Genomic DNA, 576,716 nt, shown 5'->3' on the forward strand with positions numbered 1-576,716 from the left:
AGAATGCTCTTCAACAGTACAAGGTTACATAATGGAACAAGAGTTTGTTTTCTGATCATTTTAAGTGCATTTATAAACCATTATTCAACCAAGCTTACATTTTGGCAAACACAAATTACTATCTCACAAATTGAACCTTAACTGTTTACTAATGTGTCTAAAAATGTTTAACTGATTTTTAAGCAATTGACCCATTATCAAATGTAATAATTTGAAACATTTTTTTTTATGTGAACCATTTGTGACCCCCGTTTTTGCCATTGCGCTCATAAGATTCCATGAATTTGAAACAAAAGCTTGACCTGGGCCTGGAAATCAGACTCCAGAGCCCTTTATAAGCTCCAAGCAGTCACCACTATTTCCTGGAGCAGCCAGAAGTCGTCGCTCAGTGCTTGAAAATGGTTTTCTCTCAGTGCCTTCAGGAGTTGCCAAAGTTGATCGTAAACTATGTCCACATAATTGCTTGGGCCACTATATCAGTCCTGAAAAGCAAATAGGAGGGCTTTAAATTCAATGTATCATCTATTTAACAGATTACAAAGGTATGTATACTTAACATTATTAACCAACTAGCCTAGCGAGCTAGGCTAGCTCAGTACTTGCTAGCAGCGACAGCATTGGCCAGCTAGTAAACACAAGCCAGCTAGCTAAACTAGTCAACAAAACTAACACAGTTAAATTACAACCTGTAGGCTGGAGACTAGCATGAGGAAAAGAAGGTAGCCGTTGTAAGGCACAGGCCGCAGTGTCCCAGGCAGGGGCTAGCAGTCACGGAATCACAGCTCTCTGTGTGAGAGCGGGAGAGAGAGAGAGAGTGATCTAAGCAGAGGAGATCGGTTCTCAGTTGGCTAACACATATCACAGGGTTTGTGCAGGCTGAAATATGGTGTGTTGGAATGCTATCGGCCGTGGTGTAAACAAAAGTAACGAAACTTAAAGATGCACTCCAGGAACTTAAGCACAAACAATTTGTGACATATAGAACGGATTGGATTCGTAACTTATCTTACGAATTGCACACACAATTTCTTTGTTGCAGGATGTAACATATCATACAAAATGGATGACGTAGTACTTCATTTGACGACGTAGTAAGCAAAAAATGGGGAACACTCATGAGCACCACTTCAAAACTACTGGCTGAAAAAAAATAACAAATTGAGATGATCTTCAAGTAAAAAAACATACGTTTTTTTGAGTATCTGTACTTTACTACTTAAAACATTTCCTCCACTACAGTTCTAAAGAAAATAATGAACTTTTTTACTCTCAATGCATTTTCCCTGACACCCAAAAGTAGTCTTTACATTTTGAATGCTTAGCAGGACAGGAAAATGATCAAATTCACTCACTTATCAAGAGAACATCCCTAGTCATCCCTACTGCCTCTGACCTGGTGGACTCAGTATATATTATAGTAGTATATACAGTGTCTTGCGAAAGTATTCGGCCCCCTTGAACTTTGCGACCTTTTGCCACATTTCAGGCTTGAAACATAAAGATATAAAACTGTATTTTTTTGTGAAGAATCAACAACAAGTGGGACACAATCATGAAGTGAAACGACATTTATTGGATATTTCAAACTTTTTTAGCAAATCAAAAACTGAAAAATAGGGCGTGCAAAATTATTCAGCCCCTTTACTTTCAGTGCAGCAAACTCTCTCCAGAAGTTCAGTGAGGATCTCTGAATGATCCAATGTTGACCTAAATGACTAATGATGATAAATACAATCCACCTGTGTGTAATCAAGTCTCCGTATAAATGCACCTGCACTGTGATAGTCTCAGAGGTCCGTCAAAAGCGCAGAAAGCATCATCATCATCATCATCAGAGAGCAAATGATTGCCTCGCCTGGTTCACCAACTACTTCTCTGATAGAGTTCAGTGTGTCAAATCGGAGGGTCTGCTGTCCGGACCTCTGGCAGTCTCTATGGGGGTGCCACAGGGTTCAATTCTTGGACCGACTCTCTTCTCTGTATACATCAATGAGGTCGCTCTTGCTGCTGGTGAGTCTCTGATCCACCTCTACGCAGACGACACCATTCTGTATACTTCTGGCCCTTCTTTGGACACTGTGTTAACAACCCTCCAGGCAAGCTTCAATGCCATACAACTCTCCTTCCGTGGCCTCCAATTGCTCTTAAATACAAGTCAAACTAAATGCATGCTCTTCAACCGATCGCTACCTGTACCTACCCGCCTGTCCAACATTACTACTCTGGACGGCTCTGACTTAGAATACGTGGACAACTACAAATACTTAGGTGTCTGGTTAGACTGTAAACTCTCCTTCCAGACCCATATCAAACATCTCCAATCCAAAGTTAAATCTAGAATTGGCTTCCTATTTCGCAACAAAGCATCCTTCACTCATGCTGCCAAACATACCCTTGTAAAACTGACCATCCTACCAATCCTCGACTTTGGCGATGTCATTTACAAAATAGCCTCCAATACCCTACTCAACAAATTGGATGCAGTCTATCACAGTGCAATCCGTTTTGTCACCAAAGCCCCATATACTACCCACCATTGCGACCTGTACGCTCTCGTTGGCTGGCCCTCGCTTCATACTCGTCGCCAAACCCACTGGCTCCATGTCATCTACAAGACCCTGCTAGGTAAAGTCCCCCCTTATCTCAGCTCGCTGGTCACCATTGCATCTCCCACCTGTAGCACACGCTCCAGCAGGTATATCTCTCTAGTCACCCCCAAAACCAATTCTTTCTTTGGCCGCCTCTCCTTCCAGTTCTCTGCTGCCAATGATTGGAACGAACTACAAAAATCTCTGAAACTGGAAACACTTATCTCCCTCACTAGCTTTAAGCACCAACTGTCAGAGCAGCTCACAGATTACTGCACCTGTACATAGCCCACCTATAATTTAGCCAAAACAAATACCTCTTTCCCTACTGTATTTAATTAATTAATTAATTTTGCTCCTTTGCACCCCATTATTTTTATTTCTACTTTGCACATTCTCCCATTGCAAATCTACCATTCCAGTGTTTTACTTGCTGTATTGTATTTACTTTGCCACCATGGCCTTTTTGCCTTTACCTCCCTTATCTCACCTCATTTGCTCACATCGTATATAGACTTGTTTATACTGTATTATTGACTGTATGTTTGTTTTACTCCATGTGTAACTCTGTGTCGTTGTATGTGTCGAACTGCTTTGCTTTATCTTGGCCAGGTCGCAATTGTAAATGAGAACTTGTTCTCAACTTGCCTACCTGGTTAAATAAAGGTGAAAAAAAAATGAAGAACAAGGAACACACCAGGCAGGTCCGAGATACTGTTGTGAAGAAGTTTAAAGCCGGATTTGGATACGAAAAGAATTCCCAAGCTTTAAACATCCCAAGGAGCACTGTGCAAGCAATAATATTGAAATGGAAGGAGTATCAGACCACTGCAAATCTACCAAGACCTGGCCGTCCCTCTAAATTTTCAGCTCATACAAGGAGAAGACTGATCAGAGATGCAGCCAAGAGGCCCATGATCACTCTGGATGAACTGCAGAGATCTACAGCTGAGGTGGGAGACTCTGTCCATAGGACAACAATCAGTCGTAAATTGCACAAATCTGGCCTTTATGGAAGAGTGGCAAGAAGAAAGACATTTCTTAAAGATATCCATAAAAAGTGTTGTTTAAAGTTTGCCACAAGCCACCTGGGAGACACACCAAACATGTGGAAGAAGGTGCTCTGGTCAGATGAAACCAAAATTGAACTTTTTGGCAACAATGCAAAACGTTATGTTTGGCGTAAAAGGAACACAGCTCATCACCCTGAACACACCATCCCCACTGTCAAACATGGTGGTGGCAGCATCATGGTTTGGGCCTGCTTTTCTTCAGCAGGGACAGGGAAGATGGTTAAAATTGATGGGAAGATGGATGGAGCCAAATACAGGACCATTCTGGAAGAAAACCTGATGGAGTCTGCAAAAGACCTGAGACTGGGACAGAGATTTGTCTTCCAACAAGACAATGATCCAAAACATAAAGCAAAATCTACAATGGAATGGTTCAAAAATAAACACATCCAGGTGTTAGAATGGCCAAGTCAAAGTCCAGACCTAAATCCCATCGAGAATCTGTGGAAAGAACTGAAAACTGCTGTTCACAAATGCTCTCCATCCAACCTCACTGAGCTCAAGCTGTTTTGCAAGGAGGAATGGGAAAAAATATCAGTCTCTCGATGTGCAAAACTGATAGAGACATACCCCAAGCGACTTACAGCTGTAATCGCAGCAAAAGGTGGCGCTACAAAGTATTAACTTAAGGGGGCTTAATAATTTTGCACGCCCAATTTTTCAGTTTTTGATTTGTTAAAAAAGTTTGAAATATCCAATAAATGTCGTTCCACTTCATGATTGTGTCCCACTTGTTGTTGATTCTTCACAAAAAAATACAGTTTTATATCTTTATGTTTGAAGCCTGAAATGTGGCAAAAGGTCGCAAAGTTCAATGGGGCCGAATACTTTCGCAAGGCACTGTATATATTATATTTGTTTATTGTTTTATTGTTCTGTCTGGTTTGCTTAATATAAGGAATGTGAAATTATTTATAGTTTTACTTTTGATATTTAAGTTTATTTCAAACAAAATACTTTTAGACTTTTACTCAGAGTTTTTTACTGGGTGACTTTCACTTTTACTTCAGGCATCTTCTATTAAGATATCTTTATTTTTACTCAAGTATGACAATTGGGTACTTTTTTCCACTACTGGCTATCAGTACACTATAATTACAAGTAAGTACTCTTAAAGATAAACTTAATTAAAATTTGCTAAAACCTTTGTAACAACTAGTAATTACATTGTACATTGTACATGTAATCTATGGTGTACTAGTGTCCCCCTTGGATCGTACTTCCAGAAGCTTTAAAATGAGGGCCAGGTTGTCAGGATGGGTAATGTACTGCATAAGTATTCATACATTTTTTACATTTAATCTTTATTTAACTAGGTAAGTCAGTTAAGAACAAATTCTTATTTTACCTTTGATGCCCTACCCCGGCCAAACCCTGCCCTAATCCGGACGACACTGTGCCAATTGTGCCTATCGACTATCGATCATAGCAAGTTGTGATACCGCCCTGGATCAGGGTCTGCAGTGATGCCTCTAGCACTGAGGTGCCTTAGACCACTGCACCACTCGGGAACCTAAGTGCACATTAGTTACAAGTATGTACCCCTCAAGATACACGTCATTAACAAGCTAAATCCTACCTAGGCAAACATTACATATGCTTTGAAATTGTGTTTTATTCTTCATCTGGGATTACATTCGTAATAAATCTGTTTTCGTAAACTCAACCAAATTTTATACAATGGGTGGGTCTAACCCTGAATGCTGCTTGGTTAAAACCGCATTCCAGCCGGTGTCTATTCCACAAGTTTCCACCAGCTAAATCTATGATGTTAAAATGCCATTTACTCTGTTCAATCTGACTGCACAATCCACTGTCTCAGCCCAGCCAGGCAATTTATAAACTTGAACTCCACTATAAAAAGCATGTAGACATTATCTCACATTTATTTTAAACAAACATTTCTGAGATTTGTATAAACCTTGCTGTCTGTCTCTCTGACATTTGCAACATTGTTTCAATATTCAAATTAGATCTCCTGCTGTCAAAATAGTAATGAAGAGTCGGGACGAGATAGATAGGCAGGCAGCATTTCTCAGCCAGTCGCAATCGTGAATCAGATGGAATTATTTTTATGGGTATATACAAATAAATGTAAATTTAAAATCAATCAAATGTATTTATAAAGCCCTTCTTACATCAGCTGATGTCACAAAGTGCTGTACAGAAACTCAGCCTAAAACACCAAACAGCAAGCAATGCGGGTGTAGAAGCACGGTGGCTAGGAAAACCTCCATAGAAAGGCTTGAACCTAGGAAGAAACCTAGAGAGGAACCAGGCTATGAGGGGTGGCCAGTCTTCTTCTGGCTGTGCCGGGTGTAGATTATAACAGAACATGGCCAAGATGTTCAAATGTTCATAGCAGGGTCAAATAATAATAATCACAGTGGTTGACGAGGGTGCAACCTGAGGAGTAAATGTCAGTTGGATTCTCATAGCCGATCATTCAGAGTATCTCTACCGCTCCTGCTGTTTCTAGAGAGTTGAAAACAGCAGGTCTGGGACAGGTAGCACTACCGGTGAACAGGTCAGGGTTCCACAGCAGCAGGCAGAACAGTTGAAACTGGAGCAGCAGCACGGCCAGGTGGACTGGGGACAGCAAGGAGTCATCAGGCCAGGTAGTCCTGAGGCATGGTCCTAGGGCTCTGGTTCTCCAAGAGAGAGAAAGAAAGAAAGAGAGAAAGAAAGAAAGAAAGAAAAATAAAGAGAGAAATAGAGAGAGCATACTTAAATTCACACAGGACACCGGATAAGATGGGAGAAATACTCCAGATATAACAGACTGACCCTAGCCCCCGACACATAAACTACTGCATCATAAATACTGGTGGTTGAGACAGGAGGGGTTGGGAGCAGCTTAATGGGTCGAAAACAGTTTAAACAAATGCAAATGCAGCTACTTTGCTGTTATTTTGGCCTGTTGACGTGACTGTAAGTTAGCCGTAGCTGGCTAGCTAGCAAGCAAACGATAAGAACGTTGCCAGTCATACATACAGAACAAAAAGACTGAACGACTGGGTTGCGTCTCTAGCAATCCTAGATTTGTGTTGGGACTATATCTTGTGGAAGGATGAAATAGTATGAATCAATTCATCAAAATAAAGTTTTTTATTAAAATATGTCAATCATTATTTGAATATGTTGGTAACCCATTGTTATCCTCCAAACACCGGCTTCCCTGGCATTATCACTTAAGTATCTATGAGTTGTTACTGTTAACTATAATACTTGCTACTGTGTAATTACACATGTAATAAGGATGCCTTAAAAGGAAGTGTTACCAAGAATGGTAACACAAGAGGAATCAACTCAAATACACAAGTATGGAGCAAGCCTACAGGGTGTACCAGTACCAGATCAACGTGTAGGGGTACGAGGCAATTGAGATATGTGGCCTACATGAAAGCAGGGTAAAGTGACTGACTAGGCATGGGGATAGGTAATAACAAGAGTACAATAAAGAACAGAGTAGCATAAGCATATGGTGAGTGTACAATTGTGTGTATGTTTTGTGTGCACGTGTGTGTATGTGTGTTCGTGTTACAGGCAGAACATGAAAGCAAAGTGATGAGCGAAATGAGAGCCAATTTTCCGTAGTCCACCGTCGGTATCATTTTCTCACCGGGCGCAGAGAGTGGGAAGCATGAACGAACAGTATCTAGGGAAGGAGGCGGAACTTAAACGAGCCCCACAGCTCAGCCATACAGTAGACCATGTACAAATGCAGTTAATATCTCAATCGACAATTTTCTGTTAGGCTACTACGAGAGATAATTGAGTGCGCGCGTTTACCGAAGAGCGTATACAGAGAAGAGACCTAGGAGTCAAGAAACAGAAGAGGAAAGTATCGAGATAAAGTAAATGTCTCATTAATCGCGGAATTCATTCGAAACCAGCGTGGCACTCGACTCAACTGGTAAGATTTAAGCATATTCCAGTGTTTCATATTCCTGTGACTTGTGAAATGTTCGAAAGTTTTGATCGATTGTTCCACAATTTACTAGCCAACATAATTAATACAAACTTTTTATAGCACGATAATTGCATTCATGAAATAAACCTAAGTTTATTTTGTTAAAGACAATAACAAATGTTTTAATATCCATTCCTTATTCACATGAATGAACAATTTCTTGATATCATATGTACAATTTGTCTATTTATCCTTATTGTATTTATTATGATCATCTTAATTTTCCGCGACGCGTAAATTTCACCACCATCCCGCCTTCTTCGAAGGAGTCAATTGTAAGTTAATTTCATTGTTTGTAATTTGAAGACTACAAAACACTCTCATTTTCAAACAGAATGGAAGTACTCTGAAACATCCAAAGTGGTTCTTCAATCTGAATACTGTTGTTTTTAAGTCTTGTGAAATTGAGTGTAAAAGGCACCATCAAAACACAATATATGTTAAAAAAATGTCAGACTCTGTAGCTGCTACAATCAAATGATTAAGAATTGCAAATGGTTTTTCGTCTAAATATTGATTGACGATATGGAGAATGGAATTGAATTCTCCATTCCACCCTTTTTTATGCATTATAGATTACAGTGGTGTAAAGTACTTAAGTAAAAGTCCTTTCAAGTACTAATTAAGTCGTTTTTTTGTTATCTGTACTTTACTATTTACTTTACTATACATTCCTAAAGAAAATAATGTACTTTATACTCCATACATTTTCCCTGACACCTAAAAGTACTTGTTACATTTTGAATGCTTAGCAGGACAAGAAAATGGTCCAATTCACGCACTTATAAAATCATCCATACTTCCTCTGATCTGGCGGTCATCCCTACTGCCTCTGATCTCACGAAACACAAATGCTTTGTTTATAAATTATGCCTGAGTGTTGGAAGTGTGCGTCTGGCTATTCGTAAATAAATATAAAACTAGAAAATGGTGCAGTCCAGATTGCTTAATGTAAGGAATTTGAAATGATTTATACTTTTACTTTTGATACTTAAGTACATTTTATCAATTACATTTACTTTTGATACTTAAGTATATTTAAAACCAAATATTTTTTAGACTTTTACTCAAGTAGTATTTTACTGAGTAACTTTCACTTTTACTTGAGTCATTATCTATTAACGTAACTTTACTTTTACTCAAGTATAACAATTGGGTACTTTTCCCACCATTGATAGATGAGGAACAGGAGGAGATGGAGAAGGAGCAGTGGTGTGTATTCATGCCAAAAACATAAAATAATTTACAGTGCCTCCGGAAAGTATTCAGACCCCTTGACTTTTTCCACATTTTGTTATGTTACAACCTTATTCTAAAATGTATGATTTTTGCAAAAAAAATATTTGCAAAAAAACAGAAATATCACATTTACATAAGTATTCAGACCTTCAGTACTTTGTTGAAGTACCTTTGGCAGCGATTACAACCTTGAGTCTTCTTGGGTATGACGCTACAAGCTTGGCACACTTGTATTTGGGGAGTTTCTCCCATTCTTCTCTGCAGATCCTCTCAAGCTCTGTCAGGTTGGATGGGGAGCGTTGCTGCACAGCTATTTTCAGGTCTCTCCAGAGATGTTCGATTGGGTTCAAGTCCAGGCTCTGGCTAGGCCACTCAAGGACATTCAGAGACTTGTCCCGAAGCCACTCATGTGTTATCTTGGCTATGTGCTTAGGGTCTGAGGTCTTGAGAGCGCTGGAGCAGATTTTCATCAAGGAACTCTCTGTACTTTGCTCTGTTCATCTTTCCCTCGATCTTGACTAGTCTCCCAGTCCATGCTGTTGAAAAACATCCCCACAGCATGATGTTGCCACCACCATGCTTCACCGTAGGGATGGTGTCAAGTTTTCTCCAGACGTGACACTTGGCATTCAGGCCAAAGAGTTCAATCTTTGTTTCATCAGACCAGAGAATCTTGTTTCTCATGGTCTGAGAGTCTTTAGGTGCCTTTTGGCAAACTCTGAATGTATCTCACTGGAGAAAGCATCCAAGCCAGGGAAACAGCGCCCCTTTTTCAACGCCGATACCGATTATTGGAGGACCAAAAAAGCCGATACCGATTAATCGGCCAATTTTTTTTATATTTATTTGTAATAATAACAATTACAACAATACTGAATGAACACTTATTTTAACTTAATATAATACATCAATAAAATAAATTTAGCCTCAAGTAAATAATGAAACATGTTCAATTTGGTTTAAATAATGCAAAAACAAAGTGTTGGAGAAGAAATTAAAAGGGCAATATGTGCTATGTAAGAAAGCTAACGTTTCAGTTCCTTGCTCAGAACATGAGAACATATGAAAGCTGGTGGTTCCTTTTAACATGAGTCTTCAATATTCCCAGGTAAGAAGTTTTAGGTTGTAGTTATTATAGGAATTATAGGACTATTTCCCTCTATACCATTTGTATTTCATTAACCTTGGACAATTAGATGTTCTTATAGGCACTTTAGTATTGCCAGTGTAACAGTATAGCTTCCGTCCCTCTCCTCGCTCCTCCCTGGGCTCGAACCAGAAACACAACGACAACAGCCACCATCCAAGCAGCGTTACCCATGCAGAGCAAGGGGAACAACTACTAGAAGGCTCAGAGCGAGTGACGTTTGAAACGCTATTAGCGCGCGCTAACTAGCTAGCCATTTCACTTTGGTTACACCAGCCTCATCTCGGGAGTTGATAGACTTGAAGTCATAAACAGCGCAATGCTTGACACACAACGAAGAGCTGCTGGCAAAACGCACGAAAGTGCTGTTTGAATGAATGTTTAGGCCTGTTTCTGCCTACCACCGCTCAGTCAGATACTTAGATACTTGTATGCTTGTATGCTCAGTCAGATAATATAGATAATATCTAGTTATATCATCAACCATCTGCCTAATTCTGTCTGGTCAAAAACAGTATGACATTGTTGCTGCCGGTAGCATTTAGCCTCACTTGATAACCCCCCCCCCAACATTAATAACCACTCAGCGTTGAGCTAAACTGAGTGCACTCAACTGTAAATGGGCCTGGTGTACCAAAAAAAGTGTCACCATTCCCAGCACATTAAGCCAAACGTCATTGACAGAAAAAAAATTTGAATTGTTGCATCTCGTTGTGTTGTTGTCCTCTGGTGGCTAGCTAGCTTAAATGGACTCTTTCCTAAATTTGCCATGGATGGAGATAGGGATTTGGACTTGTGGTTTTAATTAATAAAAAATCCTACATTGTGCCTCTGGCCTGAGAGGATGGAAGTAGCTAGATGTAGACTAATGTCAACCAGCTGGCCAATCGTTGCACATGAAAGGAAGTTAGGGTAGCGAGCAAGCATTTTAGCCAGGTAGACTAGGACAACAAAAACTAAAAGCATGTACTGTATGACAGTCATAGACTTTTTTGGCAACATGAAAGAGAGGGGAGGGCATTGGCGTTTCTCTATAAGTCAGGTGAGTCAACATGTTTTCTACTTACGCACACACACACACACACACACACACACACACACACACACACACACACACACACACACACACACACACACACACACACACACACACACACACACACACACAAACACACACACACACACACACACACACACACACACACACACACACACAAAGAAATCAGTACCATGGGAAGCCACATCATATCTACCTTACATTGATTGGACTAAATTGTTTTTGGAATCTTTTAGTTGTCACTGTATTAGACTAAGCATAGGTGATGATGTTCAAAAGTTGAAATGGTGCTAGTGGTGACAGCTCCTGATTTGGTTGCGAGTTGCAGTAATTCTCCGGTGTTCTAAATCAATAGTTGTTTAGCAGTCCGAATGTGTCGGAAACATTAACTTGATTGACCATGCTGTAGGTCATGTAACTGTTTGTTAAATGCTATATGCTTTGTGGACTCTCCGGTTTTGTGATAAAACAAAGGTGTGATTGAATTTATTCTGCCACTGTGACTTCTTATTGTCTCGGCCTAGGCCTGTATATCACGGTGGAAAGGCATATGAACTAACAGGTTATAGAGCAAACAACGCAATTATCACAACACGTAGGTTGTAATATGGCCATTTTCCCCTGGCTTGGCTTCCCCAGGGATTTTACCCACGCACCGCTACTGAGAAGGAGTCAAAATGGGACAGGCGGAAGCGGGAATTGAACCCCGATCGTAGGTTACATTTCATGTTGCATTTCACAGCAAAAAAATTATAATAATTCTGGGGTGAATTGAAATTGACAAAAAAAAAACATGTACTGAATGCAAGTCATTTCAATGATTTGTTCATTTCATTTGACCAAAAACATTTAAGAATAAATCCAACTTAATATGTTGCTCGAAATGTAAGTATATTTTATGAGGATAACCAAAGGATATCAAAACAACGATGAGGTCGACCCATTCCCGCTTTTCCAACTTTTAATGGTGTCAGCAAATACAGTATCCTGCAAACTTCTAGCTACTGCTGGTGTATTGAGAACTTTGCGCAACAATGTCTACCAAAATGGGTTAAACTGGCAAATGATCAGACACATAAATCCATGTTAAACATGAAAACACTCTAGAAGAAGTGATCTCATTCTGCAGTAGACAGGATTTGAAACAGCATTATAGTTTTTAGAAGATACAGTGAGAGGAAGCAACACCAAAAAAGAAAGTATCTAATTCTGTGCTGAACAGAACTCTAAACACCAAAATAGGGTTTTCAACCATTTCCGTCAGTGCTCCCAGTCCCTGGCAAGGTGTTGCACAACAGTTGATTAAGTGGTGTTACAGCACACCATGTAAGGTTTCAAAATAGCTCAGGATGTGTTTCAATACTCCCAACAAATTTAAGGTTTTGTCTCCTTCACTTTGGTGGCAGCTCAGTTGCCATTAGTTTGGTGTTACAAAGCAATTTTAACAGTGTATAACCCACCATAGCCTACTGAATATGTGAGTTTGGAAGTAAAATCCTTCACTGAATAAGACAACAAACAATGGGGAAAAAAACGAGACGGGTTTGAGTGAGAGGTCTAATTGATGTTTCCAAGTTGCCACACAACGCTCCAAAGTTCGCATAGTTCCTAATTTCAATGTACTTTTATGACTCGGAGATGAATCGTTAACTATAACGTGCAATTTGAGCTCTCCTAGCTGTGCCGTTGAGGAACTAAAGCAAAGACGCTTCTAGTAGTTTTCTTTAGAACACACCCCTGCATCCCTGCCTTTACACAATTACTGTTGTTGTTCACGCAATTCAAAAGCAGTCCATTTATACATCTCAATCTGGGTCACGTGGTCATCATTTGAAAGCTTGTTCTGTTCAACATGGCTAGCTAAATTATAAAGTAGGATTTAAACGGTGTTAGGCTTTTACTAACACCGCAAGAGAAGATGATCGTAATTTTAGTGACGCATGTGAAGTCACGAGTGCATTCAGAAGCGTTGTCCGCGGCAAGTCTTCTTCACAACACAACAAACGTACCCTGGGTTGTTCTGAACAGAATGAGGCTATGTCATCTTGTAGCTTTACATCAAGTGTAGTGATTATAAACGCATTTCGCTACACTCGCATTAACATCTGCTAACCATGTGTATGTGACAAATAGATTTGATTCGATTTGATTTGAGATGGAACTCTGTTACATTCATTATTTGATCGGGAGAAAGCCATGCGTAATACAATGAAGCGTAGCCTTCATATTGATGTAGCCTATCGAATGAAGAGAGAACACAAGATAACAAGATAGTTAAGGCGAGTCCGTTATATATATATATATATATAAAATTGGTTATAGCTTAAAGGCTTCGGTTCGGCTGGCGCCTAGTGGCTAAAAAACTTGAAAATAGCAGCAATTAGTACTCATTGTCTGTCTTGAAACGCCTCAAAATAGTCTGAATGAATCTAAAATCACTCAAGAAATCTGTCATAAATCCCAAAATGAATGTGGTAATTGACACTAATGTTACACTAATGCTCGCTCCACTTAGGTTAGTTTGAGCACAGTCTGCCATGTGTCAAGTCTTCCTATTTACTGCCCTTGAGATGACCATTGAAAGGTATTTTTTTAACATAATCGGTTGATATGACATTTCAGTACATTTCAGTGTGGACCAGTAGATTTCAGTTGAAACTGATAAGTGTTTCTGGCTAGCTGGGGCACATATTTCTTTTGGTGGAGTTTGACTCTAGACCTGCATGAGTGTCCTCCATGATTTTCCGGGACAGGAGCTGGGGTGTGATGCTTTCGACTTTGGCCTTTATCTAAACACTACTAACCAACACGAGGAGTAGGGTCAGGGTTCATGAGGCTGGAGAACAGGGCAGATAAGCAGGGTCAATGATCCCCCAGCTAGGGCATGACGGATTGGATTAGATCAGTGGTCACCAACCTTTTCTGAGTCAAGATCACTTTCTGAATCCTAAAGCAGACCGCTCAGATTACATTATTTGAACAGATATAATTTAAAGAACATAAGCCTATGCAACACTAACCTATTAAAAACATTTCAAGGGCCTCCCGCGTAGGGCAGTGGTTAAGGGCGCTGTACTGCAGCACCAGCTGTGCCACCAGAGACTCTGGGTTCACGCCCAGGCTCTGTTGTAACCGGCCGCGACCGGGAGGTCCGTGGGGCGACGCACAATTGGCCTAGCGTCGTCCGGGTTAGGGAGGGGTTGGCCGGTAGGGATATCCTTGTCTCATCGCGCACCACTGCGCCCGGGCCGGGCGCAATGCGCGCTAACCAAGGTTGCCAGGGGCACGGTGTTTCCTCCGACACATTGGTGCGGCTGGCTTCTGGGTTGGATGCACGCTGTGTTAAGAAGCTGTGCGGCTTGGTTGGGTTGTGTATCGGAGGACGCATGACTTTCAACCTTCGTCTCTCCCGAGCCCGTACGGGAGTTGTAGCGATGAGACAAGATGGTAGCTACTAAACAATTGGATACCACGAAATTGGGGAGAAAACAGGAGAAAAAAAAAATTGCTGAAAAAAAATACAAATACAAATACAATAAAAAAAACTATCAATGAGGTTTGTGCAGTAGGCTCAGCCAGGTCACCCATTATACAAGTCAGTATTAGAAGTCCATCCAATTCTGAGGATATCGGGAAATTACTTGGAAATTGGCCACTAGGGGGCAACAGTGAGCGATGTTACCTTCATTCTGACCTGAGACTGTGAGAGTTTGTTGGTAGGCTTTAGGCCCAATTCATTATCACAGCATATTGGCTATGCTTGAATTGCCCTGCCAATGTTGTTCTTCTCAGACAATGTAGAAATTATTTCCAAATTGTAGGTATATGATCACACTGGTAGTAGATCATTTGTTGTATTACTTGTGAGGCACAGCTGAGTGAGACAACACCATTGAATGCCATAGCTTTCATGAAGGAAGAAATGCGAATAGTTATGACTGTATAATTCTCGTTACAGTACTGTAGTACTGATATTTTGATAAGATCATCATGATCTTCCATGTTGAAAAACGAACAAGATCGCTGCTGATGTATAAAGCAGCTCTAAAGATCCTTATTGGAGACTCACAGAGACACTCACTTGCTTTACTGGCTGCTGCTGCACAGTACATTCTGATATACAGGTAACTGCCAGAATAATAAAAACACTTAAGTAAATGAGGTATACAAAGTCTATTGAAAGCAGGTGCTTCCATACAGGTGTGGTTCCTGAGTTAATTAAGCAATTTACACAGTGGCATGCATTCATTGATGCCAGGACTTCCCAAAATATTCCATCAAATCTCAAGTGGCTGAATCTGACCAGAGAAATCATCCAAGCAGCCAAACAGCGCCCCTCAGTCTCAATATGTGTAGCCAATGTATCGGATTCTGTCTGGACCAATTAATGATAACATGTTGCCGCCGTAGCATTTGATTGATTGATGCCCGCAAGCATTTGGCCTCCCTTGATAATTTTTAAGGCAACTGTGGGTTGTCCTGGTGTAGCAAAATGCCTCCAAGGGAGGCCAGTTTGGATTTGGCTTCACACCAATCAAATCAATTACTACGCAAAAAGTCATTTTCAGAACAACGTGTCTGTTTCTGGTCTGCTTGTGTTGATGTCCTGCAGTAGCTAGCTTGCTAAATCTGCCCTTTCCTAAGCCATGGATGGAGATGGGGATTTGTACTTTGACTTAATTCTCTTTACAGGCCAATGATTATGATGACGATTCAGATCTAACCATAAATTAATGTATTGTGCCACTGGCCTGAGACGATTGAAATTCAATATGTAGCCTAGATGTAGCCTCGAATTTACATCCCATTAACATGCTTAGGGTCATGTTTAAAAATCCTGGCCAGGCCATTATTTTGTCTACCATGGCTCAAATTAAAGGTTATTTGTCACATGCTTCATTATCAACAGGTGTAGACTAACAGTGAAAGGATTACTTACGGGTCCTTTTCCAACAATGCAGAGTAAAAGAAAATATACAAAAATACAAATAAATAATAGAAATAGTGACACGAGGAATAAATAACAATAACAAATAAAAATACCATGGCTATATACAGAGAGTTCCAGCACCGAGTAACAGCTTCTATCCCAGTACCGGGGGTAGAAGCTGTTCAGGGTCCTGTTGGTTCAAAACTTGGTGCACTGATACCGCTTGCCGTGCGGTAGCAGAGAGAACAGTCTATGGCTTGGGTGGCTGGAGTCTGCCAATTCTTTGGATGACAATGCCCCGAGTGGTCTCTGAATTGTTTGATGAGCATGAAAACGATGTAAACCATCTGCCATGGCCGTCTCCATCACCAGATCTTAACCTAATCGAACACTTATGGGAGATTCTGGAGCAGCTGCCTGAGACAGCGCTTTCCACCACCATCAACAAAACACCAAATGATGGATTTTTTCATTGAAGAATGGTGTCGCAACCTTCCAATAGAGTTCCAAACACTTGTAGAATCTTTGTCAAGGCGCATTGAAGCTGTTCTGGCCCGTGGTGATCCAACGCCCTGTTAAGACACTTTATGGTGGTGTTTCCCTTATTTTGTCAATTCACTTTATGTTGGTGTTTCCCTTACTTTGTCAGTTACCTGTATCTGTCCATTAAAACACAACAACCGTCAACCAATGAGCTCACTGTAATGGATGCAGGTGTTTATTTTGACAGGGGCTTTGAATAAGGGGAGTAAATCAGAGTGTTGCGCAGTGAAAAGTCAAATAGACCGATACAGACACTGTGTGATGTTACAGAGTTGTGTATGTCAGATCTTAATTTGAGCCAGTTTGCTACTGAAAATAATCCTGCAGCCACAGGAAATGTGAAGTATTATGTGAATTATAATTAATGGCAAATTTTGTGTGTGTTGATACATTTTTCGTAAGGGAAAAACAAGTCCAACGTTTCAAGGTGTAAATGACAAACTTCGGAAGCCATTTTAAATAGACTACAAGTTTTAGATTTCCTGCATTGCAGGAAAGTTCTTCTGCAACAGGGCGATCAAATTAAGATCCTACATCTCAGTTTGTAGTGATGGGAATTTCAGTTAAAATAAATAATATTTTGACTAATTTCTTTCATTAGAGTCAATAATGCCCAGAGCACTCAGGACCCCTATCGGTGAACGATGAACTAGCCTCTCGTTCACATGTCGTTCACCATACGGAACTTATTTGATCTGTCATTTGTGATAGACTCATAAACTTGTGATTTAAATCATGTACATGTGTTCATTGCTAGGCATACAAATACGATTATTTGTAAATACATTTGAAACTACAGACCCTGTTTCGATCCCGGGCTGTATCACAACCGGCCGTGATCAGTCCGTAGGGCGGCGTACAATTGGCCCAGCGTCGTCCTGGTTAGGGTTTGGCCGGTGTAGGCCGTCATTGTAAATAGGAATTTGTTCTTAGGTGACTTGTCTAGTTAAATAAAGGTCAAATAAAGAATGACAAAATTAACAAGGTCTAGTTGTGGCCACAATTGAACTAAACTGTGAGCGACTGTTGACGGAATACATTACTTGACTGCCGCGAGGCTGATAAGCAAAGTTGTTCGCGAACTACAGTCCCCCAAAACGATTTGTTCTCGAGTTTGTTGAGCAGAGGCTGTGTATGTTTTGGTTCTACAAAGCTGCGTCCATAACATTCAATTGGCAATTAATTTAATTTATTATTGCAACATGTGATCAATTATCAGTTCTACACATGTATTTTTCTTCTTTATGCTCATGATCTATTTCCCTGCACGCATATTACAGACAGTTGGCACTTGGTGGTTGGAGCATGTCTCTGGAGCCGCTGAGCCTGGAGGAGCAGGATTAATCCTGCTGTAGGACTCATTGCGGCCGGCACCAGCAGGTCAAATGAACGGTTGAAATTGAACGAGTCCGTCAGAAAAATAAATCATGACTCCCCAGTCAGTAAAGAGTCTTTCATAAAGAATGAATCGTTCGCAAACTGCACATCACTAGTAGCTTGTGAAGTCACAAGTGTAAGCAGAGCCAATGGAGCCATCCTGACCTGGGCTCAGACCCAAAGTTGTGCCTCAAGTGTCAGAAGAAGCGAAGTAGCGCCTGGAGCCTAATTGCAAAGTGGCTCTGTGGCTAACACTCCTGTTGCCAGGCTGTTACTTAGAGCAATGTTCCCTCTATGTAACCTCTATAATGAAGTCAGCTCGGGAGGTTTATTTCTTTCATAAAAAATCTCAGCTGGGTATGTGTTTATTTCAGTGCCACTGACATTTTATTTTGTATACCAGTCCTTTCATGTAGGTTGATTACTCACTTTGCAGTAAGTTGACATTTCGCCCCTGTTGCTTCTAAGAACAATGTTCCCATGTTTTCTTCACGACTCCCTCAGGCTGAGGGATTTTCTTGTGCCTGCAAAATTGGTTTTGGCTCTATGTCCGAACCAGACCATTGAGGAGAGGGGGGATTTTGCATTACTACATGGCTTGTGTTGGCGTTGCTTAACCAGGTTTGGAAAGGAAGGGGTTAATTTGCGTAAAACCATTTTCACATGTTTTGTTTTTTTACCGAGTTTGAAAATGCTTTTGGTTGCTCTGTGTTTGCTTGGTTTTTGAGGTCGAATAGATTCAGTTGTGCAACTGACGAGGCATCCCTATTCTAGGGATATTCTTATGACGCTCAGCCTTTTTTAACCTACTGCGTGTAGACTTCACGTTCTATACAGTGTGCTGCCGCAGAGCTTTAGCCATTAGGGGGTGTATTATTACACCATTCTATCTAATGGTCTATGTAAAGTATCATGGTTTTCCATTACAGTGAGACCACTGGGTAACATATCAAATATCACCCCGGCTTCAGTACATTTCAATGGTTTCCAGCAAGCTATAACGATTGTCGCCTGACGTGGCTGAATTTGATGAGACGTGGTGTAACCGAGTGGAACAGCTGCACTTGAGATTATCAGCTCACATCTCAACGTGGACTGACTGCCCATGGCACAGAGGCACCCCATTCCCGTCGGCTCTGGCGCTAGATTCAGTCCACTTTGCTGTGCTCTTTGTGTACGTATCCCCATGCACACTTCTTTGGGTTCTCTCAGCTCACGCATCCACAATGGCGGGGGGGGGGGGGGGGGGGGGGGGGCAAGCCCTGGTACTGTGAGAACGGGATGGAGGATCAAAGATGAAATGGGGGTCAAAACGTCCACAGCGCTTAAACTCAACGCTGGACCTTGAAGCCAGTTCCACTGCGTTTTTTCATTGTTCCCCTCTAGTCAGAGACTGATTTAGACCTGGGACACCAGGTGTGTGCAATTCATTATCAGGTAGAACAGAAAACCAGCCGTCTCCGGACCTCACAGGGTCAGAGTTGAGTATCCCTGGCCTACTGTTTATATTTTAATGCAGTCATCTCGGTTTTTATTTGAAGCATGTTGTTATATGTCACTTGTTTGTATCAAGTGCAAAGACATTGGAAGCTTATTTTGTACTGAAGTTATCGGCGGTCACAGAGAGAGTCTATGTATAGAGGAGATCTTCTATTTTTGTTCCGTGTATATACAGTACCAGTTAAGAGTTTGGACACACCTACTCATTCAAGGGTTTTTCTTTAATTTTTACTATTTTCTACATTGCAATGCTACATAGCGAAGACATCAAAACTATGAAATAACACATATGGAATCATGTAGTAACCAAAAAAAGTGTTGAACAAACAGATTCTTCAAAGTAGCCACCCTTTGCCTTGACAGCGTTGCACACTCTTGGCATTCTCTGAACCAGCTTCGTGAGGTAGTCACCTGGAATGCATTTCCATTAACAGATGTACCTTGTTAAAAGTTAATTTGTCAAATTTCTTTCCTTCTTAATGCATTTGAGCCAATCAGTTGTGTTGTGACAAGGTAGGGTTGGTATACAGAAGATAGCCCTATTTGGTAAAAGACCAAGTCCATATTATGGCAAGAACAACTCAAATAAGTAAAGACAAACAACAGCCCATCATTACTTTAAGACATGAAGGTCAGTCAATCAGGAAAATGTCAAGAACTTTGAAAGTTTCTGTTATGGGATTTTTATGAATAATGACTAAATGATGTATACATTTAACGTAGAACTATAACTAAACAGAATACTACTCTGTCACTGTATGAATGTATGAATCTTATTATAATCATAACACTGAATATAATATGTGTAGTTTTAGTTCTGAATTAGAACAAGGACTTTCTGTTCCTTGTTAGAAACGAATGGAGCTATCGTCAGTCCGGCTGGAATACTGTGTTCCTGACAGGACATTCTGTCCCCACCTAGGGAGGGGAGAGACCTTGGGCTTGTAGTAGATTATTTAACAGGTGGCAGACAATGTGAGAAGGTTTGTGAACTATATTGCCATAGTATCTGAGAGGAGGAGGGACATTTATGACGAAATGTGAGGTATATAGACCAATGACCAATGTACTGGAAATGATAGGGAGAACGTTCCCGTGAATAAACATTTGACTATTGTAGACTGGGCCTCTGTCTGTTTTAATTTCTATCAGTATCCTACAAATCCTGATTTAACAGACTCATTTAATTGAATTGGTTAAAGAACATGAGAACTTAATTATCCTAACAGTTTCTTCAAGTGCAGTCGCAAAAAACATCAAGCACTATGATGAAACTGGCTCTCATGAGGACCGCCACAGGAAAGGCAGACCCAGAGTTACCTCTGCTGCAGAGGATAAGTTCATTCGAGCTTCAGCTAAGAAATTGCAGCCCAAATAAACAGACACGTCTCAACATCAACTGTTCAGAGGAGACTGCATGACTCAGGCCTTCATTGTCGAATTGCTGCCAATAAACCACTGCTAAAGGACACCAATAAAAAGAAGAGACTTGTTTGGGCCAATAAACATGAGCAATGGCCATTACACCAGTGGAAATCTGTCCTTTGGTCTGATTAGTCCAAATATGAGATTTCTGCTTTGCCAATTGAGATGGTTTGGGATGAGTTGGACCGCAGAGTGAAGATAAAGCAGCCAACAAGTGCTCAGCATATGTGGGAACTCCTTCACGACTGTTGGAAAAGCATTTCAGGTGACCACCTCATGAAGCTGGTTGAGAACATCCAAAGAGTGTGCAAAGCTGTCATCAAGGCAAAGGGTTTGCAGCTTTGAAGAATCTAAAATCTAAAACATATTTGGATTTGTTTAACCCTTTTTTGCTTGTTCCCACATATGCTGAGAACTTGTTGGCTGCTTTTCCTTAACACTGCGGTCCAACTCATCCCATCTCAATTTGGTTGAGGTCGGATGAAAACACCTCTGGGAGATTCTGGAGTGGCACCTGAGACAGCGTTTTCCACCACCAACAAAACACCAAATTATGCCATTTCTTGTGGATGAATGGTGTCATATCCCTCCAATAGAGTTCCAGACACTTAAAGAGTCTATGCCAAGGTGCATTGAAGCTGTTCTGACGGCTCGTGGTGATCCAACACCCTATTAAGACACTTTATGTTGGTGTTTCCTTTATTTTTGCAGTTACTTGTATAGTGAGCATTATGTTAAAATCTCAATAAAATCGCAGTATCGAATCGCAATGCATATAGAATCGGCACCAAAGTATTGTGGTAATATCGTATTGTCCCTGGAAATTCCCAGTCCTAACACACCCACATACATTGTTGTCATCTTTGCCAAGGTGGACTGGAGATGTTCCCTTTGTGTCTAAGCGCTTAATGGACATTTGGCTTAGGATGGTGAGGAGCGAGCACCTCCAGGCTGTCTGTGCTGGTATCTTGTGGTGGCTTCTCCTGATGTACCGACACACGGACAGGGCAGGGGCATCTCCTCATCCCTCCACATGTGCCCACTGCCTGCTCCGGCTCTGTGCCAGCCCTGTTTCCCCCCCCCCCCTGGCCAACAGGTGGAGACTCTGAGTCCAAGGGAATGGAACTAAATTGACAGCATGCTACACTGATGGGTTAAGATTAAGACATCAACCAAGTCATAGAATAACAAATGGAAAAAACTAACACGCTGAAGTGTTTTCCAGACAGATGTGGCTAGGTCGACAAGGTGTTTATAGTAAGGTCAGTCACATTGAGGATGGCTATAGGATCCGCTGTACACTAATAGAGCTGACGAAAATGCTTCCTTCCAAAAACACGCCTGTTTTTACTCACCTCATCAACTTTTCAAGGGGGTTATTTTGAGTCAGATTGAGACGGCAACAAGGAACTCTCAGGTGGTTGTGTGGCTAATGGGTTACATAACAGCACCATGGAACCGTAGGTTAAAGGATGACCCTGCTGTGTAGCATGGTGTGACACGTGGTCATACCCGGTAGAATGAGATACATACTGGGGTGAGGGCAGGGGTGTGTTATAGCAAAAACAAACAACCGCCCTCCAACCACCCCCAACAGGCCCGAACCGTCCCCTGACTGTATAAGTGGATGAGGAGCATGGTGTGGAATGCACACCCCTCCTGAAGCGGATGTGGTACATGGTATGGTATGTCAGAAGGTATTGCTGGCTATTTAAGACAGCTGGGACAGGAGCTTCAAAAACACATGCAGTATTGCAGAGACAGCAGTTGATGCCTGTATCAACATAGTTTGGGGATCCTGAGTGGCGCAGCGGTCTAAGTCACTGCATCACAGTGTCACTAGGGGTGTCACTATAGACCCGGGTTCAATCTTGGGCTGTATCACAACCGGCCGTGATCGGGAGTCCCGGGCGGCGCACAATTGGCCCAGCGTCACCCGGGTTATTATTTAAGACAGCTGGGACAGGAGCTTCAAAAACACATGCAGTATTGCAGAGACAGCAGTTGATGCCTGTATCAACATAGTTTGGGGATCCTGAGTGGCGCAGCGGTCTAAGTCACTGCATCACAGTGTCACTAGGGGTGTCACTATAGACCCGGGTTCAATCTTGGGCTGTATCACAACCGGCCGTGATCGGGAGTCCCGGGCGGCGCACAATTGGCCCAGCGTCACCCGGGTTAGGGGAATGTTTGGTCGGGGTAGGCCGTCATTGTAAATAAGAATTTGTTCTTAACTGACTTGACTTCCCCCGGGTAAGTCTTACACTAAAGTATAATTCTAAACCTGCCTCAAATTAAGATAACAGGCCATTGATGGTGTGTCTTTGCTGCTTGACAGGACTAAGTCACCTAAACTTGGGCTTTTTATAGTTGTAGGCCTCAGCGGCCTGGCCCTGTCTTACTAATATGGCCTCCTCCTCTCACTCTGTTCCTCTCCCAGGGTCATCAGCAGCTGTATGGCAGGGTGCTGCTGATGTTTGTTTGTTATGCCATGTGGCTCTGTGTGTCACCAGAGCAGGTGTAAATGTTTTACAAGTCACCAGAGCAGGTCAATACTGGCAGATTAACTATGTTGACTTTAACTATGTTGACCACGGCCACTAATGGTCACCACTCACCTTCATTCCCTCCCTGCTTAACAGGAGTAAACTCAGGGATGCCATTGTAGAAGACGAGTAAGACATCTTCCAACAGAAAACGTTTTGCAACTAAAAATACATTGTCTGGGGCCTCCCGAGAGGCGCAGCGGTCTAAGGCACTGCTACGTAGTGCTAGAGACATCACTACAGACCCGGGTTCGATCCCGGACTGTGTTGCAGCCGGCCGTGACTGGGAGACCCTTAAGGCGGCGCACAATTGGCCCAGCCTCGTCCGGGTTAGGGGAGGGTTTGGCCGGCCGGGATATCCTTGTCCCATCGCGTTCTAGCAACTCCTTGTGGCCGGCCGGGTGCCTGCACGCTGACTCGTGTCGCCAGTTGTATGGTATTTCCTCTGACACTTTGGTGCGGCTGGCTTCCGGGTTAAGCGAGCAGTGTGTCAAGAAGCAGTGTGGCTTGGCAGGGTTGTGTTTCGGAGGAAGCATGGCTCTCGACCTTCGCCTCTCCCAAGTCCGTATTGGAGTTGCAGCGATGGGACAAGACTGCAACTACCAATTGTATATTACGAAATTGGGGAGAAAAAGGGATAAAAAGTACATCAACAAAAAATGGCTTATTAGACAACGTTTCCTCTGTTTGCTTTGGTTCCTAGTAAATACACTCCTGGTCTGTGTGTTGGATTGTGTTGGTTAGGGTGGGCACAGTGACACATACAGTACAGAGTAAATAAGGGGTTATAACAACCCAAGATAAATATACAAACATTGAAAGATGTGTGTGTGTCTGACTGTGTAAAGATGGAAGTGGACTCTTCTAACAAGTGGATTCTGTGAGACGTCTTACCGTTGGACCCATCTCGGTAACAAGAGGACTACAAGTAAAGGACATAGACAGGTTGTTCAGCCAGCTGCTCTATAAATACACACACACACACACACACACACACACACACACACACACACACACACACACACACACACACACACACACACACACACACACACACACACACACACACACACATAATGATTCCATGTGCGTTCATATTCTCCAGAGTGCAGAGCTTTCTGGGAACAATTCACCAAATCCAAAGGGACAACATGATTGAAATTGATTTAGAGAAGCCTATGGCAAACGCTTGAATGGTTCAGAAAATCAATTGCGATGTACTTACTAACAATGAGTCACAGAGAAAGGAACATGTTGCTTTTATAAGCCATAGTCAATGATTACGGTTGTAAAGAGTGGACGCTACTCCATTAGTACAACAGTAATAAATGCATGTACTGGGATCTTCCTGACTTAACACCCCTATCCAATCATATTGTTTTCATTTAATACAGTGTTTACGTTGGGAAATAAACTCCATACGGATTCAAATGTTTACATTGGGCCTGACAATGAGAACCGCATCTGTGTCCAGAGAGCATTGAGGAAGTGAATGAGAAGAGAAAATGAGCCAAATAAAGTATAGAGACAGGAAATGCACACGGTGGCCATACAGAGACTGGGGGCTAAAGGTGCAGAGCAAGAGAGACAGCAGTATGAGAGAGTCTCCAGAGGCCTGAGATACAGTGAAACATTCGGAAACATTCAGACAGTGACAGGTCAGATAATAAACATTGCTTTAATATTCCCATGCTCAAAATGAAAGTAATTAGAGTGTTTTTGATGTAGTGGGCTAATATTTCTTGAACTTGAACTCAACTATAATGTTATTTATGTCCCCAGGGACACTAAAGTGGCCTAGCAACTCAGCAGAAGCAATATGCTATTATTGAGGGAGATCTTCACATTCCATAGACTATTTCTCACCCACAAGGGGATAGGTACAGTCCATGTGTATTTTCTGTGTGTGTCTCTCTCTTTGTCTGTGTTCATCTGTCTAGTGGAAATTGGGTGTCGTCTTTTCTTTGACCCTGAACTGACCATCTCACGTCTTCCAAAAAGTGTGGTCTGCCAGTGTCCTAGATCATCAGCCAAGGCCATAGATAAAAAATGGGGCCTAAATAGACACTCAGCCTTCTGCTGACTCATGTGATCTTTAATAACCTTTGATAGAACAAATTCTGGATCTATCTCCTCACTGCTTGATCCAGCTCCTGCCAGGCAGCACTGCACCCCACCAAGTCAGAGAGGGAAGATGAACGATTGATCTTTTGCAACCTTTCAGATTCAAATGAATGAATGTTACATTTGAACCTTTACTCATATGTCCCTCATTTCGAAGCTGCTGAGAGATAGTCAAGGTCTCCAATGAACCTCACTGCGGCTCAGTTTCCTTATGTTAATCACATATTGTAATGTTCACTTTAAAACTGGAGTGGTGGTGGGTGATCCATTACCAGCTGTGTGGAGAGCTGCGGCTAGAGATGCTCTGCCAGGCCGGGTGACACTTGTTGTGGTGACACAATGGGGCTGCTGTCTCCACCCAGGAAGCAGCTAGATAACAACAACAGCCCATTGTCTGTGGAACGAACTCCCCCGGGGCCTCTGATCTCACAGAGGAAATTGGAAATGGGGTAAATCGGTGTCACTGAGGTCATGCAACCCAGTGGGGAGTAACTATACCATCATCGTAGAAAAGATAACTCCCGCACATAATTAAATAATTGTTATTGGTCACATGCGACGAATACAACAGGTGCAGACTTTAGCATGAAATGCTTACTTAAGAGCCCATTCCCAACAGTGCATATGTAAGTAAGACAAATATTTGCTGAATAAAAAAGGAAATAGTAGCACAATAAACTGGGATACCTAACAGGGATGTAAACAAATTTGTGCACAAAATTATTTGAGAGGAATAAGCTTTTTGTGGGTATGGAACATTTCTGGGGTCTTTTATTTCAGCTCATGAAACATGGGACCAACACTTTACATTCATATTTTTGTTCAGTATAATAAACTAAGTAGCAGCAGCATATGTGAAGAGTGTGAAAGTGTTTATATGTGTGTGTGTGCGCATAGCATCAATATGTGTGTGTGTGTGTGCGTGTGTGTGTGTGTGTGTAAGTGTATGTAGTATGTGTGTGTGTTGAGTGTTCAAAAAATTATGTTAAATAAATAAATAATAAAGGGGTCAATGTAAATAGCCCGGGTTGTCATTCGATTAACTGTTCAACAGAGGGTTTGGTTTGAACCTCGTGATCACCCTTACAAAAAATGTACCTTCATAGTACAATGAAAAAAATACAATGGTGCTATAATGTTTTTTTTAGTCACTGCCATGGCAGTAGAATACCATGGTAATGTTGCAAATAGCAAGGTATTTTCTTGCCACGTTAGTGACCAAAAAAACACAATAGTACCACTGTATTTTTTTCATTGTACTACCATGGCAGGAAAATACCATGGTATTTGCAGCAATATGTTTGTATTTTCCTAACGTGGTAGTGACCAGAAAAACGTAGGAAGATCAGGTTTAAAATAATTAGTTTATCTGGTGCTTCTCTCTTCAATTACAGTTTTCAGTTGGCTCTCTCTCTCTCTCTTCAACTGACTAGGCTACTCATATACAATTCTAAATAGCCAACATCCTAAAAACTATTTGTAAAAAGGTATTATCATCTTATATCGTAAAGAAATGCTTTGGTCTCAGGCCCTTTTTATGAACAAATCTTTATTTCATGAACATGTCTTATTAATTAATATGTTCTTGTTAATATGTTCCCCCTGTTGATGATGCTCATTATACATTAAGGTTGAACCAAAAGATTACATGTGACAAATATGAAATTAAATACAAAACAATTATGTGACATTTAATTGAATTAAAAAAAATAAATAATCCGGACCATTGACGGTCGCAGAAGGTTCCGGACCGTGGACCGTCTCAGGAGGTTCCGGTCCATGGACCGTCTCAGGAGGTTCCGGACCGTGGACCGTCGTTGGAGGTTCTGGACCGTGGACCGTTGCCGCAAGCTCTGGACTGGGAACTGTCGCCGGAAGCTCTGGACTGGGAACTGTCGCCGGAAGCTCTGGACTGGGAAACGTCGCCGGAAGCTCTGGACTGGGAAACGTCGCCGGAAGCTCTGGACTGGGAAACGTCGCCGGAAGCTCTGGACTGGGAAACGTCGCCGGAAGCGTGGTGCGTGGGGCCGGCACTGGTGGTACCGGACTGGTGACACGCACCTCAGGGCGAGCACAAGGAGCAGGCACAGGATGTACCTGACTGGGGAGGCGCACTGGAGGCCTGATGCGTGGGGCCGGTACAGGTTGTACTGGACTGGTGACACGCACCTCAGGGCGAGCACGAGGAGCAGGCACAGGACGTACTGGACTGGGGAGGTGCACTGGAGGCCTGATGCATGGGGCTGGTACAGGCGGCCCCGGACTGGTGACACGCACTTCAGGGCGAGTGCGAGGAGAAGGAACAGGACGTACTGGGCTGTGAAGGAACATCGGAGACCTGGTGTGTATAGCCTGCATCAATGGTACCGGTTCGATGACACACCTTGCACGGCATGTGCAAGGAGCTAGCACAGGACGCACTGGGCTGTGGAGGCGCACTGGAGACCTGGTGCGTAGAGCCGGCACAAATTGTACCGGAACGATGACACACTTCGCATGGCTAGTGCGAGGAGCTAGCATAGGACATACTGGGCTGTGGAGGCGTACATCTGGGCGAGTGCGAGGAACAGGCACAGGACGTACCGGACTGGCGAGGCGCACTGGAGGCCTGATGCGTGGGACCGGCACAGATTGTAGCGGACTGGTAACACGCTCCCATGTTGTCACTGGTTCACACCTCGGCTCCGCCGACCACCCCGTGTGCCCCCTCCCAATTTTTGGGGGGGCTGTCTTTTGGGCTTTCCTTGTGGCCGCGACCCCCGGCGTCGTCGCTGTTCTCCATTCTCTCCTTGCTTCTCCCGCCATGGAAGGAGATCCTGTCCTGCCAGGATTTCTTCCCAAGTCCAGGATCCCTTCCCGTCCAGAATCTCCTCCCAAGTCCATGTATCCCTCTCCTCCTGGGCACGCTGCTTGGTCCTGTTGTGATGGGATATTCTGTCTCGTTCGCTAGAATAAATGTCGGACCATGGCGCAGCGGATGTTGAGTTCCACATTATTTAATAGAAAGTGAAACTAAGCAAAGACAAAAACAAATAAATAATAAACTAACAATGAACAGTGACAACAGCGATGCTACGCGCACTTACGCAAAACAATATCCCATAAACACAGGTGGGAAAAACAGCTACTTAAATATGATCCCCAATTAGAGACAACGACTACCAGCTGCCTCTAATTGGGAATCATACACAATCACCAACATAGAAAAACAAACCTAGAACCCCACATAGAAATAATTAACTAGACTAACCCCCAGTCATGCCCTGACCTACTCTACCATAGAAAATAAGAACTCTCTATGGTCAGGACGTGACAAGCGTAATATATTTAATATGCCATAAACTATTCTTCTTTTTTTTTTTTAAGTTTCACTAATTCATTTTAATTAACTTAATCATTATGACACACCCCTCACTTTTGACATTGGTTGCACTAATTACACTGTTTGTCTACATAACCTGGTTCAAGTATGCATGACATTACCCTGAGGAAGGCACAGTGATGCCGAAACGTTGGTAAATACCCATTAAATTGCTGGGAGTTTATATATGGAGTGTGCAACTTTCTTTATTTTGATAGTTTATGTTTTATCCGCCGTTAGTCAGCACCTCCACACAAATTAATGTTTCTGGGTGTGTGCCAGCTTATGTTTTTTAACATGCCATACCTCACAACAGCAAGTTACAATGTTTCCCTTTGTTTACACTCTCTGTGTGAACTTTTGTTGGAGTCTACGAGAGGCTAGCTTGACTGGAGCTAACGTTAGCGGACGTTAGCTTCTATGCTAACGGACTCTTATAAATTCATTAAACTATCAAAACATAATTTTAAAAAATTACAATAATATATTATCACTCTGCTTAACTTGGTGTTTCATATCCTATGCTTTATAACTCGCTCACTGTGAAGATAACGTTTAAAATAATAGTTTTGTCTGGTGCTTCTCTCTTCAGTTTTCAGTTGTCTCTCTCGTTCAAATGACTCCTTAGGCGTGTTCACACTGCACATTAGTCCAGGGCCAAGAGCCTCCTAAGCGAGTGTTCATACTTACACATTCTAAAGTAAGCTAGCACCATCCTTAGCTCAGGGCTAGCTGGCCCTGCTCCAGAGCAGGGTTAGCACTGACTTTTCAGGGTTAGTCCCATAAACACAGTGCCGATATAGCCCGTGTGAAACTGGGTCAAGAACGATTATGTAATGTCTGTAATGTGTTCTGCACATTATTTTGATAAGAAAATTAATACTATTTATTCCTTCCATCTGAGGACAAAAACCAAAATACTTAAATCCGTGGAAATACTGTATATTTCACATTCTTACACATTTCTGGTTGGCAATACAGGGAACCCAAACATGAGCAAAAAACAAGACTATTAATACAGTAAGTATTACCCTTTTTTTGACAGCAACTGTTCCCTTTTTCATTGATGTTACAGACAAATGAGTGGCAGCCTAATGCCTCTTATCAGAGACGTGCCTATGCTGGTATATAAATGCATCGGTATAAAACCAACCAACCTCTTTTGACCTTGGTGGGTTTATTTATTTAATGCATTATACTGCCATTGTACCATGGTCACCATAATGAATAAAGATGGTACCATAGAATATTTTTTGGTACCATTTATCATAGTTGTGCGTTACCATGGGCTACCGAGTGTCCCAGCGGTCTAAGGCACTGCATCTCAGTGCTAGAGGTGTCACTACAGACCCTGGTTTGATTCCAGGCTGTATCACAACTGGCAGTGATTGGGAGTCTCATAGGGCGGTGCACAATTAGCCCAGCATCGTCCGGGTTAGGGTTTGGCTGGGGCAGGCCATCATTGTAAATAATAATTTGTTCTTAACTGACTTGTCTAGTTAAATAAAGGTTCAATTAAACAACAATGTAGAATGCAGGTTAAAGCTATGGTATTTCCATGATCCACATCTATACCATGGTATAAATGATGCAATACCTATTATATAGGTTCATGGAAGTACCATCATACTTTAAAGCTAAAAACATGGTACATTTCCATGATTCAGATCTTTGCATGGTACAGTGCCTTGCGAAAGTATTCGGCCCCCTTGAACTTTGCGACCTTTTGCCACATTTCAGGCTTCAAACATAAAGATATAAAACTGTATTTTTTTGTGAAGAATCAACAACAAATGGGACACAATCATGAAGTGGAACGACATTTATTGGATATTTCAAACTTTTTTAACAAATCAAAAACTGAAAAATTGGGCGTGCAAAATTATTCAGCCCCCTTAAGTTAATACTTTGTAGCGCCACCTTTTGCTGCGATTACTGCTGTAAGTCGCTTGGGGTATGTCTCTATCAGTTTTGCACATCGAGAGACTGACATTTTTTCCCATTCCTCCTTGCAAAACAGCTCGAACTCAGTGAGGTTGGATGGAGAGCATTTGTGAACATCAGTTTTCAGTTCTTTCCACAGATTCTCGAATGGATTCAGGTCTGGACTTTGACTTGGCCATTCTAACACCTGGATATGTTTAGTTTTGAACCATTCCATTGTAGATGTTGCTTTATGTTTTGGATCATTGTCTTGTTGGGAGACAAATCTTCGTCCCAGTCTCAGGTCTTTTGCAGACTCCATCAGGTTTTCTTCCAGAATGGTCCTGTATTTGGCTCCATCCAACTTCCCATCAATTTTAACCATCTTCCCTGTCCCTGCTGAAGAAAAGCAGGCCCAAACCATGATGCTGCCACCAACATGTTTGACAGTGGGGATGGTGTGTTCAGCTGTGTTGCTTTTACGCCAAACATAACGTTTTGCATTGTTGCCAAAAAGTTCAATTTTGGTTTCATCTGACCAGAGCACCTTCTTCCACATGTTTGGTGTGTCTCCCAGGTGGCTTGTGGCAAACTTTAAACGACACTTTTTATGGATATCTTTAAGAAATGGCTTTCTTCTTGCCACTCTTCCATAAAGGCCAGATTTGTGCAATATACGACTGATTGTTGTCCTATGGACAGAGTCTCCCACCTCAGCTGTAGATCTCTGCAGTTCATCCAGAGTGATCATGGGCCTCTTGGCTGCATCTCTGATCAGTCTTCTCCTTGTATGAGCTGAAAGTTTAGAGGGATGGCCAGGTCTTGGTAGATTTGCAGTGGTCTGATACTCCTTCCATTTCAATATAATCACTTGCACAGTGCTCCTTGGGATGTTTAAAGCTTGAGAAATATTTTTATATCCAAATCCGGCTTTAAACTTCTTCACAACAGTATCTCGGACCTGCCTGGTGTGTTCCTTGTTCTTCATGATGCTCTCTGCACTTTTAACGGACCTCTGAGACTATCACAGTGCAGGTGCATTTATACGGAGACTTGATTACACACAGGTGGATTGTATTCATCATCATTAGTCATTTAGGTCAACATTGGATCATTCAGAGATCCTCACTGAACGTCTGGAGAGAGTTTGCTGCACTGAAAGTAAAGGGGCTGAATAATTTTGCACGCCCAATTTTTCAGTTTTTGATTTGTTAAAAAAGTTTGAAATATCCAATAAATGTCGTTCCACTTCATGATTGTGTCCCACTTGTTGTTGATTCTTCACAAAAAAATACAGTTTTATATCTTTATGTTTGAAGCCTGAAATGTGGCAAAAGGTCGCAAAGTTCAAGGGGGCCGAATACTTTCGCAAGGCACTGTATAAATGCAATACCATGGTAATATTTAGGTACAATGGCAGTACCATGGTACTACCATCATACTTCAAGACTAAAACCATGGCACATGTCCATGATTCAGACTATACCATGGTATATGTGAAAGTACCATAATAGTACTTGTGCTTGTACACCTGTGCTTCTACACCTGCATTGCTTGCTGTTTGGGGTTTTAGGCTGGGTTTCTGTACAGCATTTTGAGATATCAGCTGATGTACGAAGGGCTATATAAATACATTTGATTTGATTTGATTAGTACCATGGTATAAATAAAAGTACCAACGCAAATATTTGTAAGGGCAGCTCAGAAATGGGCTTCCTGTGTAAACACAGCCAATGTATGCAGGAAGTGTTTGAAACAGGTCATATCTTGGGTGTTGAAGTGAAAGGTTTACTGTGTAAATAAGAGTAGCCAGATAGTCATTAGCAGAGAGAGAGACTCGCTGTTCAGGTGTATTGTGGAATTCAGTTGGATGTATTTACAGAAATGCAGTATTAACATACACAAGTGTCCCCAAATGGTCATATCTAGTAGAAAGACAGACAGAAGAGTAGCTATGGGATCTGTGTCAAGAAATACGTCTGTCTCTCTCCTCTAGATACAGTATCTGAGGGAGCAGACTGAGAGGACCACACCCAGTGAACAGACACCACACGAGCCAAACAGACTTCCGGGATAACTGCTGACTAGAGTATGGAGCCGGCACAATCAGAGATGAGCATCTTGGGATGCTCGACCAATGGGAAAGGTCACAACCTAGGAGATGACAAGTATGTGCCTATGAAGACCTTGCCAGAGGAATTAGACACGTGAGTTTCTTTTTGCTGTACATGTACATCATTGTCACATAATTGTATTGCGAAACAGCCACAGCTAATCAGAATCAAGGCTTTGCATATCTGTCTGATAAGCATCTGAAACCTTCTATACACTCACCTGATTGTCTTTGTGCCTCTACACCACAGAAACAATACAATGCGATACAATGAATTTCATTCCAATTGTTTTTGAACTGATGCTTTGATATTGTTATTGCATAAGGGCGGTGGCATTTAGCCCGCTGTTGTGCCCGGCCCATAGACTGGAGAGAGTAATGGGTTTTGTGCTGTGTTGGGTTCAACTGTGAACGTGTCACGTGTTGTCGTCATTTACCTGCCAGTATGGAAACCAAAGCCCATTTAACAGTCTGTAAATGTCATCTGTGTTTTTCTTAAAAAATACAGTAGCCTGTATTCATCAGGGTTTTGGGGTCAATTCCTTTTCAATTCAATCAATTCTGGAAATGAACTGAAATTCTAATTTCAACCCTGATATTCATCCACATGATTCTATCCAAAAGTGGGTGACTTACCCTCTAATACAGACACCATTTTACAGACAGAACTCTTAAAACCCTGTTTCTATTTCCGCCATGCAAATTGTGCTTTGCTCGCCCAGTCCTCCTTGCTAAAGTGTATGACATCAGCAATGAGGATGAGGCGTTTATACGCCGTGAATGACGTCTGAACAGACAATATAACTGATTTCCTAAGTGCATGTTTGCCTTGTTTTTGTCCCATCGTCGCCCTTGGATCCTTTGTTTGCCACACAGAAATGGTACTCAAAATGGCAGGTATGTTTATACTTCAGATATACAGTCACACAGACACAATCTCTATCTAGTAGGCTCACTGACTATGTAACATCGTTACAATCCTTTCAGTGAAGCACCTTGCCACTGTTTCGACAATAAACTCCCTTCTATTTGTGTAGCTTGAGTCCCTCATTTTAAGGTGCCGGTTTTTAGGGACTATCAATTGTAATGTCCTTTTCTGTTTCGCCCAGGTTTGATGATCCCGATGGCATCCTGGAGAGTGAGGAGTTTCTGCCCAACGGAGATGGGACGAAGCCCATGCGCTTCACAGACGTGAGTGTGACTGACTTTACTATCGCCACAACTGAAACATTACTCACTGGGCTGTTTCCCAAATGGCACCCTATTCCCTATGTCTAGCCCATAGGACAAGTTGACATGGCCACAATTGTCATCTATTTCTTGTTATGATGGATGTCACTCATAGCCTACATGTCTTTTTTTTCCTTTGTTAAAGCACATATATGTGCATGAAACTGTAAGCAAAAAACATATGCAGAAATGTGCCTTTCTGCCTTTTTAATTTCTATTTAACGTCAGTGGTCAAGTCAAGGAAGCATCATGACCAATATATTGGCCACACTCCACTTACCAAGACCATTGCCAAATGAGGAGCACTGTCACCGGCTTTTATAGTAAGCCCTGAGGTGTTGTAATGAGCCTACAGTGCTACCGCCCAGCACATCTAGAAGGGAGTGTATTTCATACTGAATTCCTCCCTTGGGATGACGTAGAGGCACCTTCTCAAGGTGATTTCAATGGTAGAGTTGAACCGCTAGGGCCCTCAAAGATCCTCTCAGGACCTCAAAGGCAGTTGCACTGCTTTTTTTCATTGTTTCCCTCTAATCAGGGACTGATTTAGACCTGGGACACCAGGTGGGTGCAATTAATTATCAGGTAGAACCAAAAACCAGCAGACTCCGGACCTCTTTGGGCAAGAGTTGAATAGAAATGCGCTAGGGCCAAAAAAGAGCTAGATTAACTACTAAAATACCAAATATATCACTTTTGCAACAAACTGTCAAAATTAAGACTAGAATTGACATGTTTCACTTAAACTAAGCCTAAAACATCTGGTTTTCGATTATTATTATTTATTTATTTGACATGAAAAGTACTCTTTAAATTTGTCTGTACCCATAGGATAACCCTTTGAAGAACCCTTTTTGGTTCCATGTAGTACCCTTTCTACAGAGGGTTGTACATGGAAACCAAAAGGGTTCTACCTGAACCCAAAAGGGTTCTCCTATGGGGACAGAAGAAGAACCCTTTTGGACCTCTTTTTTTCTAAGAGTGTACCCAGCTAGCACATTTGGTTCCTTCGAAGTTGTGGGAACGTAACTTTTTGGTTTCCCTTTGGTTCTGGGAACAAAGCAATACGTTTCCTGACTAGTAAAACAGAAAATGATTTCAACATTCTTGAACTCCAAGCACAGATAGGACACATGTAAATGAATTTGCTTAGGCATTAGTCATTCAAACACATTCATTTTTCAGGAAGATTTAAACCTATATTCTGATGTCTTTCCATGGAATTAGTCCACTGTAACACCAGGATGGAACTAGCATACCATGTTTTTTTTACTTGTACAAAACTGTTCATTTTAGTCTATTCAAACAGACCCCATGTCAAAGGAAACAAGCATTCCTTAACATTAGGTGTGGCCAATTAGTGGGCGAGGCTAACATACAGTACCTGAACTCACAAGATCAAGAATAGATAGCTTTGTTGAAGCTGAGAACGGAATATATATTTTTTTCAATAACATTCTTAGAACGTTATTTGCACATTACTAATGTTTTCTTGTGTTTTCAAATTTGTATTACCTTTATTTAACTAGGCAAGTCAGTTAAGAAGAAATTCTTATTTTCAATGACGGCCTAGGAACAGTGGGTTTAACTGCTTGTTCAGGGGTAGAATGCCAGATTTCTACCTTGTCAGCTCGGGGATTCGATCTAGCAACCTTTCAGTTACTAGTCCAACACTCTAACCACTAGGCTACCTGCCACCCCGCCCCGCCCCATGGAAAGGGTTCTTAATGTTCTGAGAACATAACTTTAGATGGAGCCATGAGTATTCCTGCAGAAAACGTTATGCTGAAGTACTGAAATTCCCGCAGGAGAATGTTGTTTCTTAACGTTCTCTGAACTATTAGAGAATATTCCCAATGTCAAACCAGTTGGAGTGCGTTCCTAGAACATTACCCAAATGTAATTAAATGTATCCATGTTTGAACGTTTAGTAATAGTTCTGTTAAAGTAATGAAATACCAAGATCAATAACGTTATTTTTGTAAAGTTCCTTAAATGTGCTGAGGATGTTCCAAGGCCAATCAACTATCCTGCACCAATCCCAGAACATTCCCAGAACGTTCTTGAAAGGTTGTATGTAACAACCACACTCACACCAAGCTCTAAGAAACATATGGTTATCAGAAAATGATGTGCTAGCTGGGTAGAGAATAGGGTGTCAATGTGGGGTGCCATTTGGGAAGCAGACACTATGCTAATGACACATTCGGCTTGTCACATTGCACTTGACAAGAACATGAATTTTGAAATGTAAGAAAATCTTAACTTTTCAGCTATACATTATTATTGAATTAACTAAATCTGAGATTGTTGTATTTGTTTTGATTAGTTTGAGGGAAAGACATCTTTCGGCATGTCTGTGTTCAACCTGGGGAATGCTATCATGGGCAGTGGAATCCTGGGACTGGCTTATGCCATGGCCAACACTGGCATACTCCTCTTCCTGTAAGTCAAACTGTCAGCTTTCTACATGTCTCTACATGTCTGTAATAATGACCGTAAGTCGCTCCGGATAAGAGCGTCTGTTAAAGTGCCAAAATGTCAAATCCTGCCCATGCTTCTTAACGGTCTCCTAGTCTTTTCATTCCCAACTTGGCTTAGTGTTTTTGTCCTTCCTCTTCTCATAAAACCCGGGAAATGGCAAAACAACACACTGACTTTCAAATCACTGACACACTGAGCACAGACACAGTAGGAGTCACACATTAGCTATTGGTTGGTCTCTGTTGATAGTAGCGCTGCCAGCTTGTTGTGATATGATATCCCTTTGCTTAACAAGAGTGCCTGTAGAGAACGTGCTCCCCAGTCCCAGTTATAGCCTTTAGGTTGCACATAGAGTCCACACTGTGGAAAGGGCCAGGGTGGGGGTTGAAAATAGCCACGACCTTCGCTTGTAGGAGGGAGCTGGGACAGCCAGGAATGCTATTTGCCCAGAGCCCCAGCCTGCCTGCCTCAAGAAGGGTCCTGTGCCTGGGTGGAGTGATAAGGGGCCAGGGTGGGGCTGGAGGCAGGGTAAGGGTCTGTGGTGACGTGACACTTCTCATGGCATGATCCACACTATCCCCTCCCTCCCATCCTCCAGTATTCTCCAACCCTTGTCCCCGCCCTTGTGGGCACATACAGGCCCCAGAAAGGCCACAGCCCAGAATAGCCCCCCGCCTGCCAGTCCCCACGCCACTGGCCCCCTCTGTAGCGTTGGACATGTCCTCCCCTCTCCTTGCTCTGTCCCTCCTCCCTCTGCCCCCCCCCCCGTCCTTCTCATGGAAACATACAGCTTCTCATGGAAACATACAGCTTCTCATGGAAACATACAGCTCCTGTTTATCGCTTTTGTGACTCCAGGTTATAGTACAGGAGAGCTTAGGTTCAAAAGGTTTAGACAGATATATGTGTTTGGACTTTGAGAAGCAGGAATCAATTCACATGGATTTTATTGTGTATTCTGCCCCATGGATTTTTCTTTCCATCCTAGTACAGTATTATCGACTTTGGACTCAAAGTATTGTCTTCTGGTAAAAGTAAGCTGATAAGTCTAGATTCCTGTAGCAAGCAAGATGTGATCAAATTTTGAAGTCCTTGTTCCAAGTCCTATCTTTTCCCATGGAAAAACAGATCATGTTATATTAGCAACTATATTGGATATTGGTTGCATTGCGGGTGTGACCGACACAGGGGCTTCTTTGTCTCTCGAGGGTAACTAACTGTACAAAATACAGGGTTTCTCAAGGGAGACCTAAATAGATGTTCTCTACCTCCCTCAGCATATTATCACACCCTAGCAGTTCCAATGGGATGTGGGGAGAGCTCTGAAAACGCCATTTAAACACAAGACCTGAGAACTCAGATTCCACGCTCACAACTTGACATTTCCTGGACAATGAACCAAACCAACCATTAAGCAGCTCATAATGGCTCTCGTGACTCCTGCACTCTAAAAACTGCTGGTTTAAAAAGCAACTCAGCACTGGGTAAATAGTGGGCAGAACACAAGTCAGGTTATTTTTGACCCAGCACTTGGGTCACTTAGTTGGGTTATTGAGCTATGCTCAGATGGGCAGTATTTCTGTTACATTTATTTAAAATTCATATTTGAATTACGTCTGAGTATTTTGCTTTACACTGGGCTGAACTACACTCCAATGTATTTTGTGACAAGATACTTTTGAAAGCTGTAATTTGTATTTTCAAAATTCTACACCATTTCTTTATAGTGGTTCATAATTTTGTGGCCCCCCTTCACCCTAAACTGGTATTAGAAGTCTGATCGGACTTTGGTGTTGATAAGAGTGTCTGCTAAATGAACTAAATATAAATGTATATGTAAATAATAAACAAATGCAAAGCAAGCCAATGTAAAATTCTAATGAGTTCCGCCCCGAAACAAGTCTAATGGCAATACCCAGTGTGCTTTGCATTTGCTCATTTTCACATATACATTTTGGCCATTTAGCACAGGGTTTCCCAAACTCGGTTCTGAGGGCCCCCCTTGGGTGCACGTTTTGCTTTTAGTCCTAGCCCTACACCGCTGATTTAAATAATCAAAGCTTGATGATGAGTTGGTTATTTGAATCAGCTGTGTAGAGCTAGGGCAAAAAAAAAACATGCACCCAGGGGGCCCCAGGATTTAGCAGAAACCCTGATATAGCAGATGCTCTTATCCAGAGTGACAGTGCATTCAAGGTAGATAAACAACATATCACAGTCATAGCAAGTAAGATGTTTCCATCTTATATTTTATTTTGATACATTGTCTTTAGGGTATTTTATAGTTGTAATTTGTAATTTAAACCCATCCCTGGCTATTACCCACCGGGTCAGATCAGAAGACTGGAGGCATGGCTTAGTAGGCGTGTGGCATTCTGATTGTTATTTTTGTCGACCCGTGAGAATAAATGTCATTCAGCATTGTCAACACAATTGAGTACTGACGCATTTGTAGCTTTAATAAGGCTTACACAAGCGTATGAGTTCCTCAAGTGTCTATGCATATCCCAATGTTGGGATAGGTACCACTGTGTTATGATGTTTAAATAATAATGTTATTAAAAAAAAACTTTAAAAAAAATGCATTCAATAAAAAAAACAGGTAGCAATAATCAGTCCATCAATTAGTTAATCAGTCAGTCAATCTGTAGGAGTGGTTGACGGTGTGTTAGTGTCTTTGTGCTGTGGGAGGGAAAGTGGTGGGGACTGGGCTGGCAGTTGCTGGATAGATGTAGTAGTTGTGGCTGGTCGGTGCTGTGTCCAGGGTTGTTGCTGGTGTTAGGGCTATGACTGGGACCAGGAAAACCTGGGTTAGTGTTTGGGCTGGGTTGGATATAAGGGGGTGGTGCCGGGACTGGGGAAAACAGGACCGGTAACCAGGAACTAGGGCTGGTGCTGGGTCGGGATCTGTAGAGGGGAAGAAGGAAAATCTGAGCAGCAAGTAGAAACACAATGGAGCCTTAGACCCAGAGGTCAATGGTGGTACTTCCATGTGGGCTGCTTCCCTGTGGGCTGCTCGGCTGAAGATATTTTGGCCCTCCTCCATGCTTCGTCTGGTGGTTTGATGCTTGGGCTGACACTGGAAGCCGGGTACTGGGTTGGTGCTGGGACTGGATCTGCAGAAGGGAGGAAATACAACCTGGGGAGCAAGCAGACACCCAAGGGAGTCCTAGACTATTGTGGCACTCCCCTGTGGTCCGCTCGCTACGGGTGAAGGTCTGGTGAGAGGGATAAGTGCAATGGGAGAAAGGGGGAAATGGATGGAGAGGGATCAGAGGGTGGGGGTGATGGAGGGTATGTTCATCAGTCTGGGCTGGTGTTGGAGGAGGAGCGGTGTGGCGATAAGGCTGGACGCTGGAACACAGAGGGAACAAAAAGGGCCCACACCCACCTGTCCACGGAGCACTCCAAAACAGCTGGTGGGTGACTTCAGTGTGAGCGCCAATGTAGGGGCAGTTCTCTGTACGTAGCTTGTGCCGTCTGTAGATGGATTCCCTAGTGGGGAGGCAACCATGAACAGCCGCCTGAGGAAAGGGGGGTCTGGACTGAGGTTGGCTGGCTTGCTGCTGTGCAGGATCAGGGGTGGGGTGGGGTGGGGTGGGGAGGGCTAAGGGAGGTGGATCTGGGTCACTAAGTAGTGGACGGAGCATAGCCTCTGTTGTTTCCTAGCGTGATGGTACTGGGGAGGTTTTGGATTCCGCCCACTCCAGGTTGGGTCCGGTCTTAACAGGAACTGCCATTTTCGTGCCCCAGTCCAGGCGTGGTCTTTGTCCAGGACCCTCCTAGCTACTGACTTGAGGGTGGCTAACCTGTTTAACCAAACTTCTATTTCCTAGTTCTGGATGCATTCCTTGTTAAAATATACTGTAACTATCTTGGATTCTGTGGCAGAAAGTGGGTATGCTCAGAGTGTAAGGTTCTGTATTTATTTTCTAAGTCAACCTTGTGTTCTGTTTCGTTGTGTTCTTGAACGTAGCCCTGTATCTTTGTGTTCTTGAACGTAGCCCCGTCTTTCATTTTTGTTCATTGATTTCACCTGTGTCAGTTAGTTCACCTGGTCTCCAACCCCTTTCACCGGTTCATTTGGAACTTCAGTTCTACTGCCGCTCCCCTCACTGCCCTTACCAGCCACAAGATCTGCTTTCAACAACTTGAAACGTTTTTTCACCTCAGCTCCTGTCCTTCGCCAATCTCATCCGACCCTTCCTTTTACTCTGGAGATGGATGCCTCCGAAGTAGGAGTAGGAGCCATACTCTCTCAGTGGATGGGACCACCTCCAAAATCACATTCCTGTGCCGCCTTCTCCAGGAAGTTATCCTCCGCTGAGAGGAATTACGATGTGGGGAACAGAGAACTCCTCGCCATCAATCTGGCCCTCGAGGAGTGGCACCACTGGTTGGAGGGCGCACAACATCCCTTTCTCGTCCTAACAGATCATCGTAATCTGGAATATATCAGAGGGGCCAAGAGGTTAAACTCCAGGCAAGCCTGCTGGGCTCTCTTCACATGCTTCCATTTTCATGTTACTTACATCCCTGGGAAGAAAAACGTAAAAGCTGATGCTCTCTCCTGCCAGTTTGACCTTTCGACCAGTAACTCAGACCCTACACCCATTCTTCCCCTTCCTCTTGCATTATGAGACCGGGTACAGTGGGAGGTTCACTCGGCCATACAAGAAGCCCTAGCCTCAGACCCGGCTCCTCCTGAGACACCAGCTGGGAAGAGTTACGTACCAGCAGCTGTTAGACCCCAAATGATAAAATGGTGTCACACGTCCTTGGGGTCAGGACATCCGTGCATTACACAAACCACTGAACTTCTAGCCCATAAGTTCTGGTGGTCCTCATTGGCATCCGGCGTAAGGGATTACGTACTCTCCTGTCCAGTCTGCGCCCAAACAAAAAGCCCTCGTCATCTCCCTTCTAGTAAGCTTCAACCTTTGCCAATCCTTTAGACCCTGGTCCCACATAGCTGTTGACTTCATCACAGACATTCCTGAATCCTCTGGTAACACCACCATCCTTGTCATAGACCATTTTTCAAAAATGTGTCTGATTCCTCTTCCTCATTTACTTAACGCCATGGAATTGGCTGAGTTTATGTTCCATCTGTATGGGATTCCGGTAGACATCGTCTCTGACAGTGGGCCCCAGTTTGTCTCCCGGGTGTGGCGAGACTTCTGTGACCGACTGGGGGTCGCCTTCAGCCTCTCTTCCGGGTACCATCCCCAGACCAACGGGCAGACAGAACGCCTGAACCAAGAAATAGGGAAGTACCTCCACCAACAACGTTCTGCCTCTCCACACAACTGGAGTCGGTAGTATCGGCAGGAAGCCTCTAATACCCAGAAATGCTTTGCCGACAGACGCCGCTGACATATGCCACTCTTTCACCCCGGACAGTGTGTGTGGCTCTCTACCAGAGACATCCTGCTCCGCCTCCCCTGCAAAAGGTTCTGTCCTCGCGTCATTCGGGACCAATGAGGGGGGGGGGGGGGTACTGTAAGGTTCTGTATTTATTTTATTAGTCAACCTTGTGTTCTGTTTAGTTGTGTTCTTGGACGTAGCCCTGTCTTTCATTTTTGTTCATTGCTTTCACCTGTGTTAGTTACTCACCTGGTCTCTCAGCTCCTTATTTAGTTCAGTTCATTCTGTTTGTGCCTTTGTGAGGTATTGTTCGTTTTGTCTCTACCAAGCCTTTTTCTAGCTCGTTTGTGAGAACCAGTTATAGCCTTCGGTCCTTGTTTTGATTCACCTGCCTGTTTGCCTACCTGTGTATAACCATTGCCTGCCTGTGACCACGATTCCTGCCTTCTGCGAAGGCAAAATAAACACCTGCCGCGCTCTGTGCGTGAATCTACCACTTTTTCTCCCTGAGTAATCATTACACAGAGTTTGTTACACAGGGCTGAATCTTTGCACTTTCTGAATTATGACCCAAATTGGGGGCCTTGAAACTAACTTCAAATTATTCCGGTGGCCTTCATCAGGCAGTTCAGGTTAGATGGCACAATGCCCATACGGCTCTGGATAACTGCCCTACTCTTATGTAAGCCTTATTAAAGCTACTAAAGTGTCAGTGCTTAACCTTAACGTTGCTAACAATACAACAGAAAAGATTAACAGAGTAAAATTACATTTACTCACTCGTGGCCAAAAATAACTACCTAAATGCCACTCCCCTACTAAGCCACACCTCCAGTCTTCTGCTATGACCCTGTGGATTATGCTCATTAACCCAGCATCAACAACCCAACTTAAAGAAAACAATGGGTTGTTTGTGATCCAACTGGCTGGGTCAAAATAACTCAATGTGTGTTTGGTCCAATATTTACCCAAATTGGGTTGTTTTCAACACAGCAATTATTTGAGTGCTGGAATGTCAGGCCTCAACCTATGTGCCCACACTGTGGCCAGATGCTAGGATCCTTACCTCTACTGTGGTCAGTAGTCTAGGGGCCTCCATCTGGCTGCAGGGGCCGGACTCTGAGGTCTGGGAAAGGTGACGGTACTGGGAGTGCCCTCTGACCATCTAGGAATGCTGACTGGGGAATGTTCAGCTCCCTTCCTCATGGGTCAGTGCTTCTGTAGGCAGACTGCGGCTCCTCTCTGGTCTCCCTTTCGGGCACAGGGGTCTAAGAGGGAGATGGGTTGTGGGGAAACGCTCTCTCTCAGATTACACTGGGCCAGGATTGCTGGAAGGAGAGTTATGTTTTTTGTTATACCCCCCCCCACACACACACACCTCGCTACTGGGTTCTTACTCCAACATGATCTTCTCAGACTGTTGGTAACATTATTAGCATTTTCATAACATTCAGAGTCTGCTGAGAAAGCACTTGCCTTTATTAACTCTCTGGGCTTGAGCCCTGAGATCACATGGCTACAGTTGGTAGTTAACCAGCCAGTTGGCTTTGTTCTAGCTAGTGTACTTCACTTTCCCTTCAGGATACAATTAATGCCTTTTCAGTGAAACCTTAATATGTTTCTTTTGGAATTATACTGAGGCAGTAATCTCAAACTGAAATTTATTTTGGTTTTATAAGTCAAGCCACTAAGTGCAAGGGTTTGTCATAGAAATGTGTGTGTGCTATTCTTACATATTGATAGAGAGGAGCTGAGGCCTTTACTACTACAGTTAGTTCTGAGCTTGTTAGTTGCTATGCTCAACTAACCTCCTTTTATTGCATTGAAATGAGGCAATTACATGTCTTATCATGTACAGTTGAAGTCAGAAGTTTACATACACTTTAGCCAAATACATTTAAACTCAGTTTTTCACAGTTCCTGACATTTAATCCTAGTACAATTCCCTGTCTTAGGTCAGTTAGGATTGCCACTTTATTTTAAGATTGTGAAATGTCAGAATAATAGTAGAGGGTGATTTATTTCAGCTTTTATTTATTTCATCACATTCCCAGTGGGTCAGAAATTTACATACACTCAATTAGTATTTGGTAGAATTGCCTTTAAATTGTTTACCTTGGATCAAATGTTTCGGGTAGCCCTCCACAAGCTTCCCACAATAAGTTGGGTGAATTTTGGCACATTTCCTCCTGACAGAGCTGGTGTAACTGAGTTAGGTTTGTAGGCCTCGTTGCTCACACACACTTTTTCAGTTCTGCCCACCAAATGTCTATAGGATTGAGGTCCGGGCATTGTGATGGCCACTTCAATACCTTGACTTTTTTGTCCTTACGCCATTTTGCCACAACTTTGGAAGTATGCTTGCGGTCATTGTCCATTTGGAAGACCCATTTGTGACCAAGCTTTAAATTCCTGACTGATGTCTTGAGATGTTGCTTCAATATATCCACATAATTTTCCTCCTCATGATGCCATCTATTTTTGTGAAGTGCAGCAGTCCCTCCTGCAGCAAAGCACCCCCATAACATGAGGCTGCCACCCCCGTGCTTCACGGTTCGGTTGGTGTTCTTCGGCTTGCAAGCCTCCCCCTTTTTCCTCCAAACATAACGATGATCATTATGGCCAAACAGTAATATTTTTGTTTCATCAGACCAGAGACATTTCTCCAAAAAGTACGATCTTTATCCCCATGTGCAGTTGCAAACTGAAGTCTAGCTTTTTTTTATGGTGGTTTTAGAGCAGTGGCTTCTTCCTTGCAGAGCAGCCTTTCAAGTTACATCGTTATAGGACTCGTTTTACTGTCGATATAGATACTTTTGTACCCGTTTCCTCCAGCATCTTCACAAGGTAATTAATTCACTGTTGTTCTGGGATTGATTTGCACTTTTCGCACCAAAGTACATTCATCTCTAGGAGACGGAACGCATCTCCTTCCTGGGCATATGAAGGCTGCGTGGTCTCATGGTGTTTATACTTGCATACTATTGTTTGTACAGATGAACGTGGTACCTTCAGGCGTTTGGAAATTGCTCCCAAGGATGAACCGGACTTGTGGAAGTCTACAAAAAAATATTTTCTGAGGTCTTGGTTGATTTCTTTAGATTTTCCGATGATTTCAAGCAAAGAGGCACTGCGTTTGACGGTAGGCCTTGAAATACATCCACAGGTACACCTCCAATTGAATCAAATTATGTCAATTAGCTTATCAAAAGCTTCTAAAGCCATGACATAATTTTCTGGAATTTTCCAAGCTGTTTAAAGGCACAGTCGACTTAGTGTATGTAAACTTCTTACCCACCGGAATTGTGATACAGTGAAATAATCTGTCTGTAAAAAATTGGTGAAAAAATTACTTGTGTCATGCACAAAGTAGATGTCCTAACCGACTTGCCAAAACTATAGTTTGTTAACAAGAGATTTGTGGAGTCATTGAAAAACACGTTTTAATGACTCCAACCTAAGTGTATATGTAAACTTCAGACTTCAACTGTACTTTCTTTCCCTCCTTCCTCCAGGTTTCTTCTGACTGTTGTGGCGGTCCTCTCCTGCTATTCCATTCACCTGCTGCTCAAATCCTCTGGCATTGTGGGTAAGCTGGCCCGCGTCTTCAGTTGACCTCATGCTTCAATAGTGCATGTGTAACAACACTGTAACCCATAGGGATGGGTCACACTGTTGCTGAACCATTGAGAGGAGATGATGGTATTACATATTGGGGGCCGTTGCAGTGTCAAGTCACAGGGATTGGGCCAGTTGGAGAAAGATATTATGGCTTGCATATTTGCCACGTTAGCATGTCTTGATTCATTTGGTATTTCCCTGTATTTCTGTGAATAGTTCCCCAATGGCCAATCATTAAGGATGTTTAACAAAACCTAATATATTGTTCTTCATATTCAGCTGTAGGTGCCTAGCATGGAAATAGAGGCCCGGCATGAAAAACCTGTAAATGAACCAGTGAGATTCTACACTGACTATCTAACTAAGTGTTGTTTAACTTACTACCTGGGTGTCCCCCTGTAAAAGTTGTGTAATGATGATGTTGCGCAACCCACTTTCTCTCCCAGGAATCCGAGCCTATGAACAGCTTGGCTACAGGGCCTTTGGTACCCCAGGCAAGATGGCCGCTGGCATCGCCATCACACTGCAGAACATCGGAGGTGAGAAGTCACTGTGGTCACTGGTCTAGTGGCCCACGACACAAATCTCTGTGTGTTTGTAGAGTGTATGGTGCTATTATAAATCACAAAGCTCAGCAGCAGACTGTCTCGTCTTCCTGGCCGTTCGATTCACCTAAAACTGTCTACTTGGAGTGCAGCCCTTCACATTACCCACCTATATACTCCAGTCCATATTTACATAGCGCTAATACAGCCCTAACTTAACCCTTATGGTTTCAATATGCTGGTCTGGGAAACATGACTGTAGACATTTGAGGAAATTAGCTCTCTTTGTCTGTCTCCCTCTCTCTCCCCATCTCTAGTCTCTCTGTATGATATAGGGGAGTATTTTAGGACCTAAAGCCAGCCGTCCAGTATATATTATATATATTTTTTATTTAACCTTAATTTAACTAGGCCAGTCAAACAGCTGTTGCCGTGGATGTGGTGGTGTGTTGGCATTGGTTAGACTTCCCTCACACTGCTAACAACCACTGAACAGTGCCGTGGCTGCCTGCCTGGCTGGCTGCGTGTGTGCGTACTTGGGCTAATCCCTGGCTGTGACAGACACAGTCAGCAGTAGTCAGAAGCCATGTCACCAATCTTTGATTTGTTTTGGGACCAGATAAATAGCTTGCAATTGTTCTAAATCTATTTACAACTAATGCCTTTTGAAACCCACTTTCCACACCGTATTATTTTCTAGATATCTGTAAGTATTTCTTTCTCGCTCGCTAGATAAGGTGGGATCTTTTTGTGTCTGTAAAATTAAGAATGCAAGAAATGGATATGGAAATGCCTTTATGTGCAAGTATTGGTATAATAACCATCATATCATGAGATTACATGTTGTGTGGTCCTCCCACCACGACTCGGGAAAGCATACAGTTTATTAGGCTACAGATGAACTAAGTTATGATGAACTTTACCAGGTTGTGAAAGTGAAAGCGGTGATTGATGCTCCTTTCCAATAAATGTCGAGGGTCTTATTCCCGGAGACATGACGATCGACGCTTTGCTGGCGTTTGACCAATAAAAATATTATCGCTCGTTTGTCCATAATAGTCTCATCGTGTAGGCCTCTCCTACCCGCACTGTATCTGCCAGCTGTTGGGTAGAGCACACGCGCCAAGACCAGAGTGGGCACATATGCATTTTTTTGGACCAAACCATCAGTAGTTGGTTTGCAATGGAATCCCATTTCAATTGTATTATTTAAGTTAATTTAATGTGCAATATGTCACCCCGCACAGCCTTTTATCCCCAACAAGTCAATTTGATGGAGAGAAAAAATTCAGGTGGGAAAATTTGCATATTTCATGTGGATTGTAGAATATTCGCATGAAAATCTGTTGCCAGTTGAATGGAAACCTAGCTACTGACTGTGTCACTCATAGTTCTGTCTGTCTCTATTCCCTCACAGCCATGTCCAGCTACCTGTACATCGTCAAGTCTGAGTTCCCATTGGTCATCCAGGCCTTCAGTAGGGCGGACCCCACCGCTGAGTGAGTACTCATTGGCCTATCCACTAGATCTACCTGAACATTTCTCTACATTCCAGTGCCAAGTTTAGTAGGCGAATGTTTGCACATAGAAAATGCATGAGTAGAGTCGATGTGATTCCTTATTCTACATGTCAGAGGCATGTTTGTTCTATAAAGTATATTTATATCTGAATGTTCCACACCATTGTGCTCTGCTGAACGTTCAGATGTAGGCCACTGCCTAGAGACGGCCCTTTCTGCCTTGTGTAGCTTTAGCTGGTAGCTGAGCTTGTACCATTACCCAGGATCACCTGGCATGAGCTGTGGGGTGGTGTCCTCAGAGGTTGATGCCGTGTACAGTGGCCTGGTGGCCTTGGCCTAGTATTCCAGGGGAGGGGTGGGGCAGGGGCGTGAGTCTGCTATTGGCTAGACAGAACAAAGGGGAATGGCTAGCACACGCCTCTTCTCCCGGTCCAACCCGCCAGGTTGAGGTGACAACTGCTACAAACAGCAGTATTGTGGTGATGGGAGTGGTGTGTTGGGGCGCAACTGCGGTCTCTGGCGGTAAGAACGGGATTCCTGCTCTGCTACTCCCCCTGACCGGATCTAAAAACAAACTCTGGACTATAGACCGGAGAGGATAGGGAGTGCTGAGAGCTGAGCCCTGTCCTGCTCTACCCAACCAGCCAGCCAAGCAGGCTGCTCTAGGAAATGTCATTCCTCAACTCCCTTCTCTGTTAGTCTGTCCAAAGGGCTCAGCCCTGCATCAAAGCACACTGGCTATAGTTGACACGGGGGAGTTGAATACATGAAATAAATGTACAGCAGTGCAGCTAGAAGAGCAGGAAAATGGACTCATATTAAATCACAATGGTGTTGAGACGGCTTCACCATCCGTTCTCTCTGCTCTGGGTCTGACCCCTGTTTGTCATCCGGCCTGATGTTCTGCCTCCTGTCTGTGTTCATTTGTGTCCTGTAGCTAAGTGTTTCAGTGTTGCAGTTATGCGTGTGTGTTTCATTTCTGGGAGAGTGCAGAGATTTCTCCATTGGGATTTTAGAGCTCTTTGAAGGCCTGTCAGCACCCTTTGTGTTGATTTGGAGGGGTGTGACAGATTCAAATTGTGACATGTGTGTGTGTGTGTGTTGGGGGTAGGACCAGCAGTATGCTGGTTCACGCACACACGCGCTCATGTGACAGCTGACAGTTGGCCAACCTCAAGAGGCCACACTCAATGTATTGTCAGCCCAGGCCCAAACATGACATGAATAAGACTCTCGACGCCCAGACATCCACCCACTTACAGAGGTTTTCCCGCAGAGGTTGGTATTTAGACATTTTGAAATTGACGGGAAAGTGTGCGTATCAACATTTTGTTTATCAATACATGATTGTGTTTCTATCTCCTGCCTTGGTATAGGCTCTGAGATTAAACAGGCTATGTCATACATCCTATCGCACAGCAATACTGTAGCCTACCCCATACTGTCATAGGCTACCGGTCTATTTACTGTCATGCGTGGTTGTCTGTTCAATGAGCGATTGAAAAATGGTAGCCTAACACTTGTTGCGTAGAGGGAATAAACCAGTCATGTCAGAAAAGAGAGACATGCCCTGCAATATTATTATGATTTAGGCCTGTGCAATAAAAGTCAAATGTATAGGAGACATGCTGCTATGTGATCTTCTTACCAATGGGAAATGCATTTGTTTTATCATTAGGCCTACGCTTTAATGTTTTTTATTAGCATACCATTATTATGATTCCTGTGCATCAAACACCACCTCCGTTTCACCCAAAAGAACAATATTTGCTTGCAATACAGTTGCTCAACCACTAGAAGTTATGCTTAAGCGTGGTCTGAGATTTGCGTGGAGATACGCACACTTTCCCGTCAATTTCAAAATGTCTAAATACCAACCTTTGCAGGAAAACTGGTCTTTTTAGTCTTTTCCGTGCGCACGCACCAGTTTTCCCGCAAAGGTTGGTAGGGGTTTGTTTATGGCCTTGGGCTCTTTAAATAGAGTTGGGTTTACAGTGATTCATACAGTGTGTCTGACGGCTGGATTAGGGCCTCTCTCGCGCGCGCACACACACACACACACACTTGTTTTACTATCCTTGTGTGGACCAAGCAATTGATTCCCATTCAAAATCCTCAAAACCCTAAACCAAACCTTAATTGTAACCCTAACCCCTAAGCCTAAAATAGCCTTTTTCCTTTTGGGGACCGGTGAAATGTTCCCACTTGTCCGAATTTTCCTTGTTTTACTATCCTTGTGAGGACCCCTCAGAACCTGGTTCCTCTCTAGGTTTCTTCCTAGCCACTGTGCCACCTAGCCACTGTGCTTCTGCCTCTGCATTGCTTGCTCTTTGGGGTTCTAGGCTGGGTATCTGTAAAACACTTAGTGACAACGGCTGGCTTTAAAAAATACAAGCACAACACAGCTAATAGGAGTTTCAGGAGTTGAATGGGTAGAGGGCTACATGTTAAGGAAGAGCAGTACACTCGGTAATTGGCAGCTGGATAGAACAGGAGAGGGTTTGAATACAGGGAATAGAATGCTGTATGTAGAAGATGAATATCATTGTTGAACGCTATTGGTGAAATGAGGTGTTGTGAATCTGAAACACTCAGAGTGAGACAGAGAGGGAGATGGACAGGTGGATCACACATGGGACTGACTTAGGGTCCAGGACCCCCTAGACCCTGATCTGTAACGAAATCATCTGGACTCACTCCGTCACGGGCTGTGCTTCCTGCTTTCTAGGGACTCTCTAAAGTCCCCTCCAACCCTCCTCCCCACCCACACACACACCCACGCATAGACAAAGGACAGTGCATTAAGCCCACTGTAGGCCGTGGACCAGACAGCCCTGTCTGTTTTGTGGTCTTGCTCGCAGAGAGGGTTAAGAAGAACAGCTGTAGCAGCTTAACCAGGAGCCTATATGTCTGAAAGAGCCTCTCATACCCAGGTTGTAGGATACAAGGGCTCAAAGACCCTCTCGCTGGAAAGCGTGTCAGACTGTGATTGTATTTTGGTGTACCACTTAGCCGCCCTGCCACTGATTTCACCGTGCTGCTAATGTAACTACAGGAGCTTGTTCGCAGCAAAGTGGCAGCAGCAGGACATAGCCAATCAGGCCTGAGGTGTTTCACATAGACCAATTAAAAGACAATTCGATTTCAGGAATGGTTGTCTCAGACTGAGCCCAGGGTAAACAGCAAGTGGCACTCAACCTGTCCCAAGCCACCATGTGATCCGACCATGGGGTAAACCCTGTAGCCAACATTCTCAACACTGAGCATGCGACATGTAGCACATCTCAATGCCTGGTGACGTGCACAAATGCATGAAGTGCACATGTGAACACATGCAGACCGTTATAGGTACAGTATGTACTGTTTATGGCTATTTAGGACCCTCGAATCCAATTACATTTTTTTATGAGAGGCAAATCACAGTTTTGATGGGAGGACGTGTGTTTCCCATATACTGTATTGGAGATATATGTAGAGGGGCCTGGCCAGTGTTTGGCTGAAGGGAGGGAAAGGGATGGAGGGGGAGTCAGGCTAAGAATAGTATCTCCCAGCCCAGACCTGCTCCTCACACGTACTGGAGCACTGCTCAGGCCAAGGCCCTGTGGAAGGAAAGTATGTTTGGGTCAGGGGAGGGGGGTGGGTGTGTGGGACTGGGGGGGTTGAAGTGAAGTGTGTTTGGGTTGGAGGGGTAGTTAGTACTTGAGGGTATTTTGGTTGGGGGGGGGGGGGGGGGGTTACTAGAGGGACACAGATATGAGGAGAGAGATAGCTGCCAAAAAGCAAGCGGGATGGCGTGGGAACAGGGCGATTCTCACTTATTGAGAAGTTCAACCTCAGTGCTGTTTAGGTCCCTATATGCCACCCTTATTGGAACTGTAAACATAACTGTCAACATAAATCAGTAGCCGTACATAAGAGAGTGGCTTAGACCCGCGTGCCAGATGAAAAGAGCAACGTCTCGCAGCAACAACGGTTAGAAATGGACATATTTCCCCAATAAGCACTACAGGCGTTCTACTGTAAATCAAGGCTGTTTCTATGGCCCTCACAGAACAGGACAGAGCAGACTGTTATTCTGACTGGCAGCGACTCAGTCGACCAGTCAGCACATGCCGTCATCAGATGAATGATAATGGAAAGTAAAGGAATCAACGTTATTTTAAATGAATAGATTTGGTTTACAGTTTCATTATTTTGACCTCCCCACAGTGCATTGGAAAAGGAAGTGTAAACTCTAACATAGTCTATTTGCTTGAAAGATATCTTGGCAGCATAGATAAAATGTTTCAGTTTTGAAGCTCATTTCCAGCAATTCTACACAGTTTGGCATGGAGCTAAGAGACAATTTTGCAGTTGGTTAATGTGGGCATGTGCCTTGAATGCCCAATTTCTCCCTGACTAGTTTTGATTTGATTGATAGTTGTCAAAGATGGTATTGTTTAAATATACAGTATATTAGTTCAAAATCTTTTGTATGCTTTCAATCTGATTTTGGTCGTTGACACTGAAATTGTTTTTCTATTCCGAAAATGACCACTAAGATGGCCCGCAGAACAATTTTCTATACAGAAAAAACCCTGTAATTAGCCCTATTTATCTACTTCCCCAGAGTCGGATGAACAGGAACAGCTAGCATGCTAACTGTTCAAGTAGACCAGGGATCATCAACTAGATTCAGCCACGCACCGTTTTGTTTCCTGAAGTCAGGGGGCCGGAACATAATTGCAAATAATTTGTAGACTGCAAATTGACGGCAAAAAGACCAAACAAATCCAATTTTATTGGTTGCGGACACATATTTAGTAGATGTTGTTGCAGATGTTGCAAAAAACTTGTTCCTAGCTCCAACAGTGTAGTAATATCTAACAATACACACATCTAAAAAGTAAAAGAATGCAATTAAGGAATATAGAAATATTAGGACGAGTATAAATATATATTCTATCCATGTACTGTCCATACATTGCATTCAGAAAGTATTCAGACCCCGTGACTTTACAGCTTTACACACAATATCCCATAATGACAAAGTATAAACAGGTTGTGGAATATTTTCCACAAATAAATGTACTATAAAACTGAATACATAAGGATTCAGACCATTTTCTCAGTACTTTGTTGAAGCACCTTTGGCAGCGATCACAGCCTTGAGTCTTCTTGGGTATGACACTACAAGCTTGGCACACCTGTATTTGGGGAGATCAGGTCTCTCTCTTTTAAAAAAAAAATACATTTGCAAAAAATTCTAAAACTGTTTTCGCTTTGCCATTATGGGATATTGTATGTAGATTGAGGGATAATATAAATGTAATCAATTTTAGAATATGTCTGTAATGTAACAAAATGTGGAAAAGTCAAGGGGTCTGAGTACTTTCCTTCTGTATATATATATAATGCCTTCGGAAAGAATTCAGACCCCAGTCTTATTCTAAAATTGATTATCCCAGATGTGATAGGGTAGTGTGCAGTGCGATGGCAGTTGCGTCATCCGTGGATCTATTGGGGCGGTTTGCAAATTGCAGTAGGACTAAGGTGTCGGGTAAGGTGGAGGTGATATGATCCTTAACTAGCCTTTCAAAGCATTTCATGATGACAGAAGTGAGTGTTACGGGACGATAGTAATTTAGTACAGTTACCTTCGCTTTCTTGGGTACAGGAATAATGGTGGCGATCTTGAAGCAAGTTGGGACAACATGTTGGGATAGGGAGAGATTTAGCAGCATTGTGAGGGTTAACATGCTTAAATGTCTTACTCACATCGGCCACGGAGAATGAGAGCTCACAGTCCACGGGAGCTGTGGTGGCCCAGGTCAGCGGCACTGTGTTTCCCTAGGAAGCAAGCAAAGAAGTTGTTTAGCTTGTCCGGGAGCAAGACGTCGGTGTCCGCGACATGGCTGGTTTTCACTTTATAATCCGTGATTGTCTGGAGTCGTGTCCGAGCCATTGAATATGTCTCTGTACTAACGTTTTGCGGTGGTATCCACTTTCAGTTTTGTGCGAATGCTGCCATCTACGCATGTTTTTTTTGGTTTGTATAGGTTTTAATGACTAAAACATAGTAACTTCAAACCTTGCTTACATTTGTATATGATCACATATCTCTCTATGCGTGGGAATACTTTGGAACAGATTTCCAAAATTAAACTCACTTGGAGCTGATTTGCTGGTGTTTTTAGTCTTATGTCCCACAACAACAAAATAAAAAGAGAACTGGGGTGCAAATAAAATCAACTGTGGGCCGCCAGTTGGGGGACCCTGCTGTAAACTGTCATTACGCTAATGCTAGCTATCATTGGCTCGTGAAACTACCTCAAACTTCCTTCATACTGGACCTGGAGACATAAAAACAGTATCCAGAGTGGTATTTTGTTGCAGCTAGCGATATTATTAATTAAAAATATATTCCTACCCCCCCCTACCCTGGGGTCCACAAATGTATTTGTGGACCCCAGTTTGAAAATCCCTGCTGTAAGTAACCTCTCTCCTCTGTCTTATTTTCACTCTCTCTGCTCTCTCACTAGTTTGTGGTACTTGAATGGGAACTACTTGGTGGTCATGGTCTCTATTGGCGTTATCCTACCATTGGCCCTAATGAAGCAGCTCGGTAAGTTGCACCTCTTCTCCTCTCCTCTAACCTCTTTGTTTTCCCTCAAAATAACATCAACCTTGTATGTGTGACCAACCAGGTGTAAACACTGGTTTGTTACAACTCAATACTGTTTGACTTAACAGAGCTAAAGCCAAGCCATTATGCTCTGGGAGCTAAGGTATTAAGGTCTCTGGCAAGGTTACTAATCACTGAACCACCACTACAAAAGTACACACACGGCTGTCCAAAGGTTCATTAGAGTTACCAGCCTCAGAAATTGCAGCCCAAATACATGCTTCACAGAGTTCAAGTAGCAGACATCTCAACATCAACTGTTCAGAGGACACTGTGTGAATCAGGCCTTCATGGTCGAATTCCAGCAAAGAAGCCACTACTAAAGGACACTAATAAGAAGAAGAGACTTTGTCGGTGACACCGTCTGTGATTTATTTACAAATCAAGGCACACTTAACCAGCATGGCTACCACAGAATTTTGCAGCGATACGCCATCTCATCTGGTTTGCGCTTAGTGGGACTATAATTTGTTTTTCAACAGGACAATGACCCAACACACCTCCAGGCTGTGTAAAGGCTATTTGACCAAGAAGGAGAGTGATGAGTGCTTCATCAGATGACCTGGCCTCCACAATCACCCGACCTCAACCCAATTGAGATGGTTTGGGATGAGTTGGACCGCAGAGTGAAGGAAAAGCAGCCAACAAGTGCTCAGCATATGTGGGAAATCCCTCAAGACTGTTGGAAAAGCATTCCAGGTGAAGTCAGTTGAGAGAATGCCAAGAGTGTGCAAAGCTGTCATTAAAGCAAATGGTGGCTACTTTGAAGAATCTCAAATATAAAATATATTTTGATTTGTTGAACACTTTTTTTGTTGTTGGTTACTACATGATTCCAGATGTGTTATTTCATAGTTTGATGTCTTCACTACTATTCTACAATGTAGAAAATATTTGAAATAAATAAAAACCTTTGAGGTGTGTCAACTTTTAACTTGTACTGTATTTATGTACACTACCATTCAAAAGTTTGGGGTCACATAGAAATGTCCTTGTTTTATAAAAGAAAAGCAAAAAATGTTTTTGTCCATTAAAATACCAAATTGTTCAGAAATACAGTGTAGACATTGTTAATGTTGTAAATGACTATTGTACGCCTACACCTTCCAGCTACAGAGGCCCATTATCAGCAACCATCACTCCTGTGTTCCAATGGCACGTTGTGTTAGCTAAATGATAAACTTGGATTAGCTAACACAACGTGCCATTGGAACACATGAGTGATGGTTGCTGATAATGGGCCTCTGTACGCATACGCCTTCCAGCTACAATAGTCATTTACAACATTAACAATGTCTACACTGTATTTATGAACAATTTTATGTAATTTCAATGGACAAAAATGTGCTTTTCTTTCAAAAACAAGGACATTTCTAAGTGACCCCAAACTTTTGAACGGTAGTGTATGTGATTTAAATTATGAGATGGAGGAATAGAGGGGTGTGATAAGGTTCCCATTGACATGTGGAGGTCCTGACAACATTGACAACACTCATGGGTCGTGTAACACAGCAGCCTATCAGACCCTCACACCGCTCCCTCTCTCCTGTCCTGGTATTGGTGCTGCCAAATTAGCTTCATGCCTCCATGGAGCTCAGAAACATGGAGTAGACAAGCAAAAGACAACACTAACACATAAGACCATGCATCACACACACATTGCATGCACTGACAATTATGGTGGCTCCATGCACCTGCGGCACACTGATTTATTTTCAAGAAATTAAGCGCATCAATCCCCTCCTTTCAGTCTACACTGGTATTCATGTCCATGTTAAAGACATGTAATCGGAGGTGGCCTTTCTCCAATTCTAGTGTGATCACCCAACTCCATATAACACTGTAGAAAACCTCCCTGTAAATTGCAACTCCAGGAGTCAGATGTGGGTTGAACGGCAATGAACTCACAATTCTACTCCATTGTTTCTAATATAACATTTGTCATTGTTTTGTGCTCTACAGGCTACCTGGGCTACACCAGTGGTTTCTCCCTTAGCTGCATGGTCTTCTTCCTCAGTGCGGTACGTTTGCGTCTTCTCCATCCTATCTCTCTCTCCATTCGTTAAGTTCATCTTGTTAAGTGTCATTTTTTTATGCCATGTGCACAAGTCCAGTGATATGCCTTTCTCAAAACGCAACAGTACAATAATCAATGGCAACCTATTACTAGAAAAAGGCACACGAGAACTAAGAGCAAGAAATATGAAATACACAAAGTATGCATACTAAACTCAGCAAAAAAAAGAAACGTCCTCTCACTGTCAACTGCGTTTATTTTCTGCAAACTTAACATGTGTAAATATTTGTATAAACATAACAAGATTCAACAACTGAGACATAAACTGAACAAGTTCCACAGACATGTGACTAACAGAAATGGAATAATGTGTCCCTGGACAAGGGGGGGGGGTTCAAAATCAAAAGTAAGTCAGTATCTGGTGTGGCCACCAGCTGCATTAAGTACTGGAGTGCATCTCCTCATGGACTGCACCAGATTTGCCAGTTCTTGCTGTGAGATGCTACCCCACTCTTCCACCAAGGCATGTGCAAGTTCCCAGACATTTCTTGGGGGAATGGCCCTAGCCCTCACCCTCTGATCCAACAGGTCCCAGACGTGCTCAATGGGATTGAGATCTGGGCTCTTTGCTGGCCATGGCAGAACACTGACATTCCTGTCTTGCAGGAAATCATGCACAGAACAGCCAGTATGGCTGGTGGCATTGTCATGCTGGAGGGTTATGTCAGGATGAGCCTCAGGAAGGGTAACACATGAGGGAGGAGGATGTCTTCCCTGTAACGCACAGCGTTGAGATTGCCTGCAATGACAACAAGCTCAGTCCGTTAAGGCTGTGACACTGCCCCAGACCATGACGGACCCTACACCTCCAATTCGATCCCGCTTCAGAGTACATGCCTTGGTTTGACGCTCATTCATTCAATAAACCCGAATCCGACCATCACCCCTGGTGGGACAAACCCGTGGCACTTTTTGCCAGTCCTGTCTGGTCCAGCGACGGTGGGTTTGTGCCCATAGGCGACACTGTTGACACTGTTGCCGGTGATGTCTGGTGAGGACCTGCCTTACAACAGGCCTACAAGCCCTCAGTCCAGCCTCTCTCAGCCTATTGCGGACTGTCTGAGCACTGATTGAGGAATTGTGCGTTCCTGGTTTAACTCGGGCAGTTGTTGCCATCCTGTACCTGTCCCGCAGGTGTGATGTTCGGATGTACCGATCCTGTGCAGGTGTTGTTACACGTGATCTGCCACTGCGAGGATGATCAGCTGTCTGTCCTGTCTCCCTGTTTCGCTGTCTAAGGCGTCTCACATTACAGACATTGCAATGTATTGCCCTGGACACATCTGCAGTCCTCATGTCTAATTGCAGCATGCCTAAGGCACGTTCACGCTGATGAGAAGAGACCCCGGGCATGTTTCTTTTGGTGTTTTTCAGAGTCAGTAGAAAGGCCTCTTTAATGTCCTGAGTTTTCATAACTGTGACCTTAATGGCCTACCGTCTGTAAGCTGTCACGAACCGGCTCGAAGTCCGTAACAAAAAGGGAGACAACGTGGCGATTAGGAACAACAAAAAATATATTTGTTAACTGAAGTAACGTAAATACAATTAACAATGGTGTGTGTTGTCAGTAGTGTAAGTGAGTGGTTGCATGCTTTAATGTGATAATACGAATGATCTTTGAAAGACAGGGTCCCGAAAAGGGGTGTTTCTTTTTTTGCTGCGTTTATTTACAGGAACTATTTAAAAAGTCAGTTCACATCATCTGTGGATGAAGGTTTATGTGATTTGTCACTCAGATCTCCTTACCGGTTCCACTCTCTCCCTGTATCTATTTTCATAGGTGTTTCATATATGAATGGGAATGTTTTGTGTTGATGGCAGTAAACACATCAAAGGGAAAGAGCTCAACCAAAGTCCTTAGAGACTGACTCACTCTAATCTACTGTGAAATGGCTTTTCAACCAAAGTCCTTAGAGACTGACTCACTCTAATCTACTGTGAAATGGCTTTTCAACCAAAGTCCTTAGAGACTGACTCACTCTAATCTACTGTGAAATGGCTTTTCAACCAAAGTCCTTAGAGACTGACTCACTCTAATCTACTGTGAAATGGCTTTTCAACCAAAGTCCTTAGAGACTGACTCACTCTAATCTACTGTGAAATGGCTTTTCAACCAAAGTCCTTAGAGACTGACTCACTCTAATCTACTGTGAAATGGCTTTTCAACCAAAGTCCTTAGAGACTGACTCACTCTAATCTACTGTGAAATGGCTTTTCAACCAAAGTCCTTAGAGACTGACTCACTCTAATCTACTGTGAAATGGCTTTTCAACCAAAGTCCTTAGAGACTGACTCACTCTAATCTACTGTGAAATGGCTTTTCAACCAAAGTCCTTAGAGACTGACTCACTCTAATCTACTGTGAAATGGCTTTTCAACCAAAGTCCTTAGAGACTGACTCACTCTAATCTACTGTGAAATGGCTTTTCAACCAAAGTCCTTAGAGACTGACTCACTCTAATCTACTGTGAAATGGCTTTTCAACCAAAGTCCTTAGAGACTGACTCACTCTAATCTACTGTGAAATGGCTTTTCAACCAAAGTCCTTAGAGACTGACTCACTCTAATCTACTGTGAAATGGCTTTTCAACCAAAGTCCTTAGAGACTGACTCACTTTAATCTACTGTGAAATGGCTTTTCAACCAAAGTCCTTAGAGACTGACTCACTCTAATCTACTGTGAAATGGCTTTTCTGGGCTCCGTGATACTCCCTCTCCTTCCCTCCTCATCTCTCCTTCCCTCCTTCTTTCCCATCTTTCTCGTCCCAGTCCTCCTGTTTCTTCATATGACACTGATCTCTGAGACCTGTTGCTGCATTGCTTAACGTGTATCCTACCTCTCTCTCGTTCTCCCTCTCTCTCATCATCCTCCTCCTCTCTCTCCTTCCTCTTCCTCGCTCTCCCTGCAGGTGATCTATAAGAAGTTTCAGATCCCCTGTCCCTTCGAGGAGTTCTCAGCAGCCAATCACACAGTGTCTCACCTCAACATTCACCTAAACATCACTGACAACCATGCTACCCATGATAATGGTCTGGTACATGAGATGGATGACTCCCACTGCGGTGCCCGTATGTTCACCATGAACTCTCAGGTACAGCACACCAGACTCGAGGCCCAATGTTTCACCATTACCCTCGTTCACTTTGTCTGTGTCCCAAATGGCACCCCATTCCCTGTGTTGTAAAGTACTTTTGACCATAGCTGGTCAAAAGTAGTGCACTACATAGGGAATAGGGTACTACTTTAAACGCGGCCTTTGCTCACCTATGTACTGCAAAGGTGCAGGCCATGTAAGTCTAGTAGATGAGTCAATGAGCGGCCCCTCTGAGGTAGGTCAGTGGTCTATGGTAACACTGGGCGTTTGCGTGCATTTCCTTTACAGACCGCGTACACCATCCCCATCCTGGCCTTTGCCTTTGTGTGTCATCCTGAGGTTCTGCCTATCTACACTGAGCTCCGCAAGTGAGTATGCCTGCCCTTTCCTGCCCTGCGCTGTCTTTCTCCACACAGTTCCTCCCTAGTGTCAGCACGAAACCTCTGCTCATAGGCTCCCGAGTGTGTCACAGGAGGCTGCTGAGGGGAGGACGGCTCGTAATAACGGGTGGAGCGAATGGAATGGCATGACACGTGTGTATAGTATATGCGGCCCCATGTGGGATTCAAACCCGTCAAGACCTTGTTGCGAGCACCAACTGAGCCGTTGGATTGTCAGTGCTGGCTGTGACGTTAACCTGTGTGTGTGTGTGTGTGTGTGTGTGTTATCCAGCCCTACTCAGAGGAGGATGCAGCACGTCTCCAACCTCTCGATCCTGGTGATGTACACCATGTACTTCCTGGCTGCTCTCTTCGGCTACCTGACCTTTTACGGTGAGCACTTTCACTTCACCACCCCATGCCCTTTCCTCTGCCTGAAATATACCGTACTCATAATTAGGTGTGCTGTAGCCTCGGAGGCCCAGGCTTCTCACGTTACGTTCGAAAGCCCGGGGAGGTTCTCCTCAGAAGGTAGTCTAACGTGGGTTGAATATCTAGATGGAAACCTATCAAGTATTTTGAATGGGTGGAGTTGCAAAGCGACAGTGTTTCGAAACTAAAATCTGACTTGCAACAAGCTAGCATGCATAAGATACAAAACGAATGCCGCACTGTGTATTGAACAGAAACATTATATCCTTTCGGGATACTCCCCTGTGCCCTCATGAACATATTGAATGTTATTGAACAGTTGCAATGTCAGTTTTGTTGAATGGAAATTACAATAGTATATTATTATAATTATTTAATGTAATTTTTTTAAATTTTTACCCCTTTTTCTCCCCAATTTCGTGGTATCCAATTGTTGTAGTAGCTACTATCTTGTCTCATCGCTACAACTCCTGTACGGGCTCGGGAGAGATGAAGGTTGAATGTCATGCGTCCGCCGATACACAACCCAACCAGCCGCACTGCTTCTTAACACAGCGCGCATCCAACCCGGAAGCCAGCCGCACCAATGTGTCAGAGGCTACACCGTGCACCTGGCAACCTTGGCTAGCGCGCACTGCACCCGGCCGCCACAGGAGTCGCTGGTGCGTGATGAGACAAGGACATCATTACCGACTAAGCCCTCCCTAACCCGGATGACGCTAGACCAATTGTGCGTCGCCCCACGGACCTCCCGGTCGCGGCCGGTTACGACAGAGCCTGGGCGCAAACCCAGGGACTCTGATGGCACAGCTGGCGCTGCAGTACAGCGCCCTTAACCACTGCGCCACCCGGGAGGCCCTAGTATATTATTATTACCCAAACACTTGTTTGCAGACAGTTGCCTCAGTCTATTGGAAGTAGGAGCATAACTCTCCCTTGTGGTCATTATGTAGTACTGCACACTACACTACTATTATGTTATACCTTGTGACAGGTTGGATTATGCGTTTCAATGAGGAACGGCAGACATCAATGTCTCAGTCAACACAAGTACTGCTTAGTCTGGGGCTTTAGTGTATAGTACTGCACCTCTTGACGTTCCCCCTGATGTTACCTTTACAGGTAAGACTGAGACAGAGCTGCTGCACACATACAGCAGGATCGACCCTTATGACACGCTGATCCTGTGCGTGCGATTGGCTGTCCTCACCGCTGTCACACTGACCGTCCCCATTGTGCTCTTCCCAGTAAGTTACACCCCCCCTCCCCCCTCCATTATATACTCTTCCCTCCTCTAAAAGACAGAGAACTGATATTGTATACTAGCCGTTGGGGTGGGATTGGCGTGGGGTCTGCCGGGGGGGGGGGGGGGTTATTGGGTGGCTTTTGACCAATCATTTGGATTCCTCATGTCTTAATCTGAAATTATGGGTGTCGTGGCTTGTTGAATTGAGATGCTCATTTGAAGTGGAATGACCCCTGTTGTTTCTGAGAGCAGCTCACAGATTCCTTTAATTTAGTGCCTTTCCCCCTCCTTATCGCTCCCACCCTCCCTCCTCTCTCTGCCCCTCTCCATCTCTCTCTCTCACTCTCTATCTATCCCCTCAGGTGCGGAGGGCTCTGAATCAGATGTTCTTCGCCAGTAAGTCGTTTAACTGGCTTCGTCACGTGGCCATTGCCGTCACTCTACTCTCCTTCATCAACATGTTGGTCATCTTCGCCCCCAACATCCTGGGAATCTTCGGCGTTATCGGTTAGTTGCACAGATTAAACCTAGAAGTGTAAACTGTAGCCCTGTTCTTCACCCATCCTCTTCCTCCTCCAGGTGCCACATCTGCCCCGTGTCTGATCTTCATCTTCCCTGCTATCTTCTACATCCGCATTGTGCCTAAGGAGCAGGAACCCATGCACTCCATCCCCAAGATACTGGTGAGCACATATCTCATCCTCTCCCCCGTTTCACCCTAGCCATACGCTATATCACCATATCGTGATGGCATCTTTCCAAGCCTCTCCACGATAATTGTAATATGATCTTTAGGATTAGTATTGTGTCCTTATGGCTACTGTAAGGTTATGGTTACCCCATTAAAATACATTCTAATGATGGTGTTTCCTCTGTCCTCCCAGGCCGCCTGTTTCGCTGGTCTGGGGGTCGCCTTCATGATCATGAGTTTGAGCTTCATCATCATTGATTGGACAACGGGGAGCAGCAACTCTGGCGGTGGCCACTAGAGGCTGCCCTCTGCACTGAGCAGGCCGGGGTCGGCAAGGGGCTGGCAGGGGCTTTGAGGGGATGCCTAGGAGTGTGTGTGTGTTTTTTAGAACTGTTTCATGTAATTGATGCACTATCCCCTCTGTGGTAGAGCAAAGGTTAGAGGTTAAGGGACAAAGATGATTGGGGTAGGGAGGGGAAGACAGAATCAACTTGCTGGGCAAAACCATACTGAGCATTTCAGTCTTCTTGAGACTAAAGACTCCGAAAAAACAGTCTGTACTACAGTAATGCAGTATGTAGACCTGCACAGAGGAGGGCTTTTTTGGTATTTTTTTAAATCATTATCATGTGTATTATTTATGAGTGGGATAGTGCATCCTAGTCAATCCATAATGGAAAATCCTGAAGAAACTCATGATGGCTTCCCTTCCTTTCCCCCCTCCCTCCCTTCATCCATCCTCCCATCCTTATTTATCTATTTTCCATCTGCCTGTTTCTTTCCCTCCGACGCCTTAATTCATGTCAACTGCAGCTAGTACTGTACAGAAGAAGCACAGATGGAGATATGGTTGAATCGCTATGTAAAGGAAGGAAAGGAAAGCACATGTTCTATACATTACATGTCATTTGGCATCTTTGTATGAGAAAATCTGACATTTTGTCAATAGAAGAAATAGCTACATCTATAGATTAGGTGAGTGCTGTAAAACAAAGAGTCTGTGGCTGTCTTTGTATCCTGTCTATCACTTTGTGCCAGTAGCACTCAACTTAACCATCAAAGGGTAGTAGGCGTTTCCTAATATTCTATTGGCACGAGCACACAAAGATACAGTATATGTTTTCTCACAAGAGTGCATTTAGCCTGAGCTGTTTTATGTGCCAAAGCTAAGGTTGAATGTGGTTTGTGGTTGTTGGGCTTAGTCCCATGATGCATTATGGTGTTTAACTCTTGCTGCATCCCTGGTACATACAGTACACTCAGATAATGGAGGCGTGGCGTTCAACCAACCACACACATAGCCTTTTCGTTGAAACAGTAATGTATATTTATTTAACTAGCTATATCCATGTTTTTTTTAAATTTCACAAGTGAGCTAATGGACCTCAGAACAAAGTATTTAACTATATGATCAGGTATCTTGATAGACCTTATAGATGGTATGCGCAGTCTATATTCGATGATTTTGCATATTGGAGGGTTTTGATGACAGTTGAATGTGTAGGAGGTGAGCTATAGGGCACTGAGCTGATTAAGAAGAAAAAACATATAGAGCCTTTTACATTCATGTTAGTTAGATGATCAACTGACATCCTAGATACAGAATTGACTGATTTTTATGATCAATTGTGTTTTAAATTAAGATCAACAACTTAAACTAGCCTTTTTAACACTAATAGCACATATTTCACTCATACTTATATTTCTACAATTCATTTGTAAACCCTCGTTTAAATTCAGTACAGTTCAGGTGAACCCTTTCAGTTACTACGAATGGTTAAGCTTACTGTTTTTGGCATGACAAAATATGTAGGAAACGTGTTTTAGTTATGTGTTAGTTGTGACATACGGTCCGTCCATGTTGTTGAACTACTCTATATTGTATTTTAATATCTCTTTTCCACTTGTTTTGTGATTGATCTTGTGGTTGGAAGTTTTAGTGAAGGAAAGCTGATGTGTCACCTGTCCAGTCTGTCTGGTGATTGGCTGATTTAATTCATTAATTTACCGTAACTACTGTGATATTCAATCCATAATACGTTGATGTTTGGGCTCTATTTCCAAAACGTATCTGGTCTCTAACAGTGAGCTCTTGTGATCAAGTACAGTTTGACAATTAAGTGAATTGTGATTGTTAGATTTAGTTTGATTCGATAGCCCAATGCCCCTTCTTAAGGCTTCTCAATTGTGTAGTGCAACATTCAACACTGTGACGTCGTATCTCTCAAAAAACATAAATAGCATTGTAATAACATTGTTACCAATATATCCTGGCAAGTCCTACGTAATGTATGTAAGACGATTGTTCCTTTCTTATTTTATTCTAAAACACTGTAGCCGGTGTTGCTTTCTCTTGTGTACATTAATTGATTTGTAATTTGTAATCAATAGAATGTTATTGAGCTGTTTCTTTTACTCATCAACGGCTAAAAGGTTATTGCATGTATCTGACTCAACCCTATATTTCTCCTGGTCTTGCTGAGGCAGTGGTTGTGGTAAAAATGAATGCCTGGTCAAGACCAGTCAAGGAGGCAACAGTTTGCCATAGACTGGGATTAGGCCTCTTCTGTCTGGGATTGTGTCTACATATCTAGCTACTACCTAACTGTTTCTCTCTGAGAGGCCTTGCTCTTCAACTTTAGAGCTTTGCTACCCCTATTATAATGTCAGAGGCGACATTCTCAACATTTTGCCTCTTTCTCTTATACCCAAACTATGCCAGCCAGTTAACCTGTTGTTGTAGCTCTTGTTTTACCTTTGCAATTTATTTCTAAGGAAATTAAAGGACTGAGTGAATAACAAGTTATATATGAATTTTGGGCTTATAAAGCGGCTTATATAAATAATGTATATAAATGTAAACCCTTTATATTCTTGATGCATATCTAGCTTGTATAGTGTAAATAGCTGGGACAGTTTTAGTCTGACAATTAAAAAACAATTGTAGAAGTTTTTACACCTGTGTCACTTATGTCCTTTGTTTGTTTGCCCCCCGTCTACTATAGCTACTCTTAAGTGTTCCTGCTCCATGATCCATGGACCTGTACAGGTTAGGCAAGGACAGGGGCATAATAATCTAGCGGAAGTTCAGCATTGCCTTGACCAGCATGGCAGACCAGAGGAACTACTGCACAGCTGAACTTGGCCTAGATCATTACTGATAATCCTTGCTTAACCTGTACAGGTAATATCAACTCAAATGTTTATGGGACAACTAGGGGGCATTTTCTGGGCAGATTCCAGTTAGGTCCGATTTTCCCTTCATGTCAAGAGAATTGTTACTAATTTCCAACACTTGAGGGCACTACAAACCACTCCATAATGTAGTCTTGTGCACTGTGCTATGAGAATGTGTCTTCTCGGATGCTTCAGTAGAGCAAGTACAGAAAATAACATGCTCCCTTTTGAGTGCCATGTTCAGTGTAAATCTAATACATTTTCAACTCCTGCTACTATTCTCAGATGAATGGGCAATTGAAGCTCCTTGGGAGGTCATATGCTGTATTTTCGGCTCAAATAAACCCCCTAACACCATCCAAACATTTCAGACACTGTAGTCATTCATATGAAACATAAATCTTCTTTAATCACTATTAAAAACGACACAATTTTGGAGAGGACAAACTGTTCCCTGTAGGCCCACATGAAACAGACTAAAATCAGCTTGAGGGTCCCTTCAACAGAGCATTTCTTAGCTGATGGCAGTATGAAAGGGTGTTATCTTGTTAAGTAGTTAGTGATGTTATAAAATGCATGTTCATGAATAGGCTTTTGAATATGAAATCATATGTGAATAGTTTGGATACCAAAAAAAAACAAGAAGAATACATCCATCAGTTTAAAATGTTGTTTGTGTTATTACACGTATCTTATAACACTGTCAAAATCCATCAATGTACCCATTAGCCTATATATTAGCCTGCACTGTATTACACTCTATAACGCCTATGTAACTAGCCTACAATACAATTGTAGGCCACTTAATGTAAAGTGAGATGTCTATTTTTAGTGCAGTCTATAGCTAGTGCACACGTTTTATTGTCATCACATCCCATGTTCATTTACATATATGCACACATTTCTTAGTTATCTGGAGAGAGAAAAATCTGGATTCCTAGATAACCAGGCCTGTTAAACAGTCATTTGGTTAATACATTAGTTAATAGACCAAAAATAATGTGTTCTAAACCTCTCCGACCAAAAACAGCTATTTTTCAGTTCGCCCTTCCCCAGTCAGACCACACCCAGACAGTCCTTGCTAAATTCTTGCTTGATAAATTGCCCCTTCGAAGAAGCTGTTTTGGTTTATTTTCGACAATTTTCAATTAAAACAACCCAGAAATGATTTGATATTGAGATACAAACAGATGCGTTGGACATTTAAATACAGTAGGCCTATTGCATTTCTACAGAAAACTTCACAACGGGTGGTTAGACAATAACAATTGTGAAAGATCTACGACGTCACATATCAACTGGGAGCAGAAAGGGTGCCAACAAATCCCCTTAGAAAGCAGGCGGCTTGTTGGCAGCTGAAGTGCACCAGCAGTTTCTCCAGATTTCCACTGGATAGCTATGTTTACTTGACTGCGCGGGTGAGTCTGGGAGCGCAGTCGCTCGTCCATGTGATTGGATTCCACCTTACCTTCACTTGGTCGGAAGAAACGTAGGAACGAGGAATAATATTGACTGAATCGGTGAGGCTGTCAGAATTGATCATATTGATTATAAACGGTCAACACTACATAACCAATTCGCGTAGCCACTCGAGATTTGACTGCAACTTTCTGCGGCATTCTTTGACCTCCAAGAAGATTGCTCTGCGACGGACAGGATATATTGATGGAACGTTAGTTTACATCACTCAGAATAACGCAGCCGAGGACTGACTTTTTTCTGGACATTTTATGCGTGCCATAAAACTAGACATCCTCTATTTAGTATAGCAAATTCGCACAATCACGTCTCTTGAACGGGCCGACAAGTATTTTGGATAACCGTTTCTCTTGTGTAGGCATATCAAACAGAAGTCAAGACGAAATCGTTCAAGAATCCTTGCGCCGGCCGTCAGTGCGCGCGTGCTTTTGGAAACATGGGTTGTACATTAAGTGCAGAAGACAAAGCTGCTGTGGAGAGATCAAAGATGATTGATAAAAATCTCCGCGAGGATGGAGAGAAGGCAGCAAGGGAGGTAAAACTGCTCTTACTAGGTAAGGGTTGCCGTTTATTCTTAATCCTTTGTTTGTCCGGATGGACGGATAGCCAGTGCGTTCCTTGTTGAGCTCTGTTTCTAGGCTGAGTGCTTCAAACTCTTTATTAGAATTTCCCGCAATTTTGATATGTGGTAGCGTAATGGGTTTAATTGTAATTACACCAAACAAGCATCGCAAATCCATCACCACCTGGTCTCTTGCCACGGGTAGGGTGTTAATCAGCAGCGCGCACATTTTTTTTATTTACGTAAACTGCTGTGTGGTCGACTGTCTTCTGATGCTGAGCTTTCTCTGCCAACGCTGCATAAATAACATAATTCGTGTAGCAGGGAACCAAAAGCAATTATCCTAGTGCAATAGAGCTTTCGATCAAGCAGATATTTCAATCAAGTCCATTCATTCATCAATGTGGTTCTGAATTCTACCATGCCTCTGCTTAGGTAAAAATTAACATGGATGAGTCATCAAGTCAATCAATATTATGTTCAGAACAGCTTTATTACACAACCAGTATGTATGCTGGAGAGTGATTTTGACAGGGATTTGTCAGGAATTTTACAGATTGACAGCAGGGTAGTTGCTAGGATTTTAAGACATTGAGGGCTTAACCCAAAGCCAGTAGGGGCCTCCGGGGGCATCCTCCCCTGGCAAAAAAAAAGGAATTTCAATAGCTAAAGATTAAAAGAGATTGAGAGGTTAAAACATTGAGAGATTCGATATTTTTTCAGGTAACTTGCAAACTTGCACCTTCCCACCTACCACAGCATACACTGCCACTAATAAATTACAGTAGCTATTGTGGGTCTCTCTCTATACTCTGGAGCACATTCAATGCATCTAAAATGTATTGCCAAAAACCTTCATACTACTCAACAACTTAAAACAGACTCTGACCTGTCTTTTAGAGACCAAACTGATTAAAGAATCCCACAGAATGTCCTCACACTCTCCCTCACATACGGACACAAAACACACACCATGCAGTAATTAGAATCCATAGAGCGGCATTAAGTGATACAGTCTACTCTGTGCTCACCCCGCCTCTGTCTCTCTCCATCACTTTCTCTGTGTCGTCTGTTGCTGTCTTTCTTGTCTGCCCTCTTCTGTTGCTGTCTCTTAGTCTTCTATGTTGCTGTATCATTTGTCTAACATCCTCTCTCATCCTGTCCTGGGTGTAAAAATTGCAAACGTATAAAACAAAATTTATAGTAATTTCAGTCTTTTTCACCTCACCTGAAAAATTTGTTGTTAACCTAAAAATGCAGTGACTGCCATGAAGAAATCAAGGTACTCCCGCCTCTCCTGAATCTCAGGTTGCAGTTGCTCTACAATGTCTCCAAGGCCCTACACTACTACTAAATCTCTTCCAAGACACCCTAGTAGCTTAGCGCATAGCGTTTTTCTCATGGTCACAGAATGAGTTCAGAGCTCTCTTCTAATTTGTGTACCTGGTGCTGATCAATGTGTCCTTACTGTTTCTTCTGTGTTGTCTTCCATACAGTCTACAGGAGAAGCAGAAGGCTGCATTTCTAACCAATCAAGTATTCCAATCAATCAAATGTTTCAAAACATTTGTGTTGAAAGGCCTTCTTTTTCAAAGCAAAGTTAAGGGGTTACTGGGGTAGCTTAATGGGAAATATTTCTTTTTTTTACAGCCAAATCTCTATTTCTGATGTAAATGGCATGTTATAGAAAGGTCCAGACACTTCTTTTTCAGATTTCACTTGTTTTTGAGAAACTTACCCCAAACAAAATAGTTTCCCCCCTCATCAATCTACACACAATACCCCACTATGACAAAGCGAAAACATGTTTTTAGAAAGTTTAGCAAATTTATTCAAAATAAAAACAGAAATACCTTATTTAGATAAGTATTCATACCCTTTGCCATGAGACTGGAAATTGAGCTCAGGTGCATCCTGTTTCCATTTATAATCCTTGAGATACTTCTACAACTTGATTGGAGTCCACCTGTGGTACATTCAATTGATTGGACATGGTTTTTTAAAGGCACACACCCGTGGAAAGGCACACACCTGACCTATAAGGTCTCACAATTGACAGTGTATGTCAGAGCAAAAATCAAGCCATGAGGTCGAAGGAATTGTCTATAGAACTCCGAGACAGGATTGTGTAAATGCACAATTCTGGGGAAGGGTACCAAAACATTTCTGCAGCATTGAAGGTCCCCAAGAATACAGTGGCATCCATTATTCTTAAATGGAAGAAGTTTGGAACCACCAAGGCTCTTCCTAGAGCTGGCTAGATAGGAGAACCTTCCAGAAGGACAGCCATCTCTGCAGCACTCCACCAATCAGGCTTTTATGGTAGAGTGGCCAGACGGAAGCAACTCCTCAGTAAAAGGCACATGACAGCCCACTTGGAGTTTGCCAACAGGCACCTAAAGACTCTCAGACCATGAGAAACAAGACTCTCTGGTCTGATTAAACCAAGATTTAACTCTTTGGCCTGAATGCCAAGCAAAGGAAATGAAGGAAATCTGGTTCCATCACTACGGTGAAGCAAGTGGTGGTAGCAGTATCATGCTGTGGGGATGTTTTTCAGCAACAGGGACTGGGAGACTAGTCAGGACCGAGGCAAATATGAATGGAGCAAAGTACAGAGAGATCCTTGATGAAAACCTGCTCCAGAGCAATCTTGGCCTCAGACTGGGGTGAAGTTTCAGCTTCCAACAGTACAACGACCCTAAGCACACAGCCAAGACAACACAGGAGTGGCTTCGGGACAAGTCTCTGAATGTCCTTGAGTGGCCCAGCCAGAGCCCGGACTTGAACCCAATCGAACATCTCTGGAGAGACCTGAAAATAGCTGTGCAGCAACGCTCCCTTTCCAACCTGACAGAGCTTGAGAATATCTGCAGAGAAAAATGGGAGAAACTCCCCAAATACAGGTGTGCCAAGCTTGTAGCATCATATCCAAGAAGAGTCAATGCTGTAATAGCTGCTAAAGGTGCTTCAACAAAGTACTGAGTTAAAGGTCTGAATACTAATGTAAATGTGATATTTTATTTTTTATTTTTTATAATTTAGCAAAAATGTATAAAAACCTGTTTTTGCTTTGTCATTATGGGGTATTGCATGTAGATTGATGGGTACATAAAAATAAAAAATAAACATTTTAGAATAAGGCTGTAACGTAACAAAATGTGGAAAAAGTCAAGGGGTCTGAATACTTTCCATAGGTACTGTATATATTGTATATGTAAAGAAAATATTAAATCAAGAACAATCTGATGGGTGACAATATTAAACTATCACTTGTGAATGACGCCCAGCATGTTTGCAGTAAGGCAAGAAACTGTGCATCCCTTTTTTTTGCGACCTTTTTCACCTCATGTACAGTTTAAGTCGGAGGTTTACATACACCTTAGCCAAATACATTTAAACTCAATTATTCACAATTCCTGACATTTAATCTGAGTAAAAATTCCATGTTTTAGGTCAGTTAGGATCACCACTTTATTTTAAGAATGTGAAATGTCAGAATAATAGAAGAGAGAATGATTTCTTTCAACTTTTATTTCTTTCATCACATGGGTCTGAAGTTTACATACACTCAATTAGTATTTGGTAGCATTGCCTTTAAATGGTTGAACTTGGGTCATATCAAATCAAATCAAATTTATTTATATAGCCCTTCGTACATCAGCTGATATCTCAAAGTGCTTTACAGAAACCCAGCCTAAAACCCCAAACAGCAAGCAATGCAGGTGTGGAAGCACGGTGGCTAGGAAAAACTCCCTAGAAAGGCCAAAACCTAGGAAGAAACCTAGAGAGGAACCAGGCTATGTGGGGTGGCCAGTCCTCTTCTGGCTGTGCCGGGTGGAGATTATAACAGAACATGGCCAAGATATTCAAATGTTCATAAATGACCAGCGTGGTTGAATAATAATAAGGCAGAACAGTTGAAACTGGAGCAGCAGCACGGTCAGGTGGACTGGGGACAGCAAGGAGTCATCATGTCAGGTATTCCTGGGGCATGGTCCTAGGGCTCAGGTCAGTTGAAACTGGAGCAGCAGCAGCACGGCCAGGTGGACTGGGGACAGCAAGGAGTCATCATGTCAGGTAGTCCTGGGGCATGGTCCTAGGGCTCATGTCCTCCGAGAGAGAGAAAGAAAGAGAGAAGGAGAGAATTAGAGAACGCACACTTAGATTCACACAGGACACCGAATAGGACAGGAGAAGTACTCCAGATATAACAAACTGACCCTAGCCCCCCGACACATAAACTACTGCAGCATAAATACTGGAGGCTGAGACAGGAGGGGTCAGGAGACACTGTGGCCCCATCCGATGACACCCCCGGACAGGGCCAAACAGCAAGGATATAACCCCACCCACTTTGCCAGAGCACAGCCCCCACACCACTAGAGGGATAACTTCAACCATCAACCATCCTGAGACAAGGCCGGGGGGGGGGGGGGCAACCCAGACAGGATGACCACATCAGTGAATCAACCCACTCAGGTGACGCACCCCCTCCAGGGACGGCATGAGAGAGCCCCAGTAAGCCAGTGACTCAGCCCCTCATATGTTTCGGGTAGCCTTCCACAAACCTCCCACAATAAGTTGGTTGAATTGTGGCCCATTCCTCCTGACAGAGCTCTTGTAACTGATTTTTCAGTTTTGCCCACACACTTTCTATAGGATTGAAATCAGGGCTTTGTGATGGCCACTCCAATACCTTGACTTTGTTGTCCTTAAGCCCTTTTGCCACAACTTTGGACTGATGATGTGGGTACAGCCTGCGCAGGAAACAAAGCGACCGGGAGGTCCGTGGGGCGACGCACAATTGGCCTAGCGTTGTCCAGTTTAGAGAGGGTTTGGCCGGTAAGGATATCCTTGTCTCATCGCACACTAGCGACTCCTATGGCGGGCCGGGCGCAGTGCACGCTAACCAGGTCGCCAGGCGCACAGTGCTTCCTCTAACTTCCGCGACGTCTCCCCCGCTCTCCTTTCGGAAAAGCTGACCACGACTCCATTTTGTTGGTACACCACAAGATGACTCACTCCTTTCAACTGCAGTGCTGGAAGAACAACAGCACGCTAACTTGTGGAGATTGAGTATTTTGCAGGAGACTCAACAAAACAAAGTACTGTATCGACGATACCACACATTCCTACCAATCACAGTGCTGTAAACAAAAACACCCAATGTTTTCACTTCTGCTGAACATGCCTATTTGCATGATGATCTACATTGGAACCCTTCAAGGTGCTCAAAACAAAGCCAAAGGAAATATGGAGTACAGTGGGGCAAAAAAGTATTTAGTCAGCCACTAATTGTGCAAGTTCTCCCACTTAAAAAGATGAAAGAGGTCTGTTATTTTCATCATAGGTACACTTCAACTATGACAGACAAAATGAGAAAAGAAAATCCAGAAAATCACATTCTAGGATTTTTTATGAATTTATTTGCAAATTGTGGTGGAAAATAATTATTTGGTCAATAACAAAAGTATCATCAATTTATTATATATATATTATCTCAATACTTTGTTATATACCCTTTGTTGGCAATGACAGAGGTCAAACGTTTTCTGTAAGTCTTCACAAGGTTTTCACACACTGTTGCTGGTATTTTGGCCCATTCCTCCATGCAGATCTACTCTAGAGCAGTGATGTTTTGGGGCTGTTGCTGGGCAACACGGACTTTGAACTCCCTCCAAAGATTTTCTATGGGGTTGAGATCTGGAGACTGGCTAGGCCACTCCAGGACCTTGAAATGCTTCTTACGAAGCCACTCCTTCGTTGCCCGGGCGGTGTGTTTGGGATCATTGTCATGCTGAAAGACCAGCCACGTTTCATCTTCAATGCCGTTGCTGATGGAAGGAGGTTTTCACTCAAAATCTCACGATACATGGCCCCATTCATTCTTTCCTTTACACAGATCAGTCGTCCTGGTCCCTTTGCAGAAAAACAGCCCCAAAGCATGATGTTTCCACCCCCATGCTTCACAGTAGGAATGGTGTTCTTTGGATGCAACTCAGCATTCTTTGTCCTCCAAACACGACGAGTTGAGTTTTTACCAAAAAGTTATATTTTGGTTTCATCTGACCATATGACATTCTCCCAATCTTTTTCTGGATCATCCAAATGCTCTCTAGCAAACTTCAGACGGGCCTGGACATGTACTGGCTTAAGCAGGGGGACACGTCTGGCACTGCAGGATTTGAGTCCCTGGCGGTGTAGTGTGTTACTGATGGTAGGCTTTGTCACTTTGGTCCCAGCTCTCTGCAGATCATTCACTAGGTCCCCCCGTGTGGTTCTGGAATTTTTGCTCACCGTTCTTGTGATCATTTTGAACCCACGGGGTGAGATCTTGCGTGGAGCCCCAGATCGAGGGAGATTATCAGTGGTCTTGTATGTCTTCCATTTCCTAATACTTGCTCCCACAGTTGATTTCTTCAAACCAAGCTGCTTACCTATTGCAGATTCAGTCTTCCCAGCCTGGTGCAGGTCTACAATTTTGTTTCTGGTGTCCTTTGACAGCTCCTTGGTCTTGGCCATAATGGAGTTTGGAGTGTGACTGTTTGAGGTTGTGGACAGGTGTCTTTTATACTGATAAAAAGTTCAAACAGGTGCTATTAATACAGGTAACGAGTGGAGGACAGAGGAGCCTCTTAAAGAAGGCTATGTGGGGTCTGTGAGAGCCAGAAATCTTGCTTGTTTGTAGGTGACCAAATACTTATTTTTACACCATAATTTGCAAATAAATTCATAAAAAATCCTACAATGTGATTTTCTGGATTTATTTTCTCATTTTGTCTGTCATAGTTGAAGTGTACCTATGATGAAAATTACAGGCCTCTCTCATCTTTTTAAGTGGGAGAACTTGCACAATTGGTGGCTGACTAAATACTTTTTTGCCCCACTGTAAATTACTTCCCAGGGTCCTGAGTCGCATAGGTTCCGGGTTTGCAGAGGGAACCACAATGGAGTCTTACGTCCTGTGATGTTCCACACTGGAGTCGTATGTCCTGTGATATCCCACAGCGGAGTCTTACGTCCTGTGATGTCCCACACTGGAGTCATATGTCCTGTGATATCCCACAGCTGTCACGTTCTGACCTTTATTTCCTTTGTTTTGTCATTATTTAGTATGGTCATGGCGTGAGTTGGGGTGGGCAGTCTATGTTTGTTTTTCTATGATTTTGGGATTTCTATGTTTCGGCCTAGTATGGTTCTCAATCAGAGGCAGGTGTCATTAGTTGTCTCTGATTGAGAATCATACTTAGGTAGCCTGGGTTTCACTGTTTGTTTGTGGGTGTTTGTTTCCGTGTCTGTGTTTTTTTCACCACACGGTATTGTTTTGGTTCGGTTTTCGTTCGTTTCACGTTTATTGTTTTTGTATTCAGTTGTGTTCATGTTAAGTTTTTCTTATTAAAAGAACCATGGACACTTACCACGCCGCATATTGGTCCTCCGATCCTTCTCGCTTCTCCTCTTCGGAAGAAGAGGAGGAAATCCCTTACAGAAACACCCACCAACCAAGGACCAAGAGGCGTGGTAACAGACAGCGGTGACAGCAGCAGCAACAACAGCGGTCAGCATCACAGGACTCCTGGACATGGGAGGAGATTTTGAACAGAGAAGGACCCTGGGCACAGGCTGGGGAATATCGCCGCCCCAAAGCAGAGCTGGAGGCAGCGAAAGCTGAGCGGTGGCGATATGAGGAGGCAGCACGGCAGCGCAACAGGTACGAGAGGCAGCCCCAAATTATTTTGGGGGGGTGGCACACGAGTTGTGGGGCTAAGCCAGGTAGCAGACCTGAGCTCACTCCTCGTGCTTATTATAAGCAGCGGGTTACTGGTCAGGCACCGTGTTATGCGGTTAAGCGCACAGTGTCGCCAGTACGTGCCCATATCCCGGTGCGCTATAGGGCAGCCCCCTGAGAGTGTCATGCGAGTGTGGTCATCCAGCCAGGGCATATGGTGCCTGCTCAGCGTTTCTGGTTGCCGGTACGGCGTTTTGGTCCAGGGTATCCTGCGCCGGCTCTGCGTGCTGTGTCTCCGGGGCGCTGGGAGGGTGCAGTGCGTCCTATGCCTGCGCTCCACTTGTGCCGGGCAAATGTGGGAGTGGAGCCTAAAGGAGAGGTGCGCGTAGTAGGCACTAGATCAACCTGTGCCTGCACTCTGGACGGTCCGGGCTAGAGTAGTTATCCAGCCTGGGGGAGTGGTGCCAAGGCTGCGCACCAGAGCTCCAGTGCTCCCCCACAGCCCGGTCCGTCAGGTGCCTCCTCCTAACACCAAGACTCATGGGGGTCACCCCAGCCTGGTGGGTCCTGTGGCAGCCCCACGCACCAGGCTGTCTCTCTGTCTCCTCCCTACAGGTGTTCCTGTCTGTCCAGAGCTGCTAGAGTCTCCCGTCTGTCATGAGCCGCCAGAGTCTCCCGTCTGTATTTCTTATTAAAAGAACCATGGACACTTACCACGCCGCATATTGGTCCTCCGATCCTTCTCGCCTCTCCTCTTCGGAAGAAGAGGAGGAAATCCCTTACAACAGCGGAGTCTTATGCCCTGTGATGGGCGTAAAGATGTTACTGTAACATCTGCTGACAAAGCTTGGCTGTACAGTACCTCTTTCCTTATCTTGGCCAATGTTCTGGCAGAAATACTGTGTGCCTGAATACAGAAATCCTCAATTTGCACACCATCTCACCCCCTGAAAAAAGGGCCAAAGTTGAAAGAACTACGTTTTGGGGAGCTTCCCGGGAAACTAAAACTCTGAACCAACTATATTAATAGCAGTAGCATTAATCTCACCCTTTGAATGTCACCATCACTGTTTTTATCATGAGAAAGTGATCGGTTTTTAATGGAAGGATTTGTTTGGAATGCCAAGTTGAAGCCAACATTAGATGTCGTCATAATAAGCACACGTGGTTTACCGCAACATCCTTCAATTGAAGTGGCGGGAAACAAATGAGTGGCCACATTTTTCACAAAAACAGATTAATATTTTTTTATCACAGATAAAAGGGATAAGGGAGCAGGCAAACTTATAAATTGGCTACAATAATTACAAGGACTTTTCACGCACCAAATTGTGAAAATTAATATTTTCCGGTACTTGAATTTCTGAGCTCAAAAGTTCAAGTAAGCTACTTCAAGCCTCTTGTATTGTTTAAATGTGTATTTATCATGTTATTTCATTACCAGATCATATTGTGAATAAGCCCACTAGGCTGTCATTTTTGTGTCATTATATCCAGAATAATTAATAGGAATCGCATTTTTCCCAGCACTTGGGCTGTTCACAACAGCTGTTCGTCACTTGACTGTCATTCCGAAAATTCCTTCCTGGAACAGATGATGATGTGTGAAAATATCACGGTGTAATTAATCAGCTGGAACCCAAAAGCTTGTCCAGTATTATGCATAATTATTGAAGAACCAAGTTAATGACAGTATCGATTTAGGTTTTAAGTATCAGGTAAGGTGACTCTTTCTGTTAGAAGCATTTGATAAATACACAGACAGAAAAGTAACGTTTTATAAGATTTTGGACAAATCCATCAAGAAGCCTAACATGATAAAGGGTTAAACATACTGTAGTTTTTAAAAAGTTGTGAATTTGATTGAATTTAGCTATGATTCCGACCTTATATCTTAATGTAATGACATGATAAAGATTGGCAGATTATTATCAGTGACTTATCAACAGATGTAACAAGTTGTCCAGTATAGGAAACACTCACTGGTGCCCTAGTTTATCAAAAGACCCATAACCAATGTTTTATTAAAATATCATGACTAGCAAAACAGTCAGACGTTCCCGTTTTTTTATCGGTCTTTCAACTTTGACCCTTTTTTCAGGCGGCGAGATGGAGGGTTTCTGCATTCAGGCACACAGCATTTCTGTCAGAACATAGCCTATATCTTGGCCAATGTTTAGCAATGTATTTCAATATTGACGCAATGCAATTAGAACAATGTGTACTGCAAATCTGTTTAACATATTTAGCAAATATGGGGCAGGCTGTTTAATGAACTAGGCTATAATGGACTTACATTGGAATTGGAGTTGATGACAAAGCAATACATAAAATTCAGTAAATACTCAACATATTAAGCCATGGAGCACGTTCTGATTGGCCAGTGAGGAGCCAAGCCTTGACACACCCACAATTTGTTTATTCATCAAAACCCAGCCCTTTCACACCACGGCCAGCTACTGCACCCTTAATTTCAGTTGTGAAAAATTCTCCAACCTATAACCCTACTGCCAGCGCTAAGATTTACCATTCCGTTGTTTGTTAAAATAGAGCCTAGAGAGAGAGACAAGTTATATGTCAGCACCAGGCTGAACACCTTCAGATTACAGGGGGACATGATAGGAAACAAAGATAGCTAGTGTGGATAAGAACTGAATAAGCTCTCTGCAGATGGAATTCTGCCCATTGTGTATTGTGCAGCAGTAATTGCCTGTGCTACAGGGACACAGTCAGATAAGAGGCAAAAAATAGATTACCCAGACAAACAACCCACTCTCAGCGCAGGACAAGGAGTGCATGGAATCTGAACAGCTTGACATTGGTCTAGTCAAAGTCAACAGGCAAGGCTATGTTTAATTTAAATCCTCAGTGGAAGTCAAAAAGCTTCTGCTAGGGTGTCCAATCAAAAACTTATCTTGCAGATAATTCTCTAAGAAAACTAATGGTCCAAACCTCATGTCTCATGTTGAATTTTTTTACCCAATTTTTACACGATACACACTTCAGCACTCAGCAGTCCCGTTATGTGAGCTTGTGTGGCCTACCACTTCGCGGCCGAGCCGTTGTTGCTCCTAGACATTTCCACTTCACAGTAACAGCACTTACAGTTGACTGGGTCAGCTCTAGCAGGGAAGACATTTTACCAACTGACTGGAAAGGAAAGATGGCATCCTATGACGGTACCATGTTGAAAGTCATTCTACTGCTAATATTTGTATATGGAGATTGCATGGCTGTGCGCTCGATTTTATACACCTGCCAGTAATGGGTGTGGCAGAACGAGCCGAATCCACGAATTTGAAGGGGTGGCCACATACACTGTATTTACAAAAGTATCAGAATACCTCTCTGTGGTTAGTAACACATTGTGGCTATGTAATATATGGGCAGTAAGCACATTTATTTTGGCTTCCTGGTGTTGGTAGCTGTGACAAACACTAAGTAGCTAGCTGATGAATGACAGGTTTTTAAAATGCTGTGCCTGCTCAGGTATCTGGAGGTAGGGAAAGGTGTTTAGGGAGATTAAATATAATATTTTGACCAAGTGTCAATGTCACTCTTCTATTGTCCTCACGGCCAAGCTCCAAGAAAGGATGAATTGAAAGGTGAATTGCCCTGTGTAAGTGTTGCCTAGTCTAGTGTAAAAGGATTCTCCGATTACAGAACAATGTAGAGGCATGCTTCTTCTCTTGGACACTGTAGACCAGGGTGCCACGATTATATTGAGCCGTGGGCTGATTTTTCCTTGAGCGGATGGCCGGGGGGCTTATAAATATATACTGTAAGTAATTATAAATAATTACACTGCTTTATAGAAAGTTTTGCACATTTATCAAACATAAAAAACAGAAATACCTTATTTACATAACACCGGTCTCCCACATGCCCTGCATTCTGTAGTACAGACATGGCCTGCTCTCCCTTATGTAAGGAATTAGGCACTTTCCCATGTTTACTACAGTATGTATGGTAGACTGCAAAGTAGCCTAATAACACATTTCATTAATAAAATAATGATAAAAAAATGCTATTTCAAAATGCAGATGTTGATTTAGTTATGGATTCATAACGGATTATTATGGAAATAAACATCACTGATTTACAGAAATATTGTATCAAAGTTGTCTAATGAAGGTAAACCATTTAGAATCCTCCAATCCTGTAGCCTACTCCCGACATCACGTACAGTGCATAGAAACCCTGAGGGTTTCGTTTTTCTCTGAATAGAAACACCATAATATTAATCAAATTAATTAAGCCAAATTTCTTAAAATCAATCCCATATACTATGTTATTACAAAAAAGGTTTTAAATTCTCTGGTAATGCCAATACGGAATACTATCAAATACTTCTCAAGAGGGGTGGTCAAACTAGCAATATCTTGCAGTAACAGAAAAAATGCCTGAGAATTAAATGATGTGCCGCAGCAGCACTCAAGGCGTGCCGCAGTATGACGCAACTTTTAAAGGAGGGACCACTGTATTCAGACCCTTTGCTATGAGACTAAAAATTGCATGCATCCTGTTTCCTTTGATTATCCTTGATGTTTCTACAACTTGATTGGAGTCCACCTGTGGTGAATTGAATTGATTGGACATGATTTGGAAAAGCACACACCTGTCTATATAAGTTACCTACAGTTGACAGTGCATGTTAGAGCAAAAACCAAGCCATGAGGTCAAAGGAATTGTCCATAGAGCTCTGAGAGAGGATTATGTCGAGGCATAGATCTGGGAAAGGGTATCAAAAAATGTCTGCAGTATGGAAGGTCCACAAGAACACAGTGGCCTCCATCATTCTTAACAGGAAGAAGTTTGGAACCACCAAGGCTCTTCCTAGAGCTGGCCGCCCGGCCAAACTGAGCAATCGGGGGAGAAGTGCCTTGCTCAGGGAGGTGACCAAGAACCCGATGGTCACTCTGACAGAGCTCTAGAGTTTCTCTGTGTAGATGGGCAGTCCACCAATCAGGCCTTTATGGTAGAGTGGCCAGACGGAAGCCATTCCTCAGTAAAAGACACATGACATCCCACTTGGAGTTTGCCAAAAGGCACCTAAAGGACTCTCAGACCAAGATTATCTGGTCTGATGCAACCAAGATTGAACTCTTTGGCCTGAATGCCAAGCGTCACGTCTGGAGAAAACCTGGCACAATCCATACGGTGAAGCATGGTAGTGGCAGCGTCATGCTGCTGGGATGTTTTTCCATGGCAGGGACTGGGAGACCAGTCAGGATCGAGGGAAAGATGAACAGAGCAAAGTACCAAGAGATACTTTTTTAATTTTACCTTTATTTAACTAGGCAAGTCAAATTCTTATTTTCAATGACGGCCTAGGAACAGTGGGTTAACTGCCTGTTCAGGGGCAGAACGACAGATTTGTTCCTTGTCAGCTCGGGGGTTTGAACTTGCAGCCTTCCGGTTACTAATCCAACACTCTAACCACTAGGCTATCCTGCCGCCCCTTGATGAAAACCTGCTCCAGAGGGCTCAGGACCTCAGACTGGGGGCAAAGATTCACCTTCCAACAAGACAACGACCCTAAGCACACAGCCAAGACAACACATGAGTGGCTTCGGGACAAGATTCTGAATGTCCTTGAGTGGCCCAGCCAGAGCCCGGAATTGAACCCGATCTAACATCTCTGGAGAAACCTGAAAATAGTTGTGCGGTGACGCTCCCCATTCAACCTGACAGAGCTTGAGAAGATCTGCAGATAAGAATGGGAGAAACTCCCCAAATACAGGTGTGCCAAGCTTGTAGCGTCATACCCAAGAAGACTCGAGGCTGTAGTCACTGCCAAAGGTGCTTCAACAAAGTACTGAGTAAAGGGTCTGAATACTTATGTAACTGGGATATTTCTGTATATATATTTTTTTTAATCAAACATTTCTGAAAACCTGTTTTTGCTTTGTAATTATGGGGTATTATGTGTAGATTGAGGGAAAATGGATTTAATTCTGGAATAAGGCTGTAACGTAGCAAAATGTGGTCTGAATACTTTTCGAATGCATCGTATGATGGACAGGTCTCCGATTTGATAGATGACTGCTTATACAATTGTGTGTTAGTACACACTGTAGATAGCATGTAAAATATCCCCTCCATCTAAGGCACCTCACCGTCATGCAGTAACTCAGGAGAAATATGCGTTTCATGGCCATTATGGAGCTTTAAAAAGAGAGATGTGATCGATCACGTGCACATCAATCCATCAGTTTTTAACAAAACAGTGTAACCTGTCCCCATACATACTTTCTCTGTCGTACCAAACTGTTGGGAGGATGGAAATTATTGCTCTGTTGGTGAAATTGGTAATCTCCGGTCCTGGCCTTTTGTTTAACAACATGTTTTTCTATTTCAGACCTTGCCCTATAGGTAATCCTTTCATAAACTGTTTTCCCAGCAAGTTTTCTCCAGCTGTTCTTACCTATTCAATTCCACTTTTCCACAATTTCTGTAAAGCCTCTTGCATTTCAGCAGCTGAGTGGATGTCTTCTAAGCGCTCCCCCATTATGTGTGTGTGTGTGTGTGTGTGTGTGTAAGAGAGAGAGAGAGAGATCGAAAGAGAAGAAACATGAGAAATCTCTAGTGCTGAGCGATTACCGGAAATGTAGTTTTTTCCCTCCCGGTTATTAAACAGCTAATTGACCTATGTTGGTTCAATTACTTGAATTCCATTATTTATTTATTTTTGTGAGCCCAACGTGCTGTTTTTCTAGATGGAAGTCAAATAATTCACAAGAACAATGTGGGACGCTGTGCTGAAGGGAGTAGTTTTCATTAAGCAAATATTCAACGTAGTTCAGAAACGTGGTAATTAACTACAATGACCATAATCTAGGACAGTACAAGATAGTATGGGGAGCGCATATATAACTTTGGCTGGCTGCTACTGTCTGAGCAGAGATGAGATGATGACTTTAAGGAATAGAAAAATAATAATTAAAGTCCTCATATAAAAACTTAAGTAATAAAATATAAATACAATATTTCAGTTAGTAATTTCTTATCTTTCTATTGATCTGGACATTGGTCTACCCAATGTGGACCTGACCGAGCCAATGGAATATTTTCTATGTTTTAGCAACTTAATGTTCACTATTTTGGGGTTTGGATTTTCCATTCTAAAGCTCTAAAATCATTTTAATATCATTATTTCATGATGCATTGAATGTATTTATTATGGATCCCCATTACTCTTCCTGGGTTCCAGCAAAATTAAGGCAGTTATACAATTTTAAAAACATTCCAACACATTCACAACACACTGTGTGCCCTCAGGCCCCTAACTCCACCACTACCACATATCTTCAATACAAAGTCCATGTTTACGTGTGTGTATACCCAATGACAATCAGCGTCAGAATAAAAAAAAAATATTGCTCGCGTGTACCCTTTAATAATTTATCATTGGAAAGCCTAGTTTCACAGCTATCCATAAAGGCACATTTTCAGAAAGTTCAGGTCAACAGGACTTTGACAGCTATGGTACATATCAGAATTACCTGTACAAAATCCTTTTAAGAGGAAACCCTGATACCTTTTAAACTTTGTTTGACAAGTGGTTGTGAAATGTCACCTTTCAAATTTTATATCATATAATCCACTTTGAAAGCACCACATACAACTTTTGTAAAAAAAAAAATGTAGCCCATATTGTGCCTTTGACAGTAAAGTGTTGGAAGCCATATAATTCCATGTAGTGGGTCAGCTAGGTTTTGGGATTGTAACTTGTGATAGAAGCACCAAATTGCACACACACAGCTAGAACAGGGATTAAGAAAAGATTTCTAGATACTTGGCCATCACAGTGATCTCACCTGTGATTGAAATAATTGAGTAAAACACATGTTCTATTCTGGTTAGAGCCAGTTTGCGCTGTTCTGTGAAGGGAGTAGTACACAGCGTTGTACGAGATCTTCAGTATCTTGGCAATTTCTTGCATGGAATAGCCTTCATTTCTCAGAACAAGAATAGACTGATGAGTTTCAGAAGAAAAGTCTTTGTTTCTGACTATTTTGAGCCTGTAATCGAACCCACAAATGCTGATGCTCCAGATACTCACTAGTCTATAAAAGGCCAGTTTTATTGCTTCTTTAATCAGTACAACAGTTTTTCAGCTGTGCTAACATAATTGCAAAATGGTTTTCTGATGATCAATTAGACTTTTAAAATCATAAACTTGGATTAGCTAACACAACGTGCCATTGGAACACAGGAGTGATGGTTGCTGATAATGGATCTCTGTACGCCTATGTAGATATTCCATTAAAAATCAGCCGTTTCCAGCTACAATAGTAATTTACAACATTAATGTCTACACTGTATTTCTGATCAACTTGATGTTATTTTAATGGACATAAAATGTGCTCCTCTTTCAAAAACAAGGACATTTTTAAGTAACCCCAAACTTTTGAACGGTAGCGTATATATATATATATATATATATATATATATATATATATATATATATATATATATATTTTTTTTATTTAATATTTAAAACATACAATAAACTTGCAGTGAAGCCGCTCAACATCTACATCACATTAGTCATCTAACAGACTCACATCCAAAGCGACACACAGAAGCAACCAGGGTCAACGCCCTGCTCAAGGGCACGTCGACAGATCTCCCACAAGGTGGACCCGAACCAGCGATCCATCAGCCACCAGCCCAACCTCCCAACTGCCAGGCCACCAGCCCTCCAAGATTCCCCCCACAGTTCCCCAAGAGCTGCCCCTCAACCATCCAATACCCCCCCATGTACCAACAACCAACTAAATGAGCAAAAGAGAAAAAAAAACAAAAGACATCAAGTACTACAAAACTCATAATAGCAAGGTATGTTTTATACATGCACTAAAACTGCATATGCACTATTTACATATGTGCATTTTAATGAATGTGTGTGTATATGCATGTGTACAAACACCTGCACGGCATCAGCCTCAGGCAAACCGGCATTAGTTGTAACATTGCCCCTCAGTGTCATTCAAACATACTTTTTTGTTATGTTTGATTCTTTTTACCTACTCCCGCCCAGCAACTCCACTCCCAGTTGTCTCCAATTCCACGTCCCAACCCTGATATTTCACATACAATTTTATTTGGACCTTTATTTAACTAGGCAGGTCAGTTAAGAACAAATTCTTATTTTCAATGACGGCCTGAGAACAGTGGGTTAACTAACTGGGGTGTTCAGGGGCAGAACGACAGATTTTTACCTTGTCAGCTCAGGGATTCGATCTTGCAACCTTTCGGTTACCAGTTCAACACTCTAACCACTGGGCGACCTGCCGCCCCAATCTATTCAAATAGAATCCACAGATTGCGAGTTGAAGATAAATACTTTCACTAAGAGTATTCGTATATTAGTAATTGACCCGGTCTATCCAGATCTCCCAACAGTACTATTTCTAGGGTAAATTCTAGATCAATGTTATGCATTTTCAGCCATTCCTGAACCGGAGACCAGAAACGGGCGACCTGAGGGCAATACCAAAATAAATGAATGGTCTATTGATTCTGTATCCTCACAACAAAATCTGCAGAGCTTTGATGATTGTATGCCCCACATATTCAACATTTTGTTGGTGGCAAGAATTCTATATAATAATTTTAGCTGAAAAGCATGAAGTCTTGAATCTTGCTTCATGTTATATATCAACTCATGGAATCGGTACATCAAATCTCTTCCAAACTATTTTGCATGGCACAGCTGTCAACATCCTGGTCCTCAAATTAAACTGGTAAACGTTCCTATTTATGCTAATTGTATTCCTCCGCCAGTTTTGATCCTTTATATTGGGCAGACAGACCAGTTCCCTACCTCCTCCCTTTGCCACCTGTCTCCTTCATGTTTGGGGTAATGCTGTAATCAATTGGTTGTAATCTTGGATTGAGCAGACCTTCCCGTACAATTCTGATTCTCCATGAAAGACATAACTCTGCCATTCCAATTTACAATAGAATTTAAAACAAAATACCCTTTTGAAACATCTTTGACATAAATACAGGTATTTTATTAACCAGCACATTTGAGTTCAGCCATAATATCCGTTGTAATATTTGTTGTATCTTTTCAGGGGGATGAAATTGAAATTGTAACCTGCTCTGCAATGCTTGTTTGAAAAAGAGAGATACTTTGAAAAAAGTATCATTTTCAATTAACTGAAAATCAGTCCATATGTTGCCAACGTAGCTGCTGCTCATGTTGGTACCTGTACTGATGGTGCAAAAGCCATGACAGGGAGACATAGTGGAGTGGTAACGCACGTGCAAGCAGTTGCTCCCGACGCCATTTGGGTACACTGCAGCATCCACGAGCGGCTCTTTCTGCCAAGGTAATGCCTGACAGCTTGAAAGACGCTTTGGACACTACAGTGAAAATGGTTAACTTTGTTAAAGCAAGGCCCCTGAACTCTCATATATTTTCTGCACTATGGAACGATATGGGCAGCGACCATGTAACACTTCTACAACATACAGAAGTGCACTGGTTGTCAAGTGCATAAACTCTCTCCAATACAACCCAACATTTCAAGTTTATGTGCATCCTTTCAAGCACACCCTTCTCATTAACCTGTGGTGAGTTATTCACAATTTCGATGAACAAATAAGGTTTTATATGTAAGATGGTTAAATAAAGATCAAAATTACTGATTATAATAATATTATTATTTGTGCCTTGGTCCTGTAAGAGCTCTTTGTCACTTCCCACGAGCTGGGTTTTGACAAAAACTCACACTCATTCTTATGTTTAATTAATCTAATGTATTTATAAAGCCCTTTTTTACATCAGCCGATGTCACAAAGTGCTATACATAAACCCAGCCTAAAACCTCAAACAGCAAGCAATCCAGATGTAGAAGCACAGTGGCTAGGAAAAACTCCCTAGAAAGGCAGGAACCTAGGAAGAAACCTATAAATTAACTTTGGTCTGAGGGGTGGCCAGTCCTCTTCTGTTTAATAAATGTATCATATAGTGTGTGTAGGCTTACAATGATGGCAAAAAACAACATTTGAGAGTGCGCTGACCCCGGTGCTAGAGGGGGTACGCAGCTGGAGGTTGAATGTTTGAAAGGGTACAGGACTATAAAAAGTTTGGAAACCACTGATCTAGATCTTCAATGAGACATTGCAGGGATCGAGATTGCGGACTTAATATAAAACTAGAGTCATCGGCATACATGGACGCCTCGGATTTCTAATCCTCTAATGTTGTTATTTGAGCTGATATTAATAGCTAGCAATTCAATGGCCATAACAAATAGATATGGTGACAGCGGACACCCTTGTTTAACTACCCTTGATACTTCAAAATTCTGAGAAGTAGCCGCTATTTACTATTTTACACCTGGGGTTGCTATATTTTACCCATTTTATAAGAGAATCACCTAAATTGAAAAAATCCAGGCATTTATAAATAAAATGAACAAATTCAACAACCTTGTCTCTGTCACAAACACATACAGTCATCGCTGGTAACTCTACAATTCACTCGAAAAGGCAAGGCACACTGGGAAATTATATTGGAGGCGTGGCTTAGTGGGGTCGTGCCTTTCAGATAGTTATTTTTGGCCACCCTTCAGTGGAAGTGTTGTACCAGTTTAAGTGTTCTACGGTAGAGGTACATTTTTTGCCACTTTTTCACTGTGGTAGTACTCTATGAAGGCAAAAAGCTTGCTTATTTTTTTTAAATGTGGAGAAACATACTGAGTTATGAACTGGAGTACAATTATGTACCTATAACTAACAGTACAAAGGAGGACCATACAGGGTACCACCACAGTGACAAGCGGTTGGTACCCCTTTAGGAAAAATCAAAACCTCTATTTCTGAGAGTGTACAGTAAAATCCCTATGGGAAAAAGTATGGAATGCAGGGATGAAAGAAAGAGTGACAACACAGCTGCCATTGCTGCACTGCTATCACACATTTTACACCTCTAGGGACACACAGAGCCTTCAGAAAGTATTGACTTTTTCCACATTTTGTTGTGATATAGCCTTTGGGGCGGCAGGTAGCCTAGTGGTTAGAGCGTTGGGCCAGTAACCGAAAGGTTGCTGGATTGAATCCCCGAGCTGACAAGGTAAAAATCTGTCGTTCTGCCCCTGAACAAGGCAGTTAACCCACTGTTGCCCGGTAGGCTGTCATTGTAATAAGAATTTGTTCTTAACTGACTTGCCTAGTTAAGGTCACATTTTTATGAAATAATAATAAAAAATTGACTAAATATACCGCATAATGATGAAAGTGAAAACTTAAAAGAAAAAATCTAATCTATGGAACATTTAAAGAAAAATAAATACAGAAATCTAATTTACATGAGTATTCACAGCCCTAACTCAATACTTTGTAGAAGCACCTTTGGCAGCAATTACAGCTGAGTCTTTTTAGGTAAGTCCCCAAGAGCTTTCCACACCTGGATTGTACAACATTTGCCCATTATTCTTTTCAAAATTATTCAAGCTCTGTGGTTGTTGATCATTGCTAGACAACCATTTCCAGGTCTTTCCATAGATTTTCAAGTAGATTTAAGTCAAATTTAAGCCACTCAGGAAATCCACTGTCTTCTTGGTAAGCAACGCTAATGCAGATTTGGCCTTGTGTTTCAGGTTATTGTCCTGCTGTAAAAATACAATTCTGTCTGCTATCCACCAGTGTCACGTTCTGACCTCTATTTCCTTTGTTTTTGTATTTATTTAGTATGGTCAGGGCGTGAGTTGGGTGGGCAGTCTATGTTTGTTTTTCTATGTTTTGGTCTAGTTCTATGTTCGGCCTGATATGGTTCTCAATCAGAGGCAGGTGTTCGTCATTGTCTCTGATTGGGAACCATATTTAGGTAGCCTGGGTTTCACTGTGTGTTTGTGGGTGATTGTTCCTGTTTTTGTGTTTGCACCAGACAGGGCTGTTTTGAGTTCTCACGTTTCTTGTTTTTTTTCGTTAGTTTGTTCATGTATAGTGTCGTCAATAAATACAATGAACAACCACCACGCTGCGCTTTGGTCCGCCTCTACTTCACAAGAAGAGAATCGTTACAGAATCACCCACCACAACAGGACCAAGCGGTGTGGTAATGGGCAAAGGAGAAAGCAGCAGCAGGAGCAGCGCGAGGAGGTATGGACATGGGAGGACGAATTAGACGGTAAAGGACCTTGGGCTCAGCCAGGAGAGTATCGCCGCCCCAAGGAAGAACGGGAGGCGGCGAAAGCGGAGAGGCGCTGGTATGAGGAGGCAGCGCGGCGTCGTGGATGGAAGCCCGGGAGTCAGCCCCAAAAATTTATTGGGGGGGGGCTAACAGGGAGTATGGCTACGCCAGGTAGGAGACCTGAGCCAACTTCCTGTGGTTACCGGTGGGCTAGAGAGACCGGGCAGGCACCGTGTTATGCTGTGGAGCGCACGGTGTCCCCAGTGCGGGTGCACAGCCCGGTGCGGTACATTCCAGCTCCGCGTATCGGCCGGGCTAGAGTGGGCATCGAGCCAAGTGCCATGAAGCCGGCTCTACGCATCTGGTCTCCAGTGCGTCTCCTTGGGCCGGCTTACATGGCACCAGCCTTGCGCACGGTGTCCCCGGTTCGCCTGCATAGCCCAGTGCGGGCTATTCCACCTCGCCGCACTGGCAGGGCGACCGGGACCATTCAACCGGGTAAGGTTGGGCAGGCTCGGTGCTCAAGAGCTCCAGTGCGCCTGCACGGCCCGGTCTATCCGTCACCACCTCCACACCCCAGCCCTCCGGTGGCAGCTCCCCGTACCAGGCTGTCTCTCCGGCCCATCCGTCCAGAGCCTTCCTCCTCTCCAGCGCTGCCGGAGCCTCCCGCCTGTCCGGCGCCTCTGCCGGAGCCTCCCGTCTGTCCGGCGCCTCTGCCGGAGCCTCCCGCCTGTCCGGCGCCTCTGCCGGAGCCTCCCGCCTGTCCGGCGCCGCTGCCGGAGCCTCCCGCCTGTCCGGCGCCGCTGCCGGAGCCTCCCGCCTGTCCGGCGCCTCTGCCGGAGCCTCCCGCCTGTCCGGCGCCTCTGCCGGAGCCTCCCGCCTGTCCGGCGCCTCTGCCGGAGCCTCCCGCCTGTCCGGCGCCTCTGCCGGAGCCTCCCGCCTGTCCGGCGCCTCTGCCGGAGCTTCCCGTCTGCCCGGCGCCTCTGCCAGAGCTTCGCGTCTGCCCGGCGCCATCGGAGCTTCCCGTCTGCCCAGCGCCGCCAGCGCCGCCCGTCTGCCCAGCGCCGCCCGTCTGCCCAGCGCCGCCAGTGCCGCCCGTCTGCCCAGCGCCGCCAGTGCCGCCCGTCTGCCCAGCGCCGCCAGTGCCGCCCGTCTGCCCAGCGCCGCCAGTGCCGCCCGTCTGCCAGGAGCCGCCAATGCCGCCCGTCAGCCAGGGGCCGCCAGTGCCGCCAGTCAGCCAGGGGCCGCCAGTGCCGCCAGTCAGCCAGGGGCCGCCAGTGCCGCCAGTCAACCAGGGGCCACCAGTGCCGCCAGTCAGCCCAGCGCCAGCGCCGCCAGTCAACCAGGGGCCGCCAGTGCCGCCAGTCAGCCAGGGGCCGCCAGTCAGCCAGGGGCCGCTAGAGCCCCTCCGCCCGGAGCAGCTGTCCCTCTGTCCCGAGCAGCTGTCCCTCTGTCCCGAGCAGCTGTCCCTCTGTCCCGAGCAGCTGTCCCTCTGTCCCGAGCAGCTGTCCCTCTGTCCCGAGCAGCTGTCCCTCTGTCCCGAGAAGCTGCCCCTCTGTCCCAAGCAGCCCCTCTGTCCAGTGGGGTCATTGAGAGGGGTGGGCATGGTGAGTAAGCCACGGAGGCGGACAATAAGGCGGACTGAGACAATGGCGAAGTGGGGTCCGCGTCCCGCGCCAGAGCCGCCACCGCGGACAGACGCCCACCCAGACCCTCCCCTATAGGTCAAGGTTTTGCGGCCGGAGTCCGCACCTTTGGGGGGGGGTACTGTCACGTTCTGACCTCTATTTCCTTTGTTTTTGTATTTATTTAGTATGGTCAGGGCGTGAGTTGGGTGGGCAGTCTATGTTTGTTTTTCTATGTTTTGGTCTAGTTCTATGTTCGGCCTGATATGGTTCTCAATCAGAGGCAGGTGTTCGTCATTGTCTCTGATTGGGAACCATATTTAGGTAGCCTGGGTTTCACTGTGTGTTTGTGGGTGATTGTTCCTGTTTTTGTGTTTGCACCAGACAGGGCTGTTTTGAGTTCTCACGTTTCTTGTTTTTTTTCGTTAGTTTGTTCATGTATAGTGTCGTCAATAAATACAATGAACAACCACCACGCTGCGCTTTGGTCCGCCTCTACTTCACAAGAAGAGAATCGTTACAACCAGACACTGGGAGATGAATACTGCTTGTGTCTGGTGGAACCCCATGGGGACATAGTGTGGTTATGATCGCCAGGCTAGTTACGCTAACATGGGCTAGTTCAGGGCTGTCAAACTCATTTTCCCCGCAGGTTGCATCTGGCCTATACTGTACTATCTTGTATTCCACCAGCTGTTTTCTGAAGTGCCTGCTGTGTAAAATGTTATTGTGTCACGACCATAGGTGGTGGCAATACATCAAGCTCAGTGACAGCAGCTGGAGTCCTGGCTGTCAAAGCTGCTTTTTGTGACAGTACAGTCATGCTCGGGAGAGCCCCTGTGAGGGGACAGGTGTTACAGCCACACACTGAACCAGCAGAGCCAAAGACAGAGACTTAATTCATCAAAATATAACTTCCTTTGTTTGACATCTTTAGGAAATTACAGAAAAAGACAAGAGTGGGAAGGAAACTAGTGTGTGAAGCGTGGGAGTTAGGAAACAGTAATAGAGAGATGATAGAAATCAGGCTTTGTAATGTTTCCTTGGCTTGAGGTTCTTATGACTAAACAGAACCAGTGGGAAATACCAGAGCAGGGTTTTTCCAAGCCTCAAATTAAGACAAGCCTATTCTACTCAGTTTTTGTAGCCAGGATCAGAACAATCTCCACCAATTATTTTTTCGGGAGAATCGGTACAGCTCTCATTATAAAGATCCCTTGCCCCTATTCGGGTACCTCTTGGGATGCAGGAGGATAAACTTTATTATAGCCTGAGAGAACCTAGACCTTTGAATGAATGAGTTTCAAGTAAATGTTTCAACTGTTCCATTACCACATGCTCTTAAAGAAAGGTTGTCATAACATGGAGGTTAAGGTTTTCCCATTCTCTGTGAACAAAGAAAAGTAAAGCCATCAGAGTGGATTAAAAAAACAATTCACTCTCAGCCCTGACGGTCCCTCCAGGTTAATGGCGCAAGATTAATTGAATGTGACTAATCTATTCTTTGATGTCAACAAATGCTCTACTCTCTTTCATAGACACACACCAAAGGGCATTTATCTAGCTCTCCCCTAAAGTGTTTTCAGGTAAACCATTTGTTTTGGGACTTGGTGACAGGTTAGCCCCTAGCAAGGTCTCTGTGACTGTAAAACATGTGGGCCTTTGGACCTGGGTTCAGATACTATTTAGGGTATTACAATTACTTTCAAAGACATTTGGAATGAAGTATTTAGATCTATTCCTTGAATTAGATTTTTATTTGAAAAGACAAGTAGTTGAATATTGGAATGTGTTGACTACAGTGACTCAAATAATCACCCATGCATTTAACCCATGCATTCTAAATTTGTATTTGAAAAGACTTCCACATATTAGGCTATTTATAGGAAATTATTTTCAAATATTTTCAAATACTTCCAATAGAAGTAGTTGATTTGGCCACAATACTCAAACACACAGAAAATAAATATTTAAGTAAATAATCCAATACGTATTTGAACCGAGGTCTAGTTCCATCCCATGCCAGTGACAGCGATACTACTGCAGCTATGACAAAGTGTCTGTCATTTCATATGTTTTATTGGCTAGGGTTTTTCAGTGAAATCCAGCGTGGAACCTGATGAGAGAGATGATGATTAGACTATAGTGTTAAATCAATGATACGTCTAACCCATATCATGAACATTGATCTGTTTCATATCAATTGAAACACAAATCTAATGGTCCCAGTGCAAATACCAACAATGTTATTTACCCAGAGGGATTTGGGTGTATGTGAAATGTGAATAACACCCTCTGTGAAGTCAGTAGGCTCTCAGAAACACAACACTAAAGAGCTAGATTACAGGCCTGTAATCCAGAAATCATGTTATAATCTATAATCTTGTGATTACACCCTGAGCTCAGCTTCACACCACATATTATTTTCCTGCCCTAACTCCACCTCAATGTCTACTCCACTGCCATATATTTTTTTAAATGAATCAATATATAAAATAATCAAGGCAAACAGACGCAATACGATTTCTGGCTTTGCTGCAGAAATGTTCTGCTAACACATATTATTGAGTTCTCTCAACACATTTGCCAAAGTTGAGTAAACTAGAAATAGTATTGCAGCTGGTTGCTTTGATTTAAAAAAAAATTGACAACTCTCTACTTAACGATGTTAGGATATCATCATCATCATCTGAACTATTTAAAAGAGCAACTGAAGGCGATAAACAAATTGTCTGCTTTTAAACGGCCCGTGGCATCGATATTTGTCAGAAATGTTTATTCTAGTCTCAAAATTGACTAAAAAGTATAAAGAGGATAATTTTGGTCATGAAGTCAGTCTCGGCCAGTCTTGTCCATTACGCAGCGCCTCTGACTTGTTTACATTGGTGACGTGTTGTCTTATGTAATGTTTAAAGAACACTTGGCCCCGAAGCCCTTTATGGAAGTGATCACTTGTGTTTCATAGTGATCGCTCGAGTACGACACTGTTATGGGGCAAAATGAGAATTGAGATGATCGGAGTGCACTTGAATCCCAACTGCCACTTGTCAATATTCAAAAATTCTAAACCCATTCGCGAGCATCTTGTGTCCTCCCGTGACCTATTTAGTAACATGATTCACTGTGAAATACTGTCGTACAGATGCACACTCTGGTAATAGATAGTGAGAAAGTTGTAAAATAAATAAACAGCATCAAAGCACACACACACGTTGCCACTCACCAGTGACTTAATAAGCTGATTGTGGCCTGGCTTCTCAATGTGCCTGCTATCTACTACTTGCTAGTTTCATTGACAATCACAGAGTTGGAATTTAGCTATGTTCCACAGATGAACTGACAGATGAAGTTAATACATTATTGTTCTCAGAAATCAGTCCTGAGCCCATAGCCAGACTTTCCCGACTAGATACAGTGTATTATTTGTATTTGTTATGGATCCCCATTGCTGCTGCCAAGGCAGAAGCTACTCTTCCTAGGGTCTAGCAAAATGAAGGCTGATATAAAATGTTTTTAAAAATTACAATACATTTCACAACACTTAAGTGTGTGCCGTCAGGCCACTACTCTACTACCACATATCTACAACACAAAATGAATAAGTACGTATGTATAGTGTGTGTGTGTGTGCATGTGTGTGTGTGTGTGTCTCTCTTCACAGTCCCCGCCCGCTGTTTCATAAGGTGTATTTTTCTGGGTTTTTTTCATCCGATTTTACTGCTTGCATGAGTTACTTGATGTGGAATAGAGTTCTGTGTATGTAGTGCACTGACTCGTTTTTCACGAAGGAAAGGATACAATACGACCGAGCGAGTAGAATAAAATGCCCGCTCCTTTTTCTTAGTATCAGTAAATTGAGTCATGACGGCTGACAACCACATAGTCAGAATTACACCCAGAGGTATTGATCGGAGCCCTAAGCCCTCTCTGTGTCTAGGCTGGCTGAAGCGGTGATGTATCGACCGACCAGAGAATAAGTACCCACAGTGACTAAGAACTGACTGGTTGGACTGCTACTAAAAAACAACAAGTTCAGAGAAGTGGAGGAGGAAGGTGCTATCTTGTTTAAGAACATTCTGCAACTCATTTCAACGTAGTACCAATTTAAACTGATTGATTTGTTGCGTTCTCTCTGAATAGGTTGCTTTCAAGAATTATTATTGACATCAGTTTCTGACTAGAACTAGTGTGTGTTACCAAACAGAAAAAAACAATTTTCTGGAAACCTTGCTTGATCGTGCCACACACCAGAGCTGTGGCTTCGAAGTTGGAGCCAGCTAGATGAGAATTACAGGAAATCAGCTTTAAAAATCTCAAATTCTCTCAGCCTCTTTGCAAAATGTGTCGAATAATCTGAGATTAGCTACTAAACTGCACATTTTTCTCTCTGCCCCATGGAAATATGTGTAGAATTGTAGGAAGTTAGCTGTCCCCCCCCCCTCCTAAAAACAAAAATCATAAGGCTTGCTCAGACCTGGCTCTACGCCACTGTTTAGGATTGTGGTGTGCCATTTTTATTTTGCGTCAGTAATCAGTCTGGCCCAATTCTGTTGACATGAAAGGACAAGTCTTAGACTTAAATAGCTGTGTTGATTTTCGCACCCAGCCACACACGAGTGCAAACGCGTGCACACACACACACAATTACCTCGAGAGTAAAGCGTAGTGCGGTGGCACATCACTGTAAACCCCAAGCTAGTCACACAGTCACCGCAAAGACAGAACAGTAAATGGCACATGCCGAAACCAAATCTAACACGGTACAACACAACTTCCTCTAACTCCATTGATCCCTCAACCAAACCACTAGTTTGGTTGCTGACTACGAAATATTCCGTGTCTGTGTGAGACCTTGAGACCTGGCTGCCACATAGCACTAAGCTGACATGTCACTGACAGTTGAGAGACAGATGTCTGGGTGCTTGATGTCATTTCCTGTGAGAGAAGACCTCACACTCCCAGATACCTCGACAAAGAACACAAACATGCACTCACGTTCAATACTGTAGAAAATAGGCTCAAACGCATACACTAATCAAGAATACCCTTAGTTGACCACATACAGTATACAGTACATAATGTACACTCAGATAGAAAGATAACAAAAGGTGCTCAGGGGAATGTAACTGAGCCTGTGGTGAGCCAGCCATGTCAAGTATGCACTGAACCTTGGCCAGTGTTACCTAGTGTTGATTTTGTGTAACATTTCTAGTGTTGATTCGGGAGTTAAATGAATTCTAAGAGAAATTAACACTCAGAGGTGTAAAATAACCCAGTGTTCATACTACTAACCAGAGTTGAGTGGGATTGTGCCAGTTTTACTCAGTGCAGAGTAAAGCATTCCCATCAAAACCACACATCATGATCATATTTCCCAGCATGCTCTGCTGCAGGTAGAGGTTTTTGGGTGTTTTTAACCCTTTTGATGTGTACGATCACATATTTGTAATCATTGTTGAGTGGTCCCTGTACCGTACCGTTGCAAATATGTGATTGGAACAGTAGCGACAGAACATATGATGCAACAAATGCATCTATACAGTATTGTTGCCTGAAAAGCATCTCAACAATGTATTGCACTGATGAGGTCTTCACAACTTTATTCCTCAATTTCACCTTTTTATTGTAAAAGATAAATGTAACCTTCATCATCCAAGCGTCACAGCCACACTCAATCCATAAACCAGTCTAAATTACATGTTGCGCTGACAAAAAAACAATCAGCGACTTAAAAGCTAGACTTGTTTACAATATACCACATCTCTGGTGAGCATGTAATATTGTTTAGAAAAGAGATGCGTGTCTGCTAAGCTAACTGCAGTTCAATTCTTTATGATGGCAGCCATGTTTGTTTATGTTTGACTCCCTAACACCCTAATCCCAGAATGCCATTCACTATAAAACGCAAATAAACAAAGATCACTGCGCCCTTTGGCCACTTTTCAGCATATTACAAATCTTCAATGTACTTTTACAGTGTATAAAAGAATCGGAGCACATGACTTGACAAATGTTTTACAGTTTTTGATAAATCGCAAATCAAATTCTCTCACAGATCATCGCCCCAAACACAACTGCTTAGCCTAACCGTAGCACAAAAGCTACACAGGGTTTCCAGATTTGGAGGAAACCATTTTAGAGTTTTTTTTTTGGGGGGGGGGGGGGGGGTGACAGGTTAGCCCCTAGCCAGGTCTCTGTGACTTTAAAATATGTGGGCCTCTGTCCCATCTGGACCTGGGTTCAAATAACATTTAGGGCATCTCAATTACTTTCAAAGACACTTGTAATTAAGTATTTAGATGTATTCCTTGAATTAGATTTTTATTTGAAAAGACAAGCGGTGTGTCACAGCATCATCGGACTGAGCTTGTCATTATAGGCAATCTCAACGCTGTGCCTTACAGGGAAGACATCTTCCTCCTTCATGTGGTACCCTTCCTGCAGGCTCATCCTGACATGACCCTCCAGAATGACAATGCTACCAGCCATACTGCTCGTTCTGTGCGTGATTTCCTGCAAGACAGGAATGTCAGTGTACTGCCATGGCCAGCAAAGTGCCTGGATCTCAATCCCACTGAGCACGCCTGGGACCTGTTGGATTGGAGGGTGAGGGCTAGCTAGGGCCATTCCCCCCAGAAATGTCTGTGAACTTGCAGGTGGAAGAATGGGGTAACATCTCACAGCAAGAACTGGCAAATCTGGTGCAATCCATGAGGAGATGCACTGCAGTACTTAATGCAGCTGGTGGCCACACCAGATACTGTTACTTTTGACCCCCCCTTTGTTCAGGGGCACATTATTCAATTTCTGTTAGTCACATGTCTGTGGAACGTGTTCAGTTTATGTCTCAGTTGTTGAATCTTGTTATGTTCATACAAATATTTACACTTTAAATTTGCTGAAAATAAATGCAGTTGACAGTGAGGGGACGTTTCTTTTTTTGCTGAGTTTATTGTTTGAAATAAGTATTTGAAAATGATTTCAAACAGTAGGCTATTTATAAGGAATATTTTTTTTTTGGGGGGGGGGGGTAGAAATGGGGGAAGGTATCGTGGGGGTAGATGATGCAGGAGATATTACTATGATGGGGGATTTATCAATAAATGGGATGAAAACACAGGAGTTTATAAGCTAAATAAAAATAAAGAGCTGGCAACCCTGAGTAATGATAGTTACAATCTAAGTCAGTCGAGTGAACCATCCCTTCGCCTCATTTTGTTATAACATCTTTGGTCTGACAGGCGTTTATGTGACAACCAGAATGCATTGTATGTCGTCAACAAACATGGTGCCACACAAGCTGGCATTTATCTTAGCATTAGCTCATCATAATCAGTACAACCTTCCAAAAAAGTATTTTACACACATCATGTGTGTCCATTACAGTCTATGCAAGCATGATTTGTCCCCGGTACTTGAACATTTTAATAAAACAGTAAATACATTATGCTCGATACATACATACGGTGTGCTAATGTAGAGACAACACGACATACAGAAACTATAATGGTGACGTAGTAGACACTTACTTTGATAGGAATGCACACATGTTCAAAGTTATTATTAGTAAGGAAAACAGCAATGAAGCCAATGCGGGTGCCAGCCGGAAAATGTGCCAGGGGGAAACTCTTTGTGCAAGTTATTTTTCTGACTGGAGATGCTTAAATGTCTGCATACTTAATCTGGGTAAACACGGAGGAAGTGCTTGGTCTTTCGTCGAAGAGAGAAGTTTGTCCCGGCTCAGTAAAGCCTCAAACATAAATTGACCGCAACAGGGAAATGGGCTCCTTCTATGTGAATTAATGAAGAGGCTGAGCACACCTCAATTCAAACTGTTGTTAGAAAATAATTATTTGAAATTGACAACTTGAAATATAGCCTATACATGCAATGCATTTGGAAAGTATTCAGACCCCTTGACCTTTTCCACATTTTGTTATGTTACAGCCTTATTCTAAAATGGATTAAATAAATCAGAAATCCTCATCTATCCATAATGACGAAGCGAAAACAGGTTACTTTATTTATTACCCCTTTTTTTCTCCCTAATTTCATGACATCTAAATTGGTAGTTACAGTCTTGTCCCATCGTTGCAACTCTCATAAGGACTCTGGAGTGGCGAAGATCGATAGCCGTGCGTCCTCAGAAACTCAACCCCACCAAGCCGCACTGCTTCCTAACACAATGCTCGCTTAACCCGGAAGCCATCCGCACCAATGTGTCGGAAGAAACAGTATACACCTTGGGAAAGGGGGATACCTAGTCAGTTGTACAACAATGCATTCAACTGAAATGTGTCTTCCGCATTTAACCTAACCCCTCTGAATCAGAGAGGTGCGGGGGGCTGCCATGATCGACATCCACGTCTTCGGCGCCTAGGGAACAGTGGATTAACTGCCTTGCTCAGGGGCAGAGCGACAGATTTTTACCTTGTCAGCTCGGGGATTCAATCCAGCAACCTTTCGGTTATTGACCCAACACTAACCACTAGGCTACCTTTTCCGAAAGCACTGTAATTAACAGGCTTTGGTTTGAGGGCAGTGTGGGTTAACTGTCCTGTTGCGTAACAAATCACATTTTGGAACAGTGAGTGCATTCTGACATCACACACACACAAAAAACTCACGCTGTGGTGACCTTTAAAGATATTTGGAACTCACACATCAAAAAGGTTTTTATCTGTGTTTGTCACGATCGTCGTATGAAGCGGACCAAAGCGCAGCGTGGTATGAATGCATTCTTTTATTGAATGACGAAATACACAACGTAAACTGAACACGCTAACAAAACAACCGTGACTGCTAATGAAACATAGTGCTAACATGCAACTAGACATAGACAATCACCCACAAACAAACAGTGAAACCCAGGTTACCTAAGTATGATTCTCAGAGACAACTAATGACACCTGCCTCTGATTGAGAATCATACTAGGCCAAAACATAGAACTCCCCAAAATCATAGAAAAACAAAACATAGACTGCCCACCCCAACTCACGCCCTGACCATACTAAATAATGACGAAACAAAATAAATAAAGATCAGAACGTGACAGTGTTTTTGCATGTATTAACTTATTGATTTATTGAGATCCCCATCAGCTATTGCCGAAGTGGCACCTATTCTTCCTGGGGTCCACAACAAACACAAAACATGACAAGTAACAAAACACAGAGACAAGGATTGTCACAAAAATAAAAAATACAATGATATACAAACAAAAAATAAATAAAAATACAAAACACTACAAACAACAGTCTTTGCCGTTCCATGAAATGTTGTCTTAAAGTCATTTTGAGTTCCAATGCGATCACGTCTCTGTATAATATTGTGCGTTGTTGTGAATTTGTTTTGGACTTGGGGACTGTGAAGAGACCCCTGGTGGCATGTCTTGTGGGGTATGCATGGGTGTCTGAGCTGGATGTTATTTGATTATGCAGACAATCTGGAATTTTCATTACAGTAATACTAGAAGAGAAGCAGTTAATCTCTCGTCAACCATCAACCAGGAAAGACTGCCATGCATGTTGTTGATGTTAGTGCTATATGTGGAGTTAAGGGCAAGGTGTGCTGCTCTGTTTTGAGCCAGCTGCAGGTTTAGGTCTTTCTTTGCTGCCCTTGACCATATTACTGGACAGTAATCAAGATGGGACAAGACCAGAGCCTGAATAACTACAGTAGTGCAGTTGATTTGTGTCAAAGACGCAGAACATCTTTTTATAACTCCCCATTTTCACAACAACTTTATCAATATGACTTGACCATGATAATCAACCATCCAATGTTATACCTAGCAGATTAGCTTCCTCAACATTCTCTATGGTCACACCCTTTAAGTATAACTCCAGCTAAGGTTTTGGTCTTAAATAATGTTTTAAACCAAATACAATGCTTTTAGTTTTATATGTATTTAATTCCAGTTTATTATGAATCATTCATTCTGATACTAATGAACTCCTTATTTAGAAGTTGGGTGCTGACAGAGTGTGGAATCATCTGCATACATAGTCATTCTAGCTTTGTGTAAGACCAGTGGCAAATCATTTGTAAAAATGGAGAGAGTAACAATAAGAATTACATCACTTTGCAAAACAGTATAATGTGACTTTCAGGCCAGATGCAGCCTGTAAACCAGTAGTTTCAGTACACAGTATTAGGAGAAAACTAAGCAAAATGAGATATGTCAAACAGTTTAATAATAACGTTTACCTAGAAACTCACTAGGTGAAGGCTACAGGATTGAAAATGTACACATTCAACCACCATGTCGGTTACTAACAAATACAGTCATGGGTGGCAACTCTGCAATTCACTTGAAAAGGCAAGGAACACTGGTGGTTGGCAAGGAACACAAATTATATTGGAGGCATGGCTTAGTGGGGGCATGGTTTTCAGTTAGTTATTTTTGACCACCCGTGAGTGGAAGTGTTATACCAGTTTAAGTGGTCTATGGTTATGTAAATTAAATGTTAGCATGACTGCGTCAGTTCTGAAGTCTGTAAATGCTTTCATAAGAGCGCGTGACAAAGTTCAAAATAATATTATAATCTCACGATGCTAAGTGACCTTGTCAAGAGATACGGACCTCTTGGCCAGGGTTCTCTCAAATCAAATGTTATTGGTCACATTCACATGTTTAGCAAATGTTATTGCGGGTGTAGTGAAATGCCCCCCTGGGTGCACATTTTGGTTTTTGCTCAAGTACTAAATATGAGGTGTTATTGCATGTAACCTACAGTATATACACGTCCTATTGTTAAAAATAATATGAGGTGTTATTGCGTAACACTAAAAGTGTTAATTCCCTAACATTGAGACAACGTGACCACTAAGCAAAGTGATGATTTAACACTGAAAAGTGTGGACCTGTATAGACACAGGGCCAGTGTTAAATTTATCACTGTCAGTGTTGATTCAACACTGGAGGATTTTCTGTATGTCTGTCGATTTGAGACAGACGTGACTCAGGTCCTGTGGCTCGACGGCTGGGTTGCTTCCAAGGAGAGCATTCCGGTCTGTCCACCGTGAGCAGGTCACTGCACACCTTATCTTTCTAGTTAATGTAACTGCATTTACCTAATTGCTTTTATGAACTTGAACCTAATTGCTTTTATGAACTTGCCTCCCAGACATGGATCTGACTAACATTACACAGACTGCTATTCCATACTCATAGAAATGTTGTGAAGTGTACTATTCCATACTAAAATGTGTACAGAGCACATTAAGAGGCATTTTTATTTTATTTTTATTTTACCTTTATTTAACCAGGTAGGCAAGTTGAGAACAAGTTCTCATTTACAATTGCGACCTGGCCAAGATAAAGCAAAGCAGTTCGACAGATACAACAACACAGAGTTACACATGGAGTAAAACAAACATACAGTCAATAATAAAGTATAAACAAGTCTATATACAATGTGAGCAAATGAGGTGAGAAGGGAGGTAAAGGCAAAAAAAGGCCTTGGTGGCAAGGTAAATACAATATAGCAAGTAAAACACTGGAATGGTAGTTTTGCAATGGAAGAATGTGCAAAGTAGAAATAAAAATAATGGGGTGCAAAGGAGCAAAATAAATAAATAAATTAAATACAGTTGGGAAAGAGGTAGTTGATAGGGCTAAATTATATGTGGGCTATGTACAGGTGCAGTAATCTGTGAGCTGCTCTGACAGTTGGTGCTTAAAGCTAGTGAGGGAGATAAGTGTTTCCAGTTTCAGAGATTTTTGTAGTTCGTTCCAGTCATTGGCAGCAGAGAACTGGAAAGAGAGGCGGCCAAAGAAAGAATTGGTTTTGGGGGTGACTAGAGAGATATACCTGCTGGAGCGTGTGCTACAGGTGGGAGATGCTATGGTGACCAGCGAGCTGAGATAAGGGGGGACTTTACCTAGCAGGGTCTTGTAGATGACATGGAGCCAGTGGGTTTGGCGACGAGTATGAAGCGAGGGCCAGCCAACGAGAGCGTACAGGTCGCAATGGTGGGTAGTGTATGGGGCTTTGGTGACAAAACGGATTGCACTGTGATAGACTGCATCCAGTTTGTTGAGTAGGGTATTGGAGGCTATTTTGTAAATGACATCGCCAAAGTCGAGGATTGGTAGGATGGTCAGTTTTACAAGGGTATGTTTGGCAGCATGAGTGAAGGATGCTTTGTTGCGAAATAGGAAGCCAATTCTAGATTTAACTTTGGATTGGAGATGTTTGATATGGGTCTGGAAGGAGAGTTTACAGTCTAACCAGACACCTAAGTATTTGTAGTTGTCCACGTATTCTAAGTCAGAGCCGTCCAGAGTAGTGATGTTGGACAGGCGGGTAGGTGCAGGTAGTGATCGGTTGAAGAGCATGCATTTAGTTTTACTTGTATTTAAGAGCAGTTGGAGGCCACGGAAGGAGAGTTGTATGGCATTGAAGCTTGCCTGGAGGGTTGTTAACACAGTGTCCAAAGAAGGGCCGGAAGTATACAGAATGGTGTCGTCTGCGTAGAGGTGGATCAGAGACTCACCAGCAGCAAGAGCGACCTCATTGATGTATACAGAGAAGAGAGTCGGTCCAAGAATTGAACCCTGTGGCACCCCCATAGAGACTGCCAGAGGTCCGGACAACAGACCCTCAGATTTGACACACTGAACTCTATCAGAGAAGTAGTTGGTGAACCAGGCGAGGCAATCATTTGAGAAACCAAGGCTGTTGAGTCTGCCGATGAGGATGTGGTGATTGACAGAGTCGAAAGCCTTGGCCAGATCAATGAATACGGCTGCACAGTAATGTTTCTTATCGATGGCGGTTAAGATATCGTTTAGGACCTTGAGCGTGGCTGAGGTGCACCCATGACCAGCTCTGAAACCAGATTGCATAGCAGAGAAGGTATGGTGAGATTCAAAATGGTCGGTAATCTGTTTGTTGACTTGGCTTTCGAAGACCTTAGAAAGGCATGGTAGGATAGATATAGGTCTGTAGCAGTTTGGGTCAAGAGTGTCCCCCCCTTTGAAGAGGGGGATGACCGCAGCTGCTTTCCAATCTTTGGGAATCTCAGACGACACGAAAGAGAGGTTGAACAGGCATAAGGATTGGTTTATTCATGTCAAGATATATTCAGCTATGGAATGTATGTGGTTGTGTTGTGGAGCTGGGAACTCCGCAGTGTTACAAGCCATTTATTAACATCTAATGCTTTTGGCCTGGAGATAAGAAGCCAGGCCTAGCCATCCAGTGTGTGTGGAGGCAACTCAGAGGAGGAAGGGGAGGACCATCCTCCTCAGTAAAAAATGAAATAAATAAGCGGGGGAAAAAAGCTACCAGTTTTTGGTAAAACTATACTAAAATATATTAATGTCACCAAATAATAGATTAAAACACACTGTTTTGTAATGAATGTCTACAGTAGCCTCAACATCACTCTATAGGTTAGCACAATGGTCAATCAAATTTAAATCAAATGTATTTTTAAAGCCCTTCTTACATCAGCTGATGTCAAAGTGCTGTACAGAAACCAAGCCTAAACCCCCAAACAGCAAGCAATGCAGGTGTAGCCGGAGGACAGTTTGTTTCTGTCCTCCTCTGGGTACATTGACTTCAATACAACACCTAGGAGTCTCATGGTGTTCACCCTCTTCCATAGACTCATACAGTAATTATGATAACTTCCGTAGGACGTCCTCCAACCTATCAGAGCTCTTGCAGCATGAATTTACATTTTTTCCACCCAATCAAGGATCAGAGAATGAATCTAGTACTGAAAGCACAAGCTACAGCTAGCTAGCACTGGAGTGCATTAAATGTGGTGAGTAGTTGACTCTAAGAGAGAGAAAGACAATAGTTGAACAGTTTTCCACAAATAAATGTATTCAAAAATGAAGGATGCAAGAAAGAGGGAGAGAGAGACCTAGCTATATTTCACAGTATTTTTTGACTTTCACTTGCTTAGCTGGTTTAGCCTACACAAAACACCTAGCTCAATCCAAGAGGGATGCTTTGTTAGCTAGCTAGCAATGGCTATCCAACGCTGGGAACTCTTCCAAGTCAAGGTACGTTTTTGGTTTTATTAATGTATTGCCACTGGGGACTGCCGGTGTAACCGGTAAAGTTCTTGCTGACTGTACACTGTACTGCCTGATTGTAGCAGGTTTACTAATGCATTAGCTCTGTTAGCTATGTTCACTATGACGTTAGATAATATGGTGGCAACGATGTAGGCTGTGTGTAGAGGTAAGAGGTTATGATATGAAGGTTTGGCTTGGAAAGGTTTTTTCTCCTGGTCACAGACAGCTGACGTGTTGTGTGCTGAAGTCCACAAGCGAATGGAAAAGGTGAGGAGGAGAGCGCGTAGATGCGAGAAGGAATTACAACGAGCAAAGTGATCGTGCGGTTTGTATGTGGCTGCTATTAAAGTGAATTGTGTTTGCATGTCATCAAGGGTGTATTCATTCCGCCAACTCGGTTTAAAAACATTTCTTAAAACGGAAGCATATGTAACGAAACGGGGATAAACATGCCTAAATTGTCCAATAGAAACTCTTGTTTGCAGCTGTTGGACTAACAGCTAGATGCAGGCAAGACTGTGCAAGATGCAGGCAAGACTGTCACCTTGATTACAAAGAATTCGACCTGTGCACCTACGTTGTTAACTTTAATTCATAGGCTAGTTTGTTGCAACCTCATGATGGGTATAGGGAAATTTGAATAGCATGAAGTAGCCTAAATCTATCAATGTTACATTGAGTGGAATATGAATGACAGTCATCCAATATGCTGTAATAGAAATAGGGCCATGCTCATATTTTTTATTTTATTTTTTAAAGATTGTCCTCCCTCAAAAGGCACCGACCGCCACTGTGTGCGGTTTAAGTGAAGGATCACGTGGTGTCTGAACATTGCATGACATTGCCTTTCTGTGGGTGTGGAGTTAGGGTAACGGTGGGGAAGAGAGTGGCAGTAAACATCAGGAGTAAGTGTTAATTATTATTTTAGTACCAGCCATTGCGCAGATAACTAGTTGGAGAATGACTGCTGATCCAAAGTCCTGTGCTGTAACAGACTATCTGACCAGTAATGATATGGGTGGCCACACCAGTTATCATTGTGTTTCTGTGGCATTAAAATGCTTTGCTAGTTTCAGCAAATTGGCCAGTGTTGATTTCAGTGTAACATTTCTAGTGTTGATTCAGGAGTTAAATTCACTCTGTTAGTGAAATTAACACTCAGTGGCGTAAAATAATTCCAGTATTGGTGTTAATAACCAGAGTTGTTGTCTTACACTGTGGAGAGTTAAACAGTCCCATCAAACCCACGCCCATCATTATCATTTCCCAGCATACTATGCAGGTAGATTTTTGTTAGGATTGTTTTTGCATGTACATTGATTGATTCATCTCCAACTACACAAAGATAAATAGCATACATTTTTCTAAACTAATCCAATCATATTTTTTTGCACCTGTTCCTGTCACTGAAATGGTTGGTAGTCCCCTCACATTGTTCCTAACCCGAACAGTCATTATGAATGCAGTTTGCGGCTGAAGAAGTATCTAACTGTTGGCTATTTTTCGAAACGAATCCAAATCAGGTAATTTCAATTTATTGCACCCGTTACGGAAATGTTTTTTCCCAGTTTAAATGGTTGAGGTAGTCTCCTTTACCAGAGTTGCGAACCCTGGTAGTCATTCTGAATGCAGGATAGATATCTTAATGAACTCTGGCTGGATTCCAAAAGGAATTACACATCACTTTGCCTGCCAGCAAAATGTGACTTGCAGGCCTGATGTGGCCTGTAATTTGTAAACCAGGATTTTCCTAACACCACTGTGTTAGGGTAAAACTAGGCCATCAAGTAAGGCCTCGTGATGTATGTAACGTAATCTCATGAAGTTACATTTTTTTTTTAATGATAACATTCACCTTGGTACTCATTTGGTGAAAGCCAGAGGCCTTTAAAAAAGAAAGCATTCAACAACCATGTCTGTCATTAACAAATACATTTATGGGTGGTAACTCTACAATTCACCAGCAAAGGCAAATTAGGCTTTATGCTATATAGTGTTAAAAACACCCCAAATCACTTATAGTAACATTGTTTTTGCATAACACTAAAGGAGTTAACACTAGATTAACACTAATGTCGAATAGAAATAACGCTGTGAGTGTAACTGGCAATTGTAATGTGTTAATGTTTTCCATTACAAAGTGTTACATTAACACTCAAAATGTAACACTATAATCAGAGTACTTTTTACACTCTGTAGAGTGGGACCATATGTTATCTTAGCTAGTGTTAAAATAAAATAAGTGTTGATTTAATATTGGAAAATGTACTGTGTACCTTGCCTCTCATTTAGGGCTGTGTGTATGTGACACACTTGATAACACACGTACAACTACACAAATTGTCTGATTCTCCCAGAATTAGATATTTTCCATGTGGGATATCAGACTGCTGAACACTTGAACTGGACTGACCACTGGCTCTGATTCTCCGCACTCACTCCCAGTCTACGACCACTATTATTATTTCTAGATACTGCACAATTTAAACACGTTCCCCCCTCAATCCCTCTTCCTCAAAACGTGTAAATATTGGACTATAAATTGTTCCTTCCTGTATTATGCTCATGTTAAAATGTTTATTCTATTCTACCGAGCCATTTACTTTATGTTCTTATCTTTTATCATTTCTTGTTGTTGTCGCATTGTCAAGAAGGAACCTGCAAGTAAGCATTTTGTTGGACAATGTGTATCCCGTACATACGACAAATAAAAACGTGAAACTTGAAATGTGAATGGATTCATGTGCATGAGCAGTGCTGTGTGTGTATCCAGTCCCCAGGGGGGAGAAGATGGATTGCACTATTTGCATACATTTGCAGAGCTTGGTTTATTGATATTCACTGTTAAAGCTACGGCCCCGAGACGACCGATCCAGTTTAGCCCCAATCAGACATTTATGCTGAGTGGACTCCAGCCTTTGCTTGACCCCTGTTGTTTCTTGTAGTTGTAAAAAGGTATTTGTCATCGTCTGTTTCAATTTCACAGTCAAGTCTATTATTGCAAATTCACTCTGAATACAGTCTATATCAAATCAATCAACCAATCCATCAAATCAAATGACATTTGTCACATTTCGTAAACAACATGTGTGGACTAACAGTGAAATGCTTGCTAACGGACCCTTCCCAACAATGGAGAGAGAAAGAAAAGGGATAAATAATAGAAAAGTTAAACACTCAATAGTCGATGTGCAAGGGTATGAAGTAATTGAGGTAGATACAGTGTATGTACAGTACCAGTCAAAAGTTTGGACAAACCTATTCATTCAAGGGTTTCTTTATTTTGACTGTTTTCTACATTGTACAATACTAGTGAAGACATCAACACTATGAAATAACACATGGAAAATAATGTAGTAACCAAGGAAAGTGTTAAACAAATCAAAATATATATTTTAGATTCTTCAAAGTAGCCACTCTTTGCCTTGATGACAGCTTTGCACACTCTTGGCATTCTCTCAACCAGCTTCACCTGGAATGCTTTTCCAATAGTCTTGAAGGAGTTCCCACATATGCTGAGCACTTGTTGGCTGCTTTTCCTTCACTCTGCGATCCAAACCATCTCAATTGGGTTGAGGTCAGGTGACTGTGGAGGCCAGGTCATCTGATGCAGCACTCCATCACTCTCCTTGGTCAAATAGCCGTTACACAGCCTGAGGTGTGTTGAGTCATTGTCCTGTTGAAAAACAAATGATAGTGGGACTATGCGCAAACCAGATAGGATGCTGTATTGCTATAGAATGCTGTGTAGCCATGCTGGTTAGGCGTGCCTTAAATTCTAAATATATCACTGACAGTGTCACCAGCAAAGCAGCATCACACCTTCTCCTCCGTGCTTCACGGTGGGAACTACACATGCAGAGATCATCTGTTCACTTACTCTGCATCTCACAAAGACATTGCGGTTCTCACAAAGACATGGCGGAGTCCAAATCTCAAATTTGGACTCATCAGACCAAAGAACAGATTTCCACCAGTCTAATGTCCATTGCTCGTGTGTCTTGGCCCCAACAAGTCTCTTCTGCTTATTGGTGTCCTTTAGTAGTGGTTTCGTTGCAGCAATTCGACCACGAAGGCCTGACTCGGAGTCTCCTATGAACAGCTGATGTTTCTGTTACTTCAACTCTGTGAAGCATTTATTTGGCCTGCAATTTCTGAGGCAGGTAAATCTAATGAACTTATCCTCTGCAGCAGAGGTAACTCTGGGTCTTCCTTTCCTGTGATGGTCCTCATGAGGGCCAAGTTTAATAATAGCGCTTGATCTTTTTTGCGACTGCACTTGAAGAAACTTTCAAAGTTCTTGAAATGTTCCGGACTTACTAATGTTCCGGACTTACTGACCTTCATGTCTTAAAGTGTCTTAAAGTAGTAATGAACTGTCGTTTTTCTCTGCTTATTTGAGCTGTTCTTAAGGCACATCCGTTATTTGAAATGCATTCCAGGTGACTTATGACCTTATGAAGCTTGTTGAGAGAATGCTTAGAGTGTGCAAAGCTGTCATCAAGGCAAAGGGTGGCTACTTTGAAGAATCTCAAATAAATGTAGATTTTTTTTAACACTTTTTGGTTACTAAATGATTCCATATGTGTTATTTCATAGTTTTGAGGTCTTCACTATCATTCTACAATGTAGAAAGTAGTACAAATAAAAACCCTGGAATGAGTAGGTGTGTTAACTTTTGACTGGTACTGCACATATTTCAAATATTTTGAACAGAAACACTGCCCATCTCTGTCTGGGATGATGGCGTTTATGTGAGCCATGCCTAGCCTTTCAAAGCTTTTCATGGCTACAGATATGAGTGCTATGGGGCAATAGCCATTTAGACAGGTTACCTTGGCATTCTTGGGCAAAGGGACTATGGTGGTCTGCTTGAAACATGTAGGTATTACAGACTGCGTCAGGGTGAAAATGTTATTGAAGACACTTGCCAGCTAGTCAGCACATGCTCCGCGTACACACCCTGGCAGTCTGTGCCCAGCGGCCTTGTGAATGTTAACCTGTTTAAAAGGTCTTACTCACATTGGCTACGGATAGCATAATCACACAGTCGTCCGGAACAGCTGATGCTCTCATGCATGGTTCAGTGTTGCTTGCCTCGAAGTGAGTATAGAAGGCATTTAGCTTGTCTGGTAGGCTTATGTCACTGGCCAGCTTGCGGATGGGTTTCCCTTTGTAATCCGTGATAGTTTGCAAGCCTTGCCATATCCGAAGAGAGTCTGACTATGTAATCTTAGTTCTGTATTGATGCTTTGCCTGTTTGATGGTTCGTCACAGAGCGTAGCAGGATCTCTTACAAGTGTCCGGGTTAGTGTTCTGCTCCTTGAAAGTGGCAGCTGTACCCTTTAGCTCAGTGTGGATGTTGCCTGTAATCCACGGCTTCTAGTTGGAATATGTACGTATGGTCACTGTGGGGACAGTGTCGTCGATGCAGTTATTAATGAAGCCAGTGACTGATGTGGTAAACTCAATGCCATCGATCCCAAAATATATTCCAGTCTGTGCTAGCGAAACCGTCCTGTAGCTTAGCATCCGCTTCATTGGACCACTTCCGTATTTAGAGCGTCAGTGGTACCGTCTTTGCACTGTACTCGTGCATGCTGGCTGGCACACACACTGTAAAAAAAACTTACCCAATCAGCATTATTCTGTGAGTTGAGTGACTTCAAAATAAAAATAATTTTAGCTAATGTGTTATAGTTTGTTTAATCAACTGTTCGAAGTGAGCTGAATTTGAACAAGCTTATTGAGTAAAATTACAAATTCATGTTTACTCAAAAACACACCCATCATTATCATATTTCGCAGCATGCTCTATTACAGGTTGATTTTCAGAATAGTTTGTGTCAATACATTCGTTTTTGCAAGTACATTGATTGGTTGATTATTCTTATGATACACAAACAGATACATACATTTTCCTAAACTAGACCCACACGCACCATGCTTCAGGAAAATTGTATCCCCATCTCTTGGAATTACATGTGGTGATGGGGAAATTAAGCTTCCTGAAGCGTTGAGGTTTTCAAGTCAATTGTGTTGAAAATACACATGACCAAAAGTATTGACACCTGCTGCTCGTCGAACATCTCATTCAAAAGTCATGGGCATTAATATGGAGTTGGTCCCCCCTTTGCTGCTTTAACAGCCTCCATTCTTCTGGGAAGGCTTTCCACTAGATGTTGGAAAATTGCTGCGGGAACTTGCTTCCATTCAGCCACAAGAGCATTAGTGAGGTCAGGCGATTAGGCCTGGCTCGCAGTCGGAGATCCAATTAGGTTTGCAAAGGGTCATAAACTTTACGCAATTCTAGGTCAAGTGGCATATTTTGGTTAAACTATCCCCAGTTCAGAGGAATTGCAACCCTCTGCATGCACAGTGCACTCTTCCATCACATGTACTGCTGATTCTCAAGATCTTGCACACTACTACACTGCATGCTTTCTGGTAAGTTTTGATTACAATTCTGGGTGGGGTGAATATATTTTCTATGACATACACCATTTTTTGTTAACTAGTAGTAAATAGTGGCCTAGAACAAAGTGTGTTTAATTCATTTCTACTCTTAACAATTTCTGCTAGTTAGGTTTTGATACCATGTGGGTATTAGCTTGCTTGAGCCTGCTAACTGAGTAGTGTTAATTCACCTGTTTCCATACAGGTTTAATTTTAAAACATTTATCTTACAAAGGAGTTGTTTAATCTAACTGCTTAACTATTTATCTGTACATGCAATTTTATTTGTTTAAAAAAATAAATAATTATCTAATCTTTACAGGAAAATACCATGGGCACTATCTGATTTCACTGCAGCTAATGTAGAAGGAAAAGCTGTGTACATTTGCAAATACTGTGCCAAATGATATTATCACCTCCTCTTCAGGTAATAGAAGTTTAGCTGGGACATTTCCTCTGGTTTGCTCACCTTAAAGGTACAAAACAATCTGCAGTCGCCAGAGAAAAGGTGCTATGTGTCCTGCACACGCATACTGTACAATATACACACACACACACACACACACACACACACACACACACACACACACACACTCCCCTTTTCTCAGACAGATAGTGTCAGCAATGCCACCGTCTCTCCATCTCAGCCAGGCAGTCACATCAAATCATATTTTATTTATTTGTCACATACACATGGTTAGCAGATGTTAATGCGAGTGTAGAGAAATGCTTGTGCTTCTAGTTCCGACCATGCAGTAAAATCTAACAAGTAATCTAACAATTTCACAACTACCCTATAGACACATAAGTGTAAAGGAATGAATAAGAATATGTACATAAAAAATATATGGATGAGCGATGGCCGAACGGCATAGGCAAGATGCAGTAGATGGTATGGTACAGTACAGTATATACATATGAGTTGAGTAATGTAGGGTATGTAAACAAATAAAGTGGCATTGTTTAAAGTGGCTAGTGATACATTTATTACATCCAATTTTTTATTATTAAAGTGGCTAGAGATTTGAGTCAGTATGTTGGCAGCAGCCACTCAATGTTAGTGATGGCTGTTTAACAGTCTGATGGCCTTGAGATAGAAGCTGTTTTTCAGTCTCGGTCCCAGCTTTGATGCACCTGTACTGACCTCGCCTTCTGCATGATAGCGGGGTGAACAGGCAGTAGCTCGGGTGGTTGTTGTCCTTGATGATCTTTTTGGCCTTCCTGTAACATCGGGTGGTGTAAGTGTCCTGGAGGGCAGGTAGTTTGCCCCCAGTGATGCGTTGTGCAGGCCTCACTACCCTCTGGAGTGCCTTACAGTTGTGGGCATCGCAGTTGCTGTACCAGGCGGTGATACAGCCTGAAAAGGATGCTTTCGATTGTGCATTTGTAAAAGTTTGTGAGTGTTTTTGGTGACAAGCCAAATTTCTTCAGCCTCCTGAGGTTGAAGAGGCACTGCTGCTCCTTCAACATGCTGTCTGTACGGGTGGACCATTTGTTGGTCCGTGATTGTGTACGCCAAGGAACTTAAAACTTTCCACCTTCTCCACTACTATCCCGTCGATGTGGATAGGGGGCTGCTCCCTCTGCTGTTTCCTGAAGTCCACGATCATCTCATTTATTTTGTTGAGTGTGAGGTTATTTTCCTGACACCACACTCCGAGGGCTCTCCCCTTCTCCCTGTAGGCCGTCTCGTCGTTATTGGTAATCAAGCCTACCACTGTAGTGTCGTCTGCAAACTTGATGATTGAGTTGGAGGCGTGCATGGCCACGCAGTCATGGGTGAACAGGGAGTACAGGAGACGGCTGGGAACGCACTCTTGTGGGGTTGAGGATCAGCAGGGTGGAGATGTTTCCTACCCTCACTGCTTGGGGGCGGCCCATCAGGAAAAGGCCCCAGTTGCACAGGGCGGGTCACATTGTATCATCTCATGCCCATATGTGAAGAATGCAATAAAGATGCAGAATCATCTGGCCAAGTGCATAAAGTTCCCTCAGTGCTCAGCGCTCACAACAAGCAACCTCTGACAAAAATGCCTCTAATTCTATTTGAGGTGAAAATTATGAATCAGACACCATATCGATAGCAACAACTCATGGTCCTCCTGTAATCAGAAGTTGTTTTGCCTCAATTAAGGAACGTAGTCAGATAAATGTCTTGCTCGAGCTGTGTATGCAACTGGTTCACCTCTGATACTCACAGGCAATGTGTATTGGACGTTATTTCTGAATGTTCTTCGCCCAGCATACACCCCTCCAACCAGGCATGCTTTATCTATTCATTTGCTGGATGCAGAGTTCAGAGTTCAAGTGATGGTCAAGCAAATCATAGAGAAAGCAGACTGTATTGCAATCATCTCTGATGGGTGGTCGAATGTTCGTGGGCAAGGAATCATTAACTATATAATCTCCACCCCTAAACCAGTATTCTACAAGAGCACGACAAGGGACAACAGACACACTGGTCTCTACATTGCAGATGAGCTGAAGGCAGTCATCAATGACCTTGGACCACAGAAGGTATTTGCACTGGTGACAGACAATTCTGCGAACATGAAGGCTGCTTGGTCTAAAGTGGAGGAGTCCTATTCTCACATCACACCCATTGGCTGTGCTGCTCATGCATGGAATGTGCTCCTCAAGGACATCATAGCACTGAAAAACAATGGATACACTACAAGAGAGCCAAGGAAATGGTTAGGTATGTGAAGGGTCATCAAGTTATAGCATCAAAGTGAAAAGAATAAGAGCACCACATTGATGCTGCGCAGCAACACCCATTGGGGTGGTGTTATCAGGTTTGACAGTCTCCTGGAGGGGAAGGAGTCTCTCCAAGAAATAGCCATATCACAGTGTGCCGATATGAACAGCTCCAACAAGAGTATCCTCATGGATTATATATTTTGGGAGAGAGTGGTAAGCAGCCAGAAACTCCTGAAACCTATTGCAGTAGCCTTTGCACGGATTGAGGGAGACAATTCCATCTTGTCTGATGTTCAGACTCTGTTTTCAGATGTAAGAGAAGAAATCCATACTGCCCTGCCCACTTCACTGTTGCACCAAGCAGAGGAAACTGCAGTTCCGAAACACATCAAAAAGCGTGAAGACATTTGCCTGAAGCCCATACACCCCGCAGCGTACATGTTGAACCCCAAGTATGCTGGCAAGAGCATCCTGTCTGGTGCAGAGATCAACAAGGCCTATGGTGTCATCACTACCGTGTCTCACCACCTTGGCCTGGATGAGGGCAAGGTTCCTGGCAGTCTGGCTAAGTACACTTCCAATCAAGGGCTTTGGAATGGAGATGCAATATGGCAGTCATGCCAACATATCTCATCAGCCACCTGGTGGAAAGGACATTGTGGATCTGAGGCTCCTTCCTCTGTTGCCTCCACCATCCTCCAAATCCCACCAACTTAGAGAGCAACTGGTCCTTGTTTGGGAACACACACACACACCAAAGCACACAACAGGCTGACCAATACAAGGGTTGAAAAATGGGTGGCCATCCAGGCAAATTTGAAAGCCTGACAAGCCATTCTCAACCAGGTTGGAAAATGACAGTGAAGATGACGCCTCAGTCTGATGTTCAAGAGGTGGACATTGAGGAGGACCAGGGAGAAGACATGTAAGCCTGAGAGGAAGACAACCAAAGCTTTAGTCTAGAAACTTTCATTTTACAGATTGCTTTTGGGAGATGTGATGGATCATTCAATATTCCCTTTCTTTTGTTCAGTGAAATCATCCCTTGTGAAGAGTCAACCCATTTAATTAAAGTTCAATTCATAACTAAAAAATGTTTTGGAAGGATTTAATTATTTGCAATTATGTCTACTTATGATAAGGTAAAAGGTTTATGTTTGTCTCCATATACTATGGTAAATATATCCAATGCAAAAAAACATCTACATTTAAAATGGTATTAATACTAATTGGCATATATTCCTGTTAATTCCCACAGAAAGTTTCCACCTCTGAATATTCCCCAAAATGTACAACCCTAGTTCCAATTCATCCCAAATGTGTTCAATGACCTCGCTTTGTGCACGGGGGACGTTGTCATGCTGAAACAGGAAAGGGCCTTCCCTAAACTGTTGTCACAAAGTTGGAAGCACAGAATCGTCTAGAACAGGCCTGGGCAAAGGCCGGCCCGGGGGCCTGATTCAATATGGCCTGCGGAATCATGGTCAGATCAAAGAATTTGCGATAGTAAAGTTTTGAAAAACGTATTTGTTATTCAAATTAAAAAGCCCAATGAATACACGCCTTTGTGTAAATGATTTACATTCCCACCGCTTGTGGGAAATTTATTTTGAAGGCACTTATAAACAACAACTGCACAAGGACAGACGGTGACTGACAGGCTGACACACGTCACAGTTACAAATAGCTAGCTAGAAATTGCACAAAAATTCATTTTTACAAATAAAGGGAGTAGACAATGAATGTAGGGTGTTTTAAGGCCTTTTTACACAGATGTACAGCCTTGTCAAAGCCTTCAAGGGAAAATTACTCCTCCTGACCCGCCAAGTAGAAGCCAACAATCTCACCCACCTTCCGACACTACTAGTCTGTCCCCTATCTCACACAAATTATCAATGAACCTACCAGGTACCTCCCCAAAGCCTTAAACACGGGCACCCTCATAGATATCATCCTAACCAACTTCCCCTCTAAATACACCTCTGCTGTCTTCAACCAAGATCTCAGCGATCACTGCCTCATTGCCTGCATCCGTAACGGGTCAGCGGTCAAACGACCTCCTCTCATCACTGTAAAACGCTCCCTGAAACACTTCAGCGAGCAGGCCTTTCTAATCGACCTGGCCGGGATATCCTGGAAGGATATTGACCTCATCCCGTCAGTAGAGGATGCCTGGATATTTTTTTTAAATGCCTTCCTAACCATCTTAAATAAACATGCCCCATTCAAGAAATTTAGAACCAGGAACAGATATAGCCCTTGGTTCTCCCCAGACCTGACTGCCCTTAACCAACACAAAAACATCCTATGGCGTTCTGCATTAGCATCGAACAGCCCCCGTGATATGCAGCTGTTCAGGGAAGCTAGAAACCATTATACACAGGCAGTTAGAAAAGCCAAGGCTAGCTTTTTCAAGCAGAAATTTGCTTCTTGCAACACTAACTCAAAAAAGTTCTGGGACACTGTAAAGTCCATGGAGAATAAGAACACCTCCTCCCAGCTGCCCACTGCACTGAAGATAGGAAACACTGTCACCACTGATAAATTCCACCATAATTGAAAATTTCAATAAGCATTTTTCTACTGCTGGCCATGCTTTCCACCTGGCTACTCCTACCCCTGTCAACAGCACTGCACCCCCAACAGCAACTCACCCAAGCCTTACCCATTTCTCCTTCTCCCAAATCCATTCAGCTGATGTTCTGAAAGAGCTGCAAAAACTGGACCCCTACAAATCAGCCGGGCTAGACAATCTGGACCCTTTCTTTCTAAAATTATCTGCCGAAATTGTTGCCACCCCTATTACTAGCCTGTTCAACCTCTCTTTCGTGTCGTCTGAGATTCCCAAAGATTGGAAAGCAGCTGCGGTCATCCCCCTCTTCAAAGGGGGGGACACTCTTGACCCAAACTGCTACAGACCTATATCTATCCTACCATGCCTTTCTAAGGTCTTCGCAAGCCAAGTCAACAAACAGATTACCGACCATTTCGAATCTCACCATACCTTCTCTGCTATGCAAACTGGTTTCAGAGCTGGTCATGGGTGCACCTCAGCCACGCTCAAGGTCCTAAACGATATCTTAACCGCCATCGATAAGAAACATTACTGTGCAGCCGTATTCATTGATCTGGCCAAGGCTTTCGACTCTGTCAATCACCACATCCTCATCGGCAGACTCAACAGCCTTGGTTTCTCAAATGATTGCCTCGCCTGGTTCACCAACTACTTCTCTGATAGAGTTCAGTGTGTCAAATCGGAGGGTCTGTTGTCCGGACCTCTGGCAGTCTCTATGGGGGTGCCACAGGGTTCAATTCTTGGACCGACTCTCTTCTCTGTATACATCAATGAGGTCGCTCTTGCTGCTGGTGAGTCTCTGATCCACCTCTACGCAGACGACACCATTCTGTATACTTCCGGCCCTTCTTTGGACACTGTGTTAACAACCCTCCAGGCAAGCTTCAATGCCATACAACTCTCCTTCCGTGGCCTCCAATTGCTCTTAAATACAAGTAAAACTAAATGCATGCTCTTCAACCGATCCCTACCTGCACCTACCCGCCTGTCCAACATCACTACTCTGGACGGCTCTGACTTAGAATACGTGGACAACTACAAATACTTAGGTGTCTGGTTAGACTGTAAACTCTCCTTCCAGACCCATATCAAACATCTCCAATCCAAAGTTAAATCTAGAATTGGCTTCCTATTTCGCAACAAAGCATCCTTCACTCATGCTGCCAAACATACCCTTGTAAAACTGACCATCCTACCAATCCTCGACTTTGGCGATGTCATTTACAAAATAGCCTCCAATACCCTACTCAACAAATTGGATGCAGTCTATCACAGTGCAATCCGTTTTGTCACCAAAGCCCCATATACTACCCACCATTGCGACCTGTACACTCTCGTTGGCTGGCCCTCGCTTAATACTCGTCGCCAAACCCACTGGCTCCATGTCATCTACAAGACCCTGCTAGGTAAAGTCCCGCCTTATCTCAGCTCGCTGGTCACCATAGCATCTCCCACCTGTAGCACACGCTCCAGCAGGTATATCTCTCTAGTCACCCCCAAAACCAATTCTTTCTTTGGCCGCCTCTCTTTCCAGTTCTCTGCTGCCAATGACTGGAACGAACTACAAAAATCTCTGAAACTGGAAACACTTATCTCCCTCACTAGCTTTAAGCACCAACTGTCAGAGCAGCTCACAGATTACTGCACCTGTACATAGCCCACCTATAATTTAGCCCAAACAACTACCTCTTTCCCAACTGTATTTCATTTCTTTAATTATTTTGCTCCTTTGCACCCCATTATTTTTATTTCTACTTTGCACATTCTTCCATTGCAAAACTACCATTCCAGTGTTTTACTTGCTATATTGTATTTACCTTGCCACCATGGCCTTTTTTGCCTTTACCTCCCTTCTCACCTCATTTGCTCACATTGTATATAGACTTGTTTATACTGTATTATTGACTGTATGTTTGTTTTACTCCATGTGTAACTCTGTGTCGTTGTATCTGTCGAACTGCTTTGCTTTATCTTGGCCAGGTCGCAATTGTAAATGAGAACTTGTTCTCAACTTGCCTACCTGGTTAAATAAAGGTAAAATAAATAAATAAATAAATAAATATCAGATGACCAGCGGGAGAAGTATACGTTACTGCTGCGTGCTTTGAACGCTGCGTTTTCGCATTGTTTTGATGATTTCAAAGTGTTGGAAAATGACATGCTGTTTGGTTTCGTCTCCTTTCACCTTCAATGTGGATAACGCTCCCACTGACCTGTAACTTGAGCTTATCGATCTTCAGTCTGATGCAGTGATTGGAGAACTATTTAAAACAATGTCACTGACGAGGTTCTATGCATCTCTCGAATAAAACAGTCCAAAGGTTAGGAGTCATGCTCAGAAGATGTTAGTACTGTTTGGGTCAACCTATGTACAGTGCCTTGCGAAAGTATTCGGCCCCCTTGAACTTTGCGACCTTTTGCCACATTTCAGGCTTCAAACATAAAGATATAAAACTGTATATTTTTGTGAAGAATCAACAACAAGTGGGACACAATCATGAAGTGGAACGACATTTATTGGATATTTCAAACTTTTTTAACAAATCAAAAACTGAAAAATTGGGCGTGCAAAATTATTCAGCCCCTTTACTTTCAGTGCAGCAAACTCTCTCCAGAAGTTCAGTGAGGATCTCTGAATGATCCAATGTTGACCTAAATGACTAATGATGATAAATACAATCCACCTGTGTGTAATCAAGTCTCCGTATAAATGCACCTGCACTGTGATAGTCTCAGAGGTCCGTTAAAAGCGCAGAGAGCATCATGAAGAACAAGGAACACACCAGGCAGGTCCGAGATACTGTTGTGAAGAAGTTTAAAGCCGGATTTGGATACAAAAAGATTTCCCAAGCTTTAAACATCCCAAGGAGCACTGTGCAAGCGATAATATTGAAATGGAAGGAGTATCAGACCACTGCAAATCTACCAAGACCTGGCCGTCCCTCTAAACTTTCAGCTCATACAAGGAGAAGACTGATCAGAGATGCAGCCAAGAGGCCCATGATCACTCTGGATGAACTGCAGAGATCTACAGCTGAGGTGGGAGACTCTGTCCATAGGACAACAATCAGTCGTATATTGCACAAATCTGGCCTTTATGGAAGAGTGGCAAGAAGAAAGCCATTTCTTAAAGATATCCATAAAAAGTGTCGTTTAAAGTTTGCCACAAGCCACCTAGGAGACACACCAAACATGTGGAAGAAGGTGCTCTGGTCAGATGAAACCAAAATTGAACTTTTTGGCAACAATGCAAAACGTTATGTTTGGCGTAAAAGCAACACAGCTCATCAGCCTGAACGCACCATCCCCACTGTCAAACATGGTGGTGGCAGCATCATGGTTTGGGCCTGCTTTTCTTCAGCAGGGACAGGGAAGATGGTTAAAATTGATGGGAAGATGGATGGAGCCAAGTACAGGACCATTCTGGAAGAAAACCCGATGGAGTCTGCAAAAGACCTGAGACTGGGACGGAGATTTGTCTTCCAACAAGACAATGATCCAAAACATAAAGCAAAATCTACAATGGAATGGTTCAAAAATAAACATATCCAGGTGTTAGAATGGCCAAGTCAAAGTCCAGACCTGAATCCAATCGAGAATCTGTGGAAAGAACTGAAAACTGCTGTTCACAAATGCTCTCCATCCAACCTCACTGAGCTCGAGCTGTTTTGCAAGGAGGAATGGGAAAAAATGTCAGTCTCTCGATGTGCAAAACTGATAGAGACATACCCCAAGCGACTTACAGCTGTAATCGCAGCAAAAGGTGGCGCTACAAAATATTAACTTAAGGGGGCTGAATAATTTTGCACGCCCAATTTTTCAGTTTTTGATTTGTTAAAAAAGTTTGAAATATCCAATAAATGTCGTTCCACTTCATGATTGTGTCCCACTTGTTGTTGATTCTTCACAAAAAAATACAGTTTTATATCTTTATGTTTGAAGCCTGAAATGTGGCAAAAGGTCGCAAAGTTCAAGGGGGCCGAATACTTTCGCAAGGCACTGTATGTGGACAGACATTTTCAGTGAGGAAATTTTACAAGTCAAGGCACAGATTATCTCTGACTGACTCACCATTCAGCAATCCTGCACATAGCGACGTCAGAAACAATACCGGACTTCACTGCTCTAGTCAATGCCCATCAGAGACTTCACTCCTCACACTGTTTGAGTAGTTTAAATGTAATGTTGAGCTCTTCTTGTGTTTTTGTGCATACCCGTTAACAAGATTTCTGTCCGTGGTGCTGTATGCACAGTGTACTTTTCCCTCTGTGTAGTAGTTCTTTGCATGTTTAATAATGAGAATGCCTACCAAAAGGAGAACATGGATGTGGCTAATTTCTGTGCATGTTAAAAAGTAGCATATCTGGACGTCATTTACAGTAGATATACAGTGGGGCAAAAAAGTATTTAGTCAGCCATCAATTGTGCAAGTTCTCCCACTTAAAAAGATGAGAGACGCCTGTAATTTTCATCATAGGGACTCTTCAACTATGACAGACAAAATGAGAAAAAAAATGCAGAAAATCACATTGTAGGATCTTTTATGAATTTATTTGCAAATTATGGTGGACAATAAGTATTTGGTCACCTACAAACAAGCAAGATTTCTGGCTCTCACAGACCTGTAACTTCTTCTTTAAGAGGCTCCTCTGTCCTCCACTCGTTACCTGTATTAATTGCACCTGTTTGGACTTGTTATCAGTATAAAGGACACCTGTCCACAACCTCAAACAGTCACACTCCAAACTCCACTATGGCCAAGACCAAAGAGCTGTCAAAGGACACCAGAAACAAAATTGTAGAACTGCACCAGGCTGGGAAGACTGAATCTGCAATAGGTAAGCAGCTTGGTTTGAAGAAATCAACTGTGGGAGCAACTATTAGGAAATGGAAGACATACAAGACCACTGATAATCTCCCTCAATCTGGGGCTCCACACAAGATTTCACCCTGTGGGGTCAAAATGATTACAAGAACGGTGAGCAAAAATCCCAGTGAATGACCTGCAGAGAGCTGGGACCAAAGTAACAAAGCCTACCATCAGTAACACACTACGCCGCCAGGGACTTAAATCCTGCAGTGCCATACGTGTCCCCCTGCTTAAGCCAGTACATGTCCAGACCCGTCTGAAGTTTGCTAGAGAGCATTTGGATGATCCAGAAGAAGATTGGGAGAATGTCATATGGTCAGATGAAACCAAAATATAACTTTTTGGTAAAAACTCAACTCGTCGTGTTTGGAGGACAAAGAATGCTGAGTTGCATCCAAAGAACACCATTCCTACTGTGAAGCATGGGGGTGGAAACATCATGCTTTGGGGCTGTTTTTCCTCAAAGGGACCAGGACGACTGATCCGTGTAAAGGAAAGAATGAATGGGGCCATGTATTGTGAGATTTTGAGTGAAACCTCCTTCCATCAGCAAGGGCATTGAAGATGAAACGTGGCTGGGTCTTTCAGCATGACAATGGCTTCATAAGAAGCATTTCAAGGTCCTGGAGTGGCCTAGCCAGTCTCCAGATCTCAACCCCATAGAAAATCTTTGGAGGGAGTTCAAAGTCCGTGTTGCCCAGCAACAGCCCCAAAACATCACTGCTCTAGAGGAGATCTGAATGGAGGAATGGGCCAAAATTCCAGCAACAGTGTGGAAAACCTTGTGAAGACTTACAGAAAACTTTTGACCTCTGTCATTGCCAACAAAGGGTATATAACAAAGTATTGAGATAAACTTTTGTTATTGACCAAATACTTATTTTCCACCATAATATGCAAATAAATTCATTAAAAATCTTACAATGTGATTTTCTGGACATTTTTTTCTCATTTTTCTCTGTCATAGTTGAAGTGTACCTATGATGACAATTACAGGCCTCTCTCATCTTTTTTAAGTGGGAGAACTTGCACAATTGGTGGCTGACTAAATACTTTTTTTGCCCCACTGTATCTGTCAACACAGTCATACACACGATGTATAATCCTGCAATATGATTCTAGCCCGCAATGGCAAAAATCTATTCTAATGTGGCCCTCCATGGTAAATCATTTTCCAGTTCTGGTCTAGAATGTCATTGTATGCTGTAGCATTAGGATTTCCCATGATAAAGCAGCCCCAGACCATTATTCCTTACTCCAAACATTACAGTTGGCACTATGCATTGGGGCAGATAGCATTGGCAACCCAGATGTGGAAGCATGATTCATCACGTCAGAGAACATGCTTCCACTGCTCCAGAGTCCAATGGTGGCTACTCGGCCATGGAAACCCATTGTATGAAGCTCCTGACAAACAGTTATTGTGCTGACATTGCTTCCAGTGGCAATTTGGAACTATGTAGTAAGTGTTGCAACCTTGGACAGATGATTTTTACCAGTTACCCGCTTCAGCACTCGGCGGTCCCGTCCTGTGAGTTTGTGTGGCCTACCACTTTGCAGGTGAGCCATTGTTGCACCTAGACGTTGCCACTTTACAATAACAGCACTTACAGTTGTCCGGGGCATCTCTAGCTGGGGAAGAATCTGAAGAACTGACTTGTTGGAAACGTGGCATCCTATGACGGTGCCACGTTGAAAGTCACATTGGCCATTCTAATGCCAATGTTTGTTTATGGCGATTCCATGGCTGTGTGCTCGATTTTATACACCTGTCAGCAATGGGTGTGGCAGTCTGATTATTGTACTTGACGGGTGGCCGATGTTCATAGGGATGTTGGAGTGGGCCTCAGGTCAACAATTTCTGTGTTATCATTTTAGGCACTTTACCAACCCACTCATGTCTGCTGTAACAGTGAATCCCGATTGAGTCATAGAAAGTTTGGATGAAACTTCTAAACAATGTTGCTACTTCTCAGCATTTTGTCCTGTCATTCTATTGAGTGACATGCTAAGCTTGGTGTAAAATTGTGTTGGTCAATATTGCCCTGAAAGCACTAACATGACTGCCATGGAATCGTTTAATGCCATCTAAGAACACCATAGGCTATGCTAGCGATTTTTGCTTGTAACAATGACCAAATTGTTTGTGTGGCCATAGATTGACCGAATGCAGATTTGATGAAAGATTTGACCAAGTTTCTCTGTGTGTTCTGCTATCCTCTGTGGCGTCATCGCAAGTCAGTGGTTAATTCCACTCATCCTTGCAAAAATACCACTCAGTGGTTTCAACTATGTTTGTCATTTCTTGTCCATCTCTTCTTGCATGTACATGGTACAGTGACTTCAGAAAGTATTCATACCCCTTGACTTACGCCACATTCTTGTTACAGCATAAATTCACATTTTATTAAATATATTTTATTTCTCACCCATCTACACAAAATACATCATAATAAAGTTTTAAAAAATGTTAGTAGGAATTAGCACATTTATTGAAAATAAAATCTCATTTACACAAGTATTCACACCCTGAGTCAATATACTTTAGAAATCACCTTTGGCAGCTATTAAAACTGTGAGTCTTTCTGGGTAAGTCTAAGAGCGCTGCACACCTGCATTGTACAATATTTGCACATTTTTTACAAGCTCTGTCAAGTTGATTGTTGATCATTGCTAGACAGCCATTTTCAGGTCTTGTCATAGATCTTTAAGCTGATTTATGTCAAAACTGTAACTAGGCCACTCAAGAACATACAATGTCTTGGTAAGCAACTCGTGTATATTTGGCCTTGTGTTTTAGGTTATTTTCCTGCTGAAAGGTGAATGTGTCTCCCAGTATCTGTTGGAATGCAGACTGAACCAGGTTTCCTCTAGGATTTACTTGGATCCTAAAAAAATTTAAATAATCCTTTGCCAGTGACAAGTATACCCATAACAATGCAGCTACCACCATTCTTGAAAATATAAAGCGTGGTACTGGTGTGTTGAATTTGCCCAAAACAATGCTCTGTTCAGGACAAAGTTAAATTTTTTTTTAAAAATGGCCCCATTTTTTTGCCGTTTTACTTTAGTGCCTTATTTCAAACAGGATGGATGTTTTGAAACATTTGTATTCTGTACAGCCTTTTCACTCTGTCATTTAGGTTCCTATTGTGGAGTAACGACAATGTTGATCCATCCTCAGTTTGAGTTCTCTAATTGTTTGTCACCATTGGCCTCGTGAAATTCCTAAGCGGTTTCTTTCCGCTCCGACAACAACGTTAGGAAGGACGCCTGTATCTTTGTAGTGACTGGGTGTATTGGTACACCATCCAAAGTGTAATGAATGCATGTTCCTTTGAGGATAGTAAAGTTAATGTCTGCTTTTTAGTTTTTTACCCATCTACCAATAGGTGCCCTTCTTTGCAAGGCATTGGAAAAACTCCCTGGTCTTTGTGATTAAGTCTGCGTTTGAAATACTCTGCTCAACTGAGGGACCTTACAGAATTGTATGTGTGGGGTACAGAGATGAGGCATTAGTTCAAAAAGCATGTTAAACCCCATTATCGAAACTTATTATGTCTTGTTAAGCAAATCTTTACTCCTGAATTTATTTAGGCTTGCCGTAACAAAGGGGTTGAATACTTACTCCAAAACATGTCATCTTTAAACGTTTTATTCATTTGTAAAGATTTCTAGAAACAATTCCACTTTGACATTATGGGTTATTGTGACACAAAATCTCAGTTTAAACCATTTTGAATTTCAGGCAGTAACAAAATCTGGAAAAAAGACAAGGGATGTGAAAACTTTCTGAAGGCACTGTATATGGTATATAAAGTACATCAAATATTATTCAGTACACTTTGAACACACCTCCCCCCACCCCTAATAACCATTTGATTACATCAGATTGATAATGACGTTTAATTTTTATCACTCTACGTTTGTCTCTGCCTTAAAACTGGAAAGTACCGGTTCAGAGAGAGAGTGATTACCATCATCAGTCAGTGTTTGACGTCAGTAGTCAGTCAGTCCCTGTCATTATGCTCTCATCATAACCTCTGAAGCTCACTGTCAGGCTTAAACCACTCTGGTATTGTTCAGTGTCTTTGACCTGAGGTGACACAGAGGAACACACACACACAAACTCCACTGTGAAGTAATTATGTGGCTGAGCGGAATCTGAAATAATATTGAATTAAATCTGATGATAGCCCAGCCATCAGTGCGTCTCACTGTGGGAGCCAGCCTATCTGTATATGATACCATTAACTAGGCTTTACCTCCACATAATTGACTTAAAGGAGCCGCTTGATTGAAATATTAAATCACTACTGTAATTATAAAAATAGAAGATTTGTTGGAAGCACAAGCATAGGTTTCTTATCAGACGTGTTTAAAGTGCCGTATATTGTGGGTTGAATCACAACCCTGTGAATGGTGGTGTTGGACACAGCACATCCATAGCAGAGTTATTGGATGGTCTCAAAAAAGGACTCATAAGTAAGAATTTTACGGTGAAATCCACACCAGTTGCATTTGGCACATGTGACAAATAAAATGTGATTCGACACCCACATAACACGAACCCAACCTCTAACCCCCCTGACCTCCAACCCCTGACTGTCTGTGATTGGTTACCTTTATTCTACAAAATACTTCAAATACTGTAACTGTTGTTTTAATAATAAACAGCAAGTAGCAGCAGTGTAAAAATGCAAATAGTCCGGGTAGCCATTTGATTAACTGTTCAGTCTTATGGCTTGGGGGTAGAAGCTGTTCAGGAGCCTTTTAGGCCTATACTTGGCACTCCAGTACCGCTTGCTGCGCGGTAGCAGAGAGTTATGACTAGGGTGGCTGGTGTCTGACAATTTTTAGGGCCTTCCTCAGACACCGCCTGGTGTAGAGGTCCTGGATTGCAGGAAGCTTGGCCCCAGTGATATTAGCCACTCGCCATCAGATCCTTACAAGGCACCTCAACCTACGTCCCAGATATCTCCGTCTCTTTCTCATGCGAATGACAGGGATTTGGGCCTTGTCAGGTATCTGAAGTAAATTCTTTGCGTCCGACTCGTTAAAGAAAAAAAATCTTTGTCCAGTACGAGGTAAGTAATCGCTGTCCTGATATCCAGAAGCGCTTTCCGGTCATAAGAGACAGTGGCAGAAACATTATGTACAAAATAAGCTACAAATAACACGAAAAAACACAATAGCACAAGTTAAATAAAGGTTAAATTATTTTTTATTTTTTTATTGGTTAGCTGCCATTTTACGGGCTCCTATCTCCTATCTCTCATTGTGTGTAAATTGATGAGGGGGAAAAAACGATTTAATCCATTTTAGAATAAGGCTGTGATGTGACAAAATGTGGAAAAAGTCAAGGGGTCTAAATATACACACGCTCGTAAGTCACGGATCATCAACTAGATTCAGCCGAGGGACAATTTTCTTGAGCGGATGGTCAGGGGGCCGAAACATAATTACAAATCATTTGTAATTTGGGGTGGCAGGTAGGCTAGTGGTTAGAGCGTTGGGGCCAGTAACCAAAAAGATCGAATCCCCGAGGAGACAAGGCAAAAATCTGTCGTTCTGCCCCTGAACAAGGCAGTTAAACCCACTGTTTCCCAGTAGGCCGTCATTGTAAATAAGAATTTGTTCTTAACTGACTTGCCTAGTTAAATATTAGATATATATTTTAAAGACTGCAAATTGACCGCAAGAAGCCCAAACATAATAAATTTGACTAAATCATTTCAAACCTTGCTTACATTTGTGTACAATCTTATATCTCTATAATGAGTGGGAATACTTTAGAACAGATTTCCCAAATTAAAAATCACTTGGAGCTGATTTGCTGGGTTTTTTCCCCCCCCAGTGTTATGTCCACAAATTTAAAATAAATACATTCTCAGAAAACTTGGGGGGGGGGGGGGGCAAAAAATAAAATCACCCAGTTGGGAACCCTACTGTAAATGAAGGGAGAACAGAGACAGAACGACAACATGAGTGTGGCTCAGCTTCAGTTCAGCCCCTCAAGCCAATACCTAAACCAGTCTATTGATTGTACTCACCATGTACCTCAGACTCAATGGAAGTGGACCTCTTATTTAGTTTAATGAGTAGATCAATTGGCTGGTGTTTTCCGGACGTTATCAATACAATACTGTCAGTACGCGCAGTACTATGGTTCACAAGAGACATGGTTATAGCGGAGTACCGGAGGCAGGGATAGGGAGAGGATATATCCTGCCTGGTGAGGTCTGATCTGCTTTTCCCGTCATCTCTGTAGCCCTGCCCTTTCTAACAAGCTCCTGATGAGTGAGGAATCCTGGGTAATTGCCACTGATGGCCCAAGCCTGTGGTTCTTGTCAGTTTTCACTTTAGATTATTTGCAGAGGCTTGATTCAGAGGCGTGGTGCTGAACACAGGCAAACAAAGCTGACAGACACGGTGGCCAGAGAACCAAGAAATGTGGAGAGTACGGAGACCAGGAGGGATAAGTTGACTGCTTGAAAGGATTTATTCTGATGGTCTGAGACAGTGTCCAAGTATTGCTCCTCACACACCCTGCAGGGAACAGATGGCCTTCCTACAAGACCGTATGTAAGCATTTATGGCAGTGTGTGTTTGTCATGTAGGCACTCTTATTCATTTGGTCTTCACGTAGTAGTAGCGCCTTATCAGAGGTTATTCCACACCATCAAAAAGAGCAAGCCACTGGGGCAGAGAGACGGAAAGGAAAACTCTCAATCAAGTCAATACTCTTGCTTTCAGGTAATGTCTAGGCAAATAGGGAGCGAGTCTGAAGCACAGGATTTGTTGTGGAGCTGAAATTGATTGGCGAAACACTTGAGCTGTTAGCATAGAGCCATATCATTTTTCCCCTCCAGCGTGGGTGTTTGCATGTTTGTACATGAGTGTGTCCCAAAGTGTGTTTGAGTGGAAAGTAAAACAGTAATCATCATTATGTGTATTTGTGTTTTGAGTGATTAGAGTGATTAGTGTGAGACTGTGGCGAATTGTGGCTATTGGACCTAGGCCTTCAGTGGGGGGGGGGGGGGGGGGGGGGGGGGTCTTCCAAAATGTTGTACCAAACCCATTTTTTATTGTGAAAAATAACAGAAACATCGCTTAATGCACCAACTAAATCAAAACGGGGCTGAGGCTGAGCCAAACTTCGGGCTGTCACTCACACGGAGACAGCACCTGCACAGATAATACTAACAGCAACAACAACCACAGTGCTTACACAACCCATGGTAGCCGTACGCCATCACTATTACACTATTATCACACTATTACCAAAAGCGACAAGTGACAAAGTCTGACAGGCTCGTGATGCTGAAGTGACAGCAACAGTAATACCAGCACACTCAATGTAGGAAAAGTGCACATTGTAAAACAAATAGTGCCAATAAAAAATGAAATCACTTCCCATTACCAAAAACCTTCACATTCAGCAGTTTAAATTCAATGTTTCACCGATAAACCTTGTTTTCAAAGAGAAAGCTAACATCAAGAGCTGCAATAATAATACAATTTTTTAAAAGAAAGTTCCACTCATTAGCTGCTGATCATTGGAAACTGAACTTCTTGTTGAAAGTTAATCTTGAAAACGGTGAAGCTAACAAATTAACATCCTCTCCGATAACACACATTGCAGCCGCTACGCACTTAACTAGCCAACAAACTCTAGCTAATTAGACCGCTATGAAAAATACACTACTGCTTGCTATTGCGACCTGTCGGCCTTCCATACGTTTTTGTAAAAGTGGTCCCACCAATCACATTGCACGTCAAAATGTGATTTGTTGATTCCACTGTCACTCCAAAATTCTGCCCTAATACAGTTGATTGGTAGATGCCTTCTATCTAGCTTCTGAGTTCCTGATTTAGCTAGCTTGATTTATCTCCCCAGAGACCGCCAAAGAAAATCCTCCTTTGGATATTTCCCTTTAGTGTTAACCCTTTCCTTTCCAACACAAATTGAAGAGATTAAATCAGAATACCATTGAAAATATAATTTGAATACTATTTACAATGCCTTCAAAATGTATTTATACCCTTTGACTAATTCCACATGTTGTGTGATAGCCAGAATTCAAAGGGATTCAATTGTTTCTTAATTATCTCATCAATACCCCATAATGACAAAGTGAAAACATTTTTACACATTTATTGTAAATGAAATACAAAAATCTCATACTGTACATAAGTATTCACACCCCTGAGTCAATGCATGTTAGAATCACCTTTGGCAACAATTACAGCTGTGAGTCTTCCTGGGTAAGTCTAAGAGCTTTGCACAACTAGATTGTACAATATTTTTTAAATTCTTCAAACTCTGTCAAGTTGGTGTTGATGATTGGTAGATTGCTAGACTTGAAAATGACTATAGATTTAAATAAAAATGGTAAATTGGGCCTGTTTTAGGTTATTTTCCTGCTGAAAAGTTAATGTCTCCCAGTGTCTGTTGGAAAGCAGACTGGACCAGGTTTTCCTCTAGGATTTTGCTTGTGCTTAGCTCTAATCCATTTATTTTTATCCAGCAAAACTCTAGTCCTTGCGGATGACAAGCATACTAATAACATGCAGCCACCACCATGCTTGAAAATATGGAGTGGTACTCACTAATATGTTGTGTTGGATTCGCCCCAAACATAACGCTTTGTATTTCGGACATAAAGTTCATTTCTTTGTCACATTTTGCAGTTTTACTTCAGTGCCTTATTGCAGGTTTTAGAATATTTATATTCTGAACAGGCTTTTCACTGTCATTTAGGCTATCGTTGTGGAGTAATTAATGTTGTTTATACATTCGTTTTTCCCCCATTAAACTAAACATTGGCCTCATGGTGAAATCCTTGAGCGGTTTCCTTCCTCTCCGGCAACTGAGTTAGGAAGGACGCCTGTGTCTTTGTAGTGACTGGGTGTTTATACACCATCCAAAGCCTCATTACTAACTTCCCCTTGCTCCAAGTGATATTCAATGTCTGCTTTTTAATTTTTTTATTTAAAAAAAAAAATAAACCCATCTACCAATAAGCCATTCTTTGCGAGGCATTGGAAAACCGCCATGGTTTGTGGTTGAATCGGTGTTTAAAAATTCACTGCTCAACTGAGGGACTTTACAGATAATTGTACAGTATGTGTGGGTTACAGAGATTAGGTATCCATTCAAAAATCATGTTAAATACTATTGCACACAGAATGAGTCTATGCAACTTATGTGACTTGCTAAACACATTTACTCCTGAACTTATTTAGGCTTGCCATAACAAAGGGGTTAAAAATGTATTGACTCAAGACATTTCAGCATATAATGTTTAATACATTGGAAAACATCATTCTACTTTGACATTATGGGGTATTGTGTGTAGTCCAGTGTGACAAAATCTCAATTTAAATACATGTTAAATTCAGCCTGTAACACAACAAAATGTAGAAAAAGGTCTAGTGGTATTGATAGTTTCAATATTTACAATGCCTTCAGAAAGTAAATTTATACTTTAAAACTGCAACAATTGTTTTATAAATCCTTACTCTGAAGGTGTAGAAAGCCCTCATGGTAGAGGGCTGCATTCCCGTGGGATGCCTTCAGAACTTGTGGGTCCAGACAGAGATCATTGCAGTGCGCTCTGCATTTTTCATGCTGTGGGTGGGAGCGGGCAGTCAGAAAGACGACTTTGGGCTGAAAATATTTTTTGGGATCCCACAGAATATTTGGAAAATGGTCATCTTTCTGCTTTTTTTGCGTTAACAATACAATAGGTAAGCGGAGGACAAACTTGTTCCAAGGATCAGGCAGAGTTCATTCTCCAGTTTATAAGAGTTTAGTCAAGCAATTGCAAGGAAGTTCTCCCTCAGGATAAAGCCAGAGAGTAACTTGATTATTTACAAGTCACAGTCTTTATATACTTAATCTACACAGAGCTGTTTAGACTTCCTAGGGAGGGAAGCTTACAAAAGAGATAAGGGGTAATTAGCTATACTCCCTTAAAGCATTAAAACAAATAAAAGCAGGTTTTAACCAGTTCTCACAGCCTGTGTCTCTAAGATACGGCCCAGTACATCACTGGGGCCAAGCTTCCTGCCATCCAGGACCTCTATACTAGGTGGTGTCAGAGGAAGGCACCAAAAAAAATGGTCAAAGACTCTGGTCACTCAAGTTGAAGACTTCTCTCTGCTACCGCACGGAAAGGGGTACCAGAGCTCCAAGTCTAGGTCCAAAAGGCTCTTTAACAGCTTCTACCCCCCCAAGCCATAAGACTGCTGAACAATTATTCAAGTGGACACTGCTGCTACTTGCTGTTTAGAGCCTACACAGACAGAACAATAATTCATCCTGGTTGCTAAGGAACCAATAACAAAGTCACTCCTTTGTGCAGTGTATGAAGAGGATAATGGACAGCAGAGAAAGTTACCAGTGAATGGCACTATTCCACTCAAGCATTTAGACTAAGAAAATAATTTTGTCAGAACAGTATTAAAAGCACATCTTTGTCGCATCATTCACACACACACTTTCAATTCACTGCTTCAACTTCAGTAGCATGCCTCTTCTACACTCTTAGGGGGGAAAAAGTGCAAAGTAGAACAATTTGGGAAAAACTATAGGGGAACCTTTTTTCGGGTTCTTTAAAGAACCCCTTGTATATATATAGATATATATAGACTTATATATAGACTTACAGAAATGCCTGGAATCTTTAACGAGTGTACGATAAGTAAAACAACAATGGTGCTCATGGGGAGGACACCACGGAAGAAGCCACTGATGTCCCCCCAAAAAACATTGCCTAGAACCCCCTATGAAGGGTTCTACCAATAACTATTTAATCATCTATAACTGTCTATAAAAGGGTTATACTGAGAACCCTTTTATCTTTGGAGGGTTCTTCCCACAACCTTTTACGAACAGATTGAACCCACCAGCCTTATTAGCCACCAGCCAGAGTTAGGAAATCCAACAATTGGAATTGTTAATCACTCGCAACCTGCATTCAGAAAAACTGCCAGGGTAGGGGAGCTTGAATACTGAGACTACCTCAATCATCTAAACTGGAACCACCATCTCAGTACCGGATGCAATAAATCCAATTACTAACAGATTGGATTAGTTTAGAAAACAAATTTTTGTGTAGCATAAAATTAATCAACCAATCAATGCACATGCAAAAATAGATTACAGTAAGACAAACAATTCAGAAAATCTCCCAGCAATAGAGCATGCTGGGAAATATTTAATATTGTTTTATGTAGAACCTTTGCCTTTCAAAAACGGTTTGTTGGATGTTAAAGGTTCTAGGTAGAACCCTATCCCTCCGCAAATAACTATTTTGGAACCCTTTTTTCCTATTAGTGTAGTTTGGCGTGCGAGATCTAATGCGCCTAGTATATAGAGTGGCAAGAAAAAGTATGTGAACCCTTTGGAATTACCTGGATTTCTGCATAAATTAGCCATCAAATTTGATCAGCTCTTCATCTAAGTCACAATAGACAAACAGTGTATTTAAACTAATAACAAGTTTATGTCTATATTGAATACATAATTTAAACATTCACAGTGTAGGTTGGAAATTTGAGTTTGCTATTCACAAGTGTTGCCTGATGTGAACCATGCCTCGAACAAAAGATCTCATAAGACCCAAGATGAAGAATGATTGACTTGCATAAAGCTGGAAAGGGTTACAAAGGTATATCTTACACGGAACCCAAACCAGCTGCGCGCCATCATGTATAAATGTTGTACCCCCACACCAAACGCGATCACAATACGCAGGTTAAATTATCAAAAGAAACTCAACCAATTACATTAATTTGGGGACAGTTCGAAAAGCATTAATTAAACATGCATGCCAATTTAGCTAGCTAGCTTGCACTTGCTAGCTAATTTGTCCTGGGATATAAACATTGAGTTGTTATTTTACCTGAAATGCACAAGGTCCTATACTCCGACAATTAATCCACACATAAAATGGTCAACCGAATCGTTTCTAGTTATCTCTCCTCCTACCAAGCTTTTTATTCTCTTGACTATACATTGACAACTTTCATAAATTAGGTGCATTACCGCCACTGACCTCGTTCGTCTTCAGTCACCCACGTGGGTATAACCAATGAGGAGATGGGAGAGGGAGTGGACAGATGAAACTAAAGTTAAGTTGTTTGAAAGGAACACGCACACACACACACAAACACTGTGTGGAGAAAAAAAGGCACAGCACACCAACATCAAAACCTCATCTCAACTGTAAAGTATGGTCGATGGAGCATCACGGTTTGGGGCTGCTTTGCTGCCTCAGGGCCTGGACAGCTTGCTATCAGACGGAAAAATGAATTCAAGTGTATCAAGAGATTTTGCAGGATAACGTAAGGCTGTCCGCCAAATTGAAGCTCAACATAAGTTGGACTCAACAGGACAACGACCCCAAAACGCAGAAGTAAATCAACAGAATGGTTTAAACAGAAGAAAATCCCACATCTGGAGTGGCCAAGTCAGAGTCCTGACCTCAACCCAATTGAGATGCTGTGGCATGACCTCAAGAGACCAGAAATCCCAAGAATATTGCAGAACTGAAACAGTTTGTAAAGAGGAATGGACCAATATTTAGACCGTTGTGCAGGTCTGATCCGCAACTACAGAAAACGTTTGGTTGAGGTTATTGCTGCCAGAGGGTCAACCCATTATTCAATCCAAGGGTTCACATACTGTTCCCACCCTGCACTGTGAATGTTTACACGGTGTGTTCAATAAAGACATGAAAACGTATAATTGGTTTGTGTTATTAGCTTAAGCAGACTGTCCATTGTTGTGACCTAGATGAAGATCAGATCAAATTTTCTGACCAATTTATGCAGAAATCCAGTTATCCAGAAATCCAGTTCCAAAGGGTTCACATGCTTTTTCCTTGCCACTGTATTCGGTCTCATTGAAATAGAGTAAGCTGCCTAAGCGTGGGCAAAAAATGATTAGACTATAGTGGGGGGAGCGCAACAAAACGTGAGTCAAGGCGCAATAAAAAAAAAAGATAATCATTGAAAAGGGAAAGCCACAATGCGTGCACAGGCTACCATGGTGAGTAAGCATTGCACTCTTGCAGTTTCTCTTGAGCTACGTATCGAAAAGTAAAGTCCTTCCCCAACTCTGCTCTCTTCAAACTACGTCTAGCATATTTGGCTGATATAATGGTCACTTCTGAATCTCTGGTAATTGAACCTATTTCTTAGGATGAATCAGTCCTGTGCAGATCTCTACCTCATGGTTCCTCACTGGTGTGAGATTAGTTTCAATGATAGGTGTTTGTTAATGTCCCCCCCTGCTTGGCATGAGTAGAAAGGAGAGAGAGGTGTGGTGGTAGCCATGGCTACCTGCTGATGCATGCTGCTGTGTATCTGGGCTGGTGGTGCTGTTGTGTGCAGCAGGATCAGCTGATGGGAAACACAGGCCCCAACCTGGGCTCCATACATCCCTGGCCTTCCCTTCCTGGTCTGAGCAATACTAGTTCTTATCTGTGGGTTAGCAGCCAGCAGCACAGCTGGGTAGCAGCAGGTAGGATTCTAAATGAGAAAATTAGCCTTAGCTCATTTCTCTTGCTGAATACAGCACCAGGTGTAAACTGAGGGAGGTGGGTGACATGCTGTGTTAGAGAGATGATACTTTGTTGCTCCTTGCTGAAACAAGCAAGGTTTTGTAGCAAACAAGGCAACACCCTGCAGCAGCAGCACATGCTGTCAGGAGCGGAGGAAATGAGAAAATGTGTCTTAAACACACTGAATTTTCCTATTCAAATCGGTGACCGTGGTCATTTGGCTGACCCATAACCGTCATCCACGCATCTCCGTGGACTGATGTAATTGCCTTTTAGATGCTCCTCTTTCCCCTGCATCTGTAAAATGTCACTTTCAAATGGCTTCTTGGTCGTGACTTTTACATTTAACAAAAGCTTCCACAGAGCTCTGAGGTTATCTATATTCCCTTTTATCAGCCTGGTTGTACACAGACAGACACCACACAATATTCACTAGTGGCTAATGAGTCTCACTCACTCCCGCCATCTCCATCACCCTGTGTCAGTTTCCATTGAGGCTAAAGCAGACGCATAGCAGAGAGAGAGAGAGAGAGAGATCAAGCTGCTAGGTCTGTCCCCTGTTAGTCTACTTTAGCAGGGGTTGATAAAACAGTGCCTGCTTTTGAGTGGAAGTCACTTAACAAGCAACCAGTCCCACCAACCATGCATTTACAGTCATAATCCATTATGAAGGGTCGTTGTATTCCTGTTCAGTCTTTGTCTACCGTTTCATGTCTTTCTTTCCTTAATTGTCTGGGTTCAGCTCGGCAGAGTAGTGTAATTAGAGCGCCATACAACTGGCCATCCCACTGCCAATGACTTGACTACTACCGCTTCCTCAGTCTCACAAACCGCCAACTTCCAAAATAACATCATTCAAATGGTCTCTCTTTATAGGAACCATTCAACGTTGCACTGCCGCTCTCATGCGGTATCAAACATTTGGCTGACAAATCTGGGGTGTGTAACTATGTACTTTGTGATGTTCTCAAGGCAACACACAGAGACAGAGAAAGACAGGACCTGTCTGTCACCTAGGGTAAGGACAGAGGACCCCTGGGAGAGGGACTCTGGGTGTAACAGGCTGCAGGGACAGGAAGTATCAAGTCTCACATAACCATACCTCCAAATCCCGTTGTTGGAAAATGTTGTATTAGCTGAAACAGCTAGAATGATGTGCTGGATTCCAGCAGCTACATCTTGATTGGATGTTACATTTCAAGAACCCTCCCCCATATGCCTGTAGAAGAGGTGTTGCGAGTTGTGTTTGTCACTGTTTTCTGAGTTGAAGATATTACAACTCCTCTGCTTGAAAACTTAAAAACTAAAATACGAAATGACGTGTCTGCCTACAGGCTATAGTAACATTTTAGTGTATCAAGTGTGGCCGACAGTCTATTTCAATTGAAAGTCACCACAAACATGGAATAATTAACGTTTTGATCAGGTTTTATTCTGCAATTTCCCAGCCATCCTCACACACTGTTGCTCCTACGGCACTAGTGGCCACCTTTTTAAGCGCCGCCCAAGCAAGGCATTTGATTGGTTTGATGTGTTGTGAGGGGTCACTGGTTTCCACCCTTTTGTAGCTACTTTCTACAATGCACTTTACCAGGTTTTCAAATTAGCGAAGCCTGGTTCTCAACAAGGCTAGGAAGTATCCATTCAAACAAGGTCACACTGGGCTGCACGCTGGTGCAAGTTTGTTCAGCTGTTTAGTTAGTGGCCACTACGCAAACCATGCTCAATGTGTCAGCAATGGAGAGTGGAGTGATTTTCAGAATAACTAACTAGTGTTAAGTGGATGAGCAAAATCAAGATTTTTTAAATTTATTTTTAAGATGAGTTTCACGTCCTACAAGACAGATCGGTTGAAGGACAGACATGGCATAGGAGTGACACCATCTAAAGTAAGACAATGGCTACGATCGCCATCTCTGAATTATGCAGATCTTAAGTCAGTGGCTGTAATGATGTTCAGAACACTTGGGCCTGAGGTCTTGGAGAATCATTGGAGGTGTAAATTGTTTCACCAGCTGTGTCCAATGTCCACTTAAATTAAGAGACGAAAGAGAAACAATAAGTAGACCTAAAGCTGAACTTGCTATAGTCCTCCGGTTTGTGTCAAACATTTCTCAGTTCACTGTACTACCCACTGCAGGCAACTAGAGCAGAGATGAGAGAATCAGGTTAGAGACAGATAGTCCACACAGAGAACGAAAGAGATGTAAATCCTCTTTCACCATCATAGAATCGCCCAATAGTTGTGTTCAAGAGCCTAGCTATTATAATCCTCTCGTATTGAATTGTCACACAACACAAGGAATCGTTATCTTTCCTTCCAATTCATGTCTGGAGTTAGGAATCTCATCACATACCAACATGACCCACATATTACAGCAGGGGTGGGCAACTGAAGGCTCGTGGGCCACCTCTTTTGATGGCCCTCCGAACAATTTCCCCAAAAGTTACTCAAGCGAGTTAGAATACACAAGGTGCAATTTCGAGATGAGATGTGGTTGTGCATCAGCAGTTCCTCTTATGTAAATCACTGATAGCTGACATGGGCTTATTGACTTACAAAAAATTGATAGCTGGCCGTAAAACAAATTTAGCAATCTAAACTTACTTGCCGGGGCCCCCCCATTGATTTTGTTAGTCTCACTCAAATATAATATTAGAAATTGCAAACATTTTTCTCTACCCGATGGCAAAATGTGTACAATTGCAGGAAATTAGCTGTAAAACAGCAGATGTTCCTTTCCGCTCCATGGCAAAATGAGTAGAAATCATTTCACAAAATTAGATGTGGGTACGCAGACCCGCAAGCAACTGTGGCCCTTCATGAGTTCAGACTTTATTTGTGGCTCCCACCGCCTTCAAAGTTGCCCATCTCTTTATCACATCTATCAAGACTACCATCGCTGCTGTGTATCTGGACACAGCAATAGGATTTTGCATTGTCAGTAGGCAGTGACATCACAGGGATGCTGTGGGTTACACAAAGAACATTTCTGACTGTTCACCCTTGATATCAATGTTTGTCCTGCCCCCTCAAAACAAAGCTATTTCCACCACTGCGGCTACAGCCAAGCCCAGATAAAGTTACTTCCTCCCACTCACCCAGCGTTGTCCTTGCTTGGTGTAGCGTCGCTAAACAATCCACTTTGTTTCAGTTCCACAGTACATGGACTCATAGAACACAGACCGGAAAGTTTACTGAACATACGCATTCTTACGAGAAGGACACGGGCATGTATATTATTGCACACCAACACAATATGTAAGTGGTCACCAGTTAATTTGCACTACACTTTTAGTTAAATGTTAAAGGGTCACGAGATGGTCGCAATTAATGGGTTGTACAAAAACAACAGAAAAACAATAAGAAAAAGCCATACAGTTGGAACATGCTGCTCCAAAACCACTGCAGAACTTGATATGGGGTTGCTATTCATTATAGTGCTCAGAACAGTAGAACATAAAGTACTGTATCAAAAAAAAGCTACAGATACGACCTGCCGATAGTGTGGAAAGAGCGGCTCGCTCTGCCTACTGTCTCCCTCTCTGAAACGTCACTCCCCTCCCAAGCTAAACCCAGCAATTTGGAAAGAAAGACATGAATTGGCTCTGTGACGCCAAATGGCAGATAAAGACTGAACGGGAATACAACGATCCTTCATTAAGAGCGATGGGCCAGTAACAAAAAGAAAAAGGTAGAATCCCCATCTGACTAGGTTAAAAATCTGTCGGTCTGCCCTTGAGCGAGACACTTACCCCTAATTGGTCTTGTAGGTCGATCTGGATAAGAGCATCTGCTAAATGACTAAAAATGTAAGGTCAGCTTCATGATTACAGTAAGAGCCATTCAAAGTGAATTAGACATTTAAAAAAAGGAAGATCGAGGTGTACTGTAACAGTTTGACATCATCAGGCTTTACTCTCCACATATACAGGGGCTCTCTTTCTGTGGTAACATCTGCAAACATCCTCTGTCAGTTGGCTGTAAAAGAAAAAAAGAAAAGTGGAATTATCTTTATATCATTGTCGCCATAGTAACAAAGATCTGTGGTTAGCACAAGGCTGTTAGCAGCAGCAGGGCTTATGCATGGCTGTTTCCAAAATACAAATTTCACACTCTGCATCCTACATATGACACTATATCCACAAATGTTTCATATTTGGTGTTCACCATGGTGTTTTTTTTGTTGTTTTTTTTACACCAGATGTGATTGCTTATGGGTACCTTCATGTGTGTAAAATATTATGTTCTGATTTTTATTACATGTTAGGTGTGTAATAAAATGTACAACAGACCATCTATTGTTTAGCCTTAATGGAATGTATACTGTGTATGACTGTGATAGGTGACGGTCTCACCTAGTCATCTTAAGATGCATACATTTACTGTAGGTCGCGCTGGATAACAGGATCTGCTAAATGCCTCAAAGGTCAAATACATATTTTATCAGATCTGATATTACTGCATCGATTCATTTAATGTCAAATGTAGAATTTGTACAGTTCTTTAAAAAAAAGTAGTTGTGTGTTACATTTGACTGTAAAACCGAGCACTGCTACTTATCTCTCTGAGCCGGAAATATAGCGTTTGGCCAAGAAAATAAAAAATGATTTGTCTCTGAAATGAACCGTCAAATGATAGATTTCAAACAAGTACATGTCTGTCATTGAACAACCCCATGCCATGATTAGAGATTGTGCTTTTTCCACTAAGTTCTTTAAAAAACAAAAATATCATTTGCCAACATTTCTGAAAATGGATGTGTGTTTTGGAAAGAAACTCTTCATGTGTGTGTGAGACTCTGCACTGGAGTATGACATGACAGAATGTGTCCTAAAACACACCCTATATAGTGCACTACTTTTTACCAGGGACCATAGAGCTCTGGTCCAAAGTAGTGCACTATAAAAGAGTATATGTTGCTATTTGGGATGATGACAGAGTGTTTGTTTCTCTGAGTGAGGATGCTAATGTCCCTTTAACATCAGAGCAGCCACCCCTCTACTTTACACACTGATTGCAGCTGAATCCTGTGGATCATTTATGACTACCATGGGAGCTGTAGGGAGAGATGAAGATGTATTGTTGCCGATAGTGTGTGTGTGTGTGTGGTGGTAGAGCACACGAGGGCTAGTCTGAACATGTAAGAGCAAACACATTGTAATGTGAATGGTACAGAACCATAGATGTTTAGGAAAGACCATCAGGGTGAAGAAATGGTTTCATAAAGTTAAAACCACTTCTCTGGAACCTGGCATGGTACTCCAGCTCAACCTCTGCATCCCTGGCACGGGCCACGTAGAGCAAAACAGACGGTATGAGTACTTCAGCTCAACCTCTGCATCCCTGGCACGGGCCACGTAGAGCAAAACAGACGGTATGAGTACTGCAGCTCAACCTCTGCATCCCTGGCACGGGCCACGTAGAGCAAAACAGACGGTATGAGTACTTCAGCTCAACCTCTGCATCCCTGGCACGGGCCACGTAGAGCAAAACAGACGGTATGAGTACTGCAGCTAATCTAATGAAATGTGTCCAGATCTTTTATTTCCAAGGCCTTTAAAGGGTAATTATTGAACAGATGGCTTTTCCGGGGGCTACACACATTCATTTATGTAACACACAACTTGCTGACATAAGTACATACAAGTGGCACATTTGGGGCAGTGGCACATTTGGGGCAGTGGCACATTTGGGGCAGTGGCACATTTGGGGCAGTGGCACATTTGGGGCAGTGATAGTCCATTATGAATAGCTGTGTAGTAAAACAGGTGTGGCTACATTGAAGATATAAAAACCCGGGTCTGCTTTGGAAAAGCCTTTCTTGTAATTACACAACCCATGAGTTGCATCTGACTATCATGTAGAGGTCTTTTAGGCTGCTGCAGTACATCACGGCCCTGAAAGCAATACTTGATGCAGAACACTGTAGGAATAGACCTGGTCTTCCTGGTTTCTTCTAGTGCAATTGGTTCTCTGAAGCAGTTCAAGACCTCATTCACTCGGTCCTCCTACCTTATATTCGCTCGGTGTTTAGAGCAGATTGAGAGAGGTTTAACGTGGTAACAGAAGGAGAAATAAAACAGTTCTCATTTACTCTCCCTCCCCCTCTGACACTGGAGGTCATCTCATGCCTCCTACTACAGTCTTTGGTGCTTTGTACACCTGTGGTGCATTTATTACACATCGCTCCCTCCATGTAGTGTCCTAACCCGGGATTCAACTGGGAATTCAGAGGTGGGGGATAACTATTTGGAGGGGTTAGGGTAAGTGGTGAGCTGGGATTGAACATAAGACTAGGGTTAGAGTTACCAAATGTTATTGGTCACATACACGTGTTTAGCAGATGTTATTGCGGGTGTAGCGAAATGCTTGTTTCTCTAGCTCCGACAGTGCAGTAATATCTAACAACGTCAAGATTAGGATTATGGCTAGGGTTGAAACAGCGTGGACATGAAGCTAGGGTTATGGGCAAGGGGTTGAACATGAAGCTAGGGGTTAGGAATCGATGTACTGCTTTAGGCAATGTATTACCATTCTAGGGTTAGTACTTTTATCCTGGAGCTCGGCTCCGGGTAGCTCCGGCTCGATTTAACCCCTAGTCCTAATGCCGTTTAAACCCCCTGTTAAATGGATAATATAAATATTCCAGAGAAAAAAATATGGTTGAGAGAGACCTGCTCATGTGACTGGCAAGCCATTGACTTACTGTACTTCCTTATCCTCACTGGATGCTAATCTTGTACACTACCCCCTTAAGCACAGAGCTGGCCCCGTCATGCACAGACCCAAGTACTGTGTTTGCGTCTGTGTGCATCCACTGTATGAAATAGTATTAGCCACGCTTTACCTAGACGACAAGCCTGCCTCGGAGTTGTCAGATATATTTATTACAGAAATGTGAGTGATGTTGGGATAGAGGATTCAAAGTGAGTGGTCCCTTCACATCATATTGCCTAGCCACACCACTGTGTAGTGCAGAGCAGTGGAATCGGCTACTGCACTATCAGGCCCTGGGAGGCTGTTGACCTCCACTTTAAAAGGGGTTAGCGAAAACTTGACAGTAGCTTACAGGCAGCTCGTAGCAAGTCAAATTCTGTATTTCATATTACTACTGTATCAAAGCAAGTACTGTGTAATGACAGTACAATACCATAACATTTACTCTAAGAGGAAAAAAAATGCTACCATAATCGGAATGAATGTATTAATAAATGGATGAATTAATGACATTCTTTGAGGGACGGGTTTGTATTCACAGTATTTTACTGTAATTACAAGGTGAAAGCTCTTTGGCTGCTAGGTAAAGTGTTGAAACAGTACAGCATATTCATTTGGATTTTGTGTTTAATAAAACGGGCTTCCAAACTGGCAGCAACTACAGGGCAAAACAGACCAGAAGGACATGGCAAAGTGCTCAATCATTTAAGGTTTAAAAGGTCCCGAATAGTCATTCTGATGTAAAATAGCCTTTTTTTATTAACACATCTCCTATTTGGCATGTCTTTTGTAATGCGGCTCACAGCAGTACTGATGGATGTGTTGACATGACAACTGTGTCAGAGTTTTGAACGTCCCTTCCCCCCTTTTGTTCCATGTTAGCTGAAGCCCTAGCTAGCCAGTACCTAGGGAACACCAGACACCGATGAAAGGGGATACATAAGAATCTTTGCCATAGATTAAGCGTAAACTTTATTATATGATCTGACACCCTACAGTCATATTATGGCACTAATAGAGTAGCTATCTAGTATATAAACCACGCCCCTCCGCAAACACACCTTCTCCGATGTTTGGTTACAAGGCGATACTTATTCAAATGTGGTAAGAATAGATCAAGTTACCATTAGTGAATTAAAATGAGAGTGATGTCACCCTATCCCGGGGTGAGGGCTGTTTCCAGGACGTCTTGCGTTGGGCAGTGCCTGTGGAAAGGCCTGGGTCTTCGTTATTGTCTGGTGGAGGGGGTAGATGTGTTTACAGATGGCTGTGCAGGCTGCAGCCAGATGGCCCAGTTGGCCGCAATTCCCGCCTGCCATAGTAGTGGACGGAGCCTCTTGTTTCCTAACGTTAGGGTGTTTGACTCTGCCCACTCCGGTTGGGTCCAGTCTTTTCAGGATCAGCCATTTTAGTGCCCCAGTCCAGACGTTGTCTTCTTCTAGGACTTGGGCTGTGGCAGTCACTAAATGTTGTCAGCTGGTCAAAGACTGCTGGTCTAACGGTAATGTACCATTAATTAACATAAACATATTTAGCATCTCCAGGCCTCCACACATACAAGTAGAAATGATATATTTTCAATTTGGCAGCCTATGAAGGGGCTATGTTGAGCATAAAAGAGAATTTGAAACAGGTCCTATATGCTAGATTTAGAGTTATTTGGTAACTTTAGTTGTGAATGATACAAACCTTAGAATGTCTTAGGAATGAAAACATATGGGCTGCATGGTGCAGCTATAGGCTATTGATTTGAAAAAGTTGCAAAAAAAGCTTGCGTTCTGTTCCTTGCCTCAGGCTGCACAGCTGTTCTCATCAAGTGATCATATTTTCATCCATTAGACTATTCTCAATTGAATCTCGTATTTATTAATATGTCAAATTAGTATCAATTTAGAATGATGCATTATGAAATGGGCAGAAACGGGGGGGAGGGGGGGGACACATGGCATCTGCATTGCACGAATAGTGAATGGAAGCCGCACGCTCTCTCACCGGTCCGTTTTGTAGGCCACTTCGCTTTTATAGCTGAGCATTGTGCTTAATATGAGCAGCTGATATAGAAGACTTATTTCACTCCACACATCAACCACCGTTTTAGGAGCAGGGTCTCGCTGCCCCGACAGATGATATTCCAGCCAAACTCTGGATGCCACGGGCTCTCCAACCTTGTACCTGTACCTACCCAGTGCTTAATTTGGGAACCAAGTGAAATCTGTTCGGTAACATCGACAGTAACATGTTTTCTCAACAAAACATATTTCACTAAACTGTTGACAGCCCGTCTGCGCACTTGAGAATGGATTAAAGGAGAGAGGATATGGAAACGCATGGTGATGAGATTCTGTATAGCTGTCACCCAATTATGGAAATATAAATATGCACTATTACTAGGGTATTCAAAATAAAATTGTAAGCTGCACTGCACAATCAATGAACCGACAGCGTCTCCAAGGGCTTGCTATATGTTCTCTCCCACACTCATTGATAGCAATTTTGGAGTATAGCATAAAGTAAACAGTCCATCCAGTATGCATAATACAGTCCACACTCATAGGGGATTCCTCAAATGTATTTAGTTTGAGTATAGGCTATTGGCTAGACCAATTATGTACCAAAGACATCTTAAATCAGTTTTGTTTTGTCTTTTTCTGCCATGCATAATATGCAATAGGCCATGTATTGTTAAATAGCACAATCATAACCTTAAAAAGTGCTGTCCATTTTGTTCTGTTAGGCTTTGAAACATCCACAACCACCATGTTTTACACTCGTTGGACTAGTTAACCGTAAGGTTGCAAGATTGAATCCCATAGCTGACAAGGGAAAAATCTGTCGTTCGGCCCCTGAACAAGGCAGTTAACCCACCGTTCCTAGGCCGTCATTGAAAATAAGAATGTGTTCTTAACTAACTTGCCTATTTAAATAAAGGTGTTAATAATAAAATAAAAAAATAAAAAAATTAGAAAAGAGAAAAAAAAGGCTAAATCGGCGTCCAAAAATACCGATTTCCGATTGTTATGAAAACTTGAAATCGGCCCAAATTAATCGGCCATTTTATGATTAATCGATCGACCTCTAGTTGTAGCGAAACATCACTCCTGGGATCATCACAGTCATCTTGTTCAGGTGCTTTTTGGGTCTGCTCAAGTCCTGCAGGGGGAGGAGGAACAAACCTCAAAGTGGGCAGACACACCTGGAAGCCCGTGACACATAGGTCCATGTCGGCACTCCCCTGTGGTCTGCTGGCTCCAGGCATAGGCTGGTGTCTTTGGTCCTGCCTCCTTGCCTCTGGTGGTAATGCGGTCTGGTCTACTCCGGGTGGTTGGCAGTCTGCTGGTCCAGGTTTGGTCGGTGGCGGCCTGAGGAGGGCAGATGGAAAAAAAGAAAGGCAGGGGAGGGCTGCAGGCCAAGGGTAGAGGGTGTAAGGCTCGCCTCAAGGCAGCACTCCACTCGCCTCAAGGCCTGCATTCTGTCGTGTCCTCAGGCACCTGGTCTGTTAGTGGTTCTGGATGTTGTGGGTGTCCGGGCTACTCCGTGGACTTGGGGAGTCAGGTCGGGCGTGGTCAAGCCACTTCCTTTTCCGTATTCCCCAGTCAAGCCATTGTTACTGTTGCTGCCTCCTGGTCCGTCCAAAGAAAATTATAGAAAAAAGAGTAGGGAAAGGGATACAAGCCCTGAAAATCTCCACTCCGCAGGGTTTTGCATAATCAAGAGAAACGAGTCAATTTAAAACATGATTTAGGGCTTGCTGCCACTCCAAATCAGTCCCCTATACAGTTTAAATTGACAGAGCACAACCAAATAAACTCTGCAAAAGAGAAAATGTCTCACTGTCAACTGCATTTATTTTCAGCAAACTTAACATGTCTAAATATTTGTATTAACATAAGATTCAACAAATGAGACAAACTGAACAAGTTCCAGAGACATGTGACTAACAGAAATGGAACAATGTGTCCCTGAACAAAGGGGGGATAAAAAGTAACAGTCAGTATCTGGTGTGGTCACCAGCTGCATTAAATACTGCAGTGCATCTCCACCTAATGGACTGCACCAGATTTTCCCGTTTTCTACTGTCGTGGTAATTTCCTGTATTACTAAACATTGAGAAAGGAAACCACACACAAGTCAGAGTTATTTTATAAAGTCCATCTTTAATTATATGAGCTTTATCATAGCCCTGTGACTCTCAGATCAATTCAGTGTCTATAAATGAATTCTCTGAGAGTGCTTACAAAACAATTCTTAGTATCATTTATAGCCAAGACACACCCATCTCAACTCACATGACGAAACACAAATCTTAGGAACAGTTCACAAATAACCTTTTACTTGAAAGAGGAGTATCCCATAGCCAGATAGCATTAGCTATAAATGATCGTTCAGTTTGGTCTCCTAAGCGAAGTTCCTATCTCGTTCTTGGTACAACATAGTACCAAACCATTACCTCATCCAATGGCATATATCAATGGTCAATTCTAGATACTCCCATCTCAAAAACCATCCCTCCTGGACAAGATCAGAAAAGACAGTGAGCCTCTTAGGTCATATACTAGATCAAGATAAGGGCAACCTCAGAGGGGACATACAATAGTTACAGACACATTCCCATAAGAAGACAAGCCTCCATTCTGTCCTCCTCCCCTTCTGATATTCTTCATAGCATCACATGGTTTAACAGATACATTGACATATGAAGACAAGCCTGACCTCTCCCCTCTCTGGGGCCCAAGTAACTTTCCCACATAAGCATACTTATGAAAATTGATAAAACATGTTATTTATCAATGTTACCTAACTAATTCAGATGCTGCTACCACATCACGCACAGAGTGAACAGTATGGCTAGTGGCATTGTCATGCTGGAGGGTCATGTCCGGATGAGCCTGCAGGAAGGGTACCACATTAGGGAGGAGGATGTCTTCCCTGTAACGCACAGCGTTGAGATGGACTGAGCTTGTCATTGCAGGCAGATGATGCTGTGCCAGCAGTACGTGTGTTTCAGGCCATAGCCGCCCACCTACCCGTACGTACACAGCAGTGCACTGTGGGAAGGAGATGAGAAGTCAGAGGACCAGGGAGGGTTGGATGTATGCTGTGCATCATAATCCTGGAGTGGAACCAATGTGAGAAATGTACACAGATTTTTTTGTATTATCAACAGTAAAATACTCAAACGTTTTACTGCATCATACAGTGCATTGTGGGAAAATGTGGGCAGGGAAATAATTGCTGTATTTCGAGTGGTACTGTAATTCATCCTCACAGTACCATATCTTTGCCAAAAACCATTTTGACCAGTAGTGGGTGCATGGTATTGTTGTTTCTGGCTCATTAACACATTGAGGTGTGCCTTGTAAGAAGCTATATTTGTTGCACCCGTTAGTAAGAATGCTGTACCAATTTAACTCCTAAACTCAACAAAAAAAGACAGGGTCCTGAAAAAGGAATGTTTCTTTCAAAGATAATTTGTAAAAATCCAAATAACTTCAGATATTCACTGTAAAGGGATTTCCATGCTTGTTCTATGAACCATAAACATGCACCTGTGGAAAAGTCATTAAGACACTAACAGCTTACAGACAGTAGGCAATTAAGGTCACAGTTATGAAAACTTAAGACACTAAAGAGGTCTTTCTACTCACTCTGAAAAACATCAAAAGAAAGATGTCCCTGCTCATCTGGGTGAATGTGCCTTAGGCATGCTGCAAGGAGGCATGAGGACTGCAGATGTGGCCAGGGCAATAAATTGCAATGTCCATACTGTGAGACGCCTAAGACAGCGCTACAGGACGGACAGCTGATCGTCCTCGAAATGGAAGACCACGTGTAACACCTGCACAGGATCGGTACATCCGAACATCACACCTGCGGGACAGGTACAGGATGGCAACAACAACTGCCCGAGTTAAACCAGGAGTGCACAATCCCTCCATCAGTGCTCAGACTGTCCGCAATAGGCTGAGAGAGGCTGGACTGAGGGCTTGTAGGCCTGTTGTAAGGGAGGTCCTCACCATTACCGGCAACAACATCACCTATGGGCACAAACTCACCGTCTCTGGACCAGACAGGACTGGCAAAAAGTGCTCTTCACTGATGAGTCACGGTTTTGTCTCACCAGGGGTGATGGTCGGATTCGTGCTTATCGTCGAAGGAATGAGCGTTACACCGAGGCCTGTGCTCTGGGGAAGGATCGATTTGGAGGTGTAGGGTCCGTCATGGTCTGGGGCGGTGTGTCACATCATCATCGGACTAAGCTTGCAATCTCAATGCTGTGCGTTACAGGGAAGACATCCTCCTCCCACATGTGGTACCCTTCCTGCAGGCTCATCCTGACATGACCCTCCAGCATGACAATGCCACCAGCCATACTGCTCGTTCTGTGCATGATTTCCTGCAAGACAGGAATGTCAGTGTTTTGCCATGGCCAGCGAAGAGCCCGGATCTCAATCCCATTGAGCACGTCTGGGACCTGTTGGATCGGAGGGTGAGGGCTAGGGCCATTCCCCCCAGAAATGTCCGGGAACTTGCAGGTGCCTTGGTGGATGAGTGGGGTAACATCTCACAGCAAGAACTGTCAAATCTGGTGCAGTCCATTAGGTGGAGATGCACTGCAGTACTTAATGCAGCTGGTGGCCACACCAGATACTGACTGTTACTTTTGAACCCCCTTTTGTTCAGGGACACATTATTCAATTTCTGTTAGTCACATGTCTGTGGAACTTGTTCAGTTTATGTCTCAGTTGTTGAATCTTGTTATGTTCATACAAGTATTTACATGTTAAGTTTGGTGAAAATGAATGCAGTTGACAGTGAGAGGACGTTTATTTTTTCGCTGAGTTCATGTTGAACTGTTTATCAATGATATAACATTATGCATTGTTTAAAGTACTTTAGGTAAGAAACTTGGCTTGTCCCAGTAGTGGTGTAGAGTTGTAGTGACATGTTTTGGAATTTAGAGATCTATTATTTTGAATGCTAGAAAGTGAACAACAGTATGATAAAATATACACAAAAGTATGTCCACTTCAAATTAGTGGATTCTTCTTTTTCAGCCACACCTGTGTCTGACAAGTGTAAAAAAAAAAATAGAGCACACAGCCATGGAATCTCCATAGACAAACATTGGCAGTAAAATGGCCTACTGAAGGGCTCAGTGACTTTCAACGTGGCACCGTCATAGGATGCCACCTTTCCAACAAGTCAGTTCATCACATTTCTGCCCTGCTAAAGCTTCCCCGGTCAACTGTAAGTCCTGTTATTGTAGAGTGGAAACATCTAGGAACAACAACGGCTCAGCCGCGAAGTGGCTGGAGTGGTGCAAAGCTCGCCGCCATTGGACTCTGGAGCAGTGGAAACACGTTCTCCTGAGTGATGAGTCACACTTCACTATCTGACAGTCCAACAAGCTAATCTGGGTTTGGCGGATGCCAGGAGAATGCTACCTGCCCGAATGCATAGTGTCACCCCCTTAGTTCCAGTGAAGCAAAATCTTATTGCTACAGCATACAATGAAATTCTAGACCAGGCCTGGGAAATTATTTTCCATTGAGGGCCACATAATATATTTTTGCCAGAATCACATTACAGGATTATACATCATGTGCATGACTGTGTTGACAGACATATCGACTGTAAATGACATGCTACTTATTTTACTTTAACATTCACAGAAATTAGCCACATCCATGTTCTCCTTTTGGTAGGCATTTTCATTATTAAAACATGCAAAGTACACAGAGGGAAAATTTCACTTTGCATTCAGCACCACGAACAGAACTCTTGTTAACAGGTATGCACAAACACACCAGAAAGAGAGAGCTCAACATTACATTTAAACTACTAAGTGTGAGGAGTGAAGTCTGATGGGCATTGACTAGAGTAGTGAACTTCGGTATAGTTTTTTGGTATGCGCAGGATTGCTAAGAGGTGAGTCAGTAAGAGATGATCTATGCCTTGACCTGTTATATTTAAGCACTGAAAATGTCTGTCCACATACATAGGTTGACCCAAACAGTACAAACATCTTCTGAGCATGACTCCTAATCTTCGGAAAGTTGTTCATCAAGAGAGGCATAGAACCTTGTCAGTGACATTGGAGAACTATTCAAAACAATCACTGCATCAGACTGAAGATCAATGAGTTCAAGTTGCAGGTCAGTGGGAGCGTTATCCACATTGAAGGTGAAAGGAGACGAAACCAACAGCATGTCATTTTCAAACACTTTGAAATCCTAAAACGATGAGAAAATTCACCATTCAAAGCACGCAGCAGTAATGTATACTTCTCCCGCTGGTCATCTGACAGGGAACAGACTAGTAATGTCGGAAGGTGAGTGATATTGTTGGCTTCTACTTGGCGGATCAGGAGGAGTAATTTTCCCTTGAAGGCTTTGACAAGGCTGTACATCTGATGTGCAAAAAGGCCCTTCCCTTGTACAGTAGTTTGGAATTCAGTTATTCCATGAGGGCCATGATGTCCACAGTGAAGGCAAAAATCAGCCAACCATTCTAAATCTTGCAGTTGAAACAGGAAAGGGCCTTCCCCAAACTGTTGCCACAAAGTTGGAAGCACAGAAAAGTCTAGAAATCCACATATTTTCCTTTCATGTGCAAAAACTCTGCAATCTCTGACTTCTGGTCCCACAACCTTTTAAGCACCTTCCCGAACTCAGCCATCTCACATTTGTGTGGTAGGGGAGATCTGCATCACCGACTCTGTCTCTTCCAACAATGAGACAAACTGCCTGTGGTTTAAAAATGTTGCTCTTATGAAGTTGTAAGACGTCGCTGGAATACTAACCAACGGTACTGGGATTCATCATTACGCACACCTGGCACTCATCATTACGCACACCTGGCACTCATCATTACACACACCTGGCACTCATCATTGCGCACACCTGGCACTCATCATTACACACACCTGTTAATCATTATGATTTGCACCTGGACTTCATTACCTTCATCATTTCCTCTTCTTTATGTGTCACTCTCTTATGCTCACTCACCAGTTGGTGTTATTCTTGTGTACTGGCGTGTAGCCACATGGAATTGTCTCGTTCATGTTTTTGTTGTTTTATTGAACATTGCACCTGCTTCCCGGCTCACAGCTCCATTATTACACACTTTAGTGACTGCATCACACAGCATGGCTCATTTTCAGAACACATTTACAGAGCACCTCCTGATGAATAATACAATGCAGGAAAATAATTTTCTGATCTGGGTTCAGCTCAGCTCAGCTACTTGATCTTGTATCCTTTTCAAAAGGCCAATGTTTTTCCTGTGAAGTTTGGGCACCCATCAGTGGTCACACTGGACATCTTTTCAAAACTTAGTCCCAGCTTTGCCACACACTTATTAACCTCCTCCAATAAATATTCTCTGTATTTCCAAAGTCTGTGGTTATGCCTGGTAAGAATATCAACAGCTGTGCTTTGTCACGTGCATCACTGCTCTCATCCAGGGCCAAGGAGAAATATATATTTCTTTACCTTGTCTTTCAACTGTTGTTCCATTTTTTTCTGCGATGTCCTCAACATGCCACGTCACTGTTCGTCTTGACAGGGAAACATTTTCAAACAGCTCCTTCTTGTCGGGGCAAAGTATTGCTTCAGAGTCAACAAAACATTCTTTAATGAATTTGCCCTCTGTGAATGGCTTGCTATGTTTAGCGATTTTGTGGGACAGTACATGGCTAGCACTCGCAATTCCATTGTTTACTGAATGCAATTTTGTGAAAAGTCCTTGCTGCCTTTGCAACTGAGAAAGCAACTCTTTCGAAGCACCTGCACTCTGCTCAGAAGACATATTCCTATATTTCTCTGCATGTTTCGTCTGGAAGTGTCGGGACAAGTTGCGAATGGTAGGTCAATATTTTTTTTGACCTAGTTACAATAACACAGCATTTCAGCATGTTTTGCCATTTCTGTATAACAAAAAAAAATTGACTACAAAAGGTGGCTCTTTTACAATGGGGGTCAATGGGAAAGAATGTTTGTTTTCCCCGATTTTGGGGCGTGGTCGAGGGGAATTCCTTCTTCTGACATGAACACAGACTCGGAGTATCAACTCCTAGCTGAATTCTACGTCACTGCTACGGACAAATCACATGCCATCAATCATCTAAAGTTCATCTCAAATAATGAATTAATAGAGTTCTGTTTGCCATAGATGGCTAAGGTGAATATGGGATGAAAGGCGAGTTCCTACCGCGTTCAGGAAGCCAAGATAGAGCTCTGTGTGACGTGGGGGCAGACATTTTGATCAAGAGAGACCTTTATAAAAAATATGCACATAAAATAATGTATTTTTACAGTTATAAGGAAGGTGAAATCTTATAGTTAAGTTGTTTTGTAGTTTCATTATACTATATTTGGAAAACATATGTCATTTCAAGCCTTATTAAAACAGTTTTGTTGAATAGGAAGAAATACATCATATAAAATATTTCATATTTTTTATATTGTTATCATATTTGTACTGTGTACTTGAGCTTGTGTCCTCAAAAGTGACTATGCCTCAGGAGTTTATAACAATTTTTCCAGAAAGGTGAGATTTTAACCTTTCTTGGAGTATGCAGCATTACTAGTGTTTGTTTATAGCCCTCTCATGAATAATAAATAATCACTTTTGGGGATGATGTAGATTACATTCCCCCCTGTTACAAAGGCATAGGTGTGCCTGTGTCAGTTAATACAGCACGGCTTGGAACGCTGCCCATCCAATCAGCATCCAGGATCCAACCAACCTGTTTTATAATAAAGACAATTATTGGCTAATCACACCCGTTTAGTATGTTATACATTTTTTGGATTCCATTGATAATTCAGAGTGTCTAAATCCAAAGTGTCACTTCGTGTTACTCAATTTAATTTGCACATTGTGAGCGAAATTATGAATCAATAAACTGTAAATAATAGATTTGAGGACCTGTGGCCTCCGTTCAAGAAAATTCTCAATAACCTAAAATACAATATCTCATTGGTGTTACTACTGCTACTGGTGACACAATGCTATCCTAATGGTAAAAAAAGTAAGTTATTAAACTGCCATATTCGTTGGGAAGATATACCCAAATACATACTAGAAAAAATAAGTTCATTTTGTTCCAAAATGCCATGCCCAAATGCCACCGCAATCCAAGAACGACCCTTATGTTAGCTAGAGTGGTAATGAGTCTGGTGCGTCTGAAAGGGAATTGTGTGTGTGTGTGTGTGTGTGTGTGTGTGTGTGTGTGTGTGTGTGTGTGTGTGTGTGTGTGTGTGTGTGTGTGTGTGTGTGTGTGTGTGTGTGTGTGTGTGTGTGTGTGTGTGTGTGTGTGACAGATGGATACATAGGAATTTGCCTCATGTTTAGTTTGTGCCAAAGCGAGGTCCTGTGACAATGTGGATAAAAAGTGGAGGAATGTCAGACATAGAATTGAACAATTCTCAGATTTATTAGAGGCCAAATTATTCATCTGGAGAGCTGAGTATATAGTATTTTCTCTTACTTCCTCTGAGCACAACCATCAGGCACATTTTATTTCAGCAGTAGTAGGCTATTTAGATTATTATCTGTGAGCATCAATAAGTGTTGCATCATGTTGCCATGTAAAAACAAAGTGTGAAGTAGTCAATAATATATATTTCTCCACCTCACTAAAAACTATTTATATTTGTCAGGGATACTCACGGCAATAGAGGGAAAAACAACTATGCTTACAACTAACTGCTGTAAACAATGTCACGACTACTTGTGTTAGTCTCTCCTGCCTGGAGCAGCAAATAGCCATGGCGTCATTGTTGTTGTGTGTCTTGTTCAATGTCACAAACCCCTGGAGGTGGTTAACCTTTAATAGCAATAACAGCCAGGCTGGATGTGAGCAGTCGTGAAACGCTGCACTGCTGGGAGTGGGGCTGGATGGGTAGGGAGGGATGGGATGGGACTGGGGGACTAGGAAGACAGCAGACTATGATAGGCTATGAATCACAGGAGGTTGGTGGCACCTTAATTGGGGAGGACGGGCTGGGGGTAATGGCTGGAGCGGAATGGTATCAACGACATCAAAACACATGGTTTCCATGTGTTCAATGCCATTTAATTCTCTTCGTTCCAGCAATTATTATGAGCTGTCCTAGGGCTGTGGCGGTCGTGAAATTCTGTCAGCCGGCGATTGTCAAGCAAATAACTGCCGGTGTCACGGTAATTTCTCCCCAATTAACATAAACACATTGAGCATGTCTAATAAATCCATTTAAATAGCCTACACTATCATAATAAATCCATGATTTATTTTCGACAGGTCTAAAGAAACATGATATGAAGAAAATATAGTCTAGTTCAGAAGGACATAAGAGCCTGAGTTCATCTTTATATTAGACCCTGATCTGGATATGCCATATTTCTGTGGGCTACACCAGTTCATTTAGCAGACAAGATTTGCTTAGAATTTCATGGCATTATTTTAGATTATTTTATAGTGTAAAGAATAAAATTGAACATTGCTGAATGAAATAGAAAGGATATTTTCTCAAAACGATTTGAGGGAGTGCACGCATGCGGCCATTCCGTGTTGAGCGGCTAACAAAGAAACTGGTCCTCCTGTCTGCTTCATTTAGAGGTATTGATGCAACTTTAGTTGCGATACAAACGTTGGGCTGTATGTTTTGATTTTGAATACATTCTGAGGCTCCATGATGCGACTCTAACGATGATTTGAAAAAAAGTTGCGTGAAAGGCATGAGCTCTACTTTGATTTTTGGCTCTCTCAGATATCTCAATTCTTACTAGCCAATGCCATCACCCGATCGGGTCCTTCTCACAGGCTACAAGTGAAGACCGACACATCGGGGATGCAACTGCACGTGTCTTTATTGTTTTCCAAGGCGCATTTTGAAGATTTTGGAAGAACTGTCCACATTTCGTCAGCCAACAGGATAAGTAGGCCTAACGAACCTCAAAAGCACTAGCCTATGTCAATCTACTATCCTCATAGTACAAAAGTTGACCTATTCTGTGCGAGAAATAAATATTCAAAACATAGTCTGGGACAGTTGTGGGATGCGATAGATTCCAAATTAATACAACCACTATCAAAAAAAAATGTTTTTTTTTTTTTAAATACAATGAGGCTACAGATCAGAACGTTTAACTTAAAATGTTGCACTAAGCACAGCAATGCACTCACGGCAGTAGGCTATAAGTGCGAATGTTCCAAAATGGAATCAATTAGCGGGAAAACACCATTCTCAAAAGTCACCGCAAATGCAATTATGCATGTGATGCTTTTATTATAAAGGTGCATTTTTATGGTGAAAATGACCTTCCCCAAACTTTAAACTCACGTGCCGTGTATGTATGCCAGTTAGGCTCTACACCCGTTTTAAAGCGGATTAATCTTTATCAAAAACATATGGGCCTACTGTATGAGCTAGGCTACATGAGGTGTGCGACTATGATTAGAAAAAGTCCCCTTACTGCACTCAAGCTGGGCATCATTCACAAGTGATAGGCTAATATTGTCACCCATCAGACTATTCTTGATTAAATCTTGTCTTTACATGTACTAAATAATATATGCAAAATTAGTTTTGATTTATAATATACCCTTATCATGCACCTGTCTCAAAACAGGAGCAGGGGAAAAATACATCTACTTAAATAGCGAATGGCGGACTCTTTTCCTGTGGTTGATTTTCATGCCAGCCAGGTAGGCTATACTCCTATTGTAAAGTGTCACGCCCTGACCTTAGAGCGCCTTTTTATGTCTCTATTTGGTTTGGTCAGGGTGGGCATTCTATGTTTTGTTATCTATGATTTTTGTATTTCTATGTTTTGGCCGGGTATGGTTCTCAATCAGGGACAGATGTCTATCGTTGTCTCTGATTGGGAACCATACTTAGGTAGCCCGTTTTCCCTCCTTTCTTGGTGGGAACTTTGTTTAGGGCACATGGCCTTTGAGCATCACGGTTTGTTTTGTAGTGTTTATTGTTTTGTTCGGCGTCATTTTGATTAAATAAAAGAAAATGTACGCTCACAACGCTGCACCTTGGTCCTTTCCTTTCAACAGCCGTGACATAGAGAGGCAATGTGCTTAATATTTGGAAAATTGAGAAATAAATTGTTTGATTAGATTTTCGAATACATTTGCATTGATGTCAGAGTTATTAGAGGGACAATGGAGTGCTGAGTACCAGGCAGTTAGCAAGTTTGATAGGATACTAATGACCATCAGCAGCATCAGAGCTTGGCGAAGCCTAGTTTTTGTGACTAAACGGTCACGTGGAATTTGACTGCGATCATGACTTGTGATTGCCGGTGTGGCAGTGATATTGTCACCGTAACAGCACTAAGCTGTCCTCCCCTCAGCAGCCTCATGTGGCTATGATAGTGCCATATGTGACCGACTAGCTCAAATCGGTCTGATGTAGCAAAACATTTAATTGTGTTTTTTGTATTGGATAAAAGTAGAGACCCAGCTACAAAATGGTATATCATACACTGCATTTGAGGAACAATGGGAAAGTTATTATGCTTTGAAAGTTGATAAACTTGTAAACTCACTTTTGAGAAAATGGCCTTTGAATGTTTTGGTACTACTACTGGAGAGCCCTTTGTCTACACCCATTCAGCATCGTTCACACCTTAAACTTTAGCCCCACCAATCTCTTTAAGTGTTGATCCGAGCATTCTGTACTAACAGCAGTCAATCACCCAAACTTACTTGCTAGCTACTTCCGTACACAAATTACTTGCAGAGTTATGTTATCCAGAGCATTGGTGACTGCAACTCTGCTGTCAGATTGTCCGTTGATCCGAACGTTCTGACCTCACAACGGAAGTCAAGCACCCAAGCTAACTAGCTAAAATTGGCTAGCTTTCTAGCTACTTCCAGACACAAATGATTGAACACCCCATTCTGACTATTTTACTCACCCTAGCAGAGCTGGTTCGGCGGTTTTCATGTTATCCAGAGCGATGGTGACTGTAACTGTGCTGCTGGCAACATTTTAATTACTTTTTTGCCGACGTTTACTGACACCGGCCATATTCAACAGATGTTGAGCTTTCGTAATTTCATCAGTATTTCTGCGCTCTGGCACACTCAGACAAGAGTGCTCTGAAATCGGAGTAGATGGCCAGACTGAATTTATGAACGCTCCCAAAATGGTTAATTGCATAGTGGAGTCTATTAAAACATGTAGATAGCTATCTAGCTAAACAATTAACCATAATCCCACCTCATGACGTTACTACCCTGCATGAATCTGCAGGCAGCTAACCAACCGGGTTCAATTTTAGCTAGCTACCATTAGGCTATAGCTAGCCAAGCAAATGGCTCTGAGATATGAATAATCATCCACGTAACGTTAGCTAGCGAGACAGCCAGCTAACTTTAGCTCGCTAACAGTACACTAACTTGAAATGAAATGTGTAACATCTGAAAATATAGCTAGCTAGACTTTTTTACCCGTATACATCATAGATGGACACGTCTCCTGTCGGATGCCATGGTTGCCCTTAGTTTGAAGATGTAATCCGGAGACAAGTGTTTTCTCCATCTCCTTAGCTATCATACTCGAATTCCACTGATTTCAAATCTTGGTCCCCCAGAAAGTGGAGAGCATCACTTATGCAGTTTTACAACATGATACATTAAAAAAAAAGCTTTACCTAGACATACTAACCAGATTAAATAGACAGAAGCATGCTTTATGGCAGACCAATCCAACCTCATCTCTCGGCATGTCCAGTCCACTCATTATCTTAGCCAATCATGGGTAGGGGAAGGTTGATGTATTTTTCTGTGGCTAAACCAACTAGGCTCATAATTAAACACTTTTATTCATATTTTCAGATGGCATACACGTTTGTTATTAAGGCACATGAAAGTTCACATGTTCGAGAAGGCATTTCAGCCAAACAAACACATTTTGATTTAAAAAAAAGTTATCATTCTTCAAAACGGCTCTCCTGTGAAGTAGTGACCCATGGCATACGTCTAGTTTCCTGAAACGTATCAAAAAATGTTGGGATGTGTGACAGTGGAATGAGGCCACAGCTGAGAGGGTAAGGGGAGGAACAGAGTGGTTGTGACTAGGGCTGTCCCCGACAAAATTTGGTCGACCGAGAGTCGTCTGTTCTTTTGACCAATCGATTGGTCTAAATGTTCTTACGTGTTTTTTTTTTCATATACAGACACACCCTATGTTTTAATAAAATCAACATATATGTAGGCTACTGAGTTTGTCGGATCTTTCCCCCTCCTCCCGCTGCTGCTAGCCTTCTGTTTTTCTCCTGAAGTTGCTGGTAATGGGCTACACCAGCGGTCGGCAACCTTTTCCATTTGGAGTGCCAATTTATCGTACCATTTCTACTACGTGCCAGTTACGATTTTCATAATCACATTTTCGCGGGACAGTTTAAATTAATTTATAATAAAGTCTTTATATCTCAAAATCAATGTCAGGTGGTTCCTCAAAATTCGAAATGAAAATAATACAAATCTAAAAGTAACTTCTATTTCCATTGCCAATATGTACAATTTGCCTACATAAAGCCAACAAATAAAAACATTGCACCCTGCAGGTAGACAATATCCTGATAAAAATAAATATTCTATAAATCATATTGGCTGTGCATGGCCTGTCTGCAATGAACTTGAAACATTGTATCAGCTATCAACTTGGTCCAGCTCTAAGTTGGTGCTAGCAAACTTACAACATTATATAAAATATATTGATCCCTCAGTTTCCCGTGCCCGTAAGCTCCTGACAGACCTAGCTGTAGGCTTTTTGCGCAAGGGATAAGAAGTAATTAGGTAGGCCTATTTTATGACGTTTACACGGGATCAGAGCATGACATTTTTTTCCCCTTTCATGCTGAGTGGGCATCGAAAGGGAGAGAGCTGGAAATAATTTTCAAATAGGCTACATTGAGGAACTATTGTCATTCTCAATGGATGTAAAAACAGACTTTGCTCACTTGCTGTTTGAGGTGAAAAATTACTTTGAGAAGTTCCACAGTGGTGGGCACATTCATAGGCCTACATTTGCTCGCAGGCCAGGTAGCTTAGAACTACTTCTATACGTAATCAGGTGCATTTCCTTTCTGAAGATTTACAGTAGAGCTCCAAAACAAAGACAATTAATAAATTGACAACTTGTAAATGGAATGAAATTAACCAAAACCTGTTTCTCACAAGTGTAGACTAGGCTGTGTGCTCTGCAAACAACCTGTCCACTCCAACAATGAGAATGTTAAGACTGTCATAATAATATATTGAATGCATTAATAGAAATTACTGTCACTAAACAAACATTGTAGATTAGAAATTATGGGAATGAACTGGCCTACTACTACTAGTGTGCCATCTCCACAGCCTCTGCAATGGATTAGTCCACACAGACAGGCGTGAATCAGACAGGTGTCTCGTGTGCCATAAAAAAAGTATATATATTTGTGACTGCTTGACTAAAAAAATCTCGATCAACCAACAGCCTATCGACCAAACAAATGACCAGTCGACTAAATGGGCTCAGCCCTAGTTGTGACGCTCCGATTTCTTTTTACCAGAGGAAAGACAGGGCTCCTAGTGTACAATGAGAGGACAGTTAAAGTTTTCTGGGACACAGGTGTTGTACTGCAAGTCCTTTTTGAAGATGAGGGGAGAGGTGGGTGAAGGTGCCGAGAGTGATGTGATTGTCCTGTCTGCTCTGAGACAGAAAATGTGAAATTCAGAGCAGGAGTGAAGTAAACTGTGTTTAGGAGATGCATTCAACAGTAGGAAACTGTTAATGTATACGAGAGGGCCCATATGGAAAAAGTAACATTTAAAATATGTTTTTAGATACAAAATGTAGGATATACAGTATGTGAAAAAAATGTCATTGGCAAAATAATTGTATTATTTTAATTGTATTATATTAAGGAATGTATTTCAAATGTATATCACATTATAGGTTAAATGCATCGGAAAATGTATTTAAAAATGAATTCTGAAATACATTAAAGAATGTATTTAAGAATATATTTTCACTTTTGTAGTAAAAAGAGCCGAACTTCCCGTCCCTATCATTTGATAGTATTTTGTAAGAAATATATATTTTGTTAAAATATATGGCAAATATAAAACATTTGCCAAATCATATTGTAACAGTTCAACTTTAGTAGGCTCTTTGGTATCACATGCACTTAAGTCATACTCATTAAGACTGCAGAACTGGCAGTGTACAAGCGTAACCTGTAATCTTCTTCTTCTGTTTTGGTATCATGGCGTTCACACATTTGTTTGTGCATCACGCTACCTACTATGTGTATAGTCGATCACGGTACATTTTGTGATACAAAAATAAAAAGGGGGAAAGGAAGAAATTGCACCACTGACAAACCCTACACCTTTATAACACGACTAATATATAGATATACACACATGCACACACTACCGGTCAAAGGTTTTAGAACACCTACACATTCAAGGGTTTTTCTTTATTTTTATTATTTTCTACTTTGCAGAATACTAGTAAAAACATCAAAACTATGACATAACACATATGGAATCATGTAGTAACCAAAAACATGTAAAACAAATCAAAATATGTTTTATATTTGAGATTCTTCAAATAGCCACCTATTAGCCACCTTAATGACAGCGTTGCACACTCTTATCATTATCTTAACCAGCTTCAACTGGAATGCTTTTCCAACAGTCATGAAGGAGTTCCCACATGCTGATTACTTGTTGGCTGTTTTTCCTTCACTTTGCAGTTCGACTCATCCTAAACCATCTCAATTTGGTTGAGGTCAGGGGATTGTGGAGGCCAGGTCATCTGATGCAGCACTCCCATCACTCTCCTTCTTGGTAAAATAGCCCTTACACAGCCTGGAGGTGTGTTGCGTCATTGTCCTGTTGAAAAACAAATGATAGTCCCACTAAGCGCAAACCAGATGGGATGGCGTATCGCTGCAGAATGCTGTGGTAGCCATGCTGGTTAAGTCACAGACAGTGTCACCAGCAAAGCACCCCACACCATAACACCTCCTCCTCCATGCTTTATGGTGGGAAATACACATGCAGAGATCATCCTTTCACCCACACCGTGTCTCACAAAGACACTGCGGTTGGAACCAAAAATATCCAATTTGGACTCTAGACCAAAGGATACATTTCAACCGGTCCAATGGCCATTGCTCGTGTTTATTGGCCCAAGCAAGTCTCTTCTTATTATTGGTGTTCTTTAGTTGTGGTTTCTTTGCAGCAATTTGACCATGAATGCCTGATTCACAGTATCCTCTGAACAGTTGATGTTGAGATGTGTCTGTTACTTCAACTCTGTGAAGCATTTATTCTGGCTGAATTTTCTGAGGCTGGTAACTCTCTAAAGAACTTATCCTCTGCAGCAGAGGTAAATCTGGGTCTTCCATTCCTGTGGCAGTCCTCATGAGAGCCAGTTTCATCATAGCGCCTGATGGTTTTTGAGACTGCACTTGAAGAAACTTTCAAAGTTCTTGAAATTTTCGTATTGACTGACCTTCATGTCTTAAAGTAATGATGGACTGTCATTTCTCTTTGCTTATTCGAGCTGTTCTTGCCATAATATGGACTTGGTCTTTTACCAAATAGGGCTATCTTCTGTATACCCCTACCTTGTCACAACACAACTGATGGTCTCAAATGCATTATGAAGGAAAGAAATTCCACAAATGAACTTTTAAGAAGGCACAGCTGTTATTTGAAATGCATTCCAGGTGACTACCCCATGAAGCTGGTTGAGAGAATGCCAAGATTGTACAAAGCTGTCATCAAGGCAAAGGGTGCCTACTTTGAATAATGTCAAATATAAAATATATTTGGATTTGTTTAACACTTTTTTGGTTAATACATGATTCCATATGTGTCATTTCATAGTTCTGATGTCTTCACTATTATTCTACAATGTAGAAAATAGTAAAAATGAAGAAAAACCCTTGAATAAGTAGGTGTTCTAAAACTTTTGACCGGTAGAGTATATGTACAGTACCAGTGTTTAAATCAATAAAAAAATGTATAAAAAAACACTTGTAATTATTTAATTAAGTTGAAGCAAGGTTTTTACTATTGTAAATGTTTTAACCTCTAGAGTAGGAAAACATGTTTTTTACAAAGTTGAACATGTGATAATTATGACAGAATGTTCCATTTCTTTTTAATTCACCATGTTTAGGCTTGTTGGGCCCAAACATGATCTCCATTGATCAATACGTAAAGAGTAATTGAAGAAGCCGCATTAGGAACCACTTTGGCCAACCTGTAGAGTAGATGTCATAGCCATGCATTTCTGGAATATTGTCAGGTGGTACATGCATTTGAGCAAAGATGCAAAATGTATCTAGATGTATTTGAAATACATTTTAGAGGGGAGAATATCATAAAATGTAGAGAGTAAGGAAAAATGGTGCTTGGAGGGGAAAAGCCTCAATGGTCTTGCCAAACATCCGTTTGCAACGATATAGAACTTGGTTCCCAGCTCTAGGACTCCATCCAAGCAGAGATAAGTCAGTTCAGTAGTAATAGCAGTTTGACCACACACCAGTCCCTTTTCAGGCCTGGCCAGAATGCAGCAGCCAGTAATGAGATTTCAGACTCACAAATTATGTTGTGCCTACAGGCGGTCCAGGCCCTCACTAAGTCATCCAATATGTCCAATCTTCTGGGACGCACCTTTTGAGGCTGTGAGGCAACTGCTTTAAAAGAGCGAACTGCGTCATCTTAGTTTTTGCAGGCCTTTGATGAAGTTGGATGTGGAGCTTTTTCTTTGCAGACTGCACAGTGCGAGCTGTCTCTTCTCTTCAACCCAGGGGCCCTGGAGGGCCAGCATCTCTCTCTCTCTCTCTCTCTCTCTCTGAGCCAGCTCCTGAAACACAACCCAAACCAAGACACACTGCTGACTCTGACCTGAATGTATCAAACCCTTGCCCCCTCCCCCCTTCTACTATCTACACAGGAGCAGCTGCATTTGTGTTGGACAGGAGTCAGCAGGGAAACACAGTCTTCATAACATCTTTGAAATTGATACTGTGTGCTGGAAAAAGTCAGGTAGTATCCATTGTTTAGATTTTAGGGAGTCATTGCTCTGCTGTAATGGAAAAACATTTGGATGACCTGAAGTAGCACTTTTGGTTTTCATGTCTATATTTATTGCTCTCTGCCTTGATAAGAGAAGTTGTTTTTGTTTCCGCCAAGTTCCATTACTGGTGGGCAGAACGAGCAGAATCGTTAAAAAGGGCTGCAGGGCACGCCTTGCTCTCATTCGAAAAGGATAAATGTAGCCTGGCGAAAGTAAACCCAGCACAGGACACAACTAATTTGAGGTTGTTTATTCGGTCAAAGCTTTAAAGTAAGAAATAATGAGATAATATGAATCGCAGCAAAGTGAAACCCACTAAGGTAAATGACAATAGTGAAGTAAGGTCTGCGTGAAATGAATCACTAACCACAATAAACTTAGTAAAGTGCATAAAAAACTATGGTCAAGTACAGTATGTGCAAAGTGAATTGCATAAACGGTAGTGGCTCTGCGTTCTATGGGAAAACAAGAAAACATAAATCCACAGTTCACAGTTAGAAATATAAATCTAACATTTCCAATGTCTAAGTACAAAATGTACAAATGACAATAAACCAAATTAAAATACATGTATTTTGTATATTAAAATACAAAAATAGATTTGCAAGTAGCCGGCCCAAACAGCAACAACATTCTCAGTAACAGTTACAAAAAGGTTTTACCTGCAATGACTATGATATGTTGTTGTTTATCTACCTTAGTTGAGCAAGTCACTCTGGAGAAGAGTGTCTGCTAAATTATCAATAAGTAAATGTATATGTGAAGATGAACATACCAAAATGAACTGTAAAGCACACTGGGTATTATTATTGGCCTTGTTTCGGGGCGGAACTCATTAAAATAATACTCAGCGTGCTTTGTAATTATTAATTTTGACATATACAGTACATTTATATTTAGTTCATTTAGCCGACGCTCTTATCACACCATAGTGCTATCAGACTTAGGATACCAATGCAAGGTGAAAGGGAGGAAATGAAACCACTATAAAAATGTTTTTATATAAGTATTTTGTACTTTGAAAATACAAATTACAGTATTTTGAAAATACGTTGGAGTGTAGTTCAGCCCAGTGTAATTCAAATGTCAAAATACTCAGAAGTAATTAAAATACGTATTTCAAATAAATGTAAGAGAAATACTGACTATCTCTGGTCCACTTGATACCCTAACCCCACATTGAACAGCAGTTTGACCATAGATATTGATAGAGAACTCGAATGACCAAAAGCTAGTTTTAGCATGGGCAGCATCATTAAGGAGTTTCACCATTTTGAAGAAGTCAACTTGGTGGGACAACCTATGGGTTAAATGGCTCCGCCATGAGGAGCACGTGATGCCGCGGAGCTGAGCAGACGTTGACAAACCGAGCTCTTCAAAGTTATTCTATTTTTACCTAAATAACAACGTTGAAACAATATTCTAACATCGGCTGATAAATTGTCAAGTACTTACCTTCCCAAAGAGCCATGGACCTCCAACCGAGAGGCAAGAAGGACGACCAAAACGTTGTGTATTCCCAAGATAACGATAACGCTACAGCTAGCAAGATTAGAATTAGCCTTCATAACTCAGACGACAGTTCCAGACTGTTGCTCTCAGCAGCCTCTTGCGAGCCTGCCGACATGCTGGCTACTCTCCTCCGGGAAATTCAGGATGGTAACAGAGGTCTTTCTATGAAAATTGATAAGAAATCGGCTGAACTCCATTCTTCCATTGACGACCTGAAATCCTCCATGAATTATCTCCTTTTGAGAACGACTGAGGCAGAGTTGCGCATTAGCACAGTTGAAGATACCCTCGCTCGACATGACCAGGTCTTTATACAACTGCAAAAGGACAATGCCTACCTCAAAAACAAGGTAGATCAGATGGAGAACCAGAGTAGACGTAGTAATATCCGTGTGGTGGGATTGAAAGAGGACAGCGAGGGCCGTGACACGTTCCGTTTCTTCACTGAATGGATCCCAGAGGTCCTAGGCATAATCAACTTCACTAAGCCGCTGGAAATCGAACGCGCCCACAGAACATCAGCGCCGAAACCCCGGCCAGATGAGCCCCCACGAGCCGTCCTGATCAGGTTCCTCCGTTTCCAAGACAGAGAGAAGATACTGCAACTCGCAAGAGCCAAAGGGGACATCACCATCGATGGAGAGAGGGTCAGCCTTTCCCAGATATGAGCGCGGATCTCGCAGACGTCGCAAGCAGTTCAGACCTGCCGCCAAAGCACTGAAGGAGAAGAACATCACCGGCTACCTCATCCACCCTGCGCGGATGAAAGTTCAGTACAAAGGCCGAAGCCATCTCTTCAACACACCGGGAGAAGTGCACACTTTTCTCAAAGAACTGAGCAACGTCTGAGCCAGGACGGTCTCTCTGGGGGATAAAATGCAGTTTGTTTGTTTTCTCTGAACTGCTGGTATCTCCCGGTCACTATAATTGATTTGTACATTTTCAACTAACCATATCTTTCCGGGGTGAGTTCTATTACATTTACAGGAGAGTATATTTTGGTTTGGTCCATATCCACTGGGCGAAGCAATAAGTGGGCTTAGGCTTACTGCTTTCCCCCTCATTTATGTTAATCTTTCGAAAAGAGACTCAAGCAGCCCTTACCGTGGGAAGTAAATATTCAGCCATAAATATCTATTCACAACTTTGTTTTTAACTTAGAGAGCTCGCAGGTTTTAGTTTACACCAAGGTTTAGCTAGTAAGAGCAGGATGGAAAGCGAGCAGCAACGTATCTCTACAAGTGTATTCATGTTTGATTGTTGGGATTGTTGTTTTAGTCTGACAATCGGGGTGGGTGGGATTTTTATTATCTTTTTCTTCATTTTTTCTATGTTTATTGTTTCCTTCCTAAAGAGACACATAGGTCACTTGTGTGCTAAAACCAAAGTTGAAACATTTCCTAATTATCTGCATATGATAGATTTCCATTCAGTTACACATTTGAAACCCAACCTATGCTTAATCCACTAAAATATGTCTCATTCAACGTAAAAGGTCTTAACAGCCCGATTAAAAGGAAAAGAGTCTATACATACCTTAAGAAATTAAAGGCTGACATTGTGTTTTTACAAGAAACACATCTTACAGCCAGTGAACACAAGAAATTGAAGAGGGAATGGGTAGGAAAAGTTTTTGCATCCTCTTTTAACTCCAAAGCAAGAGGAACTGCAATTTTGATAAGTAGACCCATTCCCTTCTCCGTCAACAACACCATCTCTGATCCCTCTGGCAGGTTTGTTTTGGTGCAGGGGCATATATTTTCAGAGTCTTGGACCCTATTGAATATTTATGCTCCTAACTTCGATGACCATATGTTTATTCAGAATGTCTTCCTTCAGGTCGCTCAAGTACCACCAGGATGGCTACTGGTTGGAGGAGATTTTAATTTTTGCTTAGATACAGTTCTTGATAGGTCTTCTGATAAACCCTCACTTCTTACCAAAGCCAGCAAGCTCACCATGTCATTCATGAAAGATCTCAATTTACTAGACATCTGGAGACAGTTGCACCCACAGGATAGGGACTACTCTTTTTATTCACACCCACACAACACACACACACGCATAGATAACTTTTTACTTTCGACACAACTGTTTCATAGAGTGTTAGATGTTGAGTATCTCCCCAGATTGCTTAGTGACCATTCTCCTCTGGTATTATCAATCTCCATTCCTACCAAGGTAAATGGAGCATATAGATGGAGACTAAATTCTACACTACTAAAGCAACCTGAATTTTGTGTATTCATCAAAGAGCAGATCAACATTTTTACTTTGACAAACAAACCCTCCGCTCCTGACAGCTTCATTCTTTGGGACACATTGAAGGCCTATCTGAGGGGACAGATTATTTCCTATACTAAAGGGCTGAAGAGAAAACACGGTGCGGAACTGAGTGCCCTTGAATCTGAAATCTCTGAGCTAGAGAAAACCTACCAAAGAGGCCCGACTAAAGATCTATACAGGCTTTTGGTAAATAAAAAACTTAAATATAATATTCTGAACACATATCAAGCTGAGAGGGCCATCACTAAATCAAAACAGCGTTATTACGAGCTTGGAGAGAAAGCTCACAAAGTATTGGCATGGCAACTGAAAGCAGAGGAAAGTAAGAGGACAATTAATGCCATAGAAACTCTTACTAATGAGATATCTTTCGACCCTACTGAAATTAATAATACTTTTAAGAAATACTATGAAGACCTCTACACTTCCCAATCAAGCGGTGATCTATCAGAGATCGACTCCTTTCTCTCCTCTCTCAACCTCCCATGCCTGTCAGGGGAAGACAGCGAGCGCCTGAGTGAACACTTCTCAGTTCCTGAATTGTTGGAGGCCATTAAATCCTTACCTTCTAACAAATCTCCCGGGGAGGATGGCTTCCCTCCAGAGTTCTATAAAGAATTTAGGGAGCTGTTGGTCCCCTACCTTATGGAGGTACTTAAAAAAGCCAGAGAAGACAACTGCTTTCCAGAGTCCTTCTCTCAAGCAGTGATTACTGTAATCCACAAGAAAGGGAAAAACCCGCTAAAGTGCGCCTCCTATAGACCATTCTCTCTCCTTAACACAGATTGTAAACTGGTCACCAAGATGCTATCTAAGAGACTGGAGTCATGTCTTCCCCTGTTGGTCAACGCAGATCAGACTGGCTTCATAATTAATAGATTGTCCTCCAATAATCTCAGAAGGTTCTTTGATATAATTCACCTTGCTAACAAAAACAAAATACCTAGTGTCGCGGTCTCCCTCGACGCTGAAAAGGCCTTTGATAGGGTTGAATGGCCATACCTCTTTCGCGTCTTGGAAAAGTTGTGTTTGTAAATTTGATAAAATCACTCTACAAATCTCCTAGAGCTAGGATTGCTACCAATGGGATGACTTCCTACTCTTTCCCTCTTTATAGGGGGAACAGACAAGGTTGCCCAATTAGCCCCCACCTCTTTGCCCTCGCCATCGAACCGTTGGCTGAGGCTATTAGAACGTGCCCTGACATACATGGCTTTGAGGTGGGCCCCCATACCCATAAATTATCCCTCTTTGCGGACGACCTTATCTTATTTCTAACAAACCCAGAACACTCCCTCTCTCACTTGCAGATCCTACTACAGTGTTATAGTTATTTCGCTGGATATAAGGTCAATTTTGATAAAAGCGAAATCTTAGCGCTGTCTGTCTTTGACCATCATACCATCAAGCACAAGTTTCCTTTTAGATGGTCGCCTATGGGCTTCACATATTTGGGTAATCTGAACAACCTCTATAAACTCAATCTGGCCAGTTTGTTGCAAAAGGTGGAGGTTGACCTTTGTAAATGGATGGACTTACCTCTCACTCTACTGGGTAGAATCAATGTCATTAAAATGAATGTCCTGCCCAGATTTCTATATCTGTTTCAATCTCTCCCTATCCCTGTTCCTGCAGCATTTTTTTCCTCTCTCGACAAGCTGACCAGACGGTTTATCTGGCACGGCAAAACCCCTAGGGTTGGCCTGGATAAACTGACCCTTGATTACAGTCAAGGGGGCTTAAACCTCCCCAATTTTAGAATGTACTACTGGGCTGCACAGTCTAGGTTTCTGGCTCAGAGGTTTGACAATGGTCCCTCTCCCTCATGGTTGAACATTGAAAAGCTTGAGGTAAATGATGACACTGGGGCAGAATTGTTTTACAAATGGGACAGAAAATCTATAAAAACCATCACAGACAACCCTTTAATCATACATTCTGTCCTGGCATGGTGCAAACTGCATGAGCTGTTCGGACGAGGGGGATTCCTTTCCCCTAAAACCCCTTTATGGAACAATAGATTGATCCCTATGTTTTTCCAGAATAGTAACTTTAGACCATGGTCTGATAAGGGGGATCACTCTTCTGGAACATTGTTACGAGGAGGGAGTTCTTATGTCTTTTGACCAGCTGAAACAGAAATACCACTTGCCTAACAGGGACTTCTTTAGCTACCTACAACTACGAAACTTTATTAGGGTGACTCTCAAGGGACAATGGAACCTACCTAAGATGTCACCTATTGAACAACTCTGCCACGCAGACCAACCACTGTTCAAGACCATACGATGCTCTTATGTCAGGACTAACACTGCCTGGGCTAGATAAACCCCGACTTAGATGGGAAAAAGATCTGGGTATTGATCTTGATGAGGATCTATGGAGTGACCTATGCAGGGATGGTGTTACATCCACATTGAACTCCAGATACAGACTGATCCAGTTTAATTTCCTCCATCAGCTCTATATCACCCCACCTAGACTGCACAAGTTCAACCCAGATATCTCCTCCCTATGTTTTAGATGTGGCTCAGATGAAGGAACATTCCTCCATTCCACTTGGCAGTGTTCAAAACTACACGGTTTCTGGCAGGGGGTATGCGATACCATATCCTCAATTCACAGGGTTGCATTCCCTTTAGACCCGGAGGTCTGTCTACTGGGTAACTTTACTAACACCAATCTTAGGCAAAGCCATACTATAAAGCTAACAGAAATTTTGCTAGCGATTGCCAAGAAATGTATTGCCTTGAAATGGAAATTGGATTCCTCCCTGCCAGTTGCAATGTGGCTATCGGAAGTTAATAGTTGTATCCCTTTGGAGAAAATCACTTACTGCTTGAGGAATAAGTTAAAAACATTTTACAGAATTTGGTAACCTTTTATTGACTATATGGAGAATCTCCCCCCACATCTCATTGATTGAATCTATATATAATCCTCACATAATGTTTCACACGTAATGTATAATATGTAGCCTACGGCAGGTGATCCAATGTCTCGTTATTATTTATTTCTTACTGTATGTTTGTATATATATTTTTATTTTTTTGTTACGCTCGTCTGTTACTGTCACTTTGTCCTATCGTTGTCTAATATCTTTTCACTTTTGTTTTGAATGTTCTTAATTGGAAAATGCAAAAAATATATATATATTTTTTTTAAATGGCTCTGCCATTTACTGGATGCTGAAATTTTAATAGTTAGCCTAATTCCAGTTTATGTAACAAAACAAGAAAGTATAGTGTAGAGAATCAATGTACAATCTAAACCGATGTGAAATATATTTTCCATAACCCAAAATATTGTATTTTCAGCTATTTGAAGCTTATTTACAAAACTGAAAGTAAAAGATGCAAAGACAAAGCCTATGAACAGGAAGCATAGAAATAATGCACATATAACAGATCTACCACTTCTTAGACTTGCTTTTAATGACAATGACAGATCTATAACTCACATTTATATGTGAATTTGGTTGGGCCGCCCAAAAAGTTACCAATTCCAGCTTTAAGGAAGGATCGCATAATTCCATGAAGGTCATCAGGAGGGATCAGCCAATGAATTATACTCGTGAGCAAACATTCCATAACTGCAGGTGGCAGTAAATCGCCAACTGTGGCTTTTTACCTGTTCACTCAACAAACTCCATTTGGCAGAATGCACCCTTTCATAGAAGTAGTAGAAGAAGAAAATGGACAACTTCAAAGTGGAGATGGCCTCAATGTAGCCCAATACGAGACCTTTGATTAATTATTTCATTCATTAGTAAGACGAGGTTTAAGGGCATTTCATAGCGATAGCGTTTGAGATGACTCATGGTCCAATGACTGTACCTGCTAGGAGCATGTGTCCTGCGTCCGAAGCTATATCCATAATTGGTAGACGGTTCTAATTAGAGAATTGATGTTTGTATCGCCAAGCAGTGAACAAGAAACTATTCAAATAAGATTTTAGATGTTATCCCCCCCAAATTAAAATATAATATGGATGCCAATGTTTTGTTTTCGCTTGGCTGGAAATGTGTTTGAGCTGATCACTTTTGTCAAGTCGATGACCATTGTTGGTCACGGCCTTTCAAAGTTTGTTGCATTATGGTGGAAAAAATGGTCAGACTTGCGCCTAGAACATTACAAAAATCGTGATCCAAGGTCATGAAGTTTTCACTGCTGTCTTGCTCGTTACCAACAGCATCCTGCAGCCATCACATGCATTGTGGGAGGATCTATTGTCAACCAATCATTAGGGTGTTTTTGTTTGACCCACGCGAAGGTGACCAAAGACATGACTGAAACAGGAACCAACTTTGCCACAATTCATGTATATTTACTGTTCTCTTAAAGGGACAGTGCCATCTAGTGGGTAAAAACAAATATAGCTATGTGCTTTTGCTTATTTATTTTACTTTTATAATATTTATTTTAAAAAATCTCATATTTTTGCAAACATAATAGATTAATTCCTATAAATACAAATATGTTTTCACATCAATACATGGGCTCATTATTAGTCTACTTAACACGATTTACATATGTAATAGTGTCCATGGACGTTTTTAGTAGGTCAACAAGTTTTTTTTGTTCCGTTTTGATTTGTTAAAAAATGATTTTCAATGGGACAAAAAGTTGTTTTATAGTCATCATACATCTTGTCTTCCGAATCTTATTGTTCACAATGCATATTATTGTCCGCCATAGATCTTTAGTGTCGTCATCCATGTGAGTATCAAAAACACTGTGAAAATCTGTCTTGGGATTTATACATACATTGAAATCAATACTTATTTGGCATAGGACAAAATGTTCTTTTAACAAAACAGCTCCACTTTACTACAGCACGCACTGGTAAACGTCTTCCAGAAAACAACCACGCAGTATCTCTGGCATTTCCTGAGTACACTTTTTGTAAATTCTTTAATTTCTGCTTTTACCACTTGGCTACATAAAATATGCAGCTTTTTCAAGAGTTGACCACGAAATTAAGAGTTTATTTCCAAAATGCTATATCTACCACTTTCCACATTTATGTTTTTTTCATCAGAAATTATTGCTTGTGTGTGTGTGTGTAAAATATTACTATTCTCAGATTTCTTTTATTCATCCATTTTTAGATGTGTATGAAAATGTGTTTTTCTGCAAAACGCGAAAAATCCACTGTTTAGCTGGAATGGAATGTTCATATCCTGTATATTTGACAGTGATACGTGGTTCTCACCTAGCCATTTTAAGATGAATGCACTCACGGGGTCTGTCAATCCCATGCCACGACGATATAGTGAAAAACACACCAATCTCTTATAATTTCGTTAAACAATAAAAGCTCAGTTACAAACATTTTTGAAAAAGGATATATCCTGTTTTGGAATGAATCTCTTCAAATATCCATAATTTGAGTTATTTGAGTTATTTTTTGTACTGTTCTCTCCCTTTACTTTCCTCATTTATGCTTTATACCTCTGTATGATTTAACCTAGTAGTCTCTACCCGACAGACCTGTTAAAGTGCTCTTTAACTGGCAAGAGAGTCTATAGATTGAGCATAAACCAGACACTGCCCATTAGCTATTGAATGGATAGGAGGGGGATTGGCCCTGGCATAGTCTGGCTTTTACACAGCTATTGATACCCTAACAGCCTTCATTTGCTCGTGTGACTGTGCAGTGCTTTCCACTAACGCTTGCAGATAGGGATTTGGATTTCAATCTATGTATGGGGTAGCTCAGTATTTTGTTGATAACGGGTCATCAAACATGTCTCATAGTGCATCCAGAGGAGGACCACAAACACCAGCTTCTTCTTAACAAAGGCTCTCCCTTCAGTATCTAAATTGGGTGGCTCATATTGCTATGGAAAGCTATCTTCACAGATCCCGTCTGTCTCGAAGCAATCTCTCTTTAGGAAAATTCCATTGTTTGATTGTGTTCTCTCTCTCTCTCTCTCTCTCTCTCTTCTCTCTTTTTCTCTCTCACTCTGTTGTCATCTAATAAGACACACCTCCTGTTCAAAAGTTTGGGGTCATGTAGAAATGTCCTTGCTTTTGAAAGAAAAGCACATGTTGTAAATGACAATTGTAGCTGGAAACTGCTGATTTGTTTTTATAGAATATCTACATAGGCATACAGAGGCCCATTATCGGCAACCATCACTCATGTGTTACAATGGGATGTTGTGTTAGCTAATCCAAGTTTATCATTTTAAAAGACTAATTGATCATTAGAAAACCCTTTTGCATTTATGTTGGCAGAGCTGATAAGTGTTGTTCTGATTAAAGAAGCAATAAAACTGGCCTTCTTTAGACTAGTTGAGTATCTGGAGCATCAGCATTTGTGGGTTTGATTACAGGCTCAGAGTTCCTCTGTACAGTGTCTGTGTTCTTTTGCCCATCTTAATATTTCATTTTTATTGGCCAGTTTGAGATGCCTTTTCTTTGCAACTCTGCCTAGAAGGCCAGCATCCCAGAGTCGCCTCTTCACTGTTGATGTTGAGACTGGTATTTTGCGGGTACTATTTAATGGACCTGCCAGTTGAGGACTTGTGAGGCGTCTGTTTCTCAAACAAGACACTGATGTACTTGTCCTCTTGCTCAGTTGTGCACCGGGGCCTCTCACTCTTTCTATTTTGGTTAGAGCCAGTTGCGCTGTTCTGTGAAGGGAGTTGTACACAGCGTTGTACGAGATCTTCAGTTTCTTGGTATAACCTTCATTTCTCAGAACAAGAATAGACTGTTTCAGATGAAAGGTCTTTGTTTCTGGCCATTTTGAGCCTGTAATCGAACCCACAAATGCTGATGTTCCAGATACTCAACTAGTCTAAAGAAGGCCAGTTTTATTGCTTCTTTAATCAGAACAACAGTTTTCAACACACACAGATTGGTGATAGGAATTAGAGATCAGTTTGGGGACCACGAGAAAGCAGCTTGTGGGTCGGATTTGATCCCCGGGCCAGGAGGTTGAGACCCCTAAGTTAGTCTTTAAAATTCCAAACACCCCATCTTAAAGCTGCAATACTGTATGTAACTTTTTGGGCAACCCGAACAAATGCACATACTGTAGATATGTAAGTTATAGGTATGTCATTCTCAAATAAAGCAAGTCTAAGAAGCAGTAGATCTGTTATTGGTGTGCTATTTCTATGCTTCCTGTTCTAAAGTTTTGTTTTTGTGTCTTTAATTTTCGGTTTTGTACGCAAGCTTCAAACAGCTGAAAATACACTATTTTTGGTTATGGAAAGCAAATATCACAGAAATGTAGATGGTACAATGATTCTCTACACAATGACTGCTTGTTTTGTCACATAAACTGAAACTAGGAAAACTATTAGAATTTTAGCAACAGGGAAATGGCATAGAGATTTCTGCATATTGCTATTTAAGGGGTCACTCAATGTGCTGTTGATACTAAAGATGATTTGCCTTCCTCCATTATAAGGTTTTCAGCTTCCAGAAATTGTGTACAGATCCTTTGTCATGCTGAAACACGAGGTGATGGCGTCGGACGAATGGCACGACAACGGGCCTCAGGATCTCGTCACGCATTCAAATTGCCATCGATAAAATGTAATTGTGTTCATTATCTGTAGCTTACGCCTGACCATACCATAGCCCCACCGCCACTATGGGGCACTCTGTTCACGATGATGACATCAGCAAACCGCTTGCCCACACGACGCCATACACGCTGTCTGCTATCTGCATGGTACAGTTAAAACCAGGATTCATCTGCAAAGAGCTCACTTCTCCAGCATGCCAATGGCCATCGAAGGTGAGCATTTGTCCACGGAAGTCAGTTACAACGCTCAACTGCAGTCCAGTCAAGACCCTGGTGGGGACGACGAGCACGCAGTTGAGCTTTGCTGTTTGTGCAGAAATTCCATCGGTTGTGCAAACCCACAGTTTCTGGTACCAGATGGCTGGTATCACACGATCCTGCAGGTGAAGAAGCCAGATGTGGAGGTCCTGGGCTGGCATGGATACACGTGGTCTGCAGTTGTGAGGCTGGTTGAGCGTACTGCCAAATTCTCTAAAACTATGTTGGAGGCAGCTTATGATAGAGGAATTAACATTAAATTATCTGGCAACAGCTCTGGTGGACATTCCTGCAGTCAGCATGCCAATTGCACGCTCTCTCAAAATATGAGACATCCGTGGCATTCTGTTTAGTGACAAAACTGCACATTTTAGAATGACTTTTTATTGTCCCCAGCACAAGGTACAACTCATGCTTTTTTAAATCAGCTTCTTTATATGCCACACCTGTCAGGTGGATGGATTATCTTGTCTAAGGAGACATTTTTGCACAACATTTGAGCTAAATAAGATTTATGTGCATACACTGTAGAACATTTCTGGGATCTTTTACTTCAGCTCATTAAACATGGGACCAACACTTTACATGTTGCATTTGTATTTTTGTTCAGTATAGGTTAATACAACCAGATACATTTGCAGTATTTGATGTATTTTTCTTGCTGGCCTGTTCCCGCACTCTCTCTCATGGGTTGGTGTCTGTCTCGTGTTATGTGTCCTCCTCTGCTCAAATCCATAACGGGTGTGTCATCTGACCATAAGTGTATTTGGGCATTAAACACTCAAGGAGACAAGAGGTGAGTTATACCATAATGAATTCAACAGCTCCTTGGTGGACAGTGGACACGCTTATGCTATTACCGAGGCCTCTTTCTAATAGCCAATCTCTTGTCTTTCTGCCTCTCCTTCCTTCTCTCACAAATCTCTCCTTCTTTCTAATTTTCTTTCTCTATCTCCCTACACCCCCCCCCCTTTACACACACACACACACACACACACACACACACACACACACACACACACACACAGACACACACACACACACACACACACACACACACACACACACACACACACACACACACACACACACACACACACACACACACACACTTCTCATCCTCCTTCAACCCCTGCTGTTTCCAGTGTTGTAAGTAGAGGAGTACTTGTGAGGTAATTGCATTAACTGGTTAATTTAGCGGTGCATCAGGTGAGAGAGAGAGAGGTCCTCAGCAAGCTGGAACCAGTGTTTGGGAAGTTACTTTGTAATCATAGTTTACCGAACTACCAATTACTTCACACTTAAAGAAGAGAAGTGGAGCACAGATTATTAATTACATTGACCAGATACTCTAGTGGCTGCTCTAACAATGGAAATACATGTAGGGAGGAGTAGTACATACGAGGAAAGGTCAGGTGGGACCATTCTAGCCAATGAGAGGGCAGATATACACGTGAACAACAGGCACAATTGTTTCCACTAGTTACAGTACCACAGCCACATAGTTAAAATAGGCTTAATTTAAGGTTAGGGTTAAGCATAAAGTTAGCAGTGTTATTAAGATTAGGGTTAGGTTTAAGATCACATTTTATGAAGAGAAATTGTAGAAATTGGCGGGGTTAATGACTTTGTGGCTGGGGTAACTAGGGACGACAGACAACGCTGATATAGTGTGCTACATTTCGTGGTTTCATTACACAATCATGGTGTTTTGAGTCTTTCTATTTTTACAGTATGGGTCCCTTAATGGGGGACCATTTGGGGGGGTGTCCCCAAAATGCAGACCATTATCATTGTTGTTCTGTGAGATGCTCATGTCTGCCTTCACAGGTATTGAAGCTGGCAGAAGAGTGAAGTGACAGGCTTCCCCTCATCTTTCTTTCCCACTTTCTTTTTCAACCTTCTTCCCCTTAACCCTCCCTTTTCTCTTATCTAATCACACACACACACTACCTGAGCACGCCATCTCCATCCCACCACTCCAATATTTATCTCATGGACTGGTTGGCCCCAAGGTGAGTAGAGGTGGTGTTAGGTGGAGGCAATTCTGAGCTCATCTACAGAGGGTGTGCTCTCTGTTCTTTCTTGGTGTAGTCGCCTCTTAAAGCTGGCCAGACATTTTGTCAAAGGGAATCTGCCTTGTCTGAATTAGACCAGTGCTCTCATGTTCTAACACACAGAGTCTTCCAGTGTGACTGGTACTGACACGGAGGCGCTACTGCAATTAAAGTTAAATTAAGGGGGGGGGGGTTGTGATTAACAGTGAAACTACTCTATCCATCATCATTATGACCACACAAGTCTCTCTCATGGCACGCCCCCACCGACAGCCAGAAGATGCATCACCACCACTTAATGATACCCCGTCATCAGCCATGGAGCCAGCATGACCGAGTGGGCCAGTTATGTCATTTATTTAAACAAATGGCTGACTATCCCCTTTACTGGTGCAAGAAAGAGTGGGGTCTTTGTGAAATACACTGGGAAAAAATGGTTCCTTGGAGAACTCTTGCCCGATAAAGAACCAGTGGGATTCTTGACGTGGCATCTACGGTTCTAAGGATAAAAGGTTCTTAAAATGTATGGAAGCCTGCAGATGTATCCCTTTCATAGCACACAGCAAATTGGCCAGTGTTAACGTGTGGGGATTTTTTTCAGTGAAAAATGTATATGGTTGATTCAAAAGTTAAATGAACACTGTAAATAGTTATATTAACACTCAGTGGTGTAAAATATATTGTATATATATATTGTGTTCTTTTCATATTAAAATATGTAATGTGCAAAAACAGTGAAAGAAAACTGACATTTGACATGTCCAAACTTAACAGGAATGACATTTACTCTCATGGGTGGCCCAAAATGTTATTTCTGATAGCCTCTGCTCCAATAGGCAACACCTTTGGATTACCCAAACCATCATTTTTTTTCACTGTCATGCTGGGTTGACTCAGCAGCTGGAACTTTTATGATGTAAACTGTAAGTTATTTTCAAGAAGCGTGGCCTATTGAAGGCGTGTCTTTTTCACCTCCTGTAAATGTAATTCCTGTAAATTATGTTAAGTTTGTACACAGCATATTTTTTTCCATCAATATTTTATCCCTTTACGTATTTAAATACTTTAAAAAAATGTTGTTTTGTATTTAACAAAGTGGTAACTATCCCAACATTGGGATATGTATAGAGACTTGAGCCATGCCCCTACTAAGCCATGCCTCCAGTCTTCTTATCTGACCTGGTGGGGTCAACAACCCAACTAAATGACCCAACAGGCTGGGACAAGACATTTATGCTGTTTAAACTTAGTACATTTTTTAAACCAAATTGACAACAGACTTTCAGCACGCTTATAGAGAGGGACACTCAACAAGCACTTACACAAATAAATTACTGATGATTGGCTGAGAGAAATTGATCACAAAATTATTGTGTGGGCTGTCTTGTTAGATTTCAGTGCAGCTTTTGACATTATCAATCATAGTCTGCTGCTGGAAAAACATATGTGTTATGGCTTATCACCCCCTGCTATAATGGGGATAAATAGTTACTTGTCTAACAGAACACAGAGGGTGTTCTTCAATGAAAGCCTCTCAAACATAATCCAGGTAGAGTCAGGAATTCCAATTTTTACTAATGACATGCCACTGGCTTTGAGGAAAGCCAGAGTGTCTATGTATGCAGATGACTCAACACTATACATGTCAGCTACTACAGTGACTGAAATGACTGCAACACTTAACAAAGAGTTGCTGTTAGTTTCAGAGTGGGTGGCAAGGAATAAGTTAGCCCTAAATATTTCTATAACTAAAAGCATTTCATCAGGGACAAAACATTCACTAAACCCTAAACCTCAACTTAATCTTGTAATAAATAATGTGGAAATTGAGCAAGTTGAGATGACTAAACTGCTTGGAGTAAACCTAGATTGTAAACTGTCATGGTCAAAACCTATTGATACAATAGTAGATAAGATGGGGAGAAGTATGTACATAATAAAGTGTTGCTCTGCCTTCTTAACAACACTATCAACATGGCAGGTTCCTACAGGCCCTAGTTTTGTCGCACTTTGACTACTGTTTAGTCGTGTGGTCAGGTGCCACAAAAAAGGACTTAGGAAATTGCAATTGGCTCAGAACAGGGCAGCACAGCTGGCCCTTGGATGTACACAGAGAGCTAATATTAATAATATGCATGTCTATCTCTCCTGGCTCAAAGTGGAGGAGAGATTGACTTCATCACTACTTGTATTTATGAGAGGTATTGACATGTTGAATGCACCAAGCTGTCTGTCTGAACTACTGGCACACCCATGCATACCCTGCAAGGCAAGAGGTCTCTTCACAGTCCCTAAATCCAGAACAGACAATGGGAGACGCACAGTACTACATAGAGCCATGACCACATGGAACTCTATGCCACATCAAGTAACTGATACAAGTAGTAGAATTAGATTTAAAAAAACAGTTTAAAAAACACCTTATGGAACAGAGGGGACTGTTAAGCGACACACACATTGGCACAGACACGTGTACACACACACACACACACACACACACACACACACGATAACATATGCGCTATACACACACATACACATGAAATTAGTACTGTAGATATTTTGTAGTGGTGGAGTAGGGGCCTGAGGGCACACAGTGTGTTGTGAAATCTGTGAATGTATTGTATTGTTTTTAAAATTGTATAAACTGCCTTAATTTTGCTGGACCCCAGGAAGAGTAGCTGCTGCCTTGGCAAATACAAATACAAAACAACCGGCAAATCAAAAAATTTGCGCGCACACACTGAAAAATTTTGCGCGTGCACACACACACACACACACACACACACACACACACACACACACACACACACACACACACCCTCATGCCCCTGTGCAACTGGCTATAAAGGAACCTCAGCCAGAGGGACAGATTGAATAAGCATCCTTCCTCCACTCCATCATCCAGCCATGTATCGGCTCCATCCCACCATCCTGGGGTGTTACCATTTATATGACCATAGTTACAACTTCAAACATACAATATCAAACAAAACACTCATCTAATATATATGAAGAGTTTTGCTCCCTTTAGTGATGATACACTAAAACAGTTGTAGTAGCCTATAAATTACATTTCAATCAGCAGTTGCTTCTTTTCTCCTGGGAATAGCCACTCAACTCTTCAATCCTAATTGGATATAGAACTTTTTGTACAGATGTCTTGTCTATGCTAATACATTTTGTTTCCTTCATTTGGTTTGGCTCATGGCTGACAGAGACTGCTACAGATACACTCATTTTTGGGTTTGGACTTACTTGTCTAATTGTCTAGAACTTGGAAACACTTTTGTGAATGAAGATAGAACTCTACAAAGTAAACTTAGTAAACCATGTAATTGTTTACACGTGTGTACGTTTAATAATAATTCTTACATTGTTACGATGGAGTTTTCTGCTCTCTGTTACTGCATGTGATTCCCTTAATGAGCTGAATGGCAGCTGGTAGTGTGTTTTAATATGACACAGCCTTCAATACACTCATTCTCTCACCTGTGTTCAATTTAAGCCCCCTGTTATTGGCTCATACATCTTTGATGATAACCTACTAAGTTTTAATTTATTTATCTCGTGCGCACCATAGCAAGGACAACCTCTTGTCCTCTTGGTGATTAAGCTTTGTTTCTGAGCTAAGGTGAACTGCACACCTGAATAAATAACTGGATTGTTATTCTGTGGTGACCCTCAGGGATCAATTACGGGACCGCTATTGTATGCCATTAGGATGCATTATGAGAGTAAACCTGGCCATCAGAGAGGAACTGTTACTCTTATGCTGGTGTTAGTTATCCACCCTGCAACTGTGCACACTTGCTGGTAAATATTTTGTCTTGAGTGGCCCAAAGTCAATGCTTGTTTTCCATTGGCCAGGTACTCTTCTCTGTGTAATGTTGTGTTTCTCTTCATGCTATCCATACAGTCCAAATGCATTGCTCTGTTCTATAGTCTTATCAATACCATGATTTTGTGTATCTATTTTTTGCTGGCTCATCTCATTTATGTTGGTAGCGTTTTAGAGCAATCATGAGGCTGAGCAAATGGAATCCGGCTTGCTGGTCACAGAGATAAGCCGGACCTAATATAATCATCCCTGTTTCCCATAGGGAGTTTACTGTATACTGTCACGTAGCGCAAGGCCAATCAGCAATATCTCCCCCACATCTGCTCTGCACTCCAGTAACACAGCTCATTAACCCAAGCCAATTCATGATCAGAGAAAGAGTAACTTGTTCATATTGTTTACACTCTGTGTTCAGCCAGTTCTCCCCTTGGCCTTGAAATATTAACGTGGATTCTAGGAAGGAAGGTGACCTCTGTGGAATGTGGACAAAGATTCTCATCTCAGACGTTCCCCCTCATTTTTCCTATCAAATTATATTTTGTACTCAGGTCACCTCCAGTGTTATACCTTATTCATCGTTCCACTTTGCATTTCTCACAGAGAAGCCAACCAAAAGCAAAGGGGTGAGGGGTGACAGACTACTCAGACTCCACAGTAGACGTTATTCTTGCAAAGGTAGAGAGAGGAAGGAGAGATGAGAACAGTCTAACGTTGAGAAGCTGATATAGCTCTGTGGATGAGAATGTTGTGGATATCATTGCCAATCAGTTGTGTTGTGACAAGGTAGGGGTTGGTATACAGTAGATAATCCTATTTGGTAAAAGACCAAGTCCTTATTATGGCAAGAACAGCTCAAATAAACAAAGAGAAACAACAGTCCATCACTACTTTAAGACATGAAGGTCAGTCAATGCAGAACATTTACAATAACATTTACAAGTGCAGTCACAAAAACCATCAAGCGCTATGATGAAACTGGCTCTCATAAAGACCGCCACAGGCAAGGAAGACCCAGAGTTACCAGTCTCAGATTGCAACCCAAATAAATGCTTCACAGAGTTCAAGTAACAGACACATCTCAACATCAACTGTTCAGAGGAGACTGAGTGAATCAGGCCTTCATGGTCAAATTTCTGCAAAGAAACCACTACTAAAGAACACCAATAATAAGAAGAGACTTGCTTGAGCCAAGAAACACGAGCAATGGACATTAGACCGGTCGAAATCTGTCCTTTGATGAGTCCAAATTAGAGATTTTTGGATCCAACCACTGTGTCTTTGTGAGATGTAGAGTAGGTTAATGGATGATCTCCGCATGTGTGGTTCCCACTGTGAATCATGGAGGAGGAGGTGTGATGGTGTGGGGATGCTTTGCTGGTGACACTGTCTGTGATTTATTTGGAGTTCAAGGCACACTTAACCAGCATGGCTACCACAGCATTCTGCAGCGATACGTCATCCCATCTGGTTTGCACTTAGTGGGACTATAATTTGTTTTACAACAGGACAATGACCCAACACACCTCCAGGCTGTGTGAGGGCTATTTGACCAAGAAGGATGATGGAGTGCTGCATCAGATGACCTGGCCTCCACAATCACCTGACCTAAACCCAATTAAGATGGTTTGGGATGAGTTGGACTGCAGAGTGAAGGAAAAGCAGCCAACAAGTGCTCAGCATATGTGGGAACTCCTTCAAGACTGTTGGTAAAAGCATTCCAGGTGGATCTGGTTGAGAGAATGCCAAGAGTGTGCAAAGCTGTCATCAAGGCAAAGGGTGGAGACTTTGAAGAATCTCAAATCTAAAATAGATTTTGATTTGTTTAACACTTTTTGGTTACTACATGATTCCATAGGTGTTATTTCATAGTTTTGATGATTTCACTATTATTCTACAATGTAGAAAATAATAAAAATAAAGAAAACCCTTTGAATGAGTAGGTGTGTCCAAATGTTTGACTGGTACAGTATATCCATTTTCTGTCAGCTGATAAGTTGAGACACATAATTAATTTTGCACTAAATATGGATCCATATTTCTGAGACAATTCAGTAAAACTTTTAAGTTTACCACATTTAGGTCATGGAAACAACATGCCTTATAATTTATAAAGGAAAAGGAAGTAGTAAATTATTCACCAGATCGTTCTATTGTTTTTGCTCGATGGAGAATAAAACTAGACTTCTACTATGAAGCCGGAGAATTATCTCTGTGGCTCACTAGAAATTCCTGTCATGAAGTAGAAAATCCATCATTGTTTGTTTTTTTGTTTTTATCTTTTTCAAAACAGACTCCAGGAGTTGTCATTTGATTGCTGCTCTCTGTGTGTTTTTATCTGAGAAGGGTAGAATTTTCTAGCTTCCTCATGTTTGACCTACTGTGCTCTGTCAGCAGATGGTCTGTCCCTTCAGATAAATAAACCATTCTCCATGTCAACCCCTCCACTCCCTGCCCAAATACCCATACAGACTCAGAGTATGCTACGTTAACACCAACCCACTCAGCAGGATCAGGGCCAAGACTCTCCAGTCTGAGAGAACCCTTGGCAGTGAGAGTCAAGAGATGTGAGTGCATCTTTAGGGTTGAGAGCTTATTCAAATGAAAGATGAACCGTAGGCCATCTGGCTTTGTTATTGTTTTCTGTCTCTTGCTACTCGGTATTCTAATTGTGAGGACTGGCCACGTTTATCAAATGATCAAATCATCAGATCTGCTGTGCAAGAACAGGGAGATTCAAGATTGATGTCGAAATTGGACGTCTATCCATGTCCTGAGGATGTCTGGGAAATACCTTCAAAGGGGCAACAGTGAGCGCTATTACCATCAAGTAGACTTGGGTTTTCCTCTGGCGTTGTGGATGGGTATAATCCCATGACTCTGGATCAGAAGGTTATGTGTTCAATCCCAGCTGTGGACACTTTTTAGTCTATCCCAAACCTTAACCCTTACCTTAACCTCTTGGAATGAGTGCCTAAATGTAATGTTTTAAACCTGTCCCAAACCTTAATCCTTACTTTAACCATTCGGAATGCAGGCCTAAACTTAAAAAATAGGGATGGAGTTAGACACCAAGGCGTTCTTGAATGGACTAGGCCTCAGGGATGGGAAAGAGGTCATCCACATGGATGGATGAGCAGAACTTCTCTGTGCTGGGCTCGCCTTTAAAGTCACGACTCTCAACCAACCCACATTTCAACTTGCATTAGATGCTGCCCTCCCTCTGTGTCTGTCAGCATACACACACAAACAGAACAGAACGGACTGGTGGAGGAGGAATTAGCTTTTCGTTAGTGATTGAGGACATGCAGTCTCTCACTCCCCCTTGATCCCCCCCTCTCTCGCTCTCGCTCTCTCTCTGTCACTACCACCTTCTCTGGAAGGCGCGCGTGTGTGTGTGTGTGTGTGTGTGTGTGTGTTTATGTGTGTGTGTGTTTATGTGCGCGAGTGCCCTCGTGATGAGGTGTGAGTGGTGGTGACAGGCAAGGCCAGGGCTGGAATAGTGCTGTTGGCCCCTCTGGGCTGTCATGGCAGGGCTTGATGCATCGTGACAGGGCCAGGCCAGGTGGAGCGCAGGGACACAACACAGTGGTATAGCTAGCGCTGACAGCATAGGGGCTGGGAAAAGATCCCGGGCCTGGGACCTGCACTCCAAACAGGAGCACACAAGTGAGAATGAGCTGAATCACTACAGCACTAACAGTTCATATGGCTTAATATAACTTGCGTCAGAGTAAATAAAAACCACAGCAGTCAGATTTGACGTTTGAGGCCTCAAGGGCATTGTCTTGTCTTGTCACAAAAGCTCTGAGATCATTTCTCCCCAGAGCACACAGCAAAATCAATGGTGTACATTTAACTTGGGAAGTGTCAAATGTACAGTGTCTTCAGAAAGTATTCACACCCCTTGACTTTTTCCACATTATGTTGTATTACAGAGATTTCCTGTCACTGGCCTACACACAATACCCCATAATGTCAAAGTGGAATTATGTTTTCAAAACGTTTACAAATTCATTTAAAATGAAAACCTGAAATGTTTTGAGCCAATAAGTATTCAATCCCTTTGTTATGGCAAGCTTAAATGAGTTCATGAACTCACTCTGTGTGCAATAATAGTGTAACCCCACACATACACGCTTAGTAAAAAAGTGCTAAGTAAACCAATCCATCCTTCGGTTTGTTCCCCTAGGGGAATCCTTTGCAGAGGGTTCTATCTAGAACTCTTTGTAGGGTTCTTCAAATAACCCCTTGTATGTGGTTCTACCTAGAACCTTATATGAAGGGTTATACCAATAACCTTCTTATAATTTGAAGGTTCTTCCTAGAACCATCTATGAACCGTATGAAAACCCTTTTAAATTTGGAGGGTTCTGTTAGTGTTTAAATACTGGAGAGTTGAGACCAAATCACGGACGCTGGACAGAGTGGATTTCAGTTGTAACAAAAGACAGTTTTAATGAGTCAAAGATATCTTGTCCCGCAGTTTTACGTGCACGGATCTAATTCATATAACTTGACAAGGAGTCAGGTGAAAAAGAGACCTTATACAAAGGTTACATTCATTTTTATACATAGAATAAAGTAGGTGGAGTCTTGTCGTTTCGGTCTTCTGACTGGTCGGAGGGTTGGAGGCGGGCCTTGCTCTAGCCAGAGCGGGCCCCATTGGTGCACAGCAAAAGTCCTTTGCTCTTGGGACCGGCCAGTAGAGGGGGATGAGATGTGTGTTTATACAAGGAGATATTTGTGTGTCTGGAAATCTGATACCGGAGAGCAGAGGGGGTCGTGAAAGAAGAGAACAGAGGGGGTCAGTCTTATGGCTGGGTGTATGTGTTCTTGCGATGGAATGTCTTTGTTTATATGAGCTATGTGTATGAATATTTATATAACAGTTCTTCACCAACAACCTTCACCAACAACCTACACTCAGAATGACTTCCAAAGTGATTAAAATATATAAGAAGACTAACACAACCTAAACTGTAACAACCATTTCTGTAACGGGTGCAATAAATCTGATCGGATTAGTTTGGACTGCACCAGATTTGCCGAGAAAACGAGAAAACAGAGTGATGGCCTCTATTAAAAAGAGGGTAGTCCCATCAGCCTACTATATTTATTTCTCAACTTTCCTCATATTTAGCAAATTGATTATCTTTACAACAGGAGTATAGCCTACCTAAAAATGATCTACAGGAAAATCTTCCTCCATTTGCTATTTAGGTGCATAGAGGACATTTATTTTTTCCCGCTGCCCCTGTTTCTAGACAGGTGCATGATAATGGTCCATTCTACATCCAAACAAATATTATTTATTGTATGCAAAGACAAGATTAAATCAAGAATAGTCTGATGGGTGACAATATAAGCCGATCACTTGTGAATTAAATTATCACTTGTGAACGATGCACAGCATAAGGCAAGAAACAAAGCCTTTTTTGTGACTTCTTTTAATCATAGCCGCACACCTCATGTTGACTTGCCCATACGCCTATATCTTTTGAAAAGGTTTGTAAACACAACTAAAGTGGCCAAATAACTTCCTAAAATTAAGCACATTAATCTGCTTTACAAGGGGTTTAGAGCCTAACTGGCATACATCTTTTTAACCATAAAAATGCACATTTATAATAAAAGCATTACATGTGTAATCACAATTGCGGTCTAGGATCTATCGCATCCCACAACTGTCCCAGACTATGTTTGGAATATTTATTCCTCACACAGAACAGAATAGGTCAACTTTTGTACTATGGGGAATGGTAGATTGACATAGACTAGTGCTTTTGTTGTTCGCTAGGCCTACTCATCTTGTTGGCTGACGAAAAGTAAATGTGGACAGTTCTTCCAATATCTTCAATATGCACCTCGGAATTGGATAAGGAAGCTCGCAGTTGTGTCCCCGATGTGCCTGTCTTCACTTGTAGCCTGTGAAAAATACCTGATCACTCACGTGATGGAGAACCATGTGCGTGAGAGGTGCTTCAGAGCGCGGAGCACTCAGGGAGAAGAGCACAACGCAGCACTCCAGGCCAAGGGTACAATGGCCACCGGCTGCAAAAGGCATGGATTTTTTTTAGGGTGCATTACGGCCACACAAATGGGATGCCGTCGTGAAATTTGAGGCATTGTCAAGTGCTTGTCAAATTGTGAGTGAGAGACTGATAAAGTGTGAACAGCCTGCGCAAAAAAAATAGAAAGCAGAGCTCATGACTTTCAAGCGACTTTTTTCAAATCATCATTAGAGTCGCATCATGCACCCTTACAATGTATTAAAAATCAAAACATATAGCCCAACATTTGTAGAACAACTTACATTACCTCAATAACTCTAAATTAAGCATATAGCAGTACCTATTTATTTTTTAACCGCTCAGCACAGAATAGTCGCATGTGCACACTCCCTCAAATCATTTGGGAGAAAATGTCATTTCTATTTTATTCAGCTTTGTTCTATTGTATTCTTCATACTATAAAATAATGCCACGGAATTCTAAGCAAACCTTGTCTACTAAATGAGCTAGCGTAGTCCACAGCCATTTGGCATAGCCAGATCAGGACCTGACGTAAGGGACAAATGCTAAATGTGTTTATGTTAATTAACGGTCAATTACCGTGAGACCGACAGTTATTTGCTTGACAATCACCGGCTGACGGAATTTTGTGACAGCCACGGCCCTATGCAAGACCACACACACACACAAACACATGCACACACAGTCTGCATAGAGATAATAGTCTGATGCAGATTCAACTCTAACCTGTGTTTTTCCTGTTCCTCCTACAGGTGCGGGGGAGTCGGGGAAGAGCACCATTGTCAAGCAGATGAAGTGAGTTACAGACATCTTTAATCAGCAGTTTCTCTAACTGATCAGGGCACGTCATGAACTCCCTTAATATAAATAGATGAGGCACTCTATCCTCCTTTGGTTTCATCGGTCCGAGTCAGCCAGTCCTCCTCACTCCTTGTGGGATTGGTCTACAGTACTACTTTGCTGATTCAGTCCTGGCAGACAGTCAGGCATGTTGAACATAGGCATATTCATTTGTTTTTAAGGTGGGCAAATCCACTTGTCTTCCTGGCTGTGGTTTTTGGGCTGGCTTCCTCTCATCTTCCTGCCCATAATTGTCTTTGGCTACTGAAAGCATGAGTCTCAGTGCACCGAATGTTCCAGCTAGAGGTCGACCGATTCTGATTTTTCAACGCCGATACCGATTATTGGAGGACTAAAAAAGGCTGATACCGATTAAATCAGCTGATTGTTATATATATATACAGTGGGGAGAACAAGTATTTGATACACTGCCGATTTTGCAGGTTTTCCTACTTACAAAGCATGTAGAGGTCTGTAATTTTTGTCGTAGGTACACTTCAACTGTGAGAGACGGAATCTAAAACAAAAATTCAGAAAATCACATTGTATGATTTTTAAGTCATTAATTGGCATTTTATTGCATGACATAAGTATTTGATCACCTACCAACCAGTAAGAATTCCGACTGTCACAGACCTATTAGTTTTGTATATATATATTTGACAATATAATGACAGTTACAACAATACTGAATGAACAATGAACACTTATTTTAACTTAATATAATACATGAATAAAATCTATTTAGTCTCAAATAAATAGGTTCAATTTGGTTTAAATAATGCAAAAACAGTGTTGGAGAAGAAAGTAAAAGTGCAATATGTGTCATGTAAAAAAGCTAACGTTTAAGTTCCTTGATCAGAACATAAGAACAAATGAAAACTGGTGGTTCAATATTCCCAGTTAAGACGTTTTAGGTTGTAGTTATTATAGGAATTATGACGTGTCGACCATCTCTCTATACCATTTGTATTTCATTTCCTTTGACTATTGGATGTTCTTATAGTCACTGTAGTATTGCCAGCCTAATCTCGGGAGTTGATAGGCTTGAAGTCATAAACAGCGTTGTGCTTCAAGCATTGCTAAGAGCTGCTGGCAAACGCAGGAAAGTGCTGTTTGAATTAATGCTTACGAGTCTGCTGTCTATCAAGTATCAAATCATAGACGTAATTATAACATAATAAGCACAGAAATACGAGCCTTAGGTCATTAATATGGTAAAATCAGGAAACTATAATTTCGAAAACAAAACGTTTATTCTTTCAGTGAAATACGGAACCATTTCGTATTTTATCTAACGGGTGGCAACCCTAAGTCTAAATATTGCTGTTACATTGCACAACCTTCAATGTTATGTCATAATTATGTAAAATTCTGGCAAATTAATTACGGTCTTTGTTAGGAAGAACTGGTCTTCACGCAGTTCGCAACGTGCCAGGCGGCCCAAACTGTTGCATATACCCTGACTCTGCTTGCACTGAACGCAAGAAAAGTGACACAATTTCCATAGTTAATATTGCCTGCTAACATTAATTTATTTTAACTAAATATGGAGGTTTAAAAATATATACTTCTGTGTATTGATTTTAAGAAAGGCGTTGATGTTTATGGTTAGCTACATTTGTGCAGCGATTGTGCTTTTTTCGCGGATGCGCTTTTGTTAAATTATCACCCGTTTGGCGAAGTTGAAGTAGGCTGTGATTCAATTATAAATTCCCAGGCACCGCATTAATTATATGCAACGCAGGACAAGCTAGTTAACCTAGAAATATCATCAACCATGTGTAGTTAACTAGTGATTATGTGAAGGTTGATTGTTTTTTATAAGATAAGTTTAATGCTAGCTTGCAACTTACCTTGGCTCCTTGCAGCCACAAGGTCCTTTTGACGCTGCACTCGCGTAACAGGGTGTCAGCCTGCCACGCAGTCTCCTCGTGGATTGCAATGTAATCGGCCATAATCGGCGTCCAAAAAGGCAGATTACCGATTTGTTATCAAAACTTGAAATCGGCCCTAATTCCCATACCGATTAATCGGTCGACCTCTAGTTCTAGCCCTGTGGTTACTGTAATGACTGATCAAACCGACACTCAATTAAAGGGACACGTTCACCAATGACGTATACAAAACATGTGTATGTCTATGTCTGACACACACACACACACACACACACACACACACACACACACACACACACACACACACACACACAAATGGTTTAATTATTCACATTCCTGTGTGCTAGCCAGGCGATTAATCTATTTTTCATGAGTGCAGAGTAGAGTACAGACTGTAGCTCTAAGCCCAGGTTATTACTGTAACACGGCCACATAGGGAAATCAGTACCTGGGAGACAGACATACACTCATAACACACAAGCCGTCTCAGCTCTTTAAGCATTAGCTCCGTCTCTTACCACGTCTCTTGTGTCAACATAAAAGGAGGCCAGGGAGACCAGTAAAATGCAGTAAAAATGGTTGCTTTATCCAACACCTTCAGATAGAATTACAACATTTCATAAGTAACTAACTGGGTTAAATCCCTGTACTTTTCCTATGAGGTGATATATTGCGTTGGGATTCATGTGCGGTTGTCCTGGTGCTCCTGTGCTCTCTCTGCACTGCCTCCTGCATTCTGATGAAGTCTGGATGCTAGCATCACACACACACACACACACACACTTAACATGCAGAGCGTTCCCTTGTGCATGACAAGCTGAGAAGTGGATCAGATACCAACACACAGGGGAGACAAGATGTATTACACACAGAGGAGATTTGCACAGGACTGCAGAGTAACAGAGCTAATATGCTACTAAACATTACGGTCATTGACTGAATATCCAAACTCTTAGCAACTAAACGTAGCACCTTGCACTCCAAAAAATGCTTGTTTAAAAACTACCCAGCACTGGGTGAATATTGGACAGAACACACATTGGGCTATTTTGACCCAGCCAGTTGGGTCACTTAGTTGGGTTATTGAGCTATGTCCCCACTGGGACAGATTAGAAGACGTGGCTTAGTTATGTTTGGCCACTGGTGATAGTAAATGTAATCTGTTCAGGGTATTATTATCCTCATGTATAGGAATTAGATTTACTCTCACAGGTGGCCAAAAAGAACTACCTGAAAGAGACCCCCATACTATTTTTTTAAAATCAGCTACTGCATCAACCCAGCATGAAAGTGGATACAAATCCAACTGATGGTTAAATTAACATGTTTGGTGTGGCTTTCAGATAGTTATTTTTGTCCACCCATGAGAGTAAATGCCATTCCTGTTCATCAAGTTTGTACACTGCAAATTTCAGTTCTGTCAATATTTCTGCCTATTAGATATTTTTATAGAAAATGTATAACGTTATTATTTAAATATAAGAAAGTGGTGACTATCCTTAGTCATGTTACATTTGATACTGGCTCTCCGAGGCATGCTTCAAAATCGTTAAGCACTTTACGTCAAAGCAGTGTGCCGACAGTGTGTATCACTTCATCAGAAGCACGTGACTAATGACATCCAAAGCTTTGTTTTGTCCACCAACCACCTGTATTGGTTTTGATGGAAGACAAAAGGTTACCCTGCGCACATTCAACGGCGTCTGTGACGTCATCTATAATAATTTTGCTGTTCAAAGGGACAGAGTGTAATTTAATGGGGAGGGGTGATCCAAATTATTATTTTTTTCTCTCTGGGGAGGGTTGTGTGTTTTTTTTATTGGGCACCGGGGACGGTAGTACGTTTTACCCTGGTTTACGTTCGCTATTTGCAGGTTTTACTATATATCTACTAGACAAATTTCCCCATCTGCTTGCCTGCGCCTCCCCTTTATCAAGGTGTTTTGGTACTTTCCTTCTGCACTACGCTTCTCCGTGTGCTAACTTTTACTATACCACTCTTAGAAAAAAAAGGTGCTATGTGGAACCATTTACTGTAGGGTTATTTGGTTTGTCACCATATGGAACCCTTTGCAGAGGGTTCTACCTAAAACCCTGTATGTAGACTTCGACATAGAACCCCTGTATATAGTTCTACCTAGAACCCTCTATGAAGGGTTCCACCATCCTTATTAACCTTTACTATTAAATTATTTATGACAATACATTATCTATCTATCTATCTAGCTATAACGCTGGTGGATATTGTCACGCCATGACCTTAGTTATCTTTGTTTTCTTTATTATTTTGGTTAGGTCAGGGTGTAGTTTTTGTATTATCTAGGGGGTTTTGTATGTCTAGGGTTTGTGTTTATCTAGGTGTTTATATGTCTATGGTTGCCTAGATTGGTTCCCAATCAGAGGCAGCTGTTTATCGTTGTCTCTGATTGGCGACCATATTTAGGTAGACATATTCCTTGGGTATTTGGTGGGTTATTGTCTATGTGTAGTTGCCTGTCAGTACTCATAGCTTCACGTTCGTTTTGTTGTTTTGTATAGTTTTTTCAGTGTTTATTCTTCATTAAAAGAAGCATGTATTCTTATCACGCTGCGTCTTGGTCTCCTCGTTATTACGAACGTGACAGATATACAGTGCATTCGGAAAGTATTCCGATTTTTTCCACATTTTGTTATGTTACAGACTTATTCTAAAATGAATTAATTTAAACATTTTGCGCATCAATCTACACAGAATAACCAATAATGACAAAGTGACAACAGGTTTTTAGAAATGTTGGCAAATTCATAAACAAATAAAAACTGAAATACCTTATTTACATATGTATTAAGACCCTTTACTATGAGACTTAAAGTTGAGCTCAGGTGCATCACATTTCCATTGATCATCCTTGAGATGTTTCTACAACTTGATTGGAGTCCACCTGTGGTAAATTCAATTGATTGGACATGATTTGGAAAGGCACCTGTCTATATAAGGTCCCACAGTTGACAGTGCATGTCAGAGCAAAAACAAGCCATGAGGTCGAAGGAATTGTCCTTAGAGCTCTACCTAACCTTAGAGCTCTGAGACAGAATTGTGTCACAGCACAGATCCGGGGAAGGGTACCAAAACATTTCTACAGCACTGAAGGTCCCCAAGAACACAATGGCCTCCATCATTCCTAAATGAAGTTTTGAACCACCAAGACTCTTCCTAGAGCTAGCTGCCCGGCCAAACTGAGCAATCGGGGGAGAAGTGCCTTGGTCAGGGAGGTAACCAAGAACTCGAGTGTCACTCTGACAGAGCTCCAGAGTTCCTCTGTGGAGATGGGAGAACCTTCCAGAAGGACAACCATCTCTGCAGCTCTCTACCAACCAGCCCTTTATGGTAGAGCGGCCAGACGGAAGCCATTCCTCAGTAAATGGCACATGACAGCTCGCTGGAGTTTACCAAAAGGCACCTAAAGGACTCTCAGAACATGAGAAACAAGATTCTTTGGAAACCAAGATTGAAATCTTTGGCCTGAATGCCAAGCACCACATCTGGAGGAAACCTGGCACCATCCCTACGATGAAACCATGGTGGTGGCAGCATCATGCTGTGGAGATGTTTTTCAGTGGCAGGGACTGGGAGACTAGTCAGGGTTGAGGGAAAGATGAATGGAGAAAAGTACAGAGAGATCCTTGATTAAAACCTGTTCCAGAGCGCTCAGGACTTCAGACTGGGGTGAAGGCTCACCTTCCAACAGGACAACGACCTTAAGCAAAGAGCCAAGACAATGCAGGAGTGGCTTCGGGTCTCTGAATGTCCTTGAGTGGCCCATCCAGAGCCCAGACTTGAATCCGATCAAACATCTCTAGAGAGACCTGAAAATAGCTGTGCTGCAACGCTCCCCATCCAACCTGACAGAGCTTGGGAGGATCTGCAGAGAAGAATGCGAGGAACTCCCCAAATACAGGTGTGCCAAGCTTGTAGCGTCATACCCAAGAAGACTCAAGGCTGTAATCACTACCAAAGGTTCTTCAACAAAGTACTGAGTAAAGGGTCTGAATACTTATGTAAATGTGATATTTCAGTTTCTTATCTTTAATACAATTGCTCAAATCTGTACAAACCTGTTTTTGCTTTATTATGGGGTAGTGTGTGTAGATTTATGAGGGGGATAAAAACTATTTATCCATTTTAGAATAAGGCTATAACGTAACAAAATGTATAAAAATTCAAGGGAACTGAATACTTTCAGAATGCAGACTGAACAAAAATATAAACGCAACGTGCAACAATTTCATTCAAGTTCATAATGAGGAAATCAGAAATGAGCAAATCAGACATTTTGGCCCTAATAATATTGATTTCACATGACTGGGAATACAGATATGCAATAAAGATATGCATCTGTTGGTCACAGATACATACAAAAAAAATGGGCCTCACAATGGGCCTCAGGATCTCGTCACTGTATTTTTTTTGCATTCAAATTGACATAGATTAAATGCAATTGTGTCTGTAGCTTTTGCCTGCCCATACCATAACGCCACCGACACCATGGGGCACTCTCTTCACAATGTTGACATCAGCAAACCGCTCACCCAGATGATACCATACACATGGTCTAAGGCCAGTTGAACGTACTGCTAAATTCTCTAAAACAACGTCGGAGGTGGTTTAGGGTAGGGAAATTAACAATTCTGTAGCAACAGCTTTGGTAGACATTCATCCAGTCAGCATGCCAATTGCACTCCTTCAACACTTGAGACATCTGTGGCATTGTGTTGTGTGACAAAACTGCACAGTTTAGAGTGGCTTTTTATGTCCCCAGCACAAGGTGCGCCTGTTTAATTATCATGTTGTTTTATTAGCTTCTTGATATGCCACACTTGTCAGGTGGATCTTGGCTAAAGAGAGTTGCTCCCTAACAGGGATGTTGTGAGCAATTCAAGTCGTAAGTTTACAAACACCTTAGCCTAAGACATTTAAACTCAGTTTTTCACAATTCCTGACATTTAATCCTAGTAAATATTCCTTGTCTTAGGTCAGATAGGATCACCACTTTATTTTAAGAATGTGAAATGTCAGAATAATAGAAGAGAGAATGATTTATTTCAGCTTTTATTTCTTTCATCACATTCCCAGTGGGTCAGAAGTTTACATACACTCAATTAATATTTGGTAGCATTGCCTTTAAATGATTTAACTTGGGTCAAACGTTTCGGGTAGCCTTCCACAAGCTTCCGACAATAAGTTGGGTGAATTTTGGCTCATTCCTCCTGTCAGAGAAGGTGTAACTGAGTCAGGTTTGTAGGCCTCCTTGCTCGCACACGCTTTTTCCGTTCTGCACACAATTTTTCTATGGGATTGAGGTCAGGGTTTTGTGATGGCCACTCCACTACCTTGACTTTGTTGTCCTTATGTCATTTTGCCACAACTTTGGAAGTACAGTGCCTTGCGAAAGTATTCGGCCCCCTTGAACTTTGCGACCTTTTGCCACATTTCAGGCTTCAAACATAAAGATATAAAACTGTATTTTTTTGTGAAGAATCAACAACAACTGGGACACAATCATGAAGTGGAACAACATTTATTGGATATTTCAAACTTTTTTAACAAATCAAAAATTGAAAAATTGGGCGTGCAAAATTATTCAGCCCCTTTACTTTTCAGTGCAGCAAACTCTCTCCAGAAGTTCAGTGAGGATCTCTGAATGATCCAATGTTGACCTAAATGACTAATGATGATAAATACAATCCACCTGTGTGTAATCAAGTCTCCGTATAAATGCACCTGCACTGTGATAGTCTCAGAGGTCCGTTAAAAGCGCAGAGAGCATCATGAAGAACAAGGAACACACCAGGCAGGTCCGAGATACTGTTGTGAAGAAGTTTAAAGCCGGATTTGTGGCAAGAAGAAAGCCATTTCTTAAAGATATCCATAAAAAGTGTAATTTAAAGTTTTCCACAAGCCACCTGGGAGACACACCAAACATGTGGAAGAAGGTGCTCTGGTCAGATGAAACCAAAATTGAAATTTTTGGCAGCAATGCAAAACGTTATGTTTGGCGTAAAAGCAACACAGCTCATCACCCTGAACACACCATCCCCACTGTCAAACATGGTGGTGGCAGCATCATGGTTTGGGCCTGCTTTTCTTCAGCAGGGACAGGGAAGATGGTTAAAATGGATGGGAAGATGGATGGAGCCAAATACAGGACCATTCTGGAAGAAAACCTGATGGAAAAAGTCCAGACCTGAATCCAATCGAGAATCTGTGGAAAGAACTGAAAACTGCTGTTCACAAATGCTCTCCATCCAACCTCACTGAGCTCGAGCTGTTTTGCAAGGAGGAATGGGAAAAAATGTCAGTCTCTCGATGTGCAAAACTGATAGAGACATACCCCAAGCGACTTACAGCTGTAATCGCAGCAAAAGGTGGCGCTACAAAGTATTAACTTAAGGGGGCTGAATAATTTTGCATGCCCAATTTCAGTTTTTGATTTGTTAAAAAAGTTTGAAATATCCAATAAATGTCTTTCCACTTCATGATTGTGTCCCACTTGTTGTTGATTCTTCACAAAAAAATACAGTTTTATATCTTTATGTTTGAAGCCTGAAATGTGGCAAAAGGTCGCAAAGTTCAAGGGGGCCGAATACTTTCGCAATGCACTGTATGCTTGGGGTCATTGTCCATTTGTAAGATCCATTTGCGACCAACTTTAACTTCCTGACGGATGTCTTGAGATGTTGCTTCAATATATCCACATAATTTTGCTTCCTCATGAAGCCATCTATTTTGTTAAGTGCACCAGTCCCTCTTGCAACAAAGCACGCCCACAACATGATGCTGCCATCCCCGGGCTTCACGGTTAGGATGGTGTTCTTCGGCTTGCAAGCATCTCCCTTTCTCCTCTAAACATAATGATGGTCATTATTTTTTTTTTGTTTCATCAGACCAGAGGACATTTGTCCAATGTGCAATTTCCCCATGTGCAGTTGCAAATCGTAGTCTGGCTTTTTTTATGGGGTTTTGGAGCAGTGGCTTCTTCCTTGCTGAGCAACCTTTCAGGTTATGTCAATATAGGACTCGTTTTACTGTGGATATAGATACTTTTGTACCTGATTCCTCCAGCATATTTACAAGGTCCATTGCTGTTGTTCTGGGATTGATTTGCACTTTTCGCACCAAAGTACGTTCATCTCTAGGATACGGAATCTGTCTCCTTCCTGAGCGGTATGACGGCTGCGTGGTCCCATGGTGTTTATACATGCGTACCGTTGTTTGTACCGGTGAAGGTGGTACCTTCAGGTGTTTTGAAATTGCTCCCAAGGATTAACCAGACTTGTGGAGGTCTACAATTTTTTTTTCTGAGGTCTTGGCTGATTTCTTTTGATTTTTCCATGATGTCAAGCAAAGAGGCACTGAGTTTGAAGGTAGGCCTACATCCACAGGTACACCTTCAATTGACTCAAATGATGTCAATTAGCCTCTCTGGGATATGTGGGACGGTAGCGTCCCACTTAGCCAAAAGCCAGAGAAAATGCAGAGCTCCAAATTCAAATAAATTCCTATAAAAACAAACATGTAAGATACCAAATTAAAGCTACACATGTTGTGAATCCAGCCAACATGTCAGATTTCAAAAAGGCTTTTCGGCTAAAGCAAACGGTGCTATTATCTGAGAATAGCACCTCCATAAACAAAACAGAGAAAACATTTCAACCCTGCAGGCGCGACACAAAACTCAGAAATAACAATATAAATCATGCCTTACCTTTGACGAGCTTCTTCTGTTGTCTCCAATATGACCCATAAACATCACAAATGGTCCTTTTGTTCGATTAATTCCATCCATATATATCCAAAATATCAATTTATTTGGCGTGTTTGATCCAGAAAAACACTGGTTCCAACTTGCGCAACATGACGTCAAAATATCTCAAAAGTTACCTGTAAACTTTGCCAAAACATTTCAAACTACTTTTGTAATACAACTTTATGTATTTTTCAAGTAAATAATCGATAAAATTGAAGACGGGATGATCTGTGTTCAATACAGGAAGAAAACAAACTCTAGCATGCTTTCTGGTCATGCGCCTCTGTCAAACAGTACACATGAAGTGACCCTCGTTCAAGATGGCCATACTTCTTCATTAAACCAAGGAATAACCTCAACCAATTTCTAAAGACTGGTGACATCCAGTGGAAGCGGTAGGAACTGCAAGCAAGTCCCTTAGAAATCTGGATTCCCAATGAAAACTCATTGAAAAGAGGGTGACCTCAAAAAAAAGAAATCTGAATGGTTTGTCCTCTTTCGCCTGCTATATACGTTCTGTTATACTCACAGACATGAGTCAAACAGGCTTAGAAACTTCAGAGTGTTTTCTATCCAAATCTACTAATAAATGCATATCTTATCTTCTGGGGATGAGTTGCAAGCAGTTGAATTTGGGCATGCTTTTCATCCATAATTCCAAATGCTGCACCCTATCCTAGAGAAGTTAGCCTATCAGAGGCTTCTAAAGCCATGACATCATTTTCTGGAATTGTCCAAGCTGTTTAAAGGCACAGTCAACTTAATGTATGTAAACGTCTGACCCATAGGAATTGTGATACAGTGAATTTTAAGTGAAATAATCTGTCTGTAAACAATTGTTTGAAAAATTACTTATGTCATGCACAAAGTAGATGTCCTAACCGACTTGCCAAAACTATAGTTTGTTAACAAGAAATTTGTGGAGTGGTTGAAAAACAAGTTTTAATGACCCCAACCTAAGTGTATGTAAACTTCCGACTTCAATTGTATATGTAAAAAAAATAATCTGACAAAACCATCAGTAGGCCTAGAGTTGAAAATGCGATGCGAAAACTTGTATAGCAGGATATCCGGAAACCTCCAACCAGCATTTTTGTCTATTATTGTGGTGTTGAACATGATAATGAAGCGCCTACGTCAGTATGCTTTGTTAATTGATTATGCGGTGCATTGGCAGAGAAACCTGTTGGTGGAAAATGTGTTGCATATATTCTATATAATTTTAAATATGGCATCAAAATGGAGAATATCAGATTTCCCACTAGCTGATCATTGGTCGTAGTGTCAGCGAACCATCAAACTTCTGGCCCGTAGCCCTTCGTGGGATCGACTGTGCCACAAAAGCATACTGAAGTGACAAAGTCGATATCAACATTTACAAACACAGGGTTGCTAAAGTTATTATTATTTGTCCTCTGTAACATTATTTTGAGTTAATTCTATTAGGGGGGAGGGTGTTAAATACATTTTACAGTACAAGAGGAGGGTCATGGTAAAGCATTGTTAATGTTGAGGGGAGGTGCATTATAAAAACAAATGTTTATGACACCTTGAGTTGGACCGGCTACAAAAGCATCAGTGCTCACCCTTAACATATGTTGACGACACAACAGAACAAATGAACCCGGAATGGTATTTACTCTGCATTTTATATGCATTTTTAGCCACGCCACCTACTAAGCCATGCCTCCAGTCTTCTGATCTGACCCGGTGGATCATAGCGCAACAAACCATGCAGCATCAACAACCCAACCTGGCTTTTTTAAAAGAAAACAACCCAAGTAAGTGATCCAACAGGCTGCGTCAAAATAATCCACCGTGTGTTCAGTCCAATATTTACCCAAATTGGGTTGTTTTAACCCAGCACACTACCTTATAATGGCTTGCCTACTTACAAATCACGGGATATTCAAACATGAACGTTCCTCTAAGCACCTAAAGAGTTGTCAATACGCCACACTGTCAGCATCACTGATGTCATTATCATCGTAACACATTACCCCCAACACTGTTCCTGACTTGAGTGACATCAGAAGAATGCTCAGGTTTGTTTTCCTTCCCGATCAGGATCATCCATGAGGATGGCTACTCAGAAGATGAGTGTAAGCAGTACATAGCTGTGGTCTACAGCAACACCATCCAGTCCATCATGGCTATCATCAAGGCAATGGGCAACCTCAAGATCGACTACACAGAAGCCGCCAGAGAGGTAAGACACACACACACACACCCACACACACACACACACACACACACACATTTGGGCATGTTTTTTAGGCTCCTCTGTTTCTGCAGTCAGATAATTAGAGAAGAGGTCCAGCTTTGCCTCTACACATCCACTAGAGCTCTTGGGTTACCATGTCCTGGGCCTTAACGACAAGGTTAGTCACTATCATCCATAATCTCATGCTTGATCCAAGGAGCCATTTCATGTACTAACACAGTTTGAAAAGAACAGCCAATAGGAAATTGTGTGTACAATTATGCAGCCATTGACATACCCCACCCTTCAGTCTGGCCCCCCATTAATGAGCACACGAAGGCCTTGCAACTTTCCATGAGAATATTTCCCCAGGTGACTGAGTTGATTCCACAGGAGCTGGATACTGTATAGATCCCAGATATATAAAGATATAGATAGATAAATAAGTGCTTAATTTGAAAAAAAAATAAAGAAAATAAAATTAAACCAAATGCAGCTAGTTTGCAGTCTTTACAGCTTCAGTTTGAATTGATTATTTTAGCTGTGTTGTTGGCTAGTTCCTCAGCAACAACATTGTCCTGACAAGAGAGCACATTTTCTAGGCCAGGCATCTATGCCGTGCATCATTAGCTCATTGTTATGGATGTATCCAAATAAATGTCACAAGAAAACATCTTAAACAAACGCAAACGCAGCTTCTTTACTGTTATTCTGGCTGCACTGTTTGACGTGCCTGAAAGGTTAGCCGTAGTTGGCTAGCTACAGTAGCAAGCAAGGAAGAAGAAGGTTGCCAGCCAGTATGGCAATTGAACATTTAGAACAAACGTCCATAGATACAGAACAAAAAAAGTTAGCAACGGTTTGTGTCGGGACTATATCATGTGGAAGGATGAAATAGCATGAATAAATTACGCAAATATGGTATGCAAATATGTTATGCAAATATATTATGCAAATATGTCAATCATTATTTGAAAACGTTGCTAACCTGTTGTATAAAAGTGATAATGCCGTCAAAGCCGGTGTTTGGAGGATATATTGGCACGGTTTTCCGGCCCTTGACTTTGCTTAAGTAAAGTTGCTCTTTTCAATTGTGATATCAACATATTCAAAGGTACAGTACCAGTCAAAAGTTTGAACACACCTACTCATTCAAGGGTTTTTCTCAATTTTTACTACATTGTTGAATAATAATACAAAACTATGAAATAACACACATGGAATCACCAAGAAACATTTATTTTATATTTGAGATTCTTGAAAGTAGCCAGCCTATGACAGCTAAGTAAAGAGAAACGACAGTCCATCATTACTTTAAGACATGAATGTCAGTCAATCCGGAAGCTTTCGAGAACTTCTTCAAGTGCAGTCGCAAAAAGCATTAAGAGCTATGATGAAACTGTCTCTCATGAGGTCCACCAAAGGAAAGTCAGACCCAGAGTTACCTCTGCTGCAGAGGATAACTTCATTAGAGTTAACTGCACCTCAGATTGCAGCCCAAATAAGTAACAGACACATCTCAACATCAACTGTTCAGAGGAGACTCCGTGAATCAGGCCTTCATGGTCAAATTGCTGCAAAGAAACCACTACTAAAAGACACCAATAATAAGAAGAGACTTGCTTGGGCCAAGAAACATGAGCAATGGATGTCAGACTGGTGGAAATGTGTCCTTTGGTCTGATGAGTCCAAATGTGAGATTTTTGGTTCCAACCGCCGTGTCTTTGTGAGACGCAGAGTAGGCGAATGAATGATCTCAGCATGTGTGGTTCCCACCGTGAAGCATGGAGGAGGAGGTGTGATGGTGTGGGGGTGCTTTTCTGGTGATGCTGTCTGTGATTTATTTAGAATTCAAGGCACATTCAACCAACATGGCTACCACAGCATTCTGCAGCGATGGGCACCTCATCTGGTTTGCACTTAGTGGGCCTATCATTTGTTTTTCAACAGGACAATGACCCAACACACCTCCAGGCTGTGTATGGGCTATTTGACCAAGAAGGAGAGTGATGGAGTGCTGGATCAGATAACCTGGCCTCCACAATCACCAGACCTCAACCTAATTGAGATGGTTTAGGATGAGTTGGACCGCAGAGTGAAGGAAAAGCAGCCAACAAGTGCTCAGCATATGTGGGAACTCCTTGTTGGAAATGAATTCCAGGTGAAGCTGGTTGAGAGAATGCCATAGGAAAGAAATAGAATGGATTTCAAATCAACGCTGCTGCTCTAATCAACCAAATATTCTAAATTCCAACGTTCTACGAACATTGCTTTGGTTGATATAGCATTTTTATTAGTTAGAATTGCCTCGACAATGGACAACTATTAATGGATGTCCTGTGCATCGTGCGCACACACACACACACACACACACACACACACACAGTGCTCAGGGAGATAGAGAGAGAGCGTGAGGAAGTTTAGAGAGTGATTGAGAGAGAGGCGTTTGAGGCTGTGAGTGGGTTTTCCTGCCTCCATGAGGGCCATGCAGGCTTGATAATGAAGAAGAATGCTGAAAAAGGAAAAGGTGGCACTTGGACTAGGCTGTTTATTGGAATGGGTTTATTTAAAACTGCTGGCAGGACAAATTTCACAAGCAGATTTCCTTAGCAGTGTGTCGGCACTGTGCACCTCAAAAACAACACTGCTGCTGGGTGGTTCCACCAATTAGTTGCCTATTAAATCGTGTAAAAAAATAAACAATTTAAAACAACATTTTTCCCATCTCAAGAGGTTAAATAAATATAAATTGGCAATAAGAGTAGAACCAGTTCACCTGCTTTTACATTAGGATTTGACTAATAGATGTTCATCTTTCTATTGAAAAAAATATTATAAAAAGGAATAGTTTCACCATATTAAAACTAGAGTTCAGTTCACGTAACAGGGTTGACCTTAAAATTGGGGACATGTTGTTCTTTTTACTTTAATAAAATGAATCACTAATCACATGAAATAAATAATAATCTTTAGAAATGACTTTGTCAAAGCAACAAAATAATCAGGGCTTTACAATGATGGTAAAAATGTTGGGAATAAGTGGGTTAAAATCCTCCCAGAAGTCACAGAGGATGCACAGAGGGACGAGGTCAAAATGCTGAATTTTGTCTTTATTTATACATTACTACGTGGCCAAAAGTATGTGGCCACCAATTCATGTTAGTGGATTTGGCTATTTCAGCCACACCCATTGCTGACAAGTATATACAATTGAGCACACAACAATGCAATCTCCATAGACAGACATTGGCGGTAGAATGGCCTGTACTGAAGAGCTCAGTGACTCTCAACAAGCCACTGTCATAGGATGCCATCTTTCCAACAAGTCAGTTTGTCAAATTTCTGCCCTGCTAGAGCTGCCCCGGGCAACTGTAAGTGCTGCTATTGTGGAAACGTCTAGGAGTAACACTCATTACCAAGTTCCAAACTGCTTCTGGAAGCAACGTCAGCACAATGACTGTTCATCTGGAGCTTCATGAAATGGGTTTCCATGGCCGAGCAGCTACACACAAGCCCAAGATCACCATGCGCAATGCCAAGCATCAGCTGGCGTAAAGCTCACTGCCATTGGACTCTGGAGTGATGAGTTACTCGTCACCATCTGGCAGTCCGATGGACTAATCTGGGTTTGGCAGATGCCAGGAAAACGCTACCTTATGCAATCCATAGTGCCAACTGTAAAGTTTGGTGGAGGAGGAATAATGGTCTGGGGCTGTTTTTTTATGGTTTTGGTTCGGCCCCTTAGTTCCAGTGAGGGGAAATCTTAACACTACAGCATACAATGACATTCTAGATGATTTAGTGCTTCCAACTAAAGTGGCAACAGTTTGGGGAAGGCCTTTTTCTGTTTCAGCATAACAATACCCCCGTGCACAAAGTGAGGTCCATACAGAAATGTTTTGTCGGTGTGTAAGATCTTGACTGGCCTGCACAGAGCTTTTACCTCAACCCCATCAAACACGTTATGGATGAATTGGAATGCCGACTTCGAGCCAGGCCTGATTGTCCAACATCAGTGCCCAACCTCCCTAATGCTTTTGTGGATGAATGGAAGCAAGTCCCCGCAGCAATGTTCCAACATCTAGTGAAAAGCCTTCCCAGAAGAGTGGAGGCTGTTATAGCAGCAAATGGGGACCAACTCCATATTAATGCCCATGATTTTGAAATGAGAGTTTCGGCAAGCAGGTGTCCACATACTTTTTAGACCATGTAGTGTATATATCGTTTTTTGTGTGGTCTATATTAAAGGGCAATTCATTTACTATAACAGGCTTTTCAAATTAAATATTTGTGCACAATGTCTACTTAAAATATCAAAGGGATGCAAAATGCCCTCATTTCGTGGAACGACCCTGCTGCTGCTCCCTGCAAATGCATCATGCAGCCCAGACAATGCAAGATAAAAGTAGTTTGCTTCAGTTTGATCTTTTTTTACTTCATCGATATATCTGGAAACTTGGGGAGTTTGCTGTTCGCCAACATCAAACGATGACTACCTCAGGCTGATAAGGAAGGCTTAATTCCCAACCCATCTTCAAGTCTTTCTTCTTATTTACAGACCCATACACACACACACTCACACACAGCTTCGCTGGTCTCACCTGTCACACCCAATGAGTCTGCAGTAAGAGAAAATAGTGGTACTAGTGGTACCATGCAGAGGGCTTAGCCTGTGAACAAACTGTCAGTGTGTTCCTTAAAGAGAGCAAGCTCCAGTGTATGACCGTATATATTAGAGGGCTTCAGTCTTGGGTCTGTAGCTGTAGGATGCGTGGATGTGCTTTATAACTGTACTCTCGTCTTCACATGGCCTGAGGGGAGGGTCTAACAGGGATGAGTAGAGAGGCTGCCTTGGTTTTTAAGGGAGGATGGATTTGGCTCGCTCCTCTGTGTCTTCAGACCATCCTTCATACAGTGTGTCGCTGGACCTAGTGATACTTACTCTGTCTCCTATGCAGGCAATTAGTGCACCGGCTGCCACAAACATGCTCTCATACAGTACATTCAGACAACAGACAACATTTACGCATAGGCAGTGATGCACAAGAACACACAGAGAACAGTGCATAGACACACACACACACACACACACAAACACACACACACACATATACTTGTGCCCGGAATTGGCTCAGTGAGTCATCCAAAACCCAGTGCCCAGGGAGGATGCAGAAGAGAGGAGATCTTGCCTCCATATGCTGTGTTATTTCATTTCATTTGCTTAGCCATTTCATATCAGAGAAAGATGCCCAAAACACAGGCAAAAAATCCTCTGTGAACTGCACTCCAAGGCTATTAAACTGTTGTCTTGTGTTTTATATTCATTTTTATTTCTATTAGTTTTAAGATTTTATTTGAAATTCTGTTTAGTTTCAGTTTGTTTCCAGATCGACTTTACTAGTTTCATTTAGTTTAGTTTAAGTTTTATTAAGACATTTCGAATACGTTTTTATATGATTAGTTTTAGTGTTAGCGTTAGGGACATAAAGTAGCCTATGCATGGGAGGGTAGTAGCCATGAATGTGTTGTATAGTTTTGGTGTTTTTGGGGATGTCACTTCTTGCCACTTTCGGGTATCACAGATGCACCTCTCCTGACTTCACTCCTCGACTCTAGTCTACTGTCGGCTGCTTTAGCCTTACCACTCAAACGCCCCCAATATCTGTGGTGCTGCTCGTGGCAACGTTATCTCGCTGAGTCTACCTTTACCTCTCAATGTGACGTGCTAGATTCAGACGCTTGAAAACCCCATTAGCAAAAAAGCTTGAAAACCCAATTTGATTTTGCCCCCAATAAGACACAAGAGGCAGTGCTGCATCATGAATACAGTCTGAAGTAAATGCCGTTGTTGGCCTCACGCAATTTACCTGTGACTGTATTCATGATACTTTTATTTATTAACATTTCATTTAACCTTTATTTAACTAGGCAAGTCGGTTAAGAACAAATTCTTATTTACAATGACGGCCTACCCTGGCCAAACCCTAACCCGGACGATGCTGGGACAATTGTGCACCACCCTATGGGACTCCTAATCATAGCCGGTTGTGATACAGCCTGGAATTGAACCTGGGTCTGTAGTGACGCCTCTAGCACTGAGATGCAGTGCCTTAGACCACTGCGACACTCGGGAGCCCCAGCACTGCCTCGCATGCCTTATTGCTTTTATAAAACTGTTAACAACATATTAAAATAACAATGATTTACTGTACATATTTTCATTAAAGTGTTATTTTGATAAGTAAATTAATACAATTTCATTCTTCCACCAAAAGATATAGTCCGGACAAAAATCTGGTTGTTAGATATTTTAGTCATGTTGCTACAGACCCAATCGTTAATCATTTTTGCATAGTTGCTATGCAAAAGGAGTGGTCAACCATTCCCAACAAAATGGTTGCTATGCAGGCTCGATAACGTTCTTCACATTTGCTAGCTAGCTAGCTAAATAAAACTTCAGTTAATTCAGTCACCTCAAACATTGAACCTGGAATGGCAGTATGCTATTGCGGCATTATTGTTTGGTGTGCTTTTTTTCATTAGGCATTTACTTGGATATGTCCATGACAATGACGGTGATGTGTGAAAAAGTTGTCTCGTCTGGGCACTGTTCACTCTCTATGTGTAGACCCTTTTACAGTACACGACACACTGATGTAATGCACAGATGCGTGCAACTCTTTTGCAGCCGTAAGAAAGCCATCGCCATCTGTGCCCATTCAACATAGCCTAGATTTACGTTCCATTACAAAATAACTTTTGGGGGTTCTCATATGCTTGCAATGACGTTTTGATTCGTGCCTGAACATTCGCTAAGATTATATTTGGATGTGACCTTTGCAAAATAACTATTTTTAGATGCAGCAGTTGTTAGCTATAATGCTAACGCTCATTGATATAGGCTGTAGCAAAAGCTAGCCAAAGAGCCATTTTACTGGTTTAAGTGTTTTTTAAAGAATAATGCAGTTGATTTGTGATGATAACACAAACATTCAATTGTAATCCAAAAGTAGTGGGAAATGCACTCATAAGAAACAAGTAAATAGAGGCTTTTTTTTTGCTGGTGTTCTATATTTGAACCCAACTTTGTTCTGCCACCAATTTGCACGCATCGCCCTCCTGCGACAATGTTTGTAAACACAGAAAGGCGTCAATGGTACAGAGATCAGGCAGACAGTGGGGCTTATATTAACCCCTGCTTGTACCAAACTAAATGCTAGACTGGAAGTAAAGGGAAATAATGTGCGAGTTTAGATAAATACAAGAGATGATTCGGACAGCAACATGAACATGATATTGTTATAGGGGAGCAGTGATAATTTTCAGGTGGAACAGTTTGCAGGCATGCTATGCCTGTGACGGCCAATACAGCACGGCTTGGAACGCTGCTTGTCCAATCAGCTTTCAGGATCCAAACAACCAGTTTTATGATTCCCTATAATGCACAGTATAATTCAATGACTATGAAGTTAATTCTTACATGTTCTATGTTTGAGCTGCTTTTGAAAGCCAAAGTCGAATTGAAAACATGATTGGCATTGTTCAATTTTCGTTTTCATAATAGCAAGCCAGGACTGATGGTTTGGTTAGTTAAGCTAGCAAGTCTTTGTGTTTGGTTACCAAGGCAACCACTGTAGCTAAGCTAGTAAACTTCCTAGCTACTTCCATACTAGCAAATAATAAAAACTCAAAGTGAATAATCAATCAATTTGGTGAAGTGGATGTTGAACACGTTTCTACATTTCTTGCGGAAATGTGTTCAATTATAGCCTTGGTATAAAAGGGATAATCAACTCGGGACTCTCTGGAAAATAATGCAACTAATGCAATAATGCTGAGTTTCAGTATAGTTTTTGTTTTTCAAACAAGTCTGTTCATTATTTTATTTCAGTTCCCTAATCATGAAAAAACGATTCAGTTTTCATTTTAGTTTCAGTTTTAGTTTACTGTAATAACATTGCTTCACTCCCAGTCTTAAATTGAACTGTATATTTATGGAAATTTTGTTCCACTTCACCAAATTGATTGATTATTCACTTTGAGTTTTTCTTATTTGCTAGTATGGAAACACAGGTGACACAGCAGATCTGCATACTGTACGTGTATGTGGGTGGAGAGGTGTTGTCTCATTGTATAGTATCTGGAGGTATCCATCAGTCTGTTCTGCTGAGTCTCTGGTTATGGAGGTGCCTGGCTCTCTGAGCCTAGACAGGTGTTCATCTCACTATAGAGAGATGAATGCCTGACTAGGTAGGGATTCCACAGTAGCTAGGTGGGTAAATAGCTTACTGACTTGCTAGCCCTCTACACTCAATAGCTGGACATTAGGAGAGAAATGTGTGGCCATAACTCGGAACTATTTAATGTCGTGACTTTGACCCCTTGTCTTCACATTGGCGACAGACTTCTGTTGTCATCATCACCATCATCCCATTAATTCCTGTCTATTTACAGTACAGAAGGTAGTGGGAGAAAACCCAGAGGAAATACAGTGGGGCAAAAAAGTATTTAGTCAGCCACCAATTGTGCAAGTTCTCCCAATTAAAAAGAATAAGAGAGGCCTGTAATTTTCATCATAGGCACACTTCAACTATGACAGACAAAATGAGGAAAAAAAATCCTGAAAATCACATCGTAGGATTTTTAATTAATTTATTTGCAAATTATGGTGGAAAATAAATATTTGGTCACCTACAAACAAGCAGGATTTCTGGCTCTCACAGACCTGTAACTTCTTCTTTAAGAGGCTCCTCTGTCCTCCACTCGTTACCTGTATTAATGGCACCTGTTTGAACTTGTTGTCAGTATAAAAGACACCTGTCCACAACCTCAAACAGTGACACTCCAAACTCCACTATGGCCAAGACCAAAGAGCTGTCAAAGGACACCAGAAACAAAATTGTAGACCTGCATCAAGCTGGGAAGACTGAATCTGCAATAGGTAAGCAGCTTGGTTTGAAGAAATCAACTGTGGGAGCAATTATTAGGAAATGGAAGACATTCAAGACCACTGATAATCTCCCTCGATCTGGGGCTTCACGCAAGATCTCACCCCATGTGGTCAAAATGATCACAAGAACGGTGAGCAAAAATCCCAGAAGAACACCATACCTACTGTGAAGCATGGGGGTGGAAACATCATGCTTTGGGGCTGTTTTTCTGCAAAGGGACCAGGACGACTGATCCGTGTAAAGGGAAGAATGAATGGGGCCATGTATCGTGAGATTTTGAGTGAAAACCTCCTTCCATCAGCAAGGGCATTGAAGATGAAACGTGGCTGGGTCTTTCAGCATGACAATGATCCCAAACACACCGCCCGGGCAACGAAGGAGTGGCTTCGTAAGAAGCATTTCAAGATCCTGGAGTGGCCTAGCCAGTATCCAGATCTCAACCACATAGAAAATCTTTGGAGGGAGTTGAAAGTCCAGCAACAGCCCCAAAACATCACTGCTCTAGAGGAGATCTGCATGGAGGAATGGGCCAAAATACCAGCAACAGTGTGTGAAAACCTTGTGAAGACTTACAGAAAACGTTTGACCTCTGTCATTGCCAACAAAGGGTATATAACAAAGTATTGATATAAACTTTTGATATTGACCAAATACTTGTTTTCCACCATAATTTGCAAATAAATTCATTAAAAATCCTACAATATGATTTTCTGGATATTTTTTCTCATTTTGTCTGTCATAGTTGAAGTGTACCTATGATGAAAATTACAGGCCTCTCTCATATTTTTAAGTGGGAGAACTTGCACAATTGGTGGCTGACTAAATACTTTTTTGCCCCACTGTATATCTATCTCCTGCCTGCCACTAGCTGCCACTGTCACACTTTATTACAACAGTGCATTATTTATCAGCCAGACACCTTGTCCAAAGACACTTATATATATCCCATATTAGCTATCCACACAGTGTAGATTGCCTGGCCTCTGGTTATGACAGGTCCCCAGTGATGACATAACAATATATAAAGCTACGTATTTAAACTGTGGCACAATTGACCTTGGGCCATTGGCCACCTGTCAAAACAAACCAATATTTATTAGCTTTATCTGAGTCACTCAATCATTGCTAGAGAGACCCTTTAACTATTTATGATAAGATCTTACCTCATCACAGCAGATGTGTTTGCTTGTTGATAATGTGGGTTCTCCCTCCTGAGATTTAAACATAAGCCCTCACTCTCTGCGATGTCTCTGGCAATGACTATTCTGTAGTCCTGTGGTATGTCTGACCTGCAACCTCCTAGCCCTGGCCATAATGGCCCTCTCCTGTCCGCTCCCACCCCTGCAGGATGACGCCCGCCAGCTCTTTGCCCTGTCGGCTGCTGCTGAGGAGCAGGGCATCCTGCCCGATGACCTGTCCAAAGTGATCCACCGCCTGTGGTCCGACAGCGGAGTGCAGAGCTGCTTCACACGCTCCAGAGAGTACCAGCTCAATGACTCAGCCGCATAGTGAGTAGGCATAGTGTGTGTGTGTGTGTGTTTGGCTGCTTGTGTGGTTTTTGTTGTGTTAGTTAGTTGGTTAGTTTGTTTGCTGCAGCAAAGAGCGGTATGGGAGGGCCATCTTATTTGGGCTACGGTTAGTAATACAGTAAAAGACGCTCTATAACTTTAGACTACATCCCTTCATGAGGATATAAAACTCTCTGTGGTTCCCTTTCAGTCGGTCAACTCGGTACAACACAGCTATGGGGAGTTTGCACGCTGGCGTTCTCTACTGAAGAACATTAGAATCACGTCTGACAAGGCCAAAGCACTCATTCCTTCAATGTTCTTCACCTTGAGCTTAGCGGAACAATTTCACGCATTTGACAAACAAATTAACAAAAAAAATCTATCAGGCTTTGCTCCAACTTATCTATCCCACTTAAGGAGTGCCTGCTCATCCTTCTGGATGTTGTGTGTTAAAGCTCGATAACCGGTTTCGTGAGTTTGAATTTGGTAGGATTAAGTGTCTTGGGCTGAGGCATGCAAAAGTCTCCCTGGCTTAACCTGGTTGATGTGCACTCTGTCGCTGGCTAAGGGAGGCGACTTGAAGGGAGAGGTCGGGCCAGGTCGGTGGGCGCTCCCTGCCGCCTGTGCCCTGCCGCCTGTGTTCTGCCTCAGTCAAGCCCCGTTTACCTCTCTTCCCAGACTTGGTCGATGATCGTCTCTTATGTGGACGGGATCAGGCTAGTTAAACAGCACTGTATAGCTAACTCATCAAGGCGAGTTAGCTAGCGTACTGCCACTGGTGCTTCCATGTGTTTGTGTAGCTCTCTCATTTAGCATATGAAGCGTTCAGTCAATTGGTTATTCTAAATTGACTGTACTGTGGCTAGTGCTAGCCTGCAGGGATAATTCCAGGTAGCAAGACTGATAAGCTGCATGTGGATGTCGGCTAGCATACAGTACTGTGACAAAAGTCTGTCTGTGCCTATAAAAGGGCCAGGCTATGGTGGGCTATACAGTACCACGGAAGCACAACGTGCTCACTAGGTGCTCGGTACCCCTTTCCATAGGTGTCTTATTACTGGGATTCATTGCTGGGTCCTCCCTCTAGCTCACTGGTCCCTATGAGGTACTTAGTGGTATAGGTCATGGACTCGGTAGGCGATTGGCAATCGTGCTTTTATCCCACACACAGTCTCTGTGGTTCATCTGAACTCCAAGATGAGATGTCTGTCTCCTGCTCAACGCGTTTTGTTCCTGGGAGTTAGATTTAATTACGAATGGCCCTGTCTGTTATCACAGATGGGGTCTGTTTTTCAGAGCTGTCTGTCCCTTTTCTAGCTGGGTTACAAGGTGCGGTGTCACCGGTACCTACTACTGGTGGGCATGATCACCTCCATGATAACGTTTTTTTCCTGGGTTCATTCTTAATGTGTGCAACCCCCGCACACATAGCGCATTGAAAGGGGAGGTGGCACTGGCTGGGGTCCCCCCTTGCCCCCCTTCCCAGATGTTTGCTGTGACAACTACCCCCAAGTGGCACTGCTAGCCCCAATTCTGACTTGTGCTCTGATATCTGCTTCACTTCACTCTCGTAAAAGCCTGGGTTTTCTGCCTATTACCTAAAATTTATCAATTGAATGTGTGAGTTCACAACTCCAATCCAGATGTGTTGGTCATTACTGAGACATGGTTAAGAAAGAGTGTTTTGAACACTGATGTTAACCTTTCTGGTTATAACCTTTTTCGGCAAGACAGATCTTCCAAAGGTGGTGGAGTGGTAATCGTTACCAAGGAACACCTTCAGTTGTCTCCACCAAGTCTGTCCCCAAGTCTGGCCCTCGTTCTCAGGTCATTGACTTCCCACCAGTCATTGCTCTTGACGTGCGTGATTCTAATGTTCTTCAGTAGAGGGCGCTGACGAGCAAACTCCCCATAGCTGTCTTGTTCCTCGTTTCCCTCCTTCAGGGAACAGTATCACGACTCAGGATATGACCCAGATGCAGACATAGGAGGCAATAGTACAAAAGACAAAGTACAGTGAGACACAGGTTTTATCTTGGACACATGAAACATAGGATGGATACGGAGGGTGCGGGGCAACAGAAGATGAACAGCAAAGGGGCTAAGGATTTTAGAGATGGGGAAACGGAATCTCCAGTGATGATGAAACAGGGGTAAAGTTTACAGGACTCCACCTAGAGGAGCAGGTCCCGAGTGGACAGCCATACACTCTGCCCATGCCGATAGCGGGAAGCAGGGGTCTGGTGGCGATTCGCTTGTCACGATACCTGGACGTGGTCTTCAAAAATAGCAGCCCGGGCTCTCTTCCAGGTATAGTGACAGCGGCGGATGAACATCTGAGCTCGAAGGGTGAGAGACCAGTGGACAAGCAGGGAAGGGTGTTATGGGCGTATTCCACCCACATGAGTTGCTGGCTCCAGGTGGTGGGGTTGACCGAGACGAGGCAACAAAGGGCCATCTCCAGGTCCTGATTGGCTCGCTCTGACTGGCCGTAAGATTGGGGGTGGAGACCAGAGGACAGGCTGGGTGACGACCCAATGAGGGTGCAGAACGCCTTCTAGAACCAGGACAAGTACTGGGGACCACGATCAGAGACAATGTCAACCGCAAGTCCATGGATCCGGAAGATGTGCTGCACCATTTGCTGAGCCGTCTCCTTGGCTGAGGGTAACTTGGGAAGGGGAATAAAATGGGCGGCTTTAGAAAACCTATCCACCACCGTCAGGATAGTAGTGTTGCCGGGAAGCCCAGTAACAAAGTCCAGGGATATATGGGACCAAGGGCGGTGAGGAACAAGGGAGTGGTTGAAGCCAGGGGCCTACGGGAGCCTGGATGGCAGGTCAATCTTGAGGAATGTGTCCATTCCAGGACCGGGGAATGGGCAGAGTCCGGGACAAACATCCGCTTAGCCCCCTCGGATTCGGACTGGGAATGCTGCACCTTACAGACCAGGCTCTCTATACCCCAGACGACTGCAGCCGGTAGACAGGAGGTAGGGAGGATGTTCTTGGGTCAGATGGAGTAGCTGCGGGGAAATACAACCGTGAGAGTGCATCAGGCTTCATGTTCTTCGACCCCGAGCAGTAGGAGAGAGTGAAATTGAAACAAGTGAATAACAGGGCCCAACGAACCTGCCTAGATTTGAGGCGATGGGAGAGGAAAGCGCAGGGGTGCAGCGTTTGGTCCTAGTCAGAACGCTGGGACAGGATGGCCCCACTCCGACATCTGAGGCTACGACCTCCACCACAAACTGACAGGGCATGTCCGGATGCATTAAGATGGGGGCTGTAGTGAATCGACATTTGAGGTCCAAGAACGCCTGGTCAGCTGCTGGAGACCATGTGAACGGAACCTTGGGAGAGGTGAGTGCTGAGAGGTGGGAAGCCAGGATGCTGTAACTCTGGATGAATCGGCGGTAGAAATGAGAAAACTCCAGAAAATGTTGCAGCTGCACCCTGAATGATCACCTTGTCGAGATCCATCTGTATATACCCTGCAGCGATGACGTATCCTAGGAAGGAGATGATGGAGCGATGGAATTCACACTTCTTCGCTTTAACCTCTTGAGTGTAGTGTTTTCGTGTTTGGCTGATAAACATACCCAATTGAAACTGCCTATTTCTCAGGCCCAGAAACTAGAATATGCATATTATTGTCAGATTTGGATAGAAAACACTCGACAGTTTCCAAAACGGTCAAAATATTGTCTGTGAGTATAGCAGTACTGATATTGCAGGCGAAAACCTGAGGAAAATCCAACAAGGAAGTGCTGTTTTTCCTGAAAGCTCTCTGTTCCATTGAATGCCTTGCCTCCATTTAAAGGGATATCAACAAGATTCATTTTCCTATGGCTTCCTCAAGGTGTGAACAGTCTTTAGACATAGTTTCAGGCTTTTATTTGGAAAAATGAGCGAGAAAGATCACACCGCGTCATTGTATGGCTGGGTGACAGCAGCGTTTTGTATGCACAATAGCTTGGAGCATCCATTTTCTCTCTCTCTCTGAAGAAGCTACATTCCCGGTTGATATATTATCGATTATATATTGTAAAAACAACCTGAGGATTGATTATAAAAATCATTGACCTGTTTCTACGAACATTATGGATACTATTTGGAATTTTAGTCTGCGATGTCGTGACCGCTTGAGCCTGTTGATTTCTGAACATAACCGGCTAACCAAATGGAGGTATTTTAGATATAAAAATAATCTTTATGGAACAAAAGGAACATTTATTGTGTAACTGGGAGTCTCGTGAGTGCAAACATCCGAATATCATCAAAGGTAAGCGATTTAATTAATTGCTTTTCTGACTTTCGTGACCAATCTACTTGGCATGGCAGAACGGCCTCCAACCCACGATAGAACCCGTAGCCAAGTCAATCAGGGGATTGTGCTTCTGGAACCATAAATATCCCAAAACCACGGGTACGTGGGGAGTATCTATGAGCAGGAACTCTATGCACTGTGTGATTTCCTGATTCTCGTAGGTCGATCGGAATCGTAGTGCGGGTGACTCTGCCAATAGAGCACCCATCCAGCCCTCTGACGTCCATGGGAATGGAGAGGGGTTGAGTGGAGATGCCCAGCTCCGACACCACGGTAGCGTGAATAAAGCTTTCATCGGCCCCAGAGTCAATGAGCACCCGGAGTGATTTGGCCCGGTCCCCCCACAACAGGGTGGAATAGAGATGGGTGCGAGTAATGGGAGATTGGAAAATCCCCGTACGGCTCACCAGAGTACTCATTCTTATTGATGAGCCTGGTCTTTTTAATGGACAGGTAGAAATATAATGTTCTGTAGTCCCGCAATACAGACAGCTCCTGGTGTTCAGCATAAATGTTAATCTGGAGACAATCGAGCCCTTCCCAGTAGCTTGGGCTCTAGAGGAGGCGAGTCGACCACCCTCGGCGTGACATCGGATTCTCTCGTAAATTACTTTGAGTGTTTCCGGGATTCCTCTGAGGCGAGGCGAGAATCGAGGGTGAGCGAGGGCGACAGGGAACATATTCTCTCTCCCGCCTACGTTCTCGTAGCCGCCTATCAATCCAGATGGCCAAGGCTATGAGGTAGTCGAGGTCCATGGGCAGCTCCTGGGCTGCAAACTCATCTTTGATCACCTCCGATATTCCATGAAGGAACATGTCGAAAAATGCTTCCGTGTTCCAGGCCCTGTCAGCCGCCACTGTCAGTCACCAACGAAAATCCACTGCGTAGTCTGCCACACTACGGGAGTCTTGATGTAGCTGGAGCAATTTACGAGCACCCTCTCCCTCGGACAACGGAGAATCGAACACCTTCTGTACTTCCGCCACAAACTCCTCCAGACTGAGGCAGACGGTGGACTGTTGCTCCCACACCGCCCGTAGCCCAGGCAAGTGCCCTCCCGGACATCAGCGTTATGAGGTACCCTATCCTCGAGCGGTCCGAAAGGAACGACGAAGGCTGTAGCTCGAAGATGATGGAGAACTGGGAGAGAAAGGCCCGGCAGGTTTCAGAATCTCCAGTGTAGCACGCCGGGGGAGGTAGGCGGGGTTCTCGGGACACTGTGGTATGCTGGGAACAAGTGCCGCTGGTGGTGGTGTTGCTGAGAGTCTGGGGAATTACTGGTGTGGCTTGCTGCCTTGTAGGGAATCCGCAGAATTGCTCCAGCAATGTATCGAACGCATGGTCATGGCGTTCTGCCAGGATATGGAGTCCCTCCATAAGACATTGCAGTAACTCCTCATGTCTTCCAATGGTGGCTTCTTGCCGGGAGACAGTATTGTGGAGCTGGTCTGAGTCTGCTGGGTCAGTTATTGCCAGTTTGTACTGTCAATACTCAGGATATGACCCAGATGCAGACACAGGAGGCAGAAAGTGCAGTTCTCAATCATTTATTTTGACACAGGGAAAAGGGCAGGTCGAGGACAGGCAGAGGTTTGTAATCAGGTCAGTGTCAGGCAGGTACAGGACGGCAGGCAGGCTTGGCGTCCGAGCAGGCAGAGGTTCAGAATCACGTCAGAATCAGGCAGGTACAGGACGGCAGGCAGGCTCGGGGTCAGGGCAGGCAGAATGGTCAGAACCGGGAAAACTAGGAAATAAACCTTTGAGAAACATGAAAACGGGAAGGCACTCTGGTAAGACATGACAAGACAAGACGAACTGGCAACAGACAGAGAACACAGGTATAAATGCTCAGGGAATAATGGGGAAGATGGGCGACACCTGGAGGGGGGTGGAGACAAGCACAAAGTCAGGTAAAACCGATCAGGGTTTGACAAACAGAAAGACTTTCAATATCAACTCCTCCCTCCATCCCTTCCCTTCCTCTACTACAATCAGTATGCAATCTGCACACACACCAGGAGGCCAACATTTACCACCAGTTAGATCTCGCTATCCCCTCCTGCTGCTAGTTTATTTTTTATTCAAACTGGAAAACGAGCACCCATCTACTTTGCATACAGCTGAACAACTCGGCTTTGTCTGCCAATTTCCTCTTTAATAGCATCACAGAAACATAGGGATCATTCATTTGTTCCTAGAGAAGAAGGCTGGGTATTTACCATGATGGTATAACAATGGCAGTTGGATTGATCGATTGCTTGTATGTATCATATCAGGTTTACTCAGGACTGTGTAATACCTCTGGCCAGCCTCCCATTAGACTGATGTATGGTGGTAATGTGTTCCTCTCCTCTCCTTTCCTCTCCTCACCCTCCTCTCCTTTCCTCTCCTGCTCTCATCTCCTCTCCCATCTGCTGCTGTGTGAAACCTGTCACATTACTCCACAGGGGGAAGCATCAGCAGACAAATCTCTGAAACGTTCTCTAAATCATGATCCTCCTCCTAGCTTTGATGCTCTGACTCTCTCATATGGCTCTGTCTTGCTGGTTGGCTGTCCGGACAACATAAGAATGATAACGTGTTCATTAGTTATCTGAGATTCCATCCTGGCAGGCCCCAGGATTAGGACTCTCTTGCAGGGCAGGGTCAAGCTGCAGGGGTCAGCCTTAAGGTCAAGGATGACCTCTAGGATGACTTCCAAGGAGAGTCAGATTCCCTTAGGTTTTACATTGGTTTTCATATGCTGTTTTCTCCATACACTCTCACACTAATGATTATATATCAAGGTTGATGAATGTCCTAGCATGCATCATTCGCTTCAAGAGAACAGAGTGAATGAATTATTCTATAGTTTTTTTTATTGGATCACAAAGGCAATACAATCAATAAAACAATAGAATCAATAGAACACAAAATAATCTCCCCCTTTTTGAACAACCCCACATTCCCACCCAGTCACCCATCCCAAACATAACCCTGGCGGCACCCCATCCCCAACCCCAGTCACCCATCCCAAACATAACCCTGGCGGCACCCCATCCCCAACCCCAGTCACCCATCCCAAACATAACCCTGGCGGCACCCCATTCCCAACCCCAGTCACCCATCCCAAACATAACCCTGGCGGCACCCCATCCCCAACCCCAGTCACCCATCCCAAACATAACCCTGGCGGCACCCCATTCCCAACCCCAGTCACCCATCCCAAACATAACCCTGGCGGCACCCCATCCCCAACCCCAGTCACGTCACCCATCCCAAACATAACCCTGGCGGCACCCCATCCCCAACCCCAGTCGACGCATAATATTAAAAAACATAAACATACCAACAAAAACAAAGCAACAGACAAGCACTACAATAAAATAAAAATGACACCCAGTAAAATTGTTTACCCATATGACATCACCAGGAGATAATTGAGGCAACTACTTTCCACATTTCTATAGGAGTGTGTTTAGCTTTATTCATGCGGGCGGGGGATAACTCCAACATAACTACATCCTGAAAGTAGGCCAACCATTTCCTTATATGAAGGTCATGAGGTGGCAACCAGCGCTGGAACAACGTGTTTTTTTTTTACTTCACTTTACACTGTTTCTCATTCAGCTGCATACCTGAATCGTCGTTAGGTGAAGGAGGAATTGGTTCAAAGGGTACAGTTTTATCAATCATGTCAGAGAGAATAGACAACACTTTCCTCCCAAAACCCATAAACCTCAGGGCAACCCCATATCATCTGTTTGTATGTGCCAAGTGTATTGAAGGAACAGAGGTCACAGTTTGCGCTTAGATCCCGTTTTGCCTGAAATCTTACAAGTGGTGTCCAGTACGACCTACGACAGAGCTTAAAATGAATTCACTGATGGTTTGTGGTTCTTTGATGAGGGAAATATATTCTCCCAGTCATTTTCCCAATCAATAGCATCATCATCAAGCAAAATCCTTTACATATACTTTAACCATTAAAATATCTTTCTGCTTTAGTAATTGAAGATGAGAGTAAATAACTGATACAAAACCTCAGGAAGAGAATGTCAAAATTCACTGGGTGCCTTTCCAAACGTGTAACCCATGGGACCCATATGGGCACGAAGCGCTGACTGCAGTCGACCCTGGCAAATCGAAAAGGAGAAATTCCAGAAAACTAAGGACACCCTCTGAGTTAACTATATACCCTACACCAGGGGTATCAAACACGCGAGGGGGTCCAATCCGTAAAAATCATATATTTTTAGGGGGGAAACAAATTAAATACTTAAAATGACTAACACCAAATCGAAACTGTGTAGAAATGACAATGGACCTACGATCAATAGAGGACTATGTTTTTGATCATTTTAACGGCATTGACAAATTAGCCATTTTCAGTGCAGCCCTCAGTACTTCGTTGGTTAATTACCTGAAGAGATCTGGAGATACCAGTACCAGTTAACTTACACATTGCTCAACCCTCCTAAAATGATCTATTGTATTAGGACCATAATATAACGTGCATTTCTTATTAGTTATACCAGAAAATAACAACTACTATGTGACCTTCTCTAAAGGTGACAGAAGCGCCATCCAATCCAGAATCAGTTGGAACCTTGTCGGTTTTCTTCATACATCGATTGAGCTCCTCTACTCAAAAGTTGATAGTCAACCAGACACCTTTCCTTAATGAACTCATTTGTGACAATGAGCTGGAGGATCTACGATTGTCTCAAGGCACAGGAGCACAGGCCCATAGCTGAAACCACTATTGACAGAGGTTGTATTGACTGATTTAGGGAAATGAGGAATCTATGGTCATGAGGATGAACACTATAGAATGGATCCCTGCTGCTTTACAAGGCTACAGTGTACATTAGTTATTTTACATACAGTGTGTTTTATATGGTCACTGTCTGTCTGTCTGCATGTCTGTGTCAGTCTGTCTGTCTGTAACATCAGAGCAGAAGGGTTTATACGATCAATACTCTGATCAATACTCTACTTTCTGATCATAAAGAATAGAGCTCTGCTTGGAATGCTAGTTGAATGGATGTGGTTTGCTCCACCATACCATGTAGTAGTTTATACCCCTTTATCAATGTGATCTTGGTAAAGCGTGGATACTGTATATCTATAGACGTTGCCAGGATCACATTGATTAAGGAGTATAGCGGAAACCTACACCGTCCAGTGGAGAAAACCAAATCCATTCTACTGATGTTGTGAGCATGTCAGTCAGTATCCCTGTCGGTGCTGTGTTCATGGACTATTGGCTGGGGTACCAGCTAGCTCTGGCCCTGGCTGATGATTCAATCCGTAGAGCAGACAGGCTGTGTCCAGCACGGAACAGAATTACAGACAGAGTGCTACGGCCCTCCCACATCACAAAGGGAAGCAGAGTGAGAAAGAGACAGGGAGGGAGGGAAGCAGAGCGAGAGAGGAAGAGTGAGAGAGTGAAATGTTCTACACAGTGAAATCATCCCTACCTCCGATGACTTTTCCATCTTTGAATTTTTTGTGTCGCATCCGGGGTGCCTGATCTATGGCCCTGCGTTATAGATCTGATTTTAGCCCTGATGTCCCTGACACATATTGATCTGAATGACAACATGGAATGTGAAGCTTCTTATCTCATGTCACCTCACATACAACCGAATAGCACGTGGAGTGGCCGATCTCATCTTAACTCCCAGTGACAGCTCTGGGATTTCTACGCATCATGGATTACAGCTCAAACTACCAATTTTGCTTTCCATAATGCTTCAAATATAATGCGTAAAAACCCATTGAAGTGAAGCGGGGGGAAAAAGTGCCGTTGCCATAGAAATGTTCCCTTTGCGGAAAGCAGAGGGAGTGAGAGAGAGAGGTGATCTAACATGACTATTTATGGCCTAGAACAAATGTAGAAAAACACAGCACGCACAGACTATGTGGCCGTGCGTGATTAACAGAACCAATCCAGAATCACTGTTGTGCTAAAACAGAACAGCAGAGAACATCTGTGGTTGGTGTCTCTGCTTGGATGTGTGTGTGTGTGTTATTGTCTTGCCAGTGTGTGTGAGTGTCTCCCCTCCTCATAATTATCTGTCTGTTTGCCGCAGCTACCTGAATGAAATGGAGAGGATAGCCAAATCAGACTACATCCCCACACAGCAGGACGTGCTGCGGACCAGAGTCAAGACCACTGGCATCGTGGAGACACACTTCACCTTCAAAGACTTGCACTTCAAGTAAGGGCTCTCAGAACAAACTTGGCAACCTGACTAGTGTTTATTTGTATGGCTTTGTGTATTGGGGCAAACTGAGCATTACATTGTTATTATAAAATATATATATATATATATATATATATATACAGTGCCTTGCGAAAGTATTTGGCCCCCTTGAACTTTGCGACCTTTTGCCACATTTCAGGCTTCAAACATAAAGATATAAAACTGTATTTTTTTGTGAAGAATCAACAACAAGTGGGACACAATCACGAAGTGGAACGACATTTATTGGATATTTCAAACTTTTTTAACGAATCAAAAACTGAAAAATTGGGCGTGCAAAATTATTCAGCCCCTTTACTTTCAGTGCAGCAAACTCTCTCCAGAAGTTCAGTGAGGATCTCTGAATGATCCAATGTTGACCTAAATGACAAATGATGAGAAATACAATCCACCTGTGTGTAATCAAGTCTTCTTATAAATGCACCTGCACTATGATAGTCTCAGAGGTCCGTTAAACGCGCAGAGAGCATCATGAAGAACAAGGAACACACCAGGCAGGTCCGAGATACTGTTGTGAAGAAGTTTAAAGCCGGATTTGGATACAAAAAAGATTTCCCAAGCTTTAAACATCCCAAGGAGCACTGTGCAGGCGATAATATTGAAATGGAAGGAGTATCAGACCACTGCAAATCTACCAAGACCTGGCCGTCCCTCTAAACTTTCAGCTCATACAAGGAGAAGACTGATCAGAGATGCAGCCAAGAGGCCCATGATCACTCTGGATGAACTGCAGAGATCTACAGCTGAGGTGGGAGACTCTGTCCATAGGACAACAATCAGTCGTATATTGCACAAATCTGGCCTTTATGGAAGAGTGGCAAGAAGAAAGCCATTTCTTAAAGATATCCATAAAAAGTGTTGTTTAAAGTTTGCCACAAGCCACCTGGGAGACACACCAAACATGTGGAAGAAGGTGCTCTGGTCAGATGAAACCAAAATTGAACTTTTTGGCAACAATGCAAAATGTTATGTTTGGCGTAAAAGCAACACAGCTGAACACGCCATCCCCACTGTCAAACATGGTGGTGGCAGCATCATGGTTTGGGCCTGCTTTTCTTCAGCAGGGACAGGGAAGATGGTTAAAATTGATGGGAAGATGGATGGAGCCAAATACAGGACCATTCTGGAAGAAAACCTGATGGAGTCTGCAAAAGACCTGAGACTGGGACGGAGATTTGTCTTCCAACAAGACAATGATCCAAAACATAAAGCAAAATCTACAATGGAATGGTTCAAAAATAAACATATCCAGGTGTTAGAATGGCCAAGTCAAAGTCCAGACCTGAATCCAATCGAGAATCTGTGGAAAGAACTGAAAACTGCTGTTCACAAATGCTCTCCATCCAACCTCACTGAGCTCGAGCTGTTTTGCAAGGAGGAATGGGAAAAAATGTCAGTCTCTCGATGTGCAAAACTGATAGAGACATACCCCAAGCGACTTACAGCTGTAATCGCAGCAAAAGGTGGCGCTACAAAGTATTAACTTAAGGGGGCTGAATAATTTTGCACGCCCAATTTTTCAGTTTTTGATTTGTTAAAAAAGTTTGAAATATCCAATAAATGTCGTTCCACTTCATGATTGTGTCCCACTTGTTGTTGATTCTTCACAAAAAAATACAGTTTTATATCTTTATGTTTGAAGCCTGAAATGTGGCAAAAGGTCGCAAAGTTCAAGGGGGCCGAATACTTTCGCAAGGCACTGTATGTATGTATATATATATATTCTTCACCCCTTTTTCTCTCCAATTTCGTGATATCCAATTGGTAGTTACATTCTTGTCCCATTGCTGCATTTCTCGTATGGACTCGGGAGAGGCGAAGGTCAAGAGCCATGCGTCCTCCGAAACACGACCCTGCCAAGCCGCACTGCTCGCTTATCTCAGAAGCCAGCCGCACCAATGTGTCAGAGGAAACACCTTACAATTGGCAATGTCAGCGTGCAGGCGCCCAGCCTGCCACAGGAGTTGTTCGAGCGAGATGGGACAAGGACATCCCGGCCTGCCAAACCCTCCCCTAACTCACACGATTCTGGGCCAATCGTGTGCTGCCTCATGGGGTCTCCGAGGCGCAGCCGGCTGCGACACAGCCCGGGATCGAACCCGGGTTTGTAGATACACCACAAGCTCTGCGATGCAGTGTCTTAGACCGCTGCGCCACTCGGGAGGACTAGCATTACATTATTACATTAATGTGAAAATGTATTCATTGCACAAATATAAACATACCAGCCCCTGGTCTATCTTTCTGCCCCCCCCCCCTTATCTTTAACCTTCTTTAGATGTGTGTGGCTTCCTTATCATGTGTAGTTCTGCCAATCACAACATTTTAAAATGTCTCCCCGAAAACACCAGTCACTCGAGACTTGAAGCCAAAAGAGGGTAGAACACATTTCAAACGTTGCTTTTTTAGATATGTCCGAAGTGTATGTGGTTGTCTGTGTCCTACATGTTTGTGTTGCAACTGAATGAGTGTGTGACCTCTGGCTGACCAGGAAGTGTTGTGAGACCCCCTCTGCCTTCCTGGCTCTGAACAGCCTGAGGGGGACGCAACAATTTTTTAATCAAAGCTCTATTTGTATCACCATTAATTTGACTTCAGAGTGAAATCTGAACTCGTCTGTAATTTACACAATGTTGATAGCAGAGCAGAGATGCTACTGGAAAGCACTGGTACATGAACATGAGCTGCTAGTTGGTCTAGTGTGAGGTGCACGTTGTGGAGTCAAGGTTCAGAGATGACAGTAACCCAGGCACATCTCTTTAAGACATCTCATACTTCCATCAGACTTGTTACAGTTTGGTTGTCACTGTGTTGCTGACAACTGTAGCGTCAACTAATAACATCATCACACCTGATACAATGGCAGATCCATTCAAGTTTCAGTGGCATGGGCTTCAAACAGCCAGATAGATGATGAGAAACATGGTGATAATCAGGTCATTCCTGTCTGTCTGTGTAAGAGGTCTGACATGAGTCCACAGTGACCTGGTTCCAGCTAAACTCAGAGCACTGGGCTGGCTGACATTTGCCTTCTGTCACAGACACGATGTCAGGGATGAATAATACATGGGGACAATCGATAAGAAAAAAAGACACTTCTTTTTATCTCCATCCCGTCGACTGTAGCTATGGTAACTAATCTCCAGGAAAATACCAACAGAATGAATGGCATAAAAATGACAACGGCAACAGAAAAAGAAAAGAGATGTGGTACATTAGAGAGAAAATGAAAGAAGAAAGTATACTTTTTTTTCACTAGCTATGTCTGTTTGTTTTGTGTCGCTATCTCTGATTACATATACAGAAACAATTTAAGCTCAGAGAACCCCATGCCTTCCGATGTATCAGCTTGGGTCGTTACATGAACATGGCAGCCAAAGTGACAGCCGGTGAGAGCCAAGTAGAGGAGCTGGGGAAAGAGGTGATGGATCAGAGAATGGAGCTGAGCTTCAACACTGGACTGCACTACTACAAGAACAAAGTAGAAGAACTGGAGAGCAAGGATACAGCCCAAAACAGCAGAACTATTCACTGTGGGCCTGATTCAGACTTATGAAATGTATGCCTTTCCTATGCACACCATTCTACACACTTCTCAGTAGTTGGTATTCAGACTTACCTTATGGAGATGAGTAACAAGGTTTGTGGCTCCCTCCCTCACTGAATGCCTTTAATTCAACCCCAGAAAACACACCCACACCTACTAATTTGATCAGGGAGTTGTTCAATTTTTCTGTTAATTTATCTAAAGCAATCCTTTTTAAATACTGTGTACCTTTTGATTTGTATTTTATCAGCACAAGTGGTTCCAAGTGGAACAACATCTACATTTTTTTTTCTGATAGAAATAACACCAACTCCATGCACTGTAATTTATAAACTGATAAAAGCTATGTAAATGAGTAATCTGTTTGGATAAGGGGTTTGTAAATATAGGCTAATTGACAATTGTTTACGTATATTTTACCTAATGATCTCTGGAGACAAATGTGAAACCACTCATATTTCAGCAAAAGTAAAAGCTTGTCAACAAGACTGGTATTTCAGCCTCTTTTCCACAGTGAAGTATAAATATTTTTCATAATTCTAATTGTACTGTAGGCCTCTGGCTTCATAATTTGCAGGGGATGAAATTTGGAGACCAAATCCTATGGAAATCCATGCGCACTGACAGCGAACTCCTGTAATGTTCTGTTTTTTAAACAGCTAATTGACCAAGTCGGTGTAATTATTTGAAATCCAATTTTGTTCTGTGAGCTCAATGTGCACATTGCACAGCTTCTGTAGAGATAAGAGTTGTAGTTTCCAACAGGCCAATATTCTACATAGTTAAGTTGTTCTTGCGTCCATCGTCGGAATGAGACCAAAGCGCAGCGTGGAAAGTGTTCATCGTACTTTATTAGAATGAGCACCAAAAAACAACAAAGGAGAAGAGAAAAAAAAACGTTAAGTTCTGCAAGGCTATACAGCTACTGTGCAAAAACAACATCCCACAAACTAGGGTGGAAAACTATAACGCTTGTCGTCTGGGGAAGGAGAGGAGGACCAAGGTGCAGCGTGGTAAGTGTTCATATTATTTAATGAAATATGCAACACTAGACAAAACAACACTAAACAGGAAACAACCACCCACAAAACACAATGGAAAACAGGCTACCTAAATATGGCTCTCAATCAGGGACAACGATTGACAGCTGTCTCTGATTAAGAACCATACCAGGCCAAACAAAGAAATAGAAAATCATAGACAGACTAACATAGACAACCCACCCAACTCACACCCTGACCATACTAAAACAAAAGACAAAACAAAGGAACTAAGGTCAGGATGTGAAAAAAACAGGCTGCCTGTATGATTCCCAATCAGAGATAACGAAAGACAGCTGCCTCTTATTGGGAACCATACCCAGCAAACAAAAAAATAGAAAACTAGAAAGCCCACCCAAATCACACCCTGACCTAACCAAATAGAGAAATAAAAAGGTTCTCCAAGGTCAGGGCGTGACATAAGTGCAGAAAATGTGGTAATTAACTACAATGACCATAGTCCATAGTCCAGCACCTACTTGTCCGGTCTGTGTGTTTCTTTTATGCGATTGTGGGGGGGATATAGAGAGCAGCTGTTGAATTAAATATATTCAGTGCGCGCAAGGGAACCACGTCTGAATACCAACTACTGAGAAGTGCATAGGAAAGTTGTGAAAAAGAAAGGCGTACGTTTCCTAAGTCTGAATCGGGCCCATGGTGAATAGTTCTGCTCTTTGGGCTGCGTCTTTGCTCTTCAGTTCCTCTACTTTGTTCTTGTAGAAGTGCAGTTCACTCTTAGTGACACTCACTTCACTCTGATCCATTACCTCTTTCTTCAGCTCCTCTACTTGGCTGTCACTTTGGCTGCCATGTTCCTCAGCTCCACTCTCTGCTCTACCACCATGCCTCTCAGCAGTCTCAGCAGCCGTGGTTCTCTCCCCATTCCCGTGACCCTGTTCAGTGATGTCATTCTCTCCAACTTCTCCACTCTCTCCCTGTGCCCATGCCCCAGAGAGGCAGAACAGCAACAGCAGCAGCATTACAGTACTACCCATTCTTAAATGAATATCTCAAACTAATGAAGCATACTGGACTCAGTCCCTTTATATACACACACTGATCTTTGTGGACCAGTACATGGGACATGAACACTCGTTCACGGTGGACATGTCAAGCTCATTGTCAAGGACTGTGGATGATAATATTATAGAGGCACAGATGATTTCATGCCAAGTCATTCACATTTTGGTTGTTGACAGAGCCACGGGACAGTCGATCCTGTCACTTAGTTCTAAACTAGATCATCTTCATCTTGTAAAAACCCATGTGTGCAGGTTGAAGCTCTCTGTAGTATAGTGGGTCATTAATGTGTGATAGAGAGGCTGTGTTGTTAGCGGGAATAACAGCTCGAGCAGGTGTATAACCTCAGCATCCCCTGATAACCAGTGTATTCACACCTGTGTGGCGTGTTCACCTGGTAGAGCCTCTGTTACAGTGTAATGTGTCTACAGTGTTTAAGTGTCAAGCGTCTGACCACTCAGAGTAAAATTCAAGCGTTTGCCCCTGTGCCTTTTAAATTACGATGAATGTAATTATATGGACAGGGGGGGGGGACCTGATTCTAGATCACGACTCCAATTGTGAGATGCTTGATACATATCGCCCCTGAGGGCTTCCTGTGTTGGCCCTGCGGTCTTTTATCACGGCCCAGCATCTCTAATGGAGCTCTCTCTGTCTCTCTCCCGAGCCGCCTTTGTTCTGAGAACAATCTCATGAAATGTTAATGCATGGCCTGGGACGGAATGTCTCCCTCACTTTCTCCCCCCCCCCCCCCCCCCATCCCAATCCCTTTTTCTTCTCTACTTCTCTCCTCTATCAACTTCACCCCCTTTTTCATTTTTTCAAGCTACCTATTTTGGTGTTACAACCTTCATCTCTCTCTTTCTCTCTCCATCTTTCTTTCTCTCTCTTACTCTCCCCCCCTTTCCCCCCATCCCTCTCTCTCTCTCCCTCTCTCTCTCTCTCCTGCAGGATGTTTGACGTGGGCGGCCAACGCTCAGAGAGGAAGAAGTGGATCCATTGTTTTGAAGGAGTCACATCCATTATCTTCTGTGTTGCGCTGAGTGCTTATGACCTGGTGCTGGCTGAGGATGAGGAGATGGTGAGGAGGAAGAGTCACCTATCCTATCCTACTATATTTCTATGATCCACACATTTTCAACTGGTCACACGTTACTGGACATCTCATTCCAAAATTATGGGCATTAACATGGAATTGGTCCCCCTTTTGCTACTATAACAGTCTCCACTCTTCTTGGAAGGTTTTCCACTTGATGTTGGAACATTGCTACGGGGACTTGCTCCATTCAGCCACAAGAGCATTAGTGAGGTCGGGCACTGATGTTGGGTGATTTTGCTTGGCTGGCAGTCGGTGTTCAAATTTATCCCAAAGGATTTCGATGGGGTTGAGGTCAGGGCTCTGTGCAGGCCAGTCAAGGTCTCCCACACCGATCTCAACAAACCATTCTGTATGGACCTCACTTTGTGCATTGTCATGCTAAAACAGGAAAGGGCCTTCCCCAAACTGTTGTCACAAAGTTGGAAGCACAGCATCGTCTAGAATGTCATTGTATGCTGAATGTAGTGTTTTGAATTCCCTTCACGGGAACTAAAGGGCCTAGCCTGAACCATGAAAAACAGCCCCAGACCATTATTCCTCGTCCACCAAACTTTACAGTTGTCACTATGCAATCGGGCAGGTAGCGTTCTCCTGGCATCCATAAAATCTAGATTAGTCCATTGGACTGCCAGATGGTGAAGTGTGATTCATCACGCCAGAGAACGTGTTTCCACTGCTCCAGAGTCCAATGGTGGCGAGCTTTACACCACTCTAGCCAACGCTTGGCATTGTGTGCGGCTGCTCGGCCATGGAAACGCATTTCACGAAGCTCCCGAAGAACAGATCTTGTGCTGACATTACTTCCAGAGGCAGTTTCGAACTTGATAGTGAATGTTGCATCCGAGGACAGCTGATATTTGCGTGCTACGCGCTTCAGCACTTGGCGGTCCCGTTCTGTGAGATTGTGTGGCCTACCACTTCGCGGCTGAGCCGTTCGCGGCTGAGCACTTGACCGTGGCAGCTCTAGCAGGGCAGAATTTTGACAAACTGACTTGTTGGAAAGGTAGTATCTTACAATGATGCCACATTGACTGTCACTGAGCTCTTCAAGGCCTTTCTACGGACAATGTTTGTCTATGGAGATTGCATGTAAGAGAGTTAGTGCAAAAAAAGGGTCAATTCAGGTGGTCTGGGTATCCATTTGATTATCTACTTAGAAGTCTTGCATAGGCTTGGGGTAGAAGCTGTTCAGGGTCCTGTTATTTCCAGACTTGGTACCGCTTGTTGTGCGGTAGCAGAGAGAACAGTCTGTTGCTTAGGTGGCTGGAGTCTTTGACAATTATCTGGGTCTTCCTCTTTTACCACCTGGTATCGAAGTCTTGGATGGCAGCTCAACCCCATTGATGTAGTGGGCCATATGCGCTACCCTCTGTAGCACCTTGCGGTCAAAGCAGTTGGCTGTCAAGATGCTCTCGATGGTGCAGCTGTAGAACGTTTTGAGGATCTGAGGGCCCATGACAAGTCTTTTCAAGCTCCTAAGTGGGAAGAGGCGTTGTTGTGCCCTCTTCACGACTGTGTTGGTGTGTATGGACCCTGATAGGTCTTTAGTGATGTGGACACTGAGAAACTTGAAACTCCATTTCAACCCTGTCGATGTGAATGGGGGGAGTGCTCACCCCTCCATTTCCTGTAATTCATGATCAGCTCCGTTGTCTTACTGACGTTGGGGGAGAGGTTGTTGTCCTGACACCACACTGATATACCGCTCACACAATATTTAGAGTAAGTTTGGGCTGAGGACTTAATAACCTGAAGAGCAGTTGAAGCTGCTGAGATATCATCAAACTGTGCAATGAGCCATTTGTTTCCCTCACTGTGGTGTGAAGCACCCAATCAATACACCACTTATTTAAGTCCGGGAAAAAATAAGATGGGAGGAGCCATCCTACTTCACAGACACTGCATTTTGTTAGAGAGTGTAGCATCTTACGTTAATTCAATAGTCATGTTAAGCAGTTATATCTCACTAATTCTTAAGACCAAATAGACCATTGCTGTATTTCTATGGATGTTATGTAGACTTTCACCTGTTTTTACTAATCAGTCCTTTTTTCTATGGCACATGAATCCATTTTTAACAGTCTGCTTGAACAATATACTTCCTATAACCATATCCCCAACACAAAGACACACTCTCAGCTTCTCTATCGCTACTACTGCAGTGAGAGTGGAGAAAGCATTGACACATTCACAAAATACATAATGTACCACTACCCTATACAGCTAGATTTGAAATGTGAGGAGTTACTGCCCCCTGGTGGCAGATTTTATGTTTTATCCTTGGATGCGATGGGACCCAGTATTTGTCTGTCTGTCTACCAGAACCGGATGCATGAGAGCATGAAGCTGTTTGACTCCATCTGCAACAACAAGTGGTTCACAGAGACCTCCATCATCCTCTTCCTCAACAAGAAGGATCTGTTTGAGGAGAAGATTACAGGCAGCCCCCTGGCTATCTGCTACCCCGAGTACACAGGTAGAGAATCCTACCAATGTGTCCCCCACTGGGGACACGTTGAACCAACGTATTCCACGTTGGTTCAACGTCATTTCATTGAAAACCAGTGTGTGCCCAGTGGGTCTGTAGCACTGCGACATACAGTGGATTGCAATGCACTCTGACAGAGAAATCATATAGTTGTGATGTTTTTTTTTTTTTAAATTTTTTTACCTTTTATTTAACTAGGCAAGTCAGTTAAGAACAAATTCTTATTTTCAATGACGGCCTAGGAAGAGTGGGTTAACTGCCTGTTCAGGGGCAAAACGACAGATTTGTACCTTGTCAGCTCTGGGTTTGAACTTGCAACCTTCCGGTTACTAGTCCAACGCTCTTAACCACTAGGCTACCCTGCCAATTGTTGATGCTGTAGCGATTTCAGCAGCAGTAGTAGCTCTAGCAGAATATTGGGGGATATTGAGCACGCCAGTGATGATTTCCAAGAGATGTCAAGTAATAATTCATCAATAGTGTTTTTTTAAATCTTGGAATCAATCAGTAATGTCTGGCATCTCATCACATGCTATAATGCTTCATTTATATTGACTATGTTCACTACTCAGGAGCCAACAAATACGACGAGGCAGCGAGTTACATCCAGACTAAGTTTGAGGACCTGAACAAGAAGAAGGACACAAAGGAGATCTACACCCACTTCACCTGCGCCACCGACACCAAGAACGTCCAGTTTGTCTTTGACGCCGTCACCGACGTCATCATCAAGAACAACCTGAAGGACTGTGGTCTCTTCTAGAGGCGGGGCCAGGGGAGGCGGGGCCAGAGGAGGAGCTAAGGTGAGGACAAAGATTAGGGGAAAACCAAACATCAAATCCAATGCTGATGATATAGCCCATTATCTCTTTTGGGGATGAGATGACCATGTTAGAAAGGACTAAATCATCAGTATGGTGATGACCAGGGCCCTGTGTTTTGCGCAATCATGTGTCATAGCAAATATCTTATCCTGTATTTTAAGCCTTATCCGTACATTAGCATCACACCAAAAGCGAACGAAATATTCTAAGGATGGTGTTGGACTGTTGGCTGAAAAATCTTTAAATAAAGGTTACAATCTAGGAATGTCACATGACTGCACAAAACACAGGGCCCGAGTCATAACTGAGAACATTATAATTCACTGTATCACAATTCCAGTGGTTCAGAAGTTTACATACAGTAAGTTGACTGTGCCTTTAAACAGCTTGGACAATTCCAGAAAATGATGTCATGGCTTTAGAAGCTTATGATAGGCTAATTGACATAATTTGAGTCAATTGGAGGTGTACCTGTGGATGTATTTCAAGGCCTACCTTCAAACTCAGTGCCTCTTTGGGAAAATCAAAAGAAATCAGCCAAGACCTAAAAAAAAGCCAGACTACGGTTTGCAACTGCACATGGGGACAAAGATCGTACTTTTTGGAGAAATGTCCTCTGGTCTGATGAAACAAAAATAGAACTGTTTGGCCATAATGACCATTGTTATGTTTGGAGGAAAAATGGGGATGATTGCAAGCCGAAGAACACCATCCCAACCGTGAAGCCCGGGGGTGGCAGCATCATGTTGTGGGGGTGCTTTGCTGCAGGAGGGACTGTTGCATTTCACAAAATAGATGATATCACGAGGAGGCAAAATTATCTAGATATATTGAAGCAATATCTCAAGACGTCAGTTAAAGTTAAAGCTTGTTCGCAAATGGGTCTTCCAAATGGACAATGACCCCAAGCATACTTCCAAAGTTGTGGGAAAATGGCTCAAAGGACATCAAAGTCAAGGTATTTGAGTGGCCATCACAAAGCCCTGACCTCAATCCTATGGAAAATGTGTGGCCAGAACTGAAAAAGCGTGTGCGAGCAAGGAGGCCTTCAAAACTGACTCAGTTACACCAGCTCTATGGGCCAAAATGCACCCAACTTATTGTGGGAAGCTTGTGGAAGGCTACCTGAAACCTGAAAGTTAAACAATTTAAAGGCAATGCTACCAAATATTAATTGAGTGTATGTAAACCTCTGACCCACTGGGAATGTGATGAAAGAAATAAAACCTGAAATAAATCATTCTCTCTACTATTATTCTGACATTTCACATTCTTCAAATGAAGTGTTGATCCTAACTGACCTAAGACAGGGAATATTTACTAGGATTAAGTGTTAGGAATTGTGAAAAACTGAGTTTAAATGTATTTGGCTAAGGTGTATGCAAACTTACAACTTTAACTATACATGATGTATGATTTTGTTTTCTGATGGTTAAATTGACTCAGCAGTACATCATAGATAGACCCCCTGCATGTCTTACATGTAAAAAAAAGTTTCCCTTTCTCATTACCATACATACATACACAAACTACACGTCTCATATTTAATACACATTTGCTCAGCCCATGTCTGGGCTAGCTTACTCTTTATGCCTCTCTTCGCCAGGAGTGCTTGTACAATGAGTCTGCTGCCTGGGGGATAGAGTGGACAGACACACCACCGTCACAGACAGACTGTACCGGCCTTGAAAGCTCCTGCTTTTCTATATGGGGAAAAAAAAAACATAACAAACTGAGAAGTTGGGAGAAAAAGCCTTGCAGAATTATTCCAATGATCACTTATTCTCAACTGTCATGTCCATCCTCTCCCTCTTGTGTACTTTTGTTTATTTTCGTTGCATGTTAGATTTAATTTAATTTGATTAGGGGTCTCTTTTTTCTTCTTCTGCCAAGTCTGAATTTGATCTCAGATGTAATTCTTTTTTTTTTCTCTCTTTTCTTTCTTGTTTTATAAGTATTATCCGAGGTTAGAAAAATAGAGGAAACAACTTTTATATTCTTTACATTCACTTTACTTTAACAGATGTCGGCATTTTATGAAACTTTCAATTGCATAAAGCATTTTTTTTTTGTTGAAGGGAAACCAGTATGGAGAGAGAACATGAGTTGAGAGGAACACGTTTTTGCTAATATTTACATGACATACTAACGTTGTGTGCTGTATCATATCACTTATTATCGTTATTATACTTGACTGTCCGTAGACGATCATAGCTGTACTTCTTTAGTCGTCACAATGTAACATTCCTTCGAAAACAATTACAAAGAGTAAAGAAAAAAGTACCAATTTGAAGATTTAAAAACCTTCAAGATTTTTTAAAAAACAATATTGAAAACGTATGTTCCTAACATTGGCATATTTTGTTTTCATCCCAGGTCTTTTCTCAGTATGTTTGTGCCTTGATGTATGTTTACACCTGTTACATCTAGAGACTTGCTTTCTCCATAGTGTGAATTAGGGCTATTTCTACTCCCATACTATTCACACGGCGGATAAAGAGGTAACATAATATATATCACAGTGATGAGAAAGAAATGAACAATGATAGTGTTTTGGTAAATATTTCAAACGCTTTGAAAGTCCTACTATTGTTTCATTTAAATAAAGTTTGGATCACCTCAATTACCATTCTCCTGGTGTGTCTCTAGAATAATTGGACCTATCTACAGATTCCACTGTAAGAACGCCCTTTTGAACATGGCATAGCAATGCTAATCACATTTAATTAGGGTCTTAAAGGTAAGTAGAACATCCCCATAAGGTAAACATTGCACATCCATCCTAATGTACACAAATGTAAATGAGAATGTATCAACAGTGCCAACAATGCTTCATCCCCCAATTACATGGAGTATTCATATACATGAGGAACAGACAATGGAGGGTGATGAGGAGGGGCTTGTACATTCAAATGTAGAGCTATGGACATGATCTGCCTAAGCCTATACAGACCGTGATGTGCAGTCTTGCTCATTCCAATAAATTGATTGGGGACAATGTAACAGTCCAGCTCCAGCATTTGCGCTGTAAAACTGCCATTAAGTAAAGAATGCAGCGAATGGTGTAGGCATTGGGACAACAATGGACTCCCAACAGCCCAGGGTACCAGGCGCTCAGGTAAATCAGCGAGTAAAATAGGATGGGGGTAGTTTGAGTGTTCAAGCTTTGAGCCGTTCCGTGGTTCCAGAACAATCCGTCAGGTGGTGCTACACGCCTCTATATGCTTCAAATCAAATGTAGCCTAACTGCATCCACACGAGAAGTGCCCTTTATTCACTGTGTTGGAAATGAAAGGTTTTTCTTATTATTTCTCTATAGTGAAATGCAACTGATTACATAAACTAGGTAGGTCTAGACCTTTTTCAACAAAGCATCATGCGAGTTTTGCGGCAACTTTGAAGTTGCACATAGGTGAAGAAGCCTAAATCCAAAATGGTCTGTTGGACTATGTAGGCTAACAGCCTATGATAATAGAGAAAACATCAAACAATATAGTTAGGTACTCCAAACTGTGATAAGTAGTCTATGTTATAGGCTAGACCCTGTCCCTACGATTGATGGGCTATGTGTCTCCTTGCCCAGTCTGAGACAAATCATTTAAAAAACATCGTCTCGTCCATGATTGACACATGACTGAAATCTGAAGTCCTGGCAATTGTTTTAATTCCACGCATAATACAGTAGAACTTCTCAGTTGAGGGAGATGTTTTGACGCGGTGTTTAGGTGTTGGGTCGTATTTCAGGCGCGTTGCTATTGGCGCATTATGTGATGCGCGCAGTTGACTGGCTGCGTGGTAAGAGACTGCGCTCACAAAGTACACGACCGGCCCTACAAACACATGCACTCTACTTTCTGAGGGGCGTTGAGTGGACATCGGATTTACTGAGAAAGTTGCAACCGCTTTGGATTAATTGTTCTATCAGAGGAGTCAATTATTCACCGATGTAAGTAGCCCGATCTAGAGAAATGCATCCTATAGGCTAGGCAAATTTAGCGCTAGAGAACATAATTTTGTATGCTGAATAATTTTTGTCTTCTTGCAGGATAAAGTAATCCATTTGGAATTCATACAATCAGACACGACAAGAGCAATGGTAAGTTTATTTTGTAACATTTCCAGATTGTTATTTGTAGATGATTGTATGTATTATTTTGTGTGAAGTGCCTATACATTTCATCCTAACAGTTGTACAGAACAGTCGGGGAGGTTATTATCGTGAGCGGCTGAATGTTGTGGTAAATAAATCCAAATGTTCGGCGCTTATAATTTTACGCCCCTCCGGTGACAGTTAGACAATACAGAGCAGCTGAGAATAATTGTAAGTTAAAGACGACAATTTGTTGGAAAGATGACAAACTCTTGTTATTATTCCATTTGAACTTTAAGGCCTAAATCCATTTCCTTAACAAACTTTTCTTGAGAAATACTGTCTTGTTTATTGCTTACTTTTCCCATAGGCTACTTAGTAATTTCTGGCCGATGCAGTTGCAAATGTCTGGAAATCAGAATATATTTTAGCTGGTTACTTACAATAGACATATTCAATGGTGCGTTATATATGTGTTATTGATGATTAAACAAGGATCAATAATGTCATAGACATGTCATTATCATTTCTGTACTTGCCTCCCTCCACCATATGTGTGGAGTCCTTCCTTCTGAGTCTTTTCTGTAGCACAGATATGGCCTTGTTTATTTATGTATTTATTTCACCTTTATTTAACCAGGTAGGCTAGTTGAGAACAAGTTCTCATTTACAACCGTGACCTGGCCAAGATAAAGCAAAGCAGTTCGACACATACAACAACACAGAGTTACACATGGAATAAACAAAACATACAGTCAATTTACATCAAAGTTGGATCAGCCTGTAGTGTGGTTTTCCACTTTCATTTTGAGTGTCACTCCAAATCCAGACCTCCTTGGGTTGATAAATTTGATTTCCATTGATCATTTTTGTGTGATTTTGTTGTCAGCACATTCAACTATGTAAAGAAAAAACTATTTAATAAGAATATTTCATTCATTCAGATCTAGGATGTGTTATTTTAGTGTTCCCTTTATTCTTTTGAGCAGTGTATAAAGTATTGAGTGAGAACAGTAGTCCTTTGATCATGATGCACTCTAATGAGCTTTCTATGAAAAAAGTTTGTTAGGCAGTTGTTTTCCGTGACAGTTCTCCTCTTTATCTCTCTGAGGTGGGCGAATTGCTCAGCTCCACATAACATCACATTTTATTTGTCATATGTGCCGAATACAACAGGTGTAGGTAGACCTTACAGTGAAATACTTACTCACAAGACCTTAACCAACAATGCCGTTTTGAAAATAAACAAAAGTAAAATAACAGTAGCGATGCTATATACCCTACAGAGGGTACCGGTACAGAGTCAATGTACATGTAGGCAATATGTAAATGTAGGTAGAGTTAAAGTGACTATGTATAGATAATAAACAGAGAGTAGCAGCAGAGTAAAATAGTGGCGGGGGGGGGGGGGGGGGGGGGGGGTAGCCATTTGATTAGCTGTTCAGGAGTCTTTTGGGGTAGAAGCTGTTAAGAAGCCTTTTGGACCTAGACTTGACGCTAGAAAAATACCTAAAAGTAGAAAAAGTCTATATACAGTGTGTGCAAATGAGGTTAGATAAGGGAGGTAATGGCAATAAATAGGCCATGGTGGCGAAGTCATTACAATATAGCAATTAAACACTGGAGTGATAGATGTGCAAAAGATTAATTTGCAAGTAGAGATACTGGGGTGCAAAGGAGCAAGATAAATAAATAAATACAGTGTGGGGATGGGGTAGTTGGATGGGCTATGTACAGGTGCAGTGATCTGTAAGCTGCTCTGACAGCTGGTGCTTAAAGTTAGTGAGAGAGATATGAGTCTCCAGCTTCAGTGATTTTTGCAGTTAGTTCCAGTCATTGGCAGCAGAGAACTGGAAGGAAAGGCGGCCAAAGGAGGAATTGGCTTTTGGGGTGACCAGTGAAATATACCTGCTGGAGCACGTGCTACGTGTGGGTGCTGCTAAGGTGACCAGTGAGCTGAGATAAAGTGGGGCTTTACCTAGCAGAGACTTGTAGATGACCTGGAGCCAGTGGGTTTGGCGACGAGTATGAAGTGAGGACGAGCCAACGAGAGCGTACAGGTGGGTAGTATTTGGGGCTTTGGTGACAAAACGGATGGCAATGTTATAGACTGCATCCAGCTTGTTAAGTAGAGTGTTGGAGGCTATCTTGTAAATTACATCGCCGAAATCGAGGATCAGTTGGATGGTCAGTTTTACGAAGGTATGTTTGGCAGCATGAATGAAAGATGCTTTGTTGCGAAATAGGACAACGATTCTAGATTTAATTTTGGATTGGAGATGCTTAATGTGAGTCTGGACGGAGAGTTTACAGTAACCAGACACCTAGGTATTTGTAGTTGTCCACATATTCTAAGTCAGAGCTGTCCAGAGTAGTGATGCTGGACGAGCATGCAGGTGCGGGCAGCGATCGGTTGAAGAGCATGCATTTAGTTTTACTTGCATTTAAGAGCAGTTGGAGGCCACGGAAGGAGAGTTGTATGGCATTGAAACTCGTCTGGAGGTTAGTTAACACAGCGTCCAAAGAGGGGCCAGAAGTATACAGAATGGTGTCGTCTGCGTAGAGGTGGATCAGAGAATCACCAGCAACAAGAGCGACATCATTGATGTATACAGAGAAGAGAGTCGGCCCGACAATTGAACCCTGTGGCGCCCCCATAGAGACTGCCAGAGGTCCGGACAACAAGCCTTCCGATTTGGCCTTGGAGCATTATCTCTTACCTTAACCAATGACTGACTGGTGCTCTCTACTGGTGTTTAATAACACCACAGTAATGGAAGGCTGCAGGGTACAGTTTTGCTGCTTTTTGACTGTTATGCCAGTGTTACGCTATACGTTCTAATGTTATGCTAGGGAAATTGGGTTTACATATCTAGGGCTGACAGTGGGGACTTGTGAAGAGCAGAATCAAAACAGTTGCTTTGTGAGAAGGTGTTGATGTTCATAGTGAACCATTGTTATGTAAATGAAAGCTTAAAAGTACCGGTGGCCTGGCTTTGGTCCCAGGTTAGAGCGGGTCCACCAGAGCCATGAGACACGCGTAGATGGAAACCGAAAAGTCTGAGCCTCTTGGGTAAAAAACCCAGGGTATTGTATTGAGCTGGATGAGTCAGACCTCCACACTATTGTGAAGAACAATGCACATGGCAGACCTTTCAGTGTTTCATGCGCCTCCAAGGCCCTGTCTCACTCTGTCAAACAGAGCTCTCCTCTACAGCCAAATGGTTAAGTTCCCACAGCTGTGATAACATCAGGGCATCGTCTCTGCTGATTTGGTCTCCTCACTGTGCCTCCAAACAGCACTCTGGCCTAAGACGGGTGAGGGTTGAGAGGTAGCAAACACAAACATGCTACACAAGCATGCTACAAAACATGGAAAAACCTTGTAGGATTATTACAAATGAAAGTTGAACAAATTGCATCATTCTAAAGCTGTTATTTTTGGTGATTTGTAGTACAGGGGGAAATGTTTTTTAAACAAGAAATGTCCTGTGCATACAGTAGCCTGTGTTCTGTTCGCTACAACACCCGAGTGAATGGGATTGATCTTGAAGTGTTGCCTTGTCACCTTTTAACCTTGATGTGATAAGATGGATTCAGTGGTGGTTCCCAAACCATCTGGTTGTTAAGGCATCCTGAGAATATTGTTGTAATGCAACTGAATGCTATGGAAGCTTGTGTCATTCAGACTGTGTCATTCAGACTTCTATATTTCAGATGATTTTGTGATGACTTTGATATGATTCATACATGGGGTTTCTTACTCCCATTGTGTAATTCCAGAACGGTGATGTCATTTCCTGCCGGACAACATGGGCTAATCCCGAAGGCATCCTGTGATTCTTGTGTTTAGTAAAAGATGTGTAATACTGAGTGCCTCTAAAAATGTATCAGTCTCTAGTTTGTCCAACCGAAAGAGGCAGCGAGGGTTTCCCTGTACATCCTGTTCCCACAAGCCATATTCTAATCAACTCAGAGCATACCGCTGAGAAGCTTCTCCATAAAGCTGCTCTGAGGTTTAGGTGGAATGTCTGACTTGATATGTGGTGGTGGTACGGCTGCAGCGTGTGATCTCAGCTGATTAGAATCTTGGTGCAGTGCTGGATAGAAGCACAGGAAACTACTTAAGCTTTTGGACCAGGAGTTGGTCCATTCGTTTCTGTAAAAGTGCTCTGTTACACATTTTGTTCTGAAATGTTCTTAAACCATGTATGGAGGAGTCAGTGTTTTCAGTCTGTCAGTAACCAACCTGTTAAATCTCTCTCCCTGTCTTTCTAGCTGTGTCTGCGGGACTCTGGAGACTGTTTGGTGGACCAGATGCAGTACATGATGAGGTCCTTGCAGGATCTGAAACACATGAGAAGGCCGCTCAGCGAGCCCTCCGGCCGTCCCGACGCAGTGACGCGCGTTTGCCAGCGGGGAGCGCAGCAGCGGGAGCGCCTGACATGCCTCCGTAGACCCATCTCTGAGGCCAGCGAGGCCAGCACCTATGACTCAGCTTGCTGCCTGGCCAGCCCCGTGGAGGAGGAAGAAGAGGTGGAGGAGGATGGGCAGGAGCGGCTAATGCAGAGCTCCCCTAGCAGTGAGAAGAGTATGGAGTTTGACTCAGGCTACTCAGAGGCGTCCTGGCAGGATGACGGCGTGGTGCTCAGGAGGACCAGGAATGTACGGGTGTCTAACTCTGCCTGCCTCCGAACCAACCGGGGAGTGGGCTCTGCCGACCGGATCCGGCCCAAGTCCACGTCGGACGCTTGTCTGGAGCGCTGGACGTCATTTGAGGCAAGCAGCGACCCGGAGGACTGGACCACGTCACTGCTGAGCCGCAGCAGGAACAGACAGCCCCTGGTGCTGGGGGACAACAGCTTCGCTGACCTCATTAAGAACTGGATGGACTTGCCAGAGTGTCCTGAACCAGCAGAACTCAAGCCCCACGCAGGCCGGCGCCTGGCCAAGGACCTCCTGGTCAACATGAGGAGGAAGCTGGCGGGGATGTCAAAAAGCGTGGAGATGAGGGCCAGACCAGCAGACTCCACCAGGGTCAGTAGAGCCGCGGCATCCCCGAAACGCATGTCCTGCCCTGTAGGCTTACAGCCACGCAAACCCTTCTTTCACCAATCCCACACAGGCCTGCATGAACTGGGGACGGACTTCTACCAGTTCAACGCTCTCATGAAGACAGGCAGCCGACAACCTATCATATGTAATGACATTATCGGGTACATCTGATCTGAGTGATGTTACAGCTACGGACTCCTACCACAGACTAATGTTATTTTATTTTTTATATGCGCTTTATGTGGAAATAATGTTGAAATTGTTACAATAATAAAGTTTTTTTTTATTGAAAAGGGAAAAAGTGTTGACTGCAATAATTATTAACTTTAAGTTTTCTTAAGTTTTCTTTTTTATTATTATGTTTTATTATTAACTATTAAGTTTTATTCTTAAATGACTAATGGAATAATAATGCATGCTTAGGATTAGGTTCAGCTGTAAAAAAGGTAGTGACATTCTCGATTACATCTGGGTATAAACACTAGCACATTCTTTAAATGACCTGTCAACTGACCAACATAATGGCAGTCAGAAATCTTGCCTTTGTATACCTGCCTATTTGAATACAAATAGCAGGTTGGGTGTTGCTGTATTGTGTTTCTACTACTGTCAGATGGGAAGTTGAACATTATATTTCCAATTGTGGGTTGTTAAGCCCTGTTTATACCTGGTGCTAACATGCACCCTTTGTCCTGATATTGTCCACATTCTTATTGTGCCCACATTTTTAGACAGATGTAGGCGATTAAAATACACATCTGATCTTCCTGACCACCTCTGGAGGTAGTCATGCACACATTGTCTCTGGATAGCAATGAAGTGAAAACGGATCTGGATGGTCATACTATTTAAATCATCATTTACCGGCAGCACCGCTGACTTAAGGCATAAGTAATTGTCTTAAAATAAATACAATCATATTATTTTGAATTCATTTCTGTTAAATCATTTGCATGCAGGGGGGCATTAGCTAATCTGGTCACAAAGTGGACACAGTGGATGGATAACAGACTAATTTTAATACAATGTGTAGATGTGACAAACTTGATCAGATAGGGATCGGATCATATTGATCAGATCACGAAACTCCCACGTTAGCGCAAGGTGTAAAGAAGGCTTAGATGTGTCATATGATGCTTAGATCTAAAGGGAGTAGCCCTGTAAATGTGCAGCCTTCTAAAGACAAGTTGTCAAAACAGTCATATACATGTACAGTGTTTAATGTAGCCACACACTTAGGGTTATTCAATCTGTATCGCTAAGGCACGCTAGAAATGTAAAGGTAATTTCCTATTAAACCGACATCTGCAGCGTTTACTGTGAACGCAATCTCCTCTAATGTGTGAACATTGCCTTGAAATTTAAATCACTCTGTACCGCAGAATTTCAGCGATACGGATTGAATAGAGCCCTTAAATAACTTAAAAGGATTTTAATACATTTACAACATGAACACATCAATTAATTTATTGGAATCTAGAAACAAAAGGAAAGAAGCAGAGAAGCACATTTCCTTTCTCAATCAGTCACCTAATGAACAAAATCTAATCAAATCCCTAAACATAGGCCCATATAGCAAAGTAGTGTATTTCAGAATAGACCTACAGATCTATCCTTCTATCCATCTGGGGGCTTAATTCGAAAGAGATTACTCCATGTGCATGTGAGACCTAGTGCTGGGTAGTTCTCCACAGAGAGAGACTGATCTTAGATCCCAGAGGGAGCGAGACCAGGAATAAGATGTTTACCTCCGAGGACAGAGAGGAAGGTCTGCTCATAGCCTCCTGCCGCGGTGGTTGATGAGCTCATGGCCTGGGTCCCCCTGGGGTTTCTGTGTGTGTGTGTGTGTGTTTGTGTGTGTGTGTGTGTGTGTGTAGGGGGGGTGGTTGTTGGACTGGGCAGCTGTGTCCAGATGGTGACAGATTCAGTGAGCCTCTACTCACCCGACCCTCAATATTCCAGCACAAAGCTGACCAGGGGGCCGAGGCTCTGACTAGTGCGGGGAACCAGTCAAGCAGACTCCAGCCCAACCCAGCAGGCCTGGGCCAACTCATCTAATCCACATGCCCTGGCATATCCTCACAGCACAACTTCCCAAACACAGTCAAGACCTGCACGCAAATCTAATGATGTTTGCAAACATTGCCTCAGCATCTGTCACTTGGCATTACCCAAGGCCCAAGTTGATAAGAACAGATAATGAAGTAGTCAAGGCTTGCCAGGCAGAGGCCAGAAGGAGATGCATCTCTCTAAATCACGGTCTAGTGGAGAGATCCCCTACAACCGCTTCAATCCCTCCTCTGCAAGGGGACTGGGTTTATTTTTGGACAGTTTAGGGAAGTAATGTGTTACTTCATCTCTCCGCGCTTCTCTATTTCCAGATGTTCTATGTGGGTCAATTTCAATGAGTTCCGACTCGCACTGGTCAAATCAAATCAAAGTGTATTGGCCGAGTACACAGTTCAGCAGGTGTTATAGCGGGTGCAGCCAAATGCTTATGTTCCTAGATCCTAATGATGCAGTAAAATGTAAGATCATTCTTTTACATTTTTTTTGACAAGAAATCAAGAATGGCGTGATGAATTTGATTAACAACCCAAATAGCGCTTTAGCAAGTCATCAAATGCAACCTATATGTATGTACACTGGGAGAATTTACACAACATCAGCTAGGAATGATATGTGTGGGTGATTTGAAAAGCCATAGTCAATCGATCAATCATCAAATAATTATTTTAGCAAAAACGTTTATCTTTAATTTCAAAATCCGTAGAAGATATGAGAAAAGAAAGGTTCAGTACTTTTGTGAAGCATCACAGCGGAGTTGAAAAATATATGGCAAAAATAAATCCAATATGGATGGTGTTAAGAGGTAGATGGGAGGGGTTTAATGGAGCTGAAGGGTGGGACTAATAACAACAAGATAACCAATGTAAAATGTATATAGGTTCAGAAATGTTGTCAAATAGCACAGTTACAAACATGAACCAGAAACAGAAGAAGGCCAGGACTAAAAACAAACAAAATATCACTAATGTGAAATAGATTGTGTCTGTAAAATGTGTATAGTATGTATAAACTGAAGGTAGAAGCCTAAGTGTTATTGTTTATTAGTTTACTCCAATTGGGGGAGGGTTGCGGGGAATAATAAAGGTATATTCTAAAAAAAAGTGTGTATATGTATGTACAGTTGAAGTTGGAAGTTTACATACAATTAGGTTGGAGTCATTAAAACTCGTTGTTCAACCACTCCACAAATGTTCTGTTAACAAACTATAGTTGATCATCGTTATGTTTGGAGGAAAAAGGGGGATGCTTGCAAACTGAAGAACACAATCCCAACCGTGAAGCACGGGGGTGGTAGCATCATGTTGTGGGAGTGCTATGCTGCAGGAGGGACTGCTGCACTTCACAAAATAGATGGCATCATGAGGAAGCAAAATTATGTGGATATATTGAAGCAACATCTCAAGTTAAAGCTTGGTTGCAAATGGGTCTTCCAAATGGACAATGATCCCAAGCATACTTCCAAAGTTGTGGCAAAATGGCTTAAGGACAACAAAGTCAAGGTATTGGAGTGACCATCACAAAGCCCTGACCTCAATGCTACAGAAAATGTGTGGGCAGAAAAAGCGTGTGTGTACAGAAAAAGCGTGTGTGAGCAAGGAGGCCTACAAACCTGACTCAGTTACACCAGCTCTGTCAGGAGGAATGGGCCAAAATTCACCCAACTTATTGTGGGAAGCTTGTGGAAGGCTACCTGAAACGTTTGACCCAAGTTAAACAATTTAAAGTCAATGCTACCAAATACTAATTGAGTGTATGTAAACTTCTGACCCGCTGGGAATGTGATGAAAGAAATAAAAGCTGAAATAATCATTCTCTCTACTAGTATTCTGACATTTCACATTCTTCAGATAAAGTGTTGATCCTAACTGACCTAAGACAAGGAATTTTTACTAGGATTAAGTGTCAGGAATTGTGAAAAACTGAGTTTAAAAATATTAGGCTAAGGTGTATGTGAACTTCCGACATGAACTGTATGTATATAGATATATATATATTTACCCCAAAAATATTTTGGGGATTGGAAATTATGCAGACAATTACATTGATGGAAGCAACAATCTATCCACGATATTAAACCTGATCCACCCCTTAGAAAAAATAAATAAAAAATAAGTAAAATAAGAATGATATGTACGTACAGCAGTAGATATATAGGAGTAAGCTATGTCTAGAATGCAGTGTATAATTAACATATGGTGTGTAACTAAAATACAATGTACATTAGTATAAATATTATGATGTGCTATGTTGGGGATACAGATTTTAAATACACAGTGTGAAATGGTAAGTGACCACTGGTTCATTGTCTCTATAGCATGGAACAGCAGCAATGGCTGTGTGTGTGTATTTGAGTGTGTGTGATAGCTTGTGTGTATAAGCTGTTCAATAGTCTGATGGCCTGTTAATATAAGCTGTTCTTTAGTCTCTCTGTCTTAGCACTGATGGACCTGTACTGTCTCTGTCTGTCGGTCTGTGCCGTGTGAACAGTTCGTGATTCGGGTGGCTACGGTCCTTAATTATGTTTTTGGCCTTCCTTTGACACCGGGTTCTGTAGATCTCCTGGAGGGTAGACAGCATGCCCTCACCACCCTTTGGATAACCATGTAGTTGAGGGCGGAGCAGTTGCTGTACCAGGTGGTGATGCAGCCTTACAAAATGCTCTCAATGGTGCATCTTTAGAATGGGGCCATGCCAAATTTCTTCCGCCGCCTGAGGTTTTTCAACACGATATCAGTGTGGCGAGACCATTTCATGTCCTCAGTGCAAGCCGAGGAACTTTAAGTTTTTGACTACATCCACTTTGGCACGATCCCTGATAAGCTCCTTTGTTTTGTTGATGTTGAAAAATAGGTTATTTTCTTGCCATCACTTCGCCATGGCTCTAACCTCCTCCCTGTTGGTTGTCTCATCGTTCTTAGTAATCAGGCCTAAAAATGTTGTGCCGTCAGCAAACTTGATGATTCAGTTGGATGGAAACACAGTCATGGGTGAACAGGGACTACAGGAAGGGCTGAGCACACACCTCTGGGGTGTTGAGGATCAGCGTGGCAGAGGTGTTGTTGCACCATCTGGCGTCGGCCCGTCAGGAAATCTAGGACCTCGTTGCACAGGGAGGGGTTCAGACCCAAGGCCCCGGGCTTAATGACGAGTTTGGCGGGCACTATGGTATTAAAAGCTAAACTGTAGTCGATAAACAGAATTCTTACATAGGTATTCCTCTTGCCCAGGTGGGATAGGAAAGTGTGCAGTGCAACGGCGATCACATTGTCTGTGTATCTGTTGGGGTGGTATGCATATTGTAGTGGATCAAGGGTGTCTGTTATGTTGGAGGTGATATAGTCCTTGACTTTCAAAGCACTTCATGATGATGGGGCGATAGTCTTTTAGTTCAGTTTCCTTGGCTTGCTTGGATACAGGAACAATGGTGGCCATCTTGACGCAACATGCCAGCTAACTGGTCTGTGCATCTTCTGAGGACACGGCTTGGTATGCCATCTGGGCTTGCAGCCTTGTGAGGGTTAACATGCTTGAAGATCCTACTCACGTCTGCTACAGAGATCGGGAGCCTGCAGTCCTCGTGAGTGGTGGGGGCCCATGTCAGTGGCTCTGTGTTGTTTTCCTCGAAGCAGGCGAATAAGGTGTTTAGCTTTTCTGGCATTGAGGCATCTGTGTCCGCGACGTGGCTGGTTTTCCATTTATAATCCGTGATTGTCTGAAGTCCCTACCACATGTGTTTTATATCTGATCCATTGAATTGTGACTCCATTTGTCCCTGTACAGTTTTTGTGCCTCTTTCGTTGTTTCGTGGAGGTCATAGGTGGTCTGTTTGTAATTGTCCAGGTTTCCAGACACTTTACCGAGGTTAAACGCGGTGGTTCGGCGGGTGAAGCAGGGATTTTTATTAATCTTGGAATGGAGAATATTAATGGTCTAAAGTATTTCTCCCGCGAGTGAGGCAAGAGATGTGTTGGTGGAATTTCGGGAGAATTTTCCTTGCATTTCTTTTGTTAGGAATGCGGCCTCGGGATATGATGTTTCCAGAGTTATTGAAAAAAAATGCACATTTTTCCACAATGCACAAACAGTAATTTCTAATTAATAAACTTGATTCCTCAATAAATCAAATGCATTTATAAAGCCCGTTTTACATCAGCAGATGTCACAAACTGCCGTACAGAAACCGAGCCTAAAACCCCAACAACAAGCAATGCAGATGTACGGGGGCTACGAAGCACGGGGAAGAAACCTAGAGAGGAACAAGGCTCTGAGGGGTGGCCAGAAATCTTCTGGCTGTGGAGATTATAAGAGTACACGGCCATTAACGCCAGATTGTTCTTTAAGATGTTCAAACATTCATAGTAATCACAGTGGTTGTAGAGGGTGCAACAGGTCAGCACCTCAGGAGTAAATGTCAGTTGGCTTTTCATAGCCGAGCATTCAGAGGTCGAGATAGCAGGTGCAGTAGAGAGGGAGAGAAAGCGAGGGAGAGTCAAAAACAGCAGGTCCCAGATAAGGTAGCACGTCCGGTGAACAAGTCAGTGTTCCATAGCAGGCAGAACAGTTGAAACTGGAGCAGCAGCATGACCAAGTGGACTGGGGACAGCCAGGAGTCATCAGGCCAGGCAGTCCTGAGGCATGATCCTAGGGCTCAGGTCCTCCGGGATGAGAGGGAGAGCGAGAAAAATAATTGGAGGGAGCAGAGATAAGACAGGAAAATTACACCCGATATAACAGTGAACATTCTAGTGAACATTCTAGCAGAAGTATTTAGCACTAACTGAAGTTTATTTAGTGCTTGTCAGATCAAACAGCAGATCTCTTTGTTTCTTGGAACCTAGATCTAGCATCTCTGTTTTGTCCGAGTTTAAAAGTAGAACATTTACCACCATCCACTTCATTATGTCTGAAACACAGGCTTCCAGGGAGGGCAATTTTGGGGCTTCAGCTTGTTTCATCGAAATGTACTGCTGTGTGTCGTTCGCATAGCAGTGAAAATTGACATTGTGTTTCCGAATGACATCACCAAGCAGTAGAATATATTGTGAAAACAATAGTGGTCCTAAAATGGAACCTTGAGGAACACCGAAAGTTACAATTGATTTGTCAGAGGACAAACCATCCACAGAGACAAACTGATATCTTTCCAACATATAAGATTTATAAGATTTATACCAGGCAAGAACTTGTCCATGTAGACCAATTAGGGTTTCCAATCTCTCCAAAAGAATGTGATGATCGATGGCATCAAAACCAGTAAGGTTTAGGAGCATGAGGACAGATGCAGAGCCTTGGTCTGACACCAGTTAAAGGTAATTTACCACCCTCACGAGTGCAGTCTCAGTACTAAGATGGGGATGTCTAAAACCAGACTGAAGCATTTCGGATACAATATTTATCTTCAGAAAGGCAGTGAGTTGCGGCGCAACAGCTTTTTCTAAAATGTTTGAGAGGAGTAGGAGATTTGATATACACTGATAGTTTAAAAAAATCATTTTCCAGGTCAAGGTTTGGCTTTTTCAAGAGGGGGTTTATAACTGCCACTTTTAGTGAGTTTGGTACACATCCGGAGGATAGTGAGACGTTTATTATGTTCAACATAGGAGGACCAAGCACAGGAAGTAGCTCCTTCGGTAGTTTAGTTGGAATAGGGTCCAGTGTGCAGCTGGAAGGTTTAGAGGCCATGACTATTTATGAATGTGTCATGAGATCCTCACTCTGCTATTGCATGTGGAAACTAACATTGCAGTGCGTGGCTAATGGGACATGGCTGGAGGCTGGGGGGCTGAATTGGTTATGTATGAGGGGACAGACAGGACAAGGGTGTGAGGTGTGGAGATCATTATCATTAGTCACCTGCTCTGTGCGCCATTTCCTTCAGAGCCCCTGTATTTTACATGGTGAAGGATGCTGATGGGCAGATAAAGCACGGGTGGATCTCTGTGAATCACAAAGACAGGCTGGCGGGAACCTGGGTGGTACCAATCACAGGTGATTGCAACAGGTCATTACAGAGGTCAATAATTCAATGAAATAAAATAATGGGCCATTTTTCCTGCTTATTTAATAACAGGAGTATGATAACAGAAGTGGAAAGCTATTGTTTATTTTTCGGAGCAATGCAGCTTCTAGAAATCCACCCCTTTGCAAAAATATTGCATTTCAACATCCAAATGCAGCTTGTTTGAATTCACCAATATAATTTATTTGATGTACCTTCTGCACTTGATCCAAGCAGATAAATATGAAGTGGCAGGAGTGTGTGGTTGGAATAGGAGGGTTGATACAGTGGCTCTCTGTACGGCTCTACTGTTAGGGCCTCTCAGGTCTGTCTCCTCTTGATGACATCATCTGAACAGGTACCTGATGGGAGGAAACATCCCACAGTCCTCGTCCTTGGCGAAGGAAGGGAAAATCTCCAGAATGTGCAGGTGTTGGGGGATCTGTGTATTGGTCACCTGGACTGACCACATCAGACACACTGCCATGACAATCCATTATACACATATCAACACCAGCCTGGTGGTTCAGGTGACTTAAAACAATGCTCTCCGTTCTTACTTCTAAGAATTGTTTTAACAATGAGTAGTGATGATTTTATCTCTAGTAGAAAATATGGGACATACTGTACATTATAGCAATTCAGAGAGATCAGAAGTCCTATAGATGTATGATCTCAATTGAGACAGTTTGCTAGAGAATTAAAGTAATTCTGCAGCAACAGGAAATGTGAATTTTTATGTGGATTATAATTAATAATTTTTTTTGTAGTTTCTGATACATTTTTTATAATGGCAAATCAAGTCTGACATTTTAAAGTGGAAATCGCCAACTTTAGTAGCCTTTTTATACCTTGAATACACACGTTTGCATTTCCTGTAGTGCAGGATAATTCTCAGCAACAGAAGAGATCCTACATCTGTATAAAGTGGTAAAGAACAGCTCCTGACTAGTCACAGCCATTACACTGACTGTGTCCTATAGCTAAATGGCCATCAGACAGAATACATATGGAAGGTTCTTCATATCGTCTGGATCTCAGTCCTCCATACATACAACTCATCAGGCCTGTAAACACAGGAAGCTGAGTTGGTGCCGGGGCCTGATATCCCAGGATGTGACTCCCGGAGAGGGCATTTGTCAAGCGAGGCCTGCTGTCCCACACTAACGGCCCTCAACCTCTGGCTTCACCCTGTCTTCTCTTAGCTTCCTCAGGCCAGGCGCTGGGCTGAACACAGGGCTTTCCGGGGACTGAGGTGTTAACACAAAGCCCCCAAAAGACATATGCTGTGTGTCTGGAGGAACAGAAGGAAGGGGAAGGAGGTTCAGGTTCAGAGAGGTAGAGGGGGCGAGTGTCAGGAAGAACAAAGCATAGACATGGGGGAAAGGTGGAGAGCCAAGAAATTGGCTGTCGTTTTACAAAGCTAAGCAGCATTTCCTGGTGTATACTAGAAGTCCTGTTTCAGAGCTCTGACACACTGTGTTTATGAACACATGGGTGGGGTAAGGACCTGAGGATACATATTCTTCTCTGTGTGCCAATGACTTTGAGTGAGTGAGAGAAAGAGCGTCACTTCATAATTTATTGCCAGCCTTCGGGTTGCTTTGCGTTTTGCTATGAGCGTGCCTCGACAACATAGGTACTGCCATGGCAAGCCAAAAGCGCATTGCTCACAGTTACTCAATCTTGCTCCTCACCATACGGAGCACAGGAAGCCTACAAACTAGGAAGAGCCATATCTCAGTCAGCAGTGCCCACTGATGCACGTGACAGTGTGGAGATGAGTCCCTCGGCACTCCCTTTCTGTTGAGGAAACACCTCATCCTGCCATTGCCTTGTTAACAAACACCAGGGCTGCTGCGTGTGTTGATGCTTGGCTTGGATATAACCCTGTTGTTAAGGTATTCCTACACACGTTACCACATTAGAAGACAGACTAAGGTATGGTGATGACATCTCTACTGGCTCAAAAGCTTTGTTTCACCACAGTGGTTCAGGACTTACCTCTTCACAAGCCTCTCCTTGTGATTGGAGTCAGCATGGTACAAGACAGCATTCCCATAAAATAAGCTGGTGATCTCCAAACTGTATGTTTGCTGCAACATGAAGAGTAATACAACATTGCATTTAGGATCATGGAAATTAGAGCATAATAAAGTTCCTAATCAGTTCATATAGAATAACAAGCAAGATCCAATAGAGTCTTACAATTGTTCTCAAGACACTTGACACTTTAATGAAACTGGGGTCCACTTGATATCCATCATAACCTAATGAGCGCAATAGTATTATTATTTTTTGCAAAACTGTAAGTCAGTGCTTTCACACACAACGCAATTGCTAAGCACCATTTTGCAAAACAGTAAACACAACTCTCTACAGGAGACGCCAAAGCTCAGTCGACAAACAAAATGAAAACATTTGGCCACAGCTGATACAAATGGCTGAATGTGAATATGAACCTCTTCTGCACGTGTGCAAAACTTGTATGCACAATTGTTCAATCAGCAGTCATGCATAAAAGAGGTCACCTCTGAGTTGTCGTTTGCAAGAATGGACCAAGTGAGAGACCGAGGGCAAGGACAAAGGAAAAGGTAGAGGGGCCCATAGAGGAACATAGTTCAGCTCTCAGTTACTGTAAAATGGAAAAAGGTCAAATAAAGCCATTTGTTGATGGATATTCATGCTCCTGGGTGACTTTCTTTCTGCATTTCTTTCTGCTTTGCTGCCCCAGGGCCTGGAGACAATCATCAAGTTTATCAAGACATTTTGCAGGAGAATGTAAGGCTATCTGTCCGCCAATTGAAGCTCAACAGAAGTTGGATGATGCATCAGGACAATGACCCAAAACACAGAAGTAAATCATCAACCGAATGACTTCACCAGAAGAAAATATGCCTTCTGGAGTGGACCAGTCAGAGTCCTTACCTCAATCTGATTGAGATGCTGTGGCATGGCGTCAAGAGAGCGGTTCACACCAGACAGCCCAAGAATATTGCTGAACTGAAACCTTTTTTGTCAAAAACGGTCAGAAATTCCTCCTGACCGTTGTGCAGGTCTGATTTGCAACTACAGAAAATGTTAAGTTGAGGTTATTGCCGCCAAAGGAAGGTCAACCAGTTATTAAATCTAAGGGTTCACATACTTTCCCCACCCTGCTCTGTGGATGTTTACACAGTGTGTTCAATAAAGACAAGAAAACGTATAATTGTTTGTGTGTTATTAGTTTAAGCAGACTGTGTTTGTCTATTGTTGTGTTTGTCTATAGATGAAGATCAGATAAAATGTTATGCCCAATTTATGTAGGAGTCCAGGTCATTTCAAAGGGTTCACATACTTTTCCTTGCCACTGTAAGTCTAGTATCAACAAATGGCACAGACATATAGAAGAGGGTTCACCATGTTTGGGTATATTTAAGCAACGAGAAGTGCCTGGGTGGCCACTGGGTGGTTCAAACCCTGAATGCTGATTGGCTGACAACCATGGTAATTCAGACCTTATACCATGGGTACGACAAAACATTTATCTTTACTGTTCTAATTACGTTAATAGCCTGTTACTAAAGCAATAAGGCACCTCAGGGTGTTGTGATATAGGGCCGCGTTGCGTCGTGACTAAGAACAGCCCTTGGCCATATACCACACCCTCCCCGGGCCTAATTGCTTAATTATACTCTAGTTAGTATTTATTGGGCCATTGTGTGACGATTGATTGAATTAACTTTTTATTAGATCAAAGGTTGTATGCTTTGGAGGAAGTAGTTGATTACGTGTCATGTATTTAATGTTTTGAGAATCTTACTGCTTTCTCCAAAACATGGGTCATTGTGGCCAACGTGTTTCAATTTGGGGCTACGTGTTCATTGTTTAAAAGAGTCCATTCCGTTTGAACAAATGTGCACAAGCACTGGAGAAAAACTGATTATAGAGTCTGTAACCTCAATCAACCCCTGAAGCTCAGGAAGTGGCGCAGCACAAATAAACCAGCGGATCTCAGAGTCCGGGTGTCAAAGGTTAAGGGAAAACTGGAGCAAAAGAGAGCAATGTTGTTTTTGCCAAATTCTCTGCCTCAAAATAAGCAGTTGGAGGAATCAACGAGTCAATGTTTTGTCCAGGGCAGGTTAGCGACATGTGGACTCCACAGCCTATGGTTGTTGTGTTGACAGAGTAGTCATGTAGTTGACCTACGTAACTGCAGATAACGCGCTACACTAAGCAGCTATAAGGGAGAGGATAAATGGAGGGTGTGACATCTAAATAGAACGATTCAGGAAAGTGTCAGACGCTGACAGTCAAAGAGCAAAATGACAACAGGGCACGTGCAGACAGGATCAGAATGCTTACTAAAGAAGTCACCAGTAAAGGCGTTGAATAAATCTGGAGTGAAAGAAAGACTGAGAGTTCCCATCCCTCATCGACGGCCAGATGAGCCACCCCATCATACCCTCCCCTCAGCACCCTCCACACTTAACTCTCATTGTGTTTGAAGAGATGAGGGGCGGCAGGGTAGCCTAGTGGTTAGAGCGTTGGACTAGTAACCGGAAGGTTGTGAGTTCAAACCCCCGAGCTGACAAGGTACAAATCTGTCGTTCTGCCCCTGAACAGGCAGTTAACCCACTGTTCCCAGGCCGTCATTGAAAATAAGAATTTGTTCTTAACTGACTTGCCTGGTTAAATAAAGGTAAAATAAGAAAAATGAGGGTGCCGAGGTCAGAGTAAGGTATTCCAGAGAAACCTTTCAAACGTCAAACTTTTCAATGACACACAGACATGCCATCACTACACAAACAATGTAGTATGATTGCTTTGCCTCACGAGTGGGTACAGCATCTGTCAATGGTTGGTGTGAAAATGCATGCATAGAATGCATAGATGCTTACATACAATATTTATACCAGTGTGTGTGTGTGTGTGTGTGTGAGAGAGAGAGAGTGTGTGTGTGTGTGTGCGCACATGGATGTCTAGTTTATCTAGTGATAAAGAGTGTCTTGTTAGTGTAGGGAGGGAGGGATGCTGTACTATTGTGTTGAAGTAGCTCTCCCAAGGTCATTTCACGTCCACGGTTTTTATTTTTAAATCACTGAGATACACTACATGACCAAAAGTATGCTTGTCGAACATCTCATTCCAAAATCATTGGGTATTAATATGGAGTTGGTACCCATTTGCTGCTATAAAAGCCTCCACTTTTCTGGGAATGATTTCCACTAGATGTTGGAAGATTGCTGTGGGGTCTTGCCTCCATTCAGTCACATGAGCAATCCTGAGGTCGGGCACTGATGTTGGGCGATTAGGCCTGGCTCGCAGTCGGCGTTCCAATTCATCTAAAAGGTGTTTGATGGGGTTGAGGTCAGGGCTCTGTGCAGGCTAGTCAAGTTCTCCCACACCGATCTCGACAAACCATTTCTGTATGGACCTCGCTTTGTGCATCTGGGCGTTGTCATGCTGAAACAGAAAAGGGCCTTCCCCAAACTATTGCCACAAAGTTGGAAGCAGAGAATCGTCTAGAATGTCGTTGTATACTGTAGCATTAAGATTTCCCTTCACTAGAACTAAGGGGCCTAGCCGGAACCATGAAAAACAGCCCCAGACCATTATTCCTCTTCCACCAAACTTTACAGTTTGCACTATGCATTGGGGCAGGTAGTGTTCTCCTGGCATCCACCAAACCCAGATTCGTCCGTCGGACGACCAGCTGGTGAAGCATGATTCATCACTCCAGAGAACACGTTTCCACTGCTCCAGAGTCTAATGGCGGACAGATTTACACCACTCCAGCTGACGCTACTCGGCCATGGAAACCCATTTCATGAAGCTCCTGACGAACAGTTATTGTGCTGATATTACTTCCGGAGGCAGTTTGGAACTCGGTAGTGAGTGTTGCAACCACCATTTTTACGCGCTTCGAACTTTAGTACTCGGCGGTCCCGTTCTGTGAGCTTGTGTGGCCTACCACTTCGCTGCTGATCCGTTGTTGCTCTTAGACGTTTCCACTTCACAATAACAGCACTTAGTTGACCGGGGCAGTTCAAGCAGGGCAGAAAGTTGATGATCTGACTTGTTACAAATGTTGCATCCTATGACGTGCCACGTGGAAAGTCCATTCTACTGCCAATGTTTTGCTATGGAGATTGCATGGCTGTGTGCTCGAGTTTATTCACCTGTCAGCAACTGGTGTGGCTGAAATTGCCAAATCCACTAATTTGAAGAGATGAACACATACTTTGTATATATAGTGTACGTACTGTATATATGAGCTATATTTGTTTTTCCTTTCCACGGTCACGTTTACCCTGAACCAGGAAGTCATTGCACAGGAAGTAGGCCTACTCCTTTCCTGCAACCTGCTAATAGACACAACACACACACACAGTCAGAACACCTTGTACATCAAATATCAGTCAGGAGAGACATCTTCCCAAAACAAGAACTGCAGCAATGGACAATTGTATTTATTTATTCAACTAGGCAAGTCAGTTAAGAACAAATCCTTATTTACAATGACGGCCTACCCTGGCCAAACCTAGACGACGCTGGGCCAATTGTGCGCCACTCTATGGGACTCCCAATCACAACCAGATGTGATACAGCCTGGATTCTGCACTGTCGGTTAGGGGCTCGTAAGTAAGCATTTCACTATAAGGTCTAACTGTTGTATTCTGCGCATGTGACTAATACAATTTGATTGTAACCAGGGACTGAGATGCAGTGCCTTAGACCGCTGCACCACTCGGGAGCCCAACCTCAGCAGTGAGATCAGTTGCCCAATAAAACTAAGCAATGTGAAGTACAATATTTGCTTTATATCACCAACACTGGATAGGTGCAGTGAAATGTGTTGTTTTACAGGGTCAGCCATAGTAGTACAGTGCCCCTGGAGCAAATGATGATTAAGTGCCTTGCTCAAGGACACACTGCCAGATTTGTTACCTTGATGGCTTGGGTATTTGAACCAGAAACAGAGAGAGGAATATTATATCTCACATGGGGTGAATAAAGCTACATTATAAATTAAAGGGATGGAAAACCTGCAGTTTGGACACGGGGCTACCCTCCCATTATGTACATACCTTCCCTTTCTCTTAAAGGGTCATTTCACAATATCATATTCATCCTCTCCAGCACCACCCCAACATTAAAACATGTGAAGATGACACGTTACTATGCTTTGTGGTAAAAAGATAAGAGAAAGATAAGCGTTTCCTTTGACATCAACAACCAATTAGTAGACCAGTGGTAAGCAATTAGAAAGCAATGCCTGCTCATAATTGGTCAAAATCACACGATGCACACTGATGTCATTGGAAACATATCTTCCTCTATATTTTTAACTACAAAACATATGAACACACCATTTTCACATATGTTGATGTTGGGGTGATGGTTGAGATGCTGAAAATTAAGTAAATAAAGTTGAAGAATGTGATGAAGTCCACACCTCTGTGACTCTGAATCCGCTGCTTCTACTGTGAAATAACACAGGAATTTTCCAGAAACTTGGCCAGACTGCACATCAAATGTAGTAACAGTGAGGGGCTTTAGTAAAGAGTTTTATGGGCCAATTTCCCTTCAGTATTTCCTGAAGCAGTGTGTAAGTCTGCCAGTTCATAAAGAGACTGTCTCTAAGTCTGGCTGTTGGACTGGAACAGTTTACTCAGACCAAGGGGTACAGGCAGGGTGGAAAACATAGATAGACAGAGATGTGCTTTATCCTGTCCAGTCTGGGCTCTAAGCCAGCTTCCACTCCCTAAACTCTTATTTTAAACTAGGTCTGCATATTCGAGAGGAAACACAACAGTGCTGCAACACCACAGAAGAGTTACACATAAATGACAGTAGACGTGTCATTATGAATGTTGGGATACATGAGTAATTATCGAGTTGTGTTCGTTCTGTTGGTTTCTAGCTTGAAATGCACTTATTCATGTTACCGTACCAGTCCTTAGTGAGGGCTTTACATGTATAAGAAATGTATATGCTGGGGGTCAAGGAAGGGTAAAGAGGAACTTGGTGTGCAGAAAGTGACTGAGTGAGAAAAGGGGAAGGGCAGAAAGTTCATTTTCTGTTCAAATATATTATTGTCGAATATGAATGTTGCTAAGGAGGGCGTTAAAGGCAACAGTCTAGTTTCAGTTCTTGATAAGGCAGACCAGTTGCTGCGGAGCCAGGACCATGAGGGATGTAGAACTCGAGACAAGGTCAACAGTTGAAGAGAGAAGACACTGCTGGGAGGGGGGTCACAGGCCCTCCCCGAAGACCATCTGATTACAGTCCTATTTCACACACACACACACACACACACACACACTAGTTGCTGCGGAGCCAGGACCATGAGGGATGTAGAACTCGAGACAAGGTCAACAGTTGAAGAGAGAAGACACTGCTGGGAGGGGGGTCACAGGCCCTCCCTGAAGACCATCTGAATACAGTCCTATCTCACACACACACACACACACACACACACACACACACACACACACACACACACACACACACACACACACACACACACACACACACACACACACACACACACACACATACACACACACACACACATACACACGAGGGTCCAGGACTGAGGCAGGGCCATGACAATACGAGTAAGAGGAACCTACTGTGTTTCTGCCTAACACCAAAGAAGGATTGGTTATCTTAGATATGCAAGGAGGGGTGACTCCGCCTAGTCGTGAGGTATAAAGATGTGCTTGAGTGGCTTGTATGTTGTCTTTGCAGCTGTATGACCAAATGGGGTGAATAAACTTGGTTTGAGCTTTTTCTAGAGGTCCTTGAGTTTTTACTCTGTTTGTTCAGTACCAAACAGCATGTCATCAATACACCCAGAATGCAACACTAATGCCAACCAAAGCCTGTCTAATGGGAGTAATGGGCTTCATAACCCTAAAATAGCCAGAACATAGAGCTTCTGTCAGTATTCTACTGAGCTATATGAAGCTCATCGTCAAGGTGTGTTGGCTGGGAGACCTCTGGTTTTATGCCATGATTATACCAGGCACTACATCTAGCAATCAAACCATTCATTTTCAATGGGGGGGAGCAGACATATACACCCAGCGACTTAATGGTCAGTGACGACGATCTCAGTGACAGGAGTTCAAATTATCAGTGACGCGACTGCTCAAAACCAATCGGCGAAGGGAGCTAGCTTTGACACTATGCTAGATGAGGTGATGTTATACATGCTGTTTGGAATATACACTAAGTGCAGTGGCGGCTGGTGGGAGGAGCTGATGGAGGACGGTCTAAATGCTGCACAGCCAATAAAGACGTAGGATCGACCGTGCAGCGTCTTTTACCCTACAAGGTCCGGAGCCTGCTGATTCTCTGTTCTACATGATAATTAACTGCACACACCTGGTGTCCCAGGTCTAAATCAGTCCCTGATTAGAGGGGAACAATGAAATATGCGGTGGAACTGGCTTCGAGGTCCAGAGTTTAGTTGGAGGGCCATAAAGGATCAAGCTGCGATGGCCTCTAACCCCAACCACTGTTCCTCTAACAGGATCAATCCCAGTACTCTAAACACAGTCCGACAATGCCTCATCATAGCAATCCAGTTAAAGCTCAGCAAACATTTTTGCTTCTGTTGCCACCAGATGGACATGACTCCAGTGGCGTCACGTGACCCAGCGGTTTACCATCAACATCCTAATCCTCTCTCAGGCTCCATGTGCACAACCCGAAGGAAAGTGTCAAGTCACCTGACCACGGCAGTGCCACTCACACGAGAACGTGTCAAAATATGTCGCTTCCTGGGCCTAACCAAACGCAAGGTCTGTCTGGGTTTTTTTTTTGTGAAAGATTAAAAGTTGGCCTGAGACACGAATAACAGAACCTGGGTCCAATTATCTGCGCTTCAGCAGCCAAGAGGAACAGTCATGGAGTATCTTACTGTCGTACTACCACTGCCTGCCTGCCTGCCTGCCTGTCTGGTGGGGTTAGGGATATGAAGACACACTCGCAGTTTGCTGCCTTATTGGGTGTGTAGAGATGTTCTCTTATGAATTAGAGGGAGAGCCAAAAAGGAGGGGTTGTTTTAAACTTAACAGAGAGACTGTAAAACCTATAAAAACACAGATGTTGTGAGACTGTCGTCTTTGTGAAGAACTGCCTTGTTGAGGTTTTCCAGAGAGAATGGACCAGAGCAATGTTTCTAATTGAGGCCTTTCTGCGTAGATTGTTCAGAATATTACCCAGGCTATTTTTACTCTGCCTCCCTCCCTTCCTCTCTCACGGGCCTCTCCAGGAACTCTACAAGGAGCCTTCAGCCAATTGGCCACCCCATCAGTCTCTATAAGTAAGAACATAAGTAAGAACGGTGGAAACAACCAAGACGGCTGCTGCTGGAAACAATTACAAAGTTCTGAGACTCAACCCCCCTCCAATGTTTCTTTCTGTTTGAATTCCCAGAGTTAAAAAAAAACACAATCGTCCCCATTGAACTGTAAACTAAAACAAAGGGACCCAAAATGGTGGACAACAGCATATGTCTCTGCTTTGATGGTTTCAATTAACTCGCACATTTGAGGGAACGTTCAATAAGGGACCTAACACAAAGCATGAGAGCCTCCACTTACTGGTGATGCATAATGATAGGCTTTGCCGGTGATTTATTTATAACTGCCTTGAATCCTGATTGATTGAAACACCCTCTTGTCAAATCAAATTTGAACACCCTGGCACAGGGTCTTAAATGCTGGCTGACCCCAAATCTGTCAGAGTGTTGTGCTGAGATGGGGCAGTGTTCGGCTGCCACCCAGAGAGCAGCAATCCATATGAGATCTCAGAGTGTGAATCTACAGAATATGGACCGATGGTGGACAGGAGTGTGCAGTTCATGTCAAACGCGGCCCCTCTGGAGTTTGTCCTCAAGTCTACTTTGGTCTAATTTGAGACAGTCGGTGCAAAGCTGTTTAGAACCGGATCTTCTGATGAGCTGGGATATATGAGGAGAGAGAGAAACATGCAGACTGACAGACAGGCAGGCAGGCACCCACAACATATGGCCCATGTTGAGAACAGTCTGTCATGGACACAGGTTTTCATGCAGCCCTCTCCGTCCATGGAGCACAGCCAACATTCTTATCTGCTCTCCTCATGTCATAGCCTGCTTTATAACTCTCTACTCAAACACGTCTTTACAGTTGTTGCCAGAACAACTGAGTATCAGAGCATGTACAGTACCAGTCAAAAGTTTAGACACACCTACTCATTCCAAGGTTTTTCTTTGTTTTTACAATTTTCTACATGGGAGAACAATAGTGGAGATATCACATCTATGAAATAACACACATGGAATCACGGAGGAACCAAAAATGTTTTCAACAAATCTAAATATATTTTATAGCCACCCTTTGCCTTGATGACAGCTTTGCACACTCTTGGCATTCTCTCAACCCGCTTCATGAGATAGTCCCCTGGAATGTATTTAAATTAACAGGTGTGCCTTGTTAAAAGTTCATTTGTGGAAGTTCTTTCCTTCTTAATGCGTTTGAGCCAATCAGTTGTGTTGTGACAAGGTAGGGTTGTATACAGAAGATAGCCCTATTTGGTAAAAGACCAAGTCCATATTATGGCAAGAACAGCTCAAATAAGCAATGAGAAATGACAGTCCATCATTACTTCAAGACATGAAGGTCAGTCAATACAGAACATTTCAAGAACTTTGAAAGTTTCTTCAAGTGCAGTCGCAAAAACCATTAAGCGCTATGATGAAACTGACTCTCAGAGGACCGCCACAGGAAAGAAAGACCCAGAGTTACCTCTGCTCCAGAGGATAAGTTCATTAGAGTTACCAGCCTCAGAAATTGCAGCCCAAATAAACGCTTCACAGAGTTCAAGTAACAGACAACATCAACTGTTCAGAGGAGACTGCGTGAATCAGGCCTTTGTGGTCGAATTGCTGCAAAGAACCCACTACAAAAGGATGCCGATAATAAGAAGATACTTGATTGAGCCAATAAACACGAGCAATGGACATTAGACTGGTGGAAATCTGTCCTGTGGTCTGAGGAGTCCAAATTAGATATTTTTGGTTCCAACCGCCATGTCTTTGTGAGATGCAGAGTAGGAGCATGGATGATCTCCGCATGTGTGGTTCCCACCGTGAAGCATGGAAGAGGAGGTGTGATGGTGTGGGGGTGCTTTGCTGGTGACACTGTCTGTGATTTACTTAGAATTCAAGGCCTACGTAACCAGCATGGCAACCACAGCATTCTGCAGCGATACGCCATCCCATCTGGTTTGCACTTAGTGGGACAATAATTTATTTTTCAACAGGACAATGACCCAACACACCTCCAGGCTGTGTAAGGGCTATTTGACTGAGAAGAAGAGTGATGGAGTGCTGCATCAGATGACCTGGCCACAATCACCCAACCTCAACCCAATTGAGATGGTTTGGGATAAGTTGTACCGCTGAGTGAAGGAAAAGCAGCCAACAAGTGCTCAGCATATGTGGAATGTAGAAAATAGTAAAAATAAAGAAAAACACTTGAATGAATAGGTGTGTCCAAACTTTTGACTGGTACTGTATATCATAGGATTATGCACATGCACACACATCAAAAATCCAGATGAGGAAGCTACATTACAACATTATCTATGCTTACAAAATGTTGGCCCTCATGGTGCATTCCTCCCTTCATCTATATTGTTAGATAGATAACCATGATTAGAAGTGGATCCCTCTCCCAGAGAGAAATGTTCCTTTCAGATTGAGGCAGCTCCCTCTCTCTATCAGGATGTCTACATGAACCGCATGTCGCTGTGCTGTTAGGGATCTCCTCTTCTCTCAGGCAGGAAGCTGGGTGGGACATCCACTGAGACTCCACTGCTACTTCCTGAGGAAAAGGAAACTAGGCTGGGGCAGTGATGGCTTCCAGGAAAAGACAGGGAATCAGGAATTGTCCTCTATAGACACCTTGACATCCCAGGATTTTTTAACACACAACTTCCCAGAACCAGCTCAATTCAGCCGGTTACACCACTGTACATATATCCAGTTAATCCACAGCCCTTTACAAGGCAGAAACACATACACAGTCAAGGACACAGAGATAGAGACACACACAGACACACACACACCTCACCACACACACCTAACTCTGCATCCAGATGAAGCCAGACGTAAACACAGGAAAATAGGAAAGCCATTCATTAGCAGACCACATGGCTCAATGAACGGCAACCCACACAAACTTAGTATGACATATAACAGAGCTCAGTGATAGACGGAGCCCACAAATAGCAACAACTCCTGACAGCTGATATAACTCGCAGGGAAGCCAGGGGAAGTTCTGCCATTTAGTCTAGTGAACCCCAGCACCGGACTGATAAGGCAACCAGAATGGACCTGAGTCTGAGTCCCTGTCAAAGAGGACAATCGTGTGTGCTGGCCATTTTGAAAAGGCCACATTGTTAGCTGTGGTACTGGGACTGTAATTACGATGTAAGGCAGCAATCTGCCCCTTCACACAATGGCCCATTCTCCTGGGCAGGAAGCTGGCTCAGGGGGCTAACCTTGATAAATCCTCCATCCTGCAGCACCAAAATCTCAACAACGGATTCACTTTTAGAAACTTAACCAAATTGACTTGAGTTTTTTGGGGGGTAAAGTGGGTCCTTTGGACAATTTCAAAGTGAGCTTTTGAGAGACAGATGGGATACAATCTGTGCAGCCGTATAGATTATCGCATTATGACAGCGATCCATCTTGTATTCACCCTCTTCTCTTTCTTTCTGTGGTCTTTATCTTTCCTTTAATTTAATGGTTTCAAATCAGAGAGAGAGAGAGAGAGAGAGAGACAGCTTTGACATTTTCATATATCCTCCTCACACCCAGCCAGAACGTGACATAAGTCATTTCAGGAAATACCTATCTCTGGGCAGTTCTCTCTTCCGGCTGATGGGAGCAGTGAAACCAGAGAAATAAGTGAACAATCAATTTCCTCTTCTCCCCCGTTGTGCGTATCATGGCAGTATTACAAACCCTCCACTGACGTCCTCTCTACGTCATACTGACACCACACAGGGCATGCCAGGAACGTGATGCAACCCATGTGTCTGAATATCAATAACTGCCCAAGACCCAGTGAAGAGTCAGCTGGGATGCCATATTGTCAGTCTTTTTTTTTTTTTTTTTGACATGCTACTTCTAAAAGTGGTGTATGATAGCTACCCAATTGTGATGATAACGCAGATATGCACTTGTGTTTGTTTTCGATTGTATTGGTGGTGGTGTTGTGCATCTAGAGCCTGGGATCGTTATTGATCATTGTTGATCATGGTTCCCATAGGAGCACTGCAAGGAGGCGGATGGCAGCATAAAAGCCTCAACGTCCAAACTTCTCCTCGCTCTCTAGTCTCGTACCGCCACTCAAAAGCTTTCCAGTGTACCCACCTGTCTGACATCACTCATCAATCTACCAACACCGGACACACACCCCCACAATCGGGGTATATTACGGAGCAACCCTCATTCAAGATGGTTCATTGTTATTAAGCAAACATACCTAGGCTACGTTCCAGTATGTACTGCAAGTTTACACTAATTGTAAGTCTATCAATGCAAATTCACCAATCCAGGGAAGCAGAGGAACAAAAATGGAGGGAGGGAGGGAGTGGCAGGCAGGCAGGCATGCAGGCGGGCGGGTGGGCGTACGTGCGGGCGGGCGGGCGGGTGGGCGTACATGCGGGCGGGCGGGCAGGCAGGCAGGCAGGCAGGCAGGCAGGCAGGCAGGCAGGCAGGCAGGCAGGCGAAGAATCCCTCAGGAGACTGCAAGGGATTTAATACTCAGGCTAAAAGTGGCAGCAGCCAGTCAGTCCATTTCTAAAAGCCTCTATTGACACGTGAAAAGACAAACAGAAGCTCTGAAAGATTGTCTTTTAAATGAGCAGAAAGCAGCGCTCCACCGACTGTGATGACCTATGGCAGAAGGACTGAGTCAATCAAATCTGTTCCTTACAAATGTTCCTCTCCAATTGACAGGTTGGGTCCTGTAGGTACTCAGTAGGAAAATGGTTTGAACTGACTCACTGATGCAAACAAGTGTGTCAAAGAGCTTTGTGAGTAATACTAGCAACTTTAAAACCAAAGACTTGTTTTGAGGTAACGATGATTCATGTTTGTTACAAGGATGATATTTTTTTTGAAAACTCATCAATCACCACATGCAGTTAAGTATGTGCAGCTGCTTTCGTAAAAGTGCCAGAAAAGATCACATGCAGGGTTTTCCTGCTTTTCACTTTCAAGTGCTGAGCTTGAATATGATTTGGATGTTACCAACATTCTCACCTCATTAAAACAGTAGCTATTCTGTATGTGGTACACAGAAAACATTACCCCATTGGCCCCATGTGGGTATTTGGTGGGTAAGGTGGGCAGGGGCCAGCCCACACATGGACTACACCAGCCTAACACGGGATAGCCCGGCACAGGCTAGCCCACAGCAATCCCACATCGGCCTGACCTAGCCCCTTTTTCAGATAGAACCTGACAGTTCTAAGCTCACAAATTATTTTTGCACAACCGTTACTGAGATTGTCGTTCCAGTGTAAGTGTTCTGTTGTGCAATGTCAAAAAATATTGATCTTCTACACTGCCAATGATGAAGTCTGTAAATACTTTTTTCGCCAATCCAAACGGGTGGGCTTATTTCAGGCAAATTGAGGACTGCAATTGGGGGCACAGCTGCCTTGGAGCACAGTGTTGCCAAACCATGTCACAGCACCAATGTGCCTTGCTGCGACACAGCTGCTGTCCCCGACGTAGCATTTATGCCCCTACCCGTGTGCTTCTCTGCCTGTGTGTGAGCCATTGCTGTGACCGGTCACAGACAACTTCTCCCACTCTGTTTGTGGCAGAATTGAGTGCGGAAAGTCGCTAAATGCTATCAGAATCATAGAAACCATCGATATCAAAACTCTGAAAAGTAGCTGAATTTGTCGCTAGACCCTTTTACCAATAAAAGTCGCTGGAGGGGTCGGCCAAATGTGGGCAACCAATATTTTTTACCCCCTGGGCTCTATTGATCCACTCTTATTGCAACAGGAGGTCACATCTATATTGTCGCAAGACTTAATAGAATAATCAATTATGAAACACCAGTAACATTCCATGTGTTATTATGTCTAACGAGGGCCTCATCGTTAGCCTTATCATCAGCCGTATGTTCAACTACGGTGCTCAACACATGGAAACAGTTGTATATGTAATGCTGCAGACATATTTGGCTCTGGCGACCCTCAGTCGGTGTGACATTTGACCGATCAATGCATTGGGACTTTATAGACTCTGGAGCAACTAGCCCATACAGAAAAAAATGCATGTGATGCCTGACAATATTCCAGAAATGCATGGCTATGACATCTACTCTACAGGTTGGCCAAAGTGGTTCTTAATGCGGCTTCTTCAATTACTCTTTACGTATTGATCAAAGGAGACAATTTTTTTTGGACCACCAAAAGCCAAAACTTTGGCAGTGATGCAATTACATTTGTGATGGTGAGTATATATTTGTGTACGTTCTGGCATAAAGAGCATGTCAGAGTTTACTAGGACAGTGGGTTGTCCTAGTGGGTTGGAGTCAGGCGCAGAGAGCAGAGGGTTGGTAAATCGTAATTTATTCTCCGGCACAAAACGGTCACGCCAAAACACAGGGCGCATAAAACAGACCAGCCCAAACACAGGACCAAACAGTCCGGAGAAAACAAACACAAAACACATCCACAACCAACAGAGTAACAATCCCGCACAAACCTAGGCGGCCCTAACAGGCTTAATTAGACATAAATCAAGAAACGAAACAAGGAACAGGTGCAACCAATAAGACAAAATTAAACGAAAAGGAAAAAGGGATCGGTGGCGGCTAGTAGACCGGCGACGAACAGGCAGGGGAGCCTGTGATAGTCGTGACAGGTTTTCCCATCTCAAGAGGTAAAAAATGAGTATCGTAAGTGCCTCTCTTCAGCTTAATTTAATAATGAAAAAAGTTTTTCAGATTTTATTGATTCAAACAAAAACTATACATTGTACAATATGTCAAAGTGTAGGTCTAGGTATTGTGCAATGAATGATATTATACGGCTGGCTCTGCAGTGAATGGCTAGCGGTGTTATTGTGAGTTCATAACCAAGTGGGAAGTGGAACGGCCCTCCAACAGCCTCCAGAATTTATGCTGCAATAGTTTATGTGTCGGGGGGCTAGGGTCAGTCTGTTATATCTGGAGTATTTCTCCTGTCTTATCCTGTGTCCTGTGTGAATCTAAGTATGCCCCCTCTAATTCTCTCTCCCTCTAATTTTCTCTCTCTCTCTCTCTCTCTCTCTCTCTCTCTCTCTCTCTCTCTCTCTCTCTCTTTCTCTCTCTCTGAGGACCTGCTCTCTAGGATCATGCCTCAGGACTACCTGGCCTGATGACTCCTTACTGTCCCCAGTCCACCTTGTCGTGCTGCTGCTCCAGTTTCAACAGTTCTGCCTGCGGCTATGGATCCCTGACCTGTTCACTGGACGTGCTACCTGTCCCAGACCTGCTGTTTTCAACTCTCTCTCTACCGCACCTGCTGTCTCTAATGATCGGCTATGAAAAGCCAACTGACATTTACTCCTGAGGTGCGGACCTGTTGAACCCTCTACAACACTAAGATTATTATTATTTGACCCTGCTGATCATCTATGAACGTTTTAACATCTTGGCCATGTTCTGTTATAATCTCCACCCGGCACAGCCAGAAGAGGACTGGCCACCCCTCAGAGCCTGGTTCCTCTCTAGGTTTCCTCCTATGTTCTGGCCTTTCTAGGGAGTTTTTTCTTAGGCACCATGCTTCTACATCTGCATTGCTTGCTGTTTGTGGTTTTAGGCTGGGTTTCTGTACAGCACTTTGTGCCATCGGCTGATGTAAAAAAGGCTTTATAAATACATTTGATTGATTGAAACTAGTTAAAAGCTTGTTTTGCGCAACAGGGAAGGGCAATTGAATACAAGATTCACATTTTAAAACATGTAATGTTAAAACATTCCTAGCCTGTCTATCTATGGGTAACAGGGTTTGAAGTGTTACGCTCAGTTTTTCACCAGAAAACACCAGAAAATTGCCAAAAAGAGTATCACCAGCTCACCTGCTTTGACACAGTGATTTGAGAATTAAAATCTTCCCAGAAGTCACAGAGGGTGCATGGAAGGACATGTCAAAATGCTAAGTCTTTATTCATATTCAAATGTATCAAATGTATTTCATTCTCCATGTGTTCTACAGTATATTAAAGGGTACTTTATTTCATATGACAGGCTTTCAAAAATGCAATATTGTTGCATAATTTCTACTTAATTACATATCAAACGGAACGCAAAAGGCACTCATTTCGTGGAACAACCCAGTACACGTTAAGTTTTGCCCGTTGGACATTGGTTGCAATGCTGTCGTCAAGTTCGTTAGTAGTTATTTGTAATATGCACATGAAAGCCATGGGGTCACTACATGAGTGATAATGTATCATGTTTTTAGTCTTTTTTTAATGAATGTTAGTGCTTTTAGTATGTGTCAAGTACAATAAAAATGCATTTTGACAAAATATATTGCCTATTAGAATACTTGGAATCGATGGTTCTGGGGTGTGTGGCTTTGTCTTGGTGCTTTTTGGCCTCCCATGACACAAATTGTCATGTCATCTGTTATGTTGTGTTCTGTTAAAAGTCAAGGTTGAACACTGCCAATTCCGTGGTCCTAATGAGACTGACATAAGTGCATGTGATACCAAACAGCCTACTAGTTTCATTGGTAAGACAGTCACCATTTATGATTTTAATTATTGTATTTTATTTTTGACCATTTTAAATACATTTACTTTACACCCGGCAATAGATACGTACACCAAAAGCTGTTGAGGATATAAACACAATAAAGCCATAGGACTTATTTCCATTGGGGTCCCCTGTCAGTTACAGACAGAAACTATGCACAACAACATAAAAACAAATATAGATTTTTTCATAGGATTCCTAAAATACAGCACATTGAACTATCTGCACTGCGGGACTTCCTTTTTCGATCTAAATGAGTTCCTACTTTCTACTTTATGATGCTATTGTTGACTGCCCCCGCATGCCAGTTTGTGACCCATACCTAATATACTTCCCCTGTCAGTTACAGACAGATACTCAACATTGTTCATTACTACAACTACAAGACAGTGGACCGAGGACGGTGTGCAGGACGTCAAAACTTGCTTACGCAGCCAGGGTCACAGACCATCACCTTGACGATACCAAAAATAAACACACACCTGTGCAAGCCCTCAAACACAAGAGTGGTTAGGCTACTGTATTACAGGTCATCATGTGTGTTATATAAAACCAATACTAACATCTAAACTTCTCCTGTTCTATCCAAAGGGCCAAGTTCAGACCAAAGCTTGTGGGTTAGCAAAGCTTTGGTCATAGCAATTGTGTAAACGGGTCTCAAATTTGGGGGAAAGGCGCAACAGTCGTCAGTTTCATGATTTATTTCGCCATACATGTCACAGTAGGGATTTGGAATGACTGTCTCAACATCCAGAGACCTCTGAGCTCTCAGGCATCTGACCAGCAGCAACCCTGTCCTCCTCTCTGTTTATCTGGGATTAACCCTGACACACACACACACACACACACTAACACAAGCACGCGCGCACAAGCACCAAAAAACATCTGCTTATCAACCAGTCAAGAATTATTTGAGTCAACCCGAATGAGGTTGTAGTTTTTATGCACAAACAAGGCAATGCTACATGGTTTCACGACACTATTGTTAGGCTGTGTATGAACACTTGCACAGTCAAATAAATAGGACCGTGTAAGTGCTTTGTGTGTGATAGAGTTGGAGTGTGCATACTGCAAGTTCGTGCAAGTGCTTAGGTGTGTGTGTTTTATTGTCAGCAGTCCAAAAGGCTGCCTTGCCAGCAGCATAAATTCTAGCCTTCCTCAGAAGCCATATCCTGCGGGCAACCTCTGCAAATTCTATTCAACAGGGAAATTGAGGGTGTATGAATGTACCATAAGTGAGGGGGATATTGTTACAGTGTTGCCCTTCTGCTTCTTTAGCTGACACATGGAACTACACTGCCCCCCTGTTGTTATGACTTACTGCCTTTTTACAGCAATCTTGACCATAGGAAAAATAGGCATTTGAATTCCGAGCAGGACACACACACACACACACACACGCACGGACGGACACACATGCACACACAAAAGACACGTTTAAGTTCGATTTATTAGACGACCAGAGGAAAATTAGGCCAGGGCATACCGAGGATACTTCAGATTGGACGGCATTCCGCACGGAGACCTTTTATATATTTAGTTAGACCGACTTTATTTTCATGCTTTGGGCCTGCTGTAATATTGGAAGATTATATGTTGGAAAATGTTAAACATGATTTATTTCCGTCTCAGCTTTATCCCATGGGGGATGGTCATTTACATTATGTCGTTTCACACGAGACTTTCTTAACTCTCTCAGCATAAACACACCAGGTCATTAGCATCAGTAAATACCATCTGAAACCACAGCCTGTAGACCTCCACAGGTTTTTTCCAATTGCTTACTACTACATTAATGTGGAATTTAAGACCAATAAAGATACATTTTATTAGTCATTTTCCATTACAAAACTGTACGTGTTCCATGTTTTCTACCCTAAGCATGCATGTTTAACTTTAAGATGAACTTATTGGTGTCCCAAAGGGGACAAATGCACACACGCACACACACGTTCATGCACAGATCTTGAACTGCCCAAAACCTTAAGAAGAGCAAGGCCTTTGTTAAGCCTCTTCTATCCTCCGGGCCTGTCTAGCCTTGTTCTGCAATGGAGATCTGAGTGTGTCTGTGAGTAATCCGTCTCATCTGGAGTAGAGATCTGAGGGTGAGACTGCATACGGCCTCTCACCACCTGTCACATAACATACAGTAAGTCCGGCTGTGTATATGTGTGCGTGAAATCATAACATTGGCCAGTACGAACACAGAGACAGAGTGCTGAGCTCAGAAGCAGCAGTAACCCCATCAGAAGCCCCAGGAGCTGTGGTTGGAAGCTGTGGCAGCAGCAGACAAGCTAATTAGCACACTAATTAGAGGCTTGGCCTGGGGCACTTTACTGGCCTGCCACCACTCCACACCTCTCTTACCCTAACACCTCCATGTGAAAAGAGGGATACAGATCTATAACAAAGAACAAACTGCAGAAACATATCCATGATCAAATACAAATTGTAGAATCAACTATTAAAGACTACTAGAACCCACTAGATTATTCAATCGATTACTTTGAATGAACTACAGGACGAAATACAAACCCTCCAACCTAAAAAGGCCTGTTGGGTTGATGGTATCCTAAATGAAATGATAAAATATACAGACCACAAATTCCAATTGGCAATACTTAAACTCTTTAACATCATCCTCAGCTCTGGCATTTCCCCAAATATTTGGAACCAATGACTGATCATCCCAATCCACAAAAGTGGAGACAAATTTGACCCCAATAACTACCGGGGGATATGCGTCAACAGCAATCTTGGGAAAATCCTCTGCATTATCATTAACAGCAGACTCGTACATTTCCTCAGCGAAAACAATGTACTGAGCAAATGTAAAATTTAAGGCTTTTTAACAAATGACCATACAACAGACCACGTATTCACCTTGCAGACCTTAATTGGGAAACAAACAAACCAAAACAAAGGCAAAGTCTTCTCATGCTTTGTTGATTTAAAAAAAGTTTTTGACTCAATTTGGCATGAGGGTCTGCTATACAAATTGATGGAAAGTGGCGTTGGGTATACAAACAGCAAGTGTGCGGTTAAAATTGGCAAAAAAACTAATTTCTTTCCACAGGGCCGGTGGGTGAGACAGGGATGCAGCTTAAGCCCCACCCTCTTCAACGTATACAGTTGAAGTCAGAAGTTTACATACACTTTACCCAAATACATTTAAACTCAGTTTGTCACAATTCCTGACATTTAATCCTAGTAAAAATGTAATGTCTTAGGTCAGTTAGGATCACCACTTTATTTTAAGAATGTGAAATGTCAGAATAATAGTAGAGAGAATTACTTATTTCAGCTTTTATTTCTTTCATCACATTCCCAGTGGGTCAGAAGTTTACACACACTCAATTAATATTTGGTAGCATTGCCTTGAACTTGTTTAACTTGGGTCTAACATTTCAGGTAGCCTTCCACAAGTTTCCAACAACAAGTTGGGTGAATTTTGTCCCATTCTTCCTGACAGAGCTGGTGTAACTGAGTCAGGTTTGAAGGCCTCCTTGCCCACACACGCCTTTTCAATTCTGCCCACACATTTCCTATACGATTGAGGTCAAGGCTTTGTGATGGCCACTCCAATACCTTGACTTTGTTGTCCTTAAGCCATTTTGCCCAACTTTGGAAATATGCTTGGGGTCATTGTCCACTTGGAAAACCCATTTGCAACCACGCTTTAACTTCCTGACTGATGTCTTGAGATGTTGCTTCAATATATCCACATAATTTTGCCTCCTCATGATGCCATCTATTTTGTGAAGTGCAAGCAGTCCCTCCTGCAGCAAAGCACCCACACAACATGATGCTGCCACCCTGTGCTTCATGGTTGGGATGGTGTTCTTCGGCTTGCAGCCGCCCCCTTTTTCCTCCAAACATAACAATGATCATTATGGCCAAACAGTTCTGTTCTTGTTTCATCAGACCAGAGGACATTTCTCCAAAAAGTACGATCTCTTTCCCCATGTGCAGTTGCAAACCGTAGTCTGACTTTTTTATGACGGTTTTGGAGCAGTGGGCTTCTTCCTTGCTGAGCGGCCTTTCAGATTATGTCGATATAGGACTCGATTTACTGCAGATATAGATACTTTTGTACCTGTTTCCTCCAGCATCTTCACAAGGTCCTTTGCTGTTGTTCTGGGATTGATTTTCACTTTTCGCACAAAAGTACGTTCATCTCTAAGAGACAGAACGCTTCTCCTTCCTGAGCGGTATGACGGCTGCGTAGTCCCATGGTGTTTATACTTGCATATTATTGTTTGTACAGATGAACATGGTACCTTCAGGTGTTTGGAAATTGCTCCCAAGGATGAACCAGACTTGTGGAGGTCTACAATATTTTTTCTGAGGTCTTGGCTGATATCTTTTGATTTTCCCATGAGGTCAATCAAAGAGGCACCGAGTTTGAAGCTAGGCCTTTAAATACATCCACAGGTACACCTCCAATTGACTCAAATGATGTCAATTAGCCAATCATAAGCTTCTAATGCCAAGACAATTTTCCAAGCTGTTTAACGGCACAGTGAACTTAGTGTATGTAAACTTCTGACCCACTGGAATTGTGATACAGTGAATTATAAGTTAAATAATCTGTCTGTAAACAATTGTTGGAAAAATTACTTGTGTCATGCACAAAGCAGATGTCCTAACCGACTTGCCAAAACTATAGTTTGTTAACAAGAAATTTGTGGAGTGGTTAAAAAACGAATTTTGGTGACTCCAACCTAAGTGTATGTAAACTTCCGACTTCAACTGTATAACAACGAATTGGCATAGCACTAGAACAGTCTGCAGCACCCTGCCTCACCCTACTATAATCTGAAGTCAAACGTCTACTGTTTGCTGATGATCGTGTTCTTCTGTCCCCAACCTAGGAATGCAAACAGCAGCACCTAGATCTTCTGCACAGATTCTGTCAGTAAGACAAAAATAATAGTTTTCCAACAAAGGTCCAGGTTCCAGGACCACGAATACAAAATCCATCTAGACACTGTTGCCCTAGAGCACACAAAACACTATACACAACTCAGCCTTAACATCAACGCCACAGGTAACTTCCACAAAGCTGTGAATGATCTGAGAGACAAGGCAAGAAGGGCCTTCTATGCCATCAAAAGGAACATAACAAATCAAATCAAATCAAATCGAATTTTATTTGTCACATACACATGGTTAGCAGATGTTAATGCGAGTGTAGCGAAATGCTTGTGCTTCTAGTTCCGACAATGCAGTAATAACAAGTAATCTAACTAACAATTCCAAAACTACTGTCTTGTACACAGTGTAAGGGGATAAAGAATATGTACATAAGGATATATGAATGAGTGATGGTACAGAGCAGCATAGGCAAGATACAGTAGATGGTATCGAGTACAGTATGTACAAATGAGATGAGTATGTAAACAAAGTGGCATAGTTTAAAGTGGCTAGTGATACATGTATTACATAAGGATACAGTCGATGATATAGAGTACAGTATATACGTATGCATATGAGATGAATAATGTAGGGTAAGTAACATTATATAAGGTAGCATTGTTTAAAGTGGCTAGTGATATATTTACATCATTTCCCATCAATTCCCATTATTAAAGTGGCTGGAATTGAGTCAGTGTCAGTGTGTTGGCAGCAGCCACTCAGTGTTAGTGGTGGCTGTTTAACAGTCTGATGGCCTTGAGATAGAAGCTGTTTTTCAGTCTCTCGGTCCCAGCTTTGATGCACCTGTACTGACCTCGCCTTCTGGATGATAGCGGGGTGAACAGGCAGTGGCTCGGGTGGTTGATGTCCTTGATGATCTTTATGGCCTTCCTGTGACATCGGGTGGTGTAGGTGTCCTGGAGGGCAGGTAGTTTGCCCCCGGTGATGCGTTGTGCAGACCTCACTACCCTCTGGAGAGCCTTACGGTTGAGGGCGGTGCAGTTGCCATACCAGGCGGTGATACAGCCCGCCAGGATGCTCTCGATTGTGCATCTGTAGAAGTTTGTGAGTGCTTTTGGTGACAAGCCGAATTTCTTCAGCCTCCTGAGGTTGAAGAGGCGCTGCTGCGCCTTCTTCACGATGCTGTCTGTGTGAGTGGACCAATTCAGTTTGTCTGTGATGTGTATGCCGAGGAACTTAAAACTTGCTACCCTCTCCACTACTGTTCCATCGATGTGGATAGGGGGGTGTTCCCTCTGCTGTTTCCTGAAGTCCACAATCATCTCCTTAGTTTTGTTGACGTTGAGTGTGAGGTTATTTTCCTGACACCACACTCCGAGGGCCCTCACCTCCTCCCTGTAGGCCGTCTCGTCGTTGTTGGTAATCAAGCCTGCCACTGTTGTGTCGTCCGCAAACTTGATGATTGAGTTGGAGGCGTGCGTGGCCACGCAGTCGTGGGTGAACAGGGAGTACAGGAGAGGGCTCAGAACGCACCCTTGTGGGGCCCCAGTGTTGAGGATCAGCGGGGAGGAGATGTTGTTGCCTACCCTCACCACCTGGGGGCGGCCCGTCAGGAAGTCCAGTACACAGTTGCACAGGGCGGGGTCGAGACCCAGGGTCTCGAGCTTGATGACGAGCTTGGAGGGTACTATGGTGTTGAATGCCGAGCTGTAGTCGATGAACAGCATTCTCACATAGGTATTCCTCTTGTCCAGATGGGTTAGGGCAGTGTCTAGTGTGGTTGAGATTGCATCGTCTGTGGACCTATTTGGGCGGTAAGCAAATTGGAGTGGGTCTAGGGTGTCAGGTAGGGTGGAGGTGATATGGTCCTTGACTAGTCTCTCAAAGCACTTCATGATGACGGATGTGAGTGCTACGGGGCGGTAGTCGTTTAGCTCAGTTACCTTAGCTTTCTTGGGAACAGGAACAATGGTGGCCCTCTTGAAGCATGTGGGAACAGCAGACTGGTATAGGGATTGATTGAATATGTCCGTAAACACACCGGCCAGCTGGTCTGCGCATGCTCTGAGGGCGCGGCTGGGGATGCCGTCTGGGCCTGCAGCCTTGCGAGGGTTAACACGTTTAAATGTCTTACTCACCTCGGCTGCAGTGAAGGAGAGTCCGCATGTTTTCGTTGCAGGCCATGTCAGTGGCACTGTATTGTCCTCAAAGCGGGCAAAAAAGTTATTTAGTCTGCCTGGGAGCAAGACATCCTGGTCCGTGACTGGGCTGGATTTCTTCCTGTAGTCCGTGATTGACTGTAGACCCTGCCACATGCCTCTTGTGTCTGAGCCGTTGAATTGAGATTCTACTTTGTCTCTGTACTGGCGCTTAGCTTGTTTGATAGCCTTGCGGAGGGAATAGCTGCACTGTTTGTATTCGGTCATGTTACCAGACACCTTGCCCTGATTAAAAGCAGTGGTTCGCGCTTTCCGTTTCACACGAATGCTGCCATCAATCCACGGTTTCTGGTTAGGGAATGTTTTCATCGTTGCTATGGGAACGACATCTTCAACGCACGTTCTAATGAACTCGCACACCGAATCAGCGTATTCGTCAATGTTGTTATCTGACGCAATACGAAACATCTCCCAGTCCACGTGATGGAAGCAGTCTTGGAGTGTGGAGTCAGCTTGGTCGGACCAGCGTTGGACAGACCTCAGCGTGGGGATGTGTCTGCTTGGGGGGGGATATATACGGCTGTGATTATAATCGAAGAGAATTCTCTTGGTAGATAATGCGGTCTACATTTGATTGTGAGGAATTCTAAATCAGGTGAACAGAAATATTTGAGTTCCTGTATGTTTCTTTCATCACACCATGTCACGTTGGCCATGAGGCATACGCCCCCGCCCCTCTTCTTACCAGAAAGATGTTTGTTTCTGTCAGCGCGATGCGTGGAGAAACCCGTTGGCTGCACCGCTTCGGATAGAGTCTCTCCAGTGAGCCATGTTTCAGTGAAGCAAAGGACGTTACAGTCTCTGATGTCCCTCTGGAATGCTACCCTTGCTCGAATTTCATCAACCTTGTTGTCAAGAGACTGGACATTGGCAAGAAGAATGCTAGGGAGTGGTGCACGGTGTGTCCGTCTCCGGAGTCTGACCAGAAGACCGCCTCGTTTCCCTCTCTTTCGGAGTCGTTTTTTTGGGTCGCTGCATAGGATCCACTCCGTTGTCCTGTTTGTAAGGCAGAACACAGGATCCGCGTCCGCGTCGCGAAAAACATATTCTTGGTCGTACTGATGGTGAGTTGACGCTGATCTTATATTCAGTAGTTCTTCTCGATTGTATGTAATGAAACCTAAGATGACCTGGGGTACTAATGTAAGAAATAACACGTAAAAAAACAAAAAACTGCATAGTTTCCTAGGAACGCGAAGCGAGGCGGCCATCTCTGTCGGCGCCGGAAGTCAAGTCATTTGACATACCAATTAGAATCTGGCTAAAAATACTTAAAATAAGTTACATAACCCACTGCCCTTTATGGTTGTGAGGTCTGGGGTTCGCTCACCAACCAATAATTCACATAAAAGGACAAACACCAAATCTGCATGCAGAATTCTGCAAAAATATCCTCCTTGTACAACGTAAAACACCAAATAATGCATACAGAGCAAAATTAGGCCAATACCCGCTAATGATCAAAATTCAGAAAAAAATATTTTAAATTCTACAACCACCTAAAAGTAAACGATTCCCAAACCTTCCATAACAAAGCCATCACCTACAGAAAAATTACCTGGAGAAGATCCCCCTAAGCAAGCTAATCCTGGGGCTCTGTTCACAAACACAAACAGACCCCACAGAGCCCCAGGACAGCTACACAATTAGATCCAACCAAATCATGAGAAAACTAAAAGATAATTATTGACACATTTGGAAAGAATATACAACAAATCACAGCAAACTAGAATGCTATTTGGCCATAAACAGAGAGTATACAGTGGCAGAATACCTGACCACTGTGACTGCCCCAAAATTAAGGAAAGCTTTGACTATGTACAGACTTAGTGAGCATGGCCTTGCAATTGAGAAAGGCCCCCGTAGGCAGACCTGGCTCTCAAGAGAAGACAAGCTATGTGCACACTGCCCACAAAATTTGGTGGAAACTGAGCTGCACTTCCTAACCTCCTGCCAAATATATGACTATATTAGAGAAACACATTTCCCTCAGATTACACAGACCCACAACGAATTTGAAAATTTTGAAATTTGCCTGGAGAGGTGTGTATGTATGTAAACTCAGCAAATAATGAAATGTCCTCTCACTGTCAACGGCGTTTATTTTCATCAAACTTAACATGTGTAAATATTTGTATGAACACAACAAGATTCAACAACTGAGACATAAACTGAACAAGTTCCACAGACATGTGACTAACAGAAATGGAATAATGTTTTCCTGAACGAAGGGAGGGTCAAAATCAAAAGTAACAGTCAGTATCTGGTGTGGCCACCAGCTGCATTAAGTACTGCAGTGCACCTCCCCACTCATCCACCAAGTCACCTGCAAGTTCCTGGACATTTCTGGGGGGAATGGCCCTAGCCCTCATCCTCCGATCCAACAGGTCCCAGACGTGCTCAATGAGATTGAGATCCGGGCTCTTCGCTGGCCATGGCAGAATACTGACATTCCTGTCTTGCAGGAAATAACACACAGAACGACCAGTATGGCTGGTGGCATTGTCATGATGGAGAGTCATGTCAGGATGCGCCTGCAGGAAGGATACCACATGAGGGAGGAGGATGTCTTCCCTGTAACGCACAGCGTTGAGATTGCCTGCAATGACAACAAGCTCAGTCCGAAGATGCTGTGACACACCGCCCCAGACCATGACGGGCCCTCAACCTCCAAATTGATCCCTCTCCAGAGTACAGGCCTCGGTGTAATGCTCATTCCTTTGATGATAAACGTGAATCCGACCAATCACCCCTGGTGAGACAAAACCGCGACTCGTCAGTGAAGAGCACTTTTTGCCAGTCCTGTCTGGTCCAGCGACAGTGGGTTTGTGCCCATAGGCGACGTTGTTGCTGGTGATGTCTGGTGAGCACCTGCCTTACAACAGGCCTACAAGCCCTCAGTCCAGCCTCTCTCATTCTATTGCGGACAGTCTGATCATTGATGGAGGGATTGTGCGTTCCTGGTGTAACTCGGGCAGTTGTTGTTGCCATCCTGTACCTGTCCCGCAGGTTGATGTTCGGGTGTACCGATCCTGTGCAGGTGTTGTTACACGTGGTCTGCCACTGCGAGGACAATCAGCTGTCCTTCTTGTCTCCCTGTTGCACTGTCTTATACGTCTCACAGTACGGACATTGCAATTTATTGCCCTGGTCACATCTGCAGTCCTCATGCCTCATTGCAGCATGCCTAAGGCACGTTCACGCAGATGAGCAGAGACCCTGGGTATCTTTCTTTTGGTGTTTTTCCAGAGTCAGGAGAAAGGCCTCTTTAGTGTCCTAATTTTTCTAACTGTGACCTTAATTGCCTACCGTCTGTAAGCTGTTAGTGTGTTAATGACCGTTCCACAGGTGTATGTTCACTAATTGTTCATGGTTCATTGAACAAGCATGGGAAACAGTGTTTACAACTCTTTACAATAAAGATCTATGAAGGTATTTGGATTTTTACAAATTTTCCATGAAAGACAGGGTCCTGAAAAAGGGACTTTTTGAGAAAGCATCTCACTATCAGATGATACAGTTTTAAAAGTCTCATTCAAATACCACATGGATAGGTTTATACCATATCAGCCAATATCAATAGGTCTCGCTTTCTCTGATTTCCATTGGAACAAAATAACACATCAGATGCCAAGTTGTTTTAGTCATCTTACTAAAATTCCCCAAGGAAACGTTTGCATCTGTTTTCTAGATTTATATAACAGGCACAATCAGAGGCATATTGGTATACCATGGCTATCAGCCTGTTATGGAGCAATACCTGGCTAATACATGTCAACATCATTACCATGATATCAATATACACTGTTCAGTGCCTTCGGAAATATTCAGACCCCTTGACATTCTCCACATTTTGTTACGTTACAGTTTTTCCCCACGTCAATCTACCCACAATACCCCAAAATGACAAAACAAAAATAGATTTTTTGAAATTTTTGCAAATGTATAGAAATCAAAAATGTCAATATATTACATTTACATAAGTATTCCAACCTTTTACTCAGTACTTTGTTGAAGCACCTTTGGCAGCGATTACAGCATCGAGACTTCTTGGGTATGACGCTACAAGCTTGCCACACCTGTATTTGGGAGTTTCTTCCATTCTTCTCTGCAGATCCTCTCAAGCTCTGTCAGGTTGGATGTGGAGCTTTGCTGCACAGCTATTTTCAGGTTTCTCTGGAGATGTTTGATCAGGTTCAAGACCGGGCTCTGCCTGGGCCACTCAAGGACATTGTAAGACTTGTCCAGAAGCCACTCCTGCGTTGTCTTGGCTGTGTGCTTAGGGTCGTTGTCCTGTTGGAAGGTGAACCTTCACCCCAGTCTGAGGTCCTGAGTGCTCTGGAGCAGGTTTCATCAAGGATCACTCTGTACTTTGCTTTGTTCATCTTTGCCTCAATCCTGACTAGTCTCCCAGTTCATGCCGCAGAAAAACATACCTAGGACATGATGCTGCCACCACCATGCTTCATCGTAGGTATGGTGCCTGGGTTCTTCCAGACATGACGCTTGGCATTCAGGCCAAAGAGTTCAATCTTGATTAATCAGACCAGAGAATCTTGTTTCTCATGGTCTGAGAGTCTTTAGCTGCATTTTGGCATACTCCAAGCGGGCTGTCATGTGCCTTTTACTGAGCAGTGGCTTCCGTCTGGCCACTCTAACATAAGGCCTGATTGTTGGAGTGCTGCAGAGATGGTTGTCCTTCTGGAAGGTTCTCCCATCTCCACAGAAGAGCTCTGTCAGTGACCATTGGGTTCTTGGTCATCTTCCTGACCAAAGCCCTTCTCCCCCGATTGCTAAGTTTGGCTGGGTGGCCAGTTCTAGGAAGAGTCTTGGTCATTACAAACTTTTTCCATTTAAAAATTATGGAGGCCACTGTGTTCTTGGGGACCTTCAATGCTGCAGAAATGTTTTTGGTACCCTTCCCCAGATCTGTGTCTTGACACATTCCTGTAACAGAGGTCTACGGACAATTCCTCCGACCTCAAGGCTTGGTTTTTGCTCTGACACGCACTGTGAGCTGTGGGACCGTATATTCTAAATCATGTCTAATCAATCAAATTTACCACAGGTGAACACCAATCAAGTTGTAGAAACATCTCAAGGATGATCAATGGAAACATGATGCACCTGATCTCAATTGCGAGTCTCACAGTAAAGGGTCTGATTACCTATGTACAGTGCCTTGCGAAAGTATTCGGCCCCCTTGAACTTTGCGACCTTTTGCCACATTTCAGGCTTCAAACTTAAAGATATAAAACTGTATTTTTTTGTGAAGAATCAGCAACAAGTGGGACACAATCATGAAGTGGAACAACATTTATTGGATATTTCAAACTTTTTTAACAAATCAAAAACTGAAAAATTGGGCGTGCAAAATGATTCAACCCCCTTAAGTTAATACTTTGTAGCGCCACCTATTGCTGCGATTACAGCTGTAAGTCGCTTGGGGTATGTCTCTATCAGTTTTGCACATCGAGAGACTGATATTTTTTCCCATTCCTCCTTGCAAAACAGCTCGAGCTCAGTGAGGTTGGATGGAGAGCATTTGTGAACAGCAGTTTTCAGTTCTTTCCACAGATTCTCGATTGGATTCATGTCTGGACTTTGACTTGGCCATTCTAACACCTGGATATGTTTATTTTTGAACCATTCCATTGTAGATTTTGCTTTATGTTTTGGATCATTGTCTTGTTGGAAGACAAATCTCCGTCCCAGTCTCAGGTCTTTTGCAGACTCCATCAGGTTTTCTTCCAGAATGGTCCTGTATTTGGCTCCATCCATCTTCCCATCAATTTTAACCATCTTCCCTGTCCCTGCTGAAGAAAAGCAGGCCCAAACCATGATGCTGCCACCACCATGTTTGACAGTGGGGATGGTGTGCTTTTACGCCAAACATAACGTTTTGCATTGTTGCCAAAAAGTTCAATTTTGGTTTCATCTGACCAGAGCACCTTCTTCCACATGTTTGGTGTGTCTCCCAGGTGGCTTGTGGCAAACTTTAAACAACACTTTTTATGGACATCTTTAAGAAATGGCTTTCTTCTTGCCACTCTTCCATAAAGGCCAGATTTGTGCAATATACGACTGATTGTTGTCCTATGGACAGAGTCTCCCACCTCAGCTGTAGATCTCTGCAGTTCATCCAGAGTGATCATGGGCCTCTTGGCTGCATCTCTGATCAGTCTTCTCCTTGTATGAGCTGAAAGTTTAGAGGGACGGCCAGATCTTGGTAGATTTGCAGTGGTCTGATACTCCTTCCATTTCAATATTATCGCTTGCACAGTGCTCCTTGGGATGTTTAAAGCTTGGGAAATCTTTTTGTATCCAAATCCGGCTTTAAACTTCTTCACAACCGTATCTCGGAACTGCCTGGTGTGTTCCTTGTTCTTCATGATGCTCTCTGCGCTTTTAACGGACCTCTGAGACTATCACAGTGCAGGTGCATTTATACGGAGACTTGATTACACACAGGTGGATTGTATTTATCATCATTAGTCATTTAGGTCAACATTGGATCATTCAGAGATCCTCACTGAACTTCTGGAGAGATTTTGCTGCACTGAAAAGTAAAGGGGCTGAATAATTTTGCACGCCCAATTTTTCAGTTTTTGATTTGTTAAAAAAGTTAGAAATATCCAATAAATGTTGTTCCACTTCATGATTGTGTCCCACTTGTTGTTGATTCTTCACAAAGAAATACAGTTTTATATCTTTATGTTTGAAGCCTGAAATGTGGCAAAAGGTCGCAAAGTTCAAGGGGGCCGAATACTTTCTCAAGGCACTGTAAATACATTTTTGCAAACATTTCTTAAAACCTGTTTTTGCTTTGTCAATATGCAGTATTGTGTGTAGATTGCTGAGGATTGTTTTTATTTATTTTATCCATTTTAGAATAAGGCTGTAAGTTATTCAAATGTGGAAAAGTCAAGGGGTGTGAATACTTTCCGAAGGCACTGTATATATTACCTTATGGACATATGCTATAGCTATGACTACAGATTAGCCTCAGAGCCAAACATTCCCCTCCACATTGAGACAATAAAGGGCAAAACAAGGAGATACACTCCCACTGATTTAATTACTAGAGCCCATCCACAGTGTCAGCTACAGAGTAGCACGTGTCCAATCAGGAAGCATTACACAAAGAACAGTGAGTGAGTCACTGATCATCTTGAGGGATTTCAACTCATGGATTAAAATCACGGGTAAAACGCTCCTGTCCCGTAGAGTACAGAGTCTTGATGCAAAGCAGGTTGTAAAAATAGTTCCATCTGTGGGCTTTTTCAAGCTATGCAATGATCGACTAAAATTCCACCTTCAGCAACCAACTGCGTAGAAAAGCTAGCAAAGGGGCCCAAGAGGAAAAACATGGGAGAGTACGCTATTGTCACTTAGTGTTCTTATGGAGCAGAGCTGCATATCCCTGCAGGGCGGGATATGTGTGTATGGAGAGATCAGGGTGGGCGCCAGGATCGCAGGGACTCTCTGACGACGGGGAAACATCCAGGGTTAACCCCACAAAGAAACAGTAATAGCCTGCGATAACCGCTGCTCTCCATCTCTCTCTCGTTCTCTTTTACCAGACCACGACAGGGTTTTTACATCTGTCTAATCTGTTTGGAGAAATGTGGATGGAAGATGTGGATGGAAGACGATTTGAAAATGCATTTCACAGAGGAGCCATTGAAACACACTGAAAACCCTCATGGCGTTGTGGTTTGGCCGACAGTGAGTAAGCATGCTGAGTTTATGGGCTGGCGTCATAACGTCACTGGCTAAATTAATGAGGATGTGTAAAGTTATTAAACATATGGAACACATAGACCAGCTCTACACTGGCTAAACTCATGTAGATGTGAAGTTATTGCTCTCAGAAAATAAGGTGATATCTAGAACATTTAAAGGGTTCTTCAGCTTTCCCCATGAGATAACCCTTTGAAGAACTATTTAGGTTCCAGTTAGAGCCATTTTCGGTTCCATGTAGAGTCCTTTTCATAGAGGATTCTACATGAAACCCAAAATGGTTCTGTCTGGAACCAAAAAGGTTTGTCCAATGGGGACAGCCAAATGGAACCCTTTTGGAACCCTTTCTTCTAAGAGTGTATCGAGGAGCGGTTTCTATTCAATGGTAATCTCCTGGCCATTGTACTCTGCATGGGTTATGGGCTACAAGACAGCCACACCAGATTAGACAGACACATCTGCACAGGTGAGGGATCCTGCTGCTACAAACTTTGAAGTAGGCCTAAGTGACACACCCTGTAACAAAGAAGACAATCCACACCAGGGTGAGACTGGGTAATGATGAAGTCAACACCCATGTGTAGTGGACAAATGCCCATGAGTAAACTCTAACATACCCAAATTCAAACATAAGGGTTTATTTATACTATGAGGTTGGGATAATACTGTGGAATTTGGAACATTATGATAATGCCCTTTTGAACTGTTTGAAAAGACAGTTTCAGCCTGCCTGGTGAATAAATTAGTTAATAGACCAATAAGCAAGAGAGTCCCAAACCGCTTTGCAAATAACAGCTAGTTTTCACTTTTCCCCTCCCCACTCAGACCCCTCCCAGGCAGTTTAAGCTAAATTCATGCTTGAGAAATTGTTCTTTGCTAAGAAGCCATTTTTGTCAATTTTTTTACCATTGTAATTTAAAACAATTGCAGTAAGGTACTTAATTGTTACCCAGAAATGGTTTGATATTGAGATAAAAAAACAGCTGCAATGGATCTTTAAAACAATGATAAAAAGCCACCTCTACCAAACAAAGAAAAGAGGAACAACAGAAAGCACAAGCCGTCTGTATTCTTCACAGATGATTTTTTATCCAGTGAGATAGTGAGAGAGAGAAAGAGAGAGGCAGGGCAGATGAGCTTCAAAGAGCTTCTCCCTGCAGCATACAACACCTATCTGGGCGAGGTGAGGCTGTGGTTGTGAGTGATTAACAGGAAATCAGCAGCCAGATCACATGGTGCTCTCCTCTCCTCACTGGAAAATCTGGTTTCAATACAACGCTTCCTGTGAAGGCAGGAAATACCCCTAATTTCTGCAAGGCATCTAACAAAGCAGCAGTGAGAGAGAGAGTCAGCCGTCCTTCAAAAGAGAGAGCAGCTTCACTGGGTTCAGGAATCTGCTGCCTTCACGCCAACACAGTTAATTAAATTAGGAGAGAGAGAAAGCGAGAGAGAGAATACATTCCTCGGCCTTAACATCAGCGCCACAGGTACTGTAACTTCCACAAAGCTGTGAACGATCTGAGAGAGAAGGCAAGAAGGGCCTTCTATGCCATCAAAAGGAAATTCAACATACCAATTAGAATCTGACTAAAAATACTTGAATCAGTTATAGATCCCATTGCTCTTTATGGTTGTGAGGTCAAGGGGTCCGCTCACCAACCAAGAATTCACAATTTGGAAAAAACACCAAATTGATTCTCCGCATGCAGATTCTGCAAAAAATATCCTCAGTGTACAACGTAAAACACCAAATAATGCATACAGAGCAGAATTAGGCTGATACCCACTAATTATCAAAATCCAGAAAAGAGACGTTAAATTCTACAACCACCTAAAAGGAAGCGATTCCCAAACCTTCCATAACAAAGCCATCACCTACAGAGAGATGAACCTGGAGAAGAGTTCCCTTAGCAAGCTGCTCTGTGGGCTCTGCTCGCAAACACAAACAGACCCCACAGAGCCCCAGGATAGCAACACCATTAGACCCAACCAAATCATGAGAAAACTAAAAGATAATTACTTTACACATTGGAATGTATTTACAAAGAAGCAGAGCAAACTAGAATGCTATATGGCCCTAAACAGAGAGTACACAGTGGCAGAATACCTGACCACTGTGACTGCCCCAAAATTACGGAAAGCTTTGACTATGTACAGACTCAGTGAGCATGGCCTGGCTCTCAGGAGAAGACAGGCTGTGTGAACACTGCCCACAAAACGAGATGGGAACTGAGCTGCACTTCCTAACCTTCTGCCAAATGATTGACCATATTAGAGACACATATTTCTCTCAGATTACACAGACCCACAAAGAATTCGAAAACAAATCAAATGTTGATAAACTCCCATATCTACTGGGTGAAATACCACAGTGTACAATCACAGCAGCAAGATATGTGACTTGTTGCCTCAAGAAAAGGGCAACCAGTGATGAACAAACACCATTGTAAATTCCCTTTTGTAGTTTAACTATGTGCACATCATTTTTTCACTTTTGTTTATTATCTATTTCACATGCTTTGGCAATGTAAACATATTTTTCCCCATGCCAATAAAGCCCTTTGAATTTAATTGAGAGATGTAATGTACATCATTACAACACTGTATATATATACATAATATGACGTTTGAAATGTCTTTATTCTTTTGGAAGTGTATTGTTTACTTTTCATTTTTTATTGTTTATTTCACTTTTATTTATTTTCTATTTCACTTGCTTGGTCAATGTAAACATACGTTTCCCATGCCAAAAAAAGACCATACATTGAAATTGAATTGAGAGAGAGAGAGGGCAAAGTGTGGCAGGAGGAGAACCATGGGAGGGAGGAAGGGTGGGGAAGTAAGAACTAAGAAAACCCAAGGACAGGGTGCGGCAGGGGGATATGTGGGGAGGGAGGAGGTACAAGGGGGGGGGGTGATACAAGCAGGATGTGACCTGTCCACAGCAGGCAGACAGCAGTACAAGCAGACACCACCAGCCAGAGCAGAGCAGAACAGGGCAGGGCAGACGAGTCCAGTCAGGCAGTTAGACTGAACGGCTGGGCACCTTGCTGGACTCCTCACTCCCCACTCCTCCATCAGTCCCAGGACTGGGTCACGTTTCTGCTCTGCGCACCTTCCTTTTTTGGTTTAAGGGCCCGTGGCTCCCATTTCAGCTAACAGCACCCAGGGGCGTCATTAGGGGCCAACTCCTCCTCGCCCCTACACCCCTATCAACACGCAGGGTAGAGATAGCCCTGATAACAACACCAGTTACACTGACTAGAGTAATACTATAGGCCTACTGAACCTCGTGATATTGCTGACATTCCTTTATTGTAAGAGAACTTGGTTGGAAATACTGAACTTTGATACTATATGGAATTCTGGGTTGTATTTCTGCAACATGCTTTGGACAATAACATTGAGAGCTGAGTGTAAGCCCTGTTCCCACTCTAGGTCATAATAGAATATCAAATGACTCCACAGTGCAAGAATGTGACCAGCGACTACCACTGTCCTAAAGAGGCACATTAAACTGTATTGTCAATAACTGTGCCAAGTAAACCAAGTAAACAACAATGTTCAAAAAGAGAAGAATAAAACGTGAGGAAAGTTAGCTAGTTCTACTTGGACATAGTATTTCTTCATGTCAACCTCATAGATGAGAATCAGTGTTACAGCGTCATGTTTCAGTGCTCTCTAAAGTTATTCCCCTGCCCCCTAGTGAAAAACATCAAACAGCGGAAAAATAGTCTCTCCGTGTTGCTGACGGAGGCTGCCTTCCGTTTGTTTACATTTCTATGCCTCTATCGAGAGAATAACAACAGTAGTAGAAAAGCAGGAGAGGGCTTCCTATTTTGTGAAACAGCTGTTTAAAGTCCACAGTCCCTGGGGACGCAGGGAAATGGGGGAAAAAAGTGCATTCGTTTTGTAAATTTGAAATGGCAAAAGTACGGTTGTAGTTCCAATTGTTCGCTGGCAAAGCCCAATTTCCTCAAACGTTTTAACACAGTACAAAATGCCGTTGCTCGTATTCCAAGTTAGTGTACCAGATGGACACACCACTCCAGTCGCAACAAGAGTGTATTCAAAGTGAACAACCTCAGATTCATCACATTTATGGTTGCAATAACTATCTACCACTCTCCATGGCCAGATGGTAATGGTCCATTTCTATGGGGCATTCACTGCTGGCTTTCTGTTAGCCAAACCTTGTGTTTCCTCTCCCTTTCTCCTCACAGAGCATGTTTTTGCAGAGAAGGAGGACTGTTGCACCCCGACAAAAGATCTAAAGATGGGGTTATCTGCTGGTCAACCTGACAGAATACCAATAACATTCAAGGCTTTCTCTGGCTGGGCCACCTGGGCATAAACTTCTAGTCCAGTTATTTTATAATAAAAAACAACTGATTGTATGAGAGGATTGGTGTACAGCACTGTAGGTGTAAGTTGAGCCCTTGATACGCAGCGTCAGATCACCAGGGAAATTTAACAGCTGTCTTGCAGGGATAAAGGCCGAGCTAAAAATATAAAAGTACAGGCTAAAAAATGACAGGCTAAAAACAACCCAATTTAGGCTTTTTGGCAACCCAGTGCTGGTGGTTAAATAGTGGACAGAACACATGTTGGGTTATTTTGATCCAGCCAGTTGGGTTGCGTGAATAACATATTGGGTTGTTGGGATTACCCGAACATGGGTTAATTTACAAAGCAGCTGGGTCATTTTTTAACATAATCCTTATGTTGTTTTCAGGAGGCGTGTGTCAGAGTCGTGTGTATAGGTGGCAGGGGAGTCAGGCGCAGGAGAATCAAACTGAGTGTAATGGAGTTGTTTAATAACGATTAACTAAACAAACTCCAAACACTAAATGTAAACAAAGAAACAAAGTGGGTACGAAAACCCATCGCGCACCAATACAAACAACAACACAACACTGAATAACAAACAATCTCTGACAAAGACATGAGGGGAAACAGGGGGTTAAATACATAACAGGTAATGAATGGGATTGAAACCAGGTGTGTAGGAAGACAAGACAAAACCAATGGAAAATGAAAAATGGATCAATGATGGCTAGAAGACCGGTGACGTCGACCACCGAGCACCGCCCGAACAAGGAGAGGCCTCGACTTCGGCAGAAGTTGTGACAGTACCCCCGACGCGCGGCTCCAGCAGTGCGTTGACACCGGCCTCGGGGAAGACCCGGAGGGTGAGGTTCAGGGCGATCCGGATGGAGACAGTGGAATTCTCGCAGCATGGAAGGATCTAATATGTCCTCCACCGGAACCCAGCAGTACCCCACCCAGTCCATGAGGTACTGAATGCCCCTCGCCCGATGTCTCGAATCCAAGATGGATCGAACGGAGTACGCCGGGACCCCCTCAATGTCCAGAGGGGGCAGCGGAACATCCCGCACTTCAGCGTCCTGGAGAGGATCAGCCACCACCGGCCTGAGGAGAGACAGTTAATACTGTTATTAGTGGGTAGCTGTAACCTATACCATACCTCGTTCACTCTCCCCAGGACTTTAAACGGCCCACAAACCGCGGACCCAGCTTCCAGCAGGGCAGGCGGAGGGTCAGGTTTCGGGTCTAGAGTCAGACCCTGTCCCCTGGTGCGAACACCGGGGCCTCATTGCAGTGACGGTCTGCGCCATGACGCGTATGACGCGCATATGACGCGCTGAAGGTGGACGTGGGCGGCCTCCCAGGTTTCCTCCGCGCGCCAATTGTCCACCGCAGGAGCCTCGGTCTTACTCTGATGCCATGGAGCCAGAACCGGCTGATATCCTAATACACATTGAAAGGGAGACAGGTTAGTGGAGGAGTGGAGGAGTGAGTTCTGGGCCATCTCTGCCCAAGGCATGAACGCCGGTCCTGGCAATAAGACCGCAGAAACCTACCCACATCCTGGTTAATTCTCTCCACCTGCCCGTTACTCTCGGGGTGAAAACCTGAGGTAAGGCTGACCGAGACCCCCAGAAGTTCCATGAACGCCTTCCAGACCCTTGATGTGAACTGGGGAACCCAATCAGACACCATATCCTCAGGCACCCCATAGTGCCGGAAAACGTGTGTAAACAGGGCCTCCGCAGTTTGTAAGGCCGTAGGGAGACGGGGCAAAGGGAGGAGACGACAGGACCAGGATCGTGGTGTTACCCTGTGAAGGTGGAAGATTAGTTAAAAACTCAACCGACAGGTGTCACCACGGCCGTTGTGGAACGATAAGGGTTGTAACTTACCTCTGGGCAGGTGTCTAGGAGCCTTGCACTGGGCGCATACTGAGCAGGAGGAAACATAAATCCTCACGTCCTTAGCTAAAGTGGGCCACCAGTACCTCCCATCAAGACAGCTCACCGTCCGACCTATCCCCGGATGACCAGAGGAGGGTGACGTGTGGGCCCAATAGATCAGTCGGACGCGAACGAGCAGACGGAACGTACAGACGCCCAGCTGGACACTGAGGGGGAGAAGGCTCTGCACGTGACGCCCGCTCATTGTCCACGTCCAGCTCCCACACTATCGACGCCACCAAACAAGAAGCTGGGAGTATGGGAGTGGGATCCATGTACCGCTACTCTGTGTCATACAGCCGGAACAATGTGTTTGCCTTAACGTTCTGGGAGCCTGGTCTGTAAGAGAGGGTAAACACAAAACGAGTGAAAAACATGGCCCACCTTGCCTGACGAGGATATTCAGTCTCCTCGCCTCCCGAATGTACTACAGTTTGCGACGGTCAGTCCAGATGAGAAAAGGGTGTTTAGCCCCCTCAAGCCAATGTCCCCACGGCTTTTACGACAGCCAACAGCTCCTGGTCCCCCACATCATAGTTTCGCTCCGCTGGGCTGAGCTTCTTCAAAAAGAAGGCACAGCTTCAATGGCGTACCTGAGCGCTGAGAAAGCACTGCTCCTATCCCAGCTTCAGATGCGTCCACCTCCACTATGAATGACAGAGGGATCCGGATGAGCCAACACAGGAACCGAGGTAAACAGAGCCTTCAGGTGTCTAAAAGCCCTGTTCGCCTCAGCTGACCACTGCAAGCGCACCGGGCCCCCCTTTAACAGTGAGGTAATGGGAGCAGCAACCTGACCAAAACCCCAGATAAACCTCCGGTAGTATTTGGTGGGAGTCTGCCAATTACACATGGCTGCAATGCGGTCGCTCTCCATTTCCACTCCTGACGTGGAAATCCAATGCCCTAGGAAGGAGACGATTGTTGGAAAAACAAGCATTTCTCAGCCTTGACATATAGATCATGCTCCAACAGGCGACCAAGCACTTTGCGCACCAGGGACACATGCTCGGCGCGTGTAGCGGGGTATTTCAGGATATCATCGATATACACCACTACACCCTGCTTGCGCAGGTCTCTGAAAATCTCATCTACAAATGATTGGAAGACTGATGGAGCATTCATCAACCCATATGGCATGATGAGGTACTCATAATGACCTGAGCTGGTGCTAAATGCCATCTTCCACTCGTCTCCCTTCCGAATACGCACCAGATTGTAAGCACTCCTGAGATCCAGTTCAGTGAAGATGGCACCCCGTGCATTGACTCAATCGCTGTAATGATAAGCGGGTAACTATATCTCCCCGTGATTTTATTGAGACCTCGATAATCAATGCACAGGTGCAAACCGCCATCCTTCTTCTTCACAAAAAGGAGACTCAAGGAGACGGGTGAAATGGAGGGCTGAATGTACCCCTGATGTAGGGATTCGGTGACATATGTCTCCATAGCCACCGTCTCTGCTTGCGACAGGGGATACACGTGATTCCAGGGAAATGCAGCGTCTACCAGGAGATCTATCGCACAATCCCCCCGTCGATGGGGTGGTAATTGATTCGCCTTATTTTTACAGAAGTTGAGAGCCAAATCTGCATATTCTGGGGGAATGCGCACGGTGGAGACCTGGTTTGGACTTTCCACCGTAGTAGCACCAACGGAAACCCCTAAACACCTACCTGAGCACTCTCACGACCACCCCGTGAGAGCCCTCTGTGGCCAAGAAACTGTGGGGTTATGACAAGCTAACCAGGGTAGTAGGCCTAGCACCACAGAATATGCAGGAGAATCAATAAGGTAAAAGACAAATATTTTCCTTGTGACCCTCCTGCGTTACAATACACAAAGGAGCGGTGGCCTCCCTGATAAACCCTGACCCGAATGGTCGACTAAGGCATGAACGGGGAAAGGCATATCCACAGGAACAATGGGGATCCCTAAACTATGAACTAAACTTTTATTAATGAAATTTCCAGCCGCACCTGAATCTATTAGCGCCTTATACTGGGAACGCGGGGGGAAATCAGGAAAAGTAACAAACATATGTGCAACAGAGAACTCTGGATGAGAATGGTGCCTACTCACCTGGGGTGACGCCAGAGTGCCCTGCCTGCTGCCTTGATTCACAGAGCAACCAACCCGGCACCGACTAGCAGTGTGACCTCTGCGACCACATATAGTGCTCGAGCGGGAACCCCCTCCGGTCACCATCCCTCCCAACTCCATGGGTACAGGAGAGAGGGTGCGGGAGGATGGAACAACCAGACCCCGATCTAGACATCCACGAGTAGCCAGCATGTTGTCCAGCCTGATGGACATGTTCACCAGCTGGTCGAAGGTGAGGGTGGTGTCTCTACAGCCAGCTCCCGACGGACGTCCTTGTGTAGGCTACATCGATAATGGTTGATCAGGGCCCTGTCACTCCATCCAGCGCCGGCAGACAGGGTCCTAAACTCCAGAGTAAACTCCTGTGCGCTCCTCGTCTCCTGCCTCAGATGGTAGAGGCACTCAACCGCCGCTCTGCCTTTGGTCGAATACAGTCCTGAAATGGCGGGTGAACTCCTCAAAATGGTCCAACGCCGCATCCTCTTCTCCACACACAGAGCTGGCCCACTCGTCTGCAGACTTCTGGCCCGAATTGAATTCATGATTTTGAGCGCGAAATCAATGACATCTTTCATATTCAGCATTTTACCACACAAGGCCTGTTGATGGATCATGCAGTGATAATTGAGGAAGTTTGGAAAGTCATCATCACTTTTGCAAAGGGCAATAAACCAATTGATGCAGCCAGTCATGGCTGGTGCTCCATCTGTAGTTATGGACACAAGTTTGTAAATGGGTAACTGACTGCTATTAATAAAGTCACAAAAATCTAATTTTTTCCTTTCAATGATATGATTTTGAGCAGTTCCTCTTTGGCAGTTATATCTTCAAACACCATTCTGATGAAAATGCACCCCTGAGAGGTGTCGATCACGCCTGTCGACTCGTCCAATTAAAGAGAAAAGAACAATCACTCATTTATGTTTTTTTTAAGATGCTCTCTCAAATCCTCATCCATCATTTCACAGCGCCATGTAACAGTATTTCTGGATAGCTGAACATCCTTAATAACAGAAATTATTTCTGATTTATTTTTGAAATCATCAAACAATGATTTATCATTTCTCCATCCTGGAACGGTTTCTTGTGTTTTGCTAGTATGCAACTCACCCGGAATGAGGCAATCGTGGCTGCCTTTGATTTTGAGCTGGGCCTTGTAAAGATCAATTGTTGGGCAGCTAGTTGAGACTTTAACTCTTTTACCTTTCTCTTACGTAGTTCACTTTTAGCTGGAAAGTCACTTTCATATTTCTTGTGAACAGTTTTGAAATGTTTCTCGACATTTGACTTCTTAGCAAGAGCTACGTTTGAATGGCAGGTCATACACACATTTGGAATTTGCTGTGATGAAAAAATAATCTTCCTCCAACTCACTGTGAGTAGTAGATTTTCAGTTTCTTGCTGCTTGGTCCAGCATTCATATTAAGAACATAACCGCAACTTCATAGGAAAAAAAAAACAGGGAAAAAAACACTGGAACACCAAAAAATATTCTGTTACAGGTCTGTTACAGGTCTAGCAAGCGTGGAAATGTAAACGTACTAACTGTAGACGGTTGCTATGGTAGCGATAATTTGGAAAACAAATGTAGCAGCTATTGTGCTGGGGGTTGGTCCAATTTTATGTTAATCAAGCAGGTTTTAAAAATATTTTGGCTGTGCAGTAATCGCAGTAATCGCTGTGATCCAAAACCGTCACAAAAAAAGTCAGACCATGGTTTGCAACTGCACATGGGGACAAAGATCGTACTTTTTGGAGAAATGTCCTCTGGTCTGATGAAACAAGAACAGAACTGTTTGGCCATAATGATCATTGTTATGTTTGGAGGAAAAAGGGGGAGGCTGCAAGCCGAAGAACACCATCCCAACCATGAAGCACGGGGGTGGCAGCATCATGTTGTGGGAGTGCTTTGCTGCAGGAGGGACTGCTGTACTTCACAAAATAGATGGCATCATGAGGAAGCAAAATTATGTGGATATATTGAAGCAAGAACTGGCAGAACTGAAAAAGTGTGTCCAAACAAGGAGGCCTACAAACCTGACTCAGTTACACCAGCTCTGTCAGGAGGAATGGGCCAAAATTCACCCAACTTATTGTGGGAAGCTTGTGGAAGGCTACCCGAAACATTTGACCCAAGTTAAACAATTTAAAGGCAATGCTACCAAATACTAATTGAGTGTATGTAAACTTCTGACCCAGTGGGAATGTGATGAACGAAGTAAAAGCTGAAATAAATCATGCTCTCTACTATTATTCTGACATTTCGCATTCTTAAAATAAAGTGTTGATCCTAACTGACCTAAGACAGGGATTTCTTTAGAGGATTAAATATCAGGAATTGTGAGAAACTGAGTTTAAATGTATTTGGCTAAAGTGTATGTAAACATCCTACTTCAACTGTATGTTTCTCATTTATGGGTGGCACAAATTGCGATTTGGGGGAGGGAAATGGGCAGGGTATTTGCAAATTAAATACTGTAGTATTTACTAAACTGTAGTTTTAAAAAAGTGTTGTCTTTTTGCGGACTGTAGTGTTTTTGTCAATATTACTCTAGTATTTACTACAGTGTATTTAGCGGATAATACTGTAGTATTTATTCTAGTATTCTACAGTATAATACAACATTCTATAGTAAGTACTACACATGATTAAGGGATACTACAGTAAATACTATAGTATTCTATAGTAAACTGTAGTATTTTTTCATGTGGGCAGTACATCTCTTACCATTTATTTGTGTGCTGTGAACAAAGGGAACACAAGTCTTTAGGTGAAGAAACATGTGTGATATTTCACGTGTGTGTGGGTGTGTTTATGTGCACAATAAAATCTACACATCTGACACAAGGAGTGAAGAGCAGAACTGCAGAGAACTATATCTCATGTCACACCAATCTGCTTGTCATCATCACCTTCCTCACCCCCAGAGCCCACCCAGACCTAACACTCTCTCTGTGTTCTCCCCATCTGGAGGCCTCCTGTGCGGGGAGTGTCAGCTCAACACAGCCCAGTCCAGCCCAACCCAACACAGCAGGGCTCAACACAGCCCAGCCAAGCCCAACACAGCACAACAGTAGAGATCAACACAGCCCAGGCAAGCCCAACACAGCACAACAGTAGAGATCAACACAACCCAGCCGTTGGCAGCAGTTATTCTGTGCATTAAAACATGAAGACACTTATTGAGAAGCTGAGCTAAAATATATGCTGATGCCACAAAAAAAGAGACTTGACTCAACAGTTGGGATCTGGAAAATATTGTCCCCCTGGAAACAACCAGAAGATATTTACTTTGTAGTGTGTTATACATCTTTATAGGCCCAGTGCAGTCAAAAATGTGATTTCCTGCATTTTATATACACTGAGTGTACAAAACATTAGGAACCCTTTCCTAATATTGAGTTGCACCCCCTTTTGCCCTCAGAACAGCCTCGTTTCATTGAGACATGGACTCTTACAAGGTGTCGAAAGTTTTCCACAGGGATGCTGGCCCATGTTGACTCCAATGCATCCCACAGTTGTGTCAAGTTTCAAGTTGGCTGGATGTCCTTTGGGTAGTGGATCTCGATACACACAAGAAACTGTTGAGCGTGAAAAACCCAGCAGCGGTGCAGTTCTTCACACACTCAAACCGGTGCTGCTTCCTACCATACCCCATTCAACGGCACTTAAAGGGATACTTCGGGATTTTTGGCATTGAGGCCCTTTATTTACTTCCCAAGAGTCAGATGAACTCATGGATACCATTTGTATGTCTCTGTGTTCAACATGATCTATGTTACAGGTCGTTTTGTGAGCCAAAGCTAACTAGAATTAGCACAATGACTGGAAGTATATGGTTATCATTGCGCTAACGCTAGTTAGCATTGGCTCTCAAAAGTACCTGTAACTTTCTTCAAACTGGACACAGAGACACAAAAATGGTATTCACGAGTTCATCTGGGGATGTACAGTAGATACATGTAATCATTGCCAAAATCCCAGTGTCCGTTTAAATATTTTGTCTTGGCCATTTACACTCTGAATTGCACACATACACAATCCATCTCTCAATTGTCTCAAGGCTTTCAAATCCTTCTTTAACCTGTCTCCTTCCCTTCATCTACACTGATTGAAGTGGATTTAACATGTGACATCAATAAGGGATCATAGTTTTCACCTGGATTCACCTGGTCAGTCTAGCCATTTCATGGAAAGAGCATTTGTTCCTAATGTCTTATATACTCAAGAGTATATTTCCACACTCTGATGTTGGAATAGTACTGTGAAATTGTGAAAATAATGATAATGCAATTTAGTGTAAGAGTTGCTTGAAAAGAATGCCTGAAATGTCAGCTTGTTTTGATGGGATGGAGTTTTGGCCTGCCTGGTGGCATCACCAGGTTTCCCCAGGCCACTCACAGACGGTCCTAGCTAAATTATTTTTGAGCCCCCCTCCCTTGTTTCTAGAAAGCGCTACCTCTGCACGACTGCTAACATTCACGGGTGAATCAACTTTTCCATGCAGTTCTGACTAGGTTTGGAATGTCTGTAAAAGGGAGAGGGGGGGAGAGAGAAAGAGTTAGCAAATACAGAACTTCCCCAGACAGGGGAAAGAACAAGGGAGAAGAAGCATGATTTCCAACATTAATCATAATAAAAAAGCCACAGTCCCTGCCCCATTGTTCCCATAGGTTTCATAAACAGGCCTACATATTGCTATAGCCATCTAGTTGTTCAAGAAGCTTTGGCATACCAAAACAAGAGAGGCCAGGGTTGGTCTTATCTGAGAAAGAGGACTGTACACTCTGTACAGTACTATACTGGTTTGGTGAGAGAGTCAGTCTCAGCACTGGGTGGCAGTGAGGCACAGCTGTACCTGTCATCAGAACACACCATCACACAGCTGCAGCATTTTTGGTGGTAACCACAGCTGTAACCTGCACTGTTTCAAAGCCTCCCTCGCCGCTCCCTCAGGTCCCAAGGGGCAGAGTTACCAGGGTTACCCCACTCTGACCTCCTATGACCCCCTCTAGAGGTGAGCTTTCAAGGGACAGGAGGGTGTGTTGGGAGGAGGCGCTCGCATTTCCTCGTCATCAGGCACCCTCCAAATCCATGACCCAAAACTAGACCCCAAGTTCTGTTTGGCTTTCTTATTGGTAGGCACAAATTCTTCCTCTAGGTTCTAGAGTGTGGCCATTGTTCCATATTACCCATTAAGCCTGGCATTACCTCTAAAGCCACTGGAGATTTGGGACTGAAAGCTCTCTCTTCTAGAGCACAGGCTCTTTTCTATTGCTTTACACTTGGGTGCCTTTATGCATTGAGGTCTTCTGGATTGTGCAAACACAGCTGCAGGCAGTGTGGGGGGCGGTGGTATACAGTTACTCCCTGCCTTACCTGGATGCTAACACCCCTCAGATTAGACTCAATTTAGTAAGACCTCCCTTACGGGCTTTGGATTCTCAGGTTAACTGTAGTTTTTAACACTCACTGCAGGAACTAACTTTCCAGAGAGAATGGATGTGATTTCATGTGTCTATAAAGCCGAAGATATTTAGGCCTAAATGCTTAAAGGAAAAATCCACCCAAAACTATCTTTTTTAAAAATGTTTAATAAGTCCACTGTTTTTTGCATCATTGTGATAATGTGGCAAGTGACACTTTGCTTCTTTAAAGTCCAAAATCTTGAAAACTTGAGTGCTGACATGCAAAACAATGTGGGACTGTGAGACAAAAAACAAAACATTGTTTTTGAGTGGAGTCTTCCTTTAAGTAAAGGTACTGTAGCAGTTAAGAGTTATATGCTGTTTTACCACCTAAATACTGTAATTTCATTCTCCATTAAACAACCGATTCCATTCATCACTATACACTAAGGGTGTGTGTCCTGACTGGTCACACAACATGAAGCGCTGCGGCCTGAGGAGCTCTGACAGGACACTGTACAGTAAGAAAAAAGGGTTCCAAAAGGGTTCTTTGTGGAAGGATAGGGTTCTACCAAGAATCGTTTTGATCAGAATAACCCTTTTTGGAAGACAAGGGTTCTTTGTAAGGCAAAGGGTTCTTCCTAGAATCTTTAATAACCATTTAGAACCCATGGCGGCCGTCAACAGCCTTTCTTTATAGTACTATAGCGGCCACAAACGGCCTTGTTTTTCTAACAATAATATCTGTATCAATATCGCAAAATTAACTTGCAAACAACCTGTTGTCGTATTCGCATGGCTGTCATTAACCAGAAATAGGAAACAGGGTATGCTGTCATTTGATTTTTAAAGTAAAAAAATCGCTTAAATAAACTACTTTTCACTGGGGAAGAGGCTGTACCTATGTTGGTTGGTGATACGGATTCACGATGACGTCGAGGTGACATAACAGCAGATATGTATTTGGCGTTGTCGATGTTTGATGCAATTCATTAGGAAACTGTCCCAGCTTCATAACTAATCAGCTAACATTGGCAAACTCTGTAGTTAGTCTGTCAGGCAAGAAAACGAGAGACACCATTCTGCTTCGCTCGCGACGCTGTCAATTTCTCGTCTCACTCACTCCCTACAAAGACAACCAGCTAACTATGCCCATCGAAATAGACTAATCATTATTCTAAACCTGTTTTGCTAAAATGCACATAGTGTCATCTTTGTAATCTTTTACTTTCAAAATCCTAAATAAATAAACAATAGTTGATGGTGTGTTGAATCTGTAAACCGTTGTGCTACATAATTTGACTTCTTACCATCTATGAAAAGTAATCTGGCTATGGTCTTGAAGTGTATGTACCCTATATAGCCTTTATGGTTAAAATTACCCATCTTACCCATCTATGAGCACATTCATGAACATATCTTTGTGTACTCTATCCTGTCTGATTATCCATCAGTATGACATACAGTACACTGCTCAAAAAAAAAGGGAACACTAAAATAAAACATCCTAGATCTGAATGAATGCAATACTCTTATTAAATACTTTTTTCTTTACCTAGTTGAATGTACTGACAACAAAATCACACAAAAATGATCAATGTAAATCAAATGTATCAACCCATGGAGGTCTGGATTTGGAGTCACACTCAAAATGAAAGTGGAAAACCGCACTACAGGCTGATCCATTTTTGATGTAATGTCCTTAAAACAAGTCAAAATGAGGCTGAGTAGTGTGTGTGGCCTCCACGTGCCTGTATGACCTCCCTACAACGCCTGGGCATGCTCCTGATGAGCTGGCGGATGGTCTCCTGAGGGATCTCCTCCCAGACCTGGACTAAAGCATCCGCCAACTCCTGGACAGTCTGTGGTGCAACGTGGCGTTGGTGGATGGAGCGAGACATGATGTCCCAGATGTGCTCAATTGGATTCAGGTCTGGGGAACGGGCGGGCCAGTCCATAGCATCAATGCCTTCCTCTTGCAGGAAATTCTGACACACTCCAGCCACATGAGGTCTAGCATTGTCTTGCATTAGGAGGAATCCAGGGCCAACCGCACCAGCATATGGTCTCACAAGGGGTCTGAGGATCTCATCTCGGTACCTAATGGCAGTCAGGCTACCTCTGGCGAGCACATGGAGGGCTGTGCGGCCCCCCAAAGAAATGCCACCCCACACCATGACTGACCCACCGCCAAACCGGTCATGCTGGAGGATGTTGCCGGCAGCAGAACATTCTGTCACGTCAGTTAATGGTGAAGAGCACAGGGCGCCAGTGGCGAATTTGCCAATATTGGTTTCTCTGGCAAATGCCAAACATCCTGCACGATGTTGGGCTGTAAGCACAACCCCCACCTGTGGACGTCAGGCCCTCATACCACCCTCATAGAGTCTGTTTCTGACCGTTTGAGCAGACACATGCACATTTGTGGCCTGCTGGAGTTCATTTTGCAGGGCTCTGGCAGTGCTCCACCTGCTCCTCCTTGCACAAAGGCGGAGGTAGTGGTCCTGCTGCTGGGTTGTTGCCCTCCTACGGCCTCCTTCACGTCTCCTGATGTATTGGCATGTCTCCTTGTAGCGCCTCCATGCTCTGGACACTATGCTGACAGACACAGCAAACCTTCTTGCCACAGCTCGCATTGATGTGTCATCCTTGATAAGCTGCACTACCTGAGCCACTTGTGTGGGTTGTAGACTCCGTCTCATGCTACCACTAGAGTGAAAGCACCGCCAGCATTCAAAAGTGACCAAAACATCAGCCAGGAAGCATAGGAACTGAGAAGTGGTCTGTGGTTATAACCTGCAGAACCACTCCTTTATTGGGGGTGTCTTGCTAATTGCCTATAATTTCCACCTGTTGTCTATTCCATTTGCACAACAGCATGTGAAATTTATTGTCAATCAGTGTTGCTTCCTGAATGGACAGTTTGATTTCACAGAAGTGTGATTGACTTGGAGTTACATTGTGTTGTTTAAGTGTTCCCTTTATTCTTTTGAGCAGTGTACATAGTATGCACACCATGAACTGAAAAACAATCTGGCCACTAAGGGCTGTGTGTGTGTGTGTGTGTGTGTGTGGGGGGTGGAATGGGATTTGTTAAACTGTATCACACACATTTTTATGGAAACATATGAGGTGATTATTAGGAACAGAATATGTGTATGGTTGAGAACAAGAGAGGAAGGAAGAGGGAAACTGTGTGAGAGGGAGAGAGGGAGATGATGTTCCTGATCACAATTTTATGCTATTTGTTGCTCCTCTCTCTCTCTCTCTCTCTCTCTCTCGCTCACCAACCTGTTCGCCACCGCATTCACTTCAACATATTATTGTCAAAGTAAGCTACAATTTATACATTTTGTGTCAGGCCTGGTCTTTACTAAATCTTATTGAGAGAGGTTATCTACGTTTTGAAATAGTCTGAAGGGTTGTTTACATTTTACATTGTTACAGAAGTAAGAATCGTTGTCAATCAAATAGCCTACTTTGTGTGGGTTTTGAAATACTTTCTGAGTATTGTCCTCTAGTCACATTTTGTTGCTAGCACTTTCCCCCCAAATAAAGCGTCTACCACCTGGGTTAACTTGGTTGAGTTTACAAAAACAGATTTAATACGAGTGTCATCCAAGATGAGGAATAAGAAACTTTTTCAAAGCACATGTAATGTTTGCCTAAGTACAAAATAATTACAAGTTGTTACACAGGATTTAGCTAGTTAAAATAAAGTGCATCTTGAAGGTGTACTTACTTATAACTAATTTGTACTTATATAGTACATTATCCATCCGGACAAACTGGCCCTCAATTTAAAGCTTGTGGAAGTGAGATCCAAGTAAATTTACTAATACACCGTAGAGTACATGTAATATCTGCATAAGTACAATGTAATTACTAGGTATTGCACAGGATTTGGCAAGTTATAACGAAGTGTATCTTGAGGGTTACTTACTTGTAATTATAGGGTACTGATAGTCAGTGGTAGAAAAAGTACCTAATTGACATACTTGAGTAAAAGTAAAGATGCAATTATAGAAAATGACTGAAGTGAAAGTAAAAGTAATTATGTAAAATACTCCTTGAGTAAAATTCTAAAAGTATCTGGTTTTAAATTTATTTAAGCATCAAAAGGAAAAGTATAAATCATTTCACATTCCTTATATTAAGCAAACCAGATGGCACAATAAAAACATATTATGGATAGCAAGGGGCACAATCCAATGCTCAAACATCATTATCAAACGATGCATCTGTGTTTAGTGAGATCAGAGGCAGTAGCAATATTCTCTTGATAAATTGGACAATTTTCCTGTCCTGCTAAGCATTCGAAATGTTATGAGTACTTTTGGGTGTCAGGGACAATGTATTGACTAAAAATATAAATATTTTCGTTAGAACTGTAGTGGACTAAAAGTCAAAGTAGTAAAGTACAGATACCCCCCACAAATACTTAAGTAGTACTTTAAAGTATTTGTACTTAAAGATACACTCTCAAACTTTTGTATGATTTCAGCCTATGGTTTTGAAAGTGGTACTCATGAGCCAAAAGTGGTCCCCAAGTTTTGCGCACTACGTCATCAAATTGTGTACTATGTCACCCATTTCGTATGATATGTTACGTCCTGGAAAAAAACAACACATTTTTGCAATTTCCATGCCATGTTACAAATCCAATTGTGTTACAAATGTGTTGTTCTTAAGATCCTGGAGTGCCTCTTTAAGAACTGGTACTTTAGTTTACTTCACTGCCGATAGCATCCCAACACACCATATTTCAGCCTGCAGCCCGTGATATGTGTTAGCCAACTAAGAACCGATCTCCTCATTGACACAACTTGTTACGGTGCGTGAATGAGGACCCAAAAGCGAATTAACTTAAACAGAGCTTCTTTAATTACCAAACATAGGTAGGCTCAGACGGACCGGCAGATTCCGACAGGACAAGACAAGGTTACAGCAAACATGACGACAGTCTGGTTCAGGCATGAAACACAACAAACAAGAATCCGACAAGGACAGGAACAAAAACAGAGAGAGATATAGGGGACTAATCAGAGGGAAAAGGGGAACAGGTGGGAGAAGGGGTGACGAGGTAGTCAAGAGGAGACAAGGAACAGCTGGGGGAAAGCGGGGGAGAAAAGGTAACCTAACAACGACCAGCAGAGGGAGACAGGGTGAAGGGAAAGGACAGAGACAAGACACAACATGACAGTACATGACAGTACCCCCCCACTCACCGAGCGCCTCCTGGCGCACTCGAGGAGGAAACCTGGCGGCAACGGAGGAAATCCTCGATCAGCGCACGGTCCAGCACGTCCCGAGAGGGAACCCAACTCCTCTCCTCAGGACCGTACCCCTCCCAATCTACGAGGTACTGGTGACCACGGCCCCGAGGACGCATGTCCAAAATTCTACGGACCCTGTAGATGGGTGCGCCCTCGACAAGGATGGGGGGGGGGGGGGGAAGACGAGCGGGGGCGCGAAGGACGGGCTTGATGCAGGAGACATGGAAGACCGGGTGGACGCGACGAAGGTATCGCGGAAGAAGAAGTCGAACTGCGACAGGATTAATGACCCGAGAAATACGGAACGGACCAATGAACCGCGGGGTCAACTTGCGAGAAGCCGTCTTAAGGGGAAGGTTCTGAGTGGAGAGCCAAACTCTCTGACCGCGACAATATCTAGGACTCTTAGTTCTACGCTTATTAGCAGCCCTCACAGTCTGCGTCCTATAACGGCAAAGTGCAGACCTGACCCTCTTCCAGGTGCGCTCGCAACGTTGGACAAAAGCCTGAGCGGAGGGGACGCTGGACTCGGCGAACTGAGATGAGAACAGCGGAGGCTGGTACCCGAGGCTACTCTGAAAAGGAGATAGCCCAGTCGCAGACGAAGGAAGCGAGTTGTGGGCGTATTCTGCCCAGGGGAGCTGTTCTGACCAAGACGCAGGGTTGCGAAAAGAAAGACTGCGTAAGATGCGACCAATAGTCTGATTGGCCCGTTCTGCTTGACCGTTAGACTGGGGGTGAAAGCCGGAAGAGAGACTGACGGAAGCCCCAATCAAACGGCAAAACTCCCTCCAAAATTGAGACGTGAATTGCGGACCTCTGTCCGAAACGACGTCTGACGGAAGGCCATGAATTCTGAAAACATTCTCGATGATGATTTGTGCCGTCTCTTTAGCAGAAGGAAGCTTAGCAAGGGGAATGAAATGAGCCGCCTTAGAGAACCTATCGACAACCGTAAGAATAACAGTCTTCCCCGCTGACGAAGGCAGTCCGGTGACAAAATCTAAGGCGATGTGAGACCACGGTCGAGAGGGAATAGGAAGCGGCCTGAGACGGCCGGCAGGAGGAGAGTTACCGGACTTAGTCTGCGCGCAGACCGAACAAGCAGCCACGAAACGACGCGTGTCATGCTCCCGGGTGGGCCACCAAAAACGCTGGCGAATGGAAGCAAGCGTACCCCGAACGCCAGGGTGGCCGGCTAACTTGGCAGAGTGAGCCCACTGAAGAACGGCCAGACGAGTAGGAACGGGAACGAAAAGAAGGTTCCTAGGACAAGCGCGCGGCGACGGAGTGTGAGTGAGCGCTTGTTTTACCTGCCTCTCAATTCCCCAGACAGTCAACCCGACAACACGCCCCTCAGGGAGAATCCCCTCGGGGTCAGTGGAGGCTACTGAAGAACTGAAGAGACGAGACAAAGCATCAGGCTTGGTGTTCTTAGAGCCCGGACGATAAGAAATCACGAACTCGAAACGAGCGAAAAACAGCGCCCAACGCGCCTGACGCGCATTAAGTCGTTTGGCAGAACGGATGTACTCAAGGTTCCTATGGTCAGTCCAAACGACAAAAGGAACGGTCGCCCCCTCCAACCACTGTCGCCATTCGCCTAGGGCTAACCGGATGGCGAGCAGTTCGCGGTTACCCACATCATAGTTACGTTCCGACGGCGACAGGCGATGAGAAAAATACGCGCATGGGTGGACCTTGTCGTCAGAGAGGGAGCGCTGAGAAAGAATGGCTCCCACGCCCACCTCTGACGCGTCAACCTCGACAACGAACTGTCTAGAGACGTCAGGTGTAACAAGGATAGGAGCGGATGTAAAACGATTCTTGAGGAGATCAAAAGCTCCCTGGGCGGAAACGGACCACTTAAAGCACGTCTTGACAGAAGTAAGGGCTGTGAGAGGAGCTGCCACCTGACCGAAATTACGGATGAAACGACGATAGAAGTTCGCGAAGCCGAGAAAGCGCTGCAGCTCGACGCGTGACTTAGGGACGGGCCAATCAATGACAGCTTGGACCTTAGCGGGATCCATCTTAATGCCTTCAGCGGAAATAACAGAACCGAGAAATGTGACGGAGGAGGCATGAAAAGTGCACTTCTCAGCCTTCACAAAAAGACAATTCTCTAAAAGGCGCTGGAGGACACGTCGAACGTGCTGAACATGAATCTGGAGTGACGGTGAAAAAATCAGGATATCGTCAAGGTAAACGAAAACAAAGATGTTCAGCATGTCTCTCAGGACATCATTGACTAATGCCTGAAAGACAGCTGGAGCGTTAGCGAGGCCGAAAGGAAGAACCCGGTATTCAAAGTGCCCTAACGGAGTGTTAAACGCCGTCTTCCACTCGTCCCCCTCCCTGATGCGCACGAGATGGTAAGCGTTACGAAGGTCCAACTTAGTGAAAAACCTGGCTCCCTGCAGGATCTCGAAGGCTGAAGACATAAGAGGAAGCGGATAACGATTCTTCACTGTTATGTCATTCAGCCCTCGATAATCTATGCAGGGGCGCAGAGACCCGTCCTTCTTCTTGACAAAAAAAAACCCCGCTCCGGCGGGAGAGGAGGAGGGGACTATGGTACCGGCGTCAAGAGCTACAGACAAATAATCTTCGAGAGCCTTACGTTCGGGAGCCGACAGAGAGTATAGTCTACCCCGGGGGGGGGGGTGGTTCCCGGAAGGAGATCAATACTACAATCATACGACCGGTGTGGAGGAAGAGAGGTGGCCCTGGACCGACTGAACACCGTGCGCAGATCGTGATATTCCTCCGGCACCCCTGTCAAATCACCAGGCTCCTCCTGTGAAGAAGAGACAGAGGAAACAGGAGGGATAGCAGACATTAAACATTTCACATGACAAGAGACGTTCCAGGAGAGGATAGAATTACTAGACCAATTAATGGAAGGATTATGACAAACTAGCCAGGGATGGCCCAAAACAACAGGTGTAAAAGGTGAACGAAAAATTAAAAAAGAAATGGTTTCACTATGATTACCAGAAACAGTGAGGGTTAAAGGTAGCGTCTCACGCTGAATCCTGGGGGGAGGACTACCATCCAGGGCGAACAAGGCCGTGGGCTCCTTTAACTGTCTGAGAGGAATGTCATGTTCCCGAGCCCAGGTCTCGTCCATAAAACAGCCCTCCGCCCCAGAGTCTATTAAGGCACTGCAGGAAGCTGACGAACCGGTCCAGCGTAGATGGACCGACAAGGTAGTGCAGGATCTTGAAGGAGAGACAGGAGTAGTAGCGCTCACCAGTAGCCCTCCGCTTACTGACGAGCTCTGGCCTTTTACTGGACATGAAGTGACAAAATGACCAGCGGAACCGCAATAGAGACAGAGGCGGTTGGTGATTCTCCGTTCCCTCTCCTTAGTCGAGATGCGGATACCTCCCAGCTGCATGGGCTCAGCACCCGAGCCGGCAGAGGAAGATGGTAGTGATGCGGAGAGGGGGGCGACGGAGAGCGCGAGCTCCTTTCCACGAGCTCGGTGACGAAGATCAACCCGTTCAATCAAGGAATCCACGCTGGAAGGAACCTCCCGGGAGAGAATCTCATCCTTTACCTCTGCGCGGAGACCCTCCAGAAGACGAGCGAGCAAGGCCGGCTCGTTCCAGCCACTGGAGACAGCAAGAGTGCGAAACTCAATAGAGTAGTCTGTTATGGATCGATTGCCTTGACATAGGGAAGACAGGGCCCTGGAAGCCTCCTCCCCAAAAACAGATCGATCAAAAACCCGTATCATCTCCTCCTTAAAGTCCTGATACTGGTTAGTACACTCAGCCCTTGCCTCCCAGATTGCCGTGCCCCACTCACGAGCCCGTCCAATAAGGAGAGATATGACGTAGGCGACACGAGCAGTGCTCCTGGAGTAAGTGTTGGGCTGGAGAGAAAACACAATATCACACTGGGTGAGGAACGAGCGGCATTCAGTGGGCTCCCCAGAGTAACACGGCGGGTTATTGATTCTGGGCTCCGGAGATTCGAAAGCCCTGGAAGTGGCCGGTGGATCGAGGCGGAGATGGTGAACCTGTTCTGTGAGGTTGGAGACTTGGGTGGCCAGGGTCTCAACGGCATGTCGAGCAGCAGACACTTCCTGCTCGTGTCTGCCTAGCATCGCTCCCTGGATCCCGACGGCTGAGTGGAGAGGATCCGAAGTCGCTGGGTCCATTCTTGGTCGGATTCTTCTGTTACGGTGCGTGAATGAGGACCCAAAAGCGAATTAACTTAAACAGAGCTTCTTTAATTACCAAACATAGGTAGGCTCAGACGGACCGGCAGATTCCGACAGGACAAGACAAGGTTACAGCAAACATGACGACAGTCTGGTTCAGGCATGAAACACAACAAACAAGAATCCGACAAGGACAGGAACAAAAACAGAGAGAGATATAGGGGACTAATCAGAGGGAAAAGGGGAACAGGTGGGAGAAGGGGTGACGAGGTAGTCAAGAGGAGACAAGGAACAGCTGGGGGAAAGCGGGGGAGAAAAGGTAACCTAACAACGACCAGCAGAGGGAGACAGGGTGAAGGGAAAGGACAGAGACAAGACACAACATGACAGTACATGACACAACTCTGCTTATATCACCAGGTAGTAAGTTAACTTTGGTGGTTTTGTTTACAAGTTTAGTGAGCTGGCTTAAACTGTTGCTGCTGGCAAGTACTGAGCTAGTTTAGCTAGCTAGTTGGCTTGTTGGCTCCAATTAGCTTTTCGCCACTGAAGTTGTGGTTCGGGCAATTCGTGGACCTCTTTATAGTCAACGGCAACTCCTGAAGACACCGAGAGAAAACATCCGCCATTTTCACTCACTGAGCGGCGACTTCTAGCTGCGCCGGAATTAATGGGTACTGTTTACTAAATACGGAAGTAACGTTCGGCAAAGAGCCAGTGATGGCCTCTGGAGTCTGATTCCCAGGCCTATGTCAAGCTTTTGTTTCAAACTCATGGAAATTGATGCGCGCAATGGCAAAACGGGTTCACAAATGGCTCACATCAAAAAATAGTTTCAATTGTTAAATCATTTAATAGTGTTTTTGACAATGGGTCAATTGCTTCAATCATCAATTAAACATTTAATTTATGATTGAAATGGTCAAAAGACAAACTCATATTCAATCATCTAATCTTTCACTGTTGAAGAACATTTTCACTTCTGGATGTGATGTGATGCAAATTATATATTTATTTAAGGCATCATGTCAAGGAATTAAGTCTTAAATTAACATCTGCCCTTCTGTGCAACACACTCAAAATAATGACCTTGAACATGTCCATTTGTGTTGACACTGACGTCATGTGACAGTACGCAAAGAACGGGGTCAAGAAGGTCAGTTTGCAAAATCCAGACATAATAGATTGCCACAAAATAAAAAGACAGTAGAGAGAAAGTATATTTTCCATGCAATTTGTTTAGCTTTTTGGGGGGGGGGATACATTCATTTTGCTGGACAATTTAGCATAGGAACTCAGGTATCTATCTAGCATTTGCCAGCTACCTAGCCAAGTGTTGGCTAACTAGCTAGCTAATTGCAAAGCCATATATGGCTTTGGCTAACTGTAGCTAGCTAGCTAGCAAACATAGCTAGCTAGGTAGCAAACTGTAGCTGGCATTTCTGTTAGGCCTACCAACTAGGCTAGCTAGTGAACTAGTTACCATAACACATTCTACAGAATAGACTTCCTATGCAAGCTAGCTAGTTCTCCATGCTAGCTAGCTAGTTTTCTAACCTTGACTAGCTAGCTAGCTACAGTTAACCTAAAGCTGTCAAATAGCTATGCTATGGTTGCTACTCGCTAGCTAACTAAACTCAGCAAAAAAAGAAACGTCCCTTTTTCAGCGAACCAAACGAGTGTGTTCACATACTCCCTAAAAAGACCTTCGCTTGAAAAACAAGAAAAAAGTGGCAATAGTACTGCTTGTCCATTTTTGAGAGGCCGGAGCCAGTATACACATCCTCAAAGTCCTCAAGTGAAAAAATGTGCCTGAAAATGATTCATCTGTCATTGAATTACAACAAACACGTCATTGAAGAATCCCTACTGTTGACCAATCACTGACGAAGGGGCATAGACTTCGGCTACCGACGTCGGCTTGACTCGAGGAAAAATGTTGTGTGCCCGAACAGCCGAAAACCCCCAAAATGCACAAAAATGTCATCATAATATATGCACAAACTGTTCCGAACTGTTTCGGGCTGGGAAGCATGCATACACCTTTACCCTTTACCTACTCTTACCGTTTACACCTTTACTCCCCCACCCCATTTGTCTGGGTGTCTGTGTGTGCAGAGCTCAGCTCAGGTAACCCATCCCAGCGGACAACAGGTAAAGTGATTAGTTAGGCCTCAGGAACAAAAGTGAGTGGGCCGTCTTTCCTCTTTTAAAGCTCACTCAGTGGCTTCAGGGCAGGTGAGAGCAGCAATAGAAAGCGCAGCCACTAGGGCAGAGGGGGATGGGGAAGAGCGTAGGTGTGTGTGTGTGTGTGTGTGTGTGTGTGTGTGTGTGTGTGTGTGTGTGTGAGGGGGTGGAGAGCGTTGCCGTTAACTCTCAGTTTCTCTCAGTAGTGTCGTTGTGATAAGGGAAAATAAGGAAGATATCAAAAGACCCTAGTGAGATTGTTGTGTTTTCTTTCAGGGAACATCTGCCACAGGAGGGACATCCTTTAAAAGAGGAGACAAATTGAGAAACATTCTGACATACATTACATCAACAGCTGTGAGAGGAAGATAAGATGAGAACAAAGGACTCCAGGAACAGAATCCTTCACAGCACATCCCTGTCTAAACTATGTTAGCCATATTAAAGCCCAATGAGTCAATGCCATGATGCCATGGGTCATCTGCGTTGATCTCTGAGGCCTTTGTCTTTGTGTCTGTCACTTTAATTACACTAATACATGACTTATTCACCCCTCTGCGATGGAAATCAGATTTACCCTGTGAGCGACACTATCTATGAGCTCATGCCTCAGCCAGCACAGCTGAACAATGCCTGGTGAGGCGAAAGTCAATCAGGGGCAGCTGGAGGGGTCGTGAGGTAGTCACATCTGGCAACCCGATGCTGTGGAATCCGCTTCCACACATTCCAGGCATCTGCAACATGACCTGGCCAGGTAGTAGGGGTAGAGAGGATGATGAGGCGGAGGAGGAGGAAGAAGAGCATGGCCGTTTTGATGGTCTCACTCCAATCATAGATGACATCTGACACACACCTGACTCACCTCATCCACATCTCCTGACAACACTCAAATCAGTCATCTACACTACATGCCTCTAAACCTAATTTTAATGTCTAGAGAGTGCTAGATAAGGAGTGGGAGAGAAGAAGAGAGAAAGAGTTGGGGTGAGAGAAAGAAAGGAAAGAGACAGTGAATAGCTGTACAATGGAAGTGTTACAGAGGAACTGCTGCCCTCAGGGCTGTGTGAGTGTGCCACTTCAAAGGGCTGGGTGACACGGTGGTGGTAAACCATGTGAGATAGGGAGTGGGGGGACACTGCAGACAAGGATCCTTAGTGACTAAAACACCCTACAGCCTAACAAACAGAGCTGGAGTTCCTCACACTGCTGACTATTCATTCACCAGGCTGTTTTTAACAGGATGTGCACTCTCTAAAACGCTCCCCCTTGCAGTGGTAGTGCAAAAGAAAGGCCCCAGAACACAGGACAGCCCTGTTTCCTAGACACCCTGTTAAGGACTGGTACAGACAAGGTTCATAGAGGACCCAAAGATGATGTAGAGTTTAGCGTGGCCCCCTCCCAGGGGCCAGCCGCCAATGTGTCTGTGGCCCCTAGCATTATGCAGCGTGAGCAGTGGAGATATGCCGAGCACGGAACTGCGGTTTTATTACCTTCTCAAAGTCAATGGAGTGCATCTGCAGGGCTGAGCTGTTCACAGGAGGAGAGGACAGCTCCCTCTGCAACTCCTCCAGTCGCCATTTGTCTGCTCAAATTGAAAAGAAAAAGTGAGTAACACATAAGCCTGACAAAACAGGCATATAAAACATCATACAGTACGTTTAAACTGAACAAAAAATATAAACACAACATGTAAAGTTTTGGTCTCATGTTTCATGAGATGAAATAAAAGATCCCAGAAATGTTCCACACGCATTTGTTTACATCCTTGCAAGTGAGCGTTTCTCCTTTGTCAAGATAATCCATCCAACTGACAGGTGTGGCATATCAAGAAACTGATTAAACAGCATGATCATTACACAGGTGCACCGTGTTCTGGGAACAGTAGAAGGCCACCTTAAAATGTGCAGTTTTGTCACACAACACAATGCCACAGATGTCTCAAGTTTTGAGGGTGCGTGCAATTGGCATGCTGACTACAGGAATGTCCACCAGAGCTGTTGCCAGATAATTGAATGCTAATTTCTCTACCATAAGCTGCCTCTAATGCCGTTTTAGAGAATTTGGCAGTACATTCAACCGGCCTCACAACCTCATGCCACGTGTAACCACACCAGCCCAGGACCTCCACATGTGGCTTCTTCACCTGCAGGATGGTCATGACCAGCCACCCGGACAGCTGATGGAACTGAGTAGTATTTCTGACTGTAATAAAGCCCAAATAAAGCCTTTTTTCACAACCAAAGAATTTCTGCACAAACTGTCAGAAACCATCTTAAGGAAGCTCATCTGCATGCTCGTCCTCCTCACCACGGTCTTGAACTGACTACAGTCCTGCATCTTAACAATTTGAATGCACAGATTCAAATTGACAAGATCCTGAGGCCCATTGTCATGCCATTCATCTGCCTCCATCACCTCATGTTTCAGCATGATAATGCATGGCCCCATGTCGCAAGGATCTGTACACAATACCTGGAAGCTGTAAATGTCCCAGTTCTTCAATGGCCCGCATACTCACCAGACATGTCACCCATTGAGCATTTTTGGAATGCTCTGGATTGACGTGCATGACAGCGTGTTCCAGTTACCGCAATTATCCAGCAACTTCGACACAGCCTTTGAAGAGGAGTGGGACAACAAGCAGCAGCCTAGTCAACCTTATGCGAAGGTGATGTGTCTACGCTGCATGAGGCAAAGAGTGGGCTCACCAGATACTAACATGTTTTCTGATCTACGCCCCTAAAAAAAATTCTGGTATCTGAGTCCAACAGATGCATACATATATTAGGGCCTAATTAGTTTACTTAAATGGACTGATTTCCTTATATGAACTGTAACTCAGTAAAATCTTTGAAATTGTTGCAAGTTGCGGTTATATTTTTGTTCAGTGTATGAAGGCGAGTTGACTCCACCAAACCTCCAGTCTCCCTCTCCATCTCCTTGTCAGTGCGGTGGATCTTGACAGTAGATCTGGGCGTGAAAGCAGATACATGGACCCTCTCTAGGACGCTCTTAATGGCAAAGATTGTGTACCCAAGATCCCATAGATCGGCCCATAGAGGTTGGCTGCTGCCACCACACAGTCTACATGGGTGGACTACAATACATGACAAGATAGCAGAAACTGTTAATGACCCCCCCCCCCCCCCCACCTCCCCCCTCAGAATTCAGAACCAGACCTGCTGAGTTAGAATACATAATTCTGTTACACATATGTTACTCAAACAAAATCCACAAATCCACCAGTTATTTCTTATCATTTACTGCCAGTTGCACATGGGGAGCAAAGGTTGTGGAAAATGTTCACATCGGACAGGATGTTCCTCATGGAAAATGGCAACCCCATGATGACTGGGCTGTATGAGCTTATGAGCAGAGTCACCCGGTAGTGACCAAAGGAAAAAAAAACTTTTGGACTTACAAGTCAGGAAATAATCGCAATTTACTCAGTTGAAAAACTCCCATCGGTAACCAACAAAACCCTTGTGATTCTTTGTGTAGATTTCAAAAGTCATGTCTACCATTGAATACATAAGAGAATTGTGAGATATTCATTGGGTGCTTCCATTGACTTACAACTGATATTAAATGGCAGTTAAAAGGCCACGAATAGGCTCTATACTTTAGAAGCAGCCCGCAGACTGATTTCCATTGACCCAGGTTTATTAGACAAAAGCAATGGCGACGTGTGTAATAGAAACGGCAGCTATAGGAGATATGTTCTAAAGATCGAGAGCATTTTTATCTGTTTGTCAGGTGTACATTTTCGTTTGTTGATCTTTCATTATTGCAGAAGATCGAGACCTTAGGGTCTAGAAGGTTCTATCTGACATTTTTGTTAAAAATGAGTTAGTCACATACAATTGATCTTTAGATGGTTCTACATATGTTTGTGGAGTTACGTTTTTGAATAAGTACATTTTAAATGAGTAAATATAAAAAACTAGAAAGTTCTATCTGCATAAACCCATTTAAATTTGCCGCTGTATTATTCTATCTGCATTCCAATCACAAGCCTGAACAAACACAGATGGACCAATCAGAACACATATCTTTGCCATCTCCCTCTAAGTATGGTCTAGGCTAGTCTAGCCAGCAATAATGGCACGCAAACAAAAAAACAACACTGTCAGAAATCTTAAAACCTCTCTGGGATATGTGGGACGCTAGCGTCCCACCTGGACAACATCCATTGAAAATGCAGAGCACCAAATTCAAATAAATTACTGTAAAAATTTAACTTTGATGAAATCACACATTCAATATATCAAATTAAAGCTACACTTGTTGTGAATCCAGCCAACGTGTCAGATTTCAGAAATGCTTTACGGCAAAAGCAAACAATGCTATTATCTGAGGATAGCACCCCAGTAAACAAACACAGACCATCATATTTCAACCCTCCAGACGCGACAAAAAACGCAGAAATAAAAAATATAATTCATGCCATACCTTTGACGAGCTTCTTCTGTTGGCACTCCAATATGTCCCATTAACATCACAAATGGTCCTTTTGTTCGATTAATTCCCTCGATATATATCCAAAATGTCAATTTATTTGGCGTGTTTGATCCAGAAAAACACCGGTTCCAACTTGCGCAACGTGACTACAAAATATCTCAAAATGTCACGTTCTGACCTTAGTTATTTTATTTAGGTCTTTGTTTTAGTATGGTCAGGGCGTGAGTTGGGTGGGTTGTCTATGTTCGTTTTTCGATGTTGTTTTTTGAGTTTGACCTGGTATGGTTCTCAATCAGAGGCAGGTGTCGTTAGTTGTCTCTGATTGAGAATCATACTTAGGTAGCCTTTTTCCACCTGTGTTTCCTGCGTGATTATTTTCTGTTCTGTGTTTTATGTATGCACCGTACAGGACAGTTTCGGTTTCATTTCGTTCTCTTTGTTGTTTTATTATTTAGTGTTCTGAGTTATAAATAATAATAATATAAATAATAATGAACACTTACCACGCTGCGCATTGGTCCTCCGATCCTTCTTACTACTCCTCCTCAGAAGAGGAGTACGAGAATCGTTACACAAAAGTTATCTGTAAGCATTGTCCAAACATTTCAAACTACTTTTGTAATACAACTTTAGGTATTTTTTTATGTAAATAATCGATAAAATTGAAGATGGGATATACTGTGCTCAATACCGGAGGAAAACAAAGCGGAGCGTCTAGTACACTAGACTCGAGCCTCGTTCTGAACAGTGTTACTTCTTCATTTCTCAAAGGAAAAACCTCAACCAATTTCTAAAAACTGTTGACATCCAAGTGATAGGAACTACAGGAAAGTCGAATAGAAATCTGGATTCCCAATGAAAATCTATTGAATAGAGAGTGACCTCAAAAAAAAAAAAAAAAAAATCTGAACGGGGTTTCGCCTGCCAAATCAGTTCTGTTATACTCACAGAGATGATTCAAACAGTTTTAGAAACTTTAGAGTGTTTTCTATCCAACTCTACTAATACTATGCATGTCTTAGCTTCTGGGTCTGAGTAGCAGGCCGTTTACTTTGGACACGCTTTTCATCCGGACTTGAAAATACTTCCCCCTGTCCCAAAGAAGTTTTAAAGTAATTGATGTTGTCACTTTGTTGCTCAGTAATGACAGTAATTTGTCTGATGATTATAATGAATTTATTAATGTATTTTATGATGTGTCCTGACTATATCTTGCAAAAATAGTGTTATTCTATAATTTATGCTACAGTTTCCTTAAAACATGTTTAATTCAGAAATGTTAGATAGAAACCACATATCTATGATTGCAGCCCCCTAAATAAACTGATTTACAAATATTTCAGGATTTTGATCCTGTGCACTTTAGGTACCTTTAAGGTGAAGTACGTAATGGGTTATGAAAAATAATTCCCTACAAAACAGTCCCTACAAAACAGTTCTCACAATTTTTTTTGTGGCAATAGAGCTGTATAGTCCCAAGGTAATGAAATGATGATAAAAACTCGATAAATGTGACAATAAATGTCGATAAATGTCTAAAAAAATCACTGGATGAGTTAATGGAAACATAGCTAGTATGTGCATTGAGTCTGTTGATAAACAGCATTCCTAAAGACCATTGCTGTTGTCCCATTGTCTGTCTGTGAGAGCTGCAGGTCCAGACCTGAGGAAAACTGAGGTGACAACCCCTCATACCAGGAAAGAGGAGGGGAACATAGAGGAGAGAACAGGAGAGAAAGAGGAGAAACAGAGAATATGTGAACAAAGACGAGGTGAGAGGAGGATGAATGGAGAAGACAGGAGGAGAGGATTGGAAAGGAGAAAGGGAGGGAGGGAGGGAGGGAGAGCAGAGGAGTCAAGATAGAAGGTGAGCGTCATGTAAAATATAAGAGAAGAGAGGTGGGACAGGGCACTAGTAGTGTGGAGAGTTAGCACTCAAAACACTGTTTATATTAACCACTTGGTCACAGACGTTTCACCTCAGCAGCTCAGCTCAGCAGCTCCATTGTCCGTAATTGGTCATAATTACAGAGTACATTAAAAAAGGGATCATACCTTTTCTCCTCATGTTTGGTAGATGCATGACTAGCACATTCTAATTTAATGGATGTCTAATCAAAAACTTTCCCTGGGTCAACATCTGACATACCAACACCACATTCCCAGTGGCCATGCAGACAGACAGAGAGACAGACTAATGTTGTTATCAGGTGTGTTAACCACACCATTTGTTGTCCTTATTAAAAAAGAACAGAGGGACCTGACAGCTTTGATCTAGCCAACAGTCCCAAAAGTCTACCAGCAGGCTTATAACACTTGGACTTCAAAGAGAAAGAGAGAACAGGGAAAGAAAATCAGAAACCCCCCAAAAATATCTGAAAACAACAGCGGATTTAAGTCATTTTTTAAACAGCTAACTCCAGCCTCCTTCTACCATAAAGCTTGAGCCACTGCAGAATAATAAGCAACACACACACACACACACACACACACACACACAAGGATCTTTCTTTTTTATTTGTATGAATTACACTCTTTTACGTGATGTATTGCAGCTGCTCAACGGAACCGTACCCCAGAAATTTGAGAAACCTCAGCATGTGAGGCACAGCCTGGCCCATTGTTTACCCATGACACATTTTCCTGCTAAATGAGTGCAATACCAAAAGGGCTTCTCTCATGGGACTTAGAGCAAAAATGCTATGTATTTCTTCGAGACGAACCCAGCCTCCAACCAACAAGGCTTTAAACAGGATACGAGTAGAATGGAATCAGCTTTCTCGGTCAGAGGTATGCTTATTGACCCATATTATATCAAGCAGGGGAGATAGTGTTTATCAGACCAGGCCAGACAGGTCCGGTTGTCAGAGTCCTGTAAAGGGTTCATCCATATGACGAGGGTCACAGTGGAAGTGTATGGGTTGGCACTAATTCTTCTAGAGTCCCCCCAGGTGTGACAGCATGTATTATGATGCCACTCTCTCATCAGTCTACATGTCACAGGAGATTATATGGATTCCAATAGACACTTTTGAGGATAGCATAGTCTTGGGGTGTGAAATACTAACTATCCCAATATATTTTCCTGTTATGTTCAATAACGCTGGTTAACCAATTTAGAGCTGGCTGTATGTTCTTGCATTATGCCTTCCAAGGAAAACATTACAATGGACAGCTGCAGAAGTTAAAGCTGCAGAGTTTCCAATTATTTAACACGTTACTGTACATTAACTGAATTCTTGCCACTACACATGGCATAGGTCTTGATCATCTATAGGTACAGTATCACATGTAACAGAGATTGACTTACTGTTACCCGTTGAGGTGCAGGCAATGTAGCAGCAGCGCAATGTTGTTGTTGTAGATGGTCTCTAGTTGGCGTCGGGCCCCACCCAACACAGTCCTCCCAGCCTTGGGGCTGCTTCCGCCCCCCCTCCCATGCCTCCCCACACACACTGCAGGACCGCCAGATGCTCTGGCACCCCCCGGCCCAGGGTACGCCTCATGAACCCAGCAGCATCCATGCAGGGAACAGCGGCGTCAACACCATTAGACCAGGACCCCTCCCCTAATGGGCTGGCATGTAATCCTCTTTCAAGAGGATGATTCTCCAGAAAGAGACAGAAAAACCCAAACCCAAAGGAAAACAATAGGGGATGGTGTAAGATGGGGGGACAGGATGAGTTGGGCTTTAAAGCTCATTTAAAACATCTCAAGGTCTCATAACACACTCCCCTCTCTCCCTTCTCCCAGGGTTGATCCTTCCAGAGGTAGAGGGATTGACTCCCATTGTTCTGGCCCGGCTTGTTTCAAATTCCAATGGTAATTGTTTAACAACTGAACAGTGGTGGTAAGAGCAGTCCTGTTCAATAACACTGGTTTTCTGGATCCTGCTCTGGTCAGACATGGACACATACTGTACTGTAACTGTCCTCTTGAGCCCTTTACCTTTTCACAGATTACTGCACCTGTACATAGCCCATCTGTAAACAGCCCACATATCTACCTACCTCATCCCCATACAGTATTTATTTATTTATCTTGCATCCTTTGCACCCCAGTATCTCTACTTGCACATTCATCTTCTGCACATCTACCATTCCAGTGTTTAATTGCTATATTGTAATTACTTCGCCACCATGGCCTATTTATTGCCTTAACTCCCTTATCTTACCTCATTTGCACTCACTGTATATAGACTTTTTGTTTTCTTCTGTTCTACTGTATTATTGACTATGTTTTGTTTATTCCATGTGTAATCCTGTTGTTGTATGTGTCGAATTGCTATGCTTTATCTTGGCCAGGTCACAGTTGCAAATGAGAACTTGTTCTCAATTAGCCTACTTGGTTAAATAAAGGTGAAAAAAATAAAAAAAAATAAAACCTGCATTTCTCTGAGCTTATCAGAACTACATTGAGGGGATTCCTATGAGTTAGTCAGTGCATGGCAAACCCAAGATACACTAATTCCCTCTCTATCCTTCTACTGTCTGTCTAACAGGAAGATGAACAACTCTGCACACGGAGTCAGTTGGGGGTAGTATTGTTAGCGAGTAGGTGAGAGGTGGGTTAGGGAGGTTGCCTTTGGAACTGTCCAGAGGTCGCCCTGCATCTGAGGGGAAGGAAGTGTTCGGAGAGTTGGTGTGGTGACGGTGTGTGTTTGCGTGTGTGTGTGTGTGTGTGTGTGTGAGGGGTGTGCAGCAGAGCTCCATGAGTAGTATCTATCAGCCTGTCATGTCTGCCTGGTTCCTGTATCACGGACAGTGGTAGAGTTCCTCTGTAAACACTCTTGGCTTTAGTTTAAACAGCTCAGTGCTGCAGAGGAAAGATGAGCAGAGTGAAGTAGAAGCAGACTGTCTCCCCTGCAGACACTTACACTTTAAAGGGCTCTAAACAGGAAGCATGGCAGCAGTTTGAGGGCCTGTTAAAGAACATTTGACTCATCCTCTCTTTTTATACTGAACAACAATATAAACGCAACATATAAAGTTTTGGTCCCATGTTTCATGAGCTGAAATAAAAGATCCTAGAAATGTTCCATATGTACAAAAGCTTATTGCTTATTGCTCTCAAATTTTGTGCACAAATTTGTTTACATCCCTGTTAGTGAGCATTTGTCCATTGCCAAGATAATGCATCCAGCTGACAGGTGTGGCATATCAAGAAACTGATTAAACAGCATGATCATTACACAGGTGCACCTTGCTGGGGACAATAAAAGGCCACTAAAATGTGCAGTTTTGTCACACAACACAATGCAACAGATGTCTTAAGTTTTGAGGGAGTGTGCAATTGGCATGCTGACTGCAGGAATTTCAACCAGAGCTGTTGCCAGAGAATTGAATGTTTATTTCTCTACCATAAGCCGCCTCCAACATCATTTTAGAGAATTTGGCAGTACGTCCAACTGGCCTCACAACAGACCGACCACGTCTAAGCATGCTAAATGTTTGTAAATACGAAGAATACAGGCACCAACAGCACATTAGGCTACTCTTGTCCCATGCGCATATGGGCAGTGTGTGTCACAGTTGGATAGGCTGTGTGTCCGCTGCGTAAACTCATGCCATAACCAAATGTGTTACCGCTAAAACCAGCTTGGTTTTGGTCTTGGTTGGTCTTAAATATCCCTATCAGCGCTGCCTGAAATTAGCACTTTGGTTAATTTTTTTGAGGACACACCTGAAATATTTCCACACCGCTCATCTGAGCGCAAGCGAGCTGATATAAGACAGGTCAATTGCCATACCTGGCGTTAGGGCTGGAAAATGCCAGTGTGGCAGTTTTTACATGACGATATTGCAAACTAACATGTGTTTGACACTAGCGCCAGCCAAAAATTGCACCCTATGAAGTTTTTCCACAAACTTTACCACGCGGCCAATTTTTTCCTCCTTTTCCTTATATCTGAAAGGTATTGCCGGTATCAAAGCCAAAACTTTTAAATTACCTAGTAATCATTTCGGTAAAGTTCTGCCCATGGCTTATTATGAAACATTGCCGCAAAGCTGAGGCGCCATTGGCAAGCAGATTCAGATTCAGAGTGTTTAATAGTCACACGTACAGGGTTGCGGGTGTGATTTCAGGGTACAGTGAAAACCTTAAGCTTCTAGCTCCAACATGCTGGTCTATGTGAAATAAAATCATGAAAATGGTTATAAAAACAACTTTAGAAATAGAAATAGCACTATATACATAACAACAACTGTGGGGGTGATGAATACATGTTATGTCCACTGGGTTGGAGGCAGAATAAAGACTGTTGAGGGGGTGGGGGAATGACCATAGGGGGAGAATCATGACCGTTGAGGGGGTGTAGGGAACAAGTACAAAAATGTCATAATAATAGTGTAATAAAAAAGTAACAATAAACATTTGTTCCATTATATTCTTACTATAAAATATACACAATTTATACAAAAGTATGTGGACACCCCTTCAAATTAGTGGAGTTGGCTATTTCAGCCACACCCGTTGCAATCTCCATAGACAAACATTGTCAGTAGAATGTCCTTACTGAAGATCTCTGTGACTTTCAACTCGGCACCGTCATAGGATGCCACCTTTCCAACAAGTCACTTTGTCAAATTCCTGCACTGCTAGAGCTGCTGCTGTCAGCTCTAAGTGCTGTTGTGAAGTGGGAACGTCTAGGAGTAACAACGGTTCAGCCACTGTGAACAATAATGGGACTTAAATGGGATTTAAACTAATAACCTCTTGCTCGTGTCCAACCTGTAATGTCCTGCTACAGTGCAGCTAAACCACCAGGTCTGTGAGCATAGAAGAGATAAGGCCACAGACTTATTGGCAAGAATGCATTTTGCTAAAAGCTGCCCAGAATCAAGTAAATGATTGTACAATTTTCACCATCTCTAACCATGTTTCCATCAAACCTTTTTATCCGAGTAAAGTACATGTCGGATAAAAAATGTCATGACAGCCTGATGAAAACAGATAATTTGCTGGTAAACTTTCTAAATGTCGACAACACAAAATATACTAGACAGTGGGATCTTTTTTTGTGTCTGTAAAATGAATTATGTGAGACATGTCGGTGGAAACGCTTTTATGAGCAAATATTTATATAATAGCCATCATTATGAAGTAAACTTGGAGTCATGCAATGACATGTTGTGTAGTCCTCCCACCACGATTCGCCGGGAAAGCACGCAGTTTATTAGGCTACAGATGAAATAAATGATGATGAAGTTCACAGGGTTGTGAAAGTGCAGTGGTGAGCTTGTTGCTCCATTCCCTTCTGGTGACATGATCATTGATGCTTGGCTGCAGTTTGACAAATGAAAATAATCTTGTTATTTTCTCCAAATTGATCTTATCATGTAGGCACTGTATTTGCAAGCTGTTGACTAGAGCGTATTTGGCATTGCCAGAGTGTGCACAAGAGTTATAGTAAAAACCATCAGTAGAGTGCTATGGAAACACATTTTATTTGTATTTTTTACTCAGTACATTTTTTACTCAGGAATTTAACCGCAAAAGGTATTTTTATGTGCACTCATAATCATAATCAGAAAAACATATCTGGTGGGAAAATGCGCAATTTGTTTTTCTGCAGATTTTAGAATATTCGCATGAAAATCCATCACCAATTGGATGGAAAGCTTCTGTAACATCAATGTTAAACTAGCAGTGCTCAAGGATGCTTATAATTCTTTGGGGATCAGAATTTGCAATCGCTTGGTTGAAAATGCATCGATGTTTCTGCAGTGCAGAAACTGCAGGTTCACAATGTTTTGATTTTGTAACAATTATTATTTATTTTTTTAAATATGTTTTTTATTAACTCCTCCACCACACACCCTCTTCGGAGGACAAATCTCTTAGTTTTTTTTACAGCTTGTATAGTGTCAGTTTTGCTTTGAAACCTCTTGTGCCTAAGGGAGAGTATTTTCATTTTTGGAAAAATAATGTTCCCAAAGTAAACAGGATATTTTGTCAGGACAAGATGCTAGAATATGCATATAATTGACAGCTTAGGATAGAAAACACTCTAAAGTTTCCAAAACTGTAAAAATATTGTAAAAACATTGTGACGTAGTTTTACGCCTTTATGTTGAAGAATACCCGTAAGCGGCTACATTGTGTAAGTGGTCACCTGATGGCTCTCAGAGTGATTCTCGCGTAAAATACAGAGGTAGCCATTTTTCCAATCGGTCCTACTGAAAAACCAATTGTCCTGGTGGATATATTATCGAATAGATATTTGAAAAACACCTTGAGGATTGATTATAAACTATGTTTGCCATGTTTCTGTCGATATTATGGAGCTAATATGGAATATTTTTCGGCATTGTCGTGACCGAAATTTCCGGTCGATTTCTCAACAAACGGAGCTATTTCGCCTACAAAAAAAATACTTTTGGAAAAAAGGAACATTGGCTATCTAACTGGGAGTCTCGTGAGTGAAAACATCCGAAGCTCATCAAAGGTAAACAATTTAATTTGATTGCTTTTCTGATTTTTGTGACCAAGTTACCTGCTGCTAGCTGGACATAATGCTATGCTAGGCTATCGATAAACTTACACAAATGCTTGTCTTGCTTTGGCTGTAAAGCATATTTTGAAAATCTGAGATGACTGGGTGATTAACAAAAGGCTAAGCTGTGTCTCAATATATTTCACTTGTGATTTTCATGAATAGGAATATTTTCTAGTAATATTCATGTCCGTTGCGTTATGCAATTTGTTTCAGTCGATGATTACGCTCCCGGATCCGGGATGCGGTGTCACTAGAGGTTAAAGGCAAACATTTCTGCATGTGATACAAAAGAGCCATTTGTTATTTCATATATAGCAATCACCGTGTTTTTGTAATATTCACTTGCCTACCAGACTAATATCAGTGTGAGATACAATGCTCAAAAAAAGGGAACACTTAAACAACACAATGTAACTCCAAGTCAATCACACTTCAAATCAAATCAAATCAAATTATATTTGTCACATACACATGGTTAGCAGATGTTAATGCGAGTGTAGCGAAATGCTTGTGCTTCTAGTTCCGACAATGCAGTAATAACCAACAAGTAATCTAACTAACAATTCCAAAACTACTGTCTTATACACAGTGTAAGGGGATAAAGAATATGTACATAAGGATATATGAATGAGTGATGGTACAGAGCAGCATAGGCAGGATACAGTAGATGGTATCGAGTACAGTATATACATGAGGTGAGTATGTAAACAAAGTGGCATAGTTAAAGTGGCTAGTGATACATGTATTACATAAGGATGCAGTCGATGATATAGAGTACAGTATATACGTATGCATATGAGATGAATAATGTAGGGTAAGTAAAATTATATAAGGTAGCATTGTTTAAAGTGGCTAGTGATATATTTACATCATTTCCCATCAATTCCCATTATTAAAGTGGCTGGAGTTGAGTCAGTGTCAGTGTGTTGGCAGCAGCCACTCAATGTTAGTGGTGGCTGTTTAACAGTCTGATGGCCTTGAGATAGAAGCTGTTTTTCAGTCTCTCGGTCCCAGCTTTGATGCACCTGTACTGACCTCGCCTTCTGGATGATAGCGGGGTGAACAGGCAGTGGCTCGGGTGGTTGATGTCCTTGATGATCTTTATGGCCTTCCTGTAACATCGGGTGGTGTAGGTGTCCTGGAGGGCAGGTAGTTTGCCCCCGGTGATGCGTTGTGCAGACCTCACTACCCTCTGGAGAGCCTTACGGTTGTGGGCGGAGCAGTTGCCGTACCAGGCGGTGATACAGCCCGCCAGGATGCTCTCGATTGTGCATCTGTAGAAGTTTGTGAGTGCTTTTGGTGACAAACCAAATTTATTCAGCCTCCTGAGGTTGAAGAGGCGCTGCCGCGCCTTCTTCACGATGCTGTCTGTGTGAGTGGACCAATTCAGTTTGTCTGTGATGTGTATGCCGAGGAACTTAAAACTTGCTACCCTCTCCACTACTGTTCCATCGATGTGGATAGGGGGGTGTTCCCTCTGCTGTTTCCTGAAGTCCAGAATAATCTCCTTAGTTTTGTTGACGTTGAGTGTGAGGTTATTTTCCTGACACCACACTCTGAGGGCCCTCACCTCCTCCCTGTAGGCCGTCTCGTCGTTGTTGGTAATCAAGCCTACCACTGTTGTGTCGTCCGCAAACTTGATGATTGAGTTGGAGGCGTGCGTGGCCACGCAGTCGTGGGTGAACAGGGAGTACAGGAGAGGGCTCAGAACGCACCCTTGTGGGGCCCCAGTGTTGAGGATCAGCGGGGTGGAGATGTTGTTGCCTACCCTCACCACCTGGGGGCGGCCCGTCAGGAAGTCCAGTACCCAGTTGCACAGGGCGGGGTCGAGACCCAGGGTCTCGAGCTTGATGACGAGCTTGGAGGGTACTATGGTGTTGAATGCCGAGCTGTAGTCGATGAACAGCATTCTCACATAGGTATTCCTCTTGTCCAGATGGGTTAGGGCAGTGTGCAGTGTGGTTGAGATTGCATCGTCTGTGGACCTATTTGGGCGGTAAGCAAATTGGAGTGGGTCTAGGGTGTCGGGTAGGGTGGAGGTGATATGGTCCTTGACTAGTCTCTCAAAGCACTTCATGATGACGGATGTGAGTGCTACGGGGCGGTAGTCTTTTTGCTCAGTTACCTTAGCTTTCTTGGGAACAGGAACAATGGTGGCCCTCTTGAAGCATGTGGGAACAGCAGACTGGTATAGGGATTGATTGAATATGTCCGTAAACACACCGGCCAGCTGGTCTGCACATGCTCTGAGGGCGCGGCTGGGGATGCCGTCTGGGCCTGCAGCCTTGCGAGGGTTAACACGTTTAAATGTCTTACTCACCTCGGCTGCAGTGAAGGAGAGTCCGCATGTTTTCGTTGCAGGCCGTGTCAGTGGCACTGTATTGTCCTCAAAGCGGGCAAAAAAGTTATTTAGTCTGCCTGGGAGCAGGACATCCTGGTCCGTGACTGGGCTGGATTTCTTCTTGTAGTCCGTAATTGACTGTAGACCCTGCCACATGCCTCTTGTGTCTGAGCCGTTGAATTGAGATTCTACTTTGTCTCTGTACTGGCGCTTAGCTTGTTTGATAGCCTTGCGGAGGGAATAGCTGCACTGTTTGTATTCGGTCATGTTACCAGTCACCTTGCCCTGATTGAAAGCAGTGGTTCGCGCTTTCAGTTTCACGCGAATGCTGCCATCAATCCACGGTTTCTGGTTAGGGAATGTTTTAATCGTTGCTATGGGAACGACATCTTCAACGCACGTTCTAATGAACTCGCACACCGAATCAGCGTATTCGTCAATATTGTTATCTGACACAATACGAAACATGTCCCAGTCCACGTGATGGAAGCAGTCTTGGAGTGTGGAGTCAGCTTGGTCGGACCAGCGTTGGACAGACCTCAGCGTGGGAGCCTCTTGTTTTAGTTTCTGTCTGTAGGCAGGGATCAACAAAATGGAGTCGTGGTCAGCTTTTCCGAAAGGAGGGCGGGGCAGGGCCTTATATGCGTCGCGGAAGTTAGAGTAACAATGATCCAAGGTTTTTCCACCCCTGGTTGCGCAATCGATATGCTGATAAAATTTAGGGAGTCTTGTTTTCAGATTAGCCTTGTTAAAATCCCCAGCAACAATGAATTCAGCCTCCGGATAAATGGATTCCAGTTTGCAAAGAGTCAAATAAAGTTTGTTCAGAGCCATCGATGTGTCTGCTTGGGGGGGATATATACGGCTGTGATTATAATCGAAGAGAATTCTCTTGGTAGATAATGCGGTCTACATTTGATTGTGAGGAATTCTAAATCAGGTGAACAGAAGGATTTGAGTTCCTGTATGTTTCTTTCATCACCCATGTCTCGTTAGCCATAAGGCATACGCCCCGCCCCTCTTCTTACCAGAAAGATGTTTGTTTCTGTCGGCGCGATGCGTGGAGAAACCCGCTGGCTGCACCGACCCCGATAGCGTCTCTCCAGTGAGCCATGTTTACGTGAAGCAAAGAACGTTACAGTCTCTGATGTCCCTCTGGAATGCTACCCTTGCTCGGATTTCATCAACCTTGTTGTCAAGAGACTGGACATTTGCGAGAAGGATGCTAGGGAGTGGTGCACGATGTGCCCGTCTCCGGAGTCTGACCAGAAGACCGCCTCGTTTCTATCTTTTTGTGAGTCGTTTTTTTGGGTCGCTGCATGGGATCCATTCCGTTGTCCTGGGTGAAAGGCAGAACACAGGATCCGCGTCGCGAAAAACATATTCTTGGTCGTACTGATGGTGAGTTGACGCTGATCTTATATTCAGTAGTTCTTCTCGACTGTATGTAATGAAACCTAAGATGACCTGGGGTACTAATGTAAGAAATAAAAAAACAAAACACTGCATAGTTTCCTAGGAACGCGAAGCGAGGCGGCCATCTCTGTCGGCGCCGGAAGTGGAAACAAACTGTCCACTTAGGAAGCAACAATGATTGACAATACATTTCACATGCTGTTGTGCAAATGGAATAGACAACAGGTGGAAATTATAGGCAATTAGCAAGACACACCCAATAAAGGAGTGGTTCTGCAGGTGGTGACCACAGACCACTTCTCAGTTCCTATGCTTCCTGGCTGATGTTTTGGTCACTTTTGAATGCTGGCGGTGCTTTCACTCTAGTGGTAGCATGAGACGGAGTCTACAACCCACACAAGTGGCTCAGGTAGTGCAGCTCATCCAGGATGGCACATCAATGCGAGCTGTGGCAAGAAGGTTTGCTGTGTCTGTCAGCGTGGTGTCCAGAGAATGGAGGCGCTACCAGGAGAACGGCCAGTACATCAGGAGATGTGGAGGAGGCCGTAGGAGGGCAACAACCCAGCAGCAGGACCGCTACCTCCGCCTTTGGGCAAGGAGGAGCAGGAGGAGCACTGCCAGAGCCCTGCAAAATGACCTCCAGCAGGCCACAAATGTGCATGTGTCTGCTCAAATGGTCAGAAACAGACTCCATGAGGGTGGTATGAGGGCCCGACGTCCACAGGTGGGGGTTGGCTTACAGCCCAAAACCGTGCAGGACGTTTGGCATTTGCCAGGGAAAACCAAGTTTGGCAAATTCGCCACTGGCGCCCTGTGCTCTTCACAGATGAAAGCAGGTTCACACTGAGCACATGTGACAGACGTGACAGAGTCTGGAGACGCCGTGGAGAACGTTCTGCTGCCTGCAACATCCTCCAGCATGACCGGTTTGGCAGTGGGTCAGTCATGGTGTGGGGTGGCATTTCTTTGGGGGGCCGCACAGCCCTCCATGTGCTCGCCAGAGGTAGCCTGACTGCCATTAGGTACTGAGATGAGATCCTCAGACCCCTTGTGAGACCATATGCTGGTGCGGTTGGCCCTGGGTTCCTCATGCTAGACCTCATGTGGCTGGAGTGTGTCAGCAGTTCCTGCAAGAGGAGGGCATTGATACTATGGACTGGCCCGCCCGTTCCCCAGACCTGAATCCAATTGAGCACATCTGGGACATCATGTCTCGCTCCATCCACCAACGCCACGTTGCACCACAGACTGTCCAGGAGTTGGCGGATGCTTTAGTCCAGGTCTGGGAGGAGATCCCTCAGGAGACCATCCGCCACCTCATCAGGAGCATGCCCAGGCGTTGTAGGGAGGTCATACAGGCACGTGGAGACCACACACACTACTGAGCCTCATTTTGACATGTTTTAAGGACATTATATCAAAGTTGGATCAGCCTGTAGTGTGGTTTTCCACTTTAATTTTGAGTGTGACTCCAAATCCAGACCTCCATGGGTTGATAAATTTGATTTCCATTGATCATTTTTGTGTGATTTTGTTGTCAGCACATTCAACTATGTAAAGAAAGAAGTATTTAATAAGAATATTTCATTCATTCAGATCTAGGATGTGTTTTTTTTAGTGTGCCCTTTATTTTTTTGAGCAGTGTATTAGCTGCAGTAAGTTACTGGGAATTTTTTGTAAATCCCACATGCAACTGGTTCAAAGAAAATTATTGAAGATTAACTCATTAGCTCATGATTGTTTCATGTTCTTACAAAGGTTGCAGCAGTCACAATGTCAAAAGAGGTGCTCGACCTTGATCAACAAATGATTAAACGATTTAAACTGGTACAACACTTCCACTGACTGTTGTCACAAATACAACCTATTTTAGACCATGCCCCCACATATGCTAATGAGCCCCCACCAGCACATTGCTTCCACCTACATGTCAAATTGCAGTAATGATTGTACCTAATCCAGTGTTCGTAACCAAGTGGGAAGTACGAATTTACCACAATGGCTGAGAGAAATCCACTTGAACGGCCCTCCAAAAGGTAATTACTAGTGGGAAATGCATCTATAATCCTTGAGCTCAGACTTCTCCTACATGCATACCTCTGACATCGCCTACTAAAAAAATAACCTTGACAATAGCAATTTCGGCACTTAAATGTAACAACAAAACATTATTTATAAAAATCTATCTATTAATACGGTTTTTGAACTCTATAATTTGTTTACAAGCATGATAGCTGTACTTTTACACCTGGCACCTATTACCATACCCTGTTTAAAGGCACTTAAGTATTTTGTCTTGCCCATTCATCCATGGCACACATACACAATCCATGTCTCAATTGCCTCACGGCTTAAATACCCTTCTTTAACCTGTCTCCTTCCCTTTATCTACACTGATTGAAGTGGATTTAACAAGTGACATCAATAAAGGGCCATAGCTTTCACCTGGATTCACCTGGTCAGACAATGTCATGGAAAGAGCAGGTGTTCCTAATGTTTTGCACACTCAGTGTACGCTCTTGGTAACATATAACCGCTGTGTGGCACTGCTGAGACATTAATGCACTGCTGAGACATTAATGCATTCCAGAACAAAAAGTTGCAAGTTCAAAACCTGAGAGCATTTATGCACACTTAAGGCTATATTATATCAGATCTGCACCAGCTATGTGGATGTTGATTTGATTGAATCTAGAACTTAATGTCAAGTGTCCCTACTTTCTTGTTGTTGTTGTCAGATAATAGCACCATTATTGACTTGATTCTGGGCAACTTTTAGCAATGTCCAGAAATGTATTTGTGCCAATAAACCAGTGGCTGATCTCTGTCATGGCCACTTACCAGGTGGTGAAGCAGGAAATTCAAGTTGCTGGCATCCAAGAGGTTGTCAGTTTAAATCCTAGGTGTGTTTACATCCCAAGTGTGTTAACCAATGTTGAGGTCAATTCCATTTAAGTTTCAGTCAATTCAGAAAGTGACGTTGTCCGGCGTAGGGGAGGGTTTGGTCGGCAGGGATGTCCTTGTCCCATCGCGCAATAGCGACTCCTGTGGCGGGCTGGGCGCAGTGCACGCTGACACAGTCGCCAGGTGCACAGGGTTTCCTCCGACACATTGGTGCGGCTGGCTCCCGGGTTAAGTGAGCATTGTGTCAAGAAGCAGTGCGGCTTGGTTGGGTTGGGTTGTGTTTCGGAGGGCGCACGACTCTCGACCTTCGCCTCTCCTGAGTCCATACGGGAGTTACAGTGATGAGACAAGACTATAACTACCAATTGGGGAGAAAAACGGGAGAAAAAATATATATATTTGTGAATTCCAAATTTTTTGGTATTGAAAATAATTGGAATTTAGGTGTACTTCCTGAATACAGTTCGTTGTTGTACAGTATATTTACTGTAAAAATTACAGTATGGCTGTAGAAATACATTAAAAGTTGTTTCCACTATTTTCAACCCAACTTAGTAGCCAGTAAGTAAAAAAAATAAAGTTTGTGCCATATGTGCATCCAAACAAATATGCTACATTTAAATGCAATTGAGGCGTGCCAAGTTAATTTGCAGCGCAGTCCAAAAAGTACCCGAGTGCATTGCGATTCACAGTAAATATACAGCAAAATAAACAGCAATGACTAACAGCGTAGTTCCATGTTATCACATGTTGAACTACATGATTTCACATGTGGAAAATCACACGATTTAACACGATGTGTGAGAACGTGTTTTTGGAACACTTCACATGTGAAAACGTGTTTTTGGAACACTTCACATGACATTTCACTTGTGAAATCATGTTTTTGGAACACTTCACATGTGAAAACGTGTTTTTGGAACACTTCCCAGGATATTTCACATTTGAAAATGTATTTTTGGAACCCGTCACATGACATTTCACATGACATTTCATGTGAATTCATGTGAAAATGTGTTTTTAGAACACTTCACCTGACAAAATGTGTTTTTGGAACACAATATGTGTTTTTTGAATTTCACGTGGAACTGTGTGTGTTATTGCTGTTCAGCTAAAGAATGACCCAACCTGGGATTTGAACTCACCACCTCACAATCTTATAGGTCCACTGACCTTTTCTGCTGCACGACAAAGTCTATAGCATTCTCATTTACATTCATTACCAATACTCTTTTGCAATTAGCAAAAGAGTGCCATCCGCACCACTATTTTAGTTATCATCTATTCTGACTATTCTGTCATCTTTGATTTAATTGACATATTTCAGCATTTTGAGGATTTTCTGTATAGTTGTCTAATCTTGGTGTGGCATACTATTTTCGTTTTAATGTTACTCCTGAAACACTATGATAAATATAATAATTTTTCTTGAGTGTATTTTTAACAAAGCTGAGGATTACAAAGTGTACAAATACCGATGAAGTCAGTTGTTGACATAGACATGGTGATGTAGGCAGAAGATTGGAATGCAGTGAACTAAGAGGTTGTGAGTTCAAATCCCAGACAAGGACATGTTGAATAATAATTACTGGATAAATAAACACACAATGTAGTTGAATATGTAAGTCAAAAGCACTATGTGTGTTTTGTGAAGAATCATTTTTGTTTGCAGGTCATCACCTAGGAAGTCTAATGTGAAAACGTTAATACACATATGAAAGGTTATGCGATCACGTGAAACTTCATGTGAAATATCACATGTGAAGTGTTCAAAAAACACATGGTTTCACATGATTTCACATGTGCAATTATGTATTTGAATGCTATGAATGGTTCCTCATATTTTCCCATCACCTCTTAACAACTGAACCATGTTTCTGTGAGGGGATATTTTCCATGGCTACAGTATGGGTAAGTTTGTAGGAGGCCCTGAGAGAGGATGAGGGTCCACTTAACATTGGGTCCAGTTAACAGAGCATATCTCCTGTGCTATATAGCATCCTCTCATACTCTTTTAGCCTGAGACGTTTCAGTGGTTTCTGCTGAGTCTGTGGGCTGGGCAGGTGAGGTCCTCTCACATCTCCAGGGAATACTAGTCTCCACAGGAGACAGGGGGCTTTTCCACAATTTAAGGGGCTTACATTAAATCTCAGTAAGATACACTGAGCCTGGTAGGGAAACACAGGGAGGCCGTGACTCTTAACTGGACTCTTACTGGGGCGGATTAACAGGACTCCGGAGCAGCTGAGCCTACTGAGATGCTTTGTCACTCTCACAGACCCACAGGCAGGTAAAGAAACACAGAAAAATGAAACATTTACTCCACTAGCAATAAGTGAACTAGTCCTCAGGTCTTTTGGTGGATGGATGTATATGACTTGGAGCGCTGTGTCTAATTAGCTGACTGGATGTGTGCCAGCTCAGTAAACCAGGAGGGTGAGCCGCTCTGAGGCCCACATGAGAGAGACGTCTCCTTGTGGGAGTGTGGTTTTACCCAGTACCTCTCTTACCTGAGCTTTACTGCCACACTGTATGTTCTTTACAAACAAACACTACTATTGCATAACCATCTGTAGGGCTCACTACATATTAGGGGCATCTATGTATGAGGGGAGACTAAGGCATCAAAAAGGAATGGTGGTAGGCTGGATGATTGGCCTATGGCTGGTATGACCGGTAGCATGAGCATCCGGTCTGACATATGAGCACTCTGAGATTTGAACATTCAATTTCTGCTCATCATGTGTGCATGATTGCAACTGACTGAGTATGTTACTGAAGAAGACTTACCTCAAGTACTGATTCACGTTCTCAGCCGCTTGCTTAAAGAGCCCTTCAAACTGATCTCTGGCCAAAATGCAAAGACACGACAGGGACCTGATGCTAGATCTGCTTTACCATGTTTTTCAGTTGAACTCAAGTCTGATGCACCCTTTTCCTTTTGGCCTGGTCTCAATCACCCTCAAAAGCCTTTTTGAGAGCTAAGAGTGTAAAAAGATTTGCATTTTAGATGAGTTGTGTGTGTGGGATTAAGAGATAAATGGAGTCCTGTACTGTGTGGATGGGGTAAAGTTGAGTCAATGTTGGGATAAAACGTTTCTGTTATGTTGACAGAAGGTTAGCATTGTAATCCCTGCTCTGGATAGCTCGCCAGCCTCGTGCCAGTCAGTCAGTCAGTCAGAGAGCAGCAGTGTTTAAAGTGGGTAAAATGTATCGTGGATGGCAGCACGTGGGGAAGAGGGATGCCATGAACCAAACTCCTTTAATATACTAGGATTACAGGATGATGCTACAGTAGATTGCTAGGATGATTTTAGGTTGCTGGGATGCTTATAGGATGATGCTAGGTTGCTAGGATGGTGATAGGATGATGCTAGGTTGCTAGGATGGTGATAGGGTGATGCTAGGTTGCTAGGATGGTGATAGAATGATGCTAGGATACTGGGATGCGATCCAAAACACATACAATCAGACTGTGGTTCCATGCCTCAAGCACAGTGGGACAGCATTATCGGAGAGCCGGTCTTGGCCGGTCCGTAGGACACTGGAATATGGCCCTTACTACCCAGGGTACGTCTCTCCAGCTTGGGCCTCTGGTGGGGCACACAGCGGCCATCCAGGTACACTCCTGTAGTCCACACAAACAGACAGCAATAGCACACAAATCTGAAAACAATAGGAACATCTTAAAGTGCCAGATCATATAGACATGTTGGGTTAATTTAAAAAAAAATCACTTTACATTTTTTGTTTAACCTTTATTTAATTAGGCAAGTCAGTTAAGAACAAATTCTTATTTACAATGACTACCTACCCGGCCAAACCCTAACCCGGATGACGCTGGGACAATTGTGCACAGCCCTATGGGACTCACAATCACAGCCGATTGTGATACAGCCTGGAATCGAAACCAGGGTTTGTAGTGACGTCTCTAGCACTGAGATGCAGTGCCTTAGACCGCTGCGCCTCTCGGGAGACCCATTCTTAACTGACTTGCCTAGTTAAATAAAGGTAACAAATTCTTATTTACAATGATGGCCTACCCCAGCCAAACCCTAACAATGCTGGGCCAATTGTGCACCGCCCTATGGGACTCCCAATCACAGCTGTTTGTGATACAGCCTGGAATCAAACCAGTGTCTGTAGTGACGCATCTAGCACAGACTGCTGTGCCACTCGGGAGCATGTATTATGTTGCTCCACAACCATACATATAGAGGACTAAATTGCTATGTCTCTCTGGTGTCTGGTACGTTCCAGTGGCCACGCCATGAACCCCATGCATCCCACAATCCCTCTGAGCCAGCAGCTATCTACAGGATCAGTTACATACTGACCTCAGAGTCACAGTCACACTTGGGAATGAGGATAGTCTAGCTAACACCACTAGACAAGCAGCTGGTAATGGACTGTCTGAGGCTGATAACTACACTGGTGCTGGTACTGGTGACATGTACTCCTAGGTGCTATAAAATGTCTCTATTGGTGTATATTACTGATGCCGTTGAGACTATTAGTTATTGGTGTGGTACTAGTGATGTTATTGGTGTCAATACAGCTAGAAGTGGGTGTTGGTCATGATATTGACAGTAGGGTGGGTGGGTGTTGCCAGTGTATGGATACTGCCACTAGTACTAATAGTAATATCAATAATATGATATTGACCCTGGGAGTGCTACAGGCACTGGTACTGACTGGCTTCCACTTTGTCCAGAGCTGCAGCCACTCCCTCCAGCCCCATGAAGCTGGTGTGTGCACAGACTTCCTTACTGTCTGGGTCCAGGCAGTTTTGTTGGGCAGTGATATTCATGCTGGGGTTCATGACCCTGATCGCCTAGGCTGCTACTTTTGACTTCTATCTTCTGTGGAAGGAGAGGTGGTCAGTGAGTGAAGGAGAAATCAGTCTCTTGATTAACTATGCTCTTCTCCCATACCGAGAATATGTGCAATACAGCAAACCCAGAGACACAAAAGGCAGAAAGCGAGAAAAATAGGGAAAATGGTGGGCGAGTGGGAAAGGGGACAAGGCAAGAAAACGAAAGTAGGGAAAACGGAGGGGATTGGAAAACCCAAATATTTACACAGTAGTAAGAGAAATCGAGATATACATTCATCATAGATGGATCTGATACAGCAGAGCCGTGTATATTGTTACTTCTGAAGGACATCTGGAAGTTGCTAAGAAAGCCAATGGCAGGCACTCGGCTACATTCAAATGCAGTGGAAAGGAAACCTAAATCAACATTACTGTGGTAAATGGTTACCCATTAGTTTTGGCTCACAGCCATTTAGCTACAGTGCCTTCGGAAAATATTCAGACCCCTTGACTTTTTCCACATTTTGTTAGGTTACAGCCTTATTCTAAAATGGACTAAATTGTTTTTCCCCCTCATCAATCTACACACAATACCCCATAATGACGAAGCAAACACTATTTGATGTTTTTTCTAATATATTAAAAATAAAAATTGAAATGTTACATTTACATAAGTATTCAGACCCTTTACTCTGTACTTTGTTGAAGCACCTTTGGCAGCGATATCAGCCTCGAGTCTTCTTGGTTATGATGCCTCAAGCTTGGCACACCTATATTTGGCGAGTTTCTCCCATTCTTCTCTGCAGATCCTCTCAAGCGCTGTCAGGTTGGATGAGGAGCGTTGCTGCACAGATATTTTCAGGTTTCTCCAGAGATGTTTGATCGGGTTCAAGTCCGAGCTCTGGCTGGGCCACACAAAGAAATTCAGAGACTTGCCCCGAAGACACTCCTGCGTTGTCTTGTCTGTGTGCTTAGGGTTGTTGTCCTGTTGGAAGGTGAACCTTCACCATAGTCTGAGGTCCTGAGAGCTCTGGAGCAGGTTTTCATCAAGGATCTCAATGTACTTTGCTCCGATCCTTTCCTCGATTCTGACTAGTCTTCCAGTCCCTGCCACTGAAAAAAAGCCAGGTTTCCTCCAGACGTGACATTCAGGCCAAAGAGTTCAGTCTTGGTTGCCAAGTAAAATAAAGGTTAAGTAAAAAAAAAGATCTTGTTTCTCATGGTCTGAGAGTCTTTAGGTGCCTCTTGGCAAACTCCATGCAGGCTGTCATGTGCCTTTTACTGAGGAGTAGCCTCAGTAAAAGGCCTGATTGGTGATTGGTGGAGTGCTGCAGAGATGGTTGTCCTTCTTGAAGGTTTTCCCCATCTCCACAAAGGAAGTGTAGAGCTCTGTCAGAGTGACCATCGGGTTCTTGGTCACCTCCCTGACCAAGGCCCTTCTCCCCCAATTGCTCAGTTTGGCCGGGCGGCCAACTCTAGGAAAAGTCTTGGTGCTTCCAAACTTCTTCCATTTAAGAATGATGGATAACACTGTGTTCTTGGAGACCTTCAATGCATCAGAAATGTTTTGGTACCCTTCCCCAGATCTGTGCCTCGACACAATCCTGTCTATGCGCTCTACAGACAATTATTTTGACCTCATGGCTTGGTTTTTGCTCTGTGATGCACTGTCAACTGTGGGACCTTATATGCCTTTCCAAATCATGTCCAATCAATTGAATTTACCACAGGTGGACTCCAATCAAGTTGTAGAAACATCTCAAGATTGATAAATGGAAACAGGATGCACCTGAGCTCAATAAGTGAGTCTCATAGCAAAGGGTCTGAATATTTATGTAAATAAGGCATTTCTGTTTAATAGATTTTATACATTTGCAAAATTTTCTAAAAACTTGTTTTCACTTTGTCATTATGGTGTATTGTGTGTAGATTGCTGAGGATTTTTTTAATCTATTTAATAAATGTTAGAACAAGGCTATAACGTAACAAAATGTGGAAAAAGTCAAGGTGTCTGAATACTTTCCGAAGGGACTATATGTAACAGTTTGGAGGGCACAATTTTTCCTACATACAATTCTGTCCTAACTATTGTATGTTAAGATTTAGAGAAGAGAGATTATGACCTTTTTCTACCATTTTGTGTGTGTGTGTGTGTGTGTGTGTGTGTGTGTGTGTGTGTGTGTGTGTGTGTGTGTGTGCGTGCGTGTGTGTTTCGCATTAATTTCAGCTGAGTGGACTGAAAGAAAATCAACATAATAGGATCATGTTTTACAACCTGCCCACTCAGCAATATATCTTCCTGTTTATGGATGATACTGAGAAACATAATATGAAAAGTAAATAGATATGAACATGTTGTTTTGTACATTGATCAATTCCTACGGGAATCTCATATCAACGTAACAATTGTTTGAAATTGGCAGTTGTTTCCTTGTGGACAGCTTCCTCACATGAAAAATATGATGTACTTACTATAGAATTCTGTAGTGAACTGTGGAATACTATACTACATACTGTAGTATCCCACTGGGCACAAACTGGGTAAATTAATGTTGCCAACGCATTGTGATGTGGAATCTACGTGGAACATACAATAAATTTGAAAAAAGTCCACAAGGTTATGTCATCATGGTAACCAATTTTAAACGTAGACAACCCTTGTATGCAATATGTTGAATTGGTACCTTTGAAACAACGTCAAATCTTCAAGGTAATGTCATCTATAAGAAAAGAAGAAACTGTGTTACACCAGTGAAAAATAGTATAGGTAATGAATCTACAGTGCCTTGCAAAAGTATTCATCCCCATTGGCATTTTTTCTATTTTGCTGCATTACAAACAGTAATTTAAATGGATTTTTATTTGGATTTCATGTAATGGACATACACAAAATAGTCAAAATTGGTGAAGTGAAATGAAAAAATTCAATTCAAAAACATAAAAAACTGAAAAGTGGTGCGTGCATACGTATTCACCCCTTTGCTATGAAGCCCCTAAATAAGATCTGGTGCAACCAATTACTTCCAGAAGTCACATAATTAGTTAAATAAAGTCCACCTGTGTGCAATCTAAGTGTCACATGATCTGTCACATGATCTCAGTATATATACACCTGTTCTGAAAGGCCCCAGAGTCTGCAACACCCCAGAGTCTGCAAGGGGCACCATGAAGACCAAGGAGCTCTCAAAACAGGTCAGGGACAAAGTTGTGGAGAAGTACAGATCAGGGTTGGGTTATAAAAAAATATCAGAAACTTTAAACATCCCATGGAGCACCATTAAATCCACTATTCAAAAATGGAAGGAATATGGCACCACAATAAATCTGCCAAGAGAGGGCCACCCACCAAAACTCATGGAACAGGCAAGGAGGTCATTAATCAGAGAGGCAACAAAGATACCAAAGATAATCCTGAAGGAGCTGCAAAGCTCCACAGCGGAGATTGGAGTATCTGTCCATAGTACCACTTTAAGCCGTACACTCCACAGACCTGGGCTATACGGAAGAGTGGCCAGAAAAAAGCCAATACTTAAAGAAAAAAATAAGCAAACATGTTTGGTGTTTGCCAAAAGGCATGTGGGAGACTCCCCAAACATAATGAAGAAGGTACTCTGGTCAGATGAGACTAAAATGTTGTTTTTTAGCCATCAAAGAAAACGCTATGTCTGGCGCAAATCCAACACCTCTCATCACCCCGAGAACACCATGTTTTTCATTGGCAGGGACTGGGATACTGGTCAGAATTGAAGGAATGATGGATGGCGCTAAATACAGGGAAATTCTTGAGGGAAACCTGTTTCAGTCTTCCAGAGATTTGAGACTGGGACTGAAGCTCACTTTCCAGCAGGACAATGACCCTAAGCATACTGCTAAAGCAACACGCGAGTGGTTTAAGGGGAAACATTTAAATGTCTTGGATTGGCCTAGTCAAAGCCCAGACCTCAATCCAATTGAAAATTTGGGGTATGACTTAAAGATTGCTGTACACCAGTGGAACCCATCCAACTTGAAGGAGCTGGAGCAGTTTTGCCTTGAAGAATGGGTAAAAATCCCAGTGGCTAGATGTGCCAAGCTTATAGAGACATTCCCCCAGAGACATGCAGCTGTAAATGCTGCAAAAGGTGGCACTACAAAGTATTGACTTTGGGGGGTGAATAGTTATGCACGCTCAAGTTTTGTTTTTTTGGTCTTATTTCTTGTTTGTTTCACGAAGAAAAACATGTGCATCTTCCAAGTGTTGTGTAGGCATGCTGTGTAAATCAAATGATACAAACCCTCCAAAAATCCATTTTAATTCCAGGTTGTAAGGCAAAAAAAAATAAAAAATGCCAAGGGGGGTGAATACTTTTGCCAGCCACTGTATATGTGAATGCTGAAGACTTTGTGGCACAGCAGAAAGATCAGTGTCCATCAAATCCAGAGGTTGTGAGTTCAAATTTCAGGTTCAGCCATACTTAAGCTGAACACAGATAACTCATGCAATTGCATATTTTTTTTTACATGTAAAGTTATCCAAAAACATGGTTTTCACACATCAAATGTCACGTGAAGTGTTCCAAAAACACATTTCCATGTGAAATGTCTTTTTTTTTTTCTCATTGCAGAGATTATATTATTTTATGGACAGTATGCTGCTGTCTTGGGACTCAAACTCACAACCTCTTGCTTGCTAACTACCAGAAGTTCCTGCTGAGCCAACAGGTCTATGGATATAATTGAGATTGGCTATCATTTTCTTTAGCCAAGAATACATTTCTGCACTTGGCCTAAAGTTGCATTAAAAAATAAAGTAAATATATACAACTTGAAGGTCTTATTTCCATAAAATGACTGTGTGCTGCTGTATTCTGATTTCAATTACTTTAAATCTTGTATAATTTTGTACCGTGAATAAAATTGCAAATCAGTCTTAAGTGGTATTTGAAGCAAAACCCCTTGCTCATTACCAACCTGTAAAATCCTGCTGCAGTGAAGCTACACCACCAGATCTGTGAGCATAAACTAAATATGGCCACAGACTTATTGGCACGAATGCATTTCAGCACTTTGCAGAAACACTGCCCAGAATCAAGTAAAAAAAAATGTACAATTATCACCACCACTGTATAACATAAACTAGCAGTGCTCAAGGACACATGCCGTAGAGCAAACAAGAATTCTTTGCAGATTTGAACTTGGTTGGGAGTGCATGGATATTTCTGCAGTGCCACCAGCTTCATACTTATTGTTTGGAACATATAAACTCAGCAAAAAAAAATTAAACGTCCTTTTTTCAGGACCATGTCTTTCAAAGATAATTCGTAAAAATCCCAAAAACTTCACAAATCTTCATTGTTAAAGGGTTTAAACACTGTTTCCCATGCTTGTTCAATGAACAATGAACAATTAATGAACATTCACCTGTGGAATGGTCTTTAAGACACTAACAGCTTACAGAGGGTAGGCAATGAAGGTTACAGTTATGAAAACTTAGGACACTAAAGAGACCTTTCTACGGACTCTGAAAAACACCAAAAGAAAGATGCCCAGGGTCTCTGCTCAACTGTGTGAACGTGCCTTAGGCATGCCGCAAGGAGGCATGAGGACTGCAGATGTGGCCAGGGCAATAAATTGCAATGTCCATACTGTGAGACACCTAAGACAGCGCTACAGGGAGACAAGACGGACAGCTGATTGTCCTCGCAGTGGCAGATCATGTGTAACAACACCTGCACAGGATCGGTATATCCGAACATCACACCTGCGGGACAGGTACAGGATGGCAACAACTTCCCGAGTTACACCAGGAATGCACAATCCCTCCATCAATGCTCAGACTGTCCACAATAGGCTGAGATAGGCTGGACTGAGGGCTTGTAGGCCTGTTGTAAGGCAGGTGCTCACCAGACATCACCGGCAACAGCGTTGCCTATGGGCACAAACCCACCGTTGCTGGACCAGACAGGACTGGCAAAAAGTGCTCTTCACTGACGAGTTGCGGTTTTGTCTCACCAGGGGTGATGGTCAGATTCGCGTTTATCGTCGAAGGAATGAGTGTTACACCGAGGCCTGTACTCTGGAGCGGGATCGATTTAAAGGTGGAGGGTCCATTATGGTCTTGGGCGGTGTGTCACAGCATCATTGGACTGAGCTTGTTGTCATTGCAGGCAATCTCAATGCTGTGTGTTACAGGGAAGACATCCTCCTCCCTCATGTGGTACCCTTCCCGCAGGCTCATCTTGACACGACCCTCCAGCATGACAATGCCACCAGCCATACTGCTCGTTCTGTGCATGATTTCCTTCAAGACAGAAATGTCAGTGTTCTGCCATGGCCAACGAAGAGCCCGGATCTCAATCCCATTGAGCACTTCTGGGACCTGTTGGATCGGAGGGTGAGGCCTAGGGCCATTCCCACCATAAATGTCCGGGAACTTGCAGGTGCCTTGGTGGAAGAGTGGGGTAACATCTCACAGCAAGAACTGGCAAATCTGGTGCAGTCCATGAGGAGAAGATGCACTGCAGTACTTAATACAGCTGGTGGCCACACCAGATACTGACTGTTACTTTTGATTTTGACCCCCCCTTTGCTCAGCGACACATTATTCCATTTCTGTTAGTCACATGTCTGTGGAACTTGTTGAGTTTATTAACATACTTTCAAAAAATAAGGGTAGGGCCAGTGTTGTTCCCTGTGGTACAACAAGGTCAAAGGAGCATTTCACAGCTAAACACATAAACTCACATGGTATAGTTTGATGCCTTGTATTTATGGGAGATTTTTATACCCAATATTGTGATTATAAGGTATGATCTTTGCTACACTTTAAAATATAGGTGGGGCAATGGACTGGTTTGGGCTCATTAGCATATGCTTGGTGTGGTTAAATATGTTTACTTGTGCCAACCGTCAGTGGACGTGAGAGAAGTATTTGATGGTTATGACGATCCAAGTTGAGCAAGACTTTCGACAGTGTTCTGAAATGTTTGCAAGAGAATGTGTTAGTAATGAGCTGTACTGTAAAGATGTTTTTGTGCATTTTCCAGTAGCTTACACAATGTAGCAGATGACTGCAAGAGTGGCTTATTTGAAGCCTGGCTTTCAGCTATCTCTTCTTGGTCTCTGATGACAGGGAATGTCATCCAAGTTAATGTATTCAGTTTTATTCTGCTCATAAACTTCATGCTTGTATACTATCTACCATACACTATTTCATTGAGTCAATTTCACACCAATTTCCACACTGACCATGTTCTAAGATATCTTTCATCAACATAACAATAAAACCACTTAAACTGGTACAACATTTCTACTGACGGTTGGCACAAATACAATATATTGTAGCTCATGCCCCCAAATCTGCTAATGAGCCCCGACCAGCTTTTCAAAGTGCAGTAATGATTGTACCTAATCCTGCATTCGTAACCAGGTGGGAAGTGATTATTTACCACATATGATTGGGCAAAATCCACTTGAACAGCCCTCCAACTGGTAATTACTAGTGGGAAACGTGTTTATCATCCCTGAGATCCGACTTCTCCCACATACCTCTGACATCACCTACTAAGGAAATGACCTTGATAACAGCATTTTCAGCAGTTAAATGTAACAATAAAACATTATTTATATAAAGCAGTCTGGCCATATGGTTAATTCATATCTATTCATTTATCGTGTTCTCACGTGCTGTTATGTTGTCACACCCAAAACATAATGGTTCTAAACAGTACCAGATAGGGGTAATTTGGCTTGTAACAAAGAAGGTTCAATAAAGAACCATGCTCATTAGATTCTAAATGGAACCTGTATGGTAATAAAAATCACCCTTTCCTAAGGTTCTATAAATAGCTATTAAAAAAAGTTCTACACCAAAAATGGGTTCCCCTATGGGTATGACCTTTTTTGAAGCTACATAGAACCCTTTTATATGGTTCTTTATAGAACATTTATAAGGAATGGTTCTATAAAATAACCTTTTTCAATCTGAAAAGTTTTTTATAGATCCTTTTGAAAAACCATAAAAGTTATGGTCAGCCATATTATATTGTTAAAATTCCATGGGCGGTTGTTGAGTCAAGTGAGCTACCTCTGAAAGAGCTAGAGTCCCTGAGGAGAGAATTGAGAAACACTGGCTGATTCAGTCAACCGTTCTCAAATTAACACAAGGCCATATGTAAGTCTTTCACAAAACACTGTCACTGGCCATCACTGGCCATAGTCATATACAAGTTTTACAAAACATTAAGAACACCTTCCTAATACTGAGTTGCACCCCCCCACTTTTGCCCTCGAACGGCCTCAATTCGTCGTGGCATGGATTCTACAAAGTTTCGAAAGCGTTCCACAGGGATGTTGGCCCATTTTGACTCCAATGCTTCCCAGAGTTGTGTCAAGTTGGCTGGATGTCCATTGGGTGGTGGACCATTCTTGATACACACAGGAAACTGTTGAGTGTGAAAAACTCAGCATGGTTGCAGTAATTGACATAAACCGGTGCACCTGGCACCTACTACCATACCCCGTTCAAAGGCACTTACATCTTTTGTCTTGCTCATTCACCCTCTAAAAAGCACACATGATCATACACAATCCATGTCTCAGTACATCTACACTGACTGAAGTGGATTTAACACCAATAAAGGATCATAGCTTTCACCTGGATTCATCTGGCCAGTCTATGTCATGGAAAGAGCAGGTGTTCTTAATGTTTTGTATGCTTAGTGTAGCCTAGTGGTTAGAGTGTTTGGCCAGTAACCGAAAGATTGCTGGATCAAATCCCCAAGCTGACAAGGTAAGAATCTGTCATTCTACCCCTGAGTAAGGCAGTTAACCCCTGGATGTTAACTAAGGCAGCCCTCTGCACCTCTCTGATTCAGAGGGGTTGTGTTAAATGTAATGTATTAACACATTAGATAAACTGTAATGGCACTCTCGCTCATAAAAGGAGTTGTGGGAAAACCATGCCCAACAATATTCTAATAAGCCACCTTCCCTACATTATATGTATCACTAAACAAGCAAAGAACCCTTTTTTTGAGTCTTTATGGCTCTAGATAAAACCATCACCCTTCCCAACAAACCCTTAAGGAATCCTACCTTTTTTGTGTGTACGAGCACACGCACAGCGAGCAATACACTAACAACGGAAGCCTGGTGACGCAGGGCTTGGTAGTGCTGACTGGTTACTGCATGCGCAGGACCAATTTCTAACGGGAAATTCCACTTGAATCACGGTTATGTGTCATTTTCAAACAGCAGCCGTTACCAGAAGGAAACAGTGATGCTGCAGCCTTTTTAGCCATGCAGAGGTCACCCCCTGCTGGTGAGAGATTAGATGTGCACTCACAGGGAAATACTTCTGTTTACCAAGCCTCTACTGGAAGACTGATCCAAACACAGCAGTCATACCGAAAGCCTCTCTGCAACAGAGAAGTGGTTAGAGAACCCAGGCAGGGAATAAATATCCAGCAATGGATAAACATGTATGAGCAGTTTCTTTAGAGATTATATCATACTTGCTCTATTAACAGGGGCTTCCACAGATTCTAAAGGATTTCTTAGCTTTCTGTTACAACACTTGGTGAAACAGGCAAATGCGATGTCAGAAAAATATTTGTGGAAGTAATTCCAATTTTTATTGAGCAAAACATTTATTTATTTTATTTTATCTTTCTTTACCCATGTAGGCTAGTTGAGAACAAGTTCTCATTTACAACTGCGACCTGGCCAAGATAAAGCAAAGCTGTCACGTCCTGAGCTTAGTTCCTTTTTTATGTCTCTATTTTAGTTTGGTCAAGGCGTGTGTTGGGGTGGGCATTCTATTTTTTATTTTTTTATTTGAACCTTTATTTAACTTGGCAAGTCAGTTAAGAACAAATTCTTATGTACAATGACGGCCTAGGAAGAGAGGGTTAACTGCCTGTTCAGAGGCAGAACGACAGATTTGTATCTTGTCAGCTCGGGGGTTTAAACTTGCAACCTTTCGAATACTAGTCCAACGCTCTAACCACTAGGCTATGTTTTTGTTCTATGTTTTGTATTTCTGGTTTTGGCCTGGTATTGTTCCCAATCAGAGGCAGCTGTCAATCGTTGTCTCTGATTGAGAACCATACTTAGGCAGCCTGTTTTCCCACTATGGGTTGTGGGTAGTTGTTTTCTGTTTTGTGTTGTCCTTACAGGACTGTTTTGTTTTCGTTTCACTCTCTTTGTTATTTTTAGTATTTCTGTTCCAATAAATAACATGAACACTTGCCACGCTGAGCATTGGTCCGATCCTTCATACTCCTCGTCAGAAAAGGAAGAAAACCGTTACAAAAGCAGTGCGACACAAACAACAACACAGAGTTACACATGGAATAAACAAATATACAGTAAATAACAAAATAAAGAAAAAAAAGACTATAAACAGTTGTGGCCAAAGGTTTTGAGAATGACACAAATATACATTTTCAAAAAGTCTGCTACCTCGGTTTGTATGATGGCAATTTGCATATACTCCAGAATGTTATGAAGAGTGATCAGATGAATTGCAATGAATTGCAAAGTCCCTATTTGCCATGCAAATAAACTGAATCCCAAAAAAGCATTTCCACTGCATTTCAGCCCTGCCACAAAAGGACCAGCTGACATCATGTCAGTGATTCTCTCGTTAACACAGGTGTGAGTGTTGATGAGGACAAGGCTGGAGATCACTCTGTCATGCTGATTGAGTTCAAATAACAGACTGGAAGCTTCAAAAGGAGGGTGGTGCTTGGAATCATTGTTCTTCCTCTCTCAATCATGGTTACCTGCAAGGAAACACATGCCGTCATCATTGCTTTGCACAAAAAGGGTTTCACAGGCAAGGATATTGCTGCCAGTAAGACTGCACCTAAATCAACCATTTATCGGATCATCAAGAACTTCAAGGAGAGCAGTTCAATTGTTGTGAAGAAGGCTTCAGGGTGCCCAAGAAAGTACTGCAAGCGCCAGGAACGTCTCCTAAAGTTGATTCAGCTGCGGGATCGGGGCACCACCAGTACAGAACTTGCTCAGGAATGGCAGCAGGCAGGTGTGAGTGCATCTGCATGCACAGTGAGGCGAAGACTTTTGGAGGATGGCCTGGTGTCAAGATGGGCAGCAAAGAAGCCACTTCTCTCCAGGAAAAACATTAGGGACTGATATTCTGCATTAGGTACAGGGACTGCTGAGGACTAGGGTAAAGTAATTTTTCTCTGATGAATCCCCTTTCCGATTGTTTAGGGCATCCGGAAAAAAGATTTTCCAGAGAAGACAAGGTGAGCGCTACCATCAGTCCTGTGTCATGCCAACAATAAAGCATCCTGAGACCATTCATGTGTGGGGTTGCTTCTCAGCCAAGGGAGGGGGCTCACTCACAATTTTGCCTAAGAACACAGCCATGAATAAAGAATGGTACCAACACATCCTCCGAGATCAACTTCTCCCAACTATCCAGAAACAGTTTGGTGATGAACAATGCCTTTTCCAGCATGATGGAGTACCTTGCCATGAGGCAAAAGTGATAACTAAGTGGCTCGGGGAACAAAACATCAATATTTTGGGTCCATGCCCAGGAAACACCCCTGACCTTAATCCCATTGAGAAGTTGTGGTCAATCTTCAAGACGCGAGTGGACAAACATAAACCCACAAATTCTGACAAACTCCAAGCATTGATTATGCAAGAATGGGCTGCCATCAGTCAGGATGTGGCCCAGAAGATAATTGACAGCATGCCAGGGCGGATTGCAGAGGTCTTGAAAAAGAAGGGTCAACACAGCAAATATTGACTCTGTGCATCAACTTCATGTAATTGTCAATAAAAACCTTTGACACTTATGAAATGCTTGTAATTATACTTCAGTATTCCATAGTAACATCTGACAAAAATATCTAAAGACACTGAAGCAGCAAACTTTGTGAAAATTAATATTTGTGTCATTCTCAAAACTTTTGGACACGACTGTACAGTGTGTGCAAATGAGGTAAGATAAGGCAGGTAGGCCATAAATAGGCCATAGTGTCGAAATAATGACAATTTAGCTATTAAACACTGGAGTGATAGATGTGCAGAATATGAATGTGCATGTAGAGGTACTGGGGTGCAAAGGAGCAAAAAAAAATTACAGTATGGGGATGAGGTAGTTGGATGGGCTTTACAGACCCATCCATCCAGATGGGTTATGTACAGGTACAGTGACCTGTGAGCTGCTCTGACAGCTGGTGCTTAAAGTTAGTGAGGGAGATATGGGTCTCGAGCTTCAGTGATTTTTGCAATTCGTTCCAGTCATTGGCAGCAGAGAACTAGAAGGAAAGGTGTTCAAAGGAGGAATTGGTTTTGGGAGTGACCAGTGAAATATACCTGCTAGAGCGGGTGCTACGGGTAGGTGCTGCTATAGTGACCAGTGAGCTGCGATAAGGTGGGGCTTTACCTATCAAAGACTTATAGATGACCTGGAGCCAGTGGGTTTGGCGACAAATATGATGCGAGGACCAGCCAACAAGAGCACACAGGTCGCAGTGGTGGGTAGTATATGGGGCTTTGGTGACAAAACTGATGGTACTGTGATAGACTGCATCCAATTTGCTGAGTAGAGTGTTGGAAGCTATTTTGTAAATGACATCGCCGAAGTCAAGGATCGGCAGGATAGTCAGTTTTACGAGGGTATGTTTGGTAGCATGAGTGAAGGATGCTTTGTTGCGAAATAGGACGCCGATTCTAGATTTAATTTTGGATTGGACTTGCTTAATGTGAGTCTGGAGGGAGAGTTCACAGTCTAACCAGATACCTAGGTATTTGTAGTTGTCCATATAATCTAAGTCAGAACCGTCCAGAGTAGTGGTACTGGACGGGCGGGCAGTTGCGGGCAGCGATCGGTTGAAGAGCATGCATTTAGTTTTACTTGCATTTAAGAGCAGTTGGAGGCCACGGGAAGGAGAGTTGTTTGGCATTGAAGCTTAACACAGTGTCCAAAGAAGGGCCACAAGTATACAGAATGGTGTCATCTGCGTAGAGGTGGATCAGAGAATCACCAGCAGCAAGAGCGACATCATTGATGTATACAGAGAAGAGAGTCGGCCCGAAAATTTTATCCTGTGGCACCCCCATAGAGACTGCCAGAGGTCTGGACAACAGGCCCTCCAATTTGACACAATTTGAATAATTTTGCATGCCCAATTTTTCAGTTTTTGATTTGTTAAAAAAGTTTGAAATATCCAATAAATGTCGTTCCACTTCATGATTGTGTCCCACTTGTTGTTGATTCTTCACAAAAAAATACAGTTTTATATCTTTATGTTTGAAGCCTGAAATGTGGCAAAAGGTCGCAAAGTTCAAGGGGGCCGAATACTTTCGCAAGGCACTGTAGCTGGGGGCAGAATGTGGTCTATAGCAAGCGGCAACAGTGAGAGACTTGTTTCTGGAAAGGTGGATTTTTTAAAGTTGAAGCTCAAATTGTTTTGGCACAGACCTGGATAGTAAGACAGAACTTTGCAGGTTATCTCTGCAGTAGATTGCAACTCTGCCCCCTTTGGCAGTTCTATCTTGTCGGCAAATGTTATTGTTAGGGATGGAAATTTCAGGGTTTTTGGTGGCCTTCCTAAGCCAGGATTCAGACACAGCTAGGACGTCCGGGTTGGCAGAGTATGCTAAAGCAGTGAATAAAACAAACATAGGATGGAGGCTTCTGATGTTAACATGCATGAAACCAAGGCTTTACGGTTACAGAAGTCAACAAATAAGAGGACCTGGGGAATGGGAGTGGAGCTTGGCACTGCAGGGCCTGGATTAACCTCTACATCACCAGAGGAGCAGAGGAGGAGTAGGATAAGGGTACGGCTAAGGGCCATAAGAACTGGTCGTCTAGTATGTTCGGGACAGAGTGTAAAAGGAGCACGTTTCTGGGCTTGGTAGAATAGATTTAATGCATAATGTATCAATGTATGATACATATCAATGTATGAATGTTCAATAAGAGAAAAATACATGTTTTTTGTAATATATGTCACTTACCTGGGACCTTGCGTTAGGCAGTCATCCCTTGCTCTTCACAAAGCAATGCAGGGCTTGGAAGGCCAGGTGCAGGGTCTGGCGCTTCGTTATCTTCCCATAATCAGGCATTACTAGTATCAAATAAGGCCTTGTCAATGGGTTTCTGTAACAAGTAGGGAGAGTTATAACAGAAAGGCATAGTGAACAGACCACTGTCTTAAACATTGTATAGTTTGTGATACTTTCAGTAAAACTGTGAGTATTATTCTTATGATATGGATTAATGCCGAACCCAGTATAATTAATATGAAAAACAAGAAGCAATAATGCTTACAGATCTTTGTATCCTTGACTTTTTGACCTCAGTTGCCACACTGCCTTTCTTATACTCAGGAAAGCAAACACTGAAGGAATCAGAGCCTGGAAAATGAAAGGGGATGTCATCTTTTACACACACATCATAATCTGTGAAATGTGAATTATCTTGTTAATTTACAATTATCTGGTTATTTTTTATTTAACTTTATTTTGACAGGGAAGTCACACTGATACCAAGGTCTCTTGTACAGGTGAGCCCTGTCGATATACAATTATACATATCTATACAATAAAAGCCCTCGATATACAGATCGTACATGGTCTGTGGGGAAAATTAGTTTGACACCCCTGGCTACACATTATTATGACATTGTTATGTGAATTCTTCCATGCAGCCGAATTTGGTCCTCGGGACCTCAAGGGGTGCACATTTTGTTTTTCGTCCTTCCACTCCACAGCTAATTAAAATAATCAACTAATCTTCAAGCTTTGATCATTTTAATCAGCTGTGCTGTGTTAGGGCAAAAACCAAAACGTGCAGTCCTTGGGGTCCCGAGTTTGGGGAAACGCTGCCTTAGCTAATGTAAAACATATATTTTTTTAACAAACCTGGTCTTGGCATTACTTTTTTCATTCTCCATTCAGGAAAAAAAGTGTATCTTATAAATGTACGTGTCCAGTTGCAGGTGGTTCTACAACAGAGAGAAGTCAGAAATGTATTGTGTGAGAAATCCCTTGTGTGTGTGTGTCAATCTTTGTTTTGGTTGCACTGTGTGACGCATTGTCATCTACTTCTAAACATGGCCGTATCACATTAAAATGACAAACTTTTAAACTGCAACATTTTCTATTAGCCTCATGGCAAAATGTGTAGAATAGCAAGAGATTAGCTATTACTGCTAAATGTTCTCTCTGCACCATTGCGAAATAGTTGAATTGCAGGAAATTAGCTTGAAAACATAACTAAAACTTCTGGGCGTTATCCAAATTCCCCCATGATTGTCATGTACTGTCATGTTGTGTCTTGTCTCTGTCCTTTCCCTTCACCCTGTCTCCCTCTGCTGGTCGTTGTTAGGTTACCTTTTCTCCCCCTCTTTCCCCCAGCTGTGCCTTGTCTCCTCCTAACCACCTCGTCACCCCTTTTCCCACCTGTTTTTCCCTCTGATTAGTCCCCTATATCTCTCTCTGTTTTTGTTCCTGCCCTTGTCGGATTCTTGTTTGTTGTGTTTCATGCCTGAACCAGACTGTCGTCATGTTTGCTGTAACCTTGTCTTGTCCTGTCGGAATCTGCCGGTCCGTCTGAGCCTACCTATGTTTGGTAATTAAAGAAGCTCTGTTTAAGTTAATTCGCTTTTGGGTCCTCATTCACGCACCGTAACAGAAGAATCCGACCAAGAATGGACCCAGCGACTTCGGATCCTCTCCACTCAGCCGTCGGGATCCAGGGAGCGATGCTAGGCAGACACGAGCAGGAAGTGTCTGCTGCTCGACATGCCGTTGAGACCCTGGCCACCCAAGTCTCCAACCTCACAGAACAGGTTCACCATCTCCGCCTCGATCCACCGGCCACTTCCAGGGCTTTCGAATCTCCGGAGCCCAGAATCAATAACCCGCCGTGTTACTCTGGGGAGCCCACTGAATGCCGCTCGTTCCTCACCCAGTGTGATATTGTGTTTTCTCTCCAGCCCAACACTTACTCCAGGAGCACTGCTCGTGTCGCCTACGTCATATCTCTCCTTATTGGACGGGCTCGTGAGTGGGGCACAGCAATCTGGGAGGCAAGGGCTGAGTGTACTAACCAGTATCAGGACTTTAAGGAGGAGATGATACGGGTTTTTGATCGATCTGTTTTTGGGGAGGAGGCTTCCAGGGCCCTGTCTTCCCTATGTCAAGGCAATCGATCCATAACAGACTACTCTATTGAGTTTCGCACTCTTGCTGTCTCCAGTGGCTGGAACGAGCCGGCCTTGTTCGCTCGTCTTCTGGAGGGTCTCCGCGCAGAGGTAAAGGATGAGATTCTCTCCCGGGAGGTTCCTTCCAGCGTGGATTCCTTGATTGAACTCGCTATTCGCATTGAGCGACGGGTTGATCTTCGTCACCGAGCTCGTGGAAAGGAGCTCGCGCTCTCCGTCGCCCCCCTCTCCGCATCACTACCATCTTCCTCTGCCGGCTCGGGTGCTGAGCCCATGCAGCTGGGAGGTATCCGCATCTCGACTAAGGAGAGGGAACGGAGAATCACCAACCGCCTCTGTCTCTATTGCGGTTCCGCTGGTCATTTTGTCACTTCATGTCCAGTAAAAGGCCAGAGCTCGTCAGTAAGCGGAGGGCTACTGGTGAGCGCTACTACTCCTGTCTCTCCTTCAAGATCCTGCACTACCTTGTCGGTCCATCTACGCTGGACCGGTTCGTCAGCTTCCTGCAGTGCCTTAATAGACTCTGGGGCGGAGGGCTGTTTTATGGACGAGACCTGGGCTCGGGAACATGACATTCCTCTCAGACAGTTAAAGGAGCCCACGGCCTTGTTCGCCCTGGATGGTAGTCCTCTCCCCAGGATTCAGCGTGAGACGCTACCTTTAACCCTCACTGTTTCTGGTAATCATAGTGAAACCATTTCTTTTTTAATTTTTCGTTCACCTGTTACACCTGTTGTTTTGGGCCATCCCTGGCTAGTTTGTCATAATCCTTCCATTAATTGGTCTAGTAATTCTATCCTCTCCTGGAACGTCTCTTGTCATGTGAAATGTTTAATGTCTGCTATCCCTCCTGTTTCCTCTGTCTCTTCTTCACAGGAGGAGCCTGGTGATTTGACAGGGGTGCCGGAGGAATATCACGATCTGCGCACGGTGTTCAGTCGGTCCAGGGCCACCTCTCTTCCTCCACACCGGTCGTATGATTGTAGTATTGATCTCCTTCCGGGAACCACCCCCCCCCCCCCCGGGGTAGACTATACTCTCTGTCGGCTCCCGAACGTAAGGCTCTCGAAGATTATTTGTCTGTAGCTCTTGACGCCGGTACCATAGTCCCCTCCTCCTCTCCCGCCGGAGCGGGGTTTTTTTTTGTCAAGAAGAAGGACGGGTCTCTGCGCCCCTGCATAGATTATCGAGGGCTGAATGACATAACAGTGAAGAATCGTTATCCGCTTCCTCTTATGTCTTCAGCCTTTGAGATCCTGCAGGGAGCCAGGTTTTTCACTAAGTTGGACCTTCGTAACGCTTACCATCTCGTGCGCATCAGGGAGGGGGACGAGTGGAAGACGGCGTTTAACACTCCGTTAGGGCACTTTGAATACCGGGTTCTTCCTTTCGGCCTCGCTAACACTCCAGCTGTCTTTCAGGCATTAGTCAATGATGTCCTGAGAGACATGCTGAACATCTTTGTTTTCGTTTACCTTGACGATATCCTGATTTTTTCACCGTCACTCCAGATTCATGTTCAGCACGTTCGACGTGTCCTCCAGCGCCTTTTAGAGAATTGTCTTTTTGTGAAGGCTGAGAAGTGCACTTTTCATGCCTCCTCCGTCACATTTCTCGGTTCTGTTATTTCCGCTGAAGGCATTAAGATGGATCCCGCTAAGGTCCAAGCTGTCATTGATTGGCCCGTCCCTAAGTCACGCGTCGAGCTGCAGCGCTTTCTCGGCTTCGCGAACTTCTATCGTCGTTTCATCCGTAATTTCGGTCAGGTGGCAGCTCCTCTCACAGCCCTTACTTCTGTCAAGACGTGCTTTAAGTGGTCCGTTTCCGCCCAGGGAGCTTTTGATCTCCTCAAGAATCGTTTTACATCCGCTCCTATCCTTGTTACACCTGACGTCTCTAGACAGTTCGTTGTCGAGGTTGACGCGTCAGAGGTGGGCGTGGGAGCCATTCTTTCTCAGCGCTCCCTCTCTGACGACAAGGTCCACCCATGCGCGTATTTTTCTCATCGCCTGTCGCCGTCGGAACGTAACTATGATGTGGGTAACCGCGAACTGCTCGCCATCCGGTTAGCCCTAGGCGAATGGCGACAGTGGTTGGAGGGGGCGACCGTTCCTTTTGTCGTTTGGACTGACCATAGGAACCTTGAGTACATCCGTTCTGCCAAACGACTTAATGCGCGTCAGGCGCGTTGGGCGCTGTTTTTCGCTCGTTTCGAGTTCGTGATTTCTTATCGTCCGGGCTCTAAGAACACCAAGCCTGATGCTTTGTCTCGTCTCTTCAGTTCTTCAGTAGCCTCCACTGACCCCGAGGGGATTCTCCCTGAGGGGCGTGTTGTCGGGTTGACTGTCTGGGGAATTGAGAGGCAGGTAAAACAAGCGCTCACTCACACTCCGTCGCCGCGCGCTTGTCCTAGGAACCTTCTTTTCGTTCCCGTTCCTACACGTCTGGCCGTTCTTCAGTGGGCTCACTCTGCCAAGTTAGCCGGCCACCCTGGCGTTCGGGGTACGCTTGCTTCCATTCGCCAGCGTTTTTGGTGGCCCACCCGGGAGCATGACACGCGTCGTTTCGTGGCTGCTTGTTCGGTCTGCGCGCAGACTAAGTCCGGTAACTCTCCTCCTGCCGGCCGTCTCAGGCCGCTTCCTATTCCCTCTCGACCGTGGTCTCACATCGCCTTAGATTTTGTCACCGGACTGCCTTCGTCAGCGGGGAAGACTGTTATTCTTACGGTTGTCGATAGGTTCTCTAAGGCGGCTCATTTCATTCCCCTTGCTAAGCTTCCTTCTGCTAAAGAGACGGCACAAATCATCATCGAGAATGTTTTCAGAATTCATGGCCTTCCGTCAGACGTCGTTTCGGACAGAGGTCCGCAATTCACGTCTCAATTTTGGAGGGAGTTTTGCCGTTTGATTGGGGCTTCCGTCAGTCTCTCTTCCGGCTTTCACCCCAGTCTAACGGTCAAGCAGAACGGGCCAATCAGACTATTGGTCGCATCTTACGCAGTCTTTCTTTTCGTAACCCTGCGTCTTGGTCAGAACAGCTCCCCTGGGCAGAATACGCCCACAACTCGCTTCCTTCGTCTGCGACCGGGCTATCTCCTTTTCAGAGTAGCCTCGGGTACCAGCCTCCGCTGTTCTCATCTCAGTTCGCCGAGTCCAGCGTCCCCTCCGCTCAGGCTTTTGTCCAACGTTGCGAGCGCACCTGGAAGAGGGTCAGGTCTGCACTTTGCCGTTATAGGACGCAGACTGTGAGGGCTGCTAATAAGCGTAGAACTAAGAGTCCTAGATATTGTCGCGGTCAGAGAGTTTGGCTCTCCACTCAGAACCTTCCCCTTAAGACGGCTTCTCGCAAGTTGACCCCGCGGTTCATTGGTCCGTTCCGTATTTCTCGGGTCATTAATCCTGTCGCAGTTCGACTTCTTCTTCCGCGATACCTTCGTCGCGTCCACCCGGTCTTCCATGTCTCCTGCATCAAGCCCGTCCTTCGCGCCCCCGCTCGTCTTCCCCCCCCCCCCCCCATCCTTGTCGAGGGCGCACCCATCTACAGGGTCCGTAGAATTTTGGACATGCGTCCTCGGGGCCGTGGTCACCAGTACCTCGTAGATTGGGAGGGGTACGGTCCTGAGGAGAGGAGTTGGGTTCCCTCTCGGGACGTGCTGGACCGTGCGCTGATCGAGGATTTCCTCCGTTGCCGCCAGGTTTCCTCCTCGAGTGCGCCAGGAGGCGCTCGGTGAGTGGGGGGGTACTGTCATGTACTGTCATGTTGTGTCTTGTCTCTGTCCTTTCCCTTCACCCTGTCTCCCTCTGCTGGTCGTTGTTAGGTTACCTTTTCTCCCCCTCTTTCCCCCAGCTGTGCCTTGTCTCCTCCTAACCACCTCGTCACCCCTTTTCCCACCTGTTCCCTTTTTCCCTCTGATTAGTCCCCTATATCTCTCTCTGTTTTTGTTCCTGCCCTTGTCGGATTCTTGTTTGTTGTGTTTCATGCCTGAACCAGACTGTCGTCATGTTTGCTGTAACCTTGTCTTGTCCTGTCGGAATCTGCCGGTCCGTCTGAGCCTACCTATGTTTGGTAATTAAAGAAGCTCTGTTTAAGTTAATTCGCTTTTGGGTCCTCATTCACGCACCGTAACAATGATGAACACAGGAACCAAATAAGTATTTTGCTGATGGTGTCATCATCTGCAATCATAACGTTCAGTTACACTGCTGTGCGGATGACACACAGCTTTATTTACCAATCAGACCCAGTGACCAAGCTAGTGTAGCGACCGTTCAAATGTTGGATGTCTTTGAATCCAGCAGGTAATCATTCTTAAAGTCATTACTTAATGTGTCGAGTTTACAGTGCCTTGCAAAAGTATTCATCCCATTGGCATTTTTCCTATTTTGTTGCATTATAACTAGTAATTGAAATGGATTTTTATTTGGATTTGATGTAATGGACATACACAAAATAGTCCAAATTGGTGAAGTGAAATGAAAAAATAACTTGTTTAAAAAAAATAAAATAAAAAATAAAATCGGAAAAGTGGTGCGTGCATATATATTCACCCACTAATAAGATCTGTGGCAACCAATTACCTTCAGAAGTCACATAATTAGTTAAATAAAGTCCACCCGTATGCGATCTAAGTGTCACATGATCTGTCACATGATCTCAGTATATATACACCTGTTCTGAAAGGCCCCAGATTCTGCAACACCACAAAGCAAGGGGCACCATGAAGACCAAGGAGCTCTCAAAACAGGTCAGGGACAAAGTTGTGGAGAAGTACAGATCAGGGTTGGGTTATAAAAAAATATCAGAGACTTTAAACATCCCATGGAGCACCATTAAATCCACAATTAAAACATGAAAGGAATATGGCACCACAATAAACCTGCCAAGAGAGGGCTGCCCACCAAAACTCAAGGACCAGGCATTAATAAGAGAGGCAACAAAGATACCAAAGATAATCCTGAAGGAGCTGCAAAGCTCCACAGCTGAGATTGGAGTATCTGTCCATAGTATCACTTTAAGCCGTACACTCCGCAGACCTGGGATTTACGAAAGTGTGGCCAGAAAAAATACATTGCTTAAAACCTCTTTGGGATAGGGGGCAGCATTTTCACTTTTCTATAAATAGCATGCCCAATTTCAACTTCCTGCTACTCATGCCAAGAATATAAGATATGCATATTATTAGTAGATTTGGATAGAAAACACTCTGAAGTTTCTAAAACTGTTTGAATCATGTCTGTGAGTGTAACAGAACGTATCTAGCAGGCAAAACCCTGAGGACTAACTATTCAGACAAAAATGAGGTCACTGTCTATTCAATGAGTTTCCATTGGGGAACTGGATTTCTCAGGCACTTGTTTGCAGTTCCTACCGCTTCCACTGGAACTCACCAGTCTTTGGAAAATGGTTGAGGTTATTCCTTTGTGAAATGAAGAATTACGGCCATCTTGAAACAGCGGAACACTGTTGAGAGTTGGGCAAGGCTATTAAAGTAGCGTCAGTTTGTTGTTGTCCTGTATTGAAAACAGATAGACCCGTCTTCAATTTGATCGACTATTTACGTTTAAAAATACCTAAAGTTGTATTACAAAAGTAGTTTGAAATGTTTTGGCAAAGTTTACAGGTAACTTTTGAGATATTTTGTAGTGACGTTGCGCAAATTGGAAGCAGTTTTTTTCTGGATCAAACGCGCCAAATAAATGGACATTTTGGATATATATGGACGGAATTAATCGAACAAAAGAACCATTTGTGATGTTTATGGGACATATTGGAGTGCCAACAAAAGAAGCTCGTCAAAGGTAAGGCATGATTTATTTTGTATTTATAGGTTTTGTGTAGCGCCTGCAGGGTTGAAATATTATTTCTATCTTTGTTTACTGTTGTGCTATCATCAGATAATAGCTTCTTATGCTTTCGCCGAAAAGCCTTTTTGAAATCTGACATGTTGGCTGGATTCACAACGAGTGGAGCTTTAATTTGGTGTCTTACATGTGTGAATTAATGAAAGTTTGAATTTTATAGTATTTTATTTGAATCTGGCGCTCTGCATTTTCCCTGGCAATTGGCCAAGTGGGACATTTGCGTCCCTCTATCCCAGAGAGGTTGACGAAAAACATAAGCAAACACGTTTGGTGTTTGCCAAAAGACATGTGGGAGACTCCCCAAACATATGGAAGAAAGTACTCTGGTCAGATGAGACTAAAATTTTGTTTTTTAGCCATTAAGGAAAACGCTATGTTGGTGGAATCATCATGCTGTGGGGATGTTTTTCATCGGTAGGATACTGGTCCGAATTGAAGGAATGATGGATGGCACTAAATACAGGGAAATTCTTGAGGCAAACCTGTTTCAGTCTTCCAGAGATTTGAGACTGGGACGGAGGTTCACCTTCCAGCAGAACAATGACCCTAAGCATACTGCTAAAGCAACACTCAATGGGTTTAAGGGGAAACATTTAAATGTCTTGGAATGGCCTTGCAAAGCCCAGACCTCAATTAAATTGCGAATCTGTGGTATGACTTAAAGATTGCTGTACACCAGCAGAACCCATCCAACTTGAAGGAGCTGGAGCAGCTTTGCCTTGAAGAATGGGCAAAAATCCCAGTGGCTAGATGTGCCAAGCTTATAGATACAAACCACAGGAGACTTGCAGCTGTAATTGCTGCAAAAGGTGGCTCTACAAAGTATTAACTTTGGTGGGTGAATAGTTATGCACGCTCAAGTTTTCTGTTTTTAGTCATATGTCTTGTTTGTTTCACAAAGAAAAAACATTTGCATCTTCAAAGTGGTTGTCATGTTGTGTAAATCAAATGATACAAACCTCCCTAAAATCAAATTTATTTCAAGGTTGTAAGGCAAAAATATTTGAAAAATGCCAAGGGGGGTGAATACTTTCGCAAGTAAGAAACATTGGTGAAAAGTAATGCACACAGCAGTACAGAGCATACCATAATGTTCTGAATAATGGCCAAGTCTACCTCGCTCCCTATTCCACTGAACCGCTTAGGCGTAACAAAGACAAGTCCAACATTTATCGGAAACTGTTAAACTACCTGTTCACTACCCTCCTGCTCTCCGGGGATGTGCAACTCAATCCTGGGCCTAACATCACCGAGCCAGCGATATTCATCCGGAGTGAAAAGCAGTGGATGTCCTCGTCCACTGATCGTCGCCGCTGTGGAAGTGGGTGAGTGCTATGGTCCCATGGTTTCTCTCGGCTCACCCGGCTCCAGGATCGATTTTGACTCTTCAAACATACCCAAGTCGCTATATGCGATCCCTGACTTTGCTTCTGGTACGCAAGCTGTTTTAATTAGTTCTCCACATCCAGTGCAGGCGGGAGGGATTGTTAATTGCGCTACCGAACTGCCCCTAATCAAAACGAAACAAAATGGCCTAAACCCAGCCATCAGAAAACACAGAAAATGTAACTTTTTTTCAATGTGTCAATCACTCTCGAGTCATCTTGGACCCATGAGCTAAGCCCAAGGGACTACTAGGGGGGCACTTGAACTTTCGTAGTGTCATTCCAAAAAGTTATCAAATTCAACATCTACTCACAGACTCCAACCTTGACTTCCTCTGCCTCTCAGAGACATGGCTCCATAAAACCTCTCCATATGCTGCTTTGATTGTGCCTGGCTACAATGTTTTCAGGATAGACAGGATTGAAGGAAGAGGAGGGGGGTGTGATGATTTACATTAAAGAACATATCCGATGCAAACAAATTGAGTGGTCATGTGATAATGAACTAGAATGTATTGGCCTGAACTGTCTCCCCAAATGTATTTTACCCTTATTGGAATGTATAGGCCACCTTCCAATAAAAGTGTGTTTTTTTGATCAGTTTAATAACATGCTTAGGGATTTTGATTTTGGGAAAGAGGTAATCTTAATGGGAGATTTTAATATTAAATATGACCCTCACTGATCACTAATATCACTAATACCTTTGACCTTACACAGCTAATTAAAGGGCCAACCAGGGTGACGTGTTGCTCTAAAACAGATTGATTTGGGGTTCAAAAATTAACCAGAGAGAGTGGCTAAATCATTCAATATGGTTACTGGGCTATCTGATCATAATCTGACACATATAGCCAGAAAGCTGTCTAAGAGCAGGTTTAACCTCTCTACTGTTAGAAAGCCGGATCCACTAAGAATACCTAAGAGTGAATTAAACTTATTTTGAAAATGCAATGAAGGGAATTAACTGGAATGATATCTTGTCTTATACAGAAGTGGAAGCTGATAGTCAGGTTTTTCTATCCACAATCCAGACTACAATAAATGGTTTCCGTAAGAAAATCAAATGCCAAACCTGGCCAAAAGAGCACTCTTCCTTGGTTAAATGGAGAAATCTGGAAATTGATGAAAGAACGAGATCATGCTCTAAAAAATAGCCCTAAGATCCAAATTAGAGCATGGCAGACGTAGATTTACCATGTTGAGAAATAAGGTGATGAAAGAAATCAGACAGGCCAAGGCAAACTTTTTTATTAACATAATTGGTGAAGCAGAGGGAAATTCTAAATTGATCTGGGAGAATCTAAAGAAGTTAACAGGGAAAGGCCATAGTAACACTGCAAAAAGATTAGAAATCATGGTGAATAACAATCTAACACAGGATGCAGTCGAAATAGCAATAGCCTTCAATTCCTACTTTATTGACTCTGTCAGGGTACTGACACAGAACCCATCCATTGGTTTCTTGGGCTCAGTGCTAGTGAATGACACTCAACCTGTCTTCATCATAAGGGAGGTTTCTGAGTCAAAGGTGAACAAGGTGATTAGCTCACTAAAAAACTATAAAGCCAAATATGTGTTTGGGCTGGACTCTAAACTACAAAGAGTCACTCATTGGCCCCATTACTAAGGTCACCAACACACCTATTGGTCTGGGGATGTTTCCAAGGGTATGGAAGCCGGCCATAATAACGGCCATCTTTAAATCGGGCGACCCTGCTGATGTGAGTAACTACAGGCCCATAAGTATACTACCTGTGGTATCAAAGGTTGTTGAAAAGTGTGTAGCAGAACAACTGATTGCCCACTTCAACAACAGCCCCTTCACATTACACTCCATGCAGTTTGGCTTCAGAGCGAAACACTCCACAGAAACGGCCAACTGCTTTCTTCTGGAAAATGTGAAGTCCAAGATGGACAAAGGGGGCGATGTTGGGGCTGTGTTTCTGGAGCTAAGGAAGGCTTTTGATACTGGTAACCATGAGATTCTCATCCCAAAATTGTCCAAGTTCAACTTTTACCCCGATGCCTTGAGATGGATGAAATCATACCTTGAAGGCAGAACTCAGTGTGTCAGAGTGAGCAATGAGCTGTCGCCCACTCTTAGCTATGATGTGGGCGTGCTCCAAGGGTCAATACTGGGGCCCCTCCTGTTTAGCCTGTACATTAATGATCTGCCTTCTGTCTGTACTGGGTCTGAAGTTCAAATGTATGCAGATGATACAGTGATATATGTGCATGCAAAGAGCAAACAACAAGCTGCACAAGAACTCACTACTGTAATGGTCCAGGTTACAAAGTGGCTCAGTGACTCGTGTTTGCATCTCAATGTGAAAAAACTGTTTGCATATTCTTCACAAAGAGGACAACAGATGCTACTGAGCCAGATGTCTATGTGTCAGGGGAGAAGCTGATGGGGAGTATCTGATTTTAAGTACCTTGGCATCCTACTTGATTCCAACCTCTCTTTTAAAAAGCATGTGAAAAAGTTAATTCAAATAACCAAATTCAACCTAGCTAATTTCCGATTTATACGAAATTGTTTGACTACAGAGGTAGCAAAACTGTACTTCAAATCTATGATACTCCCCCACTTAACATACTGCTTGACTAGTTTGGCCCAAGCTTGCTGTACAACATTAAAACCTATTCAGTCTGTCTACAAACAGGCTCTCAAAGTGCTTGATAGGAAGCCCAATAGCCATCATCACTGTTACATCCTCAGAAAGCATGAGCTCCTGAGTTGGGAAAATTTTGTGCAATACACCGACGCATGTCTTGTATTCAAGATCCTAAATGGTCTGGCTCACCCTCCACTCAGTGTTTTTGTTAAACAGAAAACACAAACAAATGGCAGCAGATCCACAAGTTCTGCCATGAGAGGTGACCGTATAGTTCCCTTAGGAAAAGCACCTTTAATAAATCCGCATTCTCTGTGAGAGCTTCCCATGTCTGGAATACACTGCCATCAGACACACATAACTGCACCACATATCACACTTTCCCAAAATTCATGAAGACATGGCTAAAGGTCAATCAGATTTGTGAACATAATCCCTAGCTGTGTATTGCCTCGTTCCATGTTGTCTGTTGTCTGTAGCTTGTGAGGTGTGGAAACACTTTGTTGCTTTTATGAATTTTGTCTTGCTGCTTTTTGTTCTAGGCAATGACCTGGAAATTATCTGATGACATCAGACTCATTCTGAACAGATTCAAATCAAATAAAGTTTTATTAGTCACATGTGCTGAATACAACAGGTGTAGACCTTACAGTGAAATGCTTACTTACGATCCCCTAACCAACAGTGCAGTTTAAAAAAATACAGATTAGAATAAAAGATAAAAGTAAGTAATTAAAGAGGAGTTGTAAAAAATATCAATATATACAGGGGGGTGCCGGTTAGTTGAGGTAGTATGTACATGTAGGTAGAGTTCATTAAAGTGACTATGCATAGATGACAGCAGAGAGTGGCAGTGGTGTGTAGGGGGAGGGACAATGTGAATTGTCTGGGTAGCCATTTGACTAGATGTTCAGGAGTCTTATGGCTTGTGGGTAGATGCTGTTTAGACGCCTCTTGGACCTGGACTTGGTGCTCCGGTACTACTTGCCGTGTGGTAGCATAGAGAACAGTCTATGACTAAGGTGGCTGGAGTCTTTGACAATTTTCAGGGCCTTCCTCTAACACCGCCTGGTATAGAGGTCCTGGGTGGCAGGAAGTAATGTACTGGCTGTTTGCACTACCCTCTTTATTGCCTTGCGGTCAGAGGCTGAGCAGTTGACATACCAGGCAGTGATGCAACCAGTCAGGCAGGATGCTCTCGATGGTGCAGCTGTAGAACCTTTTGGGGATCTCAGTACCCATGCCAAATCTTTTCAGTCTCCTGAGGGGGAATAGGTTCTGTCGTGCCCGCTTCGCAACTGTCATGGTGTGCTTGGACCATGTTAGTTTGTTGGTGATGTGGACACCAATGAACTTGAAGCTCTCAACATGCTCCACTGCAGCCCTGTCGATGAGAATGGGGGCGTGCTCATTCCTCTTTTTCCAGTAGTCCACAATCATCTCCTTTGTCTTGATCACATTGAGAGAGAGGTTGTTGTCCTGGCACCACACGGCCAGGTCTCTGACCTCCTCCCTAAAGGCTTTCTCGTTGTTGTCGGTGATCAGGACTACCACTATTGTGTCACTGGCAAATTTAATGATGATGTTAGAGTCGTGCCTGGCCGCACAGTCATGAGTGAACAGGGAGTGCAGGAGGGGGCTGAGCACGGACCCCTGAGGGGCCCCTGTGTTGAGAATCAGTGTGGCGGATGTTTTGTTACCTACCCTTACTACCTGGTGGCGGCCCATCAGGAAGTCCAGGATCCAGTTGCAGAGGGAGGTTATAAGTCCCAGGGTCCTTAGCTTATTGATGAGCTTTGAGAGCACTATGGTGTTGAACGCTGAGTTGTAGTCAATGAATGGCATTCTCACATAGGTGTTCCTTCTGTCCAGTTGGGAAAGGGCAGTGTGGAGTGCAATAAAGACTGCATCATCTGTGGATCTGTTGGGGCGGTATGCAAATTGGAGTGGGTCTAGGGTTTCTGGGATGATGGTGTTTATGTGAGCCATGACCAGCCTTTCAAAGCACTTCAAGGCTACAGATGTGAGTGCTACGGGTCGGTAGTCATTTAGGCAGGTTACCTGAGTGTTCTTGGGCACAGGCACTATGGTGGTCTGCTTAAAACATGTTGGTATTACAGACTCGGACAGGGAGAGATTAAAAATGTCAGTGAAGACACTTGCTAGTTGGTCAGTGCATGCTCACAGTGCATGTCACATCTGGCCTTGTGAATGTTGACCTGTCTAAAGGTCTTACTCACATCGGCTGCAGAGAGTGTGATCACACAGTCTTCCAGTACAGCTGGTGCTCTCATACATGTTTCAGTGTTATTTGCCTCGAAGCAAGCAAAGAAGTAGTTTAGCTCGTCCGGTAAGCTCGTGTCACTGGGCAGCTCTCGGCTGTGCTTCCCTTTGTAGTCTGTAATGGTTTGCAGGCCCTGCCACATCCAACAAGTGTCAGAGCCGGTGTAGTAAGACTCGGTCTTAGTCCTGTATTGAGGCTTTGCCTGTTTGATGGTTCATTAGTGGGCATAGCAGGATTTCTTATAAACTTCGGGTTAGAGTCCCGCTCATTGAAATCGGCAGCTCTAGCCTTTAGCTCAGTATGGATGCTGCCTGTAATCCATGGTTTCTGGTTGGGGTATGTACGTACGGTCACTGTGGGGATGACGTCATCGATGCACTTATTGATGAAGCCAATTACAGATGTGGTGTACTCCTCAATGCCATTGGAGGAATCCCGGAATATATTCCAGTCTGTGCTAGCAAAACAGTCCTGTAGCTTAGCATCTGCAACATTTTACCACTTTTTTATTGACCTAGTTACTGGTGAATGAATAATTTTTGCTTGTAAGCAGGAATCAGGAGGATATACAGTGCCTTGCGAAAGTATTCGGCCCCCTTGAACTTTGCGACCTTTTGCCACATTTCAGGCTTCAAACATAAAGATATAAAACTGTATTTTTTTGTGAAGAATCAACAACAAGTGGGACACAATCATGAAGTGGAACGACATTTATTGGATATTTCAAACTTTTTTAACAAATCAAGAACTGAAAAATTGGGCGTGCAAAATTATTCAGCCCCCTTAAATTAATACTTTGTAGCGCCACCTTTTGCTGCGATTACAGCTGTAAGTCGCTTGGGGTATGTCTCTATCAGTTTTGCACATTGAGAGACTGACATTTTTTCCCATTCCTCCTTGCAAAACAGCTCGAGCTCAGTGAGGTTGGATGGAGAGCATTTGTGAACAGCAGTTTTCAGTTCTTTCCACAGATTCTCGATTGGATTCAGGTCTGGACTTTGACTTGGCCATTCTAACACCTGGATATGTTTATTTTTGAACCATTCCATTGTAGATTTTGCTTTATGTTTTGGATCATTGTCTTGTTGGAAGACAAATCTCCGTCCAAGTCTCAGGTCTTTTGCAGACTCCATCAGGTTTTCTTCCAGAATGGTCCTGTATTTGGCTCCATCCATCTTCCCATCAATTTTAACCATCTTCCCTGTCCCTGCTGAAGAAAAGCAGGCCCAAACCATGATGCTGCCACCACCATGTTTGACAGTGGGGATGGTGTGTTCAGCTGTGTTGCTTTTATGCCAAACATAACGTTTTGCATTGTTGCCAAAAAGTTAAATTTTGGTTTCATCTGACCAGAGCACCTTCTTCCACATGTTTGGTGTGTCTCCCAGGTGGCTTGTGGCAAACTTTAAACAACACTTTTTATGGATATCTTTAAGAAATGGCTTTCTTCTTGCCACTCTTCCATAGAGGCCAGATTTGTGCAATATACGACTGATTGTTGTCCTATGGACAGAGTCTCCCACCTCAGCTGTAGATCTCTGCAGTTCATCCAGAGTGATCATGGGCCTCTTGGCTGCATCTCTGATCAGTCTTCTCCTTGTATGAGCTGAAAGTTTAGAGGGACGGCCAGGTCTTGGTATATTTGCAGTGGTCTGATACTCCTTCCATTTAAATATTATTGCTTGCACAGTGCTCCTTGGGATGTTTAAAGCTTGGGAAATCTTTTTGTATCCAAATCCGGCTTTAAACTTCTTCACAACAGTATCTCGGACCTGCCTGGTGTGTTCCTTGTTCTCCATGATGCTCTCTGCGCTTTTAACGGACCTCTGAGACTATCACAGTGCAGGTGCATTTATACGGAGACTTGATTACACACAGGTGGATTGTATTTATCATCATTAGTCATTTAGGTCCACATTGGATCATTCAGAGATCCTCACTGAACTTCTGGAGAGAGTTTGCTGCACTGAAAAGTAAAGGGGCTGAATAATTTTGCACGCCCAATTTTTCAGTTTTTAATTTGTTAAAAAAGTTTGAAATATCCAATAAATGTCGTTCCACTTCATGATTGTGTCCCACTTGTTGTTGATTCTTCACAAAAAAATACAGTTTTATATCTTTATGTTTGAAGCCTGAAATGTGGCAAAAGGTCGCAAAGTTCAAGGGGGCCGAATACTTTCGCAAGGCACTGTAATTATGGTCAGATTGACCAAATGGAAGGTGAGGGAGAGCTTTGTATGCATCTCTGTGTGGAGTATAGGTGGTCCAGAGTTTGTTCCCCTCTGGCTGCACATTTAACATGTTGATAGAAATTAAGTAAAACTGATTTAAGTTTCCCTGCATTAAAGTCTCTGGCTACTAGGAGCACCACCTCTGGGTGAGCGTTTTCTTGTTTGCTTATGGAATACAATGCTATCTTGGTGCCAGCCTCTGACTGTGGTGGTATGTAAACGGTTGCAAAGAATATAGATGAGAACTCTCTAGGTAGGTAATGTGGCCTGCAGCTTATCATGAGAAACTCTACCTCAGGCGAACAATGGCTAGAGACTTCCTTAGAGATCGTGCACCAGTTGTTGTTTACAAAAAATACATTGACCACCGCACCTTGTCTTACCAGATGCCGCTGTTCTTTCCTGCCGGTACATCGCATAACCAGCCAGCTGTATGTTGATATTGTCGTCGTTCAGCCACGACTCTGTGAAGCATAAGACGTTACAGTTTTTTAATGTCCAGTTGGTAGTTAAATCTTCCCAATAACTCGCCCATTTAATTGCCCAAAGATTGCATCTTTGCGAGCAGAATTGAGGGGACTGGGGGTCTATTCGATCGAGAAAAATGTGAGAAACTCCCCAAATACAGATTTTCCAAGCTTGTAGTGTCATACCCAAGAAGGCTTGAGGCTGTAATTGCTCCCAAATGTGCTTCAACAAAGTATTGAGTAAAGGTTCTGAATGCTTTCGTAAATGTAATATTTTTTTTCTTTAAATGTATACGTTTGCAAACATTTTTTAAAACCTGTTTTTGCTTTGTCATTATGGGGTATTGTATGTAGATTGATGAGGGAAAAAAACAATTTAGTACATTTTACAATAAGGCTGTAACGTAACAAAGTGGAAAAGGTCAAGGGTCTGAATACTTTCCGAATGCACTGTATGTGGCAGACATTCTCAGTGAGCATGGGTGGTTCCATCCCCAGCACCTATTCACTATGGTGTCCGTCAGGGGTCAATTCTGGACCCCATCCTTTTTTCCCTGAACATGCCTTCCCTTGGTGACATCATCCACAATCATAACATTAAGTTTCACTGCTATGCACCAATCATACCAGGTGACCAAGCTAGCATCGCTACCCTTCACACGTCTTGCTAACATCAAATGTTGGATGTCTGACAATTTTCTCCAGCTCAAACATAAGAAATCAGAAGTTGTTTTATTTGGCTTGCTAGAACCCGGATTGTAAATGACCTTGGTAATTTGTCCACCAATGTCAAAGCCAGAAACCTTGTATTCTTTGACCCTGACCTAAAGATGCATGTAAAAAAGTCTGTCAAATCCTGCTTTCATTATCTAACAAATATAGCTACAGTTTAGTATTTTATTTTAGTCACTGACCTGGAGGAAGTTATACGTGCTGTTATGTTCTCACACCTGATGGCTAATGTCCAATCAACCAGATGGATTTTTTTTTTTTATTGTTGCAGGTGACTTTAACCAAGCCCTTTTAAAACACATTTTTCCCAAATATCACTAACATGATTCTTGCCTCACAAGAGGAAGCAACATGCTGTATCATGTTTATACAAACATCCGTGACGAGCTCCGCAAATCCATTAGGGACACAAAAAGACAATACAAAATCAAACATAAATTGATGTCTGACAACTCAGACATCGCATGTTTCAAGGACTACAGACTGTCACAGACTACAAAGGAAAAGTCAGCTGTATGGTGCCCGCCGAAGCCTCCCTCCGAGAAAAGCTCAACACATTCAATGCTCGATTTGAGGAAGACAATACTGAGCCATCCAGAAGACTCTCACTGCTCCGGACGACCAGGTGTTTTTGCTCTCGTGAGGCTGGGGAAAACTCTCAAAAGAGTGAATACTCACAAAGCCGCTGGCTGCGTCCTCAGTGTGTGCTGACAAGCTGGAGACTTGTTCTCGGACATGTTCAACTTGTCCCTATCCCAGGTTTTAGTCCCCACCTGCTTTAAGGAGATCACCATCGTCCAAATGCCCAAGAAAAACAAGGTGACATACCTACATGGCAATCGCTCCATCGCACTCACCCCGGTCATCATGAAGTGCTTCGAGAGGCTGATCATGGCCAGCATGCCAGGCACACTGGACAAGCTCTAATATGCCAACCACTCCAACAGATCCATGGAAAATGCTATTTTTACCGCTACTGCGTTTACACGACCGTAACACATCTGGACAAGAGGAACACCTATGTAAGAATGCTGTTCATTGACTACAGTTTAGCATTCAAAACTATTGTTCCCTCCAAGCTCGACACCAAGCTCAGAGCCCTGGACTTCTTTGCAAAATAGTGTATTTTAATAAATTATTTGGTGACGTGATTATACAGTTGAAGTCGGAAGTTTACATACACTTTAGCCAAATTCATTTAAACTCAGTTTTTCCACAATTCCTGACAATTAATCCTAGCAAACATTCCCTGTCTTAGGTCAGCTAAGATCACCACTTTATTTTAAGAATGTGAAATGTCAGAATAATAGTAGAGAATTATTTATTTCAGCTTTTATTTCTTTCATCACATTCCCAGTGGGTCAGAAGTTTACATACACTCAATAAGTATTATAATATTTGTTTTGAGTTTTCCAAGCTGCTTAAAGGCACAGTCAATTTAGGAGAAAATAAGTTTAGTTTTCCAAGCTAGGTTCCATTCCTGCACAAATGAAGGTTCATTCTTGGACTGCCAAGTCCCTCCAAACAGACTTGTGAGTCAGTCCAAGTCAAACAGAGCCGCACTGAAAACAGCCAGGCATGTTGTTGACAGGCACTTAGTGGGATGGCTGCTAATGAGAAAGGCTTTATCGATCAGATTAGAAAATGACTGCATTGAAGTCGTACTACTCACCTAACCTTTATGCAACCCAAGGGGCCTGAATGTGGTAGGACTGTGAAGGATATGATCCTGTGTTATTTATGCTTTGCTTCAAGCATATTTAACCCATTAGAGAGGGAGCCCTAGGTTCCCTTTTAGCCCCCTGTGGTTAAGGGATCAGGAAAACAAACTTAGAATATCAAGGTTTATTGGTTGCGTACACAGATTTGCAGATGTTATCACAGGCGCAGCAAAATGCTTGTGTTTCTAGCTCCAACAGTGCAGTAGTAATTAGCAAAAAAAAGACACATTTTGCTACAGGCAGCACACTCTAACACTGTATCCAAACTGGTTGCGTGCACAAATTGATTTTGTTCCCCCACACCAAACGCAATCACGACATGCAGGTTAAAATATAAAAACAAACTCTAAACCAATTATATTAATTTGGGGACAGGTTTTCGAAAACCATTAAACATTTATGGCAATTTAGCTAGCTAGCTTGCTGTTGCTAGTTAATTTGACCGAACTCAGTTCAACTTTCAATCACCCAAGTGGGTATAACCAATGAGGAAATGGCACATGGGCATCAGCTTCTATAAACCAATGAGGAGATGGGTGAGGCAGGACTTGCACCGCGTTCAGCCGCCACAAATAGAACTGACTTCTATTTTAACGCTTATCAACGCAGACGCTCGTTGGCGCACGCGAGCAGTGTGGGTGCAATAATTGAATAACATGTATGTTTACATTTATTTTGCAACACTCGTGCACGTGACGCGAGCGGTGTGATCAGCATGTCAGAGAAAAGGGTTCCAAAAGGGTTCTTTGCAGAGTGACCAAGAACAGATTTGATCAGAATAACCTTTCTTGGAAAGGGGTTATTTTCCACATTTTGTTATATTACAGCCTTATTATAAAATTGATTAAATAGTTTTTTCCCCTCATCAATCTACACACAACAACCCATAATGAAATCCCAGACATTGTGGGTGGCAACCCGTCTGCCTAGAGAGACTAATCCGTGATCACTGATTAGAAAATGTACACGTCACTTGGGCAGGAAGTTATACTGTGGATCATTGGCACATTGTCTGGGGTAATGATGTAATGAAGGGTGTGAGGCTAAGTCACTCCTCCCCATTGTGACACTGGCAGAGGTCCAGGATTCATACATGCGTGACAGAGTGGAAAACTGGATTTATCTGCCCCCAGGCATTGGTTATCATTTGGTAAAGTTTGACTTGTTGTTCCTGTTTCAGGAATATTAATAAATTATAGACTTCTAAAATAAATATTTGTGTCTGGTTTCTCCTTCCGTATTGGAAAGGACTTTATCAGTTATTACCACATACCAAGTGTTTAAAGGAAATTGCACCACTTTTTAACCTCATATTCATCATCTCCAGCACCAAACTAGTGTCTACATACAGTATATGACTCTTATAGCCACTGGAGATCTCCTCTTCCACTCTGTGTATCACCACTTGGGTGATGCCTCAGCAGCTCTGGGTGCCAGAAAGCTCACCACACAAAGTTCAGAATAGTAGCCAGGTGTCCTAACTACGAGCACTCCGTCTCAGCACTGCTGTATTTCTCCATCTGCCATTCCCTCTCATGCTTCAGGCGACTCCTCAAATGATGTTCTCAGAAGATCGGGAATTCGCAGCTAGGTGAAACAAAAGCTGGTTCTGTGGCCAGGTGTATTTTTCTAACAAAAACATTAGCCAGCTAGCTAGCTAGCCAAGACAAAAAAAAGTGTTAACCTGTCAGTCAATCTGCAAATCCGTGGCTCAAAAACACCAGATATATGCAATAAAAACTCAATGTTATCAAAACCAATAGAGCTGATTAAAAAATAAACAATTTAGAACGCCTACAAAAATAACAAAATATGTACACATTTACTGGAGCTCTGTGCTTAGGCTGCTAATAGAGCACCATGACAACTATAGAACTATAGAGAGAAGTAATGAGTTTCTAGCCCAAGTGAAGGTATTTCAGGGGAGGTGAGTTCATGCAATGGTGTATTTAGAAGAGATTAAGTTTAGTTTTTCCAGCTAGGTTCCATTCCTGTACAAATGAAGGTTCGTTCTCGGACTGCCAAGTCTCTCCAAACAGACCTGTGAGACAGTCCAAGTCAAACAGAGCTGCACTGAAAACAGCCAGGCATGTTGTTGACAGGCACAAAGTGGGATGGCTGCTAATGGGAAAGATTGTATCGATCAGATTAGAAAATGACTGCACCATTAAAGTCGTACTACTCACCTTACCTAACCTTTATGCAACCCAAGGGGCCTGAATGTGGTATGACTGTGTGAAGGATATGATCCTGTGTTATTTGTGCTTTGCTTCAAGCATATTTAACCCATTAGAGAGGGAGCCCTAGGTTCCCTTTTAGCCCCCTATGGGATCAGGAAAACAAACTTAGAATATCAAGGTTTATTGGTTGCGTACACAGATTTGCAGATGTTATCACAGGTGCAGCAAAATGCTTGGGTTTCTATCACCAACAGTGCAGTAGTAATTAGCAATATAAAAAGTTATACATATAACCCCCCCCCCCCCCCCCCCCCCCCCCAAAAAAAAAAAAAAAAAAACCCAGGTGGGTATAACCAATGAGGAATTGGCACGTGGGCATCAGCTTCTATAAACCAATGAGGAGATGGATGAGGCAGGACTTGAGTCACAAATAGAACTGACTTCTATTTTAGCGCTTGGCAACGCAGACGCTCGTTGGCTTACATTTACATTTATTTTGCAACACTCGCGCGCGTGACGCGAGCGGTGTGGTCAGCATGTTAGAGAAAAGGGTTCCAAAACTGTTCTTTGCAGAGTGACCAAGAACAGCTTTGATCAGAATATCCCTTCTTATAAAATTGATCAAATATTTTTCTTCTCCTCATCAATCTACATACAATACCCCATAATGACCCCATACCCCATAACTCAAAGCAGGTTTTTAGAAATGTTTGGATATTTATTTAAAATAAAAAACTAAAATATCACATTTACATGAGTAATCAAACCCTTTACTCAATACTTTGTTGAATCACCTTTGACAGCGATCACAGCCTCGAGTCTTCTTGGGTATGACGCTACAAGCTTGGTAAAACTGTATTTGGGGAGTTTCTCCCATTCTTCTCTGCAGGTTCTCTCAAACTCTGTCAGGTTGGATGGGGAGCGTCGCTGCACAGCTATTTTCAGGTCTCTCCAGAGATTGGGTTCAAGTTCGGGTTCTGGCTGGGCCACTCAAGGACATTCAGAGACTTGGCCTGAAGCCACTCCTGCATTGTCTTGGCTGTGTGCTTAAGGTCGTTGTCCTGTTGGAAGGTGAACCTTTGCCCCCAGTCTGAGGTCCTGAGTGCTCCGGAGCAGGTTTTAATCAAGGATCTCTCTGTACTTTGATCCGTTCATCTATCCCTCGATCCTGACTAATCTCCCAGTCCCTGAAAAACATCCCCACAGCATGATGCTGCCACCACAATGCTTCATTGTAGGGATGGTGCCAGGTTTCCTCCAGACGTGACGCTTGGCATTCAAATAAAATCAAAGTTTATTTGTCACGTGCGCCGAATGCAACATGTGTAGACCTTACAGTGAAATGCTTACTTACAGGTTCTAACCAATAGTGCAAAAAAGGTATTAGGTGAACAATAGGTAAGTGGATAAATAAAACAACAGTAAAAAGACAGGCTACAGAGTTCAATCTTAGTTTCATCAGACCAGAGAATCTTGTTTCTCATGGTCTGAGAGTCCTTTAGGTGCCTTTTGGCAAACTCCAAGTGGGCCTTCATGTGCCATTTACTGAGAAGTTGCTTCCGTCTGGCCACTACCATAGAAGGCCTGATTGGTGGAGCACTGCAGAGATGGTTGTCCTTCTGGAAGGTTCTCCCATCTCCACAGAAGAACTCTGGAGCTCTGTCAGAGTGACCATCGGGTTCTTGGTCACCTCCCTGACCAAGGCCCTTCTCCCTCGATCGCTCAGTTTGGCTGGGCGACCAGCTCCAGGAAGAGTCTTGGTGGTTCTAAACTTCTTCCATTTAAGAATGATGGAGGCCACTGTGTTCTTGGGGACCTTCAATGCTGCAGAACTGTTTTGGTACCCTTCCCCAGATCTCTGCCTTGAAACATTGCTGTCTCAGAGCTCTGTTAATCTGTGGGACCTTATATAGACAGGTGTGTGCCTTTCCTAATCATGGCCAATCAATTTAATTTACCACATTTGAACTCCAATCAAGTTGTAGAAACATCTCAAGGATGTTTCAATGGAAACAGGACGCACCTGTCTCATAGCAAAGGGTCAGAATACCTATGTTTCTTATTTTCAATAAAATTTGCAAACATTTCTAAAAACCTGTTTTTACTTTCTCATTATTCTCATTTCATCATTGTGTGTAGATTGATGAGTAAAAAATGTAATTTAATCAATTTTAAATAAGTTAGTAATTTAACTAAATGTGGAAAAAGTCAAGGGGTCTGAATACTTTCCGAAGGCACTGTATAACCATATATAATATTTCCCATCATGCTCTATTGCAGGGAGATTTTCTGAATTGTTTGTTTTACTGTAATGTCTGTGTTTTTGCTTGTACATTAATTTGTTGGTTAATTTTATGCTACACAAAGATAAATAGCACATCATTTTCTAAACTAATCCAATCTGTTAGTAATTGGATTTATTGCACCTGTTACTGATATGTTTCTTTCAGTTTAGATGATTGAGGTAGTCTCAGTATTCAATCTTCCATACTTTGGAAGTCATTCTGAATGCAGGTTACACATCACTTTGTATTGTCATGAATTATTACTTTTTTAATTTTCATTTTAGTAGACGCACTTATCCAGAGCAACTTACAGTAGGGAGTGCATACATTTCCATTCAGGTCCCCTGTGGGAATCTAACCCACAACACTAGCATTGAAAGCACCATGCTCTACCAACTCAGACACTTGATGTCTCAATGCACTCAATTACTGTATCGTCCAATGTTTTTCTTCAGGGTGATGGAAAGTCTACAGGTACAAACCTAGATGACCAGCCTATATACAGTACAATACAGTAATGTACATATATACATTAAGTGGATTATAAGGATGGTAAATTAATGCTGCACAAAAAGTGGTTGCTTTCCATGTTATTTGATCAAGAAAAAATATTTAATTTGATGTGGATTTTCCCCATAACTTTGCCCTTTTTTATGTACATGTTTGAGGACAGGGACTTGTTCCTTCTGGATTCAATTAGAATGACAATCACAGAGAAATGGACAGGGTTTTGTTCTATCTGGATTCCATTAGAATGACAATCACAGAGAACGGGACAGGGCAACAACTCTTACAATTACAACTATTGAATCCTGAATGATATTATTCTTAATTATAACACTATCTTTCTTGCTAAAGTGGAGATGCTTAAAAAATGTTTTTGCCCACGCTACAGTTGTCTATATCTGTCCGCTAATAATAGTAAAGGCCCAGCGCAATATATATATTTTCTAATTATTATTATTATTCCGATTTTTCAGGGGGTGCACCAGCTCCCCCAGTACCCCTACTACCCGCAGCGATGTCTACTAGCACCTTTTTTCCTAAAAGTGTACTTTGGCTTCAAACAGTTGAAGTCGGAAGTTTACATACACTTAGGTTGGCGTCATTAAAACTCATTTTTCAACCACTCCGCAAATGGGTCTTCTAAATGGACAATGACCCCAAGCATACTTCCAAAGCTGTGGCAAAATGGCTTAAGGACAACAAAGTCAAGGTATTGGAGTGGCCATCACAAAGCCCTGACCTCAGTCCCATAGAAAATTTGTGGGCAGAACTGAAAAAAAGCCTGTGCCAGCAAGGATGCCTACAAACCGGAATCAGTTACACCAGCTCTGTCAGGAGGAATGGGCCAAAATTCACCCAAATTATTGTGGGAAGCTTGTGGAAGGCTACCCAAAACGTTTGACCCAAGTTAAACAATTTAAAGGCAATGGTACCAAATACTAATTGAGTGCATGTAAACTTCTGACCCACTGGGAATGTGATGAAAGAAATAAAAGCTGAAATAAATCATTCTCTCTCCTATTATTCTGACATATCACATTCTTAAAATGAAGTGGTGATCCTATCTGTCCCAAGACAGGGAATTTTTACTAGGATTAAATGTCAGGAATTGTGAAAAACTGAGTTTAAATGTATTTGGCTAAGGTGTATGTAAACTTCCAACTTCAACTGTAAGTAAACATTTGACTATGTGCACCATGGTGGGCAGATGTTGTTTTTTTTAAATGTATTTTGAAAGTGAAGAAGTTAAAACTGGTCCAAGACATGAGTGCCTTTAAGACAACATTGACCCATGCCTTTTGCATCTGTTCCTGGTCCCCCAGAAGTACATGGTTTTAATAAATCTAGTCAGTGGCTAAATGTCCACACTTCCCATGAAGTAATTGATCTTGCTATTATTTTAATGTCTTGTTGATTTGAGGTGAGTATAACTATAATTATTTGACATGTAAATAATAATATATTTGTTCCTTGAGACTGCACATTCATTCCTGGGATGTGTTGGTCTTTCGTCTGTTAGCAATGCATGTCTGACAACTGTATGCAGACAGGGCTACCCCACAGCAGCATTCCTTCTGCCAAGAATGCTTGGGACATACTGTACTTGGGAATGTTGGGTTTCCTGTTACCCGGAAGAGTGAGTGCGTTCATGCTTTCATGAGTGTGAAAATTGTTGTCCTTGAAGTGACTTCAGATGATGAGAGTAAAAAGTAATCTGGATGTTACATAGGAAAGAAAAGAAACCTCAGAACTGAGATTGTGCAATCAAAACCAGTACATACTTCATTGCCGTAGGCGGGGCATGTGATGAGTGTACAAAGAACCTTGCCTTGTCCCACACGTAATTTCTGAAATTGCTCCATAATTTCGCACAGAACTGAAAAACGTGTAATAGTGCCACTTACAACTAGACAACTGGTGTTGTGTCTGGGAATCAAGACACAGTTTAAACTGGATGCGCGGCATAATTTATGCACCCAGGTATGTAATGTTAATGGCAATCTGACTGGCATATGACTTTACACCAATTCAGTGCTTTAAAAAAAATGTGTTTATAAATTGTCTTAAACATGCATGCCGGTTGTTGGGCTATACGTAGTCTTTTTCTCTCCGTCTGTTATCTATTCATACGGAATGAGATTGTTCCATCTATAATGTACTTTCATATGACGTTTTAGGCAAAATAGCAACTCACACTAATTCTCACGCTGCTCTGTCGTCCGGGGGGGACTATATGGACACGCCTGGTGCCCAAATTGATCACATATGTTAGGCAGCTGAGAGTTGGGACGAACCGACTCGGTTCAGTCATTCTTCATAATTTGAAACTTGTCTGCCTACATTGGGATTTGGGAGTGTTCAGAATCATTAAGTTTTTATTGGAGTAATAGTTCTTTTAAAAAATGGTTTGTACAAAAATGTATATATTAAATGTCGTAGTTGTAAAACATGTTTCTAAATATCGCTTTAGCCAAAGACAGTTTTTAGATTGGCTACTCCCAATAGAAATTCCCGACCACACCTGTCATGGCGACGTTGGCTGTAAACCGAACTAAGCATACCCAGGCCGTCGAATCAAAGGCACTCATTCGATATAAAGTTGTTGTTTTTTGTTGCGAGGTTGGAGTAACACCATGTTCAACTACTTAAGATATTGCCTCGAATCTAGGTTGCACCTTTCGATTTCGAGAAAATGAACAACTAAGGACGAATTTGTCACGTATCTCATTGACTTCTCAAACCCCAAGCCCTGGCCCGGTCTGTTTCGCAAGCGTTCCCGGATGTTCCACCTCTGTTTCTAAGAAACCGTGTGCTTTAGCTGTCACCCTGTTATATCGACTGATTGGTTCTGTATGGGGTGATAGGCTACACTATCTCCTTACTTCCAAACAGCAGTGCTCCGCTAAACGGGAGTGAAGGACACTGTGCCGGGTTGTGTTGTGTCGCCGGCATGCAGCGCAAAGGTTCCCCATTGAGCAGCGACGTTATACTCTATCACGGTGACATCCAAATGTTTACGACCAATGCAATGGGACAAGTTCATTATAATATAGGCTGCCATCATAATCAACATGAAATACAGTGGGATGGAAAAAAAATTGGCCGATGACATGTGATACAGCTGCCCAGCGCAAAGAAACTACATAAAACAACACCATTGCATTGGTAATTCGCCACGGGTTTTGTCGTTACATTAGCTACGTTAATTGGCATGGTACACTGCTCTGTCGTACGGGAGAGTCGATATGGACACGCCTGGTGCCCGAATTGACATCCAGATGGTGACCAATACTACAAGTTAACTTTTTTTTATTTAAAAAAAAGTTTTAACTAGCCCCATGCTGCTATTGTTTCCAGCTCACCAGCATAAACTAGCTAGCTGAGCTGGGAAGGGCTCATGAGGATGACCGATTGAACTAAATACTCGCTTTCATTCTGACAGGATATTTTCCTACATGAAGTATATCAGACAATGTAATGAAACGTATGAAATCGGGTTACACAAAGTGTTAGGTATTATTTTTTTAGTTGAGGTAAAAACGAGACTCTGAGAAAAATAAAATACATTTCCAGTTATGTCAACATGGTGCATGTTTTGTTTTGTCCAACTTTGAACAAGTTGGCATTTCCCATAAAGCGCAACCCGAATGACTCAGTCTGGACTTCTACTCACACATTTAAGTCATGCATACGAATCTGTTTGGATAAATATGAAATCATGTTTAAAATGTTAGTACAAAAAACACTCTCTCAACCACAGATTGAATTAGCAAACCTTCCCATCCCACAGTAATACCCACTACTCTCTGTCTCTTTTACAACACATGTAGGGAGAGCAAAGTAAACAAAACGGTGACTCACTGGTCATTAAATGTCCTATCCCTCAGTTTAAAAAGCTTAATACATCAAGCCACTGTAGTTCTCTGTTTAGTTCACGCCCACACTTCTCTTTTTCTCTCTTTTTTCTCTCGTTTGCTCTGTCTCTCAATTCAGTTCAAATGGCATTATCGGGCTCCCGAGTGGCGCTGCGGTCTAAGGCACTGCATATCAGCGCTAGAGGCATCACTACAGACCTTGGTTCAATTCCAGGCTGTATCACAACTGGCTGTGACTGGGAGTCCCATAGGGTGGTGCACAATTGGCCCAGTGTTGTCTGGGTTAGTGTTTGGCTGGGGTAGGCAGTCATTGTAAATAAGAATTTGTTCTTAACTGACTTGCCTAGTTAAATAAAGGATAAATAGAATATGTTTGCATTGCCAAAGCAAGTGAAATAAACAGTACACATTGCAGATGTTATATTATGGCTATATACAGTATTGTAACGATGTACACATAGTTCAAATACAAAAGGGAAAATAAATAAACATAAATATGGGTTGTATTTACAATGGTGCTTGTTCTTCACTGGTTGCCCTTTTCTTGTGGCAACAGGTCACAAACCTTGCTGCTGTGATGGCACACTGTGGTATTTCACACTATAGATATAGGAGTTTATCAAAATTGGATTTGTTTTCAAATTCTTTGTGGGTCTGTCTAATCTGAGTGAAATATGTGTCTATGGTTATACATTTGGCAGGAGGTTATGAAATGTTGCTCAGTATTCATCTCATTTTGTGGGCAGTGTACACATAGCCTGTCTTCTCTTGAGAGCCAGGTCTGACTACGGCGGTCTCTCGCTATCAAGGCTATGCTCACTAAGTCTGTACATAGTCAAAGCTTTCCTTAATTTTGTGTCAGTCACAATGGTCTCAGGTATTATGCCACTGTGTACTTACTCTCTGTTTAAGGCCAAATAGCATTCTAGTTCTCTGTTTTTTTGGTAATTCTTTCCAATGTATCAAGTAATTATCGTTTAGTTTTCTCATGATTTGGTTGGGTCTAATTGTGTTGCTGTCCTGGGGCTCTGTGAGGTCTGTTTGTGAACAGAGCCCCAGGACCAGCTTGATTAGGGGACTCTTCTCCAGGTTTATCTCTCTGTAGGTGATGTCTTTGTTATGGAATGTTTGGGAATCGATTTCCTTTTAGGTGGTTGTAGAATTGAATGTCTCTTTTCTAGATTTTGATCATTAGCGGGTATCGGTCTAATTCTGCTCTGCATGTGTTATTTGGTGTTTTACGTTGTACATGGAGGATATTATTTCAGAATTCTGCATGCAGAGTCTCAATTTGGTGTTTGTCCCAATTTGTGAATTGGTGAGTGGACCCCAGACCTCACAACCATAAAGAGCAATAGGTTCTATAACTGATTCAAGTGTTTTTAGCCAAATCCTAATTGGTATGTCAAATTGTATGTTCCTTTTGATGGCGTAGAAGGCCCTTCTTGCCTTGTCTCTCAGATTGTTCACAGCTTTGTTGAAGTTACCTGTGGCGCTGATGTTTAGGCCGAGGTATGTATAGTTTTTCGTGTGCTGTAGGACAACAGTGTCTATATGGAATTTGTATTTGTGGTCCTGGCAATTGGGCCTTTTTTGGAACACCATTATTTTTGTCTTACTGAGATTTGATGTCAGGGCCCAGGTCTGACAGAATCTGTGAAGACGATCTAGGTGCTGCTGTTTGCTGATCATCAGCAAACAGTAGACATTTGACATCAGATTGTAGTAGGGTGAGGCCGGGTGCTACAGACTGTTCTCTCTTTCTCTAACTCTTTCTCTCTCTCCTCACAGAGTGTCTGCTGTTCCCCAGAATGTTCAGAAGGAGAGGAGAAATCTCCTGTTCTCGTGGCTGTAGGTAACAGACAGTAGCAGTAACAGTGCGGTGTGGAGTGGCGATGGTCCCCTGGGCCACCTTCCTGGTGACATGCATGTGGATACAAACCCTCAAAGCCTCAGGACTGTACACCTGTCCCAGGACCCCTCGCAAGGAGGTGGATTTCAACGTTAGCTACTCAATACCCCACTTCCAGACAGCTAAACCCATCCAGAACATAGTGATCAACCCGTACGAGCCTGAGGTTTATGTGGCTTCTCAGAATGTCATTGAGGCAGTGAGTGGTAGGCTCAGTAAGTTATGGGAGCTGAGGACAGGCCCAGTGGGCATCCCAGATTGTCAGACCTGTGGCCTGTGTGGCATTGAGGCTGATCCTGAGGACTCAGTGGACACGAACAATGAGGTCCTGCTCTTGGACTCATCATCTTATCTTACCTCTCTATACTCCTGTGGGAGCTCTCAGCATGGGGTCTGTTACTTACATGAAATTAACTCTAACGGTACCCCACCTAAATCTGAATGTCTCTTCAGGCAGGATGCTAACTCACCCTCCGACTGCCCTGACTGCCTGGCCAGCCCCCTGGGCACTGAGGTCATCATCGTGGAGCAAGGCTACACAACCTATTTCTTTGTAGTGGCTACACTCAATGAGAGTGTGGCACAGAGGTACGGCAGATTGTCCATATCGGTGCGCCGGCCGCTGTCGACCCTGGATGGCTTTGACATGGTCATGAAGGGTCTGACCGTGCTCCCTCAACTACAGAACTCCTACCGGATCGACTACATCTACAGCTTCTCCACACAGGATTATGTCTATTTTCTGTCTGTCCAGAGGGAGAACTTCCTGGACTCCTCTCTGTATCAAACGCGTCTGGGCCGTCTTCCGGTGAAGGACACAGAGGTGTGGATGTACCGTGAGCTGGTGCTGGAGTGTCGCTTCGAGCCCAAACGCAGGCGGAGGAGGAGAAGGACAGGGAGCAAGGTGTTCGAGGACGTGGTTTATAACAGGCTGCAGGCGGCCCACTTCAGCCGGGCCGGGAAGGAGCTGGCAGACGAGCTAGGAGTGGGGGAGAAGGATGACATTCTCTATGGGGTGTTTGCAGAGACAGATGACTCTGGGAAGCCCTACAGTAACTCAGCCCTGTGTGCCTTCCCAATTGACTACGTGAACAGGGCCATTGATGAGGGAGTGGAGGACTGCTGCAGCTCCAGCCCAGAGCAGCTTTCCAGGGGGCTCTGCCACTTCCAGCTCTGCGAGAGCTGCCCTCATGAGGTCAGTGACAGGCCTACTCCACTCTCTTCTGCTCTGCCAGGGCTTCAGTTAGGTAGTTGGTGAAGCCTGATGGTAGACAGGAATATGTAATAGTTTGATTGATATTCAACAGTCCAAAATGACTATGTCATTGGACTGATATAGGTTATTCTTATTGCGTTGTCTATTAGAAGTCCCAGTACTATGAGAGGAGGAAGTCAGGTGTGTGAGAACAGGGAGGAAGGGAGGGAGGAAGAGAGGGAGGGAGGGGTGAATGAGTCAGATCTCACCAGCACATTGCCACACTGTTGTTCTGCTCTGTTGAGTTTCAGCACATGGTAATAACCATGATTGTAAGGGTCGGAACTGTTGATACAGCCTTAGTACATGAAAGCCCTGCTATCGCTGTTCCTGAAATCTTAACTATGTTAGGTTAGGTTAGACTTGACCTATTGTATGATGCCCTATGTTTGAGAAAAACAAATTAAACTGTTTAATAATATTATGACAATGACTAGGTTAAAGTGTGACATTAATTATTACTTTGAAGAAGATGAATTGGAAATGTAGTGTATGGATAGTTGGACAAATAGACAGCAGCTGCATTCAAAAAACTGTATTCATTTAAAAAAAGAAAGAAATGTGTTTGGCTGTGTAATATCCGCTGTCAAGGTGTGGTGACTCGTAAACTTGACAACTATGAGCTCATAGAACGATGTATACACCTGCAGGTACGGTGTGCCAACTCAGAGGTTATAAATGGTGTTGATAAAGAGACGGAATGTGAAGGGGAGGGAGTGTATCCCTGCGCCTGGCTCCTACACGTTTTGTATGAGTGCATGGAAACAGGCACACCAGACACAGGGAGAGCCAGCACCGGAAAGAGCAAGGAGCAGGGAATGGCCTCCATTTAAAGTAGCTGTGTCACTTCAAAGCATTTTACTGTCTGACTCAACCAATAGAGGAAGAACAGTGTTTGTAGGGTTACTGTTTACAGGAAGGGATACTCCACTTATTCCATCTCTGAGGTGTTTTAAGTGGATGACGCCATGAGTTGTCTGCTGTCGTTCGTCAGTACTGTCATTAGTGTTTAAGTCAATAAAGTACACTGTTACAAAAGTTAAACAGACAGCCATATTGTCAATGTTAAACATTTCAATGGATTATAGTATTTGTATGAGTACTCAACAAAAATGCTGGGTTAAAAACAACCCAGTGCTGGGTAAAAAGTGGACAGAACACAAGTTGGGTTATTTTTGACCCAGCCAGTTGTGTCACTTGAGCTATGATCCACCGTGTTAGATCAGAAGACTGAAGGCATGGCTTAGTAGGGGAGTTACTTTCAGATTTGTTATATTTGACCAACTGTGAGAGTACATTTGATTCCACTTCATCTGTTCTGTTATATTGTCAACACAAGTTAAAGTTGAGCACTGACACTTTTGCATCTTAATGTCGATTACACAAGTTTATTTCTTCAAGGGCATATGCGTATCCCAATGTTGGGATAGTTACCACTTTGTTTTGCTGTTGAAATAATGTTATTAATGATTTTTTTATATTAAATTATGTAATGTGCAAAAATATTGAAGGGAAAGGTACATTTGCAGTGCACAAACATGAAGAAGTGGCCAAAAATACCTATCTGGAAGCCACACACCCAATAGGCCACGCCTCCTGAAAATAACCTAAGGATTACATAAAAAATACCCATCTGCTGGGTCAACTCAGCATAAAAGTGAATAGAAACCCAATTGATGGTTAAATGTTAAGAAAATTGTAAAATTGTGTAATCCAAAAACGTGGCCTATTGGTTTCAGAGTTCTTTTTGGCCCGTGAGAGTAAATCTCATTCATTTTCATCATGTTAAGTTTATAAACTGAAAATTAAGAAAAATCTATATTTTTGCACATTGCACGTTTTAATATAAAAAAGTATAACATTATTTAAATATTATAACAATGTGGTAATTGTCCCAACTTTGGGATATACATAGGCACTTAATGAACTCCTTCTCTTGTGTAAGCCTTATTAAAGCTACTATAGCGTCCAGAGCAATGTGTTTAACAACAACAGTCCCCATGCGGAGCAGTGTTTTTCTTTTGTCTATTGCTTTTTTTGTTCTTTTCAAAAGTATGTCCATATCTGATAAGCTACACAAGAAAAGGCTTTATTAATACAGTGGGGAGAACAAGTATTTGATACACTGCCAATTTTGCAGGTTTTCCTACTTACAAAGCATGTAGAGATCTGTCATTTTTATCATAGGTACACTTTAACTGTGAGAGACGGAATCTAAAACCAAAATCCAGAAAATCACATTGTATGATTTTTAAGTAATTAACTTGCATTTTATTGCATGACATAAGTATTTGATCACCTACCAACCAGTAAGAATTCCGTCTCTCACAGACCTGTTAGTTTTTCTTTAAGAAGCTCTCCTGTTCTCCACTCATTACCTGTATTAACTGCACCTGTTTATACTACCTGTATAAAAGACACCTGTCCACACACTCAATCAAACAGATTCCAACCTCTCCACAATGGCCAAGACCAGAGAGCTGTGTAAGGACATCAGTGTTAAAATTGTAGACCTGCACACGGCTGGGATGGGCTACAGGACAATAGGCAAGCAGCTTGGTGAGAAGGCAGCAACTGTTGGCACAATTATTAGAAAATGGAAGAAGTTCAAGATGACGGTCAATCACCCTCGGTCTGGGGCTCCATGCAAGATCTCACCTCGTGGGGCATCAATGATCATGAGGAAGGTGAGTGATCATCCCATAACTACACAGCAGGACCTTGTCAATGACCTAAAGAGAGCTGGGACCACATTCTCAAAGAAAACCATTAGTAACACACTAGGCCGTCATGGATTAAAATCCTGCAGCGCACGCAAGGTCCCACTGCTCAAGCCAGCGCATGTCCAGGCCAGTCTGAAGTTTGCCAATGACCATCTGGATGATCCAGAGGAGGAATGGGAGAAGGTCATGTGGTCTGATGAGACAAAAATAGAGCTTTTTGATCTAAACTCCACTTGCCGTGTTTGGAGGAAGAAGAAGGATGAGTACAACCCCAAGAACACCATCCCAACCGTGAAGCATGGAGGTGGAAACATCATTCTTTGGGGATGCTTTTCTGCAAAGGGGACAGGACGACTGCATCATATTGAAGGGAGGATGGATGGGGCCATGTATCGTGAGATCTTGGTCAACAACCTCCTTCCCTCAGTAAGAGCATTGAAGATGGGTCGTGGCTGGGTATTCCAGCATGACAACGACCCAAAACACACAGCCAGAGCAACTAAGGAGTGGCTCCGTAAGAAGCATCTCAAGGTCCTGGAGTGGCCTAGCCAGTCTCCAGACCTGAACCCAATAGAAAATCTTTGGAGGGAGCTGAAAGTCCGTATTGCCCAGCGACAGCCCCGAAACCTCAAGGATCTGGAGAAGGCCTGTATGGAGGAGTGGGCCAAAATCCCTGCTGCAGTGTGTGCAAATCTGGTCAAGAACTACAGGAAACGTATGATCTCTGTAATTGCAAACAAAGGTTTCTGTACCAAATATTAAGTTCTGCTTTTCTGATGTATCAAATACTTATGTCATGCAATAAAATGCAAATTAATTACTTAAAAATCATATAATGTGATTTTCTGGATTTTTGTTTTAGATTCCGTCTCTCACAGTTGAAGTGTACCTATGATAAAAAATTACAGACCTCTACATGCTTTGTAAGTAGGAAAACCTGCAAAATCGGCAGTGTACTATTTCTCCCCACTGTATATGTAGCCTTAGAAATAAAGTTCAGGAAATCAATAACTTGCTAACATCAGATAATATGAATATATTTCCCATTTCTGAGACTCCCTTAGATAATTCCTATGATGATACAGTGGTAGCAATACAAGGAGATAGCATCAACAGACGAGACAGGAATGGCTATAGGGGAGGTGTTTCCGTATATATTCAGAGCCATATCTCTGTAATGCTTAGAGAAGTTCTCATGTCAAGTGTTGTGATTGCAGGTTCACCTGACTCCTCTAAAGCCTATTCTTTTAGGGTGATGCTATAGGCTAGCAAGGGCTAACAGTCAGTATCTATGTAGATCATGTGTGTGAAATGCTTGATAGAGTGTGTGATCTTAACGGAGAGCTTTATTTTCTGGGTGACCTGAACAGTGGCTGGTTAGCAACTAGCTGTCCTCTCAGGAGGAAGCTTCTAACTGGGACTGGCTGTAATAGGTTATCACTCAAACAACTAGAGTGGATACCAGTAGTGTTGGATCTGTGACATCTTCATGCATGGATCATATCTTCACTAATGCTGAGGAGCTTTGCTCCAAAGCAATATCAGGTCCCATTGGCTGTAGTGACCATAACATTGTGGCAATAACAAGGAAAGCCAAAGTGGACCTAAAGTCTTTTATCAGAGATGATGAAGAAAAAAATTCCTCAGGACACTTTTGTTAAATATGTATTTAAAAAAAAGAAGAAAATGTGTTGGTCTGATGTGTATCATTAAGTGAATCCAGATGCAGCACTGGAAGTATTTAAATGACATGACAATTGTTGACAAGTATGCACCTGTTAAGAAATTAACGGCGAGAACTGTTAGAGTCCTCTGGACTGATGATGAATTGAAAAAGTGTATGGTTCAAAGAAATGATGCAAAAGTGATGGCAAACAAGTCAGGCTGCACAGCTGATTGGTTGACATACTATACATTGAGAAATTTTGTGACTAGGGCTGTGGCGGTCATGCCGTTTTGTCAGCCGGTTATTGTCAAACAAATAACTGCCGGTCTCACGGTAAATTGACCGTTAATTTACATAAACACATTTAGCATCTCCCGACTTCCATGTATAGTCTACAAGCCACTGAAGGAGACCTTTGGGACATCTACATTTTAAAATGTCTAACGAATCCATTTAGTATAGCCTACACCATCACAATAAATCCATTATTTATTTTAGACAGGTCTAAAGAAGCATGATATGAAGAAAATGTAGTCTATTTCAGAAGAACAGAATAGCATACTCTGAATTGTCCTTATGTTAGGTCCTGATCTGGCTATGCCATATGGCTGTGGGCGACATTAGTTCATTAAGCAGATTTTCTTAGAATTCCGTGGCATTATTTTAAATTATTTTATAGTATGAAGAATACAATTGAACATAACTAAATAAAATAGAAAGGATATTTCATCCTAACGATTTGAGGGACATGAGGCTATTCTGTGTTGAACTGTTAACAAAGAAACAGGTCCTCCTAAATGTTTAATTTAAAGTTATTTATGCAACTTTACAAAAGTTGGGCTATTTGTTATACACTCTAAGACAGCATGATGCGACTCTAATGATGATGATTTAAAAAAAGTTGCTTGAAAGGCTTGAGCTCTGCTATGTTTTTTTAGTTGTGATTACAATCCTTATCAAAACATATATGCATATGGGCTAGGCTACATGAGGTGTGCGACTACGATTTGAAAAAGTGATAATATATCATTCACAAGGGATAGGCTAATATTGTCACCCATTAGACTATTCTTGATTTAATGTTGTCTTTACGTATACTAAATAATATATGTGTGAATCTGGATTTAGATGGACCATTATCATACACCCGTCTCAATACAGGGGAAGTGGAACAAAAATACAATGTCATCTATGCACTTAAATAGCGGATGGAGATCGCTTTTCTCATTATTCATTTTCATGCCAGGCAGGCTATACTCCTGTTGTAAAGCGAAATAATGTGCTTAATATTATGAAAGTTGAGAAATCAACATTGTAAGCCAATAGAAAGCTGATTGGAACCTCCTCTTTTTAGTAGAGGCCATCAGAACTCTGTGTTCTTAAGCAATTGCATAGCCTATAAAAATGTTGCTTAACATGAGCTCATGGCCTCTCATGAAGTATTGGATTAGATTTTCTATTATGTTTGCATTGATGTCAGAGTGATTAGAGGGACAATAGAGTGCTGAGTGCTGAGTACTAGGCACTTAGCAAGTTTGGTAGGCTACTAATGAGCATCAGCAGGATCAGAGCTTGAAAAAGCCTAGTTACCGTGACTAAGTGGTCACATAGTATTTGGACTTGTGACCGCCGGTGTGGCGGTAATACGGTCACTGTAACAGCCCTAGAATAAGAAATTACATTACCAAATCAAGATAAATTACATAAAACACAATGGGAAAAGACCAGAGTACCTTATATGATATCATGGGCAGAAAACCCAATTAATCTCCATCGTTCATTGAAGTTGATGGGTCATTTATAACAACACTTTTCAATATTGGCAATCATTTCAATTACTATTTCACTAGTAAAGTGGAAAAATAACAGTAAATAATGATTGAGAAGGATTGCTGTTTTGAATTTGGTCAAGTTCACGTGGGAGAGGTGGAAAAACTATTGTTATCTATTGTTTCACAACACTCTTAAAAACACCAATATTATGGTTGAGTCCTTCTATTTTCACAGTGTGAAGCCATGGTTCACTACTGTTTTATAGCCGTTTTCCTTTACGTGTCAGGGTTGTTAGAGCTATGCTCTGTTACAGGGGTGAGGGCTGGAGGAGCCAGGGCTGGGGTACATCCTCCCTCACAGTGGAAGTGTGTGTGTGTGTGTGTGGGACGGAGGGTGGGTTCAGGACACTACAAAAACAAATCAGATTAACTTATTGCAGTTTAATGGAGAATATGACAAACAACCAATATAGGCAAAGTGGGATCCCGAGTGGCGCAGTGGTCTAAGGCACTGCATCTCAGTGTTAGAAGTGTCACTACAGACCCTGGTTTGATTCCAGGCTGTATCACAAGTGACTGTGATTGGGCCTACCCCATAGGGCGGCGCACATTTGGCCTAGCGTCGTTAGGGTTTTGCCGGGGTAGGCCGTCATTGTAAATAAGAATTTGTTCTTAACAGACTTGCCTAGTTAAATAAAGGCTAAATTAAAAATTAAAAAACGATGTCATGTAAAATAAATCAGTGTATTCACCATTTTAATAAACCAATCTAAAGAGGGAAGTGGAAATTGTGTGAAATGAGTACTCATGTCGGAATAGTCAGTCAGTCAGTATGAGTAATGTTGTTGTCTCTATGTGTGTTGTGTCTGTGCAGAGCTCAGAGAACAATGCCACGTGCAGGGAAAGTCCCACCCTAGTGTCTAAACCCTACTACAGGGTGGACCTCTTCAACAGGTACATGAACAACGTCCTGCTCACCTCAGTGTTGGTTACCATCATCGGGGACAACACTGTGGCACACATTGGCACCAAGGACGGCAGGCTGCTGCAGGTACACTCACTGTGTCTATGTGTTTAGTGTGTTTGTGTTGCAGTACAGTAAAGTCACTGAGGTGTCTAGTAGGAGAATATGAAATTACAGTGTCTATTTCATGAATTCAGATTCAGTAAAAGTGGTGGTAGATTGAGCTATATTAAAAAAATTGTACCATGTGCATGACTGTCTTTCCTCATATATACAATCCGTTTTTTTCCAATGAATATCATTAGCTCTCTCAGCACGTTAACCAACCTAAGTAGAACATATTATAAATCCATTCCTTTCACAGGTCTGCCATGGCTCAGGGATATAACTGTAGTGTCTTTGACTGTTGTAGCTCATCCTGAGGAGGTCAAGTCCCATCATCTTTGCCAACTATTCTCTGGGTGAGGAAACAGAAGTGTCCAGGAAAGCTGCTGTGCAGTCCGACGAGTCCTTGCTCTTCGTGGTTGGAAATAAGGTGCCTTTTCTATTCAGTCATAAGTGCTCATTACCCCCCACTTTGCTTATTTGTTTTACTTTTGATTTCTAAAGGCAGAGAATACATTGTAACAATTTCTTTCCCGCTCCCTTTCTTTTCTCTCTCTTCCTCTCTTCCCTCTCTCCCCCTCTTTTCACCTCTCTCTCTTCCTCTCTTCCCCCTCTCTCTTCCCTCTCTCCCCCTCTCTTCACCTCTCTCTCTTCCTCTTTCTTTGTAACAGATGTTCAGTGTGTCTCCTAAAGGGCCCGGATGTAAACACTTTCTAACCTGCTCCACATGCCTGGCGGCGCCCAGGTTTACAGGGTGTGGCTGGTGCTCGGCGGTGTGCTCCAGGCAGGAGGAGTGCCCCGCCCAGTGGAAGAATGAGTCCTGTCCTCCCTTCATCACAGAGGTAAGACTGCTTGGGGGCCGGAGTAGGGAGTGGCTCTTTTTAAGCTGATCCTCTGTTATAAATGTCAGAACAACGACCACCAAACACATGGGTCGAAGAAACCGACACATTGTTAATAGAATATTTGAAAGTGAGTAGTTGAGCATTTGAAGAAAATGTGTAAAGCATTTGAGGAAATGTCAACTGCATCATGTTTTTCTGATTGTATTGTATGGGGGATTCAGTTTTTCCCTAAGACAGCTCCCCCTAATGGCGAGACAGAGCTTAAGCTGTGTGGCTGGGAGTTCCAGTCTCCTATAAGACCAGCCATCATCAGCAAGGAGACCCACCTGGTGAGGGTGGGAGAGACCCCCTGCACTGTACTGTCAGAGAAGAGCAACAGCACACAGTAAGTAACAGACACAGAATGCATGGAGACATCCAAGCTTCAAATCAACTCTGTCAAATGACCTCATAGCTTTGTTATTATTGAGGCTGTAGTCAACACTGATCTTTCACCCTGACCACTCCTAGGCTGGTGTGTAGCATTCACCCTAATGTTACAGGCCCATACCAGGATCTCAACATCACCGTGGAAGTGCATGAGGGGAAGGTGGAGGGACGCTACTCAATCCAAGGGCAGGCTCAAATTACAGGGTTCACTTTTGTGGTGAGGAGGATTACATTTGTTTGACTGTTGACACAACCTTTTATTCAAAACAATGTATTTCATCCACTCTAATGTCTACAATTCTATCCAGGAGCCAAGTATCACAGAAATCATGCCTGACTACGGGCCTCAGGTAGGGGGTACTTTGGTCACACTGACAGGGCCTCACTTGAATGCTGGGATGATTAAGACTGTGTCTATAGGAGATCAGGACTGCCCCATCAAGAGGTAATTATGGGCATCTACTGTTTCAGCTGTGCAATTTGGGTGTCTCATTGTAACTGTAGAACCTGTGCCTTTTTATAGTACATATGACTTTTACTGTTTCTGTCTAGATCTATATCAGTGTCCATAATATTATGTTATTGTCTTACTGTGTCTCTGTCAGCGTCTCCAAGGGTACGGGGACCACGTCCTCCATAGTCTGCCTGTCTAAAGGTGTGGCAGCAGTGATGAAGGTGCCCGTGAGGGTTGTCATTGACCAATCCCAGGTGTCCACTAACAAGATGTTCCACTACAAGAGCAACCCTGTGATCACTGAGATACGGCCTGCCTGCAGCTTCCGAAGGTAGGCCATACAAATGGATACTAGCCACTAGGCATCATCTGTGTGCTTCTGGGCCTAGCTGACTGACCTGCAAATGTGCTATATAGGACTGTAGAAAACAGTTAATTGCACACAGCTGATGCGGACCAAGAAGACGGTGATAAGTCAAATGTATTCCGGGCAGTGCCTACACTTTTAGCTGAGGGAAAACATGCTGTGCAGGAAATGTGCAATCTCTCTAGAGGCAATGAGGTTAACCTAAGTGAGGATGTGATTAGCCAACAGAAATAAACAAGCTAAGACCTGTTGTGTAACAATGCTGTGCCTTTTCTGGGTCACATTTCAGCAACTGGCACAACCATTTGAATAATAATAGAGAATAAACTGCAAATAGTGCTGGTTTCTCTGGTTTCTACAGTCAGCAGCGTTGACCTCTAACCCCGAGTCTCTATGTGTTTGTTTTCCTCCTTGTTCAATCCTGTGATTAAGTGGATCCAAGATCATCATCAAAGGCAAAAATCTGGACTCTGCGTACAACACTCTCATCCACTACAAATCAAACAAACTGAAGAAGTCTCTGCAGCGTGTAAGTTATCCTGCAGGGCTCACAACTCTGGGCTTCATAAACCTATAATGGGGTAATATCCATTAAATGCCAGTCTTTGATTTTGTTTGATTAAATGACCCCAGAGTACTGTTATTGACACTATTTGATGTGTCGAACATAACGCAGGTCTGCAACGGCACAGCAACCCCCACGCACATGGAGTGCTTTGCCCCCGTCTTCCCCAGAAATGAGACAGACAAGGGCTTTATTAATATCAGCATGGACGGGGCCATCAATCTGGTGAAGAAGAACTTTGAATACCAACCAGACGCCAGCATCACCCCCTTTGAGTACGAAGGCAACGTACTGAGCCTGAGCCCTGGACAGACTGAGGTTTCACTGCATGTACGTTCACCATCATACACACAGGACTCAGCTTTGAATAGAGCCAGTTACGTAGTCAGTCAATCAATCATCATTGTTTTCAACCATTACAGTAACTCTAGATTAACCAATTGGTTGATGGGTAAATCTAACCACAATTGTTGTTGTGTAAGTAGTGTGAGTAGTTGATTTCGTAGGTACCAGTGGGCAAAGCTGGTTGAAATGACTTCATTGCAACCAGTTTACAACTGAAATCGTGTGGTTTAAAGATGTCATTTCAACCAGCAATATTCAAGCTCCAATAAATTCCTCATTAAGTGTTTTCCCATGTTCTGCAGCACAACAAGCTAAGCATGGTGAGCCTCTGCATGGAGATCATAATGACCATCGGAGGTGTGGACTGCGGAGTCCAAGTGCTGGACAACGAACTGACCTGCAGGATCCCCAAGGAGCTCATCATCCCCAGGGAAGGTTCGCCTGTCATGGTGAGCTACTGTAATGGTTAACTTAATTGAACTTGATCCTTGATTGTCTAAGCCGGGGGAGGGGGGGGGGGGGGGGGCATATAAAGCAGGCAGACAGACAGACATTGAGGCATTCAGTTACTGTTTGATTGAATGTTAGAATGGGCAAAACGAGTGACCTAAGTGACTTTGAGCGGGGTATGATCGTCGGTGCTAGGCGCTCCGGTTCCTGTATCTCAAAAACAGCCGCCCTCCTGAGTCTAGGGTTTCCCGCGAATGGTGCGACAAACAAAAAAACGTTCAGTCAGCGGCAGTCCTGTGGACAAAAGAGCTCGTTGATGAGAGAGGTCGAAGGAGAATGGCAAGAATCGTGCGAGCTGACAGACATTGATATTTGAATTTCTGTTTACTTAAATGAATTGAAATGGAATTGACCCTAACCTTGAAAGCAAACCATTAGTAAACTGGTCCTTAAATTAAAGTGATAATCAAACTGATCCCAGAATAAGGTGTGACTAATATCCTGTTTTTTTTGTCCTAGGTGTCTGTGAATGGGCGTGCCTATGAGGTGGGCACGGTGGTCTTCGTCAACAACACCACCAACATAGTGGTTATCATGTTTGGAATTGTCATTGCGTTGTGTGTTGGTGCTGCCATGGCCTTCATCACCATGAAACATGTGAGGAGGAAGAAGAAAGGTGAGAACCGTTACTGTGTGTGGAATACGCTACAAGAAGATGTACTTTCATCTACCAGTACATTTACCAGTACTCTTAAATGATAGCACGGGTTAGACAGACATACATTTTTATGCCTTTAACAATTGTTGTCATGTAAGCAATAACTTACCATGTGTGCATTTAAGACATTTCATATTTTCTGATAGTTATCTAAAGTTTTTGAGTATGTACTGTATAAGGCAATGTAATTCATTATGTTGATGAAAACATTTCAGCCAAAGTAGACACTGGTTTAGCAAGGATGTTTGTCCGCAGTCGGATAAGCAGCAACCCTGACCAATCCCCCACTGGTGACTATCGACAAGGTGAGATCCTTGGAGTGAACATTTGTTATGGTTCATTAATCTTGTGATTCATATCAATGAATCAATGGTTTCTCTTGCCGTGTCCCCTCTGTACTCCAGAATGGTCCAACCAGGTGAGCCAAAGGACAGGCTCAGGAGGGATAGCCTTACATAGCCTGCTCTACGCTGCCACTTTTGACCCCTCAGCCACGCCTCTGATCTCATTGGACACCCTGAGACCTGAGCTCCTGGAGGAGGTCAAAGACGTCCTGATCCCAGCCGACAGGCTCAATGTTCACCACAACCAGATCATCGGCAAAGGTATGGTCTGGATAGCCCGTTCCAAGATCTGTTTGTGCTGTCTTGACAACTCCTATGGTCATTGTCATGCCAAACAGATCGGGACCTCCTCAGATACTGACTAAGAAAAGCAAAATGGGTCTGGCCGTCATCTTCATTAGAATCCATCTATTTCTGTTTCCACTCATTTACCTGTTCATTCTTTTTTCTTTGTTTAAGTTTAAAGTATGTAACTAGACTAGTGCCATATTCCCCAAAACACGGATGTTATTTTGTCGTTATTCAGGTCATTTTGGGACTGTGTACCACGGCTACCTGACAGACAACAATAACCAAGAACAGTTAATCCACTGTGCTGTTAAGTCATTGAACAGTAAGTGGATTCTTCTCATTTTGTTTGGCTGAGCTCTCATGCCATAAACAACTGTGCTAGTCATCTGTGGTGTATGTCCTGCTTGGTACACATAGTTCAATTCTCCCTCTCTCAGGGATCACAGACCTAGAGGAGGTGGAGCAGTTTCTGAGAGAGGGCATCCTGATGAAGGAGTTCCACCACACCAATGTTCTCTCCCTGCTGGGTATCCTGCTGCCTCAGGAGGGGCTCCCCCTGGTGGTGCTGCCCTATATGAAACATGGAGACCTGCGCCACTTCATACTCTGTGAAAGGAGGGTACGTTAAAGGCCTACTCTTCCTCATACTTCATAATAACAAAGTATAGCCACTAGTCAGTTCGTCAGAGAGAATATACGTTTATATTGTTCATGAATGACTCCTGTGTCACCTCTCTTCCTCCAGAATCCAACAGTGAAAGACCTGATTGGCTTTGGGCTACAGGTTGCCAAAGGTATGGAGTACCTGGCCCAGAAGAAGTTTGTACACAGAGACCTGGCAGCTCGAAACTGCATGTAAGTGCAGGGCAGCTCTATCACTCGTTAATGTTTTGTTTATGCTATTTCTCAATCCAGTACCTGGCTGTGCCATCGACAAAGTCTGTCTATTATCTATGGTCTCTTTAGGCTTGATGAAACGTTTACGGTGAAGGTGGCAGATTTCGGAATGGCCAGAGATGTGTTTGACAAGGAGTACTACAGCATCCAGGACCACAGGAAGGCCAAGCTGCCAGTCAAGTGGATGGCCATAGAGAGCCTGCAGACACAGAAGTTCACCACTAAGTCAGACGTGGTGAGGGATTATGACTCGATTTCAATTTTCTTATAGCCATTGTATACTGTAGCTAGCTGTCTTACAGTACAAAAAAAGTATGAAAACGGATGCACTCACTACTGTAAGTCGCTCTGGATAAGAGCGTCTGCCAAATGAACCTGGCCCAGGACTTGTTAGAGATCCAGTTCTTGTAAATGTTTTCTAGCTCTTTATCCCTTGTCTTCACAGTGGTCATTTGGGGTCCTGATGTGGGAGCTGTTGACCAGAGGAGCGAGCCCCTATCCTGAAGTGGACCCCTACGACATCACTCACTTTCTATTAAAGGGACGCAGGCTGCACCAACCACAGTTCTGCCCTGATGCTTTGTAAGTGATCTAGTGTCAGATCATTTTAACGGGCAACCGGCGGCATGCGGATCACCCCAATCAAAGTTTCCCGTTCCTGATCTACAGCTATTCTATCACAGTCGTTTATAGCTGTTGTTGTTGCATTAGGAACTCTGTCATGGTTGTTGACAGCTGTTGTCATTGTTCTATGCTGTTGTTTCTATACAGGTACTCCATCATGTTGGAGTGCTGGGACCCGGAGCCAGAGCTCAGGCCTGACTTCCACACTCTGGGCAAGGAGGTGCTAGAGATCTTGTCCTGCCTGGAGGGAGAGCACTACATCAGCCTGAAGGTGACCTACGTCAACCTGGACCAGCCACGGCCTTACCCTGGCCTTACCACCTCTGCTGATGAGGCTGAAGCCTCTGGATCAGACTCAGACAGCGTTGTGTCCAGCTGAGGACCACAGAGCCTCAGGGGTCAACAGAACTGACCGGTCCATACCATACCAGAGTTTACTGGACCAAACCAGACCAGGACAGTAGGGCGTGGTCAGAGGGCACGGATGGGGGCATGACCATTCATCGTAGATGGAGGGCTCCCCCTATTCCCATCCACAACGCAATATTAGTACACAGAAATTATTTTTCACTTCTGTTACTCAAGACTGGATTGATAAGGAATAGAATATTGATTATTGACTAAGAAGACCTTGTGAAATGTGTTTACTTGTGTGAGCATTGACACTGAATTTCAATGTAGTTTTCCCTTCCTTGTGAGTACACAAATTATGACTATATCATATTTGTCTGTACTTTCAATGCACTTGTGTTTTTTTAAGGACGATTTTCAGGTGAAGAAATTGTATTTATAATGGGACACCAAGTGAACCTTCTCCATTTCTGAAGCACAGCTGTAAATATGAACAACTGAATGTACAGTATACTGTATGTCTGAAATGTGTTTTTGTGTTATAATAACTAAGGACTATGATTTGAACATGTCATGTTAAATCAGATGCATTTTCACACGTCATATTTTTCTCACTTTTTTGCTGGCATCCAAAGATATGCCTTAGAGATGGTCATTGGTGTTGATGGTCATTTGATGTATGGTTCTGAATGTGGCCATTGACTGAACTGGTCATTCTCATTGATACTTCTGAGAGGATATTTCAGTGAACCAAACTAGCGTTGTCTATGGTTATCTGCTAGCATTCTAGTAGATACACATAGACTTCCAGTCATTGCGCTAACGCTAGTTAGAATTGGCTTGCGAAACTACAGTGGGGAGAACAAGTATTTGATACACTGACGATTCTGCAGGTTTTCCTACTGACAAAGCATGTAGAGGTCTGTAATTTTATCATAGGTACACTTCAACTGTGAGAGACGGAATCTAAAACAAAAATCCAGAAAATCACATTGTATGATTTTTAAGTAATTAATTTGCATTTTATTGCATGACATAAGTATTTGATCACCTACCAACCAGTAAGAATTACGGCTCTCACAGACCTGGTCGTTTTTCTTTAAGGATCCCTCCTGTTCTCCACTCATTACCTGTATTAACTGCACCTGTTTGAACTCGTTACCTGTATAAATAAAAGACACCTGTCCACACACTCAATCAAACTCCAACCAGACTCCAACCTTTCCACAATGGCCAAGACCAGAGAGCTGTGTAAGGACATCAGGGATAAAATTGTAGACCTGCACAAGGCTGGGATGGGCTACAGGACAATAGGCAAGCAGCTTGGTGAGAAGGCAACAACTGTTGGCGCAATTATTAGAAAATGGAAGAGGTTCAAGATGACGGTCAATCATCCTCGGTCTGGGGCTCCATGCAAGATCTCACCTCGTGGGGCATCAATGATCATGAGGAAGGTGAGGGATCCGCCCAAAACTACACGGCAGGACCTGGTCAATGACCTGAAGAGAGCTGGGACCACAGTCTCAAAGAAAACCATTAGTAACACACTACGCCGCCATGGATTAAAATCCTGCAGCGCACGCAAGGTCCCACTGCTCAAGCCAGCGCATGTCCAGGCCCATCTGAAGTTTGCCTATGACCATCTGGATGATCCAGAGGAGGAATGGGAGAAGGTCATGTGGTCTGATGAGACAAAAACAGAGCTTTTTGGTCTAAACTCCACTCACCGTGTTTGGAGGAAGAAAAGGATGAGTACAACCCCAAGAACACCATCCCAACCGTGAAGCATGGAGGTGGAAACAACATTCTTTGGGGATGCTTTTCTGCAAAGGGGACAGGACGACTGCACCGTACTGAGTGGAGGATGGATGGGGCCATGTATCGCGAGATCTTGGCCAACAACCTCCTTCCCTCAGTAAGAGCATTGAAGATGGGTCGTGGCTGGTTCTTCCAGCATGACAACAACCCCAAAAAACACAGCCAGGGCAACTAAGGAGTGGCTCCATAAGAAGCATCTGAAGGTCCTGGGGTGGCCTAGCCAGTCTCCAGACCTGAACCCAATAGAACATCTTTGGAGGGAGCTGAAAATAAGTTTTGCCCAGCGACAGCCCTGAAACCTGAAGGATCTGGAGAAGGTCTGTATGGAGGAGTGGGCCAAAATCCCTGCTGCAGTGTGTGCAAACCTGGTCAAGAACTACAGGAAACATATGATCTCTGTAATTGCAAACAAAGGTTATTGCACCAAATATTAAGTTCTGCTTTTCTGATGTATCAAATACTCATGTCATGCAATAAAGTGCAAATGAATTACTTAAAAATCATACAATGTTATTTTCTGGATTTTTCTTTTAGATTTCGTCTCTCACAGTTGAAGTGTACCTATGATAAAACATTACAGACCTCTACATGCTTTGTAAGTAGGAAAACCTGCAAAATCGGCAGTGTATCAAATACTTGTTCTCCCCACTGTACCTCTTACTTCCTTCATACTTGGCACAGAGACATAAAATTGGTACCCATAAATTAATCTGACTCCGGGTAAGTAGATACAAAATGTTACTTTAAAGGGGCAATCTGCAAATGGTACATCCATTTGTGTATTTTTAAATTAACAATTAAACACCTTAACTTTTCCAAAATATAATTATAAATGCCTAATGAGCTTAGATCAACTTTTATGCCCCTTCAGAACCCATAATAGATTGTTTTACTCTACTGTTTGTAAACAATGTAATCGTAAAGAAACACTGTCACTGTATAGCGTCAAAACATGGTTAAATAGGCCTCCCGGGTGGGGTAGTAGTCTAGGGCACTGCATCGCAGCCCTAGCTGTGCCACCAGAGACTCTGGGTTTGCGCCCAGGCTCTGTCGGAGCCGGCCGTTGGGTTGGGTTGTGTTTCGGATGACGCGTGGCTTTCGACCTTCGTCTCTCCCGAGCCCGAACAAGAGTTGTAGCGATGACACAAGATTGTAATTACCAACAATTGGACACCACGAAATTGGGGAGAAAAGGGGGAAAAACAAAAACAAGGTTAAATCTATACTATACATGGATGTCCCTTTAACTCTGAGGTAAAAGTATGCAACCCATATCTTACTGCTTGTCCTTGCATCTATAGCGCTGTCCATGAATTTGAGGGTTGTTACAATTCTGCTTTGTTGTTGTTTGAACTGCAGATTGTCCCTGTAACTCTAAGGTAATAGTATGCAATCCATATCTTACTGCTTGTTAGTCTTTAAAACCACCACTAGATGTCGGTAAAAACCTTTGTCATCAGTCCTTATGCTGCAGTATTCTGCACCTCATGAGACCACGGTACAGACAAGACATTTGTTATAACAGTCTATGCTCCGTGATTATGAAACTGAAAGGTGATGAGAAGGGTGTTTATGTTTGGTTATGATTGGCACTGGCAGACTGTTGTCGGTCTCTTAAATGGCACTGAAATCTCACTCCCCATATCCTCTGTTTTCTTCTTTTATTTCAGTCGGTAGATGTGGATTCAGTCACCTCCAACTGTGTGGATTTATGGTGGATTTAGAAACATCAATCTGAAAACACAAGTCTGAGTGTTTGTTTCAACATGAGGATTGTGAAATATTAGATTTTAAACACAGCCAAGCTCAGATGGTTTCTGTACAGTAGCTATGAATAGTGTTCATGAGAGAAAGATTGTGGTTTGTACTGAAGGGTTCTAAGTATTTAATAGACTTATCTGACCTCTCTCCTCTGAGCCTCTCACTGAGCTGAGCTGGAGATATTCTCACTGTTGAGGTGATGATAGGTTTACATGTCATAAACAGCGTCACATTGTGTGTGTTTTCCACGCACATGTGTGTGCACGTGAGTGTGTGTGTGCATGTTTGTGTGTGTGTGTGTGTTAATGTTAACCTTTTCAATTGGTAGGGTGTTCAATCAAAAACATTATTATTATTTTGACCAATGGGTAAAATAATATGTTAATTTTGTAGATAATCCTCTAAGAAAACCAATGGTCCAAAACTCTTGTCAGATAAGAAAAGTGGTCAAAAATAAGGAAAACTGCACCGCTTCTTGTCAACTAGGCTAAATGCTGTGTGAGGATTAAGGTTAAGGCTCACTTTCCCGTTGAACTTGTCATCTTTCTTCTCAAATCCATGGGACATAAAACAATATACAGTAGAGGTAAAATAGATATTGATTTTGAAAGATGACATGTAGTATTTTCTTATTTTAGTATAGGCTTTCCATATGAATGTGAAATTCCTGTCCTTTTTTGAAGATTTCTCACTAAAACAAATGTATCTCTTTGAAAATTCATCGGAGCACTAAGTGTACCACCACAAGCTTTGTATTTTCAAAGCCTTGTACATTTAATTCAGCTCGTCATGCTAATTTAACTTTTTTGTGACCCGCGAACACCACTTTGAAGACATGTAAAATCCTCAAAAGTTTCTGCAAGAAAGCTGCATCGCTCTCAACAGAGCTCGGTGCTTATTATCGGATGTATTTGGTTATGAAATCCGACTGTTTGGATATACTGTAAATTCAATGTTAGAGAAAGACCCCACTGAACTATTCAGAACATGAATAATCATATTTGTCTTGGTAAAAATGTATTTTATAACATTAGGAAGTGAAACGTCATTACCAAAACAAGTTTTTACCCACTCTGGGCAGAGTGGGTGGACACCCTACAATCGGGCACTCAGCTTGCTCAGTGATCTTCAGACAGAAAAAGTTTGAGGAGACCACCACAGTACATCATATTACAATTTCTTATTTTGACAGAATGCAAAATAGGTAAAGCTTGGTATAAGGGGCTTTTATATAAACAGTTATGTAAACGTGTTATACAGTGTTGTTGTAGGCTGCAGTACTGAATCATGCTCTTCTGTGGGTACATGGTCCTTGAGACAAGTGTTTTTTTTTAAATTCAATCTGGAATGACGATCAGAGAAATTGGCTGGCCTGCTAATGCTGTAATGACTGGTGTACTAACTGTCCTGTTAGGCAGCCAAGGAAAGCAAGCCATTTGCACCCACAGAATGGTGATGCAGAGTAATGTTCCATCACTCCTGCAGTGCTTTTTCTTCAGTGTTGTTCTTTTGGTGTAGCTAATTGTAACACAAGCAGGTTAGTTTGCAGGTGGCGGGGGGGGGGGGGGGGGGGGAGTAGGAGGTGGATGGGGAACTGAGCTGGGATTGAAGTGAGTCTTCATCAGAGCCTCCTCAACCAGCTCTACTCTGTGCAGGTGGAGGAGAAAGGAAAGGGGGGGATTTACAATGACCAGCCAAGATTGGACTCGACTGCGAAGGGCGGGCTAAGAATGTAGCATTGCTTAAAGCTATTGATTTAACAGCATCTTACCTGAATGAATGGGTTTTTACTGTAAAGGTAATAGCTGCTTACATTTTAACACTTAAAAAAGGCCATCTAAAAGGTTTTTTAAAAGCTCAGAAAAGGGCAACAGGGAATTGAATTCTGTATAATGGTAAATTATCCAAATGATCTCCATTCTGTTATGATCAATGGGCCTCGGTATTAAACTTATGCTGAGTCCCTCTCTTTCATCATCACCTAAAGGCACACTTCAGAAAAACTAGAAGATGAATCAAAATCGAATTATTTCTTCATGCGGAAAAATGTTAGCTGGGTCATTCCTACCATGCGGTGCCATTTGGACCTGATAACTTTTGGGGTAAAAAAGTTTGGGGTCAAAAGTTTGGGGTCACTTAGAAATGTCCTTGTTTCTGAAAGAATGGTTTTTTTTGTCCATTAAAATAACATCAAATTGATCAAAAATACAGTGTAGACTTGTTAATGTTGTAAATGACTATTTTAGCTGGAAACGGCTGATTTTTTAATGGAATATCTACATAGGCGTACAGAGGCCCATTATCAGCAACCATCACTCCTGTGTTCCAAAGGCACGTTGTGTTAGCTAATCCAAGTTTATCATTTTAAAAGGCTAATTGACCATTAGAAAACCCTTTTGCATTTATGTTAGCACAGCTGAAAACTGTTGTTCTGGTTAAAGAAGCAATAAAACTAGCCTTCTTTAAACTAGTTGAGTATCTGGAGCATCAGCATTTTGGGGTTCGATTACAGGCTCAAAATGGCCAGAAACAAAGAACGTTCTTCTGAAACTCGTGAGTTTATTCTTGTTCTGAGAAATTAAGGCTATTCCATGCGAGAAATTACCAGGAAACTGAAGATGTCATACAACGCTGTGTACTACTCCCTTCACAGAACAGCGCAAACTGGCTCTAACCAGAGTAGAAAGAGGAGTGGGAGGCCCCGGTGCACAACTGAGCAAGAGGACAAGTACATTAGAGTGTCTGGTTTGAGAAAAAGACGCCTCATAAGTCCTCAATAGGCAGCTTCATTAAATAGCACCCGCAAAACACCAGTCTCAACGTCACCAGTGAAGAGGTGACTCCAGGATTCTGGCCTTCACTGGCTCCTTAACAGCATTGCCACTCTGCAGAGACATGAACCCGTGAACCTGAACAAAAGGTTCATACACATCTGATTCAGAATCTTGTTTAGGAGAAACACCAGTCCCAACCAGATACTTAATGGACTGGAGTGCTCCCACAAGAAGAAACTGCTTTTATTCTCTCTCATTTTTGTCTCAATTTAGGACACTGAGAGACAATGTGTCCTTTCTCATGGAAGTTGTGACAAACTTGATGGATACTGTAGAAATGGACTGAAACCTCGCAGCAGGAGGTGACTTCTCTGGATTGTTTTTTTGTATAGGGATAACTACTGGGTGCTTTGTTTGTGAAGGTAGTTTTATGTGTCAAAACAAACTCATCTGCAAGAACTGCAGCTTTCTCAAGAGTGAGATCCTTGTGCTTATGAATGTAGATCACAACCCGTTTGTGAAGGCAATTCTTGAACTGCTCGAGAAGTATGAGCGTCTTTAAATCCTCAACCCTCCTTGACCTCTTGAGAACCACGCCGCCGATCAAAAAGACATGCTTGTTCCCTTGCGAACTCAACATGGCTTTGTGATTCGGTCTTTCATACTTTATGGAACTGTTGTCTGTATGCCTCTGAGACCAACTCATATGCTTGAAGGATAACAGCTTTAACAGTGTTATAATCTGAGCTCTGGTCAAGAGATAAAGCGGTGTACACTTTCTGGGCTTTTCCCACAATAACACTTTGAAGGAGCTGTGACCAAATATCTCACGGCCATTTTAGTGATGTGGCAATTCGCTCAAACAGAGTAAAATATACATCCACCTCCTTCTCGTTGAAAGGCTGTACAAGTTGGCTGTTCCGACCAAGATCAAACTCTGTCGAGGGTGCAGGATGGCCTGACTGGAGTTAGAGCTTTTCAAGATCTATCTCCCTTTGTTGCGCTTCCAGCTCCATCTCTTTTAATCCAAAGGCATACGCACGTTCTTCTTGTTCTAGTCTGGCTGCACGCTCATCTCATCTTTCCCTGTGCTCCAACTCTCATTTATGTTGCTCCAATCTCTCCTCACATTCTCTTTCCTTGTGCTCAAGCTCAAATTGTTCTTTGCTCCAACTTTGCCTTTAGTTCTAACTCCCTTAGCTGCACTTCTATGGAATGTACTCTACTACCTGTAGCGCCCTTTTCATCAACCTCCCTCTCTGAAAGAATTTCCTCCTCCTCCAAAGCAGTATAAATCCAGATGCTTTGCAATGACGAGCAGCTTCGCCTTTGTACATTTATCGAGCATCTCCCACGTGGGGTAAACAATTAATGAACATACACCTGTGGAATGGTCGTTAAGACACTAACAGCTTACAGACGGTAGGCAATTAAGGTCACAGATATGAAAACACTAAAAGAAAGATGCCCAGGGTCCCTGCTCATCTGCGTGAACATGCCTTAGGCATGCTGCAAGGAGGCATGAGGACTGCAGATGTGGCCAGGGCAATAAATTGCAATGTCCGTAGTGTGAGATGCCTAAGACAGCGCTACAGGGAGACAGGATGGACAGCTGATTGTCCTCGCAGTGGCAGACCACATGTAACAACACCTGAACAGGATCGGTACATCCGAACATCACACCTGCTGGACAGGTACAGGATGGCAACAACAACTGCCCGAGTTACACCAGGAACGCACAATCCCTCCATCAGTGCTCAAACTGTCCACAATAGGCTGAGAGAGGCTGGACTGAGGGCTTGTAAGCCTGTTGTAAGGCAGGTCCTTACCAGACATCACCGGCAACAACGTCGCCTATGGGCACAAACCCACCTTCGCTGGACCAGACAGGACTGGCAAAAAGTACTCTCCACAGACGAGTCACGGTTTTGTCTCACCAGGGGTGATGGTCGGATTAGCGTTTATCGACGAAGGAATGAGCATTACACCAAGGCCTGTGCTCTGGAGTGGGATCGATTTGGAGGTGGAGGGTCCGTCGTGGTCTGGGGCGGTATGTCATATATCAGGGATGATGAACGCATTTCCCACTAGTAATTACCAGTTGGAGGGCTGATCAGGGAGATTTTACCCAGTCGTATGTGATAAATTCCCACTTCCCACTTGGTTGTGAACGCATGATTAGATACACTCATCACTGTACTTTGAAATGTAGGCTGGGGCAATGTGCTGGCGGGGGTTCATTAGCATATTTGGGGGCATGGTCTAAAATATGTTGTATTTGTGCCAACAGTCAGTGTACATGTTGTACCAGTTTAAGTGGTTTAATTGTTATGCTGATGAAGGTTAAGCATCTCTTTTGACTATCAGTTCTGCAGTCTTGCAAGGACTTATGACAATCAGGCGCTGCACTGTTAAGAGGTTCAACAACTCTGTAGAATTGATAGTATACAAGCTTAATGTTCAGGAACAGACCACATTAGCTGGGATAAAATTAACCATATTTCTTCTCATGGTTGAGCAAAAAGAGCTGACTGAAGTAAAGAGCTGACTGAAGCCTCAAATAAGACACTTCTGCGATCTTCTGATAGGCTGCCGCTGCTACAGTATGCTGCCAACCAGCAGGTGATGTGCATGTTGTCAACAGAAACGTCAGTGAAGGCACTGTAGGTTACTGCCAAAGATGACAAATTCACAGCATCTTCTGGCAATATGTGGCCATTAAATGACTGGAAAATGCACAATAACCTCTTTACAATGCAGGCTATTACTGGCACATTCTCTTGCAAACTTTGCAGAACAGTGTGAAAGGAGTTGCTCAACTTGCATCAGCATAACCATCAAACACTTCCACAGACAGTTGGCACAAATGCACACATTTATCCACGCCCCAACCAGTACATTGCCCCCTACCTATATTGATGACTTATAGTGAAAAATCTCCCATATCTACAAGGTACCTAATCGTCACATGTACGTTTATATGTGTAGCTGTGAAGTGAACCTTTGACCTTTTTTGTACCCCAGGGAACAACACTGTACCCTAACCATACCCTTGTTTTTTGAATGTGTTAATTCTTAACATTTCCCCTTAGCTAGACCAGCCAAATTTGGCTGTATTGAAAAAAATTCATGAAAACAAACATTTTCTTTTTGGTCTTAATTTAAGGTTAGCGTTAGGCATTAGGGTTAGCAGTGTGGTTAAGAATAGTGTTAAGGTTAGGTTTAAAATCTGATTTCATGACTTTGTGTCTGTGCTAGTTGACCAATCTGCAGAGCTGCCCTCAGAACAAGTATTAGAGTTTGTTCGTCACATACATTGTTTAGTGAGTTACAACTGTAGTGTTATTTGTGACCGATCGCCTCTATTTGGTCTTATGTAGCAAAATATGAAATTGTGTTTTTTACATTGAATAAAAGTAGAGACTCCGAGCTAGAAAATGGTAGATCATACACAGTAGTTGAGGAACAGTGTGAAAGTAATTCTGCTTTGAAAGTCGATAAACTTGTAACCCCACTTTTGAGAAAATGTCCCTAGAATTTTTTGGTACACCTACTGGAGAGCTCTTCTTTGTCTACACCTATTCAGCATTGTTCACACCCTCTTAAGCCTTAGTCCCACCCACCTTTTTAAGGATTCATGTGTGAGGCCACGTGAAAAACAACATCAACGTTCATTTGTCACATGCACAGGATACAGAAGGTGTAAACGGTACAGTGATAGTACTTGCATACTTGCAGAGTAGCAATTTCACACACAGAAAGTGTCCTGGTGAAAATATTTTATAAATATTTTATCGTTATTAGATGACTCTTACACGACACCCTTGTCTAAATTGATGGGTCATGTGAAGGAAATGCTATAATCACCACTCACCCAGATCAAGCTAAGTGGATGGGTTACTATTGTCTAGACATGTCCACATATTCATGAAATACAATCGATGGCCGTAACCACCCCCAGACACACCTGCTAATTTTATGGGTCAGGTAATAATCCGGCCAGTGTGTCTGGGTAAGCATCGTCTAATAATGATAATATATTCATACAGCATATTTATCTGGACACTTTCAAATTTGGTTACATCCCTGTTAGTGAGCATTTCTCTTTTGCCAAGAAAATCCATCCACCTGACGGGTGTGGCATGTCAAGAAGCCGATTAAACAGCATGATCATTACACAGGTGCACTGTAAAATGTGGCCTCTCAAAAGGCCACTCTAAAATGTTCTGTTTTGTCAAACAACACAATGCTACAGATGTCTCAAGTTATGAGAGAGCATGCACTTGGCATGTTGACTGCAGGAATTTCCACCAGAGAATTGAATGTTAATTTCTCTACCATAAGCCCCTTCCAACGTCGGAATCGAGAATTTGGCATTACGTCAAAATGGCCTCATAACTGTAGACCATGTGTAACCACGCCAGCCCAGGACCTCCACTTCCGGCTTCTTCACTTGTGGGATCGTCTGAGACCAGCCAGCTGGACAGTCAATAAAACTGAGGAGTATTTCTGTCTGTAATAAAGCCCTTTTGTAGGGATAAACTTATTCTGATTGGCTGGGCCTGGCTTCCAAGTGGTGGGCCTATACCCACCCATGGCTGCACCTCTGCCCAGTCATGTGAAATCCATAGATTAGGGCCTATGTAACGGTCGTTACAAAAAACAAGGCGGAACAAACAAAACAGTTCTGTCTGGTACAGACACACAAACACAGGTGGGAACAGGCTACCTAAGTATGGTTCTCAATCAGGGACAACGATTGACAGCTGCCTCTGATTGGGAACCATACCAGGCCAAACACATAGAAATACAAATATAGAACAAAACATAGAATGCCCACCCCAACTCATGCCTTGACCAACCTAAAATAGAGACAAAAAAAAGGAACTAAGGTCAGGACGTGACAGCCTAATTCATTTATTTCAATTAACTGATTTCCTTATATGAAACTGTAACTCAGTAAAAGCGTTGAAATTGTTGCATGTTGCGTTTCTATTTTTGTTCAGTATGTTTACTGTAAATTATATTGGTCTATCTGTTAAAACTTATAATACACTGCTCAAAAAAATAAAGGGAACACTTAAACAACACAATGTAACTCCAAGTCAATCACACATCTGTGAAATCAAACTGTCCACTTAGGAACCAACACTGATTGACAATAAATTTCACATGCTGTTGGGCAAATGGAATAGACAACAGGCGGACATTATAGGCAATTAGCAAGACACCCCCAATAAAGGAGTGGTTCTGCAGGTGGGGACCACAGACCACTTCTCAGTTCCTATGCTTCCTGGCTGATGTTTTGGTCACTTTTGAATGCTGGTGGTGCTTTCACTCTAGTGGTAGCATGAGACGGAGTCTACAACCCACACAAGTGGCTCAGGTAGTGCAGCTCATCCAGGATGGCACATCAATGCGAGCTGTGGCAAGAAGGTTTGCTGTGTCTATCAGCGTAGTGTCCAGAGCATGTATGCGCTACCAGCGGACAGGCCAGTACATCAAGAGACGTGGAGGAGGCCGTAGGAGGGCAACAACCCAGCAGCAGGACTGCTACCTCCGCCTTTGTGCAAGGAGGAGCAGGAGGAGCACTGCCAGAGCCCTGCCAAATGACCTCCAGCAGGCCACAAATGTGCATGTTTCTGCTCAAACGGTCAGAAACAGACTCCATGAGGGTGGTATGAGGGCCCGACCTCCACAGGTGGGGGTTGTGCTTACAGCCCAACACCGTGCAGGACGTTATGCATTTGCCAGAGAACACCAAGATTGGCAAATTCGCCACTGGCGCCCTGTGCTCTTCACAGATGAAAGCAGGTTCACACTGAGCACGTGACAGACGTGACAGAGTCTGGAGACGCCGTGGAGAAGGTTCTGCTGTCTGCAACATCCTCCAGCATGACCGGTTCGGCGGTGGGTCAGTCATGGTGTGGGGTGGCATTTCTTTGGGAGGCCGCACAGCCCTCCATGTGCTCGCCAGAGGTAGCCTGACTGCCAATGGGTACAGAGATGAGATCCTCAGACCCCTTGTGAGACCATATGCTGGTGCGGTTGGCCCTGGGTTCCTCCTAATGCAAGACAATGCTAGACCTCATGTGGCTGGAGTGTGTCAGCAGTTCCTGCAAGAGGAGGGCATTGATACTATGGACTGGCCCGCCCGTTCCCCAGACCTGAATCCAATTGAGCACATCTGGGACATCATGTCTCGCTCCCATCCACCAACGCCACGTTGCACCACAGACTGTCCAGGAGTTGGCGGACGCTTTAGTCCAGGTCTGGGAGGAGATCCCTCAGGAGACCATCCGCCACCTCATCAGGAGCATGCCCAGGCTTGTAGGGAGGTCATACAGGCACGTGGAGGCCACACACACTACTGAGCCTCATTTTGACTTGTTTTAAGGACATTACATCAAAGTTGGATCAGCATGTAGTGTGGTTTTCCACTTTGATTTTGAGTGTGACTCCAAATCCAGACCTCCATGGGTTGATAAATTTGATTTCCATTGATCATTTTTGTGTGATTTTGTTGTCAGCACATTCAACTATGTAAAGAAAAAAGTATTTAATAAGAATATTTCATTCATTCAGATCTAGGATGTGTTATTTTAGTGTTCCCTTTATTTTTTTGAGCAGTGTATTAATCTCTATGCATACAACACCATTATATATGCCATTATCCAAACTGTAGACCAGGTGTCGTTAGAGCTGCAATCTGACTTTGTTGCCTTACAAAAAGACCTGGTTGGTTTAAAACCTGTACTTCATGTTGGCAAGACTAAATATATGTTGGTCGCTAATACTCGCAAAATATTTTCTGATGGACAACTGTACATATTTGTTAATTGAATGTGTCTCCCATCGATCGGATTCCCGCATGTAATATCTGGGCATTTGGATGGACAAGGATTTAATGTTTAAAAAACATACTTATGAGCTAGTTAAAAAGCCAAGATTTAAAGTGGGCTTATTTTTTAGAAATAGATCTTGCCTCTCCCTTAACACCAGGAAGCAGATTGTACAGTCAACTTTCCTGCCAGTTCTTGACTATGGTGACACCATTTACCAGAATGCAGTAGCCACTACTCTTAAACATTTGGATGCCATCTACCATAGCGCCTTTCTGCTTTATCACTGGTGACAGTTTTAATATGCATCACAGCATCCTGCATCAAAAGATTGTCTGGTCCTCATGAAAGTCTTGTAGATCACTTCACTATTCCCTTTTAGCTTACACAGCTCCACGACACAAGCTTCCGACTTACTTAACTTAGTTATTTCTTGAAGTATAATTTTTTTTTTTATATAGAGAGTTTTTCTTATTGGTATGTCCGTGTTGAATTTGTTGTCCTCAGGGCACCATTGAAAATTAGACCCTGGTCTCATTGGGCTCCCGATTAAATACAAGTAAAATAAATTAAACACATCCTGTAGGGGCAGACATGAACGTTAAGGGCTTGGAGGTAGACTAACGTTAAAGTGAATGTAGACTTCACAGATCATTGACACAGGAGGACCTCTTAAGTAAGTCAGCAAATCATTTGGAGCAGATTTGGTGGTGAATGCTAAAAATACTTCTTCCTATCTTTCAGGTTACCAGAAATTTCCAAAGAATGGAGGATTCCTCCACTGTCTTTGGGGGGCCCTGAAGCGAGTCACCTGTGGCTGCTTTAGACGTGCTAGAGCAAGACCAAGCCTGGACTAAAATACAGGCATTGTTATACAGTCAAAATACTACTGTACGGCGGTTATTTTTTTGTTAAATGCATTATTGTATAATATGCATAAATGTTTTATTAATTAGACATACTTGTCACTGGTATTCTTTTCAGCTGTCATGTTTGGATGGGAAACTTTTGATTTGATACCTAAGGTACAGTGTAGAGTAGACCTACAGATGTAGGATCTTAATTTGATCATCTTTTGCTGCTGCGAATTTCCCTGCACAGCAGGAAATACAAACTTGTAATGTATCTAAGTTTTAAAAGGCTTCTAAAGTTTGTAATTTACACTTTAAAATGTCAGACTTGATTTACGCTAACAAAAAATTATATAATTATAAACCGTATCATAATTAAAATGTCCTGTTGCTGCAGGATTATTTTTCTGCTTTAGCAAACTGGCTCAAATTAAGATCCAATGCTGCTTTCAATACTGTATAGCTCAGAAATATTTCAGAAAGTGTATGTACTGCACTGCACCACTCTGGTACGGAAACGCCCTACGGAGAATTCAAGATAGTAAAAATAATTCAAGATCCTTTGTTACGGTTCACCTTGGATCTGCTTTGAGTTGGTTGTGTGTATGGTATGCATGAGGCTCTGGGCTTTGTGTGGTCTTGAAAGTTTCTATCGCCACTAAATCTACACCACTGACGGTCTCAGAGTTTAAAAAAATGATTCTGTCTATAAGTCTGTCTGGTAGAAGAGTGAGAGACAGGGAGAGGATATAAAAGTGGGATGATGATTTATTGGATGAAAATATTATACATGTGCGAACGTAGGATCTTAATTTGAGCCAGTTTGTTACAATAGGAAAGTAGTCTTGCAGTAACAGGATGTGAATTATTATGTGAATTATTTAATTATTTTGAATGTGAATTATGTGGATTAGAACTAATGGACATTAGGTGTTGATACATTTTTGTAAAGGAAAATCAAGTCTGATATTTCAGAGAGGAAATTAAAAACTTCAGAATCATTTTTTAAACTTTTAAAAGTTATCCTGCAACAGGGTGATCAAATTAAGATCCTACATCTGTACTGTATGCTTTATGCATGTGCATGCACTCTCACACATACTTTTAATGTGGTGTACCACTACCATTGTAATATCAAACATAAGAGGCTGCAGAATGTAATTGTTCATGACTGGTACAAAAGGCTAATATTTAATTCACCCTCTACATTTTTTCAATGTCAGATCACAATGACGTCAGTGGAAATACAGTATATTTAGGGATGTTGAATAACTAGGGGAGCTCTCAGGGTCTCTAACCTTCAGGTTGGTAAAATCTCTCGCTGAATCATAAATGGCAAATTCTCTGCCTGCTTCCATGCTGAAGGAACATGTTATTTCAAGATCCATTTTGCACTTCCTCAAACTAAATTGTTTGGAAGAAAAAGGACACCAAACAAGTATAGTTTTTAGTCACTAAAGTGCATGTCAGTTGCACATTCAGTTTAATATTAGTGGTGGTCTTGAAGCCTTCTATCTCAGACCTTTACTTTTTAGTTCTTATCATCTGTGGGCTTTGGAACCTTCTTCGCCTACTTGTCTTCTGAAATCAATTTGCTATTTATCCTTGAGCTAGTGTATCAGCAGCAGACACCTGAATGTAAGTGCAGGATTTTTCATATCCTCCATTGTTGCCTACTATTAAGGGGACGATGTCAAACTCTGAAAGGTCAGAGAGAGAGAGTGAGAGACAGAGAGAGAGAGTAAATGTGTCCACAGATGAGAAATTGAAAAGCAAAGGATTTGCAGAGCATTGAAAGAGGCTTTGGAGACTGAAGGCCATGCAAGGCACATAGCGGACTGTGCATGTTATTTTTTTTTTTATCATCCTGCAATTCACTGGGCCACAATGTCCAACAGTGAGGATGAAGGAAATGCTCAAAATATGTTGTGCCTTTCAGGATTCATGTCACATTGCTAAAATACATAGCTACATAGACGATACGTATTTCCTGTCCTTTGTGGAGATCTTACAGAAGAATTTCAACGGTATGACATATTCTAACAGATTAAGCTTTTTCGTTATACTGTATAAAGTTGAAGTCGGAAGTTACACACACCTTAGCCAAGTACATTTAAACTCGGTTTTTCACAATTCCTGACATTTAATCCTAGTAAAAATTCCCTGTCTTGGGACAGTTAGGATCACCACTTCATTTTAAGAGTGTGAAATGTCAGAATAATAGTAGAGAGAATGATTTATTTCAGCCTTTATTTCTTTCATCACATTCCCAGTGGGTCAGAAGTTTACATACACTCAATTAGTATTTGGTATCATTGCCTTTAAATTGTTTAACTTGGGTCAAATGTTTCGGGTAGCCTTCCACAAGCTTCCCACAATAAGTTGGGTGAATTTTGGCCCATTCCTCCTGACAGAGCTGGTGTAACTGAGTCAGGTTTGTAGGCCTCCTTGCTCGCACACTATTTTTCAGTTCTGCCCACAAATGTTCTATAGGATTGAGGTCAGGGCTTTGTGATGGTCACTCCAACTCCACTCCAAGACTTTGTTGTCCTTGAGCCATTTTGCCACAACTTTGAAAGTATGCTTGGGGTCATTGTCCATTTGGAAGACCCAATTGCGACCAAGCTTTTACTTTCTGACTGATGTCTTGAGATGTTGCTTCAATATATCCACATTATGTTGCTTCCTCATGATGCCATCTATTTTATGAAGTGCACCAGTCCCTCCTGCAGCAAAGCACCCCCACAACATGATGCTGCCACCACCATGCTTCACGGTTGGGATGATGTTCTTCGGCTTGCAAGCCTCCCCCTTTTTCCTCCAAACATAATGATGGTCATTATGGTCAAACAGTTCCATTTTTGTTTCATCAGACCAGAGGACCATTTCTCCAAAAAGTATGATCTTTGTCCCCATGTGCAGCTGCAAACCATAGTTTTGCTTTTTTACAGCAGGTTTGGAGCAGTGGCTTCTTCCTTGCTGAGCGGCATTTCAGGTTATGTTGATATAGGACTTGTTTTACTGTGGATATAGATACTTTTGTACCTGCTTCCTCCAGCATCTTCACAAGGTCCATTGCTGTTGTTCTGGGATTGATTTGCACTTTTCACACCAAAGTACATTCATCTCTAGGAGACAGAATGCGTCTCCTTCCTGAGCGATATGACGTCTGCGTGGTCCTATGGTGTTTATACTTTCATACTATTGTTTGTACAGATGAACGTGGTACCTTCAGGCGTTTGGAAATTGCTCCCAAGGATGAACCAGACTTGTGGAGGTCTTCAATTTTTTTCTGAGGTCTTGGCTGATATCTTTTGATTTTCCCATGAGGTCAATCAAAGAGGCACCGAGTTTGAAGCTAGGCCTTTAAATACATCCACAGGTACACCTCCAATTGACTCAAATGATGTCAATTAGCCAGTCATAAGCTTCTAATGCCAAGACAATTTTCCAAGCTGTTTAACGGCACAGTGAACTTAGTGTATGTAAACTTCTGACCCACTGGAATTGTGATACAGTGAATTATAAGTGAAATAATCTGTCTGTAAACAATAGTTGGAAAAATTACTTGTGTCTTGTAGAAAGTAGATGTCCTAACCGACTTGCCAAAACTATAGTTTGTTAACAAGAAATTTGTGGAGTGGTTGAAAAACAAGTTTTAAAGACTCCAACCTAAGTGTATATGTAAACTTCCGACTTCAACTGTATATTTACAATGGATATTGCATATATTTTCATCACACCATATTGATAACACATACAGGTAGACATGTTTTCTCAGTTAAAACAAACAAACAAACAAACAGACAGACAGATACACACAGGCAAAAAATGTTATTCTCTGCCCGGAGCGATTCTCAGACCTCTGGGTTTACATCGGCATAAATAATGTATTGAATTGACTTTACACATACATCAGGAAATGAATTTCTCTTAGGGCTTGTGACGTCATGCATGTTACAGTACCTAGACATATAGTCATACAGTACAAACATAAATTAAGTATAATAAGGCCTACTACCAGCACATGCAAGCATGCACAGTATACATTATGCAAAATACATATACTATAATTCCAATACTGTAAGTCCACTACCAACTCATGAGGTACATTAGCTAAATTAGATAGTATCCAGTGATGTAAATACCAACCCATATTACTAGGAAATATGTTCCTATAGAACCTTTTTTTGAATCGTGGATGCAAGGTAAGTGATCATTTATTCTTTTCTAGGACTGCGTTTGCACCATTATTCATTGTCAAGTAAACTATCACACTAATAGTTTTTCCCATGCCTAAGTGGTAACAGTAAAACAACATCATCCCGGAACCATCACCCTGTTTATGTATTTAGGATAGTTGGCTGTCGATGTCACATCACATTACAGTCTTGATTTGGTCTCACTTATTGTAATCAATTTAAACGTTCTTCAACAGCTTCTCTTGTTTTCATGTGCATCCCAAACTCATCAAACATAACAGTATCAACCCAGAAGATTCAATGTCATCACAATAAGTCATTTAGCAGATGATTTTATCCAAAGAGACTTTTAGTGTGCACATCATTATTTGTATTTTTTTTTTTACATATGGGTGGCCCCAGCTGGAATCAAACCCACAACCCTTGGTGTGGTACATGCCAAGCTCTACCGACTGAGCCTCACAGGACCACACCTTAACTAATGTTTGACACGTGATAATAGTGTTGTGCAATAACTTATATGCAGGCAGGAACATGTCTTGCCACGTCTGCTTAACTCAAACTGAACTCTTCGAGCTCATTAATTTCAGAGACGCTACAAAAATCACTCCCAACCCTGCAATGATTTCTTGTTCACTGTCTTCTGGGAAATAAGCCTCCATTACATGTGACGCAGCGCTCTATCAACCACATATTCATTAACTTCTTATGGCTGGGGGGCAGTATTGAGTAGCTTGGATGAATAAGTTGCCCAAACTAAACAGCCTGCTCCTCAGTCTCAGTTGCTAATATATGCATATTATTATTAGCATTGGATAGCAAACACTCTAAAGTTTCCAAAACTGTCAAAATATTGTCTGTGAGTATAACATAACTGATATTGCAGGTGAAACCCTGAGGAAAATCAAACCAGGAAGTGGCTTCTATTTTGAAAACTCCATGTTCCATAGCCTGCCTTTGCTCCATTTAATGGGATATCAACCAGATTAATTTTCCTATCGCTTCCTCAAGGTGTCAACAGTCTTTAGACATAGTTTCAGGCTTTTATTTTGAAAAATGCACAAGAAAGATAACATCGCGTCATTGTATGGCCGGGTGCTTGCAGCATTTTGTGTGCGTAACAGAATTTGCGTAGCCATTGCCTTTCCCTCTCTGACTGAAAAAGACAGTTGTGGTTGATATATTATCGATTATACATTTTAAAAACAACCTGAGGATTGATTATAAAGAATGTTTAATATGTTTTTGTGGACATTACAGATACTATTTGGAATTTGTCTGCGTTGTCGTGACCGCTATTTCCTGTGGATTTCTGAACATAACGCGCCAAACAAATGGAGGTATTTTGGATATAAAAAATCATCTTTATGGAACAAAAGGAACATTTATTGTGTAACTGGGAGTCTCGTGAGTGAAAACATCTGAAGATCATCAAAGGTAAACGATTAATTTGATTGCTTTTCTGATTTTCGTGACCAAGCTACTTGATGCTAGGTGTACATAATGTTTTGTCGAGCGATCGATAAATGTACACAAACGCTTGGATTGCTTTCGCTGTGAAGCCTATTTTCAAAATCTGACACGTCAGGTGGATTAACAAGAGGCTAAGCTGTGTTTTGCTGTATTACACTTGTGATTTCATGAATATGAATATGTTTAGTAATATGAATTGAATGTGGCGCTATGCAATTCAGCGGTTGTTGATGACAATTATCCCGTTAACGGGATGGCAGCCATAAGAAGTTAACGCTGTTCTCCTGAGTAGGCTTTCCCGATGAGATATTGACCGACCAGGGCACCCCGTTCATGTCACGAATCATGAAGGATTTATGCAAGCTAATGAAAATAACCCAGTTGCTCACCTCAGTGTATCACCCTCAGACCGATGGATTGGTGGGAAGATTCAATCAAACCCCGAAGCAGATGTTACAGAAGGTGATATAGGCTGACGGAAAGAATTGGGACCAGTTGCTACCCTACCTAATGTTCTTGATTAGAGAAGTGCCCCAACCTTCAACAGGATTCTCTCCCTTCAAACTCCTGTATGGAAGATGACCCCGAGGACTGCTGGACATGGCTAAAGAAGCCTGGGAACAGCAACCATCGCCCCACCGGACCTTGGTCAAACACGTGGGAGACATGAGAGATAGGAAGGCAACTCTGTGGCCCCTGGTATGGGAACACATGCTGGAGGCCCAGGAGGCCCAAGCATGGGTGTACAACAGAGGGGTACAACGAAGGGACTTTCAGCCCGGAGACAAAGTGTTGGTGTTGGTCCCCACCTCAGAATATACGTTTTTGGTCCAATAGAGCGGGCCACACAAAGTAATTGAGAAGGTGGGTGAAGTCAGACAGATAGGTATCTGACCCAGATTTACCATGAGAATCTGCAAAAAAAATGAAATGCACATGATGTACTCGACTCTATTTTCACAAAAAGGCTACCATAGAGACCGAGCCGGCGGAGGTGCCAATGGGGTAGCAGCTGGGCCAAGTCCAGAAGCAGTCGCTGAGGAAGTTGGTCAGTCGAAGCCAGGATGTGTTCTCCAGTGAACCAAGACACACCGATCTGGTACAGCATCGCATCATCACCGAACCTGGAAAAAAGGGGACGTCGAGACCCTACCGCATACCGGAAACAAGGAGAGCACGCAGAGCTGGCGCAGGGAGGGTGCAGTGCGTCCTATGCCTGCGCTCCGCTCGTGCCAGAAAAATTTAGGCATTGAGCCTAAGGGAGAGGTGCGAGTAGTATGCACCAGATCGAGATAAGGTACGCACGTTTGTGGGGTTGACTAGTTACTACCGGATATTTATTCCCCACTTTGCCTCCCCAGCCAGCCCCCTGACAGATCTGACCAGGAGCCATCTGCCCGCCCAGGTAAAGTGGACTGAGGAGACAAAGAAAGCCTCCAGGACCTAAAGGGTGCATTGTGTTCTTGACCCATGCTGGTGACACCAGACTTCTCTAAACCACTGGTGGTTCAGACCAATGCGTATGAAACAAGGGTGGGTGCCATCCTATCACAGCTCCAAGAAGGTGAGGAACACACAGTCATGCACATTTGCTGGAAGCTGTTGCCACGGGAAGCTGTTGCCATTCTCTTCAATGGTGGAGAAAGAATGTCTAGCAATCAAGTGGGTGCTAGAAACGCTGAAGTATTACTTATTGGGCCGGCACTTCACCCTCGTAACGGACCACGCACGACTGGTTTGGATGTCACGGGAAAAGTACATTAATGCCCGCTTCACCTGCTGGTTCCTATCTTTACATCTCTTTGCTTTCTTTGTCGTCCACAGATCAGGTGCAGCCCATGGAAATGCCGATGCCCTCTCCAGGAGGGATGCTCTAGGGAGCTAGACCGCCCAACCTCAGGAGTAAACCTGAGGTCGAGACAGTAGGTGTGGTTGGGAGAAAGCAGTGGCGATTTTAGCATGTCAATCTTGGTGGGGCAAACCATTTTTGGGGGGTGTGCATCCCTGCAAAGCCACAACACAACACTAAACACTACATTAACTGCACTATAACGGTGACACACAGTGCCTACAAACTGATAGGGACTTCATAAACCTGTCCCAACAGCAGAGTCCCAACAGCAGTCCCAACAACTTACCACTGCTACACCTGGCTATCAGTGAGCCTTGTCTGGCAGTGAAACAGTTCTTTCCTTTTAAAAAACATAGCTGATATGGCTGACTTGCTTAAACAAATGTGGTTTCTACTGACAATTGATATGTACAAACTATGGCAATCTGTAATTTTGAGCAAGCTAGGACGGACGTAGTCAATATAACTATTTGTTCAGCACGTTTGAAAATGTACAGCGACAGAATTCAGTACATGGTCCATTCTCCCTGTACACCAAGGTAGAACCGTAGGATAAATAAAGGGGGCATATAAGCATGAAATGAAAGCCTTTGCAATATTTGATGATTACATTTCTCTAAAACAGGTTATAGGCTACATTTTTTTATTTCACCTTTATTTAACCAGGTAGGCTAGTTGAGAACAAGTTCTCATTTGCAACTGCGACCTGGCCAAGATAAAGCATAGCAGTGTGAACAGACAACACAGAGTTACACATGGAGTAAACAATTAACAAGTCAATAACACAGTAGAAAAAAAGGAGAGTCTATATACATTGTGTGCAAAAGGCATGAGGAGGTAGGCGAATAATTACAATTTTGCAGATTAACACTGGAGTGATAAATGATCAGATGGTCATGTACAGGTAGAGATATTGGTGTGCAAAAGAGCAGAAAAGTAAATAAATAAAAACAGTATGGGGATGAGGTAGGTAAAAATGGGTGGGCTATTTACCGATAGACTATGTACAGCTGCAGCGATCGGTTAGCTGCTCAGATAGCAGATGTTTGAAGTTGGTGAGGGAGATAAAAGTCTCCAACTTCAGCGATTTTTGCAATTCGTTCCAGTCACAGGCAGCAGAGAACTGGAATGTGCACCACCAAGTCAGAACCACCAAGTCAGAACAGTAGGCGAAATTAAGAGAGGAAAATAGACTAAATTATTAGGGTGAGGCACATGGGCTATTAACTGCTTCCTACACAACATGCACTTAGTATTACTTTCTTAGCTACAGTATACATATCTCCCTGGCATATTACATCATTTACGCATCAGCATACAAGACATTTTTGGACTCTCCTTGTTGTGCTGTGCTCACTTGAACAAGCAAATTTTGTCATCAAACTTTGTCATCAGTCTGGAATTCTCTGGATTCATGGTGCTTTCAAGACAACTGGGAACTCTGAAAAAAACACGGTTGAATCATGATGACTCTAGTGATCTTCAGGTCATAGCTCTAGAAAGAGGCCCAAGTTCCCGACTTACAATTCTGAGGTGGATGACTGTTCAAAACATATTTTGCCAGTCGGAGCTCGTTTTTCCCTGAGTTCCCAGTTGTCTTGAACTCACTGAAGTCAGATATCCCAGTTCCGAGTTAACAGTTGTTTTGAACGCGGCAGAAATCATGCTGGATTGACAGCATGGCCAATGTTGAATGTTTATAATTTTAAGCTTGGAAAAGAAACCCTTTAACCCAGACTTGGGACCACACAGCCACTACTGAATAGCAGACTAGTGAGTGCTTTGCAATGCTTGCAGTTAGCCACTTCCAAACCACTCATTGTTGAAATTGTGATTTCTAACTTGTTGTGTAATGTTTGTGTCCAATGGCCGATGAGCACAGAGATGTTTAATCTATAATTTCTCTTTTATAAGACAAGGATTAAAAATTATTTGCAAGTAGATTGTCAACTTAACCCTCCTTCGTTTCATGTTAATTAATTCTGTGTTCCCGGTCCAAAATTACCAGCCCATTACAGCTGACTATAAATCCATAATAATACATATATTATTACCAAATCTTGCGTTAGATCTTTTTATCAACTTAAAGTCTTGTGAACATTACAAGTTTTGAACTTCTATTTGCTATTTATGACCTGTAGGCCTCATTGACCTGAGCTCATAAAACTTGTTTTTGAGTTAAAAAAAGCATAATGTATGGATTATTTGGACTATAACAAATACTCAGATGAAACATATTATGCTATTTATGACAGACTACTTTGTGTCAAAGTTTAACAAGGACTCTCTCCTCCTCACCAGTGTCATGATCAAAGATATGATCAAGAGCCTCACATACAGTATATAATTTGGTCATTGTGTGTCATGTTCTGACCTTAGTTCCCTTTGTTGGTCTTTGTGTTAGGTTGGTCAGGGCGTGAGTTGGGGTGGGTAGTCTATGTTCCGTTTTCTAGGTTGCTATATTTCTATGTGTTTGGCCTAGTATGGTTCTCAATCAGAGGCAGGTGTCGTTCGTTGTCTCTGATTGAGAATCATACTTAGGTAGCCTGTTTTCCCCATTTTGGTTGTGGGTGTTTGATTTCTGTTTAGTGTCTGTTCACCTGGCAGAACTGTTTCGGTGGCTCTTCGTTATTATTTTGTGTAGTGTTCAGTTTGTTCAATTAAAACATGACGGACACTTACCACGCTGCATTTTGGTCCTCCTCTCCTTCCACCAACGAGAAGCATTACATTGTGCTGCCACAGAATAAATTGTGAGCAAGGTCTCAAAAAAGTTTTATATACCAGAGCTGTGAGAAAAGTTCTATATATTATTGAAACAATGTTGCGATTGTTTGTTTGAATGCCAACAGGTGTGGTATCCGTGGGGGAAAAATTATATTGGGGGAAAGATTCCCATGGGGGTTGCCATGGAAGCCAAGAAGGGGAGTGAGATGTGTGTGTGTGTATGTGTGTGTGCGCTCAAACACACATGCATGTGGGGGTCTGGGAGAGGAAGTGTGTCCATCTGAATAATGGGCATGTGCCTGAACTCAATTCAATACACTAATTGTAGTCACCCATTCATTCCTAATGACCGGTCATTTTTGACCGGGAACAACACAGGTGTACAAAAGTTAAATGAAAATCATTTAAATGTATTTTGTGTGTTCAGATGCCCTGTGTGGACAAAGTAATGGAACCTTATGACAATCAGATTAAATTAACGACCTTTTTCAGAGAGAAAACCGATCGAATCAGTCCAATTCGACCGGAACACAGCAGGATGGTTAATTTATGATGATGATTGCTAGCTAAGATTTTGAAATATGATGTTGACATGATCAGTCCAATTAAAGCTACTGTTGATACAGTATAAGGTGATATGACGTCATTTTATCTGTGGCCAATGACCTTGAGCCTTCATGGGCACTTCTAATGTAACTCTATGGCAGCACCCAAGGGGATTGGATTTTTATTTATTTATTGGTAAAAATGTGGGGCTCAAAACATGACGGGTCGCCACTGGGATGGAGAGCGGGAGGTGGGAGGGAGGGGGAGAGAGAGAGTGAAAACATCAGGTCCGGGACAAGGATATGGCTGATGCTATGTTATTATGCTCAAACATTACAACAAAATCAATGTGGGCCAGACTGTCTAGCTTTAATTTTTTTGATTGTAAGTTCTCAAAGATTCTAGGCTATTATAAAAAAATATATATATAGGTCCATTATCTTTTCTGCATACTTTCTATTGCATTTTAGTCGTTTATGTTGACACTGAAAGAGTTTTTCTATCCCGAAAATGTATTTCTAAATTTGTGCAATGCTCAAAAAATGTCATCCAGTGACCGACCTAGACCCCTGCTGTAACCGTCAAAGTCAAATGAATGAAGTCATCAAACTAACCAGAGGACACTGGGACTTCAATGAGGTGCCATGGGAGTGTTCATACCAGATGTGGCTGTGCATAGGGTTATGTATTAACAGGCTTGAGGTCACAAAAACAATTTACTTAAATGATATGAAAGTGACCCATGAAGTATGGGGTGGCGTTGTGTTCTACATATGTAAGTTGTGGGATCAAACAACTTCCACATCATTTCAACCCCAAAAAATGTATGTGATGACAGTGAATAAATGTGGAAAACAAATTGAATTTGGAAGGAATCAATGTAAGAGCATTTAGTCTTTTTTCAACCAAATTCTAACATAAATCCAATGACATTGGTGACATTTTTGGTTGATTTCACCTTGAATTAACGTTAGTTGAAAACTCAACCAATATAAATGAAAACTAGATGTTGAACTGATGTCTGTGACCAGTGTGTTGCTACAGCAGGAAAATAATCCTGCAGCAACAGGAAATGTGAATTCTTATGTGGATTATAATGAATGTACATTTTTGTAAGGGCTGATAAAACAAATTCAGGAAGGCTCTCATGCAACAGGAAGATCAAATTAAGATTCTACATCTGTAGCTCCCTGACGGCTACTTGATGTGAAATGCAACCCTATCACAGTGATCCTTAATATTTTTCTCTAAAACCAACAGATTGAACAATTTCAAACTTGGCAGTGTTGGCCATGCCCTCTCCAGATCTCTCTCCCTGGTGTCCTATTAAAATGTTTAGCATATTACCAACTCTCCATAGTACTGGCAGAATAATAATTGAGTCATGCTCTTTCTGACCATTTCTTTTAATTAAAGCAATCAGAATGTCATTCTCTATTTGGACCTTTTATTGCATTTTTAATAAGACAGCCCTTAAAACATGCCTACATGTCTAGCTAAATGTGGATAGGTTGAAATACAATCAAAAGCCAATTACCTAGATACAGACCTACCAGTTTAAAGTTGTATACGGTTTGTTTCTACAATTAATTTCCATTATAGTCCAGGACACTGTTACAAATCTCCCTCAGGCAGTGGTGTGAAGTGCTTAAGTAAAAATACTTTAAAGTACTACTTACGTTGTTTTTTTGAGGGTATCTGTACTTTACATTACTATTTATATTTTTGGCAACATTTACTTTCACTTCACTACATTCCTAAAGAAAATAATGTACTTTGTACTCCATGCATTGTACTCAATACATTTGGAATGCTTAGCAGGACAGTAAAATGATCCAATTCACACACATTTTTTTAATTAATGTAGACTACACTGTCCCGTGAATGTCCGGCAAAATCTTCCCTTTGTCCCGCATTTGGGTATTTTAAATGTGGCCACCCTACGTGTGCCCCTGGCTATACATACACTTAAAAAAGCACAAAAATGTCTTTGTCTGGTTTTCTTAATATAAGGATTTTTTTTAAATTATTCATACTTTTACTTTGATACTTAAGTATGTTAGAAATTACAGTGCATTCAGAAAGTTTTCAAACCCTTTGACCTTTTCCACATTTTGTTATGTTACAGCCTTATTTTAAAATGGACCAAATACAAAATGTTACTCATGAATCTACACACAATAGCACATATAGACGAAGCGAACAGGATTTTAGAAATTTTTGCAAATGTATTACAGATAAAAAACAAACACCTTATTTATATAAGTATTAATTGAGCTCAGGTGCATTCTGTTTCCACTGATCATCCTTGAGATGTTTCTACAACTTGATTGGAGTCCACCTGTGGTAAATTCAATTGATTGTACATGATTTAGAAAGGCACACACCTGTCTATATAAGGTCCCACAGTTGACAATGCATGTCAAAGCAAAAACCAAGCCATGAGGTCAAAGGAATTGTCCGTAGAGCTCCCAGACAGGATTGTGTCGAGGCACAGATCTGGGGAAGGGTGCCAAAGTATTTATGCAGCATTGAAGGTCCCTAAGAACACAGCAATCGGGAGAGAAGGGCCTTGGTCAGGGAGGTGACCAAGATCCCGATGGTCACTCTACCAGAGTTCCTCTGTGGAGATGGGAGAACCTTCCAGAAGGACAACCATCTCTGCAGCACTCCACCGATTAGGCCTTTATGTAGAGTGACCATACGGAAGCCACTCCTCAGTAAAAAAGCACAGCCCCCTTGGAGTTCGCCAAAAGGTACCTAAAGGACTCTCAGACCATGATAAACAAGATTCTCTGGTCTGATGAAACCAAGATCCCTACGGTGAAGCATGGTGGTGGCAGCATCATGCTGTAGGGATGTTTTTCAGCGGCAGGGACTGGGAGACTAGTCAGGGTTGAGAGAAAGATGAACGAAGCAAAGTACAGAGAGATCCTTGAGAAAGTGATACAATTTCATGTTACATGCCTTACAAAATGTCGAACTACCAGACAATCCCCAAGGACATAACATGAACGAGGGCAATAATGAATGGCAAAAGTCACGCTTTAAGCAACTCTCTGAAACCTGGAGATGTTTTTTATTTGCTGTCTCAAAAAAGGTAAATCTGCTAATATCTCTATATGGCAATTATAGCGAATAATACATCAAATGATTAGCCTATTTCTCTTCACTGATGATATATTGTCCATGAATTCCTCGTACATTGTAATGAAAGTTGAAGATGAGAATATACAAATGATCATTTTTGAATGTTAAACAATTAAATAGTGGACTTGTAAAACAGTAGATTGCTGCTAATCAATGGCTACGCGGGGTTTCCAAGCATTCTGACTCGTGTTGCTGTGCTATTGTATTTCTGAAGGTTTCTCCCCTTCAGGCATATTCAGGCTCATTTAAGGATGACAGGTTTCCATCACATTGAGCCTCATTACTTCTTTCGTCTTTAAACTAAGCTACGATCAAGTCCATTCCTCTCGGCCCATCAGGTTCAACTGCTAGCCAAAATTCTGATATGAAAATATCCCTGTTGCATGAGTATTCCTATTTATGTTGTAATCGTGGGGTTATTAAAAACCTTCTCCAACATAGACCAATAAAGAGTAAATATCCAAATGTAAATAGAAACTTGTTGTGTCTGACTGAGTCAACCTTGCAACCCGATTTGACCTGTAACTCTCAGCTCTCTCACGATCACGCCAACCCACAGGTAACCCTCAACACTTACACCAATACATTCATGCGTTACCAACAAAAGTAGTCCCTCGGGTTTATAACAGCATTCTTTTCTATATTCAATCTAACACTATAGAAATAGAACACTATTCTATCATTGTTACAATGTTTCTCAAATCTCTCCCAAAATCAAACCCTTCAGCAAGAAAAGTCTGTTACCCCTGAAATTCACGGAGACGTGCTCATGCTTTTCTGCACTAAGGGCTTCTAATTGTGTTTTGAAGTGTCGTACAAATCTCTGCTAATGTTGTTCTAATAGAGAGCAATAGTCATTTTTATAGGCACTAACAGATGCTATCTCTGCCATGGCTCGTTGGCCAAAGGCTATGGGGAAATGAATGTTTTTTGTTGTTGATAAATGTCAAAAAAATAATGTCTGTGGAAAACACATGCTTAAAAGATCTTATATGTTTTGTTCTATGAGATAATCTTAATCAGTTAATATCACCTTTTTTTTAAGCATTTATGCAATCAAAACAAGTAAAAAGCTAACGCAGTGCTAGCATGTAAAAAAATAAAACTACACTTTTGACGTATAGCTAACAGGCTTAGCTTACGTTATCCAACAGACCCACAGTCTCTTCTGGACAACATCGTTCGAGAACCGATAAAACAAGCAACTTCCCGTGGAAGAGATGTGGTTACAACCTGGAGCAGAACAATGTACCATCCTTGCATTTTCGTTCGACTTAGTAAGCATAAAGCAAACTAGATTTTTGGTGGACTAGTGTTAGTAGTGTACACTAGTTTGCGTGGTCGGTGTAGTGAAGTGAAACATTTTGCAACTAATGCTGTAGTTCCATTTCTATGGCAGTTAGCGACTTGTTAGCAACTGATTTATTTTGAGCACATGTTATGTTTATATTTTAATCATTTAGCAGATGCTCTTGTCCAGAGCAACGTACAGGAGCAATTACCGTTAAGTGCCTTGCTCAAGGACACATCAACAGATTTTTCACCTTTCCAGCTCTGGGATTTGAACCAGCAACCTTTCGGATACTGGCCCAACGCTCTTAAGCGCTAGCCTTCATAATTCATAAAGGCCATGTTAACTGTTTGATATTATCTCATAGAACAAAACGTATCAAATCTCCTAAGCCTGGGTTAACCCCAGACCTTATTTTCGGCTAATATTTTTCCAAATCACTTCCACCATAGGAATGGCCAACGAACCAGAGGTAGAAAATGCTAACAAATTTTCCGTTTTAAGGACTACAAACTGGCGAGCTATATTCCCTCATTAATTGGAGATCTTGATTAAAGATCCAGGGACCCAATGGCCCAGCTACTGTAATAGAAATTAATGTCTGTCATGCTGAAAAGATATTGAGGACTTTGTTAAGCCCTGCTGACCAAGGGCTTGACTTCATCAAAAGTATCTATTAGAAGAGGATTGAAGTTCAAGAGGAGATATATTAACAAAGACATAGATCCAGTAAAACCTGTCACCAAAAAAAAGAAAGTCCTTGGACAAATATCAGACAAAACAAGCTAACAGCAATAGCAGATAGCCACTTCCAGGACTGGGAAGCAGTGAATTACAGAGCAAAGGCGAGACAGAATTAGTATTACAGTAACTTGCTTGACTCTCTATGTTCCATATAATGTATTCGCTTATGAAGCAGCCATGTTTGGTGTAGCGTAGAGTAGCACTGACCTCCACTTAGGAACTACTCTGTTCCACATTTTGTACTGTAGAATTGATGTTCCTCATCGTTGTTCAGAAAACCTTTAGGCTCTAGGAGGTCCTCACCTAGCGAACATGTCTCTGCCGATATAATCTGTTTGAGCTTTTCTCTCTTTGTGTTTCCTCCAACTGCTGGCTGGTTCTACTGCAATACAGGAGCAGCTAGCCACATCTTCTTTCAACACAAGCTCTGAGCACGATCCTGACCTAGCATCTCACTCAGTGACAGGCTGGCCTATGATTCCCCATCAACTTGCTGTGCAGGGCCACCAGAACAGCAAGTGGGCCAAAGCCAGAGAGCAGCAGCTACTCCAATTACCATGGCCCCTGTCAGAGAGCCTCTAGTCAGCCTGAGCCTCCACACGTCTCACCATGGAGGTCCTGGAAGCAGGTGCCTGCTGGACACATTCACTGTTGCATTCAGTGAACCCTATGGTGTTGAAACAGTGTTCTTCTGAAGCTAGTGGTCCTCTGTGGTGAAAGCACAGTTTTTTTTGCCATCAAGGATTTTCTACGAGTGACAGATTTGTGTTCATTTATGAGTTTAATTGTAGTGTGAGCCGCAAGAACAGAGTGCTGTGGATAGCACTTTGTTAGTCCATTATCGAACGCTGACGTAAATGTGTCTTTTGTGCAATCTAGATTGTTGAGTGTATAGTATCGGTGGCCTCTCAACAGCTCCAAGAAGCTATCCAGTAGAAAGGAGAGTAGTAAAAGCCCTTTTCAGCTTGAGAAGGAACTTGGGAAACTTTACTCATGAAACTTTAATTCACTCTCTCAACGCTGAAGGGGATGATTAAAACAGGGACGAGGATAGAGGTCTTGTCTGTGTTCTGTAGAGTCCAATTAAGGTGGAACTACTAAATCACATACCCAGGATAGACCACCAAAGTAATTTGGATGAAATAGATGAATGGTCTAAGTCACCGACTGACAGCAAATGAGATCCATTGACTAGTGTTCCATACCGAATAGTGTTGATGTGTTTGCCTCATTGCTGTGAGTCTTTGTTTGTTTTCATTTTTAACATTAAAGCAGATCAATAATGGGATTGCATCCATGGTGTGTGTTTAGCTGTGCATAAATGCACAAATCAGTGTGTCAACGTGTGCATGCCTGCGTATGTGAGTGCATGCCTACAGTATGTGATGTGCCTGTGTAAGTAAGCAACCTTCCAAATTGTATTATGTTATTCATACCCGTCCCTCTAAAAATGGTCAACGTGAGTTTAGACTCAGAAGGGGTAAAGCAGGAGAGTTTACTCAGTCAAGAAGGCCTGTATCCTGATCCTCCTCACGGTCTCATCAGGGAGAACTCTAACAGTGCTGTGCCATCTTTCAAATGAAAAACAAGAGATAGGGGATATCTACAAGACTCACCGTCATATTCTAAACGAAGGTTGATATCCCCTTCCTATTCCTAACATTCGCTCCCATGAAAAAAAAAGGTAAAACAAATCAGGTTTTGATAGAATAGAATTCTTGAACCAAAGCCAATACAATAGTAAAACAACTATCTTGCCGATCACAGGCCAGTGACAAAGAAAGTGATCTAAATACATCAGTCCATAGGCAAGGATGTATTTACAAATGTAACGGTATAAACAACATGCAACTAAAACGTGTTAGTCTCAGTGAGTGTGTTTCTATGCGACTTAGAAGTGTTTCCAGACAGGAAATGTGTAACATGTTGACTAGATCAGGAGCGTACGTTCACACACCAGACACAATCAGGACACGCAGGTTGTAATATCAAAATAAACTCTGAACCAACTGTATTCATTTGGGGAAAGGTCGAAAAGCATTAAACATTTTTGACAATTTTGCTAGCTAGTTTGCTGTTGCTAGCTAATTTGTCCTGGGATATACACATTGGGTTGTTATTTTACCTGAAATGCACAAGGTCCTCTACTCCGACAATTAATAGTAATTTGGATTTGTTTCTAGTAAAATCTCCTCCTTCTGGCTCCTTCCTTCTTCTTCTTTGGACTTTATATGGCAGTTGGCAACCAACTTTAAGGTGCATTACCATCACCAACTGGACTGGAGTGTGCACCTCAGTTCATCTTTCAATCCCCCACGCGGGTATATGCTCCTAAAAACCAATAAGGAGATGGGAGAGGCGGGACTTGCAGCGCATCAAGCATCACAAATAGAACCAAGTTCTATTTTAGTGCCTGGCTACGTAGACTTTCATTGACGTGTGTGAGCAGTGTGGATATAAGAGAGAGTAATTCCATTACACCGATCCCCAGTCTGCTGAAAGCATCTCACAGCCATTTGTGTTCATTTACCAGAGGCGCTGTTGTGGCTTGTGAGTTTGTTGCCATGGTAACCTCAGTTTGACACCAAGGGTGTTTACACTGTAATCCCCAAGGACTTTTAAACTCAAATACTTCTAGTAAGTTGAACATAATGTCAGTGAAAAGGCATTACTACTTAAAATGTTAATGTGGTACTGACTCAAAACTAAATTAGAAGTGACATCAACTCTAATGATAACAAATTAAGTTTTTTCCAGCATGCTACTGCAGGTAGATTGTTTTGAATTGTTTTTAAAATCTGTGTTTTTGCATATACAGTATAGATACATTTAGAGGATAACCGATGCTTCAAACCATTGAGCTATCTCAGGAGAGTTCTGTACCAGGGTGAAATTGCAGCAGTACTGCATGCTATGCTACATATCTTCTAAAAGCTCGAGGTAAAATAATGAAAGTGGGTAAGTGTTTCTAATGGACTTGGAACCCATCAATGGGGCTGGAGTTTGGTGTACTTGAGTGGGTCTGTTCTCATAATTGCTTTTGCATAGTATTTATTTAGCATTGTCTTTGGTAAGGAGAGTGAAACATATATATTTTTTGCATTGCGTGCTTGTCCCAGACAGCTGAATTCACTCCTTCAGCATAATTGCCTCAAGGTGCTGGTCTGGGCACTATGCTCATAGCAAAGGTTTCTCATATTATTAGTACTATGTACTTGAGTTTGTGCACTGAGAAGAGAATACACCTCAGCAATTTATAACACTTGTTACCAGAACAGTGAGTTCCAGACCTTTCTAGAACTATGCAGAATTAGTTATTGTTGATGGCCATCTCATGAAAAATTATTACTTTAGGGTATGTCTATTTACACTGACATCTATATTTTGCCTTGACGTTCAAGAGGTAAAAAAAAAAACATAATTGTTTTCCTTTTCAACAAAAGAAGGGAAATAGGGCTTAAAATGACTGAAATGCTTTATATGACATTACTTGATATGATATGACATTAATTGATATGATATGACATTAATTGATATGATATGACATTAATTGAAACCATAATAATTTCAGAAATAATAGAATGTGATTGATTAGCAAAAGGTTATTTCACTTGCCCAGCTGTCCACCACCTTGACAATTCCCTGTCAGAAGAAGCGTAGGTTGATTTTGGCAATCATGCTATTCAATCCGAATTGGCCAGCATGCATCTCGGTCAGCACGGCCTCCTTCTCCTCTTTAGTAAAAATCACCCTCCTGTGTGGCTGGCCATCCTTCCCCCGTAGGTACTGTGATTGCCTAACAAGTTGAAAGAGTTGAATTGTTGAAATACTCAAGTCTAAGTACATTTGCACTGCTGCTTTTCTCGCTCTCTGTTTCTACTCTCTCCATCTTCTCTCTGTCGGTCTTCCACTCTCTTCCAACCTCTCTCACTTTCATCCTTTCTTTCTCACGTTCTTCCTCTCTCTGTGTATGTCTAGAGAAGACACCGAGTTAAGGGCATTTGGAATTATCATAATTGCTTACACCTATCAATTTGATTGATCAGGTTTAATGTATAGCTAGATACCTCAATATGGCAGACATATAACTACTGTATATCAGTGTATGCTGCTGAGGGGAGGTCGGTTCATAATAATGGCTAGAATGGAGTCAATAGAATGGTATCAACCACATGTTTGATACCATTCCATTAACCCCATTCCAGACATTATTATGAGCCCCCCCCCCCCCCCCCCCCCCCCCAGTATGGTTGTACATACTGTAGCTAAATCAGCCCAGTTATGTGCTTAACGTTACCCTGAATTGTGAATTTCTCTGAATGGTGTGCCTCTTGTCGAGATCAGTGGTGCCTTCATAGAACTTTGCCTGGTTGGAAAGATAAAATAATCTCCTCGAGGGATGCCATTGAAGTGCAATCTACATACAAACAGAAAGCTACAATAACAGTTACAGTACCTAGCTAGCTAACTGGCAGCTTCATTAAATAGTACCCACAAAATACCAGTCTCAACGTCAATCAATCAAAAAATTGTATAAAGCCCTCCTTGCATCAGCTGATGTCACAAAGTGCTATACAGAAACAGAACCTAAAACCCCAAACAGCAAGCAATGCAGGTGTAGAAGCACGGTCGCTGTGAAAAACTCCCTAGATAGGCCAGAACCTAGGAAGAAACCTAGAGAGGATCCAGGCTATGAGGGGTGGCCAGTCCTCTTCTGGCCATTCCGGGTGGAGATTATAACAGAACGTGGCTAAGATGTTCAAATGTTCATAGTTGACCAGCAGAGTCAAATAATAAGAATCACAGTGGTTGTAGAGGGTGCAACAGGTCAGCACCTCAGGAGTAAATGTCAGTTGGCTTTTCAAAGCCCATCATTCAGAGTGTCTCTACCGCTCCTGCTGTCTCTAGAGAGTTGAAAACAGCAGGTCTGGGACAGGTAGCGAGGGACGGCATGGAAGAGCACCAGTAAGGCAGTGACTCAGCCCCTGTAGCACTAACTGAAGTTTATTTAGTACTTTATCCGGGTAGCCTGAAAGTAGAGGATTGCAGTAGTCTAACCTAGAAGTGACAAAAGCATGGATTCATTTTTTTGTATTTTTGGACAGAAAGTTTCAGATTTTTGCAATGTTACAATAGATGGAAAAAAAGCTGTCCTTCAAACAGTCTTGATATAATCGTCAAGAGAGATCAGGGTCCAGAGAAACGGCGAGGTCCTTCACAGTTTTACTTGAGACAACTGTACAACCATCAAGATTAATTGTCAGATTCAACAGAAGATCTCTTTGTTTCTTGGGACCTAGAACTAGCATCTCTGTTTTGTCCGAGTTTAAAAGTAGAACATTTTCCGCCATCTACTTCCTTATGTCAGAAACACAGGCTTCCAGGGAGGGCAATTTTGGGGCTTCACCATGTTTCATCAAAATGTACAGCTGTGTGTCGTCTGCATAGCAGTGAAAGTTAACCTTGTGTTTCCAAATGACATAACCAAGAGGTAAAATATATAGTGAAAACAATAATGGTCCTAAAATGGAGCCTTGAGGAACAGTTGATTTGTCAGAGGGCAAACCATCCACAGAGACAAACTGATATCTTTCCGACAAATAAGTTCTAAACCAGGACAGAATGTGTCCATGAAGACCATCAAAAGCAGCACTAAGCAGCACTAAGGCAGCACTAAGGTCTAGGAGCACGAGGACAGATGCAGAGCCTCGGTCTGACGGCATTAAAAGGTCATTTACCACCTTCACAAGTGCAATCTCAGTGTTATGATGGGTTCTAAAACCAGACTGAAGCGTTTCGTATACATTCTTTGTCTTCAGGAAGGCAGCTACGCAACAGCTTTTTCAAAGTTTTTTGAGAGGAATGGGAGTTTCGATATAGGCCGATAGTTTTTCAAATATTTTTTGGTCAAGGTTTGGCTTTTTCAAGAGAGTCTTGATTACTGCCACTTTTAGTGAGTTTGGTGTACATCCGGTGGATAGAGAGACGTTTATTATGTTCAACCTAGGACAGCCAATCACAGGAAGCATTTTAGTTGGAATAGGGTCCAGTATGCAGCTTGAAGGTTTAGAGGCCATGATTATTTTCATCAATGTGTCAAGAAATAAAAAAATAAAAAACTTGAGTGTCTCCCTTGATCCTGGGTCCTGGCAGAGTTGTGCAGACTCAGGAGAACTGAGCTTTGGAGGAATACACAGATTTAAAGAGGAGTCCGTAATTTGCTTTCTAATGATCATGATCTTTTCGTCAAAGTTCATGAATTTATCATTGCTGAAGTGAAAGCCATCCTCTCTTGGGGAATTCTGCTTTTTAGTTAGCTTTGTTTTTTGTTTTTAGGGGTGTTACTGCATCTAGGTTATTACACAAGATTAAACTAAGTTCAGGTGGTTAACTGATTTTTGTACTCTCACGTCCTTGGGTAGGTGGAGGGAGTCTGGAAGGGCATCTAGGAATCTTTGGGTTGTCCGAGAATTTATAGCACGGCTTTTGATGATCCTTGGTTGGGGCCTGAGCAGATTATTTGTTGTGATTGCAAACGTACTAAAATGGTGGTCCGATTGTCCAGAATTATGAGGAAAAATATTAAGATCCACAACATGTATTCCACAGGACAAAACTAGGTCCAGAGTATGACTGTGGCAGTGAGTAGGTTCGGAGACATGTTGGACTAAACCCACTGAGTTGATGATGGCTCCGAAAGCCTTTTGGAGTGGGTCTGTGGACTTTTCCATGTGAATATTAAGGTCACCAACAATTAGAATGTTATCTGCCATACCTACAAGGTTCGATGGGAATTCAGGGAACTCAGTGAGGAACGCTGTAAATGGCCCAGGAGGCGTGTAAACAGTAGCTAGAAAAAGTGATTGAGTAGGCTGTATAGATTTCATGACTAGAAGCTCAAAAGACGAAAACTTGAGTTTGCTATCGTAAATGTTAGCAACACCTCTGCCTTTGCGGGATTAGCGGGGGATATGGTCACTAGTGTAACCAGGAGGTGAGGCCTCGTTTAACACAGTAAATGTTTCAATCAGGCCAATCACATCAAGATTATGATCAGTGATTCGTTAATTGACTTTAACTGCCTTGGAAGTGAGGGATCTAACATTAAGTAGCCCTATTTTGAGATAGCACAATCTCTTTCAATAACGACAGGAATGAAGGTCTTTATTACAGTGAGATTGCTAAGGCGAACACCGCCATGTTTAGTTTTGCCCAACCTAGATCGAGGCACAGACACGGTCTCAATGGGGATAGCTGAGCTGACTACACTGACTGTGCCAGTGGCAGACTCCACTAAGCTGTCAGGATGGCTAACATTCTGCTGCCTGGCCTGCACCCTATCTCATTGTGGAGCTAGAGGAGTTAGAGCCCTGTCTATGTTCATAGATAGGATGAGAGCACCCCTCCAGCTAGGATGGAGTCTGTCACTCCTCAACAGGCCTGGCTTGGTCCTGTTTGTGGGTGAGTCCCAGAAAAAGGGCCAATTATCTACAAATTCTGTCTTTTTGGAGGGGGAAAAAAACAGACTCTGCTGTAGAGTTCATCACTCCCCCTTCAACAGTAAAGAGGCGACTCAGGGATGCAGAGTTGCAAAGAAAAAGCCATATCTCAGACTGGCCAATGAAAAGAAAAGATTAAGATGGGCAAACGAACACAGACAGAGTCCCGGAGTCGCCTCTTCACTGTTGACGTTGGGACTGGTGTTTTGCGGGTACTATTTAATCAAGCTGCCAGTTAAGGACTTGTGAGGCATCTGTTTCTTAAACTAGACACTCTAATGTACTTGTCCTCTTGCTCAGTTGTGCACAGGGGCCTCCCACTCCTCTTTCTATTCTGGTTAGAGACAGTTTGCGCTGTTCTGTGAAGGGAGTAGTACAAAGCGTTGTACAAGATCTTCTGATGTCACAGGAAAAGGGTTTTCTAATGACCAATTGGCCTTTTAAAATGATACACTTGGATTAGCTAACACAACGTGCCAATGGAGGAGTGATGGTTGCTGATAATGGGCCTCTGTACACCTATGTAGATATTCCATTAAAAAAAATATGCCATTTCCAGCGGAAATAGTAATTTACAACATTAACAACGTCTACACTGTATTTCTGATCAATTTGATGTTATTTTAATGGACCAAAATGTGCTTTTCTTTCAGAAACAAGGACATTTCTATGTGACCCTAAACTTTTGAATGGTAGTGTATACATATACAGTATATACAGTACAGTTAAAGGTTTACTCATCTAGACATTCAAAAGGTTTTTATTTATTTTTACTATTTTCTACATTGTAGAATAATGTTGAAGACATCAACACATATGGAATGATGTAGTTACCAAAAAAGGGTTAAACAAATATATTTTATAGTTGAGATTCTTCAAAGTAGCCACCCTTTGCCTTGATGACAGCTTTGCATACTCTTGGTATTCTCTCAACCAGCTTCATGAGGTAGTCACATGGAATCCTTTTCCAACTGTTTTGAAGGAGTTCCCACATAGGCTGAGCACTTGTTGGCAGCTTTTCCTTCACTCTGCTGTCCAACTCACCCCAGATCATCTCAATTGGGAGGAATTGGCCCAGTTTTATTGCAAGGAATTCTAATTAGTCAACCACAGGCTAGTGCTGGGTTATAAAGTACATCCTGTGCCTTTGTTCTGTGGCGAGATTCACAGGAGAAAACCACAGGAGAGAATCACTGAGGTCCGGAAATTATTGAAATTAATATGCCATTGTTAGGTGAGAAAACCACTCTGGAAAAGGGCGGAACAGCACCTCTGGATGTGAGCATGAAAAATATTTTAAATTCACTGTCGGCACCATTTCAAAGTAGAGAAATGTAAGCAAGAGATAATAAAGAAATATTCTGTCATTGTTGACAACGATGAAATATTGACTATATCTGATATACAAAAAGCTTAGGGAAAAATTCAGAGAATGTCTAATTCCTTGAGAAAGACACGATTGTCTTTGACTGTTTTAGCTGAAGTAAGAAAACGGGATGAGGAATTCTTTCTGGAGAATCCTGACAGGTCATTGAAGAGAAATAAAGAATGTTTGAAAGCTCTTGAACATATAAAAACCTTGAAAGTCGAGTTTCAAGAATTACAGGAGAGGGTCGGTAAAACAGACTTGGCTCCAACAAGTGGACCCGATGTCCAAGGCCAACCAGAACACAGGCTGTAAAAGGTAGCAAATACAAACCTCCAGTGACAGTAATCACACATAAAACAGCATCTCCAAAACAGTTGGATGAATGGTCAAAAACATTGAAACATCTGCGAGAAGTGGGTATGAAAACTTGGGACCATTTGAAGCGTTAACTATTGCTTACATCTCTCTAATGCAGTAGGGGAAGCAAACAGACAAGTGAAAGAGGCATGGGGAATAACTCCAGAGGGGAGACATGACTTAGTACCAGGACAGTGGGTAATGGTAAAAAAAATATTGTACCAGGCTCAAGGGTGTGGGGTTTACACGTCACCAAGTACAATTACAAAACATGCACCAGGCCGGCACAGGCAGGTTTGGGACGACTCCCACTGGTCCCGTGTGTTGTCCCTTTGTGGTCTGTAGGTGGAGGAGTGTGGTAGGGTAGTCCTTGGTCTCACCGTGTATGCACGTGACGGCCAGGGTCTCCGCCAGGTTGGATCAGGGTCACCATACTCCCAGAGTCTACAAGTGCTGTCCTTTCCATTGGCTCTTACCGGGACCACTCTCCCTAGCCCAGCATTCCATCAGCAAGCCGCAGATACAGCCGTTGGCTACCTCACTGGCTGAGGTCGAAGACATCGGACATTGCGGTTTGAACAGTTCCATGCAATGTGTCCCGGCTCGCCACACTCATAGCATTTCCTGCTGTCCAGGTTCTGGAAGGGGCGTCATCTTGGGGAGCTGTGGGTGTTCGCCATCCTTGGCCGGGGTCCCGGCTTGGTCCTCCTTCCTTTTTTGCTCCTTCGGGCGAGGGGAGGGTACCGACTTCCGTGGTTGTCTGATGCGCAGGACCTTCAAAGTCACCTGTTGTCCTTCCACCAATTCCATCAGCTGATCTGCGCTCTGCCGGGTAACTTGGCTGGCTAACTTTTTAGCTTAGAACGGGAGAGAGCATATAAATGTATCCATGACCACTTTCTCGATGGTCGTGAGTGTCAGGGGTTCAGCAGTTAGCCTGCTCTTGGCCAGCCTAATTAGATCATGCATTTGTGATCGGGGGACGGTGTAAGATCATCCGCCCAATCATGGAATCTTTGTGCCCTGCTAATCAGGGTTTAGCCATCGCGGCGCCTCGTAATGCGCCGCCTGGTCAACCGGCAGATCCTGATAGGTCTTCTGTGCCACCCCTGACAGGAAGGGTGCTAATAGGGTGGCTCATTGCTCATGGGGCCATTTCTCCCTAGTCGCCGTCCTCTCGATAGCTTGGAGGTAAGCCTCGATGTCATCAGCCTCTGTCAGCTTCAGTTTAAACCTACTGGGTTTGCGACGAGAGAATGCTGCGCTGCCGCTATGCCGGCAGGAGAGGAGAGCGGTCTGCTGGAGAGCTCTCGCAGGAGAGCGGTCTGCTGATGCTGTTCCTCCAGCAGCTCCCGATGCATAGCCTGCTGTGCTATGTTCGCCTCCACCAGCTGTTTCACCAATGCTTCCATTGTGCTCCATGTCTGTTTAGTTATTGAGCTTGGTTTGGGTTGCCCGCTTTCTCCACCATATGTAGCAGGCTCAAGGGTGTGGGGTTTCCACGTCACCAAGTTCAGTAACAAAACATGCACCAGTAGCACAACTAGAATGCAAATGGAGAGTTTATTACGGATTTTTGTACACTGGGGAAGAAGGGGAATTCACCAATTACTTCACAGTCCACAAGCTGTTCTCGTTGTCCGTTCTGTTCTCCAGGGGTAATCTTAAAACTCGGGTCCTCAGCCAATACGGTTCGGTACACAAGGGGGGTAATCCGACAGTCCAGGTCACAACGGGCTATCACACAGATATTGTTCTCTCTTCTCCCACTCTTCGTAACGCACATTTTTTTCTCTCCATTCTCTGCCGCTTTGTGCAGGTTGCTTCCTCTTTTTTCCCAAGCACTCCCTGGCTTAATGATCCACAGCCTTGCCTTGTTTTGGCAGGAAGTCCATATAAGACTTGGGGGTGGAGCCAAGATATCTCCCCTCACCTTTCCCTGCCATCTGCCACAATATGTAATAGAGACATTAGGGCCAAAATGGGAAGGTCCTTTTCAAGTTTTGCTCATAACGAGGTCAGCGGTAGAAGTCAAGGGAAAATCACAATGGATACATGTCACTCATTGCATGGTTGTCCATTTTGATGACAAAGCAGAGCCTGGAGAATATAGAACTGATTGATTAGCTTATCGGGAGACAATCTCAGGTGAAGAAGTATAGTAAGACGATCAGAATCTGATAAAGCTTCTATGTTTTATACCGGAGTCATCACATTAGGGAAATGTCCAACGTTTTTCTGAAAATCGAGACATGCTAACTTAGGGAAGTCTATGTGAAATATCAATTTCTCTTGAAACCATGACATGTTACATGTTTCCTTCGTTCCAGGTTATGAGAATCTACCGTCTGAAGCTGAAACAATATTCCTTGACCCAAGGACAGTACCTGAAATGATACAAGATCACCAGTGAAGTGTTTATTAGAAATGTCCTTATCAACCAGTGGGAACAGAAGGAGAATTCCTCACTACCGCCAGACTGTCAGAACATAATTTCTAATAGTTATCTATGTGGGACTGATACCAGTGTGGAAGAGCTGGTCACTTTTAAAGGAAAATTTTACAAGTTTATACATTTTTTTTATATCACTTTTTGGTGGATTACCTTGCCAATAGGACGATTTAATATTATTGTCTTGTAGACAATTGTTTATTTTGTGAGTTTCCTCCTAATAGAAGATGTGTGTCACGCCCTGACCTTATTATTCTTCGTTTTCTTTATTATTTTGGTTAGGTCAGGGTGTGACATGGGTGATATGTGTGTTTTTGCCTTATTCTAGGGTGTTTGTACTGTCTAGGGGTTTTTGTAGATTTATGAGGTTGTTTTCATCTAGGTGTCTATGTTAGTTGCTTGTGTCAGCACATTTCGTATATAGCTTCACGGTCGTTGTTCATTTATTGTTTTGTTCAGTTTACTTCGTGTTTTCGTCATCCATTAAAATGATGCATTCACACCACGCTGCGCTTTGGTCCGCTCCTTACGACGATCGTGACAGAATCACCCACCACAACAGACCAAGCAGCGTGGTGACGGACAGCAGCAGCAATCAAAGGACTTCTGGACTTGGGAGGAGATTCTGGACGGCAAAGGACCTTGGGCACAGCCAGGGGAATATTGCCGTCCCAAAGCAGAGCTGGAGGCAGCGACAGCAGAGAGGCGCCGGTATGAGGAGGCAGCACGACGGCGTGGCTGGAAGAAAAATTTATTGGGGGAGGGCACCTATTCCACCTCGCCGCGCTGGCCTGGCTACGGGGAGCATTCAACCAGGTAAGGTTGGGCAGGCTTGGTGCTCCAGATCTCCAGTGTGCCTTCTCGGTCCGGTCTATCCGGTGCCATCTCCACGCACCAGCCCTCCGGTGGCAGGCCCCCGCACCGGGCTTCCTGTGCGTCACCAGAGCCCAGTTCTCCCTGTTCCTCCTCCCCGCACTCTCCCTGAGGTGTGTGTCCTCGGCCCAGTACCACCAGTGCCGGCACCATGCACCAGGCCTACAGTGCGCCTCGTCTGTCCTGAGCCGCCAGAGTCTCTCGTCTGTCCTGAGCCGCTAGAGTCTCCCGTCTGTCCTGAGCTGCTAGAGTCTCCCGTCTGTCCTGATCTGCCAGAGTCTCCCGTCATTAGCTTACTGCTAATGTTTTTTAAACTGTCTATTTTTTCATGTTTTTTATTGTTTTCTAAAATGACATTTTAAGAATACATATTTTTTTAAATGGTCTATGGGGCAGTGTAAGAATATTTCCACGATAAATACACAACGTAGAGTATGAGAGGACGAGTCAATAGAGTACTAACGATCAATGGAAAAAGTAGTTTCTCTGTAATAGGGAATGATTGATCAATGGGTCAGAGGTATGGAAGGAATTTGTCTATGCATCGAGCCTGAAATAGGATTATTGTTATTTGGCCATTGGCCCAGTTTTATTGCAAGGAATTCTAATTGGTCGACCACTGAGTAGGGATGGGTTATAAAGTACATAATTTGTTCTGTGGAGAGAGTCACAGGAAAGAACCACGGAAGAGAATCACTGAGGACAGGGGAGCATGAATATCTACAATCCACTTCCAAGCATGATTTGTCCACTTTGAATAAACCTATATTCCTCCCCCTTGCTTTGGGGTCTGTGTTATTGAAGAGTAACTTCAACTGCTAACACTAGTGAAGCACTCCCACACCATCACACCTCCTCCTCCTCACGGTGGTAACCAAACATGCGGAGATCATCCGTACACCTACTCTGCGTCTCACAAAGACACAGCGGTTAAAACCAAAAATCTCTAATTTGGACTCATCAGACCAAAGGACAGATTTCCACCGGTCTAATGTCCATTGCTCGTGTTTCTTGGCATTCTTGGATTTTTATTGGGCTTTCTTGCACTATAAAGCACTGGACCCTGCGTCAGGTGGAACCAGTCAAGAACTGTTTAAACAATCTGATGATTTTCTGTCTCTTCCTCTGATGAAGATCAGGAGATCTTGGTCTCTCTGTTGGTCTCCCTCTCTGAATAATATCAAGTTATCCTTGGAAATTACATTTGGAAAGTTATTTGAGGTGCAGTATAGTAGTAGTTTCCATTTTGTTCGGTTGTTTTTCCTAGCTAGGTACAGTAGTTTCGTTCAATTTAAGGGATGCCAAATTATGTAGATGCCTAAATGTGCACAGCTCACCCCAGGCATTACCCACACAACATATTTAGGCAATACTCATAAGCCTACTAAACACAACATGTTTAGTAGGACTACTGTAAGGGTTTCCTGTAGGGTTTATTAACTGCATTTGGGTCTCGTGTGCAATCCGGCAGTGTCAATTTTGCATACGTTTTGAATTTATGGCGACTTTGTGTGAAGCAAATACGCTATGCTAAATGCTTCCATGGACAACCTTTTTGGATAATGTGCTATTTCATTTTTGGCTAATCTGATGCTGCGCATTTTATTTAGGGCTAGCATTAGTTCCAACATTAGTTCCAACATGTTGTAATTTCCAGGGTCTTTTTTCGTGAACCAATGTTACTCCCTGATGCTGACCCTGTTTAGTAACAGTGACTGGAGTCATGAACCTAGGCTCGATTCATAATTTGAATGAATGTGGACATTGGGGATGAAGGCATGCATACCCTGGTGCCTTTCCTGAAGTTTTAGCTTATTTTCATAATTTCATAATTTAAAAAAAAAAATTAGAATGCCTTCCCTGCCTACCCTGACTTCACATCACTATGTGATACATCTCATTCATATTATCAGAGAACCGGGGTTACACTAGGAACTTTTAGTCCTCTTTCAAATACTTGTTTCGATGTATCACTATAGGGATATGGCCGACTCCCATATCGCAGACATGCTCTCCGAAACCAGGGTAGTCCCAACAACATCACCCCTCAGAGATCCGACACTGAGGACGGTATGCGTCAATGAAAATGCATTTTTCTACGCAAAAGTGATCGAAGGCAGATGGAAGGCTGCAAGTTCCAAGGCCAGACAATTGTAATTGTTGCATACATTAGGATGGGTTAGGTAACAAGGTCACCTTGGATAACCCCGGGAGAAATTGTAGGCATGAATGGGGAACTGACAGGGCGTGCGGCTCACTGACTCACTTTGTGGATGTAAGGGCAAGCAGTGAAGCAGTCTTAAAGGAGATATATTTCATCTTCATGCTTTTGAACAGCTCAAAAGGCGGCTGTGAAATGACGTCAAGCACAGTAAACAGGTCCCAAGACAGGACTAAAGGCTTGGAGACTGGGGGTAAGTGATGCACTCCCTTCATGAAACGACATAACAGAGGATGTTTTTCCAACTGTGCTATTATCGAAGCCTATATGACAGATAAAGGCTAAATAAACCTTAACAGTGGAAAAAGCCTCCCCCTTTATTGAACCAGAAAGTATGAGCAATTAATACTGTACTGACTGTTCTTTAACTCGATAGAGCAGAGTTGCCATTGGCTCACCGAAGAACCCCAAAGACCCAGTGGGCTACAGGAGTCTCGCAGTGAGCAAGAAAAAAACCTGTTCCCAGGTTTCATTATCTGCCTCGCTCACCTAGAGTGATGGCACCCCATTGTGGAGAACCAAGGGGGTACACACATGACTCTCATTGTGTTCGTTTCATTGTGTTCGCTTGTATGCAATAGACATATTGAGGCAAAATGCATGGCAAGAAGGACATGATAAATGGCAATTTGCCAGCCTGCTTTATTGTAAAAATAGACCTGAGGGAGAGTGGACATACTGACTTCTACCCCTGGATAGAACGAATGAAATGGGATACAGAGGGGACAGATTAAGTAAGGATAGAACTTGGGGGTAAAGTGCAGTTGTGAGGTAAGGAAGGGGAGGAATGGCTCACGTTATAAACCTAAGAGAGAGATAGAGAGGGTAGGAAAGGGAGCCGGAGGCTTTGCGCGCCAACCTCCTCAGCCACCAGGGCTTTGTCTTAAGATAGCCGGCTCCTCTTGCCCCCCAATAGGGGTTTAAGAGGGCAGAACCTTGCTGCAGCTAAAGCAAAGGACTTTTTACCGTCATGTGTGCCCTGGTTCAGGATCCTAACCTGGGTATTGGCAGTCTGCTGCGTTTCTGGGGGTTTTGGACTCCCAAAGCCAGCTGTTTTTCCTTACAGGCTGTAGGACTGGAACGAGTTGCAGGAACCAACTGGCTGCCATGGGGCCCATATCTGTATGACCAGATAAGGGGAGCTCCTAGCAGGGAACTTGTTGGTGATGGGCTTATCCCACAAACCCTTAGCTTCCCTAAGGCAGGCTAGGACCACGGAAGCAGTTTTTTAGCAGGGGACGTACGGGAAGGGAGTCTCTTCCCATCGTACAGATCCCTTTCAGGATTCTGACCCCCCAAGGGAGCCAGCCGCTTGATGTCGAGTCTGGCTATGGCTCACTTGCAAACGTCTAAGAACCCAAACTCCAAGAGGGGAAGAGCAGCTCCTTCATCCTGAGGGCAGGGAGACGTAGAGTCTTGAGAGGGTCTTCACCCTCCATTTCAGACGTGAGTTTGAGGCGACTCATGAGATAATCCCGTCGTCATCCTCGCCATCACCTAGTTTGTCTTCCTCTGACAGCAAGTCGTCAGACAGTGAGGGGAGGGAATCGAGGCTATCTATAACCTCGCCCCAGCTTGGCTCAGTTGTGGTGAGAGGAATCTCAACCTTGGCCGGCGGATCAGACCCGCCCTTGTCAGCTTCTTACACTGCTCACAGGGTCATCGAGTGCTGCCTGAGCATGTTCCCTTCCCAAGTAATCGATGCATAGAAGGACCTGCAAGCACAAGAACATGGGAGTTCGAGTGCTGGGCATTGTTCATTTTGGGATGGGGTAGTAGTGGCCATTGTAAAGAACAAGGTTTGCTAACAAAGAGACATCTGCTGTAAAAAGCATGAGCTACTTAGGTAAAAAGCCATGAGGCTAATAGTTAGCTAGGGTGAGCACTATAAGAAAGCTCTAGCCACCAGGATAGTGAGGCGTTTAGCTAGTTAACAGCTACCTTGTGGACAAGGTGCACTCTAGCTATCACAGTGCTAGCTGCGGGGGACTGCATGGGTGCAAGATAAGACTTAGGGTTGGCAAATTCCCTTGACCAAGAAGCCTAAAGGCTAAACCTGTCAGTCTAGCTAACACAACAAGTGAATGTAGGTTAACTAGGTGAGAAAAGGTAGCTAGCAATGCTACTGTGTGTGCAGGTAGGGATGCTAGCGGGAGTTGGCTGTGGCTAAGGTTTTTTGTAGTTAGCACAGTGCTAGCTGAACACGGCCGTAGAGCCGTGAGGCTAAACCGGTCGATCTAGTTAACACAAATGAGTGAATGTACTGTATATTAAGGGAGATGAAAGAAGGGAGCTAGCAATACTTCCCTATGTGCAGGTAGGAGTATGGTTAGCTTGCTTTCCAAGTCTTGATAGCTAGCCGTATGACACTTGAAGCTAATTCTATTTGATGCAAAACTTTCCTTTCAGTTAGTACTCAACACTATAGACAGGAGCTGGGGTCCTACGTTCAGCAGCATTAACCTTGCGGTTCATCTGAGAACTGTTAAGTATGAAGACAGGAGTTGAGTTGTAGGAGCCGCAGTGAAACTTCCGCAAGGAAGAGAGGCGAGAATGACCAAAAGGCAGGCGAGTGGTGCCTTATAAAGAGGGAGGGGCTCACCTCATTCGCCTCTTGACCTGTCTGTCTCCAACAGACATTGTGTGTTTGGACAACTTGTAGTAGAGCCGCAGAGCAAATCCCCACAATGATACATCTAAATGAGTATTTGAAAGAGAACTACCTCTCATCACAGATCTGTTTGCCTTTTAGGATATGTTCACAATGACAAAGAAAACCATGGATATGCCACCACTAGTTATAACATCGGATGTAACTAGGGCATCTGGTCTAGCTGTGTTGTGGTAACTATGGCAACGTGTGTATTGCTGAGAGCACCAACTGCTCATTTTGGAAGTGTGAGGCCATCATCCGTGATGTGCTGCCTCCGCCTCCTCCCCCGAGTCCTCCATCTCTGAACTGTGTACTCTGGTACAGATCTGGTCCATTCCAGTCAGGGGACCCTAACCCTTTAACCAACATGGCACGGAGGTCTGAAGCCCTGTGTGAGGTGGGACCCATCTGTAACCCCCCCCCCCCCCCCAAGGAGAGAGGCAGGTCATGCATGCCTTAGATGAATATAACAGATTTTCAGAATAGCTTAAAAAGAGCTTCTGTTGGGATTGCAATGGGACAAATGAGACCTAACACATGCGTGTTAGGAAAGTATGTTCAGGTGTGACACGTTTGAGTAACACATTTATTATGAATTTATTATACATGCAGGATTATAAATTGTTTGCCGTTAGGCCGTGACTGAGGCAATGGTTCAAATTAAGGTTTCAAAGAAAAAACTGTTGAGGAACAGTGCTGAAGGATTTACAGTACCAGGAGGACTGCTCATTCAGTCATTGATTAATTATAGAGTGGCAAGCTATGTACCTAGAGAGACAAGGTACTGCCAGGCAGTGCACAAAGATTCTAATAAAGATGAACCTAAAGCACATGAGTTGATACAGGTACATATTTAAGATACTAATTGGAGTTCAATCAATCAATACGTGGACTAATGTTTCACAGACAGAGATACAGTGAAGGAAAGCGATCACAGTTTCTGTGGGAGAAAATAGTCTTAATGTCTCTTCTGTGCTTCCATGTCTTCAAATATAAATTTAACATGCAACAATTTCAAAGATTTTACTGAGTTACAGTAAAAAGGAAATACATTAATTAGGCCCTAATCTATGGATTTCACATGACTGGGCAGGGGCGCAGCCATAGATGGACCTGGGAGAGCATAGGCCCACCCACTAGGGAGCCAGGTCCAGCCAATCAGAATGAGTTTTTCCCCAAAAAAGGGCTTTATTACAGACAGAAATACTCCTCAGCACCCCCCTCAGACTATCTTGCAGGTGAAGAAGCCGGATATAGAGGTCCTGTGCTGGCGTGGTTACACATATCCTGCGCTTGTGAGGCTGGTTGGATGTACTGCCAAATTCTCTAAAACAATATTGGAGATTGTCATGTTCTGACCTTTATTTCCTTTGTTTTGTCTTTATTTAGTATGGTCACGGCGTGAGTTGGGGTGGGCAGTCTATGTATGTTTTTCTATGTTGGGGTTTTGAGTTCAGCCTAGTATGGTTCTCAATCAGAGGCAGGTGTCGTTAGTTGTCTCTGATTGAGAATCATACTTAGGTAGCCAGGGTTTCACTTTTGAGTTGTGGGTGTTTGTTTCCGTGTGAGTGTTTGGGCCACGCGGTACTGTTTCGGTTTTTGTTAATTCATGCCACCGTTTATTGTTTTGATTCAGTGTTCAGTGCTTTCTTTATTAAAATCATCATGAACACTTACCACTCTGCGCTTTGGTCCGATCCTTACTCCTCCTCAGACGAAGGGGAGGAAATCCATTACAGAGATGGCTTATGGTAGATAAATTAACTTTCTAATCTCTGGCAACAGCTCTGTTGGATATTCCTGCAGTCATCATGGCAATTGCACGCTCCCTAAAAACTAGAGACATCTTTTTTCATTGTGTTGTGCGACAAAACTACACATTTTAGAGTGGCCTTTTATTGCAACTGTGTAATGATCATGCTGTTTAATCAGCTTCTTGATATGCCACGCCTGTCAAATTGATGGATTATCTTGGCAAAGGAGAAATGCTCTTTAACAGGGATGTAAACAAATTTGTGCACAACATTTGAGAGGTAAGCTTTTTGTGCATCTGGAACATATCTGGGATCTTTTATTTCGGCTCATGAAACATGGGACCAACACTTTACATGTTGCGTTTATATTTTTGTTCAGTATATAGAGATGTTATTTTTAATGAGGATGTCTGATACATTAATTAAGGCACAATAATTAAGTGCTCTCTCCCAGACAGAACTGACCCACATATCTCCCTGTTCACAAATCAAATGTCAAGATTCACTGTCTGCGTTATGTGTTTTATGGATTTACAGAGTGGCAATGACCTTTAAAACAGGGATTATCTCTTCAGAAACGGCTTTGATGGCATCGAAGGCCACCATTAAGCCTGTTCTTTACAAGCCTGGCTTCAACCAATCAACGGTTTCCATTACAAATCAAATTAAATGAAATGTTTATACGTCACACACACAAGTTACAGCTACTGGGAAATACCATTGGTTTTTATGACAACAAAGTTGACATTTTCTGTGAGCATCATAACAGCCCAGAGAAGAAAAACACTCAGAATAATATAACAGATTGAAGCTCTGCTCAATTTGAATACATTGTGTGTGAGAGCAGCGCAGTTGTATGTGTCTGTATGTATGTGTCTGTAATTGTCATACGTTTTTGATAATTTGAGCAGATTTAATTCAAATCTTGTGATGAATGAAATCAATTAAGAACTTGCAGTGCTATGAATAGACTGGCATGCAGTAAAACAAAGAAGGGGAAAAAAGCCTGCATTGACTGGATGTATACAGCCATGGTAGCATACAGTACTGTAGGGATTGCAGAGCTGTTTAGTTAGCCATCACAGCGGCTGTGTGACGCAGATAGATCCTACTTTCATGTCCGCTGCTCCAGCAGCATAGATAGCCATCTCATAGCTAACAGATATAGATCACATTAAAGGAACACACTGCATGGGATATTGATGGAGACACTATTCCCAATGGGCGCAATTGAGCAAAGGGTCTTCATCTTAATTCGATTATTTTTTGTTGTTACCCATGGGATAAATGCTGGGAAAACACTTGAATGATGTGTAAGGAACCACAGGGAAACAAGATGCATATCGGTATCGTAACTCAAAGGGCTGTCTCATCGATGGTGATAGATTAACAATGTATCAGGCATTTGCAGGAAAGCATCACCCTGACTTTTCACATGAAACACCACTGTGAGACTTAAATCATAGGAACGTTAGGAAAAAAACGGGTGAAAGTAGAATTTATTTTTTACCGGTCAATCAAATAAAATCGAATTGTTGACAGAGTCAATGTGCAGGGGCAATGGTTTTCATGCCTCTGACATGCAGTAATGATAAAAAGTGGTGTAATAGCCTACAGTTTTCTTTGGTACATTTTTTTTGCCAGGACCCGTACGTTAACCCCTGTGAAAAACAAACATCATGTGACAAGCGATGTGATTTTAAATTATCATCAGAGAAATTAAAGACGAGGAGAGTAAGCAATGACGGAATGTGTATTTCTTCAAGCTGAATCCCCATCTATCGAGCACAGCTGCCAACATTGGGAAACAGGCGTTCTAATTCAAATATGCCTGTTTTACCAAAGGTCAGAGACACAGAATCAAATCGAATCAAATCAAATGTTATTAGTCACAAGCACCGAATACAACAGGTGTAGACCTTCCCGTGAAATGCTTGCTTACGATCCCCTAACCAACAACATTTCAATCATATTTGAGAGGACCCCAAAATGTGTTGTCACCCTCCGAATTGAAACATCAATTGCAGTGTTGCAAATACAAAACAAATACCATCAACAGCATTATAGTTACTGTTGAGATAAAAAAAAAAAAAATACAAAAAAACATTCAACCTGCTACAATCGATCAATTGCAAATAAATTCTAACTTTTCTTTGGCCAACAAATGTAGGTTATACTGTTTATAAAATGAGTATGGCCTGAAATAAAATTCCATCTCAAGTTGTCAGGCGTACCATCTGTGAGGATTGCGTCACTTGAGAGCAGAATTAAATGTGCCTCAACGTTGGTTCCGCCCACGGTGTTTATACACTGCACAGGTGGCCTGCGCTAGCAGACCATCCAACCCTCCATCTCACTCCCAGCAGGCTTTGCGAACCAGCTGGTTAATTTACCATCACTCTCTGCAAGTCGTCATGAATTATACAAACAAGCAACAGTATAAATATTACAGATGTCATTTGATCACCCTGTCGCAGGAGATCTTTCCTGCAACGCAGGACATTTAAAACTTGTGCATTTGAGGTTTAAAAAGTCTTCTGAAGTTTGTAATATCTACTTAAAAAGGTCAGACTTGATTTTACCTTATGAAAAATGTATTACTAGTTTGTGTTTGGTTGGAGCTTGGCTGGATCACATCAGCATGCTTCCAACGCGACCAAATGTGCCAGGATGTTTCCGTGAGCAGTGGAGCCTCAAAGTGCTCAGGAAATTAAGTTAGTATTTCATTTGTTCACGCGTTCACTAACACATGCTCAGCTACAAAAATACATGTTGATATGCAGCACAAATGATTTAAGTCCCTTGATGAAAAATGCAAAGGTCTTTGAACAATGCAATTTTTACTATTGATGTTTCCTGATCATGCTTGTCAGAGTGGGGGGGTGTAGGTGGGTCCATGGGCCATTAGGCCAAATTTCATTTGTCCACTTTGGTGTAGTAAAGTCTAACCTTTTTGGGATAGGGGGCAGCATTTTCACTTTTGGATGAATAGCGTGCCCAGAGCGAACTGCCTCCTACTCTGTCTGTCCCAGATGCTAATGTATGCATATTATCATTCGTATTGGATAGAAAACACTCAGAAGTTTCTAAAACAGTTTGAATGATGTCTGTGAGTATAACATAACTCATATGGCAGGTGAAAACCTGAGAAAAATCTAACCAGGAAGTGGACATCTGAGGTTTGTACTTTTTCAAAGCTTGGCCTACCGAATACACATTGAGATATGGATAAAGTTGCACTTCCTACGGCTTCCACTATATGTCAATCGTCTTTTGAAACTTGAATGAGGATTCTACTATAAAGGAGGGGCTCATGAGACCTCTTTGAGTCAGTGGTCTGGCAGAGAGCCTTGGTCTCGTGACACGCGCTCCCGACAGAGTTACCTCACGTTCCAGTGCTTTTCTGAAGACAAAGGAATTCTCCAGTTTGAACATTATTGATGTTTTATGTTAAAAACATCCTAAAGATTGATTCCATACATCGTTTGACATGTTTATAAAGGGCTGTAATGGAACTGGGCTGAACACGCTAACAACAAGTGGCTATTTGGACATAAATGATGGAACTTTATGGAACAAATCAGTCATTTATTGTCAAACTGGGATTCCTGGGAGTGCCTTCTGATGAAGATCATCAAAGGTAAGTGAATATTTATGGTGTTGTTTCTAACTTTGTTGTTTCCAAAATGGCGGATATTCCTCTGGCTGTTTTGGGTTCTGAGCTCCGTTCTCAGATTATGCTTTTTCCGTCAAGTTTTTTTGAAATCTGACACAGTGGTTGCATTAAGGAGAAGTCTATCTTTAATTCAGGGAATAACACTACTGTCTTTTATCAATGTTTACTATGAGTATTTCTGCAAAATCACCGGATGTTTTGGAATCAAAACATTACTGCACGTAAGGCGTCAATGTAAACTGAGATTTTTGGAAATAAATATGCACATTATCGAACAAAACATACATGTATTGTGTCCTATGAGTGTCATATGATGAAGATCATCAAAGGTTAGTGATTAATTTGATCTATATTTCTGCTTTTTGTGACTCCTATCTTTGGCTGGAAAAATGGCTGTGTGTTTTTGACTTGGCGGTGATCTAACATAATCATATGCTGTGCTTTAGCTGTAAAGCATTTTTTAAATCGGACACAATGGGTAGATTAACAACATATTTATCTTTCATTTGCTGTATTGGACTTGTTAATGTGTGAAAGTTACATATTTCTAAAAAATATTTTTGAATTTCGCTCGCTGCCTTTTAAGCGGAATGTTGTCGAAGGGGTTCCGCTAGCGGAATGATGATTTTCATTAAGGTCATTATTATGTTATATTTTGATATTATACCCATGTATTGGAGGTAGCTAAATGTGGTTGTCACTGCGTTATATGTTATGACCCTTATGCGTTAGCTGGACCAACAAGATTGAAGGTATCAAATGTAATCAACAATCTTCTCAAAATAAGGCAATTGATATGTTATGAACTTCATAATCCAACACCAATTAAGATATGAAACAATTGGAATGGTAATGAATCACTATGGGCCCACCTCTTTGGGATCAAAGGTCATACATGTAAGCATTTTGGGGTATATCGAGACAGAATAGTATTGGGATGCACTCTATTATCACATGGTACCCTTCATCAGATGATAACTACTTCAAATTTCACACAGAACAAGGAGAACCATTGGGATTTTTTGGGGGGGGGCTATATAGAGTCATCCTAGATTTTGTACATAATCAGTCCCAGCAAGATGGCCACCATTTATTTCAATGGTGGGAAACTTACAATGAGGACAACACAAAATGATGGCCCAAGTATGTCAGTTATATGTATTTAGCAAAATATTACTAGAATTAAGTAAACATTTGACAGAAAAGCTGTCCGAATTGCTAAGTTTTGTAGCTGTTTTCAATATATTATATTAAAACACTTAAATGTTCTAGAAGCATTCACTGACGTCTATTAATTAACATGATATGCAATATGATTCTATACATAATGTTAACAAGAAATGTGAACGTTAAACCTGCTCAATACATAGCACCTTATATATGAAATCCCATAGGAATGCATTACGTCCAGCAAAGAGGTAAGCCATTTTCACAAAATGTCTTCATAATGAGTGCACCAAACTTTACACAAACCTTGGAAAAGTCAAAACACTGATTCCTAGCTGTTGCTGATTTAACCACACATTCTCCAATATGGCCGCCATTCAGCTCCATTGGTTTTAAATGGATTGGTCTGACATTGCCACAACTCTTTCAAAAATAAATCAAATCAAATGTATTTGTCACATACACATGGTTAGCAGATGTTAATGCGAGTGTAGCGAAATGCTTGTGCTTCTAGTGCCGACAATGCAGTAATAACCAACGAGTGATCTAACCTAACAATTCCAAAACTACTACCTTATACACACAAGTATAAAGGGATAAAGAATATGTACATAAAGATATATGATGGTACAGAACGGCATAGGCAAGATGCAGTAGATGGTATCGAGTACAGTATATACATATGAGATGAGTAATGTAGGGTATGTAAACAAAGTGGCATAGTTTAAAGTGGCTAGTGATACATGTATTACATAAAGATGCAGTAGATGATATAGAGTACAGTATATACATATACATATGAGATGAGTAATGTAGGGTATGTAAACATTATATTAAGTAGCATTGTTTAAAGTGGCTAGTGATATATTTTACATCAATTTCCACCAATTCCCATTATTAAAGTGGATGGAGTTGAGTCAGTGTGTTGGCAGCAGCCACTCAATGTTAGTGGTGTCTGTTTAACATTCTGATGGCCTTGAGATAGAAGCTGTTTATCAGTCTCTCGGTCCCTGCTTTGATGCACCTGTACTGACCTCGCCTTCTGGATGATAGCGGGGTGAACAGGCAGTGGCTCGGGTGGTTGTTGTCCTTGATGATCTTTATGGCATTCCTGTGACATCGGGTGGTGTAGGTGTCCTGGAGGGCAGGTAGTTTGCCCCCGGTGATGCGTTGTGCAGACCTCACTACCCTCTGGAGAGCCTTACGGTTGTGGGCGGAGCAGTTGCCGTACCAGGCGGTGATACAGTTTGTGAGTGCTTTTGGTGAGAAGCCGAATTTCTTCAGCCTCCTGAGGTTGTCTGGGTGGACAAATTCAGTTTGTCTGTGATGTGTACGCAGAGGAGCTTAAAACTTACTACCCTCTCCACTACTGTCCCATCGATGTGGATAGGGGGGTGCTCCCTCTGCTGTTTCCTGAAGTCCACAATCATCTCCTTAGTTTTGTTGACGTTGAGTGTGAGGTTATTTTCCTGACACCACACTCCGAGGGCCCTCACCTCCTCCCTGTAGGCCGTCTCGTCGTTCATGGTAATCAAGCCTACCACTGTAGTGTCGTCCGCAAACTTGATGATTGAGCCAGGGTCTCGAGGGTACTATGGTGTTAAATGCTGAGCTGTAGTCGATGAACAGCATTCTCACATAGGTATTGCTCTTGTCCAGATGGGTTAGGGCAGTGTGCAGTGTGGTTGAGATTGCATTGTCTGTGGACCTATTTCGGCAGTAAGCAAATTGGAGTGGGTCTAGGGTGTCAGGTAGGGTGGAGGTGATATGGTCCTTGACTAGTCTCTCAAAGCACTTCATGATGACGGAAGTGAGTGCTACGGGGCGGTAGTCGTTTAGCTCAGTTACCTTAGCTTTCTTGGGAAAAGGAAAAATGGTGGCCCTCTTGAAGCATGTGGGAACAGCAGACTGGGATAAGGATTGATTGAATATGTCCGTAAACACACCAGCCAGCTGGTCTGCGCATGCTCTGAGGGCGCGGCTGGGGATGCCGTCTGGGCCTGCAGCCTTGCGAGGGTTAACACGTTTAAATGTTTTACTCACTTATTCGGAAATGTTTCCGGTCACCTTGCCTTGGTTAAAAGAAGTCGTTCGCGCTTTCAGTTTCACGCAAATGCTGCCATCAATCCACGGTTTCTGGTTTGGGAATGTTTTAATCGTTGCTATGGGAATGACATCTTCAATGCACTTTCTAATGAACTCGCTCACCGAATCAGCGTATTCGTCAATGTTGTTGTTGGACGCAGTGCGGAACATATCCCAGTCCACGTGATGGAAGCAGTCTTGGAGCGTGGAATCAGATTGGTTGGACCAGCGTTGAACAGACCTGAGCGCGGGAGCTTCTTGTTTTAGCTTCTGTCTGTAGGCAGGAAGCAACAAAATCGTGGTCGGCTTTTCCGAAAGGAGGGCGGGGGAGGGCCTTATATGTGTCGCGGAAGTTAGAATAGCAATGATCCAAGGTTTTACCAGCCCTGGTTGCGCAATCGATATGCTGATACAATTTAGAGAGTCTTGTTTTCAGATTAGCCTTGTTAAAATCCCCAGTTACAATGAATGCAGCCTCAGGATATGTGGTTTCCAGATTGCAAAGAGTCAAATAAAGTTTGTTCAGAGCCATCGATGTGTCTGCTTGGGGGGGAATATATACAGTGCCTTGCGAAAGTATTCGGCCCCCTTGAACTTTGCGACCTTTTGCCACATTTCAGGCTTCAAACATAAAGATATAAAACTGTATTTTTTTGTGAAGAATCAACAACAAGTGGGACACAATCATGAAGTGGAACGACATTTATTGGATATTTCAAACTTTTTTAACAAATCAAAAACTGAAAAATTGGGCGTGCAAAATTATTCAGCCCCTTTACTTTCAGTGCAGCAAACTCTCTCCAGAAGTTCAGTGAGGATCTCTGAATGATCCAATGTTGACCTAAATGACTAATGATGATAAATACAATCCACCTGTGTGTAATCAAGTCTCCGTATAAATGCACCTGCACTGTGATAGTCTCAGAGGTCCGTTAAAAGCGCAGAGAGCATCATGAAGAACAAGGAACACACCAGGCAGGTCCGAGATACTGTTGTGAAGAAGTTTAAAGCCGGATTTGGATACAAAAAGATTTCCCAAGCTTTAAACATCCCAAGGAGCACTGTGCAAGCGATAATATTGAAATGGGAGTATCAGACCACTGCAAATCTACCAAGACCTGGCCGTCCCTCTAAACTTTCAGCTCATACAAGGAGAAGACTGATCAGAGATGCAGCCAAGAGGCCCATGATCACTCTGGATGAACTGCAGAGATCTACAGCTGAGGTGGGAGACTCTGTCCATAGGACAACAATCAGTCGTATATTGCACAAATCTGGCCTTTATGGAAGAGTGGCAAGAAAGCCATTTCTTAAAGATATCCATAAAAAGTGTTGTTTAAAGTTTGCCACAAGCCACCTGGGAGACACACCAAACATGTGGAAGAAGGTGCTCTGGTCAGATGAAACCAAAATTGAACTTTTTGGCAACAATGCAAAATGTTATGTTTGGCGTAAAAGCAGCTGAACACACCATCCCCACTGTCAAACATGGTGGTGGCAGCATCATGGTTTGGGCCTGCTTTTCTTCAGCAGGGACAGGGAAGATGGTTAAAATTGATGGGAAGATGGATGGAGCCAAATACAGGACCATTCTGGAAGAAAACCTGATGGAGTCTGCAAAAGAAGTGAGACTGGGACGGAGATTTGTCTTCCAACAAGACAATGATCCAAAACATAAAGCAAAATCTACAATGGAATGGTTCAAAAATAAACATATCCAGGTGTTAGAATGGCCAAGTGAAAGTCCAGACCTGAATCCAATCGAGAATCTGTGGAAAGAACTGAAAACTGCTGTTCACAAATGCTCTCCATCCAACCTCACTGAGCTCGAGCTGTTTTGCAAGGAGGAATGGGAAAAAAATTCAGTCTCTCGATGTGCAAAACTGATAGAGACATACCCCAAGCGACTTACAGCTGTAATCGCAGCAAAAGGTGGCACTACAAAGTATTAACTTAAGGGGGCTGAATAATTTTGCACGCCCAATTTTTCAGTTTTTGATTTGTTAAAAAAGTTTGAAATATCCAATAAATGTCGTTCCACTTCACGATTGTGTCCCACTTGTTGTTGATTCTTCACAAAAAAATACAGTTTTATATCTTTATGTTTGAAGCCTGAAATGTGGCAAAAGGTCGCAAAGTTCAAGGGGGCCGAATACTTTCGCAAGGCACTGTATGGCTGTGATTATAATCGAAGAGAATTCCCTTGGTAGATAATGCGGTCGACATTTGATTGTGAGGAATTCTAAATCAGGTGAACAGAAGGACTTGAGTTCCTGTATGTTGTTGTGACCACACCACGTCTCATTAACCATAAGGCATACGCCCCCGCCCCTCTTCTTACCAGAAAGATGTTTGTTTCTGTTGGCGCGATGCGTGAAGAAACCAGCTGGCTGCACCGACTCCGATAGAGTCTCTCGAGTGAGCCATGTTTCCGTGAAGCAAAGAACGTTACAGTCGCTGATGTCCCTCTGGAGTGCTACCATTGCTCGGATTTCATCAACCTTGTTGTCAAGAGACTGGACATTGACAAGAAGTATGCTAGGGAGTGGTGCGCGATGTGCACGTCTCCGGAGCCTGACCAGAAGACCGCTTCGTTTCCCTCTTTTACGACGTCTTTGTTTTGGGTCGCAGGCTGGGATCCATTCCGTTGTCCTTGGGTGAAAGGCAGAACACAGGATCCGCTTCGGGAAAGTCATATTCCTGGTCATACTGATGGTGAGTTGACTTTGCTCTTATATTCAGTAGTTCTTCCCGACTGTATGTAATGAAACCTAAGATTACCTGGGGTACCAATGTAAGAAATAACACGTAAAAAAAAAAACTGCATAGTTTCCTAGGAACGCGAAGCGAGGCAGCCATCTCTGTCGGCGCAGGAAGGAATATGGTGGAATATGCCTAATGATAATTTAAAAAGTATTATAGTTATGCAGATAACAACCAACTTAGCTAGGTTTGTTAAATATGTATTCTTTGTAAAATATTATTAGCATTTTGGCCAAAATCAATATTCATATACAATCAGGTCCAAACATGGCCTGGTACTGGGTAAGGTTCATGATGCCGTTGACCTGTGGATTTAACAGGTGACATCAATAAGGGATCATAGCTTTCACCTGGATTCACCTGGTTGGCATGTCATGGAAAGGGCAGGTGTTCCTAACGTTTTGTACACTCAGTGGTATAAAGGTTTGAATAGCTAAGGGATGAGGATCTCTATAAATGCATTTTGACTATGAGTTATCACTGATAATTACTGTATCTTTTGTATTGCATTTTGGGAGCCACTGTATTTTTTTGTTGTAAATAAAGACATTTAGGATATTTCCTTCCTGATTATAAGGTGTAAGAACAGATCATACCTGGAGTAAGTTATGATTGCATAACAACAGAGAGGTGTCTCACTTCAAAGTAAAACAGGTTGGGAGAAGAAAAAGCCTACAAACATGTATGTCACTGTAGCTTTGTTTTGCTATTCAAATTAAGAGGACATCCTCCACAACAACCTGTGCTCATCTATGGACAACAGGTGAAATAAGGGAATTGGTGTCAGTATTTTCATACAGTAGGTGTCGGACTAGGAAGGAGAGGTGGGTTGTTGTATCTGCAGAGGAAAATTCAGTGAATTCTAAATATTGCTATATAATTTAAGCAACACAAATAGGGTCACTTGTAGGCCACAAGTCCACTCATCTTTTCCCAGAACATATTTAGTCGGCACTGCTGTGGTGGGACAAAGAGGGGGATGCAAACACTCTTGGAACGTTGCTGTGGTAACCACAACAGTCAGAGGAGGTGAGACGAGGCTGAGGGTCAGAGGGCGGAGAGAGTAGGAGGCATCTGTTGGTGGGTGGGGAGCAGGTCAACGGTGTTCCGCCACTCTCTCCTGTCACCTTAAAAGTCCTTCATCGGGATGACTCATTTTGGGAGAGAGACACTTGTTATATAATCCAAAAGCTTCAGAGAGAGGCTGCCTGCCTGCCATCCACCTAAAAGCCCCGCTGGCCCACTCTCTCCATCTACCTCCACATAATTGCAGTTTGCTGTGAATGGTCGCATCAATTTTCCTGGCAAATTTGGTGCCTGCGTTGACCTCCACTGACGAATGTGCCACTTTCACGCAGAGGGTTCTCGGCAAAAAGGGACCTCAAACATACAGTACCAGTCAAAGGTTCGGACACACCTATTCATTCCGGGGTTTTTCTTTATTTTTTACAATTTTATACATTGTCAAATATTAGTGAACACATCAAAATTATGAAATAACAAATATGGAATAATGTAGTAACCAAAAACGTGTTAAACAAATCAAAATCTATTTTATATTTGAGATTCTTCAAAGTAGCCACCTTTTGCCTTGATGACAGCATTGCACACTCTTGGCATTCTCTTAAGCTTGACCTGGAATGCTTTTCAACAGTCTTGAGGGAGTTCCCACATATGCTGAGCACATGTTGGCTGCTTTTCCTTCACTCTGCGGTCCAACATGTTACGCGAAACGGAACAGGTGAACCCAAGAGCAGACTCAGACGAGGAGACTGGGATGAGGTAACCAACATATTTGTTGAAACATGGGGGGAAGATTGAGTGCAGGCCAGGGGAAGCTCGGGCGGGTTGCCGGAAACCAGGTGCAGAGGCTGAGGCTGGAGCGAGAGGTGTTGGAACAGGATAAGTAGGTCTGGAGGGGAATCCAAGGGAGCGTAGAGTGGGGAATCCAGGACAGAGTAGCAGGACTTTATTTAAAAAATATATTTAACCTTTAGGCCAGTTGAGAACAAGTTCTCATTTGTGACCTGACTAAGATAAAGCAAAGCAGTGTGACAAAAAAAACAACAGTTACACATAAACAGACATACAGTCAATAACACAATATAAAAATATATGTACAGTGTGTGCAAATGTAGAAGATTAGGGAGGGAAGGCAATAAATAGGCCATAGAGGCGAAATAATTACAATTTACCATTAATACTGGAGTGATAGATGTGCAGATGATGATGTGCAAGCAGAGATACTGGGCTGCAAAAGAGCAAGAAGATAAATAACAATATGGGGATGATGTAGTTAGGTGTGCCTTGTACAGGTACAGTGATCGGTAAGCTGCTCTGACAGAGATGGATATGTAAGTCTCCAGCTTCAGTAAGTTTTGCAATTCGTTCCAGTCATTGGCAGCAGAGAACTGGAAAGGTGGCCAAAGCAGGTGTTGGCTTTGGGGATAACCAGTGAAATATACAGTGCCTTGCGAAAGTATTCGGCCCCCTTGAACTTTGCGACCTTTTGCCACATTTCAGGCTTCAAACATAAAGATATAAAACTGTATTTTTTGTGAAGAATCAACAACAAGTGGGACACAATCATGAAGTGGAACGACATTTATTGGATATTTCAAACTTTTTTAACAAATCAAAAACTGAAAAATTGGGCGTGCAAAATTATTCAGCCCCCTTAAGTTAATACTTTGTAGCGCCACCTTTTGCTGCGATTACAGCTGTAAGTCGCTTGGGGTATGTCTCTATCAGTTTTGCACATCGAGAGACTGACATGTTTTCCCATTCCTCCTTGCAAAACAGCTCAAGCTCAGTGAGGTTGGATGGAGAGCATTTGTGAACAGCAGTTTTCAGTTCTTTCCACAGATTCTCGATTGGATTCAGGTCTGGACTTTGACTTGGCCATTCTAACACCTGGATATGTTTATTTTTGAACCATTCCATTGTAGATTTTGCTTTATGTTTTGGATCATTGTCTTGTTGGAAGACAAATCTCTGTCCCAGTCTCAGGTCTTTTGCAGACTCCATCAGGTTTTCTTCCAGAATGGTCCTGTATTTGGCTCCATCCATCTTCCCATCAATTTTAACCATCTTCCCTGTCCCTGCTGAAGAAAAGCAGGCCCAAACCATGATGCTGCCACCACCATGTTTGACAGTGGGGATGGTGTGTTCAGCTGTGTTGCTTTTACGCCAAACATAACGTTTTGCATTGTTGCCAAAAAGTTCAATTTTGGTTTCATCTGACCAGAGCACCTTCTTCCACATGTTTGGTGTGTCTCCCAGGTGGCTTGTGGCAAACTTTAAATGACACTTTTTATGGATATCTTTAAGAAATGGCTTTCTTCTTGCCACTCTTCCATAAAGGCCAGATTTGTGCAATATACGACTGATTGTTGTCCTATGGACAGAGTCTCCCACCTCAGCTGTAGATCTCTGCAGTTCATCCAGAGTGATCATGGGCCTCTTGGCTGCATCTCTGATCAGTCTTCTCCTTGTATGAGCTGAAAGTTTAGAGGGACGGCCAGGTCTTGGTAGATTTGCAGTGGTCTGATACTCCCATTTCAATATTATCGCTTGCACAGTGCTCCTTGGGATGTTTAAAGCTTGGGAAATCTTTTTGTATCCAAATCCGGCTTTAAACTTCTTCACAACAGTATCTCGGACCTGCCTGGTGTGTTCCTTGTTCTTCATGATGCTCTCTGCGCTTTTAACGGACCTCTGAGACTATCACAGTGCAGGTGCATTTATACGGAGACTTGATTACACACAGGTGGATTGTATTTATCATCATTAGTCATTTAGGTCAACATTGGATCATTCAGAGATCCTCACTGAACTTCTGGAGAGAGTTTGCTGCACTGAAAGTAAAGGGGCTGAATAATTTTGCACGCCCAATTTTTCAGTTTTTGATTTGTTAAAAAAGTTTGAAATATCCAATAAATGTCGTTCCACTTCATGATTGTGTCCCACTTGTTGTTGATTCTTCACAAAAAAATACAGTTTTATATCTTTATGTTTGAAGCCTGAAATGTGGCAAAAGGTCGCAAAGTTCAAGCGGGCCGAATACTTTCGCAAGGCACTGTATTTGCTGGAGCGCGTACTATGGGTGGGTGTTGCTATGGTGACCAGTGAGCTGAGATAAGGTGGGGCTTTACCTAGCAAAGACTTATAGATGACCTGGAGCCAGTGGGTTTGGCGACGAGTATGAAGCGAGGGCCAGCCAACAAGAGTATACAGGTCACAGTGGTGGATAGTATATGGGGATTTGGTGACAAAACGGATGGCACTATGATAGACTTCATCCAATTTGTTGAGTAGAGTGTTGGAGGCAATTTTGTAAATTACATCACCAAAGTCAAAGATTGGTAGGATAGTCAGTTTTATGAGGGTATGTTTGGCAGCATGAGTGAAGGAGGCTTTGTTACGAAATAGAAAGCCGATTCTAGATTTCATTTTGGATTGGAGATGCTTAACGTGAGTCTGGAAGGAGAGTTTGCAGTCTAACCAGACACCTAGGTATTTGGATTTGTCCACATATTCTAAGTCAGAACCGTCCAGAGTAGTGATGCTAGTCGGGCGGGCGGGAGCAGGCAGCAATCGGTTGAAGAGCATGCATTTAGTTTTACTAGCATTTAAAAGCAGTTGGAGGCCAATTGAACCCTGTGACACCCCTATAGAGACTGCCAGAGGTCTGGATAACAGGCCCTCCGATTTGACACACTAAATTCTATCTGATAAGTAGTTGGTGAACCAGACGAGGCAGTCATTTGAGAAACCAAGGCTATTGAGTCTGCCGATAAGAATGTGATGATTGACAGAGTTGAAAGCCTTGGCCAGGTTGATGAAGACGGCTGCACAGTACTGTCTTTTATTGATGGCGGTTATTATATTGTTTAGGACCTTGAACGTGGCTGAGGTGCACCCATGACCAGCTCGGAAACCAGATTGCATAGTGGAGAAGGCATGATGGGATTCGAAATGGTCAGTGATCTGTTTGTTAACTTGGCTTTCAAAGATTTTAGAAAGGCAGGGCAGGATGGATATAGGTCTATAACAGTTTGGGTCTAGAGTGTCTCCCCCTTTGAAGAGAGGGATAACCGCGGCAGCTTTCCAACCTTTGGGGAACTTAGACGATACGAAAGAGAGGTTGAACAAGCTAGTAATAGGACTGACGAGAAGTCAAACTGGAGACAGGGACCAGAGTCAGAGCGGGCAGAACTGTAGCGGATAGGAAAACAGCGTCATGCAAGGGAAACCAGGCACAACAGGAACAAACGTCTAGAAACATGGACTGAATGGGAAGAGATTACGATCTGGCAGTGTGGATGTGGCAGGACTGGGTATTTGCAGAGGTCTTGATTATGGAACAGGTTGCAGCTGGTGGGAATCTGCCTTTACTCCAGCACACCTGTCTCCGCCCACACAATCACACACACAGAGAGAGAGCGAGAGAGGGAGAGAGCACAATCATCTCCACTGGGTTGAGGTCGGGTGATTGTGGAGGCCAGGTCATCTGATGCAGCACTCCATCACTCTCCTTCTTGGTCAAATATCCCTTACACAGCCTGGAGGTTTGTTGGGTCATTGTCAGGTTGAAAAACAAATGATGTCCCACTAAGCACAAACCAGATGGGATGGCGTATCGCTGCAGAATGCTGCGGTAGCCGACAAAGACCGGGGAGGTTTTCCAATGCCTCGCAAAGAAAGGCACCTATTGGTAGATGGGTGAAAGAAAACAGACATTGAATATCATTTTAAGCATGGTGAAGCTATTAATTACACTTTGGATGGTGTATCAATACACCCAGTCGCTACACAAATAGAAGCGTCCTTCTTAACTCCATTGATGGAGCGGAAGGAAACCGCTCAAGGATTTCACCGTGAGGACAATGGTGATTTTAAACCAGTGAGAGTAAAAATACAGAGTAAAATGGCTGGAATAGGAGAAACCTGAGGATGGATCAACAACATTGCAGTTACTCCACAATACTAATCTAAATGACAGAGGGAAAAGAAGGAAGTTTGTACAGAATAGAAAACATGCACCCTGTTTGCAAAAAGTAATATTGCAAAACATGTGGCAAAGAAATGTACTTTTTGCCTTGAATACAAAGCATTATTTTCTGGGGAAAATCCAACATCTCACTGAGTATCAATCTACATATTTTCAAGCATGGTTGTGGCTGCATCATGTTATGAAGTTGTTTAGGATAAAAATAAATGGAAAAGAGCTAAGCACAGGCAAAGTCTCAGAGGAAAACCTGGTTCAGTTTGATTTCCAACAGACGCTGGGAGACAAATCCTCCTTTCAGCGGGATAATAACTTAAACGCAAGGCCAAAAACACACTAGAGTTACTTACCAAGACGATATTGAATGTTCCCAAGTGGCCTAGTTACAATTTTGACTTAAATCAGCTTGAAAATTGAAATCAGCTTAAAATCCTATGTCAAGACTTGAAAATGTTTGTCTAGCAATGATCAAAAAGCAACTTGACAGAGCTTGGAGAATTTGAAAAAGAATAATGGGGAAATACTGTACAATCTAGGTTTGCAAAGCACTTAGAGACTTAAACAGAAAAATGCACAGCTGTAACCGCTGCCAGAGGTGATTCAAACATGTATTGACTCAGGGGGTTGAATATTTATACAGTATTTGTGTGTCAGAGTATGTATAAAATATACATTATTTGTGTTTTATTTTCCATCAATTAAAATAACGGCATTACAGAGTACTTTATGTAGATAGTTGATCAAATACATTTTAATCCAACTTTGTAATACAAAAAAATGTGGAAACAGTCAAGGGGTGTGAATACATTTCAAATGATTTTGCCAAGCTACCCACTGTCTAAAGCATTTTCTCAAGAGGTGCTATTTTCTCCTCAAAGGTCAAAGTTTCTCCATATGTGACTCACTACCTGGATTTGGTCTTATGTAGCACAATTTGAAATTGTGTTTTTTACATTGGATAAAAGTAGAGACTCAGAGCAAGAAAATTGTATATCATACACTGAATTTTTGAGGAACACTGGGAAAGAAATTCTGCTTTGAAAGTTGATAAACTTGTAAACTCATATTTGAGAAATGGCCTTTGAATGTTTTGGTATCTAGTGAAGAGCTCTTTTTTGTCTACACCCATTCAGCATCGTTCACACCCTCTTAAGCTTTATGTCAAAATTAGAAGCATGTAATATATGACAATGTAGCTAGCTAGACTATCTTGCCTGTATACGTCAACATGCATGATGGATGCGTCTCCCTGTCATGGATGCCATGCCACGGTTGCCCTTAGTTTGAAGATGTAATCCGGAGACAGGTGTTTTCTCCATCTCTTTAGCTGTCATACTCTAATTCCACTGATTTCAAAACTCGATCCTTCAGAAAGTGGAGAGCAACACTTTTGCAGCTCCACTACACAATAAATTGTTTTAAAAGCTGCATTCAACATGATTACCAACACAGACTGACCAGTTCAAATAGACAGAACCAATCCGAACTCCTCTCTCGGCATGTCCAGCCCACTCATTATCTCAGCCAATCATGGCTAATGGGAAGGTTGCTAACAAGGCTCGTAATTTACCAATTGTATTCATATTTACAGATGGCATACAAGTTTTTGTTATGGCACATGAAAGTTCACATATAGTGACAAAAGTTCACACATTTGGCATTTCTGCCAAAAAAACACACATTTTGATAAAAAATGTAAAGAAATGTTCAAATGGCTCTCCTGTGAAGTCGTGACTTGCAACATAAGCCTAGTTTCATCGTAGTGGGGTTTGTTTTCATAAACTCAGCAAAAAAAATTAAATCCTCTCACTGTCAACTGCGTCTATTTTCAGCAAACTTAACATGTGTAAATATTTGTATGAACATAACAAGATTCAACAACTGAGACAGAAACTGAACAAGTTCCACAGACATGTGACTAACAGAAATTGAATAATGTGTCCCTGAACAAAGGGGGGGGGGGGGGGGTCAAAATCAAAAGTGACAGTCAGTATCTGGTGTGGCCATCGGCTGCATTAAGTACTGCAGTGCATCTCCTCCTCAACGACTGCACCAGATTTGCCAGTTATTGCTGTGAGATGTTACCCCACTCTTCCACCAAGGCATCTGCAAGTTCCCGGACATTTCTGGGGAGAATGGCCCTAGCCCTCACCATCTGATCCAACAGGTCCCAGACGTGCTCAATGGGATTGAGATCCGGGCTCTAAGCTGGCCATGGCAGAACACTGACATTCCTGTCTTGCAGGAAATCACACACAGAAGGAGCAGTATGGCTGTGGCATTGTCATGCTGGAGGGTCATGTTAGGGTGAGCTTGCAGGAAGGGTACCACATGAGGGAGGAGGATGTCTTCCCTGTAACGCACAGCGTTGAGATTGCCTACAATGACAACAAGCTCAGCCCGATGATGCTGTGACACACCGCCCCAGACCATGACGGACCCTCCACCTCCAAATCGATCCCGCTCCAGAGTACAGGCCTCGGTGTAACGCTCAGTCCTTCGAAGATAAACGCAAATCCTACCATCACCCCTGGTGAGAGAAAACCGTGACTCGTAAGTGAAGAGCACTTTTTTCCAGTCCTGTCTGGTCAAGCAACGGTGGGTTTGTGTCCATAGGCGACGTTGTTGCCGGTGATGTAAGACAGGTCCTCACCAGACAACAGGCATACAAGTCCTCAGTCCAGCCTCTCTCATCCTATTGCGGACAGTCTGAGCACTGATGGAGGGATTGTGCGTTCCTAGTGTAATGGGCAGTTGTTGTTGCCATCCTGTATCTGTCCCGCAGGTGTGATGTTCGGATGTACCAATCCTGTGCAGGTGTTGTTACACGTGGTCTGCCACTGCGAGGACGATCAGCTGTCCGTCCTGTCTCCCTGTAGCGCTGTCTTAGGCATCTCACAGTACAGACATTGCAATTTGCTGCCCTGGACACATCTGCAGTCCTCTTGCCTCCTTGCAGCATGCCTAAGGCACGCTCACGCAGATGAGCAGGGACCCTGGGCATCTTTCTTTTAGTGTTTTTCAGAATCAGTAGAAAGGCCTCTTTAGTGTCCTAAGTTTTCATAACTGTGACCTTAATTTCCTACCGTCTGTAAGCTGTTAGTGTCTTAACGACAGTTCCACAGGTGCGTGTTCATGAATTGTTTATGGTTCATTGAACAAGCATGGGAAACAGTGTCTAAAACCTTTACAATGAAGATCTGTGAAAGACAGGGTCCTGAAAAAGGGACATTTCTTTTTTTGCTGAATTTATATTGTTGCTATCTTCCCTGCATAATTTGCATGTGTGTTTCTGTTATTTTGGGCTGTTATTTAGAGCCAGTCCTTGATGGAGAGGACCATGTTTGGGTTTCTATTGTTGTTCTGAGGCTGCATGCATTAAACATTCCAGCTCGTGTCCCAATCTGACATTTATATGGCCATACATGGTGAAATTTCTGTGGAGCTAGGTGCGCTGTAGCACATTTCAATGAGTAGCCTAAATGCCATTGGAAAGTGATGTGTCGTTTCCAGTGATGGATGTCTCCAGTGCTTGTTTTGTTTACATTTTGAGGGCTTGTGACATCATCACTGTTGATGATGCATCTTAGTCAGTTCTAATTCAGATTTTTTTTTATTGCCCATTTATACCTTTTGCAGGTAAATCAATTAAGAATAGATTCTTATTTGCGATGATTTGCATTGATGGCCAAGCACAGCAATATCGATACAAACACACACGATTCCACCTGTGCAGCCTACTTTAAAGAGCAGAATTGGTTTCCTTACTAACATTTTTTTGCTGACTCTCCCTCATTAGCACACTTACTGTATAAAGGAGACCGTAACCCCAGGACGATACTGTGCTGTATGGCGGTAGTTAGAGTCACTGTTGCAATTGTCTCTGCTTTCATACTGTAAAAAGGTGGCAAAGTACCATATTCCCTGAGGTGAAGCAATGGCAGAGTGTGTTGTAGGGGAGCTAACATGTGCTGCTGTATCTCTTGTCACAAGGTCTCCTGACACATCTCTACTTTACTGCCTCTGTCTACAGTATACTATCTCACCATGTCTTGTTTCTGTTCTTTAACTAAACTCCTCTACTCTGCCTCCAGGAGTGGCCCAAATAAAACCCCTTTCCTGCAGTCAAAACACCAACTCGTCCTCTAGTGGCCTCATGGGTGGAATGTTATTAATATTTTTCAGAATTAAAAACGTTTATTTTTTTACTGCAGGAAATCGGGTATTTCTATGTCAAATGGTTTTATTATATTTCAGTCTTCTCTGGTGAATATAAAGTGCAATATTGGGATGCAAAAAATACATTTCAACTCTATATCTAACATAGTACAGGGGTCTTCTTTTTTTTCAGACCATAACCATGTGTGTGAGGTGTATACTTTTGTTTCAAAGTAGATTTAAGACTACCAAGAAACACTCTGTGCGACTCTGATTTAGCCCACTGAGTAAAAGGATGAAGTCATCAATGTCGAACCTAATCAAACATACATCGTTCATTTCACCTCCATGGAACTGGTACAGTTACCACTGCCTGGAACTCAGCACTGCATCAATGTCAGAGGTTCTAAAATTGAACCGGGTGTGTGGTTTCATTCTTTCATGGAATGATGGGGGAAGGGGTATGAATCTCTCTTGCCTCAGAGTTATCAAAGTACAACGGCCAGAGAAGGAATTAAATGCACTGTTGATAACATGGATTTGTCGTCCAACCACTGCTTGGAGCTTGATCTGAAATGGACTCTCTGTACCCCATTCAAATTAAAAATGCAACTTTCCTACAGGCCCCAGTCTCACTGGCCTCTGATGGCGTACAATTTGCACATCATCATTCAGCATTATTCATTCATTTACTTTGCAAAGAGAATTGATAAGTGTGAGTTCCTTTAGATAAACTCAGGGAAGTCACAAAGAAGTTTTAAAATAGAATCCTTGAGAAAAAGGTTACGTTGATGTAAGCTTTGATTTCCCACATCGTTTATCTGTTGTCAAATACACTTAGTGGCCAGTTTATTAGGTAGCCAGTTTCATCAATTTGCGACTGCACTTGAAGAAACTTTCAAAGTTCTTGACATTTTCCGGATTGACTGACCTTCATGAATTAAAGTAGTGATGGACTGTCGTTTCTCTTTGCTTATTTGAGTTGTTCTTGCCTTAATACAGACTTGGTCTTTTTCAAATAGGTCTATCGTCTGTATACCACCCCTACCTTGTCACAACACAATTGATTGGCTCAAACGCATTAAGAAGGAAATGTCCATCCCACCTATCTCTGCTGGCCACCCTCTTCGGATTTCTATGCTCCATATATCTTTCAACTATGCTGTGATGTTTAACATACAATTTCAATCTATCTAATCAAATCCACAGATTGAAAGTTGAAGACAAATACTTTTACTAAGAGTATTAGTAAATTAGTCATTGACTGACCCGGTCTCTCCAGATCTCCTAACAGTACTATATCTAGGGTCAATATTAGATCCCTGTTATGCATTTTCAGCCAATCCTGAATTTGAGACCAGAAACAGGCTACCTGAGGGCAACTGTTTCATAGTTTTAATGTCTTCACTATTATTCTACAATGTGGAAAATAGTAAAATATAGAAAACCCTTGAATGTGTAGGTGTGTCCAAACTTTGACTGGTACTGCACGTGTATTACAAAGTTAGTTGTCACTGTTGTTGTCATTGCAGTATATGCTAGATTAGCAGTATTTTATGTAGTTCTTATTCCTGTTATTATTATGTTTATTCTGTTGTCTGCAATGATTATTCACCGTTTACTTCTTCCTATCTCCTATATATACACTGAGTGTACAAAACATGACAGAGACTGACCAGCCGGATCCAGATGAAATCTATGATCCCTTGTCGACGACAATTGTTAAATCCACGTCAATCAGTGTAGATGAAGGGGAGGAGACAGGTTAAAGGAGGATTTTTAAGCCTTGAGACAATTGAGACATGGATTGTGTATGTGTGCCATTCAGAGGGTGAATACGCAAGACAAAATATTTAAGTGCCTTTGAACGGGGTCTGGTAGTAGGTGCCAGGCGCACCGGTTTCAGTGTGCCAAGAACAGCAACACTACTGGGTTTTTCAAGCTCAACAGTTTCCCGTATCAACAATGGTCAACCACCCAAAGGACATCCAGCCAACTTGTTACAACTGTGGGAAGCATTGGAGTCAACAAAGCCAGCATCCTTGTCGAACGCTTTTGACACCTTGTAGAGCATGCCCCGACGAATTGAAGCTGTTCTGAGGGCAAAAGGAGGTGCAACTCAATATTAGGCAGTGGTGTAAGGTTCTTAAGTAAAAATGCTTTAAAGTACTATTTAAGTAGTTTTTGGGGGTATCTGTACTTTGCTTTACTATTTATATTTTTTGCCAACTTTTACTTTTACTTCACTACATTCCTAAAGAAAAGAAAATACTTTTTACTCCATACCTTTTTCCTGACACCCAAAAGTACATGTTACATTTAAACTGGGAAATGGTCTAATTCACACACTTACCACCCCACTCTCCAGGTGTCGCTCATCTTCCCTAATATCCCCTGTGTATTTATACCTGTGTTCTCTGTCTGTTTCTTGCCAGTTCGTCTTGTTCGTTCAAGCTAACCAGCGTTTTTCCTGTCAGCTCCAATCGTTTCCCAGCCTCTCTTTCCTCGTCCTCCTGGTTTTTGACCTCTGCCTGTCCCTGACCCTGAGTTGCCTGCCGTCCTGTACCTTTGCCTTACCCTGGATGTTCGACCCTTGCCGGCCTTGACCTGTCTTTGCCTGCCCCTGTTGCTACAATACACTTTGTTACTTCAACAGTCTGCATCTGGGTCTAACCTTGATCCCTGATATATCAAGAGAACATCCCTATACACCCCTACTGCCTCTGATCTGAAGGACTCACTAAACACAAATTCTTCGTTTGTAAATGATGTCTGAGTGTTGGAGTGTGCCCCTGGCTATCCGTCAATGAAATAAAAACAAGAAAATTGTGCAGTTTTCTTAATATAAGGAATTTGAATTATATTTTAGCAATTCCATTTACTTTTGATACGTTAGTATTTTTTTAAACCAAATACTTCCAGACTTTTAGTCAAGTAGTACTTTACTGGGTGACTTTCACGTTTACCTAAGTCATTTTCTATTCAGGTATCTTTACTTTTACTCAAGTATGACAATTGAATACTGTTTCCACCACTGATATTAGGAAGGTGTTTTTGTACACTCAGTGTATAATATATATTATTTAAATACAGTTTTTGCTCGTGTGTTGCTGTGCAATAGCCGATTATTTCTATAATATTCTACTGACATTATTCTTACTGTACTATGCCATGCTGGTCATTAATCTCTTGTTACTACATGGTTATTAGGTCATTATTAGACAGTCCTTGTGGTTCTATCCCATATTCCATTCTATCATACTCCGCGTATATCTATTTAGGCCAGTGTATTTATCTCTTGTACAGCATATTCATTATCTCTGTTTCTGTCCATTACAGAACTATCCCCATGTACATCTTCATCTTCTCCTGTGGGTGAACAACGTTTCCTCTGTGTGTGTGTGTGTGTGTGTGTTAACTCTTCAGCTGCCTTACTCTCCTCTAAACGGGGGTGGTGTCAGTGGGTGACAAGTCAGTAAATACAGCTTCACCTGACCCAGACATAGCCCTGGGTTCCGTGTGGGCTGTCCAGGATTCCCCTGCCCGTGGTGCACTACCTGATCCAGCACTAGTCCTGGATCTGCTGCTGCTGGAATCAACCCACCGCCGTGATGGTGGGGGGGACACCAGACCTCACCACCCAGGGACACTCTCTATTCCTGCTCCTAGGGTTCGAGCTGATCTACCATCTGCCTTGGACCATTATTACCTCCTGATCTGGGCCTGATCTTGGGTCTACCGTTGGGGCCTGCTCCGGGTCCTGCCCTGGGCCCTCTTCTGGTTCCTGCACTGGGGGACTTGAATGCCTCAGTTGGTGAATCGCCACCACAGTTGGAGAGCTTATGCTGCCAGGCCTTCTCACCTCTGCTGGGGCACAGCCCGCCTCTGTGGGGGAACCACCACCACGCCTACTCTGAATATTTCTACTCAGGCCATTTTATTTATCTCATATATAGCATATTCATTATCTCCGTTTCTGTCCATTACAGAACCGTCCCTAAGTACATATCCATGTTCATCTTCTCCTGTGTGTGAATGAAGTTCCCTGTGTGTATTAACTCTTGAGCTGCCTTACTCCCCTCTAAAGTGGGGCGGTGTCAGTGGGTCACAGGTCAGCAAATAAGTAGAGCAGGGTTGCTCTCTTTCAAATGTGATAATGGATGGGGTCATTTATGCTGTTCTCCAAATAGTATTTTAGAGTTTTTTAATCCTATAGAAATGCAGTAAATTTGCTTTAACTTTCTTAAAATGTCTTCGGACCTCACTAAAACTCAGACCCTGGCTACAGCCCTGAGGGGAGTACCTGTGAGTAAGGTCCTGTCAATATACAGTGCATTCGGAAAGTATTCAGCCCCCTTGACTTTTTCCACAAATTGTTACGTTACAGCCTTTTTTTAAAAATTGATTCAAATGGGGGGGTTTTCTCATCCATTTACACACATAATGACAAAGCAAAAACAGGTTTTTAGACATTTTTGCAGAGAAACCTTTTTAATACACCTGAAATATCACATTTACATAAGTATTCAGACCCTTTACAGCCTCGATTCATCTTGGGTACGATGCTACAAGCTTAGCATACCTGTATTTGGGGAGTTTCTCCCATTTTTCTCTGCAGATCCTCTCAAGTTCCGTCAGGTTTGATGGGGAGCGTCGCTGCACAGCTATTTTCAGGTCTCTCCAGAGATGTTCGATTGGGTTCATGTCAGGGTTCTGGCTTGGCCACTCAAAGACATTCAGAGACCTGTCACAAAGCCACTCCTGCGTTGTCTTGGCTGTGTGCTTAGGATCGTTGTTCTGTTGGAAGGTGAACCTTCACCCCTGTCTGAGGTCCTGAGTGCTCTGGAGCAGGTTTTCATCAAGGATCTTTCTGTACTTTTCTCCGTTCATCTTTCTTCAATCCTGACTAGCCTCCCAGTCCCTGCCGCTGAAAAACATCCCCACAGCATGATGCTGCCACCATCATGTTTCACCGTAGGGATGGTGCCAGGTTTCCTCCAGACGTGATGCTTGGCATTCAGGCCACAGAGTTCAATCTTGGTTTCATCAGACCAGAGAATCTTGTTTAGGTGGCTTTTGGCAAACTCAAAGTGGGGCTGTCATGTGCCTTTTACTGTGGAGTGGCTTCCGCCTGGCTACTCTACCATAAAGGCCTGATTGGTGGAGTGCTGAAGAGATGGTTTTCCTTCTGGAAGGTTATCCCATCTCCAAAGAGGAACTCTGAAGCACTGTCAGAGTGACCACTGTGTTCTTGGTCACCTCCCTGACCAATGCCCTTCTCCCCAAATGTTTCAGTTTGGCGGGGTGGCCAGCTCTAGGAAGAATCTTGATGGTTCCAAACTTCTTCTATTTAAGAAAGATGGAGGCCACTGTGTTCTTGGTGCCCTTCCCAAGATCTGTGCCTCGACACAGTCCTGTCTCGGAGCTCTACGGACAATTCCTTCGAACTCAGGGCTTGTTTTTTTCCCTGACATACACTGTCAACTGTGGGACCTTATTTAGACAAGTGTGTGCGCCTTTCCAAATCATGTTCAATCAATTGAATTTACCACAAGTGGACTCCAAGTTGTAGAAATATCTCATGGATGATCAATGGAAACAGGATGCACCCAAGCTCTATTTCGAGTCTCATAGCAAATGGTCTGAATACTTATGTAAATAAGGTATTTCAGGTTGTTGTTTTTTTGCAACATTTCAAAAAAACTGTTTTCGCTTTGTCATTAAGGGTCTTGTGTGTAGATTGATAAAGGAAAAAAAAGTACTTTTATTCATTTTAGAATAAGGCTGTAACGTAACAATGTAGAAAGGGGAAGGGGTCTAAATGCTTTACGAATGCACTGTAAGGACAAGTCAAGTGTGATTGTGTGTTTCTCTGCCTGCCTGACTGCATGTCAGTCAGTTGCTACTCAAAGCAACGTCTACCTCGGTCAGTAGAATGTTGCATGGCGATGAACTTGGCTCCTACTTCAGCTGGCAGCCTTCTTCCTGGCCTCAGGGATGGTCAGCAGACTGCACCAAGGGGTGAAGAACAGCAGGAGGATCTGATTGGTGCTCAACTCTTCAGCAGTAGAAGTGTTGCATGCAGACTAAAGCGTCTCTCATGATGCTTGGATGTCAAATAAATCCTTGTCAATAGTTGAGAAGAGCTGCTGATGCTAGGCTAGTCCCCAATTTGTATGTCCAATCACCCACATCTACTAATCATAGACCGTGGAGTTAATCCAGGGATTAAAAACTGGTGAGGGCCCAAAAAGGTGACAAAACTGTTTTGCACAGAAACATGAGAAGATTCTGTGTTAACTGCAAGAATATGTGTTTTTCTGTTGGCTAAACGTATAGTGTTGTATTGCGGCTTTTCATGTTGATTTCTTGTTCCCAGGGCACCCTTGTAAATGACACCCTGGTCTCAATGGGTTTCCCCTGGTTAAATAAAGGTTAAATAAATAACTAATAATAAAAAAAATGTATGTGCTCCAGTAAAGTTGCCCTGCAGTGGCCACCACCACTCCTCCAGCCACATCTGGAACTCCTAGACAGACAGGCTGGCAGACAGGTTGGCAGACAGGCTGGCAGACAGGCTGGCAGACAGGCTGGCAGACAGGCTGGCAGACAGGTAGGCAGACAGGCTGGCAGACAGGCTGGCAGACACCAGTGGCGTGTATTCCTGGATGGCAAGGGAAGCCAGGCTTCCCCCTGAAAATGTACAAAAATGAATAAAAAAAATAAATTAATAATGTGTCTTTCGTCTCTAGGTTTTTCATAGTTTTCCTTCAATTCGCAAGAGGCTGAATGTATCTCACAGGAGGAAGCATTCGAGCGAGTGAAACAGCATCTCTCTCTCTCTCTGATCCAAACAAGTATGACATTCTTTCCGCCCATAGCATTGAAGGCAAGAGAAGTCAGCGAGCATCTGGCCTCCCTTGACAAAAAAGTATACAAAATCTGCCAGTCAGCATTGAGCTAAACTGTGAATGGTCTTGGCGGACCAAAAAAAACTCAACGGAAGCCAGCTTGGATTTGGTGTCTCTCCTATCAAATCCCATTGAGAGCATACATCATTGACAGATAAACTTGAATTGTTGCATCTCGATGTGGTATTGTCCTCCGGTGGCTGGCTAACCAGCTAGCTAAAATTGTCCCTTTCCTAAATTAGACATGGATGGAGATAGGGATTTGGACTTGGGGTTTTACCTAATTCTCCGTACTGGCCAATGATTATAATGGCGATTTTGATCCAACCATTAATTCATACATTGTTGTGCCCCTGGCTTGAGAGCATGGCAGTTCAATATGTAGCTAGTTGTAGAAGACTAATGTTAACTAGCTAATGTTGCCCATGAATGGAAGTTAGATTGGCGAGCAAGCATTTTAGCCAGGTAGCCTATGACAACAAAAAATAAAAGGGTGTACTGTATGACTGTTTCGTCAACATGAAAAAGAGCAGGATGGCATTTGCATTTCTCTACTTATAGGGTGAGTCGACATGTTTTTCTACTTTTTTCTACACTTACGCACACACACACATAAATCAGAACCATGGACAGCCACATTATATTTATCTCATGTTGAATGGACTAAATTGTTTTTGGGATCATTTAGTTGTCACTGTAATAGACTAAGCAGAGGTGATTTGATGATGATGAAATGTTGAAGTTGAAATGGTGCTGGAATAGTGGAGTCAGCTCCCGTTTTCTTTACGACTTGCGGGAACTCTGTGGTTCTAAATCAATAGTTGTTAAGTGGTCCGAAAATGTTAACTTGCTTGACAATGCTGTAGGTCATGTAATTGTCTGTTGCTGTACATGCAATATGCTGTACATGTTATCTGGTTTAGTGATAAAACAAAGGGGTGGTTGCATTTATTCTGTGTCTTCTTATTGTCTCGGCCTTTAGTCCTATATATCACGGTCGCAAGACATATGAGTTAACAGGTTAAGGAGCAAACAACGCAATTATCACAACACATCGGTGGTAATATGGCTTTTCTAGTGTGTGTGTGTGTGTGGCTGGGGGGGGGGGGGGGCTTATCCAGTGATTTTACCCACGCACCTCTACTGGCAGAAATACACAGTCAGAGATTTGGGCAAATTAGACAACTGCAAAGCAAATGTTGCCATTCATAGTTTGCACCTCCATCACTTCGCCGCGCCATACCATTGCTATGAACGGAAGGTTCTCAAACCTCCCTCCTCTGTCGGAACAGGAACCAACTTTGCCATAGTGGCCCCAAAAAATCGTGATAGATGGAGGCTAAAGACTGCTTAATCTAAATACTATGGCATTGATAAAGTAGGCAGTTGTTTAGAAGGAAACAACTTTGCCATCATTATCATTTGATGAACTTTTGATGAATTCACCGCTCATTGACAATGCACTGAGTAGAATGCTCGATCAGTCATGCTTCTCAGATAGGGTCTTGCTTGTTCTTGATATGAGTATAGCCATAGCTAACAACTATTGTGATCCCCTCGACAGTAAATTCAGTACATCATTCATATAGCTTGCTAGCTAGCAAGCTAGCTACTGTAGTTGGCAGTGCTACAAATTATATAATCATGCTAGCTAATTGTTTCAATTCACCTTCCAGATGTGAAATTACAAGACTAAAGGACACTTACCTAAGGCTGTTCTTCAATGACCTCTTGGTTGTGAAGGTAAGGTAGCTAGCTAATCTCGTTCCCAGAGACTTCCATCAAAATGCGCTGTGTGCAATAGCCTGGGGACGAGGTTACCAGCTAGCTAACTTTTTGCGAGGGAACGCAAAATAATTCGCTTTTTTCCTTTTCTATGTGTCCCTTCAGGGGTTCCATGACACAGGCTACCATTAGCCTTGATAAATGAATGCTTTCGAGCAGATGACTTTTGTCAAGTGTCACCGCTTTTCAAGGTGTGTGGCATTATAGGGATACAAATAGTCAGACTTGTGCCAACATGTAGACTGCGTTAACTTTGCAAAAATCATGTGATCAAATGTCATGAAGTTTTGACTTCAATCAACTACAAGTTTCTGCAGGTGCTCTTCACCAACTTCATCCTGCAGCCATGGCCTGCATTGTTGGTGGCTCTATTGTTAACCAATCATTTGGGTGTTTTTGTTTGACCCAAACGAACGTGACCAAAGACTTGACTTGAAACAGGAACCAACTTTGCCACGATTCTTACCGTGGATACAATCAAATGTGATATTTAATAAGGCTCTCTCTCACTAATTGATTATACAATGTGCACAAATATGATTTCAGTTTGCGAGTGTGCGATATTGGGGTTGGGGACATGTATATTTCGACATTATAAAGAAAAACGTTGACAAACAATTGCAACACCTCCAAGTTGATCTGATCCTTGCTGTTGGAAAACCACATTAGTATCCAACTTTTGGCTGTTGCAGATCCACCTCCCCCGACTTCACTCCTTGACTTTCATCTAGTCAGTTGTGATCGTCAGGGGTCCCATTGTGACATAGCTATACGGCTCTGAGACCACCATCAGACATACAGCCCAAACGCACATCTCCCCACAATGCCCAACCAACGCGGCTCTGCTACCCGTCCTGGATTCATTTGAATGTGTTGACAGAAAATGTGAAAAGTCTGAAAGCCAGCAGTCCAATTTTCTACCACGCTGCTGTGCATACAGGTACACATTTTGGACTATGATAAACACTTTAGCCGTACCCACTCAAATGCGCTCCATATATTTGCACACTCATATGCGCACACTCCACACCTCCCTTGCCTGGATGTTGTTGATGGTATTTAGAGCAGCCTACTATCGATGCGCATCCTTCCTCCTCTGTGTTGCTCTCCTTAAGAAGCTTTGACAGAGCAGATGAGCGAGGATCTATCTCTTTTATCTCACAGGGAATACATCTCCACTGCTAACCAACCCAGGAAAACCAAGCTCTTATCACGTTCTTTCGATGACAAAGCACTCATAGGCTAAAGAAAGAAAGACCTGGAAAAAGAACGGACTCAATTTTTACAGAGCTAATTTCAGGTGAGTGAGCAGCATGCAATTTGCAAATTGGACTTATTAAAACGTCAGATGTAAACCTAAGATATCCCACACAATTTCTGGGGGCCTTCTGTTTTGGAAAATATATAAGACAGGGTATCACTAAATGCAATGGTTGCAAATGTACTGTAACATATTGTTATACTTGAGTAAAAGTAAAGATACATTAATACAAAATGACTCAAGTAAAAATGTAAGTCAGCCAGTAAAAAGTACATTATTTTCTTTAGGAATGTAGTGAAGTAAAAGTAAAAGTTGTCAAAAATATAAATAGTAAAGTAAAGTACAGTTTCCCCCCAAAACAACTTAAGTAGTACTTGAAAGTATTTTTACTTCAGTACTTTACAGCACTGACTATATGTGAATACCTTTCTTAATGGACAATCTTCACGTTGCAGGTTTCGGAAACTGTGTGCCTGTTGTACCCCCCTCGAAGGTTAACTGTCTTTACATTACAAAAATTGTGAATTTCAGAAAGTATTGTAACAATTCCATTTACTGTAAACACCTGATGGCAAACTTTTTTTCATATGGCTTTGTCCAAAATTGTCTGAGATGTTTCCAATCATTGTACAATATAATAAAATAGAATTTTAAAATTAGTCAGGATTTGGTGGGAAATGTACTTAATTTCATTAAAATATCGTAAGATTTGATTGCAGATTTACAATTGAAAAATACATATGATGATCCCTTAACAATGTATGACAATTGGAAATTACATTGTTTATCATGTTACCATGTTATTTCCATTGTGCACGCTTTCCTTCCCCGAGTCAGAGTAGGATGGCAGCTACTACAACCCTCTCACCTTAACTTATGGTGCAGCTCATTACATTGTTCCACTCTCAAGTGATTTTACTGTCTAAAAGGAGTCAGATTGCGTTTGTTATAGTGATACCTCACTTTTGGGTATCAGGCAGCACCCACAGACCCAGGAGGAATAATGATTATTCTGGTAAGTGATATGGGTCTCAGGGTAGATTTACACGAGTAAAATATGTATGTTAGCCTGGGTCTTAGCCCAGCGATCATGCCCTGCTCCCTCTGTGAAGTTGGGCACGGCCTGCATTCTTTAGGGCTGATAATGGGCCCTGATATACCTGACAGGCTGTGACAGCTCATGGCCTTGGCAGAGCCTCTCTTGAAGTAACACTCACACTTTCTAACTAGCACTGAGTTTGCTGATTGTTTGCTGACTGTGGCGTGGATTGGACCATTGCTTATCACTAACCCTGTTTAGGCTACCCTGGGGCGGCAGGGTAGCCTAGTGGTTAGAGTGTTGGACTAGTAACCGGAAGGTTGCAATCTGTTGTTCTGCCCCTGAACAGGCTGTTCCTAGGCCATCATTGAAAATAAGAATTTGTTCTTAACTGACTTGCCTAGTTAAATAAAGGTAAAAAAAAAAAAAAAAGATTTTCTAATATTGCTGCGGCTGTATGCAAAGACCGATGTGCAGAAACACCTGGCATGTAGGGGAATGGTCTTTTTTTTAAATCCAGGTTTACAGACTTCATAACACTGTTTTCTCTGGTCTGTCAGTCAGATTGCGTTTCATGTTTCATGTTTATGTGGCATGTTTTGCGTTGGTTTCCATGACACCTGTGTCGGGGTCGTGGTGTGTTTTTATTTTGCATCCAACCGACATTATGAAACATTACTTTTTTAACTGAAGTCTGGAAAGCGTCACGTATCAGACACGAGAGGAGAGGAGAGAGGCTGTTGTTTTTTCCTAATAAAAATCCAATGTAAAAGCTATATCTCGGAATGTTAACGAACCACCAAAATCTCCAGTAGCAGCCTATGGAGGACATAGGTGTGAATTACCACTGCTCTATTTAATGATGTCGAAACCCCACCTCCGCAATTACCCAGTTGAAAGCAGTGTATGCGTTGTGTGTATGCCTTTGATTCGCAAGTTCCAAGGATGGACTCTCGCATCAGCTGTTCACTCTCTTTACATATGTCAGTTATATTTTCAACCTCAAAACATCTACATTTTACATTACACATTCTCTCTCTGCTCAAATGAGTGGAGCCCTGTGTTTGTAAATCATCTTGGGATAACACAATGTCCTAAATTAGGATTAAGGAGAGAAGTAATTTAGGATGCTGTTGGTGGTCCTGCAAGGACACCTGCCTCTCTACTTGGCTATACTTGAATTGATGGCTGTCAAAGGGTGTAAATATTGTCTGAAACAGAGGACACCGACCGGACAAACGGCCTTCGTGTTGGCTCCCATTCAAATTGACCGTATAGAATGACTGGATGTGGGTTGGCACGTCTTTCTTTGTGACATACGAGGGGCAACAGTCTTTGTTCTGAGAGAGGTGGAGCCACATAGGTCTGTCTTATCAGGTAGAGTTAAGGAATGCGTTACCTCAGGTTAAGCCCTCATGGGGATGCAGATATTTTCAAGAGGGACAGAAATCACAAAATACAGAAGAATTGGTAAACATGTACAGACATGTCTTTACAGTCATATAAGCCATTGCTTTTATTTATGAAAGTATTACCAGAAATAAACTGATTTGTATATCCCCGTTAAGATCTGGCCTCCTTCTACGTATTTTTTCTGTTGCATCTCCCATGAGATGATTAAATGAATAATTACTTCAGCAGAAAAGCTGCTCTTGATGGGGTCAAAGGTGAAGGAAATAGCCCAGCAAATCAGACCATACTAACTATGTCTCCTTTAACTTGTCCAGTGATTTTTTTGTTGTTGTCGACATGTAGAAAGTTCACATTGAAAATGGATGTGCCAATTGCCTGCTATGGTCCGCTTTTACCAAAATGTCTTGTGTCGATAACAACTGCTGGCCATATTGATGTCACCTCCCCCCCAGTGATTGCACTGTTTGTTGTCCAAAGCTTATGCCTGCCCATACCATAACCCCACCGCCACCATGGGACACTCTGTTGACACAGCGTCGACATCAGCAAACCGATCGCCCATCAGCCCGGTACAGGAGTTGAAACCTGGGATTCATCCATGAAGAGCACACTTCTCCAGTGTGCCAGTGAGGTGAGAATTTGCCCATTGAAGTTGGTTACGACTCCAAACTGCAGTCAGGTAAAGACCCTGGTGAGGACGACATGCACGCTGATGAGCTTCCCTGAGACGGTTTCTGACAGTTTGTGCAGAAATTCTTTGGCTGTACAAGACCACAGTTTCATCAACTGTCCGAGTGGCTGGTCTCAGATGATACTGCAGGTGAAGAACCCAGATATGGACGTCCTGGGCTGGCATGGTTACACGTGGTCTGCGGTTGTGAGGCTGGTTGAAAGGAATTCTCTATAACAACATTGGAGGCGGCTTATGGTAGAGAAATTAACACACATTTATCTGACAACAACTCTGGTGGACATTCCTGCAGTCAGCATTCCAATTATACGCTCCCTCAAAACTTGAGACATCTGTGGCATTGTGTTGTGTGACAAGACTGCACATTTTAAAGTTACCTTTTGTATTGTCCCCAGCACAAGGTGTACCTGTGTAATGATCATGCTGTTTAATCAGCTTCTTGATATGCCACACCTGTCAGGTTGATGGATTATCCTGGCTAAGGAGAAATGCTCACTAACAGGGATGTAAACAAATTGGTTAAAACATTTGAGAGAATAAGCTTTCTGTGCGTATGGAAAATTTCTGGGATCTTTTATTTCAGCTTATGAAACATGGGACCAACACTTTACATGTTGTATTTATATTTTTGTTCAATGTAAATAGTTTGTGATTACTGGCTAATGGCCACTGTGATATTTACGGTCAATTTGAGCTGCGGACCAGGAATGTAGCATTGCCAGCCACAACGAAGGGAAAAGCAAGGATGTAGCCTAATGTGAATTACGAAGTAGAAATCTCTTTCGCCCCTCCACTCCTCACTTTCCATCTTTCACCGTGGGAATATGGCTTAATTAACAAATAGACAGTCCTCTGAGGAAAACCAAGAGAGGGAGGGAAAGTATGGTTTAGTCAGTCTACTAATGCAGCATCTACATACAGCATGTCGCTGCATAGACTCAAGCAGAGAAAATGAAGCAATCCATTTGCTGAATGGCTGTGAGGGAAATTCACATCTCCCCACTGAGTATAATGAAACCACTGCAAAGGTCAGTAAGAACCATATTCCCATGGGTGACAATTACTAAAGCCATGGAAATCATAATGTATTATTTAAGTAATGTAGCCAAACGCTTGTAATAACAACTTCTTCTGGGAAGCATCTTTTGGGTTGTGTGTGTGTGTGTGTGTGTGTGTGTGTGAAAATAATATTTGCTTAGAGGAGATGTCAGTACATTCAAATGTCAATACATTGCTTTACCTGAGGGACAATTCGGAGAAACAAGAGATCCGCATAAGGCAATTGGATTAGTTTATAGAAGTCCCATTCACACAGTGAAGAGGCCGGAGAGCACTCAAATACCATTTTGAGAAAATAGGTCATTCGCCAATCAAAGAACACAAGTGTAAAGCCCATTTTTACAAGGAAGAAAATGTGAGTGAGCACCGCTGTCAAAGAAAATCCTCACATCCTACTGAAAGTGTGGCAGAGATCCGAGTACATGACTGCATCTACAAAAAGCTAAAATTGAAGGAGATCTTTAAATTATAGCATTAATTAATATTTCACCCCCGCTTGATCCATGATGTAATTTTGCTAGATGCTGTATGTCAATCTTCAACTAGTCATTGATTGAATGACTACAGAGAGATGTGACAGATTATTACAGAAACCTATCAGTTTGCCTTCCATAGAACCTGGTCTGATAAGGTTAAACCACACTAACGAATTGTTGTCCTTGTTGTATATATTGTGCGGTTGTGGCGTGTTTACAGTAATGTGAAAAAAACAGTCAACAAGAAAAGTGTGAAGTGAGTGAAGAAAGTGGTCACATCATGCTTCATGTGCATGCAGATGAAAATAATGGGTTGTATACTGGGTTGTAGGCCAACGGGTACTGTTCTTATTACAAACACAGTCTATTTGAAGGTACTAAGATCATTCCATGAAGCATCTTCTATGTTGATCTTTTGATGCAAGACGAAGCTTCCGTTTGTTTTGCGTCAAAAAAACCCAGTGAGGTGAGCATGACCCTAGCCAGCCACTAAATTTAGCTCTGTTCCTGTACAACACCGTGTGGATGGGGAATGCGCAGCACTGTACCAATGACGCTTATGTAGGACTTGGTATCCAAGGCAACAAACAACAGAACAGAATGGTCAGATTAGGCAGTGAAGCGTGAAGAAGAAGAATAGGAACAAATGTGTCCGACTCATAACCAATAAAGTCAGAAGCTGGAACACAAGGGACCTACGTCCTTCCTCTTCAGTCAACAGCCAGATCAAACAGGTAAGGAGAGCCCAGCTATCTCAGCTGTTCTCACCAGTGATTTCATGTAGTTTTCCCATTCCCTTGCAGTTCTGTTGTGGAATCTGTTGTCCTAGGTGCTGATGGTAACGATCAGTATTGGCTGGGAACTGGACCTCACGATATGATATTATCACAATACTTCAGATATTTATTGCGATTCCCACGATTCTATATGTATTGCGATTCAATACTGAGATTTTATTGCAATTTGATGTTCCAAACATATTACTCACCATGTGTCTGCTGCAGAGGGACAAGAGAGAGCCTTGAGAAAATGAGTTTGGATCAGTCATGGAAATAAAAGATCTGGAAACAAATTTGCTCCTTATTTAAAAAGAAGATGGAGAAAAATATGTAAAGGAAAAATACTGGAGTTTTGTTGCGGGTACAGCCAACTACAGGGAAAATAAGATCGCAATATATATCATCAAAAAGAATATCCCGATATCACTAACATTCAGGGGTGAAAGTAGATTTAATTTCTTACCGGTATGGGACTCCCTATGTGTCACATAGATAAAAACAAGTATAGAGTGTAGATGTAATCATCGAATTACATATAGAATCTGTGTGCCTAGTAGACCTAGTAAAGATTTGTCATATGACTTCTGACACGTGTTATCTTTTAATGTGGCATAAACACAACCAGTCGTGATGTTTTCATCTGATTGTCAATCATTTAAAAAAAAAAAGCGCTCCTGTAGGCTACCTGCGCACGTTCGTCCGCTCATCAAATAATTCCAGCATCCAAACAGTGTACTGTGCACCCACAATTTGATGAACGGAAAGAGACGTCTGTTACAAAAAACCTAAAAGTGTATTGTAATGATACTTGTAGCATGAATTGATGAGTCCACTGCTGTCCGCACGCATCTCGGTATCGGCCACTAATCTCCACCTTTGCAAAATGTAATTGTTCTCACGTATACCATCCAGTTTCAAGTCAATTCGCATTTTTTTTTTTGATGCGGCTGACATGCAGTAAAGTTAGCTTACTTTCTCCCCTGGCAACGATATATGTTTGTGTTTTATACAATATCTAGTCTGTATTGAGGTTGAATTAATCAAATTCCTCTAGGCGGGGATAATACACAGAAGATGGTCTTACGTTTGAAAAAGGCAACATCTGTTTCCTAGCCTGACCATCTTCCCCATCACTAGTGCTTCATTAGCCTTAACCTTCGTGGGCTCCAGACTCGTGCCAGGGATCAGGCATCAAGGCCATGCCTGCGTCAGACTGCAGGTAGCCTAGTGGTTAGAGCGTTGGCTCAGTAACCGAAAGGTTGCAAGATCGAATCCCCGAGCGATGATTACATCTACACTCTATACTTGTTTTTATCTATGTGACACATAGGGAGTCCCATACCGGTAAGAAATTAAATCTACTTTCACCCCTGAATGTTAGGGGGGGGAATCTGAACAAGGCAGTTGACTGGCTGTTCCTAGGCTGTCATTGAAACTAAGCATTTGTTAACTGACTTACCTAGTTAAATAAAGGTTTAAAAAAAGACCTGGGAGACTGGGGAGAATAATTGACCTGGTTATTGTATGGTACTTACAGTATTACGAGAGATAATTAAATGAACAGCCAGATCACCCAATTGTACAGTTCACGATGCCTTATTGCAGATATAACGATATCTGCAGTAAAAGATTTTAAGTCTCTATAGCTCCCAAGCCATTACTCTCAGATAAAGACTGGCCGTGTCCAAATACCCATACAAACTTAAACTGCGTACTCATCGTCACATATTATTTAGCACAAACCGTTTAGTAAAAAGTATGCAGTATGCGACGGCCACAACGCAGTAGCAGCTCAGCTCTTGAATGGCTGAGGAGGTGGGGCGGGGCCGAGTGCAAATTCAACAGACTGATAATAGCTAATTTCCAATTCGATGTATTTCTCTAAACTCTGAATTGAATAGGAATGGAGTTATAGGCTGTTTATAGCCAGACTACCACATTCTACCTGTACTGTAGACCGTGTAATCTACCTATTCTATTACAAAAGTATTAAAGAAAGAAACAGATTATTTAGTTTCATTTCAACATATTTAGTGAAACCAAAGTTCTGTAACATGTATAAATGAAGTCAAATAGCCAGAAGTGTTCAAATGTTCAAATCAAAAGGCTACAAATCAGAAACGCTGGACAGCAACATAATACACTAAAGCACTGCAATCCTGGTATCCTGGAATCCTAGCCTACAAAAGTAAAACAATCCATGTGTTCAAATCAAATAGCCTGATTAGCATGACATCAATAAAGCAGCCACATTTCGAGTCCCCGGCGCCGACACAATTAGAAATCAAAAGATGGTGTAGTATTTAGTTTAAAAGCTCTGACAAAGGGCAAGAGAACAAGAAAAACTTGTCAATGAGAAGAAAAAAATAAACATATTTTTTTAAAGACTTCTGCTGCGATGTAGAAGAAAAACTATTTAGCCTTCATTTGAATACCACCGCAGAAGCTCTGCTTTTAGGCATCTTCCTAATTCAGTGGCCACGTTTTATTGTTTGGCTACCTGAAGAGAACTAGGTCCTATCACTCACAGCCCACCCCTTCCAATCTACTCGAGGAAGAGCCAAAATGAGCATAACATCCTGACATTTAACCCATACTTGATTTTTTTGAAAATGTAAATACTATAAAACATTGTATTTTCGCATGCGTCATGCCGCAATTGCTTTCTATCCTGCTATTCCTTGCGCATCCCCATATCTAATTGATCAGCTGTTGTCAAAGCCGAAATTAGTGACACATCAGGGCATTTAAAGGTATACTCAAAAGAATTTGAAACGGATGAGGGAGATTGCATGTAAACCCATGCTTAAAAAAAAATGATGGACAGTGTATTGCAAGTTTATGAAAAAAAATGTACAAATACAATACAAATGTATTGTATTGCAAGTTTATGAAAAAAAATGATGGACAGCATGTGTATTGCAAGTTATGTTGATTATTTGAGCCTCGCCAGGGGAAGGAAATCCATGTAAGGCTCAGGGGTGGAGCCAGCGACCTGCAAGATATTTCCCCTCAATTACCAATCCCCTCACCTCTCCCTACTGTCTGCCATACACACACCCAGCTCTGTCCAGGAGGGAGGGGCGGTCCAGCTCCCTAGAGCACCTCTCCTGGAGAGGGCATCGGCATTTCCATGGGCTGCACCTGATCTGCTTCTTGGTGAGGGGGCGGGCCAGTCCCGAATCGCCTCCACTGACTCTTTCTCCCATTGGGCCTCCTGCAGCGCCTCCTTCTGAAGGGAGATCTCCTGCTCCCTCTTAGCTAGCTGCTCCTGTAAGGGGGTGGCCTTCTCTGTCCGAGTGCTGAGCTGCAGGTCTTTTGCTGCTTGGAGGGTCTCCATTTTCAGAGTGGCCTCCTCTCTGCTCTTCTCCTCCTGATCCCTCAGAGCAGTCTCCAGGCTCTGCTGTAGCTCTGCAGCTTTCTGCTGATTGAGGGTCACCTCCCCTCTCAGAGCGTCTACTGCCTCCTCCTGGAGGGCTGCAGCCTGGGCCTCCTGCAAGACCTTCTGTAGGGAGCTGTCCTCCTGCTGCTTGGCAAGCTGCTCCTTCATCTCTCTAAGGCCCTCCTGTTTCTCCTCCTACTGCCTGGCTAAATCCTTCCTCATAGCAACCTAGGCTCTGCTGGAGCTCTGCAGATCTCTGGTGGAGGGACACCTCCCCTCTCAGTGCCTCCTTGGCCTCCCTCTCCTGGAGGACTGTGGCTTGCACCTTCTGCAGCAATCCCTTCTGTAGGTAGTTGTCCTCCTGCTGCTTGGCCAAACGGCGCAAGATTTCCTTTTTCAGCACCTCGTAATGAGCCACCTGGTCAACCATCATATCCTGATAGGTCTTCTGTGCCGTGCCTGATAGGAAGGGTGTTAGTAGGCTGGCCCATTGCTCATGGGGCTATTTCTCCCTAGCCGTTGTCCTCTCAAAGACGTGTAGGTAAGCCTCGATGTCGTCAGCCTCTGTCAGCTTCAGTAGAAACCTACTGGGTTTGAGACGAGAGAATGTTGCGCCTGTCGCTTCTGTATTTGTCAAACGGCAGCCAAGCATCGACCATCATGTCACCAGAATAAGACCCTTGATATTTCTTGAAAAGGAGCATCAAACTCATCACAGTGCACTTTCGCCACCCAGTGAAGTTCATCATAACTCAATTCATGTGTAGCCTTAATAAACTGCATGCTTTCCCATGTCGTAGTGGGAGGACCACACAACAAACCCTACTTCCTTATTTTCTCTATTATTTGACCATGAAGGTGTTTCCACCGCCATTTTTCACATAATACATTTTACAGACACAAAAAAAGATCCCACCTTTGTATAGCGTATTTTCTTTTGTCTTCATTTGGAAAGTTTACCGATAAAATGTGCTGTGACATTTTTTATCCAACATGTACTTTACTCGCATAAAAAAAGGTGGGATGGAAACCTGGTTAGTGCGTAACAGTGTTGTGACGAGGCTTTTTGCATATTCATGATTAGCACAGAGGCTCAGACAATACAGCGAAGAATGATGAATGTTTATGCATTATGCTAAGCACTATTTCTATTAGCTATATCAGTATCACCACTGATTGATGCTGTGTCTCGCACTTGTTATGTTTGCTGAAACTGAATTGGATGAATGCTTTGCTTAGAAAACAAAATAATAGAATAAAAAGTGAACAAGGGTTATTGTTTCTGTCCTCTTATTCAGACATGAAACCATTTTTAAAAGTGACCCCTGAGCCAACACTTCACTATTGGAACAAGAGCTGCATAGCAAAACGATAATGGGATTGTAGAACAAGGGGGAATGTCATTATGAAGCCGTTATATAAGCTAATTTGGCGTGTGTGTGTGTGTGTGTGTGTGTGTTTGTGTGTGTGTGTGTGTTTATAAGAGTATGATTGTGTTACACCCCCAGCGTCCCCCCTGCAGGCGCTCCCCACAGTTTAGGAACCACTGGGTTAGAGACAGCCAGGCAGGCAGCCTTTGTGGTGGTCGTTTCCCTAGGATCCATGCTTGAGAAGGGGTCTCAGCATGTGAAGAGTGGCAGGCTGTACTTTGGACTTGAAACTACTAACACATCTCTGTTTTAGCATACAGTACCAGGGAGTGATGCTGAGCTCTGCAGCTTTCCGACAGAAGAGAAAGGAGGTGTGCATACTGTATACAGGCTGTAAACTGTTGGCTGTTTATGCACAGAACATGTTTAGCTACGAAATACATATGTTTCAAATGTACATCTGCATTATTCCATATTGTTCAGAGTGCATATGTGAGCATGTGTCTTTGGCTATATTCTCTTACACCTGACTGTCTCTTCCCTTGATTTCTAGAAGTCTTCAAAAATGGCTCCTCAGATAGTGGATTGTGAACATGAACATTCTCCTTTCCCCCTTATGTTCCCCGTATAGTGTCCTATAAAGGGTTAATAATGCAGTTAATGAAATATTCATTCGGTTAGACACTACACATATCATAGATAATCCTACACTGGAAGGTGATGAAATCCAACCTTTCTACACGAGTAAAGTACATGTCGGATGAAAAATGTCATGACAGGCCTGATGGATACAGCTCATTTTGTCGGTAAACTTTCCAAATCAAAAGGTGGAATCTTTGTGTCTGTAAAAATTAATTATGCGTGCAATGACAGTGGAAACATCTTTATGCGCAAATATTGATACAATAACCCTCATATCGAAGTAAACTTGGAGTCACACGATTATATGTTGTGTGGTCCTCCCACTACGACTCGGGAAAGCACGCAGTTTATTAGGCTACAGATGAAATAAGTTATGATGAACATCACAGGGTGGTAAAAGTGCAGGGTGATGAGCTTGATGCTCCTTTCCAATAAGTATTGAGGGTCTTATTCTGGTGACATGTTTAGCTGCCGTTTGACAAACCGAAATAATCTTGCTCTTTTTGTTCATAATAATCTCATCATGTAAACTAGACCCACACTATCTGCGAGTTGTAGGCTGGAACGCACATGTCAAGATCAGAGTGGGCACATTCACTATATAACACAAACATTTTTAGTGACAAAACCATCAGTAGAGTTAAATGCGATGAAAACCCATTTCACTTTTTTATTCGATATATGGGAATTTAACCGCAAAAGTTATTTTTTATGTGCACAATGTCATCACACACTGCCTTTTATCCGCAATAATGGGAAAACATCTGTGGTGGGAAAATGCGAATACTGGAATATTCATATGAAAATCTGTTGCCTATTGGATGTAAACGTAGCTACTGGTACACACTACATAGGCTACTGTTTAAGGCTAGGCTACATTTGCATTCTCCATATGCCAGTGCCAATACATCCAATGTAGTCTACAGTTGACAATACTGGCCTCCTTCCCTCATCATTCATACCACGGAGCAAACAGAAACACATTTGCAGAGGCTTATTTTAGGGCATGTATGGAAGGTCAAAACAAAAATGAATGTATTCACACGCAAGCAGCTTATGAAAATGTGCTGGCAAACGTGCTGGCTCCACTCTTTCATTATCTCCTTACAGCCACGTAGAATATCGAATATGAATGCTGGGATCAATGTGCTGCTAGGTGACAGCAGATTACAGGTCTCGTGTGGCTTAGTTTGTAAAGCAATGTGCTTGCAATGCCAGGGTTGTATGTTTGATTCCAATGGGGGGAAAAGTATGCACTCACTACTGTAAGTCGCTCTGCATAAGAGTGTCTGCTGAATGACTAAGATATTTAACAGTCACAAACATAGCCCTGCATGTGTTGCTACTAAGGGATTGCCAGAGAGTGCAAAGCTATTATGTCTAAAACAAACATTTGGGGAGTGATGTTGTCGATCTAATCTCAAACTGAGAAAGGTCTTGACTACCTTAAAGAGCTAGAGTGTCCCCCATGTCAGAACTGACTTGCTGTCAAATTTACAGCTAAAATCAAGACAGATATGACAACCCTTGTATGTCATTGTACCTTTGTTTTTGACTTCTGAACTCTCTTGTTGTAAATTTTACAGTAGATACATTTACTCCAGGTACTGTAGAAGCAGTGTTATGTAGAAGTCTGTGGCAACTGTGACGGAAGTCTAACTGTGAGGTACATTTAGACTGATGTGTGTGAGGTTATCAGGAAGGAGGGGTAAGGTAAGGGCGAATGCCTGTATGGATATTACTACACATCATTGAAACTGCTAATCTTGAGGGGAGAAAATACAACAGGCGGTATTCACTGTAAGGAAAGCTGTCAAATGTCACAGCAATATGCAACAGCCTATATTTCATGTATAGACTAGCTGAGGCTTCCCAACCCCTAAAGGTTGATTAGCTTGACGGAGCGTGATAAAATTTAATGAAGGGACAGGCCAATGTAGCATGTCTATTCTTCTGTCGTGGAATGGGTTTGTGTCTCTTGTGGAGTGGGTCTGGATTAGCATACACAATGGACAAGTACCACTATACTTATGAATGGAAAATAGTTACAGTATATCAAAATATGAATTATATTAGTAAAGTTGCAGAACATATGACAACACAGAACAAATGGCCCATGTACTAAAGATTAAGATCGAATCCAACTACGCCGGCTCTGATTCTCATCAGATTTGGCAGGATTTACAAACTATCCTGGATTTAAAAGGGAAACCCAGCCGCGAGATGCCCAATGACGCGAGCCTACCAGACGAGCTAAATGCCTTCTATGCTCTCAACACTATGCAAGCAACACTGAACCATGCATGAGAGCACCAGCTGTTCCGGACAGTCCATGTGAGTAAGACCCGGACTACCAGGACACAGAAGGATTACCAGGACGCGTACTAGGAGCATTTGCTGACCAGATGCCAAGTGTCTTGACTGAAATTTTCAACCTCTCCCTGATCCAGTCTGTAATACCTTCATGTTTCAAGCAGACCACCATAGTCCCTATGACAAGAACGCCAGGTAACCTATCTAAATAACTATTGCCCTGTAGCACAAAATGCTTTGAAATGCAGGTTAGGGTTCACATCAACACCATCATCCCAGACACCCTGGACCCACACCAATTCGCATACCACCCCAACAGATCCACAGGTGACGTAATCTGTATCGCACTACATATTGTCCTCTCAGAACTGGACAAGAGGAAGACCTGTTTGAGAATGCTGTTCATTGACCACAGCTCAGCGTGAGTCCTCCAAGCCTTGATCTCCGCCGACGATGAGACCGCCTATAGAGAGGAGGTCAGAGATCTGGCACCACACTGCCAACAATCTCTTCTTCAACGTCAGCAAGAAAAAATAGGCGCTACAGAGTGCAATGAGTACGGCCCAGTACATCATTGGGGCTGAGCTCCCTGCCATCCAGGACATCTATACCAGGCTGTGTCAGAGGAAGGCCATGAAAATTGGCAAAGACTCCAACCACCCAAGTCTAATAGACTGTTTTTTCTGCTACGGTATGACAAGCGGTAACGATGCATCAAGTCTGGAACCAACAAAACCCTGAACAGCTTCTACCCCCAAGCCATAAGACTGCTAAATAGTTCGTTAAATAGTTAACCAAAAACCTACCCGGACTATCTGCTTTGACCCTTTTTGCATGACCTTTCTTGACTTTGATATTGATACTATTAGATATTCTTCAAAGTAGCCAGCCTTTGCCTTGATGACAGCTTTGCACACTCTTAGCATTCTCTCAACCAGCTTCATGGACTGCATTTCAATTAACAGGTGTGCCTTGTTAAAAGTTCATTTGTGGAATTTCGTTCCTTCTTAATTTGTTTTAGCCAATCAGTTGTGTTGTGACAAGGTAGGGGTGGTATACATAAGCTAGCCCTATTTGGTAAAAGACCAAGTCCATATGGCAAGAACAGCTCAAATAAGCAAAGAGAAAGACATGAAGTTCAGTCAATCCATAAAGTGCAGTCGCAAAAACCATCTGGTTTCCACTTAGTGGGACTATTATTTGTTTTTCAACAGGACAATGACCCAACACGCCTCCAGGATGTGTAAGGGCTATTTTGCCAAGAAGGAGAGTGATGGAGTGCTGCATCAGATGACCTGGCCATTACAATCACCCAACCTCAACCCAATTGAGATGGTTTGGGATGAGTTGGACCGCAGAGTGAAGAAAAAGCAGCCATCAATCAATCAATCAATACAATGTATTCATAAAGCCCTTCTTACATCAGCTGATGTCACAAAGTGCTGTACAGAAACCCAGAGCACCAGTAAGCCAGTGACTCAACCCCTGTTATAGGGTTTGAGGCAGAGAATCCCAGTGGAAAGAGGGGAACCGGCCAGGCAGACACGCACTGCGGGTCGCTGCTCCAGTGCCTTTCTGTTCAACTTCACACTCCTGGGCCAGACTACACTCAATCATAGGACCTACTGAAGAGATTAGTCTTAAATAAAGACTTAAAGGTCGAGACCAAGTCTGCATCTCTCACATGGATAGGCAGACCATTCCATAAAAATGTAATTCTATAGGAGAAAGCCCTGCCTCTAGCTGTTTGCTTAGAAATTCTAGGGACAGTAAGGAGACCTGCGTCTTGTGACCGCCGCGTACATGCAGGTATGTATGGCAGGACCAAATCGGAAAGATATGCAGGAGCAAGCACATGTACTGCTTTGTAGGTTAGCAGTAAAATCTTATAATCAGCCCTAGCCTTAACAGGAAGCCAGTGTAGAGAGGCTAGCACTGGAGTAATATGATCACATTTTTTGGTTCTAGTCAAGATTCTAGCAACCGTGTTTAGCACTAACTGAAGTTAATTTAGTGATTTATCTGGGTAGCCTGAAAGTAGAGCATTGCAGTAGTCTAACCTAGATGTGACAAAAGCATGGATACATTTTTCTGCATCATTTTTGGACAGAAAGTTTCAGATTTTTGCAATGTTACACAGATGGAAAAAAGCTGACCTTGAAACCGTCTTGATATGTTCGTCGAAAGAGAAATCAGGGCCAGAGTAACGCAGAGGTCCTTCACAGATTTATTTGAGATGACTGTACAACCATCAACATTAATTGTCAGATTCAACAGAAGATGTTTCTTGGGACGTAGAACTAGCTGTTTTGTCCGAGAATTAAAAGTAGAACATTTGCCTCCATCCACTTCCTTATGTCTGAAACACAGGCTTCCAGGGAGGGCAATTTTGGGGCTTCATCATGTTTCATCGAAATGTACAGCTGTGTGTCGTCCACATAGCAGTGAAAGTTAACATTATGTTTCCAAATGACATCACTAAGAGGTCAAATATATAGTGAAAACAATAGTGGTCCTAAAACGGAACCTTGAGGAACACCGAAATTTACAGTTGATTTGTCAGAGGACAAACCATCCACAGAGACAAACTGATATCTTTCCGACAGATAAGATCTAAACCAGGCCAGAACTTGTCCGTGTAGACCAATTTGGGTTTCCAATCTCTCCAAAAGAATGCGGTGATCGATGGTATCAAAAGCAGTACTAAGGTCTAGAAGCACGAGGACAGATGCAGAGCCTCAGTCTGATGGCATTAAAAGGTAATTTACCACCTTTACAAGTGCAGTCTCAATGCTATGATGGGGTATAAAACCAGACTGAAGCGTTTCGTATACATTGTTTGAATTCAGGAAGACAGTGAGTTGCTGCTTTTTCAAAAATGTTTGAGAGGAATGGGAGATTCGATATAGGCCGATAGTTTTAAAAATATTTTCTGGGTCAAGGTTTGGCTTTTTCAAGAGACTTGATTACTGCCACTTTTAGTAAGTTTGGTATACATCCGGTGGATGGAGAGCCGTTTATAATGTTCAACATAGGAGGGCCGAGCATAGGAAGCAGCTCTTTCAGTAGTTTAGTTGGAATAGGGTCCAGTATGCAGTTTGAAGGTTTAGAGGCCATTAATATTTTCATCAATGTGTCAAGAAATATAATATTAAAAAACTTGAGTCTCTCCCTTGATCCTGGGTCCTGGCAGAGTTGTGCAGACTCAGGAGAACTGAGCTTTGGAGGAATACGCAGATTTAAAGAGGAGTCTGTAATTTGCTTTATAATGATCATGATCTTTTCGTCAAAGAAGTTCATGAATTTATCACTGATCAAGTGAAAGCCATCCTCTCTTGGGGAATGCTGCTTTTAGTTAGCTTTGCAACAGTATGAAAAATAATTTTGGGATTGTTCTTATTTTTCTCAATTAAGTTGGAAAAATAGGATGATCGAGCAGCTGTGAGGGCTCTTCGATACTGCACAGTACTGTCTTTCTAAGCTAGTCTGAAGACTTCCAGTTTGGTGTAGCGCCATTTCCGTCCCAATTTTCAGAGCTCGGGTATTTTCTGTATACCAGGGAGCTAGTTTCTTATGACAAATGTTTTTTGTTTTTAGGGGTGTGACTGCATATAGGTTATTACACAAGGTTAAATTAAGTTCCTCAATTAGGTGGTTAACAGATTGTTGTTCTCTGATGTCCTTGGGTGGGTGGAGGGAGTCTGGAAGGGCATCTAGGAATCTTTGGGTTGTCCGAGAATTTGTAGCACGGCTTTTGAGGATCCTTGGTTGGGGTCTGAGCAGATTATTTGTTGCAATTGCAAACGTAATAAAATGGTGGTCCGATAGTCCAGGATTATGAGGAAAACTATTAAGATCCACAACATTTATTCCACAGGACTAGGTCCAGAGTATGACTGTGGCAGTGAGTAAGTCCGGAGACATGTTGGACAAAACCCACTGAGTCGATGATGGCTCCGAAAGCCTTTTGGAGTGGGTCTGCGGACTTTTCCATGTGAATATTAAAGTCACCAAAAATGTGAATATTATCTGCCATGACTGCAAGGTCCGATAGGAATTTAGGGAACTCAGTGAGGAACGCTGTAAATGGCCCAGGAGGCGTGTAAACAGTAGCTATAAAAAGTGATTGAGTAGGCTGCATAGATTTCATGACTAGAAGCTCAAAAGACGTAAATGTATTTTTTTTGTCAATTGAAATTTGCTATCATAAATGTTAGCAACACCTCCGCCTTTGCGGGATTAGCAGGGGATATGGTCACTAGTGTAACCAGGAGGTGAGGCCTCATTTAACACAGTAAATTCATCAGGCTTAAGCCATGGTTCAGTCAGGCCAATTACATCAAGATTATGATCAGTGATTAGTTAATTGACTATAACTGCCTTGGAAGTGAGGGATCTAACATTAAGTAGCCCTATTTTGAGATGTGAGATATCACAATCTCTTTCAATAATGACAGGAATGGAGGAGGTCTTTATTACAGTGAGATTGCTAAGGCGGACACGACCATGTTTAGTTTTGCCCAACCTAGATCGAGGCACAGACATGGTCTCAATGGGGATAGCTGAGCTGACTACACTGACTGTGCTAGTGGCAGACTCCACTAAGCTGGCAGGCTGGCTAACAGCCTGCTGCCTGGCCTACACCCTGCTGCCTGGCCTGCACCCTATCTCATTGTGGAGCTAGGGGAGTTAGAGCCCTGTCTATGTGCGTAGATAAAATGAGAGCACCCCTCCAGCTAGGATGGAGTCCGTCACTCCTCAGTAGGTCAGGCTTGGTCCTGTTTGTGGGTGAGTCCCAGAAAGAGGGCCAATTATCTACAAGGGGCAGACAACCAGCGATTGAGTTGTGAGACTGCTGTAGAGCTCATCACTCATCACTGCCGACGTGGATAACAATATCCCTATACTCTCTACACCAGTTTTAGCGTTAGCCAGCACCATCTTCAGATTAGCCTTAATGTCGGTAGCCCTGCCACTGGTAAACATTGTATGATTGCTGGATGATTCGTTTTTAGTCTAATTCTGCGGGTAATGGAGTCGCCAATGACTAGGGCTTTCAATTTGTCAGAGCTAATGGTGGGAGGCTTCGGCGTCTCAGACCCCGTAACGGGAGGAGGAGAGACCAGAGAAAGCACGGCCTCTGACTCCGACACGTTGCTTAATGGGGAGAACCGGTTGATAGTTTCTGTCGGCTGAATGAGCGACATCGGTTGAGCAATCCTACAGCATTTCCCTCCAGAAGCCATGAGAAAATTGTCCGGCTGCGGGGTCTGTGTGAGGCGATTTATATTACTATCTGTACTTATTGGTGGCACAGACACTATTTCATCCGTTCCTTCACTTGCCTAACGATTGCTCTGAAGCTGGGCTTGCAGCACAGCTATCCTCGCCATAAGGCGATCGTTCTCCTGTATATTATGAGTACAGCGACTGCAATTAGATGGCAAAATGTTAATGTATAGCTCCGAATGGTGGAGGTCCTGATGAACCACATCCAGATGAATGAAAAAAGTCGAAAGAGGTCAAAAATGTAAATATAAAACGGTAATTAAAAAGTAAAAACTGTAAAGTTGGCAGGTAGCAAAGTAAGGTTAGCAACAAACCGCACAGCAGCACATAAACAAGTCTACAAGTTTTGACCGGAAATGACGTCAAATCAGTCCTTGTAAAAACCCAACAAGTTCTCAGCATATGTTGGAACTCTTTCAAGACTTTTGGGAAAGCATTCCAGGTGATGCTGGTTGAGAGAATGCCAAGCATGTGCAAAGCTGTCATCAAGGCAAAGGGTGGCTACTTTGAAGACTCTAAAATATAAAATATAGTATGATTTGTTTAACACTTTTTTGGTTACTACATGATTTCATATGTGTTATTTCAGAGTTTTGATGTCTTCACTATTATTCTATGATGTAGAAAATAGTAAAAATAAAGAAAAACCCTTGAAGGTGTCCAAACTTTTGACTGGTACTGTATGTATCTACCTCAATTAGCTTGTACCCTTGCACATCAACTTGGTACTGGTACCCCGTGTATATAGCCAAGTTATTGTTACTTATTGTGTATTTATTATTACTTAGATGTTTTATGTGTTATTACTTCTGTATTATTTCTCTATTTAATTTCTCTGCATTTTTGGGAAGGGCCCGTGAGTAAGCACTTCACTGTTAACGAAGCATGTGACGAATACCATTTGATATGATTTGATGTATGTTTATCAGTTGCAGTAATATAGTTGCTTGAGGGGAGGCTGATTATATCAGGGCCACTGTGCTATTCAGCCAGCGAGTGAGGCAATGCGTATCTCTGGAGCCCTGATCCTGGAGTTATATAGTAGTGAGTCCCACTGTGGCCCGCACTACACTCAACCGCCTCTTCTCCTCTCCTCTCCTCTGAGTCTTCATCCCAGAGACTCTCTCCTTCCCGTGCCGATGATTGATTCACAACCTGAAACAGAACTATTCACTCTTCTTCTCCTCTCTCGCTGCACAGGGTTCATTATTTCCCTCTCCTGGCTCATTACTAGCAGTCTACGTGTCGGTTGGAGATATTGCCCACTCCGCACCGAACCAATACAGCAAGGACTGCTGCTGCTGCTGTAAACAGCACTGTTGAAACACTAGGAAAAGGGAATTTAATCAACGCTTTGAAAGTTTTTGCCATGAAGAAGACGAAAATAACACCCTCCTCTGCCAGAGTGTAGACTGAGTAGCTAACGGCTTTTGTGTGTTTATTAGAAGAAGAAGAAAAAATCTGGATGCAATCATTCTGGCTCTGAAATTATACTTCAGTCTGCTCTCCTGGCCCAAGAGCTATTCTGGGAGATGGAGTGTGTTCTTTACATGGTCTAGTCAGTGGAAAAGCAGGCTTTACTGTAACAGCAAAGAAGTTTCCCTTTAATTCAGTGGTGTAGGGCTTTCAAAACAAATGGCCACTGGATTGCAAAAAATGTGGCCTATTAATTACCATTTGGAGAATAATTCATTATTTAATAGGCCTGCATTGACACTGACATTATTTTTTATTAAAAAAAATATGTCAGAATAATGTGGGCATTGCTTGACTAAATAGACAGCATGCTCCCGACACAAACACACTAGTGGGTGGCAGTTAGCCTAGCGGTTGGAGCGTTGGGCCACTAACCGAAAGGTTGTTGGTTAAAATTCTTGAGTCGACATGGTGAAAAGTCTGTTGATGTGCCCTTCAGCAAGGCACTTAAACCTAATTTGATCCAGCTGTGCTGAACTACTACAGCTCACCCTATAAAACTGCACCTGTTCATGTGGTAGCTAGCTAGCAAGTTGCTAAAACTAGATGTTGTTGAGGGGTTACTTTATCATATTTTAAAAGGAGAAAGCAACCAAAAACCGGGTTCCCTTTGTAATGGAACACTTTGTATGGAAAACCAAGTTGAAGCCAATATTGGATGCTGTCTTGTTCATAATAACCGCACATGGTTTTACGACAACAAGCACAATAACGCAACACCCTTCAATTGAGAGGGGGAGGCAGCGTAGCCTAGTGGTTAGAGCATTGGACTAGTAACCGGAAGGTTGCAAGTTCAAACCCCCGAGCTGACAAGGTACAAATCTGTTGTTCTGCCCCTGAACAGGCAGTTAACCCACTGTTCCTAGGCCGTCATTGAAAATAAGAGTTAAATAACGGTAAAATAAAAATAAAAAAGATCTCTTAAATCAGAAATAAAATAATGGAATAATTATAACTTAACTAAATCAGCTACCATAACTTCACTGACTATTCAAGGATATGTCAGATTTTTAAACTCTACGGGATCTGTGTCCCCCCTATGCGGCACGGTTGAGCTAATGTGATTAGCATGAGGTTGTAAGTAACAAAAAAAATCCCAGGACATAAACATATCTGATATGGGTAGAAAGCTTAAATTCTTCTTAATCTAGCTGCACAGTCCAAATTACAGTAGCTATTACAGTGTAACATGCTATTGTTTGAGGAGAGTGCACAATTATGAACTTGAAAATGTATTAATAAAGCAATTAGGCACATTTAGGCAGTCTTGATATACAGATATACATGGTTCATTGGATCAGTCCACGACTTTGTACATACACTGATGCCATCTAGTGGCCAAAGTCCAAATTGTGCCTGGGCTGGAACAATTCATTGTGGCCTTTCTCTTGCATTTCAAAGATGATGGCACAATAAAAAAAGAAAAACGCATGTTTTTTTCTTTGTATTATCTTTTACCAGATCTAATGTGTTATATTCTCCAACATTTATTTCACATTTCCACAAACTTGAGTGTTTCCTTTCAATATCCATATCCTTGGTTCAGGTCCTGAGCTACGGGCAGTTAGATTTGGGTATGTCATTTTAGGTGGGGGAAAAAAAAAAGGGTAGGACCCCCCCATAGGGTAGACCCCGCCCCCCTCCTTAGCCCTGACTGGGAGGGAGGCATGCTCAGGTCTAGGTTTGCATCCCTCCTGGAGAGGACAACTGCATTGCCGTGCGGGACTGCACCTCCGACCTGTGGATGACAGAGTAGCGCTGTAAGGACAGGAACCAGTGGGTGACACGGTCATTCGCGTCCTTACCTCTTGCCATCCACACAAGGGAGGCATGGTCAGTGATCAGGGTGAACTTCCTCCCGAGAAGGTAATACTTGAGTGTGTCCAGTGCGCACTTCACGCTGAGGCACTCCTTCTCGACAATCGAGTATTTCTTCTCCCTCAGGAGGAGCTTCCTGCTGACATAGATGATTGGGTGCTCCTCGCCTTCCTGCTCTTGGGACAAAACGGCCCCTACCCCTGTGTCAGACGTGTCTCTCTGGCCTAGGAGGTTTTTTGAGAAGTCCGGAGTGACGAGTACCGGGTGCGAACATAGCGTATCCTTCAGGGCCTGGAACGCCGCCTCCGTGTCCTCCGTCCATCGCACCGTCGGGGTAATCGTGCCTTCGTTAAGTCTGTGAGGGGAGAAGCTATTGCAGCAAAGTTGGGTACAAATCTAATGTAGTACCCTGCTAACCCCAGGAATGACTTCACCTGCCTCTTGGTTCGGGGGACCGGCCATCCCCTAATGGCAGTGATTATTTTTCTTGGGGTTTCACATTTCCTCTCCCAATCTGATATCCCAGGTACTCCACCTCGGCGTAGCCCGGCTTGCACTTGTGGGGGTTCGCGGTCAGACCTGCATCCCTTTTGAGCATCAACCACGGCCTGTAACCTACAAAGATGTGACTCCCAACTGTCACGTACTCATTGTGCGGCCGCAGGACGTGGTCCATGAGTCACTGAAAGGTTGATGGTGCCCCGTGGAGGCAGAACCCTGTAGTGGTATAGCCCCCCCGGGGGGGAGAAGGCAGTCTTCTCCCGGGAGGCAGCTAGTAGTGGCACCTGCCAGTACCCCTTTGTCAGGTCCAAGGTGCTGACGTATCTCGCCATCCCCAAGCGGTAAGATCGTCGATCAGATCGTCCACCCGGGGCATGGGGTAAGCATCAAACTTACTGACCTTGTCCAGAACTATGGGGTTAGACCCCTCACTGTGTGACTCCTCCAGTACCCCCATTTCTAGCATTATCGTCACTTCCCACTGGACCACCACCCTCCGGGCTCATGGTATGGCCATTTGCGCACTTTTTCTCCAGGACATGTGTGGATATGATGTTCCACGAGATCCGTGCACCCCGACACCTCGGAGAACACGGCCGTATTCCACAGGACCAACTCTCTGAGCTCTTGTCTTGGATTGGGTTGAGGTCTTCCCCCATTGCAACTTAGACCGAGGGCGGGCCCTGCTGTGGCCGGGTCCACGTTACGCACAGTGCCTCACGTGTGTGCCACTGGAGTAAAGTTCACATGGTAAAGCTGGAGGGGTCTTCTCCGCCCCGGTTGGCGGAACTTATAGTTGACGGCCCATGCCTCGTAGCCAGGAATTTACTCTCTGTTGTAGGGATCAGCACCAAGACCTTCTCACCTGGTTGGAACTCTCGTGGTTGGGCCCCCCTGGTTGTAGGCTTCGGGGTGCCCAGCTCCCGTATTTCCAGTAGAGGGCGCCAACGTCGCCTCATGTACCTCCCCTCTATTACCATCCCCCGGGTAGACCTCCTGGGATACCACAATGTTTTACAAATTAATGAAAAATAAAAAGCTGAAATGTCCTGAGTCAGTAAGTATTCAACCCCTTTATTATGGCAAGCCTAAATAAGTTCAGGAGTGAAAATGTGCTGAACAAGTAAAATTATAAGTTGCATGGACTCACTCTGTGTGCAATAGTAAAATGTAACATTATTTTTTAATGACGACCTCATTTCTGTACCCCACACACAATTATCTGTAAGGTCCCTCAGTCAAGCAGTGAGTTTCAAACACAGATTCAACCACAAAGACCAGTGAGGTTTTCCAATGCCTCGCAAAGAATGGCACTTATAGATGGTAAAAAAAAAGCAGACATTGAATATCTCTTTCAACATGGTGAAGTTATTAATTACACTTTGGATGGTGTATAAAAACACCCAGTCACTACAAAGATAAAGGCGTCCCTCCTAACTCAGTTGCCGGAGAGGAAGGGAACCACTTAGAGGTTTCACCATGATGACTTTAATGGTGACTTTAAAACAGTTACAGAGTTTAATGGCTGTGATAGGAGAAAACTGAGGATGGATCAACAACATTGTAGTTACTCCACAATATTAACCTAACTGACAGAGTGAAAAGAAGGAAGCTTGTACAGAATACAAATATTCCAAAACATGCCTCCTGTTTGCAAAAAGGCAGGTAATACTACAAATAATGTGGCAAAGCAATTAACCTTTTGCCCTGAATACAAAGTATTATGTTTGGGGAAAATCCAATACTACACATTACTGAGTACCACTCTCCATATTTTCAAGCATAATGGTGGCTGCATCATGTTATGCAGCCACCATTAAGCACAGGCAAAATCCTAGAGGAAAACCTGTTTTTAGTTAATTCACCTTTCAGCATGACAATAACCTAAAACCTAATGCCAAATCTACAATGGCGTTGCTTACCAAGAAGAGTGATAATGTTCCTGAGTACTCAAACAGGAAACTGATTACCTAAAAAAAAAAAAAGATAAGAAACTTAAAGAGCCGAAGTAAGCAGTACTACCTTCATATGAGTAATACAAATGCAGCTTTTTTTGTAAGGTATACTTAAATGTAACACCCCCACTAAGCCACGCCTCAAATCAGTGCGGCTTGCCTTTTCGATTGAATTGTATTTCTTAGTGACAGCGACATGGTGAGTTCCAGGGCAAATATAAAAAGTTAGAAATCAACCATTACATATATCATAAGGCCTTATACTGTGGCCTGAAACTCAGTTTACAGGTCACAACAGGCCTGCAAGTAGGGTTGCAAAATTCCACAAACATCCCCCAAAGATTGTATAAAGATCTTCCAACCAGGATTTCTGGAAAACCTGAGAAATGTACCAGAATGTTACAACCCTAACTGTAAATCACATTATACTGGCTTGTAAAAGTATGTGTAATTCCTATTGGAATCTAGCCAGCATTAGGCTATCCAACAGTTGAAATGTGTATTAATCCGCAACTTGCACTCGTAATGTCTGCCAGGGTTAAGCACCGTGGATGAAACTACCTAAGCCTGTTAAACTGGAACAACCATTCCAGTAACAGGTGCAATAATTAAATTATTGGCTTAGTTTACACTGAAAAAAAATCTAAACACATCAAAACATGCAAAAATTTCATATATTTTTGTGAGTTACAGTTCATATAAGGAAATCAGTCAATTTAAATAAATAAATTAAGCCCTAATCCATGGTTTTCAAATGACTGGGAATACAGATATGTATCTGTTAGTCACAGATACTTTAAAAAAAAAGGTAGTCGTGTGGATCAGAAAACCAGTCAGTGTCTGGTGTGAATACCATTTGCCTCATGCAGTGCGACACATCTCCTTTGCATAAGGTTGATCAGGATGTTTATTATGGCCAGCAGAATGCTGTTCCACTCCTTTTCAATGGCTGTGTGATGTTGCTGGATATTGGCGGGAACTAAAAGACGCTGTTGTACACGTCAATCCCGAGCATCCCAAACATGCTCAATGGGTGACATGTCTGGTGAGTATGCAGGCCATGGAAGAACTGGGAGATTTTCAGCTTCCAGGAATTGTATACAGATCCTTGTGACATGGGGCCGTGCATTAACATGCTAAAACATGAGGTGATGGTGGTGGATGAATGGCGCGACAATGGGCCTCGGGATCTCGTCATGGTATCTCTGTGCATTCAAATTGCCCTTGATAAAAAAGCAATTGTGTTCGTTGTCTGTAGCTTATGCCTTCCCATAGCATAACACCGCCACCACCATGGGTCACTCTGTTCAAAATGTTGACATCAGCAAACCTCTCGCCCACATGATGCCATACACGCTGTCTGCCACCTGCCCGGTACAGTTCAAACTGGGAATCATCCATAAAGAGCACACTTCTCCAGCGTGCCAGTGGGCATCAAAGGGGAGTATTTGCCCACTGAAGTTGATTACGACTCCAAACTGCAGTCAGGTCAAGTCCCTGGTGAGGACGAGCACGCAGATGAGCTTCCCTGAGACGGTTTCTGAAAGTTTGTGCAGAAATTCAATTGTACAAATCCACAGTTTCATCACCTGTCCGGGTGGCTGGTCTCAGATGATCCCTCAGGTGAAGAAGCCTGATGCGGAGGTCCTGGGCTGTCATGGTTACACATGGTCTGCGGTTGTTAGGCTGGCTGGATGTACTGCCAAATAGTCTAAAACAATATTAGAGGTGGCTTATGGGAGAGGAATTAACATTCAATTCTATGGCAACAGCTCTGGTGGACATTCCTGCATTCACCATGCCAATTGCACACTCTGTCAAAACTTGAGACATCTGTGGCATTTACTTTCCCCAGCACAAGGGGGAGAGTAAATAAACCTGTATAACGATCATCTTGTTTATGTCATGCACGTGATTGAGGACCCAAAAGCGGTTTAACAAAAACAGAGTTCTTTAATGTCGAAACACAGGTAAGACATAGATCCTCTTCAAATGGATATGATGGCAAAATAAACAACCCGCAGAGAGGGCGACAAATGAAACATAAAGTCCTTCTGAATATCACAGAAGAGTTCCCCTTCTAGCAGCAGAGGAGAATAGCTGGGTTAGAGTCCTCTTCTAGCAGCAGAGGGGATTAGCTGGGTTGTAGAGGACAGAGGTACCTGATCACACGTAGCCTCAGATGAACAGGCAGATTCCGACAGGACAGGACAAGGTTGAAGCAAACAAGACGATAGTTTGGTTCTGGCATGAGAAACTCAAACGAGAATCTGACAAAGACAGAAGCAGGAACAGAGAGAGGAATAGAGACCCAATCAGAGGGAAAAAGGGAACAGGTGGGAAAAGGGTGAACGAGGTAGTTAGAGAAGACAAGGAACAGCTGGGGGAAGGAGGGGAAGAGAAGGCAACCCAATACGACCAGCAGAGGGAGACAGGGTGAAGAGAAAGAACAGGAACAAGACACAACATGACAATACATGACAGTTTAATCAGCTTCTTGATATGCCACACCTGTCAGGTGGATGGATTATCTTGGATATGTAGAAATGCTCACAAACAGAGATGTAAACACATTTGTTAATAAAAGTTATTTTAGCTTATGAAACATGCGACCAACACTTTACATTTTCATATGTTTTTGTTCACTACTGTATATATGGCAAGACTGGAAATGGTTGTCTAGCAATGATTAAATACATTTGCAACATTTTCTAAAAACATGCTTTCACTTTGTAATTATGGAATATTGTGAGTAGATGGGTGTGAAAAACAAAAATATTTAATGAATTTGGAATTCAGGCTGTAACACAACAAAATATACAATAATGAATACTTTTCCCTAGATAAAAAAAATTGCATTATTACAAAAGAAATTCACTGGACCAAGCAGGCCACTGACCGTTATGATCGACTGGCCAAGAGGTTTTCCAAAACCTTCCCTGTATTCCGGTGTCATTGTTGCCTATTCAGAAAGTTGGTTTATCTTTGGTCAATTGCACATTATTGTTTGAATAAATCAGGATGACAAGAAAAAGCTCATTTTGAACCAAAACTAACGTGACAAGGTCCAAAAAAAATTGCTGTCACTCTTGCGACCAGTTAAGAATGTGTCTCACTGCGAAGTCAAATGCGACTGTTTTGGTCGCGATAATGAACCCTGTCGGTGAAAAATATCGGGTGAGCGTACGACTAGAAAACATATAGCTTTCTGATCAAATATTTGAGGAAGCAATCACTAAAACTTGCAATATTCACGGGATAGTGTTTTACCACAAAGTCGACAGTCACCACATACCATTTTTTTTATGTCAAGTTTGGTCAGAGAATCCTTTATTGCTAAATAATGCAGGCTAGCAGCTAGCTATGGCACATTTGCTACAGTAGCTTGCGATCTGAAGTTGTTTCTATAGACCGCAACAGCTTCTCCGTCATATGCGGCATTTCGTTTCAGGTGTTTCTTTAACACCTACTACATGAAGTTAGTCCTGCTGTAACCTTTACCTTCTACTAGCCATTAGGAAGGCTTGCAACGAGCATAGCAGATGCCTCATACGTCATGAATGATTGGTGTTGTCAAAAGAAAATAAGTGAACCTTTATGTAGATTTATAGCTATTTGTTACTCCTAATACTACTAAAAGATTAGAACTGTTTTGAAATCATGTGCATCTACACCAGCTATTAATGCAGGAATGGTAATGGCTCATTTACAAAGGCTAAACGCCTTATTCCCTGTATCATTTATTTTTGTTGTTTCCTCATACATTCATGATCCTTCCATAAGGACCTGTTTATTTTCCTCTACCACAGAGTGAAACCTCGCATTGATTTTCCACCAGAGATGAGGAATCCATTTTTCTTCTCATAATAGGGACATGATTGATGGCTCCACTGAGATGGCACCTCGGTCAAATTCACTCGCCTCCTTCCTCCTCCCACTGTATTTCACTCTGCTTCCTCTGCTGCCAAATCAACAGGATTGTTCAGCAGCCAGAAACCCATCCAGAGAGGATCATATTCGTATTGCATGTATTCAGGGAACTGTGTGCTTTGTTCAGAGAGAACAATAGTTACTGCAGCTCCTGGTGGTATTAATCGTCCCAAGGCTGAATACTGAGTATGTGTTGCTGCTTTGGACCAGATTCATGGAAACCTATTCAGTTCTATAAAGTGACATCTGCAATGCAAGTACAGGGCTGGCTCACTGTTGAGTAAAAAAGAAACACGCCTTCCAGGCTACTGGAGACTTCAGTCTTTGTATAGTAGAGTTATGTGATGGATGAATATGAATGAATCCGGTTATTTTCAAGGTCCCATGGCATACAATGTTCTCTAAAGATTTTAATCGAAGTCATTATCATGTTGAGTTCAAAGTGCGTTATGATCTCAATGACCGGCATATTCCATAAACCCATTTTGAAAATGATAAGTGCATGCTGGCTAATGTGTGCATTTGATTGAAAGAATACATGTTTTGGTCTGCACCTTAATTGTTAGCAATGACAGGCTACCTCTAGACTGGATACCTCTAACACAATGCCAGGCCTGGTCTTATGTAACCTCACTCAGATAGAGTATTGTTACACTTATGTTCAGCAAAGTGGACTGCTACAGTAGGTAGGTGAGGGATTTAACATCCAGCAGGAGCCAATTACAATTGTGCCATTTAGCGCTAACAGTGACATGCTTCCTTATGGGCCCTTCGCAACAACGCAGAGAGGAAAATGTAGAAGTAACAAAAAAATAATAACACAAGGAATAAATACACAATGAATAACGATAACTATATACACAGGGTAAGTACTGCGTTGATGTGCAGGGGTGTGATGTAATTGACGTAGACGTGTACCTACAGATGTGTACCTACAGACGTGTACCTACAGACGTGTACCTACAGACGTGTACATACAGTGACTAGGAGAAGGGATAGATCATAAACTTTAGCAACAGCGTTTGTCACGGTGCTCTTATTCAGATGTTTAGTAGTGAGATGGAACTCGTACCTATGACCGCAGCACAGCCACGCGAAACAACGTGCCTTCTCATGTACAATTGCTTTCATGTGTATTGTAGCAACAATGTGCTCGGTCTTGTTAACAGGTGGTGCTGGTGTGAATTCCCTGTGAAGGGCAGGAGCTGTCATGCCATTTGGCTGTTTGACACTCGGGGAGAAGAAGGATTACAACAATCCCTCAGAGGTGACTGATAAATATGACCTTGGACAAATTGTCAAATCGTGAGTATTCCTTCACGACGTCTAAACGACTGTTGCATTCTGTATTCTGGGACTGAAGCTTAATAGGAACACGCATGCCTCTTCCTTTCAGTAGAAGATTTGGCCGTTTTAAAATGTTTCTCTTGTTTGTTCTTGTGTGTGGTCCTGATTTAAGGGAGGAGTTCTGTGAGATCTTCAGAGCGAAGGATAAGAACACACTCAAAATGTTCACCTGTAAAAAGTTTTTGAAAAAGGACGGGAGGAAAGTGAGGAAAGCTGCCAAGAATGAAATTGTGATCTTGAATATGTGAGGTGAAATTCAATTTCTGGCTTATTCATTAATGCAAAGCTTTATCCTTGGCGTCTGAAATGCCACAGGAAAGCATGAATCATTCTGTTACGATTATCTCTAGTTTTACAATTCACATGTATGCAATTGAAATCGGGGGGGGGGGGGGGGGGGGGGACGCAGTAGAGATAGTTAACAGAAATTAGTTAATAATGGTTGCTAAATACTAACGTTCTTGTTTCCATTGCATCTCATATGTTTCCATAACATCTCTATAACATTCCCATAACACCAGTCCTGTTCAGCTTGAATTATCTATTTGCCTGTAACAAATAGTTACAATGAAGCAATATCTCTTGAGCAGTCCAGTCTTGAATTTGAAGTAGAAAGAGTCACAGACCCATCAGTAATGCAATTGAAAATATTGGGATTACATTAATTAAAACATTATTTAACTTAAAACTGTGAAATAAATATGCCAATCAAGATTCCTTTAAATACCTAATTAACCGAAAGGCTGCAAGACCAAATCCCCAAGCTGACAAGGTAAAAATCATTCTACCCCTGAACAAGGCAGTTAACCTGCTGTTCTTATGCTGTCGTTCAAAATAAGAATTTGTTCTTAATTGACTTGCCTAGTTAAACAAAGGTTAAAAAAATAAACTTTGGTAGTGAGACCAATCTCAAGTTTGAATTCATTAACCAGAATTTCACAGGAATTGGAAATGGTCCACTCTCCATACATAACAAAATCATTAATCCACCCCTACAATATCACAAATAATGTCTGTTTTTAATGCCTATTTGTACCTTTTTGCCTATATGGAGAGTGGTCCAAGTTGAGCTATTTTTTTTTACATTCAGCATCCCTCTGTCAAGGGAAATATAGTATTCTTTCGAGCAAAGATATCTACATACAGTATATTTCAGGATGTTGTGTATCCCCCCCCCCCCCCCCCCCCCCCCCCCCCCGAAATCCGAAATTCGTGTAAACATTACTGTTTGACTGTTGAAGACACAGCTGTCCCAAAAAAGTGGTCTCTTGACACAATTTGATACGCATACCTTGTGTGCCTTGAATATCCATGCTGTTCAGTTATGTATGGATTAAGTTAAACCGCCTTCAAATGTATGTACTGAGTGAAATGTTACCGCTACCTTTTTAAAACCATGTCTATCTTTATTTCCCAATAGCAATTGCTTTTCTGTCTTTCAATCAATTTAAGCATCTTTTAACAGAGGCTTAACACCTAACACTTTGTACTTAAAAAAAAACACTTTTTGACATAGGCCATGCCCTGTTGTTACCTCATATCCCAGTTATAATGCCTTTCATTACGCCTGGGAAGAAAACACTTAAATATGCTCAACTTGCCTTTGGCTCAACTTACCCCAAGGCAAACATTTTGACTATATTAACCCACACAACTACAATGATTCACTTTCATGCTAGGTTTAGAACCTCATATTGAACCTTATAGAGACCACAACTGATGTATGGAAACATCTTAAAAGTATCAACTTTCTAAATCTAAACTTTTGGTTTAGATACTAGCGTCATGAAACCTATACCACAATAAATGAAAGGTCTTCACGGATCCACCTGTACCCGAAGACCGAATCCAGGACCCGAGCAGGTCCGGATCCAGAATTCTAAATAATGTCACGGGTCTGGGTCAGATCTGAAATAATTGTCAAGGGTCTCAGGTATGTGTAATTTTAGCTGACTTTTCCGGAAGGACCCGTACATATCCAGACCCGAATTCTGCAGTAGAGAGAGAGAGAGAGAAATTGTATAATTTATTCTGCTGATCTTTTCACGAGAGTGGTACGTGTAGCTTGTCGTTCTCCAATCATAAGTCATCAAAGTGTCATAGGTCCTTATGTGGCTAAATATAGGAGATACATGACCAAAAGTATATTGACACCTGCTTGTCGAACGTCTCATTCCAAATCATGGGCGTTACTATGGGATTGTTCCCCCCTTATAACTCTTCTGGGAAGGCTTTCCACTAGAGGTTGGAACATTGTTGCAAGGACTTGCTTCCATTCATCCACAAAAGCATTAGTGAGGTCGAGCACTGATGTTGGGCGATTAGGCCCGGCTCACAGTCAGGGTTCCAATTCATCCCAAAGGTGTTCGATGGAGTTGAGGTCAGGGCTCTTTGCAGGCCAGTCAAGTTCTTCCACACCGATCTCGACAAACCATTTCTGTATGGAACTCGCTTTGTGCACGGGGGCATTGTAATGCTGAAAGAGGAAAGGGCCTTCGCCAAAATGTTGCCACAAAGATAGAAGCACAGAATCGTCTAGAATGTTATCTTATGCTGCAGCGTTAAGATATGCCTTCACTGAAACTAAGGGGGCTAGCCTATAACCATAACCATAAAAACCAGCCCCTGACTAGTACCACAGTTGGTACTACGCGTTTCGGCAGGTAGCATTCTCCTAGCACCCGCCAAACCCAGATTCGTCCGTCGGACTGCCAGATGGCCGACCATGTAAATCCATTTCATGAAGCTACCAATGAACGTTGTTTCCGGAGGCAGTTTGGAACTCGGTTAAGTGTTGCAAATGAGGACAGACTATTTTTACACACTACGCACTTCAGCGGCCCAGTTCTGTGATCTTTTGTGGTCTACCAATTCGCGGCTGAGCCCGTTGTTGCTCCTACAGGTTCCCACTTCACAATAACAACACTTACAATTGTCCGGGGCAGCTCTAGCAGGGCAGGAATTTGACAAACTCACTTGTTGGCGTAGACGGTGCGACGATGAAAGTCACTGAGCTCTTCAGTAAGACCATTCTATTGCCAATGTTTGTCTATGGAAATTGCATGGCAGTGTGCTCGATTTTATACACCTGTCATCAACAGTGTGGTTGAGATAGCCAAATCCAGTAATTTAAAAGGGTGTCCACATACTTTTGTACATATAATGTATCTAGTCAATGGAATATGGAATTACAATTACGGAATTAAAAGTTAAAGGATAGGCTACATCGACCAAGAGCCAACAGGTATGCTGCTACTTAATATTCTGAATGGAGTTTTAACTGTAAGAAGAGAAAGTGCAGCCTCAATTAGCCTAGCTTTCTAGTTAGTTTATCTACACTGAACAACAATATAAATGCAACATGCAAAGTGTTGGTCCCATGTTTCATGAGCTGAAATAAAATATACCAGAAATGTTCCATTCGCACAAAAAGCTTACTTCTCTCAAATGTTATGCGCACATTTGTTTACTTCCCTGTTAGTGAGAATTTATCTTTTGCCAAGATAATCCATCCACCTGACATGTGCGGCATGTCAAGAAGCTGATTAAACAAGATGGTCATTACACCCCACCTTGTGCTGGGGACAATAAAAGGCCACTCTAAAAATGTGCAGTTTTGTCACACAACACAATGCCACAGATGTCTCAAGTCTTGTGGGAGCCTGCATTTGACATGCTGACTGCAGGAATGTCCACCAGAGCTGTTGCCAGATAATTGAATGTTAATTTCTCTACCATATGCCGCATCCAACGTTGTTTTAGAGAATTTGGCAGTACGTCCAACCGGCCTCATAACCGCAGACCACGTGCAATCACGACAGCACAAGACCTCCGCATCCGGCTTCTTCACCTGCGACATCGTCTGAGAAAAGCCACCCGGACAGCTGATGAAATTGTGGGTTTGCACAACTAAGGAATTTCTGCACACACTGTCTCAGGAAAGCTCATGTGCATGCTCGTCGTCCCCACCAGGGTCTTCACCTGACTGTAGTTTGGCGTTGTAACCAACTTCAGTGGGCAAATTCTCACCTTCGACGGCCACTGGCATGCTGGAGAAGGGTGCTCTTCACGGATGAATCCCGGTTTCAACTCTACTGGGCAGATGTGTGGGCGAGCGGTTTGCTGATTTTGAACAAAATGATTAATGGACAATGAACACAGTTGCCTTTCATTGACGGGTATTTTAATACACAGATATACTGTGACGAGATCCTGAGGCCCATTGTCATGCCATTCATCCGCTGCCATCACCTCATGTTTCAGCATGATAATGCACGGCCCCATGTCGCCAGGATCTGTACACAAATCCTGGAAGCTAAAAATGTCCCAGTTCTTCCATGGACGGCATATTCACCAGACATGTCACCCATTGAACATGTTTGGGATCCTCGGGATCGACTTGAACAACGGCGTGTTCCAGTTCCCACCGTTATCCAGCAACCTCACACAAGAATTGAAGAGGAGTGGGACAACATTCTACAGGCCACATCAACTCTTATGCGAAGGAGAAGTGTCGAACTGCATGAGGCAAATGGTGGTCATACCAGATACTGACTGGTTTTCTGATCCACGCTCCTCTGTTTTTATTTAAGGTATCTGTAACTAACAGATGCATATCTGTATTCCCAATCATGTGAAATCCTTAGATTAGGACCTAATGATTTTATTTTATTAGACTGATTTCCTTATATGAACTGTAACTGAGTAAAATCTTTGGAATTGTTGCATGTTGCGTTGATATTTTTGTTCAGAGTATCTTCTCGGTTTGATGTAGTCAAGACTGGTACAATGTAATCATATTGGATGATAAATAACCTATTTATGGCAGCTATTATTCTACTATAGCACGAGTCGGCTTGGTTGGTTGCAGTCTCTCATCTCTCTCTCCCTCCTCCCTGCTCCCCATTTCACTCGCTCACAGTAACACTCCCCCATCCCCTCGTCTGCTAGAGCAGCAACTCTATCTCCCTCCTGTACCTCGCGCTTTATCAGCTCCTGTTGATAAAGTAGCTTAAAAACTTGACTTTTCTGCTGCTTCCTTCACTCAGACCAGGTCTATAGGGTACAGGTCTAGTTGTCCTCAGGTCCGTTCGGAACAGGTCTCTATATTAAAAATATGTTTTTATGCATATCGGGTCCGGGTGGGAAAGGTCAGGTCCATTTTGGAATGGGTCCAACTTCACAATAAATGTATTTGTACTTGTTGAAAATGTTTTTTTTGGATCTAACTTCCTTACCCCTTCTTCCATGTGATTTCTTCCTTTGCAGACTCCATGAAATATTAAATATTTAGTCAAGTTATACATTGTGTGTATGGTTTCCTAGAAACACGGGTGGCTCAACTTACCCCTTTGGCTCAATTTGCCCCACTCTCCCCTAATGATTTTATTTAGTGCACGAGTAGGCATTTCATAATATGAATTTCACTTAAATTGTAAATGGTCCAATTCTCTAATGGTTATTAAGTCATTAAACCACTGATACAAATAATTAAATGTCATATAGTTTGATGATTGCTAGTTAATCTTATAATTGCTTGATATATAATATTGTCTCATGTCTCTCTCTGTTTCCTTCTGTCTCCCTTTTTAACAGGGTAAAACATCATAACATCCTCCAGCTGGTTGATGTCTTTGAAACTAGAAAGGAGTACTTCCTCTTCCTGGAGCTGTGAGTGTTATTGGAAATTATTGAATGATGTTGCTTATTTTTTTCATTTTTTGTACTCATTCCCTTGAAGTCATTGTGGTTCCCTCCCAGTTTACACCATTTTAAGGAGTGTACAACGATAGCCTACATCCTGCAGACTTTTCAATGTATGCTTCCCTTTCTGAACCCCTGCGTGAAATGTCTATTTCCCATATTCTGCAGGAGAATCTCATCTTAGTCGTCTCATCTGAGAGTTGATTTGACTTATTGAGTGTTGCAAGAGGCCTACAGTACATTTGAATGATACAGAGAAAACCACTGTCATATCATATGTTGTATGTTCTCTGCAGAGCTACAGGCAGAGAGGTATTTGACTGGATCTTAGACCAAGGCTACTACTCAGAGAAGGACACCAGCAACGTTGTCAGACAGGTGTTGGAAGCCGTGGCCTATTTGCACTCCCAGAGAATTGTCCACAGGAACCTCAAGGTATACTGCACACTCAGCACACTGCTCCCATCTAGTGTTGCATAGTGGCTATTACACCACAGGCCACTCACTTGGGTGCCAGCATTAGAAATTAAGCTACTTTGCCCTCTGCCTGAAATAAAAATGTATTGAATGGCACCCTGAGTAATTCTATAACCTGGCAATTATCTATATTTTGTCATGCTTTCTACATAACAAAAATTAATGATGATGTATTCAAATGTACACGTTGTTTTGTCTCACACAGCTGGAGAACTTGGTGTACTTCAACCGCCTGAAGCACTCCAAAATAGTGATCAGTGACTTCCACCTGGCCAAGCTGGAGAACGGACTCATCAAGGACCCCTGTGGAACCCCAGAGTACCTTGGTGAGGGGGTAGGGAGGAGGGCAGATCATAGACTTATGGGGGCAGATGGGTTTGGCATGAATGTTTGGCCAACTTTAGAGCCCGGACACCATCTTGCTACCTCTGGGCATTCCATTTTCCTATTAAATGGAATGGATTCTATTGGATTCTGTGTGTCTTCCTGCAGCTCCTGAGGTGGTGGGACGTCAGAGGTACGGAAGGCCAGTGGATTGCTGGGCCATCGGAGTCATCATGTATATTCTGTGAGTGTTCTTTACCACCTAAGTTTACTACAGTTTACAGTGTCATTGTCCATCTCAGGTGACTATCAAACGTCTTGTTTTCCCTTCCTCCAGCCTATCAGGAAACCCCCCTTTCTACGACGAAACGGAAGATGAAGACTATGATAATCACGACAAAAACCTTTTCCGCAAGATTCTGTCGGGAGACTATGAGTTTGACTCACCGTACTGGGATGACATATCTGACTCAGGTATAAAGAGTCATGTTATTTCAAATCAGAATGCAGTACTACATATCACATTTTTAAACCAGTAAAGCAGCTAGATGGAAAAACTATGTTTCTTAGGCATGTCCACTTTATTGCACCAGAGGCGAGAAAGAGTAGATATGTACTGTATCGTTCTTGTCGATTTCATCCACAGCGAAAAGCCTGGTGTCATGTCTGATGGAAGTGGAGCAGGATCAAAGACTGACTGCACAGGAGGCCATCAACCATGAATGGTATGGATCCAAGATTGAAATGCATACCCATTTCTGTCTTCTCAGGTGTTTTGGTGGGTTTTCCGTTGACCTGTCCCTTGTTTCAGGATTTCTGGGAATGCAGCCTCCAACAAGAACATCAGGGATGGAGTGTGTGGGCAAATTGAAAAGAACTTTGCCAAAGCCAAGTGGAAGGTACTCTTCCTTTCTGTCAAACTAATGTAAAAAAAATAAATAAAAAAAAAAACATTTCTGAACTGGGCTACACCGTAGTATGCAAAATGCATGAATGTTGTGCATATGAAGTTCTATTCATTCACTGGACAGTCTGTTCAGTTAGATGATGGTGTTCTAAAAACATCCTTCTATGGTCTTGCTCTTCCACAGAAAGCTGTAAGGGTCACAACCCTGATGAAGAGGCTTCGAGCTCCAGAACAGAGTGACTCCGGTGCCTCCAGCCCAGTTCCAGGAGCCACCGCTGGCCCTGTCACCCCGAGCAACACTCCAGTACCCCCAGCTGATGGTTCTGAGGGCACCCCTGCCAGCACAGAAGCCTCACTCACCCTCCAAGTTCCCTATTCACAGAATGCACCCACCATCATCACTCCTGGTTCCCCCTCCCAGCTCCAGCCCAGCCCAGCTCCTGAGGAGCCAGAGGCCGAGCCCCTGGAACGGTGTAACGGGGACTCCGCAGCACCACTCCAAACACCCCCACAAACACAGGAGGATCAGAATGGTTAGACAAAGCGGGACCAGTGTCCCCCACCACACACACCCTGTAAATAAGGCACCAGCATGATTATCCAGAATCTGCTTAACGTCCCGCCACACTCACCCTCTTGCAGCATTAGTGCAGCCGCATCTCACACAGTCTGTTCTATCTATCTGCACCCTGTGATTGGTTGAGTGGTCTGTCTATCTTTTCCTCTTACTCTTTTCCCCTCTAGTTTTGTTGATACTCATCCTTTTGGGGAAAAAAAGAGTGTGAGGAATACATACCTCTAACATTTGTTTTGAGCAGGTCTAGCAAATTTCTGTCTCACACTTTCTCTTCACTTAATTGCTTTTTATTTGATCGAATTCTCAATTCTATCAATGTATCGGTTTGAATCTGAATCACACCTTTAGTGAAATTCCTAGACACCTACATGTTTGTGATGGCCAGCCTCTTTGGTTCCTTAAAGGTCAACTTAGAGAGCAATCTCAAAATCTGTTTTCTGCTGTACCGTACCCAATGTGACTGAGAAATGGTCTGATAACTGCTTATATTCTCACTGTATATTCCCTTTTCTTTGGAAAGAAGACGGAAACCTGGTGAGAAAATGTGTATGCTTGATTATTGATCCCAATAAAATAGTGTATCGGGCTTTATGAACATTTTGCAAATAGTAGCTCATGTTGTGTGTACGTTTAAGATCGCGTCAAGCCTGTTAAAGTGTGTTATTTATGTCTTAAGCATCTTTTAGCTGAGCTGAAGTGCTGCCGAAGTATTATGTACATCTATGAACTGAGCAATATTCGTATTGCTGTATAAAACTGTGACACTTTTCAGAATCTGATTTAATTGTGACTGATCAGTATGATTTATTTTTCATATGCCATGACCAGCCGGTTCCACTTGATTGCTTTTCAAAAAAACTTGTCCCTATGTAGGTGTGGGACAGTAGAACATATTTTAAAACAGTTCGTGACCTTTTCACCTGATTGTTTTTTTTTTGCCATTTCATTTTGCCCATAAATACCTGTAAAACATTTTCTTAATTCACTTTGACTGATTCATATCATGGGAGCCACCACAAAACAAAGAGTAACAAATCAAAGCAATGATTTAATCAATCCTCACACGTTTAAAAAGTATTCTATAAGGTTAATGTATGGTGAATTATTTAACAATATGCTTGTATTATGCATTTATTTAGCGAATGTACTTTTTCTTGTATTTTGAGTCATGTCCCATTTGTAGTCTGTATTTCTTGACTGTAAATCTAAAATAAAATGTATTGTGATTCACAAGTTATAATATATATTTTTGATGCACAATGTACTGTATGGGTTCTGCAGCTGTGCTAAAAAGGTGAGTTGGAATACTATGTGTAGGTTCATGGTCCAGTAGCTATCAAAGGGGAAATAAACGTATCATCATCATTTCCAGAAAATACATTCTCTGTCATCATATCCTGCATTAGGGGAGGCTGAAATTTACACAGACAAAAAAAATGCATTTTATTGTCTATGTAGCTACTGTAGCAAGAAAGCAAGTAATGTGATTATACTTGTGTTACTTATATTTATTTGTGGTGTTGGCTTGTGTTACTTGTGTATTATTAAAAGTTGCAGGTTGAGGTTTGTCACAAACGGTGGCTCACACAAATGGTGGCTCACACTGCTTTTCCAACTTGCTCAAGACCAACTGAGCATATGTCGTTCGATCAACACTACCAGACAAGTTTATTAAAAGTTTATAAAAAGTAATGTGGGGGGGGGGGGGGGGGTCCTATTAATAGGCTATTTGGAATTGTTTTAAATGTCATACCAAGGATCATTTTGCTATTTGATTTTGAATTTGAAGACCCCTTGAAGTATAAATTTATAATATTTAATTAACATTTTTATTTGGCCTTACTGCTATTATCCCATACAAATGCATTTTTTTTTTTTTTTTTACCTTTATTTTACTAGGCAAGTCAGTTAAGAACAAATTCTTATTTTCAATGACGGCCTAGGAACAGTGGGTTAACTGCCTGTTCAGGGGCAGAACGACAGATTTGTACCTTGTCAGCTCGGGGATTTGAACTTGCAACCTTTCGATTACTAGTCCAACACTCTAACCACTAGGCTACGCTGCCGCCCCAGCGGATTCACTACATGGAACAGATAGTCCCCCCCCCAAAAATTTTTTTTTAAAGGAAGTGTGTCCTATATCTGAGAGATATAAGAAAGATGTGTTTACTTCAATAAATTTTTTCCACTGGTACTTGGGGACCTTCAGAAGAGTCTTGTGAGGCCTGTGGCCCTCAAAACAACTGACATAAATGATTCAGACCTCTTGACTTTTCCCACATTTGGGACTTCTTGGGTATGACGCTACAAGCTTTGCACACCTGTATTTGGGGAGTTTCTCCCATTCTTCTCTGTAGATCCACTCAAGCGCTGTCAGGTTGGATGGGGAGCGACGCTACACAATATTTTCAGGTCTCTCCAGAGATGTTCGATCGGGTTCAAGTCTGGGCTCTGGCTGGGCCCCTCAAAGATATTCAGAGATTAGTCCCAAAGCCACTTCTGCATTGTCTTGGCTGTGTGCTTAGGGTCATTGTTCTGTTGGATGGTGAACCTTTGCCCCAGTCTGAGGTCCTGAGCGATCCGTTTATCTTTCCGTCGATCCTTGCTAGTCTCCCAGTCCCTGCCGCTGAAAAACATCCCCACCGCATGATGCTGCACCACCATGTTTCACCGATGGGATGGTGCAAGGTTTCCTCCAGGAGTAATGTTTTTGTCATTCAGGTCAATGAGTTCAATCTTTGGATAAACTCCAAGCGGGCTGTCATGTGCCTTTTACTGAGGAGTGGATTCCGTCTTGCCACTCTACCATGAAGGCCTGATTGGTGGAGTGCTGCAGAGATGGTTGTCCTTTTGGAAGGGTGTCCTTCTGGAAGATTCTCCAATCTCCACAGAGGAACTCTGGAGCTCTGTCAAAGTAACCATCATGTTCTTGGTCACCTCCCTGACCAAGGCCCTTCTCCACCGACTGCTCAGTTTGGCTAGGAAGAGTCTTGGTGGTTCCAAACTTCTCCGTTTTAAAAATGATGGAGGCCACTGTGTTCTTGGGGATCTTCATTGCTGCAGACATGTTTTGGTACCCTTCCCCAGATCTGTGCCTATTCACAATCCTGTCTCGGAGCTCTACAGACAATTTCTTCAACCTCATGGTTTGGTTTTTGCTCTGATATGCACTGTGAACTGTGGGACCTTATTTGGTTCAGCTGCCTGTAGTCTTTCCAGATCATGTCCAATCGATTGAATTTACCACAGGTGGACTCCACTCAAGTTGTATAAACATCTCAAGGATGATCAATGGGAAACAGGATGCACCTGAGCTCAATTTTGAGTCTCATAGGAAAGGGTCTGAATACCTATGTAAATAAGGTATTTCTGTTTTGAATTTTGCAAACATTTCTAAAAACCTGTTTTTGCTTTGTCATTATGGGGTATTGTGTGTAGATTGATGAGGACATTATTGTATTTAATCCATTTGAGAATAAGGCTGTAACTTAACAAAATGTGGGAAAAGTCAAGGGGTCTGAATACTTTCCGAATGCACTGTACGTATTCGTGAGAATCACATGTTTACATAGAGGGGTCATAATCGTTTGTAGGCAATCCATTCTGACACTACAGAAGATTTTGTGAGAAGACTGATTTTCGGGATGTGTCATGGTCTGACAAACACCGCTCTAGCTCTGTCACCTTAGATGCAGAAATGCGACAATGGTGGATGGTGGATTGAGATGCATCCAAAACAAAAAAAACAGATACATATAGTCTCTAGCTTATTACGCTAATTCGATTCCCGCGGGGGTGCGGACATCCACGCTAGGAGGTTTTAACAGAGAGGAAGAAGCAAAGCGAGAGACTCCACTCCTGTCAACATCTGTCCACACGAGAATATAGCAATAAACAGACCAAGTGGGGAGATGTTGCTGTCCATAGTTTAGTCACACTCGATATCTCAGACACCACTGGCTAGATTTTGACAAAACTTAGGTGAATGATGCGTCTTGCCATAGAGATCTGGCATTTACAACAATACACTGGTCGGCACAAGAGGGGCGCATAGATATTTCGAACAAGCATATCTCCTGTCCCGTTTGAGCTAGTCATGACCTTTTGTACATACAGTATAATCTCCTCATGAGCAACATGTTTCCCATAAGTACTTATAAGCTCATCACCATTACATTTTCTGCAAATTAGAGTTTTTGTATCCCACCAAACTTTGAACAAGCATATCTCCTGTCCCTTTTGAGCTACTGTTATGGCATTTTGTACATACAGTACCCGTCAAAAGTTGACACACGACTCATTCAAGGGTTTCTCTTTATTTTTACTATCTTCTATATTGCAGAATAATACTGGAGACATCAAAACTATGAAATAACACATATTGGATCATGTAGTAATCATAAAAAGTGTTAATCAAATCAAAATATATTTTATATTTGAGATTATTCAAAATAGCCACCCTTTGCCTTGATAACAGCTTTGCACACTCTTGATATTCTCTCAACCAGCTTCATGAGGTAGTCACCTGGAATGCATTTCGATTAACAGGTGGTCCTTGTTAAAAGTTAATTTATGGAATTTCTTTCTTTCTTAATGCGTTTGAGCCATTCAAAACATAACCCTATTCGGTAAAATACCAAGTCCATATTATGGCAAGAACAGCTCGAATAAGCAAAGAGTAAAGGACACTATTAATAAGAAGAGACCTGCTTGGGCCAAGAAACACAAGCAATGGACATTAGACCGGTGAAAATCTGTCCTTTGGTCTGATGAGTCCAAATTTGAGATTCTCCCCAACATATATAGCATTCTATTCTAAACGCATCGGAGTTTGTGTGGAGACGACCAGCCCGGTACTGCATCTGGTAGTCGTACTCGTATAGCTTTTCTATCCAGCGAGCCACCTGGCCTTGTGGTTCTCAAAAGTTGAGGAGCCAGGTGAGTGAGGCATGGTCAGTAAGGAGGAGGCCTTAAGTCCCATAGAGGTAGGATCAGAAATGATAGAGTTCGTCGACCACAGCCAACAACTCTTGAATTGTGACAAAGTAGTTGCGCTCTGCAAAGTTGAGGCTCCGACTGTAGGAGGCCACCACCCGTTCACAATCTGGACCCTCCTGCGACAGAACAGCCCCAATGCCCACATTGCTGGCATCTGGATCCATGATGAATGGGTGCTGAGGGTTAGGGTATGCAAGGACCGGAGCCTTGATAAGGGCCTCCCACAGTTAAGTGAATTGCGGCCGCGCAGTCCTCATCCCAGTCAAACCGCTGGTCCTTGTTTGTAGAGGGCTGTCTACTGTTGCAAAGTCCTTGATGAACTTCCGCTAGTAAGAAGCCAGGCCAACAAAGCTTCTCAACTCAGTGAGGTCCTTTGGGACTGACCAGTGCTTAACCGCCACTACTTTGGCTTGATCACCTGCGACTCCATCTGCCCCTGACAACATGGCCCAGGAACCTGATCTGACGCTGCAGTAGGTTACACTTCTTGGGATTTAGCTTGAGTCCTGCCTAACAGAAGGCGCGTATGACATCACATAGGTTCGCCAGAGCTCCCTGGATGTCTGCAGTAGGCACAAGGAGGTCATCCAGGTAGACCACACACTTGTTGCAGAGGATTGCACACAGCACTTGCTCCATAAGAAGCTCAAAGGTTAGTGGAGTGTTGCAGAGCCTGAAGGGCACCATGGTGAACTGCCACCGTCCCTGTCCAATCGAGAAGGTGGTCTTCGGCCTGGCTTCTGGGGCAAACTCCACTTGCCAATAACTGCTGCAGAGGTCAAGGGAACTGCACCACAGTGGCCCTGTGATTTAATCTATGTGTGGGGGGGGAGATGGGAATCCTTCCCAGTCACATAGTTCAGCTGCCTGTAGTCTGCACAGAAACGCCACAAGCTGTCCATCTTCTTGACAAGGACTACAGGGGCCGCCCGAGGGCTGTTGAATGGCTTGATGAAACTTGTATCCGCCATCTCTTGGATCTTCTGCTCTGTTTCCTCTCTTCGCCAGTGGCAAGCGATGGGGCCACAAACGGATAGGTTCTGCGTTGCCAGTATCAATAGAGTGCTGGACAAGACGGATTCTCCAGTAGTCTTCATCTCATGCTGCAGAGACATCCACTAAATGCAAGCAGTGTTTCCAACTTCTCCCATTGATCAGGCTCCAGACTTTCCGAACACCTCTTCCCTTGTTCCCGCACAGCTTGCTGGGTAGCTTCTGAAGGTACGTCCACTCTGCCACTTCTCATCTGCTGGGGCACACTCACCTGTTCAGGGGGCATCAACTGCTGCTTCTCATCTGGAGGAAGGATCTTTCGGGGGCTGTCTGTCCACAATTCCCTTGCCTTATTCCACTGCTTTGAAGTTCCATCACAGAGACTTTCATCTGGAGTTTCCGTGTTCCAACATCTAGGCCTTAAGGTGGTAGTTAGGGCAGTGTAGTCCCTCCACTGGTCAGAGCTCTAGTACAGCCCCTACAGGGGCAAGCTGCACAGCCATTTCCTCTTCAGCCCATCCATTTGACCACATGGCTAGCTGAAACTGCGCTAGGTAGGGTTCCTAGGACTCCACTTCCCATAGCAGGCATCCTTCACTGTCCGGATGGGCACCTTATTCCTTGGATCACTTCCCGCCGAGACTCAGCACCTGGAGCAGAGTGCTAATTTCCTCCTCTTCTTGCCCAGTCTTCTTCATCAGATGCTTCACAGGCTTGGGTGTATAGCTATTACAGTTCTGACACCAATGTAATGGTGACTGTCTAGTAGACATTTTGGTATCACATGCACTTACTGTATGTCAAATCCTGAAAAGGTTCTACAGCTGTACCATTGAGAGCATATTGACTGGCTGCATCACTGCTTGGTATGGCAATAGCACCGCCCTCGATCGCATGGCGCTAAAGAGGGTTGTGTGGACAGCCCAGTACATCACTGGGGCCGAGCTCCTTGCCATCCAGGACCTCTATATGAGGCGGTCTGAAAAGAAGGCCCGGAAAATCGTCAAAGACTCCAACCACCCGAGCCGTAGACAATTTTCTCTGCCGCCGCATAGCAAGAGGTACTGGTGCATCAAGTCTGACACCAACACGCTCTTGAACAGCTTCTATCCCCAAGCAATACGACTGATAAATAGCTAACAAATTAGCTACACGGACTGCCTGAGTAACCTCTTTATTTACCTTTATTTCCATCCTTGCTGTAACGACGTGCTCTGAGTCGGGAAGCAAGTTCAGGGAGTGAGTGTTTTAATGAATAAACGTAGCATAATACAAAACAAGAAAACACGAACAGAGCAGCAACATGACACAGAAACAGAAGCAATGACGACTGGGGAAGAAACCAAAGGGAGTGACATATAAAGGGCAGGTAATCGAGGAGGTGATGGAGTCCAGGTGAGTGTCATAATGCGCTGGTGCGCATCACGATGGTGACAGGTGAGCACCATAACGAGCAGCCTGGTGCCGGAGAGGGAGCACATGTGGCACTTGCACTATTTCTAAGCACACCGATAGGGCCCTACACACTCACATACATTGTCACTCCAACACACAAACAAACACTCACTCCATCATTTGCCCACTCAAACATAATATGCACATAGATTTATACTGACTCTACGCACCTGCACACCAACTCACATACAAACTGCTGCTACTTTATCTTATGTCCTGTTGCCTTGGCCACTTACCCCTATACATATCAACCTCCATCACTCCAGTATCCCTGCACATGTAAATATGGTATTGATAGGGGAAGGGTGTGTATCTGATCTCACCTAGGAATTAATCAAATATTCCCCATTTATGTCAATTTTGCATGCCTTCTCAAACAGCTGCAACAGTATATGCATCTGAGTTTATGGTTGTTTGTAAGGAAAAGGAGTTGAGTGTGTATGGGTGTGTGTGTGTGTGTGTGTCTGTATCCTACATCTGTTGCTAGGGAGTAGTGATGTTAGGGACAATACAGGATGAATCACCATAATTGCTTGCTAAAATAATAATTGCCTGCCAAAAATATATATTTTTTTGTAATGGCAATCCTGGTTAGAGGTAACAATCCTTTGCATGAACTAACTACATTATTACAAATATGATATATTATTTGTTAATCATGGAAATTAAGAAATGCAGGATTCTCTCTGCAGCCCTGGGATCCGGGGGGGACAGGGGTGGTCTGCCGGTCACTGGGAATAGTTGGGAACAATTGAAGGTTCACTTAGTAGCAATGCAAATATCATGGGCACTCAATCACTATGGTATTATTATTTGTATTTTTTTGGTACTTTTACTCCTTTTCCTGATATCCAATTGGTAGTACAGTCTTGTCCCGTTGCTGCAACTCCCCTACGGACTACGGAGAGGCAAAGGTCAAGAGCCACGCATCCTCCGAAACACGACCCTGCCAAGCAGCACTACTTCTTGACACATTGCTCGCTTAACCCGGAAGCCAGCTGCACCAATGTGTCGGAAAAAACACCGTCCAGCTGGTGACCAAAGTCAGCTTGCAGGCGCCCGGCCCACCACAGAGTCGCTAGAGCGCGATGGTGCAAGGAAATCCTAGCCGGCCAAACCCTCCCCTAACCCCGACGACGCTGGGCCAATTGTGAGCTGCCTCATGGGTCTCCTGGTCACGACCAGCTGTGACACAGCCTGGGATCGAACATGGGTCTGTAGTAAAGCCTCAAGCACTGCGATGCAGTACCTTATACTGCTGTGCCACTCGGGAGGCACTATGGTATGTTTTAATGGTGAGTTTACAAACATATATTCTGATCAATAGATTTGAAATGCCATGACGTTGCCCTGTTGGGTGAGGTTTATGACCCCCCCCCCCATAAATACCTTTCCCACTTCTCTCTCCACTCTATTACCACAGAGAAAGTATGGTATTTTTTACCTTTTCTTTAATTTCACCTTTATTTAACCAGTTAGGCCAGTTGAGAACAAGTTCTCATTTACAACTGTGACCTGGCCAAGATAAAGCAAAGCAGTGTGACACAAACAACACAGTTACACAGGGGATAAACAAACGTACTGTCAATAACACAATAGAAAAATCTATATACAGAGTGTGCAAATGTAGTAAGATTAGGGAGGTAAAGCAATAAATAGGCCATAGTGGTGAAATAATTACAATTTAGCAATTAAATACTGGAGTGATAGATGTGCGGAAGTGTCACGGGATACTAGGAGTGGTGGGTTGGAATCAGGCGCAGAGAGCAGGGTTCAGTAAATCCTGATTTATTCTCCTGACAAAAAACGGTCATGCCAACATACAGGGCGCATAAAACAGAACAGCCCAAACACAGGACCAAACAGTCCGGAGAATACAAACATGAAAACCACAACTAACAGAGTAGCAAAAAACAATTCCGCACAAAACAAGGGCGGGTCAACCTACTACATATAGGGAAGCTAATTAAACTAAAATACACACAAGTGAAACTAATAAGACAAAACCAACAGACAAACGAAAAAGGGATCGGTAGCGGCTAGTAGGACGGTGACGACGACCGCCGAGCACCGCCCGAACAGGCAGGGGAGCCAACTTCGGCGGAAATCGTGACAGGAAGATGAATGTGCAAGTAGAGATACTGGGGTGCAAAGGAGCAAAAAATTAAATAACAATGGGGATGAGGTAGTTGGGTGGGTTATTTACAGATGGGCAATTCTTTTCAGATGGGCTATTTTTGCAATTCGATGCTATTAATACATGTTTTATTGCAAAAATAATAACAATATTACACATCAATACAGGGACATTCCTTTGAAAAAAATGAAATAATAGAACACCAGGCGCCCCCCCCCCCCCCAAAAAAAAAAAATACAAATAAAGAATAATTATGTGACAAGGCAATGAAACATTAACAGACATGACTTCTAATACTTTTTCCAGTTTTTTCAGTTTCACAAGTTTGAGGGATTTATAAAAGGACGTATCGCTCGTTCAGCCTGTGTATGTTACCAGTCTCGAATCTGAACCCCTGCTACTCGGAGCAGATCGGTTACTCCCACTGATGGATTGGAAAACCAACCATGTATGGTCACAGTGCCTTCTCCACTGACAACACTGTCTTCCCCAAACGCTAGCTGCAACGCAGTCATCCACGAGGGGTGTCTGTCGAATGCACCCCTTGGGAAAAAGACGCTTCAAAACCTCTTGGTGCAGAATCCGATCCAAGGAGATATTACAATATCTCAACACATTCCCTCAGCAAACCTGTTTGACCATTCTTTTCGTGATTTCGGGCCAGCAGTCTCTGTGAATGAGCATCTTCCCTTCTCCTTGAAGTTGTGCAATACTGTAGTTGAGATTAACTTCTCTTGCCCTTCGGACACTTCCGTAAGCACTGCGGCCATCTCAGCAAGAAAAACATTTATGAGCTTGCTTCCGATGATACATCTTCCGACTGTCACCCCAATGACACTAATTGCGACAGTCCAGCAACTTACCCGATGACTCCCACTGGTGAAACACTTTGCGATATCACAGATATCAGATATCCTCTTCTCAGTTCACAGGTACCACGCGGTTGCCACGTGGACGCTGTGGTGACTGACAGCCACTAAGCATTTTGAATGTTTGTTTTTTTTCCCCCCCTTTTTCTCCCCAATTTCGTGGTGTCCAATTGTTGTAGTAGCTACTATCTTGTCTCATTGCTACAACTCCCGTACGGGCTCGGGAGAGACCACAGACGCCACAGGAGTCGCTGGTGCGCGATGAGACAAGGACATCCCTTCCGACCTAACCCGGACGACGCTAGACCAATTGTGCGTCGCCCCATGGACCTCCCGGTCACGGCCAGTTACGACAGAGCCTGGTGTCTCTGATGGCACAGCTGGCACTGCAGTACAGCGCCCTTAACCACTGCGCCACCCGGGAGGCCCTTTGGTTGAAAGGTTACAGCCAATCTACAACCTACGCGGCTGCTGACAACTCATACACAGGGCCCGACCTTTTTGTTTGTGCCTCGGACACCCACACCAACCCCTGGGGACGGGGTCCCGAGACACAAAGGGGAGGATACAAGCCCAGACCCATGAGCCTCTTCGAGGCCGGTGGGGGGGTCGAGACTACGTGCATTAACTGTATGAGGCTGTCAGAGCAGGAAACAAATCTAGTTGTAAACTTCCCCATGAGAACAGAGAGGAGCGAACAAGCCCCTCGACGGGGATAACTCAGAACACATCTGATATATCACTGAGGTGTACCACACTGGTGGTAATGGAAGTCCAGCGGACTTTTCCACTTCCAAAATAAGATTGCCATCACGTGGAAGGGAATCTCCAGAACATTGGTCATGAACCAATGGAAGAGGAATGCCCTAGACATGACATTACAAACAATGCCATGATAGTAATTTTGCCAAGACCTTGGACGTACTGTATATAGAATACAGTCCAATTAGATGTTTAAGGTGTGATAACTATATTTTGTATTAATCTTTTGCTTATGCTTTTATTCATTTTATTTGACACTTAGGAAGTGATAGAGCCATAAACAACTTCCCCATACAACCATGAGTTAGTGCCACAACGCCGCTCATTGGGGAGGAAATGTAATGACACATTTTGTGAGTATGTGTGCATTGTTAATATCTGCCTAAGTTACTGCCCAGATCTTCCAGTCTGGAGACAAGATGACAGGGACGCAACAGCGATCACCAACTGGACATCCGCTGCCTAGCCTTGGAGCGGCCTGCTTCATTCGCAGAAACCCTACCCTGGTCAACCACCAGAGGGGGACCACAACAATGGTCCACAACCGGGACAACCCATGGTCATTTTTTTGTTAGTTTACAACTTGCAGGAAAATTGCAAGATTGAACCCAACAAAGGGGGACTGTCATGACGTTGCCCTGTTGGACGAGGTTTATGACCCGCCCTATAAATACCTTTCCCCTTTCTCTCTCCACTCTACAGAATGGACTCTTGGAAAGCCCTTTGTTACCACAGAGAAAGTATGGTAACATCAAAAGGTTGGGGAATGGAACGATAATTCCCTTTCTCAACCAGTTGAAAGTGTCCAATGGTACTTAAAGAATATGATGTCAGTTGTTGTCTGGGACATTATATCTGATGATAGGACGACATAAATTGTATCTTGGAAAGTCCACACATTCTAGTTATCAGATTCACATGGAATTGTTGTGCAATTTAAATGTTTAGATATGAAACTATTTGTGAAAAGTTTAAATGTAATTTTAGCCTGCTAAATAAGATAATTGTTCCATAGTAAAACGTAGGCAGTCAGTGGCCACACCCAAGTGAACAGACATTGGTTGAGAACTATGAAACACACCCTTCTCTCCCCCAGTACAAAAGCCTGTTGACGGAAGTCAACCTTAGTTCCTGAAATGTTAGGACTGCTGACCTAATGATTAAATGGGTGAATTTCAACGTGGAGGTGACGATCACTACGCTGGAATGGTGAATTTCGACTAGACCATCCAGAATACAGCACGAGCTGATTATGGCAACTGTGTATGAACTTTGAACTATTATTCACTAAAGAAGAAGTGATACATCCTAGACGTTGAGTTATCAGCTGCAGCTGTAAATGGGCGTGGCCTAGGATGAGGACAGACAATCTACTAAGAACTGAGGGTACTTCAATAGCCACCCTTTGCCTTTGACAGCTTTGCACACGCTTGGCATTCTCTCAACCAGCATCATGAAGTAGTCACCTGGAATGCATTTCAATTAACTGGTATGGCTTCTTAAATGTTAATTTGTGGAATTTCTTTCCTTCTTAATGTGGTTGAGCCAATCAGTTGTGTTGTGACAAGGTAGGGGTGGTATACAGAAGATAGCCCTATTTGGTAAAAGACTAAGTCCATATTATGGCAAGAACAGCTCAAATAAGCAAAATGACAGTCCATCATTACTTAAGACATGAAGGTCAGTCATTATGAAACATTTCAAGAACTTTTAAAGTTTCTTCAAAGGCAGTCACAAAAACCATCAAGCGTTATGATGAAACTGGCTCTCACGAGGACTGCCACAGGAATGGAAGACCCAGAGTTAACTCTGCTACAGAGGATAAGTTCATTACAGTTACCAGACTCAGAAATTGCAGCCCAAATAAATGCTTCACAAAGTGTAAGTAACAGGCACATCTCAACATCAGCTGTTCAGAGGAGAATCAGGCCTCCATGGTCGAATTGCTGCAAAGAAACCACTACTAAAGGACACCAATAATAATAAGAGACATGCTTGGGCTAAGAAACATCGCCCACTGGCCGTGTTCGAGAGCATCAAAACCGTGTTATATCGTGGGTAAATTGTGACTGACTGACCCTCAAATAATAACGAGTCGCTATTTATGATACAATGCGATTTGAAGATCAGTCAAGCGTCAATGTCGAACAGACCTATCGTCTCAGTGGATATTGTAGTACATATTGCCAGAGGACTACAAATCCCACCAAAATATTACCCCTCCCTGGATACCACTCTTCTTTAAAACCTCCGGTCTCCATTTTCTTCCCGATTGATTGAAGATCTCAGAACAAATATAAGGTGAGCTTCTCCTATTATAAATACAAATAAATGGATTCAATGTGGTTATTTCCGTTCATATCAACCTTTAAAATCAAATAAAAAACATCACCTCGCGAACATGTTGAAAACCGACTCTTACCTGCCAGGATATTAGCTCACTAACGTTAGTAGCTTGAAAACCAATCCGGTGGAGGCAGCTAGCTAGCTGACAGCAGAGAGGAAAATGCGAAGCGAGAGGGTATACTCCCGTCAAATTCTTTCCACGATAAGCAGACTGCCCGGTCTGCTTTCCCGCCTATGGGAGAAGACTGTCTCGTCATTATACACAGTATCTTTGACTTTAGCTACTTAGAAAATGTCGCCAGCACGGCTAGCTAACTGAAACGTCGTCATTAGCGTATTTGGCCTTGCAATGCACACCAGAGTGTACCTTGATTGTTTATCAAAATACTTGACAGCTAGATAGTTAGCTTCAACTGTACCACAAATTGTGGAGGAAATATTGACTAAAAGTAACTAACGTTATCTAGCTAGCTAACTTAATTTAGCTAGCTAGTTAACACACATTTGTCAGGCCTAGCTAGTAAATAACATGTCACATTGCTAGCTAACCCATTCCTTGGCACAACATACGATGCTAAAGGTTGGTGATACCGACTATTGTGTCAGTGCCATCTTCCTTTGTAGACGGTAAACTGGTGGCAATTTGTTTCCTTGAATTTGCTCATTATAGATGCTTATCAAGCCCCTGTAGTTTATTGCTATACTGAAGGTAGGTAACACTGCATTGGAGTCAAGCTACTGTCTGCGATTTAACATAACGTTTTACTCTGTCAGATACATTTGGTGATTGAAGTTTGGAAAAATGTGGGACGGACCCAGGAGAGGACCACAAGCGGGACCACCCTTTCGGTAAGCAGACAGTGTCAAAGGCAGTATCCACTGAGCTGTTTTTATTGTGATATGAGATGAGGAACACTAACGTTTCAAGTTATTTTCATTGGTTACTTGATTTGAAAGAGGTGCTCAATTGAAAATGTTTGCCAGAAGCTAGGATGCCATCCAATTGGCAATAGATTTTCATGCAAATATTCTAAAATCCACCAGTGGTGTGTTTCCACCAAACAGACTTCTTACAGATAAAAATCTGTGCTTGAGGATTTAGTACACACAATGTAGATTTTAGTTTTCAAGTACTGAATAAGAATCTAAAGTTCAATGTGTTTCCATCTTATTTTCAACTCTACCGATAGTTTTTGTCAGAAACTGTTGCGATAAATAGCAAATGTGCCTACTCTGGTCTTGACATGTGCTCTCTAGCCAACAGCTCACAGATACAGTGAGGGTAGGCTAGTCTACATGATGAGATTATTATAGATAAGAGTGAGATTGTTTATTTGTCAAGCATGGATCATCATGTCACCAGAATAAGACGCTCTATATTTATTGGAAAGGAGCATCAAGCTCATCACAGTGCACTTTAACCAACCTGTGAAGTTCATCATAATTTATTTAATCTGTAACCTAATAATTTGCATGGTTTCCTGAGTTGTAGTGGGAGGACCACACACCATATCATCACGTGACTCCAGGTTTACTTTGATATGCTTATTATATCATGGCCATTTCTCACATAATTAATTGTACCAACACAAACATCCCACCATTTTTTTTGTTCCAGTGGGGGCAATCGTGGAGAAATGTTTGGGGACCGGGGTGGAGCTATGCCCAATTTCAGGGGTCGAAATGGGATGAACATGGGTCCCAGGGGGCCACAGGATCGGGGGCCTCGTATGGACATGAGGAGGATGGATTGTCCGTCTGATATGAGGGGTCCGTCTGATATGAGGGGTCCGTCTGATATGAGGGGCCATGTTATGGAACCTCTTGACATACGAGGGAGAGGAGAACCACCCAGGGATTTCCCGGGAAGACCTGGGGAGGAATCAGACTTCGGCCTCCGAAGGCAGTATGAAATGGCAATCCGAGACAAGCTGCTAAATGCAGCAGGTAGTGGTGGTTTCAAGGGGCCAGGCCCAGGCATGGGAGGGAGAGGCATGCCACCACGAGATCTACGAGAGCCAAATGACAGATTTATAGATATGAGAGATGGGGAGATGTTCCGCAAGGATATGCCAGGTTTCAACAATCCCAATATGGATGGAAGGCGTGGAGGATTTTCCATTGAGCCTATGGGTAGAAATGAGGGCTTCAGAGACATGCGTGATAGAGACAGGCCTCATATTGACAGGCCCCCAATGGGCATGGATGACATTGATGGGTTTAATATGGACATGCCTCCACGGGACTCAGACAGGGGAATGATGGACTTCAGCAGGAGGGGTGCTTCGTCGTTGAATCCAAGGAGAAGGTTTGAGTCTGATATGGACTTCAGAAACCGCGTTGGACCCCAGGCTGAATACAGAGGAAGGGACAGATCTCCTGTAAGATTTGGCAACAGTGAAGGTGCGCCAATGGATGTCCGGAGAAATCCTGGTTGCCCTCCAGATCTTGGTGGGCCAAACAGACCCAAGTTTATGGGTAAAGATCCAAAAGGCACCCATAGAGACATCGACTTTCCAGAAATGGATGAGGTGTCGCTTGCAGAGGAGTGGAAGAACCGAAAAATGAAGGACACTCTTCCATCTCCTATGATCAGAGGTCTTCCTCCTTTCACCATAGATGTTCAGGGACAGCGATTCCCTCCAATGTCCAGAGGGGGCGGTCTTCTTGGAGAGCCACCAATTTTTAAAGAAAAAGACAGACCATCCACAGAATTCCCAGGGAAAAAGGATGGGCCTCCCTTTGGCTTCCCTCACACTGAGAGAGAAGCTCCTGGTTCCCAGGACTGGGATAAAAAGCCCCCCCAAGATTTTTCTGTCATGGATTTGCCATCCTTTGGCCGTAGAGGTCCCCAGTACCCTCCCTTTCCACCCATGGGTCCTGGGCTCCTGCCAAACACCCCGAACAGAGAGAATAACAGCAAGCGCTGGCCTGGAGACAGAGATCCCAAGCAGAATCAAAATGCACCAAATCGAGGTGACAGACCCCCATACCTCTTAGAGATGGACAGGCCCCCCTATCTCCTAGAGAAGACTCCACCAACTCCACTGGGCCAGGGGCCAAAAGATAATGCTAGTTTCAAAGGACCGAAGGATGCATTGCTTGAACAAGGCTCAGAGAGGGATAAGCTGGTTCCAGGGCCTGCATTCCAAGGCAAAGACCAGGACTACAGGGACATTGACTACAGAACAGGCCCAGGGAGAGTCTTTTACCACAAATCTGAGGAGCTGCAAGTACCTAACGAAGTTCTAAAGGAATCCAAACCAGTCCAGACTCCCAAATTCAGTGACTCTGGTTCCCAGGTTAGTAAAGCACATTTATAGACTAAACCACATAGAAAATGCAAAACAAAACATTTGCATCCAAACTAAATTCCATACAAATTTTCTTGTACATCTGTTGGTTGAGTGTTCCCCTTTGTCATTTATGTGATTTTTCAATTGCTTTAATTAACCTGTTATTTAAATCTGACCTGTCAACCAAAGGATCAGGATTACAGGAGTGCGACTGTGAAGGACAAGGTTACTCATACAATTTGCATAACTGGAATTCCTAAGACAGCCACAATGGAACAGGTAGGAATCAAATCAGACATTTACCTTTTACTTTTCTGATTGCGTAAAATCTTCTAGTTAGATGATGAAAGTTTTAGTTATAGACCTATAGGTGTTTTTATTAAAGGTTAAAGCCTAAAAACATTTCACTCTCTTGCAGATTCTTGGTGCCTTTGCAGTCCGTGATGGTGTCCCAATGCAGGGCATGAAGATAAAGAATGTTGTGCCAGGTGAGACAAAAGTCCATGTGTGGACATGCTCAACTCGAACAGTATCTCAAATCTCCTACGAAATGTTTCGCTATTTCACTATACGACTCATATACGCTTTTCAAAGTGTCTTTGTTGCCTCCGGTGTTCTCGATCTTGATGCAGTCGCGCATCAGCTCAACAGCCAGGTTTTCTTAGTATTTATCCATTAGTGTTTTTCATTCCTGACGATGTAGGAACACGTTCAAAACATTTTGTAGAAGCTTTCATCCTCAACGAAGCCATCTTTGACAGTGACTATCTGTCACAACAGTTCATGTGACAAGCATTTCTTGCGTACACACCATTTGTTTCATTATACACAATTTCCTTTTTTTAACAAATAAAGCATTGATTGTAAACGAATGTCGGCAGCAAGCCCGTATTACAGACCACTAAGTGTTTTGCTGCGACTTCAGGTTCTTGGTGTTGCGTTTCTCGTCATTCAGCTTAGACCGAAAGTTTTCTCAATAATTTGATTGTAAGGACTGCTTCAGCCATCTACTCCCAACTGTTCATTCACATGCTTACCAAAGAACATCACATTAATAAATGTTGCAAGATGGGTTTAAATTGTGTTCTGTTGAAAAGGGCTGAGCTCATGCAATGTAAAGCGTTACATTTCAGATCCCTGAGACGCTACAATACCATGTTTCTGAAATGACAAAGTTTAAATATGGCAGCAAGACAATTCATCAATGGCATAGCCTATGTTTCATGTTAGTTTCTTTCATACACCGTAAGCCTATGCCTTAGTAGCACATAGGTCATACCTTTATGCTTGCAGGAACTTCCCTTTATGGAAATGAAGCTATAGTTGGCATACTTGGCAAGATGTTTAGAGACAACATTCAGTCCATAGTTGGATTAGGAAAATATGTTGGTACTGGCAATTAAATACGGACATTGCCAACTCAAATGCAAGATAAATGACTAAAATGCATGTTGTGCTGAAAAGGTACTGTATTAGTGGAGACATTGGCATACATGTCTCAACATGAATAATTAGGACAATGTTCTATCCCCCCCATGTAGTCATCTAAATGCAGCACCATCACCACAAAAATGCTGAATGTGATCTCCTTTCGTGATGTGCTCATGAACTGCTGTCCTTACTGGCATTGACTAACTCAAACCCATCTGTATTTCAAATGCTGTCCCCAGGTTACAGCTACGATACGGCCTATGTGGAGTTTTTAAACCTCGAGGATGCAGTCCACTTCATGGAATCCAACCAGGTGGCCCATCCTCGTCTCTCTACGTCGGCTGTGCCTTCGGGCAGGAAGAAGGCTTGGGCTGGGGGGGCTGGCATTTTATAAGGGTTAGGGGAGGGAGAGGTGGGAGCAGGGTTGGTTATTGTTTGGGATAATTTGTTGTAGTTACTCCCTACGTGTGGGTGTGTGAATTTACACTGTTGGTGTAGGTTCAAGGATGCTGAGAATAGCTTTTTGGGAGAAATTCGACTTTTCATAATAGTTCAATAATACGAGGTCGAGGAGGCGTCTGTCTGGTGCATTGTACACTGAGTGTACAAAACATTAAGAACACCTGCTCTTTCCATGACGGACTGACCAGGTGAATCTAGGGGAAAGTTATGGACCCTTAATGATGTCACTTTTTAAATCCGCTTCAATCAGTGTAGCTAAATGGGAGGAGACAGGTTAGAGAAGGATTTTACAGTCTTGAGACATGGATTGTGTATGTGTGTCATTCAGAGGGTGAATGAGCAAGACAAAATATTTAAATGGTTGTAGGTGCCAGGCGCACCGGTTTGTCAAGAACCGCAGCGCTACTCTGTTTTTCACGCTCAACAGTTTCCTGTGTGTATCAAGACTGGTCCACCACTCAAAATGACATCCCTCTAACTTGAAGCATTGGAGTCAACATGGGCCAGCATCCCTGTGGAATACTTTAGACACCTTGTAGAGTCCACGCCTAACATATTAAGGCTGTTCTGAGGACAAAAGGGGATGGTGCAACTCAATATTAGAAAGGTGTTTTTAATGTTTTGCTCACTCAGTGTATGTCTAGGCCCATAGGCATGCTACATAATGTCTTGTTCCTGCATTCTTGGTCCTCTGTCCATCAAAGTCCTTAGTTGGATTGGTTTTCATTTAGTGATCTTTTTTTTTCATTGCTGGATGGCAATGTCAAGGCGAGTAAGGCAGCCATTTCTGAGCTAGCGTTCAAGTCCATCTTAAGGTTTGTTTTGTTCTCATTTTTGCACAGAACTTAAAAATACGAGAGTTGCTTTTTTTTGGTGGCAATGTTGGAAAGTTGATCTCTTTATGCTTCAGATTGCTGTTGCCTGTTGACTTATACCTTTCTGGCAATATCTTGCCTTAACCTTTGGCTACCTACAAGCCTAACTTTACCCCTAATTACTTTGGGGTACTACATTCTGCAATACTCTTGACTGTTTGTTGGGGGTTATGCTCATTCCTTGTTCTCAACAAGTGGACAGTAATGTTCTATTCCATTCTTCTTTCTCTACACGTAGAGAGCTGTGCAGCAACCATGGTATTCTTTCACAGTGCTGAATGGATAGACTCTGTGCCTAAATGCGTCCTCCACATCAGATCCACTTGTCTGCTAAATACAAGTAGAATATCTGCTCGACACCCATTCGCTTGACACTTGAGTCTTTTCTCTTGACCACAGTTCTTTGCTTACTTTTTCCTTTTGGGGACTGTGAGGCCTTTCTTTTGGTCAAATTGGTATAAGTTCATGTAGAGTGTCAGAAGCCTGCATTGGTTGGTTTTAGCCATTTTAGCAAAGGTCAGTGATGCACGCCACCAGTACAGGTGACTCATATTCTCCTAACCATATTGGCCAAATCTGGTACCCATATTGATGGACTCATGACGCACTACAATGTTAAGCAACAGACAATCATCAAGGCTAGAGCCATGTCTGGCTCTGATCAAGGCTGGAACGATGCAGAATCAGTGACAGACGTTACATGTTCCTTTGATCTATCCTCTGTTAATTTACTAATTGGGTAGCTGGTTGGTAGAATGGTTTTGGATTTTGTAAAAATCATTTGGTTACGTAAGATTTAAAAGACATGCATTTCCTCTCAAGTGTTTAATGCATTCGGCTGTATCTTTTTACCTATCAACAGCAAAGAAACGGTTAAAGTATTGTCTCGGCAAGTGGGGTTATTGTAGATATAACTGCCACTCACCATTTTAGATGTACTTGCAGTGCATTCGGAAAGTATAGAGACCCCTTTATTAAATAAATGTCTTTCCTCCTCAATCTACACCCTACCCCATAATGACAAAGTGATTACAGGTTTTTAGATAGATTTTTTTTAGTATTCACACCCTTTTCTATGAGACTCGCAATTGATATCAGGTGCATCCTGTTTCCATTGATCATCCTTGAGATGTTTCTACAACTTGATTGGTGTCCACCTGGGGATGTTTTTCAGCGGAAGGGTCTGGGAGATTAGTCAGGATCAAGGGAAAGATGAACAGAGCAAAGTACAGAGATACTTGATGAACACCTGCTCCAGGGGGCTCAGGACCTCAAACTGGAGTGACGGTTCACCTTCCAACAGGACAAAGACCCTAAGCACACAGCCAAGACAATGCAGGAGTGGCTTTCGGACAAGTCTCTGAATCTCCTTGAGTGGCCCAGCCAGAGCCCGTACTTGAACCCTATCGAACCCGGTCTCTGGAGAGACATGAAAATAGCTGTGCAGCAACCATCCAACCTGAGACAGCTTGAGAGGATCCGCAGAGATGAATTGGAGAAACTCCCCAAATACAGGTGTGCCAAGTTTGTAGAGTCATACCCAAGAAGACTCAAGGCTGTAATCGCTGCCAAAGGGGTTTCAACGAAGTACTGAGTAAGGGTCTGAATACTTATGTAAATGTGATATTTCAGTTAATACGTTTTTTATACGTTTGCAAACATGTCTAAAAAGCTGTTTTCTTTGTCATTATGGGGTATTGTGTGTAGATTGAGGGGGGGAACTACTTAATCCATTTGAGTACGGCTGCAACATAACGAAATGTGGAAAATGTCCAGAGGTCTGAATAGTTTCCGAATGCACTGTATTAGTTAAAACTGAGGTTGTTAAATCTGGAAAAAAAATTGTCTTTAAACCAACAGCTTGCATGTCTGATCCAGCACAGTCATGCCTTTAGGCAAATGAGTGTCATACATTTACAGTGCACTGCCAACACAATGGTCTATTGAATTTCACATTTTTGAAGTACACATTTGAGTCCTGCATTGTCAACGAATATAGATTTAACTTTATCTAGTAAGACGAGTGATGGGAAATTCATAATCTCCGCTTTTGATAGTACTGTACATAAAAGGTTGAATTACCTCCTGGGAAACAGTAATGCAATTGCATGGAGGAAGTTCTTTGGAAGGTATTGGTCGACATGGCTTCCAAATTTCTGTCAGAACTATGTTTGTCCTACTACCCTCTCCACTAAGGAGGACTAAACCTGCCACAGTGCATGATGGGAGTCTGTTCTCTTGGAACATTTAGAATTGTGTCACTTGGTTGGCAAGGAAGCGGATTGCTCCGTTTGGATCTAGCGAACTCTCTTTCTGTTTTTCAGGGATCGCTGATGGTTGGCACTAAAACGGCTCTCATGAGATACGTCCAGCCGGACAGAAGTGTCAAGGAAGCTCAAGTAAGTGTTGTATATCACACAGGAAGGGCCTGCTGGGGATGACAGGGATTTATTCATTCCCTTTACCTTGGTTCCATAGATCTTTTCTTATTTTTAGAATGCTAGTAGCATAGGTATTTTTATGGTTGGTCGTATTTACCCCGAGATTTGTGTGAGCAGTAGATTTGTTTTGCCTGTATTCCTTATGTTAAGCTATAGGTAAAGACAACTACCACTAAGTAATTGATGTGACTCCTCTCGCTGCGTTAGGAACCAGGCCCTCCGGCCCAGGAACCCCTGCTGCCAAGCCCGGGCCAGCTCCTGGTCAACAAGGCCAAGAGCGACCACTACGGCCAGAATGGCTCACAGGCCAAGGCCCCAGTGGACCCCCTATCTCAGCAGGGCTCGTGGCAGCGCAGCTCAGACCTCACCCCAGAGGCCTGGCAGCAGCAGGTCGACCAGCAGCTCAGACAGCAAGAGGCTGAGCAGCAGGCAGAGTCCTGGGCCAGCCGCAACCCCCCTCGCCAAGCTCCTGGTCCTCATCAGCTGGACCCCATCTTTAAGGAGAGCAAGAGTGAGTGAGCTGGGCAGTATTGGAATAGTTGGTTTGATGTGTGACTGGATAATAATGCGTTTGTTTGTCTATGGATTACTGTTCAAACTCAATGGCTTCCAAGTTTATAGATCAGTGTGCTTGTTCTCCCCTCTGTTGCCCTACAGCCATGATCATAAAGAATGTGAAGCCCACCACAACAGTGGAGACCATCCTGAAAGCCCTGGACCCCTTCGCCTACCTGGATGAGAGGAACGTCCGTCTGGTTAGAGGCAAACCACCGGGTGCCAAATGCTTCTGCTTCATTGACATGGACTCTCATGAGGTATCACATAGCTGCCATAACATGTCAATTAGGCTCTTTGTCATGGTTTATCACACTCCCTTTTCCACCTGATATGTGGATTTGAAATGTCAGAGTTGTAGCCCGCTTAATGGATATCATGACGTGGCCTTTTTTTCCATCCTAGCAAGTGACCCGTCTAGTTGACCTTCTCACCAAGCCCAGGCCTCTCTCTATCGACGGGGTCCGGGTTTACGCCGAGGTCGCCAAGCCGTTGAAGAATCAAAAGTGAGTCCTGTAGCATGTTATATCATGTAGCCACAGATTTCAGTGCACTACTGAGGATTTGATGGTGTCTTCTCCTGCTAGCTACAGAAGAGAGTTTGATAAATCCAACACTTCTCTCCTGGGGTTCCCACCTGAGTCCAGTATGATGGAGGTAAGTTAGGTGTTTGCTATCGTTTTTTGGTTTTGATTTTGTGTGTTGGTTAGAAAACTGAATGTGTTTTTGTGCCCTAATTCCAGCCGCAGCAGTACTATTCATCCCAACCTCACAAGCAGCCACCAGGCGCTCCCCCACCTAACATGCAAGGTGAGTCCTCTCTGTCAGTATCCACATTCAAACACTTTTCTGCCTGAGGATTTGCACATGAAGAGACGGTACATTTTGTGTATTTTTCAGCTCAACATCCTTCAATCAGGTAATGTTGAGTCCAAAATGATCTGTAAGAATCCATCTTCTTATATATATTTTTTGACCTAGGAGACCGTTTGGGTGGCTCAATGGGTGGGCCGATGAGCTCAGACATCCCTCACTCCCATTCATCCGTCTCTCACTTGAACTCCAGCATGGCTCAGGTGAGATACTATTATAACCGACTTTATTCGTGTGAAGACACACGCATCCATTCATGCTACACACACATATTGCTGCTGCTACCTGACTCTTCGTCTTTAAATTGTGCAGTATTTAGCAATAATAACACTTGCCCCCTCTTCCCCAAAACACGTGTAAATATTTGACTAGAAATTGTGCCTTCCTGTATTATACTTATGCTAAAATGTTTATTCCATTCGACTGCCGTTTGTATTATCTTTTGTTATTTTTTATTGTTGCATTGTCGATGGAACCTGCAAGTAAGCGTTTCGATGGACAGTGTATACTATGTGTATCTTGTGCATTCTTGAAGCGTTGATAATGATTGACACTTTAAACAGAGGAAATGCTTGAGTGAATGTCGGTGTGAAATGCCCAGGTAACCTATGTTTCCCTCTCCCACATCCCAGGGAGGTGGCTATGGTGAACCTCCATTAGTTGTTCCCTACCAACAGGCTCTGCACCCCCAGGTCTCCTCTGCGGGAGTAATGTCAGCTACAGGAGACCACAGCACTGATGGCTACAGCTATGGTAAGGCCAAGCAATAATGCCCCTCTGACATCAGGGGGGAAAAATGCGACTAGACAGGCATTTTATCAGTCTCATCTTGTCATGCTCTTGCAATAACTGTCCTTCTCATTTCTCTAGCTACTGAAACTCCTGACGTGACTAACTACCTGTATGATGCCACTTCCGGGTTCTACTACGATCCCCAAACTACCTTGTACTATGACCCTGCCTCTAGGGTAAGAGTGCTGCACAGTAGCTCATATATGATCTGATACATGCTCTTGAAATGATTATCTTTGTTGTGTTTGTGCTTCATGTCCTCTGTCTGTGTGTGCAGTATTTCTACAATGCCCAGACCCAGGAGTACCTTTACTGGGACAGTGCGTCCAAGACGTACATCCCCGTGCCTGGAGGACACTCCACAGACACCCAGCCCCCCATGGCCCAATTTAATGTTGCCCTGGCACCTGACGTACAGGCCATTCTGGCCAATCCAGTAGCAGACGCTCCACTGGACATAAAGAAACCAGAGCCAACCCCTCACGTCGACCCTCCCCCAGTCCTGAACCCTACTCCTGCCCTGAACACCATGCCTAACCCCAACCCTTCCCCAGAGAGGAGAGAGGAGGAGGACACTGCACCTCACAGCCTTGACAAGAAAGACGGCAAAGACAAACCAGGAGAGAAAGAGGAGAAACCCAGGAGCCTAGCCGCCGTCAAAGTAAACCCACATTACCACATTGTACTCATGTACAATGAAGCTATATGAACAACCCTCTTGCCCAAATACACTACCTCATAGATGGTGAATACATATCTGTCTCTCAGGTCATGAAGGATATGGAGCGCTGGGCTAAGATCCAGAACCGCCAGAAGGACAGCGTCCGTTGCCCGTCCCCCATACTGAAGACCTCCGTGGGCGGACTGGACGACAGGAAGACCTCCAAGGCAGCTGATGCGGCCTTCGCCATCTTCGAGAGGAAGGTGGGTAGGCGTGTCTCGGTGACATGCATGCAGCTGCTTTGTCATCTTTATTTTTATTCTTCACGTGTAGTGGGCAGTAATATTTGACATGTGTATACAGTGTATTTATATACAGTACCAGTCAAAAGTTGACTACTCATTCAAGGGTTTCTTTTTTTTTACAATTTTCTTCATTGTAGAATAATAGTAAAGACATCAAAACTATGAAATAACACACATGGAATCATGTAGTAACCAAAAAAGTGTTAAACAAATCAAAATATATTTTATATTTGAGATTCTTCAAAGTAGCCACCCTTTGTCTTGATTACAGCTTTGCACACTCATGACATTCTTTCAACCAGCTTCACGAAGAATGCTTTTTCCCAACAGTCTTGAAGGAGTTCCCACATATGCTGAGCACTTGTTGGCTGCTTTTTCTTCACTCTGCGGTCCAACTCATCCTTAACCATCTCAATTGGGTTGCGGTCGATTGACTGCGGAGGCCAGGTCATCTGATGCAGCACTCCATCACTCTCCTTCTTGGTCAAATAGCCCTTACACAGCCTGGAGGTGTGTTTGATCATTGTCCTTTTGAAAAACAAATGTCCCACTAATTGCAAACCAGATGGGATGGTGTATCATTGCAGAATGCTGTGGTAGCCATGCTGGTTAAGTGGGCCTTGAATACTAAATAAATCAGTGTCACCAGCAAAGCACCATCACATCTCCTCCATGCTTCACGGTGGGAACCACACATGCTGATATCCGTTCACCTACTCTGTGTCTCACAGCAATGGTTGGAACCAAAATTCTCAAATTTGGACGACAGACCAAAGGACAGATTTCCACCTGTCTAATGTCCATTGCTCGTGATGCAACCAGATGCTCTCGGTGTTGCAGCTGTAGAACCTTTTGAGGATCTGAGGACCTATGCCAAATATTTTCATTCTCCTATCCTGAGAGGGAATAGGTTTTGTGTCGTACCCTCTTCACGACTGTCTTGGTGTATTTGGACCATTCTAGTTTGTTGGTGATGTGGACACCAAGGAACTTGAAGCTCTCAACCTGCTCCACTACAGCCCCCTCAATGAGAATGGGGGCATGCTCTGTCATCCTTTTCCTGTAGTCCACAATCATCTCCTTTGTCTTCATCACGTTGAGGGAGAGGTTGTTATTCTGGCACCACCCAGCCAGGTCTCTGACCTCTTCCCTATAGGCTGTCTCCTCGTTGTCTGTGATCAGGCCTACCAATGTTGTCGTCTGTAAACTTAACAATGGTGTTGGCGTCTTGCCTGGCCATGCTGTCGTGGGTGAACAATGAGCACTGGAGGGGACTGCGCACGCACCCCTGAGGGGCTCCAGTGTTGAGGATCAGCATGGCGGATGTGTTGCTACCTACCCTCACTACCTGGGGGTGGCCCGGCCCGTCAGGAAGTCCAGGATCCAGTTGCAGAGGGTGGTGTTTAGTCCCAGGATCCTTAGCTTAGTGATGAGCTTTGAGGGCACTATGGTGTTGAATCCGCCTGGCCCTACGGACTTTGAATGTTGACCTGTTTAAAGGTCTTACGTACGTCGACTACGGAGAGAGTGATCACACATACCGTCCGTATGGTTTGCCACCATTGGACTCTAGAACAGAGGAAATGCCTTTTCTGGAGAGATGAATCAGCTTCATCTGGCAGTCCGACGGACAAATCTGGGAATGGCAGATGCCAGGAGAATAATGGTCTGGGCTGTTTTTCATGGTTTGGGCTAGGCCGTTTAGTTCCAGGGAAGTGAAATCATAATGCTACAGTGTAAAATGACATTCTAGATGATTCTGTGCATACAACTTTGTGGCAACAGTTTGCTGAAGGCCCTTTCCTATTTCTGCATGCCAATGCCCCATTGCACAAAGCGAGATCCATACAGAAATGGTTTGTCGAGATCGGTGTGGAAGAACTTGACTGGCCTGCACTGAGCCCGGACCTCAACCCCATCAAACGCCTTTGGGATGAATTGGAACGCCGACTGCGATCCAGGCCTAATTGCCCATCCATGTTCTTGTGGCTGGATGGAAGCAAGTTCCCGCAGCCATGTTCCAACATCTAGTGGAAAGCCTTCCCGAAAGAGTTGTTATAGCAGCAAAAAGGGGGGACCAACTCCATAATAATGCTCATGATTTTGCAATTAACGTCCATATACTTTTGGTCATGTAGTGTACCTCACATGCGCCTCGTAATTAGACTATGCAATTAGCCCATTTTAATGAATTATCTGACTCCATAAATATTATTTAGCAATATGCAAGAACACCATACTTGCGCTTAATGTCTGAATGGAATTCTAAATATAAGAGCATTGAATTACTTTGTAAAATGAACACATTTGCATACACGGCAAAAAGCTTATGTTACAAAGCATTAACTGGCATTCTAGGAGAGGGAGGGATCTCTAAGACCCTTTTATATGCATCTGCGTGGTTTGGTTTACAAATCTGAGTTGACCAATAGTGCTACTGTACCGTTCACCTCCAATCAGATGTCAGACCTACATGATGTAATCACAACAGAACTGCTTCTCAGAGGTGTGACCTTGGGGGTTGGCAAGATCAACATAGAGAATGTGGAATTCCTAAGAACACAGGAAATTCTTGCTGATGGGTCACTTCGGGAGCTGCCCTACGCATTATTTATTTACCACGATTTTATCAATTCTGCTGTAACTCCTCTGTTTCCCCATACAGGGTGGAGATGACCCCTTCAAGAAGCCTATGGCTCCTCCCAAGAAAGAGGGGAAGGGCTCAAAGGTGAGATTGGTTGGAGGATTTGTGAGAGGTCACCGCCAAATGCCTAGAATGTTCTGTGGTGTGAGAGCTGGGGAAAGAAGGCATGAATTTGATTCCAATCCATAATGTCTGGGCTGGTTTCCTCACTCCCTGGTGAACTTGTTCTCAAACTTCCTGTTCTCTCTACTCTACCCAGCAGCCCATTGGCTCTCTGGGCCTGCTGGCGTCAGACTATGCAGCTACAGGCAGTGACGAGGAGGAGGAGGTGCAGCACGAGGCGCCTCAGGTTTCTAGGAGCCAGTCCCAGGACGAGGAGGACAAGCTAACAGACTGGAAGAAGATGGCCTGCCTGCTGTGTAGGAGACAGTTCCCCAATAAGGACGGTCTGGTGCGCCACCAGCAGCTCTCTGACCTCCACAAGCAAAACATGGAGATCCACATGAAGATCAAAAGGTCAAAGAAGGAGCTGGAGGCTTTGGAGAACCAGGAGAAAGAGGTCAGTGGAGGCCTGATTTTTCTTCAGCTTTTACGTAAGTGCGTACACATAGCTGTAAAGCCGTTCCAATAGTCGCAAATAGCTAAATCATAGTTGCCTCAGTCTCTATCTTATTATTGTATACTGGCAACGGTCATCTGATACCCCCCCCCAACTTAGGAGAGATCTCCACAAATCAACCTTTAAATACGGCCATCATTGAATGGACCTCCTTTCCTACTAGAGCTGGGACGATAAACCAAAATGGGTGAAACGGACCATTTTATCAAGGACATTTTAACATTTCACTGATGTTGACATTAACGATTAGTAGCCTTTTACTAGGGGAATGTGAAGTTTGAAAAGAAACTGAATGAGCTATTACCAACTGTCATTCAAAGTGGTACTAGTTTTAAGGGTTATATAAAATAAAGTAATTGGTGCACATTAATGTTAAGAATTCATTGTTCAGTTTATGGTTAATTTATGATGATTTAGTCATTTTATTGTGATATGGATTCCCCCCATGTCGCCCATCTCTATTACCAACTCATATTTCCCAAGCGAAAAAGTCTTAAGAAAATAAAAGACATCTAATGAGATATGGATCTTGACCATTAAATGTTGCTTTTCAGGTATTTTAAATGTCTGTAATATCTAATTGTTAACGTATGTAAATTGTATTCTTTGTCTGTAATGTCTTTTTCGTTACGTGTCGGACCCCAGGAAGACTAGCTGTCGGTGTGACGTCAGCTAATGGGGATCCTAATAAAATATGTTATTTTTAAATGTCATGACTGACGTATTAATGTGTGTAGTCTGTCCCACAGCTGAGTGCTGTCGAGTCCAACGGCTCCCCAGAACAGAAGAGAAGGAAGCACCAACATCAACACCAGAATAGCTGGGCTGGTGGCTCCAGGGACATGCACAAAGGCAGCGAGAGACCTGGGTTAGGCTCTGAACCTGTTGAGGTGCGTCTCTAATGCAGCTCTCCAACTCTGTTCCTGGAGAACTACCGTCCTGTTGGTTTTCACTCCTACCCTTAATGTAGCACTAATTCTAATAGTTAGCTGGTTGGTGAGCTGAATCCAGCAAGTTACAACTCGGATTGGAGCGTAAACCTACAGGAGGGTCGCTCTACAGGAACAGGGTTGAAAAGCCCTGGTCTATAACATTTTGTATTTGTCTGTAGTCCTCCAGATGGTTTTCTTGGTGATTTAAAAATAATATTTTTTTTTTTTTTTTTTACCCTTCGTGATGTTTCCTCTTTTCTCAGAGGAAGAAGAAGGAGCCTGTCGTCTGGAACCATGCCACCTACAAACAAGCTGTGCGCAAGTCCATGTTCGCACGCTTCAAAGAGCTGGACTGACCTCTTCCTGTGAACACCAGGGGTGCGTTCAGTTCACTGTATGTTTTGTGCTCACCATTCTTCAACAGTCTGAGGTTTGTTTGCTGGTGGTGGTTGGTGGCCTGATCAATATGGATGTAACCTTTCGAAATCACAAAACTAATGCAGCACAACGTACGCAATCTTCCTCCGTTACCATAATCACAACGCTCTTCAGCTGGTCGTTCAGAAGGGCGCTGTTTCCGTTGAATCAAACGTTGCACACCGCTCTGTTCTACTTAACACACCCAAGATCACCCACTCTTGTGTGTTTGTCTATGGGGAGTGTTGGTCAACATAATGGACTTGCCATGCCCCAGCGGAGCTTTTTGACTGAGCTCACCTCTTACTGTACCTGGTGGCCCCAATTCACTGTACTACAAGGACTTTGACTCCCCAGCAATGAAATCAGGCTGTAGCCTGCCCACTCAGCTCAACTGTTGAGACCATGGCGCTGTCGGGAGACCGCTAGGGCCTCCACATTTCTGCAGTATTTTCTATGCTTGTTGGAGGGCCCGTTCACCCATCCCTATCCCACCGCTGTACTGACTCCAGGAGCGAGGCAGAACCAGTGGCGTTGGGGCTAAGCTACTCCACAGACTCACCCCAAACATCAAGCTGGCTTTGACGGGCTCCTAATCAATCCTTTTTATGGATGTAGCTTTGTTTTGCCTTGTGTTGTGTATGGCTGATGTGTAGTATTATTGTGACGTGTACTCAGCAGCCAGATCTGCCATTGTAGAATATCTGTATGCTACCAGCTGGATCCAGCTACACACCGTTTATTTTAAGATGTTTTTATATGGACTTATTCCTTTCCTTGTTTGGGTTATACTCTGTATGTGTACACGTTTACATTTTTAAGTAAACAACAAACAAATCACCTTGAGTCTGGTTTATTTATGTGAAAGGATGTGTGTGACGTTAGATTAGGATGTGTGCAGTGGTTTACTTTGTCTAGTCACTAGACATCCGGGTTGCCTCCCACAATTTTTTTGAAACGTTCCATCTTAACACGTCTGTATGTAATCAAATGTCAGTTTGGCATACAGGGACTACGTCACTCCCATCCTGGAACAAATAGTTTATCCTTATTGAAGTTGCCGAAAGAGTCAGTCATTGAAACCAGATCCTATTCACTCACTGCTGTTGCCTAGGGTCGGGTTTACAAGACTGTTAGACAGATTCTATTCAGGACCTCTCCATTGGGTGGCAGCAGTGTTCTTTTAGATATGTGTACCATCACTAAATCCGAATAGTGTTGGACATTCCCATGATGTTATATGGTTAACCCTTCAGATAATACAATGAACTAGAATATGTTTCATTGTTTGAACAGGGAATTGTCGCAATGATCTCTACGCTTATTTGGTCTTGGTGATTTATTGAAGTTGATGAGAAAAGGATGTCTTATAGCTGAGGCAGAACATCATGAGGATGTTCATTTTGTTAAACATCGGTATTACCCATAGCACTGGTGCTACAGGGAAGGAACAAAAACTCTCTTAGCCTCCCCGACTAATTTTCTTCTGTTTTGTTTAGGTTAGGATTACTAAACCATCTTGTCTTGAGTCCAGATGGTTAGTGTAGAATTGGTTGATTTATCTAATGTTTGGTGTGTTTTCTAACATTTCATATAAGCCCCATTCCTGCTCTGCAGGTGTCAGAATATGGGCTCTACTCCCACGTGGGTTTAGCTCCGTAATTGGAGGATTACTTGGGTTTAGTGTTCTCCGAGTTCCTCTGAGATCGCAACAGGAACCAGACCAAGGTGGCGCCCCAGGGGCCACAGGCAGTCAATGCAGAGCAGAACAGCAGAAACACAACTGAATGTAGGGGCTCCTTAATCCCACTGATGGTACTCTGACTTCGTAGTTTTCTGCCATTGGATTTTTTTTCCTATTAGTTTAAACCAGCGATATCAAAGGCATTCCACGGAGGGCCGAGTGTCTTCAGGTTTTTGGTTTTTCCTTTTAAACAGAAATTGAATCACGAGCACTGAGAATGGCAAATAATGACACGTGTCCATTGGAATAAACAAAATTGGAAACAATATTGCTGCATCATTATTTTTGCGCAGTATGATCAAATGTGACTAGAGATGACATTTTCCAGGTATTTCCCTGTTTAAAAAATTAAAAAAGCCATTTACATTGTGATTCATATGGTGCAAACCCCATCGTAATGTACAGACTCGGATATAGTAAATGACTCCCCACTCGGGAAAACCCATTGTTTTGTGATTTCAGTACCCATTAGCAAGTTACTTGACTCAACTTTACTGTCTGCCATCCAACCTGCTCATTTTCTCTTAAGTTGCTCCAACAAGGAGTGGTTAATGCAGTTTCTAACCAGAGGCATTGACAGTGAGGAGCCTGTAAGTCTGGAGACAGATATGCAAGGAGGCAGCACAACTCCCTAAACCCTGCTGTGGCTTGGCATGGAAGCAAGGGTGAGTGCATAGTCACAAACACAACAAAACAACCCCACCAATAATATAAAGTGAAAAGGCGATTGGACTTGAAATCACTCGACTTGCTGTCTGCCATTTTATTTTTGGAAAGTGCTATGGTTGAGTAATTTACATACTTTAAATTGCAACTCTTATCCCTCCTGTATTTTGTTCATGGTGACGTAGCCAAGTGTTTGATTATGTCAGAGCTGATGGCAGAGCAGCATCCTCATCGCTCCTGTGTGGTCGGATAGAAGTGGAGGTGGTAAGGTATGATTGGTTATGCCACGCTGGATCAACAGACACTCCATCATGGGTAACCCACCATGGTAGGCTTTGTCAGGAGGCTGACAGCTGCAGAGTGATCCTTGAGTTACCCCACCATAGGCTGGTCATAAATCACTGTCCTCTGGCTTGCCATGGTGCTCTCATCTCCCTGTGGACAAAGAGAACCACCCTGTCATGTTCTGCTTTGTGAAAAGGCTCATACTTGAGTGTCTGTTGGGCCAAATGTCTGACTTTTTCTGAAAGACTGAACACCAAGTGCTGTTCAACACTGTAGAATCAAACCAGACAACTTTTCATACATAACAAACTAGTCTATAAATATCAAGTCCTATTTTTTTTGGAGCTGACTATTTGGTTCCTGACTCTTAAAGAGCTGTGGAAAAACTCAAAGAAACTGCCGAGACACTCGTCTGTCTGGTATATCTGTAGTTCTAATAGCGAGATTTTGTGCTATGTCAAGTATAGCTCTTTGCAGCAGGACAGAGGGAAACGCATCAAATGTTTCTGTTTCCCTTCTGATATCGAAAATGTACACTATACTTTTAAGTCAGTGTAAAAGCTATGTTCTGATTTTCAGTCCTTGGGGTGTAAGTTAATAAAGTACATCAAATCACAATTTATTTTAAGTCAATTTATTAGTGTGCCCCTTCATCAAAGTATGTATGCACACCACTATGTAGCATGTGTCTGTATCCTTAGTGTAAATGAACTAATGTTCCTGCTTATCCTCTCACGAAAGCTCCACTGACTCAACACATTTTGTATTTAAAAACATTACAATACATTCATTACAGATTTCACAACACATTACGTGTGTGCACTCAGGCCCCGACTCTACTATTACGTATCTGCAACACAAAATCCATGTGTACGTGCGTTTATAGTGCGTATGTTATCGTGTGCCTATGTTTGTGTTGCCTATGTTTGTGTTGCTTCACAGTCCCTGCTGTTCCCTAAGGTGTGTTTTTCTCTATATCTTTTTACATCTAATTTTACTGCTTGCATGATTTACTTGATGTGGAATAGAGTCCCATGTAGTCATGGCTCTATGTTGTATTGTGTGCCTCTCATAGTCTGTTCTCGACTTGGACTGTGAAGAGACCTCTGGTTGCATGTCTTGTGGGGAATGCATGGGTTTCTGAGCTGTGTGCCAGTAGTTCAAACAGACAGCTCTGTGCTTTCAGCCAGTCCAGGTGCAACAAAACTAGGGCCTGTAGGACTTGCCTTGTTAGTAGTGCTGTTAAGAAGGTAGAGCAGCGCTTTATTTAGCTACTACTGCATCAATGTTTTGACCATGACAGTTTACAATCCAAGGTTACTCCAAGCAGTTTAGTCACCTCAATATGGTGGCTTTACTCAAAGCCAGTGGCATGTCGTTAGTAAAGATTGAAACGAACGGGGCTTAGACTTCTGCCCTGAGGAATTCCTGATTCAACCTGGATTATGTTCGAGAGACTTCCATTAAAAAACACCCTCTGTTCTTTTATCCACAATATAGCAGGGGGTGTAAAGCCATAACACATGTTTTTCCAGCAGCATTCTATGATTGAAAATGTCAAAAGCCACACTAAAGTCTAACAAAACAGCCCCCGCAATATTTTTATCAACAATTTCTCTCAGCCAATTATCAGTCATTTGTGTAAGTCCTGTGCTTGTTGCATGTCAAATCAAATGTAATTATATAGCCCTTCATACATCAGCTGATATCTAAAAGTGCTGTACAGAAACCCAGCCTAAAACCCCAAACCGCAAGCAATGCAGATGTTGAAAAACTCCCTAGAAAGGCCCAAACCTAGGAAGAAACCTAGAGGAACTAGGCTATGAGGGGTGGACTCAGCCCCTGTAATAGGGTTAGAGGCAGAGAATCCCAGTGGAAAGAGGGGAACCGGCCAGGCAGAGACAGCAAGGGCGGTTTGTTGCTCCAGAGCCTTTCCGTTCACCTTCCCACTCCTGGGCCAGACTACACTTAATCATATGACCCACTGAAGAGATGAGTCTTCAGTAAAGACTTAAAGGTTGAGACCGAGTTTGCGTCTCTGACATGGGTAGGCAGAACGTTCCATAAAAATGGAGCTCTATAGGAGAAGGCCCTGCCTCCAGCTGTTTGCTTAGAAATTCTAGGGACAATTAGGAGGCCTGCGTCTTGTGACCGTAGCGTACGTGTAGGTATGTACGGCAGGACCAAATCAGAGAGATAGGTAGGAGCAAGCCCATGTAATGCTTTGTAGGTTAGCAGTAAAACCTTGAAATCAGCCCTTGCCTTGACAGGAAGCCAGTGTAGGGAGGCTAGCACTGGAGTAATATGATCACATTTTTTTGGTTCTAGTCAGGATTCTAGCAGCCGTATTTAGCACTAACTGAAGCTTATTTAGTGCTTTATCCGGGTAGCCGGAAAGTAGAGTATTGCAGTAGTCTAACCTAGAAGTAACAAAAGCATGGATTAATTTTTCTGCATCATTTTTGGACAGAAAGTTTCTGATTTTTGCAATGTTACGTAGATGGAAAAAAGCTGTCCTTCCCTATAAGCATGCTGAAAGTATGTTGTTTACTGTAAAATATTGTATCTGGTCTGACAGTTTTTTCCTAAAAGTTTACTAAGGGTTAGTAACAGGCTGGTCGGTTGGCTATTTGAGCAAGTAAAGGGGGCTTTACTATTCACAGGTAGCAGAATACTTCCCTCCAAGCCTGAGGGCACACTTTCTTTTTTTTTACCCCCAATTTCATGGTAACCAATTGTTAGTAGTTTTGTCTCATCGCTACAACTCCCACAAGGACTCGGGAGAGGCGATGTTCGAGAGTTATGCATCCTCCGAAACACAACCAAGTCGCACTGCTTCTTGACACAGCGCGCATCCAACCCGGAAGCCAGCCGCACCAATGTGTCAGAGAAAACACCGTACACCTAGTGACCTGGTCAGCATGCACTGTGCCCGGCCCACCACGAGTCGCTAGTGGGCGATGAGTCAAGGATATCCCTGCCGGACTAACCCGGACGACGCTAGGCCAATTGTGCGCCGCCCCATGGGCCTCCCGGTCACGGCCGGCTGTGACAGAACCAGGGCTCAGACCCAGAGTCTCTGGTGGCACAGCTAGCACTGCAATGCAATGCCTTAAACCACTGTGCCACCCCGGAGGCCTGAGGGCACACTTTCTTAGTAGGCTTAAATTGAATATATGGCAAATAGCGGTGGCAATATTGTCTGCTATTATCCTCCAGTAATTTTCCATCCAAGTTGGCAGACCCCAGTGGCTTGTCATTGTTGATAGGCAACAATAGTGTAGTGTCAGCATTTGTTGCTGGCATGTCATGCCTAAATTTGCTAATCTTGCCAATGACAAAAATCATTAAAGTAGTTGGCAATATCAGTGGGTTTTGTGATGAATGAGCCATCTGTTTCAATGAATGATGGAGCTGAGTTTGCCTTTTTGCACAAAGCATTTTACTATTGTTCTTTGTTTCTTTTTTAAAATTTGGTTTAGTCACATGATTTCTCAATTTGCAGTATGTTTGCCAATCGGTTGTGCAGCCGGACTTATTTTCCATTCCTTTTGCCTCATCCCTCTCAACCATACAATTCCTCATCAATCCACTGTGATTTAAGCTTTCACAGTAATTTTCTTAATGGGTGCATGCTTATTAGTGACTGGAATAAGCAATTTCATAAATGTGGCAAGTGCAGCGTCTGGTTGCTCTTCGTCACACACCACGGACCAACAAATATTCTTTACATCAACAATATAGGAAGTGCTACAAAACCTCTTGTAGAGCAGCTTCCCATCAGAATGGGCTTTATGTGAGGCAGATGAACCTGTAGCCATACTTCAACAGTATTTAACATTAGATCCTCTCTTAGCGTTACAGGAATGTGGTGTGGTTCTGAATATAAATGGCCACACCTCCACCTTTTGGCATTTCTGTCTTTTCTGTGATCTTATAACCATGTATTGCTACCACTGTATCTAACTGAGTCAGAGTGTCAGATATAAATGTCATCTGTTACTAGCAAATTAGGTTACTTACATTGTGTCTAGTGACACCCCTGGGATAATGTACATTTTTCTGAAGCATAACTCAGCGACACAACCCAGCTAAGGACACTGGGACTAAACACCTCCCTCTGCAACTGGATCCTAGACTTACTGACGGACCGCCCCCAGGTGGTAAGGGTAGGTATTGCTGATCCTCAATACGGGGGCCCTCAGGGGTGTGTGCTCAGTCCCCTCCTGTACTCCCTGTTCACTCATGACTGCACAGCCAGGTACAACTTCAACACCATTAAGTTTGCTGATGACACAGCAGTGGTAGGCCTGATCACTGACAACGATGACACAGCCTATAGGGAGGAGGTCAGAGACCTGACTGTGTGGTGCAATGACAACAACCTCTCCCTCAAAGTGATGTACAAAGGAGATGATTGTGGACTACAAGAAAAGGAAGACCGAGCACGGCCCCTTTCTCATCAACGGGGCTGTAGTGGAGCTGGTTGAGAGCTTCAAGTTCCTTGGCGTCCACATCACCAACAAACTAACATGGTCCAAGCACACCAAGACAGTCGTGAAGAGGGCACCACAAAACCTATTCCCCCGCGGGAGACTGGAAAGATTTGGCATGGGTCCTCAGATCCTCAAAGTTTTACATCTGCACCATCGAGAGCCTCCTGACGGGTTCCATCACTGTCTGGTATGGCAACTGCTCGGCCTCCGAACACAAGGCACTACAGAGGGTAGTACATCACTGGGGCCAAGCTTCCTGCCATCCAGGACCTCTATACCAGGCGGTGTCAGAGGAAGGACTTAACTTCTTACGGCTGAAATCCCGCTAACGGGATCGTTATGACAGCCAGTGACAGTGCAGGGCGCCAAATTCAAACAACAGAAATCTCCTAATTAAAATTCCTCAAACATACAAGTATTTTACACAATTTTAAAGATAAGCTTGTTGTAAATCCAGCCACAGTGTCCGATTTCAAAAAGTCTTTACGACGAAAGCACACCAAACGATTATGTTAGGTCAGCACCTAGCCACAGAAAAACACAGCCATTTTTCCAGCCAAAGAGAGGAGTCACAAAAAGCAGAAATAGAGAGAAAATTAATCACTAACATTTTGATCTTCATCAGATGACACTCATAGGACTTCATGTTACACAATACACTTGTTCCAAAAACATTCGGTGATATTGCCGAGAGCCACATCAATTTACAGAAATACTCATTATAAATGTTGATGAAAATACAAGTGTTAGACATGGAAATATAGATATACTTCTCCTTAATGCAACCGCTGTGTCGGATTTCAAAAAAGCTTTACGGAAAAAGTAAAACATGCAATCTGAGAACGGCGCTCAAAAAGCAAATACATACAATTGCCATGTTGGAGTCAACAGAAATCAGAAATAACATTATAAATATTCAATTACCTTTTATCTTCATCAGAATGCACTCCCAGGAATCCCAGGTCCACATTAAATGTTTGATTTGTTCGATAATGTCCATTTATGTCCAAATAGCTACTTTTGTTCGTGACTTTGGATTTGTTTACCAAACGCACTAAGTGTGTTCACTAGTTGCAGACGAAATGTCAAAGTTCCATTACTGTCCTTAGAAACATGTCAAATGATATATGGAATCAATCTTAAGGATGTTTTTAACATAAAACTTTAAATAATATTCCAACTGGAGAATTCCTTTGTCTTCAGAAAAGCAAAGGAGCGTGAGCTACCTCTCATGTGAAATGCGCGTGATTGCTGGCAGAACTCTTACTCAATCTTCTCTCATTCTCTCCCCCTTCACAGTAGAATCCTCAAACAAGTTTCTAAAGACGGTTGACATCTAGTGGAAGCCTTAGAAAGTGCAGCAACCAATATCCCACTGTGTGTTCAATAGGGGCTAGTGGTTAGAGCGTTGGACTAGTAACCGAAAGGTTGCAAGTTCAAATCCCGAGCTTACAAGGTACACATCTGTTGTTCTGCCCCTGAACAGGCAGTTAACCCACTGTTCCTAGGCCGTCATTGAAAATAAGAATTTGTTCTTAACTTGCTTAATTAAATAAAGGGGGAAAAAAAAGGGGGTCGAGTTAAATCGACCAATCTCAGATTTCCCACTTCCTATTTGGATTTCTTCTCAGGTTTTTGCCTGCCATATTTTTTTTTTTTTTAAACTTTACATCACATCACTGCTCTAGAGGAGATCTGCATGGAGGAATGGCCGAAAATACCAGCAACAGTGTGTGAAAACCTTGTGAAGACTTACAGAAAATGTTTGACCTCTGTCATTGCCAACAAAGGGTATATAACAAAGTATTGAGATAAACTTTTGTTATTGACCAAATACTTATTTTCCACCATAATTTGCAAATAAATTCATTAACAATCCTACAATGTGATTTTCTGGATTTCTTTTCTCATTTTGTCTGTCAAAATTAAATACTTTTTTGCCCCACTGTATGTATGACTCCTTCTAGGGGGGAATTAGATTGTGACACCTTAGTTTATGAGCTATTATTTAATTTACAGATTGAAAAAGTATTATACCAAGGAAATAGTTATCTGGAGCTGTGGCTTGCAATGACAAGTCATAATTGTTTGCAATTTGACATGACAGTTTCTTTTTATCGACCTGTTTGTCTAAGGGGTTTGTGTTATGCAGATATCTCTCAATTAAACCCAGTCAGAATCTATTAATTTACTATCTGGCATCAGATGGCATCTTTGAAAAGGGGTATCATATGGTTTCCTTTGTGTTTCATGGTCTGATTTCCAGTCCTCTTTTCCCCTCTATCACAAGCCCCCGGTGTGACAGATGTCATCATTACTGACCCAACGGCCAACGCCGGAGTGTCAGTCGATTTGAATATGAAATGACTTGATGAGGGACCAAACATAGAGGTGGTGGGGTCCAAGGGTTGCGAGTCACCATTTTGTAATCCATTCACGTGCTGCGGGAGCTTTCAGGCACCAGGGGTGGCAGGGATGTAGCTCAGGGGGCCCAATTATCCCAGTCGGACAGCTGATGGGCGGAGAGGGAGCAGGACCCTCCGATATTTAGATTTTCTGTCCGTCTGCACAGCAGAGAGAGGCGGGAAGAGGCTCTTTTAATCACCATGAAATCAGGTTTTGAAACAGCAGCAGTTCCAGATAGGTAACCATGCACCACATTATGTGCAAAACAAATTAAAATGTCCATGAAAAGCATAAATGATGTGAGCATTCCATGTTTTTATTCATGTGACAAACAGTTGTGACTCCTTGTGAATAATGCTGGGTGTAATGAGTGTTTCTTTTTTTTTTAGTAGGCCTGAAGTCACTGCAAATGTGGTCTTCATTTAGCCGTTTTCTGCTTGTCACTTCAGTACTCCCAAATCATTATTGAAATATTCGTGTATAGATTAGTTTGCCTCAAACAGCCAAGGATAAATTCTACTTTTAATGTCCACTTTCAGAGTTTCAGATTTCCTCTGATGATGCAAGCGAAAATCAATTTATGCAGTATTCCGGATGACATGCTGGATTTTCTTCTGAAATTCAAGTATGTAACGAAACCACAAATGTCCATCTATTTTGTTTTATGACAGATGGTAAGATGTACGCCTCATGTAAACGATTCCCCTTAAATAGTAGCATGTGTTTTTTTGTAATATGTCCGTACAAACAGAGTGCTGAATGTCTAGCAACCGGACAAAGAGAAAAGCCTGACCATGCTTGTCTCTACATGATCTCCCTGGTGTTTTTCCTTTCAAGTGTAAGTAAAAACAAAAATGTAGTCGACCATTGATCTTATCCACATGACGTCCTCTTAAAAAATGTCCTGGTTGTCAGAAAGGGTCCGGGCTTCAAAGGGCAGCTTTGATTCCGGAGACAGTGCCAGTGGCTGGTATAGCAGGACTGGTTCCGTTGTCTGGACTGTCACTGAGAACATTATAAATGATGGGAACGCTTGGAGATGGTGATGTCATGGGTCTTCGCCTCAGCTCAGACATGAGAAAAGACAGGAGTGACAGCCTTGAACAAATACGGAAAACAGGAGGTTGGAACCGTTTCCTTTGCTGATTGAGCTCCCCAGCGCACACTCAAATAGTTGACGAAGAGAGAACTTTCAAGAAAGAAATGGAGAGATTTAACTCTGAACAGTTATTTTGAAGCAAGCAGCTCGGATCATCACTTTGCTGTCGAGCCACCACTCCGTTCTCTGTACGTTGGGGTTGTAGAACAAGGAGAGGTGAAGTGTGGTTCTGGGATGTGTTGGCCTTGCCCTCTTCTGGCTGTGTTTTCTTAGCGTCACAGCGGTGTGTGTCTGACACTGGGAGGAGGTTACGAGTGACACACTGACCTCGTTCACACTCATTTCACAACACCTCTCTAAGCATGCTGCACAAAACAGCTCCTCCAAGCTACATATCAGTGATTTACGAAGCGTCACCTGAACCTATGCTTCATTCCGGATCCTTTCATATACTGCATCCCGTCGCCAGCAAGTTTATATTTTTTGTCATCGATCAAATGAATGTCAGCTGTCATGAAGCTGAAAGTTTTTTTTTAACGCTCCATAAATCAGCATCTTCCGAACAATTACATATTAGCCCATGCTTCCATTGCAGGAGCTGAGAGCAGGTTTCACCAAGGCCAGGAACTCTGGGATAGCTACTGCATTTAGACTACCTAGGCTAGGCTACTGTACAGCCACTACTTATCGCATGGTGTTATTTACCAGCTCCCCCCCATCAAGGGAGGGGGAAGCATGACGACAACAAAGTGCCTCTATGGCAACTGTGAAGAGAGACCGCAGCAATTATGGTTTGATGGGATGAATGCAACAGGGTTGTTGTGTGCGTGTGTGACAGGGTGTTTCTGTGTTGTGTGGCATACCTGTTAGCTTGAGGTAATGAGATAATTACCCGGGTATGTTTAATTTTCCACCCTCTCTCGACTGATACTGAGATATGACCAGGTCATGTGTTTTAATAGATTCCACCGCAGTCATGGGGTGTAAACAGTCAAGAAAGACCTGCCTGGCATTTTAATCATTTAGCAGACACGCTTATCCAGAGCAATTTACAGGAGCAGTTAGGATTAAGTCCCTTGCTTAAGGGTACATCGACAGATTTTTTTTTTTTTTACCTCGTCTCGGGGATTCGAACCAATTGACCTTTCTGTTACTGGCTCAACGTGCTTAACCGCTAGGCTACCTGACCACTTTCAGCTCTCTCTTATTCTATCTGTCCCAGTTTGTCCTTAGTTACTTGTATATCTGTCAGTCTTCCTCCCGCCCATTCTTCCACTCTTTTTATTTATTTGGAAAAAATAGAGTGCACCGGTATCATTTATCATCCCACAGCCCTCATTTCTCTCTCACCTTTTCTCTGATTTTGTTGCACACTTTTCTCATCGTATGGGCAAATTCCACGAGTGTTTTGTAATTCTTTGTGAGCGTATGCCCTTATTGAGCACAGTGCACAGACTCCCACATTAGATCAGGAAATACCCAACTCCTACCGTGAGCACTCCATCCATCCCCAGTCTGTAAGTTGGTGCCCATCTCCCTTTGAAGCTAGTTGATCCTAAACGTGTCTTGCGTTCCTAGCTCTTAATTTATTGGGTGTAATACTTATATTCTGGATTTTCCATGGCATTATGTTGTCATGGACATTTATAGAAATACAAAAATATTTTCCTGAATTACCTGATGAAATTATGTGTTTGTCTAAGAATCTGTGGAAGATTAAAAAAGATGGGGATTCAATATCAATCTGTGGTCATTACCAGGCCTGTTCAATGTGTCAGATGTAGGATCTACCCTGGAAGATAAAGCTGCATGCGTCCATGAAGACAGAGAAGACTATCTCAGCAGCATCTAAATCGTCCTGAGGTTCAGGCCTCTGGTTAACCTGACTTGACTCCTCCTAATATACTGTCATCTCCCACCACAGGAGATATATGTCAGCCCTCTCTCGGCCCCTGGGGCAGCAGCAGGTAGACGCAGAGGGGGGGAGAGAGACTCATCCTCCACCCCATGTTCTGGCAGGCCCAGAGGCAGATCCTTCTCTGTAGTATCTGGTGTTTCCTGGTTTTGTCCAGCTGCCAGGTTTCTAGGTAGAAACATCTGCACCTTGGAAGAGGAGAGGATAAGGGGGCACAGAGGGCAATGTCGAAGGAATGTTATACAGCCTGTTATACTCTCTCGCTCTCTCTACACTCATGCTCTTTGTTTGAGACACTACATGGCCAAATGTATGTGGACACCTGCTCATTGAATATTCCAAAATCATGGGCATTAATATGGAGTTGGTCCCCCTCTTTTCTGCTATAACAGCCTCCACTCTTCTGGGAAGACTTTCCACTAGATGTTGGAACATTGCTGCGGGGACTTGCGTCCATTCAGCCACTAGCATTAATGATGTTGGGCCCTGATGTTGGGCAATCAGGCCTGGCTCGCAGTCGGCATTCCAATCCATCCCAAAGGTGTTCAATGGGGTGGAGGTTAGGGCTCTGTGCAGGTCAGTCAAGTTCTTACACACAGATCTCGACAAACCATTTCTGTATTAACCTCACTTTGTGCACGGGGGCATTTTCATGCTGGAACAGGAAAGGGCCTCCCCCAAACTGTTGCACAAAGTTGCATGTAGTGGATCTGTGGTCTTTGGATCCATACACATCATTTTCTCATTGCCCGAGAAACACTTATAGCTATTGGTGTTGAGTGGAATCCATGTTTAGTGTCTGGTGTGTTAGAAAGTTTGGGAGGTCAAACCCGGGAGGGTAGATCTTGACGAAGCGTTTTCTACAGTACAGTAACAGCTGGTAAACAGCTCCCCGTTTTATAAACCTGTGATGATAGAATAATGGCTGTGCCCTTGGCCAGTCTCCTGCTGCTCACAGGACAGTACCTGTGTAGCGGGCCCTCTAAATGTGCACTGAATCAGGGGGTTGTTGAAAGGTGCTTACAACACGAGCTCTTTCTCCCAGTCCTGCTCTGCTCTCGGGTTCCTAGGCCACTCCTCCGTGCCTCTCACGCCACACATGGTTGGTTTCATCATCAGCCGTTTACAGTACATGTTTTCCGCAGCAGATAAACCTATCATCACACAGCATTGTGAAACAGATGATGTTGCTTCTTATTTTATTTGTATTTTTACTGTATTTTCCCTCTCCTACCCTCGTTCCATTAAAGAGAACTGATTATCTGTTAGTTGACCTATTAGGGAGAACGCCAGTCCCCTTACCTCATGCTTGTGCAGCGGTGGTAGTGTTGTATTAGGTTTTATTTTAGGCCAAGACCCTGAAAGAGTCTTTGATTCTGACACTATGCTGGCAATGAATAATCATCCTGCAGTTACACATTTAGTTGGTCTAGCCACTGTGATCGCTTCTGTGAATTATTAGAAAGACCAATTGTAATTTAGTTCATTTACCTGTGCCCCTCAATTCAACTGTGGTAGGCTATCTATTTTCCGTGGCCAAGTTCAATATGGTGGGTCCTGAAAAAGAAAGGGCAGTGTGTTTCTATAGGTTTTGTCATAAATTATATTGATATTGCCGGTAATCTTTCCAATTAACACAGTGTGATGTGTTGTATTTGCTGAGTGTGCAAATCTGTCATGGAACCAAGCAGGGGCTGTATTCGGTAAAACCGAGTCTGCAAAGAGTGTCGGATCGTTCCATTTTTCTTCCTCCTGTGTCTGTAAGGTCTATTTGAAGCTATATCAGGCCTAGTTTTGTCCTGTCAGTTGTTCCTAACTACACATAATTACAGCGTTTTCTCTGAGTGTGAAAATAAGCACATAAAAAGCTATGAATTCATTGTCATGGAGAAGTAACAGCGTACACAGCCAGCCTCATGTTGTGGGAGTGACATTTAAATGTGACTCATCTAATACATAAAACTAACCACAATTAGGTCAGCGTTTCATGCAACTTCATTATATTTATGGGGCATTCCATAAATGTAAGAGAATTGAAAAACAACATATTTTCTGTTGGTCATCTTCCTTAGTTAAGAAATATCCATACTCTCTGCCTTGTACTGTAGCACTGCACGGATTGTTTCCATCACAGATATAGTCAAAGGTTTCCAGTCTTGAAAACAAAGGCCTGAATCAGCCAGCAGGATTAACCTCACGTTTGGGAGACTTTGACAAGAAGTATATGACCAGCATAGACTTTTTCCACATTATGTTATGTTACAGCCTTATTCTAAAATTGAATATATTGTTTTTTCCCCTCATCAATCTACACCCAATACCCCATAATGACAAAGCAAAAACAGGTTTTTTGAAATGTTTGCAAATATATACAAAAAATTAACTGATATCCATTTACATAAGTATTCAGACCCTTTGCTCATTACTTTGTGAAGCACCTTTGGCAGCGATTACAGCCTCGAGTCTTCTTGGGTATGACGCTACAAGCTTTGCACACCTGTATTTGGGGAGTTTCTCCTATTCTTCTCTGCAGATCCTCTCAAGCTCTGTCAGTTTGGATGGGGAGTGTCGCTGCACAGCTATTTTCAGGTCTCTCCAGAGATTGGGTTCAAGTTTGGGCTCTGGCTGGGCCACTCAAGGACATTCAGAGACTTGTCCTGAAGCCACTCCTGCATTGTCTTGGCTGTGTGCTTAAGGTCGTTGTCCTGTTGGAAGGTGAACTTTCGCCCCCACTCTGAAGTCCTGAAAGCTCTGGAGCAGGTTTTCATCAAGGATCTCGCTGTGCTTTGCTTCATTCATCTTTCCCTCGATCCTGACTAGTCTCCCAGTCCCTGCCACTGAAAAACATCCCCACAGCATGATGCTGCCACCACCATGCTTCACCATAGGGATGGTGCCATGTTTCCTCCAGATGTGACGCTTGGCATTCAGGCCAGAGAGTACTATCATCTTGGTTTCATCAGACCAGAATCTTTTTTCTCATAGTCTGAGAATCCTTTAGGTGCCTTTTGGTAAACTCCAAGTGTACTTTTACTGATGAGTGGCTTCTGTCTGGCCATTCTACAATAAAGGCCTGATTTGTTGGAGTGCTACAGAGATGGCTGTCCTTCTGGAATTTCTCCCATCTCCACAGAGGAACTCTGGAGCTCTATCAGAGTAACCATTGGGTTCTTGGTTACCTCCCTGACCAAGGCCCTTCTCCCCGTTTGGCCAGGCGGCCATCTCTAGGAAGAATCCTGTCTCAGAGCGGACAATTCTTGGTTTTTGCTCTGACATGCACTGTCAACTGTGGGTGGGACCTTATTTAGACAAGTGTGTGCGCCTTTCCAATTCATGTCCAATCAATTGAATTTACCACAGGTGGACTCCAAGTTGTAGAAACATCTCAAGGATGATCAGTGGAAACAGGATGCACCTGAGCTCAGTCCCATAGCAAAGGGTCTCAATACTTATTTACATAAGTTATTTCGGTATTTTATTTTTTATTCATTTTTTTACAAATTCAAAAAACCTGTTTTGGCTTCGTCATTATGGAATTATTTTATTTAATCAATTTCAGAATAAGGCTGTAACGTAACAAAATGTGGAAAAGGTCAGTCTGAATACTTTCCGAATGCACTGTAATTGTATCACTGAAGATGTGGGGAGAGAAAGTAGAGAAGGACTTACAAACAGATAGCATTGGAGTGTTAATGTATGTATTTTATCTACAGTACCAGTCAAAAGTTTGGACACACCTACTCATTCAAAAAAGTGTTAAACAAATATATTTTAGATTCTTCAAATTAGCCACCCTTTCCCTTGATGACAGTGTTACACACTCTTGGCATTCTCTCAACCAGCGTCAGCAACCAGGTCAACCAGGCTATATCACATCTGGCCATCCACTTTAGCCTGGCACCTCCAGAGCGCAGGCACAGGTCGAACCGGGCTGTGGGGGAGCACTGGAGACCTTGTACCGCTTCTCTTGGCTGAATGCCCACTTTAGCCCGGCACGTGCAGAGCGCAGGCATAGGACGAACCGCACAGTCTTCACCAGACAGCTAGCACGCACCTCAGGACGAGTATGGAGAGCTGACTCAGGTGACATTAAACTGAGGACACGCTCCGTAGGGCGAATGTCGTGCCTCATGCGCCAACACAACAGCTCTCTCCTAACTCTCTCCTCCAATCTCCCCATCAACTCCTTAACTGTCTCTGCTTCACTCCCTTCACTCCCCTCCAAGTTTACCTTCTTCTCTCCGACTGGCTCTGGTTCCAACCCGTCCCGTGTGCCCCCCCCTGCCTCTCCTGGCCACGCTGCTTGGTCCTTTGGTGGTGGGTAGTTCTGTCACGAACGTCGTCAGGGAGATGACCGGACCAAGGTGCAGCATGGTGAGCGTACATTTTCCTTTATGTATGTAAATGTCGCCAACAAAAAAAGAAACAAAGAAATGACCGTGAAGCTTACTAGGGCTATAGTGCCACTAACAAAGATAACTACCCACAAAATACAAAGGAAAAAAGGCTGCCTAAGTATGATTCCCAATCAGAGACAACGATAGACAGCTGTCCCTGATTGAGAACCATACCCGGCCAAAACATAGAAATAAAAAAACTAGAATGCCCACCCTAGTCACACCCTGGCCTACCCAAAAGAGAGGATAAAAGCCTCTCTATGGCCAGGGCGTGACAATGGGAGCGGACCATCAGGAAGTCCAGGACCAGTTGCAGAGGGAGGTGTTTAGTCCCAGAGTCCTCAGCTTAGTGATGAGCTTCGTGGGCACTATGGTGTTGAACGCTGAGCTGTAGTCAATGAACATCATTCTCACATAGATGTTCCTTTTGTCCAGGTGAGAAAGGGCAGTGTGGAGTGCGATTGAGATTGAGATTGCATCATCTGTGGATCTGTTGGGGCGGAATACGATTTGGAGTGTGCATACTATGGCGAGAACAGCTCTAATAAGCAAAGAGAAACGACAGCCCATCTTTACTGTACGAACTTTGAAAGTTTCTTGAAGTGCAGTCGCAAAAACCTTCAAGTGCTATGATGAAACTGGCTCTCATGAGGACCGCCACAGGAAAGGAGTACCCAGAGTTACCTCTGCTGCAGATGATAGGTTCATTATTTGCAGCCCAAATAAATGCTTCACCGAGTTCAAGTATACAGACACATCTCAACATCAACTGTTCAGAGGCAACTGCGTGAATCAGGCCTTCGTGGTCGAATACTGCAAAGAAACCATTACAAAAAGGACACCAATAAGAAGAAGAGACTTGCTTGGGCCAAGAAACACGATCAATGGACATTAGACCGATGGAAATCTGTCCTTTGGTCTGATAAGTCCAAATGTAAGATTTTGGGTCCAACCGCCGTGTCTTTGTGAGAAGCAGAGTAGGTGAACGGATGATCTCCGCATGTGGTTCCCACATGAAGCATGGAGGAGGATGTGATGGTGTGGGGGTGCTTTGCTGGTGACACTGTCAGTGATTTGTTTAGAAATCAAGGCATTCTTAACGAGTATGGCTATCACAGCATTCTGCATTGATACGCCATCCCATCTGGTTTGTGCTTAGTGGGACCATCATTTGTTTTTCAAAGGACAATGACCCAACACACCTCCAGGCTGTGTCAGGTCTATTTGACCAAGAAGGAGAGTGATGGAGTGCTGCATCAGATGACCTGGCCTCCACAATCATCCGACCTCAACCCAATTGAGATGGTTTGGGATGAGTTAGACCGCAGAGTGTAGGAAAAACAGCCAACAAGTGCTCAGCATGTGTGGGAACTCCTTCTGTTGGAAAAGCATTCCAGGTGAAGCTGGTTTGCGAGAATGCCAAGAGTGTGCAAAGCTGTCATCAAAGCAAAGAGTTGCTAAAATAAATATATTTTGATTTGTTTAACACTTTTTGGGTTACTACATGATTCCATGTGTTATTTCATAGTTTTGATATCTTCACTATTAGTGAAGGGCTAATAGGGCTGGGCTGTGTCTTCAACAGTTGAAGTTATTGTAGGTCTGATTTGAGAAATATTGAGCAAATCTTCCTCTGTTGAACAAAGACATAATTATTATTGAGATATTCACTTTCTCTTCTTTAATGATGAACATTCAACATGGAATGTAGGAAATCTGTTGTCGACTTCCCTTTCACCTTTCATTAGTCTTTTCCTCTGACGTATTACAGCATTTTTTCACGTGGATTGATTTACACAGATGAAAATGGATGCCGACAGGTGGAAACATGTAAATGTTGCCATCTTATTGTCTTTTACACTACAATTCCCATCCACTCTCCTTGATTATTCAGTAACTGTCATGAGAGATTGCATTGTGTTTTTATGTTATTTTTCTACCCATGATAATCTATGTAATGGGGTTGGAAAACCAGGGCAGATTTAATGTTTTTTTTTGTGTGTGTTGGAAGGAGACATATAATATCTTCCACAACCAGAGATGTACGTTGGCCATTGCGATCCAGACAGTGGGGTCTCTGTGCCTTGTTTGTGTCATTTGTCTTCAGTTGAAGGGCTAGAGGCCCCACGGGTGACACATGGAGGTCATAAATCACTCATGGGTTGTCTTCTCAGAGACCTAAACACAGATGGGGAAACTAGCAGAAAGACAGCGATTGAAGACGTTTACACAAGGCAACACAGGGCTTCAAATTGTGCCAGCTCAGCTCGTACGTTTGAGTGATTTGAGACGGTTTACAATTGTAACGTTGTAAAGACAGCAATGCCGCACTCATATCACTGACTAATCCTTAACCAGAGATGGACTCATCTCTCTGGGGGTAGAGTGCTGGTGACAGCCCTTCATCAGAAGAACAGTCACTCAAATCAAATCAAATTTATTTACATAGCCCTTTGCACATCAGCTGATATCTCAAAGTGCTATACAGAAACCCAACTTAAAACCCCAAACAGCAAGCAATGCAGGTGTAGAAGCACGGTGGCTAGGAATAACTCCCTAGAAAAGCCAAAACCTAGGAAGAAACCTAAAGAGGAACCAGGCTATGTGGGGTGGCCAGTCCTCTTCTGGCTGTGCCGGGTGGAGATTATAACAGAACATGGCCAAGATGTTCAAATGTTCATAAATGACCAGCATGGTCAAATAATAATAATCACAGGCAGAACAGTTGAAACTGGAGCAGCAGCACGGCCAGGTGGACTGGGGACAGCAAGGAGTCATCATGTCAGGTAGTCCTGAGGCATGGTCCTAGGGCTCAGGTCCTCCGAGAGAGAGAAAGAAAGAAAGAGAGAATTAGAGAAAGCATACTTAAATTCACACAGGACACCGGATAGGACAGGATAAGTACTCCAGATATAACAAACTGACCCTAGCCCCCCGACACATAAACTACTGCAGCATAAATGCTGGAGGCTGAGACAGGAGGGGTCAGGAGACACTGTGGCCCCATCCGATGACACCCCCGGACAGGGCCAAACAGGAAGGATAAACCCCACCCACTTTGCCAAAGCACAGCCCCCACACCACTAGAGTGATAACTTCAACAACCAACTTACCATCCTGAGACAAGGCTGAGTATAGCCCACAAAGATCTCCACCACGGCACAACCCAAGGGGGGGCATCAACCCAGACAGGAAGATCACATCAGTGACTCAACCCACTCAAGTGACGCACCCCTCCTAGGGACGGTATGAAAGAGCCCTAGTAAGCCAGTGACTCAGCCCATTAATAGGGTTAGAGGCAGAGAATCCCAGTGGAAAGAGGGGAACCGGCCAGGCAGAGACAACAAGGGCGGTTCGTTGCTCCAGAGCCTTTCCGTTCACCTTCACACTCCTGGGCCAGACTACACTCAATCATATCACCCACTGAAGAGATGAGTCTTCAGTAAAGACATAAAGGTTGAGACCGAGTTTGCGTCTCTCACATGGGTAGGCAGACCATTCTATAAAAATGGAGCTCTATTGGAGAAGGCTCTGCCTCCAGCTATTTGCTTAGAAATTCTAGGGACAATTAGGAGGCCTGCGTCTTGTGACTGTAGCGTACGTGTCGGTATGTACGGCAGGACCAAATCAGAGAGATAGGTAGGAGCAAGCCCATGCTTTGTAGGTTAGCAGTAAAACCTTGAAATCAGCCCTTGCCTTGACAGGAAGCCAGTGTAGGGAGGCTAGCACTGGAGTAATATGATCAAATTATTTGGTTCTAGTCAGGATTCTAGCAGCCGTATTTAGCACTAACTAAAGTTTATTTAGTGCTTTATCCTGGTAGCCGGAAAGTAGAGCATTGCAGCAGTCTAACCTAGAAGTGACAAAAGCATGGATACATTTTTCTGCATCATTTTTGGACAGAAAGTTTCTGATTTTTGCAATGTTACGTAGATGAAAAAAAGCTGTCCTTGAAACAGTCTTGATATGTTCTTCAAAAAAGAGATCAGGGTCCAGAGTAACGGCGAGCTTCTTCAGAGTTTTATTTGAGACGACTGTACAACCATTAAGATTAATTGTCAGATTCAACAGAAGATCTCTTTGTTTCTTGGGACCTAGAATAAGCATCTCTGTTTTGTCCGAGTTTAAAAGTAGAAAGTTTGCAGCCATCCACTTATGTCTGAAACACATGCTTCTAGCGAGGGCAATTTTGGGGCTTCACCATGTTTCATTGAAATGTACAGCTGTGTGTCATCCGCATAGAAGTGAAAGTTAACATTATGTTTTCAAATGACATCCCCAAGAGGTAAAATATATAGTGAAAACAATCGTCGTCCTAAAACGGAACCTTGAGGAGCACCAAAATTTACAGTTGATTTGTCAGAGGACAAACCATTCACAGAGACAAACTGATATCTTTCCGACAGATAAGATCTAAACCAGGCCAGAACTTGTCTGTGTAGACCACATCTTGAGTGCTGGGTGGGTGTGAGAAGGGAAGAGGCAGAATACATGTGTGTTCCTGTGTCTTTAAAAAAATATATATATTTTACCTTCATTTAACTAGGCAAGTCAGTTAAGAACAAATTCTTATTTTCAATGACGGCCTAGGAACAGTGAGTTAACTGTCTTGTTCAGGGGCAGAACAACAGATTTGAACCCGTCAGCTCTGGGATTCGATCTTGCAACCTTTCGGTTACTAGTCCAACGCTCTAACCACAGGGCTACCTGCCGCCCCGTCTATGTGTTCCTGTGTCTGTATGTTCGTGTGCACATGGTGATGTGCGTGCGTACAGGCATTACTCTTTCAGCTCTCCATTTTTCATAAACAGAGAAAGTCTTCTCTGGCATATTCTTGGGTTTCCATTACCTAGTTGAGAGGTGTTTTAGGCCCACCTTCGCCCCAGGACAAGATTAACTATCGTGTCTCTTTAAATATTCAGCTTGTTTTTCAACAAAGGAATAACACCGTTTTGGAGCCCTAGGCTGTTCACTATTCGAATGCTAAGAGGCGGTGAGCATGTCCATAGGTGTTACCTTTTGTTTTTATATCCTGCTACTCTTGGCAATACTTTTCCAATTTTGATTTTGAAACCTACAGTACTTTTGCACAAGTACTACATTATAATATAATACCGGCGACTTCTCGTGCCTTTCAAAGCAGAGTCAATATTAAGACGGATGAACCTGATTACATTGACATGATGGTCTCATCAACTCTATTTAATGCTTGGTGTTTCAATAACACTGTCTGCTCGGCTCATCAGAGTGGATGATTACTTTTAAACCTGGCTGCCCTAACCTGCCCTGTGCTCTGTCAGGGCCAATAAGACTTATGTCTATGACTAGGAGGTGGAGGAGAACTGATGCACAATTTGACCTGCATTATGGCTGTCAGTCATAGATATAGGTTATCCCAGGTCTGTGCAAGATGGTAGGAGTCGCGTTTTCCATCGCAGTATTTGAGGGAATTGGAGGATCTAGCGTCCACCGAGGCATGAAGAGAGGTGTGTGCGTGTGCTTGCATCGTGTGTTTGTGTGTGTGTCCTGTTAAGGATTAATGGTAGGGCAGACTGGCCAGTAATGTGGCACTCCTAGGTCAATGGGTTCCTCTGGTCATCAGCGATGATGGAGACTCATTGACCCGCATACACCCTGGTCCTCACGCTGACCACTTCCTAAACCATGTCACGCCTGACCTGACCTATTGGTCAATGTGTCGAAATGATTGTCCTTTATCCCCCCACAACAGGCAACAGGATACAGGTTGATGGGTTTCTAAAAAATGTTTATTTTAAGTGAGTTATCAGATGACTCTTTTTAAACACAAACTCAACAATGTCTCACAACTGGGATTTTGATAAGGCACTAAACACATTGAGAATTTAGGGAAAATGTTAGGCCTATAAAGTCACATACAAAATGAAGAAATGCCGCAATCGAAACACTTGGCATCATCACTGTGCAGAAACAAAACAAATGACGTCAGGTCAATCAATCAGCCTATTCTCTGCACTAAATGAAGCAGAGTCTCTTCTGTTAAAGAGCCACAAAATGAAGCCTCATCAAATAAAGCCTTTGTGCTGAGCTGATTTCTGGGATTCTTTTGTAATACAGGCCAAGTTTGTAACGCATCCACATTAAATGTTTATCTAAAACCAGACCTTGATGTGAATAGGAAAACATTTACACACCGTACAGTAGATATCGGACAACCGTGAATGGTTGTTTGGTTGTTCAAACACCCTTAAGGTCTTGTCTTATAATGAGGGGACGTTTGACATTTCTAACTAGTTCTAAAGCAAAACTGTCCGGACAGGAATTTAAGCACTTTTGTTCCCTGAATCAAAGCAGCTCACACAAGAAGAACTTCAAACAGTGAAAGCATTCCTATGTGGCATATACTAGTTCTCTGTTGGATACACCAGACAGACATGCCTATAATCTCACTTCATGATTTATTAAAACATTGGAACAGGTCCAACGTACTGAAAAGTGCTGAAGTTGATCATTTATAAGATCCTGCATTGTACCGTATGCTCCGTTTTCTGATACTCTAAGACCTCAACTGTTCCTAATTGTTTCATAAAAATACAGTAGCAAATTTAACTGAGTGATACTTTCGTCATGAAGTGCTTTGAGAGACTAGTCAAGGATCATATCACCTCCACCTGACCTGTCACCCTAGACCCACTGCCGCCGCAATAGGTCCACAGAAGATGCAATCGCCATCACACTGCACACTGCCCTATCCCTTCTGGACAAGAGGAATACCTATGTAAGAATGCTGTTCATTGACTACAGCTCAGCATTCAACACCTTAGTACCCTCCAAGCTCATCATTAAGCTTGAGGCCCTGGGTCTCAACCCCGCCCTGTACCATTGGATCCTGGACTTCCTGACGGGCCGCCGCCGCCCGTCAGGAAGTCCACTTCGCTGATCCTCAACACTGAGTGATCAGCCCCCTCCTGTACTCCCTCTTCACCCATGACTGCATGGCCATTCACGCCTCCAACTCGATTAAAGTTTGCAGACGACACAACAGTAGTAGGCTTGATCACCAACAACGTCCAGACAGCCTATAGGGAGGAGGTGAGGGCACTCGGAGTGTGGTCTCAGGAAAACAACCTCTCACTCAACATCAACAAAAGAAAGGAGATTATCGTGGACTTCAGGAAACAGCAGAGGGTGCACCCCCCTATCCACATCGACGGGACAGCATTGGAGAAGGTGGAAAGTTTCAAGTTCCTCGGCATAAACATCACGGAAACTGAAACAGTCCACCCACACAGACCTCAGGAGGCTGAAGAAATTTGGCTTGTCACCTAAAACCCTCACAAACTTTTACAGATGCACAATTGACAGAATCCTGTCGGGCTGTATCACCACCTGGTACGGCAACTGCACCGACCACTACCACGGGGATTTCCAGAGGGTGGTGCAGTCTGCACAACGCATCACTGGGGGCAAACTACCTGCCCTCCAGGACACTTACAGCACCTGATGTCACAGGAAGGCCAAAAAGATCATCAAGGACAACAACTACCCAAGCCGCTGCCTGTTCACGCTGCTATCATCCAGAAGGCGAGGTCAATACAGGTGTATCAAAGCTGGGATAGAGAGACAGGAGCTATTTTTCAACCTCAAGGCCATCAGACTGTTAAACAGACATCACTAACACAGAGAGGCTGCTGCCTACATACATACTTGAAATCATTGGCCACTCTAACAAATGGATCACTAGTCACTTTATTAATGCCACTTAAATAATGATTTTTACATATCTTGCATTACTCATCTCATATGTATACTGTATTTTATACCATCTATTGCATCTTGTCTATGCCGGTCGGTCATGGCCCATCCATATATTTATATGTGCATATTCGTATTCCATCCCTTTACTTAGATTTGTGTGTATAAGGTAGTTGTTGTGGAATTGTTAGATTACTTGTTAGATATTGCTGCGCTGTCGGAACTTGAAGCACAAGCATTTCGCTACACTCGCAATAACATCTGCTAACCATGTGTATACAATTTGATTTTAATTTGATAATTGAAGTATAGCAAAGTTTTCCTCACACGTCCCTCACATACCCTCCCTACTGTATTCTCCAGTCTGCCACCCACAGCGCCCGTCTGTCCCTCCAGCCATGTCTCCACTGGACTTACAGACTACTTGTGAGCAGCACAGGGAGCTGTAAATATGTTATCATCCCCCAACTGCTGGAGGCTTGGCTCCGACACCTGTCCCATGTTCTACACTGGCTGCTTCTTTCCCAGCGCACTCTTCCCTGAGCAGAACCGACCACTGTGGTCGCCCCCCCCATCATGTCTGTCAGGACCTACCCACCAAAACAACCTCACTAGGATGATAGAAATCTACCACGAGATTGAAAAACATTACAGGACTTAGTTGACCTGGAAGTTGTGGCCATCACTGGCGCGTGAAGGCGAAAACTGGTGTGGGAAAATTCCAGATTTTTCTATGGTGCTGACAGGGAGAGTCTTATTTTGTGTTGAGAGATACGTATGTCCTGTAAACATAGAGAGGGTATGATGAACTACAGAGGCTTGCAGTAGATGCCCAAGCTGACCCCTGCACAAAGGCATCATAGAGAAAATAGGCAACATGGGGGAAAGGATTTCCCCTAAGATAGAATCAAAATGACAGCCGTAAACACGATGAATCTTAGTATAAGAGGAAATGTGCAATTAGGCCTGTAAATTTGTAGACAAGTGGTGTAACAGGCAGCGAGTCAACCATCTCCTCTTTTTTTTTAAATATATTTCATGTAATGAGTGTTTGTGTCCGTTTTTAAGGTCAAGTAATAATAATTAGAAACGTTTAATGAATGCTATATTATTAGAGTGTTGTTTACTGCTCAAGTTGGGTTCTGGGTTTCTACTCACTGGATGGATTAACTCAATGTGATAGATGTACTGTATATCCTTGCCAAACTTTATATTGGTTCAAATAAATCTAATCTTTCCTTATTGTGGTTTTTCCCTGGTTACTGAAAGGCTAGTTGGCTAGCTGGTTACTGAAAGGCTAGTTGGCTAGCTGGTTTTTATTTTATTTTACCTTTATTTAACTAGGCAAGTCAGTTAAAACCAGTTGCACTTAGCCATCCCGGATCCGGGATCGTGAATACAGCCTCAAGCTCATTACCATAACGCAACGTTAACTATTCATGAAAATCGCAAATGAAATGAAATAAATATGCTAGCTCTCAAGCTTAGCCTTTTGTTAACAACACTGTCATCTCAGATTTTCAAAATATGCTTCTCAACCATAGGAAAACAATCATTTGTGTAACAGTAGCTAGCGTAGCATTTAGCGTTAGCATTAGCGTTAGCATTCAGCAGGCAACATTTTCACAAAAACCAGAAAAGCATTCAAATAAAATCATTTTACCTTTGAAGAACTTCAGATGTTTTCAATGAGGAGACTCTGTTAGATAGCAAATGTTCAGTTTTTCCTGAAAGATTATTTGTTTAGGAGAAATCGCTCCGTTTGGTGCGTCACGTTTGGCTACCAAAAAAAATTAAAAATCCAGTCATCAAAACGCCAAACTTTTTTCCAAATTAACTCCATAATATCGACTGAAACATGGCAAACGTTGTTTAGAACCAATCCTCAAGGTGTTTTTCACATATCTCTTCAATGATATATCGTTCGTGGAAGTGTGCTTTCTGTCCTGAATCCCAGGAGAAACTGCCCGCAACTGAAGATTACGCACCAATTTAGACAAAGGACACCGGGCGGACCCCTGGAAAATGTAGTCTCTTATGGCCAATCTTCAAATGATATGCCTACAAATACGTCACAATGCTGCAGACATCTTGAAGAAACGACAGAAAGCGCAGGCTCGTTCCTGGTGCATTCACAGCCATATAAGGAGACATTGGAAAACAGAGCTTCAGAAATTCTGCTCATTTCCTGTTTGAAGTTTCATCTTGGTTACACTTGTAGCATGAGTTCTGTGGCACTCACAGATAATATCTTTGCAGTTTTGGAAACGTTAGACTGTTTTCTTTCCAAAGCTGTCAATTATATGCATAGTCGAGCATCTTTTCGTGACAAAATATTGCGCTTAAAACGGGCACCTTTTTTTATCCAATAATGAAATAGCGCCCCCATAGATTCAACATTAAGAACAAATTCTTATTTTCAATGACGGCCTAGTGGGTTAACTGCCTGTTCAGGGCCTAACGACAGATTTGTACCTTGTCAGCTCAGGGATTTGAAGTCTAACACTCTAACCACTAGGCTACCCTGCCAACCAGCCTGAAAGGCTAGCTGGTTACTGAAAGGCTAGTTGGCTAGCTGGTTACTGAAAGGCTAGTTGGCTAGCTGGTTACTGAAAGGCTAGTTGGCTAGCTGGTTAGCCCTGTGCTCACTGCTTCCCCCTTCTTTTTTAAACTCTGAAGATATCCTTCACTTCTTATGTTTAAAAGCAGATAGAGTATACCAAAGAGGAGTCTGCTGAGCTAAGAACCTTTTTCAGTGGTGCTGTCACTGAAGCTTCCCCTTCCTGTCCATCAGTGAATAACTTTTTTTTTTCTCACAATTTCTAAAGGCAGAAGTGTGAAGTTTACCTTTTTGAAATGCCAGACTTTCAGTCCTGTCTAGTTAAGCTCCAGGTTTCTCCAGGCAATTAGTGTCAACACAGTAAGTCTCCCTCTCATCGTTGCGCATACATTCTCTCTCTGTTCCTCTCCCTGTCAAAAAGAGAAAAACATTTACTTTGAAAGAACACAAAGGGAGAGGATTTTTGGAAATATCTACACAACTAGCTTCAACACACAGTGTGGGTGATCCCCCTAGGCCTCGTCTAAAGCACATCTACTAGACAAACAACAGAGGGCACGTGTCTGTGTCCCCACAACCGAGCCAACAGTAAATCACACAGAGCTGATGGAGGTCACAATGGGGGGTCCTGTCAGGGCCAAAACCCACCCTCTCCTGTCCACCGGGCCTGGGCAGGCATGGCTGCTATCCATGGTCCCTGGTCCTGCTTGGTGAATGGGAGCTGTCAGTAGGGTCTGAGTGATGGAAGCAGGGAAGCAGGCAGGGTCGGTTTGGTAATGAGGACAGTAATGGCACCACTTTTCCTGGCTATGGCCGAGGTCTCCCAGGGTGGTGTAACCAGACCTGGGCTTTGTGGGATGAGAGTGAGAGTAAGTGGACCCTTGGGGGTTAGGGGTCACAAGTCTCTGGTTGTTTGGCAGTTGTTTGTTTTCCAGGCGCAGGAAAGCTACCCTGTGTTTGGGGCTAGGGGGACCTGGAGAAGGGGCAAATGGATGGATAGATGGTGCCCTTTTCACCAGGCATGTCATGGTCTTAACTTATCGTATTGTTTTATGTGTGATAAGAATGCATGTTTGAGTGTGGGCCCCAGATATGTGATTACTATGTGTCCAAGAACGTGCCAGTCACATTATGAGATTTATGGATTAGTGTTGCACTGCAATGGATATCTGACTGAGTTTTTATGTGAACTTTCAATTGGAAATCTCTAGATATTATGTTTATGGCTTATAGGAAATGGAAAGGAAATTAAACTTCCATCAAGCCATTGATGTACACGACCGTTCAAAAATGCGGGGTCACTTAGAAATGTCCTTGTTTTTGAAAGAGAAGCACATTTTTGGTCCATTCAAATAACATCAAATTGATCAGAAATACAGTGTAGACATTGTTAATGTTGTAAATGATTATTGTAGCTGGAAACTGCTGATTTTTTATGAAATATCTACATAGGCGTACAGAGGTTCATTATGAGTGAGGCGTCTGTTTCTCAAACTATACACTAATGTACTTGTCCTCTTGCTCAGTTGTGCACCGGGGCCTCCCACTCCTCTTTCTATTGTGGTTAAAGCCAGTTTGCGCTGTTCTGTGAAGGGAGTAGTACACAGCGTTGTACGAGATCTTCAGTTTGTTGGCAATTTCTCCCATGGAATAGCCTTCATTTCTCAGAACAAGAATAGACTGACGAGTTTCAGAAGAAAGGTCTTTGTTTCTGGCCATTTTGTGCCTGTAATCGAACCCACAAATGCTGATTCTCCAGATACTCAACTAGTCTAAAGAAGGACAGTTTCATTGCTTCTTTAATCAGAACAACAGTTTTCAGCTGTGCTAACATAATCGCAAAAGGGTTTTCTAATAATTAATTAGCCTTTTAAAATAATAAACTTGGAATAGCTAACACAACGTGCCATTGGAACACAGGAGTCTAGGTTGTTGATAATGTGCCTCCGTACTCTGTATTCCATTAAAAATCATCCGTTTCCAGCTACAATAGTCATTTACAACATTAACAATGTCTACACTGTATTTCTGATCAACTTGATGTTATTTTAATGGACAAAAAAAAGTGCTTTTCTTTCAAAAACAAGGACATTTCTAAGTGACCCTAAACTTTTGAACGGTAGTGTAAATGCCACCAGTCGTGCTGTGCTATTGGCCAACAATGGAAACAATTAGGTCTTGTAGACAAGATCCTTGGGTTTGATCTATCTCCAGTGAGGACACAGCATGTCTTCCTCTTGATGTGAGCTCAATCACCTCCATGACTCTTAACTGGGGTCGTCCAGGAGGGCAGGTATTGTGTTACACAGTTAGAGCCCAGCTCGCCCACCTTTTGTGGTGCGTACATTCCGATTTGGGATGGGCACACTACCACTGCAGCTGCCCCAGTATAAATCACACTCAGAAACCCGATCAGGCATCCTCAAGGGCATGGTGAGCATGGTGAACATACTCTACTCCTGGTGCCCATGGATTCCCTCAGTAATGAATTTGGAGTCTTTGTCTGACAGAAACAGTTTGTTACACACCGATTCACTTACCAATCAAATGTTACCTGGGTTTGAGGATGGGGGTGGGGGGGGGGGGGGGGAACTCTCTCACTAAGTGTCTTCCCTCGCATAGTTTTCATGTCAAAACATCAATGGCCATTGTTTGACATGTCCAAAAGTATTTATATGGGCTGTATAAGTCTGTCTGAGATTAGACAGTCAGTCGCCATTCTAGAGTACAATCATTTAGCCACCTAAGGAAAGCTTTATTCTGTAATTCACAACTTTCTGTTGAGACCCTGTCACTAAATAACACATCCATCCATTTTCTACACTGGCTCCCCGACACAGAAACGAGACAGCCACATGAGGTTACAGGCTATCCTCAGGAGAATCAACCAACAGGCTCTGAGCCAGGCTAGTTTCTCAGTCCTTGGCATATATACAGATGGGTTCAACAATGGAAATCTCCCTGGCCCCCAGCTCCTATGTGAGTCTCATCTGTCAGGCTCTACAAGAGGAGACCTGCTCCTGTATGTGAGGTTGCCGCCAAACTGTCTGAAATTGCTCTGCATGAACTTCACAGCAATTCATGTGTCAACTGTCATTGTCCTGCTGCCGCCCCGTGTCCCGTGACAGGTATTTATTATCATTATCATGAGCTGACTCTTTTTTTCCCCCCATTCTCCTAGCTTAGAACTCCGGCCTGGACTTTCTCCCAGTTTGGGTTTATGAACCAACGTTGTCACGAATAAAGACTTTGTCCTTGATATAGATACTTACATATGTCAGTGTAGACTGGGTCATGTACAGTGTACACTGATATGTGAATTGAAAGGAGCTCATTGAAAATCTGGGAAAAAGGCGGAGACATTTAACCCTCTTTTGAGGTACCGTTAACAAGGCATATGGAGGTAGTTGTGGCCGTTGTTGGATGAATTACTGCCTCATGGATCTCCCACAAGCTGTTAATACAATGGTGTAGACCTGTTTCCAAGGGGTTTTGCCCTGAAGGGAGTAGGTAATGTTCTGTTCCTCAAGCCAAATAAAAGAATAGCTCAGCTATGTTTCAGTTGAACTCTCGAGTCAGTGCCAACCACAACATAGCTGAGCCATTCAAGAGACACCACATTGGCCCGATTACAATTACGACCAAGTCGACGTTAGGAGGCAAGAACAGTCCATACTCACACATGCATCAACAAATGAATGGAGTTCTTTAACACGTACACTACTGTAAACTAAAGTCACGTGAAATCATCTCGGGTGTAAAAAAAGAAAATGAAAAAAATCTGCTGTCTGTTGGTTAGCCGTCCTTTACGACTACAGTGTATCTCAATCTCTACCATGCCTGTTTGCTCCCCCTGGGGGATCTAAAATGAGTTGGAACAAGCCGACGCCTGAAACAGTAAGTTGCTGATGGCACACAGGAATGACAGACACATTCCTAGTAAAGCTCTCCAAAGAAAACATCCCTATGGAGACTCCTCCGTCTGAAAACACCTCTCTTCTCACTTCTCTCTCATCCCGCTCACTGGAGGGGAATTCTCCATTAATTGAGGTAATGATAAGAAAAACAAATTATCTGTCTGAGCAACTCACTCTCCTTCTTCACCCCCCCCCCTCTATCCACACCCCATCCCTGTGTCCTCTCTTCGCCGTCTGTCTGCCTCCCGATCATCTGTCAGTCTGTCTGTCTGGCCCCCGCCTGGAGCAATAGCCTTTTAGAAAGCTGACTCACGTTACCATAACAGACATCTCAAGAAGTAAACATCCATGGAGAGTTGATGTTGTACACTCTTAGACAAAAAGGGTTCCAAAAGGGTTCTTTGGGAATCTCCATAGAATAACCCTTTTGGGCTCCATGTAGAACTCTCTTTGGAATGGGTTCTTTGTGGAACCCCAAAGGGTTCTACCTGAAAACAAAAGGGGTTCTCCTATGGGGACAGCCAATTAACCATTTTAGGTTCTATAGCACCATGTGGGAAAACCATTGCAGCTACAGTACAATACCTGTACTCTTGATAAGGCTAGAGGTCTGTGCTGTGGGAGCATGGGAACGTTCTACCCATACCAACAGATAACAGAAGCCTATGATGGCGCACGGGACACTTCAGATTAATTCATCTTCCCTAGCTGGCCAAAGAAACAGAATGTGAACAGACAGACTGACCTGGCAGCGATGCCCGGGTACGGGGGGGGGGGGGGGGGGGGGGGCAGCTCTCTCAGCGCTGTAATTGCTTTCTCGTTTACAGGGTCATTAGTCCCAGGTGTGAGAGCGGTCGGGAGTGGGGGGTGACCGGTCTGTTCATCAGTCTTCTTGCTGACAGATTGGCTACAACGCAGAGTATGTGGGCTGTGTATGTCACCCCATGGTCAGGCCAAGGTCATGCAGTTCAGAGACTGGATGGAAACATGGATCCAGAGCAGGAGATGATGTTCTGAACTGAACCACAGCGCACTGTATCACTGTCTCTGTTCACCGACCGCCTCTACCATCATGCTTAGAACATGATTGCGGCAAGCTTACAAGATGATTCACCATGTGATTTGTAACTTGTAGTCTTCCGGTTCCCATAAATCTATTTTCATGATCCATCTGCTCTTCAGTCATTGTTTCGCATGAGTAGTAGTCAGAATATATGTAAAAGTATTTCATCCACCATATGTTGATGCTCTGGGTGACAGTTCCCCAGACCCAGAAAAGCCTATACTGTAAGGGTATACTCCTGGACCAAAAAGCATGCCCAATAGAGATTCTTCATTGAACGTGTTTTTTAGTTCAGGGATAGGTTTGATCTGGGTCTGGGGAAACCGTCAGTTCTATATCATAATTCTACATTTGAGTGACTTTGTGCCATTTTAATCACTTGTAACCATGACACGTCTTTGCTCAATGAAACGAAGACTCTCATTACAAGATGTGCCTTGATAGTTATTATGACTCATAATGTCTATATTTGGTCAAACGTATTCCCTTAGCAACACTCATTCTCGACTCGTCTCCCTCCCTAATGGGACTTTGCGGCTGAGAAATACACACTGGAGAGTGAGAATGACAGGACCATTGAATAGTGAGCAGAAAGCCAAATCTCTGCCCCTCTGATCCTTCAGAATAAGTGGTCCTTATGCGTGGCACTTCTCCGCTCTGTAGTCCTCCGGGATACTGAGATCTCAATGGATCTCCCATGGCCCCGAGATGGGCTTGACTTGTTTCCCGAAAATTCTCACCCTCTAACCTTTTCCCAAGACAAATGTCAATCCTTAGTTATTTCCGGTAGTTTAATTAACACCGCGCGCAGAGAGACCCCGGTGTGTGTGCACTTCCTGAGGTGTTATGGAGCAGACAGGACCTCAGCCCAAAACATGGGCTATTGAATTCCAGAGAAATGAGGTGACTACTGTATTCACCCACGAATGTGCTTAATGTACTATGATAGATGAACCCATCACACCCAATATCTAACAGGCAGGTCAGACAAAGTAGGTTTCAGCAAAGATTATTGCACATAGCAGATATTTTTTTCCCCTGATTCTTCTTAACTGTTTATTTAATGACAGGAACTATTTCCATGTTTTCACTCCTTTCTTCAGATTATCCAGTCACTTGATCCTCAGTGGTGATTGTTATTCTGATGGCTCTGTCATTCTGTTTTTACTTCCTCATCTCCTCTGGAAGACTGGAAGGCCAGCTGGAGCACCTCTTCCTGCCACACCACACTAGACACTCCTCTCCCTCTCTGTCTGTCAATCAATCAAATGTATTTATAAAGCCCTTCTTACGTCAGCTGATGTCACAAAGTGCTGTACAGGAACCCAGCCTAAAACCCCAAACAGCGGGCAATGCAGGTGTAGAAGCACGCAATGCAGGTGTCCCACCGTACTACACGATTCATCTCCAACAACCTTCAAAACATCACGTCTGTTCAGCCTCCATTCAACACCTGACAACTGTCTGCAGCTGTTGATGCCGTGGTGAGTCCTCCCAGGGCACTATTTTCCTGGACTGCAGCACGCCTCAGTTCAGTTCACGCAGTCCGATCACAACGGTGACAGTAAAGCCTTGAAAACAACCGGACCCCCCCATCCTTCAAATGTCACATGTTGACCCCAGATGTGCACACACGAGCTGACCTGTCATGTGCCATGTCAAAGGGGCTAACGTGACCTAAATATGGCGGCCCTCTTTGGACCCGGCTCCCATCCACTCACTGTCAATCACTGACTAGCACAATACAACGGAGAGTGCTTTCCCAACTCCACAGAACTATGTGGTTGGTTTACATTGTTACAGTACGTTGTTTAGAACAACAATAGTATTGGGTGTAAGAGGCTGAGGTCTCTGGATTTGTGGTCTACGTTTGGGTAGACCACTTAGAAAAGGACAAAAAAAATTGCCAACCTTTTCACTCTCTGTATACCAGTTTATGGCGGTGAAACTCCCTCACTGCCCTATGGTTGGTTAAGTATGGGCTTCTGTGAGAGGAATTCTCATGTGGTCTGCTTGACGGAAGGATGGCTGCTGGTGAGGGTGTCTTGACCAATGTAGCATATGGCTAAGTTAGCATCACAACTGCCTTCCACAGCAAGCAATTATCAATTTCCTTAATATTTCATATTTCTATGTAAATATAGTGTAACATTGAGATAGGGTTGACATTATGGAAGAGGTGCTTCTCCCCTGTGGAGATTTGCTGTGTTCATCCCCAGGCCTTAATGAGGTAGAGACCCCTGTCCTGACCGGATAGACGTGAGTGAGTAGAATCAACGGCAGTTGGTTCCTAGAGTCCATGGTTCCTCTCTTTGACATGCCTCGGAAATTAGCCCCATTTGGACCACATCTGGACCTCATCAGGTCTCTCGCCAGTGGAGGGTTGGGGGCAAGGGAGACGGCGTGAAAGAGTCTGACACAGGACACGGGGCACGCTGGGGAGGAAATGAAGAAGGTAAAGGTGTGACACCTACTGTAGGTGAGCAGGCTGCACTCAAGGGACCTCCCTCCTTACTCACACCCACGTTTATCCAGATGAGCATGAGTGGATCCTAAAGCTATGTGGCTGCTACACACAATGTTACGGGTCCCCAGATGCCGGTGTCTTTACGGCTGGCATGTACAACTAACGTAAACCAATAATCGCAGAGAGAGCTGGAGTTAGCTTGCTGTTGATTGATGTGGAGAGAGGGCAGTCGGTTGCCCGTCAGGATTGTTCCTCGCGTTGAATTTGAGACACAAGACTCTGAAAGCCCTCTGATTCAGACCAGGCCTTCGCTGTCTGACATACGTTTTCTTCGATGTTGACAAATTCCACAGCTTTTTTTCATTTAGTTTCAGAACATCCCAATACTTCCCACGTTACAGACTGAAACTCTAGTCTTTTGGGATATTTGAACCAGAGCAGGATGGAGCAGGGGCATCTGGTGATTTAACTTAATCACATAGGCCTATGACATGGGACAACTGTTGTGTTTTTTTCCCCCACAGTGTGACATTGTCCAAGAGACTGTCCATTGTCCGTTTTAGCCGTCAATTATGAAACTTGTCTACCCAAGTCCTTTCATTCAATGCTTGTGTATAATAATGGATTTTAAGCGGGCTGATTGTTTTCCCCATTCACCAGCCATGAGAAAAATTAATAAAATCACACACGATACAAACAACCAGGAAAAAGTTGCATTTGAAACAAAGGCACTTACTTCCTGTAGTTTAGTCAAGTTTAGCTGCTGCTCAGCGGGACTCTGCCTGTCTGCCACTCGGCTAGTTGTGCCTTATCTGCTCCTGCTCACTGTGCGTCTGACACAACTCTTGTTCCAATGTCCCTCAGCTATAACAGACTTGAGGGCACAGCAGCACATGCAGGAGGCAGTTTGTCTGCTCTACACGCTAATGAAGCCAGCCTGGCCAGTAGGACCCCCTGGGCACGCCCTGTCAGAACCATCCATATGCCACTATGCAGGAGAGTTTAAGGACCTAGTAAAGGTCCTTGTGCTTGTTACTGAATCCCTTCAGGCAGCACCCCAGACAGCCCTGGAGCCCTGGAGCTGGACCCCTGCTAATGAGAAGCCATCCATTGGCTGCAGCTCTACATCTACATGGTTACATGGCTGGACATAAGTTAAGTTACCATCCCAAGGGACTCAAATAATACTACAATACCAAAACTTGGGAGAGGTTTACAACCAAAACGTTGGATTATTTTCTTAGCATTGCGCATTGCACATTAGCCACAGTCTTTAGAAGTGAACTTGGGTGGAGAGAAATCGGATTTGTCCGGGCAAAGGAGGAAGGACTGATCACTAAATTGGTCAAATCTTGAGGTGGCCTGGATGGGTCAACCACCACTGCTCCCATGCAATAGTCCAGCCATAAATAGTGTCCATTATTCTAACAGAACGTCACAGATAGCTTGTTGTTTCCACCTACCCCTCTGACCAACAACAATCTGAGACCCAGTTTACTGGAGCTCTCATATTGTCAGGGATAGCTATCTATCAAGGTTATCTGATACCCATAAATCAACAACATTGTTTGGTACCAAGGGAAATAGGCAATTTTTTTTACCCCCCTCTTTTCTCCCCAATTTCGTGGTATCCAATTGGTTGTTACAGTCTTGTCCCATCACTGCAACTCATGTACGGACTCGGGAGAGTCAATGGTAGAGAGCCGTGCGTCCTCCAAAACACTCCAAAACACAACCCAGCCAAGCCGCACTGTTTCTTAAAACAATGCCAACTTAACCCAGAAGCATCAGAGGATACACCTTACGACTGTGTCAGCACCAGAGGAGTCACTAGTGTGCAATAGGAATAGGACATCCCTACCGGCCAAACCCTCCCCTAACCCAATTGTGCGCCGCCCCATGGGTCTCCCGGCTGCGACAGAGCCTGGACTCGAACCAGGATCTCTAGTAGCACAGCTAACACTGCGATGCAGTGTCTTAGACCACTGCACCAGTCGGGAGGCCCACTATTTTTCATGTTGTTGAAGGTTGAGGCCAATTCCATAGTCTCAAATGTGAGGAATTTATGTTTGTGATGAATATCAAGTTGAAGAGTGTCTGCTCGTTTGTCTCTGTCTGTCTTACATTTCCTGTTGATGATACAGTGAAAGCTGTGATATTGTTTTAGTGTGTCCAAAAATGTAAGACTTGTTGACAGGGTATTCTCACAGCCTCACACTGTGTCCTCCTTCTGAAGCGCACACACACACACAATCATTTCTCATTTGAGTGAAATGATAGGGAGCAACAGCTGGCCCTCCTCTCCCCTCACACTCCTCTCCCCCTATGGCCCCTGTCTATCTATCAGTGCTTTAATGGATGCTATCTTACAGACCAGTGTTTCCTATCACTTTCTGGCCTCACAGTCTCACAGCCAGGGGAGAGGAGAGAAAGGGGAAAGCAGAGAGGCAGGCCGAGCCAGATCATTGGGCGGTGTGTTCCTTCCGTGTGAAATGTGTCTGTAACCATTTCCCCTCTGCATCATTCATGCCTCACTCAACCAGATCCCCGCATGGCTCCCCAGCTGTGTTAGCTGTTGACAGTTTTGTGCCTTTTCTCTGATTACTTCAAAGAGTGCACAATCCAATAGCTGCTTGCAGTCATGTTGGATGTTTGCATGCATGAAATAGTCGGTCCTAATTGGAAACCCCCAAAATTGCTGGCTTTACGTAAGTTCACAGCACACCTGGTTTCCTGCACCGAAAGGAGAGGAGATTCTGGCAAAGTCATGTTCATCCTCCTTAGCTGAGACTGAGACCTCCCGGATGCAGGAGAGAGGACAAGGAGACAATGCTGGTGGTACAGGGGTACTGAGTGGTCCCAAAAGGGCCATTACATAGAGAGGCATGGCTAATATGAAGGAGCCGGTGTGAACCTGGTGCTGCAGGAATGAGTTCAAGCTGAATCGTCACTGAGACTTGAGCTAATGGACAACAGTATATATCCTTAGAATGATTGTGTCTTCACTAAAAGGAATGATCCTTTCATAAACACTGTAAATACGGATAATTAGCCCATATTTGAATAGTATATTTTTTTCTACAGGAATGTGCCCACTTGAGTGGTTTCCTGTATTGTCTCCCTGGTGTGGCTCCCAGGTGCTACATGCTATGGGACGCTTGTAATGAAGTGTCTGTCCAGGCCTCTAGATGAGCTCAGTTTTGCTCTAAATACATTTCCTGCCTGATTTCCCTTGATACTTCCCCCCCAGTTCTCTATGGGATAGGATATTCTTCAGATGTCTGTGATAGTATGAAAATGTATGTGACTCACTACCGTAAGTCACACTAGATAAATTACTAAAATGTCAGTGTAGTAAGGGAAGAAGTGATTGTGTGTGGAACACACCATTTTGTTCGATGGACAGAAGGTGTGCGCCCGTGTGGGGGTTTTGCATGTGCTTGCGTGCATGCTGACAGGTGAGAGGCATCTCTGAGGGTTTCAGAGTGAGTGACTTTTTGTTCTCAATCTCTACATGTAAAAGTATTTTTATTTATTATGTTTTTTATTTCACCTTTATTTAACCAGGTAGGCCAGTTGAGAACAAATTCTCATTTACAACTGCGACCTGGCCAAGAATAAGGCAAAGCAGTGCAACAAAAATCAACAACACAGAGTTACACATACACACACATACAGTAACACAATAGAGAAATCTATGTACAGTGTGTGCAAATGTAGAAGAGTAGGGGAGGTAAGGCAATAAATAGGCCATAGAGGCAAAAATAATTACAATTTAGCATTAACACTGGAGTGATAGATGTGCAGATGATGATGTGCAAGTAGAGATACTGGGGGTGCAAAAGAGCAAGAGTATAAATAACAATATGGGGATGAGGTAGTTGGGTGTGCTATTTCCAGATTGGCTGTGTACAGGTAGAGTGATCAGTAAGCTGCTCTGACAGCTGATGCTTAAAGTTAGAGCGGGAGATATAAGACTCCAGCTTCAGTGATTTTTGCAATTGGTTCACATGGTGATGGGAGGTACACATGGTGATGGGAGGCTGACAGCTATCACATGTACAGCTGGCTACTTAAAAACACACTACAAACTCTCTTGGGAGAGTGGTAGTACAGCTGTAAAAGGTTGGGTGTCTTTGTATACAAGTTTAAGCCTTTTGTGCATAGGAATGACTTCTGCGTGCGTTTAGGACATGTGTTGGTGTGTATTTGTGTGTTTGCACCACGTGTGTCAATCTGTTTTAGTTGTGTGGGTGTGTGTGTGTGCGAGAGGGGAAAAATATGCTCGTGGGAGGCTGTGTTAGCAGTCGTTCTCTTCTTTCACTTGTTGAGCCCAGATGTTTCCCAAACCACGAGATTTCTTCGATGATTTTCACCCACTCATTATGCCAGTAGAACTATTTCTGACAACTGAATCACAGCTAAGTTACCTTGACTCGCTCCATCAACGTTTCAAAATGATAAAACCACCTGTACCGTAAATGTTTCAACGGAGAAAAAAAAAAAGTGGAATGACAATATTTACATTACTTTGACTAATCATGAAATTCAAGATACTGTTGAGAGCTTTTTGGTTGGAAGGTACAGGGGATTGTGTGACAATTTTGACCGACTTTTGTGGCTTGCTGGCTTGCATTTGTATCAAGGGTGAATGTTTTTAAGAGGTGGAATTGTACACTGCGGTGCAGAAACCACAGCCTGACTCTGTGGCACTCTTTCCCTGAGTATAAACTCCCAGTGAACTCAAATCACACACAACTAAGCATTCAACCTAACTGACTGGCATGTAGCCTCTGGGTCAAAATTCTTCAAAAATGCATTGAAGTGGCTTCCTGATCAGTGAGGAGTAAAAATCCCTCAAAACCAGAAATAGGGGCAGTAACATGCCAGTTAAAGAGGTGAAAAGGCCATTCCTAGGTTTAACCTCAGATCCTGCAACTGCTCTCAAGAAGGACAAGAGCTGAAATCCAAACTAATCTAGTGTGAAATGCTCTGGGGGCCACTCCTTAGGGGTCGTCCCAAATCAAAACATATCATGCTTCAACAGAGGGGTCTTGTGCCTTCAGTTTCAATGAAACCAAACATTTGTGACTTTCTCAGGCAGTTGACATCACACTCATGTATTGTCCCCTTCATTATGTTTCCATGATTGAGTATCAACAAACTCAATAAGGAAGCCATAACACACACTAAAAAAATAATACAACCACTCGACTAGATGCAATGTGAATTGAGAGTCTACAGCCCATCAACACGAAGAGTCTGCTCCCCGAAGAGCTCTCACAAAGCCATCTATCAACAACAACATCAACAACGACAGACCCAGTGAAGACAAAGAAAGGCCTAGCTACTGGCTGAGCTGATCTTTCCCCTTATTTTTCTGCTTCTTTAAAGCCTCCTGTGAGAAATCTGTGGTGTTTTCCACTTCCTTTTTTTGGTGAAACAAAAAGAGCCACCTCTCGTTGCTAAAGCCCCACTGCGCCCGGCCCTAATCCTCCTCTGAAGTGCTTCTCCTCCCCAGGGCTCTAAAGACCTGGTTGGTCCCAGAGAAAGCCAGAAGCTCACCGGGCAAAGCAACAAAGAGTCGCTGTGAACATTTTCAATGAGAAACCCTGCTAGCACGAACAAACGTTACAGTATACCTCTGGAACTGAAGGTTATGCCCAAAGACATGTGTCCTGCAGCTGCTTTGTCCAGGGTTCTTCCTGCTGGCAAGAGAAGCATTTCAAACCCAATGGGCCTTACACATATCTTGATGTGATGTCTTTCAACCAACGATGTAAACCACAGGTGCAACCGAATGGAACCCAATAATGCAAACCGCTTTGTCATGGGCTGGAAGGGAGCTTCATAGCATGACTCAACATAAATACACACTGCTAAAGCCTCCCATCCATCTGCCTGTTTTCTGCCATATAAACTCGGTGACATGCTGAACCTCCCAGTTTTACCGTCAGAGCAGTCGGCATCATTACCGGTGTCTCACACGCTTGAGTGAGGGCCAGGAGAGAGGAGGGGATTAGAGAGGAGGGGGCATTGATTTTTTATTTCCTCCACTGTTTTACAGTTCTCTCCCTCGTTCCCTCGCTCTATCCACCCTCCCTA

At 42.9% G+C, this 576,716-nt stretch overlaps 6 protein-coding genes across 42 annotated transcripts; all 6 read left to right on the forward strand.

The window, feature by feature from the left end:
- Window positions 1-6,998: 6,998 nt before the first annotated feature.
- On the forward strand, window positions 6,999-65,227 carry LOC110527782 (sodium-coupled neutral amino acid transporter 3). 2 transcript variants are annotated; one of them, XM_021609287.3, is made up of 17 exons: window positions 7,238-7,577; window positions 32,803-33,013; window positions 33,796-33,816; window positions 34,029-34,110; window positions 36,479-36,594; window positions 45,516-45,589; window positions 46,068-46,160; window positions 47,584-47,665; window positions 54,208-54,290; window positions 56,313-56,371; window positions 59,337-59,519; window positions 59,811-59,890; window positions 60,195-60,295; window positions 61,457-61,581; window positions 61,943-62,087; window positions 62,160-62,263; window positions 62,465-65,227. In XM_021609287.3, exons 2-17 carry the CDS (start codon window positions 32,898-32,900, stop codon window positions 62,567-62,569), a joined length of 1,569 nt encoding a protein of 522 aa, XP_021464962.2. In that variant the 5' UTR covers window positions 7,238-7,577; window positions 32,803-32,897; the 3' UTR covers window positions 62,570-65,227. The 2 variants fall into 2 exon arrangements, with proteins under 2 accessions (XP_021464963.2, XP_021464962.2); XM_021609288.3 differs by lacking the exon at window positions 33,796-33,816 and having other exon boundaries at window positions 6,999-7,577.
- A 1,265-nt stretch (window positions 65,228-66,492) lies between these two features.
- LOC110527783 (guanine nucleotide-binding protein G(i) subunit alpha-2) lies at window positions 66,493-231,969 on the forward strand. 2 transcript variants are annotated; one of them, XM_021609289.3, is made up of 9 exons: window positions 66,493-67,481; window positions 186,310-186,352; window positions 198,150-198,291; window positions 208,584-208,744; window positions 219,155-219,283; window positions 225,887-226,016; window positions 228,357-228,510; window positions 229,095-229,325; window positions 230,953-231,969. In XM_021609289.3, the coding sequence occupies exons 1-8, from the start codon at window positions 67,364-67,366 to the stop codon at window positions 229,283-229,285; spliced, it is 1,068 nt and encodes a 355-aa protein (XP_021464964.1). In that variant the 5' UTR covers window positions 66,493-67,363; the 3' UTR covers window positions 229,286-229,325; window positions 230,953-231,969. The 2 variants fall into 2 exon arrangements, 1 of the variants encoding a protein (XP_021464964.1); XR_016497228.1 differs by having other exon boundaries at window positions 66,540-67,481; window positions 225,762-226,016.
- A 656-nt stretch (window positions 231,970-232,625) lies between these two features.
- On the forward strand, window positions 232,626-238,792 carry LOC110527785 (PAK4-inhibitor inka2). The gene is made up of 3 exons (XM_021609290.3): window positions 232,626-233,292; window positions 233,392-233,442; window positions 237,715-238,792. Exons 2-3 carry the CDS (start codon window positions 233,440-233,442, stop codon window positions 238,660-238,662), a joined length of 951 nt encoding a protein of 316 aa, XP_021464965.3. The 5' UTR covers window positions 232,626-233,292; window positions 233,392-233,439; the 3' UTR covers window positions 238,663-238,792.
- A 131,316-nt stretch (window positions 238,793-370,108) lies between these two features.
- mst1ra (macrophage stimulating 1 receptor a) lies at window positions 370,109-390,703 on the forward strand. The gene is made up of 21 exons (XM_021609291.3): window positions 370,109-370,534; window positions 374,221-375,536; window positions 382,632-382,808; window positions 383,134-383,256; window positions 383,498-383,668; window positions 383,893-384,056; window positions 384,182-384,317; window positions 384,409-384,545; window positions 384,706-384,885; window positions 385,354-385,450; window positions 385,598-385,816; window positions 386,134-386,280; window positions 386,801-386,957; window positions 387,215-387,304; window positions 387,404-387,604; window positions 387,870-387,956; window positions 388,072-388,253; window positions 388,380-388,489; window positions 388,601-388,766; window positions 388,977-389,113; window positions 389,303-390,703. Exons 2-21 carry the CDS (start codon window positions 374,325-374,327, stop codon window positions 389,532-389,534), a joined length of 4,125 nt encoding a protein of 1,374 aa, XP_021464966.2. The 5' UTR covers window positions 370,109-370,534; window positions 374,221-374,324; the 3' UTR covers window positions 389,535-390,703.
- Window positions 390,704-468,061: 77,358 nt separating this feature from the next.
- camkva (CaM kinase-like vesicle-associated a) lies at window positions 468,062-507,232 on the forward strand. Of its 4 annotated transcripts, none has more exons than XM_021609295.3 (11): window positions 468,062-468,570; window positions 497,834-497,931; window positions 498,124-498,255; window positions 503,607-503,681; window positions 504,011-504,149; window positions 504,397-504,517; window positions 504,684-504,759; window positions 504,853-504,989; window positions 505,162-505,240; window positions 505,327-505,414; window positions 505,607-507,232. In XM_021609295.3, the coding sequence occupies exons 3-11, from the start codon at window positions 498,173-498,175 to the stop codon at window positions 505,958-505,960; spliced, it is 1,152 nt and encodes a 383-aa protein (XP_021464970.1). In that variant the 5' UTR covers window positions 468,062-468,570; window positions 497,834-497,931; window positions 498,124-498,172; the 3' UTR covers window positions 505,961-507,232. The 4 variants fall into 4 exon arrangements, with proteins under 4 accessions (XP_021464970.1, XP_021464967.1, XP_021464969.1 ...); XM_021609292.3 differs by having other exon boundaries at window positions 468,167-468,570; window positions 497,834-497,969; XM_021609294.3 differs by lacking the exon at window positions 468,062-468,570 and adding an exon at window positions 473,701-473,943 and having other exon boundaries at window positions 497,834-497,969.
- An 11,106-nt stretch (window positions 507,233-518,338) lies between these two features.
- Window positions 518,339-536,699, forward strand: LOC110527788 (RNA-binding protein 5). 32 transcript variants are annotated; one of them, XM_090240841.1, is made up of 21 exons: window positions 518,339-518,702; window positions 520,334-520,408; window positions 521,178-522,861; window positions 523,045-523,134; window positions 523,274-523,343; window positions 524,526-524,599; window positions 527,948-528,022; window positions 528,272-528,575; window positions 528,722-528,879; window positions 529,025-529,125; window positions 529,207-529,276; window positions 529,363-529,429; window positions 529,601-529,695; window positions 530,125-530,245; window positions 530,363-530,460; window positions 530,562-530,945; window positions 531,053-531,208; window positions 533,916-533,978; window positions 534,154-534,453; window positions 535,251-535,403; window positions 535,709-536,699. In XM_090240841.1, exons 2-21 carry the CDS (start codon window positions 520,362-520,364, stop codon window positions 535,799-535,801), a joined length of 4,203 nt encoding a protein of 1,400 aa, XP_090096967.1. In that variant the 5' UTR covers window positions 518,339-518,702; window positions 520,334-520,361; the 3' UTR covers window positions 535,802-536,699. The 32 variants fall into 32 exon arrangements, with proteins under 32 accessions (XP_090096967.1, XP_090096971.1, XP_090096968.1 ...); XM_090240845.1 differs by having other exon boundaries at window positions 535,263-535,403; XM_090240842.1 differs by having other exon boundaries at window positions 534,157-534,453.
- Window positions 536,700-576,716: the final 40,017 nt, after the last annotated feature.

The sequence above is a fragment of the Oncorhynchus mykiss genome, chromosome 7 (assembly GCF_057628025.1).
Source record: "Oncorhynchus mykiss isolate SJ-2025 chromosome 7, ASM5762802v1, whole genome shotgun sequence".
NCBI lineage: Eukaryota > Metazoa > Chordata > Actinopteri > Salmoniformes > Salmonidae > Oncorhynchus > Oncorhynchus mykiss.

Excerpts from the sequence above, each read along its gene's own strand:
- LOC110527782 (XM_021609287.3), top strand. The coding sequence starts at position 32,898 with ATGGAGCCGGCACAATCAGAGATGAGCATCTTGGGATGCTCGACCAAT. Across the intron at positions 54,291-56,312 it reads GGCCCTAATGAAGCAGCTCG|GCTACCTGGGCTACACCAGT; the intron begins GTAAGTTGCACC and ends TGTGCTCTACAG. Across the intron at positions 56,372-59,336 it reads TGGTCTTCTTCCTCAGTGCG|GTGATCTATAAGAAGTTTCA; the intron begins GTACGTTTGCGT and ends CTCTCCCTGCAG.
- LOC110527783 (XM_021609289.3), top strand. The coding sequence starts at position 67,364 with ATGGGTTGTACATTAAGTGCAGAAGACAAAGCTGCTGTGGAGAGATCA. Across the intron at positions 67,482-186,309 it reads GGTAAAACTGCTCTTACTAG|GTGCGGGGGAGTCGGGGAAG; the intron begins GTAAGGGTTGCC and ends TTCCTCCTACAG. Across the intron at positions 226,017-228,356 it reads TGGCTGAGGATGAGGAGATG|AACCGGATGCATGAGAGCAT; the intron begins GTGAGGAGGAAG and ends TCTGTCTACCAG.
- mst1ra (XM_021609291.3), top strand. The coding sequence starts at position 374,325 with ATGGTCCCCTGGGCCACCTTCCTGGTGACATGCATGTGGATACAAACC. Across the intron at positions 382,809-383,133 it reads AGGACGGCAGGCTGCTGCAG|CTCATCCTGAGGAGGTCAAG; the intron begins GTACACTCACTG and ends TGACTGTTGTAG. Across the intron at positions 386,958-387,214 it reads TGTGAGGAGGAAGAAGAAAG|CCAAAGTAGACACTGGTTTA; the intron begins GTGAGAACCGTT and ends AAAACATTTCAG.
- camkva (XM_021609292.3), top strand. The coding sequence starts at position 497,875 with ATGCCATTTGGCTGTTTGACACTCGGGGAGAAGAAGGATTACAACAAT. Across the intron at positions 497,970-498,123 it reads CTTGGACAAATTGTCAAATC|GGAGGAGTTCTGTGAGATCT; the intron begins GTGAGTATTCCT and ends TCCTGATTTAAG. Across the intron at positions 504,150-504,396 it reads TTGTCCACAGGAACCTCAAG|CTGGAGAACTTGGTGTACTT; the intron begins GTATACTGCACA and ends TGTCTCACACAG.
- LOC110527788 (XM_090240841.1), top strand. The coding sequence starts at position 520,362 with ATGTGGGACGGACCCAGGAGAGGACCACAAGCGGGACCACCCTTTCG. Across the intron at positions 523,135-523,273 it reads AGACAGCCACAATGGAACAG|ATTCTTGGTGCCTTTGCAGT; the intron begins GTAGGAATCAAA and ends ACTCTCTTGCAG. Across the intron at positions 534,454-535,250 it reads TGGAGAACCAGGAGAAAGAG|TCTGTCCCACAGCTGAGTGC; the intron begins GTCAGTGGAGGC and ends TAATGTGTGTAG.